Source organism: Toxotes jaculatrix, chromosome 20, assembly GCF_017976425.1.
Source record: "Toxotes jaculatrix isolate fToxJac2 chromosome 20, fToxJac2.pri, whole genome shotgun sequence".
Lineage (NCBI taxonomy): Eukaryota > Metazoa > Chordata > Actinopteri > Toxotidae > Toxotes > Toxotes jaculatrix.
The window spans coordinates 5032593-5606642 of NC_054413.1; the positions used below are offsets into that span (position 1 = coordinate 5032593).

General features: G+C 42.2%; 21 protein-coding genes and 1 long non-coding RNA gene across 68 annotated transcripts; 10 read left to right on the plus strand and 12 right to left on the minus strand.

The window, feature by feature from the left end:
- Positions 1–878: 878 nt before the first annotated feature.
- gli3 (GLI family zinc finger 3) lies at positions 879–89645 on the minus strand. The gene is made up of 15 exons (XM_041066068.1): positions 89307–89645; positions 72301–72474; positions 55627–55872; positions 41662–41767; positions 25370–25575; positions 21949–22110; positions 18214–18415; positions 16506–16725; positions 15254–15367; positions 14128–14268; positions 7823–7972; positions 7545–7709; positions 7162–7452; positions 5632–6022; positions 879–5060 (listed from the first exon to the last, which is right to left on the minus strand). Exons 2-15 carry the CDS (start codon positions 72431–72433, stop codon positions 2677–2679), a joined length of 4911 nt encoding a protein of 1636 aa, XP_040922002.1. The 5' UTR covers positions 72434–72474; positions 89307–89645; the 3' UTR covers positions 879–2676.
- A 9540-nt stretch (positions 89646–99185) lies between these two features.
- On the minus strand, positions 99186–101829 carry LOC121200728 (C-C chemokine receptor type 9-like). The gene is made up of 3 exons (XM_041066191.1): positions 101692–101829; positions 101463–101521; positions 99186–100595 (listed from the first exon to the last, which is right to left on the minus strand). The coding sequence occupies exons 2-3, from the start codon at positions 101514–101516 to the stop codon at positions 99549–99551; spliced, it is 1101 nt and encodes a 366-aa protein (XP_040922125.1). The 5' UTR covers positions 101517–101521; positions 101692–101829; the 3' UTR covers positions 99186–99548.
- Positions 101830–106376: 4547 nt separating this feature from the next.
- On the minus strand, positions 106377–112792 carry lztfl1 (leucine zipper transcription factor-like 1). The gene is made up of 10 exons (XM_041066192.1): positions 112537–112792; positions 112075–112199; positions 111709–111903; positions 109361–109418; positions 108797–108868; positions 108623–108688; positions 108449–108526; positions 107971–108147; positions 107606–107709; positions 106377–107469 (listed from the first exon to the last, which is right to left on the minus strand). The coding sequence occupies exons 1-10, from the start codon at positions 112537–112539 to the stop codon at positions 107451–107453; spliced, it is 897 nt and encodes a 298-aa protein (XP_040922126.1). The 5' UTR covers positions 112540–112792; the 3' UTR covers positions 106377–107450.
- A 3195-nt stretch (positions 112793–115987) lies between these two features.
- LOC121200347 (dnaJ homolog subfamily C member 13) lies at positions 115988–142442 on the plus strand. Of its 3 annotated transcripts, XM_041065598.1 has the most exons (57): positions 115988–116140; positions 118946–119026; positions 123305–123380; positions 123938–124087; positions 124480–124521; positions 124642–124842; positions 124975–125181; positions 125346–125441; positions 125684–125775; positions 126039–126205; positions 126444–126523; positions 126623–126792; positions 127722–127821; positions 127943–128050; positions 128163–128318; positions 128424–128480; positions 128573–128694; positions 128941–129016; positions 129222–129317; positions 129433–129573; positions 130633–130650; positions 131466–131548; positions 131697–131850; positions 132070–132173; positions 132279–132438; positions 132547–132609; positions 132710–132811; positions 133016–133120; positions 133262–133464; positions 133576–133660; positions 133781–133935; positions 134041–134086; positions 134200–134354; positions 134462–134663; positions 134780–134895; positions 135123–135201; positions 135288–135423; positions 135540–135724; positions 135867–135941; positions 136064–136183; positions 136532–136927; positions 137022–137135; positions 137261–137377; positions 137613–137790; positions 137913–138004; positions 138101–138200; positions 138292–138366; positions 138446–138558; positions 138673–138842; positions 138960–139002; positions 139089–139262; positions 139353–139532; positions 140067–140207; positions 140302–140445; positions 140551–140650; positions 140928–141032; positions 141314–142442. In XM_041065598.1, exons 2-56 carry the CDS (start codon positions 118959–118961, stop codon positions 140981–140983), a joined length of 6744 nt encoding a protein of 2247 aa, XP_040921532.1. In that variant the 5' UTR covers positions 115988–116140; positions 118946–118958; the 3' UTR covers positions 140984–141032; positions 141314–142442. The 3 variants fall into 3 exon arrangements, with proteins under 3 accessions (XP_040921532.1, XP_040921530.1, XP_040921531.1); XM_041065596.1 differs by lacking the exon at positions 140928–141032; XM_041065597.1 differs by lacking the exons at positions 130633–130650; positions 140928–141032.
- Positions 142443–143155: 713 nt separating this feature from the next.
- Positions 143156–153251, plus strand: topbp1 (DNA topoisomerase II binding protein 1). The gene is made up of 28 exons (XM_041066321.1): positions 143156–143670; positions 143908–144001; positions 144117–144251; positions 144362–144505; positions 144757–144938; positions 145167–145360; positions 145641–145817; positions 145956–146122; positions 146257–146420; positions 146628–146872; positions 146948–147285; positions 147395–147567; positions 147706–147917; positions 148077–148393; positions 148480–148665; positions 148783–148898; positions 148995–149118; positions 149667–149825; positions 149943–150039; positions 150155–150356; positions 150483–150709; positions 150888–151030; positions 151238–151334; positions 151865–152028; positions 152191–152319; positions 152449–152538; positions 152615–152776; positions 153029–153251. The coding sequence occupies exons 2-28, from the start codon at positions 143915–143917 to the stop codon at positions 153155–153157; spliced, it is 4560 nt and encodes a 1519-aa protein (XP_040922255.1). The 5' UTR covers positions 143156–143670; positions 143908–143914; the 3' UTR covers positions 153158–153251.
- A 1766-nt stretch (positions 153252–155017) lies between these two features.
- On the plus strand, positions 155018–196232 carry tmem108 (transmembrane protein 108). Of its 3 annotated transcripts, none has more exons than XM_041065792.1 (5): positions 155018–155562; positions 179810–179893; positions 189484–190746; positions 191483–191634; positions 193792–196232. In XM_041065792.1, exons 2-5 carry the CDS (start codon positions 179854–179856, stop codon positions 193906–193908), a joined length of 1572 nt encoding a protein of 523 aa, XP_040921726.1. In that variant the 5' UTR covers positions 155018–155562; positions 179810–179853; the 3' UTR covers positions 193909–196232. The 3 variants fall into 3 exon arrangements, with proteins under 3 accessions (XP_040921726.1, XP_040921725.1, XP_040921727.1); XM_041065791.1 differs by lacking the exon at positions 155018–155562 and adding an exon at positions 175270–175345; XM_041065793.1 differs by lacking the exon at positions 155018–155562 and adding an exon at positions 176735–176756.
- A 1587-nt stretch (positions 196233–197819) lies between these two features.
- cdv3 (carnitine deficiency-associated gene expressed in ventricle 3) lies at positions 197820–201738 on the plus strand. 2 transcript variants are annotated; one of them, XM_041065507.1, is made up of 5 exons: positions 197820–198243; positions 198992–199068; positions 199804–199934; positions 200297–200459; positions 200584–201738. In XM_041065507.1, the coding sequence occupies exons 1-5, from the start codon at positions 198058–198060 to the stop codon at positions 200708–200710; spliced, it is 684 nt and encodes a 227-aa protein (XP_040921441.1). In that variant the 5' UTR covers positions 197820–198057; the 3' UTR covers positions 200711–201738. The 2 variants fall into 2 exon arrangements, with proteins under 2 accessions (XP_040921441.1, XP_040921442.1); XM_041065508.1 differs by having other exon boundaries at positions 198995–199068.
- Positions 201739–202428: 690 nt separating this feature from the next.
- LOC121200303 lies at positions 202429–231399 on the plus strand. The gene is made up of 2 exons (XR_005896520.1): positions 202429–202486; positions 231250–231399. It is a non-coding gene; the product is annotated as an uncharacterized LOC121200303 (long non-coding RNA).
- A 6602-nt stretch (positions 231400–238001) lies between these two features.
- Positions 238002–243128, plus strand: kif9 (kinesin family member 9). Its single transcript, XM_041065509.1, has 20 exons — positions 238002–238180; positions 238528–238681; positions 238793–238899; positions 238994–239212; positions 239370–239453; positions 239591–239683; positions 239822–239969; positions 240068–240132; positions 240217–240294; positions 240402–240470; positions 240553–240657; positions 240797–240852; positions 240963–241050; positions 241182–241303; positions 241683–241862; positions 241982–242190; positions 242292–242456; positions 242561–242640; positions 242802–242894; positions 243033–243128. The coding sequence occupies exons 1-20, from the start codon at positions 238085–238087 to the stop codon at positions 243126–243128; spliced, it is 2307 nt and encodes a 768-aa protein (XP_040921443.1). The 5' UTR covers positions 238002–238084.
- A 74-nt stretch (positions 243129–243202) lies between these two features.
- Positions 243203–305011, minus strand: scrib (scribble planar cell polarity protein). Of its 21 annotated transcripts, none has more exons than XM_041065316.1 (47): positions 303977–305011; positions 280463–280580; positions 278973–279051; positions 278139–278228; positions 277359–277415; positions 276940–277003; positions 275975–276049; positions 275635–275779; positions 274783–274901; positions 274434–274633; positions 273799–273965; positions 273419–273546; positions 273007–273132; positions 272580–272765; positions 272063–272431; positions 270828–270893; positions 270175–270237; positions 267795–267884; positions 267621–267698; positions 267216–267533; positions 266027–266107; positions 264050–264298; positions 263434–263544; positions 263024–263317; positions 262665–262853; positions 262314–262433; positions 261646–261702; positions 260983–261039; positions 260417–260497; positions 256835–257257; positions 255983–256054; positions 255772–255825; positions 255206–255259; positions 254608–254730; positions 253755–253865; positions 253314–253364; positions 253005–253172; positions 252378–252537; positions 252064–252283; positions 251881–251970; positions 251611–251793; positions 250184–250333; positions 249441–249580; positions 249146–249183; positions 248524–248598; positions 246498–246552; positions 243203–245385 (listed from the first exon to the last, which is right to left on the minus strand). In XM_041065316.1, the coding sequence occupies exons 1-47, from the start codon at positions 304133–304135 to the stop codon at positions 245249–245251; spliced, it is 6240 nt and encodes a 2079-aa protein (XP_040921250.1). In that variant the 5' UTR covers positions 304136–305011; the 3' UTR covers positions 243203–245248. The 21 variants fall into 21 exon arrangements, with proteins under 21 accessions (XP_040921250.1, XP_040921231.1, XP_040921230.1 ...); XM_041065305.1 differs by lacking the exon at positions 270175–270237 and adding an exon at positions 246327–246356 and having other exon boundaries at positions 245258–245385; XM_041065297.1 differs by lacking the exon at positions 270828–270893.
- Positions 305012–306066: 1055 nt separating this feature from the next.
- puf60b (poly-U binding splicing factor b) lies at positions 306067–314489 on the minus strand. 7 transcript variants are annotated; one of them, XM_041065583.1, is made up of 12 exons: positions 314431–314489; positions 313759–313855; positions 313449–313544; positions 312949–313038; positions 312356–312406; positions 311093–311254; positions 310867–310959; positions 309321–309534; positions 309007–309239; positions 308248–308380; positions 306862–307109; positions 306067–306746 (listed from the first exon to the last, which is right to left on the minus strand). In XM_041065583.1, the coding sequence occupies exons 3-12, from the start codon at positions 313524–313526 to the stop codon at positions 306447–306449; spliced, it is 1602 nt and encodes a 533-aa protein (XP_040921517.1). In that variant the 5' UTR covers positions 313527–313544; positions 313759–313855; positions 314431–314489; the 3' UTR covers positions 306067–306446. The 7 variants fall into 7 exon arrangements, with proteins under 7 accessions (XP_040921517.1, XP_040921520.1, XP_040921518.1 ...); XM_041065586.1 differs by lacking the exon at positions 313759–313855 and having other exon boundaries at positions 308266–308380; positions 309049–309239; XM_041065584.1 differs by lacking the exon at positions 313759–313855 and having other exon boundaries at positions 309049–309239.
- A 620-nt stretch (positions 314490–315109) lies between these two features.
- nrbp2b (nuclear receptor binding protein 2b) lies at positions 315110–345222 on the minus strand. 4 transcript variants are annotated; one of them, XM_041066014.1, is made up of 18 exons: positions 344413–345221; positions 322750–322872; positions 322199–322300; positions 322008–322097; positions 321513–321553; positions 321321–321415; positions 321142–321165; positions 320949–321035; positions 320226–320281; positions 320042–320137; positions 319635–319767; positions 319323–319425; positions 319155–319205; positions 318927–319062; positions 318478–318552; positions 318222–318285; positions 317705–317760; positions 315110–317614 (listed from the first exon to the last, which is right to left on the minus strand). In XM_041066014.1, the coding sequence occupies exons 1-18, from the start codon at positions 344530–344532 to the stop codon at positions 317528–317530; spliced, it is 1539 nt and encodes a 512-aa protein (XP_040921948.1). In that variant the 5' UTR covers positions 344533–345221; the 3' UTR covers positions 315110–317527. The 4 variants fall into 4 exon arrangements, with proteins under 4 accessions (XP_040921948.1, XP_040921949.1, XP_040921950.1 ...); XM_041066015.1 differs by having other exon boundaries at positions 318499–318552; positions 344413–345219; XM_041066016.1 differs by lacking the exon at positions 321142–321165 and having other exon boundaries at positions 344413–345222.
- Positions 345223–347172: 1950 nt separating this feature from the next.
- Positions 347173–349043, minus strand: LOC121200712 (lectin-like). The gene is made up of 3 exons (XM_041066169.1): positions 348670–349043; positions 348307–348400; positions 347173–348163 (listed from the first exon to the last, which is right to left on the minus strand). The coding sequence occupies exons 2-3, from the start codon at positions 348394–348396 to the stop codon at positions 347903–347905; spliced, it is 351 nt and encodes a 116-aa protein (XP_040922103.1). The 5' UTR covers positions 348397–348400; positions 348670–349043; the 3' UTR covers positions 347173–347902.
- Positions 349044–354001: 4958 nt separating this feature from the next.
- slc4a2b (solute carrier family 4 member 2b) lies at positions 354002–386392 on the minus strand. 4 transcript variants are annotated; one of them, XM_041066166.1, is made up of 25 exons: positions 386340–386392; positions 379471–379549; positions 374576–374748; positions 367481–367649; positions 367154–367380; positions 365979–366103; positions 364753–364973; positions 362751–362887; positions 362108–362197; positions 361361–361541; positions 361122–361257; positions 360426–360627; positions 360227–360335; positions 359906–360090; positions 359599–359815; positions 359301–359507; positions 359014–359162; positions 358703–358897; positions 358080–358307; positions 357827–357916; positions 357546–357712; positions 357136–357389; positions 356845–357014; positions 356500–356673; positions 354002–356266 (listed from the first exon to the last, which is right to left on the minus strand). In XM_041066166.1, exons 3-25 carry the CDS (start codon positions 374633–374635, stop codon positions 356186–356188), a joined length of 3774 nt encoding a protein of 1257 aa, XP_040922100.1. In that variant the 5' UTR covers positions 374636–374748; positions 379471–379549; positions 386340–386392; the 3' UTR covers positions 354002–356185. The 4 variants fall into 4 exon arrangements, with proteins under 4 accessions (XP_040922100.1, XP_040922097.1, XP_040922102.1 ...); XM_041066163.1 differs by lacking the exon at positions 386340–386392 and having other exon boundaries at positions 379471–379694; XM_041066168.1 differs by lacking the exons at positions 362108–362197; positions 386340–386392 and having other exon boundaries at positions 360227–360332; positions 379471–379694.
- A 2345-nt stretch (positions 386393–388737) lies between these two features.
- On the plus strand, positions 388738–396940 carry si:ch73-173p19.1. Of its 2 annotated transcripts, none has more exons than XM_041065537.1 (17): positions 388738–388894; positions 389866–389972; positions 390095–390240; positions 390318–390478; positions 390641–390799; positions 390904–391354; positions 391433–391534; positions 392246–392336; positions 392785–393005; positions 393096–393338; positions 393459–393557; positions 393785–393978; positions 394068–394242; positions 394350–394506; positions 394628–394781; positions 395024–395135; positions 395255–396940. In XM_041065537.1, the coding sequence occupies exons 1-17, from the start codon at positions 388874–388876 to the stop codon at positions 395428–395430; spliced, it is 2769 nt and encodes a 922-aa protein (XP_040921471.1). In that variant the 5' UTR covers positions 388738–388873; the 3' UTR covers positions 395431–396940. The 2 variants fall into 2 exon arrangements, with proteins under 2 accessions (XP_040921471.1, XP_040921472.1); XM_041065538.1 differs by having other exon boundaries at positions 390369–390478.
- Positions 396941–396958: 18 nt separating this feature from the next.
- On the minus strand, positions 396959–402327 carry abcf2b (ATP-binding cassette, sub-family F (GCN20), member 2b). Its single transcript, XM_041065539.1, has 15 exons — positions 402223–402327; positions 401246–401396; positions 400817–401029; positions 400446–400628; positions 400118–400289; positions 399821–399916; positions 399621–399723; positions 399291–399386; positions 398848–398967; positions 398613–398702; positions 398409–398519; positions 398261–398323; positions 397975–398103; positions 397676–397879; positions 396959–397565 (listed from the first exon to the last, which is right to left on the minus strand). The coding sequence occupies exons 2-15, from the start codon at positions 401382–401384 to the stop codon at positions 397446–397448; spliced, it is 1839 nt and encodes a 612-aa protein (XP_040921473.1). The 5' UTR covers positions 401385–401396; positions 402223–402327; the 3' UTR covers positions 396959–397445.
- Positions 402328–403275: 948 nt separating this feature from the next.
- Positions 403276–408254, plus strand: chpf2 (chondroitin polymerizing factor 2). The gene is made up of 4 exons (XM_041066162.1): positions 403276–404596; positions 404990–405554; positions 405709–405891; positions 406369–408254. Exons 1-4 carry the CDS (start codon positions 404325–404327, stop codon positions 407641–407643), a joined length of 2295 nt encoding a protein of 764 aa, XP_040922096.1. The 5' UTR covers positions 403276–404324; the 3' UTR covers positions 407644–408254.
- A 1440-nt stretch (positions 408255–409694) lies between these two features.
- smarcd3b (SWI/SNF related, matrix associated, actin dependent regulator of chromatin, subfamily d, member 3b) lies at positions 409695–432657 on the minus strand. 4 transcript variants are annotated; one of them, XM_041066004.1, is made up of 14 exons: positions 432410–432657; positions 425933–426153; positions 422619–422708; positions 420689–420731; positions 419047–419169; positions 418654–418776; positions 417740–417835; positions 415552–415653; positions 415101–415262; positions 414793–414890; positions 413790–413925; positions 413051–413173; positions 412634–412735; positions 409695–412538 (listed from the first exon to the last, which is right to left on the minus strand). In XM_041066004.1, exons 1-14 carry the CDS (start codon positions 432485–432487, stop codon positions 412485–412487), a joined length of 1551 nt encoding a protein of 516 aa, XP_040921938.1. In that variant the 5' UTR covers positions 432488–432657; the 3' UTR covers positions 409695–412484. The 4 variants fall into 4 exon arrangements, with proteins under 4 accessions (XP_040921938.1, XP_040921937.1, XP_040921940.1 ...); XM_041066003.1 differs by having other exon boundaries at positions 418654–418779; XM_041066006.1 differs by lacking the exon at positions 422619–422708.
- An 11804-nt stretch (positions 432658–444461) lies between these two features.
- On the minus strand, positions 444462–455387 carry nfx1 (nuclear transcription factor, X-box binding 1). The gene is made up of 23 exons (XM_041066145.1): positions 455134–455387; positions 453391–454329; positions 453049–453210; positions 452673–452750; positions 452371–452476; positions 452048–452119; positions 451792–451931; positions 451521–451620; positions 451193–451410; positions 450673–450770; positions 450000–450030; positions 449815–449897; positions 449011–449119; positions 448670–448789; positions 448507–448586; positions 448177–448407; positions 447530–447603; positions 447350–447451; positions 446909–447046; positions 446733–446799; positions 445115–445260; positions 444921–445025; positions 444462–444703 (listed from the first exon to the last, which is right to left on the minus strand). Exons 1-23 carry the CDS (start codon positions 455150–455152, stop codon positions 444628–444630), a joined length of 3294 nt encoding a protein of 1097 aa, XP_040922079.1. The 5' UTR covers positions 455153–455387; the 3' UTR covers positions 444462–444627.
- A 2691-nt stretch (positions 455388–458078) lies between these two features.
- On the plus strand, positions 458079–502874 carry asap1b (ArfGAP with SH3 domain, ankyrin repeat and PH domain 1b). Of its 3 annotated transcripts, XM_041065441.1 has the most exons (29): positions 458079–458788; positions 474124–474196; positions 476330–476475; positions 478097–478171; positions 478647–478696; positions 478929–479058; positions 483011–483096; positions 484464–484539; positions 485372–485458; positions 486441–486541; positions 486657–486726; positions 489215–489302; positions 489546–489594; positions 491225–491391; positions 492894–493027; positions 493299–493390; positions 493467–493653; positions 495187–495272; positions 496055–496170; positions 496264–496331; positions 496907–497014; positions 497840–498068; positions 499607–499675; positions 500358–500519; positions 501253–501331; positions 501487–501551; positions 501632–502191; positions 502410–502532; positions 502659–502874. In XM_041065441.1, exons 1-29 carry the CDS (start codon positions 458663–458665, stop codon positions 502731–502733), a joined length of 3477 nt encoding a protein of 1158 aa, XP_040921375.1. In that variant the 5' UTR covers positions 458079–458662; the 3' UTR covers positions 502734–502874. The 3 variants fall into 3 exon arrangements, with proteins under 3 accessions (XP_040921375.1, XP_040921374.1, XP_040921372.1); XM_041065440.1 differs by lacking the exon at positions 500358–500519; XM_041065438.1 differs by lacking the exon at positions 499607–499675.
- A 1687-nt stretch (positions 502875–504561) lies between these two features.
- si:dkey-37o8.1 (uncharacterized protein LOC407641 homolog) lies at positions 504562–510136 on the minus strand. 4 transcript variants are annotated; one of them, XM_041065283.1, is made up of 9 exons: positions 507133–508326; positions 506869–506970; positions 506603–506693; positions 506324–506503; positions 505926–506222; positions 505705–505855; positions 505284–505540; positions 504978–505212; positions 504562–504898 (listed from the first exon to the last, which is right to left on the minus strand). In XM_041065283.1, the coding sequence occupies exons 4-9, from the start codon at positions 506501–506503 to the stop codon at positions 504789–504791; spliced, it is 1230 nt and encodes a 409-aa protein (XP_040921217.1). In that variant the 5' UTR covers positions 506603–506693; positions 506869–506970; positions 507133–508326; the 3' UTR covers positions 504562–504788. The 4 variants fall into 4 exon arrangements, with proteins under 4 accessions (XP_040921217.1, XP_040921219.1, XP_040921218.1 ...); XM_041065285.1 differs by lacking the exons at positions 506869–506970; positions 507133–508326 and adding an exon at positions 508435–508460; XM_041065284.1 differs by lacking the exons at positions 506603–506693; positions 506869–506970; positions 507133–508326 and adding an exon at positions 510003–510136.
- Positions 508410–538182, plus strand: fam49bb (family with sequence similarity 49 member Bb). Its single transcript, XM_041065286.1, has 12 exons — positions 508410–508543; positions 517522–517613; positions 526363–526445; positions 527606–527727; positions 528594–528699; positions 531998–532137; positions 533649–533726; positions 536030–536146; positions 536241–536320; positions 536398–536524; positions 536602–536672; positions 537391–538182. The coding sequence occupies exons 3-12, from the start codon at positions 526373–526375 to the stop codon at positions 537452–537454; spliced, it is 978 nt and encodes a 325-aa protein (XP_040921220.1). The 5' UTR covers positions 508410–508543; positions 517522–517613; positions 526363–526372; the 3' UTR covers positions 537455–538182.
- The last annotated feature ends 35868 nt before the right edge of the window (positions 538183–574050 follow it).

The window sequence follows — 574050 nt, forward strand, 5'->3', positions numbered from 1 at the left end:
ACGCTCGTATCCAGTTGGAACAATTTACGGGCTCTCATGCTCCCTCTCTGCAGTGGAAAGTCTAACTGTACCCTTCATTTCCGTCGCATGATTGCACTTGTATTGAGCCTCTAAAAAGCATAATGGGAGACTCGCTTAGAAAAGATTCCCATTTTACTCTGTCTGGAAAGTTAGGGAATGATGCAAGATCTCTCTGTGCTTGCATGGAGCGCACTAAAAGGACTTCTGATAGGAGCTGATGGGCTGTCAGCCTTAAGGCATCCGTAAATACATGTGGGCTATATAGTGGAATAACCACTGGTAAAGAGGTCAGTTTGAATGGGCGAGGGTACTAACACCTACTGGCTTTAATCTCAACGTAGAGAGAGGAGGATGTGACTGCTTTTAATCTGAATATGTAGCCAAAAGAGTGATTTATAACCATGCTATCAAATTCATGAGGATGAAATTCACATACTGCATAGCTCCCACCTTGCAACGTAATTGTAATTTCTTGTGATGATCAGAAGAGGGCATCAGAAGCACTAGCTATTCTGCAGTCACTGAAGGGGACTGGAGTTAGAACTTTAACACTAAGAGTGTAAATTGCATTTATTTCTTTTATTTTAAACGACTATATTTAAAAATATCTAAACTAACATCAGACTGCATATTTATTTAGTGTCTTGGCACAGTTTGTTTTAATCAACCTGCATAACATGGTTGCTTTGGATATGGTTTGATAATGTATTCCAGTTAATTAATAGTACTATAAGGTATGCGCGAAATTATCAAAGTAGTTAATAATTTTATCCTCTATCTTGGTTTGGTGTCTCCATTAAAGAAAATATGTAATTCAAACCATTGTATAATCAGGAAATGAGACTTAAAATATAATTTCCATTTTTATTAAAACCATACAAACATTTGTAGTCAGTTATAAAAGAGCAAAGTGGCTCTTCTGGCGGAGGGGCAGCGCTGGGCACTTGAAGCTCCGCTCTAAGCCAGATCTGTCTGGCCTCTACCCAGGGCCTGGGAATCCCTGCTTTCAAAGTCAGTTCTTTATTGGCCCCAGGTTACTCCCCATTTCCTCTGCTAAACCTACAGAAAGAGTATTGTATTTACATATTATATATAAAAGCACAATAAATGTGAAAACTTAAAAAAACAAAATCAAAGAAAAGTAGAATGCATTTCGCAAATCTTAACTTTTCTGATATTCAGACTTTTCTTATATAAATGTTCTAGCATTTTATCTTTTGTTTCAGGTCTCACAAGACACTTTACATGTTTAACTTTTCATTTTTTTATAATTCACAATGGAAGATTGGCAGTGATCTTTCTCTTTACCAACAGGCAGATACGTATAAGGCACATACCTCAATGTAATTTCCTTCTTTCAAAGGAAATGATTTCTACTTCTTTGAAGAAAAAAAAACACCATCAATGCACACCTACAAAAATGACGAAGTAGTACCAAAGAACAATAAAACAAAATGTACCTCATTGCTTTGATGCTGAATAAAAGGTAAACTATTCAATATTCTGTGTGCAGTCATGTAAGACTGCAAGGCAATACTAACACTGTTGACAAAGTCACTGCAATACTCGATGGCAGTACACATTCTGAATTTAAGAGCTTTGGAGAAAACAATACAGATGATTTCCTATAACAAAACACATCACTTTACAGCACTGATCATCATGAGAGGAAAATTCATGTGCTGTGGACCACTGACGGCCATTAAGACAGATTAAAACTATAAAGTACTCAATTCATGTAAGCGTACATAGAGCACCAAATGTGACCTTTGATCATCAAGGAGAAAATGTCCATTTTCACATCAGCTCCAAACAACCGTGCAATCCAACATCAAAAAACAGATTATCACAAACAGAATATTAAAACACTGTTATATACACTTGTGAGTACCTTACCAGACTAACTAAATCAAGCCATTTAGATATCAAGTAGACAACTATCTACGGTGCCTCGAAAACTTGGATGTGATGTCCATTTTTTGGACTCGATACCATCTTGACAAAAACACCACTTGGTAAAAGTTGGTAGAAGCACTGAAACATTTACTGATTCACAAAAGTAACATACAAACAAAATGACAACGAATGTAAATATACCACTTATTAAAACCTATGATATATAAAGTTATCATCAGGGCCTGTTAAATTAATGACCCATATGTCTTACCTGCTGCAACCAGAATGGATTTAGCGATTTTGTACCTGTGGGATCAGAACGGAAGATACTTGGCACATGGGTTAGTCTATGGACTTATATAGACAGTGTTCAATGTTTAACCTTAAATGCATGCATTCTTAAACAGTGTGTACAGCAAAAACAGTGACAATACACAGAATACTGTTTCAAAGACGTGAGCTTTTGCTCACCATCACATAGTAATACAAAGAGAAGGGCTTCCAAAAATAGCCTTCATTCCAGAAAAGGAATATAACTGTTTAACTATACATAATTTTGACACATCCCATTTCTGTGTGGGATGACATTTTTACAAAATAAACAGGTTTTGGCAACTGCCTGTTCCAGAACACTTTAAGTACATAATAAAGTTCTCATAATTGCCACTTTTGTCTTAATCTTCACATACACCAGAGTTTTTCTCTTCCTTTTTTTTCCATTTTTCCTAAGGGAGGAGAAAGCAGAGAGAGAGAGAGCAGCTACTGCATGATAGCCAGGAACTTGCTCTCCTCAGCAAGCGTGGTGAGGAGTGAGCTCATGTCTCCGATGGCCATGTTGTTCAGGCCAGGGGCCACACTGTGGAAGGTTGTGGATGCTCGAGGAGTGGTCAGGCGTGATGAGGTCCTGGACAGACCCTGGAAGATAGAGGGACTCAACACTCCTGAGACCAAGCTACCCTGATCATAGCCATCCTCCAGCATGGTGCCAAAGTCCAGACTTACCCCCTCATCTAATACGCCGGGCACATTGCCATCCACTGTGCTCGTCACCTGATCTGCACCAGGGGAGAGAAGAGCAACCGGGTTCTCATTGCCACTGCCACCTTGCCCCACTGACTCGGCCATGGAGTCAAGCAAGCACTGGTCCTCCAGGACAGGGAATGAGGGGGCCTTGCGATCAGCTGGTTCATAAGAGAGGCAATCACCAAAGCCCTGCTCTAAGTATCCATGGTCTGGGGCCTCCAGTTTCAGCCCAGATACCTGATGTGCCAGGGAACAGTGGTCCCCACTCCTCTGCAGTTGTTGCGGCTGGTCGAGGCTAGCCTGGATTTCACTGGCACTCTCAGCATTGAGGTACTGCTGGGTCCTGACCAAGTTCCTGTAACTGTTGTTCGGTGGGTGAGGTGCATGGACCTGCCGATTGTGATTAAGAGCAGTTCCCTGGGAGAGGCTGGGGAGATTGTCCATGGAACCCCTGCTAAGGTTTAGATTGTTCCCAACCTGACAGGAGGTGCTACCGTTGTGGTTCTGCTGGAAGTGGCTCTGTTTTTGAGGTCCATTGGAGACTTGCTGTTTGAAGCCCTGGTGCAGAGGCTCATCAATTATCTGTGAGAAGTTAGGCCTGCCAAAGATGTTTGTAGAGTTGTGACTAGTGCCTCTCATGTCCATGCAGGAATTCAGGGATGTCTCCAGCTTCACCCCAGGGTTGACATAACAAGCACTTTGAGACTGATTAGCCTGGGAACAACTGTTCTGGAAATCAAGGGACACTTGCTGCTGAACTACCATATTTCCAAACCTTCCAAAAGGTGCAGATATGGGTCCACGGTCTGTGCCCGACCACCTTGCACACTGTGTTTGGTGGATTTGTTCCCTCTGAGGAGACCTGTCAGCGCTCCCGGAGCTCACTTCATTCCACTGGATGGGAAGCTTACTGGGGCTCTTCCTCTCTGCTATCTGCTGCTGGAGACTATGGGTCCCAGGGAGGGCCATATTCAACCCTGATGTCTGTATCTGTTCCATCTCCTCCAAAGACAGATGGGAGGTGTCCCTTTGGCTAGAAGCTATTTGGTCCTCAATGTGCATGTAGGAGCCACCATCCACTTGAACCTGGGAGTGGAGATACTGCACCAGGTCATCTGGTAGCATATCCTCATCTCCTAGCAAAAGGCCAGCCTCCCCATAATCCTCCATGGCCAGGGCTTCTAAGGCTGCATGTTCTGCGATGCTAGGAGTGTTCGGTGAATGCTGCAGACCTCTCTGCAGGTTGCCTTCTGAGCGTGTGTAGTTCTGTAGGCTAAAGTTACGAGTTTCAGGTGTAGAATGATGAGACAGAGGTGGAAGAGGGTGGAGGTTGTTAAGGCTGTTGAAGCGTTGCACTGGGGGCAAACTGCAAGTATCAGGCGCCTGTGTCCGGACTGGGTCACTGGCCCTCCGGTTTCCATTCAGCAGTCCCTCACCAGGATAGAAGACCCTCCTCCTGTAACCTGCATGTCCCATATACCCATTGGTGTACCCGTTGGTGCCATCGCTGCAGCGATGTGGCCTGACTAAAGGCGGTAAACAGTGGTTGCTACCTCCCTCATCCATCATGGCCATGCGAGTCTTCAAGCTCATGCGCTCCATGTTGGGTAGAGGCGTGGGAGGCGGGCCGCCAGTTGCTGCTGCATACTTGGCTTTAAGGTGGTAGTGCTGTGCTGGGGTTAAGTTGAGCATCCCCCGTGAGCTCCCTCCTCCTCCTATGCCTACTCCTCCTACACCTCCACAGCCCCCACCTGAGAATATCCCTCCACCCCCTCCTCCTGCCCCACCTCCATACTGGCTAGCCTCGCTGGACCGGCGGGAGGCGTCAGTGGAGATGGGGTCGTAAGAGTCAGTGGAGCTAAGGTTGTGGAGGCGGCGGTGGTGGGCGACTGCCATTGTACCCTCACTTTGGGAAGCCTGGCTAGAGCGTCGGCTGGAGAAGCAGGGGGAGATGCCTGAGGAGCGTCGGCTGCTACTCAGATAGGCTGAACTGGTGGCGCTACCACTGCTGTCACGCCGGTCTCGGAGCAAATTGAGCACTGTTAGCTCTGTGCTGCCCAGCTCAGCATGAGCAGGTGGCTGAGGAGCAGACACCCCCCACTGCCTGCCCAGACAGGATCCTGGGGAGAATCACAGACAGAGGAACGGGAATGAAGAAAGTCTGAACACAAGAGAGAGCGAACAAGGAAATTACATGGTGAAAGGGAGATTACTGGAGGATGAGAGAGGAGAAGCCAACCAAGTTAAGTTGAAGTGCGAAGAGATCCCTGAAAACAGATGTTACCAGAGACAACTGGCAGTACTTGCCCATGAAACATTGTTACACGCTATTCTCTCTGATATGATACACAGCTTGATAGGGGTTTGATACCATTTTCTGGCAGAAAATAAATTTTAAGCATTTGTTTTGCCTGAATGCTTCAGTCAAAATGGGCAAGATGGAATTTAGGATAATTTATTTCTCAAAATGTGATTTGTACACACATTTGTGGTGATGTATAAGTTCTGTGTACAGGTGCTTTTTAGTTGTGAAATGCCTACATGAGCTCTTTATGTGTTAAATAGACTACTAAAGGCTGTTTGTGAGGGTTGTGTGCTAAAGTAAAACATTTTAAGAGCATTTGGAAAAGGGTTCCTATACCCACTTGGACCAAAAATGACACTGGAAAAAGTTTTAAAAGTTAACCTTACCCTTCCCCAGGATGTTAGGTAACGTAGAGCCTTTGGGGGGCGGTGTAGGGGAGAGGGGCCCCAGCCTGGGCAGCGCTCCATTCACCTGCTTCAGCCGCTCCATCTTGATGTGCTCCATCCAGCGCAGGGGGCGGCCAACACTTCGCCTCGCCTGCAGGGTCAGCATGGCTGCGGTTGCCGTGGAGACTGTGGAGTCCATAATGGGGGCTGGCTCACCCTCACACTCCTCTGCCTCCTCTTCGTTTTCCTCTTTCTCCTCATCCTCCTCCAGCCCCTCCCCTGGCGAGCGTCCCGCGCTCACAGCAAGCTGGACTCCACTGCTGGGATAGGTGCTGATGGGGGACTGGTCACTGCTGCATGTAGACTGACCGCCAGGGCTTGGCTGAGACGTCTGACAGACACAGACCAAGAAGAAAGACAAGAGAAGCAGAAGATTGGGAGAAAAACAGAGAGAGAGAGAGAGAGATAATAAATTTTCCTTTACGGAACACAAAGAAAATGATATACAGTGTTAATGTAATGCTGATGCATACTTTTATTCATGTGTTCATATAACCATGTTGCATAATCATTGTAGTTTCTGTTGGTTGGCCAAACCAGAGAACCAACTGCTACCTTTCTTTTTTTAGAAGAGAGGTGTTTGGTGTTTGGTAGACAGTGTTTTGTACATTATTGAGGCTTGAGTAATGCCTACCCCTGTGATCCAGTCGGGGCACTCAATAAATGCTTCAAAAGAGAAAATCATCATGTTTTGGGTTGTTTTCAGAGGACAGGCAAATAGGATAAAGGCCTCTTGTGAGACTGGCTAGTGACTAATTAGGTTTACTGAATTATAGGAACTATGTTGCGCTGAGGAATAATGGAATCACTTTTTTGGCATGAAGCATCAACAGTGTTTAGAGGGTATTCACCCTGTTTCCTATTGAATGGATTTGGCTGCACAGTGGAGCCCTGGACAGTATCAGGCATACTTTCAGTAGCTCACAGTTCTGCCCGAAGCCATGGCCTCAGCTCACAGAAATACATCGCCTTTGGTGAATATCAAAGTGCTATACAATAAAATGAACAGAATAGTCTTTTTAAGAATGTGAGGGATGAGGGAAACCTAGGATGACAAAAACAATTTCCGGTATGCTTTGGGTGAAAGTGCCATGCAGTCGTCATAGGATGAGAAAAGTTGAACAGACAATAAAACGATGATTGAGAACGGAAGAAGAGAGACTACACTTCACAAATACAGTGTGAAGGGACACCTATCTCACCTGATTACCCACTGTCCTTAGAAAGAAAGGGAGACATGCCGAAGCATTGAACAGAAGAAAACATTTATTCGTTAGAAGACTTCAGTGTTAATTGTGCATGCACCGAGTTCAATGTTAAATTACACACAACTGAAATACTCAGCATTCAAATTACTATGTAAAGAAACTGGTAGTAAAAGTATTAAAGAACTTAAAAGGAATCTAAATAATGTTAAAGGTGTGAGCGTCAGGGAGTAAAATGGGTATAAAGCCTGAAATTAAGTCTTACCATGGGCTTCTCTGTCTTGATGGACTTGACCTGCAGACATTCATCTTGTTTTGAGGTAACATGGTTGTACTCCCTTTGGTCTGTATACCCACTCAGGGGCAGTTGCCCTGGCGACCGGCCCTGGCTGTTGCCCCCTGATTCCCGGGGCTGGGGTGGAGGGCGTGGGTAATCGCCACGCTGTTTCTTGGTGACATGTGCCTCCGGGCCGTGCACTGTCTTCACATGCTTGCGTAGGGAGCTGGGGTCTGTGTAGCGTTTGGTGCAGCCTGGGATTTTACACACATACGGTTTCTAAAAAGGAAAGGAGAAAGATAAGGTGTGAGCGGCACGTTGCTTGTAAGCTCCACATCCAAGCAGCAAAGTCCGAAATTGATTGTCAGTACCTCATTTGAGTGTGTGCGATTCTGATGTTTCGCCCGATCTGAGGCATTAGAAAAGGCCTTGTTGCAGCCTTCGTGCTCACACACATACGGTTTCTCTCCAGTGTGGGAACGTAAGTGAGTCTTAAGGTTTTCCAGACGGGAGTAGGCCTTGGTGCAGCCCTCAAACTGCAGCAAAAGAGAGCAGAGGAAGAGCATGTTAGCAGGTTACAAAAAGTAAGTAAAAAAGCTTTTCATCTGCAAATAAATGAAGCCAACTGAGCAAATAGGAATGTCCTTACTGTGCATTTGTGTGGTTTTTCCCCAGTATGTCTGCGCATGTGGACCACCAGCATGTACTGTGCCTTGAAGGGCTTCTGCTCTCGAGAGCATTCCTCCCATCGACACACGAACTCCTTCTTTTCCCCATGGATATGGTCATTGTTGATGTGCTACAACAGAAGATGAGAGAACTTAACTTTGTGTCTGTACATGAGTATGAAGTTAAGGACTAAGTGCTATGTCATTTTGCCTTTAACTGATTTGATGATCAGCTTCAGGGATTTTTTGCTCTGCAGAAAGACAAATAGAACAATCTCTTTCCTGTTTTCCATTTTCTTGCATGTGGTTCTTCTAATTTCTTCCATCTAATTTCTCTTAACTCTTTCCTTCCTCTCCAGCCATTCTCTTTTTCTCCCTTGCTCTGTTGAAATCTGCACAAAGAAGGCAGACTTGTGAGTCTCAGTGTCCAATCTGAACAGGATTTTCAAATAAAACCCTGTCACTTCGCATCACACTGGGCCCTTGCCCCTCCATGACAAGTGCTGACAGTTGTGCTGCGGTGGCAACTTCCAATCTGAGGCTTAGGAAGAAGGGGAGGTGGGAAGGAGGTGAGGAGATAGGGCGAGAAATCAAAAGTTCAGTCAAGGCATCTGAAACGCAAGGGCTTTACAACTCCAGCCAAGCATTATATCTGTGGGCACCACCTTTCTCTTACTCCAGCATCTTTCTCTCTTCCTTTTCCTCCACCTTTCTTCTTCTTCTCTCACTAACTGTCTTGTTAAACAGGGTAAGTGGTGGATGTTACAGAGGAATGAAGGAGGTGTAGAAAAAAATATACATGCAGACACAGACCCTCTGGGGATGAAGTCAACATCTGGCTCTCTTTCATAGACAACACTGTGTGGTGGCCTCTGAAGTGCCTTTCCGAGAGCAATTTAAACCCAGGGAGACAGACACAATATCCTGACCAAAAGAAAGCAGTATTATTACATTCCTGAGCGGCAGAGAAGAGTCTTTTTACCTCGGGGGTGAATGAAGAGAGCCGGATGGCAACATGAGAGAAGGATGGGAGATAAATAGAGACTTGACTTTGACTGCTCTTAAATGTCTGGGGAAAACGGGCTTTCTCTGAGCACTTACTCGCAAGATGGTTGAGCTATAAAACATGCAGGACCAAAGCAAATAAAGTATCCAGGGTCAGTTCCCCTCTAGGCGTGACACTGCTCTGACAATGGCATCTTTGTACCTCCCCAGCGCTCTGCCCACTGGCCAGATCATGACCCCACATAGAACCATGACCATGACATCCACCAGAAACTGCCCTGCTTTTAATCTTTCTTCAAGACATTTTGACCCCGAGTCTCTTCTAACTACAAAACCACTGCACATCCTTCCCAGCAATACTAAAGAAGGAGCATCTACAAATGAGTCAGCGCAGTAACAGTAGGGTGCGACAGCAAAAGCAAAGAGTAAAACTGACACTAATATATCCGCAAAGGACCTCCATTATTCTCGCTTGACATTTTTTAATTTTAAAGTGACAAAACAAGACTAATTCCAGGGAAAATGATTGGGGGACTGGATGACCACAGACGTTAGTGAAGTTTCCCCAAGATTGATCTCCTCCCCACCTCGGTCAGAGCCTCAGAAAACCTGATTCGTCCTCTCTTTTTCTTCCTCTCTGTGAGGGAATCCCTGTGGCAAGCGATCGGTCTGTTGTGAGCAGTGTTCAATATCCCCTGGCTGAGAGCGATGGGAGAGCGCCGTGGTGCTGGATCACGCCGGTGGCTGGCACAACACGAGCGCATGCACGCACTCACACACGCTCAGATGGATACACACTCACACCCTGTTTGTACAAATGAAGGAGGTCGTTGACGGGTGTGATGCATGAGCCTCTGAGCTGACAGAGAGGGGGACAGACAGCATGGGGAGAGGGGCCGCCGAGAAACCTAATGGCATGATCTAATGGCAATTCTTATTGAATCAATAATCTCCATGCTGAGCAGACAGGCCCCGTTGGCCGGCTAAATCGACAAACAGGTGCTGATAGCGGCAGCACGGCAGGTTATTCATCTTCCCCCTGCCAGCTTATCGGCCAACAACTGTAAAAACGCCACCAAGATGGATTTAGGAGGGAGTCGCACGACAGGGAGCGCCAGCGACACGGACACAGGGGACACTGAAGCCGTCTGTGACGTATGAGGTGCGCACACACACACATACACACACACAGGTGCAGACACTGTTTTCTTCGTCCAGTCCCATGCTGCTTGGGTGCATGGCAAAAAATACCCATAAGCATAAACAGCATTAAAACACAGAAACAGTTTTATACATGAATAAGTGTTTTTACGTTTTCTAAAAAAATAAAAGCCTCTGATTTCAAATTATTTTCTGTCCCTCTATGCAAATGCTCAAACCCACACATCTCCACATGCATTACTGTAATACACAGAATCCTATCTTTTTTGTTTGTTTTTGCTATTCCCCAGCATTTGCCCACTTCAGTATCCATCTCCATGTCTCCTTATCAAACCCTCTCTGGGACATAGCCCTCATGCATTAGAATGCAAGCGTGCATGAAAAGAGGGCCTGTTTACAAGGCAATTTCACTAAGCTGTGGGACCCGCAACACCGTTTAGCTTTATCAAACACCGCCTAATAAATCATATGCTCTTTTGTGATGTCAGTTGCTGAAGTGCTTTGTGTAAAGAGAGAGGAAAAAACAGCATGAAAAAGGCAAAGAAGGCAGGGAGGGTGGGAGGGAGGGAGGAAGTAAAAGGGGGAAAGGCTGAGTGAGTGAGGGAAGGAGGGAGGATGAGAGTAAGTGAGTGAGTGAGCAGGGGGCAGGGAGCTAGAATTGGCATGTGTAATTCAGCACAGTCTTTTCATCTTAGAGTAAGATACTCTAGACAGATAAGGGGCCTAATCCTTCTCCTGATCAAAAAAAATCTGCATTTTACCAATTAAAGGCCTGCGCCAGCAGCCAGAGAGGGGGGCTGCCTTCAGACTGCGCCCGCGTTTATCTCCCTGTAACACTGGGGAGGCGCACAGCAGCCGCCTCAGCAAGGCTGCACACAGGGAGAGCCAACTCCCCATCTAAGAACAAGGACATCACAACGCCACCTATTCAGATGACCTGGAACAGAGTGGCAGACTGTGGTGGGTGGAAAAGGCCTGATGAGCTGTGAGAACACACACATGCAGACCACCAACCCTATCACACACACACACAGCCCACATCATAGTCTTCAACATCCTCCAAAATCAGTTACTTGCAAGCTTAAAAAGACAGGACAGAACCTGAACCTGGTTCGCCAGCCAGAAAATGCTCATCTGTTGAAGTTCACAAATTTCTTGTCGACAGCCAAGGAACATCCCTAAGATACATAAACTTTAAATGGATAATCACACAAAAGTTTATTTTTATAAAAAAAAAACTTTAAAATATGCTAAATCATCTAACAAATATATGTGATGAAAAAGCTAATTTCATTACCTTGCATTATGTCAGACTTCTGTCCACCTATAGCCGACAACTCAACACTTTTTGCCGTATAGAGGACAATATGGCTCACATTAATTTTTTTCTCATACAGCAGCAGTGAAAATGCATAGCTCCCCTGCAGTTTTTTTCCATGGTGAAGTATCAGTAATAGATCAATGAGAAAATAATAAAAGATTGTTGAGCCAGGCCATATTAGGGAATTATGGGAGTGTGGGGTTGGCATCTCCGGCGACAAACCAGAGTGAAAAAAGCCCACTTCAGAAGAGAGACATTAAAGAAGCCACCAGGCCTTATCTTTAAAAGTACTCCCTCCAAGGGGAAAGGGGAGCGGGGAGGGGGCTGAAAATGAAAGAGAAAATGAGAGAGGGAGAGGTTTATGCCCAAAAATGGGGGAAGCAAAAGAATGTGAAGCTGAGTGGAGTGGGAGATGGAGAGGTATAGAGTTGAAATGTAATAAATGAAATAAATACAGCAAACTAAAATTGACACCCGCCTCGCTTTTGCTGACTGGGTAGGCCAGATAAGTGAGCTAAATTGCATAGATCTGATGTTTATCTTATCAGCTGCACCGAGAGCGCTTAAACGCAGATGATAAAGGAACGCCGTGGCATGTCATGGTGAGAGCATGTTTGAGAGTGTAAAAATATGCATCAAGAGCACGGCAGGAGTGCTTTTGAACAAGGTGGAAAGCGATGAGGGTGGTGTGAAGGCTTAATTCTAAAATTAGGCCAACCACAAAGGAGAGGGGATATTTAAATCAGTGCAGCCGTTACTTTTAATACTTCAGAGAGCCTTTTTTTGTGACGTAAACTGTCAACGCAAGAGACAAATCATTTAAGGAATACTACTGCTGAATGTGAATCTGTTTAAACTTTGTACAAAAGCTCACGGTAAAAATGGTTACAACCAAGGAGAAACTGCCATTTTTTTTTCTCATCATGTTTTTTTCCCCAAAGCCTTTTCAGAAGACAAGTACAGGGGGAAGGGACGCTCCATTGTTTGATTATATGAAAATCCCCCCACCCCCAAACCCCTCCCAGTGTGAGAGGAGAGCCACTGTGGTCCAAATACTGTACTTATCCTATTACTGAGGGGGGTGGGGGTGCGGAGAGATAAGAGCATTTTCTCGTCCGCTCTGCTGAATTAGAGGGCAGGGATTCTGTAGGCGAAGACTTTTATTGGCATCTCTCTGCATATCTGCATGTGCATAGAAAATGAGAAATAAAATACAATATCAGAAAGTCAAATGCTGGAAAAAAAGAAAGAGAGAGAAAAAAAACAATTCCGAGATGGAAAAATGAAAAACTAATAAGGATTTTGTCGGTGTCTGTCAACACTGCACTATATCTGATAATAAGGGCAGCTTGGCAAGGTTAGGCTGGATAGTATATGCGGAGGAATCAGAGGACATTGCTTTGTTTGGATGGCCACCTGGTGTGACTACAGTAGGGGGAGGATGTACGCAAGCTTCTCCTCTATTAAGAAGCCATCCTCCCCTCCTCTCCCACCACCTTAACTCACGAAACAGGGCCAAGAAGTTGTCAAGATCCTCAACCTTTGAGCCGAGCCCTTCAAACACGGGAGGCAGCCCATTCCGCGCTGAGGATATCAATTATAGATAGGGGTTACCACCGCGGCTGAGGATTGCAATGTCAAGACGGCAAATAGACAGCTGTGGAGAGCTGAGGATCTTTCTATCAGATGTGTGGTGATGTATGTTTCCCGTGCATGTGTGTGTGTGTACACTCCAGCATCCCTTGTTCTCAGCATCATATTGGTGTATTTTCACCACTTCTCCAACTTCAGTCCACTCTCTCGGTTGGCTGACGGGTTCACAGGCCGCGAGAGAGCAGCAGAGCTAATAGCATCAGTGTAAGTAGCCATAGTGGGGGCGATACGACCATAATGTCATTAATATTTAGCTTAACAGTGAACCCTCGGGCGCAATATGATGAGAGCCATCCATCTCCCAGGCTGTGTGAGAGTTCTGATAACAGACAGGAGGAGGGCCGGTCCAGTGTAGTCCACAAAGCTCACATCCTGACTCTGGGAGGCTTAACCCTCCAAATCAGTTAGCACCGTTCAGCTGTGAGATGTGCTCTCCAGCTTTTGAGCCCATTACCACCGTCCCTGGATCCAATCTGGAATCCAGCGCCAGTATCAGTCAGTGCCTGCAGCTCTGACTTTACTGTAGGCTGCTGCTGCACAGACACGCAGGCAGGGGTTGTGGCCCGATAGGAAGCATTGTCCAGAATATTACAGCTGCTGCTGATGTTGCTGAGATGTTGCTACTGTGAAAACTCGCACAGCACAGAAACCAAAACACAATGTAGTTTTGGTGTGGGTTTTCTGTGCCGCACCACCACACAAAGCTTTTCACCAGTTTTATAGTTGTAAACACCCCGTTGTGTCTCCCTGTTTCCCTACAAGAAACTCTGGTCCTGGAGAACAACTGGGGTCAGCTGTAAACACAAAATGATGAATCACAACTAAAGTGTGCTAAACAGCAGCAAACAAACAAGCGCTCGGTTCAGTAACTGTCAACAAAATAAAATGGTTTGCCTTTTTTTTTTCTCTCGTTTAAATTGCTCAAACTGGACATCCTGTGCACAGTTTACTGACATACCATCACAGGATATTTCTGGATGATGAAATTTCTCTGCTGCCATTTGGAGCTGCCATTGTGTTGAAACGCTTGGTGCAGCTTTACACGGACAATCAAATGTTGTCTGCTGAAGCCGAAGTTTAGAAAATAAGCTGATGCCACTGTTTCTTCAACGGAACTCTACTTTCGTGTGTGTGTGTGTTGCTCACTTGAACTAGCTGCTCCTGCGTGTCAAACTCGCGGCAGCAGCTCTCCCAGTGGCAGTTTGTCTCATAAACCACCTCTGGCTCCTGTTTGTTCTCATCCTTGTCTCCTTCCTCCTTCACCAGGGTCATGCCATCAGGATGATCCTGAAAAAGTGAAAAAGTTCCAGCTCAGCATGCAAAACACCAGGCAAAGCAATGTAATGAAACTAATGTGAATAAGCAGACTTAAAAATGAGCTGTAAATGCTACAGGAACTGCCTTCCTCTCCCCAGCATCAATCCATCCAAATCTGTCATTAAAGTCATTTTTTACCGTGGTGCTGGTTTACGTGAAAGGCACAGCCAAAAATGATTTGGTTACAGGTCTCAGCCACAGTGCCCCTGTGAATCTGGCCTTGTTTGGCTGTCTGGGAGAAAAGTGTGGAGAGCGGAAATGTAGCGCTGAAAGCCCCGCTCTGTATTTGGGGGGTTGTTATACGACAGGACCAGGGCGAGTATTTGAGGAATCTAACCCCCCTCTTCCTGCTGTAGGTTGCTCTATTAGCCCAGACATATTTCACTGTCACAGTTAGGTGGCTGAGTAGAGCAGAGTTGGTGTGGTCTAATACAGGAGAGCCTGCAGCTTCCACCACACACCTCAGGCTGTATCTGCTGCTGAATATCGACTGTAATAGGGTTTTTCTTACAGATGCAAACACTTACTGTTATCACATTTCTCTTTAATTTTGTGAACAACTTATTAAAAAAAAAAAAGCAAAAACAATTTCCTTGTAGTGTCTCAAAAATCAATGGATTGTTTCACTTCGGAAACTGAACCTGATAAGAGCAGGGTGGGAAACTAACGCCAGCAAACAGCCAAATGCAGGTAAAGAAATATAGACTGCAGCTGGTAAGCTTGTCTATTGTTGCAGCCATTTTGGCAGGTAACCAGCTATTATGTGGGTTTCTTATTCCAGTGGAAAAATCTAAAAATAAAAACAGGCTGGTGAATTCTGGGATTACCGACCAGTTTTCAGTATGATACCATTTGGCAGATTGAGCATAGCTTTGCCAGACAGCTGAATAATATCCATGGAGTCAGTAACTGAAAATAAATTTGGACATTGTTGATAAATGTAGACAGTCCTCACCTGTACGCTCACTGCGCCTGGGCTTGGCAACTCTTCCTCTGGTTTCATTTTGGAGCGTTTGTGGTGCATCGGGTCTCCTGTGCTGCTCACAGCAGATTCGCTCGTTGGCTTTGTCTGTGAAAACAGAAAATATCTGACAACTTAGATTTCATCATTCTGAGCCTTCAACGGCATAGTGTTGACAATACAGACGATTCAATTTTTGATTTCCTGATATTTATTGTTTTTTTCCCTTAATATTATTATACGTTAAATGCATGAGGCTTAAAAGTAAATCAATCAGTATCCTAATCAACCAGAAAAAAACTACCACAGTGGCTGAACCATAATGATTCTGTATCCACAGTCCCAGGCAAGAGCTTTAACTATGCTAATGAAAGAACTATGCAATCCGGTGTTTCACATTAGCTACCCTAATCACTGCAATTAAAACAAACTCATGAACTAATTCAGTGAACCATTCTCTGAACCAATGGATGACCTAACTTTGGCCCTGGATTAAATTTGCCCTGAGGGGAATTCTTGTTACATACTCAGCTCACCATATCATGAAAGAACTGACATATAGATTTTTAAGTTATGAAAAGGGAAAAAAAAAAATTTGTTCGTTTTCTGTTCTTGAAATTGAATTTATTGTTTTTCATAGGGCACTTGGAGTTGTAGAAATCCTGTCTCTGCAACGTGTAACACATTTGCCTTGCTATCTTTGCTGCTAGATATGAGATTCAGTTGTGGCCCCAAAGCAATATTCTGTTTATTCCAAAGGAGGAAAAGGCAATTTTGGTGTGCCCAATTCGAATGAGGCCTCATTCGCGATAATTCGAAATTCACGCAATGGGAAACAGCAGGGAAGACTAGTAATAAACACTGAATATTTACTTCAAATGTGGGCCCGCACATACAGTAAGGGTTGAGGAAGGAGAGAAACAGCCCCTTTGGATCCATCCATCCATGTCAATATTCCTTCTCTATATCCTTGTTCTCTCTCTAGTGATTAATGGAGTCAGCAGTGGGATTCTATGCTAACAAGCCCCTTGTTGTTTGCTGCAGGCACGTTCTGGGGCGTGCTCGGCAGTCTAAAAACAAGAGACAACACAAGTAGGAGGAAACTCCCAGGAGATGAGCACGTGGAGGGGGGGTCCTGCCTGTACCATGTTAGCACGCTGCGTTTCGCCGAGATGTGGCTGGCATGCGACGCCGCTATCTATTACCTGTGATGATGAATCGCACAGGCGGCTGCCGACGCTCTCACCTGTGAGGAGTCGTTGGAGATGGCTGAGCGCTCGCTGGCGCTGAGCCCAGTGGGGGGGATGCCGGGTACGGGCCTCTGGGTGGCAAAGGCCGGCGTCGGGTGGATGAGGGGTGGGCTATGGCCGAAGGCAGAGCCCACGATGCCCGGTTGACGGCCCATCAACTGCTGGTGCACATGCAAAGCCACTGGTGTTGGAGGGTAGGCAAAGCTCAACGCTGGGCTGGAGAGAGCAGAAAGAGGGAAATGCAAACCAGTTATAATGGATAAAAAGAAAAAATTAAAGTGCAACTTCACTAAAACATCAGTTTCAGAGGCAACGGGGCAAAGAACGGAAAAACAGTGAATAAATGGATTGTTCTGGATAGCTCCTCATCCCTGAGGACAATCTGACAGGAGATGTTGTGGTAATGCTGGAACCACGGGGCTGCCGGCAAATCCCTGCCAATGAATGTTCAGCTTGTTAACACGCAGTGAATTATCATGTGGTCTGTGTAAGGCAGTATGTCATTCTTCCACTGGGCAAATGATACAGATGATAAACAATCTGGAGTGTGTCGTATAGCCTTGTAAATAAAGCAGAATGATGCTCCTGTTCATGCAACAGAGCTGTTTTCCTCAGTTTATTTACTCTCATCCTGAGCTAACTTTGTTTATCCTAAAAATCCCAGAGGCCGCCGAACCTCCTCCGGGGTCTATTTAACCACAGGTGAACCACCAGATAAACACAGGTCTGTGTGGCTCGACAGCCGCGGCCTCCATTCATCCTGAGCTCTGACGCTTCGCTCTCGCTGCGACCCATATGTCTGCTGATCTTATTACGAGCCGAGTGGAAATCAATGGGCCGAGACACATTTGGGGGCCCATCCGCTTGTCATATCACTCATCAGTCTGTTGGCTCTGGCTATTTGGGTCCTGTCAACAGGACACTGGCTGAGCAAGCAGTGTGATTGATCAGGTTCTCCTTACAGATCGCTGATCAATGGCTGTGGGTGGGGCGATGGATCTTTTCTTTTCCCCTCTCTCCTGTTTTCTTTTGCTTCCCTTTGCTCGCCTCCGGTTCGAGGACGTGATGTATGTGACGTTTCCATGAGGGTTACCGGATGACTGACACGAGCCGCCGGGGAGGCAGGCTGACTTGCTGGCTGGGAGATCGTCACCCACATGGGGGTTTGACATGGACAATACACACACATTCACTTATTTGCTCCATCACACACTTCTTTACCCTTTTCCCTCACAGAATTTAACTTAACTACAGTATTATATAATTACAATGGTGCAGTTCTGAGGGAGACACGTAGGTTTTTCTCTGCAAACATTCCTCATGAAAAATACCAATCAGCAATAATAGAAAATCATTTATAACACCACTCCCCCCAGGGAGAGCTTGCTGTTGGATGTATTATTGGCACATATGAGTCCCTGAATGACCACCTTGATGGAAACACAGTCAATCAAAGCTCCTCAAAGACACCCTGACAGGATAATAGTTATTTTTTATAACATAACTCAGAACAGGCAGAATTAAACAAAATAAGGGTCAAAATCAAAGCAGAAAATGCTGAAATATCCTGATTTTATTCCCTATTATGGGTCAAGCTCTCAAATTCCCAACTGTTAGTGTCTTACTGATCTGTTACTGCAGCTATGTCTAAATGGACCAGGAAGAACAGACAGCATAAATTACATTTTCAGAACAGTGTGCTACCTGATGGCTCCAGCAGAGAGGTGACCGTAGGAGCCGCTGGTGGAGGAGCTGGAGCGCGAGTTGTTGAGCATGGTGACGAGAGAGTTGGGTGAGTTGCGAATCATGGTCTGCAGGTCAAAGCTGTGCTCAGAGAGGGGCGAGATGGGCAGGGGGCGCTTCCTGCTGGGCCGTGATGGCAGCCTCGGGCTTGGGAACCGAGAGCCTGCAGGATGAGGAAAGAAGAGGAGGTTTTTAGAATAAGGTACTAGAGAAGAATGACTGCTGTGAAACTGAAAGGTTAAAATTTCCTGTAAAAATGCAAATGAACCCTTATCTGCTCCCTCATTCCGTATTTTTTGGAGACGAGCATCAGTTAAATTCCTACAAACGAGTTACAGATGAAAAAAAAGAGCATTCGCTGTTTTATACATGATTTTCTGTTTGACTTCATCCAAACTCTAACCTAGTCTAACCCTAACAGATGACATTTTTGTCAATCATCAGACAAAAGGCTCATCTGAATGAGTGTTCGGCTGTCACTTGATGCACTGCTTGCATTTCATCCCTGAGAAAACATGCCTTTTATTTTGGACAAATGCTCTGACTGTGTATGGTAATATTTAATCAAGTCCAATTTGACTCGTTATTCAAATGCAATCAGTGTTGACTGGAAATACGAAAAGGGGGTTTGAAAAGGTAAAAGGCGGAAACAGCACAACCATTCTCTCTGCACATACAATGAGCCACGGGTAGAGATTAAAACATGACTTTTGTTGTCTTTTCACATGGAGATGTCACAAACAAGACAGGGAAAAACAGAGGGAGATGGAAGGAGGGGAAAAAAGCGCTGAGGGGATGTCGCGCTTTGTGCATGAACTGACACAATGACTTTGTGACTCAAGACTTGGAAATAAAACATTTTGAGTTATTTTATAAAGGCAAACAAAACCAGCTTACGCAGCCCCGATAACCCCCCTCCATATTTACGTCCCCCACAATCCATCCATCTCCCAAACGTAAATGCTCCATCTCTCGTTTGACACATCCAACGATTACAGAACGCTCCATTCACATGGTAATCAGAACCGTGTGGATGTGAATGTGTGTGTGTGGATGCTTCTGTGGTGGCAGCGGTGGTGCTCTGGCATACGTAGGCCTGAGTTTCACTGTTTCACCACAGCATGAAGCCGTATGGAGAGCAACATCCCCTTTACATTGTCATTGTATGGAAAATCTGTCTTTTTTTCATGTCTTAGTGAAGGGGGGTGTAAGGAAGGTGGGCATCCATATATACATACAAATCCCTGAGCACACACAATCGCTAAATACAATGTAGTTAGTCATGATGTTCCTGGACATGTCTGATTCTTCACTATTTCATTCGGCTCAAATCACATATTTAATATATTTACCCTCCTGGTTTAGACAAATCCAACTTTCTACATTTGACACACCTGACACTTTTGCATGAGCCAAATCCACATGAGTGTGAGAGACAGCCTCCACTTGCGTGGAATTAGGAGAGGAGGGGGTATCGCTGAGGAGCAGGGCCAACGTCCCACCACCGCAAAGCCTCATGGGAGCGGTGTTTATTAATGCACAGCCCAAATGATAAATCGGCCAACCGGGGAGACAGAGAGTGGAGCGTCCTGGATCGTAGCAGGACTGTCCCTCTAATTTCCTCTTGATTTATGGACGCAATGGCTGGTTACACGCCGCGTCATTAATTCTCGTGGCCAGGGAGGGTTCAGACAGGCCGGACCGACGGCGCTGGCAATAAAAGCTGGGTCCAAAACTGGGGTTGAACCCTCGCCGACACACCTGGGGGCCACCTGAGAAGGAGGCTCACAGGGGAGGGCTGTAGTGTAACGTAAGACTGCCAAGAACTTCTTTTTTGTTTTTTTTTATGTTCATACAACATAAAATGGCAATAAAAAAATCCTATTCCTCAAGTATAACTGCAAATATCGTTTAATATAATGACCATGTCTTGTTGAACAGATGATAAAAGGCAGCACAAGGAGTTTATTTATAACACTTTACTTCAAGCTCCCCTATTTAACATTTATAGGCATTATATTAACATTTCACAAACAGTTTATAATGCACTGTGATGTAGCTTTATGCAGCTATCATAACATTTTAAATTGTTTATTAATGTACAGTATTTGTAAGCAATAATTACTTCACCTGCAAAGAAATATATTATATTATAAACTGTTTTACTGTTTTCATTCACTGTGTAAACAGCAGCCTCCACTTATATACTGCTTATAAATGCTAAATAGAGGGACTTAAAGTAAAGTGTTACCACATAATGACTGCAATTAATCAGGTTACACAAAACAGTTACAGTGTTTGAAATGCTTATGCATTACTAAGAGTAAACCTGTTAATAAAAACCTGTTAATATCAGTAGAAAAAATAGAATTATCTAATAAAGACCACAAGTAAGGACGTTAGCGTAGTGATCTATGAGAGCTATGGCACTAATTAGGCAGTAAGAACGTAGACAATAGCCCATTAAAGCACAAATAGGCAGGACAGGCCCATTGTTTCATTAGCACAGCTCTCTCTGAAGGTAATTACACTGATGTGAAATAGACTAAAATAGCTGCAGTAACATAGTAGCCCAGATTATCAGCCAAAGCCTCTTGATAGACTGTGCTCTTTGTATGTTTTTTTTTTTTCTGAAATCCAACAAAGCTTTAAAGTGTTAATTTTTCAGGCGCTGGAACACACATTGTTGAAACATGATGAGTTATTACCAGCAATGATCACAAGCGATTTTTAAGTGAAGAGCACCGCATCTCCACTTAAATTTGGCCCTAATTGTTTTGTTTCAGTCTATTAATCTTAAAAAGTGACACAGAAGAAAGGATTTCTCCTTAGTGATGAATGGCGGGACATTCCAATTCCCACTTAATAGCAATTAATTTTCTGATACCCGCACAAGTTTGGCTAGTTTTAATTAGTTTGTTCTGAGGAATAGGGGGAACTTCACCCCGGATTTCCATGAAAGCGGCGTCTGCCTGACTAAATACATTCTCATCAAAGGGAGCGGGGTGAGGCTGTCCGACCTTTCTAAGATTCAGTGTGCGTTTAATTTCCTATTTACTCTTTAAAATAACTCATTAGCATAAGTCCTCTGCACACAGTCCTGAGCCAAGCACATTAAGACAATAGCTCATTTAAATCATGTCAAAGTGAAGTTGCAGGTCCCTCCTCATCGTGGTTGAGCTGTAGCTTGATCTATATATAGTACAAGATAGGTGTGTTGTGAAAGTGCATTTTAAGGATTACCGGTAAATTCCCACAGGGGCCACCCATGCTATGACGAGCAGGGACACACTCATAATGCTTTAAGGTGCAGTCCCAATAGGCAGGGATGTAGCTGGTGTCTTTACAGCTGCTGGGCTGAATTTGGTTGAAAAGTCCATTTTTTTGGACGTCTGTGGTCCCTGAGACTACTAACCAAACACGATTTCAGTGACTTCTAATTCTAACTACACCTTTCAATGTGTAGTTAGGATTTGATACGTACAGAAATATAGTCATTTTAATGCTATGAACAACATTTAATTAATGAAACAGATGAAAGCATTGATGATGATGATGGTCCCATGGCCATGAAATCTCTCACAAAATGAGGACATATGACTGTGAATCAGTTTTGGACCAAATTTCTTAGTATATGATATACTTATGTATACTTGTGTCCACGTTCTGAGTCGTGTGGGATCAGTGCAGACTTACTGTCCATCGCCTGCAGGTATTCCATGTGCAGGGCACTGGCGCTGCTGGTGCCGGCCGTGGACGCCACAGAGGGGAGCAGGTCGCTCGTGTACGGGCTACGGTGGCCCGCCAGCAGAGCCATCTGGTGGTAGTACTCAGCTGTGGTCAGACCTGTGTGAGGGGCTGGAAAAAGGGAACACCGGGGTCAGCAAAGAAGAAGCAAGGTAACCGAAAAGTGACGGTGACAGAAAACGAAAAAAAAAAAAAAAATGGTGGATGAAGCTGAGGTATTTGCAGAAATGTGAGGGAGAGGGGGTCGAGAAATAACAGAGGAGGAAGAAAAATTATTAGGCAGTGAGAAAAATCTGACAGGGAGAACACCTGCACTGCATTATAAACCTGTATTCATTTACATTAGATGATAATCAGCTCAGCAGAACAGTAATGAGCACATTAGCAACACCATCAAGTTAAGCAAAACAGCTGCACAGGGAGCATCACCTGAAGTGGAGAGCCTCACTGGGGATTACGGGATGCTTGCTCAGAGATTACAGTGAGTGTGCATTAGTGTTTGATTGATGCATTCATGCCGAGCACAGCATAACTGATCATCTTACAATACAATTCTTAAACATCCTTTCTCTTCCTCTTACTGTTGCCTGATCACTTGGAGCCACTGCACACGTGTGTGTGTGTGTGTATATATATATATATATGTGTGTGTGTGTGTGTGTGTGTGTGTGTGTGTGGTAAGACTATGTGGGCTGACACATCTTTTGCCAGAGATGGTGCTTGTGCGTTGTACACATCAGGGCTGCAGTCTGCAGATATGCAACGTGCTCCTCGACTCTGCTCCTTTAAACTCTATAGGAAAACAAAAGGCCTAAATCTGCCCAGATATATCTGCATACATAAAGATACAGCAAACCATTCTGCCTCCACTTCATTTCTCTCTCTCTCTCTCTTTCTCAAAATGCCTCTCTTTTCCAAGTCATTCCCTTAGTTATAGAGTGCTGTAAGTCCTTGAACCATAGCCTAAAAATAAACATCTGGCGGTGGGCTTCTTTATGCAAATATCCTAAGGAAGAGAGAGGGAGAGGACTAACACTGTGGTTTTGGATGCAAATATGGAATCAGTTCAGACCCACTGAGTGCAGCAGTGTTTTTTCCCCCCAATTGAGAAATAAAGAGAAAATAAATAAGGAAACAGTGTATGAGGAGATTTCCTCTTAAGGCTGGTCTGTATGCCTGCAATATGCATCCATGATTGGTTGAATGAACGTAAGAAAAAAATTCTAAATTAATTCGATCTGGGTATTATGTCCTCACTGGAAGGAGGGAGTTTCTTAATTGTCTCCTCTGTTCCGCCTTAGCTTTGCTTTTGCATTCAACCATAATGTGGCCCATTCAGTATCCACGCACAGAAAAGGGCTTTGCGGAATTTCTAAATCAGAAATTCTGGCATCCGAGTGCGATCCTGGGGGCAAAAAGGGGGAGTGGGGGAAGGCTGTCAGTGTGGCACTCGACGTGGAGAAGGCAGAGACGCGCCTCAGGACTTGGTGAGCCACCAGGTGCTCCTTCAGCACAACAATAGGATCAGGGGCAAGCCTACCTCTGAACCCCATCTCACATAGAACACAGAAAAGAGAGAAATATTGTGAAGGAGGAGCAACAAAAAAAAAAAAAAAAAAAAAAGGTTTGAAAGCAAATGTGTGGCAGCGAGAGGGTGGCACTAAATCCCACCCACTTTAAATCTCCATTAGATTCTGTTAATTAATTCATCATTATTCAAATGTACTTTTTGGTAGAAAAAAAAATCTTTGCATATTGAAGAAGGAGGCTCCCTGTAAGCGTGGTGATATACTAACAACACAAAAGCTGATGGGTTAATTAATCACCGGATTGATTAAAGGAGTAATTAGGTGTCTCATTCACAATTCACAGCATTATGAACTGAAAAGGGATCATGTGGTAGGTTGGAGAAACTATTTTGATTTAAAGCAAGCTGAGACTGGTGCACATTATGTTGTGGTAATAGAAAATTGGAGGGTAGAGAGTTTCAGCTTGAGTACATACTTCCTGTTCGCAAAGAGCAATGTTGGAAGTGCAGGAGAGGGGCTGAATGAGCACAGACCCTTGGTCTTCACTTAGACATAGCTTTTAACAGACCTGGATGAGATGATGTCGAGTGAGCTGGTGTTGAGGAAATGGCCCTGCTATCTGCCGTCTCAGGAACGCACTTCAACAGAAGGTGGTGAGCTAAAGTGGGTCTCTGCTGCTTAAGTGCCAAAAGGTTGATGGGTGTGGACATGAGGGCCATAACGGGTCACCAGAACTTTATGGCAAACGTAGATTTTTGGCAAATAAGCTCTTTGATCAGCTTTGCTTTTTATGGCATCATAATCTGCAGTAGTTTTACCAGTGTTTTTCTGTTTAATTACTTTCCCAAACTGTTCAAAAATCACAGAAAATATTAAATACTAGTGCTATAACGAAGTAATTTTTCAGTGTTGATTAATTATGATGAATAATCATTAGTTAATAAAATGTCAGAATTTTTTTTTAAGTGATATCCTCAGATTCCTTGTTTTGTCCAACCAACAGCCCAAAGAAAAATTTAGAAAATGTAGAAAACTTAGAAAAAACAGCAAATCTTCACATTTGAGAATTTAGAACCAGCAATTTTTAAATATATCTTTTGCTTAATATGTGACTTAATTAGTCATCAATATTATGTCAAAACAATGAATCCTCTTTTGCTGCCAAAAACATACATTGTGTGTTTCTCTCTACATTTCTAACAATGATATTTTATCTATGTATATTTTATACAGTGTGGTTCTGGTGTCCACTTTAATTGATTTCCCAGTCTAAATTCATCTTGAGATGTCAGGAAACAAATGCTCCCTGTAGGACACCATAATAACCACCTCCACCACCTCCACCAAACCCTGAACTTGAATCCGACCCTCCCTTAGAGTGCACGATGTAACTGTACGTGACCCTGCCGCTCACTGAGGCATCCTCCAGAGGTCTCTGACATGACTCACAGATCAAAAGGATTAGCCTCCCTCCAACCTGCACCCCCACCCACACGGATCGCAGCGCACTCATAATACTCTCATGCACCCGTTCCCTCACTCAGATAACATCTCACCAACCCCTGGGCCTTAATAGAGATGGATCTAGTTGCCTCTCACCTGACCTCCTCTAATCTCAAACAGGAATTAAAGTGATACAGAGAATCGAGATTCCTCCTAATAGCAATCGAACCTCGCTGATCAATTCCAACAATTATTTTTAAGGGTCTACTGAGGCTTTATCGCCCATTTCTGCTCTGCTGAGTCTGTGTGCAGATGTGCATGTGTGTGCTGAATGCGCATCTGTGCCGTAAATGTGTATATGCATCATGCTTTGTGCGACGGTGTATGTTTCACTTCACCATCTGCAGGGCTGAGGCCCCGGGTGGCTGACAGAACGGAGATGGAGGGGCTGCTGTGGAGTGAGCGGATGTAGTCCATGTATGGGTTAATGTAGGGGTGCGGAGGGTGAAAGGGCGACTCCGCCCCCACAGAGGGGTTCCGCTGGGGTGAGATCCGGATGAGGGAAATGTCGGAGAAAGCCGGACTGCCCGCCAGTGCAGGAGGCCTGCAGACACACACAGAGGGAAAAAAAATACAGAAAAAAATGAATGCATATTTTGAATGTGTTACAAACCCGAAATAAAACTTAAAGCAATCACACATTTACATACAGTTGCTTAAACACTGATTTTTGTTTGATAATCAAATGAAAACTCAAATGAAGTTTTAAGTATGAAAGAAGTTTAATTAAAGTTGAGCCCAGTGTGAACATTTACTATCATACATAGTCATTATAAACAAAGCAAAACACCTTAAACACCTATAAATGACATTAAATAGATAAACCACAACAAAAATCTTCTGAGGGAGCTTGACTTTTTGAAGTCTGTCCACAGCAATCGCACTGATTAATCCAGCACATGTGGAACAGTAGCATCTTTTGACTCAACCGAGCTCTTATGTCACCAAATCTGTGTAAACAAAACAAATAATTCAGTTGTCCCCAAAGACTTAAGACGGACATCATGCTCATTTCATTAGGCCGGAGAGGCTCTGGACATCCTACCGTGGGTGGACTGGCAGCGGCAAGGCCAGACAAATGGACTGTGACGCTATCTCTCTCCCTCCATCTGCAAGGCAGAGAGGAGAGCGCTGCATTCCAACTGCTCCCTACGCAGACATTTCCTCAGATCAAAGGCAGCTTTCACCACTGCGTCTTAATCAGAGGGAAACGTTAGACCAAGCTCACCGCTGGCCAGCGCCAGACAAGCAACACTACACCACTTTACTCAGATGGCTTCAAACTTGGCTTTGAGCTGAAACCGTGTGCAGAATTGCACATGACGGATACAATGTTGTACAAAATCCATCAGCAAGTCTCGCACAAGATGCACATCTTTTCCTTTAAATAGAAAATATGAGCACATCAGGCGATTCTCTTTATCAAAAAAAAAAACCCTTTAACTTTACTATGAATTGTCTCTATTGTATGAGATGTGAAATAAAGTTGAGAACAATCAGGAAAACTTCTTAGGAGCCAAGTTTGAGATGAACTAATTTGTCTCCCTTCTTATAATTGGCTAGGAGGGCTAGGAAACTTCATAATGATGGCCTTCACCACAAAGGCCTTCCCCTGAGGATGTGGAGAAATCCACATATCAGCCAGACATTAACAGGCTAAGAGATTAGACTGAATTAGCCCCTCCACTTCTCTGTGGCTCCCCAGTGGACCAGTCTACTGTGACAAAAGACCCCAAGAGAAGGAGAGGATGAGCGAAGGAGGGGGGGAGAGGAAAAAGTGGGGGGTTAAGAGGGAGGTGAGAAGGAGGAGGAGGAGAGATGGAAAAGGGTGAGAAAAGACAGGAGAAAGGGGAAGAAAGAGTGAGAGACCTGGCCCAGAGTTTGTCTCACAGTGACCTTGAGCAAGGCAAGGGGAGCGGAACAGCCCAATTACAACCTCCACCCCGTCCCCTGATCCCCTACTGGCCCATTCGACCCTCCATTTCACAGCCCCCCTAATGAAAGAGCTCAGGCCAGGGCCAATAATAAGCACTGAGGAGTGGAAACACACACACACACGCACGCACTTACACGGTAACTCACAGACATATGTGTACACAGGCATTCACACATACAAACTTTGTCTTCAGGAGCCTTTCTGTAATTAGACCGAAGGGGCTGTGGGACGATTTTAAAAGCTTTCACTGTGTTCGAGTGTGCGACAACATGTCTCGGTTATGCTGAAGCAGGTGTATGTGAAAAAGACAATAGCACTCTCAGGAGAGGACGCCCTAAGAGGGATCTCCGTAAAAGCCTTGCTAGGTGACAGATCTAGGGATCGTATCTGACATTGCAACACAATGGTCACTGTATTTTTTTTTTTTTCACCTCCATTTGATTGGTGTGTTTCTGCACGTCTGCCGTCAAGAGTCTCACGAGAAATGTTTTACTTCCTCCACACCTTGCAGGCCACGCTGAGGGCAACCGTGCGCTTCAAAACAGGTGTGTGTGTGTATGTGTGTGTGTGTGTGTGTGCGCAACTATGTTTATGATAAGCAAGTCATGTGCCCACATGCCACCATTACATGCCTCATTTACACACATCACAACCCAGCTGCAGAGTGACGCTCACTTTGATGTCACATGGTTGACCACGCACGTACACACTCATGCACACAGGTGACTGAGGGAAACACAAACAACCTGCTTCGTCATGACCCAAGACGAGAGGGGAAAAATGAAAACAGAAACAGAAACGTTTCAACCATGTCCTGCACCTGACGTCTCTATACACAACTGAGAGAGTGTAACAGTGGAATTCATTTGAAATCTTAAAATTTCCAGATGTACAAGGATCATTTCAATGGCAAAGTATGTGGGACAAGTATTTTTATGTCCCTGAAATGGCCACATATGTCATTTTGGACATTTTCAATATAGAAATAAGAACCCAAGAGGAAAGGTAGAAAAATTTCATGACTCTTTTTCTTCATCTGGCCCTCCACATGCCTGTTTGAGCAGAGCCAGACACCCACTCTGGCTGCCATGACACTGATTAACCCTGTCATGCGTTGGCTGCGTCTCCCTTCACTGACCCTGGCTAAATGCCTCTGCTTCGCCTTGTTTTTCCAATTAACTTAGCGAATAAGAACAAAGCCCTACTGGCAGGCTGGGAGTACTGAAGAAGGAGGTGGTCAGAAAACAGACGCAAAAGAGAGCACGCATGTTGATTGGTGGCGTGGGGAAGAGGGAGATTTGAGCCTGATGAAAGGTGAAACAGGAAAGAAAAGTTTGAAGAGAAGAGAAGGAGGCGGGAAAGGTGTGGAGAGAGGATATAAGGGAGGGCTGCCGAGAGGCAGAGCAGGAACAGTAGTCAGGAGAAGGAGGAGGAGGAGGGAGTGTGTGAAGATATGGACTATGAATTGGGAGGGAAGGGCGGACAGAGAAGAGTTAGGGTAGAGGGGGAGTTAGAGAGGGAGGAGAGAAAAAGAGGTCTCAAGGGGTGCAGAGCCAGGTGTGAGGGGATTTGGGGAGGACAGCAGAGAGATGGATGGTTTAGTGGAGAGTGTTGTGTCTCTGTACATGTGGGAGAAAAACCAAGAGAGCGTCCGATCCTCCGTGTTCAGCCGCTCTCTGCAGGGCCGTGATGGTCTTAGCATCTGCCAGTATGCATTAATCAACATGACGAAAGGAAGTAATCTGACAACGTGCAGAGTGTGTGTGTGTGTGTGTGTGTGTGTGTGTGTGTGTGTGTGTGTGTGTGTGCAGGAATGTTCACCCCGTGTGTGTGCTGATGTTTGAGGAGGTGTGTGCAAGAGAAGCAGCGTCTTAGTTACACCTGATTTGAGATTTACATCAAAGCTGTACCGCAGGGTTTGCAGGCTCCTTCTTACCAGGGAGAAAAACTTTTCCCTCACTCCTCTACTTCCCTTTGTAGGTTTATAATTCCTGTTAACCCTCAAAGAAGGCATCCTGCAAACTGGGCACAAGGAAAGCCTGAGCTCCCGACATATGGAAGCCATTTCCTTTCACGTGGCCTCGCTTAAACCAGCCAGCGCCTCTTTAAGACATCGCATGTTTACACGGGGCGGTCTGTGGATTTTAAACTGTCGTCTTATTTCACCGGATGAATATACACTCGCCAAGTGTATATATGCCCCCACAAGATTTTGAGGTTTCACAGAGGGGTGTGTGTTCATGTAAACAGGCCTTGAATCTTTGTTTGGAACAAGGTTACATCAACACTAATAATTTTTTTTGGTGAAAGCTGCAGCAGAAACACACAGTTGTGGTGAACGCTGATGACTTCACTTAGGACAGAAGGTATCATTGTGGTGCAGCAGTTAGACCTGGTGGTATTGACACAGCGGTCTGCTAAAACAGGAACTGCGCTTTGCAAAAATACTTTTAGCTGAAGCATGAAATGGTTGCACATGAAATAAAATTAAAATTTCTTGATGTGCACTTCACAGAAGGGTACAGGAAATTGGGGAGTCTTAATTCAATAATCCAGCAACTGTGAGTGTTCACGGACCATCATATTTTCATCTGTAGCTGCTGGACTGGTCCAAAACAAGAGTCCAAAAAGAGAAAAAAAAATGAAAGGCAGGAGTCACGACACCTAATAAGTCCAACAGAAATTAGATTGAACCCAATCCTTTCATGTGGACAGTGCTGTGCCCAGCATTTAATCTCAGTGAAACCTTACCAAATTAAAATTGAGACTTTAGAGCAACTGCCATTATCAATTACTGAGATGGGCAGATGGAACCAAAATGGTTCTCTCATATCTATATGAACTTTACAGTACAAAAACAATGAGCGTACAGGTCAAACCCATGTCGGCCCGTCTCTCCTGACACATCACACCAAGGGGCTGAGTGAGGTGGGAACTGGAGTTTTGGAGGCAACCGGGATCAGTCAGGTGTCAGGTACTCTCCCGACCGAGGCTGACAGCATCACACGCCCATTTCCCCCCGCCACCCTCCTCCCCGACCTCACCTCAATCTCACCACCTCACAGAAACCTGCGCCCACCCTACCCCCCAAACCCCCTAACCCACCCAGCCACAGCACAAGGCTGCCACTGCTCTGAAAGCCTAAACCAGAGAGGAGGAAGAGAGGGGCTCCTGACAGCGGAAACAGAAGCACTTTAAAGCTCCAAACCCTTTCACTGAGATCAAAGGGCCACAGGAACAGAGCCAGCTGAGACCCAAGGAGAGAGGAAAGGGAGCTGAGACAAGAGGAGAGAGAGAAAGACAGACAGAGACTGAAAGACAGACACAAACAGGGGAAGGTAGATTTATTCTGGGTTCTTAATGACTCAATGGGAAAGTCTTCATTAAGTTCTGCCACTGAAGCACATTCCAATGACTTCCAGTGCTTTTCCACATTAGTAATGACAATTACAGAGCGGCTCAAACGCCGCTCAGCTTTATATTCAGATGCAGTGCACTTTATGTCAAACCAGCGGCCTCTGGATAGCAAATACTTAATTACACTTCGGCAGCTGCATTTAAAAATACATCTTTATTTTTTCCACACTAAGCCGAAAACTCCTACCCACAAAATGGAGCTTTTTCGAAAAGTGGATACATTTGCAATGGTGTGATTCACGTGCTGAATAAAGATTTACAAAAATGCTGACATATGATTGTCATGTCATAAATCTTTCAGTAAACATGACTGACATGTGTCTGTTTGCCAGCAATGTTAAGAGCTGTAACTGACACTGCGTATTTGCTTATTTCTGTTGTCAGACAGGTCGAGTAGCATTTATGATCAAATGAGGCTATTTAACACTCGGTTGACAAAAACAATCTCACTCGACTTACACGATTCTTCTCAAGCTAGTCTCCACTATCAGCAATCAATACAGGCGTCACAAACAACCCATGCTGCCAAATCACAGTCTTGCAGTCTCCATGTGGAGGTTAGCAGGAGTCAGAGTCTTGCTCAAGGTCACCTCAACAGAACAGATTCTGCAGAAGATGTAATCTGTCATATTTGAAATGAACATTTTGTAATTCTTAGAACTCAATTAGTGCATTTCAGTGATACGTGGAACGTGTCCTTTAGCCTCTCCTGAGAGCATCAACAGTTATAGTTTGTTGTCCATGTAATCTGAATTTCCTCCTCTCTGCTTTAAGCTTTTCTTCTGACTGGGCACAGCAGACCGTGGGCCTGGCAGGGCATGGTGAGGTTGCCAGGCGTTCAGGGTAACTATGCCCCCCTCCCCCGGAGCTGCGAGGGCTCTGCGTGACCCCCTGACATCAAAGGGCTGGGTGGGTTCAGGGGGTGTGGAAGGCTTTCTATTCATGGTCCCATCAAGCAGGATTCCCTCTCTGTGGGATACCTCTGGAGGCGTGCCAGACATTCCCATGCACCGCACAGTCAGTTCACACACACACACACACACACACACACACACTCGCTGTCCAGTTGAATACCCAGCACTCTCCTTCAGCTCCTCCATCTCCTCCCCCTGTGTGTTTCAGTCACGCTCACATTGTCTACATATAAGAGAGCACACATGCGCACTTGTCCTGCCAGAAAGATGTACAGTACATCCCTGTAAGCACGTATTACTTCCACGCCACTGGAGTGATAACATATGTTTATCAACAGGAGTCAGCGAGTGTGACAGGTTCAAGTCATAACAAACGGGTCCAGGTGTCAGAGGCTCTTGCTATAACTGCTGCCTGTGTGAACTCCAGACGAGTCACAAACCCGCTGAAGGTGTGTCACACATGAAAAACGCTTCTTGTTTTAGATCAAGGCTCCTCGTTGCTCCTTATACTCCAACAAAGTCAGAGGATTATGCTTTATCAAAAAAGGCAGAACCACATCTTTTCACCGCTTGTGCTGGTTCCACATTACGACCGAACACAATCGTCGTTTTGAAAAGTTTATGTTTGGCTTTGCCACGCAGCAGGGGATTTTTTTTCGCAGGCTGTTTCGAAAACCATTTTTCCACACTGCAATTAAATGTAATTTCAGCCATCGAGATAAGAATGTCTACCAAAACGAATCAACAGAGTATATAGCAAGAAGATGAAAACATGAAAGTGAAATTACACAAAATGAGCCTGCCTTTTTTCCTGTAATTTCAAGGGGGGCTGGAATCAGGGAACGAACATGAGACCAAAAAAAAACACACAAAAAAAACATTTTCTTGTTCTTTTTTGGTCCTTTCCCGTGCTTGATTTTGCCCTTTTACAAACAGAGCAATCACTTTGCATGGAACATTCAACCTTCATCTCTGCTCGCTGCAAATTACGCACTTGATTACTGCTTTTTTCAAAGCAAGTACAGGTGGAATTAGCACTGCACGCAGTTAGTGTTTTGAGTTCCTCTGGCATGCCCCGGGCTACAGAGAAGATAGGAGGGGACTCCTGGGTGTTGAAGTGTTAAACTTCTGAAAACAAGGATGAAGCAAATCTATCTTTCCTTTTCCTCTCAAGCGGTGTCTCGATGGCCCTGATGCTTTTACAGAAAAACTCAGCTGACGCCTGCAGCTAAACAGCATTCAGGTTCCACACCCCATCGCCTCCACTACCCTGACAAGTCAGGTAATGAGCGAGCATGTCTGTGTGCGCACAGCCCATCTCAGGTGAGGGGCGGTGAGGAGAATGAGTGTGGCCCAGGGCTGCGAGGAGCGCCGCGGCTCGGTGAGACGGCTCCGCATGATCCCCCTCAATTCACCACATCACACTGGGCTGCTGAAATGAGCAGCCGCACGGATGGGCCTGAGCAAATCACAAACAATACACAGCGCTACAAGACAGCAGAGACACACTGCTGGAGATGGTTAATCCTTCAGACAGGGATCTGAGGTAGAAGAAGAGAAAAAAAGGGGGGGTCGGGAGGAAGAGGAGGGAGGGCTGAGACACAGAGGGAGGAGAACAGGAGCATCAGGTACAAGACACATAAATATATGTTTCCTTCTCTGCACTGAAAGTCTCCTTTTCAGAATGAAATCCATCACGTTTTCCTAATACATACTTCTCGTAGAGGGAGGGGAAGGAAAGAAAAGCTGGACAGAAGAAAGGCAAGCGCTGGTGGGAAAGTGAACAGACACAGCCTACTTTATTCTGGCCATTTCATCCATCTTGTTGGACTAATAAAATGTCAAGTGGAGTTCCTTGATATTTAATCATGAAGGGGCTGAGTGCGTGGTGGTGCCAAACTCGAGCCTGATGAAGCTTTGGGAGGCTTAAACACAGACCTGCGGAAATTTTGGATATACCCAAAGGAGGATGTTTCACAAACTAGCCACATAAGTGAAAGTGATATGATTGGGAGGGAATTCTTAATAAGCCCACTTTGGGAAACATGCATGTATTTTTTTCATTGGCTCTAAGAACATGACAAGAAATTTCCCAGATTTATTTAATCCCTTTAAACAAACTGTCACTGCTAATTCCCAATAAATCACTCATACAGACGCGTCAAATAAATGATGAGCATGCAACAAAAACCTCGCTGCATTCTTACAAGTGCGGTCACCCTGCAGCTGCGTGCACGACAGCACATATTTGTGTAGCTCCCGCTGGACGCTCGCTGGGAGAAAAAAAAAAAACTTTACAAACTGACCCCACATCAAAAAAAAAAAAAGTATCATGGGAGACAGAAGTAGAGAGGGGTTTCCTTTTGGCTCATTCCAAACTCCAAACGACATTATTAGATGAAACCATTCTCTATCACGCTATCAGATGTAATGGACGCCACATCTGATAAGGGAGAAGATAACAAAGAGCTGAGAGAAAAGAATCGCTTTATGTGATATGAATTAATTTTCACTGGTGAGGAGAGTGTAAAAGGAGTGAAATTTTCTGTGATTCAGAAGATAAACAAATAGGGAAAAAAAGGGAGGAGAAGAGGTGTAGAAGCTTTAAGAGAGGTAATGAACTCATTTCCTCCCACATTAAAACTGTCAATGGTCTTTAGCAGCACCTCAGTCGGACTAAAGGAATTTTATAACCAACATGTGGTAATATTTTAGATTGTTGCATTTAGGTTTCTCCGAATTATTTATTGAAGGCCTGACTAGGAGAGATGGAAGAGGAGGAGAGAGAGAGGGAGAAAAGGAAAAGGAGGAACAGAGGGAGGATGGAAAATGAGGAGAGTTGGAGAGGATTTATGACCCTGTTCCCCAGGTCTCGTTACTTGCTGTAACTGGCCCCCAGAGTGGGATCGCAGGGTCTGGAGCCCAGAGCCCAGAGATCAGAGTAATGGAAATTCCACATTTCTGCACTGCTACAGCATGACGTCTGCAGGGCGCAGGCTGAGTCAAAAAGCTGTAAACTGACTCTCAGTTTCTTAAACTAAAATTGATTATTGTGCATAAGGTAAGGAGCAAAATATTTCCTTTTTAAAATCAGCGTTTCCTCTAACTGCAGAAAAGTAATTTTAAGTGACAGCTTCTTTAAACTACTACTGCTATTTGTGAAGAGAAGCAGATGTCAGGACAGCGGCTGCCTGATGTTGCGGAGACGATGTGAGGCGGCGTGCCGCCAGCGCTGGGTAATATCTTGACAGTCACTGCTGTTCTCTAATAGCTCCCCGCCAATGAGAGGAGGGTCTTTTACAAAGCCAATTAAGAAACGGCTCATAAAAGTGACAGCCCACCACACCCAGCAAATAACTCACCAATGAAAAATTTCAATTAAATTATTAAATGCTATTTAAGGCTAAAATTCTCTTGCTCCATCCCCTGTGTGTGAGTATTTATCTTTGGCATATATTTTTTGTAAACTGGCTATTTTGTGTTTTTTGGGCTGATTATCAAATAAAATAAGCTACATCAACACGTCACCTTGGGCTCTGGGAAATTGTAATTTCATTTTTCACAATAAACTACAGATATTTTACAGAAAAAAAACAATCAAGAAAATAAGGCAGATTAAGTGACAATGAAAATAATTATTAGTGGCATTATTTTTGATGCACATTATAACAATTTTAATGTTAGAATAAAATCCTTATATTTAATTTTAAAAAATGTATTATTAAACGTCTGAGATTAAAAGAAGAGAGAGACAAGGAAACATTATTTTAAAAAAAAGATTGTGTATTTCAATTTGTGTTGTTTGATTTATATCTAAGAAAAAAATAAAAGATGAAGAGCTGCAAACAAAAAATTTTAAATAAATGGGAGAGAAATAAATAAAGTGAGAGATGAGAAAATGTTTCAAGTGTGTGTGTGTTTTGTTGCGTGTATGTGTGTGTATGTGTGTGTGTGTAAGCATGGATGCACATGCACAGCGCGGAGCTGCTGGCACCTGCCTGTTATCTCTTCCCCTCAGACCTGGTTTTCCATTGTGCTCCATGGGAGAGCTACAAATTGAGATCTCAAACATGAAGAGGGGGCAAATGACTTGTGTATAGAAAATCAAATCCACTAATGTGTTACATGTGCAAATTCACAGGCCTTGTATTAGAGATTAATGTATTCCTCTTTCATCGAAAATGTACCTTTTTCAAAGATATTTTTAATGGACCCTGAAATTAAATTCAACCAAGGACTAACACTGAAGCTATTACAATGAATAGGAAATATTTGTTGAACGACTAATCAGACAGGATTTGATTTGCATGAATAAAAGTGTTATGTAAGGAATCATTTGTAGATACTATGAAGTCTTTAGTTGAGATTACTATTTGGCTTTAAGACATACTGAATCGGTCATAAACCATTTAGAGGGGAGCAAAAAAAAAAGAAAAGTAAAATATAAAAAATGCATGTGATATTTAATAAACTAGGGAGAAATACAAATACATACACAGCGGCTGCAGCAGCCTCAGCGTAGGTAATCCTAGCCTGGTAAGTAGAGTTTTGGAACATGTCTTTACAGATCTCCACGGGTAATGACTCAACCCTAAAACCTTTACAGGCCTTGTCAAATATCTGCTGTGCCAAAGTTTTTTTTTTTTCTCTACTTCCACCCTACCTGCTGGATCCATCATTCTCAAAATACACAGGTGCCTTCAGAATACCACGGTCCTGTGCTCAGGCTGAATAGAAAAAAAGACTACACTGCCCTTTTAGGGTTCTGAAACTGGTGTATTACAAAAAAAATAGATATACTGTAACTTCAATCTGCCCACATTTCTGCTTAGGCATTTATCTCCTTTCTCTCTAAATCCTGAAATTGCCTCAGAAAAAAAAAAAAAAAGAAAAAGAAAACGGGGGAGAGATACTTTCCCTTCCTCGCACATTTTCACAGAGTGGTGCACAACTTTCTTTCTTTCCTTTTTTTTTTTTTTTTCTCCAGTGAAAATTGAAGAGGCTTTATGTCAAATACGGCTAAAGCCAGCCTCTCCATATCAAACAACGCAGCGCGAAAATTACTGTGGCGATGATAAGGCTGCCAGATAGAGTGGGAGAGGAGAGCGAGGGGGGAAAAAAACTGAAAGGAAGTGACTCTACTCAATTATACTGCAAAATTGGTATGACTGAATATTTTTCATTCAGGTGACTGATAGTATCAGTGAAACTGCAATGCAGATAAATAAAGGAGCCTTCTGTCAAGAATAAACACCATTAATCATGAAGCCAGCTACTGCGTGACCGCCTGTCCCCCCGACTTACTCCATAGAGAAAGTATTAAAGAGGGGGGAGGAAAGAAGAGAAGGGGGATGGAGGGAAACCAGTGACTGCACCAGAGAGGGGTGACCTACGAAGTCACACAGAATGGGTTTTGGACAGTTAGAGAGGAAGATGAAAAAGTGGCCTTCGTCTCTGTCCCCTGCGTTTCGGTGACAGCCGCCGTATCTGGACAGAGATTATCAGATGCGATTAGGAAATAATCATTAATTCTTTATGTAATTTATGGCTTCACTTCACATTCTCTCCGAGTCTAGACAATATTCAAATGTGAATATTAATAGGCCATAATTTTTATTTAACTTTTTTTTTTAAGAGAGAGAGAGAGACTGAAAAAATGTTGCTTGTAAATAATAGTTATATTACAAAAAATATATAGTTACAAAGACCAGCTACTGTGTCAAATGTTTGACAAAAAAAAAATGCAGACAAATCAGTGAAAACAGTTTTGAGGTCTGGCCTGAAACACGAAATATCAACTATTAAATGACAAAGCAAAGTCAAATCACACCACAAATAACCTCTGATGAAGCTGCACACTTACAAAACATCTATAAAGCTATACTACATGCTTTGGTCTTTCTATTGTTTTGCAGTATCTGTGTGTCTGTACTTGTGTGTGTGTGTGTGTTGAAATGCTCGGCCTCGTCCCATCTGGAAGGAGGTGTTGAGATAAGACTGCGGTCTTTATGCTAAGCAACATGCCACTCCTCTATGCCCAGACTGGGCGCTCTGACAACAGTTTATGTAAATAACAAAACAACAGTCAACACATCTTGAAAAAAAAAAAAAAAAAAAAAAAAGAATACACCCTCCTGCTGGGAGAGAGGGTGTTTTCTGTATTCAGAGGACAGCGAGGCAAAAAAAAGTGTAGAACTGGTGAGATTCTCAGATCCCTAAAGAAAATAAATTGGAAATCGGAGGGTAACAAGGTGATTCTCTCAGTTTTGGCGGCTCTTTAGATTAAATAACGAGCCTGAGTCAATTAACTCCTTCCTGCTTCATCATTTCAGGGCTGAGGTTGCGCTGCGATGACAGAGAAGCGCCGCAACTCTCCCCTGGTACCTCCAGAATACCTTCCAGTCAGCTCAGGCCCGCAGCTGAACAAACACACTGCTGAATGAAATAACCACACAGGCTGGGAACACGGAAACACGCCCTCACAGCCCCCGCCTGCACTGCACCTCCACAGTGACAGAAAATACAGTGTGTGACTTTATTCATCAGTAAGACTGAGTTTTCTTTACAATATAACTTTTTTTGGCGTCTTGGGGCATGAGCTTGCTGCATTTTTTTGTTTTCCAGTAAAAAAGTTAGTTATGATACAGTGGTAGTTCTTGCATACATGTATCTGAACATATTTCAAAATGGAAAAAATGCATTATTTTGGAGGTATATATATATGTATATATATATATATATATATATATATATACATATATACATATATATATATATATATATATTTGTTTTACTTTTGCAGTTTCTCGCTTCATGAGATGCTTCAACAAATTATCTATTTTCAGAAGCATCTTTTATTATGCACATAATACAGATATTTCATCTTTAATACACAATCAAATTGAAAGAAAGCATGACCTCAAAGCTCTGGCTCTTCTTTTTGTTCTGCAACTTTATAAACTCTTACACTGACTCTGCCATTTTGACTAATTCTTTCCTAAATACACACAGGGCAACCGCGCAAAAGGCAGTGAGTCAATTGCTTATCCCATAAGAATGTTTTGCTGTTTTTGAGGCCCCATTCACAGCACGAGGGCCCCGGGACTCCAGAGTAAACTCTGATGCTGATAATTGACTTGTGACGAATACCTCTGTTTGTTCTGAGCGGTCTCCGGGTGACCGAGAGCCGGCACTGAGCCACATGAGAGGGCTGTTTTGTTTTGCTGTGTACTATGGTCAGGCAATAAAGCTGGAATGAAAGAAGCTGTCTCTTCTCTTGGCCCCAGCCTCCCCCCAAACTCCCATTAAGCCAGTCCTGCACAATGGTGGTGGCAAAGGGGACCAGAGCTCCCATGGAGAGCCAGCTCTTCTTCGATCAATGTGTTTATTTAAGCAGGAAGCATCTTCTCTGGAGCAGGAAAGGCTTTTTCTCCTTTCGGTGATGCTGGAGGTCAGCTGCTCCCAGACCAGAGACACGCAGAGAAAAAGCACAGGCTTTGGGGCAGGAATTCTCTTTCACTGGTCCCGGATCAGTCCAGGACATTAGAGTTTTGCTCAAGGTGGAAGGTTATAGAGACTCAGAAGAAGTGTGTTGTTAGCTGGCTTAGGCTTCAGCTCAAACTGGGGGCTGCTGGAACTCCAGAAAAGTGCAGCTCTTTCATGTGAATATACGAGTTCCTCTGTGAAGCACGCACCCACAAGAAGGGACCCCCACCCCCCTCCTGACCCTGAGGCTTTAATATTGAATGGCACATTGGTACCTTCCCCACAAGAATTCATAAACTAAACGATTAGCCTCTGTCTGTAATTGCGCTCTCCCTTGCCTAATAGGGGAGGTGAGGTAAAGAGGGAAAAAAACAAAGGACAGTTAATTTGTGATTTCCTCTGCTCATTTGAAGGCAAATTAAGTGTCAAACAGCTAATACAGAGCATATTTCATTTTATGAGCTTTTAATTTAATTCCACCGCCTCATATCGCTGGAGCCTGTTAGCTGCGCGGCTAACGCCCGCTCCTCATCTGAAAACGGGGGCCATAAATAAACATGTTTCAATTAGGTCCTTCACAGTAATAGGATATGATTCTGTTCATTTGCCACGTATGGATGGTGGATGTGTCATTGTGGCAGAGAGGAAACAAGCTGCTGGGCGTTTGTGGTGTTTTTCTCCGGCCATGGATGCCCAGTGGTGACTGGTTTGTGTGCGTGGCGGGGGAAGCTGGCTGGATTGATGGAACTGCCGCAGGGCCAACCCAACTGTAATTACAGACCGTAATGAGAGGCTGCATGGGGAAGTACTGCAATAATAGTCCCTGTGTACTTAGGCATATCTTTGAGAGGGCTAATAACGATTAATTCTGTTCACCGAGGAAAACTTGTCTTAAAACAATTCAATATTTCTCCATAAGCAGGCTCCTGTCTGCCATTTCCCTGGAGCGACAGCTATACGTTGACTGCCTCTGTTTCTTCGGGCTGGCTACAAGCAGCGTTGCCGGGCAGAATGCATCACTTCTAAATCTTAAGAGAGATTTATTTTTTGGCTTTAGCTCTACGGTCGTAAAGTTTGGCCGCAGCTAAAACTTGCACAAAGCCGAACATGGGAGTGCAATTAACTCCAATTTGCCATCAGGTGGTTGGGCCCAGCTGTAATACAACCGATGAGTGTTTCTACTCACAGAGAAATTCAGAGCTGCTTTTTTAATCAAGCAGGCAATATTGCTGCTTCCCAGTGCAAAGACTCAAGCACAGTTGAGATTTCTGCATGGAGCCCACGTAAGTTCATGGATAACGTGCATGACAGTGAGTTCACAGACTTGATTTAAGCAAGCCTGGTCGCTAAACAGCTGTCTTATAATAATGACAAATAGTTTCCCTCAGCATAACGTGTCATATTAAACAGCTCTATGCTTAATGGCTTGGATAAATAGGCCATAAGTAGCATGGCAGAGCACAGCCATGTCTCCAGTGACAGCAAACCAAGCGTACAGATAACTCCTGTCCGGACAGAGTGACTGAAGACACCGGCACTGCGTAACTTCTCTCCCTTAATTCAATTCCCTGGCTCTGCGTTGTCCCTCCACCCCCTCCTCATTTCTCTCCTCCCCCTCCCTAACCTGTGCTCCAGATCGTACCAAAGCGCTCCTGACGGATAACAAGCCAGGCTGTTTGTTCGAGCCTATGTTGCCGCCGCATGTTCGCCCCATTATCTCCGCATAAGCTAAATGCTAAATTATATTTGCCATTTTGTTTGCAGTGACATGGGGCATCAATCACCTCCCTTTTTTATTTCCTCGCCACCCCCCCCCCCCCCCCCCCCCCCCCCCTTTTTTTTTTCTCTGCTGCAGCCCCTGAGCAGGAGACGAGGGGTTGAGAGGTGGGGTGGGCCGGAGGTGGGGAGGCGGAGGGTGGGGGGGACATAAAAAATTCATTACGCTTAGTGGCACATCAGCAAGGGAGAGATATGACTCCTGAGGAAAGGAAGGGGGGAGTTGATAATGATGAAGAATATCAAACATAATGCGGCCCAAGTAGCTGCCCCATCCAATTTGTCCTCGTCGCGTGGTGATCGCTTCCTTCGTGTCTACGGGTAAGAAACAAGCGCCGCAAGGACGATGAAGCATCTCCTTGTGGTACTTAGTGTTTAGATGCAAAGAATACAAATGATGGCAAGAGTAAAAGGGACAGAAAGAGTGAAAGAGTGAAAGTAAGGAGAAGAAAGAGCAATTTGAGCACGAGTGTATGTTAGAGAGTGAGCTGAGGGAATGCAGGGTGCTCTGCTACCCTGGTCAGTCTGAAGCACTCCAGGGAAAGCACTGTAACAAGAGTTCCCCTGCTTGTAAATACTTACCACTCTCTTATGAGGTATGACATCACGTATTTACCCCATTTGACTGTGTGTATGTGTGACTGGATGAGGTGGGATAGTTAGGTATATACAGTTCATGTGTTAGGAGCCCATCCGTGTCAGTCAGAGGTGGGTAGATTTGCTTCCTTCTCTTGACAGGGCTTGATCACTGCTCTTATGAGAATCGCGCGCTCCCAGGCTCCCCTCGCCCTGCTCTCATTTCCATGTCTCTGACACATGTTCATTTGCGTGTCTCTGACATGCGGATCATGTTGCGCACATACAGGCCCATGGCCTTTGATCCTGAAAGGCAAAGAGAGGCGCCCAGCACCCATGAGGAGGATGCTCCGCGCCCACAGGCGGAAGGAAGCTTAGGGGTCTGATTTGTATCGCCATTAATAGCGGGGAGCTCACCACTGATGTGCGTGATGCAGCTGAATCAAACATTCCCTCAGGTACGATCAGCAATATTTCAGGTGTGGGTGTGTGTTTGAGTGTGTGTGACCAGTTTTGAGAGACTTACACGTGAAGAGGGGGCACAGGCGAAGGCTCGTAGATGTAACGTCCCTGGGCATGTCTGTCGTCAATTGGCACAGGAGGATGGAAGGTAGGGAAGAACTGTGGTGCAGCTGTATAGAAAAACAGGAGGAGAAAGAAAAAGGACATGTGAAACATGATTTCTTTTTCTTAGCACTTCGTTAGACCACTGGTTCCTCTAACATACTGTCATGTGAATTCATTCCCTCCTCAGCTAATCTAAATAGCAGCTATAATGAAAGGCAGTGGTTGATGGCTATCTTTCAGCAGACCCACCCAAGAGAGACCTCATTAAATGCACTGAACTAAAAGCTGCACGGCTCCAAAATGTTCGCGGAGGAAGTCTTTGTAAATGTCTCAAGGCTGACAGAACTCAAAATAAACAGCGATAAAGAACCGTAAGAAAGGCAGCCAAATGGCACATTTCTCACCGTACCAAGCATAATATGGTTTTGTACAAAGGATAATGTTTAAGTACAACCAATGAAACGTACAAAATGAGAACAAAAACATCCTGTTCCGTTTCAGTGTTTTGTCACAACTGCCAGAGAGAATCAAGAGGCTTCTTTTTTCCCCCTCCAGATAAAACATTAAAACATTTGCATAATATGAGCTTCCAAGCCTTTCTCTATTTTTACCCCTGAAATTGAAACTGTTGTGCTGCCACTAGGCAGAATTCACATATGTATGCACTCATCTTCTAACCTTAACTGCAAACCACACCATAATCTTAAAAAAAACTAAAGCTGGAATTTTGTGTTGCAACTGTGCATCCATTGTTGGACAAGCTGCAACAAGCAAACCGTGTGTGGGAATTTTGCTCAAGCACGGCCTACCTGAGGGTCGAGTTGTGAAACTGAAATGCGTTAAAATTTCTACTGAATGACCATCACACACCGGGCAACGTTTTTTTTTTTTTTTTTTCACTCACTTCACTCACATACTGTCTGAACACATCTCAAGGCCAGAACACACGTCACTTTACTGCCTGTTACTGAGACGATTGCCAAGCTGCGTATCATCACCCTCGGGCAAAGTGTGTGTCAGCATCTGCATACCTTCACGCAGCAAGCCTCTGAGGCTGCTAGCTATGTGTTTTTGCTTGTAAACATTTGGGAGCGTGTGCCAAGAGGGCAGATGGCCAAACGGTGGGGTGTCTGACAGCTCTACATGTGTTGGTCCATGCCAAACGCAGCTGCATCGCTGGGCAACACAGCAGGTGTTGATCCCCCAGCACCACTCAGGTCTGTTTACCTCATCGCTCATTCTTTCATTGGGATGATCACTGCCAGCTTGAGCCAACACAGCTACAATTAAGAGGGGATCAGTTTGGTGTTGTTTGTAATCCTGCAGCATTAGAACTCAAGTCTTAAAGAGACACTCCGGGAATTTAGTGTTACACCTCGGTAAAGTTGGGAGGTGTAATACTAAAATATTTAAAAATGTGAAGTCTCAAATTTCAAACTGATGTAACTGTAGTATTTTTGGAGACTTTGGAAAGCTCCCTCCACAGCCACAGACAAAATTACACAGTTGTTTTCACAGGCTGTAGTACTCCCCATGAGCAGTAATTTGACTGTGACATGTTGAATTGGTGGAGTGCCCTTTAAAGCCTAAAATACTGGTAGCACATGACGCCGCTATCGTTCAGCGCTAACCCGCACACCATCCCTGCAACAGTAAAATGTCTTATTTTCCCCTGTTGATGCCCCAGATAATAACAAGTCTGTTGAGGTCTTTTAGGGGAAACTGAGGTGGGGAATGTCTGGGGGAGCTGGCTCTTCAGGAGGAATCAAGTGAAATAATGCAATAAAAGAACAGCTATATATACTCTATGCACTGCACGGCCCTGTTGACTATGGTATGTTACATTACATACAAGTAAAGGTCTCTAATTTCTAATAACGTCTTGTTGATCAAATACACCCTGAGATATCACTCTCAGCCATATCAGATCAAATCAGGTTTTGCTCAACATGCTCGATGAGTGAAAAGAAAACTTCTAGAAACTTCTAGGGTTTTCATCCTATTTTCACAACAGCAGAGATAAGTAGAAAAAGCCTCCTCCATACAGCTCTGGCAAGCATCTGACCGCTCTGTCTCTGTCTGTTTAATAGTTTCCTCCTGATGACTCAGTTTTGGCTCAGCTCACCTCAGCTGATTCCAGAGCTGCTGAGGGAAGGAGGGATGCTGGGATGGAGAGATTGGCTGGTGTTAGACAAGGGCAGAATCTGCTTTGTTTACTCTCCACAGCTCCACTCCCGGGCTGTCGGCCCTCGGCTGTCAGAGTCGGAAATGAACCTTCAGGTTTACTGGGGTCTATGTACTGTGTTCGAGCTTGATGGGAGTAAAAGGCTTCGTGTTCTTACTGATCCCTGCCCACACTGCGGGAACTTTACACCAACCTCTGTCCTGTTGGGCAATGGTGGATGACTGTAAGAGATTACAAACTGTGAAATCATTTTAAAAACTCCACCCCTTCACCCCTGCAACACACACCTTCCTTCCCACATCCGCCACTACTCATTGAATTACCCAGATCCCCCCTATGTTTATGTCTCTGGAGCTCCTCACTCAGCACAGCCCTGCGCCTAGACTGGGCCCTTTTCTCTTGCTCCTTCATCACTCTTTCCCTCCCTCCTCTCGCTGTGGCCCATGACTTTGCCGCATGGCAAACTGTTCCGCCGAGGTTTATTTAAATCTAACTCAAAAGTTTACTTTACCATGGCCCTATCTAAATAGAGCCTGCCACCTCTTTTACGCCAGCGCAGCTCTCCATTAGCAAGGCAAACAGCCCCGTGTCACTGGAGGGAATGTATACAGTCGCAAAGAACAGAGGGCGAAGGAGCGAGGGGGAGAGACTCCATCCTGCAATCCATCTCCAGTGTTTCCTGTAGGGACTCCTTACTGTTTACTCCGGGACTAAATTGCCCCTGCTCTTCTGGATATTCAGGGGTATTCTCGTTTTCTAATACAGAACACAGCTGGAAGGCACATAGGAAGCCAACACACGCGTCGCAATTTTTACCTTCCCACTGCAGCCACACACCACAGCAGCTCCAGCATTCCTAAGGAAAGCATACAACGGTTTGTACATGTTGCACATATGGTAAACCACCACCAGCAAAGTGAGAGGGATTAAGTCATCTCGGCCAATCAAATGCTGAAAGTCGGGAACTAAGGACCACTGGATATCAGCGTGCAAACTTTTCTGAGAGCCCTCTTTTGAAATATATATAATGGGTAACAATTTTCACAACGCTTTCCCAATTCATCAGCTCCTCAGAACTCTTCTCAAACATTTTAATGAGTCCAGCGCAACGCTTCAGAGCAGCATTATTAATTTTAGGTTTAAATTTTTCCTTTTTTATTCTTTCAGGAGAAGGGACGGGAGTCATTAAGACATGATTACAAATGGGTCTTAATGAAAGGGCAATTAGAGGCAAACTTTGACCAGGCTCATTAATTCTAATTCAGTACAAACACACCGTGCTCAGGACCAAAAGCCAGCTTCCCCTTCATTAAAGAGAGGATGGTAATTGCCTTGTCCTTTATTGGACACTTGAATAATTTCAAAAGAAGGGGGAGGACAAGGGGAGGATAAAGCCTAAAGCATATCATTTGCAATATCCTTATTGGTTAATCTCCTTTCATAATGGAAGTTTTGCCACAAAGGATCTTCACTGCGCTTTGGAACATATGTGATGTGATACTTTAGAAGAATATGAGCTGTCACTCACAATTCTGATTTGGGTTTTGATAATACACAAACAATTTCTCTTCTTTCCCTTTTGTTGTCAACTCAGCACTGTGAGTTTATTGTCTTGACGGCTAAACCTGGGCTCCTCCTCTGCTCTGGTGAGGGTTCACTGACTCTGCTCTAACAGAGTGTCACCCGCAGCCGAGGACGAAACACTCTTCCATAAACACTGCGCTTCTCATCGACGCGCCGCTGCGAGAGCACAAAGAGCCAGTGACAGATTGTCATAAGCGACTAAGGCGGAGTGAGAAAAGGGCTGCTGGGGCCTGCTCCAGAGTTTGTGAATTGCTAATGTGGAACATATGAAGCCTGTTCTGGGGCTGTGACTGCCAGATTTCATTATGCCACCTCTCTCCCCGCTCATGATCTCACTGCTCAGGCACGCTCGTCTGCAGCGGGGCCCACAGTTACACCACAACTCTGCAACACTTTGCAAACTGCGTTAAAGATGCCACAGACTTCGTCTGTTTGCATGTTTGCCAGTGCATGTGTGTGCAACTTGTGTCGCTCCTCTCTGGGAGTGAGTACAGGCACATGTACATACGTCTGCTGTGCAAAAAAAACAGGACAATGCAGTTCAGGCTGCATTTTGTTACTGGTGTTTTTTTTTTTTACTTACTCCTGAAAATGTCACCTTGAAATGTTGAGATACTTAACGTTCCGTTTCGTAACCTTATAGACCTGAGAAGTTGAACGTATCAGGTATTCCACAAAAAAGTAAAGATTAAAAAAAAATTTGTGTAGCACACACGATATAATATCTGCAGACAAGCATGACTGTGAGTATTTAGCATGTGTCTGAACTAGGTGACTTGATCCTGCTTTCCTCCAGAAATGTGACACTGGCCCTCCCATCATTATCTGGCTGGCAGGAGATGGAGCCCTATACAGACCACCAGTAGAAGCAGTCTGGAAGCTGGCTCTCGTGTGAAGGCGAATTTCCCCTCTGATCAATCCCTTCACACCCAGTCTCTCATCAGGTCTGCTTACAGTGAGACCTCAAGCTGTTTGGACATGTAAATAACACTTTGGGAGACTGTTTAGCTAAGCTCAATGGGAGTTGCTGTTGACTTTTGGAGCGTTTTGCTTAATTACGGGTCCCAGATTGTTTCAGGTCTAATGGCCTAATTACCGCTGTATAAATTAGTCTAATGTTGCTGTGCAAAGCTTTCTCTACTGGATCTGATGTCTGGGCACTAGAACAGAGAAAGATAAAAAACAAGCCTTTATTCAGCAAAGAGAAATAGCAAAAAAAAAAAGGGGGGGGTCGAGCAGAAAGGTTAAATAACAGAAGAATGTTAAGTGTTGGCCTGCCAATCTCTCTGCTATTCATCATATACGCAAGGCTGGCAGATCACACTCTGCCCTTCCTCTGTAAATCAATAGAATTTCTTCTCTCCTCTGTTATGTTCTGCACTGTTTTTGCTTTCGCTGTCTCTCTTGCTCAATTGCTCTCACACCCTTAAACACAAAAAAGTCTTTCTGTGGGTAAAACTAATTAACACGGTGGAAAGGGAAAACAGAGCAGAGAAGAGCAGAGAAAGTGAGCGGTAAAAAAAGACACATCAGCTACGCACGATAACAGGCTCTCTGTTCAAGTATACATTCCAGCGCTACTTGCTGTCAGAAGTAATTTGTTTGTCTAGACTGAACAAGTCGGTCAGTGCCCATCCTCTCTCTTCATGGTTCTACAAGTCTATGCGTATTTGCTCTGGGACTTAATGTTCGAGCAGGTTATCTGTTTGCGCCAATATTTACAAAGTTAAGTACAGGATCATTTTTCAAGGCTTCACTATGCTCATACATCATCCACTGACATGTAACAATACACTGCCAAACTTTATCTAAAAGTTCAAATTTTTACAAGTGAGAATCCCTGGTGAAGTATGTCTCCATTTGCAGGACATTTATCTGAAATAGTATTTGGACAGAAACCCCAGTTTTTAGCAGCCTGAAGTCAGGAATCACAGTGATGTAGATGTAGGCTGTGCTTCGAGGAGCTTGTAGTTACCTTTTCTACCCCTTCACTTCTCTGTAAGTCACACACATACCTTCATGGAACTCCAGCATTTGCAAGACATTTATGAAGCCAAGTCAATCTTAGCAAATTGCACACCAGCTACAGAATAGAGCTAAGCACACACACACACGGCTCTTCCAGGGGCCCCCAGCTCCATCCAATCCCCAGCCATTCCCCATTTTTCTTCCCTTCCACGCCTCCCTTCCTCCCAGTATCCCAGTGTGGATCAGGGAGTGAGGGTTATTTCACGAGGCCTCTGTGGAGCGCCAATCTATCTCCTACATTTGGTGAATTTCTCCAGATTGGGATAAGCTGGGGAGCAGAACAAAGCGTTATGCGTTGGCCCTACTCCCCTCACTTCAGCACCCTCTCTACCCTACCCCACCCTCCGGCCTCTTCTCCCCCACCCAGCTGAGGAGAGATTTACACAGCAGTTTAGTAACTGAAACACTGCACTACACCTCTCTCCCCTTCTCTCTTTCCCTCGCTCTATCTCTCACAACCATCTATCTCCTCCTCTCCGAACAGTGATACCTCTCAGAGAGAAGGGAGTTGATTTAAACCTCAGGTTAACTCACCGGGACTTCGCTACATTTATTTTGCTTCAACTTCTCCTGTGTGATTTATTCTACTCAAATACAAAGCCGCTTCAGGGTTTGATCTTTTTTGAGATCTTTATTTTGGAATTGGGGTCACAAGAAGAAATGAAAAGATGCGTTATGTCCACAATCTGTTTTTAAAAACTCCTTTAAATGCCTGCATCATAGAAAATGTATGAGAAACTATATACAAGTATGTAAGAGTCAAGGTTATACCAGTGACAGTGTTCATGATTACCACAGCTGTACCAGGCTACTCTGTGACAGACTGACCCCCTATAGCCCTGAGTCACGGCTCCTCCCTGATGGTAACTGTGAGGCTAATGCAGCTGCACTGTAATAACACAGGCTGGACACTGCTTGGGGAACCTGGACAGCTTCTCAATCCTGAGGCATGCTGTGAGGCCACTGACCAAAACCGGTCATCTTACTGTGATTTTGTTTACAATATAACATTTCCTGGAAACCACTGTTCTCAGTTCAGTTCTGTGTGCTACGAACATCAACTTTCAGAGACTTTAAACTTGATTAAGAGACATTATTTATTTATTTATATATTATATTTTGTTTAAAATTATGTATTATCACCTGGTAATGTGGTTAAAAGAAGTGACCAGTTTTAAAATTCTCCTCAGTGGTGCATTCAAGGGCACATCCAAGAGCAACTCATTAATTAACTAAGTTACAGGAAAAACCCAGAGCAGTGAAAACTCTGGAATCTCAATATTTGGAAAATCTTTTACAAAAAGGTTTAGCTCATAATTGGCAACAGAATGTTCTGGATGATCTGTCTCGAGCCGGTCGTTTGCCTCTGCAAGCTGATTTTCATATGGTGTTAAAATTAGTGGCAACCACTGGCTGCACTGAAGGTGGGAAATCAATCTACAAACAAACGAAAACGGTCATGAATGATTTTAAGTTTAAACATTCAAAATATTTGAATTTAATATAGTTTACAACCAAAGGACATTTCCCTGTGTGTTGTAAACCCATTACTCTATTTTTCACCAAACCTACACAGACATTAAACAAAGCCTGTGCAGGCCTCTAGAGGAACGTGGCCATTATTTGGGCTAATGGAGGAAATGTGTCACAGAGCAAAGACAAAGTCCAGTGTCACAGCAATCAGACAAATGGCTGCTGGGCTCTGCAGGGCCAGACAGGGGTCGACGCTTCTGGACCAATTAGGTCTTGTGAGCGCAGCAACATCTGGAAATCCGTGATTCTCCTTCTTTTCCACTTTCTGTGCTCTTTGCATGGCTGTCACCTTACCCTCTCTTTCACCCTCTCTCTCACTCTCGCATCGTCCTCCTAATTCTTTCAATTAATCCCGCTCTCGGCCTATCTCTTTTTCTTTGCCTCTCTCATTATTCAAAGCGCATCCCCCTGATCTCTCCCCTTTCCCTTCTCACAGCATCCAAAAACAAGGACAAAGTTGTAATCCATTTACTGCACCCCTGTCAACAGATTCCACCCAAATAATCCTAAAAGACTTACAACCCGACCTAGGTACTGTCAAGGGAAGGGGAAGAAAGACAAGGCAGAAGGCACAGGGGAAGGCAACGGAGGACCATAGAGAAAGAGGGAGAGGAGAGTATACAAGGGGAGTAAAGGAGTGAGGCAACAGACGGAGGGAACTTGTGTCACAGTGATTTGAGTCTTTGTCACACAGGTGGCGCCCAGGGGTTCCCTCAGCCTGGGCAGAGAGACAAACTGGGGCCCATGTAAACCTTAAAGAGGATTAACCCTGCCGGAGCACTTTAATGAGACCTGAAACTGCCGGGCACCGGAGAGCCCCACTGATTGAGCCGCGCTCCAGTCGGCTCCCAACGGTCCACCAGCCCAGTGGCCCAGCAGCGCTGCTACAGCCCCATGGCCTACAGCTGCCCGCTCACACTGAGCCACATCAAAGCAGCCTGTCTGGGAGAACCCCGAGACGGGAAGAAGTGGAGGGGGGCGGGTGGGCATAAGGGAGGCGGAGAGTGTGAGTGAAGGAGAAGTGGAAGGAGGAGGGAGAAGAGGGCGCCTGGATGGAGGAATCCCTTATCTCCTCCTGAGAGGATGCTGCTCTGTGGTGCGAGATTGTCTGGAGCTGCCACCTGTCCCAGGCATCTTTGAAGGCAACACTAAAGCCTGTGATGGGCCTGACCTCCTTGAGCTCCCATTCTTTTATGTCTCTCTTCATTTTCTGCTTTGTTACACCCCCTCCTCCTTCTTCTCCACTCTTACTGGCTCTTCTCACTTTTTCCTCAGCCCTCTGTCTCACTTACACCCTCAGACTCAGCTCTGACTCCCCCCTTCTTTCTCCAGTGATATCTTACATTGCTACAAACATTTTAATTACACTGTGTTCATCAGCCTCCTCTTCGTGTAGAACAATATATACTTGCGGTCCTCCAGAGAAGAGAGCAAGATATGGGCTGTTGGCTGAAGGGATCTGAGCGCTTATCTTTGCCACTATGTGAGAGGAATGCAAAATATAAAAAAGGAGCGATGAGATTTGGATACAGAGGAAACAAACGTAGAAAAGCATGAAATAACTGATTCTCCCGCAGCACACAGAGGTGATTATCCTATTGGAGACTACAGGGTAACTCAAGGAGCAGAAAAAAAAAGCTTAATATATTGTGGCTTTAACCAGCTAGCTGAGGAGAAGCCCCCATGAGCATTTAGTCCTCTTGTTTTTATGGTATTGTGGTTGATGTTATTGTCGCCAGTGGTGTTTGCTGCAGCTGACGGACAAAATGCAGAGAAATCTTCATTTTAAGCTTTCACAGCGACAGCAAAGCACCATTGTTCCTACTTGAATCTGTGACTTGACTGATTAACCAGTCTCATTTGAAAAGAAGTAAAACACACTGACAGATGTTGCTACAATGATACCAAGAAATGCTGAGTGTTCCTCTTTGAACATCTTAAATTCTCTGGAAATTCTTCTTAATTCTTCTTAGCCCCTTCACATTTAATCTTGTCATTGTTAATAAGAACGGCCATTATTCTAAAATATTCAGTTCACACGCATAAGCTTTGCGGTAAGAGCATCACACGACCTTAAGATGGTATGAAAGTGCATTCTCGAAGCACTTCAAACTCTGCTTAACCCCCTTAAATCATCCAGCGCTACAAAGGGGCACATGCATGTGAGAATATGGCCTATCTTACAGCATGAGATGCCTCTAATAAGCTGTATAAAAGGGGATCATCTGATTATCCCTGGTGCGCTGGACCAAGGGGCCACAGCAGAGCACAGGCCCATGTTGTTCTTTCTTGATGAAAGGAGGTGGATGGAAGGGATCCCTCTCCATTGCCTGCAGTGTGCCCCAGGCTTCTCTGTGCCGGCACACCACTGGGGGACTACACGGTGCCACCACGCTCAAAAAGCCAATATTGAAACAATCACAAAGACAAACACTTACCCTTGAAACAGGCACGTGTCTTCTCACCCCAGGCTCTCCGCTGTGCTCCCCAGTTCTTTGAGGGAGGGGGGTGTTTGAACCTGCCTGTACCCAAGCCAGTACTTTTATGTACGTTTAAAACCAACAAGAGGCCTGAAAGTTTGTTCTTTCGGTGCAATTATAGAAGCACTGTGTTTGTAACTTTTTTTCTCCTAAACGTACACACACACACTTTATAATTGCTCTTTCTTGCTCTCTTTGCCACTTTTACTCTTTCAAGACATCTGGAAAGGTCCATATGAACTGAATGACCAAGCACTGTAATTAACTGTAGAGAGTCCAAAGCCATTGTTGTGCAGATCACGTTCAGTTTGGTGACAGCTAGCTCATTCAGTTCAGTGGTCAGCTGCATTTTGATATTGAGGCAGACAGACTGACGCCGAGGCAGCGGCTGGCGTGCTACGGCCCAGTAGACCTGAGATCAGCTCGCCACAGCAGTTTAGAGTTTAACCCCTATGACTGGACACCCACCACCCCCACCGCACCGTAAAACTCCGGGACGGGTTTTATGCCATGGTTTAGCATTCCCACTAGCTTTCCCAGAACACAGGACCAGTGTGATCCAGGTAGCAGTCACCTTTGTCCAGGCTCAGAGAGCAGGGTTACTGTGATACATGTGAAAGAATCCTTCAGCCAAGAGATCCATACCTCCACTGCCTCTAGCTTAGCAAGCTTGGTTTCTGAGATCAGTCAAGGACAGCGAGGCTTTGGTGTGGGGATTATGCCCTGGCAGCCAGAACTGGGCTTGATTTTTTTTTTTTTTGAGGAGCTAACCCAAAGACTATTGGACTGATAGGCAGCCATCAAAAGCCGGGAGACATACTTAATGTGTCTGATTTACTATTATTATCAGTGACCTGCTCTATCACAGATACAATGCAGCCACAAAACTTATGTCACTTCAGCGCCAAAATGCTTGAACATTGTCTCTAAAGCTTGGCAAATTCACTTTCCTCTAGTTGCCTCCCTTTCACTAAACATTCTCGGGTGTTTCAATGCAGTTTTCACATTTGCAATGGAAAGCCATTGAAAAGAATGTGCTTTAAGTCCCTCCACAGATGTGTTTAGTCTGGCAAAGAAGGGCAAGTGTTTAAGAAAGAGACACTTTAAAGAAGAGGATCCCCTCTGAGGAAGCAGAGATGCTTCGCCAGCAAGTGGGCTCACTGTTGCTGCAGGACCACTGACCGGCTAATCGGCGCATAATGTAAACAGATGTCGGCGCGGCGCATCCCATTCACATTTCTACACAATTAAGATCTTAAAAAAGGACTTCTCCCTCATTAATCCTCATCTCAATCCTTTCTTCTTATCCCACAGCAAAGCCCCATGAATTAGTGTTGTGGTAAGAAGGATATGGACTCTTATCCAGTGTTTGCCCAAGAAAAGCGGCTAAGATTCAAGCATCACCACGATTAGCTAATGGTGACAATGGGGGCAATGTTTCCTTAGTGCCTCCTCTTTTTTTTTGCATTGGAGTGGGTGTAAAAAGCCAGAGTAAACACAGTCTTAGGCCACGGACGTAAGAGGAGTGGGAGATCACAAGTCTGGGTGAATAGCAGAGATTTACCCAGAGCACACACCCCTGAAGATAAAACCCCCCTCCCCCCATCTTACTCTCTTCTCGTTGTTCAACTCCCACGCCTCCCAGAGCTTCGCCACCATTTTAACGACCCAGCGGCCAGGTGTGGGGAGGCTGCAGGTGCCATCGCATTTAGGCACATTAAGCACTGACACACACCAGCGCTAAGAGTAATCGGATTTACCTGGCTGTCTGCTGCGTGGCGTGGCGCGGTGTGCAAGCACAGCACAAAGGCTTAGGGCCCCCTCTCCATCACAAACACACACACGCATGCACACACCTGGGATGAATTTAGGAGGTGACAAAGCCCTCATACAGAGGGACTGTCGCTGGTGGAGTAAGGGCTGTGTGTGTGCGTGTGTGTAAAATGTGTGTGTGTACATGTGTTTGGAACCAGAAACCAGAACAGGAGCCAGTGGCTTTTTACACCTTGTGGCGGGGAGTGGCGACAGACGCTACAGGCTTCTGGTTCAAAGCAGCGGAGGGAGGGAGGGGAAGTGGAGGTTTTAGGGGAGCCCTTTCCTTCTGCTGACCCTCAGACCACTGGGGCTCATGGGGATTGAGCTCTGGTACTGGGTTCAATCAGACAGAATGGGACCGCCGCCTTTAGGGACACCCCATGTCCTCAACACCTGGGGCCAGGAGGAGGTGTTTTACACAGCAGCGCTCTCATCTCAGATCACAAGTCTTCCTGAGCAGATTCAGGATCAGAGAATTGACAGAGATCAATGAAAAACACTAGAAGCCGTTCAGAGTTTGGGTTCTTTAAGTCAAAATTTGTTGTTATTTTTATAGCCCTGGCAACCAATCAGGTCTTAACTTGATGTGTAATTAATGTAATTCTCATATATTCACTGAAATTAGGGCTAAGGATAAAAATTACTCATATAATTCATTATTGTGACATCTTTTTTTTCAAATGATTCATCGTCATAACAGAAAATTCTCAGAGTCCAAAGTGATGTCTTCACATTGCCTGTTGTGTCGGGAAAATAGCCAAAAATCATAAGATATCCAATTCGCAGTGATATCAGAAAGAGAAAAGCAGCAAATCCTTGTAACCAAGAAGCTGCAACTGGCAAAGGTTTGGCATTTTTGTTTGATAAATTAAAGACTAATTAATTATTAAATAGCTGTAGATTAGTTTGCTGTTTATCAACTAATTGTTTCAGAAATGGCACTCAAGACTTTTATATTAAAATGTGGAAGAAGCAGTTTGGAGGGAGAATGAAATCTATGTGCATCATGCCTTCAGCTTCCCAGCATGCATCACTGTGCTCTAACACTACTCTGCTTCGTATGATTGCAGCCTTCCAGCCTCTTGAGTCCCAATGCACAAAGAAAGCCTCTTGAAGCTCTGCAGCCCTTTTGACTTTTCCTGCTGCTTTTGAACTCTCCATTTCAGACTGTGACTTTTCCACATGACCCCAAGCCTCACACTGACCCCCACCTCTCCCCACTCCTACCCCAAGGCTTCAGTGGTCTGGAACCACCAGAGCTCCTTCACACATACCCACACACATACATAAAATGAGAAGTGGCAGTGTTGCTGAGTTAGGTCAGGATGTAATGGGCAGTAATGTTCTGCCCTTGAGGGTCCTGTCCACAGCACCATCGCCTGGTTTTAAGTAACCTTTCCCTTAAAGAGGCACCTTGGTGACTCCCAGGCACCCAAGCACAGGGGAGCAGAAGCTAATGAAGTGGCTGAATAAATAGAGTTACAGTATAAGGTTGGGGTCCACTGGACTTTTCATTACTTCCACTGGATTAAAATCACTTTGTCTGCCCCAATTCAGAGCCAATTTAACCAAACTAAACAAGCTATCACATCAAATCCAGGCTAAGTCCTGGCTACAGTGGCCGCTGAATTAACCTCCTAATCAGCCTCTTACACCCCAATCATCTATCTCCTGTTCTCTCTTTCCACAGAGCTTCACTTTCATCTAACTACTACTGTCTATCTCACCTTTTTTTTTCAAATTATCTTCAGTATCTCACTCAAGCCAACAGCTCTCCCTTCCCCTCAATCTCTCAAGCTTCATCTCCATTAGTCTCTCTCTCTCTCTCTCGCCGCTTTTCTCTCATACAGTCTCAGAGTCCCATAGAGAGAGAGAGAGAGAGAGAGAGAGAGAGAGAGAGAGAGAGAGAGAGAGAGGGAGAGAGAGGGAGGCAGAGTAGGGAGTGGTGAGGTTTGACTCGGCGCTGCTTTGGGGCTTTGAAGTGTGTGTTGATGAGAGAAAGCGGAGTACTGTGCTCAGACAGGCCCCTAATGAGGGAATTAAGAAGCTACGCTGGCCGTTCCCCATACTAACTTCCCAGGCACCAAACAAGACAAGAGTGTGTACGTGTGTTCACAAATACGTGTGTGTGTGTGTGTTTGCAGAGGCAAGAGCAAGTGCAAGAGAGAGGCTAATCTGTCAGACATAATCAAGCAGTCTGGTAGTCCTGCCTCTCACCTACAGTAAAGAGACAAACTTGCCCTAAGTGTTCAGGGTTCTACAATCACATCTTTTATTATTTTCTGGCTAGTGGACTTACGATAGTGTGAGTCTAGATAGCCGTTGCGGGGGTCCATAGCGAACAGAGTGCCTCGGTATGGCAGGGCGTGGTCAGCCAGGTGGGGTAGGGAACCATGCAGCTCCTTCTTGAGCAGGGAGGGGCGTTCCTCTGTGGAGGTGGAGGGCTCCTCGCTCACGTTCCTGTCGGGGCCGCCGGGCGTCTGAGCCTGGGAGCTAATAGCATTGCGCCTCTCACGGTGGTAAGGCGTACCTGAACTCTCGTCCTCTGTTAGGGTAGATAGACAGAAAGAGGGGAGGACGTTAATGATGTTAAAACTTTGGAGGAGCTGCAGATTTTTTTATGAGCAGATATCAGAACAAAAGTTAGGAGCAAGTGGGAGAATCTCTCCCTTCCTGTTTCATACACACACACACAGCTGAACACACTCATGTTCTGCACAGCCACATATATGGTGAGGAAGTCGGGTAAAGGGTGGAGCAGGGAATCAGCTTTGTAAAACCCGAAACCTACTGGGCATCACAAGTGTAAATCAGCCTGATTTTGACTTCCACAGCGCTAAATGTAGGAGTTCAGAGGCAGACGGTGTATGAACAAACGGACACCACAGATGAAAAAATCCCAACCTCTTCATTTCACACAGCCGAGGCAGTGTTTCCCAAAAGTCTGCTCTTAAATTCAGCTCTGTCTGTTCTTTTTATAAAGAAATGGATTCCCATGGAGGAGCAAGCACAGGCTTTCCGCCTGCATTCCAAACTACCCATTAACCAGCGTCATGGGTTGTATCAACCCCACCCTCCTTCTCTCTCTGTTCTCAAACTAAATCTTTCTCTCTCTGTCTGAGGGCAAAATTAGGAGGAGTGGGGTCTCTGGAGAAAGCTTCCTGGCATGCTGGGTAAAGGAGATAAATGTGGAGTTGAGTTCAAGGGCTGAGCTCCACCAGAAAGATATGACCCATGACCTTTGGCCTGACCTCTGAACTGACACATATAAGGGTCAGTTAGCCTCCTGACCCAGAATTAGTCTTTTCTGTAGTACGACACTCTATAGACTAACTTAGAAACTCTGAATGACATTTCTAGGATTTCATTGTATTTTGAAATTTCAGCAAAACAGATTTGAAAGTGTATATAATTTTAGGTAACAACTTAAGTTGATTTAATCTTTTATATACAGGTCCTATATATTTGCTAATTAGGCCTTAACATCTTCATTAGCAATAATTCCTTCTTCAAAATAAACTCTTTGGGTTCAGTCTGATCCACAAAGTCTCCTCTCAGCCCTGATTTCTACACTAGCTGTTGTGGTTTGTGATTGTAATTTCACCACCGAGGGTGTTGGTCATCAGCACACTCTAATGCTCTTTCTCACATTCATGTCGCTCACTGAGAACTTGGCAAAATGTTGCAGTGCTGGTGCCACAGGTACTGCAGTATTAGCAGCCTAGCTGTGCAGGGCTCCCCCACTATGCACTGAAACCCAACAGCATCCAACTGGCAATTAAGAACAGAGGAGAGGGCCAGATTAAAGAGCACCACCTTAAGCAGTGAAGAGGGCTGGCATAATGCTGTACCACTTCACAGAAGAAGAGAAGCGATCAGAAAGGGGGAGGTTAAGAGAGAGAAACAGAAAGAGAGGATGTGATTGAGCGAGGAAAAGAGAGAGCAGGAGGAGCAACGCACGGGTCCCGCTTTTATTCCCCTCACTCTCCCACATCCATTACCTGCATTTGGACCAGCCGTGCCCCGGCGCGGTACTGGCAGCAGATTCAAGGATTCTTAACGCGGAACTGACAGCCAGAGAGGCAAGCTGCTCTCATCCGCAGGAAATGACAGTGTCAGTTATGATATAAGTATTTAATCCTATACTGCACAGCCAGTGATCTTATTAAGGGAATAATGGCACTTATACGGTTAAAGCTGGATTAATAGGTCTGCTCTTGCAAAGCGCAATATTAACATAAAGGGATTTCAGAATTGGGTTCATCTCTTGACATGGATTGAAAGAAGTCAAGACTGTAAACTATGCTGGGAGCAAGCACTGCTAAGGGCAGAGCACGTAGATGCGTGTAGCGCAGGCTTCCACTGTGTACTCGCAGCTCTTTCACATCCAGAAAATCTAGCATTACGTCTGGGAAGTAAAAACTGCACCGTCTACATATTTATGAGCTCTTTTCCTTACTTTCAAACTGATATTTGATGTTTTAGAAATAGACCCATCACTAGGGCTTTAGATAGTGTAGCAGTTAGAAGGCCACTGGGCTCTAAAACTGGCTTAAAACATCTTCTGCCATCTTCTTCTTAGTTTTGAAAATATACTATGCATTACTAATTTTTCACTATTTTCACTTGTCTTGTTCACTCTCTTCCCTCATCTTTCTTGTTCTTCCTTTCTTTTTTCTCCTTCTCCAGTGACCCTCTACCCCCCACCCCTGCCTGCTGCTTTTCAGATATGTCTCTCTGCTCCAAGGGAGGTCAAGCGACTAACAGTTCAATCACAGCAGTGTCACAGTCCCACCATCCCCCTCCAATCCCCATTGCAAGTCCACGGGGGGGGTTCATTATTCTACCATATACCACCTTAAGGGGCTTCATTACTTCAGTCCATAGCACCTTAAATGGTTAAACAAACACTCAGCAGCACAAGGGTCAATTGACTCCTCGGACTGGTGGAAGAGAACCAGAGGTCTTGGGTAAGGTTTCTCCTCTGTGCTGCCTGCACCTGCTGGTGGAAACTTGTTGTCTCCGCATAACATGTCAAGTATCCATCAAAAAATGAAATGGGCTAATGAAGACAGAGCTTACACAAGTAAACACATGCAACTTTGAAAAGTTCAACCCTGCAACACTTCTCTAACTCTGACCATCCGCCCAACAGACCCTTTCCCTTTTTCCCTCCCTCATTTTTCATTCCTCTTTTATTTCCTCTTTTCCCATGGTTGCCGCATCCAGTCCTCTACCAGTTTGCAGGTCTATTCAGCCCAACACAAAAGCAGCAGGCCGGTCCTCTGTGGACCAGAGGAAAGCATGCCTCTCAAAAAAACAGAAAAAAGAACCATCCTGCTCTCTCTCTATGGTGATTGAATTTCTTAACATCTTTTCAAAAAGCGCTTAAATGCCTGGAGGCGAGAGGAAGAAACAAGCTAATGGTGGATGGGGAGCACTGAACAAATTTCAGAGCCCTTTCCTGCTCGCGTTTGAGGTTGAAAGCGAGCTCCTGCCTTTCAAGTTTCAAAGTCCTCCTTCCTCCTGCAGTGTCACTGAAGGATTTGAAAAGAAGGTAATTGTGCTCACTGCCGTCCTGATCAGAGCACACGCCCCAGCTCTAGTATTTCAGGAGCTTTCTCTTCCACTATAATGGTACCTGGTGCTCCATTCCTGCATTCTTCCTCCCATACTACTCTTTCTCCCCTGTCTCTCTCTAACCCTCTACAAATGCACTCTCTCTTGCTCTCCCTCACTTGCTTTCTATCCATCTTTCACCCCCAGCAAGCCACTCATTAAATCCTAAAGCCCAGGTTTCTCCCTTTTTTCCCCTTGTCTGGGGTCTCTATTGTAAAACTCTGGTTCGAATACCTTCAGAGAAAACCCTATGCATGGCCTTTAATATGGTGGTATAAAAGAGAGAGTGGATGCAATGACAAAATGAAATTTTAAAAGAGATAATGAGATATGGAGTGGGGCCAGATCCTCTAAGTGTTGGGCTCTGGGGCAAGGGAGGGGAGCTAAAGTTAAGGGTGCCCAGCCAATTCAAAGAAATGAAAAGTGAAACAAAACCCTTGGCTTGTTGTTTTTTAAGGTATTTTCTAGAGGCAGAGGTTAAGAACAAGGATTGCTGTTGCTCCACATGCCAATCTGTCCTTGGACTCTTCATTTGCCCTCCAGCTTGAACTCATTCAGACAGCGAGTCTCTAAAGCTGGGACATGTATGTTTCACGAGTGCACAAAGGGCCACTGCAACTCTTTCCCCCTCTATTACTGCCTTTCCTAAAAGCCTAAACATCAGAGGAGGTGTTGTTGTACCTCTGAGCCAAAGCCAGACATATGCTGCGTTCCACCTTCGAACTTCTCAAAGCACTGTTGTCACTGGCACAAACAGATTTTGGCTGGGGAGCACATGGAGAGTGAACGAGGAGGAGAGGAGTGGAGGATATACAGTGAAATCACAAAACACTTCTTCAAAGCGCCTCTCCTCCTGTGCAATAATCTCTTGCTCCTTTTTTTCTTTCTCTTGCAAATCAACTCCCGGGAAAGACTCAAGACTCCCCAATTAACAATGAGAGGGGGAAGAAAAATTCCAGCAGCTGGCTAGAGTTTAATAAGAGCACCTCTCCAAGCGGCTTAGGCTTATGTACCTGATTCACCGGCCCTGGCATTGGCGCTATAGACAGAGGGAATCATTCACGATTAGCACAGACTGAAAGACAAGGGAGAGGGAGACCGCTCAAACTCCACCAAACCCAACACAACAAGAGCGCGAGGGATTACTGCAATTGTGTGAGGTATTTTTCTGATCAACTTCTTGGCTGAGGGCTCAGTGCCACAAGGAGCTTGGTGCCTTCCCCACAACAGAGTTCAGTTGAGCATTATGTGAAGGTTACATAGTCCTAATGGAGCTTCCTGTATCTGCCTAAAAACAGGGTGACATTCGAGAAACTCATTGACAAACAATGTCATCCGCTAAATGTCAGAAGGGAGACTCAGGTCATTACCCTGATATCTGTGGGCAGGATAGCTTGGAGTCCCTAGCTAAAATATCTGTCAGAGCTCTGGAGAACTTCAGCAAACATAACGTTCACTCCCTCTAACTTTGCGCTAATGTTTGATTCTGTCTCTGCAGAGTGAATCCGCGGTGGTACATTATTTATCCATAAGCGTGTGACTGATGTTTGGACGAATTGCAGAGAGAGGTATGGGCAGGTCAGGATGTTCCCTCTCCTGGTTAGCAGTCATATTGTCAGCTGTTGATTTCCCACGCAGCGCCCGCAAATGCCCTCTTCAATATTCATCTAGGCAAAATCGACAACTCCCACATCTCAATTTGGCTCTCGGAAGCCCAGGCCCCAACCCCCCCAGCTCCACAGCCCGCAGTCCCAGCCTGTTCTCTCTGCCGCCGGGGGTCTGCTGGGACGCACCCAGAGCTCAGCATCTAGCAGTTCCAGCCTCCAGGCCCCGGGGCTGGGGAGGGGCAAATCAAAGCCCGCGTGGCTCCTTCCTTCTTTCCCTGCGCTCACCTCAAATCAGCCTCACAGCAGGGTTGTGTCGTGCCAAGCCTCCGCCTGCCCCCAGCCACCCCTCATTCACCCATTAGGGGCACAGGCCCACCATAGCGCGGCCCGAAACCCCACTACCATTTCATCAGGGCCACATTGTGAGGGAGCAATGAGCATTGCAGTGAGAGAGCTGAAAGCTCTGACTCTAAAATGCACACTGATGCGTTTTTGACCACGGATAGTTACAGCCTTTAAGGTTTTTCACTCAAAGGGCACCTTGGCCTGCATTCTTTAAGGAATCAAACACCAAGAGATGCATTTGATCAAGGCTTCAAAGCAAAAAATGCCATTTAGCGCTCTGATTGCCTTGTAGGCTGTATTAGCGTTGCTTCAGATAGCCACAAGTCCGCTATAATCAGCCATTACCTGTTAGTTATTTATACTGTCCTCTGTAACAATACAAAATGATTGTGTGCTAGGCCAGACTATGGCAGAATTATGTCCATTGGGGACAGTGGGTCTTTTAGGGTGAATCTGGGCACACTGCCCACCAGACCAGAGTGGGCCAGCTTTCCACTGGGCCTCAGCACTGGAATCCCACTTCTGACACCAGAGCGATCCGGACCAAGTCTGTGGCACTCAGATTAGGAGCAGCTCGCCAAGAGAAATGGATATCCAGCCAAAGCAAAGAAACACAGAGCCAACAGTTAGGATAAAATAGAAAAAAAATAATACAGTAATTTCAAGCACATCAAAAACGATCCAAAATGCCACTGTGCATATTTCCCACCTTACAGTATGGGATGACATCATAAACCTCTTTCACTTAACTTTTAATAGTTTAAACTTTATGTCCATGGTGCATTTTTTCCCCCTGAAAACTCTTATGTAAACATGGTATGATGCTGTGTGTTTTTGTCTGAGTGAAAATGCACATTCACACTTTCTGGTACATGAGTGTAATCTGCATTGAGGCGCAGAGGTCCCCATTAAGATAGTTAGCCAGCAGTTACTAGGAGCTGGATAATTAGACACTTCAAAGGCACCTGCCCGCCATCCCAGAGGGGGCAGGAATCGCCGCCCCCCGCCACGTTTAAAAGCATGTTAACTCCTATCTGAGGCTAGCAGGCTAATTTAACTTTTGACATTTGATATCTAAGGAATGAGAGGGATCAGCCATTTAGCTGGAACAGGATTACCCACCCCCTCCCCGCACACCCCCAATAGCCCTCCTCCTCTTCCTCTCCCTCCTCTTCAACCCCAAAACCCCCCTCTCCCAGTCAGGCCGGATTCATTAATTTTCCTGCTGCTAAGCACTTTATCAATGACTGGTGAACGTCTAAGTCCAGAGTGGACTCTCTCTCTCTCTCTCTCTCTCTCTCTCTCTCTCTCTCTCTCTTCTGTGGTGATTAGGCCTGTGGATGTTCGGATCTGTCCATCTAATTCACTGCCTGCTCTGTTGCTGCTGATCTGTTCTCACACCTGCTATGCAGCTCAGTAAACAGAAGTGAAAAAAACGCTTTGAGAAGCGGGCTAATGTTGAAAACTTTTAAGTGCGAAAACCATGTGAGTCCAGAATAACATTTTCTGGTCATTTTTGTAAATGTCACCGTCCACGCTAAAATGCCTAAACAGCAGGAAAATTGATAAAATGGATCCTATTTTAGTCGGCAAAACAAAACAAAAGTGCCTTTCAGCCCACAGTCTGGTGAGGTATTGAGTCTCAGTTGGTTAAACTTCTGTCCTCTCCCGCTCTTTGTGATCACCTGCTGAACTCAAAATTTAATTGCCGCTGCTATTTTCAGACATATTTACTCTGGACGCCCTTTTTGAAAACTTTCAAGAGTCACATGCTGGAATGGTATGGAGGGTGGGTCAAAACAACGAGCAAAAGATTCAAATCAGCCAGCTAAGTGTGGGTCTGCCTGCTCCCTCTCCGTGTTGGCACAAAATTAATTTCCTGCAGAACCGCTACCAAATATATTCAAATATAGTCTGTAACCTTTGACATATCACAGGTAGAGAGGTGCTGGGAGTTAATCTGCATCCATAACTCTACATTAGTCTCAGTCTAATGCCTCCTGCTGAATGTCTACATTACATTGAATCAGGGGCTACACGTAAGTGTGACGGATCTGGGTTAAATGAACGGCACGCCTGGGCTTTTGATGGTGCAGCTGGTAGTGCTTACTGTTTCTAACCCGTCACATTTGGACATAAGGCCTTTTTACCAGAGAGCATGACAATCAGAATTCCAAACTACAAGCCAAATGCCATAAAAATAACACAACTCAACTGACTCTTTCACTCTGCTCCCACAGTGAGAGGCCATTCTGCGCACACATTAAGTCACCTGGTGTTTAAAAGAATCTAACTGAATCAACTTTCTTGCCTTTACAGCTTGACACATTAATTATTTAAAAATAACATTAGTTCATTTTCCACATTTTTTTCCATCGAAACCTAAAAGGTCCCAATTCACCTCACAAAGAATCCTTTATGAACCCATCAATCATCATTTGCCTTTCCGACATCCTATCATCATTACGGCTGAAGGTTGGGCCACATTTGCTACAAAATCTCAGACCTGACCCTTGTGTGATATGAATGGGAATGCCCTCTTAATAAACAGGGTGTAATTCTCCCCTCTCCCCCTTAAACTATAGGTGAGACCTGGACCCTTTCATTACAGTGTCTGAAGCAGGCAGGGAAAGCTCTGCAGATTAGAGGATCTGCCGTGTTGGCCAAACAGACTTAACCACTGTGTGCTATGAGAGGGCTGGCGGTTGGAGGTGAGTACAGGAAAGGAAAAGGCACCAGACTTTCTATGTGATCAGACAAATGCCTCTGTAATGTAAAGGGAAGCACAATACAGGGTGAAGGTTGCAGGTCTGCACAATATGTTGGACCAGTAGCTGGAGCACTCGTATTGTATGTCACAGCTTAGATCAGCCAGCGAGTGTCAGGAGAGAGTTATGTGAGGTGCCCGGGATCTGAGAGGTAAAAGTCGGATCAATTAACTCCATTAATAATTTGAGCCCACTGGCAGTAGAAGGAAATTTAAAGGCTTGAATAGGCATGAAAAAAGTTTCTCGCACCACTAATGGGGGGCAGGCTAGATCACACAGTGTATGTAGAGAGAGTTTGACCCATCAAGTGCAGATATTGGTTAAAAAAGACAAAAGTGAAAGCTGCTCCTTTAATGTTTCACACATTCCTCTGACTGACCACGTATAAAGAAGCCTGCTACTTTTTTTCCTTGATCTTTTCACCTCTCAGTTTTCCTCATCATATCTTCTGCTTCAACACTCTCTGTCCTTACTTCCTCCCGTACTCCTTCTGTTGCTCTCCCCTCCTGTTGCTGTCCGCTCTCGGTAATGAGCTCCCCTCATGTATGACCTCTCCTGTCACTCCCCGCCTGTGGAATCCTCCTCTCCCGCTCCACTCTCACCTCCTTCTTTAATCTCTGCATTACTTTGCCATTAATCCTACATTCCACACAAGGATGGCTTCTGCGGCTGAGCTGACATGTTGCCTTTATAATCTGGTGTTCATATTGGAATGAATCAGTGGGATGGAAGCAGAGCAGTGTTTAAAATTATCATAGAAAAAGACTTAGCCGCTCTAGGCTACTTTAGGATTCACCTGTAGCATGTAGCATTCACCTCCTTCTCCATCCTTCATTCCCCCTCTTTTACCTCTCTACATCCCACCTCCTGTATCTCATTCTCACCCTCTCCCTGCTAATCTCTTGCAACTCACTGCTGGTTTCCTGCTCTCATCTGTCAGTCTCCCAGGTCTTCTCCCAGTTCCCATGTCTTTCCCAGATCTCCTCAAGCTCCCTGCATTGCCCCCTCATCCCTTTCCTGCACACTGACTCCCTCTCTCCATACACTACCTCCCTCCATCCATCCTTCTCCCTCCCTCCAGAGCCGCAGTGGGACTGTTGGACTCACGCAGCCCCATGCTGAGCTGCTCCAGAGCCAAGCCAGAACAAAGAGCCCATTGAGCCGAGCGGAGACATAATGTGGGCCGCCTCTGACAGCACCAAAGATGAAGTCATGAGGTCGCCAAACAGTTAATAAAGACGGCCCCATCCTCCAGCTGCACCAAGTGTGTGTGTGTACAGTCGTCAAGGAAAGTGAGAGAAAATGAGAGATTATGTGTCTGCATTCATGCATGACTGAGTATCTACAGTATGCAACGCGTGTGCACATATCTGAGAACATGTGGATGGATAAAAAGCTTTTAAGAGCGTAATGAGATAGTCCATGACACCAAAAAATGCGCTCAATCACTTTGTAAATACCACAGAGGAAAAACAAAACCTTCAGAGAATTGCACTTTTAGTTTTGGCTTCGCTCCAGCTGCGTTGAAGAACACCCACCCCACCCCACCGCCGCCCCCCTTTCCTTATTGGAGTCTGTCTGGCGCAAAGTCTGACATGAGACACATCTCCCCGGGACTGGAGCTGTCGCTGCGAGGCCCACACTCCGAACATCATTAGACTCACTGCTCCAGGTGAGATCAGGCAGGGTAGGAAAGACAGAGAGGGGTGAATGTGTATTTGTGTCTCTGTGCCAAAGCATGCATGTGGGAGATTCAGTTCAAGCATTAATCTCAATGCCACTGAATGACCACGGTCTATTAAAATGCCTTTACAGGACCACTTGCTTGTCAAGAGGCCTCTGGGCTGAGGACAAGGGGAGGAGGAGGAGGCGGGGGAGGGAATGGTGAAAGACAGCTATGCAATTGATTAACATTAGAAGGACTTGCTCAAGTTCAAATTGCACGGCCCCTCTGCTGTAAGCTACAGACATTTGTTTCCCCGCAAGTAGAATGTTTCTTTCAAACCCTGTCTCTGCTACACATCTGAGTTCAATTCTCCGCATGCCCTCTCTCTGAAAATCAATTCCTCCTCCTCTACTCTGCTCTTTTCCTCCAGCTCTGCGAACAGACCAGGGCGAGGGGATTACACTGTCCCTCCCCAGATCCAAGCAAGACAACAAATGGTTCTTATCAGCTGACACCCCCCTGCCATCCAGGAGGAAGAGGCAGAAAAACTGGCCAAGCCGCTTCGGCACGGATGTGTTTCTGGGCTCTGTCTGCCAATCGTGGCTACTCTTTTCACACTTAAAGCCTGAGCTATTTACGAGAGCCCTGGGAGAATGCGTGCGCAGCACCAGAGGGTGGGAAGAACGGAGGGGAGAGAGCTGCTGCTTCTCAACCTCTGCTTCTAATCAATCACCAGAAATCACTGCCATGGTTTATGGCCTTTGATCCTAGCTCCTCTTTCGCACTGCGAGGGAGAGAGTGGGGCGGGGAATGGGGAGGGGTAGCAGGGAGAAGGGTGAGAGTCAAGGCCCAGGGGGTGTGGAGGTCAAGGGAGAGAGATTAGGGGGTATAGGGCCTTTTGCTCTTGCAAACCTGAAAGCATGTCTTGATTTAATCCAGTGAGCTCTGAGCACAGAGCTGAAAGTGGCCTGGAACACAGAGGCCGCTTGAAGACAAAAAAATAAGTTTCAAGCATGAAAACAGAAATTCTGCTACATTCAGACATTTCTGGATGTTCTGCTTTAGGGGACATCAAACTGTTTGACACTGTCAGGCCAAAAAAAGTTTTTAAAACTAATTCTTATTTTACCTCATAACTTTTTTAAAAATGACACATTGATTTAAATAATAATTTAAATCATAGTTTGTTATGTTAGAAATTACACAACTAATTTTGTGGAGTTCTTTTTTTAATCTGTGGGATTTTTTCATGTCATGTAAAAGTTAAATTAGCAGACAACGAATCATCTTGAAAACCTTGCTTCCTTGATCACAGAGTATGTGTGAGATCAGTTCACCAGTAGGACCTGTCCCTCTCCATGCACTGTCATTCTTTATATAAACTCCAACCCTGGTGGCAAGGCCACTAGATGCTACTTCATCCTCTGAGTCCCATTCAACAAGAACCCAACTGCGGTAAGGAGGAGTGAGTGAGCGAACAAAACAGAGAGGACGTGGAGAAGAACACACCACAATAAATCCTCCTGGCAGGGTCAGGACACTCCTGCTTTGTTCCTCCTGGCAGGAGGGAGGCCACTGATGCCTACCGACAAATGGACAGAGTGGTAGAATAATCAACTACTGTTCCTCCACTTTATGGGTTTATGAGTTTATGGGGCCCTCGGTCGCCCCTGCGCGCCTCCCTCTCTGAGAGAAGTGTGATTCGGCCCTGTTGCGGCGCTGCCAGGCTGGTCGATGTATCCCGGTCACTGGTTCAGAGACTTGTTTCTGACCCGGGTGACCTCTGACTCCCGGGCCTTTCTGGCTCTCAGCATGTCAGTGAAAATGACCGCAGGTTCCTGTAAGGAGCCTTTGTGACAGGCAGCATGAACTATCACAGCATATTAGATTTAATAATCTATGAATCTATGAGTTGCTGAATTTAGATTATGCTCTGTATCAGTGCATATTACGAATTCTGAGTCAACTTAAAGTTTTAATGTAATCTGAATTCCATATGTGGCCATAGTTGCTGAAGTCATGCAGTCTGGGAATGTGGCAACACTGATAAAAAGAAGTCCAGGCCAGGAACACAGTTATACAGGTTACTTACTGCAGTATGCTTCAACAGGTTTTTTTTCTGTGCAATAAAGGTTAGAAAGCCATGGCCAAAACTTCAAAAGCAAGACCGGAATTATAATAAACAGGAGTTTTCTTCAAGGGATAATTTTGAAGTTTTCATTCACGTCTAAAGCTGTAACACTTGCTACAACAAGTAGGATGAGCACTGGGCAAAAAAGAAAGAAGCAATTCCACTACAGCCAAGTTCTGGCAGCATCTCCACAGCAGGCAAAAGTCTAGAAGAGGTGGCTTATACGCATCCTCCAGCAGTGAAGGAGCAGTGGAGCTCCAGCAGGCAGATCTGAGCAGGCGGAAGTGTGCCAGACAATAGAAGCCAGGCTGGGCTGGACTGGGCTGAGCAGCTGAGGTTCCCCTCCGCCCTGATTAGCAGCGAGGCTAAGCTAATCCTGTGCCTCAGGCCCCTGTGAGGTGGCTCTGCCAAACGCCTGTCCCCCTGCTGCTGCAGGAAATTGCCTTCAGTGCAGAGGTCCATGAAATGGCTATGGCTCACCAGTGAAGGCAAAGCACATCCGCTGTGTGTGCACACGGATGCAGTGTGACTTTAACAAATACTCATCTACAGGTAGATTTTATATTTTATACCTCATCTATAACCTTGTGATGTACTATCCTGAAAACAGCCATGTCGTGGATAAATTATGTTCTTCAGTGTAATTTGTTCATTGAGTGAGTTGTTATGTATTTGTATGTATTATTTATGTACCATACCGAGGTCTTTTGACACTAAAAGCCAGTTTTCCTGTGTGGGGTTGTGTGTCAGGCTCTATAACGCCTCCTCCATTGTGCTGTTTGACCCGTGGGCCAGCCAGAGCTCCCATGAGGTCCCTTATCCCTCCATCAGTCCTCTCTCATTAGCCACCACAGGCAGAGCCCAGAGCAGGGTAACACAGAGGGGCCCCTGCTTCCTCCTCTGGTCCCCATGAAATACATACAGCACAAATACAGATGGCAGAGATCACCTTTTATCTGTAGTGATCCACAAACAACCAGTGCATTTCTTAAAATAACCACCAGCTTGTTGTCTGTAAAAGAAAATGCCAATTTAAGAAAATGAGCAAAGATATTTCTTAGAATTCTTTACAGTTTTAAATCCACATCCAGCTTCCTCATGTCGACTCATTTGTCTGCGTTTATTGTCAGGCAGTGGTTGGGTGTTTGTGTAAATTTCATTTTATATTTATTAATCTTTTTTACACAGAAATGATCCGATTGCCAAAGTGGTTCATCTTTTAGGAGGGGGGGTTAAACAGGGATAAAAAAAAAAAAAAAGTGGAAAGCAGAGGTGGCAACATGAGGAGGGAGGAGGAGGAGGAGGAGGAGACTGGGCAGGACACAGTGGAGAAACAGTTGATTATGAGTCCCATCAAGTGATCAATGATTTCATTAATAAGACAGATCACGCGCCTGTCATAGCTGTGACACGGGCTGAGGGATGATCCGCTCCCAACGCTCCATTTCCCCCAAGCCTCCCTCCCTCCCTTCCTCCCTTCTCCCTCCCTGTCTTTCCAATATTGCCTCCCTCTGCCAACGACAAGGCAACGCCAAGGAAACAAGTGATGGAGCTGGGTGTTGACGGGGGTGGAGAGGGGGGTTAGTCATGAGGGAGGGAGGGTATGGAGGGGGAGAGGAGGGAGGAAGAAAAGTGAAAATCCATTTTGAAACCCATTTTCAATTAGGGGTCCACAAGCTGTTATCACAGGTGTCCCAGAATGGGGCCCGTAAGTGAAAATGTCTCCTATCCGTTTCTGAAATGAAACCTTATCTGGGAGGCACAAAGATGGCGGGGACAGCGTATCTGTAAATTACTTTCCATCCCTGCTGTTAACGGGAACTTTATTTCTGTCAGATGACATTCCCCTCTATTTACTGTTGATCATTTAAATGGCTGCCTAAAAAGAAGGTGGCCCCTCACTCTTCCTCTATCTCACCCCTCTCTCTCTCTCTGTATCATTCTTCCTTCTCTTCCTGTCAGGAGATTTTTTTTTTCAAAGCAGTGAAGTGTTCTTTTTCTTCTTTAAACACTTTAGCCACGCTTTCCATTTGCTTAGGGATTTTTCTGGTAAACCTACATGAAACCCTAACATTTGTCACCCTTTAAGGCTTAACATGTTTGCCTCTGAGACCCTTGCTCTTGCCCTTTTAAGCATGAGCATTAAAAGGTCCCATCTCACCCTCTTCATAAACTTCTTTATATGCGCTCTGTTATGTTAAAGCACTCACTTTCCTGGTCTCATCATATTACTCCATCCTATTCCTCTTTCCTCAAATCAGCAGGACCCATATCATAAAAGTCCAGCCAACCAGAAACTTTTTCCCCTTCTTTTCCCCCAAATGATCAGCCTTTTAGCCCTCGCCCTGTTTTTTTCTTTTTTCTTTTTTTTTTTTTTTAGCAAATTATCCCATGACGACAGGATTTATTCAGCCACGGAGCATGGACATCTTTTTTTTTTTTTTTAAGCTTGGGACCCAACAAAAGAATCAGAGGACTTTGTGGTCCACCTGCCTGCCGAATGATGAGGGTGGGAGGGGAGAGCAACCCCCCAAACCCCTCCTAAAGAGCACCAATCACAGCATTGTTGTGGCACAGTCGGCCCTTTTGAGCTGTCAGTGCAAGAGGAGGGGGCACAGAGATGAATGGCACACAGGATGAAGCCACCATTTAGCCAACCATGTGGGAACGCTCTACCGGGACTCAATAATTACACTGAGGCTGCTCAACTTGGACAAAACTTACAGACTGAGAACAAGAGGGGAAGACAGAGGGGTGGTGGAGGAAAGCGTTAACTTGAGAATTATCCCTGTAGTGAACATGAAGTGGAGGTTTTAGAGCTAAATCAGATTCCAGAGAAAAGTGGAGTTCACGTTGCCACTGATCAGCTACAAGACCTGATGGGATCAATACTAGTTCGCAATCACAGAAGAAGGCTGTACTTCTTGTTTAGCTTGGAAAGCCCAAACTAAACATCCGCCATGTCCACTCCACCTGCCCCTCCTACTTATTTTCCACTTTTCACAACTTATCGTAGCACACTGTTGTCGGGTGCTCCACGGGGTTTCCGCTGCGCTGAGATCAGGGGCCACTACTCTGATTGACGGGGGGGAAATATTTCGCCGGGCCTTTCTAAGAAGAACCAGTCACTGGGGTTCCACAGCTGCTCACAATTACCTTTTGTTTGGATGGAGGCAGCAGGGCAAGGGCTACCGGGGTTAAAGTTGAGGCGAGTGTAGGGTTACACCTGATAAGAGGTTATGAGTTCTGGGGGCGACTTGGGAATGTGCTGTAATTATAACCACACAAAGAATGTGTAAGCTATCTTATGATTCCAAGAGAGAGATTGAGATCTAAAAGGGACCTTTCTCCGCAGATAAGTATCATCCCTCCCCCTCGTCAAGTGAATTATGAGACTACTGTATTTTAGGGAGTGCAACATTGCTTAAAGCTGTAGTATCTTCTGACGTGGCTGAGTCAGTTAGGAGACTCCTAAGTAAGGATTTCAAGACAAACCTTATGTCGTTCAGGGCTGTAATTACCAGCACATTATGAAAAAAAATCAACTATCACGGAGCCAAATTGCATCCATGCTTTTTCCACAACAAACTTTTTTTTCCCCCTTGCTGCCCCCTTTAATTAATAAAACAGTGCTGGCCATCTGGGAATGAGTAAGAGTGAGAGTGTTCCCAAGATGCTTCAGGATGCATTACCTTACCCACTTCCTGTGATAAGTCCCATATGGGGACCAAGTCACAGCAGGTTATTTACCCTTTCCTGGACTGTTTGTCTCCTGTTCACACTTCGGATGATCATATTTGACAACAGCACAGTCGAGAGGGGAGGGGGGTGACAGAAAACTCTCCATCAGGCCACCAGCTTCAGCTACAAGAGCCAACCCTCCATACCCAAAACCTTCCAAATCCTCTCACTGCTAATGAGCACAGCTGCAGCTTAGTCCGTGGTGATCTCAACTCTGGTTTTGTTATGACTTAAGCTTGATGCTCCAAGGCTTCCAGTTAAAAAAAAAAAAAAAAAAACCTGCCTTCTAATATTCCTCATTCCAGCATCTGAATTGAGAATGAAAGGCTGAATGACGACAGGCCTAATGAACTGTAAGCTCCACACCACTTTTAATAGCATGTGTTGAAGACATTGCTATGTAAACATGCCAAAGCTGTGCTACCAGTGAGCGCTGTATGTGCCTCACTGTGAACCATGAAAATAGGCAAAAGTAAACAGTCCTGAGCGAGGGTCTGTGCATGTCTACATCTTTATATCTTTTTTCAGTCAGGGGAGTTAGTCAGTTTCATCATAAAGTAATGAGAGCATGGGTACAAAAAAAACATTCCTTGGTCTCCAGATCAGTGGCCCATATGCTCAAATGTGTTAAGAGATAGAAGGTGATGTATTGTAGCCACATCTTTGTTTCAAGCTCACAGGGGTCTGTAAAACATCAAAAAATGCTTGACGGTGAAATGCTGCAAGCTTTTGTGACAAAATTTAGGATCAAAACGGACGAAACTCGTGGTTCAAAGGCATATTTATCCACAATTTAGGGATGAAGTTCGATTAGCAAATGTGACCACCCTGAGCCTGCAGGGAAAGTTGAATCTCTCCACAGTTTAGTCATCTTGAGATGGTGGCTACACAACATCAAAAATGTTGTTTCTGGATTTTAGTTTAAGAGATGTGGATAAATACATTTTGAACATTTATTGTCGTTCCCATTACTTAAGTGGTAAGCTGATTAATAGACCGATCCCCCACACATCCAAAACTGGGTGTGTTCCAAAAGACCAAAATTATATTTACGCTAACCACAACGGCTGAGTGTGCAGTTAGAGGTGACGCATACCGTTTGAGGTGGTGCTGGAGGCCACCGCCTTCTCACTGATGTCATTGCGCGTTGATGAGCCCTTGGTCGCCACAATGGTCTCTACTCTCTTCTTCTTCTCAGCTGCTGAACTGGCCTGGGACTGGTTTTCCATGGCGATCGCTCATTCCTCAGCACCTCATGGAGACGGAATAACTGGTGGAGAAAAAGAAAAGCAAAATAAATAATCAGTGTGATTTGTGCATTAAGTTGATATATTTCTTGCTTGATCTAACATTCATTAAACATGTTATCAATAGACTGCCACAATAAAAGACTTCAACACTGGGAACCTTGTGAGGAAAACTTCAGATCCAGTCCTCCCTTTTCATGATGCCCAGAGCAGACCGTGAGTCAATCCACCAGCTCGCCCTGATTTATTTTAACTCAAACCTGCTGGGCTCTGATCTGCTTGTCAGGAGGCTGATCTCCTCCTCCACTAACCGTAGTTAAAGAGACGTTGTGTAGGAATTGGCCAACTGTCAAATTCCTACTCCAAACAAATAGGGGGCAGCATATTACCAGAACCTGTCCAAAATCCCTGTCCCAAAAGCACTCTCTATGTATCTGTCGTTTGCATGAGCGAGCTGCGTGCGTGTTCACTGGTCAGTCACAACCAAGTTTCAACAATCAATCTTAGTTCATTTCTGAATGCTTTTAAACTTAAATGCTTACACACTGGCCCTTTAAATTTCCAAAACCAAAATACAGTTTAGATTATTTTTACCTATGTCACACTAAACGTTTGACTTCTTGCCAAAAAAAAAGAAGAAAAAAAAAACACAACTCTATAAACATTGTAAGGCAGGACATCCTGACTAGGTTTTATATCTCAGAATAGAAGTAAAGGCAGCTTGTGGATATACTGATAATCCTGCTCTAGCAGTCTTTCCAGAGAAAAGGAGAAACCTTAAGGGGATACCACAGAGAGAGAAACATTCACAGTCCTGAAAAAACAAGGGTTGTTTGAAGGCCCTTTTGGGAATATCATGGTGCCGGGCAATTTTTCTTTCAAAGAATAAAGGTGGTTCAAGTTAATACTGTCTGTGGGTTTAGAAGGGGTTCAGCCAACAGTCTAGCAGACATGCTGCTCAGTTCAGCACCACAGAGGCCGTCTACAAACTCAACTCTATCTAGGTCATGGAGGTCTCTGATTATGGAGACAACATGGTGATACACCACAACCACTCATTTACACAAAGTACAGGACAGCTTCATTTGGTCCAATACAAAGCCTTTACTTAGACTGCATAATTCATGGAAATATTTAGTCTGACTAACATTTTCTTTCCAATAAAGACCAGCTAATTCCCTACCTGTACTATTTAATTGTCCTCCACCCTATAAACATTCATGGATCCAAAGGCCAAGAGTAAAGTCAGCTATAATGCTAACAGAGGCGTGCGGCTGAAACTAGAAGAGAAGGGGGGGGGGTTTACCAACTCCCCAAGGAGGGAAGGCAAGGGGGAAGTGGTGAGGGGTAAACTTCAGACAAACACTGTGCGCTTTGTTTGTTTTTTTTCCCAACCCCCTGAAAAACCCAGAGTCTGTCATCCATTCTGACCCGACAACAACATCTGTAAGCAATTGCTGGCTTACAAAAAAAAAAAAAAAAGAAAAGGAAAAAAAAACACAATGCAATTACTCCCCTACCAATCAAAACAGAATTAAACAAGAGCTTGTCCTCTAATCACTCCCACATGTATACATGTGTAGCCGTCATCCACAACCAAAGACATTTTTGTCCTACTTGCACAGATATCATCTCCAATCACTGCTGCATGTATTTGACGGCGGGGATGCTTTCATTTCTGGGAGTCTTTGCAGTACGAGGAAGTTAATTGTTAGAATATGTGCAGTTCATGTACAGTATGTCTGCATGTGCATATTCGTCAGTTTCTCTGCTGATTTCTGGTCACAGGTGCCATTCTTTTACTTTTATTTCAAGGAACTGAAATGATCACAGAAAACTTTTCAGTCTCTCTCTTTGAAACTGTCATTACATCATCCTAATGACTGAACTTGAGCAGAAGCAGTGCAGGGGAAAAGAACCAAGAGAGAACCTACAGTACAGCTGTTAATGTGCAGCCCCTAACATGCTTTGTGTGTGTAGTGTGCAGACATGTACGTGTGTGTCTTCTTGTTGCCTCCAGGTGAGTCAGACCACAGAAAAAAATAGCTGAAAGTGCAGTGAATATGAGGGTCAGGACTGGGGTTTGTAGGGGAGGTGAGGAGAAAGCGGGGCATTCCACTGGTCGGGCAAATATTCACAAGTCCAAGCCACTGAAGCGTGTCTGACCGGTCTTTTGTGTTCCACAAGGCAGGCCACAGTTCCAAAGCAGCAATTAAAAGCAGGACCTTTTCACCCATAATCCCTCTGACCTGGACGCCCACACCCAATCCTGCAGATGTTCCTATCTTTGCTTTTGCCTTTCGTCTTGCTCATTTTCGCCTTCACCGAAAAACACTCTGAAATTCGCCAACACAAAGACACCTCCACCTGTGTTTACATCAAGACACTGTCATGTGGAAAAAAATACCAAACTCTGATGTGACAAAGTTTATTCAGTGTTTGTCATACAGAGATCGTAGTTCCCTCAGAATTAGTTCGAGTGTCATTCACATGTAGCACTCGCTGAAGAAAACAAACTAATCTACTTATAAGCCAGATGCAGAAATCAGATTTTTATATACATTTAAATTAGACAGCACAGAAATAACCATCTGTATGGGGCCTTCTGCACAGACCCTGGATCAGTGGTGTGTCACAGAGACCTGGCACAAAAGACGGAATTACAACTAGGCACTGGTTGCTGTTGTTACCCAAAATAAATGTTAATTTCATATTAATGTCTTTCCCATGAAAAGTCTGTCCTACACCCAATTAGAGAAAGAGAGAAAGAGGGTGTATCTTTATTTGTGCTCAACTGTAATCCTTCCACACAGAAAGGGAGGCGATTAAACAGGTTTAAAATACCACAATTCAGACTGTTCCCTCAGAAAAAAAAAAAACATTCTTATTTTATAAGCACATTAAGCAAATCAATTTAACATAAATTATACGCCTTGGTGACAAAGGCACTGAGTTGAAAGTCATCTGCAAATTGTTCACATCAAAGTGTAACACTAAAATAAACTTTTGCCTTTGATAGAAAAAAAATCAGTTCTTTTTTTTTTCTTCATGCAAGCTTAAACAACTGCTAACAGAATCAAAAATCACTGCCTTTTGTTATTTAAAGGCTATATCTTTACAAGCTTACTTTAATGAAACTGCTTAAGGTGTAACTCCAATTCTGGCACTGGCAACACACACACACACACACACACACACTCAGAAACTGGGGGACATTTCAATATAAACTCTTGAAGTGTCTTCTTAGATTTGGCAACCCCCCCTCACAGACAGGGTACTGTATTTGTGTTCATTTCATTAGGGCGACTGTTCAGTGTCGAGGGCCCCCTGAGGGGGGAGACTGGCAGTGCCGCAGCATTCATCATCATTACATCAGCGACCACCGAGATCTGCTATCTTAGGCTTATCAACACTGCACAAACGCACCGCAGCGCAGCGAGTTAGAGGGGAGGGGAGAGATGGGAGATGGAGACGATTGAGGGAGATTGTGAGCAAAAGTGGGATAAGAGGGGGAGAAAATGAATGGAGAAAGGGAGGAGCGTGAGACTGCGTGTGTGTGTGTTCATGTGTGCGTGCATGCATGTGTGTGCACCTCACTGTGCCCCTGCATGCCTGCACATGTTTTCCTGTGTGTACAATGTGTGTTTTTGCACATTTCACAGCTATGCCAACAACATTAAGGGCTCCTGCTCAGCTGGAATAACTAAAACACTGAGGGGCGATGAGGGAGGAGGAGTCTTGGTCCTTCTGCAAGTTTTAGCTGAATCTAGCAATAAAACAGAATGCACAGGCTTGGTCTGCATGTGTTTGCACTGGATAAGGTCAGTGAGGAGAAGAGGCCCCTTAAGGAGACAGTGGAAGTGCTTGCTGGTGGTTAGAGGACCTGTCACTGGTTCAAAACCCCTACTGAAGAGGTGTTCCCAAACTCAATGGCTCTCTGAGGAAACCACATACTTAGGTCTCCATGCTGTGTGCAACGCTGCACTTACAGACTGCCCTTGGCCCTGGAAGGCAGAGGCGAAGGGGAGGGGGGGGATTGGGGATTTGGTGGCTGTGGCTTCCATTCACCAGTAAAACTTAACATTGTGCCCAGATGGCACTAAGTCTGGCCTACAGCTGATGGGGACCAGCCCCTCAAGTAAGGGCCATTTAGCAGGAATTAGTCACACCCCGCCACACACACACACACACACACACACACACACACACACACACACACAGATACCAGATATGCACATGCAAACTGGTTTAGTACTAGGCCTTCGCACCCTTTTGTGTACTGTGACATGGTTAAGCTATTCACATTGTTAGTCATTTACATGTTTCCATATTATCCTACCAATGTGTGAGTCCCACTTTTTATACATACGTTGTAAAATTGAAAGTTGATACAATACTTAAGATTATTTATACATGAGTCATCTCATGAATACTGCATGGAAAATAGATCCACATTTTATCCTCTTTTCTTCCTTAAAATGTTACGAAAGTCATACCTGTCTTTATTCTGTGTTGAATTTGGAGGTACAGCATAATTTTTTCCATCGCCATCACCAAACAACCTGAGCTGCTATCACGAGTGCACTGCACAAAATCTGAAAATGGAAAGCCTGTGCAAATGAGGAGTGTTTATATTTTTTGTCAAGGACAAACAGTGCAAAAACACAGCCCATCAATAGCTTTCAGCAGAGCTAATGAGATTATCCTCGCGTGCCTCTTGGTCCCTCAGACCTCTCCACTTAAGATGCTTTGGAGGGCTGGTGAGGGACCCTGTGTATTGCACAGCAGAATGAGCTGAGTGCATCTTACATTCCTGGGTAACAAACCCACACGATGTAATCGTAATGCTTACACGATGCCTCTTTTGCGCTCGCTACCCAGTAGATAAGGGCCAAATAAAGCATGCACCACAATGAAAATCTTGCGTCTTTTCCCCACAGCCCCCTGGCTTATTAGATTGTTTATTTATATATTTTGACTTTGCATTTGTTGTGAGCCACTTGTGTCAGGGCAAGTGGGGCTGTGAAGACTGAGACAATGGATAATGCAGGCGGCTTTATTGCTGTGGTGGCCCAGTTATGCCGTATTGGTTTCCCCTGTTCTCCACTTCATTTTCTTCCCATGCTAAGAAGGCAGAGCTTTTGTTTGATCGGACACTTTTCCTGATTCTTGAGGAGAAGGAAAAGATGCTTGATCAGCCATTTACTGTTGGCCAAAGCAAACTAAGCAACCTATTACTTCAGCAAAATATTATGAGGGTTCTGGGAAAGAAAATAATATTTTTTTTTATATGCAAAAGTTTTTCACCTTGAACCTGCCAAGATTAAGATTAGAATGATTACAATTATTTTTCTCTACTTTAGTGCAGACTTTGTTTGTACAGCATTCACACATCCTCTTGAAATTCAGCTTATTAAAAAAATTGCAGACTGTTGTAGCAGCCACCACACACTCTATAGCTAAGGTTTCCACTGAAGTGGTCCATGCATATGGCACATACTGTAAAGTACAGGAGAGTGAGGTCTGTATCCTCTCAGTGGGCCTCTCATCTCCAGTGAAAACAGTCTTGTGTCTGTGGAGGCAGTCTTCATACAAGGCTTTAGAACGCGACGACACCATCCTTCGCCGTGCTTTCACAGCGAAAGACTACATGTTATGCCATGTGCTGTGTTGTTTGAGAGCGTGGCTCCTATGTAATGCGTGTGTGTGTGTGTGAGCATGGCACAGGGAGAAAGAGAGACTGCTGTTTCGACTGTGTTTAAGAGTGTGTGAGCCTTGCCATGTGACGATGTGCATGGGGGTAGATGCACCAGTTGCTCTATACACACCTTTCAGTATGCAAGTGCCATCACTGTGTGCACAACATAAATAAGAGAGGGGACCCCAGGGGAGGAGATGAGTGGAGGAAGAGAAATTCCTGTACTGATGAAAGCCTCACACACATCTCTCTCTGCCTCCTCCTCACCCGTACACTCAGGGAAGGATCAAGCAGATAGATGGCCCTGTGTGAGTGTAGTGGCAGCAGGTATGGTTTCAACAGAAGGTCTTCACACTTAGCCCAGGGGACTGTAGAATACGCTCCTCTTATCCTCGGTGCCTTAGACAGAAGTGTATGACAAAGAGCAGCGGTATTTGAAGGAAACTGAACTACAGAGAGCAATCCAGAGGCTGTACAGCTACAGGTTATGGAGTCACTGTGAAACTGTCCTGCCCACTTGGGCTTGAAATTCCCTTTCTCTTCAGTTCAGTTTCCCTGCTTACTTATTTTGTGCATACTCCCTCTCCTACTCTCATTCTTCCCCTCCTCCTTTCTATCTCTCTTTCCTTTCCTTCATTCCTCTGTGTCATTGGGATAAGTGTTGGAGCAGAGTGAGTCAGTGCCGCTATGTGATTAATGACGGGCCCTGGCGTCTCCGGGGCTGAACGCTAACAACAGCCAGGGGGCAGCGCGATAATGCACAATAATAAAGCCAGCAGACAATCAGCCAGGCAAAGCAAGGCCTATTAGCTAGCCCCATCAGGACGGCTAAGTGCGAAATTAGCCCTTCCCAAGCCCCGCCACAATTCATCAAGTGCTGCCCCTGAATCCCCCCTCAAGAAGTCATAATGTTTACTTAAAGACTGGCCTCGATGCCCCAGTGGCGAGGTTTATTGGCTCTTATTAATTCCCGTCCTGGCCCTCGCGGCCATGCCATTTAAACCGAATTAAAGGGGTGAAAATTGGATGAGATGAAGTTGTCTTGGTGTTTGGCTCTCGCATGATAAAGCCGGACCTAAACAGAGGGAGACTTGAAAAAAATAAGAGGGGTGGGCAAATAAATCGGGATGTAAAGGAATGCTGAATGAAGCTGTCCCGAAATGCGCCGCAGTCAGTCAAAGGAATGCAGGGAGAGCGGGGGAAAAGGAAGAGAAAATGAAGAAATGGCATTGCTTTAATGCTAGACTTCCTGTGTAGATGGGAACAGTTCCAAAAGGGTAAGACTAGGTCACACATTCCACAGATGCAGAAACGGACGATTCTGTTGTATCTGTATCGGGTTCTCCTTATCTTCCATCAGACGGGCAGAAAAATACCTTAAAATAAGGTCACTCTATCAGCACTCCAGCCTTAATTCAACATGTCAGTGATAGACAGGAGTAAGAAGGGGAGGGAGTACACTCACTGAAAGTACATGCACTTAATGAGGTGGCTGCGCTGGTATTAAACCAAGAGAACAGTGAATCACACTTATTAAAACCAATGACAAAATGGTTCTGTTTTCATCAGCTTGGTCAAATTACCCATCACTTAGAGTTGTGCATATTATCCAGAACTGAAATTCTTATTTGATTAATCATTTTGTCGTTTATCAAGTAGAAATGCCAAACATTTGCTGGTTCCAACTCCTCAAAAGTGAGAATATCCCACTTTTTTCTCTCTATAAACTGAACATCACCCTCACCTTGGGATGTGGAAACTCCTGAAATGAGTGCCGTTTGCTCTCATTTCTGAAATTTCACAGCCCACTACGAATAACTTTAACTTATAATGTAAATAATCAGTGGTTGCAGCCCGATATTTTCACTGCGCCTTCTTGCAGTTCCTGTTTTAAAAGTTTCTTCTCAGGAGACAACTCTTAGTTGTTTAAATGCTGCTTTCATGAGAAAAAAAAACTACACAGTGAATGGGTTCTCTGGCCCTCGTGCAGGTCTGTAAGTGGAGCGTACAAGTCTCATCTGTGAGACCTGTGGGTCTGTGTTGCAGGATTGGCGGCAAGCGAGAATGTGTTCTATAGAGCAATATGGAGTATACCGCAGCGGAGGTGTGAGATCAAAGACAGCTGAAGCTCAGAGGGAGTCCCAGAGACTTCTAGTTCCCTGACGGCTCTCCCAAAGGCAGCGGCGGGAGACAACTCTCTCCCTTCACTTTCATATCAGCCACAGAGCCCCCCCATCCCTCTGCACCAGTGCATAGGCTCCACACACTCACTCACACACACACACACACACTAGCAATCTCAGAGGATTTGGCAGTGCTGCCAAACCTGTACCTCACCTACAGCAAGACTCCTACACACAGATACACACACACACACACATGCTGTTGCTCATCAGAAACCAACGCATCAAAAACACACAGCTGAATATTTTGGACTTTGAACGGCTGAGTTTGGAAGAAACTCTCAGCCCAGTGAGGAAGACTCACGCAACTCAAATACCAAGACAATATCACACCACACAACACTGGAATGAGATGCCATAAACCTCACAGCACTTCAGAGTGTTCAACAAAAAACTTCCCATAAACTCCAAAGCGCACAGTCACAAAATGGCCCCCTGAAAATCCCCGGCATAAACAGCGAGGAACAAGACTGTCATTAGAGAAGCAGCCCCCTCAGGCCCGCCGACTTGATCGTGAGGAAGCCAAACATCTGGGCGTGTTTACTCGTTTCAGCTGTTTGCAACCCCGCCTCAAATAAATCTGGGAGCTGTAACCCCATTGCTTAGGACAGCTCCTAAACAAACATGCCCAACGCTTGCCGGCTCACTCACTCACTCACCTCCGCGTGTTCGAGCATCCCGACCAGAGTTGGACCGGCTAACACAGGCAAATAAATTCGTGAGGAGCAGGAGGAGGAGAAGGAGGAGGCCTTAATTGAAGCATTTGACGGGTGCCTGGGGTTAATTGGGAAGCATGGAGAGCAGCTGGCTCCACCGTGGAAGTAGAGACAGGGATAATAAGTTCACCCTTTGCAGGAGAGACAGTTAGTGATGAATCAGATCAGAGGAACGGTGTACTGTAATCATCCTCACATCTCCTCTCCTCCACCCTTCTCTGCTGACAAGCAGAGACAACCTGGCTCTCAGCTACGCAATCTGGCACCTATCACACAGGACTCATAGTCACAGGGAAGAGATCACCCAGTGATGGTTCACACACACACACTCTGACCTGGCAGCATCAGCTAATCACTCACACACACAATAATTCTTACCTCTAGGACACGGAACCTAGTTTATCAGTTCGCCGGTCGATGTATGTAAATCTCTCCAACAATGTGTGTACTAATGGCTTATTACCCTGCGTTAGCTGGTTTGCATTGATCTCTATGCCAGAGGGAGATGGGGAAACTAGAGCAGTTCACTGCTCATATGTACAGAGGAGGACTATAATCACATCCCAGCTTGTTTCAATAAAAGCAACATTAACATAAACCATCTCAAACACACTAAAACCTTCACCCCCGCTCGGTCCGTGCAAGAGAAAAGGGGGGAAAAAAAACTTTCCTGGATTACATGGTAATCAGGGCCATATGGGATGGGCCTGTGTAACTTTGTGTGTCTCTCTGATGTGCACAGATTTTATTTGTCTCCACATATGACTTTCTAGATGTGAAAACTGAGAGGAAAAAAAAGAGAAAATCTTCAGCCAGTATATATAAAGAGGGAGAAAAAAAAAGTGTTTCTCTCTGGAAACTAGTAGCTGTAAAGGGTTTATCTGTAACACCAAACTCAGTTCCTTGTGCTGGGAGGGTGGCTGAGGGAGCATTTGGGGGCTGAAGGAAGCCCAGGTAGAGTCATAGGCAGTAATGGGAGGAGACAGGGACTTAGAGCGCCATACAAAAGCCAGGCTTTATAAATAATTCCAAAAGCTAACAGGATCCCTTGTATGTGTGAATCTGTGAAATACATTCACACATGAATGCACACACACACACACACACACACACACCCTGCCACCAGGGGGAATAGGTTATTCACACTGCTCCACTGGGGCTGTTGTGAGTCTGACCTGCCTGGATTGGTAAATTTGGGTGAATATCTTTCTTGCATAGATGATGCCAAAGAAAAAGAAAACAAGCCTTGAAAAAGAAAAAAAAACAGAAAAGTCCATTTCAGCAAGACGTGCACTCACATTTACACAATCACACACTCACTCACTCATAATGCAGGGCAGCAAAGCACACCGGAGACCTGTCTTGTAAATCTCTTTGTGAAAGCAGCTTTGGGGGGTAGACAGGGGCTTACACACTGAGCCCTGAGGTAGAGCTACAGACTCCACTCCCTCTAACCCCCTCATGGTCTTTCTCCCTCTCCCACACACATACTCTGCACTCTCATCTTCTCTCTTCCTCACTTTCCATCTACCCCACATTTCCACCTCCTTTCTTGCCCTTCTCTCACCTTTTCCGTCACTCCCTCCCACCTTCCATTCTTCCCTCTCCCCTCTCTCCTCCCCTCTGTCCCAGCCCGGGCTCCAGAGCACTGGTCCTTAGCCCTGCAGGCTCCCGTGGTGTTGCGGTGACTAATGTCCTGCCTTTGCTCAGACAATGAGTTTGAGGCTGAGCTGGGAAAGTGTTGAGGAGGGAAAAATACTCCAGCACCTTTGACAAATGGAACCCTTCGCACTCCTGTGCCCACTAAGGGAGGCTTTACAATGTCGCACTACACGCTCCACGTCCTCCGAGGGACGGCTGCAACCCGCAAAGCCGCATCTGGGGGAATATAATGAATTCTTTGGGAAGTCTAACCTGGCTTTCTTCATGAATAAGATATATTTCCAAAGCATGTCGACCCCTCTTAATAAAAACACCAGTCTGGCAGGAATAGCCAAAGCCGTTTTAGGGCCCCATGTACACGTTAATATTTCTGTTTCTCTATAAATTTTCTCAGGCCCACTTCTTTCCGGGCCTGTCACTGCAAGACCAGCCCTACATTTCCCTGGAAGGTGGAGGAGCCACGATGACAAACTGTCATTAAAAACGGCTGGAGTCCCTCTCTTTCAAGGAACTCAAACTCTTGGATGCTCCCTCCTCTTCCCCACGCACCCTACCCCCCATGCAACCCTGAAAGGAACTGGGCTTTGTCTGAGGAGCAAAGGAGAGAGGAACCCCCTCCCTCCTTCCCAGCCCTACCTCCCCTCCCCAAACCCTGTTCCTCACTCCCTGCGGAGTATTGTTAAAACACAGCCCCCTCTCTTTCCGTGGCCCAGGCTCTTAAAACAGCGTGCTTTGCATGAGAAAAAACGATTAGTCTTCAAATGCTGCGCTGTCAAAGGAGGGCTCTTTCAGGTTGGGGCAGCAATTTGCTCAGATAGTAGAGTCCCGCTTTTGTTTTTTCAAGATGAGGCATTATTAGAGCCAGGGTCTGTTAGCATTCATTGCTGAGAAGAACACACTAGAGGGGTTTATACGTGATGCCCGCCGCCCTCCTTTTCCAACTTGCTCCAAGTCCACAGCAGAGAAAAATGAAGGATCAGAGTGGGGGAAGAGGTACTCATCTAAACATGTTTGGAGAGCAGAGAGAATGTCTGGGTCTGTGCTTCTTTCAGGTATTAACCTTGGGATTTACATTTGACATTCAAACAATAGACCCGTCCTTGACCACCACTCCAGGATGCAACAAGACTCAGGGATAACTCCCAATGAAAGACAACTACAAGCCGCATGGGACTGCAAACACATGGGGTTCACATTGTGAGAGTTACTGCATGACAATACATAACTTAATTACTGGTGTAAGGAAAAGAGTTTTTTTTAAATCCACAGTTACTAATATAGTTTCTCACACAGTTCAAATAATTTTGGAGGAGGAAAAAAAAAAGTGTGTGTGTATGCTGGTTTCTCGGGGTAGACAGAGCCTGACTCATGGCTTCACACATCAAGATGCAGGGGTAAGTGACAGATCATTGTTCACAGCAAGCGGCCGGTTCATCTGTCCCCCAATCACCACCCCGGACAAGAAAGCACAGACCCCCTCACGGATGCCACTACCGGCTCCCATCAAAGCTGACACAATGCCACATCTGCAATAACAGCCCCAGCCCCGGGAAATTGTGTCTTTAGGCGCTCAACTTTACACACAGCCCACAAGCAAATGGGCCCCTAACCAAAGCACTTCACCTCTTGCTGCTACACTTCACGCGGCAGACTTAAAGACGCTTTTACGGCAGCTTCAGCAAACAGAGGAGGGGATGAGCAGCGCCCACATGCAGGCGTGACCTGTCCTGTTTCTCCTCAAGTGTGTGAGAAAAGAAAACGCAGCCACTAGCTGGCACACTTTGCATTCTCGCACTCAAACCTGCATATAAAATTTACCATGGCCTACAACAGGGCTTATGTTAAGCTGTCAAACACAGCTTCGTCGATCATGAATTGAAATCACTTGATTAAAATTTACTTGTCTGTTTTTCCTCTGTTGCCTTTTTTTTTTTTACTGTCGTCTTCAGTGCCTCACTCAGGGAGAGGAGTTGACCAGACTAATTGTCAGGTCCAGTTGGAGTTTCCAACAGGCCAAAGCCATGGAAAACAAACCAGCCCTCGCTCAGCCCCTGCTAAGGCAACTTGAGCTCCCACTTTTTTTTCCTCCCATTTTTTATTTCTTCAGACAAATGAAAAAAAGGCTGCTCCCGCAAGAGGAGGAAAAAGAAAAAGGGAAAAGAGACAAAATAAAAACTACACATATATATTTGTGCGCGAGTTAAGGAAGGAGAAACAGAGGAAAGGAAAGAGAAGTGTGAATGAGAAGAGGAAAGCATGTACACGCATGCATTTTGAGAGTGATGAGCTGTTGAGTGTATGACTGTTGTGTCAGTGTGCTGTTTGCTAAAGCCCTGAGAGTATTAGGATTCCTGAATGTGAGTAATATACATATCTAAAATTACAGTATGATATCTTGGATCTCACACCCTCTTCATCGCCACTCCACCCCCCCCCCCACCCACTCCATCGTACGCCTTATCCAAAGACATCACCCGGCTTGAAAGGTGCCTTTAGCAGGCTCCTTGAAGCGGGGAGTGGGGGTCCCGCTCTGGGACAATGATGGTTGAGGTGGAGGGGAGCCGGGGGAGCAGGAACACATAGCATATTAAATCTGCTGGCGGAGCTGGGTCGTCTGCCCGGAGAGCCAGAGAGCCAGATCTGAGGCATGCCCTGAAGGGATGGCTGGGCCTGGGGATTAGGAGGCCAAGGAGAAGCCCTCATACACCCGAAGACCCCTTCTTGTCTCTGCTCGCACGCAAATGCATCCAGACGTTTTGACGCTCCTCAGGTTTGCCATCGCAGCCCAACTTTTCATTGCACTCCTCCGCGCCTCGCCAACCACAACAGCACTCGCACACACAAACACACACACACACATACGTTTCCACCCGCTCTCATGCACAGCCTTTTTTCCCCCCTTCCATCACTACCTCTGTCTGACTTGTCCTCTTTCTTTCCCCACTGTGTCTGTTTCATTTGATGTCAACATATCAAAGTACCACATCATCAAAGTGAGAGATTTCTTCTGGGTGCCATCAATTCAACTACACCAGTTATATGCAAAGGGAAGCAACAGCTATTAATCATATTACACAGAGAATCACTCCAAACTTTCACTTTTCAGGTGGTTAATGTGTATTTTATGATAAACAATTAAAACTTATAATAATTGTGACTAGTTCCAGCTCTGTGTGATTCCTTTAACCTCACAAGAAACAAGGCATTGTAAAAAAAAGGGCACAAAACAGGAAAAAACACACAAGCCACGACGACCTGCAAAGCACACAAACTAACACCAAAAACACACAACAGTCCTCATTATCTTGAGGAAAATCAGCTTCCTTCACATTACCCTCATTTTAACCAAACATTTGCCACCTCTTTGAGGGCTTCAGGTCACAGCATTAGCACAACAATACAGCTCATTAGGGCCTCTTGCATACACACCTGATAACAGGTATTGCTCCTGCGGGGTGTAAAAGGCCTGAGGACAGAACCTACTTTTAGCTGTGAATGCAAGGCCTTTAAAAAGAAGAGAGGGCCATAGCTCAAAAGCTAATAGCATGTCATCTCCCTGCATTAACATGACAGCCCTTATTCTACCAGGTCACAGGTGTCCTGGGCCCGTGTCGCTATGCATAATTTTACTTAAAGGAGCGCTTAAAGTTGAGATAAAACATTACGCTGCTGCTGCTATCTGACGGACTGACTCCTGGAGAGGGAAACGTTATCCGGCTGTTCCTCACACATGGAGCTGAAGAAGCAGAGAACGGCAGTGATAGATCTTTGCTGGCTACAGTAAGCGAACGGCTCTGAGTTTGCATCTCATTCCTGAAGATTAGCATCTTAAACACTGCAACATTCATCACTTTTTTCGTGGTAAAGGTACACCTGTTTGATATGGCTATCACCTTTAGCTGTTACCTTTAGGTCAAATTTAATACTACCAACAACAATGGTAAGTGTGCACATTTAATATGCTTATATATTTATAACTGGAAAGTCAAATGTTTTATTATATAAAGAGGTTTTCTACGGTTTACTCTAAGATAATTGGAAATTGAATTGAGATCTACACTGCAGAGTAAAAAAAAAAAACAGGAATTACAGTTATTAATTATGTGTCACATTCTTGAGTAGAATATTAGATCCCTCAAAAATGTGAGCAGCTGAATGATCAGTCAGTCACTGAAAATTTGATTAATCACATTTAATTTAAGACCGGTAGAAAATATCACATGTTAAATTCTGCCTGCATATTCAAAATAAAATGCTGTCATAATTTTGGCCCCCAATAATAATGATACAGAGGTAATTGTATGGTATTTTTAATTATCAGTATTATTTTAAAATAGTTAATTAACAAGCCACAGGCCACAAAATGCAAAACATGCAGGAGAAAAAAAAGTACAATCGTCTTTGTTTCATCTCTACAAATAAAATTATCATTGCAAATGACTCTCATGTTGTAGTTTTAAAATCTAAGTTATTAGGCCTAAATTCTGAGAGGTCACAGGCCTGTTGTGTATGTTTAATATTTTTTTATGTTAACATTTTGACACTCGTGAGGCCTGTGAAATGTCATTATGTTTTTATAAATAAAATTGTGAAAATATTAAATGGCAATTTATGTGACAGTCCCTTTTTTATTTTATAAGATAAATGTGACCAAGACATGAAAAAACTCTACTAAAAGCCAGTTCCACAGCCAAGATGAATGATGGAGCTGCCTCATAAAAATAGCTAAAAGGAGATTTTTATCTGTGTGAACTTGTGCTGTTAAACATCTTATTTGGTGTGTTCAGTCACTGCCCCGTCTCAAGGCAGCCAGACCTCCGTTAATAATTTGCCAAGTGTCAAAAAAGGGAGGATTTGAGCTGCACCGCATGGCTGAGCACCTCGGACCCTCGTCGTCTCTATGAAACCCGAGAGCAGACAAGCAGATAAAATGTGGAACAGCTGGCGAGGACAGGAGGGAAAGTTTCAAACAAATATCTGCACATGTGGAGGCTCGGGGGCTCTCAAACGTTTTCATGTCCCGCAGCCCCACAATGAACACACTGAATTCTGTTAGAGAGATTTTTTTTCCCCCACTCTGCACGAGCCCATGTGAGAGTTTGCTTTTTAGTGTTGATGTTGTTTTTTAATGAATAGCTGTGTCTATAAAACTGACAAACCTATGACTGTATTAGTTATTCTCATATACTTTTATTAAATTATGTTAATTCCAGTGAATTCCAATAAACTAAATTATAGTGGATTTATATTATTTCTCATTTTGCTTGGGGCCCCATAAAATTCCCCACATGGACCCCCGCCGTGCTACAGACCCCACTCTAATGGGCTTAAATTTCTCTGAGCACATGCACATGCCTTCAAACAGGCTATGATCTAGAGAGGTAACCTAAAATATTTTTCTTTTTTTATGTGAACCAGATAATAAAAAAAAAAAAACTTTGCCAATCACACTGAAAACAAGACTGATTATGAATGACCTCCTGCTGCTGACTGATTTACTTTAACTTAAGCCAGGTTTACAGAAACTGACACATTTCTGAGCAAGGAAAAAAAATGAAAAGTGCACTGGAAGCATAAAGAATATTTTCACCTCAGTGGCTTAATGTCATTTTCACTTATTTAAAAATATCAGTTCACTGTTAAATGTGAATCTAAATCTTTATGTGGACATGTCTGCAGAGCGGATATTTGTTACTAAAATTTTGGGTATCCAAACAAAAAAAGGCCTCAAATTAACCTTTAAGTTTTGATATTGAAAAACATTCCAAAGCCAGCCGTGTAAAAATGTTTAACAGGTATGATGGATGTAAAATTAATAAATGAATTACGTCTAAATGTTAAAGGTCAAAGGTGGTTGTATTAAAATAATAAAAAAAAACTGTCTGAACATGTCCCCGTGTCTTCTCAGTGACCTTTTCAGAGTCTACCTAACTCTAACTCAACAGAATAAACAGAATCAATAAGTGACACCGAAATATGATCACACGTGCACATAAATATGCATGTCTTCCCCCTACCTACCCTACACCCCCACGCGCGTTTCTTTAGGCAAAAGTCCAATAAAGTTTCATGTCCACAGAAGTTTGTGAAGTTACAGCTCAAAACTCCCAACACGTGTTTTTGTGTGCCTTGGAACACACCAAAGATCTCTCACACACACACACACAAAAAGTTTTTTTTCGCCTTTAACACTAAACTTGATGCTACGACAGATTAGTTTTAAAATGCACCTCTGTCGGTCGGATACTTGTTAAGCGTGCCATCCCCGGGTTTCTAACAACCTACACTTATTTCACAGAGAATAAATCACACACAGACCAAGTGTAACACGGGCAGTGCTGCATTTTCGGCTGTTCTGGGATCCCAAGACCGAAGCTTTCGTTGTAGTTTAAAAAAAAAAGAAGCTGCTGTTTCATACGAATGTTCCTGCAGTTAATCCCCTTCATGTCTGCATCTTAACTTCTGCGAAATCCAATCGTTTTGAAATGTGAACCCTCTGCTGCTTCAAACCTCTGCTGACTGGCTTTCCAAACTTTACAAGCAGACAAAATAAGCGCAACAACGTCTATTCCGCCTGTGTGAGATTGAGTACTTACTTCTTTCTGGGTGTTTTCCCCTGTAATTCTTGACTTTTTCTTAATCTTCTCAGGAAAAAAATGATTTGTCTTCTGTCTTCTTCTCCTCTTCCTAAGTTGCAGATGTGCCTCTGGAGTTGCCTGGGACTTTTTTTTTTTACGCTGCAACTCCAACTCCAAAACGGCGCTGCCAGAGTTTTTCCTCTTGCCTGTCTTTCTCCTCCTTCTCACAGTTTGCTGTGTTCAACCACCGCCGGACTAACACCATCAGCCCGCCGATAATATCTGCCGATAGCAGACCGCAGATGTGCGTAAAAACAACATAAGCGTCAGAGAAGGGCATGGAGAGTTGTTATTACATTTAGAGCGCCTTTCCGGGGAGAAGAGAGAGGGCGAAGTGTGGGTCTCCAGCCGCTCCTTCCCTCGCTTGACTCCTCCCTTCGGATTGCTCCCTCCTTTACTCACTGCCTCCCTCCTTTTTTTCAAATTTTGTGTACCCCCTTTCTTTTTTCTTTCTTTCTTTCTTTCTTTCTTTTTTCTTTCTTTCTTTAAGTTAGTTGGCTATTTTGGAAACTTTGGTCCTGAGTCCTTATATTATAAACCAACATTAAACTCAGTTTATTCACCTTTCTGTTGCCCACAGGCCATCCTACAACATGAAGAAGTATAAAATTAACCCTAATCTTTGCATTTTAAGGAACATTTCTAAATAAATGTATGTTTTTACTGAACAGAAAGTTGACTTTTTAAAAGTCTTTTTTGTGTGTTTGACTGTGTAACTTGGTTATGAGTGCTTGATTGAATCTGGTTGGGCACTAGACCTCATCATAGACTCTACTATGACTCTTAGTTAAAGTTAAAGGACACGTGTACTTAAACATATCAGCCTGCATAATTACCACAAAAACATTTGCACTTAATTTTGATTACATAGATGATAAAAAAAAAGTCCAGCATCACGTGACAGCTGTATGAATTAATTTACTTCTTACTTTACAGGCGTTTATGATTTTATATTGATTTGTTTTGTTCTTATTATAGGATCTTTTAACTGTGATTATCCAGGTAATGCCCTCAAGCCTCTTTCTCAATTGTCCACCTTGAAAAAAAAAAGCAATTTAACTAACGTGTTGAAAACTGTTGATTTATGAGGGATAAAATGCTCAGCCTTCTGAGTGACATCTAATGCTGCTTAAAAGCAGAGGAAGGCTTTCCTGTAGGGTTAGGTATAATCAATATACATAATCAATATACAGGGAAATTATGTGGTAAGAGAGGTCTTTAGGGTGCTGTTTCAATCAATGAAGAGGTGGGAGTTTGGAGAGGAAAATCACCGGTTAATCGTTTAACCAGGATTTGAATGTGTGTGTGTGGCCGAGAGGTCAAGTCCATCATGCCACAGTTAGTGAATTTATCCTGAATGTAACACACATCCAGTCAGCTACTGTGACACATAAAGAAATCTGTGATTTAAAGGATTTTCTTGTTTTTTTTTTTTTTAAAAAAGGAATGTTTTATAATCACTTTCCTGTTGCTTATTCTGCCAATTAAGTCTGCACTGACTAATTAGAGCCTTGATCAATCAGAGACTAAGATCTTCTGTCACAGCTGTCAACATCTTTGTCATCAATAAACCTCCAAATGTTTGATTCTGATTTTGTCAGAATATGAAGATGGATTTTGGATGTCAGAGTTGAGCAAGTTGACTCAACCACAAACTGTGACGAGTTTGGGAACAACTATTTTAAATATTCCAGTGCAACACATGGCTTGGATTCAAATGTTGTCTCTAGCCATCAATAAAAAGCAGATACAGAGAGTTTTGCCTTTTTTTTCTTTTCCATGCAAAAAAAAAATGTCACAATAAAAGTACAAGTGTTGATATTTGGTGATTTTAAATGGAAATGCAGACATGATAAATAAGGTTAAATAAATAAATACAGAAGTGATACAGAGACAGAATATGAGTTGTGATATGAATCAGTGTCAATACAATGAAAATGCTGGTGTCTGTGACGACAGGAAGTGAGGCCGAGAGAGGAGACAGTCAAAGGTGCTCTGTAAGACACGACTAATTCTCCTGTCAGTTTGTCAGGCGGTGCTCATCTGGCCTGGACTACACAGAGATAAAGTCCTTGTTATGAATCTCTCAAAGAGAATCCGAAGAACGTGGAGGTGGGGGCGGGGGGAACGGAGGGTGGGTAGGTGGGGGTGAGGTGGGGGAGAACAAGAGGGTAAAGGAGGAGGGAGGGGGTGCACATGGGCATCAGTAGGGTTAGCGGCTCCCGAAAGTATTTCATCAAAGAGGGCCAGGATCCTAGGGATTGAGATTCTGCCTGGAGGCAAGTAACCAATGGTCTCCCAAGAACATATTCCAAAGTAGGACTCGCAGAGCCAAAGCACACATCAAAAGCACCTCTGTAGCCAAAGCGATTCTGGAGGAGAAAGAAAGGGGTTCGGGTCCCTTCTTGGCCCCCTTTAAGCCCCAGATCTCACCCCAATTAAGAAGGAACTACTGTTTGTTCCAGGCCCTGAGATCTACAGACAGGGAGGTGCACTCACTAAGGTAGACACTCAGGCATCCTCACAAACACAGAGGCACACACGTTAACCGATCACACGCATTCACACACTCACAAAATGCCACTTCTCCTCACAGCACAATCAAGAGCATGAAAGAAAGGCTGCGTGTTGAAGATCAACATCTGTGTCTTGTGCTTATTTTTCAAATAATGACCAACTGACGGAGCGTGTTTCCAGCTTCAGCCCGTGACCTCACTGAAACAATATGTAGTGCTCAGTGCATCCACGTATGTTACACGAGTAACAGTAAATCAATACTTGGCAGAATGTTGTGTAGGCATTTGGATTTTTGCCTTTAATTCTTCGCCGCTGGACAGATGTCACTGTGAAATGGATATGGCAGAATAAGCATATTATATCCACACAGATGTGACTGCTGGAAATGCACCGGCTGCGTGAGCAGAGGATCCTGTGATTTTCTCAGCAGAGAAACAGTATTTTGAGATTAAGGAATGTTTGAAGTGTTTTCGGTTCGCATTGAGGAAGTAGCAACATAAAAATACTCTATTATGAGTGAAAGTCTTGTATTCAGAATTGTACTCTAGTAGAAGTATAATGTACTCAGAAGTCAGAAGTATCAAAAGTAATAGTACACAATATGCAGAATGAGTGTTATGTTTGTCGTACTGAATATATACACTGTATTGGGTTAATATTATGTGTAAGCAGCATTTTAATGCTATCAAAGTGGAAATAATTTTGACTTTTACTAACATACAGTTGGGTGGTTTATTCAGGAGGCTCAAAACTGTACTGAACTACAGTACTTGAGTAAATGTACTTTGCATATTAGAATAAAGAGCACTTTTAAACATTACATTTTATATTCTTATATTACATTTTAAATTGTTAGTGCTTTGTTTAATCTGCCTGGAACAACTGACTTGTTTTTGACAAATCTAAACATTTCAGTGGTTTAGTTTACCTAAACTACAACAATACATATTTTCTGAAATCTCTCAATCAGAGCACACAAAAACCACAACTACACAACCACCTACCTAGCAGTGGTGGAGAGTAACTATGTAAGTAGTTGCTGCCCCCACTTTAACTCCCCATGTTTCCTGTCTGTATCTACACTGACACTGAATCTACTAAAGAGTTTGCTCTTAATCTTACTACTACAAGTGGTCAGTGTGTTCACCAACAAACGACTACAGCCACCTGACACCGGGCTTGTTTGCCAGGGACCCATGATTTAGGACCAAACAAACACAACACAATGGAGAGCTTCAGTGACCTCAGTGGGTGTTATCCATCCTTAAGCTGTGTACCTAGAGTTCAAAAAGTCTTCTTCTGCCCCTTTCTCTCTCTCTCTCTCGATGTTGGGTTTTCCTCCTCTCTTCCCTCTTTCTCACATGTACGGTACCTGTACACATTTGTACATGCAGGACACTAAACACAGCACTCCCCCCCTTCTCCTCCCAACATCCCTCCTCCCCCCTGCCGGAGGTATCGAGTGGCTTGAGTGGGCCATTAGTGTGAATGACTGATAAGACTCTCAGCCTCCAATAATCAGAAAAAAGGATATTTGCAGTTATTTTGAATCCGTCAGAAATAATAAACGCAAAACTATATCCACTTGGGCTATTTAAGCAATTTCCCCGTGATAACATCCCGTGGGGATTTCATGTGGATTCCAAATGACGACATAATAAAACCACGACGCCTGCACCCCCTTATCAGGCTGGATTAAAAGGGAATAATGAAACAGAGAGGGTTTGGAGCCTTGTGTGGTATGAATATGATTATCTAATGGACTCCAATGGAAAGGCATGTTAATTCCACTTTAACGCGAGACCTTTCCCAGACTATCTCCTGCCCCTGGCTCCTCCTAAGACCCCTCTTTCCTTCCCCCCCCCTTGACCCGTTTCTCTGCCTCTTTCTCCTCTTCCTTTAAGTTTAAATAATCATTCTGCTTTTTCCACAGAAGTCATTATGCCCGCTGTCTATCTCTGTGTATGAACGTGTGCATGGGAGAGTGATAAATCCCCCCCTCATTTTTCACACTCTTTTCCGGTCTGATTGGAGCGTGTTGGCCTCTTAACTTTCAGACAAAAGCACTCTAGGCAATTATCAATATTCAGATTTTTTTTTTTCTTGCACAGAGATCATTGTTGCTTGAAGAATGTGGGTCACTTTCATACAAACTCAAATCAAACTTTCTGAGCGCCCAGTTGAAGTCATGTTACATGAGCTTAACAAGGCCTTAGAACTTGAACACTTGGTCAAAAAAAAAGCATCACTGTGAAGAATCCACTGTCAATTTAAACATATGCAGCAAATTTATGTTGTTTATTTATTGAGACGCTGTTTTTTTTGGCGGGGGGGGGGGGGGGGGGGTTGTCTGTTGTCTGTCCACTAAAATTTTAGCATCAAATTTACTCTGATAATTATATACTTGTTTACTGTTTTGATGTCTGGGCTAAATTAACTGAAGTGAATTTTCTGGGTGGTATTCTCCAGTTACAAATATACATGTTAAGTACACAACATGTGCATTCATTGCTGCTGCACCTTTGTTTCAGGGGCAAACAATTACCCATCCAACACCAAATAAAGATTTCAGTCGAGTGCAGGCTTTGCTGTCAAGACTCTATAATGTTGTCAGAAACACGTCAGTTATTTATGTTTTTTGCCATCTATGTTGACTGATTAAACATACGTCTTCTTTTGATCAACGAGAAAAAGTCCCAGACCAATTCAGGCCCTGAGTGGGGGGCCATCATTAGACCCATTAGGACCTGTAAGACTCCTTGAACCACGCAGTCAAGTCCGTTCTCATCTAGCGAGGCATGGAGCAGTATTGTGGATCAGCGCACACATCCTGAGAGCAGACTGAGCTCCCACAGGACACAGTTAAAAAAAAGCATCAATATTTCATCAAACTACTCTCTCTTTTTGGTCCAGATCAAAGCCTCGACTCCCACAGTCCTACAGGTAGAGAGGACTCTTTTGTTTTTGCTCCTCAGGTAGAGCAGCAGTCAGAATCTGTTCGCTTTTGGAAACCTTGCAACGCTCAGCCCATCCATCTCACGGCTTACTGACTCACTTTTGGAAGAGGAGGTAAAAGGAAGAGTAGAGACTGAGAGGGTGAAAATATGTTCCAGAGATGTCCAGAGATTGAGCTTCTTGGCCTTGTAGTGCTGTATTATTTACTTTTTTTCCAGGTTGGCCCATAGTGAGACTAATGGTGAAAGCAAACGGAGGGTGTTGTAATTTGTCTTTGAAAGACTGGAATAGTGTTGTTTACTTAATTCATTACCGTCATCTACATCATCACCGTTACTGCTGTTTTTAAAATATTTGCTGCCTCCTATGTTTGGGCAAATAAGGTTCATCATCATCATCATCTTGATTGTTTCTGTCATTTTTCCTTGTTAGAAAGTGAAGGAGAACAGAGATACAGCAGCTCTTGTTAAGTCTTATGGACAGAGGAAGGAGAGACAGGACTCAGGTTTTAGATCTTCAGCCCACAGCCTTCCCACTTCAGTTCATTCTCACCACTCTCATTGAGTAGTTTCTGGCCACACTACCTGCTCTGCACCGAACAGCTGACAGCTGGTAGTAGTAGTAGTAGTAGTAATAATAGCTGGTGAACAAAGTGGGGCAACTAGCAGCTAAAGAGCCAAAGGAGGTGGGGAAACCTAAATTGAGCCCTAAAATAGGTCAACAAGACACAACTGAACGAAAACTGAAGACGCAAAAAAATGTGAAATTCAATGTGCATGAAAAATAAAGTTTCCAAAAAGGATTATTTACTTGGTTTCAAACTGACAAACCCGAACTGGAAACAGAACTTTGTCTGTGAAGCAGTGGAATATTGCAAGTGTAAATAAATGGGAATTCTTCTTTAAGATTTAAGATACAGTAGAAGTCATTTGTAACAGGGACTAAACAGATTTTTGGTAATTAGGAAGGCATGTGATCCCATATGTCCCTTGACTGTGTCTTTACAAAGACGAAATGCCTTCTCTTTTAATACACCTTGATGTGCTTAGTATGTTTGTACGCGGCTCTGTATTTGTCATCGCACGTGTGTAAGTGTGTTTCCTCCCCCCCCACCCCACATCAGCCATGGTTTTCTGTTGTCCCTGAACACACCTCTCTTCCTCTCATCATCAGCGTCAATCTGTGGCTGTCACTCGGAGCCGGACAGTGACAAACGACACTCCCAGTCAGTCAAACACTTATCACCACACAGGTAACACACAGGCCTGGAAATGACTGACATGAAATGGAAACGTCTCTCATTCTGTGGGCCAGGGAGCTGAAGTGAAATATTAGCTGTGGGAGAGATGGCAGATGATAAGAAGCTCCCTGTTTGGGCTGGGATTGTGGAGGTCCAAGTTCTATTACATTTCTTTTTACGCCACGGAGTGGTATGAAGATCCTGTTTGCCTGGATAAATGATAGCTTTCCTTTTCTATTCCCTTTCTTGCATACATTATTTTACTGTTTTCTTCACAGCATCCTTCAAATTTACCGATGAGGCAGACCCTAACTTTCATTATGAGCCATTTGTGACTTGTTATGGCAGAAAATGGTGCTGAAAGCCAGTGGGTCATTGTTGATACGTAAGCCATCGTCCCTGAGGCTTTCTATGGTTCCACAGAACCAGACCATAGGCCAGCTGAAACCAGACTGCAGCCTCTTCAGTGTCAATGGGTCACATATGCTTACTCTGTCTCCCCTATTACTCACAGACTCCACCACATATCCTCCCTCTATCCCTCTTTTTCTTTCTCTCACACATCTCCTTCATGGGCACACACACACACACACACACACACAATTCCCCCTGTGCAGAAAGATGGATGGGGATGTTCCCAAACCACAGGTGCTGCTCTACTTGTGAGTCTTTCACATTCTTCACAACACAGTTCAGACCTGCTTAGTTTTTTACTTTTTACTGTTTTCCCCAGTGGTGACTTCTATGGTACTTCAGAGCTGTGGGATAATGAGGAACATGGAATTTTAGTAATGCAGTATACGATCAATCTGCCTGTCTATTAGCAGCTCTTTGGGAATGAGATTCCTTTGCAAGAACAAGACAGTCCTCATGAGCTTGAAACTTAATGTGCAATGCTGCTCCCCCCGACATGGCCTCCCACTCAGACCACCACTAGATGGGGTTAGTTTCTTTTCCAACTTGTGTGTTTGCTGGTAACTCTCACTGAAACCCAAGCCCTAGGCTCACTCTGCTGAGCAAGCAACACCACCTTGTGGTTGAAATTACCAGCAGCCTGTAATAAAATCGAGGATGGCCTACACTGCATGATCAGCTAATCTGGAAAATTAGAAATCATGATTTGATTGTCCACATATTTGTGTTTAGGACAAAAAACAAATACACAAGGTGTGATTCTAACAGTGGTGGAATGTAACCAAGTACAGTTTTGAGGAACATGCACTTTCCTTGCGTATTTCCAATTTATGCCACCAACTTCTACTGTCTACGTTAAAGAGGGAATTTCCTATACTCTATACTCGTCTATACTCTGGGCTCCATGCCATGTTGTTAATAGTTCCACCCAGGAACTCTAAACATCTCAGTTGGTTTCATTTAAATAACTACTTGTGGCTCAAAGAGGTCAAATTGTACAGTATTCCACAAAAACAGCAAAGGCTGGAGAAAAGTCCAAAAAATTACTAAAAATGTTCTGTTCATCTTTTCTACCCTATTAACAACCAGAATAAATGGTTGAAACACCCAGTTTTTGCCACCCCAGTGACTGAAGTATGAATGCAATATTGACCGACTACAGAAGAAAAGAAAAAGACACAGAACCTAAACACTGACAATTTAGAAATTCAGATGTAGGAGCCAAAGATCCAACTCAGGCACAGGGCACAAACTGCAAGGGTACGTCAGACAAAAGAGAGGCCATTGCTTGTTTGGTGCTGCAAATAAGTATTGTATCACAATGTAAGGTGTTCATGTTACTTTGTCCTCTCCCTGTGCAAAACAGGTGACCTCCAAAGGAATCGGCTGTTCAGCTTTGATGGTGCTGATTAAGGGTCAAACAAAATGCTGTGAGGATCAAAGCTTTCCCTTTAAGCAGGAAGATGTTGTTGTTGACTTGACTGATGGTTTCCTGTCGTGAGACGAAGAAACTTAAAAAAAAAGAAAGAAAGCGTCTGTGGTCTCACCTGAGCTCAGCAGGTAGGCTGCAGATGCCTGGGGCCAACCTCAGTGCCCACAATAACACCTTAGATTTGTTTGCTACAGTTGAGAGACTGTACTTTATTTGATGTTTCTCTCTTTTTCATCCTCCATCTGTCTTTTCTCTCTGTCTTTCTGCGTGACAGTGGGCATACAGTAACACTTGACAGAGATTGTATTCAAGAGATTTAATTTAATTCCAAACTCCAAACCAACTTCCCACCCCATACAAACATCCAGCGCTAATGAGCACACAGCCATCCTGTTATAAGTGTGGAGTGATGTGTGTTTGTCTTGTTTCATAGAAATAACAAAAACAGAACAAGCCATGATGCGAACCTCAAACCTCAGCTTTGAATCTCCGCCTACATTATCTGATTTAAGATTTGTACAAGGTTTACACCAGCAGTTTCTCTTTGGGGGTGTCGTGAAACTTTGTGCAGCATAGAGTTTGGTGCCCACAGCTCAACCATCAGAGAGGAATGAAAAGCAGCCCACCAGTTAGACTTGGATGACTTTTCTGCTTGTCAATTTTTAGTGTACTGGCCAGACAAGTAAAAAAAACTCCTCCCCTCCATTTTGCATCGAATTTCATGCAGATTGTGTGGCTTTTGCTAACAAACGATGCATCCAAGCATAAAGTGAGTTGCTTTTTAAAGTTGGTAAACTGAAATGCTGTGCTTCAAAGTAGCGTTGTGGCTTCACACAGAAGGTTTCTGAGATCTGTTTGCCCGTCTGCCACCTGTCTCAGCTACAGCCGTTGCGAAGCCAATGTGGGAAACTTCTATCTAGCCAGTCTGAATGGGCATCCGTTGGTATCCACTGTGAAACTGCCAAGTCATAAGCAAACTAAAACGTTCAGCAGTTAAGAGTGTAAGTACAGATGACAACAAAGACAGGAGGATGTCTAGACAGATTGAAAACATTGTGGATTGGACTTGCCACATCCACGAGTCTGTTTCCCACAGTGCCAAATACGTTAAACCAGTGAAAGCACTCTTCTTTCCCATGTATAGTACACATACTTGTAAACTGCTGTTCTCATTAATGAACCCTGAATTCACTCATAGTGTGTACTTACTGTTGAACCTCCTTCCCACTTGCTTTTATGCTGTGTGGACAGAAAAGCAATGAAGAAGAAAACGGCAGCGTGCTTTAAAATTTTCCAATTTTTAATTGTTGTTTTGTACCTGAAAATCAAAAATGCAGTTGTTTTCTAAGACAGTTACAGCAGCACACGACAAATACATGATGCAAGGAATGTAAAAATACAAACACTTTAAAAACAGTATTTACAATAATATACAGTTTATACAGTGATTCCAGAAACATTGTGCTAGTGATTGTCAGAATATGAATGTTATGAATATGAATTCCAGAGACTTCTTTGCTTTCAAAGTTGAATATTTTATCATTTTAGAAAGTAATGTAATGCATGGGGAACAAAATGATAAACATGTTCATGTTAGAACTGGGCTCAGATGTCAGGTTTAGGACTTTAGGAAATGGTGCGTTCATATGGAAAGGGCAGGGGTGGTATCAGTGTCTGACATGACAGATGGACGTTTGGGAACTGTTTTACTGAACCCTCCTTTGCCATGACCACCAACACACATCTTCGCAATCCTCAAGAGGTCTTGTCTGAACCGAACTCCTATAAAGACGTACAGGAATGGGTTCAGGCAGGCATGGGTAAATGCAAGGCTCTTGGCTACCTGTCCAGCTATATCAAAACGAATTACTGTGTCACATTCTGTCATAGTAGTATTAGCTGCCTGCGCAGCCTCCACTATCAGCAGACTATTGTAAGGCAGCTGAGAGAGGACAAACACAAAGACCACAACAAATATGACGCGTAGGGCCTTGTGCTTTTCAAAGCTCTTGGCCTGCAGAAGTGTGCGAATGATGACAGAGTAACAGAAGAACATAACTAATAGAGGAAGGCAGAAACCCATGCAGATCTGCAGAGACAGCACCAGGATCTTAGTCCGGTTGTCTGTGTTGTTCCAGTAGACCAGAGTACAGAAGGACATCCCGCCTTGTTCTGGCTTCACATGCGCAAAGATGAACTCAGGGAGGGCCAGGAGAGTGGAGACAAACCAGACACCCAGGCAGGCAAGTTTGCTGTAGAAGAGTCTCTTTTTCTTCAGGTTCTGGGCCTTGGTGACTTGTACAATAGCAATGTAGCGGTCCACGCTAATGCAGGTGAGCAGGAACATGCTGCTGAAGAAGTTGATCTTGTAGACAGCAGACACCAGTTTGCAGAGACCGACGCCAAAGTTCCAGCCCTTGGTGGCATCAACAGCCCAGAAGGGCAACATGCAGAGGAAGAGGAGGTCAGCCACAGCCAGATTTAGCAGGTACACGTCGGTCATTGTTTTCAGGCGGTTGCGCACAGTTGTGTAGATCCAAACCACCAGCAGGTTACCCACAGCACCAAGGATGAATATGATCCAGAATAGAGGTGGTTCATACTGCCCACGAAAATGCCTGACCCAATCTCTTTTGCACATGCCTGTGTTTTCCAGCAATATTTCATAGTCTGGGTCATCAGAGGGGTCCTGCATCAAAAAATAGAAAGTTTTATTAAAGAGGATTGCATGCAAATTGTATATACTGCCTCTTTTCTCAGTTTTCATTTCCTGCAGGCATGTTTTTTTTTCTGTCCTTGTTACCCAAATTGCTGACTGCTTTCAGAGTTTCATAACATAACATGCCTCTCAGGAATATAGTGAAATGACATCAAACACTCAGTGACGTACAAGCTACCCATAGTGTGCCAAAAACCGCTGTCAGGTGCAGGTGTTGTGTCTGTGCAGGAGAAACCACACTACAGCACAACTTCCTGCTGCAATCCAAGTCTGAGGGGTGGTAAACGATCTTGAGGGGCTCCAGAAAGGGGCCCACAACAGAACTCAGTACCCCAGATGCATCAAGTTTAGATGTAGGGCAGAGATAAACAGAGGAGTGAGACAGGGGCCTGTGTTTTCACTAACAGTGGAAAATTTGACGCTGATACGGTTTTGACTCCGTCTGTGACATTTGAATATCCTATAAATGTCTGCTTCAGATAAATCTACTGTCCCTGGAATATGAAGTGTCTTGTTTTGCACATTCATTAGGAACATTTAGCAACAAATAAAAGACATAAAATTATTCAATAAGAAATATGTATTATGTGTATCATACTGATTTGGCACATTGACACAGTATCCTAAATTATTCTTTAAATCATACTTCAGATAGAGCACCATAAACACTGGACTGAAAACATATGCTGAAGCTTCTTCCCTTTCTGTGATGGTAAATAGCAGTAGTGACGCCTCCGTTGCCTTATTCAATCATACAGTACATCAGCACTGTCTAAACTGTTCTTCATTGTTTTTCACTTGTGTCATGTCAGATAATTATTTCAAAGTAATACTTACAGTTTCAGTATACTCCATTACTGTGGTCATAAACGTTGTTGCTGGCTCATCCATGTTATCTACAAAGAACCAGAGGATATTAACGTGACAAAGCATCAAACCCTTGTAAAAATGTAATGAAGATAAATTAATAACAAAATATATGATTCAAAAATTAGCTTAATGGCTAAACAGAAAATACTATGTAAAAATGTCAGCAGTTTTGTGGTAGTGAAAAAAATTAACTTACCCTCTCAGTGATAAAATGAAGAGCAATCTCTCAGTTACAGTGTTGCCTCTATGTCAAGGAAGTGCGACTAACAACCGACCTCATCTTCCCTGCTTATATGGTTTCCCCTCAACCAGAGGGTCACGTGCTGAGATATATCTGTCTTTGAAGACAGAACAACACACAGCACTCACTGCAGCACACATTTTTCTTCAAACACAGATATCCATTGCAATACTATAGCTAAATGAGCATCACTATTGAAAGACATCTTGTTTCAAAGTATGATATTTGAACAGTGACAACAGTGTGTTAGTTTCACAGGATAACTGTGGCCTACAGACTGTACCCACTGAACCATGGTCATCACTTATGAGCCAAAACAATACACCCACATTCCCTGCACAGCCGATTGAGTTTCAAGTCAAAGCCCCTTTTTTTTTTTTGACACATTTTGTGTACACAGGTGGAGCACCTAACACGATAGAGAGTGATGCATGAAACCAAAACTAGAGGAGGAGATGTTGAGATTTTGTAAGCCCTACTGTTTCAAAGCATTTAATCACTGTCAGAAGCTCAGGCTGTGTTGCCTATAAGGGCTGTCCTCTTAATGACTAAACAAGTGTGTCAACAACGAGAGGAAGTCTTTTTGTGAGGTTTTGATTTTTAAGAAAAATGAAATGCAACTTGGATTTCTCAGAAAAACAATATGCCTGTTCATCACAACATCAAGCAAGCCTCCTAGAAATAATGTCTATATACAATTAAACTGCGATAGCAAATACGTTTTGTAGGAAACATAATTGCTTGCTGATTTACATAAATTGGCAGGTTCAGAGAAAGTGGTGTTAAATTTGTTAAGGTTTATTTCAAAGTTGATAAGTTGACATGTTGGTAAATGCAGATATCATGTCATGTCATGTCATCATCTGCTGCTTATCTGGGTCCAGGCCCAGGTCGCGGGGGCGACTGCTGCCCAGTCCACAATGCACCGCAGTCCTACGGCACCTCCCACAGGTGGTGGGCCCATGGGAGGCGGTGCTGCCCCGGACTGGGGCTAAATGCAGATGTTTCAGAGTTAAATGCAAAGACTGATATCACTCTCATGTCTGTATGGCAAATATGAAACTGGTTAGCTACTATAACTCACAAAACCACACTGTGGTAAGCAGCAAACGTGTGCAGAATGCACACGTCCAACCTTGAGACAGACGGGCTACAACAGCAGAAGGCCGCATTGAGTTCCAGTCCTGTCAGCCAAGAAGAGAAATCTGAGGCTGCAGTGGACACAGGCTCACCAAAACTGAACAACTGAAGACTGGAGAAAACATATCAAAGTGCCTTGTGTCAGCGGTCAAGGCTTGTGGTGGTGTTGGTGTATTAGTGTGGGAGATGTTTTCTTGGCTCACTTTAATACCAGTCAATCAATCAATGATTTGAATGCCACAGCCTATATGATTATTACTGCTCAACGTGTGCACAATTTACCAACTTCTAAGGGGGACTTCCTCCATGATAATGCACCATGTCACGAAAACCAAAAGTCATCTCAAACTGGTTTTGTGAACATGACAATGGCCTCTCCAGTCACCAAATCTGAATCCAACAGAACAGCTATGGGATGTGGTAGAACAGGAGACTGGCAGCATTGAATGTGCATGGAGCAGCGTTTCAAAGGAATGTTTCTAACATCTGGTGGAATCAATGCCACGAAGAACCCAGGCTGTTTTGAGAACAAAGGCAAGAACTGCCCGGTGTTAGTACGGTGTTCCCAGTTAGTACAGTGTTCCCAATTTGCAGCAACTGACAGCGTGTATTCTGTCAGGAGCTGCAAGTAAAAAGTAAAAGACATTCATGTGACTTGTGACTGTGGAAGTTCACTGGTATTGCCCAAGGGAAACAAATAGCATGACAAAAAGTCACTTGCTCACAGCTGACCACACGCAAGGCTCAGTAGAAAGTCCCTGTCACACCAACTGCTTCACCTAAAGCCCAAACATAACTGATAGTGAAAAACAAAAATTCATCTTACGATAACAGAAGGGGCTGAATAAAGTGATACAACTATGACCAATGTTATGATCAATAAGTCTGAATTTACAAAGCCAAAATTTTGAAATTTTTATTAGTTAATGGAAGTGTTTAAACCAGCTTTCTGGCTGTACTTCATTTTGAGCAGATGTCTTCTGAGGTGATGTTTTGGCTGTGGTTAAGTCATTCAGTATGTCAGTTGGTTGCTATCTTCTCACAGTCTCTTAGCTCATTGTGAACCCTCGATGCAGGAGGAAGAACATGGGGGCCATCAGGTTTTGAGAATTCTACCAATTACTGGTTGCGTTTCTCACTTTTGATCATTGCGTGACAAAGGGAAACGGCTGTGTCATGATCAGAGTATTTTCCCTCAGGAACATGTTGAAGAAAGTGGTATACTCAGGTTTCACTCACCAACTGCCAAAGGACAGCTAAGTGACTGTGTTGTTCTCATCTTTGGGCATGTGAAACGCAGAGAGTGAGTCATATTGTAGTAAGTCACAAAGAAACTTCCTTCCTTTGTTGATAAAATAAGACTGTCTCAGCAGTTCCCAAGATGCAGGCAATGAAGAAATACATTTGAAAGTGATTTTGTTGGGAAGCACTGGTTTTCACTGAATTTTAAAAACCCCTATTCTGACATTTCATATTGTATCATGTTCACAGGGAAACAGGGAAACAATGGCAGGTAGACAGCAACACTTAGCAAATGGCAGAATCCCAAATAAACCTGACTTTTAAAATGAGAAGTTTGGATGAACAGCAGCCACTGTGAAGTCTGTTATACTGTTAAATCTGTTAGATATTAGCCAACATAAGTAACCAGTCTGAATAAGACTGTAGCAGAAATACCACTGGGGGCACTGAGCTGAGCAAGGGGTAGTTTTATTCCAGATAAATTCAATTTCTAAGGGGAAGGAGGTGGTGTTTCATCCTTCAAAAGTCACACACTCACTCACTCTCACGTTAAGTCTCACTTCTGCTACTATCTCAATTTCTCTGTGATGAACGCAGACTACAAGCATCTGTAATGAAGAACCGAAACGAGAAAGCTAGTTGTTGTTCGGGCAAAAATCACACCATCATTGTTTCGTCAATATCCCACTCTACTCTGGGCATCATGTTATATTCAGAAATGTGCCTAATTTTTCATACTTAAAATCTTGCCTGATGATTCTGAAGAAAGGCCAAACAACAGAAGCTTTTGTATTTGCTATTGAAACTGAGAAAACCCCTTTGATGCATTGTCAAAGGGAACAGGAAGTTACTGTGAACTGAGTCTGAGTGGTGTATAGGTACACCACTCAGACATGTATTATCATTTGCCCCATATTGTGGGAAAGTACTGTCACTGTTTCAGCGCGAGATATTTAGCTTGGAACTGAGAGACTGGTTACCACTTCCCGTGTGCCTGCTTGCTGTGATTTATTCCATGCAGTGATAGACAACTGTACAGCATTTGCATCCTATTTGAAATTATCATCATGGCATTTATTCTTCAACTGCTACTAATAGGAAACAGATGCACATGCACAAGTAGAAGTGCCTAAGCACACAAATGAATATAACAATATGGGGTTTTTTTCTGATCTTTATTTTGGTATAGAAATAACCAGGTGGATGAGAAAAGACTTGGCTTTTATCTCTTATGTGTTGACTGCAGAGCAAAGAGGTTTTAAACGATATTGTTTACAGCTGTTTTCTGCCAGGCCCCATTTTTCTGTACCTTTTGGAAGAGAGGTTCAGGAGGTGCATGCAACACAAAAGGCTGTGGCTGTGGCTTGTAGAGTTTCAGTGTAAACAGCAGTGGGGGTGGGGGTGAACTCTCTGGTGACCACTTTGTTTTTACGCTACTATCTCAATTCACTGTGGTTAGCACAGACATGGCAAAAACAATTAGCTGATGAAGCTAAGGAAGTAGATCAAGTGATTGCGAGGCCTAAATTCAAAACAAACTATTTTCACACAACCATTCTGTGCAGGTGGCAAATGTCCTTGTCAGTCCATTGCAGAGTTCTGATATTAACAAATAGCTGAAGGATGCATCTTTATCATTTGAGCCCTTCTGGTTTCCCAGTATTTAATCAGTTCAGAAAATCAGTTCAAAAGTTTCTTGTCTTATCGAGATTTTAGACAGAAATTACAGCGTTGCAGCACCCACTTCATATATTACAAGAAAGAACAAGCAGGAGGTAACAAACAACACAACTGAAGGATGAACTATATCTGCAAAAATCATGCAGTGGTTAACATATGATGTGAAACTGCAACTTTAATTGGACAACAGCTTATCATAATCTTCTTCTGAACCCACATCATGTGAAAAAGTTGGTTGGATGGATGTAATTAGAAAAATACAGCAAATGATTGCATTACAGCGCCCCCTTGTTGAGTCAGTAGCTTTCAGAGTCAATAACTAATTTATTGTAATTCATCTGATTTTATTACATTCGTCCAACTTTTTATTGTTTTAAAAGTGTCAGAACAGCCTGGAGTCTATTCCAGGATACAATGGGCCAGAGGTGGAAGACACCCTGGGCAAGTTCTCTATCATATTAACTGTCTGATATTTTTCACAAGGCCAGAACAAGCAGTAAAACTGTGCTTTTTTAAAAAATGCTATATTTATTACCTATGTGGTATCACTTGAAAGTTACAATTAAATATATCCTAAGTAAAAATGTTAAAACAACATGGTAACAATCATCCACAATGACCATACATATTTGGTAACGGCTTTTATTACCTCATACTCTGCACAATACAAACAAATGCACATCTAGTGTAATATAGGGCAGATGTGTCATACTCTACAAGAGCATTACTTCATGAACATCATGTATACATTCTTTTTTTTTTCTCTTACACTCCATCACCCACAGCAATACGAAAAGTACACGGTTAAAGTTTTCAGACAAAAATATTCTATGCCCTTTGTTTAGGGAAGTAGGAAAATCAATCTAGGTCACTACCCATGTCATTCAATACGCGAGAGCAGAAAAAATAAATGCAAGAAATTTTGTATATTTTCGATGATCAGACTTTCACAGAATGTTAGATCATTGGAAATATTTTTGTGAAATGCTATTAAATGTTAAGTGAAAATAAATTAAAGTGAGAATGCCCTCAAAGGGTCAGGAAGCATCACTTTGAAGCTGTTCACTAATAATAAATAAACCAGTTTGGCGTTTGCTTGAAACTCTCAATTATGGATTGGACTTTGACTACAAAATGGGCTACTAAAATTAAGACTGATCAGCGAAATATCAATAACTAACAACTCAGTCCTGGTAAGCTAAATATTACCAATATCCATCTGATAGATAAGACTGCAAAGCTTTAGACAGTGTGTATCTGTCCAGTTCAAAAAATGGACAAGGCCTCTTCAAACAGGGACGTGATAGTAATTGCATAGAGCACTGAGGGAAGTCTGCTAGCTACTGTAAGTGAGCTCCAAATTGAGACGTAGAAAAAAAGCACAGCTGGAGAAGGCTATCATTTGTTACTATTTCATTTTCATATTCAGTTGTGTGTACTGTCAACTTCCCGCTCCCGCTCTGTAGTGAAGCCAATAACTACTGAAGATGCCAGATAAAGCATGAATAAACAATTCCTCATGGAAGTGCTTTTTTCTGTCTCTCTTGTCTTACAGCAGTGGAACTGATGGTTTCTTGTCCAAACCACAGTCATTAATGTTGGTCTTGTCTTACCCTCTGGACATCTGTTTAACCAGCTGTCTTGGATAGAACTCATTCACTGGGTTCATATCTGAAACGGATAAGCAACGCAAATCTGATATTAGACAAAAATATAAATAAGAAAGCCAATTTCAGGACAACAAATTATTCAATTTAAAGAGCCATACCACTGTTTGGAATTGACAGAGTTTGCACTGAATGCTCACCTCTGCAATCGTTTTCTAATTTCTTTGATCTGCTCATTTTTCTTGGTCAGGATCTCCTTCATGTTGCGGTAGGCCGCAGTTTGCTGGAACTTCTTCTCCAACTCCTGCACACCATACACATATATAAAAATGTGAAAATGATGGCACAGAAGCTGAATGCACCCATACTGAACTGGGCCCTGCCCACTTCAAACCAGCAAGAAGAAAAAATAAGTCACAAATACTCAAGCCATTCTTAGAATATAATCAAAACTGTTTTAACTTTGGCAGCATGGTAAGAAACTAAGTGAGAAAATATGTTTTCAGGGTGTTTAATCACAGATGATGGTTACTGTCAGATGCGGGTAAAAACCACAGTGATGTACCTTCTCTGCCAAGGCCAGCTGTTCCTGCACTCGAAGCAACTCATGTTTGGCAGAGATCAGGTTCTCCTGCAGATCCTTCTGGGAGGCAGCATTGGCGTTGAGAGACTTTTCATAGTCCTCTTTCAGAGCTGCCACTGTGTCCTCTAAACTGTTGATCTCCTGGGATTGAGCAGCAAGCTTAAATGAAGAAGAAACAACACTTAAGTTCAGGTGGAGTGAATGGCAATCACTGCTATTACATGTTAATACTACAGAATGGACACCGTCTGTTCCTATCCACGGAGACAAACAAAAGTAACACTTCAGCTAGATACATACCATTTCCAATCCAAGTTAGCAGACAAAACCACAATGACAGGAAGTGTTCAGATGCAATACGATAATAACTAAAGAATACAAAATAAAAGTAGTAAAATTGAAAGCAAACTCAAAATGCCACAGAGATGATGCTGCTAGCAAGTCAAATGTGGAACAGTACCTGCTGTTCACCTTGCACCTTCTGAAGGTCTTTCAGAGCTCTCTCTGCCTTGGTTTTCTCATCTAATGCACTCATGGCCTAAAAATTTTTGTTCAAAGAATGAGATTATTAATGTAAATAAGTAGACTGAAAAATGTTGCCTGCTTAAAATAAATATGTGACTAATTTTCATACCTGGGATTCTAAAGTCCGCAGCCTGGTCTTCAGTTTATTGTTTTCCTCCTGTAGTCTCCCAATCTCCTGAAGAAATATTTAACATAAATCTGGATGAGAGTATGAATCTGATAATGATGATCCAACTTTCTGCCATTAACCTATACGTGTAATCCACACAATATATTTCTTTACCTTGTTGAGAAGTTCAGACACCCCACCTTCATTCAGTGGTGCTAACTTGGGTTTGCTTGGTTCCTGGTTTGTCTGGTAATAAAGTAAAGAAACAATGGCAGGACAGTCGTTATTTCCTGGACTAAAACATGTTGGATATGCTTTTTAACCTCTGTACATGCAATGTAATAGTTAAATTAAAAACACTCTTTCGATGTCCGTTTAGTCTTGCTTTTCTTAGAAACGTGAAGATGACTAATGACTACCTTTTGAGAAAGGTGTAAATGACAAAACCCATGACAGAGCAAAGTGTAGTGGTACACAGTTAATTTGTTTAGCTTGTATAATGCGTTGTGAAACCACACGTCGACCTGTGATGTGTGACTTTCTGAACCACATGGCTACGTGTCAACAGCAGGTGGCCTGGCATATAAAACTACCTAAAATGTGCAGAAGTACTACACTGCTCTCTAGTTACTGAATTACATGTGGGTATAAATATGCTTTGAACACATGATTAATGACGAGGGCACTGATGGTGATGTTTTGAGGGATACATATAACAGAGCTGCGCATTATACTGACCTTATCAGTGGTTTTAAAGTCAGTCTTCTCAAATTCAGCCACTTGTTCTAACAGCTCCCTATACAGGTAGAGAGGAGCAAAGAATTGGGCAGTAGAATAATGAAGAAAAGAACAGAGAAAGGAAAACAATGAGGTTGAAATGTTATATAAAATAGCATCTAGATTTTTTTAGATTGAATTAACCTTTATAAAATACAAAATATGTAAAGTTGAGAGATATGTAAAATTGAGATTCTGTTTGGATATGCTATTGCGTTACACAGCCATCAGCCTGCCACCACAATGCTGATGTTTGTGTTTTTTTGACATTACAATAATGTACAATTTGGTGGTTATGAATGTTTGGGAAGGAAAATGAACACCCTTGTTCTTGATGGCAGTTTAACACTTATGCAATAAGATATGCTTGTGGTGAACAGATCAGTTCTGAAAAGCTTAAATGTGGTTTTTAAAAAGCAGCTGAACACACGTAGACTATGACACGGGGCGTATTCCTTGCTTTAGACACCAGATCAGTCACGTAGGGCTGAACCCCGCAACAAAAAAGCTTTAGGGCTTGTTATTCACCCAACATGTGCATATTACAAACAAAAGATCTTTTCCAAAACACACACACTGTTTTAATGAAGTGAAAGGTCCCAGAGGTCAAAAGTTATGTGAGGTTCACCTGCATATCATAGAAGACAGAGAGTACACTCAAATCTGTGTATATGTATTGTGGAGCTTTACAATGATTAAACTGGCCAACGGCATTAACTGATTTTAAGAAACAGTCAGCACCGGAAGTTCAGGAATTTTTCAACCTTTTGCACCAATGTTGAAAATGATCAGATGGGTCATACGTGACAATAGGAGAGCCTTGCTTCCTCCATCTCACTGGCAAAAAGAGGAACAGGATGACATGTTTACTTTGACTATCAAATTTGTATTTCACACCCAACATTTTGAACAACTCTGCGAAGCTTTAATTTCAGAATAGATTCCTCTAAATTGTGTTACTGTGATTTATTGCTAATCTATAAAACAATCCCTATGTTCTAAGGCCTGACTTTATTTGTGTCAAGCAGCTCTTACTTTCTTAGCCAAAATGTCAAGAGTCCCAGATGTGATTTATCATTATTACTGGTATCACATGCCTTCAATGCTTTATGTTTAGGCTTTTAATATGAAAAATCCCTAAAGCACACTTGGCATCCTCACTTAGAAACAACAGCAAGAGCGACCTTTTAGTTTTTTTCTTATATAGACTTAATTTTATCACACATGGCCATGAACCAGCTACATTGATCACTGATTTTGTGTCACTTCACCACTTCAAAGGTAAACACTAAAAGCATCCAGATATTCATTTGAAAAACTGACAAGCTGACAAAGGCTTTCTCTTTAAACGATGTCCTGGTTAAGCATGATAACGCACAAGTTATCAGTTGGCATTAAGATCAATCTCCCCCAAAAGGTGGGGAAAAAAACTTTAAAAACAATCTGTAGTAAGGTCTGCAAATTATCTTGAAAAACAGGGACATTGTTTCTGGGGCAACATGTTAACATTACATTTTTTAATTCAGTTTTTTTTAAGCTTGAGATCCATTAACATTGTATGGGATTTAAAGCATAAGTCTCATTGGTAGATTTTTCAAAATCTCAGCAAGGGCTCTGCACAGCTCAATACCATTAGGGACTAAAAAGATTATATGATATTTTGTAATTTGGGTGAACTGACCTTAAAATATAGTGATAAGATAGCAGATGTTTTGCTTTTCAGACTAGTTGAACCTCACAGCGGAAAGGAAACCACTGTAGCGGAAAAAAAGGTTATATTCACAATGTGTGAGAGTGTGTGGCTAGGCAATGACCTTTTACCCTGCGAGATAATATGCAACACATCTAAATCTAAGCAGTACTGAAGAGGAGGTTGCCAATGGTACAATGCAGACACTTTCCTCATGAATATGAAGCTGTATTGCATGTTTAGGGGTTTAGCACAGGTGTTGCACACTCAGTTTAACCTTGACCTGCCACATTAATTGAACTCATTTTAATATGTTTTTACAGCAAATTTAATAGTTATTAACGTCATTGTATCACAGCCAAAACCAGATGAAAAAATGATTTTTCTTTTTAGTGCATACAAGATCCATATTTTGTGCACATAAGTTATAACCTTAAATATAAACTCTCATGACTTTGAGGGGTGCTGTATTCCATAATATATTTGTAAGAACATTTTGTATTCCTGTGGGAACAAACTTGATTATGTCACCCCTTGCCAAATGCTTGCCGGATGTTTTTAGATTATTAATTTAACAATTAACAGAAAACATCAGTCTGATTCCTTCACCACTGCTCACCTGTTCTCTAGCTCTGAGATATCACTCTGCAGTCGAAGGTAAAACTTCTCAGCCTGGGAGAAGAGCTGCCTGAGTAGCAGCACATTGGTGTGGGCTGTGTTGATGAGCTCCATCTCCACCTCCCCACGCACCACTGCCTGCAGCCCGTCCAGCATCTCCCTCACCTCATCCACTGTGAAGGTTTCCTCCACTAACCTTCAGACAGAAACATATAGGCACACGCACTTTTCAGATCCATCTGAACTGAAAAGCACTTAATTGTTGTGCTATGTTTTGCTTACGCAGAACATGTGTCTGAAGTTTAGTGAATTAAAGTTGAATTTACAGACAAATAATGACTCCAAATACTTAAGTATGATCAATCACCTGCTATCTTTGAGTTCCTCAAAGCATGAGTCAATAGTCTTGAGCCTCAGGACCCTCTTTGAACGCGCAAATCGCATGTAATTGATGACTTCATTCTGATGGTGTTCATTAAACCCAAATTCAGCCTATATAGAGACAAAAGGCAAGAAATTAGTAACAAAAATAAGCGTCAAAATTAGAAGTATATAAAGACGAGGAGAGATTGTAACAGCCACCACAACTAGCCGATCAGCTAACTTGAGGAGGATTTTCCCCTGCTAATATGTGACAGGGCCTATCCACATGAGCTTCCACACATAACGTGGGATGCTTGCTATATGTCTGTAGCTAACTTTACTCGCCTGCGAAATCAGGTCGTGGCACCATGTTTACACAGCAGAGTTAATGCTAAATATTTAGCATGTTAACTTCTACAACAGGTGCCTGGCCACCCATAAAGAGCAAACGATAGAAGCTACTCACCATGGTGGCTGTGCAGCTAACGTTAACGTAACTAAGTTAGCTAGCGTGTAGACTGTGCTTATCCAAAAGGAAAAAAACGGGTGTTTCAGCCTCTAATTTAGGCCACGCAGCCAACAGACGACAAGCTATAGGTGATATGCTGGAGTCGAGAGTTCACGTAAAGTTCAACTCGATGAAAAGGCTGACGTTAAACTGAGGTTATATCATGGCTATAAGATTATCTGGCAGGCTGGCTAGCCAAGCTACACAGCTAGTGTTTGCCTTGAGAATGCCTTGGTAACGGAGAATAGCGTCATCACCTTGGTTACTAGAGATGCGTTCAACGGCGCTACGTATAACAGGAAACAAAACATCATGGCCGAATTATTACTAATATATAATAATATGTTAATGCAACGATATTATCATAATAGCTCGATTTTATTGACATCGATGTAAACATAGATGTTTAATCATTATTATAAACTTTTAGATGTTGTATACAATGCAAATCTTTATTTCGCTGGTCAAGAACGTGTAACTTAAAAGCATTCGCAAGTAGAATCTCGTTATTGAAAATTATTTTAAAATACTACTGTTGGTTTATATAAGAACTGAATGATTAAGGACCAAAATATATTGCTCGTCTTTTATTTTACTCTATAAAATCCTATTTAAATGTATTTCTTAATGCCTTTTATGTCTTAGGTGAAGCACTTTAAATTGCCTTATTCTTGAAAACTGCTATACAAATATCTTTGCCATGCCAAACACCTGGCTACTCTTCACTTAAGTTTCTGCTCTTTTATGTACCAAGTCTAATCTCACCAATGTCCTGCTTACTCTTGTCAATCTTGTAAAAGTACATAAACACGTCATCGGAAATGTGTTGTTAAATACATCCATGGTTTCCCTGCTTTGTCATTGGGCCATTATTAAAAGGAACATTTTTCTTTGACCTTACTATTTTGTCTCTGTCACTCTATACTATGGAATTGTGAAATTTAAGTTGCAGGTTGCAGATCATCATGATCATTTAAATTAGCATTAGATGGCAGTGTTGAGCTAGAAGTGTGAGATGAGTGCAGGTCCTGAGAGGATGAAGGCTTAGCACAGACTTATGCCCTTCATCAGCACCTTGTGCTAAAAGAACTTGTGCCTGTTTCCCTGTGGAACTTACATATACTTCACGCTGATTTATGTGCTTTAGCAACTGGTCTCGTCACAGGGCTGTTCACAGCAAGGCCAAGCTTACAGCTAGCCCACAGAGAGGCCTATCAATCTACTATATATATGTTACACTTTTCTGAAAGACTATGGAATCTTGTTATGTAAACGCTGATGGAAACCACTTCTCTTTATTTACAAGAGTGAGGTAAGGTAATGCAGAAGTGGTTATGACCCCAGTGCTCAAGAAATAATGGTAGAAAACATGTTGTGGAAATAAAAGAAGTCAAGACAGGAAAAAACACTGCTTTATTGTTGACGCTTCAGTTATGCAGAAAGCTCTAACTGCTGCTAGAAGCATACATGTTTCCGCTGATTAACAGATTGGACTCAGCATGGTTAATTCTACATCAGGTGAACTCATTTGACTCCACATGAGCCAGCTAAAAGTGTCACAGAGGTAATGTCCTGTCATTGAAGCCTAAAGAACATCACTATCTATGTTGTTAAGGAGGATCCTCTGGAAAAAGAAGGAAACTTTTTTCCCCCCTCATGTCTCTCTAGCTGTAATTAAATTAGACTAACGGGCAGCGCATGGTTGGTCACCTAATCAGATGCTTCATAACGTGACCACTCTGTGCTGTCCCGCTCAAGTCACAGTGCAACATCAGTCAGTCACAGAGGCCAAGATGTTTCCCCTTTACCTTCAATCACGGTGAGTCACTTGCAACTTGAGACAGGGAATAGAAACCACTTGTTTAAAACCATATTCAGCAGGGTTTTTGTGAGAGCCCAATATGTTGGTGCTACTTTTCTATGGCAGTCAGTTAGACCACGGTGGTCACTATTCATCAGTCACATGTGTTTTAGCTCTTATGGCAGTTCCAAAATTAGTTGATGTTGATGTTCAGCAGCTGGTGTATGGATTACTTTAAGAAAACTGAAAGAAATCAAAATTTATAAAAAAAAAAAAAAAAAAAGTAGGTAATCGGTTAATAAATGCATGCTAGGAAAAAATAATATGAGCATGAAAATTGATCATACAATAAACTAGTAAATAAAAAGAAGCAGCAGAAACAATTAAACTATTGTTATTAGTTATACAAAAATGTTCATTTTACAGATTAATTTCATGTAAACTATTGTAGTTAGAGGGATTGGAAAAGTACAAATTATTCATATGTACTGCAAATGTTACTTGCAGGTTACAGATTTAAAGTATCTAATGGTATACCCGTTACTATTTAACATAGTCTTTACTATGTATGCCGTACTTCTGTGATTAGTATTAGCTTCAAGCCTTCAGGGAGGGTGTTCAATAAATGACTTTGATCACTTAACAGTTTTGGAACTTTCATAGCACACTTTTTTTTTTTGTATGTGTGTGTATGCGTTCAGTGTTTTTGTGGCCTGGCTGGTAAGCATGATGAATATCTGCCTGAATTTGAGGTATTGCTGCATTGAATGGACACTGTCCCTAGAGGTCACAATAGTCCTGTTTAATCCAGGTGTAAAAATTAAGAGATTTTTACCCTTTGTGTCTTCTTTCAAACGCCAAGGTATCAAGAAGGAAAATATTAGAGAGAGAGACAGGCTACATAGAGACACAGAGAAGATATAGAATCGTAACCCAGTCTCTAGTTCATTAGGTTTAGTTCATTTTAGAAATGTGACTGTCTTAATTAGATTATTGTTAACTTTTACATTTGCTTTGTTTTGAAGTTTACCCAAACTTCAAAATGATTAAAAATAAATTAAAAGAATTAAACTAATGGAAAAAAGGAATAGCAATCCTCACATTGGAGAGGCTGAAACCTGAAATGTTTTGTATTCTTGCATGGAAAATGACTTCAGTGCATATGTTTTATATGCAAAATTGTTATTCGTCGTGTAACTAAAGTTGTTAACTAATTGTAGTGTGGCGAAAAATTCAGTATTTCCCTAGTATAAAGTGACGTGAAAAGGCTCAAATAAAGTACATCGGGTTTGTACAGCATTCGTGTCAATGTACAGCTGTCTAGTCTTCATATTGTTGCATTACTCATTGTTGTCACTCATTTCTTTCAAACCTGCTCCAACGGAAACTGATGGTTCTGCTATTAAACCGATTCCGCTGTGGACGGCCTAAACTGTTCCCAGATCGGTTTCGTATTCATCTATCAATTCAAACACTGAGGAAACTGGTGGAAAACTGATCTCGAGTCAGGTATCTCGACAATTCCGCGTCCGGGCAAACCAATCAGCTGACAGCCGCATGACAGGCAGGCCTCACGCATGCGCAGCAGCACACTCTTGGTATCAGGAATATGGCAGCGTCCTGAACGCTGTTGGGGGGGAACACGGCGTAACTGAGCACCTTCAGCATCAGAGTGGGAAAACTGAGAAGCACCGGCCGCACTCACAGGAGGGTGGGGGGCTGAGGGACGGCTACGAATAACACCCATTCGCGATTTTACAGGTAAACGCGGCCGTTAGAACGTGCCACTCTCTTCAAGCCATCTTCTCCATGTTTGCTTGATTGAACCCCGCTACTAATGCGACTAGCTTAGCCTGTCCACAAGACCTGACTGATGTGCTAGTTAGCCGCTAGCATTTGGCTAACCCAACATTAGCCAGCCACAGCCCCTTTTTCTGCATTTGGTAAACAAACACAGATAACAAAAGTGTCTGCGGCGGTTTGTCGTTTTAATAAGGTGGAGCAGCAGTGTCGACATCGCTAAAACGGTGCTGTCGTGCTTGTTTTTAGCAAGATAGTTAACCGCGTAGGCCTTCTGCAATGAAGCTGAGTTTGGCTAGCTTCTTGAGAGCCAGGTAACGTTAATGCTGCTTGTCATGGATTTAGTTGACAGATCGGGAGCCAGCGCACATCCTCATATTGATCTAGGAGCCGCCGTTAGCCACTGTGACGCCTTTTTGTGTAACGTTTGTCTTTATATCTGAAAGTTCCTGTGTTGGTGGAGGGATTGCTTCATGTAGCTGGCAAATTAAGAGAGGGCATTACAACATGTTAGCAGTGCAGAAAAAAGATTTTAAGAAAACATTACTGAGACCAGCATGATAATCTCGTTATCTTTTTGGCGTCGTTCAAATTCATATTTTATTCTGAAGGTCCAGATGCTCTGTGTAAATCTGTTTTTTATTTTTATTTTTAACTAATCAATTCTATTCTTGGGCTCATTTCATTTTACTTTTATTGCATTGTCAGTACAGGTATGGTAATAGCTTTATGTTCAACCTAATTGTAACTGGAGATGTTAAAAAAAAAGTTACAACCATATAATGATGTAATGACACATGATAGGTTGACCCTTGCACCTGCAGTTTTGCTGTTCTTGATAGTTGGCAGAATGAAACATGTGATCCATTTTTTCTGTCCAACAGCTGTAAGAAACAGAGTAGAAATTAGACTTAACCCAGACATACAGGCAGAGCAAATGAGGTGTTTGCACAGTATTAACAGTGAACAGTCATGACACACATTACCTCTGGTTGTAGACTGATTAGTCGATGCCAAGCCATAAACAGTCTCTTAAGTTTGTTTTCAGTTGTTCAGACAGGTCCTTTTTAGAGGTTTGATGCAATCCTATTAGCAGGGCATCTCGGTTGAACACAAAAAACACTATGCACTGTAGGATTGTACTCACTGTCGCAGCTATACTCATAACAGCAATTAGCTATGTTATCAGTAATCAAAACCTTTATTTGTTAAAGTTGAAAAAGTTGTGAGACCTGTCTAGAACAAGTCCTCATCATGTAAATGTTGTGTGCTTTGCTTCAGGCTGCCTTCCATTTATGTTTACTTCACTGTCCTCCTGTTTACATTTTTCTTTTTCTTTCTTTCATTTTTTTTTCTTTTGGCTAAATTCCTTGCTAACAAATTGCTATTGATCTGCATACAGACAGGATGAGCTGGGAGAGGTAATCACATGACCAAATCCTGGAAGCTCCCTTGATCTTCTTTTACACTCATCACAGTAATATAATAAAAACTGCACTGCCCTCTTTTGCAGCAGCAAAGAGCATGCTGTGCGCTGCTTGCTGCTAACATCTCCTATTGTGCCTTCCATCAGCCCCCTGCTTTGTATCAGATTCATTATGCAGCTTCATGAATACATGCTTGAAAAAAAAATGTTGATGGAAAACTTGGCTCTGGACTGTTCTTAACACCTTTGTTTCTCTAGCAATCAGTCAATCAATTCTTCAGATGCTGAAACTGGCTCATTTTTAAAGGTTCCCTTCCAGTGTTGTGACACTTGAAACCAGCCTGTATTTGCGCCCTGCTCTCTTTGAATGCCAGACACTTGCCTCCTTGGTGAACGGAGGATTCCATCATGTGAACCTATTTTTCTGCTTCCTGCTTCATTTGCGCACTGAAATGGAGAGGAAGGAAAACTGGAGTCAGGTTTTTCCAGGATCCTGGCAGAGTGCTGACACAGGTTCCCCTTGTCACAGTGCAGCCGCAAATTACTGCACTAAGGATAGGAGAAGCAGATAGTCCCTCCTTTTTTACTGCTATGATTTGATGTTTTGTGTTTGCTTTGTGTTTTATCCAAGTTGGAAGGAAGCTCCTTGGATTTAGTGACAAGAAAATGGATCCTCTTAAAGTAAAATTACAATGATTTCTCATTCAAATTATCCACCAGGGCAAGACACTAAAACGTAGACTAGCCCCTGTTTATCTAAAGGGGATCAATAGGCCACACAGGCTTTGCACCAGACTTTATTGACACATGCTCAGCAGGCTCACTGCTGTGTTGTTTTTGTGCCTATAATATCAACATGGAATGGAAGACCTTTACTTGCCCTCTGTTTTTGCTGAACATACTGTATAACTACAGTGATGCTATGGCTCATAGCTGAGGTAATGACAGTGATGTCAGTCGTGAAGTAATGGACTACTCTGTTGTTGAATAATCACTATTTACTCTATTAGTTCTGTAGCCGAGGGGAGTGTCTGGTGGGAGTGTCTCGCTCTGAGCTGCAAAATATTAAATGACTGTGTTAAGTGTGTGGCAGTATGGTGGAATGTGTGTTATATAAACTTGATGTAGTAACGACTTGAAACAGTCTGGGTGCAGGTTATATGGTGACTTGACTGAGACCTGAGATCATTCTTCCTTCCGGCTGTGTAACTGAAAACATACAACTTTCCCTTAAGTGATGCTCAAATAAAGATCTTCCACCTTTATATTTTGTGCATTCTTGTGAGTGTTTACTTTATAGACAGGCATGTTTTTTGATCTTTGATCCTCTTGTATTATAGGTCCTGTGAAAAGATGAATGTCGTCAAAGAAAACAAAGACCTGGCCTGTTTCTACACCACCAAACACTCCTGGAGGGGAAAGTAAGACCCACAATGTTTTTTTGTTTTGTCTTTTTTAGCTTCACCAATAGGATTTCAGGGCTGGTGACACTGTCTATTCCACATCTTCTTTGTATCAGTTTACAAAGCAGTATTAACCGGAACTCTCCTCATCATCACCTTGTAAAAGAGGTTTGGGAAAATCTTGAAATCCTGACTCATTGCTTCCATTGTGCTGACTTCCTTATTTCAGCCAAGGATGGGACATCTTCTGAACACTGATCAGCAGTTGTGTGACCAGTGTGTTTTTGTGGAGCTGCACTGTCTATGAAATGTAACCCAGCGAAACAGATATTGGCGGTGAACACAGCACAGAACTAGTTTTTAGCAAGATGACATCCATATCATTTTTTGTCTGGACACAAAACATGAAAAGCTTCACCCAAGGGCATAGATAGTATGCTTGTTTGTTTGTTGTTAAATTTCACACTTAATTCAATGTAGATCTAAAACTAGATATGACTTTATGTTTGTAATTGGTGGCCCTCAAAGTTAATAGAATGGACAAGCTCCAGCTTGAGCAGTGAGCCAGTAGGATCACATTACCAATGCCTTCTTTCTAAATGTCTTTGTCCCATTAAGGCCTGCCATTGACTTAGGTAACTTAAGCAGGGCTGCAGTGCATTAGCCATCATCAGAGCCTCATCCTGCTAATGTTTCCTGAAGTGTCCGGCAGAGACGGCTGTTGATGTGTATGTGGTTGACAGTGGAGACTGATGATGCCCCATTCAGAACGACACAGTAAACCCACATTGATGATTTATCTGAATTAGTCAGCTGACCTGGTTCTATGACCCTCCTCCTGACCTGTGTTGAACAGAGGTCAGACAGTGTCTGGCTGTGGTCTCTATCAGTTATGGAAACTTTATTTATTGATATTAACATTTGAAGGTAATTTAACTGACTCTCAGAAGAGAGAGACAGAGACAGAAAGATGAGAGAGCACAGGACAACATGAGGAAGTGGCCAACCATGCGAGATCAAGTAGGCATAGAGAAATGAAAATGAAACTTGTAATGTAATTCTGTGGTTTTTCAGTGAAGTGCAACTACACTAGCTGACAAAAGTGTACAAATGCTGGCAATCAGAGACTAGCTTTTTTGACAGCAGTCTCATGAGTGGGTCAAATGTAATTCAGTAGATGTGTGTCATCTGCACATCTGTTGTATGAAAAGGGTTCAAGTCCCACAGAGCTTCAGTAGGCCAACAGAAAGAGAAAGAGAAGGTGTGATGTCAGGATATCCTCTTTCATATCAGCCTCAGATATTGTCAGCTACTTTTGTCCTCAGTGGGTAGTAAATTATGAAAAGCAATGATCCAAGTTGGCAATTTAGTCTTGGATAAAAAATAATATATCTAAATCTGTGTCTGTCTATAGCATTCTTATACCAAGTTCAGACATATGAAAAAGGTCCAACTGTACATTGTTCAAATGTTGTTTGTGTCCAGTTTTTAAATAAATTGGACTAAACGGCAGATTCGTCAAGCGACAGGGATATTATCAGTTGTCTGCTCTGCGGGTACTTGAAGGGATTTTTTAAAACAACCCAGGTCAATATTGTGTGGTGTTATCGTTTCCCCTATTTTATGTCCGGTTTCCTTCTTACATGTCTAAAACAAGTGTTTCTTCATATTTTGCATTCTATGGTGGCATAATCTAATTTGTGAAAATTGCTGGATGAAACGTTTCTGCAGCAGTTAAATATACGGTAGACCTAAAGCATTGTAGTTGTAGTGTGTGTCCAGGTTTAGTGTCACAGCAGCATTTTTCTCTCTCTCCCCCCCCCTCTCTCTCTCTCTCTCTCTCTCTCTCCCTCTCTCTCTCCCTCTCTCTGTTCTCATGATCACGTTTAATTCAAGTCTTGTGACTAGTTTGTAGAGTATATTAGATTTTTGTGTGTGTCCTCTTGATGAAGGACACGTCCATGATTTTGAAACAAATGCTTTCTCTCGGTTTGCTGTGCCATTTAAGCATTTTGCTTTTCAATCACAGCATACCTCTCCTGTTTCTCAGAATATGATGATCTCCTTTGAATCTACCTTTATACATCTGTATGTTGCTCCTTGATCATTAAGGAAGCCTAGCTGCTACAGGTGCTCAAGCTAGTTATTTTATATGCCGGTATAAGGTTTGTGCTGTAACTATCTTTTGTACCTTGTGTTCAGTCTTTTCAGTTGTTCTCCTCATTGTACAGTGTGTATGTTGCTCACACTAAGTTGTCTGTCCACCACTCTTTGCATGTGTGAAATCCAGCGTGTTGTTGAGTCTTGTTTCGAGGATTATGCAGTGATGTCCTTGTTTTGGATGCAGTCAGTCAAATAGTCTTCTTTGTGAGAAATTGAGCATATTTTGTTTGAAGAGGGGAAGCAGTTGTGAAGAGGTTTAGTCAGATACAGGAAGTTGCTTAATGTTGTACATTATGAAACCATGGGAGTGTAAAGAAAAGCTTTAAAGACATGCTGTGCAGTCTGACTGAATGAAGAATAACCTGTTACTTATCACAAACCATATCCGTGTTATAAAGTGTTTATAGTGTGCTCTTTCCTCCTTGCATATTTTCTTTATGGAAGAGTTAAAGGACCATACCGCTGTTTTTAACCATTTACGACAAATCACATATTCATTAAATGAATTATTGTGTTTTCCGACTATCATGACACCTACTGGTTTCCATTCTTCCATTCCAGTTCTATATGAATGTCAACATGAACATTAAACTAAACAGTATAAGCAGAAATGGCATTTATTATGATGGATTACTTAACACAAGGTTGGTTCTCTGCACGTTGATTTTTATATCTTTGTCCGAGTGGAAATGAAGATGAAGATGGCCTTACAGACACACCAGGGAGGGCTGGATGTTGCCTCTGTACTAATATAGAATGAAGGGGGGGAAATCAGCCCACAGAGAATGAATAATTAACTAGGTTTTTGCTGACACCCATGTTGAGCCAGCCACTTAACACCAAGGTCAAAACATGTACAGAGACAGGACCCTGAGATCAGGACAGAGTTGTGGTCTCATACTTTGAGACCGAGTGTACGTCTGCAGGCTTTCCAGTGGGGAAGGTGCCTAAAAATGACATGACATTTGTATAATTGTGGAGAAGGAAGGGGGCGGACTGTGGGACGTGCCTGGACATAATATCCCACTTCGGCCTTGCCTCAGGCTTCTGGCTGTCCTGTCTGTTTGTGTTAATCATGTACTGCATACACAACTACAAATGCATTATGTAGAAGTAACGTTCTTCTACCATTTAGCTGCCTAAATGTTAACATTACCACACTGCTTAATGTTAACAAGGCCCGGTGAGGATGTGCAAGAAAGAAAGGAGCCAAGTCAGCACGTTAAGTGTGCAGTGGAGGGACTAAAAGAACATGTTGTACAAGGATAAACATACATGTACACCAAGCACAAATAAACCTTTACATTTAACATTTTATTAACAAATTTAAAAAATCTCTCCAAACCTTATTCCTTACATAACCAAAACCCTCCATTGACCCATTTTCAAATCAAACACCAGGCAGAATATTTTGAGTAGTACAAACATGCCACCTGGAACTGTGGTCAAATCGCACAGCAACCAACCACACGCAGACATGCCTGCATGCTCATACACACATATTGAGAGAGCGGAACATGCAGAAAGACTGGCAAAATAGAATTTCACACTTCCTTCCTACTATGTGAGTGAGCCCCACACTCATAACCGTTCCAGTGAATTAGTGCTGATTGTTTCAGTGTCAGAGGGTGACTCATTGCAGAACTGCTAACATACAGTAAGTTGGGATCTTTCATTTGATGTGGTTAATACATAGAAAGAAAAGCAAATTACCTCGTAGGTATGGCTTGATCTAATGGGGGAATACTTAAATCTCAGCTGCGTCAGTGAAAAAAGTGGCAGCTGGTAATCTATTCTTGTCATCATCTCTGGAAACATGACATAATAAACCTCAGTGGATGACATCATCAGATCCATCAGCTCCAGGGGTATCACCTGTCCTTGACTCACCATCACCCTGGGGAGGGCTACAATGGGGTTGTGGATGGACTGTCTCCTCTTACACACCATCCAGCACATCAGATGCATGTGGATCTGTATCTTACATGTTAAAAAATCTGCCACACCTTCACCCTGTTTGCCACATTCACTGTTAATGTTATGCGACTTGCTATGCCGTTGTAGGTGTTGCTTCCGTGTGCAGTTGGTGATGGGTAGGCTGTGTTTCTGACTCATCCTGTCTCTGTGTTCTAGGTACAAGCGAGTCTTCTCAGTGGGGACGCATGGCATTACCACTTACAACCCTACCACACTAGAAGTAACAAATCAGGTCAGTATGAATTCAGCCTTTCCCACTCAGGAACTTCGTCTTCGCTGTGGCTATCAGTGTCTAACAGGTGCTGGTGGGAGGTGCTGTTCTTGGCTCCATGTGACTATTGAAAATCCATTTAAAGCACACTGCTCCTGCTAAAAGCTGAAACAGTATTATTTAGTATTTCTTTGGCTCAGCCTTTGAATATGCTAAGCTTTAAGCATTGCAGTGAATGTGCAACAGCATGTATTTACCCCGATTAGAACATGAAATATGTCATAATCAGTACCACTTAAAAATTAGGCCTTATTCATAAGCCCCTTTAGTCAAGAAAAAGGCTAAAAAAAGCCAAAAGAGAGTAGCATTATCGTTATTTTGAAGAAAAAAAAAACCAAGACTAAATGCAGTAAAAGTAACTTTGGTAACATTTAGCTGTATATCGACAGTAAATAAACGGTTTATAATACACTATAACTTAGTTGAACACATCTGTAAGAACATCTTCTTTTCATGTTTGATCTTTATTTGTGTGACTTTAACAATGTGTTTATCTCTGCGCTGTCTATGTTTGCCAGTGGCCTTATGGAGACATCTGTGGCATCGGCCCGGTAGGAAAAGGTCAGGGAACAGAGTTCAACCTCACATTCCGCAAAGGCAGTGGCAAGAAGTCGGAAACGCTCAAGTTCTCGACAGAGCACCGGACAGAGCTGCTCACAGAAGCACTGGTGAGGAAAAGCACTCGCTGCTGCGCCACATCGCTGCCATCATTCAGAATGACTAAACAGACCTCAGAATCGCAGAAAGGGTGTTTGATGTGGCAAAGTTGAGCTTTCTCACGGTGAGATGGCTGCACATTTTGCTGTGTTGTTTAAAAAAAAAAAAAAAAAAGTTGCGGCAAAGTCACTGTTTGGGAATGCAGTGCTTGCAAATCAGAGACCTTTTGACTCACTCTCAGTGTTTATCACAGATGTGAATCAGCAGATAGTCTGATGTTGTGAGGAAATTAGCTCACTAAGCTGAAGTGTTTTGAAACAGCAACAAGAATAAGTATTTCCCCATAGAATCAATTAAACGTATTTGGAATTGTGCAATAAAGATCTTTTTTTCTCATTCGCAGAGATTCAGAACAGAGTTTTCGGAGGGGAAGATAACTGGCAGGGTAAGTACTAAGATCAATAACAATTAAAAAAATTATGATAAAAATGCATGTTAGCAATTTGGGTTACACATGATGACACATAACTGAATGATGTCTCACAATATGTGGGCTCTCCAACAGCGTTACAACTGCTACAAGCACCACTGGAGTGATACTCGTAAGCCTGTGAGTTTAGAGGTGACACCGGGTGGCATTGACCAGATTGACCCCCACACTAACCGGGTGGTGTGTTCCTATGACTATCGGAATGTAGAGGGCTTCGTCGAGGTCTCTGATTACCAGGGAGGATTCTGCATCCTTTATGGCGGTTTCAGCAGGCTGGTATGCATTTATGGAGTTTGTGCATGTGTATGTGTTTACTTCTGTGTTTATGCTTAGGTCCGCCTGTTATGTGCTATGTCTTAACAAACTTGAGATTCCCTTTTCCCCTGTTCCGCTGCCTCTTTCCTTCAGCATCTGTTTGCCTCGGAGCACCGGGATGAAATCATCCGCAGCGCCATAGAGCATGCTGGGAATTTCATTGGCATCACGCTACGACTGAGGAAGGAGGCTCTGACCTTCGAGGGTTTTGTGACGGACAGGTTGGGGAAGTACAGCTCAGATGAGAGCATCACTTCACTGGCCGAGTTCGTGGTGCAGAAGATCACCCCTCGCCACCCGGTAAGAACACTCTGCTTCTTCTTGCACCTCTCAGTGCTCTATGTTTGCAGTTCCCAAAGTGGGGTACAGGAACCCAACAGGAATCCCTTAGCCGATTATTAATTACCAAATTGTTAGACCAGTGCTTATCACTTATCTATGTGCTTTCTGTTGGTATCATATAGGAGCCTGTTAAGCGCATCCTGGCGCTGACGGAGACATGCCTAGTGGAGAGAGACCCGGCCTCATACAACATAGTTACCGTCAAACCCTTTGGAGAGGTGAGCACTTAGAAACCAAAGTGACATCAAGTCATAAATATTTTAGGCTGAAACATTTACACTCCTTTTTGTTCTGTCTAGTTGTCGTCCTGTGGAGATGAACGTTAACTGAACTGCCTGTCTTTCTTTCGTGATGTACGAACTGCGTCACTGAAAGTTAACAGCTTGGATGAAAGCTCTGTGTGATATCTTTAAACTCTCCCCCACTCACTCTTTTTGTCCATGCTCTCATGTCCCTTCAGGTATTTGCTCTCATCTGTGACGTTGACAACCCTCAGGTGTTTACAGTTGAATTCATCAGAGGTCAGATCAGGAAGTTCTCCTCCACAGAAAGGTACACAGATGTAACGTACACTTTTCTTTATGTAAGTGGTGACACTGCAGGCCCAGTGGGTTTGGTAAATGTATTTTTGACCTCACTCAGTTGCCTTTTTTTTCTGTACTGTTTACCTTTTTTATGAGATAAGTTGCTTGTGCACCTGTGTCTACGGCGTAGCCTAAACTCTTTCCTCTTATTGTGTGCACATCATCAGAGCTCCACACCACTGATCAGTGTAACACATTTATCTAAATCTGTTTGTATGTGTGTATCTGCAGGGACTCCCTGTTAGCCAGCCTACTTGATGGAGTCCGTGCATCAGGCAACAGGGACGTGTGTGTCAAGATGGCCCCCACTCAGCGAGGGCAACGATGGGGCTTACTGAGCATGCCGGTGGATGAGGAGGTGGAGAGTTTGCATCTCAGATTCCTGGCAGCACCTCCAAGTGAGTCAAAGCCCTTAATCCACATGAAGATAAATTGATTTAATATCATATGTTCACATTGGTTTAGATGTAGATTTCTGTTTTAATTTTGATTTTATTTGCAGGGGTATATTTTGACAACTACCAGATGAATTTTAATGTTTGTAGTGGTCCCTTGTTAAAATTCTTGTTAAAATAAAAAAAAAGTCTGGTTAAAATTTTCTTTTTAAACTGTTCCATCACTTCTTTCTTTGCTCAGATGGCAACTTTGCAGATGCAGTGTTCAGATTCAATGCCAACATATCCTACAGTGGAGTGCTGCATGCAGTAACCCAAGATGTGAGTGCGTTTCAGCTCCTGTGTGATTTATGTCTACCCATCTGCACAGGCAGGATTCACACTAATCTCCCCATCTTCATCTCTCTCTGATCTCTTTAGGGTCTTTTCTCTGAGAACAAAGAGAAGCTCATCAACAACGCCATCCTGGCTCTTTTATCCCAGGAGGCTGAGCTGCCGGCTCTTAACGCTGAGCTGGAGAGCCATTTCCAGGCCATTCGACGCTTGGTGGCCTCCAAGGCTGGCTTCCAGGCTTTCACCCAGCTGCCTAAGTAAGGATGCAGCAGATAGTCTGCTTCACCGTCTTATGTTATTTCTTCAAAGTATAGTTTTGTTGAGCGGCTGGTAACAGGCATGCTCTGTCATTCCAAGGTCTGGTCAAGGGTCTGGACTCACAGATGCAACGTAAATATGAATCCATACATCTCAGTCTGCCCTTTGTCTGTCTGTATTTCTTATCCTTCTTGTTCTTTCTCAGAGTCCTTCATAGCTGTCTGTTCATCAGCCTTCTCTTCTTTTATCTTTGTTCTGCTTTCATCTCAGGCCTTTTAGATAGACACTTCAGAGGGGAGGTTATGTCACTTCACTCTGTTCAGTCGAGCTGTCTGCCTCAATTTGTCTTGACCTCCCACTCTCGCCATCTCATCCTTTTTATTTTTGTGCCTCCATCTCTCTCCCAGTATCTGCTTTGGTCATTTTGCCCTTTACATTTCTGAAAATCACATATATTCAAGAAACTTGTAATCTTTCCGGGTCACTGAGATGTATGAGAGGAACTGTATTTACTGTTTATTCCTTGTTCCTGTGAAGCAAATGAGCCAGAATTGGCTACTGGAAAGATTCATTGCTGCAGTAGTTTGGTGTCTCCCTCACACAGACACAAAACACACCTCGCTATAAATACATAAATGGTTTATTTTTGTTTTAAGGAGGAAAACCTCTTTAATGATGTCACCCTCAGTAGTTCAATTTTTTAAAAAAAATGCGACTGTGGTTGATGAGTGAGAGAAACAACAAGCCACTTCTTAAGCAATGAATTCTTTGTGTATCCAACCCCAGACCTCTTTAAATAATACAGTATTTGTATGGTTTATATTCTGTTGCATTTCTGTTTTTTTTTTTAAATGCTCCTCACGTTTTTCAATGCATGGTCCAATAATAGTGTTACTAAATCTGTGAATGGATGTTTTTTGTGTTCTAGGTTTAGAGAAAAGTTGGGAGTAAAGACGGTAAAAGCTTTAAAAAGGAACAACAATGGCGTGACACATGCTGCTATAGACATGCTCTGTGCCCTTATGTGTGTAAGTATGATCTAAATATCTAGACATCAACCAAACTGATACAGATGTAGAAATATATATCCATTGATTGATATCTTTCTTGCTGTTTGGCTGAAACCTTTTCTTTCATCTTTCCCTCCAGCCGATGCACGATGACTATGACCTGAGGCAGGAGCAGCTGAACAAGGCCTCTCTGCTGTCATCTAAGAAGTTCCTGGAAAACTTCCTTGAAAAATTCATCACCAATGTGGTACATTTCTTTTTTTTATTGTCAGCAAGCTGCTTTCATCCTGAGCTCGGGCTAATTAGGAAACTTTTTTTCAGTTTCCCCAGTCTTATTTCTCACTCTCTTTTCATTCTAGGACCATGGAACTGGAGCTTTGGTCATCAGCTCCTTACTGGACTTCTTAACATTTGCCCTCTGTGCCCCCTACAGTGAAACCACTGAGGGGCAGCCATTTGACATGTTGCTTGAGATGGTTGCATCCAATGGACGCACCTTGTTCAAACTCTTCCAGGTAGCTCATGTGACATACTATTGAATGGCCTAATTATTATAGTAACATGACGGATATGAATCCAGTAGATTCTTGTGTACTGAGATGTGTTGCTTTTGCCTCTAGCATCCCTCTATGGCGATAGTGAAGGGCGCTGGGCTGGTGATGAAGGCCATTATTGAGGTAAGCCTTTCTGTGGTTTAGGTGCTCTACAGTGTGATTTGGACTGTCTTTACGGTTCAAGCTTTGTGATGATAACAAACCTGCTTATGTAGGAGGGAGACAAGGAAATAGCCACTAAGATGCAGGATCTGGCCTTGAGTGAAGGGGCTCTTCCAAGACATCTGCACACGTCTTTGTTCACCATCAGCACTGACCAGAGGATGCTTACCAACAGGTCCAAGCTCAATAATAACACACTCACTCACACGCAGTAATTTAGTCATTTGGATTAATTGGCTCCAGCTGCTATTGGATTATCTCTAGTTACAACTCTCTAGTACTCCTCTGCTCATCCTGAGAAGCACTCATTCAGTGTAACATTAGACAAACCTTGAGCTGTTACAGTAGATAAACAGGAAGCCATGTTTTCTGACACATAACACAATGGCTCAGCTGCTTACATCAGATGTTTCTATATCAGGCAACTGAGTCGTCACCTGGTGGGACTGTGGACAGCAGAGAACCCTGTTGCCATGAACCTCCTGAAGAGGATACTGGTAAGCCTCCATATCAGCCCAGTTGGCACTTATAAACTAATATTTGATGCCTGTCCAATACACATGGCAGAAGCTATTACTATAATGATGGCGATGCAAGCAAAGTACTCCAGGATGTAAGCCAATACTTTTTTCTGGCAGCTGAGACACCCTGTTTAAGTCCTAACCCATTTCTCTTTGTGTTCCTCTCTCACTGTGCTCTCAGCCAACAGGCCTGCTGGCTTACCTGGACAGTCCAGACCCAGTCCCAGAGAAAGATTTGGACAGAATGCACATCCGTGATAACCTGAAAATTGCCACGGTATCCAGACAAACACATCACATCTGCACATTTTTGTGGACGGAACAAAAAGCCCAACTAGGAATTTGACATGTTTCAAATATGATTGTTCTTGTTTTACATTTGTTTCCCTCAGGACCAGCTAAACCGAAACAAAGTGCCAGAGTGGCAGCGGATAGCAGGCAAAGCAGCCAAAGAGGTGGAAAAGTTTGCCAAGGAGAAGGCTGATCTAGTGCTGATGCACTGGAGAGATAAGATGGGCATAGCACAGAAGGAGGTGAGGATTTCTTTTCCTAGATAAAGGGAGTAATGGGCTGATTTCAGACAAGCTTCTTCTGCTGCTGCTGCTCCTCCTGCTGATGCTGAACAGTACTGCAGACTCCAGAGACAAACTCAATAACGCACTTTTCAGTGGCTGCTGTTATTTTGCATGGAAAGCGTTGCCAGCTCTGATGCTGCCTGACCTTGTGGAGACAGCATATGTCAAGACACAGTCACATTTGATTTTTTCCCGTGCCTTGCATATTTACTGTTCAAACTGCATGTGCGGCTTTTCATATGCGGTATGTTCAACACACTATTTCGATATGACGGGGGTTTTCCATTTTATTTTTTTGTCTGTGCGCCAGAGTCTGTTGTTGTGGTGAATGTGACCAAAGTGTTATTTAAATTCAAAAGCCACCTCTTTCTTTTAAAGAACCTCTCTGTCAGGATGCAAAGGTAATGACATGTTTGAGCCAAATGTCAAAACTGCACGTGGTAGTAGTAGGCAATTCAGACCGAACCTGTGTGGGTCATTCTTATAGAGAATGTGTGGGTGGGTGGAGGTTGACGGTGTTAGCCAAAGTGTTTAAGAAAACCCTGGGCCTCTACTGCATAGCTCTCTGGCTTTTCAACAACTCTATAACTCAAATCCTTTTTCACCTGAATGTCACCAGGCTCCGTTTTTTTCTTCTTCTACACTTTTGTATAGAAAATCATTCAAAATGGCTGAAGCTGATCAGCTGTGTGTTTTGATTGGCTTGCTTTCACTGAATATTCACTAATCAAATCCGTTATTTCATATTTGCACCATATTCACCTTGTATATTTGGTTTTAGCAGTTCCTCTCATAGTATTGGGAAAATTTATGAATGTAGTGAATAATCAGCTAATAGATCTGCAGAATTTAGTGATAGATCTGTATGTCAGTCTCTTTGTATGATAGTGTAGTGACCTGTGACCCTTTTTGTTGCGATTCATCTCTGTTTGATCCGAGGAACAATAATCTCTCTGTGTTGTCTCTACCCTACCCTCCCCTTGTCTTGTGTGGTATCTCTGCTGTCAAACAATGCAGCAGGACAGAAATAACCTGGTAAGTAGGACTGGCCAATGGGATCCATGCTGTTTTCTCTCCATATTCTTTCTCTTGACCAAATCATTTTTCCATCTTCATGTGGCATATTGGGTGTGTTTTTTAATTCAACCAGGCGATGACACCATCTGCAAGGAATTTCCACGTCTCCAAACAGATGCAAGAAAACAAAAACAAGTCAATAATATATTGCACAATAGAGAATGAAAGGATAGATTTGAACACATCTGTTCTTGTCCTGCTAGTTCAGAGTACCTGTTGTGTTTTGTATCAATAAATAATGACCACATTTAGTTTAAGACATGAGTGTAATTACCATAAACAGATGGGCCTTTGCCAAGCAGCCTGTAGCCTGGGATCCGCAACAGCATTTTACGTTTTTTTACAAGAAAAAAAAAATGCTTAATTTGCAAGTAGTAAGTATTATGCGTGTCTCGCCCAGGGAGGATTACAGAACACACCCAGTTTTGGGATCCCATCTTGGTTTTTGTGTTTCATAAATTTATGATCCATGTTGGTGCAGTGTTGGCATTGTTTTTAGAGGTTTGTTGTTGTTTTTTTTGTCTCATTGTTCTAATATCTTTCTCCATTCTCAAAAACATTACTTGTTCCATTTTTCTTCACACTGGTGCCATTTATTTCTGGTGTTCTTGTCTGTGTAAAATGTTGCTCATGTTGTCGCCAATTCAGTTTAACTCCTCAACTCTCTTCGTGCCATAAGCTGAAGAAGGACAACTATTGATTTCTGTGGTGATAGACTGTAATGGTAAACTGACATGGATCCTCAAAGTTTTGTGTCCTTCATTTGTTTTCAGAATCCAAACCAAAAGCCTGTCATCCTGAGGAAAAGACGACAGAGAATAAAGATTGAAGCCAACTGGGAGCTTTTCTACTACAGGTATGTTATATTCGACGTCTGACATGCACCTATAGAGAGTGTAACTGTGCTGACCCTGTTGCGTGGCGCATGTGTGGTTCTCATCCTGATTTTATTAGATAATTCATTCATTAGCTAGTGCCCTAACTTGCTTTTCTGTCTTTTCAAGATTCCAGCTCGACCATGCACGGTCCAACCTCATCTGGAACCTGAAAACAAGGGAGGAGCTGCGTGACGCTCTGGAGGGGGAGATGCGTGCCTTCAGTGTGGACCGCGAGCTTGGCAATGCTACTGTCATCTCCTGGAACCACCAGGAGTTTGAGGTCTGTACTCAGCTGGAGTATCTTACACGCATTGATGCCTGGATGTCATTAGCTCCCGCATTTAAGTGAAACCATCAATATGTGTGATATACTGGAGTGTTATGCTCTACCAGTATATCTTGGTACTTGGACGCAGAGTTATTTCTAAAACCAATAAAATAAATGTAGTCTGAGAATGTACTCTGAGAAAAAAATGTCTATATATGTTCTTACTTGCAGGTGAAGTATGAGTGCCTTTCAGATGAGATCAAGATTGGGGATTATTATCTGCGTCTGCTGCTCGAGGAGGATGAAAATGACGAATCGAGTGCCATCAAAAGATCGTACGATTACCAAAAAAAAACCCCAAAACAACTGTACTAATATTTTCATTATGTTCTGAATTTGAACACATGATTTAAGTTCTCTCTCCCGCTCTTTCATCTTAGATATGAGTTCTTCAACGAGCTCTACCATCGCTTTCTGCTTACACCCAAAGTTACGATGAAGTGCCTGTGCCTGCAGGCGCTCGCTATAGTCTATGGCAAGTGCTACGAGGAGATCGGCCCCTTCACAGATACAAAATACATTGTGGGCATGCTGGACCGAGTGAGTGCAGGCAAACTGTCACTGCAACTGTTTACACAGTCACAGCAAGAGAACTGTTTTGCGTCTTTCAGTTAACCTAAATTCTAAAATACACTTCTGTTGCAACAGTGTACAGACAAACTGGAGAGAGACCGACTCATCCTCTTCCTCAACAAACTCATTCTCAACAAGGTAAGCTAAGAAAAGCAGCAGCGCTTTTTGGCAGTACATGTTCATTTAACCCATGTTTTTTTTGGTGTCTTGAGTAATAATTAGTTTTTTGGTTCTGCAGAAAAATGTGAAGGAGGTGATGGACTCAAATGGAGTGCGTATCTTGGTGGACCTGCTGACTTTGGCCCATCTGCACACCAGCAGAGCAACTGTGCCACTACAGGTAAAAAAAAAAAGGTTACTGTAGTTTTTTAGTTATACAGATTGAGAAGAATGGCTCCATTGATTTGATCAGTCATTCATGACATGCGATGTAGTAATTCTCAACGAGTCGCCAGTGAAATTTAATTCAACGTTGACCCAAGCATGAGAATCTTTTAATTAATCTGTCTGGAGTGTCAAACAAAGGTCTTCTTCATTTCCACAGAGCAATGTGCTGGAGGCGGCACCAGACATGAAGAGGGAGAGTGAGAAAGAGTGGTACTTTGGTAACGCAGATAAGGAAAGAAGAGGACCTTTCAGCTTTGAGGAGGTATGTGATCCTTTTAAAAGTCCCACGCTAGTGAAACTACATAACACATTTCTGCTAAGTATGATTACATCTTGTTTGGTTGTTTGGTGTTTTTTTTTTTTTTTTTTTTTGGTTAACATTGCTTTTAACTTTAATTTCCAGATGCAGGAGTTTTGGAGCACAGGCGTCCTGACAGCAAAGACACGCTGCTGGGCTCAGGGGATGGACGGTTGGCGCCCCCTGCAGGCCATTCCCCAGCTGAAATGGTGCCTCCTGGCCTCTGGACAGGCAGTGATGAATGAGTCTGATCTGGCTACACTAATCCTTAACATGCTCATTACCATGTGCTCCTACTACCCCAGCAGGTGGGTGGGGATCACAGAGAATGTCTGTGGTTGTTCTTTGTTAGTTTTGTTTGGAGCAGCAATGTATTAGACCGTAACTACAACACGCCTGTTTATTTACTTTTTACTCAGGGACCAAGATAATGCCATTATCCGTCCTTTACCTAAAATCAAGAGGATGATCAGTGACAATGCTTGTCTCCCGCACATTGTCCAGGTAGTGACACAATTTGAATTTGATAATTGTCTCCTAAACTTGTCGTATCTACCCTAGTGTATTGCTCAATAAAATTAAACATCTTGATGATCCTCCATTATTTTTCTTTGCCCTCTCCAGCTGCTGTTGACATTTGACCCCATCTTGGTGGAAAAGGTTGCCAACGTTCTGTACCTGGTGATGCAAGACAACCCCAATCTGCAGCGTCTCTATTTAACCGGGGTCTTCTTCTTCATCATGATGTACACAGGCTCCAACGTGCTTCCTGTAGCAAGGTGATGACACAAATTTGTGTGGGCGGCGTGGTTGTGTGAAAGAGTGTGTGCATGCTTATGTTTGTGCTGTTTATAATGACCACTGAGAAATGCTTGTGGTTGTAGGTTCCTGAAGTACACTCACTTGAAGCAAGCCTTCAAATCAGAGGAGGTAAAGTTGGTTTATTTGAGACTGAGAGCCTTACAGTATAAATTCAAATAGATTATGTTTTATGAACCCGTCCTTCTTTTGAAAATGACGTTTGCCTGTTTCCCTCTTCACAGTCTAAGGGTCAGGACATTGTGCAGCGTAGTGTTCTAGGACCGGTGCTGCCTGAGGCGATGGTGTGTTACTTGGAGAACTACGAGGCTGAGCGCTTCTCTGAGATATTCCTCGGAGAATTCGATACACCTGAGGCCATTTGGAGCAGCGAGATGAGGTAGAAATTAGTTTACTTTGAAAGGCAGAGTAGAGATAAGTGCAGCCATGAAAGCCGCCATCTGGTTCATAGGAATTTTAATAGTTTCTGTTTGAACCCTGTTTCAGGCGTATGATGATTGAGAAGATAGCAGCCCACATAGCTGACTTCAGCCCGAGGCTGCAGAGCAACACACGGGCCCTCTACCAGTACTGCCCCATCCCTGTGATCAGCTTCCCTCAGCTGGACAACGAGCTCTTCTGCAACATCTACTACCTCAGACATCTGTGTGACACCACCCGCTTCCCTGACTGGCCCATTCGAGATGCTGTATGTCCCTTTTTTCCCCTTATTTATCCAAGATTGTAGGTCCATATCTATTTCCTGCCTGTATTACTTGGAGAGGGTTCTTTTAGAGTTGAGATCCACCACCATAATCCCCACAGGTGAAGCTGCTAAAAGACACTCTTGAAGCCTGGAAGAGGGAAGTGGAGAAGAAGCCTCCCACCATGTCTGTAGATGATGCCTACGAAGTCCTCAACCTCCCCAAAGGACAGGGACAGTAAGTGGCCTTTGATTTGTTAATTTATCTTCTAAATTCTTAATTATCTTTTTTCAGCATTTTAAAATATTGTATTAGATTGTTTTTCAAGTAATAGTGGACAGCATAATGTAGATCAAAATAAAGCATTTAGATCTTTAATATGTAAAATAGATCTCCTGCAAACATGAATGTGTTTGAGTTGTTGTCATTAGCTGCACACTTACGTTTGGCACCTTTGTCTTCAGGCACGAGGAGAGTAAAATCAGGAAAGCTTACTTCAGACTGGCCCAGAAATACCATCCTGACAAGAACCCAGAGGGCAGGGTGTGTATTACAGTCATTACTGAAATAATATGTATATAATGGATTAGAATAGCCACATATTTTTTTTCAACCTGTTGCTTTTTCAGGACATGTTTGAGAAAGTCAACAAAGCCTATGAGTTCCTCTGCACAAAGTCTGCCCGAATCCTGGATGGGCCCGACCCAGAAAACATCATTCTCATCCTCAAAACCCAGAGCATCCTGTTCAACCGACACAAACAAGGTATGCAGAGGGATTTCATTTCTGCTTCTGTTCTGTCTCGATTGCTTTAGTGAAAGTGAAAGAGATTTTGTAACTAATGCTGTGAGTGCTCTGACCACTTCTTTGCCTATAAACAGAACTGGAGCCCTACAAATACGCCGGTTACCCCATGCTCATCAAAACAATCACAATGGAGACGGAGGATGAGCAGCTCTTCTCCAAAACCTCCCCTCTCCTCCCGGCTGCTGCTGAACTGGCCTTCCACACAGTTAACTGCTCTGCTCTTAATGCAGAGGAGCTGCGCCGTGAGAACGGCATCGAGGTAAGCACATATATCAACAAATCCTGAAATATCGATCAGTGGCAATGAAACATAATAGCTGTCCATATACATGTGGACCAGCACACTGGTGTGTTGGAACTGAGCCTTATTAAATAATAAATTGTTGCCTGTATTTAATCAGGTGTTGTTGGAGGCTCTTTCTCGGTGCGTTTCTGTATTAACTGCATCCAGCAAACCTGATGACATGGCTGTGCAGGTAAAATGATCACAAAACACTTGAGTCTTCATTCACCAGTAGTCACCACTCTCTACAGATAAGTTTTCTACTGCTCGTTGGTGATTTCTTCAACACATTTTCCACATTTTAATTTGCCACAGGTGTGCGGGCACATCTGTAGGTGCTACAGTGTTGCGGCCCAGTTTGAGGAATGCAGGGAAAAGATCATTGAAATGCCCACTATCATCAGGGACCTGTGTCACATCCTGTACTATGGGAAGGTGAGGATCTTGCATCTAATGTGTTCACTTTATTCTTCCCAGTATTTTATTGTGTCTTTATTAAGAAAGCAACAATTCTAAGAGGAACAAGCACAAATGTAGAAAATAGTGACACCATGACTATGGCAATAGAAAACCTTGTTTCTTGGTCTAAGGTTTGCTCCTTTTATTTACATAAGAGAATGTTGATGTTGAGTTTTAACCACAAGACCGTGCTATCCTGCAGCTTGCATACATTTAAAAGATTTTAATTTTACAACAAGCAGCATTTTAAATGTTAGCCTTATTCTTGGTCAGCAACCAGACAACCACATATAAATACAAAGAGGTGTTTTTTTTTTTTTTCAGGGTCTCCCAAAGACTGCAGCCCTGGCAGTACAGTGTGTCAGCTCCTTCGCAGTGGATTTCTTCCTACAGACCCATCTGTACCATGCGGGTGTGCTTTGGCACCTCCTGGTCCACCTCTTCAACTACGACTACACTCTGGAGGAGAGCGGCGTGCAGGCTAGCCAGGACACAAACCAACAGGAGGTTGCGAACAGCTTGGCCAAGCTCAGCCTGGTAGCTCTCAGCCGCCTGGGAGGCTACACCCAAACACCACATGCCCCAGAGGGTAGCAGTCCTGTTTCAGAGACCAACGGCATCGACGGCACACCTCCTGAGAACCCCACCATTCGCAAGAGCTTAGCAGCCATGTTAACGCCATACATCTCAAGGAAGCTGGGAACAGGATCTCCTGCTGAGGTCAGTTGAACAGGTGACAAGGAATGTCACAAAGCATTTACCTACACAGACAGCCACAACAGATTGAGTTCTACATCCCTTGTTTTGCATTTAGGTCTTGAAGCTGCTGAATAGTAACTCAGAGAACCCGTACTTGATCTGGAACAATGGAACACGAGCTGAGCTGCTGGAGTTCTTGGAGGGTCAACAGGAGGGAAACATCAAGAGGGTAGGAAAGACTCATATATATCCTTTTTTTCTTTTCCAAGTTTATTTTATTTTCCAAAGCAGTAATACATAATAAGTGGCATATCGAGTGTCTATTCATGCATCCACTCTATGGTCTCTTCACAGGGAGAAAACGATAAAAGCTTTGGTGCAGAGTTTGTGTTCGGTGATCACAGCAAAGAGCTGATAGTTGGAGAGATCTTTGTGCGGGTCTACAATGAGCAACCATCTTTTCCACTTGAGGTGAGTAGAAGAACAACATTCACTGTGCTCTTTCATTGTTCTCAGTTTCTTCTGTTCACCATGGATGTTATGGGCAATAAAGCAAGGAACAAAAGCATAAAGCAGATCATGGCTGATAGTTTGAAACTCCATTCTTAAAAAAATATATTTATTATCTATTGAGTTTATTTTCACCATAAAATTAACAAAAACCTTTTGTAATGCTATAATGTTGTTTTACCATCTCGGTCTTTAGTATCCCAAAGCATTTGCAGCCAGTCTGCTGGACTATGTCGGATCCCAGGCTCAGTACCTCCACACTCTACTGGCCATGAGCCAGAGTAACAAGGTGGAGTCCCAACAGCACGCTGAGAGACTCCGCTTTGCTGAAATGGCTTTAGAGGCTCTACGCAATGTCATCAAGAACAACCCTGGTAAGTTACAACCCTTCCTCTGCTTCGGATTTATCTGGAGTTCATAATATGTGGTTGCAGTCAAATGGATAGATGTATGCAATGTGTAACCTTTCTTAACACTTATCTCTGTATAATTACAGGTTCAGAGTCAGAGTGCATTGGTCATTTCAAGCTGCTCTTCTCTTTGTTGCGGGTTCACGGAGCAGGCAGAGTGCAACAGCTGGTTTTGGAGGTACAGATAAAGTGCTCTTGGTCATTATAATATCTTAAATAAATAACTTTTATTGCTAAAGACCCTACATTTTAATCGTATTGTTTTCTTGTGCAGGTTGTGAATACAGTGACATCAAACCAGGAATGTGTGAGCAACATTTCTGAGTCTCTGGTGTTGTCCAACCTTCTGTTGCTGCTGCACTCACTCCCCTCCAGTAAGAAGATACAAAAAAAAATCCCAACTCACTGTATTACAATTTGTGTTTCTTGTATCTTTGGACTAAAACCCTTCTTTGCATCTTTTAGGCAGGCAAATGGTGCTGGAAACCCTGCATGCACTGACTTCAAACACAAAGATAGTCAAAGAGGCTATGGCCAAAGGTCAGTTTAATTCCTTTTTTTGTGTGTGTGTGTGAATTCTGATTGCTCGTATGCTCATGTTAATCTGTCTGTCCCCCAGGTGCCCTGATATACCTGCTGGACCTCTTTTGTAACTGCACACACCCCCAGGTTCGCACACAGACTGCAGAACTCTTCTCCAAAATGACCTCAGACAAGCTGGTTGGGCCAAAGGTCAGTGTGAACAAAAAAAATAAGAATAAAGTAAATAAAATATTTAGCAAATATTTAGCATCATCTTATATATCCTCATCTGCCTAATCATTTTAATTATTTACTCTCTGCCAGGTGCGTCTGACTCTGATGCGTTTCCTTCCTGGTGTGTTCATGGACGCCATGAGAGACAACGCCGAGGCTGCAGTGCACATATTTGAGGGAACGCACGAAAACCCTGAGCTCATCTGGAATGACAACTCCAGGGAGAAAGTGTCCACTACTGTCCGGGAGATGATGCTTGAGTATGCCATATGATTTGATGAAATGTTTTAGTGATAGCTCATTGAGTAGGTATGAAATAGGGGAAAATTCTAACTGTCTGATATGATACCCAATGTATTATTTTACATCTTTTTCAGGCACTTTAAACAGCAGAAGGATAATCCTGATGTGAACTGGAAAGTAAGTGCAGTATCGCATTGTTGCACTGACAGTAATTTATTGTGTTTGATTTAATGTAACAATAAATTCTTGGTCTGTGTGTTCAGTTGCCAGAGGACTTCACGGTGGCTTATGGAGCAGGACAGGGTGAGCTCGAAGTTGGTGGAGTCTTCTTGCGCATCTTCATTGCTCAGCCGGGCTGGGTGCTACGCAAGCCTCGCGAGTTCCTGGTGTCTCTCCTGGAGACTCTGACTGAGCTGCTGGAGAAGAACAACCCCAATGTGAGCTGCTTTACAGAGAAACAAACAAAATACTCCCTCTTTTACTCTTGTTTTCTCACACTTCTTATCGACTTCTCTGGTCTCCTGCAGGGTGAGGCCCTGGAGACAGTTACCACGGCAGCAGTATGTCTGTTCAGCACACAGAGCCAGCTGGCTGACCAGGTTCCTCCTCTGGGTCACCTGCCTCGCATCCTGGCGGCACTCAACCACAAGAACAACGCCATACCCAAGAGCTCCATCCGCCTCATCCACGTGCTATCAGACAATGAGGTGAGGAGTCAGAGTATATAGATGACAGGAAATTCAACCCATATGCCGCATAAACATCAGTTAAATTAAAATTTACCAATTACCAGTCCGATCTGTATGTGTGGCAGTTCAAAGTTGTGCATTAACAACTGTTATTGAACTATTTTTCACTCATCTAGTACATATTTCCTTTTTCTTTCTTAAAAACTCACAAGTGGGTGCTCAACTCACACTCTGTCCACTTCCCTTATAATTAGTACGAAACTGCATAAACCTTTATTGGAAAAACTGGTCTGTGTTATATATCTATGTTGGTATATATAAAGCAACATACCAGCTAATATTTAGGAAATTATGAGGAAAGTTTCTAGGAAATTAGCTGGAAAATACAGTTCATATAAAATAAAGTTTCATGTGAAAATCAAAGCCTTGTTTTCATTTTCACAACACGCACAGTACTGCCTGATTTGACTATGAACAGGTCGTTGGTCAGTGTTGACTTTGCCACCTTCTTGCAACATGATACATTAACTAGTGCTGTTTTGTTTTGTGTAGCTGTGTGTACGCTCCATGGCTTCTCTGGAGACTATCGGCCCCCTAATGACTGGGATGAAAGCTCGGGCAGACATGGCTGGATTGGCCTGTGAAGCTCTCAACCGCATGTTCCAGAAGGAGCAGACAGACTTGGTGGCCCAGGTGAAAATGCCACCGTTATTGATTCTTTTTTTGTTTTGTTTTGTAATACAGGTTTGTACTGACTAATACTGCATGTTGTTAATGAACTGAGCAGGCTCTAAGAGTGGAGCTGGTTCCATACCTCCTGAAGTTACTGGAAGGAATCGGCCTGGAGACCTTAGAAAACCCTTCAGCTACCAAGGCCCAGATAGTAAAGGCTCTCAAGTCCATGACTCGCAGCCTGCAGTATGGCGAACAGGTATGATTGGATTATCAATCAAAACCTTAACCTGTGGCTTATTTCTTTCCTTTTGTGTTAGTTATTTATCTCATTTGAATTTCTGTGCCAATCACTGCTTTACAGGTGAATGAGATTCTTGCGAGGTCCTCAGTGTGGAGTGCCTTCAAAGACCAGAAACATGATCTTTTCATCTCAGAGTCTCAGACCGCAGGCTACTTGACAGGTAACGTATTTCTGTGAACCTGCCATTGAACACTTGTGACTGTTTCTGAACACGCAAAGCCTTTGAAATATTTTCTGAGTGCTTACAAGGTAAGTCTCAAGTGTCTTACTCTGTTCTGTTGAATCTTAATGCTTTGCTTTATCCTAAATAAAAAAAAACACACTTTTGGCTGACTCCTCACTTGTGCTTAAACCCAGCGACCCTTTTTCTCTCCACGTCCTATAACTTCCTGGCTCTGCCCTTCCCTTCCTCGTTGTCCTCCATATTTCCTCCTCAGGGGTATCCACTCCTTCTCTCCTGGCTGCCAGCAGCCCACTGCGAGGTGGGCTCTAGACTCCTGAGCTGGGCCCTCGTAGCCCTCCTCTCTCTTGCTCTGATGCAGGTAGACTTCGACCTCACTCCTAACGCCATTCCTTGCCTCTTTACCACCATCTTTGACCCACACTTAATTTTCCATTTCCGCTTTTTTCCACCATTTCCATCTCTGCAGTTGAAGACATTGTCACACCATCTTCATCCACCAACTTTTGTGATCATTCCTCCATACATACAGTAGTTAATGTGCTGTAGCTGAGTACATCATTGTAGCTCACCATTAGTGCTCCAAATACCCTCATAAGTCACACCTATACTCTGTCTTATCCACCTTTCTGTCACCTGCAGGTCCAGGAGTAGCAGGTTACCTTACAGCGGGAACTGGCACCACGGTAATGCCCAGCGTCCCACCCCCTGTGGACAACGACATTGGAGACCAAGGCTGAAGAACACACACACAGTCACGCTCAGGCACCCAGACTGCCCTGCAGCTTCACGGCCGCAGCTCAGAGAGGGACTGTTCAGCTCCCCAGACGAGGGGATGGAGAGAGAGAAAGATGGAGGAGAGCAGGCCATCATTGACTGTCACCAAAATCTCTGCGACACCTCCTCCAGTATCACTCTCCTCTCCCCTTACAAATGGCACTCAAGTCTTCATAAACACTTTGAAATTGTTTTAACGGATGACCACATTTCTTTTGTTTCTGTGCTACTTTTCTTGTTTCTTCCAACACACAGAAGAGTTTACTTTTTGTATGAATATATTTTTTACTCTAGATTTTTTTTCATGAGAAAGACATTGGAAGACTGAGGGTTATTATAGGTAAACTGTTTCTTTTCCATTATCTTATTCCTCTTTGTCATATCCTGATTGGCTATATTTGCCCCTAAATCCTGTCTAACTGAGGGTGGCCTCATTTGTGACACATCTGTGCAGAGGACCTATCCACCTCTTGCATAAATATGTCATTTACTAGTCTACATAATGGATTCTCATTTGGAAATGTCAAAGTAGTGATGATTTCTCTGCCCTACCCTCAAAGCGATGCTGACCTCTTGTCTGGTTTGGTCAGGTCTAGTTCCACCCACTCTTTCAAGGCTGACACATATCTGCTCTGAAAACGTCCAGCCTCCTGTTCCTCTGATCTCAATTCATACTTCATTCTGCTCTGTCTTTAAAAATCTACCCTTTCTGCCTCACATTTTTTAAAAGTAATTCTCCTTCTCCCCCAGAATGCAAAAAGCACTAGAATATTTATAAGTGAATAATAACCACCTGAAATGAGCTTCTGCTAAGATGTGACGAATGACGTTGACTCTGATTATGAATCTATGTGAAAGACTAGTGCAATTTGTGAAATGTTCAATGTAATATTACGTATATAAACTTTCTATATTGAATGTACATTAAAAAAAATAAATAAATCAGTCGCACTTGTACATAAAATTTTAAGAATAAAAGGGAAGCCACAGTGTTGTTCTTTTGTATTTACATTTGTTTTGTCAAAGCAACAGATTTCTACAGTGTGAACTGTGTTAATTGTCCAAACATGTTTGAGAAGGTAGAAACCCAAAATTAGTCTGTCTTTGCCAAAGAAGAAAATACTTAATACGTGTATTTTCTTAGAGCATTACCCAAGCCAAATGATCACATCACAATCCTCACCATGCATATATTATATGAAAATTGCTTGCAGACTTTGCTAAAATTGACATGAGATGATTTAATATTCCACACTTGCAGGTTTAGCTTGAGTGAAAATTATAAGTTCCATGTAGGATCATGTAAATCATTTTTCATTTGAAGCAGACTCATTAGAAACAAATACACTAAAATTTAAAAAAAGCTATGATAAACTTGTACATCTAGAAAGCCAGGAAGGCTGTTTGCTGACTACAAACCTACTAACACAGATTTTAATAGTAAGGACTGAATGCTACAGACAGGACTACACTTGTGTTGTATATTGTGGTTTCATTTGCGTTGCGGCCTTTGCGTTTGTGTGGCTTTTGCATAAGTGTTGCGACGTTTGCATTTGCGTGGCCTTTCTCGGCCACCGTACTTTCCGCCTATTGCTCAGTACAGAGGACATTAATGCTGTCTGTATATAATTTTTCTCCGTTACTCATCGACAGACTTATACGGAAAATTACATAACTGTATACTTGTATTACTTTAATTCTAGAGCATTTTCACAGTAACATTGCGAAGCGGAATGTTTGGTTTTCTGCTGCGGATCTTTTTTACCCTAGACTCCGACTCCTTACGGTCGGGTTAGCAGGGAACACCGGAAATTACGCAAAAGGCGCGAATAACATCAACAAAGAGTGCATTTCAATTTCTTCAATATATTGTCATTAAATTATTGCAGAATGGTTATAAAGTTCGTCAAAGAAGTGGAGACCGGTGGCCGTTCGTTTATAACAACGTGAATACTAATGTTTTTTGAAGCATTTTTTTAGCATTAACGCTAAGTTTTACCTGCTTGTTTGAATGTTAGGTAACCGGTTACACGGTTCTTTGCGAGGAAGTTAGCGCCGGCTCTGTTAAAAACTGACAGCAGCCTTACTTAAACTGTTATATTTCGACGAGTTTCTAGATGACAAGCCACATTAACGTTAAGCTGATTCCCCATGACTAGCTAGAGTCAACTGTCAGAGTACAGACTTTACATTTATTGGCAGTCTGAGTCCATCAAGAGGAGGTAAGTAGCCACCAGTTTAGCTAATATTAACGTAAAAGACAGTTTTAACGTTAATTTGTACCTGATTAATATTGTCTCAGTCAACAGACAGTATCATATTTACTTGCCAAAATGTAAAATGCAGCTTTGCGAAAGATTTATAGTACAATCTCTGTTAGCGATCATACGGAGGCTACTGCTAAGGCCAGCCAATGCTATTATTATACATCTTAAATCTTTTCACTCCTCTTTATACAGGTAGACAATGCCCAACGGAGACAAGGAAGGCTTCATTGTGAAGTTTGTGGAAAGTAAAGGACAAAAAACAGAGTATGCCGTCAAGGCTTATGAGGTAATGTCCGCCCATCATCTGGCTCAAACTCACTGTTTATGTTTACATGTTTTGCCACTGACTTACTGTCTCTTTGTCTACAGCTGATGATAATATTTGTATTGCGTGTATACAGGCCATTTTGGAGCTGCAGTCTGAGAAGTACTTGAAAACCATCGATGAGGATGCAGTTTTACAGATGGACCAGAAGGACAAGTCTCTGTTTGTTTTCAGCAGCTTCAGCACTCCAGCCTTTCTGCACTGCAAGAAGGTCTAGCTCTTACATCGAAATTTAGCTCCAGAATTTCACAGGAACTAGTGAAAATCTAACCTGGAGATTAATTGTTGGCTTTCTCTCTCTCTCTGCTAATTGTCATGTAGCTTGGCTGCCGAGTTGTGAGTCCATTGGTGGTATTGTTCTGCCTGCAGCATCAGCGTTGTGTCCCCAAAGCAGAGAAGCCTGTCTATAACATGGCCATGGCTGACGTCACTATTTCCTGCACCAGCCTGGATAAAGCAGCACGGGTTAGTTCACTGCGGCACACACAACGCTGTAGATTGTTGCTCTTTTGAAATCTGCAGTTGCATAAATGCCAAACGCCAGTGAGGATGTCAGTGATCGACATTTATCAGTTATCAGCATTATTACCAAGTACATATTGTAATGTAGTGCACCCTGACTTTTCTCCATGCTTTATGAGTTAGGAAGTCAGTACAGTGTCCTTTAAAACGTCCTACATGTTTATGTCTGCCTGAATGTCTGGCTCCCTTTACAGGCAGAGGTGATGGATCTGGTGCAGCTCATGGGTGGACGGGTGTATCTTGATTTAAATGTGGCTGTCACTCACCTGATAGCAGGAGAGGTGGGCAGCAAGAAATACCTGGTCACTGCCAGCCTGGGTAAACCCATCCTACTGCCCACTTGGGTCAAAGCCTGCTGGGAGAAATCTCAGGACAGGTACACTCTCGTTTACACTTACTGGATCTTTCTTATATCTGCAAGACAGGGTTTGCGAACCTGGTTGCATCATAGCAGGTTTTTATTTGTTAGGGAATCCATTATGTTTATTCATATATTGTGTACATAGATAAACATAACATTAACAAACAAATAGTAGTTCTAGTTGTGAAATTAATAGTATGGTTGTGAATAATATGAAAAATGTCTTCTTTCTGCCCCCTTTAGTCTTTTCAGGTACACAGATCTACCCATTGAGGACTATCTGTGCCCTGTGCTGCGTGGCTGCACTGTCTGTGTGACAGGCCTCTCTAGCACAGAGCGTAAAGAGGTGCAGCGGCTCTGTGAACAGCATGGAGCCAACTATACCGGTCAGCTCAAAATGAATGAGTGCACACACCTCATTGTTAGTGAACCAACAGGTAAGTCACCAGTGGTTTAAGCACATTGGCCAATTTTATCCAAATAAAATCGGGCGAGGACTCAGTTTGTGATAAGAGTTTAATTTTAGTTTGCATCGATTGATATTCCATTCTTCAGCTTTTGCTGAATTAAAAAATACATTTTCAGCTGATCGTAAAGTCATAATACATCTAGGCAAATATTAACTCATCACACTATCCACAAAAAAAATCCTTCTAGCTGTATTCTTGAGTCCTCATGAATATCAGTTCGATTCTGAACCTTTGTATTTGGTTGCAGGTCAGAAGTACGAGTGTGCTCGGAAGTGGAATGTGTATTGCGTGTCTCTGCACTGGCTCTTTGACAGCATAGAGAAGGGCTTTTGTCAAGACGAGAGCAGGTACACTGTGGAGCGCAACGCATCAAAGAGCACTCGACCGCACACTTCTACCCCTACTGGCACCAGCAAGAAGGAGGGTGAGTCATAGATGGATGGGGCACTTGTTTGTTGTTTGCCACATTTGATAATGTTATGATACAATTTCTGATTTTCAGTATTAGACCTATAACATATTGTAAGGAAGAATTCTTTCTTTCTTTATTTTTCAACTCAAGAGGGTCCATCTCTGTTGGGCTTGAGCCACATCTCTGTCAACGCTAGCATGACAATAAATGACACAGCCCTCACCAATGGCACCATCAGCCGCCTGGAGGCTCCAGACCCTATAGATAGCCTGGACCTCACCATCTGTCCAGCTGATGATATACTAGATGGCTGTAAGGTAAGATTTAGGTTAAATGTTCCTGTTAAGATTGAGTGAAAATTCCTACACACAAATTCTAATGTGGTAATTTCTTGACTGGTAATGTGAAAGACACATCTGAGGCTTTGTTTCACATGTTAAATGTTGTGCAGCTGTATCTATGTGGCCTGCCAGGGAAGAAACTGGAGAAGCTGCGGCGTCTTGTGAATACCGCAGGAGGTCTGCGTTTCAACCAGCCCAGTGAGGAACTCACACATGTGGTCATGGGAGAGCTGGATCAGGACCTCAAGAACTTTATCTCCAAAGTGAATCATAGGTCTGGAATACAGAGATTTCTAATAACTCTTCATAATATTTATTGTTTCTTCAGTTAAGGATATGGCTTGTTCTCACCTTTTCAGGTGGCACAACTATGAAATGTTCTGAATCCCAAGGTCTTGAAACATAGAGAATGTGTTAGGCTAAAAAATGTATTATGAATAATAATATAATAATATATGCAATGTCATGTGTTTCTTCCCAGGCCCCATGTAGTAACAGTACAGTGGCTTCTGGACAGTTTCACCAAAGGCAGTTTACTTCCAGAATCTGGCTACCTCCACCCCGACTGTCTGCCCCCTGCTCTGCCTTCTGTATCCGTGTCTGCCCGTCATGCTCCCACGTCCCGGCCCTCAGTTAGTCCCCCTGTTGCCAGTCCTAGTGCTCTCAGGCAAAAGAGAGCAGAGGAGGATCTGCTATCACAGTACATGGATGATGACCCAACAATAGGTGTGTATCTGTTATTTTTTTAATGTTATTATCTGAAGCCTGATGATTACATGTTGTTGGGCTATTATTTTGCAGTTGACATTCCCCCAGCAGCAACAGAGAGCAACAGCAGGAAGTCCATCAGTACAGTTGCAGAGCCTCAGCCCGAACCCTGGGCACCAAGCCAGACCAGAGGACCAGAGTCAGATTCAACCCTGCAGGAGGACAGCGAGGCAGGCCTCTTTGTCAGGAAACGTTTTCTTCTTGTGGGCTTTGGCACTGAGGCCGAAGCCCAGCTGTCTCTGCTGGTGACCGAACATGGAGGCAGGTTGCTGATGGGTCATACGCGGGTTGTGGCTGACTATGCCGTGGTGCCGCTGTTGGGCTGCTCAGTGGAAGCCACAGTGGACGAGGTGGTCACTGATACCTGGCTGGTAAGTTCACTCTTTTCTCTTTATTATATTATTTGAAATTGAGTATCTTTGAGTTTTGGACTGTTGGTTGGACAAAGAAAGACATTTGAAGATGTCCTTTTTTTTTCAGGCTATGTGTGTAGAGAGGGAGTGTGTTCTGCAGCTGTCCTCCCATCCTTTGTTCACCCCTGTTCCTGTGATGGATGGACGTTTACCTCTCAAGGATTGTGTTCTCTCCGTCAGCCAGTTTACTGGAGCAGAGAGAGAGTCTTTGGTGGAGCTGGCCAAGCATCTTGGAGCCAAGTATGACTATCTTCACCACACATAAAAGCACTTTTTTTAAAATCTACATGGAATAAACATTGTTTAATGTTATTCACTCTCTTTGCTGCATGAACTACCTTTTCCAAACCTGCATATTTTCCTCTCTCACACCTGCAGCGTTCAGGATTACTTTGTGCGCCTGGCCAACCAGAAGAAAGGCATGCTGGCCAGCACTCATCTGGTGTTGCAGAGCCCCGAAGGCACAAAGTACCAGGCAGCCAAGAAATGGGGGCTTCCTGCTGTCACCATGCACTGGATACTAAAGTCTGCTCGGACCGGCCAGAGGGCAGAGGAAGAGCGGTTTCTAGTTGACCTGCCACCTTCACCAGGTGAGAAATGATTTTGGAAGCTTTGTGTAATTGGTTAAAACGTGATTTTTTTTTTTTGTGAGATTCTCCACTGAATTTAATTTTGTGTCTGATTATAAGCCCAGTGTTGATTGGTTCCTGTGCTTTGTGAATTATTATTACTGTTTTCCTTCTCCACAGAGAGGGACGAAGAGAGCTTTGTTGGTGGTTCCCAGAAGCCAACCATGCCTCCTCCAGCTCGTTCATCTCCAGAGATCCCCTTGTTGGGTCTCCAGAGCGGTAAGGCAGTTACCCCGCTGGATTTAGGTCGTTTTCAGAGCAAAGTGTTCCGCTCTGTTTTGGACGAGATGAAGCCCAAAGAAGACATCAGCACTCCCAAACAAAACCAGGAGGGTGGCAGAAGGAACCGACTTCAAAAGGAGCCATCCCTGCAGCTGGACACTCCCTCTCGTTTCCTCAGCAGAGACCAGCTCTTCAGACCCTCCTTTAATGTCAAGGTCAGAACCGACTGAAGGCAAAAGAGTGCTAGAATTATGTGCACCAATATTTAATAGATAATTCATGTACCGTTTCTTATATTTAGGATGCACTAGGAGCTTTGGAGACGCCAGGTGGGAGATCCGAGCCAGGAGAGAGGGTGGAGACGCCACTGACGGATGTCATCAACAGGAACCTGAAGGTGGCTCTGGCTAATAGCACCCGCAGTAAAGTCTCAGATATGCAAGCAGTCTCAGCTAGCCCCCAGCTTACCAAGACAACTGAGAAGGAGGTAAGCCAGACAGTCAAAAAAAATATATAGTACATAGACTCTAACTAGTACACAATACAGGAAAGGAATTTATTCTGTACAATTCATGCTAATTTTAGTACCAATTTTGTATTTAAGGCTCCAGAGAAAGAAGCTGGTCCCCTGACTGGTGTTGTGATCTGTGTGGGGAAGAAGCTGAGCAAAATGCAGAGCGAACTAAATGCCATCGCTGCCTCGCTTGGAGCCGACTTCAGGTATTCACCTGAAACTTTCCAAACTCCTGAAATTCTTGTTTCAGTGAATAAAGATGCAAATAGTGCACACACATCTCCTCATCGACTTGTTTTTAGGTGGGCTTGTGACGACACAGTGACACACTACATCTACCAGGGCCGTGTGGGGGACAACACCCGGGAATACAAAGGAGTGAAGGAGAGAGGACTACACGTGGTCTCCCAGCACTGGCTGCAGGCTGTACGTTTCTCACTAGTAAATATAAACAGAACCAAAGTAATCCTCATATTTATGTGAAAATTACAATGTGATCAACAGCAGTCCTTTTTGATTTATTTGATTTAGTAATTTATCTTTTAAATGTGTAAATGTCCATCCATTCTCTTTAACCATTTATTCCAAATAAAGGAATAGAGGAGGCTGAAAGCTATCCCTCTACGCTCTCGATATTATGTGTGAAAAGAAAAAAGAAATGATGTCTTTAAGAAGGTATATAAAATATTATGAAGATATACTTGATTTTATTCGGGATCTCATTTTCATGGTGATAGGTTCAGTTTTCTGCCTCATGTTTCCTGTCAGTATTCACTTAGCACAGCTCACTTGGGGCAAATAATTATTATCCCATCAACAGCTTTGATATGCTAATTTGGGAGACAGATGGGAGTTTCAGCTATGTTTCCCCTCAGTTGTTTTACTGAATTCATTTTTGCGAACGCTCTAATAAATTAGTGTACAGATTGTGTGCTGCTCGCACTAACAATGAACACATTGCTGTTTTTGTGCAGTGTGCTGATGAGCAGAGGCATGTCCCAGAGTCTCTGTATCCTTTCACCTACAACCCCAAGATGAGCCTGAACCTGAGCCAGGTGCCCAACAGCTCTCAGAAGTCTCCACCTTTAACACGAACACAACTCAGAGACATCAGGGAGACAAAGGACAACAAAGTGGGTGTGATAATGTGCCTGTGTGTTTGTCTGTGAATTTCTCAGTGTTTCTCGGTGGTCAATAATTTTAATTAATTACCCGTTTCCCATTTAATTAACTGTTTATTTGTCTTTCAGTCTGAACACAATGCCACAGAAGAAGCTACAACCCCACGTCGTGTAAGTGATGGAAGTGTAGATCAAGAAGAGATGAATGATACTACAGAAAGGAGCGGTGAGTGTTTTCCTCCAGCTTTCATTTAATTCCAAAGCTTTCGCAGCTACATGATGAAGGCAATAGTTTCTGTTTTCTTTAAGAAAACAGAAACATGTTCATTATCTTTTTCCAGACATTTCAGAGACTCTGGAAATGAGAGAGAACCTGCAAAGACAGCTCCAGGAGATCATGTCAGCCACCAAGTTGACCACAGGGAGGCGTACCTCGGTCAGACTCACTAGGATGGGGTCAGGAGGTGCCGACTCGAGGCCCCACACGCCTGATGGGAGCCGAGTCGCACGTAGTGGGAGCAGACGTACTCTAGAAGCTCTGAGGTAAGGAAGCCATGTTGGGATGTTTCAGTGAAAGCAGTAAAGCAAACATCTTAGTCCAGCATCCATCTCCTGTGCATGTTAAGACTTTACTCTGCTGTAACAGCCACTGGTCTGTCCTGATTCCAGGGTTTCCAGAGAAGCAGCCATGGACATAAACACAGAGCCATCCCAGAGTGAACAGATAGTCTGGGATGACCCTACAGCCAGGGAGGAGAGAGCCAAGCTGGCTGACAACTTCCAGTGGCCCGGTAGTCCCTCACAGCATTCGGAGCCCCTCGCACCTCCACCTCCCCTCACTGCAGAAAACGGCCAGTTCAGGGACTCCATGACAGACTCTGAGCTGGTGGAGTTGGGTAAGAGATCAGGAGCCAGTTGTAAATCACAATTTCCAAGAACCTTCTTGTAACTTATACTAGGTTTGTTTATTTACTTGTATCAGATGAGAGTAATTTCACCATAAATGTAATACAATGGAGAAACGTGGCTTCAGTTCTAACTACTGAACCTTCACTGTAATCGGTCCTCTCCCAGCTGCCTGTGATGTCATTGACCAGCATATGGGCCAGAAGGTCACGACCCCTCCATCAAAAGAGCCGGCAAATGACATCCTCACTCCTAAAGCCCCCAGCATCGCCTTCCCCCTCGCCAACCCCCCAGTAGCACCAGAGCCACAGGTAAAGATTCATATTAACATGAACAAGTGTGTCAGTATTGTCTTGAAACAAATTAACTTTCAACAAGGATTTCAGTTTCAGTTTTTCAGCTTTTTCTACTCAAAATGCAATGGACAGGATTTGTACAGTGCATCATTTGTAATATCCTCCCTGTACCTGCACTCCTTCAGTCGAGCTACTGGTGCTAAAGCTGTTTCTTTCTCTCAGGAGAAGCAAGAGGAAGAAAAGCAGCCACCCAGATTTCAGCTATCCTCCCTCAGCCCTCAGGAACGCATTGACTACAGTCACCTCACAGAGGAGCTTGGTGAGTCTCCCACCTAATTAGCGCTCTAACAGGCAACAGATCACAGGCCTGAAGTCAGAGGAGCTAATCCTCCATGACTTAAAAAGGAGGATCTGCCTCTGGGGTCTGGGAATATTTCCTCCAGCAGAAGCTCAGCATCATCAGATGAGTGAGTTTTTCACTGCTCATGACGAGTTGAATCATTATTGAATCCTCTAATAATCTATTCTGCCAAAATGCATTATTTACAAATATTAGAAACATCACAAAAATAGAGACAGATCAGTTTTTATGTAATTCTACCATGAAAGGTCAAAGTGTTCTCTCAGAGCAGCTTACAGTGACTCAGCAGGTGGAGATGAGTGTCTTGCTTAAGGACATGGATGACGTGGTCATACAGCTATTTGGGGAATCTGACACATAACTTCACATTTATGTTGCAGTTTCTCACCATTTATTAGCAGCTTTGTAGCTATAGCTCAAAGCACGATATATATATCATGCATAGTTTTGTTTTCACTTTCTGTCTCTCTTTCTGTTCGGTATATTAGGTGGTGTAGTCCTCGACAAGCAGTCTTTTGACCCCAGCTGCTCCCACATCATCGTAGGGACTCCACTGCGCAACGAGAAGTACTTGGCAGCAATGGCGGCTGGCAAATGGATCCTGCACCGCTCGTATCTGGAGGCCTGCCGATCTGTAGGCCGCTTCATCCAGGTCAGAATTTGAAGACCCTGGATGTTTTAGTGCTTCTATCAAACAACTGCTAACACAACGTATTTGCAGTGATCCATAAAAATCACTTTAAAAAACATAAACATGTGTTAGAGATATTGAAATATATTTATATTCATATATTCATCTGTGTTTTTGTTCCAGGAGGATGAGTATGAGTGGGGCAGTAGCTCCATCCTGGATGCGTTGCCCTCCATCACCTCCCAGCAGAGGAGACTGGCGTTGGCTGCCATGCGCTGGAGGAAAGTCCTGCAGGGACGCTCTGAACAAGGGGTACTTTTAAACTGTTAACACTACAGGGCTCATTCTCCGTTAATGTCACTGATGTTGTGTTTTCACTTCATGAGCATTTAAATAGATATGAAACATTTTTCCCCCTAAATGAGCCCTTGTATTTCTCAGGGTGCCTTCAGTGGATGGACGGTCATGCTGAACATCGACCAGAGCAGAGAATCGGGCTTCCGGCGGTTGCTGCAGTCTGGTGGAGCAAAGGTTGGCGTTTCTGTAGTTGTCGTCCCAAATCCAAAAAATTCTGAAGCCCAGGTTCTCACTGTTAATCCCTCTCCAGGTGCTGCCCAGTCCCTCTCCGTCCTTATACAAAGAGGCCACTCACCTGTTTGCAGACTTCAGTCGGCTGAAGCCCGGAGACTTCAGAGTCGACGTGTCAGAGGCTACCTCCCAAGGAGTGACGTGCTTGAAGCCAGAGTATATCGCAGACTACCTAATGCAGGTTAACAGAGCTCTTCATACAGATTATCACTGGTTTGACCTAATATTATTTTTTTTTTCTTTGTAATGTTTGTGCAACTGCAACAAGATGTTGCTTCACTTCAACCATAACTGATAAGGACAGTTTATATCTCAAGAATTTCAAATGACTTTATCTTGAAGGAAGTTCGATCCCTCCGTATGATTAGGTCAGTCTCAAAACTAGATTAAATGCTTAGAAATGGGCTGCCCTTTTTTTTTTTCCTTTTTCCAGGAGCCAACTCCATCCATCGAGCTGTACTACCTGACTGAAGCTCCCTCTGAAGAAGCTCCAGGTACTCCGTCACGTAAACGCAAAGCAGCAACCGACACTTCAAGGCTGAAAAAGAGCCGTCTGAACTGAAACGTAACTCTCAAATAGCCATCTCTGTGAAAAGGATTTGTAAATTAGATTTTTTTTTTCTTTTAATTTCCAAATAAAATAAATGTAGCACTGGTTTTGTCAGTCTTTTTACTGCAGTTGCTGCTGCCTGCACTGTGAGGCTGTAGCTGTGGTGGATGACTCAACAAAGTGTCTGCAAAAAATGTTGAGTCACGTTTTGTAATTGGGCGCGATGCTATTTTTGGACCTGTAGAGGGCAGTAGATCATCACCGTGTGACTCAGACCTGTGTTGCACATGATTTCTGCAACAGAATCAAAGAGTGATTTTATTTTTTTATTTTTGAAAATGTAGGGTTGGTAGGTACTATTAATAATTTTATTAAAAGCTTAGGGTTGACTTCCTGCAGTTCACTCTTTAAAAGTGATCGTTTTTATTGTTTTTCAGAATAAAATTCACCTCCATTCATTAGTTTTCAATAACAGAAGCTCCTGTGTTTGCAGTGATGCTCTCTTGTTCATTTAGTAACATGAAGTAATCCAGCAGCTGAAATGTCTGAGGAAATTCATTTAAAGTCTCTTAAACCTGGGTCAAACAAACACGCTCTTCCCCACCCAGCGATTACGTGCCTCTTGAGTCGGCTGTTGATCTCCCCGTACTGTAAACACCAGATTTTGTTTACCCGGTGTTGGTTCAGGCCTTTGGTGCAGCAATGTGCTGTTTCATACCAGGGTGCCAGCCGAGGTTAGAGGCCCCCCTTTCCCTCCCATATGGGCGGATAAGTGGTTTAACCTCAGAATAGATGGACCAGCTGACAGGTTCAGGGTTGAGCTGCTGTTTGAGAGGTGTGGGATTAGAGGAGGAAGAGCTGTGCTGACAGGAGAAACATGACTCAGACTCCAGGGGCCTCCAACAAAGTAGGGAGTAGCGTAAGGTCAGGTGTGGAGGTTTGCACAAAAAGAACCAACCTCTTGGATTAACAGCACATAAAAATAAGGCAGTGTTTGACACCTGGTCACACACTGCTTATTGCAGTAAGTTGTGAGCTGTTTCACCTGCGAATTTAGATCAACAATTTAAAGACTGAAGAGGCAAAACATTTATCACATCACGTGTCTTCTATTATTGTCTCCAACCGATGCTCACAAAAAGTAATAATTGCAAGCACAGTCTTCCTATTTATTATATTCACCAACCGTCACGAAGTATGACTCAGAAGCCTTGTGGCACAAGAATTAATATACCAAGCACTGGGCTACACTATCTTGAGCCAATGTCTGGAGGTAATTCAGGACTGCATCTATCTTTTTTTGACATCAGTGATTAGTTTTTATATTCATGCATCAATTAATTATGAAAAAAATAGTGTAACATGACCCAAATCATGCCTGATAAAGACTTAAAAAGTTAATAAAAAATCATTTTAATCAACAATGAAATAAAACAAGCCAGCACATTCTGGGATTCGAAAAACTAAAGGGAATATTTTTCATGCTTTAAAACATCACTGATTAATCATATAACCATTTCACATAAATGTTTTGTGTCCGATGTTTCTCTAAAACGCTTGTCTATAAAAAAAAAAAAATCCTGCAGCTGTAATGTAAGCCCTGCGTTTCTGCAGCAGTAAACCATGAGAGACAGACACTGGTTTTGTAGAAGTGAAGCATCAATCACAGGTCTCAGTGCATGGTTGGCTTTAGTTTGTCCACCGAGTCCGGATGTCTGAACTGTTGTCGATCAACAGGTGTCTCACGGAGGTGGGCTAATTTCCCGCTTTTCTGACTGGCAGGTGGCCAGGAGCTGCGTTTCATTGAGGCCTCGTTTCTCGCTCCGCTCCTCTCCTGTGAGGTAACTTTAAGGTTGCTTCTGTCGGGACAGTGGATTTCAGCACAGACACGGCGCCCGGGGAGGAAACTCTGCAGCAGTCCTCATTAAAATTCCCTGCCCGTACGCTCACCACAGAAAACCTCCTTTAGTGGGTGGCACCGCGGCGTCCTGCGCGCCTCTTAATTGCGCACCGCGCATAAACGAGCGATCGCGCTTTCATCGGCAGTGGCCGCGGATCGCGCTGCCTTGAGGCGGAGTGTTCGCTTCGTGTCCCGATATTTACGGTGTCGAGGCTGAGAGAGGAAAGGTGAGACTCAGAGGTCCAGCAAAGGGTGGCGCCCTGCGCATCTCCATCCAGAGCCTGGACACGCTGTGTCGCTTCCCAGGGAGCGCGGAGACCCACGGTAACAGTCCCCTCCTGCAGTCCTCTGCTGAGGCTTCACCGGCTTCTCGTTGCAGCTCATGATTGTGACATTTCTCGGCGGGGACTGGCAACATGTGCGCCCGGATGGAGTGAAGTGTGACACAGCGGCTTTGGGGTTGCATTTCTCTCGGATACGCCAAGTACCCGACGTTACGGCGCACCTTGTGTAATAGGTAAGTATATCAGTTTATTTCTCCACTTTACATTGGACAGCTCACCCTCTCCTGTGTGTCTCTGCTGTGTTTTATCGGCTGAGCTTACAGCACCTCTGCGTATTCATTATTTCCTGCATTATTTCCCGATCTGTTGAAATCCTGGCTGAAGGTTTCCAGGCAGTCATCGGTAGCAGCGACTGTCACAGACAAAAGCATCAAATCACTGTCAGTGCTGCATTCAACTAACACTGCAACACATCCGAGTTCATACTCTCATCGGCTCAGAGCATCATGACTGTATTTGACGGTATGGATTTTGATATCAGGACGGGGAAATGCCTTCAGCAGAAGTTGAGCTGCTGCTGGTCAGTTCTCTGGAAGATTCCTGGAAAGTCACGATTTCATTGGAAAGGAGTTAAGGAATAAATCCGTTTTTAGTTTGATGAACTCTTCTGATCATGTTTTGTGCATCTGGTATTCAACATGGTCTCAGCTGGTCTCAGCTTCCCTCTGAGCATCAGGGGATGTTAGGAAAATGTTCTCTGAACTGTTTCATTAGGCTTCGGGTGACACTTTATTCTTAGGGAGATTAATGGTAAAGATTTCTTGCAGTTGCTGGCTGTTGTCCCAGTTTATTTACAGCAGCGGTAGACTCCTTTACCTCTAAAGAAAAAGCAAAAAAAAAAAAACTTTAAAGTTTTTGAAGACAGAGAGGGAAAGCCATCAATCTTTCAACTTGAAGATCTCTGCCCAAAGAACGCCTCAAGTGGTTTATGTCTCAGGCAAGATGGCAGAAACAATGCAGATAATAGGAGAAACTCTCTTAAAACCTCAGACCACCAGGAGCAAACTAGCATCACCAAATACCCCATTCACAAGGGGAGCTCCAGCTTTGTTTTCAAGCACAGTGTGTTCGTATAGAGCCACAGTTTAAAGTGTGTACTAATTGAACCTGCCGGCCACTCTCCCCATTGTGACAGGAATGTTTGGTTGCATGTTCTCCACAGAAACCCCCCACTCCTTTGTTCTGGGGGGGACAATCCCCCACTGCCATGTGTGCCATGGTGGGGGGAGGGAGCGGGGTCAGTGAGGGTATTGACATCTGTAGCTGACAGCTTCCTCGGGGCGAGCTGACATGCTGTGATACCATGAATGGGTATTAGGGAACATATGAGCAAAGCACTTAACGCTAATGAGGACATTTATGCTTTGTGCACGATGCTCAGGGAGCAGTCGTACATCCAGAGACGATGCAATGCTGACAATTCTGTCATTATTTACTGAAAATAACTCGGTACATAAAGATGATTTGTGCCATGGCTTCTTTTTCACGTTGCAGTTAAGTGAAAATGTTTGCTTGTTGACATCAATAATTCCAAATCTTTTGTTGTACAGCAACATTTTTATGGATTGATTTTTGTTTTATGGACATAGTTTGAGGTCAACCATATGTCAAATCAAGTTATAGTATATTATCAAAAATAATTTAGGCTGATGGGAATTTCAATAGTTTTGCAGGTAACTGGTCTTAAACCAAAGTATTCGACAAATTAAAAACTTTGATCCTATGATGGCCCCGAGGAAAGGTCAGGGAATCACCAAAGTTTGTCGGGCACATCCTCTGGGGACCATTAATATCTGTACAAAATTTCACAGCAATCCATCAAGCAATCTGGAGACTTTCCCTTGGACATTTTATAGAGTGCTGCAACTGCTTGTTGCTTTACTACCCATGTCACAACTTTGTCCCAGAGGGTTTCACAGTCTGTACAGGATCTGGCAGCCGTCCCTTGGTAAAGAAAAACCTCCCAAAAACTTCATGGCACCTCTCGAAGTTAAGACTGAATGAATGATACAAAGGGGACAGGATTTTCACCACAGTTTATCACTGATAAATCCTGCCAGGTCAGTGAGATGGAGGGCAAAGAGCCTGTCAGTCATTTCAACACCTTCCTATTTGGTGTGATATCTACTGTCAACATTAGGAAGAATTTTCAGAGGACAGCGGTAGAGCAACCTCCGCAGCTGCTTTCTTATCAGCAGAGTCCGGAAAAGTCTACATTAACAAAGAGAAACACTCGGAAAATATCAGCTTTCCCATCCAGAGCGACAGACCTCCCTTGAACAAACTTATCAGGCAAGTTCCAGGAAGAGGGAAAATCTGGTTTCTGACTCTTGGGGCAGAAAGTCTGAGCTGATGGGAAAGTTTCGGGGAATGTGGCCGCGACAGTGTGAGCAGGTTTCATCTTTGTACATAAGCGTCTATCATGACTGGTAGAGAGTGGTACGTGAGTAGGAATGTAGCCCCCATGGACCCCTCATGCTACACAGTATGTGGACTTCGCACCCTGACAAAACAGCAAGTGGCCAAAACAGGATTTCACCTAAGCGAAAGCCAGCTTGCGCCTGTGTTTCTTTTCCTGTGTTTTCTAAATGCCACGTAGTATTAACGAAGGCCCTCAGCTGCGTTCGAAATGACTTTCATTTAAGCCGAGAGGGGGGCGCATACACAGGAACCACAGGGGGAGGTGCCTCGCTGAAAAGCAAGTGAAAGCCGCTCTATTCAACCAAGAAGAAAAATACATTTTTTCCTCTCTCTGCCACTTTTGATCATATCAGCTAAAGAGTGTTTCCCATAGGACAAGAAGGAGCCTGAGCTAGCTGTGCTTGGCTTCAAAAAAAAAAATGGTGTTGACATTTGAACGCCATTATTCTGTATATACAGTAGTATCAGTGGAGGCTCTGTTTGCCCACTGGGGGGTATTAGAGTGAATAATATGCCATGTGGTGCCTCAGGTAAACAAAACACTTGAGTCCTTGGAGGCGGCACCAACCTCACCTGCCCCAGCTGAGCAGAGGTCACAGGAAAGGGGGATAGAGGAAGGAGGAGGGGGCATTGGTAATGAATAACTAACCATTATGGTGATTAAAGGGGGCGATGGGCACGGGGAGATAAGAGTGTGGTGACCGTCCAAGCATGAGGTGTTTACAAGGGGAATTCCTCACATTCCTCAGCTGCAGCCATGCCACTCCAATCTGCACCTCCACCCACTGATGGTCACTCTCCGTGCCAAGAGGGACCCAAGGGGCAAAAAGGCCCCAGTAAGTCCCACTGCAGTGAAAAGCCGTGGTAAATGTGTTATGTAAGGTGATTTTTGAGTGCTGCTTTACAGATTTTTAGGACTATTTGATAGAGCTAATACAGCATGTTGAGGAAAACTTGCAGCAGATCCCCAGAGAGTTAAAATCCATTCAAAGGCTTGTTTTCAGCTTTGAATAGAAAAAAAAACAGAGATTTTCAGTGAAAGCTGGAGTCTGTAGTTTTCCACAGATTCAGTCTACAGCAAAATAATGGAGCTTTTACCATGGGTTTCACTCTGCTGTAGTTGGTTTGAACATTTCTTGATAGCCATGTATTCTGAGCATTTCCCAACCACGGCAAAATGTTATTTTCAGCCAGTGTAGCGGCTTGGCTCCAGGGACAGTAGAGCTGGTGATCGTTTGATCAGTCCACCACTTTGGTCCTGAAATATCTTGACAGCTGTTGGATAGATTGGAGTGAAACACTGCAGAGATATTCATGTTTACAAGTTGATGATCCCCTGACTTTTCCTTTAGCGCTGCTGAAAGGTTCACATTTGTGGTGTTGTATAGGCTAAAACCTTGGATGGATTGGCATGAAACCACTGTGACCAAGTACAACTTTGCAGAACCGCTAGCATCGCTGTGGCTTCTTAGTCTATTTTACCCTACAGACTTGTAGAATGAAGATTTGTTCATAAGAAAACAGTATGTGTTTCAGCTCCAAATATAACAAAGAGACGCTTTGTGGTTGAATATTTAACCTGATTATGTCAAACTACAGGATGATCCCTTAGTACCTCACTATAATTCCCACTGGATTGTTCAGTGTTTGAAGGGTTACATAGCTCACACACAAGTCTACAGACCTTTGAGGTAAAATAAAGAATATATATATATAATCGTCTTTTGCAGTAATGTTTTCTAATCAGGTAATAAATCAACTAAAATATGTGGATATATTTAAAGTTTTGTTTTTTTCGTAAACGCTCTGATGTGCAAAAGCTTAAAAATTCTCTGGTGCTTTTGGTATGAGGAAGTCATAAGGCTGGGCTTAAGTTTGGTCCTCATCCTCTCATTCTGTGAAACAGTTATTTTTTTCCCAGGCAAGACATTTGAGCTTGACAGTTACTAGTTTTTCAACAGGTATTTTCCCCCTCCTCTTTGTTTGAAGAGATTTTGTTTGTGTTGTTAACTCCAGAGAGCCCCTTCAATCCAATTGTCTTTTCACACAAGAAATGTTTAAAAAAAAATAATAATAATAATAATTTTTGTGGTATGAGAGTTGTGTAGTATCTACATATGAAAAGTGAAATGGGAGAAATAAGGTCTCCTCTGTTGGCAGCCTCAGGACGCACAGGGTTTGGTGTTTTAGGATCAATCAGCACATTTTTTTTAATGCTGTGCAGATGACTGGGTCTAATAGGATTATGAGAAGGTCTGGTGGGAGGAGAAGTGGTCCCCCTGAGCTGCATGTTACCCCTGCAAACCCAGCCTGGGGGCAGGACTATGGGGGTCATGTGATGGAGGGGGACAATACTAGCAGGTGTCAGCCTGATGATTAGGAGGTTTGAGGTGTGGGCTCACCTATGAGGATTACTCAGAGCCTCTAATGGATGGTAAGTCGTGACCCTGGCTAACAAGGAAGTAAATCACCACCCTCTCACCCAGAAAAGTGCTAGTCTATCAAATCAAGAAAGAAGAGCAAGCCTCTAGTCTCTGGTTTCCTTGGCAACTCCTTCAATCTGGATATTTTTTTGTATCAGCACTGAACTTCCCTAACCCTAACCCTAACAATGAAAGCATAAAGATCCCGTCATTTAGAATTTGTGAACACTTACCAGTCCTATGTTTTGAATACACACAGTATATTGTATTTATGTAATTTATTTTGAAGTTGTCTTGAAGCTTTTGAACATGCAGCCAGTTAAAATCAAACCTCGTCTACCAGCCAGACTCGTCTCATAGAGGCTGCAGATTAAAGTGGCACCATATGCTGGGGACTGAAGAGTCCTCTCCCCATGATAGAGCTTATTATTGGGCTCCTATGTCACTGTCAGCAGCTAATTGTTGTGGAGGATTGAGGTGACGGGGAGAACAACTCCCCTATCTTGTCTTTAAAGCTTGGTCATCTCGACTTTACTCTGCTCCTTAAGTCGAAGTGTTTCCTTTTCCAAATACACAAACACACACCCTGTGCATTTCTAATCACCTAAAAGCCAAAGCCAGCATTTGATTTTGTGACTTATGCTACCCTTGTTTAAGCTGTGAGGCAGCCAGGAAAGGAAATCCGAAGCTCTTGAGTATATAAAAGCATTGTTTTCTCTCTCTTTGCCGTGCCCATGCCGCATATGGCTCATTTCATGGCTGCTGGAGACTCTGATTGATGGGTTGAAGAGCAGCAGGGCTGATGTTCCGTCATGTACAGTGCTTAGCGAGGCAAGAGCCAAGTCCTCAGCGAGGTCACATGAGGTAAAAGGAAATAAAAAGGAGATTGAAGGTGGAGGATTCGTCAGACTGCGACAGAGTTGTGCTTATAACAAAAGCACAGGAAAGGTGTTTTTTTTCCAAGGACCTATTAGGCTACATGACAGCCATTGTGCAGACCAGAAGCCAGGTAATACAGTATGTTTCTGATGTCGTCCTTGCCAAAGGTGTCAAGGGAGCTGACATTTCATTGCAATCATTGTATTAACCACCTCTGAGAGAACTCGGCAAAAAAAAAAAAAAAAAAACTATCGCTTGTCACTCGCAATTAAAGAGCAGTTTTAAATGGTTTTGCTCTCATTCTCCTCCTCTGTCTCGCTTTCCAGTCTAAGAGATTCGTCCCAGGGGGCTGGAAAGCTGTCTAGTAATCTGAGACGGCATTAATACCGAATAAGACGGAGCGAGGCGTCAGCCCAACAAATTAATCTCCATACAAAGAGCAGGGTCTTTTAAAAGTAACATTGTGGGATGTAGTCTGGTATGTGTGTGTGTTTGTTTGTGTGTGATGGTGTTTGTGGTGCTGGTAGTGGTGGCAGTGGTTTGTGGCAGCTACATCACCATGGAGACTGTGGCGTTATTGTGTAGGGAGGACGCTGATGCTGAAGTGAGTAGAGGATTGGCAGCGAAAAGGAGCAACATGGCAACAACAAAATCTGAACGGACAGCAACTGGACAGATGTCTGGCTTTGTAGCAAACAAGAGACTTGGAAATATGTCCTCCTTTTAAGTGTCCTTCAGTGTCTTTCACATTTATATGTCCCCTTGGTTCTGGCCCAGAACCACTAAAACCACAAGATCCATGTTCACGCCCAGATTATCTCATGTGTACTGAGAATGGCAGGGCTGTGAACGACAGGCAGGCAGCACGAGCCAAATGAAACTGCTGCTGAAGCTGCTGGAATGACCCCCCCCACACACACACACACACACACTCACACACACACACACTCACCCTTTTCCTCCCTTCCCGTAGAGGAGACTGTCCTTTGGGGAGAAGAGATGACTTGACGTTTTGGGTTTGTCAGAAGCTGCAAATAAATTGGACACACTGGTTGCTGCGCAGGCTGTTTGTGCTGTGAAAACACTGCAGCCTGCTGTGGTATACGATATGTCAAACATGCTGTAGTAACTGCAATGATTATTCACTCCCTCTCAACACTGTAATGAGAGTTTATGTGTCTGCTGCTACTGGAATAATTACTGGAATCTTTACACATACAGTTGCAGAGATTTTTTCAAGTTTTAGCCCCGTAACATTATAATCCTTAAGGTTTCTGTCCTGGCTGATTTGGTGACATGTTTTTGTCTGGCGCTAACAGCAAGTGGGTTAATAATAATACAAAATTAAAAATACATGTCCCAGCTTCCTTTTAGAAGTGGCACGTGTATCGACCCCCTCAGGGCTGCGAGCATGAGTTGAACAGCTATCTCTCAGAAATGAAACAGTGGAAGAGAAACTGATCTGTTTGCTGTGCAGCTAAACGAACTGCAGGCTGTTTTAATAAAGAAGACTGAAAATGAAAGTCAACAGTGTAATCAAATACAGGATAACTGGCCTCTGCATCGTGTCCAGTACATGCTGGTATAATTACCTCTGATTCCCTTGTGCGTGGGTGTGTTATTTGAATCAGGGAAGATGGACGCAGCAAGTAACAATGAAAAATCGGTCTTTACTACATGAGTCCAGACAGACATGGATGTGAACTGACTTGAATGGTTTGCGGAGGCAGACATCCACGAGGCAGCAATTCTAGTTTGTCAGTGTGAAATATTGTTGTTACCTCACAACAATTAATTTAAATTAAATTAAATGAACAAAGTAGGAAGCTGCTCCAGGCCCTCATTGGAGGCTCTAGGTTCATCATGTCATAATTAGTTTGTCCTTACATGCTGCATTTCCCAACTCAATAAATGTGTACTATTTATAATACGTATACAATGTGCACACAGTGGGAGAAACAAAGAGGGTCAATAGTGGACCACAGCACATTTTTGGCCCAGATTCCCCAGTAAATTAATCCGGTCCTGACGACAATAATGTAATTGGATGTATTGTGGACAAAATAGATCTAAAATTAAAACCACAGGAAAATTGTTAGCTGCGACGTATGAGTGGTTTGTAGTAAATGAGCTACAACTTGCAAAACCACTGGAATGGTCCTTTAAATTGCAATGCACACACAGCTTTGTCGTCTGCGGTACAGAAGTAATCTCCTGCAGAAACTGTCACCACAGCAACTCTTAAAAATAATGTCAGTGAGGTTTGGCCCGGCTCCTCTGCTTTTCCCTGGGCACTCACTCCATTCTTCACTCTTTCACTAATAATAGACCCTGCTCCTCATCCTGCTGTATTGTCCCATGCCCAAACACAATATCACATAGAAGAGAGAGGCAGCAGAGTGATGGAGGAAGAGACACCTGCACATTCTCTCCCAGCCAGCTCTGTCTCCCCGCGGGGCGAGCCATTTGACATTTAACTACGATAGCCGTAAACAGGCCACTGGAATGCCATTGACATTCATTTTGTCTGGCACAGTTTTTTGTTTTTTTTTTCACTTGGTGGGTTTTGTCTCTTTGCCCAGTGGTGGTTTAAACCCAGGACCGGATACTCTCTGAATGCAACATCACTGTGAGGAAAAGTGTTAGCAGCAGGCAGGTTTTATGGTTAAACACTGTCTGTTTCTGAAATGATTAGTTTCGACCAATAAAAAAAAAACTGACAACTATTTTAGTATTTGATTTAATTAATTTACCTGGAAAAATTTATTTTCTGCTTCTCAAACAGAGAATTCAGTTCATTGAAAAATTAATTCAGGTTTTTACACTGTTGGTTGCACAAAACTAGAAATTTGGAGACATCACCTTGGGCTCTGTAAAAGACATTAAAAGAAGAAGAAAAACCACCAACACAGTGATCGTGATTCTAAATCAGAAAAGGATGAGAATCTTTAAACAAAGTTAGACCAAAGGCATTAAAACAATTAGTAAAGTAATAAGACAGTTTGATTCACTATTAATTCTTAACCTTCAGTGTGTGTGATTCAACAGCAGTTACTTAAAATGCTGTATTTGCAGTGCGTTAGCATGTCGCAACAGCATAATGGCTTTCTTGGTTAGCAACAAGAAGAGCATTTTAGATGTTAACATTTTTATTTATTTATTTTTAAAGTTATTATTATTATTTACCCCCAATGAGTGGAGACCAAGATTTATGATAACATCATGGATTTCGCTGATGAAATTCAGTGAGCATTTTCCTCATGTTGTTCATTATTTTACCTCTTGCAAATTAGAATAAGAGGACATCATCATGCATCATCTGTATAGTATCACTTAATCATAGACACCGTGAAGCTCACCAAACAAATCACCCACAAGCCCAGCTCTTCCTCCGAGCTCCATCTCCAGCCTACCATGGAGCTAAACCACCGCTTCATCCATAATATTAAACGCTGCTGACTCTCTCTGGTTTGTGTGTGTGTGTGGTGTCACAGATCTGATCCAGATCATGCTGAGTCTGGCTTGTTCCTCTGCTATTTACCTATTCATTAATTCAGGCATGAGTGATGGCACAGGCAAACCAAAGCTCTCCATCCTCTGGTAATTAAACGTCTGTTGGTGAGACATCTTTCTCCTGGAAAGCATTTTAAACACTGATACACATGTGCGCGCACACACACACACACACACACACACATTCTCTGAGATGCTGCTGGTGGGCGTCCCAGGCTACTGTTGGTAATTAGCGTGCTGAGTGGTTGCACTGATTGCTTCATTATTTCTCAAAAGGCATCTGTAAGAGATATTTGATGGATGTTGCATGTTTGACAGTAATCCATGCTAAAGCAATTTATATGTGCGTCATGCTCCTCAGACTTTGAGGCTACTTCGCTCACAGTATGGGAACCTATGTTATTTACTGACGTTAAAGCTCCTCAGAAGAGCTCACACCCTGATCCTGATCCTCTTGCATCACATTTTCTCAATGCAACACCAACGCTCAATGCAATTAACCGACATCATTGTGTAGTTACTCACACACATAAACACACAAAAGCCTGTTACAGCTTGTGTTCTCCCGCTCTGGAGTGTTTTGTTTGTGAAACAGAGGTTTCTGAATGTACATCAGCAGGGCTCAGATCCTCCTCAGTTTCATAGGAAGACTTCAAAAATGAATCAGAGTAATTGGTTTGTTTTTCTCACAGCGGTTCAGCCTGATGCTGTGAGCACGACGGCAATTATCAGCCCTGTGGCCCAGTTTTACGGATTATTTTTGTACGCTACAAGAAATGATTGGCCGTTTCTCAGTATCAGTTTCAGTCATCGACGCCAATGTTTAATCAGTGTCTTTGAAACTAAGGTGGTAGATGTTTCTTGAGGGGTTTGATTGTTTCAAGAGAAAAGTGAATTAAACATTTCCTGGTTCTACCTCCCAGACTTGCATCTTTTCTCCGTTTTATATCATTGTACAGATAATCTATTTGGACTTTGGACTGTCAGTTCAATTGATCAGCAGTATGAAGGGTAGTTTTGCTTTTTTCAGACATATTTCTTCATAAACAGTCCTTGTCTGCTTGATAGTTTGTTCCTGTTCTCGTCTGTAGACATGCCCGGTTGTTCAGATTCGGTCACTTCTAATAAATCCTATTTGTTTTGTTTTTTTGCTGCTTTTCTGACAGCAATATCTGCACCGCATGGTGCTGTCTGCTCCATGATATTAATCCAAGTAATGTGTCACAACTCTGCCCCTCCAACACCTCCTCCACTATAACTGGACTCCCACTGGACAGTCCTCAGTAGGATCTCACTTTAAAATGTCAACCCTGTCAAGTCCCCACGCCGTCATATCGTCTGTCATCTCCAGGTAAACATCAGCCCTGCAGCCACAGGGAGCGCCAGCTCAAGTCATCACCACTGTGGCTGCCACTGCTCTCTTTCCATGAAGTTTTACACTCCCTCCTCCTAACCAAATATTACTTCTTTAATCATTGCTGTATCATGTGGAGGCTGAATAAGAAAGGTCACCCCTGTCCGGATAGAAGACTTGAGGCTCCATCACTCTGAATCCCCTCCGGAGTGTGCCAATCACAAACCTGCAAACATTTTTTGGTGCGTGTGTTGCACCACACGCAATTTAGCCTTGGTGCACTTGACTCATTACGCCTTTGTTTGGGGGATTGAGCCATTGGGCTGCTCATCCATGAGCAAATTCTCCAGTTTAAGGCCGCTTGTCTTTGTTGTGTTTTTGTGGAGCGCATCTGCCTTCATCTGTCAGCCTGAATCACATGGAAAAGGTCTAATTGACACAATGCGTGTGTGTGTATGTATGTCTGCATACAGCGAGTCAGACACACTCTCAGGACTAGCAGCTCTTGGAGTTAATCCGTCTCAGTAATCGTGGGGGTTGGAGCAGAGTGGGGAGGAGGAGGAGGAGGAGGAGGATGAGAACAATACAACATCTCTCCTTTGGTCTCTCTTGCTCTCTGGCTCTGGACACGTGGTCAGGGTCCGGCGGGAAATCTCTGGACCTTGGACGTTCTCTACGGATGTTGCTCCTCTCGTTCACTCGTTCCAGCTGGCTCTCAGCAGTTTCTGCTGCACCGCTCAAGGAAACGAGGTACAATACACTCCCCCCCTCCAAAAAACATCCTTCCCCACTGATTTTCGTTCCTGCCATTGTCACCAGACAAGAGGCTGCGTCAAGAGGTAAAATTAGGGATGTGTTTGTAGAGTAAGGAACTTCCTGGAGTTTTCACTGAGCTGTGTGCTTTACTGTTTCTGTAGGAAACATGTTTTCAGTTGAACTGGGACAGGAAGTGAAACAATATGTATTTCCTCCTTTGTAATGCAAACTCTTGTGCACAGCATGGGATTGCTGTGTCTACATCATGGACATTCCTGTATGTGCCAGAGGGCCTTGTTTCCTGTGCTGCTCCAGACATAGCTCTTGTGTGGTTCATAGATACTGTCTGTAAAACTGTCAGATTGTATATTCACAGGAAAGAGTGAATTCCACTGCCCATTGTCACATTTTTGCTTCCTTACATCTTGAAATTCGTATTACAGCATTGTTCAGAAACAAAGGGATTTCCTCTGTCAGTTATTTCCTGTTACAGTAACCTCAGCTTCTTCAGTGTCCTTGGCAGCATTCACATCTCAATTGTAAAAGACACTCAGCATATTTTATTTCCCAGCATTTTTGGGTTGGGTCTCTTTTTAATGCCGAGCACTGTCGGCTTACAAACCCTCGTCACACATTCTTCTGTAAGTTGTTGTTCAGCCAAACAGTGTTGTTCCCTTGTTCATTCTTTATCATGGAATCATTATGTTATTATGAAAAAACTCAAGGTCCACTCACTCATGTCCCTCATCAACAATGAAGCCAGTAAGCTGATCTTGAGTTCACATTATTTTATCCACAGTATTTCACAGAATAAAAGTCAGATTTCTGTAGCAGTAGTAGTTTATTTTTTTCCGACCTCTTTAATTATCTAATGACCGCATGCGAGATCCTGACTCCCAAGATTGGGAACCGCTGTTCTGTTGCATTAGTTTATGAAATCTCATCATTAGTAATAATGATCAGACCCATCAGACTTCAAACGCTCTGACAAAACTCAGCCCAGAGTTTGTTTTTGGCCTCACCCCCTCGGCGTGTTGAAATAAGCACAGTGTCCCACCCTGTTACATCTGCTATGTCGATCTGAAGGGATTAAGCGTGTTTATGATTTAATGCCCTCTATGTTGGTGGCAACCCCACGCGTCTTATTTTGCATTAAACAAAACTTAGAAGAGGAGGGCTTGGCTCACACCCAGAGGTGTACAACCCTTGGTTTGTCATTTTACACCACTGCATTTTTAATCTCTCACCCTTGAGGCAAAAAAAAAAAAGCTGTTTATGCTTATGTTAGACGACATGAATCATTTAGACATGCAACTCGACTGCAAACCGTGTCCTTTCATATGTGAACTTTCCTAATATCCATCCTTTCATCAGAGCTTGTCTGGATGTGAGGGAAGCTCAGTTGACCTCTATCGATGTATGAGTCACCGTCTTTTCTGAGGCCAGTGGATGAGTCTTAAGACGACTGACTCTCCCCTCTCCTCAGAAACAGCCTCACATCTGTTGAGGAGCTACTTTGACAAATGGTCCTTCTCAGTTTAATGTTGCAGCAGTGGTCCTGCAGTGCACTAATAGCACCTCTACTCTCACTGGGCCCCAAAGTTTTGACTCAGTGTAACAAAGCTTTTGCTTCTGTTCTTGCTTTCTGTGATAAAGTATCACTGGCTTCCTTTTACAATTCACCTGCTCGGCAAAAGAGGGTAAGGTGCATTCAGGGAGGCCTTGTGATGCCCGCTGGGAGGCAGGAGGATAGATGGTGGCTGACAGCACCCTTGGCGTTGCAGTGCTACTGCTGTGTCATGCTATTTTGCTGTGGTGTTGGCTTGTCTGTTTGTCTCAATTTAAAAAATCTCTGGAGAAGCGTCTGCTTTTATTGAACATCTGTACCTAAAAATACCATCTGCCTCACCAATCAGAGCAGAGAACAGATTGAACAGTGAGATGTGATTGGATGGGATGTCCCATGGAGGTTGCTAACCATTTTCTTGATGAATATAAAACAGTAATATAACAAAGCATGTCCATATATCAAAATCAGGATTCAAACTTGCACGAAGCAAATACACAGGGGCCGCCTTATCTTACTTTAACTTTTTAAAAATTATATTTACTAATTCTTCATTCAGAGATCAGTCTGCATATAGCTCCCTCTTTGCTAGTGGAGATCAAAAGATGCAGAAAATCTTCCATCTTGCCTGAAATTATTTTGGAACTCAGACTGAAAATAACTCAAGTTCAAAATAAGACAAATGTGCAGGGTCTGACTGGTGGCCCCAGTTTTAAGTTTTATTTTATTTCATTTTAAAGTGAGGGAATATTTGCTCCTAAATTTTCCCCGGTGCAGTTTGAATAAATTCAAACAAATTGGTCAATCGACCTTTGGAGTAAATAAAGAAATGAAGAAACGGAGCTTGACTCATGTAGATCATCTTGAAAAGCGCCCTATGACTCTATTTCTGCCTTTGGGCGGCTCTCAAACCGTGTCAGCTTGCCCTGCGGGGCAGTTTGACCAGCAGCAGGTTGGCCATCGCCTTCGGTGGCAGACAGTGAGGTGTGACAGGTGTTCGACCTGCTGCAGACAGGCTGTCAGATGAAGGACACCCACGTCACCTGCATTACAGGAAATCTGATGTACTGTGCTAACCTCCACTAGTCCGACACACAACCTTGTACACACTTGCAGATATGCACTGCCAGTCAGAAGTTTTTGGACATCACAAATTTAGTTCCTCTTTTGTTAAAACTGCTCCTTATAATGACATATAAGTCATCTGCAGTTGTCATGTTCTTAGTGTTAATCTCTCTCACTGTTTAACGCGTCTCTACCTAAAACACAAAATGCTTTTAAAATGTCTCGCTGGGCTGAATGTAGGAGGGAGGTGAAGCAGGGCAGGTGTACCCTCAGATAAATTCTCTGTCCATGATGCTGGAGCAGCTTTCCGGGGCCACTCTGGGATCAGTTGTACACAGGGGGAAAGTGGACATTTTCTTATATTGACTCTGCTGTTCACTCTACTGTCAGTCTGACAAAAAATAATATCAATTAGAATTCTTCCCAGCGCTCAAGTACCACTTATGTTTTGACAGATTTTCTGTTAAAAAGGTCCGTCATTCTTTAGGAATACTAAGAGCTTGCCTTTTCTTGTTGCCTTTGTGAACTGACATTTGCAGGATGACTAACTGTTAAGTATCTCTGGGTGTTACAGCAAATATCTTGAGCTGTGTCAAAATCCCAATACCCACTCTGTTTTAAGGGTATTCACGCTGCAGGTGAATGAAAGGCTGCATTAATTCAGCAGAAAAAGAAGAAGAAAAAAAAACAACAGACAAATACAGCATTATGTTTTTATGATTTACTCCAGCAGACACAGAGCAGCATTAGCGTGTATTTGAGTTGTGTTTTTGGCCAGCTACTAAACCAAAGTTTCATTTTCACCATCTTTTCAGCCTCTGAGATAAATATCTGTTTGTTTAACTGCTAAATATTGCACTACATGGAGCTACTGACTGCTGTATGTGAGAACAATGCTAATAAGTAAAACCAGTGAGACTGAACCAAAGAAAAAGTTGAGGGCCCAAACACCAAAACAATGAACTGAAAGACACTAAACGCTCTGAGGCAAACTGCAGAGTTGAGTGATTATTCTCTGTGTCTGTCACTATCATCATCCCTTTTTACATTAAATATAGTAATCTGCTCCATTGTTCATGTAAAATATTGATTAGTGCAGCTTTAAAAACTGTGTGCAACAACTCTGTTGATGAAAAACTAATAACCACTTGGAAATCTATCTTTTACAGTCTATTTGTTTTAAAATTTGAAATTGGTGATATTGATCTGAAGTCCCAGATTCATTCATATCCATCAGAAGTTGTGTGGTATCATTTTTTGTTATGACAAAGCAAAACAGCACAAGCGGTTTTGTTTATCTGACCACCAAAGCAACAGAGTTCGTACCCGTATAAAAATCATATTAAAGGTTGAGACTTCCTGTGCTCGTTTGTTGGAGGCCTTTAAATTATTTCACCAAAAAAAAAAAAAAAAAATCCTATTTTCCAGCTTCCAGACTCTGGCAGCTTTAAAACGCCCTCTTTGGTTCAAGGGACTCAGAGCATGAAGACCAAGTCTGAAGTAAAGATGAGAGAACGGAAAGAGGAAGATACTTATTCAGATGAAAGCATGACATGACATTAAAGAAATAGGGAGCAAAGAGAGACGGGAGATGAAGGAGAAGAAAGGCCCTGCAGCTCTGGGCTTTTCTACAACATCAAGCCCTCTGTTAGAATCAATGTTGGAGATCCCGTTACAGAGCGGTAACAGCCTCTCCCTCTGACATCTCCCGGTTTCAGGGAGTTAGACAGCCATGCACTTCTGCAAAGTTGGTCTATCACTCCCAGCCTGCCAAGGATCCGTGCCAGGAGAAAAGCAATGAAAGTTATCACCAAACAGACACTCAACTAAACCGGTTGTCTCAGCTTTGCGGATGCTAAATCAGGAGCTGCAGTTAAAAGCACATTAGTTGAGTCAAAATCAAATCCCGAAAATAGTCTTCCCAAATGCAAAAATAATGCTTCAGAAGTTCAAGAACGAGAGTCCACGGAGACGCATCAATCCAGCGCTGATAAAATCTCTGATTGATGAGGTTAAGCATTTCACAGGTCTTCCAGCCTATTTTCCTAAATTTAGATCTTTGACAGCTATTCCGTGGAGGATTATGTGCTTGTTATCCGTTACTGTGGCCTCACTGAGAGGCGCTGGTCCGATAATCAATGTAGCCGAGCAAGAGAGGCAGACTTTACATATCAATCTGTCTGTCGGCCTGACAGTTTCCAGCCGCACCGTGAGATGTAGCGCTCTGGAGATCTGGCTGTGAGACAGAAGCCAAAGATGAGGCTTTGATCAAATGTGTTTCCTTAGGTGTTTTAGATCTGAAAAAGAAAAAAGGGCAAATAAAGTTCTGCTTTCATTTTAGTGAACTGTTTTTTTCTTTTATGCTGGGTAAGGCAACTCGACTCCATATGCGGTCTAATTATTTACTTATTCTCAAGGCTGCTGATCAGAAACCTTTTTTTGTTTTTTACATTACTTATCCTGCTGCCTTTTGACCTGTTCTGTCTCCCATCTTGTCCTGTTTTTGTTGAACAAACCAATAAGCAGGGCTTTGTCAACACAGCACCTCATTTCACTTCATTAGTGCAGAATCACAAAGGGAAAGAGGAAAATGTGTAGATAAATCAAATATTACTTGGAAGAACAGCAGAGTCAGAACTGTGGCACCAAAAACTGCTGTAAAGTACTCATACAATTATATTATACAATTATGTTTAGATCCTTTTTTTAATGTCATATTTCACAAATGTCACTAAGATCAGTCAGATTATCAGAATTTGTTATCATGCATTAATACACACACAGCTGTTAGGATTGAAAACTCTGCATTATTATTGTCATTATTATCATTTCCAGTGAGGAAATGCCGAACATTTGCTCTCACATGACCCTTGTGGAGCTGTGATTCATTAAAACATGCATCTGTCTTCAGCGCCTGATTGTGTTCAGACCGATGCGTCGAACCCTCGACTCTGGCAGGTGTCATTACACATTCAGTAACTGGTAAATTCAACTGTCTTCCTAAACCCTTTTCAGCTATTTTGCGGCAGTGTTGTTTTTTGATTGTGTTACCGGTCGTGACAAGCGTGGCGGGGACTTGACATGCTGTAGTTTTCACGTTACTTTTCGTCATCAGCGAGCCACTCGCAGTCACTCACTCACTCAGTCAGTAAGAGGTCACATAAGGACTGGGAGAAGAAAGAGAGGGAGAGAGGGGGGAGAGGGAGACAGAGATCGAGGGGAGGATATTTACAACTCAGACAGGGGCGAGGGTGAGCTGCATCCCAATGTCTGTTCTTTTACTGCCTGGCTCACTAACGCTCAGGAGAGAAGGAAGAAGCATGTGCAGAGAATTTGCAGGTATCACAGGTCTCCAGGTGTGTGAGTGTCTGGGCATTGTCAACAATAAGAAAGCCAAATATCACCCACTGGGCAGGTCATACGATGTTAGACATCGTCTAATAGTTTCTACTATTTACTTTATTCCTGCGCTCAGTGTCTCGTCAGCCTGTCTCCTCTTTTTCGACTCTCACTCTATCTTCTATAATGGATTTCACTGTGGGTGATTGTTGAACTTTGCAGCAAAATCATTAGCTCTCACTCTGATTCTAGTGACGATTCTCCGCTGTCAGCCAACATCAGGATGTGGTGTCGTGTACTGACATGTCAAATAAAGAAAAAAATTTGGGCACAGAACCACAGGGGGCATCACTAATAAAGTTTTTCCTGCTCGCTGTTGGCCTGTCAGCTCTGATGTCTCTCCGCTGACAGCCCTTCTCCCTCAGTCATTCCAAGTGCTGGATATTCAGTTTGTGGTGTCCTCTTTCCAGCGATATAACAAGTCTGTCACAGGTCCTTCCCTGGGGCTCTGTTACCTGTCTTGCTCTTTGTTCCAAACCCGACCTTAGGTGTGTGTTACACAGCGCAGCCGAAGCCCTCACCACTGATTCAGTCCCCTGCTGAATCTGTCAGACAGTCTGTCCTTGCCTCGGTTTTAATGACTGCCCGGTGTGACGCGGTGAAGCTGCCTGAGTCTGACACCTTCTGTTACGGTGTAAAAAGCAAGGAAAAAGCTCATATTTGGCTCATCATGAGTCTAGACATGTTTGAGACTTGACTCCATGAAGACTTGGACTGTTTTATAGGAACAATATTAAGACTTAAGTTGGACTTGACTGCTATGAGACATGTTTTATTTGAGACTAGACTCCCTGAAGCTTTGATGTAAAACTTGAAACTCAGATTTAATTTGACAAAAATGAGACTTGAGACTTGACTTTGTCTTGACCACAGTTAATTTTCTCGAACTTCACTCTTGTGGGACTTGTCTCACTTGAAACTTGACTCCTTGAAGCTTAGACTTCACAAAAAGGAGGACATGAAACCTGAATTGATCTAAATGATGCTGAATAAATCTAAATACTTGAATGGACTCGGCAGCAAAAACCTCAGTTTCTGACTTGCTAAAATGTTGAAGTGCACTTTCGCTAATGAAGTCGCTCGACTTGGACTGGCCCTACAGGACTTGAGACTTGACCTTAGACTTGTTCTGACAGAGGTGAGACTTGACTTGGACCTGTTCCAGAGGATCTGAAACAGGTCTGCAGTTCACAGGAAGCCCATACTGTAAAACTTTCTGCTTGTAAATGGACCCTGTGGCAGTTGTACAAATAGGCAGGAATTCTATTTGGCCACCATTTATCTCTCTGTCTGTGTCTCACATGTGTTCACACACCCACAGATAGGGGGTTTTTGGCCACAGTTCCTCTGATAAATTGCTGTAGTCATTGGTCCTGGCTGAGTGTATGTGTGCTGAGTAATGAAGAGGCCGGTGATGCTGTTCTACTCCTCCTCAGCTGCCCCCTGAGCACAGGTGCTGTGCTCTTCCTGAGTGGGAGCTCTCCACTGAACGAGTTAGAAATTCATTCATCCTGTGAGAGCGACAGTGGGTCTCTTCGTTGTTAATGCGATGAGAGTATGAAGCTGAAATTTTATGTTTCGACACGTGAAAGAAGCTAAAGATGCACACACAAAAAAACACATCTCCAATAACAGTGACTCAGGCTCCTGCTCTTCTTACTTAGTGACTATTAACAAGTGAATCATCTTTAATGATACACTCTCCTGCTTTCTCGGTACCGACATATACAATATGTTAACCTGGGGTCTGTAGCCAAAACATGAATATGAGCTGACAGCTTGTTCACTGAGAGCATAGTCAGACAACGTGTTCATGTCTTATAACCAGCCAAAGGCAAGTAGCACATCCGTCCTGTCAGCGTTATTTTCAGTCAACACGGAAACAGTTACCGACGCCAGACCTATTTGAACTGCTGGAGAAAAAAAAAAAATCTCAAATGTGAGCAGCAATTCAGATCTGAGGTCTATAACCAGGTTACTGTGAAAACTAGCTTTGAAAAGTTTGTCTTTCTGTTTTATGGAGGATGGCAGCTGTAGTCAGCTTAGATTCACAGCAGCATTGACCCAGATTCTCAGAGCTTCTCAAACCAATACTGCATCGTAGTCTATTTTTGTGTTTTGTATCTGATCAATATTATCTAAATGTTCATCTTTTTGCCAAGATATGAGCTAAAAACTTAAGGAAAGATACAATAATAACAGAGAAATAAAGTTTTAAAGAACAGTGTTCCTACTGTTATGTAACCATGTGTGATATCGTAGTGACTTGCTTGGGCAGGGAAGGTGATGTGCGCCTTTTACTGTTATGGTCAGAAAAAAAACTGCATGCTGGGAGCCTAATGTTCTTTTAATGGGCTGGTGTGTTGCTGTACCGCAGGCAGGGTCTGGAGGGGAGCGATGCCGCTGATTGATAACCCGCGCATCCTCCGCCAGCCTTCGTGACGCAGCATCAGCAGTTCATCCTGCCGCGGTTTAGCACCTGTGGCCGCAACTGACGGCGACACAGTGACTCAGCAGTATGGCCGTCTTCATGGATGAAAGGGCTAGAAGTCTACCAGGGAGCCTTTTCCTGCTTTGTGGTTTGTGCTGCTTGCATTTAATTTAAGCCTGTTGTTGCATTGAATCAATACTCATAATCAATCACTCGGTGTGTGTATCCTGGCTGGACAATTAAGTTATCAAAGCCCCTGAGTCTCTCTCTTGTGCTTGAGTTACTGGCAGCGGCTTCTAACCCTCCCACTGGTTTCACAACAGAATTGTTCATGGTCATAATCAGTAATCAGCTTCACTGTTGCACAATATGCTATAGTTTTCCGTGATTGGTGCCAAGCAGCGGGTCTCTTTTGCGAGGTCACCCAAGATGGCGTCAACAGCCTGAGGTAGCGCCTTAGTCCTGAGTCACAGCCGCAATCTCAGTTAGGTCGAGGCCTCATCAACACAAGTGCAGGAAACACATGGACAGAGCGAGACTACAGCCACAGTGCTATCAGGGGCTGTTTGCTGATTTCCATCAAAGGGTAAAACAACATCAAAGGAAAAATGGACGCCTTCTGTGTGGGCATGTCTCCTGGGTCGTTGTGGAAGGGCAGGGCTGGGGGAAAGTTGATTTTGCACAACTTGAAATGGAGCTAAACTCTTTCAGATCGCATCAAGTCTTGGCTTTGATGCAACGAACCCACTGATGTAACCAGCTTTTTATGTGGCACAGCACAGCCATAGATCCAGTGTGATCACACTGTAAGGCTGCTGTAAGTGCTGAAAGATGAAAAAAGAACATTTTTAATGAATGACTTTCAAAAAATAGAACCTCTCTATTGCAGAGGTGGAGTTTGCAGCTTCAGTTTCCAGTTTTCTTGCTCTTTAAACCTCTCTGTATCTTGCTGCATGTATCCGTCCACTCACCTCAAAGCCGCAGCTTTCACACACACACTTTCACACCTCTCTTTATTTTGTGTTTTCCTCCTCGGAACCAAGCTGGCAGAAGTCACTCCCCAGTTCATAAAAAGAGATAAGCGGAAGCGTGAGAGTGTGGCATCGAAACTGGAGAGAGAAACGCATCAGTTAGAGGGGTTTTGATTGGAGGTCCAGTTATCAGTTGACGTTGTCGGAACAACACTGTAGTTCACACTGTTGTCATCGACTCCCACACCTCCCTTCCCTCCTCCTCCTCTCTCGTTATGGAAAAGCTCTCCGGCTGCAGCCGCTGTGGGCAAGCAGCCAGCCTGCTGCCACGGCCCCTATACATAACGGCAGAATAGAGGGAAGTCCAAAATTAAAAGCATTGTTATGCCTGCGGCTGGTGGCCACGGAGAGATGGAGTGACAGGTTTAATTCATTGTGCCGTCTCGGGTGACCTTGGCTTTGGCCTCTAGTCTGCGCCCCCTCCAGACACACTATTCAGAGCTGCAGTCTGGGACCTTCAGGAACCAGGGGCCTGTACCGGGTCTCAGATACAAGCAGATTGTTACTGGATTTCTCACTCTGCCTATGGTGAGTGAGAATTTCTGTAATCTCCTGCTTTTTTTTCCTTTTCTTTTCCCAAATCTGTTTGAGCCCCAAAGTGTCCTTGTGAATGAATTTGAATATAATGTACTATTAGGGTTGCTATGGTGATGGCTGCCGTCTGCGTGCTTGTCAGTTGCCATGCAACTTTTTTTTTTTCCCTCTCCAGTAGAAAGCTGGGCTGCTGTGTGCAAAGTGCTAAGCTGACACTGTTGATGTATTTTTACCTGCAAATCTTTCTAATGTTGTTTTCCCTAATTTTGCCCAGTTAGCTGTGCCTCATTTTTCGAGGGGAGGTTCTTTTATCTGAAAAATGGGAAATGACATTTCATAGCTGCATGGACAAGATCTGCTCACCTCCAGGTCTTTCTAGGCGGTCAGACCAGAACAACACTGCATTAAAAAAACAGGAGGTGCTGCATTGTTGGGAGCATATTGTTGTTTTAGGTAGTGGTGAGACAATGAAATATTACACTGAAGTCTGGTTTGAGTTATAAATCCATGACTTTGGAGCCTCATCAGACACTGAAACACTGAGAGAGGATCATAAAAGTTTGACGAAGGATTTTTCAAGTATGGAAAGTAGGACTATGCCATTTCAGTTTTAAAGTTATCTACCAAGAATGTGCTCTGGCATGTATCTGATTGGCCACCAAAACTGACGAGGCGTAGGGTTGTGGAAAAAGTTGAGCCCGGTTTAACTTTTATTTGACAGACAACCCTGATATTTATTGCTGTGTCAACATAATAGTTTCAGTGAAATAAATTCTTTTTTTTCTCATACCTCTCCTAATGCTTGATTAAAAATGGTCTTACTCTGCCTCCATGCATGGCATCCATTCACCCAGTAGAAGTCTGTAGTTCAGCAACAAAGACGTAATCCCTCTCCGGCTTCCCATCTACAAACAAATCCGAGGAACTGGACCTGAACTTGGGACTTTACAGCAATAATCGAGTGTTTAGCCTTGAAGAAACAAAATTGTCAGGAGTTGCCAGTGGACCTCTCATCCTGTCCAGGGTTTTGGCAGTGCCGCGACCCTGACTGTCATCCCATATTATCTTTTACCTCCATGTGTGCGCAGAGCTGAACTGTGATTCAGCTCCCCAGCAGGAGGCCTGAGCAGCCTGTCTTTTGTCCATACAGCTTGTCCTCCTTTCTCAACAAAACCTTGCACTGCTCTTTGGTAAGAAGTATAAATGAAACGCTCCCTGTCACTAGCTCTTAAACACCCCCCCACCCCCACCACCACCCGCCTTCCCCCTAGCCTCACCCCTTGTGCCCTGCAAATTAAGGAGCATGTCTATGAGCCTGCGCTGGCCTGCCAGCGTTGATGAGGTGTAATCACCGTGGAGAGGCTCAGCTGCTCACTTCACGCCCAGCCATTGAGCTCATTAGGTCAGGAACATGAAAAAAAAATTAAAGCACAGAGAGACTACAGAGTTGCTAACACGGCAGCCTTATGATGTTGCTGAGAGAGGATGCTGGTATGGGTTTGGGACGGTTGCAGCTAGTGTCATTGCTTCAGATGTGAAGCTGGGAAAATTCATTTCATTTTCTGCTTCTGCTACTACTGTGTTCTTGCAGCCTCATCTCTTTTGCCATTACTTGCTCGATATTACGACCCGAGCGCTCGCCATTATAGTCAAAGCTGTGAGTTAAGGGTGGTGAAGCAGCCAGCATCTCTGTTTTCATTTTTTTTAAATACTTGGAACAAAAAGACATTTTTGTTTTCATTCATTTTATTCTTTATTTCTCAGTTGTAATAAAAGAGTGGAGAATGAGGAGAAACAGAGAAGAGTTTTTCTAATTTGTCATGCTTTTGATTTTTTGACGTACCGAAATTCAATTACAATTTCTTGCTTTTTTTTGTTGTGTTGTGCATTTTAGTCATCAGTCAGTCAGAAGATGGACTACTATAAAAAGACCACTGTTGTATATAAATATAAACACTTCACTGCATCATGCCTGCACATGTTCAGCTCCACCTGCAGCGGTCAACAGTGCTCTCAAAAATCCCAAAATATTCTGTCCTTGTATCGTTCAGATTTATAGCTCCACGTAGTTTACAGGCATTAAAAGGTTGCCTCTGTGGCAGCAATATAAACACGGTGACTCAGATGAAGTGTGTTGCCTCCTCTCTGACTCCAGAGCAGGGCTGCATTTATGAGAAATAAAGCCTTATGAAAGGATCAGAACCCTGTGCTTTTGTTGTCTGTCCCTCTCATCTCGCACATCTCCCACAGAAACACAGGTTGCCTGCAACCAGACCCTTCGTCCTGGGAGGCACAAATCCAATTTCACACGTCACACACAGAACAGATTATTCATGCAGGTAGGGTGAAGGGTGCTTAGGTGTGTGTGTGTGTGTGTGTGTGTTCAAATTCACTTCTTTAGAGGCATGTGTCTATTTGTGTGGATTGTGCGGGTGAGTGATGTGGGCATGTGTGTTGCCCAATGGCATTTCCACCCGGAGAAGCATACATGCACACACGCACACACCCCTCTAGAAGTGAAAGGAGATGTGTGTGTGTGTGTGTGTGTGGCCTTTCATTTTGCAGAAGGCCATCAGTGAGTCATTGTCCTAAAGAGCACCCTTGGGTACTTGTCTCGCTGATACACATGCAGTGACTATCTCAGAACAAGGCTTACTGGTCAATGTTTAATGCTCTGTAATTGGTTTTACTGACCAGTATAGTCTGTAGGATGCCACTGCTGATCTGAAGCCTGGCAGCTGAGGCTGACCACCACTGCAATCCCACTCCGGGTTTTATTGTGAAATATTCATTATTTCTAATACATATTGTCCACTGTGAGAGGTGTAACTGTTGTCTGGCAGTTATTACAAGGATTAAACAATCAAGGTTAAGCTGCACAATCTTGTCTACAATCCCTTCTTCCCTTTCTGTGTCTACTCTGCTTAAACCTAATCACGGTATATCACACTGATACTTGACCATGACTTGAATGTTTTGATACCTGAGAGCTGAGTTTCATCTTACTTCTCTTTCTTCTTGTGCCCCCCCCCCCCCCTCTCGACTAGAGAACCATGAGCACTGTAGAGGAGGAACCGGATCACATGATACCATGAAGACAAGCCTGCAGGTCCTGCGCTGCCAGCTGCTGAGTGAGTGGACCAAAGGGAGGGGACTGGGGTGCGGGGTTGAGAGCATCAACTGGGTGTGCAACCAGGGGCCCAGCATGCCAGTGAGCATTGCCTATGGACAGAGAAAACCAGGAAATATATGTTGTCACAAAACTGACAAACATTGTTTTAAGAGAAATAAGAGCTTCATTTGGTTTACTGTTATTTATTTATGAGCAGCAGATATCAAATATATAGAACTCTTCTTGGCTGTGAACAGAAAGTGTGAAAAGTCCATCAAGCAAAGCCATGCAACACACGTTATGTAGAACGCATTTTAGTCTCACAGACTGGAGCCATTTTAAACATGACTGGGATTAAGGAGGGTCTTAATGGTTGAGGATGGTGTTGCTGTGTTCTCGTCACATGATTTGGATGGTGGAGATATCAGAGCTTTCAGAAAAATCAGTTATTACATGAACACACACGGGATGTGACATCTTGCTCATGGACATTTCAACAGAGTCGATGCTTAATGATGCTTTCTGCAAGTACATGTCTTGATTCTCTTGGTGGCCTATCTGCACATAAATGAAACATTATTCCTTTATTTCCGGTGACCCTTCAGGCAACCCCAGGTTGTCGTAGTGTGTAGTATCACATACTGTACATACAGTGCTGAATCTCCTTACTTCTTGTTAATCTTTGAGTCTGTGCTGCTTTAGATTCAGAGGGCAGGATCAAGGCTCTGGGAGTGGATGTACAAAGCTCTGGCAGACTACCAGCACAGAATGTCACATGAATATGGAACATAGAGGTCAGGCTGGGGCCCACCAGGCTCCTGGATGGTTAGCTAAACAGGCCGATGATATCTGGTATGCACCCCCAAGCTCCACCTCAGGGCAGTGGAGCAAAAGCCTGTCTTCGACAAATCTGCCTCAATCCCTCAGAAGTGCTAAACTTGGACTGGACCGTTGTGAACGAAGTGCTTTAAGCTGCAGCAGAGGTGGAGCGAGGGTATTTTGCAGAGGGGGAGTCTGAGTTTAAGCTCTGGACTGGCTTTGTGTAGAGTTTATAATAAGACCATATCGTAGAGCCTCCTATTTTGGTTTTGCCCAGGTAAATCCAGTCTTTGATAGCATAGTGTTCACTTTTGCTTTCATGCATTCAGTTGGAGAAAGCAGTTGAGGTCTGAGTTTCCTGGGGCACATTACACTGCCATCAGGGTTGCCTTTTTTCAGTGTGCAGATCTAAGAAGCCCACCTGAGATCCCTGTCTCTGTGCAGTACAGAGACATTTCTCGTTTCTCTCTCTGGACCAGCCATCTGCAGGAGACAGATGTGTCTTAACATCCTCAGGCTGCAGGCAAGAGAGGAGATGCAGCAGATAGAGGAGAACTAAGACAGATGATCCCACATCATGACAGGCATTGTTTTCCTCTGGTCACCCTCTGTGCTGTCTTTTCTTGCTCTTCTGTCCACTACGTTTTTTGTTTTCCATGTGTCAATTCTCTTCATACTTACATGAGCATGCGGTGTTGACATAGTACACCTGAATCAATGGAGACAACCTATCGTTTGTGTCTAGCAAATTAAAATTTGTCTGGCACCTTGGCCCTCAAAGCAAAGCCCAACAAGTAAGGCAGTTGCTTCCAAATGCCTCTCCGAAGGTGCAAATTGCGCTTTGAAATCAGCTCCTGAAAAAAAAAAACTTGAAAGACCAGTTGGTGTGAAATGTAAATGAGTACACAATCCTGGAGTAATCTTAGTCTGGCTTTGTCTTGTCTTGAGTGATTAAAATGTGTTGTTTGTAACAACAACTCCAGTAAAAATGTTGAAATTCTCCCAAAATCATTGTCAGTGTCTGTGACTCTAATGAGTTGTTTTACTGCAGGCGTGCAATTCTGTGTTCGCCCCAGATTCCAGACAACTTCCTGTTTAATGTTTCTCCTTCCTGTCAGATCCGTTGCTGCTGCTGTTGCTAAATCATTATCCCAGTAAACAGCACAGGGACTCTTTGTTGTTCTTGTTTTCGCATTCTAACTCCGCCTGATTCTCAGATAAACACGTCTCTGTTCAAAGCTGCTGTAACCTGACAAACAATTTGCGGAGCATTCAAACAGGAAGCCATTATCCTGTTGCGAAAGCTTTCCCTCTTATCTCAGGGCCCACATCTGTAGAGCCCACCCCGCTCCGCCTCTTCACCACTCCGCCCATCCAGTCCTCCTCCAGGACGGTCCCAGTGGTCCACAGGATGTGCCCTATCTGTCTGTTTCTCCCCAACGGGACAGACTCTCTACCCAGAATGGCAGAGGAACACGCCCAAGAGCAAAAGAATTTGTCTGTTTGTGCTACTGTAAAGATGACGCTATTTATACACCCATATGTCTTTCTCTGAAACCACATTTCAAAATGCTCTGTCTCTGCATAGCTAGTTTAGGAAGCAGTGAGAACGAAGAAAGTTGTTATTCTAAAATGAGAAGGGCTGCATTCATGAAAGATGAGCGCGCTTCCACAACATCAGCGAACAGGAAGAAAAAGCTGTTTCCTTTTAGGGAAACTGCTTTTTCATTTCATTTCAAATGAGTCAGTTTACGTTCCCGAGGCTGAGTCTCAATGCAGTTCTGAGAATGAATACCATGTTTAAAAGCCAGAGGAGGTGTAGTAGAGTAGTAGTAGTAGGAGGAGGAGGAGGAGGAGGAGGAGGTGGAGGGATAGTTGTAATGGTTGTAAGACAAGCAGAAGCATAGTAGAATTCTTGTGTTTTGTTTTTTTATTTTTTGTACATTCATCCAGGGAAATTTTGCAGACTCATACAGTTTGTGCTCACATTCAAACCTGGACACGGCTCATTTGGATCTAAGCAGCTCAACTAGGTAAATTACAGGACCTAATCTTGGCTGATATTGTGCTTTAGTGAGACACATTTCCAAACATTTTTTACAATAAATAAGATTATCTCACTTTGAACAGGGTCTTCTGGGGCACGTATTGGTAGTTATAGTACTGTAGCAGTACTAGTAGTAGCTGTGCATAGTCGTTAACAGAACTACTAGTAGCCCTGTTGGTAGTGGTGATTGTTTCTGAAGTGCAGTGGGTCCATTGAAGTCAGTCCGGGCCGACAGTGCTCTGTCCAGGCGTGATAATCCAATCTTACCAGCAGTTAGTCAGACAGCTCTCCAGTCAGGGTGCTGATAAAGGGTTTTGTCCGCCTGAAGCTGATGGAGCTGATCTGTTTCTGTTGCTCGCTCTGACAGTATGTCAAAGCTTAAAATTAAAGGCTTGGTCTACCTTCAACAGAACTCCCAATTTAAGGCTTACGATTATTTTGATTTGGGTCTGGCAGCCTTTATCCTCAAACGTGAGATATGGATTCATTTTGTATTAAGGAGGCAAAGCCGTGGTGTGTGTGTGTGCCGCTATGATGTGATATAGGCTCATTGGTATTCTGATGAGCGCTGTAGATAAAGCCTTCTCCATTTGCCCGGAGGGATTTGGGGGGAATCCCATGGAGGTTTGTCTGCTACTGCGGAGTGGTTCTGATTAGCATAAATGAGGCTAAATGTGATCCATGGAGGGCCGGCCGGGTGGTGAGCAGGACATCTTTCATTATTGGTTATGATTCTATGCCCGGGCACATCCAAACCAGCAATTATGCTTGTTTATCCCATTAGATAATGATGTGCACGTACAGTAATTCCATTTAGTTCTTGTACATTTACATCTCAGGCATTAAGACATGTCAGGTATTAATGGTTTTGTCCAGAGCAGCTTAGAATGAGAGCACAGGCAGAGGGTTTGTGTCTTGATCAAGGACATTTTGCCATGTTATCGATGGACACACTCTGTATAGTGACATATTTATTATTCTAATACTTTCAATCTGGTTTTATGGGTGAGGCACATCAAAAAAAAAAAAAAAAAAGGAAAAAGGAAAACTGAAGGTAGAAACAGACAAAAGTTCTTTTTCATAAAGAATTGATTGCATGGGTCTTAATCAGGCTTTGACATTTCTCTCAGAATGTGGAGGTTGTAAGAGCCCCATGGGGAGTTAATAATCTGCAATTTAAAGACGTAGTTTTAAGCCAACAAAACATTTTATATATGAATGATTCAGTATTTCTCTGAAGGAACAGCACTAAAGCATTTAGACCTTGATGTTAAACTATAAATGAACAGCTAAAAAAAAAAAAAAATATTACTGCTTAAAGCAGTAAAAGTATTACTGCTTAATTACATAGGCTGATTATATTTACTGAGAGAGAGTAGATCTTTGTTTGTTTTTACTTTGAAGTTAGAATATTGCCCACAAAGAGGTGTGGTACCAAAAAACAGCACAGAGACTTCTGAAAATGATGGTGGTAAAATACACTGAGCCATAATTAAAGTGTTTATCAATGTTAGTAAAGATATTATACAGGACATCTGTATGCTATATTATCAGGTATTTAATCTTAAAACAGGTGACCTTGGCCAGATTCTCATCGTTGTCTCATTTTGTTCCCTACACATACAGTTCTATCGTTATTCCCGTCATGCTGCCTGAGCAGGGAGATGACAGAGCAGTAACAGTTCAGGGGAGCAGCCTGACGAACCGTCACAAGCCTTATTGATGGATGATTTTGCAGCTCCTATTTTTGGCTTCCTGTAGAGTCTCCAATTCGAATAGTGCCACTGCCAGCTGCCCACTGATGATGCGGCACAACCAGCCTGGCTCCAGCACTTGCTTCATTGGCAGATTGTCACCGTGCCCGTTCCAAACCACATCGTTCTCCCATTGCACGTAGCATGAGGTGACCCCTGGGGAAGAAAAAAAGATAAATATCCCACCCTCCATGGCGAGTAGCCCCCCCCTCAGGATTGATCATGCAGCCAGACTGACGCATAAGCACTGATAGCCTGCATACCGCACACTAAGTGCTCCAGTATGATTGATTAGACTGGAAGAGTCATGATGCAGTGCACCTTAACAATACTGTTCCTCTGGAATGGGGTCTTAGATTATAAGTGGGTTCATGAAAAAAAAAATGCGTGCCGAATTTCATCAGCAGGAGTGAATGTTGTGTTGTTTTCCATCTGACCAGTGTAACTTTAAATTCAGTGACAGCCGCTCTGGCCCCTGTCCACTGACATTGAGTTTAATAGTGAACGATTGGTGGGACAAAGCCTGCATTGGATCAGTGCACAGGATCCTGCTTTGCAACATGATTTATTGATGCCTCTGATGGCACCAATGGAGGACTTCAACGAATGTCACCAGCTTCCTATGCATTCAAAAGGGCCCTAATTCAGCAGGTTTCCTGCATAAATTGCTCCTCCCTCCGTACACCGTGAGCTAAACAGGCTGACGCCGTTCGTCCAATTTATAGGGGCCTAATCTCAGTAATTTTTACCTTGGTGTTGTTTGTCTCCATAATATTAGCATGTGCTACTCTGAGATGATCAGCCGAGTGATATAGATAGCGAGGGCAACAGGTTGCCGTGAGTGATAACAGTGTTAGCGATATTCCGCCTGCCCTGCTGATAGCAGAAGGACAAAGGGAAAGACCTTCTATTCAATGTCGTTACTGAAATCTGCTCACTCCAGTTATTGCTCTTTTTTTTTTGTCCTCTTTTGGTTAAAGATTCAGAGGCTTCTTGTTGTTTGCCTCGTCCCTTGCGTCATCACTACTGAAAATGGTCTGACTCTTTCTGTGGGTGTTTTTCATGCTCGTGAGAAAATATCATGTCAGGCCAAAAACAGCCAACAGGCACAATAGTGGGAAAAAAAAAATCATGCTGAGTAGACGAATGTTGCTGAGCAAGACAAATGTTTCAAAAAGCACCTCCTATATTCCCATATCTCTCACACCTTATTTTCCTTTGAGTGTCCTTTTAGGCCCTTGGTCTAATGTGTGTAATCCAGCGTTTTTGCTTTCATCCATCTCTTATCACTGATGAAACGCCCACTCTTACTCCGCACTACACCTCTGATCTGGTCTGGCCTCCTCTTTGCATCTTCCCCCTTTTCCATCCAATTTCCATCCAATTTTCTCATGTTCTTCCCACTGCTTCAACTCAATAATGGATCTTCATGAAGCTCAGTTCACTTCTTGGGCCTTTTCAATCATTTCTCTTGTTAATTCACTCCCTGCGCCTGCTTCTCAGCTGCATGTCTTTGTGGAGGCAGGGCCTGGCTCTCTGTCTGCGTTCACCCTGCTTACGCTCTCACTCCATCAGCCTGGCGCGCAGACGTTGTGACAAATTACACCCATTTGCCTCAGTGCGCAACACAGAGCACGTGTGAAAACACACAGATACACATGCAATCCCTGCACACACATACACAAATTCAGCAATGTAACCAACACTGTATAGGTCACTATGGACGGATTTCTGATTACAAACAATCAAGGACACACTCACAGCGGAGAGGTGGAAAACATGAAAGCTTAGACATGGATATATTCAGTTAATTCCTAAGTTAGTATTTAGAAATGCAACAGTCTTTTCTTGCATGGCTGACATTCAGGTTTAACCATGTTTCAGACAAAAATGCAGAAGCGGTTGCTGCTGGACAAGCTACTGCTCCGTGTCCCGTTTATTTTTCACTCATTAAACATGCTGTCTAAGGCTAATATTAGATGCAAGGCTGAAAATTACAGAAAATTTACAGGAAAAACTTTGCTCATAACTAAATCAATACAGGATTTATTAAGTAATATTTACCAGCCATAGGCGTCACGAAAAGAACGTGTGTACGCCTTACACACATTTCTTTATTTTAATGACCCACAATAATGAGATTTTGTGTTTCCTGCTGAAGTCAAACAACTAATTAATCTAAGAAGCCAACACATCGTCTGATAACGAACCTAAGGTCAAGTTTTTTCCTCAGAACATATTCAGCATTAATGAACATATGGGCAGTCACGTGTCTGAGTGTATGCTAACTTTAAAAGCAGATTCTCCCCTTTAACATTTTAGATGTGATCTTTAATAAAACATGATTTAACTAAACTACATGAATATTAATCTCCATGTTGGTTACAGATCAGGGTGAGGCCACATCTTCTCTGATTATCTGGGCAAATCAGAAGAATGTGTTCCTGTTTTTGTGTGTGCCAGAGCATTTAGTTTGCCCATTTCTGATATAACCTTGTTTGGAAAGGGAGTCAGGGTATTATGTTTTATTCAGTGGCAACAGAGTGTCAGGTTGCCAGGTTGTGACAGCCAGGTCTGGGTACTGATTGAAGGTATGACTCAAGCCAGACCACGGCATGGTAATTATTTGGCCTCTATTATCTCTTTTATCTACTTTTTTTTTAGCGATGAAAAACATAATTATCACTCTCCCTCGCTTCAGCTCTAAGTCTCCACATTATACAGTGACATGTGAGCATGCCCTTCCCATCTTAAAAGTTAGTGTGTAATATTTTATGATTTTGTGCTGCACTAATGCTTTTATCTTTTACTCAGATTTAGTCTTTTTGTTTTTATTTCTTTTTGTGTCTTTGTTCATGCACCTTCTCCAGTATAGAATAGCTTTGTTTTATGGTTTTGAAATGTAATGTCTTGTGAACATTGTAAAGGGATTTATCCTCAGGATTTGTCCTAATGTGACCACTATTTACATTACCAGTGATCAGCAATGGCTTGTACATTTAAACTTTGATAGGTTGGGTTTGTTCTTGTTCCATTTCCCCGCCTAAGAGATCATCTCAGGAAAGACGAGCAGTCATAAATCAAGGATGACCATGTGCGTTATCTCCTCAGATATGGGTCTGGAGTGGTCTCCATGGATTAGAGACGTGACAGGCTTGGTTAATGGAAGACAGGGCCCGGATCCTCCATCCTGGTAGTCTATGTGATTGAGTATGAGGGACTATGATTAATGATTCAGAGGCTAAGTTTAAATAGTCAGTGCTTTGGGTTTTTTGGTGTGGTTTAATTCAAATACTCCAGTGAACAAAGAGTAAAGAGATGAGGAATCTTTCAATGGTAAAGAGAAATGTGATTAGAGACGCTGACTGTTGCTCGGGCTGTTAGATTTTAAAAATCAATTGTTTTTCCTCTGATCTATGCTTTTGTACCCGCATTCTTTTTAGATGTTCAACAGATCTCTCTTCTCACCTCCTCTCCCATCTCCCTCTCCTCTGCCCCTCTTGTAAATGGAAACTTGGTTTCCATAGTTACTGAGGGAGCAACATAGTTAAACGATGGCCACAACATCTAGGCCACATGGGTTGCTTTAGGCTGTGTGTTTTGTATCACCCTTGTTTTTTGGGGGCATTTTAAGAATGCCAGAACAATGTAGTCATAATCACTATCCTTAATTCTTCCCCTTCAAAGCTGTATATTGCAGATACCTCATGGATATCCACCTCTGCACATCCATATATTTTTAATTTTTTAAAAATGTTCCTCTGTCTTGAAGCTTTTCTTTGACACAACCAAGATACCCGTCCAGGCCTTTGAAGGGAGTGTGCATCTGTAAGACTGTCTCTTATTAGTGTATACTGTTTTTGACAATATACATAGGCTACAGTATACTGTGTGTTAATATAACAGTTTACCATCCTGTGGCAAGAACATGCTACATAACCTCATTCAGACAGGAATGTCAGTGAAAGTAGCTTTGCGTTAATGCATGTTCCTTTCTCAGCTAAATGCACAGAATCCACTCGATGGGCGCTCTGCTAATGTGCCACATTAGCTGTGTTTAACAATATCAATAAAGGATGGAGGAGAGGGAGCAAAGGGGAAATTAATAAGCCCTTCCACGTTCCTCCCTCTATGACTTTCTTGCTGTCTGGATAACATAATAGGACCAATATTCCCCACAGGCACCTGCTAATGGCTTGTCACTACACTGCCTCCTTATGGGATTGAGCACAATAAAGTGAATCTGTCAGGCTCTCTGAGATGGTTTTAGCATAGGAGATTTTGACAATATGACTTCTGAACTTATCTACTGTGTTCCCTGTAAAAATATCATTTTGTGTCTAATTGACATGTTCTTGGCAGCAGTGGATCTGGATAACAAAGGACACCTTATTTCTAAATTCTAGAAAATTATCAAAACTGAGAATGAGAAATAAATTAAGAAGACAAGGCCTTCAAGACAAAATAGAATACATTCAGTGATTTTGTGCAGTGTTATTTGGAGATTAAAATCAAGTAATTGCTTGTTATTTTATTACCTCGGTGGAAAGTGGGCTCACTGAAGCGTCTCTGCACAGTAACAAAACTGATACAACTTTGTTTGAACTCTACATCTAATGACAGACACATCCTCCCAGTCCCAGCTGCCACCTCATACATGCGTGGTTACACACCATGGAACTTGTCTAGTGAATAATGCAGTTAATAAAGCAGTCTAGTTAAACTAGGGGAGTGACAAACAACAGCGGTTCATGAGATTAAAGGCTGAGGGGTGTAATGAATGCAAGATAAGGCTACACATCCCTTCTGAACACCTGAGCAGTCAGTTTCAGGTGCCCGGCTGCATTTGTGTCTAGCTTTGCAAAGCAGGATTCATGGGAGACATGCAGAAAATACACACTTACACAGAAATTATCCAGTAATTAATGAAGCTAAAGGATATTCTATAGTACCAAGTGCTAACCGTGAGCTTTCTCTTTTTCTCTGCAGGTGTTCTAGCATTCCTAGCACTGCCAGTAGCACTGGTATCATCAGCACAGGAGCTGTACCTCAGCCATATGTCCCAGGACTCTGTCTCCATGGCAGCCAGCCACAGCAACCCCCTTTCTCCCCCCAAATCTCCCCACTTGGACTGGCGTCAGGAAGGCTCCAGCGGCAGGGAATGGTCATCCAAAGAAGGAACTCAACCCACAAACATCATCACCCTCCACCCTTCAGCCTGGCTTCACACCACCCAAGCCTCCAGTTTGGCCCATGAAGACCCTCCCACTCATGACACAAATGTTGTCACCCCAACCACTGTGAGCACTGAAAGCTGGGTTAATCAGCCCCAAGAGCTGAGCTCTGATATTGTAAACCAAGGCCACATGCACAAATTGGTCAGGGTTCCTCAAGTCCATAACCCAGTTACAGTCAGCACTAACCAGGCCAGCAGCAGCAGCCCTAAATTTCTCAGCACAGCAGTCCCAATTATAGATTTGGAATCTACTGCCAGACGTGCTCCAAACCCCCTGGCTCTTATGTCCAGCTCTGGATCAGACAGAGGAGATACACTCGCTGGACACCATGTAGAGCCTCAGAAGTTGATCGTGGAGGAACCCACTGACCCCAGCCAGCATGTTCCAGATCTCCAGCCCTCATCAATCGATGGTGACCGTGCACTCGGCCTGAAACTCAGGGAGCATGCTCGGGGTGTTCCAGAGGTGGCTGCACGCCACGCTATCACCCTGAGGGAGGTGCGTGCAGGGAACGAGTCCCCCACTAGCGGGCTGGCAGTAGACCCAAATGCAAGGTCCGTTTCTCCACTTGAGAGCCCACCAGAGAATCAGACTTCCACTGCAGCCACCCCGACCCTGTCCACTGAGCGCAGACTCAAAACACAGAATCCCACAGTCATCCCAAACAACCACACTGCACTCAACAAGACCACCGGTGAGGAGGTTCATGGTCAGGTTGTTCGAAGTCCCGGCACAGACAATCCCCCTCTGGGACAGTCGTTGGGGAATGTGACTACATATGGAGGGCTGCTCTTAAACAGCAGCTCAGTCGAGGGGAACAGCTCCGAGGCCCCGTCCACAGCCAGCAGGAACTTCCTGAACAGGCAGGTGCCTGCCACCACCCAGGACCCCTGGACAGTCGGCAACAGCTCGGGCCCCACTGTTGAATCCCCGCTATCCCGCATGACCATCTGCTTGAGCAGGATGGACATTGTGTGGATTGTGCTGGCCATTAGCGTGCCTGTGTCCTCATGTTGTAAGTAAAGCCAGAGAAAAGTACAAAAAAGATCGAATTAATGAATGTAAAAGAAAAGTTCTAATACAAAAGGAATAGTTCAACATTTTTAGAAACTGGCTTATTTTCTTTATTGGTGAGAGTTAGATGAGAAGATCTGCTAGCCGTCACTGGCAGATCTTTAAATTTGACAGACAGATAAGAGAGAGTAATCAATCTTATCATCTAACACATGAAAAGAAGAGAAGAAAAGTAAAGAAAACTTTGACTTCCTTTCTTATGACAGCCATCAGACATCCTTCAGGGCCTGATCTTTCTGCATTAAACTGGAGACAGTGAAATAGCATAATAACAAGTATCAAGCAGTAGGAGCTGTACCTTAGGAAAAACACAATGTTTTGGTCCATTAGAGCTGGAGAAATAAGAACTTCTTCCCCTTTGATGACACTTTTTTCTTGTATGATTCCTTAACGTTTGTCCTTGCCATTTGTTTTTGAGAGACTTGACAGCTTAGTTATGTCAGATATCTCAAAGCCACTACAAGGCACATCACCAACAGCCATTTCTAACAGCATTTTAGGGTGGAATGTTTTTTTCTTTCCACCACAATTTATTCTACCAGTGGCATATTGTCCTGAATCATGACAGCCTCTACCTTAGCAGCTCGTGTGGGCGCTTTCAGGGGCTATTTGAAGCAGCATCTCTTCCAAATGCTGCACTAACCCTTATTTTCCTTTTCTGCCTCTGCCTGCCATAGCTGTGCTGTTGACTGTGTGCTGTATGAGGAGGAAGAAGAAGTCGTCAAGTCAGGAGAACAACCTCAGCTACTGGAACAATGCCATCACCATGGACTACTTCAGTAGGCACGCTGTGGAGCTGCCCAGAGAGATACACACTCTGGAGAGTGAGGTACAAACTACTGGCACACTGTCTCTATTAGAATACAACACTGCGCACTCAAGTTGTGGGACGTTTACTTGACATTTCACTATCAGTCAGCAGAATGATTTTAATGAGTATGGAAACAACAAGAGGATCCATGTCCAATCTGCCCTGTCAGCAAAGCCGTGAGGTCTGAAGTGGCACTGTATTACTACAGTTTATAGGGACGCTATTTGGAACAAGCAAAAGGAAACATGTTAGAGTAATGATTCTTAGACATCTTCTCACATCTGCTATTTTTTTTAATTAAAATTAAGAGAATAGCAGCATAGCATTAATATGAATCCATACCTCGTGGCTTTAGAAGTTCTAGCTGAAGCATTACGTTGCTGAATTCTTCAGTATGGCACAAACCCCGTCCAGCTGATGTCATTTCTCTGCAAAATTTCTAACCTTTATATCAACTGAATGTGTATGTACAGGCTAATAATACAGCATTATTTGGCTGGTGTGATGATCATATTAATTGATTCATATGGATTGATTCTCGAGAGAGTGTTTAGGTAACATACAACACTGTAAACACAGGTAATATGAGGTTAGCAATATTTATCAGTTCATCTACATTGATTGATGGGTTTATCAGAGTGCCCAGTCAATATGGGCTCCTAAGACAGTAACAACAACAAGAAGATATTAAAAATATTAATATCAAAAGGTTAGGTTTTCATATTGTACATATAACTTTGAAAATACACATAGTGAAGTCTTCTGACCCCTTAACTTACAATTTACTTTTTTTTCCACTAAGAAGTTTTAGAATTATTAAATATAAAAAATAAATATCTAATATTGTGTTATCATGTCATGTAATATTGTGCCTTAGCCTGTTTTAGCTTCCAGCTCTTCATTGAAGCTACTGCATATGATGTTTATAATAAGCCAAGGCTCCATTTTTATGGCTATAGCAATACATCAAATAGAAATATTCTACATTTTTTGCGTAGTTTTTGTTAAGTGTCAATGGCAAGATTTTATTGCTTGAATCTTTTTCCCTGGAGTGTTTACCTTATTTTTTCTATCCCCTTCACATTTCTGTCAATTTCCACATGAATATTTGTTCTTTTTTTGTATTAAGAAAAAATAGCAAGATCATATTTAGACTCACACAAGCCAAAGGTTGTCATTGTTGCCCAGTGGTAAAGCATTCTAATGGGGGAACAGCTTGTGCAGCGTCTGGGTTTTTTGGTGCATTACAGCACCATCTGTTGGATATTGCTGTATATAACGGTCACATGGATTTGAGTCAGTATTAAACCCCCAGTTTCCCTTCTCCTCTTTCACATATCATTTTTATTTATCGTTGCTTTGTTCAGTTTGCATGTTTTTATGTTGTCTTCTGTCCAGTGACCATTTCGCTGTGTTTGTCTCCTTTCTTTTATTCCTCCACCATTGCACAATTTGCATTCCTTTGCCACCTCTGGGGGCATCAGGAGAGGGAAGCTGAGGTTGGATCATGTGTAGGATGCCCCTGGTGACACCCAGGTGTTGTTTTCCCCTGCTTTACCTGTCTCTGTAGAGCAGCAACCTTTTAGCTTCCCCAGTGCTATAGGTAAATGAGAGAGCTGTGGGAGAAATGATTGTAAGCCTAAATGAAAATATTAATGTGATTTGATTGGATCCTGCTGGTAAAATGGCCTCAGTCCCGCTGTAAAACAAATAATTTTGTTTTTCACACATCCCTCCTCCAGCACTGCCTCATTACTGCTGACTCACCATCAACAACCATTTCTACATCACTCCCCCCCTCCACATGAAATCTCTCTGTTGCCTTGCTTCTTCTGAGTCATCCCTCCCTTTTGTCTCTCCTCCCATGAAGCTTTTACATCTTCCCCCCTTTGTATCTCTGTTCATCTAGCTTTGTCAGATATCTTTGTTCACCATCTCCTTAAAAGCCCCAGGGAGCAGCAAACCCATATTTTATTCTGTTTGCTTTAACACCAAACTGTCTGACTCTGCTTCTTGCCTGTAGAATGACTTAGATACAGTAGACTGCAGCGTGTGTCCTAATGGTGAGCCCTGAAGCGTGAACCATGAATCACAGCTATTGTTTAACAGTTAGGCGCCTGCGCTAAATGTTTTATTCTTTTTTTCCTGTGTGTGCATATGTGTGTCCTTGTGCAGGAGCATGACACCTGTCTACCCCCAAATGGGGACTACAGCGGCAGCAGTGTGGTCCTGGTTAACCCTTTCTGCCAGGAGACCCTCTTCATCAACAGAGACAAAGCTTCTGCCATCTAGAGAGAGAAAACGAGAGACACTGTTGGATTCTCCTCTTCTACTCCCCCTGCTGTTGTTGTCTATTTTATATATGTGGTAAATATTCAGAGACTTTGACTTTATACTGTATATTATAAACACAAAGAGCAACCTGAAAGGAGAGCGATGTAAACAGACACTATTTACTATGAGGATGCACCTGCATATTTTTCTGATGTACATTTTCTACAAAAGGCTTAATTGTGATAAAAGGTTTTTATTGTCTTTATAAAATAGAGTATATGTGGTTTTGTTTCATTACAGTGGCTTGATGGCGAGTGCACTGTGAATGTTGCCACATGAAATCTGCTTTAGAGAGAGAAACGTGCTATGAAAACATAAAAGCTGTTCTTTGTAATTTTATTTTTTCCTTTAAAATCAATCCCAAAATACTTACAGCCTGTTGAACTTGAATATAGCACCTACAAAATGGGGGACAGAGATATTTGGCAAAATACCGCAGATGAAATCAGGGTGTGTATTTATCAAACTTCTAAGAAAGTTAAGAATGCTCCAAAAAGCCATCAGGTTGAAGAAGTCCGTTGTAAAAGTTGTCACCTTTATGAACAACTCTCAAGTGATTACATGATTAATCATGTGTATGCTCAGGGCAGGAATAGCCAATCAGAGACAAGGATTTAACCTGCATTTGCCTCATTTTTCATTCTTTAGAAAACATCCTCATATTTTCCACAGTGATATGTTTTTCTCATGTATGTGATTTACATTTTTTTTAAAGTTCATTGTCTTTGTGTGGAAGTATTAGCATCTCCCGTATTAGCATCTCCCATATCAATTAAAATGTAACAATCATATTTTTATAATATGCAATAATTTTTAAAATAATAATATTAATCATTTATTTATAAAGCGACAGAACATAGCAGAGTATAAAATCTAACATTAAAAGAAGTTTTAAAGGTTACAAATGCAGGATGCATACATTATAAGTAAGGATTAGAAATGAGGATATAAGATGAAATGTAAACAAAAAGATTGCAGGTGTTGTTTGCACCCCTGATAAATGCAGGAAAAAATGCATCATTTTAAAACATGATCCTTAAAGCATGTGTTCACCACTGTCTCTGAAGTCACCTTGGCTGAAGGCCGCTTTTTAACCAAATTAAAAGCACCTCTGGGGCTCTTTAAAAGGTAAGATTTTCATTTTAAGTCATAAAAAAATGAATAGGTTTTATTCTTTGAAAGTTTGAAAGTAGGAGTAAAAGTGGAGGACTTTAACTTTTATCTGTGAGCAGTTTGATAAATACGAGCCTGGATTTTAATTGTGAATTTGAGCAAACTATTTGGAGGATTTGGTGTCTACATCTCTGAATGATGGTGCATCTGTCAGTCAAACGGAACTGACTTGAAATGGCTTTCCCCCTCATGTGTCACCAGCTTCTCTTAAGAGGGACCACATAGATGTCTTAATTCTTTATGTTGGCCCTTTATATATCAGTATGTGTGTGTGAATGCCTTCTTCGTGCATGTAAGCGTATTGTGTGAGTGTCCAGTGAAGTGTGTATGGACGAGCTGAAATGTGCTGCCCCCTTAACCAAATATCACTGTTACTTTAAGACAAACAAGACTTTGTATCATCTCAGCTCAGTTTATCTGTTTCTCTGTGTGTGTGTGTCTGTGTGTGTGCTTCTGTATGTGTGTTTCTGTCTGTCTCTTGTCTTGTGGAGTGGCTACTGGTTATTGCCCAGTTTGAGAAAGATTTTCTCAGCGCTGTAGGAAACAATTAGACCATCCCTTGCTCCTGTGTCTCCTTCCCCCCATAAATAACGTGTTTGTCCATCCATGCAAACTGTGTTTGTTGAAATGTTGAATGATTGTGAATCAGTTATTGGACCACATAACGTGTGTTAGAGGCTGTCAAAAATCTCAACCAATAAAAACACTGACACAAAAAATGTATGCTGAATATTTACTGTGAGCACATACAGAGGCGTTTGAATATTTTGTTTAATTACTGAACCTGTGGTCCTTCTATCATGTTTTACTTTGCATCGCTGCAGTTTTATTCAATAATCGATGCTGCCTGCCTCTATTGTCGCTAAAGATTTTCTGCATTGTGCGATGTTGTTCTGAAGTCACTGATTGAAGCGGTGACGATCAATAACACGGTTAAACATATTGATATTTCCTGCATTGGATGCTCACAGCTGGGCTTGTTGTTTTGCACGCTCAAAAAGTGGATATTTTACAAAACGTTCAGTGGCACGGTGGAGCAGTGTTCAACATTATGTATTTTTTGTACTGTAGTATACACTGTACTTTTTACTGCTGAGCAATAAAACAAACAAAAAAAAACACCACTGTCTTTTAACTTTGATTTGTTCTCTTGAGAACTAAATTTAATCAGTGGGCAAAGTTCCTCATATTTTGCCATGGCTGACTGATTTTGGACAGTACTTCCAGAACAATGATGTCAAGCAACAAACCTACAGTACGTGTGAGTTAGATATCACACCTGCTAGTTACATAACAAAGCAGTGTAAACAGTCTTGCTGACCACAGCACAACCATTGATGTAGTGAGCTGGAATTTTCTCTTTGTGCTTCATCTGGTCAAGTGACCTCCAGCTTTGGGAATATGACGTCAGTTCAATAATCTGTTTACAAACCTGCTTTACTGCTGAGGAGAGGCTTAATTTGAAGTGATTATTATTTCCAGATTTGTAGACCTGTTCAAATCAGGCAAAACATGACAATTCAACTTTTGAAAATGTCTTTTCTTTTAATGCTCAGATTTGAAAATCTGACAAATTTGGTCCAAATACATTTGCAAAGAGGTAATGCCACAGGAGTTTAAAGTTTCCTCTATGTAAAAACATTTTTGGAGGTTATATCCAGTCAAAATACGACAAGTAAATGGTCAGATTTATGTTTTAAACTCCATCAACTTATAGTTCCTGATTTACCCTCTTTTCAAAAGAAAAAAACTATGTGAATGCATCTACTCCACTCAGATTAGTATTTTAATTCAGGGCATCTGAAAATTATTATATACTAAGTCATTTTTTATTTTACAAATAAGTAGACAGCTGAGGCTTACAGTGGATAACTGCCATGCTGTCTGCAGCCACATTTTTGATTGCAGACCTGATGGTTAATGAATTTAAGTGCAAGTGTCATGGTGGTGGAGGATTTTCCAACACCTGGCAACCCAAAAGTTGTTAGTATTAATGAATCGCTGGATTAACCACCACAGGGGTCCCAGGGCAAACATTTGTTTTTGGTTGTATGTGAACAACCACTGAACAATCAACTGATTGTTAAGGAAAATAACTGTCAGATGTATTGGTAACGAAAATAAATTGTTATGGTTCATTCATTCACATTCTTACAGTTCTCCCATGAGGGTAGTAATACTACCTTGCTTGAGATTTTCTGTTCTAAATACTTGGCAGAAATTTTTGGGGCAATTTTATAAAACACAATTTTAAAATAAACGTGCAGAATATGAACTAAAACAATGTTGCCCTTAAAAACTAGATTTTGACACAGACCCCCTCTTCGAGACCACAAGCTGTAGGATGGTCATAGCTGATATTTCAGAGGTGCAAATTTTTTAACAAATTTGCAATTAATTAATGAATTAGACGCAAATATGGAGAAAACCAGGGGCTCCAGGCCTATGCTAGTCTTATAACTGATCTGTAAAGCATTAGTAAACAATTTATTAGACATACATTTCAGGTGCATTCTTAGAAAGTGGTACAAACTTTTTAAGTTTTTCATTTAATTTTAGTTGTTTTCCAAAATTAAAATAGAATAAAATATAAAGTGAATTGGGATTGATACATGTGGGAACATTTGATAATACTGGGACTTTTATTTTTAATGTGAGGCTCACAACACATCCGGTTCAGGGCCAAAGTGTTTCCGGGGAACGGTACAGATTTGTCAAATAGTCCGTGCATGGCATGGTTGACAGGATAGCTAACAACTCGTTTGGAGAACCAGGGTGGACGTTTTTATCAGCCTGAAACAGAAGTTAAAGTGCCAGAATAAGGAGTAACTCCGAGTCCTGTGACCGTTTGACCGGCTGTCCTCACTTCGCGAGAGCCGATTTTCACATTTGTCATTGCTCGGTTTGCTAACTACTTACCGTTGCTCTTTGAAAATGGCGGATGTACCAACGGAGAAGAGCCTGGACGATTTCTTTGCCAAGCGGGATAAAAAGAAGAAGAAAGAGAAAGGAAAGGGCAAGGAGTCCACCGCGGGGCCCACGTCGGCTGCGGTGAAAAAGACCAAGAGGGAGAAGGAGAAATCGGCGAAAAACGAGAATCAGGACGCACAGATTGAGAAGGTAATCAGCGCTACTCTCCGGTAACTTTTTGCCTCAGCAGGATCTTTTCCACACACCGGTGTCGTGTCATATTTTGTATCCCCGTCACAGTCTGCCGCCTCCTTACATTTAGCCTGCTTGCTGATAGCTCTCTAGCTTTTCACCAAGTTATGGAGGAAAACCGCTGATATGTATTTCAACATGAGGGGGACAACGCCGGTTGCTAGCTAGCATATGGTTTCCCCCTGGCACACTTTCTGACGGGAAACAAAATTCAGCATCACACATTTTTTTCTTGCTTTTCTTACAACTTTATCTTTAGGGCAGCGAGGAGTTAAAGCCAGTTCATGACATGATACAACATTTGAGGCCCGTACATTTAGCCATCATACTGACACTAGCCTTGTGGGGAAGCTGTCATCCCCCTCTTTGAGTCGTGGCTTTCCAGCTAGGTCGAGCCGCCATTTGTCACAATTTTTTTTTCTTGCGTGGATAACAGCTGTAAGCTTTCAGATCACATGGAGGTTTGATTAAGTGACAGAACTAAGATTTTAGAGATTATAAGATTAAACAGCTTGTCACACTGGTGTTTAATGTTAACCGTTATAGCCAGTGCAATCATTTCATGAGAAGAGCTGGCAAGATGTTTTTCAAAAAACAGCATTACCAAAAAATAAAAAATAAAAATACACAACACTGGAAGCCGTACGAAATTATTAATGGAATTTTGCTGTAATGTACTTTGGAGTTATTATTTTATTCTGCCTAGGAGGACGAGGAATGGAAAGAGTTTGAGCAGAAAGAAGTGGACTACAGCGGGCTTCGGCTCCAAGCTTTACAAATAAGGTGAGAGTGAAGTATGTATTTGGTTGTCATGAGTCCTTGGTCACATTTGCATCTCAACCTTGGTGCCGTCAAATGGGGGCCTGTAAGGACCATGGCCTCTGTGACCCATCTTCCAATATAATATATAAATAATACTTAAACCATGGTAAAATTATTCTGCTGCCAGCAGCAATAGAAATAACATTTGCAACAGTTCAAAACTATAGATTTCTGTGCAAAATGCAAATAATGTAGGCTCAGAAATGAATGTGTATCAACTTATTTTATAAACAACTCTGTTAAACTAAAGTGGAGGGGGAAAAGGCCTAGAAAAGAATGTCCTTCAAAAAAAAAATGACACCATCAAACAAGTTTTGAACAATTAGGGTTGGACACAAACCCTAAATTCCAAATCAAATGTAGTTAGTGCTGCCAGTCAGGTGCATTTAAACTACACTAAGTGATATATGGAGGTGGTATGAATGTCAGTTGAAAGGCACAGATGGAGACAAATTTGCTCTATTGGCACCTTTTTTTCCATATTTTGAAGTCTCACTGTACTATGACATTTTTTAATGATGTTTTGAAGCCTTACTATACTATGACTTTTTTTCCCATATTTTGAAGCCTTGCTATACTATGAGGAGAAAACATTTCTGTGCTGTCACTCTACTAGTTAGTTGAACAACCCTGAATGTCAGTTAATTTCTGCCACCTCAAATTTTTCACCGTTGCTGTCCGTCTGGCTTTTTGTAGTGACGAGAAGGAGGAGGAGGAGTATGAGAAGGAGGAGGTTGGTGAGGACGGAGAGATCATTCTGGTCAGTGGAGACAAAGTGTCGGGGCCCTGGAACAAATCTGGAGCTGCTCCTCCTGCTGCGCCTGTTGGTGAGTAAACCAACCTCAGCCCTCATTTCTTTTAGTCTTCTTTTCAACAAAAAAGCTCAGGATTTAACAAGGGTTTGAAAAAGGGAAAATATGGCTTTTTTGTAGTGTAGAATGCATGTAACGCTTGTAAACATACCACTGATAATAATACCTGTATTTGCATTAGTTTTAAAAAGCATAAATTAAGTACATTTTTGTATTGTATTTTATCTTGAAACAATCACATACTCTGCCTGGAGCTGCTGTAAACATCTTATTATTAAGGTTTATGTATTGTGGTTTTAGTAAATAAAATTGCTACTTGTATGTGCCCCTGAAAGTCTGGTTTTCTTGTCTAAGTGATGTGATCTCTGTGCTTTCAGAGGATGAAGAGGTGCCTGAGGCAAAGCCTGCTGGTGTCTATCGCCCTCCAGGGGCTCGGCTGTCCACCACCAAACGAGGTCACAACCAGGGTCCTCCTGAGATCTTCAGTGACGCACAGTTCCCATCTCTACTGGCCACCGCCAAGCATGTGGAGACACGCAAGTAAGTAGAGTTGAAGTGATGTTTAAAAAGGTGAAATGCAGCTGTGTTTGATTTTCTGTCTGATTAAGTGACCAATTGTTTCAACACTAAAGTTATACATGTCTATACATTATCTGTCTCTCAGGGACAGAGAAATGGAGAAGACATTTGAGGTTGTCAAACACAGGAACCGTGGTAGAGAGGAGACCAGTGGGGCTTCTTTGCAGCACTTGCAGCTTGACAACCAGTACGCCATCCTGGGAGATAAATAGAGCCGCTCCCCTCCGTCCCCTGGCTCCTCCAGCACGGTCCTGCCCAGCCCCTTGAAGGAAGCTGTACCTCCAGCTGTGTGGACTGCAGTTCTGACAGAGCTCACGCTGCCACCATCACCACACTGGTTACTCACACAAACACACAGCCTTGTATATACACACACAGACACACACACACTCATTCATACACAGCACTGCCACTGCAGCACATACACGTTCAGTGACACTCCCTCTAAAAAGATCAGTAACACACTATACATTCATTTGGTTGGCATACCTGAAGGACTGCATCTGAAGGGGCTGTTGAAAGAGGGAATAATTGAAAAGGAATTAGCAAAATACACCCAAACGTACAACACTGCAGCAGCAACAAGAGACAACGTAGTTGTCCTTTGTGAATTGTACTCAGAGCAGCAGTTGTGTGGTGGCAACTTCTCTCTGGACTTCAACTTGCTTCAATAAAGCCACAGAGGATTGAAGACTTTAGGCAAGATGATTTTACAAACTTCTGTGAAAAATATCTATTTTTTTGCAAGATTGCTATAAACCAATCGCACATTGTTATTTTGGGGTGTGTTTTTGAGTTGCGGTTGGGGCTTTGGGGGTGGGGAAACTACCTCGGCAGCACAGCTGGTGGTGACCATGTGGACTGAGCTTTTTTCCGCTGTGGTGGTGAACGGGGCAAACACCAACCCCCCTCCCCTCTCCCCCCCCACCTACATACAAGCTGGCCATCAGGCTCTTTTGATTTAGAAACTTGAAGCTTTGTTTTTTGTCCTTCATGATGATGATGATGACACTGCAAAGATCTATGGACAAGAAGCGATAGGTTGTGGTCCTCATTTAGAATTTCTATATAAAGTGGCCTTACTGATGGAGAGAAACTGCTTTGTCATCCGAAGAGAACTTTGCTTGTTGTCTCACGGGCTGTTGCCTGCCTCTGGATCTCACCACTTTGTGGGAAAAAAACAAACAAAAAAAAAACATACAAAAGACAAAAAATCCTTTGGTTCAAGAATGTAGTGCTGTTGTAGTTTGCCTCATGATTACAACTACTAACTGTCTTTCATATCCACTGTTTGATTTTGTTGCCCTTACTTCATTTTGGTATTTTTAGACATCAGCAAAGGAGTTGATCAGGCTAATCTGAAACCATTCTTTTGGTAAAGAAATGCTTTACTGTGGTTTGACAGCAGTTGTCGCAGATGTTACAATGCCAACAAAATGCCAGGAAACCACTTTAAATGCATATTTCTTGAGGTCATTTGCCCATGTTGTACAAAGTGGTACATTTCAACTCGTTTTAAGTCTGATCTTTTTTTTTTAATCAAGGCTTTTCCTCCTCGATTATCACGCTGTCTTAGCCCTCATTGCAGCTGTGTAGAACAGGTAGTTTGTGCATAACTTCATTTCCAGAGAGTTACAGCGACTGCTGGCCTGTAAATACAAACTGTCACCAAACCAACAGAGTACTATCCACTTCCAAAACAGTGGTACGCCCAGTTAAAATCAAATGGGTTTTTACTACAAGCATAGTTACATTTAGAGAGGTGATGAACAACTGGATTTATGTTTTATGTTTCTGTCATTTCCATAAAAATATGTCAGGGTTTGTTGATCCCTGCTGGGACACTTTGGGTGGACAAAAGATAATATTTGTGATGAAAAGAGAAGAGCCTAACACAAAAAAATAAAGTGATCCTTGTGAATTAAGTGTTGTGTGAATCTTTTGAGTTAAAAATGGGGATTTCTACACAATACCTTTTGCCAGAAAAGGTGTTCTTTATTTGTAAACTCAAGGCTTGTGTGAAACTGCTAGCTTTCCCAGAATCATTTATTTTATCCCTGTGGTGTCTCATTTTGTCTGAGTAGGTGGTCATTTTGACATTTTTTTTTTACATTTTGTAGCCTTATTATACTATGACCTATTTTTTCAATATTTTGAAGCCTTACTATACTATGACGTTTTTTATGACATTTTGAGGTCCAAAAAAATTTTGACTTTTTTTGGCCGATTTTGACGCCTTACTATACTATGACATTTTGAGGTGATAAAAAAATCGAACTTTTTTTGGCCGATTTTGACGCCTTACTATACTATGACGTTTTTTATGACATTTTGAGGTCAAAAAAATTTTTGACTTTTTTTGGCCGAAAAAAACGCCTTACTATACTATGACGTTTTTTTATGACATTTTGAGGTCAAAAAAAATTTGGACTTTTTTGGGCCGAAAAAAACGCCTTACTATACTATGACGTTTTTTATGACATTTTTAGGTCAAAAAAAATTTTGACTTTTTTTGACTGAAAAAAACGTCTTACTATACTATGACGTTTTTTATGACATTTTGAGGTCAAAAAATTTTTTGACTTTTTTTGGCCGATTTTGACGCCTTACTATACTATGACATTTTGAGGTGATAAAAAAATCGAACTTTTTTTGGCCGATTTTGACGCCTTACTATACTATGACGTTTTTTATGACATTTTGAGGTCAAAAAAATTTTTGACTTTTTTTGGCCGAAAAAAACGCCTTACTATACTATGACGTTTTTTATGACATTTTGAAGTCCAAAAAAATTTTGACTTTTTTTGGCCGAAAAAAACGCCTTACTATACTATGACGTTTTTTATGACATTTTGAGGTCAAAAATTTTTTTGACTTTTTTTGGCCGATTTTGACGCCTTACTATACTATGACGTTTTTTATGACATTTTGAGGTCCAAAAAAAAATTTGACTTTTTTTGGCCGAAGAAAACGCCATACTATACTATGACGTTTTTTATGACTTTTTGAGGTCAAAAGAATTTGGACTTTTTTTGTCCGAAAAAAACGCCATACTATACTATGACGTTTTTTATGACTTTTTGAGGTCAAAAAAATTTGGACTTTTTTTGTCCGAAAAAAACGCCATACTATACTATGACGTTTTTTATGACTTTTTGAGGTCAAAAAAAAAATTGACTTTTTTTGTCCAATTTTGACGCCTTACTATACTATGACGTTTTTTATGACATTTTGAGGTCAAAAGAAATTTGGACTTTTTTTGTCCGAAAAAAACGCCATACTATACTATGACGTTTTTTATGACTTTTTGAGGTCAAAAAATTTTTTAACTTTTTTTGGCCGAAAAAAACGCCATACTATACTATGACGTTTTTTATGACATTTTGAGGTCAAAAAAAATTTTGACTTTTTTTGGCCGAAAAAAACGCCTTACTATACTATGACGTTTTTTATGACATTTTGAGGTCGAAAATTTTTTTGACTTTTTTTGGCCGAAAAAAACGCCTTACTATACTATGACGTTTTTTATGACATTTTGAGGTCGAAAATTTTTTTGACTTTTTTTGGCCGATTTTGACGCCTTACTATACTATGACGTTTTTTATGACATTTTGAGGTCCAAAAAAATTTTGACTTTTTTTGGCCGAAAAAAACGCCTTACTATACTATGATGTTTTTTATGACATTTTGAGGTAAAAAAAAATTTTGACTTTTTTTGGCCGAAAAAAACGCCTTACTATACTATGACGTTTTTTATGACATTTTGAGGTCAAAAAATTTTTTGACATTTTTTGGCCGAAAAAAACACCTTACTATACTATGACGCTTTTTATGACATTTTGAGGTCAAAAAAAATTTTGACTTTTTTTGGCCGAAAAAAACGCCATACTATACTATGACGTTTTTTATGACTTTTTGAGGTCAAAAAAAAATTTGACTTTTTTTGTCCGATTTTGACGCCTTACTATACTATGACGTTTTTTATGACTTTTTGAGGTCAAAAAAAATTTTGACTTTTTTTGTCCGATTTTTGACGCCTTACTATACTATGACGTTTTTTATGACTTTTTGAGGACAAAAAAAAATTTGACTTTTTTTGGCCGAAAAAAACGCCATACTATACTATGACGTTTTTTTATGAAATTTTGAGGTCAAAAAAAATTTTGACTTTTTTTGTCCGAAAAAAATGCCATACTATACTATGACGTTTTTTATGACTTTTTGAGGTCAAAAAAATTTTGACTTTTTTTTTCCAATTTTGACGCCTTACTATACTATGACGTTTTTTATGACATTTTGAGGTCAAAAAAAATGTGGACTTTTTTTGTCCGAAAAAAACGCCATACTATACTATGACGTTTTTTATGACTTTTTGAGGTAAAAAAAAATGTTGACTTTTTTTGTCCAATTTTGACGCCTTACTATACTATGACGTTTTTTATGACATTTTGAGGTCAAAAAAAATTTTGAATTTTTTTGGCCGAAAAAAACGCCATACTATACTATGACGTTTTTTATGAAATTTTGAGGTCAAAAAAAATTTGGACTTTTTTTGTCCGATAAAAACGCCATACTATACTATGACGTTTTTGATAACTTTTTGAGGTAAAAAAAAATGTTGACTTTTTTTGTCCAATTTTGACGCCTTACTATACTATGACGTTTTTTATGACATTTTGAGGTCAAAAAAAATTTTGAATTTTTTTGGCCGAAAAAAACGCCATACTATACTATGACGTTTTTTATGAAATTTTGAGGTCAAAAAAAATTTGGACTTTTTTTGTCCGAAAAAAACGCCATACTATACTATGACGTTTTTGATGACTTTTTGAGGTCAAAAAAAATTTTGACTTTTTTTGTCCAATTTTGACGCCTTACTATACTATGACGTTTTTTATGACATTTTGAGGTCAAAAAATTTTTTGACTTTTTTTGGCCGAAAAAAACGCCATACTATACTATGACGTTTTTTATGAAATTTTGAGGTCAAAAAAAATTTTGACTTTTTTTGTCCGAAAAAAACGCCATACTATACTATGACGTTTTTGATGACTTTTTGAGGTCAAAAAAAATTTGGACTTTTTTTGTCCAATTTTGACGCCTTACTATACTATGACGTTTTTTATGACATTTTGAGGTCAAAAAAACTTTTGACTTTTTTTGTCCGAAAAAAACGCCATACTATACTATGACGTTTTTTATGACTTTTTGAGGTCAAAAAAAATTTTGACTTTTTTTGGCCGAAAAAAACGCCATACTATACTATGACGTTTTTTATGACTTTTTGAGGTGAAAAAAAAATTTGACTTTTTTTTTCCAATTTTGACGCCTTACTATACTATGACGTTTTTGATGACATTTTGAGGTAAAAAAAAATGTGGACTTTTTTTGTCCGAAAAAAAACGCCATACTATACTATGACGTTTTTTATGACTTTTTGAGGTAAAAAAAAATGTTGACTTTTTTTGTCCAATTTTGACGCCATACTATACTATGACGTTTTTTATGACTTTTTGAGGTCAAAAAAACTTTTGACTTTTTTTGGCCGAAAAAAACGCCATACTATACTATGACGTTTTTTATGACTTTTTGAGGTCAAAAAAAATTTTGAATTTTTTTGTCCGAAAAAACGCCATACTATACTATGACGTTTTTTATGACTTTTTGAGGTCAAAAAAAATTTTGACTTTTTTTGGCCGAAAAAAAACGCCATACTATACTATGACGTTTTTTATGACTTTTTGAGGTCAAAAACATTTTTGACTTTTTTTGTCCGAAAAAAACGCCATACTATACTATGACGTTTTTTATGACTTTTTGAGGTCAAAAAAAATTTTGACTTTTTTTTTCCAATTTTGACGCCTTACTATACTATGACGTTTTTTATGACATTTTGAGGTCAAAAAAAATGTGGACTTTTTTTGTCCGAAAAAAACGCCATACTATGACGTTTTTTATGACTTTTTGAGGTAAAAAAAAATGTTGACTTTTTTTGTCCAATTTTGACGCCTTACTATACTATGACGTTTTTGATGACTTTTTGAGGTCAAAAAAAATTTTGACTTTTTTTTTCCAATTTTGACGCCTTACTATACTATGACGTTTTTTATGACATTTTGAGGTCAAAAAAACTTTTGACTTTTTTTGGCCGAAAAAAACGCCATACTATACTATGACGTTTTTTATGACTTTTTGAGGTCAAAAAAAATTTTGACTTTTTTTGGCCGAAAAAAACGCCATACTATACTATGACGTTTTTTATGAAATTTTGAGGTCAAAAAAAATTTTGACTTTTTTTGGCCGATTTTTGACGCCTTACTATACTATGACGTTTTTTATGACTTTTTGAGGTCAAAAAAAATTTTGACTTTTTTTGTCCAATTTTGACGCCTTACTATACTATGACGTTTTTTATGACATTTTGAGGTCAAAAAAACTTTTGACTTTTTTTGGCCGAAAAAAACGCCATACTATACTATGACGTTTTTTATGACTTTTTGAGGTCAAAAAAAATTTTGACTTTTTTTGGCCGAAAAAAACGCCATACTATACTATGACGTTTTTTATGACTTTTTGAGGTCAAAAAAACGTTTGACTTTTTTTGGCCGAAAAAAACGCCATACTATACTATGACGTTTTTTATGACTTTTTGAGGTCAAAAAAAATTTTGACTTTTTTTGTCCAATTTTGACGCCTTACTATACTATGACGTTTTTTATGACATTTTGAGGTAAAAAAAAATTTGGACTTTTTTTGGCCGAAAAAAACGCCATACTATACTATGACGTTTTTTATGACTTTTTGAGGTCAAAAAAAATTTTGACTTTTTTTTTCCAATTTTGACGCCTTACTATACTATGACGTTTTTTATGACATTTTGAGGTCAAAAAAAATTGTGACTTTTTTTGTCCGAAAAAAACGCCATACTATACTATGACGTTTTTTATGACTTTTTGAGGTAAAAAAAAATGTTGACTTTTTTTGGCCGAAAAAAACGCCATACTATACTATGACGTTTTTTATGACTTTTTGAGGTCAAAAAAAATTTTGACTTTTTTTGGCCGAAAAAAACGCCATACTATACTATGACGTTTTTGATGACTTTTTGAGGTCAAAAAAAATTTTGACTTTTTTTGTCCAATTTTGACGTCTTACTATACTATGACGTTTTTTATGACATTTTGAAATCAAAAAAAATTTTGACTTTTTTTGGCCGAAAAAAACGCCATACTATACTATGACGTTTTTTATGACTTTTTGAGGTCAAAAAAAATTTTGACTTTTTTTGGCCGAAAAAAACGCCATACTATACTATGACGTTTTTTATGACTTTTTGAGGTGAAAAAAAAATTTGACTTTTTTTTTCCAATTTTGACGCCTTACTATACTATGACGTTTTTTATGACATTTTGAGGTCAAAAAAAATGTGGACTTTTTTTGTCCAATTTTGACGCCTTACTATACTATGACGTTTTTTATGACATTTTGAGGTAAAAAAAAATTTGGACTTTTTTTGTCCGAAAAAAACGCCATACTATACTATGACGTTTTTTATGACTTTTTGAGGTCAAAAAAAATGTGGACTTTTTTTGTCCAATTTTGACGCCATACTATACTATGACGTTTTTTATGACTTTTTGAGGTCAAAAAAATTTTTGACTTTTTTTGGCCGAAAAAAACGCCATACTATACTATGACGTTTTTTATGACTTTTTGAGGTCAAAAAAAATTTTGACTTTTATTGGCCGAAAAAAACGCCATACTATACTATGACGTTTTTTATGACTTTTTGAGGTCAAAAAAATTTTTGACTTTTTTTGGCCGAAAAAAACGCCATACTATACTATGATGTTTTTTATGACTTTTTGAGGTAAAAAAAAATTTTGACTTTTTTTGGCCGAAAAAAACGCCATACTATACTATGACGTTTTTTATGACTTTTCGAGGTCAAAAAAATTTGTGACTTTTTTTGGCCGAAAAAAACGCCATACTATACTATGACGTTTTTTATGAAATTTTGAGGTCAAAAAAAATTTTGACTTTTTTTGTCCGAAAAAAACGCCATACTATACTATGACGTTTTTTTATGACTTTTCGAGGTCAAAAAAATTTTGACTTTTTTTGGCCGAAAAAAACGCCATACTATACTATGACGTTTTTTATGACTTTTCGAGGTCAAAAAAATTTGTGACTTTTTTTGGCCGAAAAAAACGCCATACTATACTATGACGTTTTTTATGACTTTTTGAGGTCAAAAAAAATTTTGACTTTTTTTGGCCGAAAAAAACGCCATACTATACTATGACGTTTTTTATGACTTTTTGAGGTCAAAAAAAATTTTGACTTTTTTTGGCCGAAAAAAACGCCATACTATACTATGACGTTTTTTATGACTTTTTGAGGTGAAAAAAAAATTTGACTTTTTTTTTCCAATTTTGACGCCTTACTATACTATGACGTTTTTTATGACATTTTGAGGTCAAAAAAAATGTGGACTTTTTTTGTCCGAAAAAAACGCCATACTATACTATGACGTTTTTTATGACTTTTTGAGGTAAAAAAAAATGTTGACTTTTTTTGGCCGAAAAAAAACGCCATACTATACTATGACGTTTTTTATGACATTTTGAGGTCAAAAAAAATTTTGACTTTTTTTGGCCAAAAAAAACGCCATACTATACTATGACGTTTTTTATGACTTTTTGAGGTCAAAAAAAATTTTGACTTTTTTTGTCCGAAAAAAACGCCATACTATACTATGACGTTTTTTATGACTTTTCGAGGTCAAAAAAATTTGTGACTTTTTTTGGCCGAAAAAAACGCCATACTATACTATGACGTTTTTTATGAAATTTTGAGGTCAAAAAAAATTTTGACTTTTTTTGTCCGAAAAAAACGCCATACTATACTATGACGTTTTTTATGACTTTTCGAGGTCAAAAAATTTTTGACTTTTTTTGGCCGAAAAAAACGCCATACTATACTATGACGTTTTTTATGACTTTTCGAGGTCAAAAAAATTTGTGACTTTTTTTGGCCGAAAAAAACGCCATACTATACTATGACGTTTTTTATGACTTTTTGAGGTCAAAAAAAATTTTGACTTTTTTTGGCCGAAAAAAACGCCATACTATACTATGACGTTTTTTATGACTTTTTGAGGTCAAAAAAAATGTTGACTTTTTTTGGCCGAAAAAAACGCCATACTATACTATGACGTTTTTTATGACATTTTGAGGTCAAAAAAAATTTTGACTTTTTTTGGCCGAAAAAAACGCCATACTATACTATGACGTTTTTTATGACTTTTTGAGGTCAAAAAAATTTTTGACTTTTTTTGGCCGAAAAAAACGCCATACTATACTATGACGTTTTTTATGACTTTTTGAGGTCAAAAAAAATTTTGACTTTTTTTTTCCAATTTTGACGCCTTACTATACTATGACGTTTTTTATGACATTTTGAGGTCAAAAAAAATTTGGACTTTTTTTGTCTAAAAAAAACGCCATACTATACTATGACGTTTTTTATGACTTTTTGAGGTAAAAAAAAATGTTGACTTTTTTTGGCCGAAAAAAACGCCATACTATACTATGACGTTTTTTATGACTTTTTGAGGTAAAAAAAAATGTTGACTTTTTTTGGCCGAAAAAAACGCCATACTATACTATGACGTTTTTTATGACTTTTTGAGGTCAAAAAAAATTTTGACTTTTTTTGGCCGAAAAAAACGCCATACTATACTATGACGTTTTTGATGACTTTTTGAGGTCAAAAAAAATTTTGACTTTTTTTGTCCAATTTTGACGCCTTACTATACTATGACGTTTTTTATGACATTTTGAGGTCAAAAATTTTTTTGACTTTTTTTGGCCGAAAAAAACGCCATACTATACTATGACGTTTTTGATGACTTTTTGAGGTCAAAAAAAATGTTGACTTTTTTTGGCCGAAAAAAACGCCATACTATACTATGACGTTTTTTATGACTTTTTGAGGTCAAAAAAAATTTTGACTTTTTTTGGCCGAAAAAAACGCCATACTATACTATGACGTTTTTGATGACTTTTTGAGGTCAAAAAAAATTTTGACTTTTTTTGTCCAATTTTGACGCCTTACTATACTATGACGTTTTTTATGAAATTTTGAGGTCAAAAATTTTTTTGACTTTTTTTGGCCGAAAAAAACGCCATACTATACTATGACGTTTTTTATGAAATTTTGAGGTCAAAAAAAATTTTGACTTTTTTTGTGCGATTTTTGACGCCTTACTATACTATGACGTTTTTTATGACTTTTTGAGGACAAAAAAAATTTTGACTTTTTTTGGCCGAAAAAAAACGCCATACTATACTATGACGTTTTTTATGACTTTTTGAGGTCAAAAAAAATGTGGACTTTTTTTGTCCAATTTTGACGCCATACTATACTATGACGTTTTTTATGACTTTTTGAGGTCAAAAAAATTTTTGACTTTTTTTGGCCGAAAAAAACGCCATACTATACTATGACGTTTTTTATGACTTTTTGAGGTCAAAAAAAATTTTGACTTTTTTTGGCCGAAAAAAACGCCATACTATACTATGACGTTTTTTATGACTTTTTGAGGTCAAAAAAAATTTTGACTTTTTTTGGCCGAAAAAAACGCCATACTATACTATGACGTTTTTTATGACTTTTTGAGGTCAAAAAAAATTTTGACTTTTTTTTTCCAATTTTGACGCCTTACTATACTATGACGTTTTTTATGACATTTTGAGGTCAAAAAAAATTTGGACTTTTTTTGTCCGAAAAAAACGCCATACTATACTATGACGTTTTTATGACTTTTTGAGGTAAAAAAAAATGTTGACTTTTTTTGGCCGAAAAAAACGCCATACTATACTATGACGTTTTTTATGACATTTTGAGGTCAAAAAAACTTTTGACTTTTTTTGGCCGAAAAAAACGCCATACTATACTATGACGTTTTTTATGAAATTTTGAGGTCAAAAAAAATTTGGACTTTTTTTGTCCAATTTTGACGCCTTACTATACTATGACGTTTTTTATGATATTTTGAGGTCAAAAAAAATTTTGGACTTTTTTTGGCCGAAAAAAACGCCATACTATACTATGACGTTTTTTATGAAATTTTGAGGTCAAAAAAAATTTGGACTTTTTTTGTCCGAAAAAAACGCCATACTATACTATGACGTTTTTTATGACTTTTTGAGGTCAAAAAAAATTTTGACTTTTTTTGTCCAATTTTTGACGCCTTACTATACTATGACGTTTTTTATGACTTTTTGAGGACAAAAAAAAATTTGACTTTTTTTGGCCGAAAAAAACGCCATACTATACTATGACGTTTTTTTATGACTTTTTGAGGTCAAAAAAAATGTTGACTTTTTTTGTCCAATTTTGACGCCTTACTATACTATGACGTTTTTTATGACATTTTGAGGTCAAAAAAACTTTTGACTTTTTTTGGCCGAAAAAAACGCCATACTATACTATGACGTTTTTTATGACTTTTTGAGGTCAAAAAAAATTTTGACTTTTTTTGTCCAATTTTGACGCCATACTATACTATGACGTTTTTTATGACTTTTTGAGGTCAAAAAAAATTTGGACTTTTTTTGTCCAATTTTGACGCCTTACTATACTATGACGTTTTTTATGACATTTTGAGGTCAAAAAATTTTTTGACTTTTTTTGTCCGAAAAAAACGCCATACTATACTATGACGTTTTTTATGAAATTTTGAGGTCAAAAAAAATTTGGACTTTTTTGTCCGAAAAAAACGCCTTACTATACTATGACGTTTTTTATGACATTTTGAGGTCAAAAAAATTTTTGACTTTTTTTGGCTGAAAAAAACGCCATACTATACTATGACGTTTTTTATGACTTTTTGAGGTCAAAAAAAATTTTGACTTTTTTTGTCCGATTTTTGACGCCTTACTATACTATGACGTTTTTTATGACATTTGGAGGTAAAAAAAAATTTTGACTTTTTTTGGCCGAAAAAAACGCCATACTATACTATGACGTTTTTTATGACTTTTCGAGGTAAAAAAAATTTTTGACTTTTTTTGGCCGAAAAAAACGCCATACTATACTATGACGTTTTTTATGACTTTTCGAGGTCAAAAAAATTTGTGACTTTTTTTGGCCGAAAAAAACGCCATACTATACTATGACGTTTTTTATGACTTTTCGAGGTCAAAAAAAATTTTGACTTTTTTTGGCCGAAAAAAACGCCATACTATACTATGACGTTTTTTATGACTTTTCGAGGTCAAAAAAAATTTTGACTTTTTTTGGCCGAAAAAAACGCCATACTATACTATGACGTTTTTTATGACTTTTCGAGGTCAAAAAAATTTTGACTTTTTTTGGCCGAAAAAAACGCCATACTATACTATGACGTTTTTTATGACTTTTCGAGGTCAAAAAAATTTGTGACTTTTTTTGGCCGAAAAAAACGCCATACTATACTATGACGTTTTTTATGACTTTTTGAGGTCAAAAAAAATTTTGACTTTTTTTGGCCGAAAAAAACGCCATACTATACTATGACGTTTTTTATGACTTTTTGAGGTCAAAAAAAATGTTGACTTTTTTTGGCCGAAAAAACGCCATACTATACTATGACGTTTTTTATGACATTTTGAGGTCAAAAAAAATTTTGACTTTTTTTGGCCGAAAAAAACGCCATACTATACTATGACGTTTTTTATGAAATTTTGAGGTCAAAAAAAATTTTGACTTTTTTTGTCCGAAAAAAACGCCATACTATACTATGACGTTTTTTATGACTTTTTGAGGTCAAAAAAAATTTTGACTTTTTTTGTCCGATTTTTGACGCCTTACTATACTATGACGTTTTTTATGACATTTTGAGGTAAAAAAATTTTTTGACTTTTTTTGGCCGAAAAAAACGCCATACTATACTATGACGTTTTTTATGACTTTTTGAGGTAAAAAAAAATTTTGACTTTTTTTGGCCGAAAAAAACGCCATACTATACTATGACGTTTTTTATGACTTTTCGAGGTCAAAAAAATTTGTGACTTTTTTTGGCCGAAAAAAACGCCATACTATACTATGACGTTTTTTATGAAATTTTGAGGTCAAAAAAAATTTTGACTTTTTTTGTCCGAAAAAAACGCCATACTATACTATGACTTTTTTTTATGACTTTTCGAGGTCAAAAAAATTTTGACTTTTTTTGGCCGAAAAAAACGCCATACTATACTATGACGTTTTTTATGACTTTTCGAGGTCAAAAAAATTTGTGACTTTTTTTGGCCGAAAAAAACGCCATACTATACTATGACGTTTTTTATGACTTTTTGAGGTCAAAAAAAATTTTGACTTTTTTTGGCCGAAAAAAACGCCATACTATACTATGACGTTTTTTATGACTTTTTGAGGTCAAAAAAAATTTTGACTTTTTTTGGCCGAAAAAAACGCCATACTATACTATGACGTTTTTTATGACTTTTTGAGGTGAAAAAAAAATTAGACTTTTTTTTTCCAATTTTGACGCCTTACTATACTATGACGTTTTTTATGACATTTTGAGGTCAAAAAAAATGTGGACTTTTTTTGTCCGAAAAAAACGCCATACTATACTATGACGTTTTTTATGACTTTTTGAGGTCAAAAAAATTTGGACTTTTTTTGGCCGATTTTTGACGCCTTACTATACTATGACGTTTTTTATGACTTTTTGAGGACAAAAAAAAATTTGACTTTTTTTGGCCGAAAAAAACGCCATACTATACTATGACGTTTTTTTATGAAATTTTGAGGTCAAAAAAAATTTTGACTTTTTTTGTCCGAAAAAAATGCCATACTATACTATGACGTTTTTTATGACTTTTTGAGGTCAAAAAAATTTTGACTTTTTTTTTCCAATTTTGACGCCTTACTATACTATGACGTTTTTTATGACATTTTGAGGTCAAAAAAAATGTGGACTTTTTTTGTCCGAAAAAAACGCCATACTATACTATGACGTTTTTTATGACTTTTTGAGGTAAAAAAAAATGTTGACTTTTTTTGTCCAATTTTGACGCCTTACTATACTATGACGTTTTTTATGACATTTTGAGGTAAAAAAAAATGTTGAATTTTTTGGGCCGAAAAAAACGCCATACTATACTATGACTTTTTTTTATGACTTTTCGAGGTCAAAAAAATTTTGACTTTTTTTGGCCGAAAAAAACGCCATACTATACTATGACGTTTTTTATGACTTTTTGAGGTAAAAAAAAATGTTGACTTTTTTTGGCCGAAAAAAACGCCATACTATACTATGACGTTTTTTATGACTTTTTGAGGTCAAAAAAAATTTTGACTTTTTTTGTCCAATTTTGACGTCTTACTATACTATGACGTTTTTTATGACATTTTGAAATCAAAAAAAATTTTGACTTTTTTTGGCCGAAAAAAACGCCATACTATACTATGACGTTTTTTATGACTTTTTGAGATCAAAAAAAATTTTGACTTTTTTTGGCCGAAAAAAACGCCATACTATACTATGACGTTTTTTATGACTTTTTGAGGTGAAAAAAATTTTTGACTTTTTTTGGCCGAAAAAAACGCCATACTATACTATGACGTTTTTTATGACTTTTTGAGGTCAAAAAAAATTTTGACTTTTTTTGTCCAATTTTGACGTCTTACTATACTATGACGTTTTTTATGACATTTTGAAATCAAAAAAAATTTTGACTTTTTTTGGCCGAAAAAAACGCCATACTATACTATGACGTTTTTTATGACTTTTTGAGGTCAAAAAAAATTTTGACTTTTTTTGGCCGAAAAAAACGCCATACTATACTATGACGTTTTTTATGACTTTTTGAGGTGAAAAAAAAATTTGATTTTTTTTTTCCAATTTTGACGCCTTACTATACTATGACGTTTTTTATGACATTTTGAAGTCAAAAAAAATGTGGACTTTTTTTGTCCGAAAAAAACGCCATACTATACTATGACGTTTTTTATGACTTTTTGAGGTAAAAAAAAATGTTGACTTTTTTTGTCCAATTTTGACGCCTTACTATACTATGACGTTTTTTATGATATTTTGAGGTCAAAAAAAATGTTGAATTTTTTGGGCCGAAAAAAACGCCATACTATACTATGACGTTTTTTATGAAATTTTGAGGTCAAAAAAAATTTGGACTTTTTTTGTCCGAAAAAAACGCCATACTATACTATGACGTTTTTGATGACTTTTTGAGGTCAAAAAAAATTTTGACTTTTTTTGTCCAATTTTGACGCCTTACTATACTATGACGTTTTTTATGAAATTTTGAGGTCAAAAAAAATTTTGACTTTTTTTGTCCGAAAAAAACGCCATACTATACTATGACGTTTTTGATGACTTTTTGAGGTCAAAAAAATTTTTGACTTTTTTTGTCCAATTTTGACGCCTTACTATACTATGACGTTTTTTATGACATTTTGAGGTCAAAAAATTTTTTGACTTTTTTTGGCCGAAAAAAACGCCATACTATACTATGACGTTTTTTATGAAATTTTGAGGTCAAAAAAAATGTGGACTTTTTTTGTCCGAAAAAAACGCCATACTATACTATGACGTTTTTGATGACTTTTTGAGGTCAAAAAAATTTTTGACTTTTTTTGTCCAATTTTGACGCCTTACTATACTATGACGTTTTTTATGACATTTTGAGGTCAAAAAATTTTTTGACTTTTTTTGGCCGAAAAAAACGCCATACTATACTATGACGTTTTTTATGAAATTTTGAGGTCAAAAAAAATTTGGACTTTTTTTGTCCGAAAAAAACGCCATACTATACTATGACGTTTTTGATGACTTTTTGAGGTCAAAAAAAATTTTGACTTTTTTTGTCCAATTTTGACGCCTTACTATACTATGACGTTTTTTATGACTTTTTGAGGACAAAAAAAATTGTGACTTTTTTTGTCCGAAAAAAACGCCATACTATACTATGTCGTTTTTTATGACTTTTTGAGGTCAAAAGAATTTTTGACTTTTTTTGGCCGAAAAAAACGCCGTACTATACTATGACGTTTTTGATGACTTTTTGAGGTCAAAAAAAATTTTGAGTTTTTTTGGCCGAAAAAAACGCCTTACTATACTATGACGTTTTTTATGACTTTTTGAGGTCAAAAAAAATTTTGAATTTTTTTGTCCAATTTTGACGTCTTACTATACTATGACGTTTTTTATGACATTTTGAAATCAAAAAAAATGTTGACTTTTTTTGGCCGAAAAAAACGCCATACTATACTATGACGTTTTTTATGACTTTTTGAGGTCAAAAAAAATTTGGACTTTTTTTGGCCGAAAAAAACGCCATACTATACTATGACGTTTTTTATGACTTTTTGAGGTGAAAAAAAAATTTGACTTTTTTTTTCCAATTTTGACGCCTTACTATACTATGACGTTTTTTATGACATTTTGAGGTCAAAAAAAATGTGGACTTTTTTTGTCCGAAAAAAACGCCATACTATACTATGACGTTTTTTATGACTTTTTGAGGTAAAAAAAAATGTTGACTTTTTTTGTCCAATTTTGACGCCTTACTATACTATGACGTTTTTTATGACATTTTGAGGTCAAAAAAAATGTTGAATTTTTTGGGCCGAAAAAAACGCCATACTATACTATGACGTTTTTTATGAAATTTTGAGGTAAAAAAAAATGTGGACTTTTTTTGTCCGAAAAAAACGCCATACTATACTATGACGTTTTTGATGACTTTTTGAGGTCAAAAAAAATTTTGACTTTTTTTGTCCAATTTTGACGCCTTACTATACTATGACGTTTTTTATGACATTTTGAGGTCAAAAAAATTTTTGACTTTTTTTGGCCGAAAAAAACGCCATACTATACTATGACGTTTTTTATGACTTTTTGAGGTCAAAAAAAATTTTGACTTTTTTTGTCCAATTTTGACGTCTTACTATACTATGACGTTTTTTATGACATTTTGAAATCAAAAAAAATTTTGACTTTTTTTGGCCGAAAAAAACGCCATACTATACTATGACGTTTTTTATGACTTTTTGAGGTCAAAAAAAATTTTGACTTTTTTTGTCCGAAAAAAACGCCATACTATACTATGACGTTTTTTATGACTTTTTGAGGTAAAAAAAAATGTTGACTTTTTTTGTCCAATTTTGACGCCTTACTATACTATGACGTTTTTTATGACATTTTGAGGTCAAAAAAAATGTTGAATTTTTTGGGCCGAAAAAAACGCCATACTATACTATGACGTTTTTTATGAAATTTTGAGGTAAAAAAAAATTTGGACTTTTTTTGTCCGAAAAAAACGCCATACTATACTATGACGTTTTTGATGACTTTTTGAGGTCAAAAAAAATTTTGACTTTTTTTGTCCAATTTTGACGCCTTACTATACTATGACGTTTTTTATGACATTTTGAGGTCAAAAAAATTTTTGACTTTTTTTGGCCGAAAAAAACGCCATACTATACTATGACGTTTTTTATGACATTTTGAGGTCAAAAAAAATTTTGACTTTTTTTGGCCGAAAAAAACGCCATACTATACTATGACGTTTTTTATGACTTTTTGAGGTCAAAAAAAATTTTGAATTTTTTTGGCCGAAAAAAACGCCATACTATACTATGACGTTTTTTATGACTTTTTGAGGTCAAAAAAAATTTTGACTTTTTTTGGCCGAAAAAAACGCCATACTATACTATGACGTTTTTTATGAAATTTTGAGGTCAAAAAAAATTTGGACTTTTTTTGTCCGAAAAAAACGCCATACTATACTATGACGTTTTTTATGACTTTTTGAGGTCAAAAAAAATTTGGACTTTTTTTGTCCAATTTTGACGCCATACTATACTATGACGTTTTTTATGACTTTTTGAGGTCAAAAAAACGTTTGACTTTTTTTGGCCGAAAAAAACGCCATACTATACTATGACGTTTTTTATGACTTTTTGAGGTCAAAAAAAATTTTGACTTTTTTTTTCCAATTTTGACGCCTTACTATACTATGACGTTTTTTATGACTTTTTGAGGTCAAAAAAAATTTTGACTTTTTTTGGCCGAAAAAAACGCCTTACTATACTATGACGTTTTTTATGACTTTTTGAGGTGAAAAAAAAATTAGACTTTTTTTTTCCAATTTTGACGCCTTACTATACTATGACGTTTTTTATGACATTTTGAGGTCAAAAAAAATGTGGACTTTTTTTGTCCGAAAAAAACGCCATACTATACTATGACGTTTTTTATGACTTTTTGAGGTAAAAAAAAATGTTGACTTTTTTTGTCCAATTTTGACGCCTTACTATACTATGACGTTTTTTATGATATTTTGAGGTCAAAAAAAATGTTGAATTTTTTGGGCCGAAAAAAACGCCATACTATACTATGACGTTTTTTATGAAATTTTGAGGTCAAAAAAAATTTGGACTTTTTTTGTCCGAAAAAAACGCCATACTATACTATGACGTTTTTGATGACTTTTTGAGGTCAAAAAAATTTTTGACTTTTTTTGTCCAATTTTGACGCCTTACTATACTATGACGTTTTTTATGACATTTTGAGGTCAAAAAAATTTTTGACTTTTTTTGGCCGAAAAAAACGCCATACTATACTATGACGTTTTTTATGACATTTTGAGGTCAAAAAAAATGTTGACTTTTTTTGGCCGAAAAAAACGCCATACTATACTATGACGTTTTTTATGACTTTTTGAGGTCAAAAAAAATTTTGACTTTTTTTGGCCGAAAAAAACGCCATACTATACTATGACGTTTTTATGACTTTTTGAGGTCAAAAAAAATTTTGAGTTTTTTTGTCCAATTTTGACGTCTTACTATACTATGACGTTTTTTATGACATTTTGAAATCAAAAAAAATTTTGACTTTTTTTGGCCGAAAAAAACGCCATACTATACTATGACGTTTTTTATGACTTTTTGAGGTCAAAAAAAATTTTGACTTTTTTTGGCCGAAAAAAACGCCATACTATACTATGACGTTTTTTATGACATTTTGAGGTCAAAAAAAATTTGGACTTTTTTTGTCCAATTTTGACGCCATACTATACTATGACGTTTTTTATGACTTTTTGAGGTAAAAAAAAATTTGGACTTTTTTTGTCCAATTTTGACGCCATACTATACTATGACGTTTTTTATGACTTTTCGAGGTCAAAAAAATTTGTGACTTTTTTTGGCCGAAAAAAACGCCATACTATACTATGACGTTTTTTATGACTTTTTGAGGTCAAAAAAAATTTTGACTTTTTTTGTCCGAAAAAAACGCCATACTATACTATGACGTTTTTTATGACTTTTTGAGGTAAAAAAAAATGTTGACTTTTTTTGGCCGAAAAAAACGCCATACTATACTATGACGTTTTTTATGACATTTTGAGGTCAAAAAAAATTTTGACTTTTTTTGGCCGAAAAAAACGCCATACTATACTATGACGTTTTTTATTAAATTTTGAGGTCAAAAAAAATTTTGACTTTTTTTGTCCGAAAAAAACGCCATACTATACTATGACGTTTTTGATGACTTTTTGAGGTCAAAAAAAATTTGGACTTTTTTTGTCCAATTTTGACGCCTTACTATACTATGACGTTTTTTATGACATTTTGAGGTCAAAAAAAATGTTGAATTTTTTGGGCCGAAAAAAACGCCATACTATACTATGACGTTTTTTATGAAATTTTGAGGTAAAAAAAAATTTGGACTTTTTTTGTCCGAAAAAAACGCCATACTATACTATGACGTTTTTGATGACTTTTTGAGGTCAAAAAAAATTTTGACTTTTTTTGTCCAATTTTGACGCCTTACTATACTATGACGTTTTTTATGACATTTTGAGGTCAAAAAAATTTTTGACTTTTTTTGGCCGAAAAAAACGCCATACTATACTATGACGTTTTTTATGACATTTTGAGGTCAAAAAAAATTTTGACTTTTTTTGGCCGAAAAAAACGCCATACTATACTATGACGTTTTTTATGACTTTTTGAGGTCAAAAAAAATTTTGACTTTTTTTGGCCGAAAAAAACGCCATACTATACTATGACGTTTTTTATGACTTTTTGAGGTCAAAAAAATTTTTGACTTTTTTTGTCCGAAAAAAACGCCATACTATACTATGACGTTTTTTATGAAATTTTGAGGTCAAAAAAAATTTGGACTTTTTTTGTCCGAAAAAAACGCCATACTATACTATGACGTTTTTTATGACTTTTTGAGGTCAAAAAAAATTTTGACTTTTTTTGGCCGAAAAAAACGCCATACTATACTATGACGTTTTTTATGACTTTTTGAGGTCAAAAAAACGTTTGACTTTTTTTGGCCGAAAAAAACGCCATACTATACTATGACGTTTTTTATGACTTTTTGAGGTCAAAAAAAATTTTGACTTTTTTTGGCCGAAAAAAACGCCATACTATACTATGACGTTTTTTATGACTTTTTGAGGTCAAAAAAAATTTTGACTTTTTTTGGCCGAAAAAAACGCCATACTATACTATGACGTTTTTTATGACTTTTTGAAGTCAAAAAAAATTTTGACTTTTTTTTTCCAATTTTGACGCCTTACTATACTATGACGTTTTTTATGACATTTTGAGGTCAAAAAAAATTTGGACTTTTTTTGTCCGAAAAAAACGCCATACTATACTATGACGTTTTTTATGACTTTTTGAGGTAAAAAAAAATGTTGACTTTTTTTGGCCGAAAAAAACGCCATACTATACTATGACGTTTTTTATGACTTTTTGAGGTCAAAAAAAATTTTGACTTTTTTTGGCCGAAAAAAACGCCATACTATACTATGACGTTTTTTATGACTTTTTGAGGTCAAAAAAAATTTTGACTTTTTTTGTCCAATTTTGACGTCTTACTATACTATGACGTTTTTTATGACATTTTGAAATCAAAAAAAATTTTGACTTTTTTTGGCCGAAAAAAACGCCATACTATACTATGACGTTTTTTATGACTTTTTGAGGTCAAAAAAAATTTTGACTTTTTTTGTCCGAAAAAAACGCCATACTATACTATGACGTTTTTTATGACTTTTTGAGGTAAAAAAAAATGTTGACTTTTTTTGTCCAATTTTGACGCCTTACTATACTATGACGTTTTTTATGACATTTTGAGGTCAAAAAAAATGTTGAATTTTTTGGGCCGAAAAAAACGCCATACTATACTATGACGTTTTTTATGAAATTTTGAGGTAAAAAAAAATTTGGACTTTTTTTGTCCGAAAAAAACGCCATACTATACTATGACGTTTTTGATGACTTTTTGAGGTCAAAAAAAATTTTGACTTTTTTTGTCCAATTTTGACGCCTTACTATACTATGACGTTTTTTATGACATTTTGAGGTCAAAAAAATTTTTGACTTTTTTTGGCCGAAAAAAACGCCATACTATACTATGACGTTTTTTATGACATTTTGAGGTCAAAAAAAATTTTGACTTTTTTTGGCCGAAAAAAACGCCATACTATACTATGACGTTTTTTATGACTTTTTGAGGTCAAAAAAAATTTTGAATTTTTTTGGCCGAAAAAAACGCCATACTATACTATGACGTTTTTTATGACTTTTTGAGGTCAAAAAAAATTTTGACTTTTTTTGGCCGAAAAAAACGCCATACTATACTATGACGTTTTTTATGAAATTTTGAGGTCAAAAAAAATTTGGACTTTTTTTGTCCGAAAAAAACGCCATACTATACTATGACGTTTTTTATGACTTTTTGAGGTCAAAAAAAATTTTGAATTTTTTTGGCCGAAAAAAACGCCATACTATACTATGACGTTTTTTATGACTTTTTGAGGTCAAAAAAAATTTTGACTTTTTTTGGCCGAAAAAAACGCCATACTATACTATGACGTTTTTTATGAAATTTTGAGGTCAAAAAAAATTTGGACTTTTTTTGTCCGAAAAAAACGCCATACTATACTATGACGTTTTTTATGACTTTTTGAGGTCAAAAAAAATTTGGACTTTTTTTGTCCAATTTTGACGCCATACTATACTATGACGTTTTTTATGACTTTTTGAGGTCAAAAAAACGTTTGACTTTTTTTGGCCGAAAAAAACGCCATACTATACTATGACGTTTTTTATGACTTTTTGAGGTCAAAAAAAATTTTGACTTTTTTTTTCCAATTTTGACGCCTTACTATACTATGACGTTTTTTATGACTTTTTGAGGTCAAAAAAAATTTTGACTTTTTTTGGCCGAAAAAAACGCCTTACTATACTATGACGTTTTTTATGAAATTTTGAGGTCAAAAAAAATTTTGACTTTTTTTGTCCAATTTTGACGTCTTACTATACTATGACGTTTTTTATGACATTTTGAAATCAAAAAAAATTTTGACTTTTTTTGGCCGAAAAAAACGCCATACTATACTATGACGTTTTTTATGACTTTTTGAGGTCAAAAAAAATTTTGACTTTTTTTGGCCGAAAAAAACGCCATACTATACTATGACGTTTTTTATGACTTTTTGAGGTGAAAAAAAAATTTGACTTTTTTTTTCCAATTTTGACGCCTTACTATACTATGACGTTTTTTATGACATTTTGAGGTCAAAAAAAATGTGGACTTTTTTTGTCCGAAAAAAACGCCATACTATACTATGACGTTTTTTATGACTTTTTGAGGTAAAAAAAAATTTTGACTTTTTTTGTCCGAAAAAAACGCCATACTATACTATGACGTTTTTTATGACTTTTTGAGGTAAAAAAAAATGTTGACTTTTTTTGTCCAATTTTGACGCCTTACTATACTATGACGTTTTTTATGACATTTTGAGGTCAAAAAAAATGTTGAATTTTTTGGGCCGAAAAAAACGCCATACTATACTATGACGTTTTTTATGAAATTTTGAGGTAAAAAAAAATTTGGACTTTTTTTGTCCGAAAAAAACGCCATACTATACTATGACGTTTTTGATGACTTTTTGAGGTCAAAAAAAATTTTGACTTTTTTTGTCCAATTTTGACGCCTTACTATACTATGACGTTTTTTATGACATTTTGAGGTCAAAAAAATTTTTGACTTTTTTTGGCCGAAAAAAACGCCATACTATACTATGACGTTTTTTATGACATTTTGAGGTCAAAAAAAATTTTGACTTTTTTTGGCCGAAAAAAACGCCATACTATACTATGACGTTTTTTATGACTTTTTGAGGTCAAAAAAAATTTTGAATTTTTTTGGCCGAAAAAAACGCCATACTATACTATGACGTTTTTTATGACTTTTTGAGGTCAAAAAAAATTTTGACTTTTTTTGGCCGAAAAAAACGCCATACTATACTATGACGTTTTTTATGAAATTTTGAGGTCAAAAAAAATTTGGACTTTTTTTGTCCGAAAAAAACGCCATACTATACTATGACGTTTTTTATGACTTTTTGAGGTCAAAAAAAATTTTGAATTTTTTTGGCCGAAAAAAACGCCATACTATACTATGACGTTTTTTATGACTTTTTGAGGTCAAAAAAAATTTTGACTTTTTTTGGCCGAAAAAAACGCCATACTATACTATGACGTTTTTTATGAAATTTTGAGGTCAAAAAAAATTTGGACTTTTTTTGTCCGAAAAAAACGCCATACTATACTATGACGTTTTTTATGACTTTTTGAGGTCAAAAAAAATTTGGACTTTTTTTGTCCAATTTTGACGCCATACTATACTATGACGTTTTTTATGACTTTTTGAGGTCAAAAAAACGTTTGACTTTTTTTGGCCGAAAAAAACGCCATACTATACTATGACGTTTTTTATGACTTTTTGAGGTCAAAAAAAATTTTGACTTTTTTTTTCCAATTTTGACGCCTTACTATACTATGACGTTTTTTATGACTTTTTGAGGTCAAAAAAAATTTTGACTTTTTTTGGCCGAAAAAAACGCCTTACTATACTATGACGTTTTTTATGAAATTTTGAGGTCAAAAAAAATTTTGACTTTTTTTGTCCAATTTTGACGTCTTACTATACTATGACGTTTTTTATGACATTTTGAAATCAAAAAAAATTTTGACTTTTTTTGGCCGAAAAAAACGCCATACTATACTATGACGTTTTTTATGACTTTTTGAGGTCAAAAAAAATTTTGACTTTTTTTGGCCGAAAAAAACGCCATACTATACTATGACGTTTTTTATGACTTTTTGAGGTGAAAAAAAAATTAGACTTTTTTTTTCCAATTTTGACGCCTTACTATACTATGACGTTTTTTATGACATTTTGAGGTCAAAAAAAATGTGGACTTTTTTTGTCCGAAAAAAACGCCATACTATACTATGACGTTTTTTATGACTTTTTGAGGTAAAAAAAAATGTTGACTTTTTTTGTCCAATTTTGACGCCTTACTATACTATGACGTTTTTTATGATATTTTGAGGTCAAAAAAAATGTTGAATTTTTTGGGCCGAAAAAAACGCCATACTATACTATGACGTTTTTTATGAAATTTTGAGGTCAAAAAAAATTTGGACTTTTTTTGTCCGAAAAAAACGCCATACTATACTATGACGTTTTTGATGACTTTTTGAGGTCAAAAAAATTTTTGACTTTTTTTGTCCAATTTTGACGCCTTACTATACTATGACGTTTTTTATGACATTTTGAGGTCAAAAAAATTTTTGACTTTTTTTGGCCGAAAAAAACGCCATACTATACTATGACGTTTTTTATGACATTTTGAGGTCAAAAAAAATGTTGACTTTTTTTGGCCGAAAAAAACGCCATACTATACTATGACGTTTTTTATGACTTTTTGAGGTCAAAAAAAATTTTGACTTTTTTTGGCCGAAAAAAACGCCATACTATACTATGACGTTTTTATGACTTTTTGAGGTCAAAAAAAATTTTGAGTTTTTTTGTCCAATTTTGACGTCTTACTATACTATGACGTTTTTTATGACATTTTGAAATCAAAAAAAATTTTGACTTTTTTTGGCCGAAAAAAACGCCATACTATACTATGACGTTTTTTATGACTTTTTGAGGTCAAAAAAAATTTTGACTTTTTTTGGCCGAAAAAAACGCCATACTATACTATGACGTTTTTTATGACATTTTGAGGTCAAAAAAAATTTGGACTTTTTTTGTCCAAAAAAAACGCCATACTATACTATGACGTTTTTTATGACTTTTTGAGGTAAAAAAAAATTTGGACTTTTTTTGTCCAATTTTGACGCCATACTATACTATGACGTTTTTTATGACTTTTCGAGGTCAAAAAAATTTGTGACTTTTTTTGGCCGAAAAAAACGCCATACTATACTATGACGTTTTTTATGACTTTTTGAGGTCAAAAAAAATTTTGACTTTTTTTGTCCGAAAAAAACGCCATACTATACTATGACGTTTTTTATGACTTTTTGAGGTAAAAAAAAATGTTGACTTTTTTTGGCCGAAAAAAACGCCATACTATACTATGACGTTTTTTATGACATTTTGAGGTCAAAAAAAATTTTGACTTTTTTTGGCCGAAAAAAACGCCATACTATACTATGACGTTTTTTATTAAATTTTGAGGTCAAAAAAAATTTTGACTTTTTTTGTCCGAAAAAAACGCCATACTATACTATGACGTTTTTGATGACTTTTTGAGGTCAAAAAAAATTTGGACTTTTTTTGTCCAATTTTGACGCCTTACTATACTATGACGTTTTTTATGACATTTTGAGGTCAAAAAAATTTTTGACTTTTTTTGTCCGAAAAAAACGCCATACTATACTATGACGTTTTTTATGACTTTTTGAGGTCAAAAAAATTTTTGACTTTTTTTGTCCGAAAAAAACGCCATACTATACTATGACGTTTTTTATGACTTTTTGAGGTGAAAAAAAAATTTGACTTTTTTTTTCCAATTTTGACGCCTTACTATACTATGACGTTTTTTATGACATTTTGAGGTCAAAAAAAATTTTGACTTTTTTTGTCCGAAAAAAACGCCATACTATACTATGACGTTTTTTATGACTTTTTGAGGTAAAAAAAAATGTTGACTTTTTTTGTCCAATTTTGACGCCTTACTATACTATGACGTTTTTTATGACATTTTGAGGTCAAAAAAAATTTTGAATTTTTTTGGCCGAAAAAAACGCCATACTATACTATGACGTTTTTTATGAAATTTTGAGGTCAAAAAAAATTTTGACTTTTTTTGTCCGAAAAAAACGCCATACTATACTATGACGTTTTTGATGACTTTTTGAGGTCAAAAAAAATTTGGACTTTTTTTGTCCAATTTTGACGCCTTACTATACTATGACGTTTTTTATGACATTTTGAGGTCAAAAAAAATTTGGACTTTTTTTGGCCGAAAAAAACGCCATACTATACTATGACGTTTTTTATGAAATTTTGAGGTCAAAAAAAATTTGGACTTTTTTTGTCCGAAAAAAACGCCATACTATACTATGACGTTTTTTATGACTTTTTGAGGTCAAAAAAAATTTGGACTTTTTTTGTCCAATTTTGACGCCATACTATACTATGACGTTTTTTATGACTTTTTGAGGTCAAAAAAACTTTTGACTTTTTTTGGCCGAAAAAAACGCCATACTATACTATGACGTTTTTTATGACTTTTTGAGGTCAAAAAAAATTTGGACTTTTTTTGTCCAATTTTGACGCCATACTATACTATGACGTTTTTTATGACTTTTTGAGGTCAAAAAAACTTTTGACTTTTTTTGGCCGAAAAAAACGCCATACTATACTATGACGTTTTTTATGACTTTTTGAGGTAAAAAAAATTTTTGACTTTTTTGGCCGAAAAAAACGCCTTACTATATTATGACGTTTTTTATGACTTTTTGAGGTCAAAAAAAATTTTGATTTTTTTTGGCCGAAAAAAACGCCATTCTATACTATGACGTTTTTTATGACATTTTGAGGTCAAAAAAAATTTTGACTTTTTTTGTCCAATTTTGACGCCTTACTATACTATGACGTTTTTTATGACATTTTGAGGTCAAAAAAATTTTTGACTTTTTTTGTCCGAAAAAAACGCCATACTATACTATGACGTTTTTTATGACTTTTTGAGGTCAAAAAAAATTTGGACTTTTTTTGTCCAATTTTGACGCCTTACTATACTATGACGTTGTTTATGAAATTTTGAGGTCAAAAAAAATTTTGACTTTTTTTGTCCGATTTTGATGCCTTACTATACTATGACATTTTGAGGTGATAAAAAAATCGAACTTTTTTTGGCCGATTTTGACGCCTTACTATACTATGACGTTTTTTATGACTTTTTGAGGACAAAAAAAATTGTGACTTTTTTTGTCCGAAAAAAACGCCATACTATACTATGTCGTTTTTTATGACTTTTTGAGGTCAAAAGAATTTTTGACTTTTTTTGGCCGAAAAAAACGCCGTACTATACTATGACGTTTTTTATGACTTTTTGAGGTCAAAAAAAATTTTGAGTTTTTTTGGCCGAAAAAAACGCCTTACTATACTATGACGTTTTTTATGACTTTTTGAGGTCAAAAAAAATTTTGAATTTTTTTGTCCAATTTTGACGCCTTACTATACTATGACGTTTTTTATGACATTTTGAAATCAAAAAAAATTTTGAATTTTTTTGGCCGAAAAAAATGCCATACTATACTATGACGTTTTTTATGAAATTTTGAGGTCAAAAAAAATTTTGACTTTTTTTGGCCGAAAAAAACGCCATACTATACTATGACGTTTTTTATGACATTTTGAGGTCAAAAAAATTTTTGACTTTTTTTGGCCGATTTTGACGCCTTACTATACTATGACGTTTTTTATGACATTTTGAGGTCCACAAAAAGTTTGACTTTTTTTTGCCGATTTTGACGCCTTACTATACTATGACGTTTTTTATGACATTTTGAGGTCAAAACAAATTTTGACTTTTTTTGGCCGATTTTGACGTCTTACTATACTATGACGTTTTTTATGACATTTTGAGGTCCAAAAAAATTTTGACCTTTTTTGGCAGAAAAAAACGCCTTACTATACTATGACGTTTTTTATGACATTTTGAGGCCTTACTAAAATATGACTTTTTTTGGCAAATTTTAACACCATACTGCGGTTTGACGTAGTTTAGGACATTTTGAGGCCTTACTCAACTAACTGCTGTCCTTCCCAGAATCATTTACTTTATCTCTTTGGTTTCTCATTTTGTCTGAGTAGGTGTTCATTTTGACAAATTTTGATTCAGCTATAAAGAGTTGCTGGTGTTTTTGGTAAGAACACAATCCAAATGACCTTATACCAATCACATTAACAAAGAAAAGAAAGAAAAGAAAAGTTTTCTCACATAGCAGACGTAAAATGTTTATTTGAAGGATGCAGTAACTGAGCTAAAAAGGCAAAGTGATTAAATGGTTATTTCTGCCGTTTGTCGAGCCCCTCTGCTGTGTGTCTTCTTTCATTGTTGATTCTCCTGAAAAGACAGAATGGCCAATATTTAAAATATACAGCTTAAAAGGAAAATGAAATATTTATAATTTCTTGCCATTGCTCTCTTCTTAAAACATGCAGTTTTCAAGGATGTTGTTCAGTTGTTGTTTTTCTTTTTTAAAAAAATACTAAATGTGAGTGCAGAATCGTTTCTTGCCTTGTTTTCATTGCTGCTGTTTGATGAGGACCCAAAACCGCCAGTATTTATGAGAGGGTGCCAAACAGTCCCGCCCTTAGGGGAAAGAGGAAATGGTACATTGTTGTAAATATGCAGATAAATATGAAATATATTCTTCCAAAACATATAATCATTCTATCTATCCTAAATAATATGGAATGTAGATCAGATCAGTTAATCTGACTGTTATCCTCTGGATCAGTTCATAAAAAGTTTTGCCTATAAGTTGTCAAAAAAATATTCACGTCCCTCTGCTTTTACTCTTGCCGGCCACAGGGCCACACATAGAGCGACAGCAGTGAGCCATTCAGAAAGGGCTCCGGTTGTCAACATTCAACAAACCTCGGGTGTGTGAAAAACAGCACAGTTGATAAACATATTGTGAAATAAAGCAAATTAAGAAACAGACAACTGCAACGCTGAGGAGGACGTTAGAGGCGCTGAAGTCAAAGGATAACTTGTACCAATGCTGGTTGTGGAGCTTGTTGTGGTGAAGCTAGCCCTGCTAGTAGCAACAATCATCTCACCTGTGCATCCAGGTAAATTACTTTGGACCAGTGCAGCTTGTGATATGTTGCCGTAAATGACTATTCTTCTGCATTTTCTCACTTAGTTTATTTCCTGAACATTAAACATGATTTATTCTGGTCACTGAGCACAGCCAGTGGAAACTTCAGGGGGGAAACCTTGGCTTTTGTTCCACCTGTCTGCCAAAAGCGAGCTGGTTCTTCAAAGGTATTTCATGATCTTACAGATATTTCCTGGCTGCCAGGAACTATACAATGTTTTTAGCTTTTATTTTTGCTTTAAATCATCCACTTTTAAATAAACTTGAAAGAGACTAAATTTGTCAGACCCTGCTGGGCCAATAATAAATTCTACCTACATCCTTAGCTGGCGCTTTAGCCGGCGCTGTGTCCGCCTTAGGCCCCTGAAATGGAAATGGAAAGCACTTGAATTAAAAACAAATTACAATCCTAAAACAATGACACGACATAAGCCACGGGGTGTTTGCATAATATCCTTTTGCCTGTTTGTTTGCTCTGTTTCTGATGTGTCATTGACATTAGACTTTTGGCAGCAAACAAACAATCAATAACCCTGTTTCATGCAGACAGCACAAGCACCATACATGTTCCATTTTATTCACTGATTCTTGGGGGCAAAAAATATATATGCACATCCAAATTCTTCATTTAAGTCAGTTTAAGTCAAGTTTAAATATTAATTCTGGCTTCACAACCTGTGTTTAACACTTATTTATTAGTTGAACAATAGAGCTAAAATGTACAATGTGTTCATTTAGCAGGTCAGAGCCAGAGTACTACATCAGAACATTACACATAAAACCTACAGAGCAATGGCAGTGTTAATTATTTTTAATCACTATCAGTAAATCTCGGAAAATCCATCAGTCTTACTGCACTGATCTTACCGAGGCTGCGAGGATCAGTCCCACCAAGCAGAGTAGTGTAAGAGCTCTCATCCTGATCTCAAATTAAACTCTTATGCTCATACACTTGTTTTATAGTGGTCATGTCAGTAGGTGGAGTCTGTTACGCTTCTGCCCTCCAAAAGTGTTTAATTTCAGTTCTAGTTAGTCTTTAATTCTTGTTAACATCAAAGTCCAACTTAGATATGTTGACAAATGTGAAATTGTTTACTCCAACAAAGTCTGACCTCTGTTCCATGTCTTTTACAGGCGCTCACGTTATAACAAAATATACAAGTAATTAAATGTTGTTTCTAATTCAGAAACATTCCTTTGGTAACAAATGCTGTACTGTGGTTTGACACCAAAGGATTATTTTCAGTATTGTTTAAAATGCAGATTTTTGTTGTTGTTGTTGTTGTTGTTGTTGATTGAAACCATCATCTTTCATTTGTGTTGTATATATTTGCAGTTATTTGAGGCACACATACATAGCGTTCATCCCTGCTGGGACACTTTGAGTGGACAACAGATAATATTTGTGATGAAAAGAGAAGAGCCTAACACAAAAAATAATAAAGTGATCCTTATGAATTAAGTCTTGTCTGAATCTTTTCAGTTAAAATTGGGGATTTCTCTGGAAAAGGTGTTTATTTGTAAGCTCAAGGCTTGTGTGAAACTGCTATGCTTCCCAGAATCATTTACTTTATCCCTGTGGTGTCTCATTTTGTCTGAGTAGGTGTTCATTTTGACAAATTTTGATTCAGCTATAAAGAGTTACTGGTCTTTTTGGTAAGAACACAATCCAAATGACCTTAGCACATTAACAAAGAAAAGAAAGTTTTCTCACACTGCAGACTTAAAATGTTTATTTGAAGGATGCAGTAACTGAGCTAAAAAGGCAAAGTGATTAAATGGTCATTTCTGCCGTTTGTCGAGCCCCTCTGCTGTGTCTTCTTTCATTGTTGATTCTCCTGAAAAGACAGGATGACCAACATTTAAAATATACAGCTTAAAAGGAAAATGAAATATTTATAATTCATTGCCATTGCTCTCTTCTTCCTAAAACATGCAGTTTTCAAGGATGTTGTTCAGTTGTTGTTTTTCTTTTTTAAAAAAATACTAAATGTGAGTGCAGAATCGTTTCTTGCCTTGTTTTCATTGCTGCTGTTTGATGAGGGCTCAAAACCGACAGGATTTATGAGAGGGTACCAATAGGTTTCCACTTTGTTCTTAGGGGAAAGAGGAAATTATTTCAGAAACTTAAAATAATACTTTGTTGTAAATATGCAGATAAATATGAAATATATTCTTCCAAAACATATAATCATTCTATCTATCCTAAATAATATGGAATGTAGATCAGATCAGCTAATCTGACTGTTGTGGTCCGGATCAGTTCATAAAAAGTTTTGCCTATAAATCGTCAAAAAAAATATTCACGTCCTTCTGCTTTTACTCTTGCCGGCCACAGGGCGGCGCTGTTGCACATAGAGCGACAGCAGTGAGCCGTTCAGAAGCGGCTCCGGTCGTCAACACTCAACAAACCTCGGGTGTGTGGAAAACAGCCGCACAGTTGATAAACATATTGTGAAATAAACAAAGCAAATTAAGAAACAGACAACTGCAACGCTGAGGACGTTAGAGGCGCTGAAGTCAAAGGATAACTTGTACCAAGGCTGGTTGTGGAGCTTGTTGCGGTGAAGATAGCCCTGCAATAATCATCTCACCTGTGCATCCAGGTAAATTACTTTGGACCAGTGCAGCTTGTGATATGTCGCCGTAAATGACTATTCTTCTGCATTTTCTCATTTAGTTCATTTCCTGAACATTAAACATGATTTATTCCAGCACTGCCAGTGGAAACTCCAGGGGGGAAACGTTGGCTTTTTTTTCCACCTGTTTGCCAAAAGCGAGCTGGTTCTTCAAAGGTATTTCATGTCTCACAGATCTCTCTGCTTTTACTCACAGATCTCACAGATATTTCCTGGCTGCCAGGAACTACACAATGTTTTTAGCTTTTATTTTTGCTTTAAATCATTCACTTTTAAATAAACTTGAAAGAGACTAAATTTGTCAGACCCTGCTGGACCAATAATAAATTCTACCTACCTGCTTTGTCGGCGTGTTGGGTGGTGCTGTGTCCACATTAGGCCCCTGAAATGGAAATGGAAAGCACTTGAATTAAAAACAAATTACAATCCTAAACCAATGACACGACATAAGCCACGGGGTGTTTGCATAATATCCTTTTGCCTGTTTGTTTGCTCTGTTTCTGATGTGTCATTGACATTAGACTTTTGGCAGCAAACAATCAATAACCCTGTTTCATGGAGACAGCACAAGCACCATACATGTTCCAGTTTATTCACTGATTCTTGGGGGCAAAAAATATATATGCACATCTAAATTCTTCATTTAAGTCAGTTTAAGTCAAGTTTAAATATTAATTCTGGCTCCACAACCTGTGTTTAACACTTATTTATTAGTTGAACAATAGAGCTAAAATGTACAATGTGTTCATTTAGCAGGTCAGAGCCAGAGTACTACATCAGAACATTACACATAAAACCTACAGAGCAATGGCAGTGTTAATTATTTTTAATCACTATCAGTAAATCTCAGAAAATCCATCAGTCTTACTGCACTGATCTTACCGAGGCTGCGAGGATCAGTCCCACCAAGCAGAGTAGTGTAAGAGCTCTCATCCTGATCTCAAATTAAACTCTGATGTTCATACACTTGTTTTATAGTGGTCATGTCAGTAGGTGGAGTCTGTTATGCTTCTGCCCTGCAAAAGTGTGTTTAACTTCAGTTCTAGTTAGTCTCTAATTCAGATTCGATTCAGAAATATTCCTTTGGTAACAAATGCTTTACTGTGGTTTGACACAAAACAATATTTTCAGTATTGTTTAAAATGCAGATTTTTTTTTTTTTGGTTGATTGAAACCATCATCTTTCATTTGTATTGTATATATTTGCAGTTATTTGAGGCATACATACATGAGTTTAGGAGGTTTTTCAGAAAGTGTGTTTCAGAAGTGAGAAATTAAGAAATATTTAAGGTGCTGCCCCTGTTTTTTTTTTCCTTTGAGTTCTGAACAGTTTCTTACCTGGGTGTCTTTTGCAGGTGGTGGTGGGAACCCATGAGTATTTTCAATTGCCAGTTTGGTACCATTCCACTGAAGAGGAAAAAATCAGCAAGACTTCACAGTGATGTAAGTGTGTTGATAAATGTTTCTGAAGTTCACTCTTGTATGTTAACACTGTGCGAGCTGTGTGTTTATGTTGATTATTAGTTTGCTCTCTCAAATTCAGTGTACCTACCTGTGCTGTTTCGTTATGTTGTCTGGGGTCTGCTGGTGCCTGAAATAGAAAGGCATTGCCCTTTAATTAGAAAATAGATATATTTTCACCAGGGACATAACAGTGGGTGTTTGCTTGGTCCTTCATGGTCATCAACTTTTGACCTTTTTTTTTTTTTTTTTAAGATCTTCGACTGTCCTATATATATTTTTTAAATTAATAAAGTTAATTTCCAAAAAGAATATTAAATTTTAATCCAAAAACTGGTTGTAAAACTGTTGTTTAGCACATCTATAAGCATGAACATCCGTCCTAAAATGTTTAATATGCAATATACCAAATGTAGGCCTTTGTCACGCACATAGAAGTTGCTAAAATTCAGGTAGACAGAACCAGAACATGGTGTTTTGCAGTAAAAAGGCAAAGTTATAAGCAGCTACTGTCTGACAGAATTTACAGTGTAAGTTGTGTCAAAATGAAAATTTAAATCTGACGTCTGAAAAGTAAAGTTCAGGTAATATTTGAACAACTGCAAAGACAGTGAAGCACTTTACTTAACAGCTTAAGAGAAAAAAAAGTAGGAATTTATGTAGTAAAAGGACACAGCTGGGTTATCTTCATGCATCACACCATGCTCTGGCCAAATGTTCCTACCTCAGGGTCAGCTGATGGTTTGTCTGTCGTGTTAAATCCACTCGTATTTTCCAATGGGCTTTTTTTCCCTGCCACTGACTGTAAATTAAATTAGAAAAATGATTTAACATTAGTCCAAGGACATAACAGTATTTGCTTTCAATGCATTTGACAATTTGTCTTGCAATTCTCATCAATCTGAGGCCTGCAAAGTGACATTCAAGTAACATTTTTGGCATTTTTGCCAAAGTTAAACTTAATTTTGAATAAGGATAATTAATTTTCTACTGAAAGGTCTAAGTAAACAAAAAGGTGGAACAAACAAAACTACAGAACTTTAGCAGTGAGTATTTATCATCAATACAAGTTATTTCCTTTTCAGTACGGTCTCCAGTCTTACCAAACCAGCTGTGTTGTGTTGTGCTGCATAAATCAGTCCGGTCAAACAGAGAAGTGCGAGCCCTTTCATCTTGAAAATAAATTAACCTCCCATCTGCACATGTAACTACTTTATAGTGTCAGTGTCGGGAGGTGGAGTTTGTTGAGTTTTGCGCTTCAGTTGTAGCTTAATATCAAAGTCCAACTTGTTTTTACCTTTTTTATTGACTTTGTTAATCTGCTCCTAAAAGGACCTTGACATTGGATTTGGTAGAAAGCCTTATAAGGTCTGTTTGACAAATTCAGATTTATAGAGGACCAGTCCATACAGTCCATACACTACTAATACCACAGGTCCTGTAGATTTCACAAGGTTCTGCAGACGTGTAATGATGCAGTGCAGCCTAGAAGCTAGCTAGAAAACCTTATTGATGTAGCTCTTCTCAAAACTAGTTATACAGTGTTTTACAGGAAGGAAAATGGGGAAACGGACAAAAAATATATGCAAGAAGAATCAAGTGTACAACCCATAAAAAAAACAAGGTGTAAAAGCCAAAGAAAACAGATGGGTTTTAAAGACATTCAGGGATTTTAACTTTTACAGAGCAGTATAATGCAGAGCAGTATAATGTGATGGATTATCAGCATTCAACACGAGCAAGTTTCAAGAGTCTGTTTAATCTACACACAGCTGCCAGTTTATTAGGTCCACTTTCCTACAGAACCAAAAACTGAAACCAAACTGGGAAACGATGGGAGTTTTTCCACACAATCTTTTTAATAGAACATTTAATGCAAAGTGATAACATTTCCTGGGGCTTCCTCATCGTGGCAGTGCTACTTCTCCATTAGGACACAAAATGTGTTTGCGTGTGCTGGCTTGAGCCATCTGCCATGTGTCGTCTTTCATTTTTTTGTGTTTTAAAGCAAAGATAAACAATTAAATATTTGCATTTAATTTCTACACCCGCTTTTTGAAATATTAAAGAGTGCTGCCCTTGTATTTTGCTGTTCTTGAGCTCTGAACAGTTTCTTACCTGGGCGTCTTCTCCTTCTGCAGGTGGTGGTGGGAACCCATGAGTATTTTCAACTGCCTGTTTGGTACCATTCCACTGAAGAGACAAAAAATCAGCAAGACTTCACAGTGATGTAAGTGTGTTGATAAATTAATCTGAAGTTCACACTCCTGTATGTTAACACTTCAAGTTGTATTAGACTGTTTTGATTTATATTTTATTCCTCCCACCTCACTTCTTTATGAAATTCAGTGTACCTACCTGTACTATCTCGTTTTGTTGTCTGGTTTCTACCGGTGCCTGAAATAGAAAAGCATTTCACTTTAATTTAAAAATACATACATATTTACCCTAATCCAGGGGCATAAAAGTAGGTGTTTGCTGGTATTCAAACTATACTATAACAAGAGTAACAGGTTATAACAAAAATATAGTAATTTTGTTGTAAAATGACAGTTGGATAAAATTACATTTATTGAAAACGGTGTTATCAGAAGCTGTCGTCATGCTTATACCCCCATGTTAGGTCTTCAGGTTACATTAGTGTATGTGGCTTCTTGGTGACTTGCAAGCAGTGGTGAAAGAAGTATTCGGTTTTTTGGAGAAATGTCTTGACTGTCATTAGAACAGATGTGATGGGCTGACCAATCAACCCACCGTCTCAAACAACCCCAGCATGAATAGAAATACAAGAACTCAGATTTTTGAATTTTTCATGGTTTTATCCAACATTCTGTAACCTTTTTTTTTTTGTTGTTGTTAATTTTGTCAGTCTGCTCCTGAAAGGACGTCGGCATTGGTGCATTTATTGTCTTCTTTTGACAGTTTTCAACTCACAACCTTTGGTTTTGATAGAAAGCCTCAAATCTGGCATGATTAAACCCAAGCATTGTCATGACATTCTCCCACAGTCTGCCCACCGCTGTTGAGTTGGTTGTTACGTTAAACCCGTCTGTATTTTTAAGTGGTGTCCTGCTTCCCCTTAGGCCACTGAACCTGGAATTAAAAACAGTATTTCAAGGACATTAGTGTTTGGACAGCAAGGACACTGACACTGAATTTCAGACACAGCTGCTACATAATCAATAAATGCCATTATACATGCTGAAGTCCTCTATACTGGGTTCTCGAAAACAAAATATATTTCTACCCCTTCCTTTAGTTGTATTAAAATAAAAACTGAATCCTGAGGCATGTAACTGCAGGTTTTGTTTAGCAGGTTAGAAAGAGAATAATTAATTTGCAGCATAAAAAGAAAACCTACAGATTTCTTTTGACTAGTTAAAGTTACATCCTTTTCATTGTCTTGCGAGTTCGGTGAATCTGGGGAAAGCAGCAGTCTTACCTTCCTTGCAGTCGATACTATAAGAATTAATCCCACCAGATAGAGTAGTGTAAGCCCTCTCATTCTGATCATAGATTAGTTTCCGGTCTGCACATACGCTGGCTTTATATTTTTAACTGAAGTAGGTGGAGTCTTGGTGGAGACTGTTGTGCAACCAACTGTAGTGTGTATGATGAAGTTACTATATTAAAGCCCCAGATATGTTGCACTTAGGTTAAAAAGCAGGTAATGCTGGAAAATGAAGCTGTTTGGTGTTTTTACATCGAAAAATGTCAAATTATTATAATAAACTTTCAAACAGGCTCTGGGCATGTGTCTGGTGGGCATGCTGGGTAATCCATGCATGTATGTTTTATATACAAAAATTTGAATCTGTAACTAAAGTAAATAAAGCTGACTAAAAATGTATAAAGTAACTTTAAACTTAACTGAAGTAAAGTAAAGATTTTTAAGCACAGAACTTGAAGAAATAAACTTAGTGACTTTCCACCTTTGTAGTTTCATAGAAAAAAGAAAAGGTCCTCAGGTGAGAGAGTGCGGGTGCGCGCTCTGCCACTTTTAGCAAAACTGTGCCCGCGCGGTCGCGGTGGGTGGTTGCCATGGCGCTGATTAGAAAGCGCAGACGATAAACTGAACAGAAACGATGGACTGGAGCTGAAAACGGGAGGTGAAGTGAGCCGTTCTCACCTGAAAACCTCACGTCCGAGTACTTCAGGTGGCTGTAGTTATTATATTTGCACAGTCAGGTCAGACGCAGGTTGTGATCCGCGGGGCCGTCGGTTTAGCTCCGTGTCCGAGGTGAGATGAAGGCTCACGGCAGTGATGTCGGGGTGTTTGTCCGGATCAGACCGACCAACAGCTTCGCTCAGGGATTCATTGAATGTCTTCCTGATGGGCAGGTGAAAATCCGTCATCATTAAAATTCATTTAAATCGACTCCGCAAGCCATAAGCGAGAGAAGGTATTCGGTATTTAACTAAAACTCTAAGTTATAGTGACTTCGAGGTGATTAAAAGCAGAAACAGAGGCGTTTGTTTTCTTTGCTGGAGGTTGAAAATGAATCTTTATACTAAAAAAATGCTACACAAATACGTGCTCTTGTTTCTGAATCTTGGTTAATTTTTTTTTTGCTGCACTGCCAGCAGGTATCTAGTTCCAGGCATGGATTGTTTTTTTAGTGCTTGAAATTAATATCTGTATGCGGTAGTGTATACTCATGGCTTTTTTTGTGTGTCTTGACCTTCAGACCGTGAACATCTATCATAGAAAAGACTCCAGAAAGGGCCAGCTGAGCTCCTGGTCATTCCAGTTGGATGGGGTCCTGCAGGATGTGTCCCAGGAGGAAGTGTATGCCCGAGTGTGTCGACGGGTGGTGCAGGGAGCATTGGATGGCTATAATGGTAGATCTCTGTCTCTACATCAAACCACTAGTGCATAGTGAAGTAACTTATTTAACTTCTAGTAAATGAGTAATAGTCTTAGTTAATGGTTCTCTGTTGTGTTTCTACCAGGTACTGTGATGTGCTTTGGGCAGACAGGTGCAGGAAAAACCTACACCATGACAGGGTCCACAGAATCATACAGGCAGAGAGGAATGATTCCTCGGGCCCTTCAGGAGGTAACTCTCATCTTGTGAAAAACTTTACCTCTAAAACAACCTAACTTCTGCGCTTCATTAAATATCCTTTTTAAATCTCTAACATGGCATTCAGGTGTTTCAGGAGGTGGAGAAGAGGACTGAGCATTCCTTCTCAGTGCATCTGTCCTACATGGAGATCTACAACGAGACCCTCGTGGACCTGGTATCTCCGCTGCAGGGCTCACCTCGGGGCATGGTGGTGATGGAGGAGCCAGGCAGAGGGGTGTTCATCAGAGGTCTGTCTCTTCACCCTGTTCACAATGAAGAGGAGGCACTCAACCTGCTGTTTGAGGTGTGTTGCTACTTGATTTTACCAGCTATTAAAATCTTATGGTCCTGTGATTTTCTTATGGCTGTGGCCTCCACAGTCATCAGACCTGAATCCAGAAGTTTCCTGGATGAATAAGTTGAAACGTGAGCCTTGACAGAGCCGTTCTCTCCTTACTCAGGGCGAGATGAATCGCATTATTGGATCTCACGCCCTGAACAGGAACTCCTCCAGGTCCCACTGTATCTTCACTGTGCATATACAGGTATTGGGTCCAGTTACCTTAATGGTTTACTATATTGTTACCTGTAGTTTTGATTCTCAGATAGGTCCATATATTCTGCATATTTTGTTCTGTAGTTATCCAATATTTTAAGCAGGGCAAATGTCTTTCTTGTTTAGTCTCACTCACGGACCTTATCTGATGCCAAGTACGTCACCTCCAAGCTGAGTCTGGTGGATCTGGCTGGATCTGAGAGGCTGGGAAAGACTGGGGTGAGTTTGGGAATGTTCACTCGTAACACTTAGAAAACATCTTTGACCCTGTGAAAAAAAGGAATATGTCTTTCTGTATGATTTGTCTTATATCTTCACCTTTTTCTCGCACTTTATTTCACCTTCGTGTTCTTCCAGTCAGAGGGTCAGACGCTAAAAGAAGCCACATACATCAACAAGTCCTTGTCGTTCCTGGAGCAGGCCATCCTGGCTATGGCAGACCGTCGCAGAGACCATGTTCCCTTCAGACAGACTAAACTCACGCATGCCCTTAAAGATTCACTGGGTGAGACAGCCAGGCCTTCAGTTCCCTGACATGTGACTCTTGGTCAAGCTGGTCCTTTGCTGTGTTGTAAGATATAATGTCTTTGTCTGTTTTTACAGGAGGAAACTGTAACACTGTGCTTGTGGCCAACATCTACGGTGAGGCTGCACACATAGAAGAAACGGTAAGGAGTGATATAAATAAAAAGTCTTCTTTTATTTTACATGTTGTCATTTTACCTCTGTATGATAATTCCTATTCTTTGCAGCTCTCTACCCTTCGCTTTGCGAGCAGAATGAAATGTGTCCGCACTGACCCTGCAATTAATGAACACATGGATACAGCTGTGAGTTGAGTACATGGGTAAAAAAATTGTATTATTTTAGCTTTTTGCTGTGCTGTCTGTGTCAGTCATCAGACAGCAGTGATCTCATTAAAATCTCTTGTGATTAGCTTCAGATCAGGAAACTTCAGAAGGAGGTACAGATGCTTAAAGAGGAGCTGTCCATGCACAATACACTGGTGAGTAGAGCCAACAGGAAAATTACTACTGGTACTGTGAGCATTAAGGGAATTTAAATGTCTGCCCTTCATCTCCTACCAGGTGAGGAGGCCAAGCATCACGTATGAGCCCCTGTCAGAAGCCCAGCAGGCGGAGATCAACAGCCAGGTTCAGAGGTACCTGGATGGAAGCCTAAAGGAAATCAGTGTGAGAACAAAGAACCTAGCTATTAATATTTTTATGGTCCTATTTAATATATTTAATATTTTATCTGACACACCAACTTTTGGCTTGGAAATGTCCCTTAAAGGCTTTAAGTTTCTGTCTGCATGACACCTAATTACAGATCACAAGTATCAGGCAGGTCCAAGCAGTCTTTGCCCAGTTTAAGGTCGCCGTGCAGTGAGTATCACCTGCATTCAAAATACACTGTATATGTAGGCAAATTGTGGAACAGTGCTGTATTTGTAAATGCCAAGTCATTAAGCATGTTTAAGTTTGTGTGTGAGCAGACAACAGGAGCAGAAGGTGAAAGCTCAGCTACGTCAGACCTACAACTTGGTGAAGAAAGACCAAAATGCTAACACATCTGCTATAAAGGTCAGTCAGCATCTGAGTAAGGGCGCCTCATGGAAATGAGCAGACTTTTGTGCCAGTGACAGGCCTGAACAATGAGTGAACAACTCATTGTGACAGAGCTTTGACTGGATGTTATTCTGTATACTCTTCAGGAGTGTGACAGCACTGAGAACGTGGAGGCTGGCGGCTTTGGGGTTTCTGCTCAGTCACAGAAACAGACCCAGCGTCCGAGTTCGACCAAATCCAAAACTAAGAAGTCCAGGGACAAACAGAGGTAAGTTCACCAGTAAACTGTGCTGATACTCAGTGTCTCTGTGCAGATATTTTTAGTTTCCCTTTGAAGCTTATTTTTGGGCAGAAACGTGCATTTTTGTGAAACCAAAACTCTTAACTGAAATTGAACTGACAGTGGCAAGACACTCAATTAAGGTACTTTAAAATCCTTAATACCTCACTGCTGCAGTTGGTGTCAAGCAGCTGAATAAGTACTTCCCTCCTAGGTCCTGTTATTGACCCGATGAGATCAATATCTAATGTGGGCAACATCTGCCTGATCGGTTGTGTAGTGACTGACTTCTTCATGACTGGATGATGATTTATGTTAAATTCATTGGTTTGGTTTTGCTAACCACACATTCAATGTGATTATTCAGCCAAAGCAAGAGACAGGGAGAAGGAAGTCCTGTTTCAAGGAAGAATTTGGACAGTGCCTCCAAATCAAAGCTGAATTCCGTCCACATGCCTGAGAGGGAACCGGAGTCTCAAGAACTAGACACTGAGAGCCAGGACACACAGGAATCACAGCTGCCTGGCAATGAACCCGTTCACCCTGAGTAAGTAGATCTAATGAATATAGTCATATCTGTTAAATGTTCAGCTCAGAGGTCCTAGAAATGGAACGAGCTCATTGTTTTATAAATTTACTACTCAAAACTTTGCCGTCTGTGCGCAGGTCTCCCGCACCCAAAGCAGAGGCATTTGAGGATTTTAAGTTGGGACAAGGCAGCAAGATCAACTGCATCCTTAAGGAGAACAAGGCTGTGCTGCTGGAACGCCGCAGTCTTCTTCATCAGCTCACTGAGGAGGTCAACGCTGTCAAGAGAGAGATTGACTGCACGGCGGCTGCCATACAGCAGCACAAGCAGATGGGAGAAACTTCAGGTGCTTCACTGCTCGTAAAGGTTCTGTGAAATTTCGTAACTTCATTAATGTGAGAAGGACTGTGAAATTAAAAATGTTTTTGATTCTGTTTTTGTGTAAAGGTCAGTATTTGGTTGCAGAGGAGGATCCATATGCCATTTTATTGGTGCAGCTCAGAGAGCTGAAGGCCGTGTACCGGCAGAGGTATGAGGCACTGCACAGCATCAAGGCAGAGGTCAACTACTGCGAGCACCTCGTGGATCAGTGCAGGGTGCGCCTGCTCTCCGGTCAGTTCGCTAAAGTCTTTTCTATGTGCTGCCTCCCTGAGAGAGAATTAAGATTTTTGACAGTGGAGGTTACTCAAAAAAATTATTCCTTGTATGTGTCCCAGAATTTGAGACCTGGTATAAGAAGACTTTCCTTTTACCTGAGGAGGAGCTGGACATACATCTGGATAAGAGCCTTGCACAAGTGAGTCCGCTGTGCACTTATTAAATGTGTAGTCATTACTGTTTGGCAAACAACACATCTTGCAAATATTGCAGGATACACTGCGTGGAAGGCAGCGGGATACATAACTGGAGTAAAAAGTTGTGGTGATGAGTTATTATACACTTCCCTGATTTCCTTAGAGAGAGGGTAACCAGCAGCTACAGGATGAGCTTCTTACTGAGCACTCCAGTGCCGAGTCCTTCTACATCGCTCGCAGCAGGACACTGAAAAGGGTGGGTCCTTCTTAAATGAATGAAAAAAAAAAAGATCTGTTCATGCTAACAATTAATTACCCCTCCTGGCCTACAAGGCAGAGATGGGGAAATTGATATTAGCAGTAAAATTCTCCTGTTTTTTTTCCTCCCCTGCAGAGGAACAGCAGGGTGCTGTCCTGTACTCCGGTGCAGAGGAACTCGACTGCAGGGCCCGGACAGAGAAGGCTCCTTCCAATTCTACCTGCTAGTTAAGTGAGTTTTATGCACAACTAAGTTTGTAGAATATTTACACATCAAACAAGCATAGAAAGACACTACACAATAAATCAGCTTCTTAAATGAAAAGTAAAATTTATTATTCCTGAACCACAAAATAGACTTCTTTGGTTGTACAAATTCACTAGTTACAGTCTTGTATGAGCTCTAACCCTTGACCCTAGGACTTCTGACCCTTTCCCTCCAACCTATTTGCAAGTAAAAGCCCCCAAACAGAACTCAAGACAAAAGAATAAACACAAAAACTTGAAACACTGCATTAATAATGTAGTGAAACCCACCTGAAAAAAAAATTACCTACTGTAAGTTTAAAAAAAAAAGAGATATCAGCCATTGCAAATGTTATCAAACAAACTGAATTTCAGTCAGTGAGCGCAACATGGAAAGCTATAATTAGAAGACCCTACTTTAAATTAACACAAATGCTACTATGCCGAGATTCTGCAAAAATACCCGTCAGATACCTAAACTGACAGTATGTCAAGCAGTGAGCTGAAAGTCTGAATGAGATCAATATGTTGAGAGGGATTTCTGATCGGTTCTGCCTCTCGCCGCTCTCCCATTAACAAGCCAATATACATGCAGAGAGCATCCCAATACCAAGCCTGTCCAAACCCACATACGACAACAGTCCAGACACTCGCTTGGTCTAGGTCAAGACTGGCTCAGTTTCAAACCCAAAGTTTGCTTTCCTTTCAGTATTTGTACATTATTCACACAATAATAAATGATTTTTCAGTGGCATCAGATTTAAATTAACCATAGACAGAAAAATAAAACACCTGCTACCTTCACGTCACTCTGGATTACTTCCAGATAAAGCAAGGATAGAAATTAATGTTTCACATTGATAAAATCAAAAAAAAAACAATACCCTAAACAAGGCAGGGTAAGTACCGTTAATTAGTACGATGCTAAAAAAAAAAAAAAGTGTGTTCCCAAACTCTAATATTCTGAACTTTTGCGTGTCTGTAAAACCGCCTGCTCAATGCTGCTGTCGCCTCCAGTGTGGACTGTAGTCTTTACAGGGGGAATGTAACACAGAATAAACATCTGGACAGATGTGCTTTTGAAGTCTGCTGAGAGAAGAGTCAGCAAGATTTTCTTATGACCCATCACCGCTTTAAGTTGCTGATGTGCAACAGTTTTTGTCCAAGCAACCTAATTTGCAGATATGCTTGCTTCAAAAAGCCCCTGGTAAATTCAGAAGTGTTTAGGAAGATAAAGTATTATGCAGTTAATTAGTTTAAAGCTTTGTCTTCAAAACTTGTAACTATCATTTCAAATGTTTTATGGGTAGATTATGATACACCTCAGTCGTCCTCTTAAAGCCAAAAGGACAGGATGGGTTAAAACAGTGTAAAGTAGAAGGCCTTCAATTTGAGTAAAACGATAAAAACAATAAATTAGTTAAGATATACGTTCTTAAAAAGCTGATCAGTGGCAGTGCAAAAACGATATGTAATTATTTTTTTGTTTCTTTTTTTTTTTCAAAGCTCTCCACAATTTGTGACTGTGAAGGTAGCAGGATGTTCCTCCTCAATTAATATATACACTCCTCTCTGCCCAAGTCTGAAGAAACCCCTGACATTTTACAATCTAGTCACTGAAAGCCTAAAAATATCATTCAAGAAGTTAGTACAGCTATGACCCATTTCTTTTCTCTTTCAGTATTTAAAAACAAAATCATTGGATTGTGAAAAAAAAACAAAAAACAAAACTAAAAACTTTGTCACTTCTTGTTAAAATAGATCAGCTTCTACCAGGCAAACAGAGTGTGGAACAAAAATAAAAAACAGAATGTAAGTAGCAATCCTAGCTAACCACACTAGCTCTTTCTTGCCCTTGAGGGACTGTAGAGCAACTCGCCAACTCACCAGCAGACTGTAAAGGCAAGACTGGCACGCAGGATATAAGTGAGTGTGTATGTGTGGCGACTATCAGCTTCGTAGTCTCTGCAGTGGTTATATATGGGAGTTAATCTCGCTCTACTGACATTGTGTGTAGTGTTTAGTGACTCTGCACCTACTGTGGATGCACCTGTGTGTTCCACAGCTTAAGTAAATGTGTGTGTGTTCTTCTCTCAGTGTGAGGTGTTACGTGGGCACGGCGGTTTCCAGGCTTCGGCGACCCTGCCTCAGTTTGCGCTTGTTGCTGTACAAAGCCATCTCCTCCAGGGCTGAGGTGGCAGGCAGTGGAGTGGGAACCTCGGCCTCTGGGTTTGCAGCGGGCCCTAGGAAGCAAGAAGACAGAACGACTTCAAATCACTATTGCGCTTGCAAGCTGCTGAAGCTAAGCTCCTTTTCACTTGACATTCAATCCTCAACGAAAGAAGATCAGGGCAAATTCCTGCACAACATTCAACTGTGGAGAAAGTGGATGGATCCCGTAAACCTGCGAGAGAAGCCCCACGTTCAAATCAGCAGCTGGAAACAAGCAGGACCCAAAAGTGCTGAGCAGAAAACTAAAGCATCAAGTGACTGTATGTTTAAACCTGAATCCTCAGTGGGCTCTGGGTTCAAGCTCACAGCAAGAGTCACCGTCATAAAAGTTACCTTAAGAACCAATCTGCAGCCCCTTAGTTACATTTTTTTTATATTTACATGCACTTAACACAGAGAAAGTATCTCTGTGGCAGCACAGCAGCTGGATGAAAGTAAAGATAATTACATGAAGCAGCGTATCCTTATATTTAAAATGATTCCATTCCAAAGTCAGACAAACGATACCTAACACAAAGAAATTTCTTTAAGTCTAAATAAGTCAGTTTCCTCATCTGAACCTTCGTCAAATGCAGACAGGAAACACTGTGCTGTCAATACAAAGCCTGTCCTCAAAAATTAGTGTCCACTAGTTTCATTCAAGCTTTAAACAAACTCATGCACACTCTGGATCCAGGTTAGTATGAGATCATTAGCTGCGACACAACAAATCTCTTCCACTTCGCTCTTAATATCAGTTGCTCATTCATATCAGGTGGGAACCAGCAGGTGAAGCACAGCTGATAAACACACTCGTCTCAAAATCTGAGCCCACGGCTATGCTAGTTTGCCACACAACAAGCAGGTTAGAGCATAAATCCACAGACCAACACACACACTCTCCTCATATGTTCCCTACATCCTCAGCCATACAGTGACACACAGTCACAAACACATGCACACAGGATCCTACCAATAGGAGCAGCTTATCCCAGGTAGTCACCTGAATCAAAGGGGATAGGAGAAATTGAGGTAATGAATGTGTTTTCTATTTATCTACACACATTTTTCTCACTTAAAGCTTTCACCTATTGTCCTAGTTTTCATTCAACCTGAAGTCAAACTGAATATCTCCGGTTCTCACCTGGGTTGCTGGAGCCGTCGTCGATGAACTGCATGTCGTCGACTGTGTCAGGGGACTGGAAGAAAAGAAAAAAACAGGGTGAATAACTGTGCGGCGGGGGCCTCGTAGTAACCTGTATCCCTGGGGAAGCCATCACCATGTGAGTAGCGGAACTGGCAGCGAGGGAGACGGCGAGGCGATGTGCCAGCCACTCACTGCTGGTTTAGCCGGCAGCAGCGCAGCTACCTATCTGTCAGAGCCACAGAAGCCAGAGTACCTCTACTGGACTACTCCTCCAGGAGAGATTGGCATGTTAAAGGAAAAGGGAGGTTAAGTTAGGTCATCAGTTCCGGGGTTTGTGGTGTAGTGGGGGCACATCCACAAAGAGACAGTAAACAGCAACAGTACAGCACCGACAATGCACCAGTGTCACCAATTTACAAACCAACACCAGTAATGTTATTTGGTCAGTTTGACTTTCCCTTGTTTCAGAGTCTGGAAGCTGGTTCTTCTACTTCACACAACAATAGTTACCCACCTTACAAACACCAACACACAGGACAGGTTCAGACTTTTTCAAGCCCGACTCAGTGAAATACTCACATGCCCACATGTACACTGACATAGCTGCTGCAGTCATTTTTTAATACTCATTAAGTGATACCTTCATATCATAGCTCCAGTGTAAGAGATAAGGGGACTGATTTGAGACTGATTTATACTTTATGAGTATTAAGTCTGAGACATTTGATAAACTGCAACTGTCAAATGTTACATTTTTCTTTTCTTTTAAATTAAAAATCAAAACAACTGCTAATTAATTTTTGTTGGTTGACTAAGATTAATCAGCTTCCACTTACCAGTGAATACACACTTACTTTGACTCCGACTGCTCCTCACATTAACTTCAGTAGTGCCATTTTTCACAGAACTGGATTTCATCTCATTTCTTACACTGGAGTTATTCAGTGAAGGGAATATTTCACTGCCAGTATGAACAGGAGGAATAATTACAGTGACGAATAATTCTTTCACTATGCAAACGGGCAGGTGAGCATTGTATTAAAATAAATCAGAAAAACCTGAACCTCTCCTTTAAACAGTACTTCCGTCAGGTCATGTGCAGGAACCTCAAACAGAATGCAAACACACTTACATACAGTAATGACAATTCAGTTACACCCACCAGAAATAGGATCTGAACACAAACTAAACCAACAACCAACCCTCACAGGAGCCCCACACTCTGGAGCGCAGACTGACGCTGTGACAGACAACCACAGATATCTGACCACAAAAAAAAAAAGAAAGACCACTTCCAGACAAGCTGTGCTCACTCTCCAGCACCATTCCAGGAATCCTCTGCTTCCCCTCCCATCTCGTTCTCCACACAAAGAGGAAGAAGTAAACTATTTCACACAAAACTACAGAAAGAGCAGGAGGAGGCCCTTCAGCAGATCAGTGTTTGAAAAGCCAGAGCGCGAGAGGAAAGATTATGGAGGACATGTTACTCCTCTGTCTGACGTGCGACCCATGCGTGGAACAAGACAGCTGATGGACATGAATGTGAGAGTGGATGAGATGCAGAGTTTGTGGCCATTTTGCCCCGGAACCAACTCTGGTTAGTGGGAACAGAAATGTGTCTGCGTCTCTGCAGATGGTGAGTGTTACTGTCTGACTGACTGTGACTGATTAGTTAGCTGAGAGAGAGAGAGATGGGATGCTCTCATATGTGTGAGTGGTAAGGGTGAGACCAGAGAGAGGGGCAGGCAGGATGGGAGGAGGGAGGGAGACCCAGGGCTGATTTTGTGTGCATTATTTAAAGTAAAAGTCTCTCTTCATTGAGTAAGTGAGAGTTAGTGAGCCACGGTGCTATAATAGTGCAGAGCGGACAGTGCTGATCAATCACTGAGCCACAACTTAGACTGAAGTTGCACTGATGCCTCTTGATTAACAGAGAAACTAGAGGGGAGAGGCAGCAGGGAAAGCCACAGGGAAGGGAGGAGGCCGTGGATGGGTGGGCGGGGCCTCAGCATGCAGCCAATACCTGGATGTCGTATACGGGTTTGGAAGAAGGAATGGCAGCAAACTGTCGGTAGTCAAACTTCTTTGACGACAGGGACTAGAAGGATAGTAAACAGGGATGAGCAGAGGTCAAGGGAGAGGGAGAAGAAAATGAGGGCAAAGAGGAAAGGGGGGGGGGCAAAGAAAAGAGGGGGAAAGGTCGGAGAGGGGATAAATAAGAGGAAAAGGGCTGAGGAAATGAAAAAAGGAGGGGTAGGAGGCAGAGAGGCTAATGGGTGATTCACACAGCCAGCTGTGGCATATGGTGGGAGAGCAGTGTGTGTGTTCTCAGCTCTGATTGGCTAGAGTGACAATGAGCAAGATGATGAGATTAGTGTCAATGTTTTTTGAAGCAACTCTACTTCTGCCTTTTTCCAACTTGTAAACAAACAACCTTATTTGTTGCCTTTCTCAAATAAAGCTCCTTGGATGGAAACTGCAAAGTCAGTGTTACAGATTTGTTCAAGTATTTGATGATTCAAGCTCTCCAAGTGCGTACAGTGGATACGGTAAACCGTTCACAGTGACACAACAAAGGCCAGTAAAACCAGTAAGTCAGAATCAAACTGGAAATTTAGAAGAGGGTAAAAAGGTTTAGTACTCACGAGTCTGCCCGGTGAGGTTACTCCTCGAGGACTGAGCTCTGCCAGAAAAACAGAAAATGTGAAGTTAGATAAGATCAAGCCTGAGATTTAATTTGCTTGTACGTAAATAGATGTTTATTTGTCGTATTTTTCAAAATAAAAGTTACAAAAAAATCATCAAGTGAAACATGAATTTCTTATAAATTTCAGTTGAAGTTGTTGGTGGTTCTGTATTTAAAAAAAACCCTTGGTATTAAGTACAAGATGTTTGTCATGTGAACAGGCCTCTGTGCCTTTAAGGACAACAGCTTCCTACCTTCCATAGGTGTGGGAGAGGGTGTGGGGGCAGGCGAGGGCGACTCTGTCAACTGGTCTAGCGTCCCGCGTTTCTTCCCGTCCCGAGACTTGGCAATGACCATCTGAGCCTTCAGTGCGTCCTGCTCCAGAGACTTCATTCTACAAGAGAAACAACCGCCGTCAGATAAATGACAGTAAAGGAAGGAAAATGAAAGCCTTAAAAGAAATAACGACACAAAGACTGAGAGGCACACACCACTATGGTGGGTGCAGTGCCAGTCACTACTAATCGTGGGTGCTCCTTGTCCTGGTTTGCTGTGACAAACCAGTTTAATTTCATTGCACAATATAATGGGAGGCATTCCAGGATAAGGACTACCTACTGCTAGTAGGCTTACCCTTAACTCACAAATAGCTTGCAAACTTACTGCAGGCTGTGTGTTAGTACAAGTAATAGTGTGAAAAATCAAGAGAACAGCAAGGCACAAATGAAAATGAAAAGAGTGCTGCAGAGAGGGAGAGGACAAGACAGAGGACAGAGAGGAAGAGGAACCAGAGGAAGCTAGAAATGGAAACAGCAAAGACGTGCAGAAGCAAGACAGCACTAGAAAGGCAGTGGAAGCACTGTCACAGTGTCATAGCTGCGAGTGCTTGGACCTTTCTCAACTCGGCCTCTAGCAAAATATCCCAACGCCAAAGCACCCCAGCACACCCCCACGATGCCGTGCGTCTGGCCCTGGTGGCTGGGGCCGTGGAGCAGACCTGAGCTGGGAGGCTGCGGAGGAGGAGGAGGTAGTGGTGGGGGGCTGGGGGGCCGCGGCTGTGCCCTGAGATGCCCTCACCCGGGCCTGGTAGAGCCTCTTAGCCAGGTCCTGCTCATACTGCCTAACATCCTCCTCTAGGCCGTAGGGCCTGTGCCCACGAGGCCACAGAGAGGGGGAGGAAGAAGGTGAAAGAGAGGAGGGGAGAGTGGGATGAAAAGTACACCAGGATGAAGGAGAGATATGAAGAGGAGAGGAAGGATGAAAGGAAGGAAAGGCACACAGAGAGAGAGAGAGAGAGAGAGAGAAGAAAACCAAAGAATGGAAGGTAAAACACCCACACAATTAAGAGAGCTGGAAATAATAAATAAGATTTTAAAGGCTTTTTCTTTTCTAGACTTTTTTTTGATTTTAAACAATAAGAGAGAGGACACACACTGACCACACAAACACACAGGATGCTGTTGTCACAGCACACAACCAAATGTGAACTTGTATTTGGGCTGACTGCACATAAATGGACTTCTGGGCAAAGAAAAAAAAAAAACAAAACTGAACCCTGTCACTGACGAGCTTGACATGATCATGGAAGCCTGAGTTTGATATCAACATTAGAAGCAGCAATTGTAATGCAATGTAAATATGCCAAAAACAGAATCATTAAATAAACTGAACACAACACATCTATTTACTCATATTCTCCACGTGCCTCCGTCTGCCAGCGTTTTCATCCTGGTCAAGGTTTTATATCACGTGTACTGTAACATTTCGCTCAACGAAAATAAACCGAGTGGGTCTTCATTAATAAAGAGAGATGTGTGTGAGATTTAGCCTTTTCAACACAAAGTGCTTAAAGTTTAGTGGTTCAAAAACAACTAGACAAAAACACATCAAGTCAAACAAAATCATCATATTTAATATATTGAGGAAAACCTCTGCAGTCACTGACTGCCTGCAGTTTGCAACCCACAGACATCAGTTCCTTTCCTCTTTCTACAATTTTAATAATTAGAGGTTGATTTTTTTTTTGTTTCATCAGCCCAGAGAACTTCGTTCCATGCTTTTGCAAACTGCAGCCGGGTCTTTCTGTATCTCTACACTGCACGAGTAAACCCACTTTGGCCTTGAAAATAAATAAATAAATAAAATCAGATGGCATGACTAATGGGTGACGCTGTAGAGGTGCTGAGAGGCAATGTCCTTGTTTGACCCTCTTCGCTTGCACCTAGAGATCACACCAGCTACCAAAAAGGTAACAAATGACTAAATCAAACTGTATATAACTGGATTAATTATTCTCTTACATATTCATTGTTAGAAATACAAGTTGAGGACAAAAGGCAGAGTAAAGCAGAAGCTTAAAAATTTACTAAAAGGCCTGATAAGTCATTTTCTCCTCAGTCAGAAAGTGTGAAATGGATATTTTACCGTGCTGCTCTCCACATGGCTCTCTTCTCTGCCTCCAGAGCTCGTTTCTCAGCAGGGGACAGGTCCTTGTCCGGGGCCACAGCCAGCTCGGGGCTCTGCATACGCAGTCTCTCTTGATGTCTGCGCTCTGCTTTGGCTGTGCGGATGGGGGCCGCCGACTCCCCGGGATACACTGGGATTAGACTGTGAGGACAGAGGAGGAGAAATGATGACTACAGAGACAAAAACGACAGACTCACTCACAGCTGTGGTTCTGTTCATTATCGTTACCCAGTCATGGAGTTGGGCCTCTGCTCCAGCCTGAAGCTGTCCTCCAGTGAATTCCTCTGAGAGTCTCCCTTACCATCAACAGAGGAGGGCCTGCACACAAGAAGAACCGTTAGCTGAAGAAATAAAAAAAAAAAAAAGAAAGAAAAATGACGCATAAAGCAACAACAATATACAGTTTCTGACCCTGAGCTGCCACAGTAGCTCGGTGGTGTGACGTTGTAGCAAGGCGGTGTGGAGCAGTGCTGAGACGGGGTGGATGCTGGCTCCACCTTATACTCCACTCCATCCAGCAACACCTTACCGGTGACCTTCATCTGAGCCACCTGCTTGGCCAGGTCCTCCTCCTCATCCTCCTCATCTTCATCCAGCAGATACTCCTGGGCCCGCTGCTCAAACTTCCTCGCTGGGGTGAGATGAAGAGACAGGTCACAACAGGTCCGACGTTTTTGTTGGTTATTATAGCGTGAGATGTTAAAGGAGACGCAGTGAAAACGTACCTTCTTCCTCCCTCATTTTCTTGAGGTCATCCTCTCCAACAAGAGAGACTCGCGGTTTGGGTTTTTCTGGAGTCTGCTGCTTCACGTCGATCTCAAAATACTTTTGTCTGTCCCTGAAAGAGCGCTGCTCTGGGCTGTCCTTACCACCAGGAGAAGGACTCTGCAGGGTTACGAGAAAAATGAATGACAGAATACAGAATGATGAAGCTGAGAATAGATCAGCGCTGAGATCTAAGAACCTGGAGCACCTGGAATATTCACCAATGAGAGAACAGCAAAACAAAGGCCAACACTTGCTGCTAAAAAGTTGATTTTTAAGTTTATTTTGAAATTTTTATTCCTGTTTGCTTTTTTCCGGAGCCATTTGTCAAAGGAGCAGGGGCTTTCACAAGAGATGCCACAGAAAAAAAAGTGTTGCGTACCAAGAAGGAAGAGAAAAGAATTAAAACAGATCCCAGCACCATTGAGCTCATTCAAGGTCAATCAACTGGCAGTCCCATTATTGATTAAGCAGCATGACTGTGTCTCAGTCTACGAGAGCAGAGACACCACCACCGCTCAAGCCAAGCACACCACAGCCCAGATGAAGAACAGGGCTGCCCCTGCTGTGGCGGAGGTGGTGGGTACCTGCAGGTCCTCTGAAAGCCTGGAGAGGCGAGGCACTGCCGCCAGGCTCATATACTCCCGGCGGTCAGATGAGAGGGAGGGCCGGGGGGTGACCATGCCGATCAGACCCTTACCAGCTCCCTCCTGACCCTCAATGTCATCATCAAACACCTCGTTGTTCAACTCAGGCTGAAAAGGCCACAAAGTCTCATCACCACGCTGTCAGACTAAGAGCCAGTTTTGTTTTTTATGTAACTACAGTAGACTTCAGGCAAATACGGTACAACACACAGCTGTGGATATCATTTTTTGGTAGATACGTTTACTCACCTCTGGAGAGGGCTGCTTTGGGTGGAAATTGTTCCTTATGCCATAGAGGTCCTGTTGGGCAGAGCAGGAAATAAGCAGAGTGTTAAACTGTGTGAATTCAAGGAGCCTCGGACTCAGGACAAGACAGATACAGAGCAGGCAGACTGATTAGCAGCTGGGATACGACACATAAAAAAGAGGGTTGAATATTAGTACACGAGCCACACGTGGATGGATGAATGAATCAAGAGTCAACACCAGCTCGACAGATGATGGCACTGGAGTACAAAAACCAACGATGAAGGCATTCCACACGTCACAGCACGTCACAGGCCCCCTGACACAGTGCAGGCTCCTTACAGGACAGCCTGCTCCAGTCAGGAGGGGGCAGGGGCGAGACCAACCAATCAGCAGAGCATGCTTCTGGGCCCGACCCGGGCGCGTCCGGGCAGTATGGCCTACCTGCGGAGGCTCCAGCACTGCCAGTGAGCGAGGCACGGCGGCAAATGCCTTGTATGCCTGCTTGACATTCATGGGGAACTCGTCAGGCGAGGTAGGGGAGGGGGCACGAGGCTGCAGGGGGGAGGACGGGAGGGGTGGGCATGGAAGGTGGGGGTAGGTCCATATGGTAAAAGGAGGCGAGGGGCAGAAGAGGAGGTAGGGAGGACAGACAGACACAGACATGGAGGAGAGGGTAGACTATGAAAAAAACCAGCAAAGTTGAAGGAGACTGTGGAGGAGAACAGGTGAAGAGCATGGCAGCTGGTTTCATGTGAGAGAGGAGGGAGTATGCCAGAGAAAGACAGACAGTAGGGCTTGGAAAGTTCAAAGCCATGACAGATTTTTCTGTGCGAGCACCTTTGTGAAACTGTCAGGAAGATGTGGGATGAAATCACAGGTTTGTCGTTATTTACCAATTCAGTTACACTGTTTGCCAAAAGAAGAAGAAGATTGGTGAACATTTCAGAAGGCTGCAATCATGAGGCGTTATGTTCGATTCAGGAGCTCAGAGTCGGGTCGGATGCTCCATTTGCAAGTGTAGTTCAAACACCGACACGCTCCAGGTGTGCCTGGGGGGTCGCAGACAGCAGCACCTGCACAGACTCAGCTCCTCGCTTCAAATACTATTCTTCCTTTCTTTGGTTCTAGCCTCATTTACAAACGAAAATCATTCTTGTGCCATAATTATCTGCATCTGCTGTACTGTTGTTAGACACCATTTGAGTGTTTCGTGGCTGTGCAGTCACAGTACGCGGCACAAAGCTGAGAGTGGTGGAAAACAGCCCTATGTGGTGGTGGTGGTGAGGGGTCTTACAGAGGTCTGGGAGTTGAAGGGGGAGGGGCCATGCTGGAAGGGGTTGGGACTGTGGCCGTCCGGAGTGGCGGGAGAGGTGCTTGGCCGCACACGGCCGACTGGCTGGATGGCACCAGGTCGGGTCTGGAGAGAAAACAAATGATATTTTGACTAAATGCAGAGTCAGAGATGCCAAACTTTAGAATGACAGATAAACTCAAAATGAATGGAGTCGATGGTGGAAATGCACCTGAGCATAAATTAGCATCCAGATTATTGGTCTATGGTGTTACCCAGTATCCAATCTCATTTTTTTCCCCCCAATCTAATACAATCTGTAGACCTTCCAGAAAGCACAAGTAGTAATTTCTTTTAAATTTTTAGGGTTAGAAGTTCTAATAATCCATCAAACTGATGCCTAAAATTTTAAATATATCTATTATTATAGTAAATAATGTCATTTTAGGATGAAAATCTAACCACTGGGGCACTGTGTCTGTCTAACATGCCACAGTATCTTGGTTTGATATACTGGTAAACCAGTGTGATCAGTCTGACTCGACTCGACTACAGAAGCTATTTTCTGTGCGACTTATTTTCAAGCTCCATAAACACTCACTGATGATGAGGTGCTGTCCTTGGCAGTGGGAGTGGAGGTGTAATGAATGTTTGCCTGCAAATAAATAAAAACAATGACAGTGAAATAAAAACACACGGATCTGCACCTGCTACTTGACTTTCAAACCTCACAAAATTTTAGCTACTGGACTTTCTTTAGGACGATGCCAGGCCAGGAATGCAACAGCACCAGGGTTTACCTTGAGCTAACTCTCAATTTATGTTTTAAAATATATACATAATATCTGAATCGGACCGGTAACAAATAATTTCGCTCAAGGAAAATTAGAATTTTTACTTTGTTATCATCCTTTTATGGAATATGAAGCCACAGCTGGTCAGTTAGAGACACGAAGGACAATCAGTCAAAAATCTGAAAGCATGAGTAATCAGCTGGCCACGGAGACGCAGTCACATGCTTTTCAGACTGGCAGACATGATAGCTGAACTAGTTAGAGTCTCCGTGTTTTATTAAGAGATGCAGGGCTCAGAACAGCTGACACATGGGCTAAAAAAAATAAAATAAAAATCCAGGCCAGAGCAGAGAGGGCCACAAGACCCACTTACGAAGCGGGTCTCTCTGCCTGTACACAGGGAGCTGTTCGAAGAGTGGTCGCTGGGCTAAGGGTGGGAGGAAAGGTCAAAACGGTCAACTATAAAATACCTCTTCTATAGCACTGGAAGTGACTCATGGAAAAGGAGAAAATAAAATAAAAAAGATGATATGAAAACAGATGATTCATAATAGAGAGGAGTGGTGGATCTTTCAGCTGCTCACCGGTTGAATGGTGGGAGAGTAGGGTGTTTCCCTGATTGGACTGTCCGTCCTGGCGAAATCAGAGGAAGGCGCCTGGAAAGATCAAAACACCAAAAACACACTTAACAATTGCTCTCACGTAAAAAAAAAACAGCATAGTAAAGAAGAAACAAAAACAAGTATCACTGGTTAGTCCTGCAGTGAATTCATCTTCAAATAAATTCAACCAACAACAAGCTCCTGCTGATAAACATGCACTTTTCTGTGCTGGTCGCGTTCCTTTGTGACTTATGACCCTCATCGCAGCTGTTGGGACAGGCATTCCTGTCGATCCTGTCTATGTTTCCCAAATACCTCACGAGGTGCCACAAGCTCTGTTCTCACAGCAAAAACATGCAGCAGTTCAGCTCCGTATTACACTGAGATTAATAGGCTCAAACCTGAACGATGCTTTCTGCACGAACATGTGCACTGACAGAAAACCTTTTTACGGCCGTCTTCTGTCTCTTCGAGCAAACAGTAAAGCTGCAGGGCATTTGACCGACAGATTAATCGATTAATTGCTTGGTCCATCCCAGTTCCCCAGGGCCCCAAGATGGTGTCTTCTGATTTTGTCCAACCAACAATTTAAAACCCCACAAACTTCAGTTTACAATTTTGTTCCTTTAGATAAACGTCAATAAAGAAAAAGCCAAAATCTATGTTACGAGTGAAAGACATTTCTCTGGATCATACTGGTGTGACTGTTAAGAAGTTAAAACCTGCATACAGTCTGGATGCAAGTACAAGTAATTGCAAGGGACACAGCAAAGCAAAACTGTGCGCGGTAACACACCATGCTGCCTCCAAACCACACTCAGGCAGGCTGCTTGCCTTGCTGAACAACCATGGCTGCAGTTGGCCCTGTCTCCCGTAGCCCACAGGAGGCCCTGACAGGATCTGCTCTCCAGGGGGGAGGCCTTTTCCTTTTCGATTGGCCACCAAGAAAGGGTTCTCTTTGAAGCAGATGGGCTGAGAGTCCACCAGGCACTCCTCTTCTTCGGGTACTAATGTTGTTGTTGCGTTAGTGGTAGTTGTTGGGACAGTACCGTCACCAGTGGAGGCTCCATTAGGGGAGAACAGGGATCCATGAAGATAATCGTGCTCTGTGTTTAGACTGGGGTAGGACGCAGGGTCCACGTGGCTGAGAGGTTTTGTAGGATGACCTAAGCTGAAGCCCAGAGGCTCTAAAGGGGCTTGGTACTGGGCCTGCAGGGGGGCCTCCATGGGAGCAGTCAGGGGGACAGAGGTAGAGAACTGAATAGAACCAAAGGAAAGAGGGAGGACAGATACAGTAAACTGACATAATAAAGGGATGACAGCGAAAAAGATCCACTCACTCATTGTAACTCCCAAAGGAAATTTTTGCTAATTGAAGGCAGAAGAATAAAACCTGAAAGTTTTAAAAACAATGCAAGAGAAACTGAAAAAAACAGGTTCACAACAAAGAGATTAACAGATTGCTGTGGAATATTACAACTTCTGAAGACTAAATTAAAACATAAAAAATAAACTTTTACAAACGAGCTAATAAAAAACTAAACTAAGACTGGAGGAGAAACTCACGTCTTAGTATGTTGTTTTATAAATAGAAACCTGACACACAAGCCTCCAGCTGCTAAAAAGAGTTACTCACATCACTAAATCCTTCCTGAAGCCTTTAAGATAAGTTTCTCAGTGGACACATTACTGCAGTTCTCCTCCGCCTTAAATAACTGTATTATCAGAGCAGCGAGACATTCAGGCTCCGGCACACCTTCAGCTCCTACTGTAAAATACCGGCTAAGAGTTTTAGACCGTCCCCATTTTCCCACTTTTTATGGAAATTTATCCAGGTCAGGTCCAGCGAATAACCTTAAATAGTACAAAGGTCAGTGGTATGGTGCTGCCAAGGTTTAAAAAGTGTAGGAACAAACTGTTACTACACCCTTTGATGCATTATTAGGATAATGCTGCACTCCAGGAAGTAGCACTGTATATTTCAGTGGGAATGCTGAGAAAAATTCAGACTGGTTACACATGATAGAAGACCAGCACAGTCTCCAGGGGGAACAGTGGGTTGTGGGAACCTTTGCACAAATCCAGCAATATGTTGTTTCCATTGTAGACACAAAGTCACGAGTGTGTTTGGCTGCTGAATGAGTCAAACATTTAGATTAAATGATTCCTTTTATTTATTTATTTTTAAATCGCCAATGATGTATTTTTTCTATGCTTTATAGTTTTAATTCAACACTGAGACAATTCATTTACTTCATTTAAATAACAGCTGGAAAATGGAGGTGTCCTAAAACTTTTGACCGGTATTGTAGTTAGCTGAGAAGACCAACACATGTAAAGAAACCTGATACTGTAAGTACAGACTTAAAGGTGGCATGTTTTTTTTTTTTTTCATGCTTAAAACCTGAAAACAAATAAAAACCTTCAACTCAACCCAGAACACTAAACATGCAAACTACTCTGGAATTTATGTCAAGTGACCTTGACATGTCTGGTGATAATCAAAATAGTCGGACCAAGAATACAACCACTGTGAAGCACTTACATGTCCTTCCACATGCTGACTATAAGAGTCGGTGGTGTGATGAGGGTCAGTGGGATGGAATGTGAACGAGTGCCCTTTTGGCTCTGACACAGACTGTGAGGGACAGCTGGGGTTTTGGTGTGAGAGAGGAAAGCACGGCTGCTAGCTCGCCAGCAGCGTGCCAACACACTGAGTTAGCCACGCTGGGAAAAGCTGCAAGTCAAAGGAACCGGGAACTGAACCCCTGACAGTTCTAGTCTTTAGTTTTGACTGGATGAATTTTAGTTTTATCCAGTAACAACACCTCATGGTGAACTGAACAGAAGAACATTTAGTTTTTCAAATAACATTAAATTATAATGGATTAAAAGGTCGACTCACACATTTTCCTACAAAAAAAACAATAACAGTTTTACACTGTCTGAATTTTTTCAAGCCTGATACCTTAGCTGTCATGAAGACAAGGCAAGTTTAAACCCTTTAAAACTTTTTACAATAGATCAGCATAATGACAAGCTGACAAAATGGTTTTTGTCAGTTCACTAAAACACAAACTGGGTTAGGACTTGTTAAACCTAAACCTACATTTCCATTAACAACAAAAAAAAAAAAAAATAATAATAATAAAAAGATAGCATGAACTTGAAGACTTTGAGTCTTTGTGGGTCACTATGATACGGTCTGAGCAGGACCATGTGCTCTGCAGCAGCAGATCCAGGGCATGAACAGAATATAAAAGCTCTGTCAGACAAGTAGGGCATAAAAATAAAGTCCTTATAGCTATCTAGTGGAAGTGCACTTGCATGTTGTAATGCAATTACTCAATATAAATGGAATTTATAAAGGAACAATAATTTGTCTCTTGGTGCTGGATATACTTGAAAATGAGCTTAACAGAACAAATAATAAGATCCTTTAAGTGATCATTTTTCAAAGAGCTTATGTCAAAAATCAGAAATCATGAAATATTGACATTCCTCACACAGACATACGGTTGATTCAGAACAGAAGTTTGTAGAGAATAAGAAACAACAATCAAAGTCAGCAGCAGAGGAAAACACAACAAAGAGGAAAGGAAAATAGAAAAGCTAAATCAGTCAACTCTTGTCCACTGAGCAGCTTTATACTCACTGTAGGACGGGAACAGAAAAGTGCTGAACGTCCACTCAAACCTGCTCCTACGAGGACTTTGAAAAATCAAACTGAAACACTTGTCTGTCCCTCTTAGACGAAACCCTCCCTGTCTGTCTGGCACCCCACCCACCCAAGAGACTCCATCCAATTCTGAGCCAGATGCAAGTTTAAAATATCGCAGAGGACAGACCGGTTGATAGTGGACAGCTGTCCCCTTCCCCCATCTCGCCACCTCTCTCTAACACACTGACACTCTTTTTATCAAGCAGGACAGTGCCGCCCCTTTGGCCATGCTTCCTCTGTACAGAATATATACTTTTTAAAGTTGTCTTCCTTTTATATTTTCTGGTTCTTTCCAGATGAGGCTGATCTTCACATTCTTTTTCCGAACTTCTTGTTAAGTCCTTGGTCTTCATGTTATTTCTTCAATTCTTCTGCTCCTGTTAGTTGATGTAGGACAGAGTTGCGTCACGCCGGCTTGATATGTTGTGTGGGTTTGGCCTTGGAGTCAGAGGTTACTAGTCCGTCATGTTAACTTGGGGTTATGCACATGGAGAGAGGGTTAACATTCCTTTTCCTGGAGCCGAACTGGTCGGCTATAGGTCACACGAGTTTTCCATGGACATAAACACAAAGGATTCCAGGAGGAAGTCTATTCTGAGCTTTGAAGGCCATTTCTAACACAGCCCCCACAAAGACAACGAGCCTTTTACGAAGACTTCACGTTTTAAGACATTAGAACACAAAGAGACACTTACCCTGTTGACCTTCTGCAGACTGGTGGTGGGAAGTGCAGCCAAGGTTTTGTAGTCAAGTTTTAGAGGTCCAGTGCCAATGTTCTACAGGGAAATAAATAGAAACAGAGGTGAGAAGAGGTCTAGACTGAGGTTTATTACACGACAGGCATCTATTCAAACTGAATTAGTTTAACTGGGAAAGGCCATGTATGGAAGTTTACTATAAGGTTAACTATCCACACTAGAGAAATTTAATGTGTTGTTATATTAGAGTGATGTCAAGTCAGACTTTGGAATGGATTCTTCCTCTCTGAAATCTAACCGATTGCTGGCCAGTCAAACAGGAAAAATCCACCTGTTTGCACATCGCAGGGCCTTCTCCAGGAAAACTAAGCCGGTCTGAATAAGGCTCAAGGCTGAGTTACTGAAGAAAACTGAAAAAAGAAGATTCTATTGTCCCTGAAAATCCAGGGATAAGTAGAACGGTAAAATCCTGTGGCAGCAGCTCTGTGGTGTTTGTGGTTAAACTGCCGTTCTGCACAGACAGGAAAGTCTGTCTGAGGACCTGCCGTCGAGGAGTGTCTCACCTCAGTCTCCTCTTCTAGCAGGCGAGTTGCCTCCTCACGCTCCAATCGCATTCGCTCCTTCACCAAGAAAGGAAGGGGAGGGAGGAGGAGGAGAGTACAGAAGGGAAGACACCCAACCAGCCACACAGTAATGCAATGAGAGGTGATGTGAGAAGATGAAGGGTTTACAGTGGAGGAAAGACGTGTTACAGGGGGTGAAGTGGAGAAAAATAACAGTGGAGAAGGTGGAATGGAGATGGGATGATTGGATGATTTCGTATCACACCAAACACACCAAAGGTAAAGGAGAGAGGAGAGAAAAACAAAAGGGAAAGAAAGGATAGAATCCACACACATTAAAAAGTATTCTATTCAACGGCTATGGGAGCAGAAAAAGCATGCAAGGTGGGACATTGCAGGAATAGTTCTGTCAAACACAATACCCACACAGGGTGCAGAGGAGAAGCTTCATTCACCCGGTAACAGACAAACCTGAGCACCTGACTCTAATGCTCCACCCTGCTGTAATGTGCAGACTCCAGTTTGGCATTTTTCTGAGCTATGGTGGAGCAAAAACTGAATTCTCGTGTCTCACTGTATTGTCGTCTATCTGCTGATCTGACAGAAAAAAAAGAAATACCTCTAGCCTTCCCACAACAGTAATGGATTTTCATTTTCACTTACCACTTTCTCCATCTCTTCTCGCTCCCACTGCGACGTCTCTCTCACCATCTCAGACTCCTGGAGAAGAGCGGGATTTAAGATCCTTAGAATCCTAATCAATGGTTACTAATCATCTTGTAAATATTAGTGAAAATGCTGCTAGCCTAAACCAATGAAATTTTGCACATGAATTATGTCCTGATAACAGCTCAATGACCCAAAACTCTGAACTGAACTGAACTCTGAACCAACAGGCTCCTACATTCCTTTAGTACGGGCAGCCTCCCAAAAGCTAATCTGGGCAAAATAAACAAATGTGCTGGCGCTTTCTGGCTGCTCTGGTGGAAAGATGGGTATGTGTGGCGTGCACGGTTGGAGTGAGTCAAACTCCACCTGCTTACGCCAAACTGCTGTGGAAGCACAGTGGTGGTGTAATGGAATCGCTGAACAAAACATTTGATTCATGCGTCGACTTGAATGGTATTTGGATGATAACAAACTGTACTGTGGTTCCTGTGGATCTGCGTTGCCCTCTGGGAGCTTTGAGGAGCCAGTCAGTGCCACAGTCAGTGAGGGACGGTAACTAACCTTAACTCCAGTACCTGACTTTATTTAAATTCATAACTACAGTATAAAATCAGTTAAGATGAATAATCAGTGTATAAAACAGTGTATAGTCTGAATTGTACCTTCTGTATGATTTCCATCTCCTCTGGGCTCAGGTCTCGGTCTATAGAGGAGATGCTTTCCATACTGTTCTTACGTACAATGCCTGTTGCAAATGGGTTGGCAATGATACCAGGAGATGCCTGGAAATGGATCCAAACAGATTTTTGATTAAAACCAAACAAGTATTATTATTTGTTTAGGCAGATTAAATAATAGATAGTTACAGCCCTAAATTCTGTTTTCAGATTCATTCTATACATTTAACATCCATTACAGATGTTAAACCTACAGTTTATAGTATCGTTTTATTTAAGTGTCTGAGTAAGTGACAAGAACATTTTGTCCAAACCCAGCTCCTCACGGAGTCTCACCTCCACAGCAGCCACTTTCTGTGGGTCAAAGCCATCACACACCAGCATGACCAGAGAGTCTCCCACGGCACGAAGCACTCGCACTGCCTCTGTGTGAGTCATCCCCAGCAGGCTGTGGTTGTTCACCTCCAGGATCCGCATGCCAACCTGCAGTCGGCCGTCTCTCGCTGCTGCTCCGCTTGAACTCACCTATTTGAACCAACCAAACCAAAGTATCACAAGTGGTTTACCCAGGTGTGAGAACGCTGCCTGTCTTAACCATGCCCAAAAGGAAGTGCACTGGTCTTCAGTTCTTTCAAGCGTGATCATAAATCCTCTAAACGTGTACTGGTGAACTGAGATGTTCAAAGTTGTAGTACCTTCGAGATGAAGATTCCCTCATCTGTGGGATCAAACGGGTTTCCCGCATGACCCTTGGCCCCTCCACGAATACTGATGCCAAGCTTCTCCCCCGGCTGCTTTTGGATGACGATTTCCTGCATCCCAGGTGGCGAAGGGTCCCTCCGCACTAACATACGAATCTCCTGCTTGTTGGCCAGCAGGGCTCGCACAGCCTCTTGGTGAGTGGCGTGACGCAGGTCAATGGCGTTCACCTCTAATATTCGGTCTCCAACGCGTAGTCCGCTTTGACATGCCAGACCGTGAGGAATCACCTGATGATGAGATGGAAAGTGAGACACAAGCCAAGGTAACGGTGGCAATAACACAATATATTTTTGGAAAGGGGAAAAACGTGGACAAGACCTCACAATTTTTTTAAAAATTATACCTTTGAGATGAACACCCCAGGCTCATTGACGCCAAACGGGTGACTGGCATGATCACTGCCTCCCACAATGCTCAAGCCAAGAGGGCCACCCGACTTCATCAGGGTCACTTCCTGTTAGGATTACAGGTCAACAGAAAGAGATTTTAATAAATTCAAGAGCAAGAAAAGTTACTCAACTTAACATCAAGGTGCAACTTAATTCTACTATAGTCAACTGAAATGTACAAATTCATGACAAAGCCTTGTTGTCTACAGTCACGTCTCTGTCTTTCTAATTCTATAATTTGTCTAACAAACACAAACCAACCTCTTTCTACTGCATGACAGGTTCACAGCTCTAAGCAGCTAAATGGCACTATTTTTGCATTACTCACTGGCTGGGAATGATACAGCTGGTATTACCAAGCTAAAGGCTATTTACACCATTATTTAAATTAGACCAAGTCTTCATACCATGCACCATCTTCTCTGGAACTGGACAGCATTAAAGGTAAGGCAGGGGCCAAATAAACAAACATTAACGCTGGATGCTTCAAAGAAGGCTTATACAGCATGGTGAAATAAAACTAAAAAGCTATTCAGCACAAGGGCTAAAGTCACTTCTAGGGGGTCTCACCTCGATGGGGTACTCGTCTTCCATCCGGCTCAAGTGGTTCCCATGAAGGGAAAGGCCCTCCTCTTCCTGGTCCGGAGAATCTGAGGGTTCTGGGGGTGGAGGGGAGTGGGCACGTGCCCGGGATTGACCTGGAGAGCCCCCTGGTGCATTCAGGTCTCGCTCCACCAGGAGGGCGATGGTGGGGGAGGTGCCGGTAAGGAGCGCTACTGCCTGGTCATGCCTGGCCTCTGTCATGTCTACACCATTGATCTGGATTGACAGCAAAACCAACCACGGAGGGTGTCAGCCCACCAGGACGCTCTCAGTGACAGCTGGCCATATTTGCCACATTTCTCATCAGATTCTACATCTCATCACTGAAAACTGCTTATTTAATATCTGATTTTAATTCACTGAGATCTTGTGAGTGTGCAAATGTGAGTGCTGTTATTTGAAGAAGAACCCAACACCTATACAGAGCAACAGGAACAGGCAGAGAAAAAGAGGGAGCGGGGGTAACAGCAGGCTGCTGCAGGCAGTTTAAGCTGGTAGAGTTTCCCGGACAGGGAGAGGCTATGAGCAAGCAAAGCTATTTTTTTCCCCCCAAAATCCCTGAAATTCCCTAAAATCATCACTGCATTAATGCTTGTGCTGTCTGTTGTCTTTGAATGTAATCAGGTGAATACTTTCTCACTCTTGTCTTTGTTTACTTAAAACACAAGTGATGAAAAGTTTGATCTTAAGTCAACAAAGGCAAGCAGGGAATTCCTTAGACATCTGCAGCTTCGTCATAAAGAAAATACTCAATCATTAGTTTTGTTAACTGCATGCACCACCTTAAAAACTGTACTCTGGCCTAAAGTGACAAGCAGAGGTCAGCACTGATCCGACAGTACCGGCTCTTACCGTCGGCTGAATTGCTGCCGCGGCCGCTGCCGTGGTGACACGTGTCCACCACGGCAGCGGACTGACAGGCTCAGCCCACTCCACCCCAACACCATCCCCACCGCCAAAAAGGCAAGGAGATGCACTTAACGCATTAGTGAGCATGCAGAAGGAGAGAGCGTGAGAAAGGGAGGAAAAGAGGCAGCCTACAAACAGACGAAGAGAAGAAAAAAACACTGCCGGAGGAAAGAAGAGCGTAAACCCAGAAAGAAAGCAAAGTTAAAAAGGAGCAGTTTCATACTCAGCGTATTTGTAGAGGGACTTCTCAAAGTCTAAGACCATCGGTGGATTTACAGTAGTAGCGAGTGACAAAATAATGGATTAAAACATGCAACAGATTAAAAGAGAAACAAGTTACGCGGACAGATACAGGACAGCAAAGCCAAGCTGTGAGTGTGATCAGCAGAGGAAACAAAGGAGCAGAGATGTGTCATGCAGGAGGCGCTCAGGAGCAAAAGATATAACCTAAATGCTGCATTATTTAACCAAAAGAGCTACACAGTATGCATCCAAAGACAGGCTCAGGGTTAGAATAAGTGCGATGACTTTATTAGTACACTGTCTCAGCTAATTAATTAATGGATTTGATGCATGAGTGTAAAGTCTGATGAGTTATGAATTTTCTGTATGTGGTCAACATGGGATCTAACCCTAGTTATTCTCATCTATCTTAGGATAGGGCCAGATTTAACTTGAGTGATGAAAGCAGTGTTGTGGGCACAGTAGATACAGGTACACAGTGACAATGAAAATATTAAAAACATAAAGAAAAGACGAAAAGTGTTTCCTTTACACTGCTTTAGATGAGGCATCCTCCACAAAACCGAGGGAGAGGCCACGCATCCTGATCATAAAATAAATTATCAGGCTGTTTTCAGTACATTATTACTGTCCGTTTATCAGAATATACTGTACTTCTCCAGATCAGTTATTATCCATTCTAATAACGGAACAGGAAACTCCCATTCCCCCATCTATGAAAAGAATGTAAAGGAAACATTTTCATGTACTTTAATGCCCAGATGGAGATGTGGGAGCGACGGTAGTACTCACAGAGATCACCCTGTCGCCTACACGCAGTGTGCTGTCCCTGTGTGCCGCTCCACCCTCTGCAATGCGAGAAATGTAGATTCCCTAACAACAGACAAAAGAAACAACTTAAACGCACATCTGTGGATAACTCACACCTGCAAGAGGCACTTTCTCATGCAGCATTAAAGCACGGACTACAGATAAAAGAGATGTTGCTAATATATTGTAATTAAACATGGTTTAATAAGTAATTATTCCATAAATGTTTTATTTTTCTCAGTACCAAATTAAACAGAGTTGGCGGTAACAAGTCTGGTGCAACAGGCTGCAACCCTGTGATGATTCAGTGTGATAACTGTGAGCTGTCTAGTAGCGGAGTTACCCTTCAGACAGCATGTGACATCTCACAGTGAGGACCTGAGCCAATATTACTTTCCTTAATTCATGACTGCAAGCAGGTTTCATATAGATAATTGTGAGATACTAGCAGTCCACACTGCCAGACATTTTGACGTAACCTTGTAACAGTATAGCTTTTTATCATTTAGAGTCATTTAGGGCTTGTTGTCCCCTTTGCTCAGTCAAATAAAATCCAGCTGAACTCCTAAGCTGCCACACGTTTCAAAAAGCTTTTGAAAGAGAGGCAAGACTTACAGTTAGACACGCCTAAGTCATAGGTTTATGAGTCCTTTCCTCTTTGTGGGCTCGGCGAAGTTGCAATGTAGTACTGCACAAGCCCAAATATACACCTCACCCCGTCCAATTACAGTGAACCTATCAAGTGTCAAGGCTGGCTATTCATATCTCCGTCTCCCTGGTGATGACTGTAAACGCAGATCCCTGTGGCTCAGACAGTTACTGCAAACACTTTGTGACCTAACTTCCCAACTTCAAGACCACCCCTGTTATAAATAGGCCCTTTAGTTATTGCATGATAGATTGTGTCTGCAGCTTCAAGATGTTTTCTCGGTATCATCTTTCCCCTTGAACTGAAACCCATGATCTGAATCTACTACAGCCTTCACTTGGATGCAGTTGTCAGATTTTCACTTCAGTGGGAAGCTTTAAATATTAATGTGTAAACAGCCATAGGCCAGGGCCTCTAAGAGGACAGTGCCTTTTTAATTTGTATGTAAATGTCATCCACGTCATCGGGTGATAATTCTGTTATTTTACTAAAACTGTTGATGGGTGTGTTTGCGTGTCTCACCGTGTCTCCTGTGCGGTAGGGTGTGGAGCCTTTGCCCCCTGCGATGCTGAATCCCAGCCCCTTGTCGTTGCGGATCAGGCAAGTGGACAGCCGCTGCCGAGGCCCGCTGGGACTCGTCTCCATGTTAAAGGCGATGCCACTGCTGCGTCTCTCCCGTGGGAAGTAGTCGTCCTCTGGCCTCAGTGGCGTGGTGGTGATGGCGTTCTCTGGCTCCACCATGCGCTCCCGTAGCACCGTCATGGAGACTGTAGCACCAGAGCTACGCAGAGCTTCCACCGCTGTGTGATGTTCTGCTTCGTGGAGGTCCACTCCATTCACCTGAGACAAAAAGAAAGAGAGAATGAGTAAAACACAACGGTCTTTCATTAAAAATCTAAAAATCAGGCTGTCTGCTCAGATCTTTACCTCTAGGAGTTTGTCTCCCACTTTAACCCCTGCTCTCGCTGCAGGACCCTCTTCAGATACTCTGGAAATGAAGATTCCCTGCAGAAACAAGTGAAACACAAAAATTCATTTATATGTATTCATTGAACGATTCTGATTTATTTAACATGTCCAGATTCCAGGTACAGGACTTACCTCGTCATCTCCCTTGTAAGGCGTGGATCCTTTCCCTCCAGCAATGCTGATACCCAGGCCGCCTGTTTGTCGTACGATGGTCAGGGTGTGCTGCAAGTTGAGGAGGGGGTGAGGGGTCAGCACAGCCACTAATGAAAACCTGCTAAACACCACTCGTCTCAGGACAGATTGGGAGGGAGGTGAGCCCACAACGCTGTTATTTTGTTCTTTTTTTTCCCCCATTTTAAGTGGTATTTCCACATCTTACACTTTTTGACTTAAGTTGTGGGTGACTTCCCTCTTTCTGCCAGAGGGTGGCGTGAATCTCATCAGTGTGGCATCCTGTGATCATGCCAGATGGATGCAAGATGAGTGGAGAGACACACTGACTTGTTGGAAGCCTTATGTCAGTTTAAGTGGAAGGTGGATGATTTTGTGCCTTAATCTGAGATTGTGTTTGTAAATATACTCAAAGCAATAAGGCGCTATGTCATCTACTAATCACCACTTAACTGACATTAGACTTCTGACATAAACTGAACAAACACACTGTGTGAAGCCCTCTTCATCTGAATTAAGAGGCTAGACCCTTACAGAAAACATGTACTGTTCAATGTGTATTATATGTGTATCTAAAAATGGACTTTTAGATGTGAGATAAATACTAAATAAGTCTTAACAGACTGTGTATATTCTGTGTAGATGCAAGCCATGCAAAAAGGGGGAGGAATAGAGACAAATGTGGGACAGGTGGAAGGAAAAAGGGAAATGTCAGGAGTAGGAGACCGGAAGAATGTGCTGTCCTGGATGTGGAGACTGATTTGAAGTCTGTCTTCAAACTCCAGCATTTGTAACAATGAGATGGTATCATTCATTAAAATGTTCAACTGCTCTGTAACAGTGAAAAGAAATGTTTTCTTCATCAAGACTAAACAGCACAAGAGTGCACAGTATTCATACACCATCATATACAATACTACAACAAAAACATGCCAAAAAGGAGAAGAAAACAAATCTAGATGAGATAAGCAACACCACTTAGTAAAGTAATAATAGAAAATATCAAGTATGCCACGTCCAGCATGGAATCTATGTTGAGAAATAAGTTTCTTCATCCACCTGGAGCTCTTCTTCTAGTCGGCAGCTGAGTGAAATACCATCTCTGTATACCTGCATATATGAAGAAAAAAAAAAAAAAACACCTGGAGGAAGCAGGTGACGCGGACTTGCCCTCATCACAGTATGACTAGCCCATTCGTTCCAGGGCAACACAGCATGGACAGGAGGTGAAAAGGAGCGAAGCAGCAGAAGCAGAGGAAAGGCAGGAGGGGCGAAGTGTGGCAGAACCTGACTTGGATTTGTGCTACGATGTGTGCAGCTTTAGCTGTGTGTGGAGCACTGTCAGCATTTTAGAAAAAAAAATGACAGGATGACATGTAGGCACACACATTTCAGAAATATGGTTCAGATTAAGGGGAACAACAGAACTGTGGGCATCCGGGGGACTCATAAATACTTGTAGAGGTCAGGGGTCCCAATAAATTAATAAATATTTGGTATGTAAACCATTTTTTTTTTGTTTCAGGTGCTGTGCAAACCTGCTGTTCCTTATTAGGAGTAAGTTGTATGTTCACTTTTTACACTCTTACGCAATAAATGATGTTGTAACATGAGTTACCTGAACAGTAGAAGAACCAGCAACAACAGTGAATTACAGTCTATGAGAATTTGGCACAATGGCTGAAAACACCTGCACGGGTAGAAGTAATGCCTCATACTGTCACTTTCCCTTTGCACACTGTCAGATAATCAACTGATGATGAATTCAAGATTATTATGACCTTTCATGGTAGCAGTCTAACAAAGCAGGAGAGGTCAGAAATTAACCTGGTAAGATGTAATGAGTTTACTTATTTAAATATAGCTGTATATTATATTTTTCTAACCTGATTACTTATAACCACAGGAGAACAAACACAAAGACTAAATTAGCCACTGGTTTCTGTGACCAAACACTGTGTATCAGGAAGCTTTGATAGACCCTATTAAGATACAAGGATACAACTGAGACAAAAAACACATTTCATTCATTGTCAATAATCTGTCACCACATGGAAAGTTAGGCTAATTTCCCAGGATGCACTCCAACTCTGACAATGTAAGTTGTCTGCTGCCCAGTGGAAAACAATATATCTAAATGAAATATGTTTACTGGCCTGTTGCATTCAGGTTCTGCCACACTGCCCATCTCATAAATGAGTTGTGGTTAGGGGGTCCCTAGTGATTGGCTTGGATTAACCATGGAGTTCTGTGGGTATTTTCTCCACCTTCAAGTGGGTGAATGAGTGGATGAGTGAGGGACACAGAAAGACAGACTGGATGGGAAAGAGTAGGTACAGACCTCTTCCTCCTCAATTCGAGCAGGTTCAATCAGCAGATTATTGACTTGATCAAATGACACCCCCTGTTAGGACAGGAACCAGCGAGAGGCATGCGGATTAGTCAGGCCAAAATAAAAATATGCTCACACGCACACAAAAGAAAAAAAAAAAACCACACACACACAAAACACTTTCTCACACTTTCCATAAACTTCACCAAACACACCCAACACTCCACAGTCTGCGAGCAGGTTGTGGGACCGCCAAGTCCACCGGGATGGACCACCTTGAAGAAGCAGCGATCTCCCACTCACTCCCCAGCCACCAAAAGCAAATACAGGCAGAGATGGAAAGACAAGACCAAGGAGCTGAGCTATAGTGCAAAACACAGTGTAGAGAGAGCGGACAAAAGAAGGCAAAAGCTCCCAAACCAGAATAAGCCCAGCCTCCACACCATAAATAGCAGTTTCCTCCAGTACCGAGCCTTAATTTAGACAACAGGCCTACTCATGTAAAAGACTGAAAGATGATTTAGAACAATTTCAACTTAAGAAATAAATAAACATATCTATAAGATGACTTTACAAAAGTAATTTACAGAAAGAAAAAATAAATAAAATAACAGAATTATTATTATCCATAATAATTTAAACATCCCATAAAAGATTATTACCATATGACACAAAGAAGGCTCATTGGTTCTCACATTCCAGCTCTGCCCATACATGTTCTGGTTGGTCTGAGGTTCAGCCACACAAACAGATCCACATCCATAGACACACACAAAACAGATTTGGTGAGATGATAATGTTTGATCACAGTGTTAAAAAAAAAAAAAGGATTTCTTCACTTAGCATGATAAATCATCAGATCTCACTGAAGTCTCCCCAAATACTAATGATCAATATGGAGATTCATTTTCATAAGCAGCACCTCAGCAGACTTCATTTCACTTCACTCCATTCACACAAGCAGACACACACAATGTTATAAAAGCAGAGTATGAAAACGTAATTATTCAATTAAATCAGGAGATGGTTGATAATATGGTGAGAAGCTTAGTACTGAATTGGGCCAGTGTCGCAAAGGAAAGGCTGAACTCAGCCTGCCGAGGCTTGTGATCATATCTGGTACATTATCTCTATGTAAACAAACATCAAGATGCAATCTTGCATAGAAACTGAAAAACTTTAAATGGCATTTCACTGATCTTTCTCCAAGTATGACACAATGTTTTTACGTCACTTTGTTGTTATTGCATCATATGTCAAGCTGTTTAAATGTTGTAGGGTTTATGTTGAGTGTTTGTAGGCTTTTGGTGGAGGACATCTCATCTCTGTGAGACAGAGCAAAGAGAAAGCAAAGAACTCAGGGATAATACTGGTGATTTTGTAGTTAAACCACAAAATCAGCTTCCGAGGGGGAAGGGGGGGGTGGGGTCTCCCTGATTTACGAGGATACACAGGGATAGACATCTTTATTTCCACAATTACCCTGCATGCAATGCCACATCCTTAATATGTGCTAGCAGCCCACTCCAAACTGAATGCAACTTGCAAGATGGTAAGGGCTCTCTATGCAGACATGTAATGCTGTATGCATAGAGGCAATAAGCAAGCCAAAAATATATTCAAGTTAAATATATTCTTATAACATAAATAGAAAAATTGAAGCATAAAATAAGCTAGTTAATTGATTTGGTGTGTTATCAATACAATGTATAATACAATGTCTCAGCTCACTGTATGTCATGTTGTGCCACTTTTATATACACTGGACTTTTACATCTGTGTCCAAATGCAGGTGAGAAAAGTGATTTTTTTCTGCTTATAATATGTGACTATTTCTACTCCACTATCCCCTACATTCCTGAATTGCATCCTACCAGTGCTGGGATCTTTCCTTTACCTTTACTTGACTGGAGTTGACCTGTTGCCGGCTGTCCTCCAGCTCGTCCATTCTGAGATGGTGCTGAGGAGTACCAATACTCTGCTCTTCCTCCTCATCCTGCTCATCCTCAGCAGCCTGTGTCGGAGAGTTGAGGCCGTCGGGATTGAAGCCCTGCAGCAGCGCGGCCACAGCCTCGGGCTTGGGCAGCTTGGTGATCTTGAAGTGCTTCTTGTAATGTGGCGTGTCCTTTCTGATCAAACGCTGCTTCTCTGCGGGTATAGCCGGTCTCTCATCCTCCTCATCGCTCCTCTCGCCGTCTTCCCCATCTTCGTCGTCGTCCTCATCCCCACCGCGGATGATGGGCTCCTCCGCAAAGTGCACAGTGGGCTGGAGAAAGGGAGATTTTAGAATTTGAAAACCAAAAGAGGATCCACAGATTTGTCTTTACGCATTAGCAATTTCTTAAAGTGATAATTGTGTATCCTTATGGAAATTCTTTTTTGTAGCCAAGTCTGAAGACATTTTGAATATTCACCTCAATGTACTCCACCTCCATCTCATCCAGCTCTTCCTCCTCCTGAGGGGAGTGGCCATCCACAAAGTCCTCCCTCTGCGAGGTGGCAGTCACATTTTGTCTGTCCTCGTGGGAGGTGGCTGACAGTGTGCTGTTGGAGACCTGGGAATCATGGCTCTGATTGGAGAGGTCACTGAGCCGCTTCTCCTAAAAAAAAAAAAAAAAACATCACCAGTTTTAGTTAATTGGGATCAACAGCACAGACAGGTAACCAGGTAGAAGTGCAGTGACATTCCTGTTTTATTCAGGATACAATGCACAACAGGTTTAACAGCTTGAAAAATAAAAGTAAAATGCTTATTTTTTTATGTAACACTTCTACAGCCAGTTAGATTACTACAACCTGCAGATTTGACATTACCATCATTTTACAGTGTGCTGGCTGTACCTGTGGGTCAGTGGACTCTTCTTCTCCATCAGGTCTGGATGAGTAAGCCTCGTTCCTCCTCTCCTCAATCACCTTCTTCATCACCTTCAGCTCGCTGGGGTGCGGCGTGGCTCTGCGCTGCAGACCCTGCAGCAAAAGAAACAGATTCAAACCTGCTTTTGATAGCAAATACGCATTAGTACAGACCTACTGAAAATACTTTTGTCGCAGTAATAACCTTGATCAAGCACAGAAAATAGATGCTTTTGTGACAGTAAAGAATCATATGGACTTGAAGCGCAACAACTTCAATTATAAAAATGACAACAGAGACGTGCGTTACCATAATGATAAGTAACAGAGAAAAACATAAAAATCCTCTCAACAGGGGGACAAGAATGGGGACAGAAAACGACGCTGCACTGTTCCTCACCCTGCGCTCTGCTGCAGCCTCATCATCCTCCTCCTCAGCCTTGGTCTCCTCCTGGAACTGAATGACTGACACTCGGTTCAGGTTGCTGTCTGTCCAGCTGTCATCCACACTGTTCTGTAGCAAGTTCTCTGTGGAAAATGAAGGAAAAGTGCAGACAGAGAAGGATGTCAAACTGAGGGAACAGCTGTAGATTACTTTTGAACGGATAGCTGCAGGAACAGATTCTGTAAAGTCTCACAAACCATATGTAGTATCATGAACTACAACTAGTTAACTAGCTGACTAAAACCCAAACAAAAATGAACTGTAAAGCTCCAAATATGAGCCAAACGTCCTTCCTATCCAATGAAAAATAATAACCAGTTCAAAGTGCTACTCACCTAGGCTGGGGGAAGGCTGCTGGGGCAGTAAATAGCAGGTCAACACTTTCTCTCCTGTTCGCTCGTCGTCCTCTGTCTGGAACTTGAGCATCGGCTGTGACTGGTTCTCTGCGAGCCACATGGCCTTCAGATTGAGGTTTGTCAGGGCAAAAGGCAAGTTCTGTAATCTGAGCAAAAGAAGGGATGAGGTGAGATGAGCTGCAACCTTTAGTTTTCAGTAACTAAGAATAAAAGCTATGATCCAACAGATACTTCTGTGATCTTAAATAGTTAAACCGGTGATCATAAATCTCACAAAAAGTGAGAAGAAACTCTGTAACTTGACATATTCAGCAAGCTTTCATACATTAGGATGTGTGCTTTTTGCACTAAGAAAAAAAAATCCCAGGAATAACCTTCCTGATTTGCAGAAACCTTGCTCCCTCTATAACTTTATGAAAATTACCAAAGACACCTTGACAGTGATGCATTTGCTTGCAGTTTTCCTATAGATTTTCTATGGCTTAGCACCATAACTGTGAAAATACATCTACATGAGGTCACATTGTTGGCTCCTGATTACATTAAAAGGGCAAAGTTAGAGGTGCAAACTCTGCTGTGCACTATTAACAGTCCAAGGTGTTAAGTGAGGTTACCTGTTTCCAGCCACATCCAGCACATGCAACTCTGTGGCATCTGCAAGTTCAGCAGGCAGTTTGCCCAGGCGGTTGTCTCTCAAGGAGAGAACGTTGAGGCTGGCACAGCCGCCCAGCTCTTTGGGCACGTTGCCCAAACGGTTGCGGTCTACATTCAGGTTGGTCAGCTTCTTCAGCTTGCCCAGCGAGCGAGGAAGTGACTTTAAGGGATGGAGAAAGAGGCCATTAATAATCAGTGAAATCAATAATGAAACCTAATAGCTGTTAATGGGACTTGGATATTAATGGGCATGCATAAATCCGAACTGGGCTGCTGAAAGGCAGTTGTAAGCGATTAATGTCTCCCTACTTGTAAAAGGTTCTCTGTCAAGACGAGTTCTGTGAGGTTTTCACACTCTCCTATCGAATCGGTCAGGTGGGTCAGTCTGTTCTGGTCCACCTTCAGGATAGACAGCTGTTTCAGACAACCTGGAGACAAAACATAATACCATTTAACAAGCTGCAGGAATAAGACATCAACATTCACAACTTTAGGACCATACAAGTCTTTGTCTTTGTTACTACCACAGACAAAAATGTGCACTATTCTTCATATGATCACGTATCTGCATCTATGTATGCTTTTAATGTGACGTCTTGTGTGTTTGACATGTATTGTACATGTGATATTAATGTTTGAAACGTTTTTCAAATGTGTCCACGCTCTGGAATAATTAAATACAGGGAACTGATGAAGGTCAAAAACTTCTCACAAGCTTTTGTAATCGCCTGTGCCACTTTTCACTGACATCAGTTATCCACTAGAGGGCAGTGCCATTCTTAGTTATCACAGTAAAGTCACCTACACACAGTGGGCATGTCCCAGGGTCTACAACAGAAGTGCGGCTTAATTAAATGGTTAACAGCCACGGAGAAAGAATGAAAAACTTTTAGTATCGGGCAACTTGTTCTTCTATCTTGTTCTGGCCTTAAACTATGTTAAAATACAACGCAAGAGCAACGCAAAGGAAAAGCTAACGCCATTTTTGTGAGACACTGAGTATGAAATGCAGGGACAGCTGTACATGGTAACAGCTGCTACAACATGATTCATTTCATAATTAGATCCATCGCTATATATTTTATAATTTTACTGAGATATGTCATTTCCGGTCTGTTTTTCTAAGACAATGTGTCTTTCCCCCTCTTCTTTATTTTTCACCTATGCTGTCTGGGATGACCTCCAGCAGGTTCTGTGTGAGCAGCAGGTCAGTGAGAGCCAGGAGGCCGTTGAGCTCTGAGGGAAGCTCCTCCAGACGATTCTCTGACACATCCAGACACACCAGTTTCCGGAGGTTCCCCAGCTCCTACACACACACACACACACAATAAATAACTGAGCCACAGACGTATAATACAACCATTACCTTCACAACAAAAACAAGGCGAGGAAATCTGCTGGAGTTAATCCTACATGTGTGGTTTCACAACAGTTTCTAGAAAGAAGTTCTTGCAACAGGGCAGCTTAAAAAAAAAAATTTGCATTTCGAAATGATACTCACTGGTGGTAATGAGGACAACTGGTTACGGTCCAGCCACAGCTCCCTCAGGTTGGGGAGAGCACCAAGGGTGTCCGGCTGAGAGAGAGGAGTAGGCTGTTCATTTTTGTTGACATTTGTGGTGCAATTCCAGAGAAGTATGAGCTCTGAACACACACAACACTGAGTGGGAATCTGCTCCATTTGAAAACTATTAAGAGGGACTGAGACCACAGCAAACAGAAATCATGTGCCCTAAATACTCTAACACTCTGTAGATTAAGTGAATGGTTATAGTTCATTCACAACAAAATTCTCATACGCTTCAGTATGACCCCTAAAGGATGAAGCTGAACTAGAATTCAATGAAAATGATTTCTCTGATTTCCCGTTGTTTTATCTGTTGTAAAAGATCAACAGCTTTCAAAGCAGGATCCTTAAATGTATTTCTTCTCTTTGTAGGATCTATTTTTCCTTACACTTTCGTTACGTTCTCCTTCGCAGTCCCAGGCACACTGGGCTGAAGTTTCCCAAAATGAGCTCAAATTAAAGTCTAAGTGAAAAATGAAATTAAGGAGAATGACAGACCGACATGGCAGGCAGGCAAGGCTTCATCATGATGTCAACTGTTTGCTCAGCCTCCGCCCTTGTCGTGAGGCATTGTTTACCCTGTCCTATTGAGATAGTTGGGTGTTCCCAGGCTAAAAGCAGCACTCACCCTGGGGTACAGCCCAAGCACGGCCTCAGGTCTGACAGACTGGCTCTGCTGTGTTTAGCTAGGCAAATGTGGTTTGGATCATGATTATTGTGGTGGGAATGTGAGAGGAATATTTCTGATACGTGTCACTCTGTGTGTGTTTGCTGCACTAGTAGTGCAAATATAAAACAGATTTTATGACACAGTTAAGGGTGTTGTTTGAGCACTCGGAGGTAAAATGAATCATCTACTGTATATTACATGATTAAAACAGTTTGAGCTGTTCACTTACCAAAACTTCCAGTTCATTGCTGCCCAGGTCCAGTTGTTCCAGTTTCACCAGGAAAGAAAGCGATCTGCAAACACACACAACATAGCGCAAGTGTTAAGTCACACAAACATGTGCCTTGAAAGAACAAAGAGTGGGTTCCACATGATTACAACATACCATTCATTCACACTGACACTGACTGACACATGCAAAGACCAAAACATCTTTCAGAAATCTATTGCTTTTGCAGGTGAGAGATGAGTTTAATGCTGATCTAAACAGCAGAAGTAACAGTAGGATAGACAGCAGTGATAATTCTTCATGTGTTGTGGAACCATTGTCATCTTGTGCTGTCAACAGGCGCTTATTGATGTAGATGGTGGGGACCTGGACAGGAGACTAAGCTCAGCACATGTACACTGGAGGGAGGTGACACTTACGTGGGCAGAGACTTCAGCAGGTTCTCCCTGAGTTCCAACGTCACCAGGTTGGCCAAGCTATGAAAGGTGCCCAGTAAAAGGAAGAGGGGTAGGAGTTGGCAGACAATGTGAAGAGAGGTTGGGGGAGTGAGAGAGAGGGGAGAGGAGAGGCAGGTTGGTTAGTCAGATGGCAGGTCTGTTCGTCTGGGCTGCCTGGCATAGTGAGGGGCTCTTCCATCTGTCTGAGCACAGCAGTGGCCCGGAGCCCAGAGACCGGCTGCCTCAAAGCCCACTGGGCAACAGAATTACACTCCTTGAAAACCTGCTGCGTCTCCTAATGTATCATAGAGCTATCTGTGTCCACAGCCTTCAGTCTGGTAAATTTTTACTAAACAACATTTTCAAATTGTTTGTTTTGTCCAACTAAGAGTTAAAATACCAAAGATATTTAACTTACAGTGACATGAAACACATCACCACATTTTAATGGGAGGAACTAGAGAATGTTTGGTATTTTAGCTTGATGAGGGAGTGATTAATCAAAATTCGACTAATCATTTCACCTCTTTTCCCAGATATTAATAATGAATTATTCTAAATTATGTGGAAGCTGAATTGCAAAATTTATGCGCTAAACAGTTTTTTTTCAAAACCTGAGATGGTGGGTTTTAAAAATTTTGGACCATTTTTACAGTTTCTGTAACCATTTAAGGGAAAAGCACATCATTAATTAAAAAAAAAAAAAAAGAACACTTTATCACATCAATTTTCTACTATGAGCTTTTGTGCATGTGTACATACTTTCCAATGTCGTTAGGCAACGTCTGCAATGACACATCATTGAGTGCCAAGTGAGCCAGCGCTCGGAGCTGAGTGAAACCATCCGGCAATCTGTGGCAGAAAGACAGGAGGGAAAAATGGTGGACAGTGTCTCTTAGGGATCTGTTGTACAACGCATGGGATCGCTTGACTCACACAGACTATTGGCCCTTTAGACCTCTAGCCCCATCTGTTTAAGTATTCAGCATCAAAAAGCTTTTGTCAGTGGTTCCATTGCTTTTCTATACACCAACAACTTGGACATCAGGGGTACAGCAAGAAATGCAAGGTTTTGACTCTGACTTTACTTAAAGATATGGTAGAGATAACTGGTATCCTGGTTAGTTCAACGTGACACTTTCGTTCAAAGCCATGCTTGGTAAGAGAGCACGCTGTAACACAAAGCATGAGCCCCTCCAGGCATTTGTTCTGTACTATTCTATAATTATTTCTGAGCATGTGAATGATTTCAAGCATTACAATTACAAATCCGGAAAAAGGGCAGACTGTACATTCACACACACACACACACACACACACACACACACACACACACACACACACACACACACACACACACACACACACACACACACACACACACACACACACACACACACACACACACACAATATGATTCACTTCACATTTAAAATAGGAAAGAAAAATAACTAGAGCAAACAAATGACACTGTTCATGCTTTGTTTCATTTCATCAAGCCAGTGCTGCTTCTCTCGCCCTTGTTCTATCTGAGCAAGCACAATATTTTCTCACAGTGATGGTGAACTGAGTGGTGGGCTGTTCCAACCCACTTACCTGGAGAGGGGGTTTCCACTGAAGTCTGCGATCTCTAAGGCCCTGCAAAATTTAATGCTCTCGGGGATCTCAGGAATGTCTGGAGAAGAAACGAGGAGGTGGGGGCAGAGAGACAGGAGTCAGCACCATGGACACACAGATGTAGAAAGAAAGGGGCGGGGGGGCGGAGGGGGTGTTGTATTCTATAGACCGAATCATTTTAAGTTCTTTGTAATCACAACCAGATGGTCAAATGCAGAGAAGTGAGAGGACGGAAAGGGAAAATGAGACAGAAAAGGGTGAAAGCTGGACTAGGCTGGACATGTCCAAAGTATAGTATTACATCTTCATCTTCCCCCATCAAGTAAAATTTACAGTGAAGTCATACTTTCACAGTTAATTGCTTTTTTCCATCTAACTCAAAGTTAAGCCCCCTTTACCCTGTATCTGCATCTAAAGGCATTTCAGTTGTTTCTTCAGTGCTTTAGGCTTAAGAGGATGGTGTTCCCATCTATGGTAATATGCATTTATTATGGGAGGGTCAAATAACACAAAAATATAAAGCACATTTATTAAAGACAGATAAGAATGTAAACACAAAAAGTCTACATTGTAAGGTGGGTAGATTACTATAATTTGCCCCATATAAAGAACCAGTAAGACAGTTTGTACAGTAACAAATAGCTTAAAATGATAAAGGAATAAAGGCAGTGATTCGGCTGAACTCTTCCCTTCTTATTCTGGCACACATGCAGAAGGTACAAGAAGAAATCTGACCTACTGGTCTGACCAGGAAAAGCACTTTTACCACTGGACCCTGCAGGTGCACATTAAGAAATCCCTGCTGAGCCAAGTAGCCTATGACACTCATCTGGCTCAGCATTGTCCTCCAGCAGGAGCAGGGGAGCAGACAGGCAGACAGATGGGAAAGGCCCTTACAGGCCACTGCACACTGCTCTCACAGCACTTGGTGCAGTGTGTAGCAGAGCAGATGTCTTCTATCTACCATACCGGCCCTTCCTGCCTCAGTGTGCTTGTATGCAGCATGCAAGGACACAGAGAGGGCACAATATTTCTGTGCGTTACAGATGATGAGTTGCAGAATATATCAGGCATAACTGGAAGAAGTTTCATCGTATATATCTGTAACATGTATGACTAAGGGCACAATCGGGACTTATAGCTAAATTACTGTTTTTGATTGTTTCATACACATCAAGGGCAAGGAGATTTGTATATGAATGTCTGTTGTGCCTGGGCGTAGCCTGGCCCCAGCCTGGTTTTCAGTCTGGCAAAGAGGGCCAATATTTATCTAATGGCTGATGACTGATTATGCTCCTGTTGCTTAACACCACATGGCAGAAATCATTTTTACAACCACGACTCCCTTGTTGTTTTGTGATCTTGGTGTCTTTAAAGAGAATATGAGTGTTAATGGGTGGTCTTGCCAGCAGATATAGTAGAACAACTGACACAAGATCACCGTGAGCTGGTTTATGTTTTTTGCGTACCGTTTCTGGAGATGTCCAGTTCCACCAGCTGCATGAAGTTGGCCACCTCAGGCGGGAGTCTCTGGATCTCATTGTCGCTCAGGCCAAGCTTCCGCAGGTTCAGTAGTCTGAAGAAAGGCTGCAGAGACAAATGATACCACATCAGTCAAATCAGAACATAAAACACGAAAGTTATTTCTAATCGTTAAATTTAATTTCATCACTTGAAACTGTCAGGATTTATCAAGGGACAAGTGTCAGTGTTAAACATCATACGCGGTAGCTGTAGTAGCTACTGCGTATAGTATAGTAGTAGTATATAGTATAGTATAGTATAGTAGTAGTAATAGTAGTTTGATTGAAAATTTACATAAAATAATCAGTTTACAAAATAGTTGCAAACTGTTTCTGTCTATTGACTAACTGATTGATTGACATGACATGTGACTGGGCGGTTTTGCTTGAAAAAATGACTGAATGATTAATCAACTACCAAACTGATTCACTAAATGATTAATCGATTAATTGTTTTGGCTCCGTACCTTACAAAGTGTATTAGTTCCCTAAATGTTGGGGATAGGAAGGTCGTCTGCAGAGCTGTGTTTTTTAAAAAAATTCCATCATCATAGTCCCAAAAAACCCTGCATAACCATGGCAACGCCAACCAAACAAAGTGGCTTTCGATAGGAGAGCTGGGGAAGAGTGCTGCGGCTGTGGCCATGCCAAGTGCTTTCACAAGAGTCTGGTTGTTGAACAGGACAGCTTTCAGAGACATTCCTTCGCCAGCAGCGCTGTGTGCGTCTGTGTGTCATCTGCGGCTCAGATGGACAGACAAGACGGGCTAGCGGGGAACAGCGAGAGTAACGGGCCAAAACTATGCAGTTATTAACCCCTCAATCAGTCCCGGGTTCTGCAGCCCACAGAGGGCCCACTGTCTGCTCTGTCAAAGGCCAGGCAAGTTCTCAGACGCTGTAAAGGAGGAAGACCCGTGAGGAACTTGCCGACTTGGGCTTTCCGGGCTAGGGGTTTGTATAAACTCATTATTCAGGGATGCTTTCTGAACACAGACGTCTGCGAGCTTGGAGCCTAAACCTTAATTCGAATTAAACCTCCGCTGAAATCATCCCTTGTGTATCAATAACCACAGAGATTAATATGTTTAATTGGAAAATGCAGGCAATCTCCAAGCTCCTCCCTACTTCACTCCTGACTCCTGTTGCATAAACATGTAGTAAATCTGATAAGACAAGACCTTCTTTGATGTGTGCAAGTGTAAAAACACGCATGTACACACACTCAATACAACATGCTGGGAGACAGCTCTACAATTATGCTGCCAAAGAGAAGAATGCTGCAGTTCAGCTCCACTCAGTTCCTCGATGACAGACACTTCCTGCTCTGCTCTTAACTAGTTCTGTGTTGTATTGTATTTGGATGGGGAGTGAAGTGACTACAACAGCAATGTTTTTTTTCTCCCAGAATCCGTCCGGGTTTTCTTGGCAGCGCAAGACAGAACTTGTCAGGACCTTCCCAATACTGAAAATTTCCCAGCATGAGCCTGGTAATTCATATTTACATCACCTCTTGGTGGAGAGTGAAATGGAAGGAGGAGCGGGTACATAAACACAGGAAAGGACACAGCCGGAAGGAGACAAAGAGGGTGTTGGCTCACTGAGTAGCAGGTGACAGGTATCAGATGGCAGGAATAGGAAACAGGAGCTGAGGGTGACCATGTGACCGGGGCCAAGCCCAGATGGGAACCGGCCCCCAGGAGGGGAGGCAACCTTGCTGGGACAACAGGTGACACTCACAGAAAGAAAGCTACTCAAGGTGAGGGTGCTGTGACACACATATACACACCTGACAAGTCAAGCCACAGAAACAAGAACACACTTAAAAAGATAATTTTAACTCCCCATAAAGTCAGAGAAGCCATATTACAGCTAACAGACAATCAGCAACTCCTCCATTCAGGCTGAACCAATCATCCAATAAAAGCTTTGGCATCAGTGCATTCCTCTCCACTCTTGATATCGTCCAGAGCTCGATCAGTGATGAGGGAAAGCAAGACAGTAATGCAATCATGCCTGTGAACAAGTAATTATGAACACTCACAAAGATGGCCATTCACTCCTGAGTGGCCCCTCTCAGACAAGCTTGCTGATGTTTTTCAAGGAAACAACTATGGTGCTGTACCCAGCGGCAGTTTCTTTCTGAGAAACTGCAACGCGGCAAATAATTCGTCCAACCAAACGCTGACGTTTTACATAAGTAACATGCGATCAGCTGCTTTCAGAACAGTCAATAACTGCTACTTCCATCACTGAAAACTGGATCTGATGTTTCCCACCGACCGATGTACTTTCAAATTAAACAATGGACAAGCCGACAGTGTCACACGGGTCAGTGGGTCAATTGGAATAACAACTGGGAGCAGTGGGATTTAGTGTACCGCCACTGTCTCTTCGTTGTGTTGGTGAGCCACAGCAGTCTGCTCAGCTTGCCCTTGCAGGACTGTGCTTGTGTTAACCATTTGCAGAGTTGAAGCGACACGTCGGTGAGAACCACAGCGCCACATTTCCTTTACAACTTTGCAAGTGGGATGTTTTAACGAGGGCCTTGCAAGAGTTGTTTAGTTAAGGAAGGGAGTGAAGCTGTGAACAGGGGGATATGGTACAGTGGGGTAAGAGGGGAGGTGGGCAAATGACAACCATATCAGCAGAGGGCAGTGTGGGGTCTCAGAGCACTTACAGTAATATATACCAAGCCATTCAACACAGCCCACTTTCAAACAACCTCAGAATAATATGTACTAGTTTTGCTTGTGCCTAGAGGAGGCGGATAATTAATTCCAAAGTCCTTGTGGCACTTAAATACTCAGAATTAAAAAGTATTAACAGCAAACATTTTCTGCTTACAGCCAAAACAAGCAGAAGAAGACAAGCATCAAAACTGGAAATCAACACTACTCCCTGGTTAACTAAGTCTGTAGATCATCTTTGTTTGATCAGTTTGTCCCTTCCAAAGAGCAGCTTTGGCAGCTAACACATCTAGTTATATGTGACTGGCTAAATGAAAGGGTTACAGTCGTGCCTGCAGCCATGTTTCCTCTTAAACAACTCTGAATACCAGACAAAAAAGCAGTAGGTAAATTACATTAATGGTGGTCAGGACAGCTATGAGAACTGACACAGCTGATTCAGCTGGACTATGATAGGGTTTCACACAGGGGCAGACTGGCTCTGTGTAACATCCACTATGTGGCCAACTCAAGTTACTGTGAAATAAGTTCTGTGGTGCGGGTACTTATTTGAGATATCCCCCATTATTATACAGTGAATGGAGCCCCCATCACCAATCAGTAACTGATGACAGAGCAGTGTGTGTGTGTGTGTGTGTGGACAGTTGTAAAATGCTTTGCTTTGTCTTATCTCCATCGTCCTGCTCAGCTTACATTCCACCCAGGCAGAGTGTGTAAATGTGCCTCAGGATGTGTCTCTGTATGCGTGTACTCGCATACTTCTGCACATTGCAGACATCCTCAGGACACAGGAGACAAGATCCTGTGCTGTAGGTCTTAAAGCCAGCACACACACCACTGTTTATAGAGTCTTAGTTTTACTTTGGTTAGAGTTGCCAAGAACACTACAGTAGTAGGACTCAGCATGCGTGCGTCTGGGGGATAGGGAAGTGTGTTAACATGCATATTTGTGTGTTCATGTGTATCAGCAGAAGTGGGTGTTTGTTTGAGAGTGTTTATGCATGTGTTTATGTGCGCTGGAAGAAACTGTAAATTCACAGAGAGGAATGTTAATGTTTGCGGCAAACAAATTAAAAAGGTGACCACGGATATCTAAGGGGCAAAGCGTGTATGTGTTTGTGAAACGTGAGTAAACTGTATGTTCTCTGTGTGAGCAACATTCCACTGTAGGTGCAGTGAGCTGAAGCCTGATGTTCACAGAGGCAGCAGTGTTACAGTCAAGTGACTCCATTTAGCTTACGTTTTCCCTCCAATCATGCCATCAGACTACAGAAAGAGCAGGCTCCTCCTGCCTTGCAAACACACACACTGTCACAAATAACCCCCCCCCCCCCAACTTACAGGGTGCATTTGGTGTGCAGGAGACTATGGAGAAACTCCAGACACCCAACTCAATGTTTGTCCTAAAGCATCAACCTAAGGCCAGGTTCATTGTTTAGAGAATCTACAGTATAAATATCCATAAAAAGTCTTATTTCTGACAGCTGCTGTTACTTCTGCAGAGACAAAGGCATAAAGTCTTGGCATTTAGTGAAACAAAAACAAAAAAGGCCAGACCAGCTCAATCAGGTCTCAGCTCGCCTAGGCATTTAATCAATGGACCCACTCATCTCCAAGTTTGCTACAAAGAGGAAGTCAGATTACATACCATCATTAAACCTCTCCTCTTTTCTTTCCTCAGTTTTTCTGTTTTACTCTAACACACTTCCTCTCCTTTGCAATTCCTCTGGAATTCCTATTCACACATTCCCGAGCCTCTTAATCTTGTGCCAAATCTGCCCCGTCCCCGGCCTAGTCCTTGTGTCCCCACTCTTCCCAGTATCCATTCCCTCACAATGCACACAAACTACACACACACTGCGAGCACACTACTAGGGTGAGGGGCTCAAAGAGAGGGGAGGGGAGAGCACATGCTTTTGTGCTGGCCTGGACTCTTTCAGTGTCCGCGGAAATAAAAAAGCAGAGAGGATTTGGTTGACTGAGTAACTTGGTCGGTCACTGGAATGGTGAGCCTCATTACTGCACACACGTTTCTATAGATAGCTGCAGTCATTGTTGTGGTGTAAACGAATGACCACAGACACAAGACAGCTCTAACACAAGGCAGTTGTGCATTCAGAATCAGTCCTCTTCAGTTTACTAAACCTAATATCTTCAGTGCCGTGTTATTTGAAACTAAAAGCACATGCATCAGCAAGACAGCATGCTCAGTCACTTCAAGGCCAATGCTAATGGAGCAACATGGGCTGATGTTTCTCTGCTGCATGGCCGAAGCGTCCCCCCTCCCCCTGCAGAGCACCGTTTGAAACACAAAGTTCCCCAAAACTTCTACACATGAATGACACCCTAACTGGTCCTCTTCCCCTCCTCCTTTCCACTGCTCCACCTCCCTGGGTTCCCTCCATTTTCCTTGGCAGAAGGACAAAGGCCAAGCAGCCAGTCCCACACAGGGCTGTCAGTCACAGGCCAGCCCTCACTACCCGCCCCCCTACCCCCACTCTGCAGCCAGGCCAGGGGATTCCTCCATTGTCCAAAAGGGCACTGCAGAGAAGAGGGAGAGGGAAATGGAAGGATGAAGACTTGAAAGAGGAAAGTGGCAAAGGATAACAAAAGGCAGGCATGGCTAAGAAGGATAGAGCAGGCAAGAGGGGAGAATGGCACGGAGAGAAGAAAAGGAAGCTTGTGTGCGAAGTAGAGAGTGGAAAGCTGAGAGAAAGGGAGAGACGGTGGATTATTAATGAAGAATGGAGGGTAAACAATGGATTCCCACAGTGCTCTGGACACTCTGCTCCACTAATGGGGACAGAGACTTAAGCCACTGACCAACAAATGATCTCAACGGGCTGTAAACCCACTGCCCTTCTCCCCGGCAGAAGAATAATGTCGTTTATTAATCAAAACCAAGACACGTAGCAAATCAACAGACTGTCATTAATGTGGTTTTGTCTGGTACACTGTGCCTCGTAACCAGCGTGGAGTACAATGCTCCCATTGGCCTCGTCAGAAAACCCACACACATCAGACCAACAATACTACCATCCACCTACCCACAACCGTAAACTTACATTCCACTTCCTCTGCCTTCACCCACTGTCTCCCACACACTCTCCCTCTTCTGCTCGTAGCTTAGGTGTGTGTATGTGTGTGCATCTGAGAGGCAAAGAATAAAAAAGAAACCAAATGCACAAAACACAGCAGCCGTGCACACTGAACTGCACCTATGGTATGTCATGTGTGCTTCATTTAAGACAGCACAGCTAATTCTATTAATTTAAATCACACTAGCTTGCACACAATCTACAGGAAACATACAGAAAAGTGTGTACATGTCTTTGTTTGCCCATTTAATAGCGTTTGCGTGCCATTATAAAACAGTGTGCATATGTGCACAAGTGTTTGTGTTTCACTTAAGTGGCACTTTCAGTCACGGCCACCCCTATCCGACTTCAGTTCCCCAGGCTGAACAGGCCACACAGAGAGACGGGTGTGGTAAAGCCAGTATGACTGACAGCCTGACTAACTCCCATCTACTTACACCTGTCCGGGTGACTTTGATCTCTGCAGCGAGCAAACACAGCCGAAAGTCAGGCCAAGCAACATCTGAGCCTACCACAGTGCATTAGCAAATTTCAACTACAGTAGCCATGATATGCTCTGACAATGAGACAGCGAGGGGAGATAAAAAGCTGTAGCGAGCCATAAAAAAAAACAAAAAAAAAAACAACACATTTCAGTAACAACTCTGCCATTGTCAGAACAACACAAATTTGCATAATGAGGAAAAAAAATGAAATGACTGTGTGTGGCGGTTGAGATTTCCTGGATGGAAAGAAGAACTCTGAAAACAGCACAATCCAGAAAAAAAGCCATATATCCACTGAGGGATGGCTGTATGGCCCTGGCTGAGGGGATTTGGGCCCGGGGGCTGTGCACGTATACAGTTTCTGTGTGCGTGTGTGTGTTTATGACTGTGTGTATGTGAATGAACTCGTGTATTTATGCTTGCTGCTTCACAGCATCCTTGGCTGTATAAACAGGGGGAAGCTGGGCCGTTGAAGTAAACAAGAACTGTCCAGGAAGAGAGGGGACCCTCGATGAGGGCAAACCGACAAACGACGACAGTGTAACCCACAACACCTCAAACTACCCACTGAAAATAAAGCTCAGCATGATTTCTACTAAGCTACAGTGGTACATGGTTAATAAACAGCCACAGTGACAACAGGGGCTTTTGCCCCCTTTGCCTCCTGGGAATGTTGCTGAGTTGACAAAACACTATTATGTTTTAGCATATCCTGCCTGAACTCAGCCACATGTGCAGCCTGGAATGTTCATCATACAGATTCCCATTTGACAGCTGTATATACAAAGTCAACAAACACAGTAAAATAAATAGAGAGCCTATATCACACTTGTGTCTGTTGATGCAGACTCCAGAGAGCTAAAGGAGGAAGATTGAGAGGGAACAGGTGGGCATGGCATTGTGTGGCTAGGAAGCTCCTCCACTCAAATATACTTGGCTTAAGAGTACCTCTGTGGCACAGGCACATATACTACATTAGCATTTAAAAAATTAAATCTACAGAAAAGAGAACAGGTAAAAAGAATTTTTATTAATTATTCAGAAGGGCCAAAGTAAGGCTTTTGGTATATTTGCCACCCATGCCATCTCATACCCAAGTTTTCTATCACTACAAACATTTGAGTGCAACAAATTATATTCACCACCAAAATGTAAATGTATAGTAATGGTAAACAATGCAGCATATGGCACTCTTGGTTATGCTCACCGTAACCAACAATGGTGATTGCTTGGTACAGTAAAGAGATTTCCAGTCAGCATTTAAGAATAGACAAGTAATCCCTCCACTGTTGCCATATTGGTGGGCTAATCACTGCTTTGGTTTCTAAAACCGTCACTGTGACAGAAAAGCTTGCACCACCAGTTCTGGGACGCCATGTCCACAACTTCACTATCACAAACATACAGGAAGAGAGTCAGCACTGAGTGCCAGTGCAGATTTGCAATCCAAACTAAATTCAAAGCAGCAGCCGAGTTGAAAGCCCTGAGCTCTTACAGCTGCCTACAGATCTGTTTCAGATTTCATAAAGCCCGTCTTCCACCTGGCAATCAGAACACTTAAGCAAGATAATCAATACCTGTTATTCACAACATCACTCTACATTAGAGAAAGCAGGAAACAATATAACTTAAAACTGCAAACTGCGCTACTGGCTTGGGAAATCTGCAAGAGTTAATGAGCAAACAGCCGGGTGCTGGGAGGCTTCTCTGATGATGAACCAAATCTAAAGGCTTCTGTCCAAAGAGGGTGCGGCATAAGCAACACCAACACTGCCTGGAAATGTAAATGATGACTGGTCCAGCAGGTGTCTGGAAAGTCCAAACAAAACCTGACCAGAAAGTGAGCACAAAGGGATGGGCCTAGGTTTTGTTAGCAGCACTTATTTGCTGATGTATTAATTGACAGGCAAGTGCACACTGCTCCTATTCAGACTTTTGCTGTTCAGTTGAGTTAGTGTCCTGAGATTCCCCAGCTATGCTCTCACACAGCAGGAATGAAGGAGTACACAGGGAAGTCACAATCTGTAAAAGGGAGGCCCTCCACCTCCACCCCCTCCCCCCTCCCCCCGACTTCATCACATGCTTTCTCATTCTCTTTCTGTGTTCCCACAAACATGACACAAAACCAGAAGCGCTATTGTTTATAGTCCAGAGAGGACGTTTGTCTCTTTCCTGGATGGGCTGGATCCGGTATGTGCTGCCTGCCTGCCTGCCTGCCAGCTCTCTCTCTGTCCCATGGTGGATCCGTGCTGCAGGGGACCAACATGACAATCAGGGCCTCTGGTACTACACAGCCCAGGTGCTGTATACTAACTAGTATACAAAGATGCTGCTGAAGCACATCCTGTACTTAGAGATGAAAAGTGGTAAAAGACTATACTCAGGTTTTTATTCTAAGACTTTGAAGAAAAAGAGGATCTGGCGATCATGTACAATCTCATACAGAGTATGATACTTCAAGATTATCTCTACTCATGCTGTGCAACAACTTAATGGAAACAGTAAAGCAAGTTAAAAAATATATATATATATTATCAACATTCCTCGATAACTGCATGCAGGTACTTGACATCTTTTACTACAGGAACAACATTGAGTATTACACCTTAAAAAAACATACAGAAAGTTCTTTTATGTGTTATGAGCACGGGCAGCCTCAGTACAATTGATTCATTGTGTGTGTCCAGGTTGTGGCCTCCCTCACAGGATCATGTGGCTCAGTGTCTATCGTTTTCCAGTAACGGTCTTGGCATTCACCCCCTTGCAGCAGGCTTCACACAGGTCTCTCTCTCAGGAATGTCCCGACTGTTTGACATGGAAATGGACAGCTATGGACGTACTATACTCTCCTGAAGGTTTCCCACAAATATTTGGTTAATATTTAGGTGACCTCTCTAGGCTATGAATTGAAATTTAGAAATATTAGGCAACAGTTTTACAACAAGTCAAATTCAATGCTGCCAAGTTCTGAAACACTGTACAACAATCATTATTCACAGAACATTTTAGCACATTCCTTCAAGTCACTGAGCATCTCTGCTGACGGAGTAAATAGCAAGAGTGGCTGATGACAAGGATTGATAATCACATATCATTAGAACGGCTAATGTTGCATTACCATTATGTTATACTACAGTGAGAGTGATTGTGGTGCTGGAAAAGATGCTTGATGTGTGCTTAAAATACAAATCTAAACTCAGCAAATCAGAGTCACTTGTCCGTGATGTTCAAAAACTAAAATGAACAGACAAGCTGTGTTAAGCTTAATGGTCACATTAATTCATTTGCATATATTTATGGCTCGAACACGGGGCTGGAATAGAAGTAACCCTATCAGGTGGCATCCGTCAGCCAGCCTTGTGCTGCATAGACATGAGCTGACAAACATCTGTCAGTTTTGCCTGGATGAAACAAATCTGGATTACACAAGGACTCCCGCTGTTTTTGAGTAAATAAATTTAAAAAAAGGTCAAAGTTAGGGGAAAACGTTCAACTCGGACGCCATCAAAGAGCAACGGAATACGACTAATTCGGTTAACCTACTTAATTTACTGTACGCAGGGTGTCTTTAATGCATGGCATGTTTGCACAGTGTCACATGCTCGAAAATTTCTAGTACCGATCACAAAAGCACACAAGGCTACAACACTAAGTTTGCTAAGTGGTCCACCCGAGCCGCACAAAGTCACCTCTATGTAGTCCACCGACCTAGCATCCCTGGCCCTGTGAAAAAAATAACTGCTCCACTTCAGGTGTTGCTATAAAGTGCCTCTGCCTTGCTGCTGTGGCTTTTTCAAAGTGCAAGGACAAAGTGTGGCTTTGAGACAAACAGATCTGCTCTCTCTCTCCCTCTCCCTCTGCTTCTGTATGACACGTTTGGCTCGGGCAGAGGCCAAGGTTACTGTGTTGTAAGCAGATTTGGAATAGCAATCACTAGGGCCTCTGTGCACACATGGAGGTACAGTAGGTCTGCAGTGACAGGGAAGCCCCGGCCCATCTGGTGTCTCTCCCTGACAACACAGGGTGCGTGCACCCCCGCATCAGGCAAACCACTGGCCCTGGGAGATCCATCACCTTGGAGACCAGCATTTGTTCAGTGAAGAAGCCAGGGGAACAAAGGAAGCAGAAACCTCCCTAGTGACGCTCGACTGATGATGAAATGAAAACTGAGTATCGCTTGATTTGGACAATTTATCTGCTCAAAGACAGACAGAAAACAGCATGTGAACATCTGCACGGTGTCATCACAAACTCCAGAACCTGTCCTGTGATTTCATCTGATATCATTTTATTTCTGTGTTATGGATTCTTTCTTAACAAACACTGGGGCAGAGGAGCGTTCAACACTTTAGCACATATATGCGCTTATCTTCAATACAAGACACAAGACAAGGATGCTGTTACTTAGGATTACAAGCCAAACCCCATTAGTATGTCATGGAGACAGCATAATTACAGAGTTGTCTGCACACCCCTCCCACATGACTCCAGAGAGGATCAACGCCAGGAACGACCAAAACACTAGTCTTAAGCCCACAGGCAAGCACATGCTGATCCCCAGAGGCCATCTGAAAAACGCTCTTCTGCGTGCCCAACGTCATGAACCTGGCTTGTGAAAGCAGATCTAAAAATACACTACGGGGGAGCCTGATAAAAAGATCGGAGCACAGATGGCACGTTTCGTACCTTTGCAAGCATCCTGTGTTCCTTGCCTAACACAGTATGAGGTGACAGTCCAACCAAACACGGTATATGCAGGCTCAATCTGTGCTTGTCCTTGACCTCGCCTGACATGTTCCTGTGCTCAAAAGCAGCAGCAAGCATCAGTCGCTTTTCACAGAGTAACCTGCATTCTGCAGCCTGTCCCAGAATTCCTACTGCAGTCTGCATCCCTTCACTGACTGCCCCCACAAAACTCTCTAAAAGATATGATTTGTTGAGCACAATCTAGGTCACTGATCGATTGTCGGTTGCGGATGTTAGCTGTAGACAGATGCTTCTAACCGCGGGTGAGAGTCTGCAGCTGATGCCTCTGGATGTGCCAAAGTGTCAGTCTGCGGGAGGGAAGGCGAGGTGCTAGTTAAACAAGTAGTTCAGCAGTGACAGGCAAATTATTGAAGTGAAGTGTCTTTCGGGGACAGCAGGTCCAACAGATGATGCTGAGGGTGGGATGGTTCTCTCAGTTTGTTGGCTGCTCTGCTGAAGCAGTGTGAGCTGAATAAATCTCCCAAAGAAGAAATAAACAGCGAGGCGTCACCTTCGACAGCCGTGCGGGTGCTGGTCTTGTAGTTGGTAATGTACTGGATGCCCTGCCACACCCGCTTGGTGGGTTGTTGGTGGTGAAGCGATCCTCAATCTTCCTCTAGCAGGTCGCTCTAGCCTCAATTTATTCTCACATGCAACTGCAATTGTTTTACCTTCTGTCCACCACAAAAGTGGAAACATATCAAAGTCAAGGTGAAGTGGGGCAGACACACACCCACCTCAAGTCTGTTTTTGACTTGAGGCTGGAAATTTGAATTCCAACAGTCAAATGAATGAGCTGTGGATTAGATACGTGCTGAGATGGATCTTTGAAGGCTGAAACTTTAACTTGTCTGAAGTCTCTGAAGGACAAACTATGTAATGGCATAACTGTTTTATAAATCTCATATCTCAGACATCCTGGCAACATTTACGTGTTGCAATTTCTTGTTGATCTTCTACAAACATATACACTGATACCAATATATCCTCAGTAAACTAATTTCAGCCCATGTATCAGCTGAGCCAAATTATCACTGTCTCTAATCTGAAAGGACATGTCAGTCTACGTCTAAAAATCAATAAGGTATTGCTTGTGTCTGCTACATTATCTGAAATTGCCTGGCTGAGACCAGACGAAGTGTGAATATGGAAACACGGGCAGTTCACTGAGAAGTGCTGTTGAGGTTTTCTCTCCACTCTTTCAGCTGAACACCTTCACAGTATTCCCATTTGTGTTTAAAGGCCCAGAAGAATATGTGCAGACTTAATTACAACACCGCTGGAATGAGCTGAGACTCACAGTTAACAAGGGGAGACTGAAATTAAGTTTGATTAGCTTGATAATTCAACTGAATCAAGATGTGCGTAGCTATGCATGCTTCACTGTTAGTCTATGTATGGTGTCTGTGTGTGGGCTTCACCAACAGGAATGTAAAATGAGTAAGTTCAAGTGTATGTGAGAGCGGGAGCGAGGGGAGCTTCCAGAGAGAAGGGCAAACTCCTGGAGATTCCAGGCATGCCTGCATTTCCTCGGATGTCACGTGCTGCAGTGCAAACACAGCTATGCTGAGTTAATTACACATTGCACACCAAGCCGCTTACTTCTACCCAAATGTTTCACACTTTAGGAAAACCATTATTAAGGGAAACTTGCTTAAAATGCCGGTTAAATTAAGTGTATCACAACTGCAGAAAATTATTCGGTATTTTTCTTTTTTCTTTTTTTTAATTAAAGACCAGAGAGCACAGAGAAGTGCATGCCTAAGCACAAAAGATTTATATTTTCTGTACTGTTCCAAGAGCCTAAATATTGTTTTGTAAAGTCTGATTGAACTCTCTCACAACAGTGATGGAAGAAATATTATTAGAAAGCTGAGAATAAAGCAGAGACAATGAACACAAAGAGTTGCATTGTGAATTGTTGAAATTCCTCAACTTAAAATAACTGACCTTTCACTATAAACAATGCCCTAACTATCAACACTTAGTGAATCAGTCATCAGATCCATCCGTTCTGTTGTGAACATGTCAACTGACTTAAAAGCCGACACGTCAACAAAAGACATGGCGAAGGAAAGGGTTAAACTGCTGAGGCCAACGTAGTCACAAAAAAAGTGAAACAGTGAGCAGACAATCGGGGCATTCTAGCTGCACTGGAGATGAAAAGATGTGCTCGGGGGCCCGGCGACAGGCCCGCTGATGAGCACACTTGCATGCACACACGCACTCGCAGTGGACACGAACTGCTGCCATCTCTTTTCTACAGACCTGTTACTGCTCTGCTTGTTATTCATCGCTGGCATGAGCATGACACATACATGCGTGCGTGCTGCTTTGTTGTCTCCAAAGAACCCTGCTGTGCTTTCTATTGACCTCTCTTCTATTCTCCCTGTCATACACATAAACATTCACCCATCAGCACTTCTCTATTAGACGCCTGAAACTGGTCATGTGGCACAACCCACACATCCCGTCTGCGTTATATTATGTTTGTTCAGTAAACACTTAACCAACCGTGACCGTGTAACCTTCTAAATCCCTAACATCTGAAAAGGATCATCCCAAATCAGAACTATAGAGTTTTTCCCACACAGGTGGTCCTGACCCCCTACAGTTTTAGTTAGAGCAACAACAGTCTGCTGGCCTGCTGGAAAGAAAAGATGGGAATTAATAAGAATTTATAAGCACCAATGCCTAAAGAGAATCCAACTGCTTATCAGTCGGATTCTTTTTCAATTCCCTTATCAGTTTCTGATCAGTTTTCAGTGTGGAAAAAACATTAGCCATGACTCCTCCTTGGTGTTTCCAGCAGCATGGATGAGTTTGATGTCATTGTTTTGCAATGAGGAACTGTCAGAAAAACATGCTGGCATCGATAAAAGGAATTGATAAGATCAGAGGTCTGGGCAATCTGGAACCGCTTCTCAACAGGAACCAGTTCTCAATTTGTGGCTTGTTATTCAGCATCTGACTGGAAAACACACTCATATAAAAGACCGATCAGTACAGGTATAACAACTAATTATGCATCATGATTATAGGTAACTGGTAACAACATGGCAGCTTCCTTGCACATACAGACAAAGGAAAACATGTTTCTATAACATTCAGTGATACTGGCTAATGGTAGGCAAAATCAATAGTGTGATCAATAAGGAAGAGAACAAGACAACATAGCACTTTAGATAAACTGTAAAATGATTAGTGAGTCAATAACAGCTTTGGTGATCAGGAAATTGGAAACACAGACCTCTGCAATAGGAAATATCATAGTACACATATTTGAATTTTATCAGACAGAATGTAAATACAGAAACACTAATACATGTGGGGAATAAGTATTTATGGCAACACATTAATGGCTGCCCAGCTGTCTCACGGAAGCTCTTTAACACAACCACAAGCAAGCTCTCAGCATCCCCGGTTCTTACACATCCAAAATATTTTCCCAGATTTGTCCGTGGTCAAGATATATCAGTGTTCGACTTTTTGTGTATTCATTTCTTTCAACTGTGACATTTTGAGAAAGATTTAATTCGTAATTTATGTTTTGGGTTGAGTGGGCTGATATATTGTTCTTTTGCAGCAGTTTTAACAGAACTCATGAAGCACAAAAGCAGTAAGTCAGCAGTTTGCTGGAGAGCAAATACTTCCGCCATTCAGAATCGCTCTACATAGTAGTTTAGAGACAGTCATCAATCAGAATTGCCTGGGTTGGATAAAAATATTCCCCAAATGGAACCAAATGTTTGCACTCTGGAGTCCTGCAGATGACGGGCAGTGAGATAGTGAGTCAAGTGAAGAGCATTCAAGTGGTGCAGACATGGTAGTAAACACTGCTGTGGCCATAAGTTCAGTGCTGCACTCATTTATCATGACTCTTGAGCTCTTGGGCTTAACATTCCTTCACGGGTTGGTGCCATATCTTGTAGGATTATCGAGAAACACTGAACTTTACATCACTTATCATAAACACTATCAGTTACAGAAACAGCTTCTGAGTATTGTGTACGGGACAGAGGGAGGAGCAGGGAACAAAACAGAAACAGCGCTGTTCAAGGAAGGAGGATTTACTGGAGTAAACAACAATAAAACATAAGACATTTTTTCTCAAACCTCCTGTTTTCATGCCAGGACTTAAAGATCCCCAAATGCTCCACAAAAAAAAGGTCCAGAGTGGAGATGGTCTCACAAAACAGGGCATTCCACGAGTCACTTGATTATTCCCACTTCCTGCTCTCAGAGACGCTCCCAACAACAAGGAATCAACAAGAAAAACATGGGCATCAACAAATCAGACTGGCCCCAACCAAAACGCTGACTGAGTGCCCGAGTTGCCCCACAGAAAAAAAAACAAACCAGGGCATTTGTTTGTGTTCTCAAGCAAGCCAAGACAGAAAGTCACTCTGAACCGGCCACCTGTTTCTAAGCACAATATAAAAGGCAGAGCTGCTCTGTTGTGGTAGCTGTTGAGTAGACGAAGTGGTTGCTAATTCCAATTTCCATTGCTGCAGGGCTACAGACTGCAACCACTTTTAGAGAGTGTGCGAGTTAAAATTTCACATGGTCGCATCTGTGCAAGTGCATGATGATCGTTAGGCTGTTCTGGTGGCCCTCCACCACATGTAGTGCATTAGCTTTTGTGGTCGAAGATTGTACATTATCTTCTGCACTGACTCGGTCTGCACTTTCATCATCAGTGCATGTGTGCCGATGATTTAAAAACAAAAAACAAAAAACAAAAAACAAAAACAAAAACAAAACAAAGATAAAAACAAAGAAAGAAAACAAAATGAGGACAGAGAGGAGGAGGCTGGTGGAGAGGGAGAGCCAAAGAGGTCCAGACTCAGAAACATCTGATGATGAGAGTGCAGGTGCAGGCAGGGAGAGACCAACTGAGCCAGTGAAGAAGAACAAGTACTACTTTCAACCACAATGGCTAACGAAGCACTCATTGTTGCGGTACAAGGGGAATGCTATGCTGTGTGTGTGGTGTAGGCAATGTGGCCCATGCACTGCAGGCAACTCTTAACTTGTTACTGGGTCAGCGCAGTTTAAGCCTGAAGATTTTAATTTGAACGACAACAGTAAGAGACACAAAACCTGCAGGGACCGATGCAGCACCAAAAACATCGGGCCCCTCCCCACTTCTTTTCAGTGGCTAGATGAGACTAATCGCTCAATGGAGGAGAATGAAACGGTCATCAAGTTCAACACTGCCTATAACATAACAAAGGAGGAACTATTGTGCAACCAACTGATATAAAGTTGGTAGCAGTGGAAAAGTTAGTCTGGAGCCCTGCACTGGTTAAACACTGCTACTAAATTCTGGTGGTATTTTCTACTGTAAACAGTAAATTTGATGGAGATAAGAGAGCCGAAGGTGAAGGACAGCGACCAATCTGAAGCCACTGGGAAAAAAAGAACACCGGGATGAGGATGTGGGGGCTATCAGGTTTCACAGTGACAGATAGAGGCCTTCAATGACTGAGTGTGACCAGCAGATAAAGGGCAGCATTTGTTTGTGGTTGGTTTTAATGCCATCCCAGGTGACCTATTCCCCCACAGGGACATCAGCACCCTGACAGATCAGCCTCAAAGGGCTGTGACTGAGAGTGTAGCTCTCCTTCTCCTGTATGATCAAAAGGTTCAGAAACAGCATCAAACCCCAAAGAAATGTCAGCGCTGAATTTAACCACTCAAAACTTCATCTGTTCAGCATTTTCTCTTTTTGAGCCTAAACACAACCTGCTTAAAACCAACCATGCACAAGGAAATTACAACTGGCTGGTAAGTGAGCGTATGTGAAGCGAAGCAAAGTTTTGTGATTTGGTTTTCATATTTAAGTTAAATCTTTACGCTAACAGAACCTCACATCCCAAAAACAGTCAGAAAATGACTTTCTGAAGTGCTAGAAAATTATGTAGAGCTAAAACCATTAGTCAGTAAATCAACTAGTCAGATCTGCAATTATTTTAATTTTTTTTCAGGCAAAAATACCAAGCATTCCTTGGTCCCAGCTTCTTATTTGTGGGGATTTGCAGCTTTTCTTTTTTTCTTTGCCGTATTGCACAGCAAATAGAGCGTTTTTTGTGATCTGGACAGTTGGCAGAACAAAACAAGACATTTTGAGATTTCACCTTGGACTTGCAGTGAGGACACTGTTTGAAATAAGGATTTAAGTGAGCCACTCCCTGCTCCTGGATACTGGCAGGACTGAGCTCTGACGTTTCGGGACACTGCTGTTTTGCTGAACGGATGAAATCAACACATAAACACACAGATGGACAACAAAGACAAAATGGCGTCAACTTGATCGTCTTGTCTCCGTGCACTTAACGTCTGTAGCCAGCAGATCTCCCGTCCTATCACAATGCTCCAGGAGGGCATGCAGCACAACCACAGACGCTCCCCTATCGCAAACAGCTGCCACCGCCACCACCACCATCAATTATTCACTAGAGCTTTGCCTCCTTGTTTACCTTTGAGGCTGGCGACCGAGGCCAGAGTGCATGGGAGAGTGGTGAGACAGGGTCAGGTCCAAATCATACTGCCGCTGCAGTGAGGTAGGGAATCGTTGGACACATGTCATGTGACAGCCCAACCTTGAACAGGAAATGATGCTTTGTTGAAAGTCAGGTCAATGGGACCACACAGGACCAACATCTTAATAAAGGGACTGTGATTTCCGTATTATTGTCATTATTGAATAATGTGCCAACTTCTGTTTGTACATGCTCCACAATCCCAGATGTATTCATCTGAGCTGCTGGAGTCAGCAAATGTTTACTTGACATGACTGATCGATGACTAAATTGTTGTACTGATTTACTGTAGATGGGAAGTGTGGAGCAGGGACTGAATTCTAGGGGCAAAGAACAAGTCAAATCAAGCAGGGCAGCTCATCCACATGCACGTCACCACCACCAGAAAAAAAACTCTAGGGGTAACTGTCCATATCCATGCTATATAGAAACACTGTGTTTTGCACTGTAGGCCTGACATTACACAGTTGACACTGCTGCCATTTCCCAGGAAGAATGCATGATTTCTCAAACTGAAAATGAGGGAAGGAGGGAGATTGTGTATGTGTGTGCCTGTCAGACAGAGCAAAGCAGAAGATCCATCTACACTGTGCAGAAGTCTCCAGGGGACCAGCTGTTAGCTCTGTGACCACTTCTCTGACTGCTTCTTTCCCACCTGACACTGCATGTCAGCCCAGACTTAAGTGTTCACGGATGTATGGATGGATGGCCCTTACACCAGAGTCCCAGAGGACCGAAGATCAGTGCAGCTCAGCTCAGCTCCCAGATCACTTCCTCCAGCAGAGGCAGTGGAGGAGCCAGAGCCCCCATCCCGCCGTTCTCCTGTTAATCCATCTCCGGAATAAAATACACACCCCCACCACCACAATAGACTCACTCTCTCTCTCTCCCACACACACACACACCTCCCATTACCCCCTGGTTCCTCCAGATTGGGGGGAGGGGGGCAGGCAGGATGTGAGACCAGCTGGTCATCAGCTCAGACAAAGAAACCTGCTGAATGTGCTCCTGCATCAAAAAGAAATTCAGATCTCTCACAACGTTGTCTCTTCATAGCCTCGACAGCTCTAAATCTCTCACTTTCCAGGCAGTGTGAAACTGCATGGTCCTGTATTTGGGGGGGGGGGGGGGGTGCTTATAAAAGTCTGGAAAAAAGTCTATTTCTGTTTGTCTTACAGTTGTAGTCCTCTACAGTTTCTACAGTCACTGCGGGGGAAGGGTCAATTACAATCACAAACTGAGGAAATCTTAAAGTCTGGCCTGATAAAACAAAGCATTCGCACCACAAATTTTATTTAAGATTCATTTACACTTTGTGAACAATAGCACTGCTGGCTTCAACGCGCTTTACTAAAGCATGAAAGAGAAGAGCAGAAGAGTGAGAAAAAGCTGACCCTGAAGAACGATGTGGTTTTACCGCAGAGAAGCATGTGGCAGGTGTAATTTATCTTTGGTCCTAGCCTAGTTCAGCCATTCGCTGGGGAGAGACAAACCAGGGCTCTCCTGTACAGTTAACTGGAATCTGAGGGAGGACAGACAGACAGCAGAACTCAACGGTACACTGTGAGGATACAGTCTGAAGTGTGCATGTCCTAGATTATTCAACCAAACTTTGCTCAGTGAGCCCCAAACTTTTATTAGGAGTTATACAGTGGATGGGTGGAGCACCATTCACTCTCAAATCAGACAAAGCCATTTTTCAATCCTCCTTAAGATAAAAATTTATGAAACAAATACACATAAAAAAAAACACTCTCCTATTCAAGCCTGGGCAAACAATAGTAGAACAAGTCAAATTCAGCAAGAGCTGAGTGAAGGGGCCTAATTTGAGTTTGACTTGACCCGAGGCTGAACACACACAAGGGACTCAAGAGAAAAGCACTCAGATTTTTATCAACGTGTTTATGTGCTCGAAAGGAGACCCAAATGGCAGAAAAGCAGATCCCAGAGTTCACTGAAACGCACTGGCCTGTATGCGGGGGGTCAAAACTGTGGTACTGAGGGGTGTTTTCACGGCCGGCTGAAGCCCTAATCTGCCCTTTAGCCACAGATCTGTTAGCACACACACACAGAGGGGGAACTGGTGACAGCTGAGGATTAAAAAGACTGCATAGTCATCCTTCCTATTTATCATGCACATAGACTTCCACTTCATTCAGACGATATGTAAACATATCTTTTTTTTCGCCATTCAGACAAAACCTGACTTCCACTTACTCGGCTGTTCAATCAGGGGTACAACCAAGAGCTGGTGAACTCATGAAATCAATCATGTGGCACAGATACGTGTCCTCGTAGGCCAGTTAATCGCTGCAACAGTTCTCATATTTCTGCAGCATATCAACTGTACCTAAAAGGTGCTATTAGGTAATAATACTAGGAGCGACATAAAACCTGTTTCGCAAAGTCTGGTGGGGACACACCCTTCAGGGGTTTGTTCCCTATTTCAACCATGGAAAAGCCAAAACAAGAACAAGTAGATATGTTCAGTCCTGTGTCAGCACATATGTTAGAGTTGTTATTTGGGCTGCTGCTTACTGCACCTGCAGTCCACCTGGCTCCTCCAAAAAGGACCCCCCTTGTGCTTTTAAGCACAATCTTAAAAATGATCATTTGAGTCATGATATGCTTAATGTAAGCTTGGTCATGGGCAGTGCAATGAACACAGGAAACACCAAGAGCCATGACATTGGATATGAGAGGGGGGACGATTGGACTGGTGAATGGACTTCTTTGTAACCTGTCATGGGACTTGAGAATGGCTAAAAAGATAATTCACTCTTCCAAAACACGACCTTTGAAGCGGGGCCAGATTCTCAAAGCAGCAAAAAGAAATTCCAATCACTTCAGTGCAAATATCCCGACTGAAATTTAAAAAGTAAGTGATCAATGTCTTCCCCATTGTTGTTTTTGTGTTTTAATTATTAGCATAGATCCTTCATGGACTACTTGAGAACAAAAGATCCATTAAAGGCTATCTGAGATTAGTTTTTGACCAATGGGAAAAAAGAGCTGCGATGCAGCATTAAGGGCTAAGGATGTATGGGAATAAGAGGAACTCCGGACCAGCTGCTTACTTAACAAGTTCCCTAAACTCATTTTCCACCAATATGTCATACTTTATGCCACAATTGCACGTAATAAAATCATTGCCTGGATACCACCTTGCACCACACTAAAAGAAAAAAAACCAATCCTTTTTATTTCATTTTTTTAACAGACATAAAATGTTCTTGATGTGGCAAATGGAGACATCGTTTACTGCAGAGAGCATAATCTAAGATTGGTGGGCAGTGCGGTGGGGGTGAGTCACGGCAAACTTAAGAAACTGTCAGGACGTCTAAATCTCCATCTGTTCACTATGTTAAAACCCTACCAATACGCTGTAAACCATCCACCCCCAGCAGCACTGCACTAAATACAGCTACAAAGTCAAGACTGCCTCATTGTTCATTATTAACTTCAAAAGAGTTCCCAGTTTGCTCTGCCTTAAATAATTTTATGGTTGTATTGATTGTGTCATTGTGTATTTCAGTGACTTCAAAATGTTAGTGCACACATAAATTCACCTGACTGAAACTAACCCTGCCTGACTGGCCCCAGGACAGTTTGCAGCCTCCTCCCGCCCCCTTTAAGAGAAGTGACAGTTTGTGAAGGTGTCACCTTTGAGCCGATTATTCTCTGTTTAAGGCATATGTTTTCCATGGTGGTGCAGCCAATAAATAACACTGTCCTGACTGTTATAGGGGGTGTGCTCATTCACAGACACATGGGATGAACTGATGAGCAAAAATGACCCGGGATGTTAGGCTGGCATCTAAAAATAGCCAAATGACTGACAAGCAAGTCCACAGACTCATCTCTGACTTGAATACGCAGTGACAGGGAGAGAGCACACAAATGCAAAAGGCATTCAGACCCTTACTCACTTGTGAGCTCATTATGGTAATACCATCATCATACAGTCAGTGCTCTTGTTCTCAAAGCCTGTATGGGCCTGATCTCTCACACTGCTCCGTCGCTGAAGCCCCGCTGACTCTGAGGACCAGAGAGCGCCCATATGCTTTGTGTCTGCACGCTATGTATTCACCACAACCACATGAGACGTTCTGTCAACATGCATTTATGTCTCCTGGTTGAATCCAGCACCACACAGAGAGACTGTGTCGGCTAGCTGTCTGCACCAAAGTACTTGTGTGCATCTGTCACTCAGTATTTCAGAGATCGTGCACCAGGTACACTGTGGGTGTCTGACAGGTATAAACTAAGTGGAGGAAATGCACTGTCTGTCTGCAGGTAAGCTCCATCAGGCAAAGTAGGCCTTAGTCTTTGTGCCAAGAAACAACCCTATCCCGTTAACCACACTGAAGACGGGTTAAATATTGAGCAACTACTGCGCGTGTGCCTTTATGAGCTGCTCTCCGTCCATCTGTGCCAAAACTTACAGCCAAGTTTGTGTCCCCAGTGTAGTCATGCAAAAAAACAACTTTTATCAAACTAACAGGAAAGGCAGATCTAAAATAAGGACTCTTTGTTAAAATATATCAATATAAAAAAACTAACAACTCAAAGCAAATGAACTGTTCAAAAGCACAAAACTTTTCTGGGTTACTCTAGAGTGTCTGAACCTTGTTGGCTTAGGGTTATGTCTTTGTGCTTTAAGTACAAGTCTTATTTATCAAAACACATATTACTAAAATGACTAGTCAAAAGTAGTTACAACAATAAATGTGTATTCACTGCCAAAAGACAAACAAAAAAAGCTCCATTGTATATGATTCCCAGAAGGTAACAGGTGGCCCAGTGTCAACACTTCAGCCTCTGTTGACCTTGCCTTGTTAACAAACTTCATTAGTGAATGTGCCACTTGTCCCTTTCACCACTAAACTAAAGCCATGAAATGTGAGAGACTACCACTGGCCAGTGTATTCATAAAAACACCCTGCAACATCACAATCACAGCCAGCGCCTTGTCCTGATAACGAACAATGCCTTGAACTGAATAAAACTAGGAGAAAGTCGAGCTAAGAAAATGTTTTGTTCCACTGCTCTGAAGCCGTAAGGAAAAGAGACCAACAACAATCCTGTTCCCCTTAAAATAAACTCGTTGGCCATGCAAAGAGAACTTTTGTCATATTTTAAATAGTGGGAGTGTGGGTGGGGACAGCATTGCAACTCATTCCACGCATGCCTTCCCACAATGCATCCAATCCAACTGGCCACTGATGCCATTACTACAGACAACATGTTGTGTGCCAGCTGTTTCGGTCCGAGCTAATCCCTCTGAACATGCAGAACATACACTCTGCAACCGTAGGGCCCGTGACCGACAAATATCCCATCACCCTGGCCCACTTATCTCCACACTTTATTTTGTTTCACTCAAGTTAGCCAAGGCTTCAGTGTTCTGGGAAGCCCTTGTCAATGCAAGCTTGCAAAAAATTAACAGCATTAACGAGCTGTAATGTTTTTCAAACTTCATGGCTCAAGTTCCCATTGTCACATTGATGACTGTGAAATACTATTATCCACCTCCATAACAAAACACAACAAATGTGCTCTGCAACTGGTGCTTAAAACAGCAGATACTTGTTTCTATCATTTCCTAATGATGTTACAGCGCTGCAGGCCAAAATACATAACCCTATTTCCAAGGAAGCAACGGAGGAGGTACCTGCACTGCTACGGAAGTACCTGAGCAGGTAATATCATGAAGATATTTTTACTGTTTATCTCACCTGACAGTGACCTTTGCTTTTTACATGTGTGAATAAAACATGAACTGTGTGCAAGTGCGTAGTGGTGCAGGGTGAAACTGACATGGAAAACAATCAATATAGGACTCAAATACAGACAGTGATTGACACAGAGGAGATTCGTGGTCTGTGGACCCCGCATACCTTTGGTAGCTCTTTGAGTTGGTTGGCATCGAGGAGAAGCTCCTCCAGGCTGCGACTGTAGCGGAATATCTCATCAGGGACTGTCTGCAAGTTGCAATGCCGCTTGTCCACCGACTCGACGTGGCGGTTGCAGCGCCACAGGGGGATACACTTCAGCATGTCCGGCCGCCGTGGGGGATTTGGTTGCCGGTGCTACTGAAATCTCCGCATCGGAGGGTGAAGCAGGGGGGGAAGGTCGCTGGGACAGAGAATGATTTTGTGGGAGTGGGCTCACTCAATGTCAAAACACTTACTGCGTTCCCACGACGACCCTGAAAAGGAGGCCGAAATCCACTTAGAGACACAAAAAATAATCCCTTCGACCTGTAAGCGATATTCCCAGTTTCAGTTCGGCAGTGTTCAAGGATCGTCAGGTTCGTCCTAGCGTCATCCACCCCGGAATTACAATTAACATAAACAAAACCGAGAACTCCCAATTGGCTAAAGCGTTCCCTCACTTCTTGCACTCACTTCTTCGCACAGACGGAGCGACGTTAGCTTGTGTTTGCTACCGCCAACATCCCTGTATCAGACCGAAGCTCTGCCGTAGCCGAAAAACATGCAGTCAACGATCCAGCTACGGAGAAACGCTGCTTGAAGTATCCCAGTCATGAGTGGCGACTGCTAAAACAACCACCCGACTTAGGTCACAGATAAACAGTTATCACGAAACAGCTAACATATCCCACGGAGCGAGTCAGCAGAGATTAACCCGAGTATGGCTGCGCAAGGATGAGCTCGTCCTCACCGGCTGTGTTGTTAGCAAGCTAGTTACCGTTAGCTAACCACGGCTAGTAGCTGACTGAACGCCTTTGTGCCTACCTGCCGTTAGCTAACGCTTGTATCACGAAAGCTAAGGAAACCACCTTCTTAACCGGTGTGTGTAGTAACAGCATCCCAAAAATAAACGCCAAACAAACGGCCCAGTGGCTGCTCTATCAATGCGATGTAGGTAAAATGTCAGCAGCGACAACGGGAGATTCAGCAACAGCCGCGCTTCCCTCCCCTTGTTCAGCCGAGGCAGGCCGGTTTGGCGTGTTGGGGGCTGGGCTAGGTTCGAGCTGGAGCACCGCCGCTTTGCGCCTCTGTAGTAGAGGCCACATGTTACTTTACAGCTCCATCTAGCGTAGGTACTAGTTAGCTTCACATAAAAGTACTTTTAAAGCCTTGTTCAAACCTCACACGAGTAAATTCGTTCAAATTTCTTTATCACGCATGAATAACATGGCGTAGTAGAGTCATAAACGACCAATAAAAGTTTCATTTCCCTAAGCAAACTGTACAAAACTTTACACTGGTTACTGTTAGTTTAGTTTTACTGTCCTTTTCCTGTTAAGTGCTATGCATGTAGTCAGTGCACAAGTGACCACATCACAATGGGGAAGGACTAAACGATGCACAGAACAAAACCATGCATCTAGGCCAAGATCTGATTTTGATGACTTCAACAGTTGCTTCATTGTTTAAAGACATGTTGAGCAGTTATGTGTCTCATCAGGGTGATATTCAAAACATATACTGAATTTGCCAAACTGCTACTTATTCTCCCTTGACTCAGTGTTTTAGTTGGAAGTAGATGACACTCAGTGACACACACTTAAATAATGGAGTTACCACAGAGACGCAGTGCTAAAAAAAATACTTAGCAAAGGTAAACATTCTCTCCCAGTCGCAGTGTAAGATAATAAAAGTTTCATGCCACTAAATACAAATCCATTTTGGTGAAGCATTACAAGAAACTGTAGCATCCATTATGCCAAACACAGAACTGAATTTGCAAAGAGCAAAAGTTGTCAGATGCATAAAGTAAAATACCTCTGTTCAAAGTCAAAAGATCATACTGAAAGGTGTTTGGTAAGTTGTTAAGATCCTGTAAAAAATAAGGCAAAAAAAAAAACAGAATTAAAGCAGTAGTTGCTTTAAGAACATGTTTTTACTTAGTAATCAAATGCTTTGCTCTGCAACCAGAACAAAGAAGCCTGGTCACAGACATCTTCAAAAGGATTCTTAATTTCATAGCCATTAACAAAAAAAGAAAAACTGCATCACACTTTTTGTGGACAAACAAAAACCTTTAATCATAGAAAGAAAAACTGTTTACATGTCCTGGCAAATTCATGAAAGAAAAAAAAGGAACTAAAGCAGGAAAACGTAAATGTTTTACAAGACTGGATTACAAAAAATTTGAAACTTGCACCAAAAAAAAGGGAGTCTTCACAGATCACAAAGCAAAATCTGACACGGAAATATTCTGAATGATTCCCCACCGATGGGGCGTTTAACATTAATATCAACAGCAATTTTTAAAAAAAGAAAATAAAAACATAATTACAAGTTTCAGAAGCCCACATCTCTAGCTGCAGTGACTGTGGCTGAAATGTGTTTGGGCGACAGGTATGGGGATGGGTGCTGGTGAACCATCTCAGACATTTTACGCAGACAGGTCACTGCTGTTGAAACGGTCTTGGTCATACACCTCTGCGACAACTTTGCGACCCCCAAACCAGCGGTCATTGAGGGCCTGGATAGCTTTGTTCATCTCTGAGGCCATGGAAAACTCTACAAAGATTTTGACAATGATATCTGCATCCTCCTCTTCTCCTTGCTTTTCCTGGTAAATAATGACTCTGTTGACGGAGCCAAACTTGCCACACTCTTCCGTCACCTCACCCTCCAGGTCGTCATCAATGTCCTCTGGTCCCACCATGTTTCGAAGAACCATCACGGTGGACTGGAGAAAAGCAAGGCAAGGATTCAATCAGTACAAATGAGTTCAATAATTACAATGAGTATATAAAAGCTTTCCTCCACACTTTTCTTTTACCCCTTCATTTTCTAGATCTCACCTCTGACTTTCTAAGCAGTTTCTGCATCACCATATGTCTGGCACTGCTGCCTGAGATACTCATGTGCTCTTGGTCGCTCAACATCTCCTGTCCTGTACCATCCTGAAGCATCTCCTCTTTCTCCTCTTTCTTTTCTTGCTGGTTGGAGCCACCAGCTTGATTAGACAGGACTGGTGGTGATGCGAGCACTGGGTTCACGAGACCAACCTGGGGAAGCACTGGTATGGGAGGACGCACCGGAGTCACACCTGTCGAGAGAAGACGGTGTTTGACGTGTAGTCGGTGACATCGACTGTACAGAACTAACTAAAGAAATAACCTTGATCAAGTAATTACTAACAGAACAGGTAATAATTTGGGTTGATAATCAAACACAGTTATTCTGAGTTGAGTTAAATATTGATCAAATGTTTGACAAGCCCAACAATTTGATACCAACAAGAGTGATTTTCAGTTAGTTCAGATAAACCCATCTTAAACATTTAACCTCCTTCAATTATTTGCCTGTGCATATATTTCCTTTTTACTTCCCCCATTTATTCATTTCTTTTTTAAATGTTTCCCACCCCATTCTTTTTCTTTCATTGTCCCTTATAAAACACAAAATATATAAATTTTCAGTCACACAAAAGAGTAATAATTTGACATTGACTAATTATTAAGATCAAGTCATCTGTGTGATTATACAAAACTTACTGGCAAAATACTGTGATCCATGCAAGTGTGGTTACTCATTTTTTAGCCATATTTGCCACATAAGTCATCACGTCCCCAAATGTCAGAGCTCAAGAGTTTAACAATGGCTTCGGATTTAATCCATTTACTCGGATTCAAATAAGGAGCTTTATATCTAGCTAAAACTGGTTCCAGTAAGCTAAACTCTCAAAGCCTATCGCTATGATTTCACAAAGGTGGTTATGTTTACACCCAGCCTTGATTTTCAGGCTAGGTTTCCATGACACTTTATTGACATTTTATGGAAAAATCGGTCTACAACTGTAAACAATGGTAAAGCCATTGTGAGGGTTATGACAGATCCAGCTTTAAACAAAACCTAAATTCTGGGATACTCTGCAGCCATGCTAAAAATTGAAAAACGTATAAGGAATAAGGGAGAGGAATACATCTGTACTAGTTTTTCAAGTCCATGTGACCAATTACCTATTAATTTGCCTAGAAATACATTAACATAAATGTTATACATGTGTCTCTTAACCATTGTAAAACAAAGCAGGCAGTTTACAGATCTTTAAAAGTGAAAATAGTTGCATAATAACTGACTGACCCCATAAGGTGAACTGCACGTAAAGCTATATGTTTTAAATAGCACTATAAAACACAATTAAGATGAACTAAACTCCTGCTCTTATGAAAATGAGAACTCACTCGTGTCTTGGTACACACCTGTGATGACCCCTGGTGCCTGGGCAGCCATAACAGCCTGAGGTATTCCCATTTGCTGACCGAGAAGTTGGGGCGCAGCTAACGCCCCCAAGACTGAAGCGCCAGCTACAGCCTCCTTAAGAGAGGGGGGCCGAAGACATTAGGTAAGGGAAACACACAGAACACAGCACAAGGCAGCACAGTCAACGATCACACACCATGGCACAGAGTAAGCTCAACCTTGCCTCTCTTTAGTGAGAATCAAGGTCACCAACACTGTTTCAGTACAGATTTACTAAACAATCATTGATTATCCTTAGCAAGGCATGAATATACAGCTGTAATGTTAAAAACTTTTCAATCGTGAAACATTCTACATTGAACAAAACTGTCTGGTTAGTCATTGACTGTTCACACTGTCAATGTGCTAACTAAGAGAGAAGACTCTTAGCTTACACACCCAATCAGTGAATGGGAGGAGCTTTGATTACTATACAATGTATACTATTATAAAAAGAAATTAAATCTTTCATTGCATGTATAAAGTCTGTTTGTATTTTGAACACATTAAACTGCATTTAAAAAAAAAGATTAAGCCCAGAATGTTTCATTTTTCAGTGTATTAAACTGACACTGTGTCAAAACAACTACTGTTTTTATGTAATCTCTACAAAACTGGCCTTCTCCCAGTCACGACAAGAATAGTTCTATGTTATCTGTGCTTTTTGGTGTCAATTCTAGCTAGATCTGGGTTATATTTACCTGGAAGGCCATTAAATCCCTTTGGAAGGGATTCATACTTGCCTGGGCCGTTATCTTAGCAGTGGCTGCCGCTGCAGCCACAGCTGCAGCAGGTGGCAGACCACCAGGGGTTGTGGGGGTCAGTAGGGGCATGGGCGGAGTCACTGCTTTGCCCACCCGTAGGTACTGACCCCCCAGGTCAAAGAGGTTCATTGAAGACACAGCGTCCAGGGCTGACTGAGGCTTTTCATACTCTGTAAGGTAATAAAAATAGTAGTTAGTAGCAGAGTAATGGCAAACCAGGAGCACGAGCGAATGAGGGCCCCCCAGCTCACCAATGAAGCCAAAGCCTCTGTGTCGCCCTGTTGTGGGGTCTCTGGCTAACGTGCAAGACTTGATCCTTCCGAAGGCTTCAAACACACTCTTGATGTCATCATCTGACAGGTCGGGGTGGACGGACGCCACGTAGATCCGGTTAAAGGCGCGCGCCTCCTCTGCCAGCTGGTCAATGATGGGTTGCGCCTGACCGATGTTACTTGGCCGCCCAACCTATAGCACAGATCATACCAGCAGGGCTACTGAGTAAGGGGATTATAGTACCAACCGAGAACGCACTCCCGCAGAACTGTATACATGTCAGGCAAAGCCGTTGTCCACCTATGATCACGACGCAAAGCTGATTATGTTTTGGTGTATAACCATTACTACGCTGTTTAAAAACCTGGTAAAGTGGTTCTGAGATCTGAAAAAGCACTGCACATTTCTAGCCTATCTACCCTTTTCATCCTCATGCTGGCCACTAGGAACAGAATATTCTTAAAAAACGATTTTTTTTTTCAAAAAAAAAAAAAAGGTTATGTATCGAGCTAAATAAATGAACGGTTTCTAAATTCAGTCAAGCTTTATAAAACACAACCAGAGCACTAAAATATGGAAAATACTTAACCTATTTTCCAAAACACAACCAGAGCACTAAAATATGGAAAATACTTAACCTATTTTCCATATTTTAGTGCTCTGGTTGTGTTTTATAAAGCTTGACTGAATTTAGAAACCGTTCATTTATTTAGCTCGATACATAACCTATGTAGATCATTTGTACTTTGCAGAGATCTTATTTTAAATGAATGACCACAAATTCGAAACCAGAATCAGTCAGACAAGCAGGGATACCAAATATGACCTAATTTACAATCCAAATAAAAAAGGCGATTTTGCACGTTCCTGTAACACTATTAAACAAAGAGGAACAGCTCCAGATGTATGCGCAGTGTGGCTAGCTGAGCTGTTGGCAACACCAAAAGGGGAACGCAATACATGTCTCATGCTAAGGTTACGCACTCTGACAATCTCCCCTCTTTGGCAAAAGAACTGAATTCCATATGTAAGACGAGCATCTAAGTGGGACTGGGATCTGTACTACAGATGGGGCGGCCAAGCAACACCAACCAGGCGCAGCCCATCATTAGAACGCCATGGACACAGAGCGACACCGCGCGCCGCTGGGCATCCTACTGCAACTGGTCACTAAAACAGCCTTGATGACATAATGGAAGCACAACACACAACACGAGCAGACAGTACACTAAAACATTCATCCAGAGACACACACACAACTCACACACCTGGAAATCAACAGACACAGACAAGCAAAGAGAGAGAAAATTAGTCACATATGAGTAATTTCACAAATATTCTGAGTACAATAAAAGCAGATATTTGAAATATTGACTCAGCATCCAAAACAGGTAGGAATGCATATTCCTGATTAATCAAACTACACCAAAAACAAGACAGTAACAGAAAAGGAGATTAATTTGTTTCCCTTTGTCCATGTGTTCCTAAGACCTCGGGTGATGCTCACATCTCTAGACAGCTTACCTTAATGTTTCGCCCCCCCAACATGACTGAGTTCATCTGCTCCAGAGCCAGCTGAGCCGCCTCTGGCACATCATACTCCACAAAGGCAAACCCCTGCACAATCAAACAAAAGAAACGCAGAACATCTACAAACACTGAAGAACCTTTATATGTAATCCTCTGCATTTAAATCAAAGTGGAAGAGGAGAATTTGTATGAGGTTTAACGTTTGTTAAATGACACTGACCTTGTGTTTCATTGTAACAGAATCCCAAGACATGTCAATGCTCTTGATTGGGCCGAAGGGGGCAAAGGCCTGTCTGATGGTGTCCTCACCAAGCTCATAGTATATGGAGCCCACATACACCCGACACATGATGGCTAGAGCACGTTGCCGCTGAGCTGCCACCTGCCAACCAGGAAAAAACAACACACGATAAGCATTAGAGAGTAAAAGAAAGGAAGACAAACACACACACACACAACCACTAATAATAAATGTGTATTTTCTACTGTGCTTGCTTTCCCCAAAAATAGAGGCCAATTCCAAGTTAGGGGGCCTGGACAGGTAAATAGGGATATGATGGGATACTGTAATCAATGGAAAGAACTAACATGTACAACAGTTATAAAATACTGATGTCACCACTTGTAATTACAATATGGCCTCTATTCTGTTACTATTGAACAGAAATATGGAGGAAGACACACTGAAGTGATTGACATGCACAGCCCTCACAAATATTTGGCTTCAGTAACTGACCTGTAGTCCAGGGATGCAAGTAAGGTAACAAAAGTAATCGTGGAGTTCAAACGAAATCCATACAAAGTCTTGATGAAAGCATTTCAAACTTTCTTCTCAAGTCTAAAGGGAGGGATGGTTTAACCACCAGAAGTTGCTGTGATTTACTGATGCCTTTAAGTCAGTCTGCTTCTGTTCATTTCTTTCTATTACCAAAAGAATATAACATGTGCCTAATTCATGACATAATGGAAAGCTGACTTGTTCTTTAACAGAAAGAAAAACTTGACTTTGAGATGGCCAAAAAGATCCCTGTTCCAGCAGTTCTCTCATTTTGGTCCATTAAAGGGATTGCTATCCCTCTTTCGTCCCATGCCAAGAGCTTTCTGTTTTTAAATGGAGCAAATGCATATTTTTTAAAGAGACGTGACTTTTCTCATATTTATAAACCCTTTATAAAGTCCTTTAAAAAAATCCCCTTAACAGCAAAAAAGTCTTCTTGTGAAAAAAATTAATAAAAAATAATAATGCAAATTATCCTATTGCGACTTAAACAAGTGATTCAACGATCAACAACAGTCAATCACACTGAGTTACGGACATCGTCGCTGGTACACTAGCAGTAGAAAGCCATGTTTTCTTACAAAATATGCATTCTTTGGTTAGATAAAAAGGCAGGGATTGTTGCCAAAGCAACCGGTAAAAGAAGGGTAACAGTCCTTTTCCATTGGGAATGCGCACAGAAAAAAAGTTTAATAATCTATTGACCGATTGTAAAGGTGAGAGAGGATCTCCAAAGCCCATTGTCACTGCTGCCATCTGAAAGACAGTAAAGATGAAAAAAGTGCTGAAAAGTAGGTTAGATATCCCTTAGCTTTGCTTTTTTTTTTTTTTTTAAAAAGGTCATTGCTTTGCTAGATAGACAAAAGCGGTTAGGATTAAACTATATTCAGACCCTCCCTCTAAACAACATACAGCTTGGGGAGTTGCCTCCCCTGCCTGAATTACAAATCACGACACAGCAATAAACATAAACAAGTCCTCTTTAAAAGTGCAAAGCATTTTACATGATAACCAATTCCTTCATGACGATCATCTCCATCTGAAAAAGAGCAGAAGCAAAAGCAAGGAGGGCACATGGTCTACACATGTGATTTTGTTTTTTTAGAGCGTGGGGGGGCGGGGTAGGGAGTAAGTCTTCCAAAGGAACTAAATCAAAACAGACTTCTGAGACAACAGATGTCTGAATTACTAATGTATAAAAAGTCTACAATACTCTGTCTAGAATCAGGACTCACAGGTGACACGCACGTTACAAAGTTTTTGTTTGGTGGAGTACCACAAATTTTTACACATCTCACCTGCAGGTTGGTGAGCTGTTGTTGCTGATGGGCAATGGTCTGCTTCACCAACACACTCTTAATGCTTTGTTCCATGGCATACTTCTTTGCCTGGAAAAGGAGAAAGGCATTATATTCAAATTTCTCATATGCACATACAATAGTTGTAACACTAAAGCTAATACAAAATTTTGTACATTTCTGTACATTTACATGGGCACAGGAAAGCAGCTTTGTCAGAGACGTCAGATTATGCAGGAAACCGGACACCATATTAACAAACTGCAGTAACCTTGTTACAGTAAATTCCATTTCCATGGAGCAAGTCAATATTTTAAAAATTTAGGTTCTTCATATACATAATGCTTGCGAGATCCGGTTACAAACAAAAGCTGACTGTAAAACAGTACTTAAGTTGATGTAAATCTACTGATTTACATTTATCATGTAAACTTAGACCAGTATTTACATTATCACTAAGGGAAAATTCAGGGAGATTCGGTATGCCAGGAGTTTCCTACCCGCTGTAGTGCCTCCTGCTGCTCTGGAGTGAGAGGCGGCAGGCCAAGCTTGGAGCCTGTGCCCTGTCCATTCTCCATCGTCAGAGCTTCACCTCCCTGCAATTCGGAAAGAGCAATTCACACAAAAACTGAGAAACAGAGTCTGGAGCACAAACACCTGCCTGTATGTACATCCACACTACATTTTCTAGTAAGAAAACTCCTGTACTGCAATCATAACTCACATCACTGCACACAGCACAGATTATCATTAAATATTCTAGCATATATAGGACATACACCCGGATTTAAACCAGGTGGAACTCCTTACCTACGCAACCCTCTAATCGCTGGATCCACCAGACTGAGGCAGGAAAGCCCCCAAGGGGAAGAGGACTGATGGGGAAGCTTTAACAATTCAACAAATTCTAGAGGAAATAAAAAATGCCTTCAGACTAACAAACAGAGAACCAGGCAGCTAGCATTACTTTATTTACATTGCAATGTACACATAGCCAGCCCGTTTTCCCTTAGATTTTAGTCAACTAACATTAGCTTGGTGCACATGAATGCTAACGATGGCTTTCATCCGATCATACGCTAGCTCAGTTAAGTACCAAGAACGGGTTATGGTAAAGCTTTAGCCGAATAAGGGTTCAGCTAAAGTCGATACAGACATTAAATAATTCCTGCCTTTATTATACCTAAATATTCTGTACTGTATAATCATTACAAAAGCACTACACGATTAGTGAGGCCTGGTTTCTGTTTAGCTTGCTGCTAGCCAGGAGCTAACTCATATTAGCTGGTGTTAGGCATTCATTACTATGGCGCGTGAAGTAAGCCGTCCCCAGTGAGTAAGTAAGTATCCCCAGTGATATATATTGTCAATTTAAAGCGTATTTAGTACGACTAGATTGTACCAGACATCACGTATTACTTAAGCAACGACCACTGCAGCTGAAAATTGTAAAAATGTCTCTTTATCAAGGAATTTATTTACCGCAGTCTCCGTAACCGCCATGAAGCACACCTTCTTGGAAAGGCCTGCACACCACAACACTCGCGAGATCTTATCGTTTTCAATGAAAGGTATCGCGATAGACGAACGCTCGCGACAATAGGGAGAGCAGGCATTTCACGTATGAGCATAGACTGTATTAAAAAAATGAAGCCAATGCGGAAGTGCCTTAAAATGCAATACCACTGAGGGCATCTAGGAGCTGACTCCAAAAAAAAAAATAAAAAAATAAGGCTCCCTCGACTCCAATTCAAAAATCATTGATTTCTCTCATGGAATACTAAGTCAGTTGATTTTTTCCGTCATTATGGGGTCAACAATAAATTTTACTGTGTTCTGATGGTCCATCTGAAAATAATAGTAGTTTATCTTTCATTAGATTACATAGAACTTCAGTCAAGTCTTAGATACATCATGGCCAACTGACATCAAACCTTACTTGATTAATCAATGGGATGAAATGTAGTGGAAAAATGGAAGTTGATGGACTGCTCTGGACCCCCTGACACACATACACAGTGATTATTGCTCATTATTTCAAGTGGTCAATTTTCACAATTAGGTTTATACTGGAATATGTCTCAGAGTCGTGAACAACACTAAATCCCAATCTTACAACGAAATAAACTGTAATAATTTCAGACATAACCAACATTTCACATATAGTTTATTGTAATGTATTTAATTGCAGTAGCTACAATATTTAACAAAGGTTTAAGTGGAACACATCCAAAGGCAAGTCTCATTCAACAGAGTCACGGGAAAAAGTAATCTGACATAAAGTAAGACTGATATGGATGTTTTTTCATGTTTGCACAGTCTAAACATTCATGTTCTTGGTCAGGTTCCATCTGGAACTAAACTGTGACTGACGAAGGCAAAATGCAAAGTTTTGAATGGTTGCAGGCTATTAAGACATGCAGCTTACTAGATCAAATGAGAGCAATAGTGGCACTGCTTTGCATTGAAATTCAGTCAACTTAAACCCCTTTAATAGCCACAAACAAATATGTACACCACAGCCTATAGTAGGTGAATGTCTGGGAGAATTCAGGGCTCTTGTCTTCAGAGACACACTGATAAAAAGGCTTGACACAGAGTATAGTAAGTAAGTACTGTAAGCAATGACTGTACAGCAGCGCAACTGTTATGAAACCGTGACTTTACAGATCCGGGAAACAAATGAAGCAGAGCTAAGTGAGTCTGACAAACAAGAGTATACTGCTGAAGACTGATCAGACAATTCACTGTTGTTTTGTTTTTTGTTTTTTTCCTGTCCAGTTTTGATAAGGAAAAATCCACCCAAATGATTGTCGTTTATGGTGCCAAGATTAGGTTCTTGACAAGAAAATCTGGCAGAGCTGAAGGGATGTATTCTATTTTTGTGTTTGTGTGGGCTGCAGTGCAATCAGTTCCAAGGTTCACTCTGATATTATCTGAAAGAAAAGCACAGTAGGTGTGGTTTATGAGAAATTAGCATGTTCAAAGCAAAATATTCCATTCTCCTATCAGAGATTATATTTTAGCATCTGCAGCCGATGGAAATCTTCATGGAGGCTGCTAAATGCTTATGCATAGTAGCACTACTAATCAGTTACAGACATGGCAAAATACTTACACCATAAACTTTCAAAAAATTTGGGTAGATTTTGCCTTTCAAACACCTCTTGACACGTACGAAACAAATTCAGTGTTCGAAAATATCCTCAGATGATTCGGGAGATAAAATAAAAATAAGTCTAACAGTAACATTTATTAACAATATGGCAATTTTTATTGATAAGTCTTAAGATCACACCAATAACACCTTTCCCCCATTTACATAGCACTATGCTTTTAAATCACAATTTTCCCATGATGTACTCCAATTTTTTTATTTTTTATTTTTATTTTTTACATAAGCTGCAGCTCTTCCCCAAATAATATTAACTGCAGCAGAAAGCATTCTCGTCAGATCCATATGTCCAATATATGGTGGCTACAGCTCTTAATGGAGCCACCATTAGCAGGTGTCAAGTTCATCTTCATATTCACACAGGCTGACTTTGTGGACTCATGATAACAGATGGGAACTAGTCCAAATCAATGCATCTTGTTTATAAAACTGTAAAAGTCAGCCTCAGTAAGTTGAATTCCAAATTGCTCATTTAGGTATGATGCTATTCCATTAGGAAGTTTTGTCCAAAGTACATTGCCATATCAGGCACTTTGCAAGTCTTTGGCTTTCAGAACACTTTCACAGGGAAAACCCTTAAGAGCACTACAGGCTAAAAGAGAGGCATCGTCTCATTGCTCGTCACTACGTTTAGGCGTGGCGTGTTTAGCTCTGGGAGAAATAGCCTTTAACCCAAGAGTGCGGTGAGGTGTGTTAACTTTGCAGGTCATAAAAATAAAGCAAACAAAAAAAAAAAGAGGCTTGTGCAATGCTTCTATAGTTCACAGTTAAACAGAAATAAATAAGTCTGCTGAATGAGTATTAACAGTGCATGTTGGACGGAATATTAAATTCCAAAAACTGTAATAAAGTGAAGGCTCTGGCTTGAAAGGGAGAGAAGCTTTAGTAAATTATTCTGTGTACATTTCAAAGTAAATCTTCACCAATCAAAGTGGACACTGGAGTGCAAATGAGGCTTATGAGCAATAAAACGTCCTTTTAAAAACACAGCTGCTGCATTTGTAAGTAAAACATATCCGTTCTGATTAGTGGCGTTATGGAAAACCTAAGTTGTCAAGATATCTTAAGGCATGATAGCCCTTTTAGGCAGGGAGTTTGTCAATCTTCCACTGCTTTGTGGGACTGGTGAACACAGCCATGATGCCTCTGGTCCTCCAACCAGAGGTGCTTTCGGTTCCTCTCTCAGTGCTAGCGTTTCCTTCTTCTATCTGGGATGATTTACTGACTCTCAAGGTCCAGCGTCCTTCCGTATTTGTCCCCCTTTTATCCCCAGCTGGGTCAGCTCCCTCTGCTCCCCTCTGTTCCCGGCTGTGTGATCCTGCCTGATGCCCTCTCCCTTTTTCGATCTGTGTGGTCAACGCACCGGGCCCCTCTGACTGGGCCAGCCGCTGTCGTGACCCCTCCTCACTGTGTGCTCCCAGAGGCGAGCGCTCGAACCCGGTGTCGGGAGATGGCATCCTCCAGGAACCCCGCCACCTTCTCACTGTCCTCCTAAGCATGACAAACAAAATCACAAAATCACATTAAGGGCATTTTTCCATTGTTGTTGATCAAGGACAAAAATAAAGCTTTTATATTTACCTCATTTATGAAGGCGTAGTGAACAAGTTCACTGGCAAGGTCTTTGGAGGTGTCAGCTGAAAGTTTCACATGAAATATTTCTGTTACAAAAATCTGCAATAATAATAAACCTGTAGTGTTTGGAAAATATGGATTTTTAGTGGACAAGGCTAGCGATATTCTTTATTTTCTTCCTGTCAACAAACCAAAACCAAGATTAAACTGATCCTCCTAATGAGTGTTGACTGTTTAGCCAAAGCCTGATCTAGCTCATGCCTCTATGCCATTAGGTCAGTTCCACATGCATCGTCCTGCTGCCATAAATACTCAGTAGCATACCTCGTCTGCTGTTGAAAATATTCCCCAACAAAAGCACAATTTATTTACTCCTGTTTGAGTAACATTTGCTAAAAATGGATGTGGTCTCACGACTGAAAGTCAAAAGCACACTGGATCTGTTTACATAGGATTTGTTGACCACTAACAAACAAATCGGATAACACAAGCCTTATCTTATGTACAGCGGTAGTCAACTTACTTGGAAGGATGTCACAGCTAAGCTGCCTGTGAAGTTTGTCATCCATCTTCAGAAACAAGGAGAGCTATGGAAACATCACAAGGTCAAGTTTAAATCAAGCTTGATTTATATTTACCATAACCAGCTGAACTTCTGAAATAAATGTTGCACCCTACTGGTACGGAGCTGCTGGAACAAGGTTAATGGGAAAAAGATCAATATGCTTTGATCGTTAAAAAGCCCAACAAAAGTGTTTATACTGAAATGGGCAAAGTACCTGTAATACTATGTGACTCACATGAGTTTTGGTCCCTTCTTCATTTGACTCCAAATTACAGTGCATCTGAACAACCTACAACATCATCAGACAAAAAAAAGGTCATGGAGTAAAAAGTACAGCAAAATGAGGACAATAATAATAATCATAATAATAACACACATACACAAAAACACATGCAGGTCCTGTTACATATTGTACATAAGCAACATGCACAACAACAAAACAAGTTCTAGCATGGAAAAATTACTAAATACGGCTAAACTGGTAACAACCAATGAGAGGGCTGGACTCTTGACATATCACAGAAAATAGTATACCATAATTCATGTGCCAGTGGTTTTTAACCTACAGTGAAACTGGACTAAAAGAAGGTAAAGTCGACATGTTTGCTCTGTACTGTAGGCTGCCAGACTGTGTATCTAACAAGGCTGTGGTTAAAGGCTAACCTTCCTCGTTTCTGTTTCCTGGGGTTCAGGAGTTGGCGTCTTGACTGTCTCAACCTGCTCCTGAGACAAGGAGAGAGCACGAGGGACGGGATGAGGACGAGTTGAAGCGAAGTTCATTAACGGGTAAATCCCATTCCTGATGAGAGCAGAGGACAAAATGTTTTAATGTCAAAAAGTCACAGAGTAATTACAGATTCAGAGCAAGTCATATGCTATGATTCCACTTACTTGACATCCTCTAGAAATTTGTCAAGTTCCAAAGGAGACACATGGGAATATCTGCGAAATATGAGAAAACGAGTGTGTCATGTCAAACACGTGTCTCATGACATATGTTTGACATGTCATGAGATATTCACAGGTAGCCAAAGATACAAGGTGGTTATTTGATTTTACTTGAGCTGAACTCCCTGTCTGTCCTCATGTTTAATCTCTGCCATGACAGCACTGGGGTCAAAGGACTTGGTTTTCTCCTCCACGCAGTTCTCCGGAAGCAAGTCTGTAGATGAAACACAAATTTGGGCACAATTACAGTGATCTGATATGATAGAGTCTGAAAATTCTCAGTTTGAGACGACAACGTAATGTCAATTTAAGGTCTAAAATTTGCTTGCTGTTTGTATGAATGCTGTAACTACCACCAACACTGAGGGAGGAAACTAGTGATTTTCATGTAGTAAGCTTGGCATGTGGAGGTGAGAAACTCACATTGGTTGTTGATGAGGCAGTGGGCGGCGAGCAGTTTGAGGGAGTGGACCTCGAACAAGACACGGTGGAACAGAAGGTCGTGAGCTGTGGGACGGAGCTTGGCTTCATGACGCAAACAAGACTGCGTGAACTCCTGCAGAAAGCGACGAGACACTCAGTCCAACACACAACTACATGACTGTCCACTGTGAGCCAGTTTATTGAGCATCAGTCCGCGTTCTGGATTTGTTTCCTGACATGTTTTACTGAAACCTCACATAGTCCCTGTTTGAGGTTTGAAATAAACCTAGAAGCTGTTGTGTGTAGGCGAGTGTTAATAGAGTAGCGTGGGACAGTTTGTCTTTATCTCCATGTTTCCTTAGCTGCACGGGTGTATATTTAGGACATGAAGTATTTTTGACACTCACTCTCATGAGAGGGTCTTCCAGAGATTGACCTGCATTGACGATGGCCTCCTTGGACACAGCTGTATCTCCATTGGCCTGGATCTCCAGTACTGCCATCTAGGGGTACAAATAATCTGTCAACACACACGCACACACATAAACACACACAGGTGGGAATCTTATGGTATCTATCTGTTTCTCTCACCTCTAGAGCACAGATGCCAAAGGAGAAAATGTCTATGGAGTAATCATCTTCACCAGCTGGAAACGGAAACGAAGAAGCAAAGAAGAGAGGGGTGAAGGGGGCGAAACACAGAAAGCGTCAAGGAAAAGCTTACCCCAAAACGGAAATGTAGTCATGATTTAATCCCTTGGTGAGAATAAGAAAAAAACTCCCAAAAATCCATTTAATTGGGAAAAAAGTTGTGCCTTATTATAAAAAAAGAATTAACCAGACCATCTATTTCCAGCTCTAAAAGCTGCACAAATCATCCATTAAATGTCTCCAAATGGCCTGTGTGGAATAATTTAAATGTTTAGCGGACAATCAGTTGTACTGTGGCTCCAGTAATTCCTACATTTAGCTCATTATCTCCTTCAATTACTGTCGATAGGTCACAAAATTCACACAGCTATCTGGTGGAAGACTCTGTCTGCTGCTGTTGGCAGAGAGCTCTGCAAAATATTTCAGCCTTGCTGCACAAGATGCTTGTGGAAAAAGAATGTTCCTGTTAACTTCAACAGAAAATGACATTGCAGGTGCAAAATGGCTGTGTTTGGTGAAGTGTTGAGCTACATTAAACTGTGGAGGTCACGGCTGAATTTTTACTTTGAGGTAAATCATTCAGCTAAGAACAAATGGAGATAGATTTGATAGAAATCAAGCCGCAGAAGGTCACACACGCAGACTCCAGTCCATGACACTTGCCTCCATATTCTGGAGCAAAAAAATGAAGATTCCTCTGCTCGTCGCGATGTTGCCTCCCTTTACCGTGGACACTGGCATCTGGGAACACTGGTTAGAGAAGACACAGATAATACAGATAGATGAGATGACGTAAACTGATAGATGTGACAGCGATGAAAACATACATATACATACAAAATTATCTATTTCTTACCATTAACAAATAGCCGATGCCACACTGTGGAAAGAAAATTAGGCATAATTGAGATATTTATTCTGTTTTGTAAAACTGCAGAGATTAAATAGGTAAATCCAGAAATCCACAGTTTGAGATGACAGCATAGGTGGTCACTGCTACGTGTAGTAACATAAAAAGCCCTGCTGGGAGCAGACCTGAGCCGATCTTGATGAGGCCGTTGTGCTGGATGAAGATGGTGTCGCATGTCAGGTTGCCATGGATTATTGGTGGGTCACAAGAGTGCAGATAACTGCCAGGGAATAATAAAACACATTATTAATGTTCTGGCTGATAGGTCAGGCTAACAGACGTCTCTCATATTAAAATCCTGGTGAATAAATCAGTACCTGAGTGCAGAGAGAATCTGGGTGCACCATCTCTTCCAGGCCTAAAATACAAGAGTGACAAACCAGCGTTAATCCTTTAAGGCATTTGTTCCTCAGAGGGCATATGGAAATTCATGCTTTACAATAACACATAACAGTATATTATTTCTCCCTCATGCCGAGGGATTTAAGGCAATAAGGCCATGCAGTATATATAGCTCGGATTTGATTTATTAAATAAAAACAGCAGATGTACACAGTCCAAAGAGAAAAACGAGAGGATGAGCGGCTGAATAAACTGCAAGCAATTTGGTTTCAAACCCACAACACTGCAAGAATAAGATATACAGTACGTCTGGGCAGACTGAGCCACTGGGGCGTCCTGTTACATAATCTCTAATCCTGCTGGAAATATGGATCTGAATAGTGATTTGACTGCAGTACCATGCGCCACCACCACAGTACAGACAGACTGAGTAAGCGCTCACAGTCTGTGACCTGAGGAAAAACACTGACCTTCACATTCATAGTCTTGTGGTTCTTCTTGGTTTTCTTCAGAAACTGCTTGAGGCTGCCCGACGACATGTACTCTGTGATGAATATAACCTGTGCGCCACAGATGCAGAAGGAAAAAACAGTCAATTCACAGGTGTGTGTGCGTTTGTATGCGGAAAAAAGACAGAAAGAGAGAAAGAAAGAATTCCTACCCGAGCCTGGCCCTCCTTCATGTCTAGCCAGTACTTGTGGAACTTGACAATGTTTGGGTGTTCGACCTGCATCAGGTTCTCAAACATCTCCTTGATCTTCTCCTAGAAAACACACATCCAAGTAAGTTCACATCTTCGCAGCCTCATGGACTCAGTAAAGTACTTCAATCGCTTTGGCTGTATGAATAAAAACTATAGCTAAAACTTTAAATCAGTTACTCACTCAGAAAATTTATTATGTAATTGGTTAAAAGTAATTTTTAAATCAGAAATACCAAAACATAACTAGTTCCAACTTGTCAAATGTCAATATTTGAGCTTGTGCTGGACTTTTTTTATCGTTTTAGAGGCTCAACGGTTAATTAAGAAATAAAGAAATCATCATAAATACCACTAACTCAAAGTATAGGTCAGTGTGCTTTTGGAACACAGCATGATATTCTGTGACTTTAAATTTGAAATTTATACAGAGGGACAACATTAATTCATAGTTTCATGTTTTCACGTCTGTATACGCCTGTGATGGCTTTAAGTAAAAAGAGCCACAGTACCTCCTGTGCTTTGAAAACCTTCTTATCAGAGAAGAGCACCTCATTCCACACCACCTCCACACCCTCCTCTGTGTCCATGGCCAGAGAGGCACTTTCCACACCTGGGACATTACCTTGGCTGACCTGCAGGAGGCAGAAAGAAACAGAAATTAGGCTTAGCATAACCCCAACACTACAGCCGCCAAAACTCAAGTACTGATTTACTGTAATCCAAATCCAAACTTTAAACTACAAAGATGTGTTTAAACCTGCATGAACTAATATTCTGCCACTTTGAGAAAGCAGGAAAAAAAGTTGAGAACACAACACTGACATATTATAAACTCATAAAGTTGTTATGGCAAACATTACAGCAAAGAATCACCTATTTACAGATCCACCAGATATGGAGCAATATTAGCATTTCAGCTTCAGCTGATGTCTTCCACAAACACACAGTCATTTGATTCAACGTTCATGCTGAAAAATGATTATAGGAGCTTTAAGGAAAACCGGTACACATTTGAATTCTGCAGCTAAAATACAAAGACATTGTGCCAGCACCGCCGTGTGCCAGGTCTTATCCAATTCAGGCATATACAGACCAGCAACTAGCCAATGAGAGTAAAGACAAAGGAATGAGAGCACACTGGTGTCCCAAAACAACCTGACCAGCTCTGTGCTGCAAAAACACAAAGCAGCAGAGCATTACAGGGCACTCGCTGAAATACTCCACAAAAAAGCATGTATGAGATGATTAGAAGTCACTCCTGCTGTTACTATAATATCTGATAAAAGCTCCATATAATCCATTCACATAGATCTGACACTGGCAGCTCCATTAATAAAAAGCTGAATCTGGATGTCTGAGTTTAAAAAAAAAAAGCCAGTGCAGCTGCAGCTGTTTCTACAAGGCATAACATTTAAACGTCTTAAAACTCAGTGTGGATAAAGAGCAGAAGATAATTCATTCCACTAAGGTTATGTGAAAGGCTGCCAGTCAGCTATGACATGATGATGAACAGTGAAGAGGGACGAGGGGATGAGCAGCAGCTTGTGTTAAGAGGGAAGAGATGGATTAGCAGGAGACAGAGAGGGAGAAGTGAGGGGATTGTGGATGAGGGATTTAGAGAAATGAGACATGGGATACAAGATGGAGGAGGTGGAACAGGAGCTGCAAGAACTGCAAAGGAAAAAAAACAACAAAAAACAAAACAAAGCAGAGTGGAGTGGAGTGAAGAGGCAGTGGCTGGGTCTATAATCTGGCAGACGCAGGCAGCCTGCGGCTCCATCACTGCATGAGGCGGCGTTTGTGCAACAGCGGCAAAGAGCTAAAGACTGCTCATTACAGGATAGTGCTGCTTCAGCTGGGTAGACCTAATGTGACCGCTCCTTTTTTGCAGCAGGAGAGGTGCTGCAGTGAGTAAAGAGACTGGACTGGGTTAAAGTCCACAGGTAATAAGCATTAAGCATGGTGCAAGACCCTAAATTCCCACTAATACGGCATCTTGCCAAAGTGATGGAAAATTGTTTCTGCTTACAAACTAAGCGTCTTTATTTCCAGAGGCGCGTGGTTTCAAATCATCCTGCCTCAGGATGTTTCTCACAGTTTTTAGCCTTGCTAGCAGCATAGCTGTAGGGATGACGATGTCTGTACACAGTCCACAACTTTGGTTCAGACTGTTGGATGGATTGTCACAAAATTTTATACAGACCTCTGCTGTGTTTTTCCCCACATCAGTGACCATGACTGGATTTCTCACCATGCAACAGGAAAGCTTAACCAGGATGCTGACCTCTGACCTATTTGAGATTTCCTCACAAGGATCAATAAAGTATTAGATCTGTAGCTGTAGATAACATAGGATCATTGATCTTGATATTGATGGACCAAACGGAAAACTACAGATCAGTGGTTCCTAAACATTTGATAGTCAGGCCACAGAGGTGCGATATGATTCAACAAAAAAAAAAGATATTAATAAGTTCGTGGGCTATTTTTACTGTAATTACTTTACACCTTCAGAACCAATGGTTATCACTTTACTGATTTTAACTCACTTAGGTCAATACATGAGGTAACAAGTCAGTCATCACCAATCAGCAGTACATGGCATCTGTGTGAAGTGTCCACCTAAGTGTTGCTGACTTGTCTGTTATCATTTTTAGATTTAGTAACCACCGAGTAACACAGACAGAATAAAATCACATTTCTGCTTGTTTCTATTTTTATGTTTACTCAGCCTCTGTCTTGTACACTTTCTTTTTTCTCTGCCCCTGTTTCTTGTCAGGTTCTCAGACAACACTGTGCTGCTGTCTCTCCCTCACAACACTTTCTTCTTCCGGCTGAATTTATCCAGTCTTATCGACTCTTACAGGTACATGGACACAGAGATCAGTCAGTTCAGTTATTCTTAGTCATTTTTATCAGTTTAATTGAGAGTCTACTGACCTTTACTTTTATTTACTGGCTCAACAGTAAATAAAAGAAAGGTGAAGGACACAAACAGTCAGAACGGTGCTGTTGAGAAGCTTATTGGTGTCACACAGAGAGATCTGTGGTCTTTTTTCGACCAACAAAAGAAAGAAGGAAATCAATGAGCACACTGAACCTACAATATCTCACCTTAGCAACTGAATTCTCACTGCTGCCTGCAGACATTTCCCTTTTCTCTATCTGCCTGCAAAAGTTATTTTATAATCTTTTTTATCCCGTCCACTATGCATCATTTTTATATATTTTTACGGCCACACTGTGGATGACAATGATATTTAACATTAACAAGTCCATGTGGCCTTTGGTTGATTTTAGCTTTGTGTTTCTTTCTTTCTTTTCCTGTTTACTGTGTGTTTAATTGTTGACCTGGGCGGTGAACTGCTGCATCCAACCATAAGGAGCTGAACTGAAGAGAATAAGACCTGGCTTGCTGTCAACGCTCCAGTTTATCCCAAAGGTGTTCGATGGGGTTGAGGTCAGTCAAGTTCTTCCACACCAAACTGGGAAAACCATTTCTGTGTAGTGCAAAGATTTCCATTAAGTGGAACTGAAAGAACCAGCCTGAAACACAGAGAAAAAACTAAATGTTCTCCTATAGTGCACATTTAATGTGTAGATCACGTCAAAAACACTGACATTTAGAAGATAAGCAAGCACACCTGACATTCCTCTATCATCACCGTCCTGTCTGTGGTCTTAAACTGTCAGCCACGTGTCTCTGATGAACAGCTGAGGACTGACACACAGCTTGATGACAGGGTAGCGTCTGAACAACTATTATTTGGGCTCCTCTCTCCCCCTAAATGACTGTTTATTACCGTTAAATGCTAACCATTGATATATTCTACAGAGCTCCACTTGTACCACGCTTCGTGACGTCATCATCTTTAACTCCACGATGAATGGAGTCAAAAGCGGCTTTCTGTATCCGGCTCAACAGGGGGAGGCTTGTTAACTGAACCAAACAAGCAGAAGACAAACAGCAATCAGAGCAACCACAAAAGCTGCTATAAATATCCTAATTTTATATTCTGACTTTTGAGACACCACAGATGTCTTCATGAAGCGAGACAGCCCCGAGGGAAAGAAATGCTCCACCGAATGTTTTCTGGCTACTGCGGTTTGCTTATTGCTCAACCTACAGTGCAACTGTAAAGCTCTCTGCAGGGTTTTCTTTACAGACGAGGTGGGCAGCGGAGGAGACATGACATATAATCTCACTACTCTCCCACTCAACAAAAGATGATAATCTAATTATTGGTATTTGGTATTACAGAGCTGGAACATAGGGCTCTGACTCGCTGACACCAGAGGGAATTCCTTCGCTTCGATAGCTGTCAGAAAAGACTCATGTCAGTTTCCCACTGGCGTCAGGGCTTGGCTGTTGTTTATTTTCACTAGATGTTGAGAAACACTCGGTCCCCTGTCCATGCGTCTCCGTCCCAGGGGTTTTAGTGGGGTCTGTTGCTTGGTCATGGTAGCGTGAGACTCGTAAACAGCACACTGTATGCTGGTCTCTGATTGGCTTTTGAAGGGGAGGTGGGTTTAGGGTGTGGAAAGCAATTCAGGGATCGTATGTTCATGTCAAAACAACACCAACCTCTATTCTGATGTTTGTTAAATCTACATCTGAGCCGGGTAAAACTGGATCTGACACAACCCTCTCATTACCTCACCAAACAATTCATTCCTGTGCACCTCGAACTCACATCATGACTGTTTCGGTATCATATTTCCGTCCTGTTGATATGTTGATTTGAAAGAAACTGAGGTTCAGCATGTGAAGGAAAAATACTGCTGCCGCTGCGCAGAGATAATTTAAGTAGGATCAGTAAACCACAGACAAACCTAATGTAAGACTGAGGGCACGGGTTTGAACATTACGCTGGTCGAGTTTTAGTTGTTAACTAGTTATCACATTACAGCTAATTACAGGACATGAACAGCTCCTTCAGTGCGACATGTTCCACTTTAATGACGGCCACTAAAAGTTGGGCAACAGAAGAAGTCTAGCAGGTCACAAGACAAATCACAATGTATCACTCTGCCATGGTTACACAATTAATAAGAGCTACGGGTAATACACACGGCATGGTGCAACTCCAATTTTAACCCAAAATAAGGGCATTTTAAACACGCAATAAAATCTACGAAACAAGTTAATCAACAAAACATCTACACAAAAATTAAAAAAAAAAAAATTTCACTGCTGTGCCACATGTGCCATTTTTGGACATTTTATGCATTTTCTCAAGATATGACAATAGAGAGCTGACAGGAAATGAGGAGACAGAGAGAAATAGGAAATGACATGCAACAAATATCCTCAGCCAGACTTGAACAGAGGGACAATGCAGTTTGTGATCACCGCCTCAAACCCCCTACACCGCTTTGACAAAACGCAGAAATGTTTAGGCTTTGTCATCGATTCAACTTCATGGTCATTTTGAAGGAAGCAGTTTGTGGTGCTGTTCAGTTGTGTAATACTTCTTGTCCAGCCCATTTATATCAATGAGGGCAGATTTGCAACTGAGTGTTTATACTGTGTTAACAGACACACCCTGCTCTCTGTGCAGAGCTGAACTGGGTTATGAGCAGTTTCTGAATCCAAGTAGAAGAAAGCATAAATCTTCTCCTCTACAAGATGAAGATTACAAACGCTGGTTGGATGATCTGCGGTGACAGTTTCATTGCAGAGATTCAGAGTAAGATCACTTTTACACTTGGAAAAAGGCCAGTGAATTATCTCAAAATGAGGAAACGTGTGATGAGGGAGCCAGAAGGAGAACTGACGGGGGAGGATCAGAAGAGAGGAACAAGCTATGGTATGGCAGCTCCTTCGGTGTGATTCTTCCTTCAGAAGCATCGTAAATGAAAGAGTGTCTTTGTCTAAGACTGCGTGTGGGTCCGAGCCTTACAGTGACAAAGAGCTTTGTCTCCTACACGTCAGTATCTCGCTTCTACCGAGCCTCTTCCTACACCTCATACCTCGATGATGAGCTGATACGCTGCACCGCATTAATATTTAATAGCTAGGTCTGGTACAGCAAAGGCAACACCCAAGTAATCTACATTACGTCGTGGTACTTGCTCGGCTGTGGTACTGTATGTAAATGAGTGCAGGCTTGTTTCTCGGTTGCATTGTGCTTTCTCTCTCTCTCTCTCTCTCTCTCTCTCTCTCTCTCTCTCTCTCTCTTGCTCTCAGAGATTTGGCTGGCATCAAAGAGGAGCGGCATCAAAGAGTTGGACTGAAATGTTGTGGAAAATGCAAGAGGTAGAGAAAACCATTTGTAACTGTCTGAGAAAAGGAAAAAGATGCCACCTCTTCATTTCAAAAAGGGTGTATCCTGCACTCACAGAAAAAAATATGTATTTTGAGTATTCATGAAAAATGACTAGCACCTCTCAGAATTCATTTAAAATACTAGACGTAGGTGTTCTTTGTCTTATAGATAAAATGTCACTGAAAACATGTTTGCAATTCTGCAAAGTTGTAGTTTTGCTTATGTGCGGTAAGCTCAGTAAAAGTCATCTCGGTTTGAGTGAAAGCAGTAAAAAATTTCCATGACTGATTACTCTTCATATGAGGGAGCCAGTAGCTAAAACTGATTCCTGACTTCAAGGCAAACCATCCAGCATTTGTTGAGATTTCTCAGTCTTTTGTAAAAACTGTTGCAGCCCTAAAACGTGTTTTATTTACTTATAATCACTTATTTATCTTTTCCTTTCCTTTAATAAAACAGCATCCCTTTACAAAAACATGTACGGAGCAAATCTGACTTGAAACCAGACAAGACCTCCGAGACACTCGCTGTCCTTCTTGTTCCTGTCTGGTCAGAGTCAGGGCCTTGAGCCACTGACCGTCTGGTGACCTTCGACAGCCTCACGAGCCGCTCTGCTGTCCACCTCCACATCCTTCTCCCCCTCGCCCCCAGGATGTCACATGCGCAGCACACAATCAGGTCAGCGTCTCGGCTAATGCGCGCTCACCCGGCATGAAGAATAACTCAATGGCACCAGCGAGTCAAGCAGGGGACGGGAAAATGTGCAACTCAACAATCTCCATTTCCCTTAATATGACAGGTTATGTATGTGAGAGAGATTTTTAATCATCAGACAAAATCGTGTTAACTTGTCTGGAGCATTTCTCAGATTAGTGCCCTTCATATCCCACATTATCTAAATTAAACTGCTGCCAGGATCTCAACTTTCCACAACATAAACGGTTTGTCCTTTTTCCGAAGGACACACAAGGTCACACCGGCTTGTGAACAGACATTAGACAGATCAGCCTTCATCATGTCTCACTTGTTCATTTTCTCATGGAGCAGTTAAAGCTCCCCGCTAAGAGGAATGCAGGAGAGCAAAGCGGGTTAGGAGAACAGATGGAGAGCTGCTGCAAAACAAACAGCAGCGGGACACAACATAGTCAAAACACAATGAAAGACGGGGAAAGTTATCCAGCATCTTTCATAAAGCTCTGCTGATCATTCAAAAGCAGAAAAGAAGACATTTATGTCTTGTTCTCCTGTAAAAATGACCCATTTTTTAATAATAAAAAAAGGTTTGGATAATATCAAATTAGTCCTGCAGACAAAAAACTCTTCAACAAAGAGACTCAGCCTTGACCAGGTCCTGTAACTGGGACATGATAAGCACAGCTAGGCCTTCACAAAAGATTAGAAAATGTTCGTTCTTACAGATGCTGTGTCTTTCAAATTTAGCACTTGTGTTTGCGGTTGAGAACGAATTGTCTGTGTCCGCATTTCAGTTTGTACCAGAGCTGCAAGATTACAGTAACCACGCTTGTCCTCACTCCCATTGTCTCTGTGACAAAGCTGCAGATTTATGAGGCCAGAGGGAGAGAGATGGCAAAACCAAAACTGCATTCGAGAAGAAAGAAGCTGGTCTGACCGGGACGTGATAAGAATAAGAAGTGTTAAAGAGCCTCATTACATAAGACTTCTACCCATTAACGGTGATTCCTCAGAAATGAGGCTTTGACCTAAGGTCTACCTGTAGGACAATGAATAACATACTGAGCATACTGTGCACCGCATGTGCACGTCTGAAGAAGTGTTGTTTTCACACCAATTTACATTGTCAGTCAAAGGTTTTATTTGCCCACGTTTCTTAAAATGATTTTTTTTTTCAAATAACACATTACTTTTTTTACAAGCCATTTACGAGGCCATTTCCCTGAACCACGACCAGCAATTCAGCCAATTTCAATAAATCGTTCACTTTCTTCTTTTTTTTTTTTCTTTAGTAGATCGTGAGTAACTTAATATTTTAGAACTAAAACTCAAAGCTGAAATTCCAACACTTAAAACTAAGGCTGGATTTTGTTCAGTACCAGTAGCGAAACAGTAATTTCTTCATTACCTCAATTCGAATGCAGCCTTGTTTATTTACAAACCTCTGTTTTTAATTAACAACATTAAAATTAAAAAATGTATAATGATATAAAGGAGAGAAAATCAGCAGATACCCATATCTGAGAAGCTGTAAACAGCTATGTGGTAATTTCGCCCTATAAATGACTTAAATGATTCTAAAACTGCTAATAGTTAATTCTCTGTAACATGATTAATCAAAATAATCCATGAACCATTTCAGCACTAATCAGGATTCAATTCTCCTTGACTCGGAGCATCACTTTGCTGAATCTGTGCGCTCTAATCAGTCCAATCAGCTGCGTAACCCTGAATACAGCATTGTCCATGTTCAAACCTCTGAACCTTTCTGGAGCTGTCGAATCACAGAGCTGAAAAGCCAAACTCCTCCTGTTAACACACACACACACCCATGTCTTTCCTCCAATCAAACATTCCTGTGTTCAAGTGGGGATAAAAAAAAAAAAAAAACACAAGGTCAGGGCACTCAGGGGTCATTTTATCTGCATACCCACAATGTGTGCTCAGTCATTTCTGCTCAACTTCTTAAGAAAGAGAAGATAAAAGAAAACTCTTGACTGGCGTTAAGAACATTTACAGGGTGAAAGCAAAAGGGAACACAGGAGCATTACTATAATTCTGTTAACAAACCCAGCACTGCCGAGACCAGGAAGCATGTTTACGAAACAGCTGATGACAAGCGTTTATCTTGCTCCTCTGCTTCATTCAAGAGTGAGATCAGTATCCCTCTGCCGCCCTTAATCCAGCATGACGAACATGAGTAGTAGGTGCCTTCTGATAAGCATGTGAACCAGCATCTTGGCTTAGAGACACAAACTTATCACACCTCACTGACCACGTGGTTCTCCTTCTACAGCGAGAGGTTAAAACTCTTGCAAGATAAATCATTATCTGGCTCCGTTATCGCCACGTGATTCTCTGTTCTGGCTTTTGTTTCCCTCAAATAATCACCGGGCGTTACTGCAGCACTGCAGTCGTTTATCGTTTGTCTAATCTGTCCTGCCTTTTGATGAGAGTTATGCTGATTTTACAGGAAAAATGTGAAAGAGAAGGGAAAGCGTGCAACAAAGGTTGTGAGCTGGAATCTGGAGAATTCACAATGTCACAATCAAAGTTGATCCACCACTGCTTTATGAAGCATTGCAGGAAGCAGTCTGATTCCTGTGCAAATATCATGATATCAAATTTCACGAGATAATATGTCCAATAAAAAAATATATAAGGCCTAAACTCATTAGATATTTAAAAAAAAAAAACTTCTGATGAGTAAATTATCCCTTTTATTAAAATCATGTCAAATATTTGTGCTTGATTTGACATGAATCCTTAACACAATGCAGGCTTAATTTGACAATACAATCATTTGTTTTAGAAAAATTCAGTCTTATGCCCGAACAAAACATGAAATTATAAGTTGGGGCAAATCCTGTTTATCCTGTGGTGAGGCCGAAGCGCTCCTTTCCTTTCTCCCTCTGGGGGAGTCCAAGGTTAACAAGGTTGACCTGTTGTGTGTGTCATTTTTAATAAAGCAAACAGACCTCAGATCGAAAGGGGGTCCAGTCTTGTTGGAATCCTACAGAGCAAGGAAGCTGCAGACGCTCTGCAGTCGCCACAGAAAGTTAGTTTGTGCCGAGAGGAATTGCCTTTGCTCTGACCATCCATTGTTTTAAACCAGAGTGACGCCGCAGATGGCAAAACAAATTTTCTCGGACAAAAAAGCCAGACTCTAGCCATTTGTGTTTAAAAGAATTCAGTCTGTTTCCGGCGCAAAACCACAGCAACGAATCGATCAGATGCACTGAAACAATCTGACCCTCACACTAAGATTTTATCTCACTAATCTGTTCTGCAGAAGCAACAACATGCACTTTTACCCAAGTGCAGAAAAATTACTTCAGACCAACATCCTTACGTAACCTCGCATAGCCTGATTCACTAATTTTACAGCTCTTGCAGAGTTATACATCCATGCTGAGTCATAATTATAGGAAATTTGTGTGACTCATCAACAGCTCTCTTCTGCTCCCTCGTCTCTGAGCAACTGATTGACATTACAGCTGCTTGGCCTACTCCCAACTCATGTCACATTCACAGACTGAGAAACCAGGTCTTCTCAATGAACACCACAAACTGATTTTTCAATAATCCCACCTCTCCTGACTGCAGCAGCTTCAAGTAGGATTTTGAAGGCAAGACCTTTACTCGTACTCGTACTTCTGCAAAGGAGGATGTTCACTATTGTCTGTGGTGCTGCAGATTTCGCTCGAGGGAATTACCCACATTTCAGAGATGTTGATGACATTAAAAAAAAAAAAAAAAAAGGATGTGAGGGGAAAATCCAAAATCATCCAAAAGCTGCACTTCTTTGTTCTACAAAAGAATGATGTGTTTTCATGTTTTCATCCGACAACATAATTAATGACTTGCATATTCAGAGAGTGAGAAAGAACCCTCAGCTTCATGGAGCTGCATATTATATTCGAGCCTTGTACTTTACTGGCCACAGAAATGCCTGCGATTACACAGAGTGCTGTTTCATTCCTCATTGAGAATTTGGAGCTCTGGCACCTTCTTGCACTGAGGAACTTGATGACGTCAATTTAAGTTTGCAAGCCTTCGGTTCTTGGGTCTGGACATTGGAGCACCGGGGCTGCTGATTCGCTGAGGCTTCAAAATCAAAAAGTTGGACCTCCATTTTGGTTACAATCACTTAGTTTGACTTCAAAAACTCACTCACTCACACATCTGCAACTCTGACACCAAAGGAAGATTTTCAAAGAGACGAGAACTGCTGATTTTTTTTTCCGCCAACAGTCCAGTTCTTGGAATAGGAGCAGTGGTTCTTACTAGGCCGCTAAAAAAGATGTGTGCGTATTTGCCTCGACCTGAAACTGGCCCCCTTCCCACTTCTTTAAAAACATTTGCAATTGACTGTGTTCCTGGAGAAGCTTAACAAGGTCTGGCACAGTCCGCCTGAGTATTAAAGTTCTCCATAAAGCGGGGTAATTTCTGCCCACTGGATTACCCAATTCATGCCTGTAAATCCAAAACACACTGCTTGCTTCACTGCTACTACAAAACCCAGCGGAAGAGCAACATGTTATGTGAGCTCTAGTGGCCGCACCCGCCCCCCCCCCCCCCCCCCCCCCCACCTCCCTCTGCTGCATCTCCATCAGAGGTTACTGCAGTGCATCTTTCCAGCAAAGCAAAAGAGGTGACTCAGGGTAAAGGCTCAAAAGCCTTGGCAAACAGTGCAAAGGCTTTTTGAGTATTGGCCACAGTAGCCAGCCAGCAACAGTTAAAAGCTTGGGCTGAGCACAGGAGCGGTGCGCTCGTGCATGTTGGGACTAACATTAGCTTGTAACACTCCCATTATTGGAGGCAGGAGCAAGAAAACAACGTTGTCAAGCAGAAGAAACCAACTGAGAGAAGTGTCAGAATGCAGTTAGGCAGAAGTTTCTCTCTCACACCTATTGTTGTGTTTATAGGCCTCAATTAGTCAAGTGGCTGAAATTGAGCTTGTTAAGAAAGGCCCCATGTGGAGAAACAGAAAAGGCCAAAGGAAAGTAGATATGAATAAGATGACGGAGCAGGAGAGAGTTGTGTTTAACATGTGGTGTTTATCTTCCAGAGGGATTAAACTGAGAAAGTGAGAGTCAACCTGAGCTGGCTCCTCAGCACGTGTTCAAACAAAAGCCTGTTGGCAGACATGCATGGAGACAGCGAGCTGCTTTTCTTTTTTGTGCCTGTTACTGTTACGTAACGCTACAGACAAAGCTCAATAGGAGTGTCTGTGAAAGCACTACGCAGGGGGGGGTTACCGTCTGTTTATCTAACCCTCACCTACCTGTCCACACTTTCTGCACAAGACATCAAGGGCCACAATACACGCTGTCATTACCAGGGCTGCAGTCATAAGCGGGCATTCAGACTGAAAACAGCTCAGCAGTAAAACAATGCAGGAGGCTGCACTGGTTGGCAGGGGTGGGTGGGGAGGGGGAGGGGTTCAGGTATTAGTGGGACAACGACACAAGAAACAGGAAATTTAGTTTGAGTATTTATTTATCTTTCATCTTAACGATCATTAGATAAACAGCAGAAATATGGTGTTTATGTCACAAAGTTATCTACCTTGAATATGTGCTTGCAGATATTTGCTTGCCAGATTATGCTGTGCTGCGTTTCCACAAAAAGGTGAGCCAGGTTCACTGAATTTGTTTTTTTCATGTAGTGTCATTGTCTGTTTAAAGGATGTAATGAAACTGTTAAGCTTTTTCATGTATGTATTTATTCATATTTCTTTTTTTTTCTAGTTTACTATTGGCATTAGGCTACAAAAAGTACTTTATTCCTAAAAAGAAATGCAGAGGATATGACCTTTGTCTCCTCAGTGTTGTGTGCAGCCCTCATCTTCGCTGTGCAGCACAGGGTGGGAGGCTTTTATTCACCGGCTCCATATTTAATTCATCAGCCATCTCTCTGATTGACGGCTGCTGGGATGCAATTCTAATTTAACTGTGGCTCCTGCATCAGAGTAACCTGCTTTACTTTCAGCCTCCTGAGCTGCGTAAACAACACTGCATTCAAATTCTGAATGCAAATGAGGTCACATCTGCCAAACAGGGACGACAGCAGATTTATGAGGGTGTGCAGGTCTGATATCAGTCTGAGACGCACAAGTTAGATGCTATTTCAGCTCAGGAGGAGAGGGGCTGTAGGTGAACAATGAAGCCTTAAGCAGCAAGACTGGAACAAAAGGTCATAAAGTACTTTATGCAAGACTGTGAGTTCATGCAGCATTTTCATTTCCATAACATCATCATCAGATTTGTTTTCATGTGTTCAAACAAGTGTAGAAACTTCCACTTCCCCTACAGGCATCTTTTCATCCCATTACTGATTTAGTAGAAGGAGGCAATGAGTTCCAAACAAAAAGAGCAAATGAAAGCGATAAACAGAGACATCAGCGCAGACAATTTGGCGAGATGGTTTCGCATGTCAAAGAAAAACAAGTCGAATGAATCTGCCAGATTGAAAAGAAGCAGAGCTGCAAAGCTGCAGAAGTTTATGTGCATATCTGACATACACACAAAGATATCCACGTTTAGTTTCAGAGGTCAAGATACAAGCTTTTGATGTTGAAGTGCAAAGGAATGAATCAACACTCTGAAATCTGCACACAGAGTTTTCATCTCGGTCGGTCAACAAAGTGAGGAAATCTCTCTTTGAAGCCGTAGAAGCATGTGTATATGAACCTTTATTGACAGTTAAAACACCGGACTCTTTACGGGGATAGTCGTGTTTATAGAGGCTTTACGCAACCTATTCTCACCTGCCTCCAGCGGTTGGAGGACCCAGCGTGGTTTGTGTAATGTTTTTATGGCTGATATTCACACGCATACTATGATCAAAGATCAATGTCAGGGCAGCTGTGAGGAGGTGAAGGACCTTGGCCTTTGCCTTAAAGCAGGGGGGAGGGTGAAAACACTCACATCGAACAGCAATAGCAACCTGACCATAAACGTACCTTTAATGCTTTTACAGCCTCTTTGCTCCGATGACAGCCCTTTTAAATCAGCAGGCCTCAGACGTTATGGGAATCAGTCGGGACAGTGCAGACAGTGGAAAGCTAAAACATTTATTAAAGGCTTCACATTACAATACATGACAGGAACCAAGCTGTGTCTGAGACTATTATTATAACTTAGTATGTGTGCATGTATCATAGTCACAAGACTATACTTGCAAAACTCTGAATGTGTACAGGGAAAATCCAAACTACTGGTATATATTTTTATATTTATTATCAAAGGGCAAGTTCACACTGAATCACAGGCTGCTACCTCATTTCTTTTTGAGGTTTCCTAATAATAATCTGGTTTTTGTTGCGCATGTAACTGTAGTCGATGGGCTGACACATACTTAGGAGCTATGCATATTTTTATATAGTATTTAGTTAAAGTTTGTTGACCACATCCAGGTCATTGATGTAAGAACTGACTTTCTATCAGCTGCTAATCAAACAGCAGCAGTGGAGCAGTGGCGATGCCGTAGTAAACTTTACATTCATCTTTTTACACATTTTAAGTGTTGGCAGAGAGAGTGCAGTACAGTGGATGATTGTACAAAGCAAAGGCAATTCACCTGTTGTGATATCGCTCAGTGAGCTAAAAGGTGCTCCAGTGATTTTGGTATTCCACTTGAATAAATTTAGCGGGAGAGACACATTAAAAACGGAAGGATCAAAATCGAGGCAGAGATATCCTGACTTTTACTCACTGGTATGATTTCAAATTCAAAAACACTGCATTCTACTGGACTCTCTCTCTGCCCTGCCCCGTCTGCCTTTTTTGGCTTTTTGCTATAAATGTGTTGTTTTAAAGCCCAAGCCAAAATAACCCTATTGTCATCACTTAAGCATTTTGTCAGAACTGTTTTCACAAGCTGAGTCGTGCTAAACATAACTGAGCCTAATGTGTGAAATCAGTGGACTTCCTCTTAACCTGGTTATTGCTGGCCTTCTGAAACCCACTTTTCCTAAACTGGGCTGAGAGATTAGAGCAACCTAACAGAACGCCTCCTGTTATTTAGTTGTTCACTTGTGGGTTAATAAAGCTACTGCCTGTTTATGTGCATGTTTCTTCCCCCCAGACTGTTGAATACTTCTGCACAATGTACAGTACAGAAGTCTGAAACCTAAGCCTGACATTTACAAACTCCATTGTTTCTTCTCTGGAAATATCTTGACGTGGTATCAGGTTTTACACGTTTGGCCAGTTTTCCCGACAAAATAGAGAAACAGCCACAAGAGAACTAATCTGAAAATATCAAGTGCGGCATTTGAGTTGTATGTGTATTTAAGAGCCTGTAAGCAGAATTTTTTTTTCCTTCAGTGCATTTCATTTAACTTCAGATAGAGGAAGAGTCTGAAACTCTGACTCTAGCAATAGACTGATAAATGAAGAGCGATGAATAATGATGGGGTTTGTGCAGTCTGAGTTACGAAAATCCAAATGGAACAGTTAAGACTTCTGTTTCAGTGCGAGAAGTGCCACAGGCCTCTCTGCACATGAACTGAGCAGTGCAAGAAAAATGAAAAATGAAGTTCATTCTGCAAATACGTCTGCATTCAAACACTCACTTTCACACAGCAGCGCCAAAAGATGACTCTAGGAAACTGACGTCTTTCAAAAGATCTTGATGACTGAGAGCAGAGTTTGCTCGAGTAGGTATGAGGCGCTCCTCAGAGGCACCGACGTTATGTTATGTGAACTGCTGTGACAGTTCCGTGAAAGCCTGCAGACATGTCAGCCATTCCTGAAAGATTCCTTTTCATGCCAGCTTTCCCATATGACTGGCAGAAGATCCGGGTAGCTCCATTTCACACAGCTGGAGTGGAAAACGCTGACAACCACCTCTCTATACATCATCATCAGATCTGGTAACACCAACCCCCCCCCCCCCCCCCCCCCCCCCGCTGACCCTACCAGAGGCCTCTATGGAAGACCAGCTCACATTTCACAACCAGGTGACAGGATCCGTCAAGATCACATGACTCAACAAGTTAATGAGCTGCAGGATCGTAACATGAAGTTCATAATGTGTCATAATGGACCTGGACACATAGCAGACTTATTCTTAGCCAGTGGAAGGTTTTCTGATGTCTCTGTCCACGCAGCCCCATGTAAACAGAAGCTAGCATAAAAAAACATTACAGAATCTTATAATGGGCTGGAGGGGACTTTTTGTTTGGCTGTGTATTTTTATTTATTTGTCATTTTCAACTGTGCAAACATGACATTTCAAGCACAGTTAGAATCATGTCTCACTGGTAAATGTCAGGTTTAGATGTCAGTCCCCTGGAACTTTACTTTGCTGTGCTTTGAAAAAGAAATTCCTCCTCTCTCCAACTTCTAACTCCTGAGATAACAGAGAGTGTGATGTAAATGCTTAAATCAACTTGGCTGTTTGTATTTACACTCTGTGGAATATGACGTGGATGTGGTGTGAGAGAATCGGGGAACAAATTAAGTATTTCAGGCACTAAATTACTAAACTGAAGTAATGCAACGAGTACATGACGCACATAAATTAGTTATTTAATGTCCATAAACTAATAAACCGTGTGGACAATTGATCTACTTAGTTGTGTACAGTGCAGACAGAGGACATGTTGGAAAAGAGGGACAGCACAGGTTTTCTCCATTCAATAATCTTGCTGGTGGAAGATTCTCCAGGGAAACTTTTTCTTAACAGTGTCACGAAGAGTAAAACCTCTCTGCTCTGGATGCCAACTGCAGCTACCATACTAAAATGAACTACGGGAAGATGCTCAGTATCTCAAGCTGATGATAACAGTGTGTGTGTATATATGTTTACGAGGTGCAGTTTAACAACTTCCTTGTCTGGATGCCGACCGATGAGTAAACCGACCTAAAGCCGTCACGCAGGTGCTACGCAAGTGCTGCTAACTGCTGTTTTATATAAACAGGGCTCCTTCATGCACTGGTGCCTGTGAAATAGCAGCATGTAAACACCATGAAGTCTTCAGCTTTTCCCGTGTGTAACACCCGTATCTCTGCTCTTTTTGTGTGTTCAAAAGCATAAAAGACAACGGTTAGATCATGTGAACAGCAGTGTGTGACACCATTAATCTGCAATTTCATTTTAAACACCCCCGCTGACTAAGGGCTGCGCAGTGAAACTTTTACAACAACAGCTGTAAAATGCACTGATGAAAATTGCATGCTATCGCTAATGCAATCTGGCAGACTGGGTCCAAGACACCCCAGCTGTAAAATACAGCGTGTCACCACACATGAGAAGGTAAATTACACAGTGTCATTAAGCCATTCATAAATCTTTCGGTACGTCCAGAGGAGGTGTAGCCGCAGGTCCCTGCAGTTTCGGCACAGAGGTTCACATTCAACCGGAGTAACCTTTGTTCAGCAGACACACATGAAATGATACTGCCTGGGGAAAAAAAAAATCACCAAATTCATTAGGGCTCCTCTGGGAACCATATCTGTACTCAGTTTCATGGAAATCTGTCTAATAATTGTTGAAACGTTTCACAAAAAAAAAAAAAAAAAAACACTAGATGAAAAGTCAGAGGATCCCCAAAGTCATGAAGCTTCCTCCTCTGGTGCCGATCAAAGTTTCACATCAATCCATTAAACAGCTGCACAGATATTTTAGTCTGAACCCATGTGGTGGACCAACACATCAACAGTGACACTGCCATCCCTTGCTTCATGCTGCTAGCGTGGCTAAAAACAACTGAGAATACATGGAGTCATTCATGCACATTATCTTTGTATTCTAGGAATTAATGGGTGTGAATGGGTTTCCCAGTAAACCCTTAAGCCCTGAGCAACAGGGGGGTTACCACCGTTGGCAGAGTGACCATGTTAGCAGGTGGATCAAAGCTGACTGTCCCTGCTCCGTGTTTCCCCTCCAGGGAAATCTGAGCGGCTGTCATTCCTCATAGGGCAGCTGTCAAACCATGCCTTCGCTGCTGGATTATTATGGAGTGTAAGTCATTAGGAGAATCCCTTCAGGACAGGCGGTGCTTGCTGCAGGCCACAACTCGACACGGGCTTATGAGGGGGCACCGCTCTTTTCTGAGGGTTCATTTGTTTAATGGCTCGTCTTTACAACTTCACACATGGAAAACACCCAGAAACTACTGCAGCTTTACTGCTCCGCATACATCACAGCAGCTGTAAGGCAATAACATCTGGTCACCTTTCATCTGACTGTCATAAATTACCCCTGACCTTATCAAAAAAGCAGAGATGCTGAGAGACATGACAGCGTAACAGAGAGCAAAATAAATACAAGGACCCTCAAACTGAAGCAGCTCAATGGAACGTGGGGAAAAAAAGAAATATTCCACAGTAAACCCAGCTATTAAATAAAAATGGAGGAGGACACAGAGGAGCAAGGCCGTGCTTCTCAAGTAATCAGGACTGAATTTGTCTGAACTTGACTTTTTGAAGAAGTGACAGCCTTAATCAGCCTTAATTCATTTGATTACTCACACCTGTGTTTTTCCTACTGTTACATCTGTGTAAAATTTTGCAATATAATTTTTTTTCTTCCTCATATTGCTCATCTCTACTTGGCACATCTGTGTCACTGCCTTGAATTTCTCAAGCCTGACAAATGCATGTGAGCGCTGACACATGCATGGGATTTTGGTTAACACACAAATGTGGAAAACAGCATCTGCCCCTCACATTCAACCTCACATATTCATCTGTGAATTAACACCCCGACGCGACGAGTGAATGCAGCCTTGCCCGACCCAGACTGCCTCGTTTCCATCTCTCTGCGAGCAGATGGAGACAGATCCTGGAAATGGAAGATGGAGCAATTACTGGAATGAGTGCTGAGCAGCTCTGGTGCACCACAGAGCCGGGCTGGGTGTGGATTCACTTCAAGAGGTTTACTCTGCTGCATTATCAAGCCAAGATCACAGGGGGCCGGTGATAATCTTCTTTCCAAGCTGGACTGTAATAAAACAAACTCAGCGTAACTGTTCAGGGTGGACTACGTCTCTGGTGGACCTAGCTCCCACTGCTCTGTTATTACCGTCAGACAATCACTCCCTCGGAGATTGACAGGAAGTGTAATGTTGCCATGGAGTCAGTCAGTTAGCTGTGGGCTACAACTTGAGCCTCATTTTTTAGCTTAGGCCCATATTTGTTTACATTTTAGCAAATATGCACCATTAAAAAATGCCAAATTAGCTATTAGCTCCTGTTTGCAATTTACTAATGGATGCACAGACAATATTTGCGATGGACATTGGAGATAATGATGTCCCTTGGAAAGTGTGAGTCACACTGAATTTAAAATACCATTTAAAATACGGTACAACTCAGAGAACGAGTGAATATTTTGATGCAAATTGAGGGAATCGGGTGCTAAGAGTTTTTAAAGTACCCTAATTGCCCCCATGAGCTGTATGTGTGTCACAGCCACTGCAGCTGTCCCTTTCACCTCAGTTCCTGATCTTTGCCTCACATTTTGCCTCAGTGTTTGAAAGCCCCCTTCCAATGCCTGAGGACGGGGCAGTTTTTGTCAGATTCATGCCTCAACAGCAACATTTTGTGAGTCACTACATCACCTATGCAAAATTTCCTGTGGTTAGCCCGACGGTTCCCAGCCTGAACGTGTTCCCAGGAACTGTTCAGCCCCCTCAGAAAAATCAGTGCTCAGTGTTTTGAGTCAAGAGCGATGAACCGACTTTAAAAAGCAAAGCATTCACCCAGTTTAGAAACCTAAAACCCATTCCGCCTGTGTGTCTGCAGAGAAAACAGCCATGCGAGACAACAATGCCATGTGCTGAACATGTGACTGTGGCCTGTGCTTATTTTAATGGCCGAGCTGAATAACAGATACGGCAGCATCTATTCTGAACTTTCACCTACTGACTTATTTACTGAGTATTCATGTGTATTTCAAGCCTGTGGCTCAGACACACCCACGCCTGCCAGAGGGACACAGAGAGACAGGAAAAGAAGGGAGACATCCGCGCTTGTCCATCATAATAGACAGGTTTGATTTAAAAGTATCAGGGTTCTTTGACTGATGACCACAGGGACGTCTTCACAGGTTAACACAGCTGTAGTTGTAACCTGCTTCGTGCATGGCTAGCGGCTCATCGTGTCTCCACAGAGGTATGGGTTCATTTTGTTTATGATAGTCTGGATCAAACATGTATTAACATCGGAGCCTAAATGGAAACGTGACAGTGGCAGCCCAGAACATGCACAGATGGGTAATCAATGGGTGGAAAAACACCAGGGTGGGGTGGTGACTGCGTGTGTCCGTGTGTGTGTGTGTGTTCTTTCCAACATGAAGAACACTCAGTGGCGGAGAAAGTGCAGCGAGGTCAGGTGGTCGCAGCGTGGTGAAAACCGGCGTGTGCGTGTGTACGAGAGATAACCTTCAACTTAAATCCTCCGCCTTATCTGGAGCTGTTAGTGCAGGCGACACCCACTGCTTCACAATGCTGAGACATTTAGACGTCTGTTTCTTCTTTCTGATAATAACTGAACGTTTTTGCGGGGGCTTCTGTAAACAGCTTGAATCAAATGAGGCATGTGGACAGGTTTCAGTCTTATCGAGGCTGCTGATGCTGTGAATACACCAGCTGGGAATGTCACAGACACTCTGCCGTGCTTTATATCTTTGATGTTGACATGAAACAAACACAGGATTATTTCTGGGAGAGGAAGCGTCCAACGAGGCCACTGGGTTATTCTGGGTGTCTGTAATGCTGCTGATGTGTTGTCTGGACAGTCCAACTACTGCTCATCCTCACATGGAAACATTGAGGTGTTTGAGTAATTTGAGTCAGGATTGAGAAAGGCAGGAATATGTACTATGGCTGCAACTAACAATTTTCATTACCCTTTCATCTATTTTTTAAATTAATCAATTGTTTCATCTATAAAGTGTCAGAAAATAGTAAAAACGTAACATCAGTCTCTAAATACCCCAATATAACATGTTCAAATACATTTTTGCCCAACCAGCAGTTCAAAGCCCGAAAACATCAAACTCAGAATCGTATAAAACTCGGAAAAAGCACAAACACTCATATTTAAGAAAATAGAAAAAGCTGGTATTTGGTGTTTTTTCTTGTTAAATAACTTAAACTGTGCTTAACTGTGTTTGAAAATTGTGGCTGATTATTTCCCTGAAGATCGACTTGTTCACTAACAGTTTCAGCTCTAATGTGCACAGCCTCAACACAGCACCCTACAGTAACCTGTTTCTCCTGCAGTGACACCCTCCTCAGGTTGTTTGAATCTGCTCCGAATGAATGAAATGAATTCAGAGATGATGCAACAAGAAATGTGCAGAACTATAAGGTTCTCTGGTGCAAATTTCTGTGCTACAAAAAAAATTGTTTATTATCAGAAAAACTACAGCTTCTACATTGTGGAGATTTGATGTGTTTCTTTGTGTTAGGTGACAATAAACAGTTTTGTCTGTTTTGTTTTACAGTTTTTCTAACCGATTATAAAATAAACAGCTGAATATCGGAGAAAATAAACAGTGTAAATATTGAAAATTCAAAGGATTATTAGTCGCTCTAGGCCCTCAATCAACTATTTAATTCATCATCAATTAATCTGTCGATTATTTCCTTCATTAATCATTAAATTCAATCATTTTGTCCATAAAACGCCAGAAAATTGCAAAACATCTCCATCACAATTTCCTTTCTGATTCTCTCTTGCAGCTGAAGGCTTCTATCATTCAACGTGTAATCTGAACTTCTATCTTGTTTATAAAGTGAAGGAGTCATTACAGGCCCACAGTATGTTAGAGTGATGTGCAGCCCTGAATTTAGAGTTAGGGTGGATCAGAAACTCCAGCTCCCCGGTTCAATGGACAGAAAACAGCAGCGGTGAAAACCGGATCCAGACACAAATCCCCACTTTCTCCCTGCCTCAACATTTCCTGCATGAAATAACCAAACTATTCCTGTCACAGGGACCCACTGAAATAGACTTTATGTGGGCTAAGCAGATCAGCAGAGAGTGAGGTTTACGGTGGGATGGTGCATAACAACATTGGGCAATAATACCTCTCCCTGGCTCAGGCACTGCACAACAGAGGATGTCCTGGGTGATCAGTCAGTCACAGCTTGATTGATGTTCTCCCTGATCAGTGAGCAGATTGCTTGCAATTCAAAGAAACCCACACACACATTCACACACATGCAGACACACAGACACACCGACCAACCTGCTCTTTCCGTTTCTGCCAGCGGCCGCACGGGCTCTCCTCCAGGATTTCACTCTCATCCTCGCTCTCCTCCTCCTTCCCCTCCGATCCTGATTTCCTCTCCGGGACGGACATCGTCATTTTAACGCCGTATATTTCCAGGTTTCCACCCCGGACCTTCTCCGCCTCCCTCCCCCCCTTTCCCTCCTGTTCTCTGTGTTTTGTTGCTGTAGAAGGAGACGAGACGAACGGTAGCGCAGAGACGCGTCCGCCGCTTGTCTGCGCAGTGAAGAAGAAGCGCCCTCCCTACCCGGACGACACCAGCCGCTCTCAGCTCCCCCTTTGGCGCTCAAAACATCTTGCAGAGAAAAAAAAAAGATATTTCTTAAACCAGCCGCCTCTCAATTTGTAAGAATATTCCACAGAAGCTTTGCATAAAAACTAGAGGTGTGCACACTGCAAGATCGCGGGAAGAACTGAGCAGGGTGGAAAATTATACCACGGACTTCATGCGCCCTGTAGGCTGCATGCAAAATAGGTTGCGAAATGGTTTTCTGTTTATCTTTCCAATCACACCGAAGCAACGCGGGGATAGAAACTCGGTCGGTGAGGCAAAACCATTCCCGGTGAGCCCAGTGCGCCCATCGCTCGCCTCAGACAGCGCCTGTTTTATGGAGGAGAGTTAATTTTTTTCGACCATCTTCCACACGCGTCATTGTCGGTGTCGCTGGATCTGAAGCTGCCAGGCACGGTGCGCAGGGAGATGGAGCAAAATGCCGTAAAGTCTGCGCTATGCGCGCACAATATATTCACTCCAAGCACAGAAAGCGACTCTGTCAGGAAGCTGCAGCACAAAACGCAAAGGGACGACCACCATCCCGGTCTGAGGCGAGTCGAATCTGCACGTCTGGAGTCTGCAAAGGGGCAAAAGCAACGCCAGAGGCGGGTTTAGACAGGGAGCAGAAACAGGACACGTTTGTAAAACAAGTAAAAATATATATATAAAATAGTAAGATTCAAATTTAAAATCCAGGTTCCTAACAACAACAAACTCCACATTAATATTAGTGACATGCTTTATCCAGTCTTTAAGACAAATACAAAATAAAACAACTTTAAATATACTAATATGAAATCATATAAATAAATTGCCACTATTTGTACCTTCACACAGCCACTGACAGATTATGAGACACAGACATGTGAAAGGGCTGTGCAGACCTCCTACATAAGACCGAGACACCCAGACTCAAAACAACAACAAACTGTTTTTCTGTGGTTATTTTGTGTCTCTTTGTAGTCGTTTGCTTTGGTTTCCTTCTGTTCTGTTTTGTGAATATTTGGACAGGTGTGTGAAGTGTAGGTTATTTATTACAGCGTAAACCCAAGTCAAAGCAACAAAATCTGGATTCAGACCCAGAACACTGCAACAGCCACTACCCTAAAACCAGAGCCTAAACCAGAACAGTGTACCAGAGGGGGCCTGGCTGTTTTATATGTCAATAAAAAGAGAAAGGGCCTTTTGTGCCTTAATAAGGAGGGTCTGTGGTCTGATCTGGTCCTATCTGCAGCATCGCTCAGAGCTTCAGTGGTGAAGCACCAATATATTCTGTAGGATATATATTAAAAGAAGCCCTGAATGTCTGCTCTCTAATTTAACATTGTCCAAACTGTTTCACCAGAAGGCGCTATTGGCAAGATACAGGACTGTGCAGCTTAGCAGCGAGCCTCCTAAACTAAAATCACCACCCAGCCCTCAAAGATTAGACCTGCAACAGCACTGTACCACTGTAGCTTGATTCCCTTTGAGCCCAATCAAGAGACAATACGGTACTCAGTCTGTATTTCTAAGTATCAAGCAGAGGTTTTCATTACTTCAAGACAACTATTTTTTTTTTTTTTTAGTACAAACCTATTTTGCCATCTAGTGTTTGTGGTTTAAAACACAGTTGGAGCAAAAGCTGTGACACTAATCACTGTGTAGAAACATCATTTGTAGCAAGAAGTATATTTACTTCATGGTATTTGCATTTAATGGTTTGTTTAATGTCTCAGTTCCATGTGTCTTCTCTCTGATCAGTATGCTCTGATTTATCATCATTTACTATCTGCACCTCAGTGGAAATAGTATCAGATTTGCACTGGTTCAGTTCAGTTCAGTTGTAATCACAGATCTATACAGTAATCACAACCTTTCTCTATTTTTAGCGCCCAGTGCTCACGCAGAGCCTGTGAGTGAGTCCGTGTTCTGCCAATCCTCCTCACTGTTAATGAGATTTACTCTTGGCACAAGGAGCAGAGTAGAGCAGACAATGGCGCTGTCTAGACGTCTAGGGCACAAAATGGTTGTTTCAGAAATGGCAGCAATAACAAGGGGAGGGACAGCGCCTCCATTATAATGTCGAGTTAACATCAAAAACATCCAGGCTCCTGCTGCGGCCACAGCTTTGGCACCAAGTGTGAAAATCTGCTCTAAATATGTCACATCTATGAAAAGATTCTGTGTTTAGACTTCTCGGATCTTTGAGAACTTTTTCTTTCATTAATCAGACTGAAACTCTAAATATTTAGGAGCAGATCTGACATACATGACCAGTGGATCGTATCTGATTTGAAGGTTGTTGTCTCTCTTTGCTGCGATGGACAAACTATTGAGCAGAGATTGAGATTCTTTCTGCAGCTGTGTGTGAATAACTTGTGAAAAGGAGCACACAGTCCTTTATTTGAAGACCATCATCTGGAAAAACAACTTCAGATTTTTGGTATTTTTGATTCACCTCATTCACCTTGCATGACAGGGTTGCAATCATCCCTCAAGATTGCTGACATTAAATATAAAGTAAAGGCATTAGAAAACAGGTTGAAAATTAACACTGAATCTGGGGTAAATCTCTTTAAATTTTACTTGATGGCAGGCGAGTTGAGAGATGACGTTTGTCAGCTTATTATTTTTTTATATGCAACTGCTTCAAATAAACTGGATGAGTTGAGGCATGTGGACGCAGAGACTACAGCAGGATTAGTGGGACATCTTGTGGTCAGTTGTTGCAGTTGCAATTCAAATTCAAAAACTCACTGTTCCTCCTTGGCGTCACGTGTGGTGCAGCCGTTCATTTCTGGTTTTGAAGATTCACAGACCTGGGGTTACATCCTGTACACCCCAGTTAGTTTACAAAAAAAAAAGAGGATTCTGATACAGACGTTTTTGGGTTCCAGCTGTAATCATCAAGCATCATGTAGAAACACTCTTATGTAAAATATTTATGGAATATGGAATTTTTCATTTTGTCAAAGTCAAACTTGGAATTACTCTGTACTATCCTGCAGTACAGAAGTTGCGTCATTAGAAAAGAAGTCCACTCACTGCAAGGAGAAGGAAGACACATTTAGGCATTGTGAAATTTAGGCCAGAGTGGATGATAGGCAAGTTTATTTGTGTGTCAAGATAACATTCAGAGGTGACTTTCACTTTGCAGAGCATTCAGATTCAAAAGCTTTGCATGCCAAGTCATTATTTCATGCCTCTGGAGTTATCAGATTTCCAAATTGGTGTACTCTCCCTGTACAGCAACAGTTTGCCATCATCGGTCAGTTCAAGACGACACATGTTGGGGGTGGGCTTGGCCGAGTTTGTGTGCCACCGGGCCTGGCCATCCTGGTTGTACATGACCAGGTTGCAGTCAGCCTGCATGCACAGACGGAAAGCATCTGATCCATCAGTGTCTGATGCCCACACAGGCTTCCAGCCATAGATGACAAAGTTACCATCATTCTGCAGGCAGACACAGAGACATTTAATTGTTTTCACAGTGTGCTTTTCCAAACACTTAGTCTTTTACTTTTGTATTTAATTGTACACATGTATCATGCGTTTCGTTAAGTGTCTCGAGTGAACAAATATGCTGAGTTACTCACCTGGAAGATAGCCTTCCACTCCCTATTGTTGGAAAGCAGGTAGTCTCCCTTGCGGAGCTCATCATTTTTGGATATGAAGTTCCTGCTCATGATTCTGCAACAAAAAGAAAAAGTTTATGTTGTATACATGCACTGAAAATATACAGTATCTCTAGCAAGATGGTTTACAATTCTATTTGTGCACCATCATTGTAAATGTAGTAAGTAATAGTTCTATTTTAGTTCTATTAGTCCATTCCTACAATAAGCATGACCATAAACCTCAGTTTAACAGCAATAGAAAACTATAAAAACTCTGTATTAAACCTACTCTTGCACAGGAATATATGAATATCAATCAGTATAAAAATGTACATTACTTACAAGCTTGAATGTCCCAACCCGGTCAGACTGCAAGGAGAGGCAAAGAAGTGAAGTGAAATAATTCACTCCCTTCTTATATACTTGTCTCAGGAGACAGCAGGGGAGGGGCACCTCGTTCTTTATATACATATACATATACACACACACACACGCAGACACACGCACACGCATACACACGCATGCACGCACGCACACACACACACAGACAGTATAGACACAGAATGTTGCATGAGGAGCCTCGTCCTGTCTGCAGCTGGTTTCATGGTGAAAAGTAAAAAGAGCTCAGGTTTCTTGCATCCAACTGTCAAATTCTGCGCTAAACCCCTCTTTAATTGGGATGTCATGTGTTACAGGAATGGAGCTGGAGTCAAGACTTGTATAAGAGCGTTGCTGTCTGTCGGGGAGTGGTACGTCTATGATGAGGAATTGAGCCAAGAAAGAATCTGGATCTCTAACAAGCCAGTGCCAGTAAATGGTACAGACTAGTACTGTAGTAGATAAACCTAGGTTAAAGTCAATTAAATCATCTTTTTTCTTGTTTATTACTCAATACTGTGACATTACAAGCAATGAAAACACTAATTCATCACAACAGAGAGGAGCCTCGGAGGCTGAATCACCATCATCATTTCATAACAGCACTGCTGTGGGAAAATACAACAAAGTATAGCAAGACGGACTCTCCGGGGATGTCTGTGAGCCAAAGTCATTACACTACAGTCAAACAAGCATGCAGCAGCTTAACTAGGCAATAGATTCTTGAGTGTTTTGTCAAATGTACTACTTTATGAAGCATGTTATTATGTTAAGCCTGCACGGCCAAAAGTGTCGGAGCTCCACTGTTGTAACTCATTTTTCTGCAGTGTTCCTTCCTGGTTGTCTTCATTTCCTGAAACAGGAGAGTAAACGTGTTAAAATGTCTGCTCAGCCATCAGCTGTGTGTAGGAAGCAGCACATAGACTGTTGTTTTGTTGTTTTTCATTTTTTAATTTCTTTCTTTTTTTTTAACAACATAAAGTTATGTCATAAGAACCATTTGAAATATTTTACAACCGCATAGAAATCTAAAAGCTGAGTATTTGGTGGAGAAACAACAGAGAACAGATGGCATGATGGGACGTGATGAGCGATACCTCTGTGAGCCTCGGTTTCTGGATACAGTGAACGTAGGGCTTGGGGCTGGCTTCTATCTGGTCTGCTCGTATTTTGTAGCAAACGGCACAGTCCATCAGTGGCTTTGAAGTAAATGTAAAAAACAAAAAAAGAAATGAAGAGAATGAGGATGCTGTGGATGTTTTGATAGATGTGAAACGATTGCTTGGACATTTGCTTACTCTGTCATTCCTGAAGGGGCATCTCTGAGGGTTCGACTCGGTTGTCCCTTTGGCACACCTGGTGGGTTTCAGGTAAAAGTGGTGGTAGAGGTAGCTCACGCCGAATCCACCCTGCAAGAGAGCAGCAGAGGTTAATTTCAATTTGAGCTACAAAAGCAGCAAAGTACAGTCTGGAAACCTTCTTTCAAGTCTTCTCATGTTAAGTTAGTCTTAATTGCAAACAGATTAAAGCTGCAGCAAAAAAATAAAAAGTAAATATACCTCAGACATTTGGAGGGTCAAATGATTAAGAAAAAAAAATAGGGGAATAGAAAACAGGACATGTGGCGCTCAGTTACTGGCTGTGGTGACTCCAACCACCGGATGTGCACAGATGTGAAATCCTGTCAACAAACGATCCAGTGACATTTGTACACAGTCCACCATCTGTCGCTGTGTCCACAGTGTCCTTGTACTTTGTAGCTCTAATGAAGACACAGTAATGTCGAAAACATTGGTCTGTGAAAGGTGAATCAGTCAGTGTGGTCCAGTCTACAGCCATGACTATTAGGTGCGTTACCAGAGCCCAATCAGCCTTTCAGAAAGGCAGGCAAAGGAATCCTTTGATGGCAAAACCCATGAATTAAAATGAAAAGACTATGAGTTGTTTACAGGGATTTCTGGATAATGAAAATCAGATTCAAAAGTGCAGTTCTGTCTCGCTGCCCTTTGGACCCAACAGTCTAAACCAAGTCTGCACAGGTGGAAAATTATTCACCACCAGAACCAAACTGCCAAATATTTCTGATATGAATTCTTTTCAAATCACCACTTGTCTTTATTGCGTAAGAACCGTGCCAAAGAATCATTTAACAGTTGTGCAGCGGTTTCATATTTCAGTGGTGGCTTTTCTCAGAGTACATCAAAACCATGATCGCTGCCAATTTGAACTGATTAATTTCTAAGTATCTGACTGAAGGACGGTGGGAATGTGAACTTTTAACTCGAAGACACACCTTATCAGGATTTTGTTTTGATAAAACCAAGCCCCTGTAAGAAATATGCTGACATGTGCTGACTCTAACACTTGACACAAAGCAGATGTGAAAAGTCAGTTAGGAACTGAATTCCCTGAAGGCAGCGTGAGAGTGCCAGACCCTCAGTACCGAACAAACAAGTAAAGGATACAAACCTGAATCAGAGCTTCAGTCAATTCTCTCAATCTTTAAGATTACAGTTAAATATGTGACTGTTTAGTTTTAATGAAATACATAAATACAATCCTGAACACTTTTAGGACTCTTGCTGTGTCATTTCGTCCCATTGCATTCAGATACTGATGTTCTGATCTTCATACATAACATTAAATAAACAAATATATCCTCCTTTATTCTTCATGCCAACAACTGATAAAAAAAAAAAAGCTGATAATAAAATCATGAACTCAGATGTCGAGTTTACCTCAATGTCTGACTTTTCCACACTTCTCAAGAAGCGAAAATGGTGGACCACCCCAGGGTGGGAGTTCAGCTGCTCGAATGCCAGATCCACTCCCTTCTTGTAGCCATCAGGCAGCGCATCGTAAGCGTCCTGGGCTTCGGCAGAATAAAACACAGCCCCAGCACAAACCAGCAACAGCAAGCGAGCAGTCATCTTCCTCGAGTGTGTGAGGAGAGCAGCTGGTCCCAGAGGATAAACTCCCTCCTCTCCCTGAAAGACTGATGGTCACATTTAAAAAAAAAAAAAAAAACAAGTCCTAATTTGGCTGCAGAAGTAACAGCCTAGAAGAAGTGAAACTAAACACACCAAGCCTGACCAGGCCTGCCACTGTTTACTTTTACACCCCAGTTCCCGTAATACCCCAGCTTTTATTAAGAAAAGACACTCTCAGTGGGGGATATCTGCAGGAGGAACTTTCCCGGATACCCTCCTTTCCAGAAATGGAAACACTCATATCCGTTTATGTTATTACAATAGAGGATTAGTAATGCAGGTCCTGGAAACAAGCCCAACATTCAGTGAAAAACCTTTGGTCCCGGACAAATATAAAGGTCAGCAACAACCAGTGGGTGAAGGAACTTTTCTGGCTCCACTTCATCAGCTCTCTTGTTGCATAAACAGGAAAGAAGGTCACTTATGGGAAATTGAGTTTTGCTTTCAATCTCTCTCTCTCAGTGAGTCACTGACTCATTGAAAGCGATGAGTCAGCGCAGAAAAACCTCCATAACCTTAATGTGTTTTTTGACTTGTTGCAGCCTGTTGAGGTGAAGCTAGTTTTACATACTTTGTGTTCAGTTCATCAGTTTAAGGAGTTACACACAGACGGAGAGGGTTTCTGCCTTTTTATGGGATTTCATGGGAACAATAATCAATTCAAATACTCACTCACTCAAATACTTTTACTCACTTTATTATTACTTTGTGTAACTGAGTCTGTAATCTAATAGAATGGCATAGAAATAAAGAACAAATAGCTGAAGACGTGGCACAAAAATCTCAATTAAAAGAATAATAATGAGGTGAGTTTCACACACAAGAGGGTAGTTAACTGCTTCTGGTAAAAGATATCACAGTACACACTAAATGATCCACATGTTTTCAGGACAAAGCGTTCACTTAGTTTGTCTTGATGCCAGCAGAGTCGGAGATCCACTGTTATAACCCATTCTGTTGCAGTGTTCTACTCTCTGCTCCTTCATCTCCTGTCATTCAGAAATAAGGGATGAAAAAAAAGTCAGAAACGTGATCATTCTTTGCAGTGTGGTTTGGGTATCTACAATAAAAGAGACTGACACAAGAAGAGAGTGTAAGTAAGTCAAAAGTGGAACAGACGAACCTCTGTGAGGGCCGGTTTGTGGATGCAGTGAACGTACGGTTTGGGCTCTTGTTCAATTTCTCCTCCGAATGTTTTGTAACAGGCTGCACAGTCTATCAGCGGCTGCATGAATGCACACAAACAAAACAGCAGAGGCAAGTTAGAACAGGCAGTCGCCCCTCACAGCTCACATTTTTTTGGGTCAGTAACAACCGCTCGAAATAAGACAAAACTCACTCTGTCGTTCCTGAACTGACACCCTGTGGAGTCAGCTGTTCCTTTTTGGCACCTGGTGGCTTTAAGGTAGAAGTGGTGGTAGATGTAGCTCACGTCAAACCCAGACTGAGGAGAAAGAAATAAAAAGAAGGAGGGTTAGAAGTGAACAGGTTACAAAAATCCCCCGATAACCCTCTCTGAGAAATCACCTCAGTATTTCATGATTAGAGATTTTCCAGAGGATATAACTCACTCTAAATCACAGGAAACCCCCCCACCCCCACCCCAAGGGATGAGCAAGCACACCACAGCAAATGGTAAACACAGCCATACTGCTCAATACCTCAATGTCTGACTTTGAGAGGCTTCTCAAGAAGAGAAAATGGTGCTGGATTCCAGGATGAGAGTTGAGCTTCTCCAGAGCCAGATCCACGCCTTTCCTGTAGGTTTCAGGGAGATTGTTGTAGGCCTCCTGTGCATTGGAAGAAAAGAGAAGAGCTCCGATGCTCAACAGCAGCAGCAACAAAGCAGCCATCTTTTTGCATGTGTCTGTAGCAGTGGGGGCGGTGTGATAGTGCAACAAACCACCCACTGTGTTCTGTTTTCCAGGACAGAACATCCAGCCCCCTTTTCTTTTTTTTACTGGGAGGAAAGAGCCTGGAAACACAAACTTAGTCAGGTCTCGATTTTGAAACAGAGGATGTCAACAACAAGAAATCTTTGTCAAATCTCCTTCATGACTGTGATCCTTGAAGAAAAACAAAATTGTAATCTAGTTATCAGTCTGGGTAATGTCGTGGTCACTGAGACGGTTTTTTATTAACGTTTTCAAATTCTTTGCCACTGATACTGTGAATTACAAAAGATTGTTGGATAGACTGTTGTTGGAAAGATTATTTAGACCTTAATTCTCTATTGCAGAATTAAAGTCTAAATAATAGGACGAGGTTCCACAGGGTTTGAAAACATGACAGAACAAGAGCCAGGATAAATAGAAAATAACTTTTATTTGTCATCAATATTTGAACCATTAATGTACAAGGGAACATCAGCAATAGCCTCTCGGACTTTGTATTGCTTATGAAATGGATCAACACATCAGATCAGCATTTCACGACTTCGACAAACACTTTGACATAACACAGATTACCTTCACTTCATCCACAGGCACAACAAGCAGACATAAAACTGACATTGTACTCCACTGCCTCCCCCTCATAAATATCCCCTTGGTTGTTATGGCCATGGTGCAGCCAAATGTGTGTGTACATTAGAAAGAAAGAAAAAAAAAAGGCTCTGTGACATACCCCAAATAAATCCTCAAAAAAAAAAAACCCAGCAATAATGCCTCATATTGCAACAGATAAATAATGGGAGAGATGTTTGATTTATGAGCGTCTCAAAAGTGCAAACTATTGTAACGTGTGTCGCCCTTACAAACACAGCAGACACCTGTAGCTGATCACTTCATGGTCCCACAGGCACTTGAGATTTTGTGCAACTTCGAGAAACAGGCACAAGATCACAGCGTCAGTCAGGCCGAAGATGGGGCAGTTCAGAGGGAAACGTAGTGTCTGAAATACGCGCTCGAGAGTAACAGAAGACCGAAAATTTAAGTTATTTAACAGCGTCAAAGCTTTAACCAATTCTTGTCACAATGATACAACACGACATTAAAAAAAAAACCTATTACATATGTTTTTATTTTAAAAGCCTTCCCTCTCAGTCATGCATGAATAATGAGATTGTCTACACAGCTTGTGTGGAATTTGGTCGACAAAGTTCACGAGTGTGAATGAAATGTTTGAAAAACAAAAACCGTGATAAACCGAGGAATGTTATACTATGAAAGATGCGTTAATTAGGCTGAGACTCCTTCAAACACGTTACAGTAAGGAGATTTGAGATGATTGAACTGCAGCTTATCGTTGTGACCACTACACTATTTACACGAGACACAATTTGGCACTTGGATAAAGACACCAATAAATTACAGTGATTCCCATAAACCAAACACACCAGGTGAGACCTCGAAGCAAACTCTACATCAGTACATTAGTGCCCTAAACATGTGCATGGAGACTCTTAGAGTGTATTTATTATGCCACTGTGTGAACTACAAAAATGTGTTGTGATGAGAAACATGATGTCATGGCATTATTGTAATGAGAAATTGCATTTTCATATACTGTTTTTTTCTTTTTTTTTTTTGGTTCATCATCATCATCATCATCACAGTCCTGCAAGATCTCCCTCTGCTGGTGATCTCAATGTACTACAGGTACAGAAGTTAACATAAAAGCCCAACTGTTATCTAAACTTCTGCAAAAACATGAACGGTGAAAGGACAAGCTAAAAAAAAAAAAAAAAAAAAATCAATCAATCAAAGATTTAAGAAGCAACTAAAGCAACACTGATATTTAAGGGATTTAAGGAGATAAAATGATTAGTTAAAATACAGTCATTGTTCAGATTTGGTGTCTTGATAAAAGTGCTACGAGCTTCAGGAGGCGGGTAAAGTGATCGGCTGTCTACAATAAGACAAAATGAGGAAAAAAACCCCTCTTAGTATACCTTTTTATTTCCTTCATAAGGCGCTTGGTGAGCTTAAAAAAGCGACAAACTAGACGAGCAATAACTATAGCATGATAACATAAAGGAATGTATCCCATATATCCTCCACATATTCAATGTGAATCAGAGCAACCTTTCAGGGCTAAAAATGAATCAGTCTTGCAAATCTATCTATTCTTATCACATGAGCTCGAGATCACATCATTTGATTTGGAATCTCTTGTCCCCTGAAATATATGTTTTTTTTAAAAAAAAAAGTACATTATGAGTGAACGCACACTGACGATAGTTTGATCTCCTCGGTAGGATTTCAATGCTTGTGCCACAAAGTGCTGCTGACCACTCTGATAAAAAGCTACTTAAATAGTGAAAAGTTTGACCCAAGTAACAACCAACCAACACCCCTGACGTACTGTACGTTCATGTCCTGGTGATGAAGAAGGCTGGTGGCGCACAGTGATGTGGCATCAAATTCCTCGGTGAGTGTTTCAAGTTGGAGGGACTCCATCGCTGCATCCCAGATGTTTAGCGGTAGTGATTGGCGGATTTTAGTGTCCACTAAGAGGAGTTAAGCGGTGATGTGAGGGCTCGTCGTGGGCTACACAGGCATGTGCATCTCAGAGTACTCGTCGTGACACTCGCGTTCGTCAAACTTTGGCTCTGCGTCGTCCGCATCCAGCTGGAGAGACATCAGAGTTAGAACATGTAACCACTGGTGCGGCAACTGTGTGATCGCATTGGAAATGTCTCTGCTTGATGGCACAATTAAATACAGGAATAAAGAAAATACACGTTATTTCCTTTAACTTTGTTTTCTCACCACAGGGCTGAAATTATAGCCACATTGCTGCAGCTGCAGAGGTGGAGCAGGTGCATGAAACAGCAAACTGCTCTCCCCTGTGGCAAACTTACACATGCCATCTCTCTGGCGGTGAAGATGCGGCGCAGCAGGAACATCTTGACAGGAATGGTGAGTATGAGGACGAAGGGGAAAGCCAGAGACGCCTGTGTGGACATAACAGCCCAGAGAACTGCCAAACACACCAGCTGGATGCAGGTGAACAGATGCATGCGCAGCGTACGGACCTGCAGGAAACGAAAGCCCCCAGCAATTTGACGACGTTACTTTGGGCGCCAGGAAATTGTTTTCCACAACATTTAGTCAACAGATCCATAAAAAAGTTAACTGTACGTTGCACGCTTACATTTTTATAGCTTTAATATAAATGACATTTTAAATCGCCACGGGCGTCTCACCTTGCGCACATAGGTGTGGTCAGGGTGATACTTTGGCGGCATAAGCAGCAGCATCATTCGCTCTGTTAGCTGGATGCCATTGAGAGACATCACTCCCATGTAGAGGAAGATACCAAACAGCACAGCCAGGGGGATCTGACGCAGCAGGTCGCCTATTACAATGGATAAGCCTGCACAAAAAATAAAGAAACAAAAATGCAGTTTTAAAGGAAGTTAAAGGTTTAAAATGCAACCAGGACTCAAGTGATAAAGAAAAAAAGAAGTAATGAGACTTCAGCGTCTGCCACTCACCAACCATGATGGCGACCAGGAGCCCAGTGACCCTCTGCTCCTTCACCTCCTGGATGCGGGGCTTGTCTCCGGGGGCGACGGCCTTGCTCATGACGGTGAGCGCGTTGACGTGGGTCACTGAGCGGACGGTTGCAGCGGCCATCCACGGCAGGCCGAACAGTGCCGAGCTACCACCCAGCACCACGATCAGCAGCAGGTCCAGATGGAAACCAGAGCCCTTCACCAGCATCCGCTCCTTCTTACTCACAATCAGACTGCAGGAAGTGGGGGGGGGGGGGGGGGGGGGGCCACACACGTGAACAACAGGGTTAAGTTAGTGACTTAACGACCATTCAGAATGTCACGATAGCACACATCTCTGTCACAATGTGTTGTTCTGATGATGTTCCTGTTTAACGTGGGTTACTCACGTGGTGATCTGCGTCTCCATGAAGATGAGGATGAAAACCAGCAGAGCCGGCAAACAGCAAGCAAACATCATCCAGATGGGGAAGTTTCCGTCCGAACCCAGGGGACTGATGATCCAGCCACGTTTACTGGGACTCGTCACTGAGAAACCTCTGGGAACACTCAGTTTCTACAGAGAGGATGAAGACAGGACTGAGTATGACGTGATAATGAACGTGTGTATCGTGAAAAGTCAAAGGTCAAACGTTTACATGAAGACTCAGAGGCAGCATTTGAGTCTTACTTGTGTGTATGTGTCGTCTATGCTGTAATCTACCAGGACCATGATGAGGATGGCGATGGGCACCCCAAAATCTCCAATGATCCTGCGAAACTACACACCACGAGACAGTTTGACAAATCTGTACCACAGATTAATATTGTGGCTGTATGACTGTATAACAACAACAAATAAATAATATATAAAAAGAACAGTTAAATAAATATGGGGGTAAATATTGCAGGACCGGTGTTTTAAGGTGATTTTAGATCCTTACCCTTCCAGGGAAGAACGCACTGTTCTTGAACTTGCGCAGGTAGAAAGCTATGAAAAACGTTCCGGCCATGAGGACCAGAGAGAGCAGAGCAGTGTTGGGCTCGCCTCGGTCCTTGGCCGTCACAGACAGGCTGCTGTTGCTCAGTGAGAGGGTGATATTGTCTGTTGAGGTGCCCTCTATTGTGCTGTTGTCAAGGGAGCAGCGTCTCAGAGGGTGCTCCTTAAAAATCTGTCCGATGACACAGAGGGTTCAAATTAACATGCAAGACTTCGCCAATGTACACGCACAGAGGGATTTTTGCCACGGCCAAACTTTTTGGAAAATGAAATTAGCTCATAGCCAAATGGCTTTCAAGTCTGTGCCATAAAACCCTAAAAATAGCACGGCCTCCAAAACCATAAGCCTGGATAATAGTTAAACTCTCAATCCATTTAACTTTCAAGGCCAATCAATCACAGAGGATTTCAGGTGCACTCGTTAGAAAAACATACTCATTTCGACCCCGAGTTTTGAATATTGTCCAAAGATTAGTCTGTTCAGTTTAGTGTCAGGGAAGTAATCCCCCAGCGTGCCAACAAAAAGTTTTTGTAATCAGGAGTTGTTATTTCAGGTCTCAGGTGTACCCTGCCAAGCTTGATGAAGGTCTCGCAGATGAAGATGAGGGAGATGAGGAAGGAGAAGATCTCTTGGGTGAAGCGGGAGACGAAGCGGACCAGAAAGCTGCCTTCGAAGGCCACCATGACGATCACGATGACGATGAGCCAAAATCCGATCCAGACGCGACCAGTCAGGTACTCAATCTCATTCCATTTGCAGAACTGTTTAAACACAGATCCATTAAACATTATTTGCGCTTTATTTATGAGTTCTGGGCTTTTTAAAGGAATAGTTTGACATTGTTGTCATTGAGTAGAGACACTGTTTATCAACCTACACTGTAAAAGGCCTCCTCAAAAACCAGTAAGGGTCCGGAGAAGCCCACAACCAGCAGTGGCTGAGCTCCGAGCAGGCAGAAGATCACACCCTGCACTGCTGTCGACACAATCAGCTCAGAAACACCAATCAGACCTTCCGTCTTCTCACCTAGCAACAGGCACACACAACTCATTAAAGCCACGATGAGCACAAAGGTTCATCAATGCAACCATCATTACAAAAACATGAAAGGGATTTGCCACGAGGCAATAAAGGGAGAGTTGAGTTTCCCCGCGTGCGACTCACCCAGTAGGCCTCCGAATGTTATGGCTGGAGAGAGGGCAGCAAAGTAGATAAAGATAACAGCAGCCATGCACTGACTGTTCAGGGCATCCTTGAAGTCGCTGACGTACTTCGGATAACGTCGCCGCACGTCTCGTATCAGCCCACCAAAGGGGCGCCCTGTGCGCTCTAAAGGGTCGTCTGACTTTTTCAAAGGTGTGAGGAGGGCCTCTGGGTGACGGGAGAGAGCAGATTATCAGTTAAATTTAAAATGTCAGAAAGTCACGTGACAAACGTTCAAATTTCCTGAGGAGAAGTTTACCTTTTTCTTCAAGGCTTTTAGGTTCTTTGGCCAACAGTTTGACCTCCTGCTCCTCCCTCTTACGCAGCATCTCCCTCTGGAAGCGAGCGACAGAGCGCAGCAGCTCATCCCCTCCCATCTCCGACGGCGGCAGCACGATGCTGCAGTCCAGGAAGCTGTTGATGGCGTTCAGCAGGTCCTGCCTGTCGTCCGCCAGGTAGGCTGCCTCGTGGAATTGCTGGATGAAAATTCAGCCACAAATGTAAGCTATGTGCAGGAAACCCACACATTTTATAGAAACAGAAATCTGTGTGTGTGTCTCGCTCACCTTGTCAGACATTAGCGTGGAGATGGAACGTCCTATCTGGTGGTAGTCCATGCTGGTGGTGGGGGGTCCCAGCAGAACAAAGAGGAACCTGACGGGCACAGGGACCTCTAAGACGGACTCCAGCTCCACCGCTTCCTGCAGTCGCACAAACGCCATGGTGGGCTGCTCCAGGAAGTCCACACTGCCTAGAAGTCAGCGAGGCATAACAGTCAAATTAAATATGCAGGAATCGGAGTAATTTTAAGTTGTTCGGGTGTGATTTAAGTGGTAGTACGTGTTCACATGAGATGTTTTATTTCTTTCAAGGTGTTAGCGACTCACCTACGAGGACAACCGTGGCCTCCGCATTTTCAGGAATCTTCTCCAGCAGCTTCAGCTCATGTTTGGACTTGGACCGATGCATACCGGGCACCAAGTTCGGCTCCTTCTGCTGAAAACGAGCAACACAGGAAGTGAAATCGGGTGAAAGAAGATTACTTGTAATTGTGATTTTTGGAAAACACTTGAGTACAAGACTTACCTGTACCTCGTTCTTCTCCATGTCGATGCGAGTGTCTGTGTCCCCCGTAGCCTGGATGGTGCCCATGAGCGGGTCGGTGACAGACGGCTCCGGCTGGTGGGTGTGGTTGGCACTGTTGTGGTGTGTTATCAGACTGCCGAGGCTGGCTGCCGAGATGTTCCTGGGGAAAGGGCTGCTGTGCTCTTTCTCATCGCTCGGGTGACTAGGGGAGGCAGGGAGAGGTAGAGAGAGGGTGAGCAGGAGGAAGAGAGGCAGTGACCAGGCATGAAGCCATCTAGTAGCAGGAAGCGTGTAGCAGTGAGATAAAAGACAACTTAACATCGGCTCCTTAGAATTAGCTTTGAAAACTTTAGCTTTGTGTTATATATCTTTTAAATAATACTGTAAATTAAAGGCAAAAATGTCCAACAATCACCCGAAAAAGTACCAACGAACAATTTTTCTTATTCCTGATTAATCTGACAGTTAATTTTTGGATTGGTGAATTGTTTAGTCTATGAAACACCACAAAAAATTGTCAAAACTTTTGAAAGCAAATCTCTTCTGAGAGCCTGGAATCTACAAACATATGGCACATTTTTCCCACAGTTTTTCTTGAGAAATTACTGAAACGATTAACCGATTATCAAAATAGCTTCTGACTATTTCCAATCAATCGGCCGATCGCTTCAGCTCCAGGCTGATGCTGTAAGTCACCTGTGTTTAAGCAGCAGGGCCCTCAGGACGTTGGCTCGGTCCTCAGCTTTGATCTGATCAGAGATGATCATCTGCTCCACCACCTGATGGGCGATGCCAGGCAGTGTCTTCTGGTCCAGGTCCAGCAGCACCGCACCTGACACACACACACACTGAGTTCAGTACCCTATGAACTGGACCACTGACCTTTTGGCTTTAAAAATGACATGTGCACACTGAACTCAGTTTCTGTTTCTTACCGTGTGAGATGGTCTTTCTGAGCTCCAGCAGACTGCGGAAAGACAGAGAAGCAACGTGAGGTTTCCCCCAGCGATCCGTCTCCTCCTCCACATCTTCCTCAAACTTGATCCAACGAGCCGTTTCCTTCCACTGCATCTCCTGGTTCTTGTCCATGGTCAGCTCGTTCAGCTCCACAAACACCTGGAAGCATCACACAGGATCACACACAGGTGTAGGTGAGACGCGGATACAGAGAACATCCACACTGCCCAGACCGAACAACATGCGTGTTCAACTTCATAGCAAAAGCACTTTGTATTTCGCCAGTTGATTCAGTCAGTCTTGGTTTAGTGGTGACAGCCCAACATCAGAGCTCCATGCTTACTGGGATACCAAGTGATTTATTTAAACTCACTCAACATGGAAGAGAGGGATATTTCCCTACCCTAATGTTCAACTCAGAAAAAGTTGCATAAAAACACAGAAAAACAGACACCTAAAAAAAACTTACTACTAAAAAGGCAGAGGAGAGACAATCTGCTGTGCGTCTCTCAACTCTGTCAGCATCAAACATCTGTTAACAGGTTATTCACTGAACACCATGCAGGTCAGTCACAGTCCTGTGTGAAATGACAATCAAAAAAAAAACCAAACAGGCTGTAAAATCCCCTAATTTGGCGTCATGTGCCATCACACGCCTGCTGCATGCCTGTGAAATCACGCTCACACGAGTCAGACCTGACTCTGGCTGGTTCACCCAGCCTCACCTTCTGGTACCGAGCCATTTGACCGGAGTCCATGTCCAGCAGGATGCCTTCTGGCCGCGAGGCAGAGCGGTACAGAACCACCGGCAACGACTGGAGGAGCGAGACGGTGCAGGAGAGGACTCAAACACTGATACAGCCGCACAAAGGATGGGACCCCCGCTTTTACACACATATCCACAGGTAATTCTTCCACATGACACTCACACACACACCTGACAGGGACCTGTTGTTTACCTGGGCTGCTGGGGGCTCGGAGCGCTGTATGAGAATGTGTGTTAATAAAACATAACTCTCCCTCTCTCAGGAGCTCCCAGTGTCTGGTTACCTAAGCTCCTCTCTCTCTCCGCTTTTTTCCTTTCCGCGCGTGAAAGGAAAGAACTCATTCATTCATTTTTAATTGTGCCCTTCCCTCCCTGTCCCTTCCACAAAAGAGAGAGGGCTGCGCTAAAAGTGACGGGAGGAAAAGACGGGAAACATTTCCCAGGACTTGCTATGATTTATGGTCAAATTTGTGGCAACTAGACAAAATCTGATGTGGAAAATTAAGATTAAAATAAAAACTTAGACTTAGCTGTCATGGCAAGTTATGCACGTCTTGGCTTAATTTCTACAGAGGATGGATGACAAGTGAGGAACGTCTCACCTCATGTGGCGTTCGGTCCTGCTTGCGGCTGCGAGTGGTCGGCTCCTTGTGGTCTTTACCAATGTGCACCACTTGTCCCTTAGTGCTCTTTCTGACCAGGTGTCTGCGGACGCCGGGAACATCTTCAAAGCGATGACCTGGTGGAGCAAAGCAGAGAGGAGAGGAGGGGTGAGATGTGCTGTAGAACACAGCTGAGAAACACACATCACGTCGACCTGCAACACGTTGACCTTTCACCCTAAGTTCAAATCTCAGCCCACCAAGTCACAGAGGGCCAAGTGGCTTTGCTTTTGTTTCTGTGGACCCACAGCACGGAGTAGGGTTACTCATGCTGGCAGCACACCAGACATCGAAAAGGACGTGGAGAGAGACACTGGATGGCACAGATACGACACGACACTGTTGTCCTATCAGGTGTCATAAGTTCAAAGATCAACGGACCTGCTGTCACTCTGATCATAAAATTTTTTTTTACCATATCAGAAGGACACAAAAGCTGAGAAGCAAGAACAGAGCAAGAGAAAATCCCCTCATCAACACCAGGTCTCTTACCTTTATCACCGGCTGTAAATTTTACGTAACAAAGGCGGAAGCTTTTGAGAGTCCTCATCAATGTTTTAACTCATTATCTGAAAACCAGGTGGGCCTGGTCAACACTGGTCAAAGTCGCTCCATGATGTGTTCGCTGGTGTGTGAGCGAAGTTCGGGGAAGACTTTGGAGTAAAACGGTGCCTGGCTGACATGTAGCTCTCGAAGGAAGAAGAAGAAGGTTCGTGGCTGGCGTTGGCACGGCCATCTGACTACATGACCCCCTTGCTGCTCGAACTGGAGTGTGTGACAAAGTTTTGACAGATAGGAAAAAGTTGCGATTCCCTGACCGGCTTCTGACCCCACGGGGTCTGAAACTATCAGAATGCATCAGCGAGTAAGAGGTGTTAATTCACTCGGGTCGAACAAAAGGGGAGGGACAGTGATCTAATAATTCCTATTGTTGAGCAGCAGCCAGAGACAGAGACTTTCCCAGGATGATTTACGGTGGCGGGAAGCAGATAAAAGAAGACAGAGAATAACTGGAGATGAACCTGTGGGGAGGCTCGACTCATCGTCACTAAGCCTCATAATGACCAGACGCTGTATGTGGACGTTATCGAGCCAATAGCTCAGTCCACAGCCTCTTTATTTTGCCTCTGAGTCTACTTAACTCTTCCCTTTGTTTCACTGCTCTAATAAAAGGTTTTGAACTTAGATCCAGGTTTCACAATTAGCTACCATGATGGCCCGGGCCTGGGTCCAGGGGCCTCAGCTGACAGCGGGAACGGCTAATTTAATAATGCGGGCCTGTCTGCCACACTCTCTGATAAGCTGCTGCTCTCTGCTGAGGGGTCGGCTCCCTGATGTAAATCTCGCCGGCCCCCGAACACAACCCCACGCTGGGCCGGGGGCCCGGGAACGTCACAGGGCAGCGGGGAGCAGACTGCAATGCAGAAGGGACTTGAGGTGGCCCCTGCCCTCACACTGACGTTTCTGGAGGAATCTGGGCATCGACAAAGCCAAGACCTCATTACTGTTGCTGTCTAATCGCACGACTACAGCACAGAGGTAATGAAGCTATAAAGAACGAGAGGCTGAAAATCATAAAATACGCAAAACACCATCAGAAAGCCACACATGCTGGAAAAAGTGCTGCGGCAGGTAGCATACTACGCATTTTTAGAAACAGCACAGTAACGTAATTGGCCATCGAACCAAAGCAATGAGCTGAAAGACACTAAAATGCTGTGTAGAGCTGGGTGATAATTAACATGACTTCAAGGTGACAACAAGTTAAAAACTGAACATTTTGAACATATTTCACATAAAATCACAGGTTTATTAATACAAATGCCCTCGCTGCTGGTTGGGACATGCACGTAAGACCACAGACTAATTACTTTAAAAACATTTGAAGGCACAAAATATAGAGACTGCAAAATCGGCCAAGTGACATTTCATCTATACTCACTCTTGATGCCGTCCAGGTCAGCGGAGGCCAGTGTCTGAGCCTCGCTCTCGTCAGTGGGAATACGTTGGTACTTGGCCTGCTCAGCTCCCGTCATGTTGCCCGTACGCCGGCGCTCTTGCAGGTCGTAGCTGCGGCTGGCGGATGACACCCGGGCCAGCGGTATGTGTTCAGGTGGCACTGGCTGGGGAGAGGGGCTGGAGGTGTCGGATAAGACCGGCTTACTAGATGAAAGCAGAAAAACAAGACAAAGCAGCAGCTCAGAGTTTGTTTTTATGCTTCTTTTTCTTTAGCTGATTAACTATTTTCACCCAACATACCTTAAACATGCCTTTAAAAATGTCAGGTTACAAACTGTACATTTAAAAAAATGACTTTTCACAAAGTATTACATGCCTTAAAACCAGACACACACCTTTACTGCTCTTCTTTATAGTTCATTTCCTTCTTTCCTTAACACACACTCATTTAAATGTCACAGGAACAGTACCTCTGCTCTTTAGTTGCACTGATTGGCTGGTTACCATCACTTGATCCAGGTATTAGACCCCGATTATCCTTCTATAATATACTCGCTTCTCACAGCTCAAAACATGCAGTTTCTAAAATTTAAATACTCAAAAAAAGGTAAAAAAAAAAAAAAGTGCAAAGACAAATCCTTTAAACCACTTGGAAAATAAACAGGATAAACTCACCGTCCTTTAAGTATCAGTTCTCTTTTCCCAAAAACTACTTTCCCTCAACTTTCCTCCTCTTTTATCAGGATGTTTCCTACAAACAAATCCTCTGCGACGGCATCGCTCTCTGATAGACTGAAAACAAGCAAAGTGCGCAAACGCAGCTTTGTCCCGGCTCAGATTAAACCTTCATTAAGTGGAAAACTAAATGTCATAGGTGGATCCTGGGGCAGCTGAGGTGTGTTGTGTCCTCTAGAGCGACAGGTGATATATGGGTCTGCGAGGAGGGGATTACTCTGGTCCATCAGATCACTCCCAGCAGGCCCACTGGATGCCTGAGACATGGTAACGTACAGTGTGTACCTCTCTGACCAATTAAACGTGCCTGAGTGAGTCTAACCCAATCAGAACAGCTGTGAGAACACTTCAGCAACATGGCAAAAACATGCATTATGCAATCATCGCAGCAGGTGAAGCATGATTATAAACCTCGCGGTCTCTCACAGCAACATCTCTGTTTTTTATTTACTCCAAGAACAAGGCTCGACTCACTCTGTGGAGGTCGAATCTTCAGTATCTGCTCCGACGCCAGACTGTGGCACAATATCAAGCTCTCGGGCTGAGCGGGGGCTCTCTTTGCCACGTTTGGCCACATGGTCTTCATCCGAAAGAAAGAACTGTGGAGGGGATACAGAGTGTGAGAGCACCGCTTACAGTGAGAACAGGCAGCGAAGCCAAAATTCAAGCCAAGAAGTTCTGTGGACGTCACAACACACACGGTCAAATTCCATTAAATAGAGGAATTTGGTTGTAAAAAGTTAATTTAATCAATTCCAGCAAACTGTGCTGGAGATTTCGTAAATCCTGTTCATTATCATCAAGCTTATAATATTATTAATAAAGTCAGTCTGGAAACTAAATTTCCTTCAGTATAAAAACATCAAAGTTAAAGGGTGAAGCTGAAGATGCTCCTCTCCTTATCCTTATCTCCTTCTCCTAATCTAAAAATCTATACCCCACTCAGTTCACGTGCTCTGTTGATGTTTGTTTTCTCCTTTCCTGCGGTAAAATGCATTTGAATTACAACAAATAAAAAGTGACAAAGACAATGAAACAGACAATGAAACAGAAGCTGGAGCCAAATGATACTCAAAAAGAGACGAGAACAGTTAAATGAAAGATGAGTCGCTTATCTCACATATGTTCTATAAATTATGCAGCAGTGAATACTATTTCATTACATTCTGATCAGGTTAAATCTGGTCCTGTTTTGAGAAGAATAACAGCCAAACATGAAACCCACTGATGAATGATTAAGACTATACTGAAATATTCATAGAGGAAAATATGGTAATACTACAACAGTGAGTGAGAAGGTTGGTTATCAGAGCGTGGACTATGGCTGTTTGTACCGCAGCACATTCCTGAACGCTCACTCACCCGCTTCTTAATGCAAATCGCCGCGGAAATAAACGGCTGCTTTGACTCCTGCTCTCTATACCCGCATTAATAAGCTTTCTCATTAGAATACGTAAGGTCAGTATATAAAAGCAAGCCAGACTAGAGCTTGACCAATATATCAGAGGGTGTTTTTATCTGCTAATTACAGTGCAATTGGACAATAAGTGGAATTAAAGGACATGATACAATACTGAGCTGAAAAAGATACTGAGAATATTTTTACTGCAAGATACAGAGTAAAAAGACTAAGGCAGTCAAATAACTACCTCCACATCTTTGACTCTCTCTGAATCAGACAGAGCAGAAGTTGTCTCCGTCCCTTCCTCCTCCTCTTCCTCTTCATCCTCTCCTTCCTCTATGGGGCCACTGGTGGGAGCAAGGCTGCTTTTGTGGTCTTTGTCCTTCTTCCTTTTCTTGCTGCTCTTCTTCCTGCGTCCCTCGGGGGGCAGTTTGGACAGAGGTCGGTGGATGTGGTGGGAGGAGTGACGGTGGTCTGCGAGGAAGATGGATCAGAAATACAACACAAAGATGAGCTGCTGCCAGTTTTTTAAAAATTTGACACATGTCCAGCTTTGAAGCCTCTGAGTGCTTACATTCAATGTCCTCCTCATGGTAGTTGTGGTGCTGCTCATCAGGTACGACAGCGGCAGGACTAAGGATCTGCTCGAAGCGATGGACGCCCAAAGTTTTGTTCAGGTCCCCATCGTCGTCTTCTTCTGAGCGCGGAGTCCCGTGTAGTGATGAGGCAGCAGGAGCCTCTGGCTGCAACACAAACCACAACAGAACAAACACATGAATAAACAGAAACACAAAATGAAAACAATGAAAATCCACTGGCTGATCAGGAATATGGAGATTCAAAGTTTCAACTGAAGTTTCAACACTGAATAAATAAAATGGACATTATAAATGCAGACAGGTTACAGTTTATTGCAGGTAATTTTTTTTCAACACAGTATTTACTCAAAACCTGGGAAACAGCATGTGTTTGCCTTTAAATGAAACCAACACTAGAGGGAGTTGTGGTGCTGTGAATGCTCCACAGTCAGGGCATCATATGACGAGTCCTCTCATGCATGCATTCTTGAAAATAAGCTTTAAATTGGAAACAATAGCCATGTGCTTTGATCAGTTTACTCTTTTTCCATGCTGTGGTGTGACAGGGATCACGTGGGTGATAAGAGATCTGTTTTCTTGCAGCAGGACACGGTGCCCTGCTGCGCCCTGCTCTGCCGGTGGGATGTTGTGACAAGGATTGTCTGGAGCGATACAGCAAGTGGATCTACTCCAGCTGACAGGATTCTGCCATAGACACCTCACAGCGGAGCAAATGTTGCTATGACTACCGCGCAGGTGCCTCGGATCCTGCGGCGGACCCTTCCTGTGGCAAAACTCAGGGGCCACAAGTCATCTGATGCTCCCTCAAGTGGTTCTCAGGACGCCCAACATATCAGTCATATATTAGGTTTTCCTCAGAGCTGCAGGGAGCCGCAGAGAGCACGTGATGAAATATAATTACTCTTCTCCCACCTGAAGCTCCTGCTTAGTTTTGTGTCAAACTCATACTTTAGTTTCAGCTACAAAAAAAAAACCCCAAACAAATAAACTGTAATGCATTCATAACTGCAGCTGTAGACATTAATTAAATAAATATACTTAAATAAAATCCAAAACATTCTCAATGATTAAACCAGTGGCTCCTGATCTTCAGGGAAATCAGTTATTAGCGTGAGATTGCAACTCTAAACTTCGCAGATGGTTTCATTTAAATTGCTGTTTGTGACCCAAAGAGGTAAACTCATCCAATGTTGCACCAAAAACGCAGAGAAAATTCCAAGATTAGAGAAAATTCCAAAAAGATGAATATGAATTTGTGCAGTGGGAATTTGTTTTTTCTTCTTTCCTAACCCATTACTCCCACAGGCTGGGACCCACTGGCCTAAACAAGGCAACTGTATATAATTTAGTTAAAACAAGCTCCATCGTAACTTATGGGTGCTTCAGTATAATATAATAATATAATATAATAATATATAATAGTAAATCAGTCACAGGAATCATTTTTCTGCAGAATTTGTACTTTCACTTCCTGATACGACTTTCATACTGTTACTTTTTCATAAGATCACATTTCTTTTCTTAGAAATAAATCTGTAACAAATATAATTAATCAAAATAACGTCGCATAAGGAACAAAAACTGGGAGCTACGTACACATATGATTCAAACCAGCTTTATATTGTTCACAGCTCCTTCTCTACAGCTTCAGATACCACTGCGTCATGTACAAAAGTCCTGGATGTTCCACTTTTAACACATTAAGCTCATCAAATCCATCAAGACAAGAAAACGTAATGCTCAACACATGTTCATGAATTAAGGCATGTCCAAAGAAAGTGTGGAAAACTGATTCCCATGACCCACACAACCGTGCAGTTTATAACTCTGACCTGCTTTTACATGCCACACACAGGTGATAGAAGCAGAAAACCCTGCTCGGGGCTGGAGACCAGCAGAGACTTATGAGTAAAAGGAGACAGGTCAGCTGCACATTCAATATTGACCCAAGGTTCAATACCTCCTAAAGCTTTTTTTGTTTTCCTCTGACAGATCAACGAGAGACTCAAAAAGAGGAGTGAACAAACTCTACTTTTATCTCAGTGACCTCCAGAACAAACCCCAAAGACAATTCAGCTCTTTATAGCACATGTAACACTGATACTGAAAGTGGAAGAGCACATTTCTCTGAATGGAGTTCAAATTTAAAATGGCCTAAATGGAAAATGTGAATCTTTTAAACTGCAGACATCGAGCTAAAATTAAAAAATGAAAATAAACTTTTGATTTCTGTAATTAGTTAACCCTGTGTCCACATCACTACCTCAGCACTTAACAATATTTAATTAAAGGACTGATCGAAAAAGTTGGAGTCCACGTATCCTCACCATATGACTGAAACCCTCGGAGTGCTGCTACACAATCCGGCAGTTTATTTTTATAGAGCTCTCATTCATATCATGGTTTCACAGTGAATCCCCAGAGGTGGGAGAGATGTGTGAGGGATCCTCAAGGAGGTGAGAGAATTTTCCACAACCAAAACCATGTGCAAAAACAAGCAGAGGAGAGCCGAGTAAAAACAAAACCAACCAGACGACGAAGAAAACCTCTGACTACCAGCGTTATCTTCTGACTTCAGCAAGGAGTTTCAGAGACTTACCTCGCTCATGGCAACGTGAGCTTAATCACAGTCAGTGGTTTTTGGTGGCAATAAGCGTCAGAGCCCTCCACCATGACAACACTGAAGCTCTGACCCTCAGCACCTCTATTAAGAACCGCAGGCAGGAGAAATCCCTCTCCCCCTGCTTATCAAAGCCTCGTGATACCCTAATCAGAGCCCATATCGGCCAACCTGCCACCTTCACCAGCCTGCTCATTGTGCCAGGGCAGAATAAACAAGACTGTCATTCTAGCTTTGAGGACAAACGCTGCGCTAAAGGACAAGCCGTGTTTGAACAGCCAGGAACAAAACCTCACACTGACATTCATCTCCACATTTTAACTTTGCCACATGAAGCCTAAATATTGACCAAGGTGCTTTTAGTCAATGCGCCTTGAAGGGCAATGTGAATGCATTGGAACTAAACATCTCACACTTTTCAAAGGATGTGTTTCTGATGGCTAATATTGACCAAAGACATATTTAGAAACTGGAATGAAATGTCATTATAATGTCGTGTGCCCCATTGAGGTTAAAACCACAGATGATTAACTTCCACATGACAAATGGTTAAAAATTTGAGCTTGATGAGTTGATCAGTGAACATAAGCACTACATTGCTTAACTACAATAAGTCATAAACCAAATACAACAGCTGTGTATGGAAGATTTCAAAATTAATAGACATATTCAGCCTATCCCACAGAGCGTTCTCATCTTTTCTGAGCACTAATCTTGTAATGGCGATCAATAACACTCCCAATAATAATTTGAATTTATGTTCACTTATGGGAGGAAGCTATGCCGGGAAGCTAATTCTCAGCATTTACCCAATAGACACATATGATTAAAAACAAAAACAATTTATCGTGCAATCATGCTTTTGAAGTTTTAAAGAGGAGCGTGCATGTGCAGTGGCCTCACGAGGTGGACACTCGACAGCGTGTGGAGGCTGCAGAGGGGATTATCTGTGTCGTGAGGTAGGCTCAAATCCCACACAGTCAGCATCGGAGGGGAAAGGGTGAGATAGGCCGGGAATGTTGTAGTGGTCACGCCGTACTGTGTGGCAGATGAGTCACTGCATCGCTGCATATCTTAACATAAGTCTGCGAGGAGATCCGAGTGCACAATATGCTCAGGGTTCCTGATAAAGATTATAAGCAAGGGAGTTGTAACCCAGTTCTGTCCTGGGCCAACTGTGCAACCTTCCTATTACATCATGATTTAAATGTTTTCCACTATTTGCTCTGCTACAAAGACCTTCCCCCATTTCATGTTATGCAAACAGGGTTTTTAGCAGCCAAACAAGGGCAGATATTTGCCTGAGATAGTGTTTTTACTCCGTAGCTATATCTAATTTAAAGACGTCCATCTGATAAAGTTTTAAAATTGAGTAAGAAGGGTTCTGCGGAGGCGGCCAGATGCACGTCACAGGAAGTACATGAGGTTAGAGAAGTAGTAACATGTAACAAGTGCGAGGTGGTGCAAACCTCCGCCCTATCAGAGGTGTGACAGCTCACTTCCAGACGAAGACTGTCTCACTGAGAGTCACTGATACACTATACTATATATGGATGGGGACATGATGACAACATATTTTACATATTTTGGGCTCATGACATTATGAGGGCCAGTACTTCCCAACCTGGGGGTCGCAAGGCCCTCCTAAAAAGGTTCAGTTAGTCAGGCAAAACACAATTACTGGCAACTTGTCTCTTTTCATATATGGAAAAAAATCTGCTGAACCACAGTTTTATCTTAAGATTATCTGGATATTTTCGCTGGTTGATGAAAAAAAAGAGAAGAAATGGCTACCACAAGTGCTCAGTGCTCCCTCGTCAGGAAATCTTTCGTAATCCACCTGCTGACATTAGAGGGTCTGTAACTAGTGACACATTAAGATGACATTAGGTAGTAATTATTACCTTGGATTTCTAATACCTTCGGAAAAGTCATTTCTGAGCTGTTGACAAAGTAAAAGTGCATCTCAAAAGTTCAAGAACTGGACTGAACATTAACCAGCTACAGAGTTTGTGTTGAGGTTGAATTTACCTAAAGAAACAAAGTCAGGCTGCATATAGGCTCAGAAAATCTCTATTTGCACTGTTTGGGATTACGAGCAGTGACACACTGGGGGTGATAAGAGAAATACTGAATGTCTCAAACACAAACAGAAAGCTTTGGACCCACATGTTACGTTGAGTCCTCTATGATCAAACTAAACAAACTCACCTTAACTGCATACAGACAGTCCATCAAATTACACACAGTATAGCTGTAGCCTAAAATACAAAAAGATCGCTGTAATGTATTTGCTTTTTCCAGTGTCTAAAGTAAACGCTAGCAGCACCGGCCACTTTTATAGAACCTGTTTCCCATTTCAGTTAGGCCTCCGTCACATGACCGGGGCAGATCTTCAGGGTAGGAAGAAGACGTTACTGAGTTTCACAATGTTAGCCCTTAAATCCAAACAGGACTATCTGAACTCTCTCTGACCACGCATGCACAAAAACACACATTGTTAAGGAGATAATAATTAACTTGACCGAGTTGGAGGCAAGAGAACAGCCAATAACTGCTGAGGCACTGTCATACAGCAAACAGCTTTATCTTTACTGAGCTTCTTGATCACCAGGCTACCTGTTGGCAAGTCTTACTATTGCAAAGTCATATTCTAGTTCGCTATATCTCAGAAAGTTTTATAGCAGTTATTTCTGGCTGTAATTAGCAATAAAGACATGCAGCTACTGAACAGGTTTAACAGCTTCAGGATGTCAATCAGCACCTTCACCGAGAAAATTATAGTTCAAGGTGGGCAAATTTAAAAGGGCCACACTGTAGGTCTTTGCACCATGTTCTGAAAATTAAGAAAATAAGAAGAAATAAAGGGGCGAAAAAGGCCACACACAAAAATAAATAAATAAAAAGCTAACAAGTGGCTGTTATTCTGTATTAAAACAGGGTAAAATAAAGCATTAGACATAGTTCAATCCAACTCTGTGGCCTTTCTGTCATCCTGCACATCTTCCTCACATTCGCATTCCTCACATTCTCTGCCCGAACTGCTGGGATTAGATTTCAAACTTGGACGGCACTTATGTTGTTTATGTCCAGCGAGGAAGCCCCTTCCAGATTCCATGCAGGTACTGTATATGCAGGTGTTGTCAGTGCGGCCACACCGTTGTGCAATGGAAAAGGAAGGAGCAGACAGAACACTGACAAAAATGCAAAGCTAAGGAAAAGCAGGCATTTCCTAGTTTGGCGCTGCAGTGAAGAACAGAGCAGCACCGCTGCAGCCAGCTGAACATCAGGACTATTTGAATAACAATATGCACTCTCACTTTATCTCTCTGCAGTACCAGAAAAGGTCCCTCTAAGCAGCCTCTACCACCTGTTACTGAGTGGAAATTCTCTTTTTTTTTTTCCCCCCCCAACAGTGTGCAACAAACATCACTATTTCCACTCACCTACACATTCAGCCCACAGCACGGTGAACTATCATCAACTTAGATTGTTGATAGCCATTCTGGGAAACGTAGGAAATCCTTAACTCGAGTAAAAGAACATGAGAAAGGTTGAGAAATGTGGGTAAATCAGTAAAAAAAAAAAAAAGAAGATGCAATACTTATAATTCCTGGAATAAAAATCCAGCATAATAATTCCTGGAATTCATTAACCATTGCACACTGATGATATGAGGCAATATGAAACTATTCATCTGGATTTTTCCTTTAAGCCTGTGATATTTTCTGCTTCAGGATCTTGATGGCCCTGAGATGAGCTCGTTGAGAAGCTCTTGAGTTCGAGGAATGCTGCTTTCTTTGGCTGCTGACCAGCTGCCCTCCCGACTTTGCCGGTCATATTTATCACATCAATCCCACCAGCAGCCATGCAATTATGTTTTTCATTATCATGTGCCAGGATTATTTTAGTGTTTCCAACACTGGCAACCCGTCGACTTAAAGAAAAGAGGAAGAAAACCGTTTTAGTTGTGGAACCGTTGACGTTCTCCAGTGCTCTAATGAAAAAGGGGATTTCAGCGGGAGCAGCTTCCTGCGCAGATCTGAAGTGTTCTTAAGCTATTCTGAACTTTTTTTTATTTTTACAGTCAGAAGTGCATAGGCAGGGAATTGGCTCCACGATGTGACTAGATTTGTACACACACATAGCTCTGGAGGGAACAGCACGTCCAAAATACACACTCCAATGCCAGAGAGGACAGAGAGAGCTGATGCAGCAGAAATGTGGGAGAATGTGAACTGAAGTAAAGGCAAGTTTGGAGCCGAACAGCTACAGTCTCATACATGGAAAGACCATAATCTGGTAATTGTGAGTGTTATCTCCTCCTCAACAGCATCTAACCTGGTTTTTCCACCAGGGTCACCTACTCTGCCTCATGTGGCTGATGACGCTGGAGCCCGACCCGACCGGACAGACCAAAGACTTTCTGTGTGCGGCCGTGTGGACTTACACTGTGAATAACCGCTGCCACGGCATCTGTGATCTGGCTGGGAGCGCTGGGGTTGCTCATGGCTCCGCAGTGGAGTCGCTGCTGGAGAGGATCTGGAAAGCTGGGTTTGGATCAGTGCGGCTTTAGCCCTTCTCTTTCTCACTGGGACTCAGACAGCTTTTGGGCAGCATAACCTGGAGACACACAGAGATCCAGGAGTTAGTTCACATGAAGCTGGAGACTTACAACTTGAGGCAAACAAGAGTGAAATAGTTGTGGGCAGTAATCTCTGAATATGAAGTACAGCCAGAAAATACAAGGATGGTGATATATTCCAGCACATTGGATTTGAAATGAGGTTTATGTACTGATTTTCAGCTTAAAGGATGTTCACATCCATATTTGGGGAAAAGCGAGGGACTTTTAACGCAGTATCCACTGCAGCCAGAGTATGACCATAAACATACAGGCAGGGCAATGAATGAGTTTTTAAGGTCAGACAGAGGACTGCTGTTCAACCAATCCTGTGAAGGTTAGACTGAAGGCGAAAAACCTCCTGAAACAGGCGAGAAGTGAGGATTGGCTGCAGTGCAGGTCTGTGCGGCGTGCTGATGCCGACGATAGCTCATAGAAAAATCAATAACAGCCAAATGTTATTGAGCTATTTCAGTCCGGACCAAAGCAGAGGATCGACTGATAAATGCTGTCATCCTGAGAGCTACAGTTCCGACGTGGCTAATACGGGCTGTGATTCACACACAGTTTATCTGACTTGGATGCAGCTATCTTAAAATTAAAGCAAAGAGTCAGCACTTTAACATCACCAAAACTCAAAGTCATCAAAATACAAAACACAAAGCAACATGCTTCATTGTCCTAACACTGCCTGTACTGTTGCACGTAGTCGAACTAAGGAGTAATCCACAGTTCAGGATTTCCTGGAAGCCTGACAAGTACCTTTGAGTCCCCTGGACCACACTTAAGCAACACTAACGGCTTGAACTGCAGGTCACAGTTAGAAGTTGGAAAAACTAGAGAGAGTTACATTATACTTCAGACATAATGGCAACAGCGGCAGAAGGGGTACATACCAACAGGTTTTTATAAACAAAGACACTCTCGTTTTTCATTTGTAGGATTCATGATTAGAAGTCCTGCAGCACTGCCATTCAAGGTCATTAACCATTAGAGTTAGATAAGCGGCAGATAACACGGCGCTAATGAGTAGAGGACCCTTTGATAAGCGGCGGCACGTGCCCCAGCCAACCTCCACCTCTGTCATTCCTGAATCTAAGTTACATAAGAAGATAAGAAAAATCCATTATCACATAACTACAAGAATCCAAGAACAACTGACGTTCATTTTTAATATTTCCTCACATAAAAAACCTAATAACTCTAATTAATTGTTAATAGAAATAATTGTTGATAATAATTATGATTGAATTAGCAGAAGCGTATAAATTGGTATAGTTCAAATGCCAGAGGATGCTTTGTTAACCACGATATATTCACAGTTGTTTTGATGCATGATTCTGGACAAACTGTCCTGAAATCTTACTCTGTGTGTGTCTCACGAGCAACATTATTAACAGAACAACGATTTTCCTTCAGCCTAAAAGCAGAGGACGGCCCTCCTTCGGTTCACTTTTCAGAGTCACACTCCAAAGGCTCTAACTGGCTCTCTGACAGCAGCTATCAAAGACGCGATAAGCACAATCATATCAGTGACCTTGCTGACAGCGAGGGAGTTTCACAAATTATGTTTCACTGAAGTACAATCAATGACAAGAGATGCAGGAGTATGGGAGCTGGACAGAATGAACTTGCATTCGGACGTGGATTAAACAAAGACATTACCGCAGAGACCTGAAATTGAGAGCAGACTACACACTGTTTTGGCAACACTCTTCGTTTGCTCTGCCCAACTGCTTGTCACTCGACCAAATGTTAATTACATATCATCAGCTGTTCAACTACTACATAACAACTTTAACTGGCCTGGGAGGTTGCAAATCATGCAGTAAAATCAATAAAGGAGCCCACTGGCGTTGGCTCAGTGTGCTTGAAGATTACTTTCTCAGTAAACCTAGACCCCACCACTGTGGAAGAGGCTGGGCCGGCTACACAGGGATAAAGTTACAGAACCCTGGGATCCTGGGCAAAAACCATGGGAACCAGCTTATCTACCTCAGGGCATGTCTGTAATAATACCGTTAGGATAACAATAATGATCGGAAGGAGAAAACAACAATGCCAACTGCAATTGCCTTAGTAGGCAAGTAGATTTAAAACCATGCCACCCCCCCCAAAAAAAAAGATTTCTGTCTGTCTGTCTGTCGGACAGCTGAATAAAAAGGAACTGGTTGTTCCTTGTGTAATAACCGAATTGCCCAAAAGGCCGTGGACGAGTGCTGACAGTGCAAGAGGAAGTAAGGACAAGATGCTCTGTCTTTGTCCTGGAAGAAGTTCATCACGTCTTCCCAGAGTCATCCAGGGGTCCAGTACCTCGCAAACTGTTCCTAAAAGAAGACGAGGAGTGTGGAATTTATTTTCCCAGTCTTCAAAATTTTTCCATACTGGATTTAGTCACAGCCTAAACTGTGAGCGTACAAGGCTTTGGGAAAACTATCCTTCTGGGAGGAAGTAAGTATGAAAACAGGAAGAAGGTAACTGCTACAGACCGACGCCTGTCAGGAGGAGCTATAAACTTATAAAAAATGGAAACACGGGAGCCTTATTCGTATACAGTCTATAATGTCAGACCCTTGAAAGAGTTAACTGTCAAGCATGTGTATGCATGGACCTGGACCTATATTCCAGAGCTCATTGGGGTTAATACAAAATGTATTACTAACCTATAATGTATAATGTCTACCCTGTGGTATTACAGGTTAACTCAACTTGTCACAAGCTGCTACCTTCAGCCGTCCCTCCTACAGACAGTGAGAGCACATCAAGTGCGTAAAGATGCTACTTTATGCCTCAGAAACTCAGTCATCTACTGCAAATAAATACCAACTACAGCACCATTTTGCTTTAAATTATAAATGTACCAGTCACACATCTACAATTATATGGGTAAGAAAAAAACAACTCTCTTAAAGTATGAAATAAGGAGTCTACGTTTCCTGTTTTGATTGACTTGACAGCTGACAGTGTGCAACCTGCTGTTTATAGCTACTGTGATGTAACATTGCACTGATTCTGTGGAACATTTCCTTCGCTGGTATCTTCAGGCTCATTACGTTAAGTCTAAGCAAACCTATCTCGTTTGAAATTAATCTGAATATCACGAAAACGTTGACATTTGCGTCATATCTTCAGAGGTAGGTGACAGAACAGATCAGGAGACTTTTTTTTTTTTTCTTAGTATTGAGATCTGTGATCTGATGGTGGTGACTCATCTGTCCCACGGAGGAAAATAACCTGACAAAGTCTCTTTGGTATGTTGTAAATTTCCAGTATTGATAAAAATGCCCTGATTACTTCCCAAGAGGAGCGATTTCCTGCATTTTATTAAGATTGTTAGGCACATTATAGACACAGAGACACTTTTTGAGACACTTTCATTAAAGTGTTGTTTTTTTTCTCCCAGTTTCAGGACAGCTCTGCATTAGGAGCCTTGAGCAGTGATGAGTTAGCACAAAATCCCCACTGAACATGGCTTTTCAATCTAAAGCAAGACCTGTATGCCAGACAGGCTGATTTTGTTCTTCTCTTTAATTGTTGTCTTGTGACCTTTTGGGTGAGAGATAGATAAAAGGTTAAAAAATTCCTCCTCATAATGACATTAACGAAAAGGAGCGAGACAGTCAGACGACTGTGCAGAGGTTACGAGCCAGACTTGAACTCACGACACAAGCCCACATGCGTCTAAAACCAGTGATCTGCAAGGACGCCCCGGCTGGGCCCGACTTCAATCGGCAGCTTGGCACGTGAGTGACGACCACAGACTGCACGCTCATCTACAAATTCTATCGAAAAGGCATAATTAAAGAACAGTTCAATAAAATATACAAACGGACAATAAAAATGCCTGTCCAGAAATAGAAGCTTGATCACAATGTCCAAACCTCAACCAACAGACAGGCCTGTACTTATAAAAGCAGGACAATGACAGAGAGGAAAGGAGCAGTTTAAGTTTTCATTAGAGAACTGGGTTTAAAAATAAGACAGCGAGTGATGCATTTGTTTGTTTAGCAGACAGTGAATTTAAAAAAAAAAAAAGAGACAAAACAGATTTTGTAGCTGTGATAGTCCCAAGTGACATGGAGATAATTTTTATCCTTTTTATCTAACACAATAGCACACTGTAACATTCTGAACGCTGCTCTAAATTCACTGACTTAACACTATCATCGCCTGGTGAAGACACAGGCGAGAGCTGAGATAAAAGAAAACAAGGTCTGTGTTTCAGTCTGGTCAGTTCTGAATAAACCACAGCACTTTTAGAGAGCCGCCACTTCCCAAAACAGGGCTTTTAAAGGCTTTATAACAGTACAACTTTCTAACAGTGGAAAAGCATGTTTGTCCTTCCGAAACTCAAGTGGCATGTTTGAAGAGGTTTTCTGCTGTTTAACCTGTGGAAATCAGCAGGACTTGTTTACAGCTGTCCATGCTATGGGTACAGATCATCATGGTCCAAGACTGACTCAGCTCTGCTCCTTCCCCAAGTCAAATGGATATTTAGAAAGTGTGACACTAAACAGGAAGGATCTTGTTATGTTTGATTAGACCTGACCTGACAAACAACGGCCCCGGTCACCCAATTAAGGACTAACCCACATAAACAATGAATTAAAAACACAATAAATTAAACTGAAAAACAACAAGCAGTACAAAGTGACAAAAAAAGAACAACTTGAAAACATGACATCTGTTATAGAAATACAAAAAGAGGTCCGTGATCGTACCTTTGTGTGCTTACTGCAGAGAAGCCACCGCAGACATTGTAGTGCAATTCTGAACTCTGCTGTGAGGAGCGACCCGGTGCTGGTCAGAGTGCAGGACAAAAGCAAACAGAGAGAGGAAAGAGAGAGATAGGGAGACAAAAGAAAGGAGAGTTAGAGATGTGGAGCGTGCGCGCCGGCCGATCATGTGCTGTCCAGCCTCTCGTCGAGCTGAGTGCTCTCTCAGACCAACATGCACCGACTGATAACAGCAGCCTTCCTCCTCAGGATTATGTTTCCTCCTCCAGCCTGCTGACAAGTAGCCATGTGACTCCAGGCCCCTTCAACACTGAGTCAGAGGCTGCTGCTCAGACACACAAATCTATGTGTCTGTCTCACACACACACACGTACACGCACACGCACACACACACACACACACACAAATGACATCAAGCATAAGGCAGAAATTAAACCCCAATGATCAATATTTGTCTATGATGAACTATAACTACTATTTTGTCCCCTTAAAAGAAATCAGTGTCTACTTGCCACTGACCAGTGATGTTCCTCAGTTTATTCGAATAATGCATGCTAACATGTTCTCAATGACAAGGCTAACTTAGCATGTATACTTATGGGAAGGTCATTAGCTTTGCATTTGTTAGGCCATAAACCAAAGTGCTAGACAAATTAATATTCTGAAATTTAATACCACATTTTGGACCAATCTATAATCTCCAGTAAGATGTTAAAGTACTGCAGTTTTGACCAAAGTGGTGGACTAACCATACTAACCACATGTATACATTTTTTTTTAAAGGTGCTTTGGAAATTGTCTGGCAGTAAAAATGGGTTAAAACATGCAAAAACGATGTATGGTCCTTTAATCACATGAGGATTACACACAGTGGAAATACAAGTATCTATTCTGAAGCTGCTCTTTTACAATCCATGACAGTGACATAAATTCCTGTTGCGACACAGACAACACGTGACAGCCTGGCGAAGGAAAGGATTTTCACATTAAAAAGTCGAAGGCAACATGAAAGAGAGTGCCACAAAGGGCTGGTTTACCACCTCATACAGGCAAATGAATGACATCTCTCATTTCAAACAATGCAGACTGCAGGAGAGGGAGTGAGTCATTATGGACTTGCTTTCTTTGGAACATTGGGCAACTTTTCTTCTCATGGAGGGCAGTGCAACTTTGCCAGGAAGCCTCTGAGCATCGTTAGTGTGGTGAATAAGTTATCAATAATGTGAAATAAGCAGTGGTTAATGGGGCTGCATTCATCTCAGCACACATCAACTTTGGATCTGCATGTTTATAAATCTGCACAGGATGTTTATTCATTTGTGAATATGTCTGCTCTGTTCATGAAACAGCATTAACATGTTGCCTAATATGTCTTTAATTATTAACTGGTAATGACTTTTGATATATTTGCGGATGCTGAATGGACGCTGCATTCCTCAGTGTTTCAGGTTTAAACATTTCTGTTGCAGTTCACCTGGATTATCTGCTCGTTCTGGTACAGCGTCAGTTTTGGGGTGAATTCAGGATAAAATACGCACTGGCATGCCACAGGTTCTTAGTGTATTTGGCAATGGAAAAAAAAAACTCGTCATGTCATGGAGGAATCAACACTATTACACAATTAATCCCACCTAAAGTCATAAAAGACGCCGGATTAATTGTGTTTTGCAGCGAACAAAGAACAGTCCTGTGATCTAAACAAGTTGCTTACCCGTCGGCCAAATAATCGAGCGCTGCATTCCACATCAGCTTACATGAGCCTTAGGGCTAAAGAAATACCCAGCCCGCAGAGGAGCCCGAGTGTGTATGCATGTGTGTGAGATATAATTGTTTGTCCCCAGGGCTGTGGGCTCACTGTGGAGTCACATGCGTGTCTTGCGGGGAAAAGAAACGCAGTCAAAGCCACAAGCAGCTAAAACTGAAGTCCACTTCAAAGTCTGGGGGCTTTCCTCAATCCCAACACTGTGCTGATAATAGCATTATCCACTGGGGTCAACTATATAAAAAGGTGTGACTTCATGCTTGCAAGGACGAGTGGTAACTTTTTCTTAGCTTTAGAGCTGTGCTCACTTCACAGCCTGCACAGAACATACACACTGTCTTCATTCCTGCTGCTTTGTGAGATTTTAAATGAAGCTGTTGCACCAGTGTGGAGGTTTTGGCTTGAATTTTTCGGCTAAATAAAGCACTTCATCCAAACCAGTTTGTGTACATTTCAAAAACAAGTTTCCCCCGGCTGAAAGAAATAAAAAGATAAAAATAGAATTTAACAAGATTTTTTACACAAAAACATCCCGCATTCAGATTTTCTTGCTTTTATCTCAAGTGTTAACACAACTCGGAAACTCTCCCTCCAGCTTCCTGTTATTCTTCTCTCCCTTCAAGTCTAAAACTAGGCCATTTTCCTAGACATAAAGAAAAACACACTCAAGTGCTGCAACCCGGGGCAAACTGTTCACTGTTGAGAGAACTAAATCAGAGCAGGTGACCATAGGGGGTAAAACCTGTACAGCCTAACTTCAAACTTCCAAAACGTGAATTGAGACAAACTCACCACAACCATGCCCAGTCCCCTCACACAGTCAAGTCTCCCGTGTGGCCTGCAAATGCAAAGGCTGACCTCGATGTAGCTGTACACCTCTGACAGCTGCCCTGTTTGTGGATCTCTATGGAGATTTGGTGGCGGTGTATGCTGATAGCTGTGCCTCTGTTGCCTCTGAGTGCTTCAGCCTGAAATAGCTCAGCAGTTTAGAAGTCACCCAGCCACGTCCTGAGCCTTTCAACATGCAGACATCTCTACCTCCCCTGCTCGGCTCTTCACAGCCCAGTGGCCACACCAGCTTCACTCAGGGTTTGGCAAGGTCCGGCACTTCAGCATGACTGTGCTAAGTTCTGTGCACACAGTCTCTGGAGCAGGTCCAGGTCTCACACAGCTAACAGCTGCAGTCAGTCGATGTATGCCCATCTTTATCTCGCTCTTTGTTCTGTCACAGGCTTCAGGCAGCAGCGGCTGTGATTAGGGCTAAGACAGCACCTGTCTTTGGGGTGAAGAGGGATTGAAGGGGCAGCTAAATCCTGGCAGCTTACATAATGCCTGACTGTCCTCTCCTCCAGAAAAGAAAAAGCACTCAGCAGTCAAGCATTTTTAGACCTCAGAGAGGGTTATGGTGGATGGAGTGGTACGCCAATACATATTTTGAACCAGAATCAAATCTACAACTTTTTCCACTGGAAAAGAGACCAACTGCTATCGAGTCGGCCAGATCCTTTTTTTGGTGAATCCCTATTCATTATTCAGCTGTAAAATAGCTGACGTCATTCCATCTCCATGTCTTTAAAAACCAAACTGATGTGGTCTGTAGCACAATGTTAATATAATTTGTGTTTGTGGATTATAAAACCAGCCTATCATATTTTGATATGTTTTTTATTAATTTAAATCAGTTGTGCTGTGATTAAAACCTTGACTACTGCTGAGACTGCGTTCTTGTAATACTTCTGTTCCTGTAAACTCCACAGTCTGCAGAGGAATTACACCATGATACATCACCCAAAGGAATTCTGCATCTATCCAAAAGAAATCTGATCCTTCTGTATTTTATTAACACAGCAGTACAGAGTGAACAGAACAGGACATTTAGTCACTTGCTTTTTTCCAACATCCACTGATTTTTTTTTTTGCTATCACCAATGACTGATCCAGTCCAGCTCCAGCAGTGTTAGGGTGTGGCACTTCTGCTCAACTCTACATCCAGGGCTGCTCAGGTTGCACCGGCTGCACAAAAGGTAAAACCATGTTCTCACAGAAACGTGGTAATTGTGAAGTTTAGACCTGCTGCGCTTGTAATTACTGTATTTACTCTCATGAGACTCAGACTGGGACAGGAATAAAATATCCCCCGGGCTCCCAGAACCCAAACAAAGGCCTAAAATCTCATACTGCGGTCAAATACAAATCAGCCATTTATCCATTTCCTGGGAAACAACGTAATGTGATTACGTTTGTGCAGCAGACAACACAACCTCTGCTAGTAAAGTCTGAGAAAAGCCATGAGTTTAACCTTATAGCCCCATGGGAATGGATGAAAACAGTGAAGGTGGATGTAGGGGGAGTAGAAAAGAGGCCTGACTACATCTTATGTAGTCAAGAGTATAATTAGATGCTCCAAAGACAAACTGCAGACAGCTCAATGGGTTTTAATGGGAGAGGAGAGCAGCCCAAACTATGCACGTTCCAAGGTGTACTGCCAAAGCGCTTAATGGTAATTAAATGCAACTTAGTAGGCTAGAGGAGACCAACAGCCAAGGAAGCAAACTGAATTGTGGACAATAATGTGACTCCACAATCTCTAACTAATAGTAAACAGGCCTAAAGTAATAGTGTTTAGCTTAAGATGGATTTTTGAGGCTTGATGTGTTTACAGACAAAATATCGGGTCTGTTTATCTGCAGAGGGGAAGGTAAAATAAACATGAAGAACCGAGGGAAAAAAACGCATTATCTACCTCTTTTCCTTCCTTCTCTTCTGCATGACCAAGCAATTCACAACAGGAATGTGGAGACGCTCTGCTCAACTGTTTGTGCTTTGACATTTTTTCTCTCCAGAAAAACACACTACTGTTGTCACAAATCAGCTCACAATAAGTCTGTTTGACAAATTCCACTGAGGCGAGGGAAAACAAATAAAAGCTGAGACTGTGATCCCGGAGATAAGATGGATCTATCTGATGTGTTCAAGCACCGCACCGGATTGTGCGACAAAAGAAAGAAATTCCAGCTTTGGAATTTCAAAGCATATTTCTCTCAAAGATTGAACAAGGTCAGAGTCAGAGAGACAAACGTTTCAGATTCCGCTATCTTACGAGTCCCTGAAGTGCTCAGGTTTTGTAAAGTAAAAGAAAATGTCACTGTGCTTTATTTCACATAGATTTCATAATCTCTACGAAAAGATAATCACTTTATCCTGTGTCTCGGCTTTACATCAAAGTAAAATATCTCCTCAAATAACCTGGAGTGCACATGGAGATCATATTGGTGAGTCAGCAGAGGAGACACATCCTTCCTCTATCCTGCCAGAGGGCGTATCCTGACATCTATTAGCCATGTGACAGATAAACAATCCTGGGACCATGGTTCCCAAACTGGGGGGCTGTAGGGATCCCAGAGGGGGTTTCAAATTGGGTGCGTTGAACAAATAATCATCAGTTACAGCTAGAGCTGAAGTAATCCAGCGTTTAATCAACTGATGTGGATTCATTTTGGTGATGATAGATTAAAGCGTGGTTCAAAGACCTTTTCTGTCACATCCCCCTTTGGAAGCTGAAAAACAATATTAGGGCATACTTTTTACCAAAGCAGTTGAACTTTCTCATTGGTTTCTGTTGTGGAAATGAAAAATGCAAGTGAACTTTTGCCCAGATTGTCCAAAGTTTCTATCATAGTATTGACAGTGAACTCGAGAGCAAGAAAAACTTCTTCAAATTTTGAATTTGACTGATTTAATGAGTATCTGTGGATTTGCTGTCTGAATAAAAACAACTAACCATACAACCATGTTTTTTTTTTTGGCAGATAAACTGACTTGTCAGAGCAGGAAAGGAGCTGGTGGAACTACCAACATTAACAATGGCTCCGTTTCAGTAATTACTCCTGAGCAGCAATCAATAGTGTGATTAGTTACACCTGTGTCAAAATGTCTCCAGTGTAAAAAGCTCCATTCAACCTTATCACAATTTTCTTCCCCGGTCAGGTGCGTACCCCAGTGTAGGACACACTGAACTAGGCCAAAGACATTTAAAAAGTAAAAACACCAAGAACTTGCTGGTCACAACTTCATATATGACATGTCCTTGTTAGTGTGTCGCATGTTATCAAATCTACAGTACAACAGAAGCACACAACAAAAATGGCTGTCACCTTCAAATGCCCTAATCCTGAAGATGTTCAGAAGCTGGAGCCACAGCACCTTTCTTTCATTAAAAAAAAAAAAAAAAGACTCAATGACTCGATTATTTGATTACCAAAATAGCTGCTGATTCATTTTCTGTCAAGCAACTAACTGATTAATCAACTAATGCCCACACACATAACAAACATGGGAGGATACCTAGGGATCTCTCATTGAAAAACTTTGAATCCATGAGTTTTTAAGACACCTTTCACCTAATGCTGAAACAATTTATTGATTAATATATCAGCCAACTGACAACTGATCAATAATATATTCCCTTTCATACACAAACTTGCCAGTGACAGTTCTTGGTACTCCTGTCACCCCGTGACCTCAGAAACAAAAGACATGCAAAGCTGCTCACTCACCGCAGTGAGCAATGAATGAATGATGAATGAATGAGTAAGGCTGACCACACCCCCAGCCTCCACACTGCCCTGTTGAATGCCTCGTTTAAGACATTAAGTATAAAACAACGACCCTGAGCTTTGAAGCGGACGAACAAGCACATTTCCACACTGTCGCTGCTGTCAGAAGGAGGAACCGCTAGCTTGCTAGGATGCGAAACTCTAACATTAAGTCAGAGGATCCCACGGGAGACACTTTAACCTCAAGTCCGAACATATTTCCGCTGTTCTTCCCTTATAAATTACCTGGTTAACAAGCTGGGAAACAAAGCGAAGTCGCCCACAAGCAGCAGCAGCAGCAGCGGATACATGCATGCATGTGTGGCAGTTACAGCGGCTGTCAGTGCCGTCTCCCCTCACAGAAACACAAGTCAACAACCGAGACCAGTCCACGACCTTCAGAATGAGGCCGGTTCAAATCGAAAACGCGTTTCCATAAAGCGAAATTCCCCGGGAAGCTCACAAAAACACACACAGATTATGGCTTATTTACTCACCGGTGCCTGGTACTCGCCTCAAACTCTCCCTGAATGACTTGCTCAACAACCGGTGTCAACGCGCATTAATAAAAACATTTCCACATCCGGTGGAAAATTTCAAATCAAAGCTCTTCAAGGTGAGCAGAAGCCATTAGCAGTGGTGGAATACTCCTTTACAAGAATGTCAGCTTTTGACATTAGTTGATTTTTAACGCTGATGCATCAGTGTGTAAGCAGCATTTTACTAATGTATCTGCTCAATGTGGAGATAGTTTTAACTGCTTTGTATACAGCAAGCTAGTTTAGTCCGGTGGTTCCGAATCTAATTTAATTTTTAAGTGTGTTGTATGAGCATATCATATGGCTTTAAAATGTAAAATTTCACAAAACCTTAATGCTAAATTCTTAATCTGAAAATTAACTACAGCTTTCAAATAAACGTAGTGGAGTAGAAGTATGAAGTAATAAATTACTCTCGTACAATACTGCAAAGCAAAACTGCATTTAAGTAAAAGTGATGGGATTGTGTGAGTACATTTATCACTGTAAAAAAAAACATTAATATTATGTTTAAAGATGATCTTATAATAAATAAAATATACCAAAATATCATCTAAATGAAAATTTAAATGAAACGGATATTGTGCCTTTATTATGAAGGTGACATCAATAGATATCCGGTGTGACTCTCATCAGTTCTCTTACTTTGTCGCACTTTTCTTCAGCCGTGAGTCGCTGCGCCTGCGTAAATGACGATTCATTTTTCTGATGAAGGCCTCGGGGAGGGCGTCGTTCCGTTAGGATGCCCGTGACCTCTGGTGTAAAACAATTAAACGTTTTGATTTTCTTTGTCATGGTGTCACCGTGTAAAGAAAGAAAGAAAGAAGGGCTGTGGAAATGCAAAATGAAGTTTGCTCCAGTTGCTATGAGAGAATGCTGGTGAAACCCTGTATAATAATAAGAAAAAAAAAAAAGTCAGATTGGAGGACTGACAGGCATTATCATCACTGTCATCAACATCAGTACTGAAACAATTGTTGTATATTCATAAAGTAAAATATTTGATCAAATTATCACACTGTCATTATTCATGCTATCTCTGACCCCATCATTCCTTCCCCTGACCAGTAGTGGTTCCTGCTGCACACCTGCCTGTCATTTCCCATAATTAGTCACTTAGTATATAAAACATCCCATTAGCCCACACTCTTTACCACATTACAGACTGGCTATTGTGTTTCATTGCCTCATAAGCTGACCTGTTTTTGGTTTTTATCTGCCTGCTTCCTTTTCGGACTTACCTGCAGTTACTCACTGTCTACCCGTTGCCAAGCCTGTATTTGAACAAAGACTTAACTGACAAACTGGATGTCCCCATCACAGCGTACACCTTTACGGCCTGCATACTGCATGCACCTAATCTGGCACTGGGTGATATTCTAGGATAGAATAACTGTACAGACATTTTGATTTGTCATGTCAGGAAAAGCAGGTGAAACCAGTACTTTTAAGGACAGCTCACTTCCTTTAAGTACAGAGGTGCATCCTTCCAGTGAACTGCAAAAAGATGATGTAAGTTACAATTCAAAGTGACTGGATTCACTGAATTTTTCCCATTTTGACAAAATTTTTACACATAGAATCTTTCATTTTACACAAAGAAATAATTTGTGTTGTTCCTTAGATATTTAGTTTCCTGTCCATCATGCACTACCATCAGGGAGGCTTCTGATTGGGCCTGGATTAATTCTGCAGCATGACAGCCACTCTACTTCTACCTAGATCTTTATTTATTTATTTTCTGTTTATTATTGATTTATTATTGCACCAAGTATTGTTAATTAATCAATAAAAAGCATTCATGGCATTGTTTTTGAAAGTCACCTCACCTTACTTTTAGTGCCTGGAACTTTTTCACTGTATCTGCAGGTTGCCAGAGTTGGCTGGGCCAACGAAGTTTCATATTTTGCCAATAATTTGCAGCATACATTCTGCAAAAGATTAAAATCAGTATGCAACAAGAGTGACACCTATTGGTGGTTTACTGCTACTGAAGCCACAAGTTATATCTATTAAATGTGATAATTATATCACAGTCTTTCTTTCTTTCTCTTTTCTAATTTTGAAATAATCTGCCTGGTGTCTGGGAAGGTTTTCAGTTAGTTTTCACTCTCTATCGGTTTAATCTGTCAGGCAGAATTCACTGCTAAACTGTGTCAAAAAATAAAATCAGTTTCCACAGATTATACGGATATGCTTGGTCATTTATGATTAAGGCTATTCTTTGGGTAGCGGTTGGGGTTTGGAGCTGTCAGTCACTGAGAAGCGGTACAGGATTTGTACGGTGTGGAAGGTCTCGGCTCTCCGTTGTGTTGATAGGCTGGTTTGTTGTTGATATTCTGTCAATCAGCAAGTGAAAGGGGGGGTGAGGTCAGTGTGGCTAGCATAGCAAGCTGAGCTGCACAGCCATCAGGAAGTCAACAAAGTTGCTAATCAACATCAGTTTCACTTTACTGTTTTTTTATTTTCTACAGTAAAGTTGAAACAGCGGTATGAGTTCTGCTGCCTCTCCGGTAAGCTGCAAATTACCTGCCTGGCTTTGACATGACACTGCACTGCACAAAAACATTAGCTCGCTAGCTGCTTTAGCCCTCAGCTAACTGTTAGCCGCCACGCTAACGGTGTTTGTTGACAGCCCTCACTGTACCAAAGGCATAACAACAGACCCGGAGCTAGCTGCGAGCTAGCTTGTTGTCTTTGCTTTTATTTTAAGCCGTGGACTTTACTCTGAATTGATGCATTTAGCCTGACACAGGCTAACTACCAACTACTGAAAACTTCATGAACCAACATTAACTCTGAATAGGAGAGTTTTAAGGCAAAACTGTGGGTCAGTCCTAGTCATATTAACTGAAGGACAGACAATATTCCTAAGAGTTTAGGTTAAACAACTGAATGTTGTCATCAGCACCTACTAAAAACACTATGGTAGACAAAATTGTTATTAATGATTTTAACATTTATATCTTAATAACCCAGTTTACTTGCAGTTGTCAAATGCTAATTAAAGCAGAGCTGCATTTATAACATAATAGTAACGAACTGAACATTTGTAATGTATTTTAGTAGTATAAGATAATAGCTAATATTACATATTGTAAAATTAATTGCAGGAATATCCCTGGATATTGAAAAAAGAATTAACTGCCCTTGTGTACTACAATAGAACTCACTGGATAATTCATTGATTAATTGGATAGTGGTATTGGCATTCCTACAAGCTGTAAGTGTCAGATCAAATAAAGCAGTAGTTACACTAGAATACAGACCATTATCTCTAGTCTTAAGGCTATATAGGAAAATTAGTTTGAATGTTATTGAAGTTATAAAGACATTATGAGCCGCACAAACTGCTGTAGTAGCCTTTATGTCTGATATCACTGATAAGGGGAAAAACAGCCACAAAGGTAGTTTGGTCAGCCCTTGTTTACATGCCTTTTTTGATTTGTTGGACAGCTGTTCAGTGGTTGATTTTGTTTTGCAGACTATAGGGGAGTTATTCCTCATCCTCAGTGAGATGGGTTTCACAGAGGAACAGATCCAGGCGGCCATACAGGCAGGGCATTTTTCTGTGCCAGAGGCAGCCGAGTGGTGAGATGACCCAGCACTTTTTCTCACTTCCACGTGGTTATTACCATTCAGTGATGGCCTTTTCATTTCTAAAAGATAACACCATCCAGTAAATTCTGTGCCCCTCTGTCTTATGTTAATAGGCTCTTACAGGGTCAGTATCCACGGCACAGGTTGGTCAAACAGCCTGTGTCATCACAGCCAGCTGAAACAGCATTTTCTGCTTTTAACCCACCCAAAGAGGCAGCAAGTACTTCAGAGTCACATACACCTCCCACTGGAAGTAAAGGTATGGCACCAAACACTTGACTATAGAATATGAAAGGAAGCAAAATTATCTCATTGGACTGTCTCTGACTTTTGCAGCGTCCCCTTCATTGGTGCTCAGACCATCACAATCATGTAACCTGTCCCCAGAACCACTACCAGTTGAGTCGCGGATCAAACAAGACAAGAGTGACTTTGAAGAGCAAGAAAGAAAACGTGTTGCTCAAGAAGCCAGAGCAGAGAGAAGACAAAAGAAACAGGTCAGCAGCAGTGAAAAGAAGAACGTCTGGTACCAAACAGTTCTAACGCAGCTGGACTGGCAATTTGTTTGTTATCACATGGAGAACAAAATCTTTTAAGCCAAGTGTCTGATTCTTAATCTGAGAAGAGAACATCTTGTCTTATGTGTTTTGTACTGCCAGGAGCGGGAACTGGTGTTAAAGCGGATAGCTGAGGATCGGAGGAGCATGCAGGAGAAGATTCAGACCAGTGCGGTCACACAGACGTCTCCTCCCCATGGTCAAGGGCAGAAGCTTGGTGGAAAGATTCAGACAAATGTTGACAACAACTGCATCCTCATGGTGAGGCTATGAAGCCTTTTTTCTGATCACGTTTGTGAGAAATATAAACAGTCAAATTATGAAACTGCAGTTGTTAACTTAACTTTTTCCGTGTTTTGCTGCAGATTCGGCTGCCATCTGGCGAATCAATGCGTGAACGCTTCCCAGCTGATGCCCCTCTGCGCAGCGTCGTGGAGCACATCACCGGACGTCATCCCTCCCTGCCCTCCTTTTCTCTCCTCCAGGGTTTCCCTCGGAAACGCTTTGGGGAGGCAGAACTTGCTTGCTCGCTGCACTCTCTTGGCCTCACGCCCAATGCTGCACTGTGTATTCAGACCACTCCTCCAGAAACACCTCAGGATCCTCCGAGTCCTGCAGATCCACCATTAGCAGGACAGAATGAGCCACCTCTGTGCCCTGTGCCTCCTCAGCCTCATATCCCAGTTCTGCAGGGGGCAGGAGGGCAGGACCTCGTTCTGCCACCTCCACTACCCAACCAGCTGTGGGAAGAAGCAGTGAATTATGCAGGGATCCCTGGAGTTGGACCTTCCCTATCTGGGCCATCTCACTTTTGGGGTATGACATTTTTGGACATTAGATTTACAAGCAAATTGTCTGTTGTACACATGTGACAAATGTTTTTCTAATCAAAAGGGCGAGGCCAGAGGCTGGTTCCTGGTGATCCCGAGGAAGCTGCTGGTATAGAGATTGATGAAGAACAAGAAGGAGAGGAAGAACCACCTGACATGCTTAACGGTATAGCTCCCTTTGTTTGTAGTTGTTATAGACATTTCATCCCTCCCTTGACCTACATTTTGCTCCCCCCCCCCCGCCTCCTGTTTCCATGTGTCTCCACTTTTTCATCCACATAGAACTTTTTGTTCTCTTATGTCAGAAACAGATGACTCTGGCCCCTCACTTTCAGCTGTTGGAGTAACTTCCATTCAGTGTTATATTGTACATTGTACAAGTACAGAACATTAGACTGACTGCCCTTGTTATGTGTGTTATTCGTAAGAAAGATTAGGATTAGGAAATATGTAGGTGAATGCCCCTTTCTGTCAAACATACAGTACACAGGGTCAGAGCTGCAGAGCCCCGCCAGTGAGAGCTGAGTTCCCTCGATGCTTACAGCTGTCAGCCAATCATATTCAGTCTTTCAGAGCATGTGGTTGTGATTTAGTACTCTGAATGTGTGCCAGGCCAAAGAGTGAAAATACCTTATTCACAGTCAAAGCAAGTCAGAGGAGAGTCAAAGATCTAGAGATCCAAAGATGCTGATTAGAGGTGTGGGATTTTTTTTTCTTCACTTCAAAGACAGTAAAAAAAAAAACTGGAGCGGAGCGACTAACAGGGCTGTGAATTGTATATGCTTTATAGGCTGGTTTTAATGTCAGTGACTGTTTTGAGTTTCAGCGCGGTGATATTAGAATATCCGTATGGATTACAATTGTGTCATTTTCACAGGAATGCCAAGGCTGCCTTTCTTTCCAGAGAACAGGATTCGAGGAGGATTTGAGCCCAGGCACCACTGGCCAGAGCAAGGCAATCGACTCAGGTGGGTGTCTAGACAGAATGGCACTAAAGTAATGTAAGAATTGTAATGCGCTTTAAGTGATTTTCATAATGGATTCATTTATATGGATTCCAGTTTAAAAAACATTCTAGGACAGATTTTGAAGTGTGTTGCAGCTAGTGGTAATGAATCATTCTAAAAGTACTACTGCACCGGGGCGTGGCTCTGACAAAATTCAACTATGGTGGACAATAACGTGTTCTAATGTTATCCCAACAAATTGCATAAAAAGACTAACCTCCTACAACCATTCTACCAGCTCTATGAGGCTGTATCTAGGCACGGTGATGCTTTGAGTTAAATGCTAAAATGTCTGCATGCTAACAGTGCTGATATGCTGATGCAGAAAGCACAGAAAGTCCACCATGAAATATTTTATATGTGCAGTGAAATGCAGTATGTGTGTGAAAGACAGTTGTGCGTGTTTCAGGGAGGCTCCAGCAGAAAACCCAGCAGAGGCTGAGGATGCAGGGCGGGTGGCGCCCGTAGCTGCAGGTCTGGCTGCAGTGGAGCGTCTTCAAAGAGCTGCACAGCAAGAAGACCCCCGTGCCTCCCAGGGACAACCATCACCACCTAAAAGACCCTTCAGGACACCCAGCGTGCCATCCCTATGTGCCTTGGCTACCCGCGCAACTGTGCACCTCATGACTGGTGAGAGACCGTGTGCATTATCCAGAAAATGTGTCTCGTTGCTTTGTTTACTCACTGTGGTCATTCTTGGCTCTGTCTCTACTCTCTCAGCTCCCAGCATGCAGTACAGCAGCAGTCTGGCTTGCCTGACCCCGGAGCTAGCAGAGCTTCTGCTCAACCACATGTCCCGTGAACGGCTCCTTCGTCCGCGCACTCTGGAGCTCTTCTTCGGCTGCCCATTGCAGAAGTTTGTTCTCAACTGCTACCCTTACTCCACCAACGAGCTCCTGCGGCAGCTAAGGGCCTTTACAGCTCTGAAGCACCTGAGTCTCGTCAACTCACCTCTCATCACTGGTATAAAGTTTTATCCTAGGATGTAGTTTCTGTTGCTGTTGCTTCTGTAAAACTTTTTGCAAACAGTTTGGCCAGTGTCTCTGCTATTTCATGTTAATCTCCTGAACTTGTTCTGTCTAGACTCTGGTCTGTCAATCCTCTCCAGCCTGGTCAAACTCCAGTACCTCAACCTCGCTTCCTGCAGCAAACTGACTGACTCCTGTCTGCAGCATATTAGAGGTTGGGCTTTCTACAAACAGTCTTGTGAACAAGGCTCAGACTCTTATTATAGGGGGAATAACACATTATGTAACATCACTTTACTGGCAGTTACAATGACGTGCAAGAATGCTGGATCTTAACATAAGCTGCTCTGTGTTAAGTACTTGTTTTTAGTGTTAAATGGGGATTTGCTTTTATGATTTTCTCATGTATCAAAGCATTTTTCTTCTTCCTGCATCTTCAAGGTTTGAAGAGTCTGTCTTTCCTGTCCCTGGACCAGACCAAAGTGACCGATGCTGGGATGGTGCTATATCTCCAGTCAGCTCCGTCCTGCCTCTCTCAGCTCAGCCTGAACCAGACGGCAGTGACAGAAGCTACGTTGGTAGTCCTTCCTACCTATGTGCCACAGCTGCGACTTCTCAGCATCAAGCAGACTAAGGTACCTTGGCTCTACAGGTCGTTATTAACACTATCAGTGTACTTTTCTCTAATGACATTTCCTTGTCTGGATTTGTCCTACTTTCCCAGGTTGAGGATGTCTCAGCTTTGGCAAAGCTGTCCAGCCTGCAGACTCTAAACCTGGATGGGACAGGTGTGACAGAGGTGTCACTGAAGTACCTTGCGACCCTCCCTGCACTGTCCTCCCTCAGTTTGGCGGGAATTCCTGTTACTGATGGCAATCACGCCCTGCAGATCATCTCAGGTCCGTACCTGCGAAGGAACATTCAAAAATCAGCAGACAAAGTGAGACGAAATGATCCAAGTCTGATTTGAATCAAACTCTTAATGAGGTCTCTGCTTTTCTCCCAGGTCTAAAGTTGACTCATCTCACCCTCCCTGGACGCCACTCTGTGAAAGACAGTGGGTTGTTATACCTCGCTGATCTGTCTCTGCTCTCAGAGCTGGACTTGACAGACTACACACAAGTCACAGACCAGGGAGTCAAACAGCTCTCCACCATGACTAGGTCATTCCCATACTTTTAGAACTGTACAGTACCGTTCTACCACACATATCACAGCCACACAATTATTAAAGTGCTATTACAACAGGGAAGTTGACAAGAAAATTGTGTACGTTCTGTGTAGGTTGAAGAAACTGTCGCTCAGCAACACTCAGGTGACAGATGCAGGGCTTCCTTCTCTGCGCGGCCTGCAGGAGCTGCAGGACCTGTGTTTGGACCGAACAGCAGTCACCAGCCGAGGAGTGGCTGAACTCATCGTCTGTCTGCCGCACCTCGAGGTGACTTCACGGGTGGAATCTGCACGGGCCACTGGTTTTAATTTATCACTGGTCTACCTGGGTCTTTATTTAATGCCCCTAATGGGTCAGGGGTCATTACTAGAACTAACAGCCATTACTTGAAATATCACTGGTTAAACCACTTCATCATAACATAGCCGATTATACAGCATATTACAGTTATGACTCTGCATTCCAACTATAGGCATGATATTTTGCTGATGTTTTTTTTGTATTTTTAGGTGTTGGGGTTAGCCAGCACTCAGGTGGGAGACACGGTAGTGAGGAGAGGTCTGATCCGTTGCAATCAGCTCGTTAAACTTAATCTGAGCCGCACACGGATCACAGACCACGGTAAGGTCACACGCTGCACCCACTGGCCTTTTCTTTATCGGACTCGACCTCAGCGGGCGCGTGTAATCCTTTGCTTACTTGGACAAATGTCAAGTTTACTTTTATGTATTTTTCCTTAGGTCTGAAGTTTTTGAAACACATGCACCTGGCTCAGGTGAACCTGGACGGCACCGGTGTGAGTCTGATTGGTATTGCGAGCCTCCTCTCTTTCACCAACATCAGCAGCATTCGCGCCAGCAACACTCGCGCCATACCGCCCGACGAGGTTTCAGATGAGGAGTGGGAAGCCCAGTGAGCATCGAAACCTTCGGTTGGCCTACACAGTTTGTACCACGCCTCTGAATGCTGCTGTCCTCTTTTAGCCCCTGAAACATGCTGCCACCAGGATCGCCTGGGAACGGCATAAGTGAAACACTCCTTCAACTTGCACTGTTTCAACTGCAGCTAGTGCCATTAATCTGTCAATCACGCACGCTAAGTTGAAACCTTAAACGAGAGCCTTGTATTTAACAATTACGCCATTTATTACGTTTACATAGCATCAGTATTTACCCTTACTCACATACACTGCAGGCCTTTGTCTCTGGAAAAGTCCACCTGACAAACGTTTTAAAGCTTTATGTGCAGCCTTATAGGTTGGAGATAACTCTTTTTCTCTTGGTTGGCACTTGTTGAACCCACTGGCAGAAATATACTTTATGTTGGAAATGTAACGTATAACACAGCATGTATTTTACGACTGTAATGTAATTAACAATTTGTCAGCCCAACCGAATATGGTTGCTGAAGATATTTTGGAAGAATGTGAAGGCAGATAATGTCTTTCAGTCATCATTTTGTCACTACGCTATTGGAACCAACGTTGAATTTTGAGCTGCATTCTTTTCATATTGGATTTTCCAGAATCAATTGCCAGCTGGGAAGATTATCAACCACCTGATGCTGATCACAATTAGGTCCAATGTTTGTTTTACTTTGTTAGCTTGAATATTTGATGCTATTAATTGTACAGTGTTAGTACATATAACAAACGCCGTTACAGACCCACTGAAGTCAACTGTCCATGATGATAAAACTAGAGCTTGATTCCCATACCTGTACTGATGCTTAAGAGTTACAAAACTTTAAATAATGGTATTAGCTGAAGATAATGTATTTGTGGGTCTGGTGATGATAAAAGCAGTTAAACACCAGTACAGGTATGCTCTGTTCAAGAAAGAAAGGCAAAAGCTGTCAGCTGATGTAACATAGTTTGAGTGGCTTTAGATTCACCAGAAAATTTTGGATGTTTGTTTGCCATTCGCGTGAATACTCAATACCACATTTTCATTCCAGTTTTACCTGAACACAGCTTTTGTAAAGGATTTAAGAAAAGGTGGCAGACTTACAACGGTATGGATGCTAGGTGACTTGTCGCTTGCTGAAAAAAAACCGAATAATTTCTCTTTTAACCGCATCCTGGAGATGTATCGGCCTGAGTTCATATGTTTTATAAATAGCTTTCAGATTACCTTATTTCAAATTATGTTAGTTTGCCAAGAAAGGCCAATATTTTTTGGACAGCCTAGCCATTTTCAGTTACTTGGAAAACTGGTTGAGCAGCATACACATAATGCAGTGGCTATAACATGAGATGCTGTAGGATCTATGCAGCCATGGGGCTCACAAGTCAGAATCCAAAGCAACTTCCTAATACTTCAAATTTTGTCCTTGTTTACAGAGATGTAAAATAGTTTATTTTCCCTAAAAGCTTTTCATTTGTGGATACAGGCACTGTATTCATAGCCTACAATGAATAATAAAGTTTTCTCAATCTAAACATGCCATTTTTATGTTCTGTTTATTCAGACAAACCTTTATTGCATTACATTGTTAAATAAGGCAGAACTGCTTTAACATGGGGAGAAAAAAAAAAAGTCAACTTTTAAATATCATAAAATATGACCTAAAAGCTGCTGCATACATGTTGGGATAAAACAGAACATTTGGAAAAATAAAACTTTTCTATGAAGACAGCACAATGGAATGCATTCCAAAATGCACTGAGATGCTTAAGGTGAATCAGCCAATCAGAGTGCAGCCTGAGGTGATGGGAGAGGAGGGACTGGGTCGGGACAGGGCAGCACTGTCAAACCGAGATGGAAATACAGTACAACATGTACAAGAGACGTGTCCAATAAGATGCATAAGAGATTGTTTCAGTTCTCTTCAGGACATTTCCTGCAATACAAACCCTGCTCATCCCTTCAGGAGCTCACAGGTCAAATGCATGATGCAAGATAAAGGAGTGGCTCAGAGTGTGATGTTGCTTTAGATGTCATGCGCTTGTTGCTTTTCAATTTTTGATTTCAAGTGCTCCTTGTATGCCAGGATGTCTCTGTTCCACTTTGTGATGGTTTGATTCTCACACACCCAGATCTCCTGAGCCACCTGGAGAAAAGAAGGACCTTATAATGGTGCAAGCTATATCTTGTTAACATTAATCCTTTGCTTTACATCCATTTCTAACCCAATGGAATACATGTAATGGTAACACATACCTGTTGAATTAGCCTGAAGTCGTGGCTCACTAGCATCATGCCGCCCTCGAACTCGTTGACTGCTTCTGCTAATGCGTCAATAGTCTCGATATCCAGGTGATTGGTGGGCTCATCAAGGAACAGCATGTGAGGGTTCTGCCAGGCCAGCCAGGCAAAACACACCCGGCACTTCTGACCATCTGACAGGTTCCTGATTGGACTGACCTGGAACATATTTTGGGTGTCAATTTAGAAACTACTGCAGACAGACCAAAAAAAAGACCATATTCGGTCTCCTCTGGAAAATATCTCATTTTCACCTGCTGTTTTCCTGTGAGGCCGTAGCGGCCGATGATCTTCCTCATCTCCTCCTTTTCTTTGATCTCAGGGAAACACTTCATCATGTACTCCAGAGGAGACAGGTCCAGCTCCAGCTGTTCTGTCAGATGCTGTAACATGAGCAGGTACATAGGAGATATTTAGTTTTACTGTATAAGCTACTGCATTAGAAAGGTCTCTCAGGCCATGAATTTTGCCCTGATTCAGATAAACTCCAGTGCATTCTAATGCTTTTTTTTGGAAAACAAGTCAGACTCCATTTTTTACCTGGTGATATCTCCCAATTTTAACATGAGAATGTTTGCGGATCATGCCATCGGTGGGTAGGAGCTATGAAAAGAACAAAATCAAATGTTAATACTCAGAAAACAATTGTGGGTTGTTGCAGGATATTGGGGAATTAAACTGTAACAACCTCTCCCATCAGCAGCTTCAGCAGCGTGGACTTCCCTGCACCGTTGGGCCCCACCAGAGCCACTCGTGTATCCAAGTCAATACCAAACTCCAGGTTTGTATATATGTGTGGCTACAGGAAACATGAACAGATGAGTGAGACTGAAATAAATCCATTTTTCAGTGAACAAAACTTTGTGCTTCCTACTGTATTCACTATACTCACTGTGTTGTCACTGTACTTGAAGCTCACGTTCTGAACCATGATAACAGGGGGAGGAATCTTCCCACAGGGAGGAAAATAAAATGACAGAGTCTGTGGGAGACAGAGGGAGGCATTAGTATCGTGATAGTAAATGTATATGTGTGTGTCACTGGGTCAAAACCACTCCTTGGTGGTAACACTGCCAGTTTCCAAACCACTATTACAAGCCTATCAGTAACCCACTACATTACAGTACCTTGTCATTCACAACTTTTTCAGTCAAGCCTGACGCCACCATCTTCTGCAGTGTTTTCTCTTTGCTCTGTGCCTGTCGTGCCAGTTTTGCGGAACCGTGACCAAACCTGGCTATGTAATTCTGGAGGAGAGGGATGTAAAATAGGACAATGAGTGCAGGTCTTGATTCTCCATATAACCACGTAATGATTGTTTGCAGAAACTTGCGACTGTTTAGAACACAAAAGGAAACAATTTCAGGATTTTCCCCAGGAAATTGTCTGTCACATCCTGTTACATCAATTTACTTAGTAAATAACTGTCTAAACCATTAGTCACATTAAATTTTGTAAATTTTGTTATGTGAAATAGCACTTCTGATGTTTCATTAAAATGTATTAATTACAGTCCAACTCCCCATTGTTTGCAGTTAAAACATTCCACCACATGGTGTCCCTCATTTACCTTCATGTGTGCTATCTGGTCCTGTTCCCAGTTGAAGCGCTTCATTTGGTTCTCTTCCAGCTCCTCTCTGGTCTTCACATACTGGTCATAGTTACCCTAAAAATAAAAATAGATTTGCATGGTCATCAAACAGGCCGTTGGCCAATCACATAATTAGTAACAGCCTACCCCCAGTTTCCTTATTTAGAGTGATGAGGTCACAGATGGCAGAGTCCATCTGAGATACTTTTAAGACCTTCCAAGGGATGCTGGGACTGCTTTCCTTTCTGGCACTGTGCTTCTTAATTTTGGTTTAAGGCACAAGCAGTAGTTTCAGCCAAGTGTTCTTACCGTGTAGTATTTCAGCTTTCTCTGATGTAGGTGGATGATATTGGTGCACACACCGTTCAGGAAGTCTTGAGAGTGTGAGATGAGCACAAGGATCCTCCTGAACCTGTATCATCAGATTGATTAATACTCATCTCCACATACACATGAAATACGTACATAACTGTATGGACTCTAAACAGTGAAGCAGGGTGTGAACTTACGACTTCAGCTCCTCTTCCAACCACACACAAGCATCCAGATCCAAGTGGTTAGTGGGCTCATCCAGCAACAGCATGAAGGGCTTGATAAACAGGGCTCTGCAAAAATAATGAATATTTATTTATGTTCAGTTTACAGAAAACCTGTCATGAGTTAGCCTCCATAGTTTCACTTAGAAAACGTCTTAACTTGACAAAAATATGAACATTCTGAACTAGATGAAGCTCTGCTGTGAGTTGCACGAGGTAACTTATATACAATGTCACTGAATGGTGTAGTGCTAAGCCCTTTGTCTTTACCTAGCCAGAGCAACACGCATCCTCCATCCTCCACTGAAGTCCTTCAGTTTCTTATTCTGCATTGCAGTGCTGAAACCCAAACCGTGGAGGATCCGAGAGGCTCGCACCTCTGCCTTGTCTGCATCCAGCTCTTCCAGACGCTCATACAGCTCCATCAGCTTCTCACACTCAGCTGTGAAGGGAAAGGGAGGCATGCTTACTCTTAATTTCAACCAATACAGCATCATAAGGACATCTAAACCCAAATCATCAACACTCAGATTGGGTTTATGTTTTGCATTTCTCCTCTGCAGTTTCTTATTGCATGGTATAATCTCATGGAACTCACAGTCCTCGTGGGCAAGTCTCTCTGCCTCTTTCTCCAGCATAATCCTCTCTTCATCAACCTCCATAACACACTGCAGAGCTGTCTTGTCGCTGGGGGCCATCTCCCGGGTCAAGTGGTAAATATCAATGTGCTCTGGAATGGGAATCTCACGATGCCCAATGGCTGACAACAGCATGGATTTTCCTGAAAGGTTAAAAAAATATATATATACATATTACTGTATGTGGTATGTAACAGGTAAGTGAAGTTAAAAAGTGTAAAAGTTCAAGCATGCCAGTTAAGACTGTGTAGCTTTCTCAGTACCTAAAACACATCACTGAATGGAGACACTACTGACAAGAAACATTCTGAGCCAGGAGAAAAAAGGTTACCTGTGCCATTAAGTCCAATGAGGCCATAGCGTCTGCCTGAGTTGAGCTCCAGGCTGGTGTCTGCTAACAGCTCTTGCCCATGGAAAGTGAGCGAGAGGCTGCTGATGTGGACATCAGTGCTGTTCGGGTGTGATGCCAAAACGCCTGTCACTGCCCGTGCCTCTGTCTTCCGCAGCTCAAATTCATCCAGTTCCTTAGTCAAACTAGCAATACCTGTCAAAACAAAACCCTGTTCACTATTTTGCACAATAATCAAGCTAAATATGAACTCACGGAAACAACAAAAAGGTTCAAATGTGGTGCACTATGCAAATCTGACTCATAAAAGATATGTGACATGCCAGTGCCAGAGTGCATCTCAGGAATGACAGCTAACCACGACCAAGCCTAGAATGGTAATATTTACTCAAAGATCAGTCTTCCTCTCACCATTGCTCTCTGCTCCATTACGCTGGGTCTCTGGTTGTTCACTCTCCCCATCTACCTCATCAGGTTTCTTGGTACGCTGGCGGGCTTTGGCAGCCTCCTTCTTCTTCGCTGCCTTCTTCTTGGCTAAGTCGGATGGCATGGTTTTGCAAGGCTGATCAATTATTAGAAATAAAAGAGGGGGAAAAGGACACACATAAATCAACAGTCACTCTAATAATACTATATTGTGTAAAGAAAAAAAACAAACCATAACGGTACCCATATTCTCAGTTGCTCAATTATTTCGCAGTTTTGAGACTGAGTCATCATAAAAATGACTAATAGATTACAGAGAGTAGCCTAAGGAGATGATCACTTGCCGGTTAAGCAGCGTCAAAAATATGCCGGTGTAACTTTACATTCATACAGTCATTTACAGCTGATCTTTAATTTAATTTTAAGGAAATCAGAAAAGGCCTAATACCGCTCACGGTACAGCCCCAAGAGCTGTGATGGTGGTTACCGCATACCACTAAGACCGCATTTTATTTCCTTTCAGTCCCACCTGCTCGCACGCTTTCTTCACGTTATAAAGCCTGGTAGCCCAGCTGTTAGCAGCTAACGGTAGCTGATGCCGCTAACATCAATGGTAAATTCTGTCACTTTAGACTGATTAGTCGATAACAATACTCAGACAGTAAGGTACCTGAATTGAGCCAAACCGTCACACATAGTAGACAAATCACATCAGTTTTCACAAACTGCCCGCTGACTGCGTTAGCCTTCTAGCTAAGCTAACAACGGTAGCTCACTACAATTAACAGGCCTGAGCCGCTAAAGCTAACCTGACGCAAGGCCCAACTAGCTACGACAAGCTCTGAAGGCGGCTAATTCGGTGGGTAGTTAATGTTTTTCAAGTCCACGTTTCTTTCCGCGGCAACCTGTGTATGATATCCATTTGAGTCGTACTTGTCAGGCGCCATTAATATCTATCTTACCTGGATAAAGAGTTAGTGTTCTCCGGACCACACCGATGTCTCGTGTCCACTTTTCGCCGGGTGGATGTAGCCGCTCGCCAAACCGCCAGACGAACCATATAAGGCCAAGAAGGGCGGTGTTAACACATGGGCCGTCCCCTTCTCGTTGTACTGCAGTAAAACGTCCATTTACTCTCACAGTAGTATAAGATTTAATTCATAAATGGGTAAAATAATGTAATGATTGGCAGGGACTTAAAAATATAGTGAGTTAATAAGCCTGACAAAAGAAATGAGAGGCAGTGAAGGATGGGCGAAGGAGCCAATGTCCATAAATTAAATTAGATAACAAAAATTAAATAAAATAAATAAGTTAGTATTGCAAATGAATAAATGATAAAAAACGAACATATGTAAAGTGGCAGAGTTATATATATAAAAACAAATAGTTCAACACCAGGTATGCAGAAGAGGCTGATGTCAATAAAATGTAAATTGAGTAAGTTTCAGTCACATAGTATTGCACATGAAATGATGTGGTTAAAACAAACTAGGCACTGACTGATTAAAAGTTACAGATGTTCAACATACAAAAAACTCGCAAAAATAGAGGATCATGATTGCACAATACATAAAAAGCCAGAGAATAGTGTAACAGGCTCATTGTGATTCCCTGAAGATACAGTTAACTCACTCAAATAATATTTTTTTAAAATCTGACCAACAGTCCAAAACCCAAAGATGTTAGGTTTGAAAACTGGTCAGACCACTAAAAAAAATTATGAATCAGTCACCAAGATTGTTTCCTGCCTTGCTTTTCTGGGTGGCTGTGAAAAGAATTAATCTACTATGCATAGTGCAGGGTCAGTAGGGGTTCAGCAATCATTGCCCCAGGGAGCCCTAGAAACTTAATCCAGCCATGATCTTCATATATGTTGACACGGGCCCACACATAAATCATCATCATTTACATTCATATGAATATGATATTTTGAGATTATGGGCTTTAGTATTGTGTTATTAAGCGGTTATTACCGCACAGGCACAGGTCCGTTGAGTCAGTCAGAGGTGATGCTGCAGCAGCACAGGCTCAGGCGTTGATGATGAGGGCGAGAACGACGTGAGAGCGACGCTATTGCTACTCTGTGCATGTGGCACTCAATTTTTTTGAGGAAGTAAAAGAAACTGGAGAAAATGGACGACATACGTGTGGCTGCGCTTGATGGCTTTTTACCTGGATCGGCGACGAAAAGTGGGATCCGTGCCTTCGAGTCAGCGTTCGTGGAGATGGATCGAGAAGCCACATATCCGCACTAAAACAACGGTCGCGATGCTAGCATGCTAGCTTGCTCTTTGATGTTTGTTTCTCCGACACATAACGAGACTGTTGTACCGCGGGGATTATAGTTTCGGATGAGGCGATCAAAAACTTTCGAGTCCGCTCGCATTTCGGTTTTCCATTGCCAGATAACTAGGTAAACGTGATCAAGGTCATCCTTACCCTGTCACGTATCGCGTATAGCTATATAGTTAGCTCACTTTAAAAGTAGCTATTAGCGTAATCAAAATTAATTAGGCTAATTAACCTAGCGTTAGCTCGAAAGGCAATGTATACCCAGAGTAATGTTACATAGTTTACATAGGAGTGACTAACACAGCCAGCTTGGTTTGTTAGACAGCATTGAAGTCACATTAAATCTTAATGGTATTAAGCTACTTGCAATTAATTGTTCTTGAAAAAGGGTAAACTAGTTTACACCGTTAACTTAGCGTCAAGTTTGCAATCTCAAATATGAGGCTGAAGATAAAACGGTTTGTCTTTTAATTTAGTTTGTCTAGGAAGTAACGTTCAAATAAACCATTTTCGTGATAGGTTAATTAAAATAGTTTTTTTTTTTTTTATAACGACTGTCTCACCGGATGAGACAGAAAGAGACACTATGTGACATTTAAGTCAATTTTCCGACAGTGACAGTAAATCAGTTTCTCCTAACACAGGCACATTTTTAGCTAAAAAAGTGTTAAGCTTGGGCAGGAAACCTGGCACATCTTTAAATGCTCTGTACACTGTAGCTAGTAAAATTTTCCTGAACCTCATTAAGTGTAGCTCATAACTGCCAGATATGCGTCTTTCCTCGTTTTTGGCCGTGTTCAGGCCTGCTTTACCCCTTATCCTCGGGCTGTCTCTGGGATGCAGTCTGAGTCTTTTGATGGTGTCCTGGACGCAAGGGGATACCGATGACTCCTGTAGAGATGAACTGGGCAATGGGAGGCACTTCCTGGGCAGAGGGGATGCCCAGAAGGTCTCAAGGGATGGAGCTGGAGATGAAGACTTTCAACCCCGGATAGTGCCCTATCATAAAGACCCAAACAAGCCACACAAGAAAGTCCTCAGGTGAGTGTTGAAGTTATGTCTTGGGCATTGTTTTCTCCAAGTGCTGTTGGAGAGAAGACATTTCTGCATAACATCACACAAACATTCACAGCCATTAAAATCTGCATATCTAAATGTACAGACTGAGATACACAGTATAGCTGCCTGACAGATTAGAGGATGCATTAGTAAAACCTGTTTATTCAAATGTAAAGTAGCTCAGATGTTACAGTGGAGACATACTTATCCACAAATGCAGGATATTTTGTCATCTTTCTAACGCTTTCATTCAGATCCTTCAGCTGATTATTATCTATATTTCTTGTTATGGAAGCATGATTGTTATGGGCGGTAGCATGTCACATTATTGTCCTTTATTATGTTTTTGTTCTGTTTCTGTGCCTACCTCTCCAGAACTCGATATATCCACACTGAACTGGGCATCAGAGAGCGACTGCTGGTGGGCGTACTGACCTCTCGGGCCACCCTGAACACGCTGGCTGTGGCGGTGAACCGCACAGTTGCCCACCACTTCCACCGCACCTTTTTCTTCACAGGCTTGCGCAGCCCCAAGGTGCCTCATGGCATGACTGTAGTTGCTCACGGTGACGACCGCCCAGTGTGGCTGATGTACGAGACGGTGCGTCACCTCCACCAGCACTATGGCTCAGACTACGACTGGTTCCTCTTAGCCCAGGACGACACTTACATGCAGGCTGATCGTCTGTCTGAGCTGGTGGGCCACCTCAGTGCAGGTCAGGACCTCTACATGGGCAGGGCGGAGGAGTTCATCGGTGGGGAGGAGAAGGCACGCTACTGCCACGGGGGTTATGGCTATCTGCTGTCTCGCAGTCTGCTGGCCCGTCTGCAGCCCCATCTTGACACCTGCCGTAATGATATCCTCAGCGTGAGACCTGATGAGTGGCTGGGCCGCTGCATTATTGACTACCTGGGCCTCAGCTGTGTGGAGGTGCACCAGGTAAAAAAAAAAACATGTAATCCATGGGTATCTGTGGAAATTATAAAAAAAAAAAAGAGGTGTAGTTTTATCAGTTTAATGTGCTTCTGACAGAGTTTCACTGGCAGAATATCCATTCTAATACTTTCTTCGTCACTGTTTGTGTGGCTCACAGGAGATGACCTATCGCTACTTTGAAATTGGGAAAAACGCAGATCCAGAGCGTGAAGACAGCTCGCAGTTTAAAAATGCCTTCACAGTCCACCCTGTGTCAGAACCTAATCTCATGTACCGCCTACACAAACGCTTCAGCCAGATCGAGCTGGAATGGACTTACCTTCAGATCCAACAGCTCCAGGTTTGTAATACCAAACAGTGCTTTTTTCACATCTGTAAACAGCTTATCTGGACTACATCCAGCGAGCTGATAAAGTGATGCTATCTGTGTCAAAGTACAGTGTTTGTTCTCCCATCCACCACACCCACGCTTTGAGCCAGTGCAGAAATTCCCGACTGATACAATATTTATACATGTCAGAAACACAAGACAAGGGATAAGGTGTTTTTCTGGGACATGAAATACTACATTCCAGTGTCATCTTATTATGAATATGATCTTCCTGAGAAGCCTTGTTATGTAATTGAAGTAGCTACTAATGATAGGTAATTAGGGCTGTTTTGACTTGACTTAGAACATACCTTACACCGCAGAGCAATCAAATGTTATGAAGGCAAATGTTTACACAGTGTAGGCAGCATGTTTTATTTAAATGGATATCTTTTTTTTATCGCTATGATAATACATGACAGATTTTTTTTTTTGTGTACTCAACAGATGCAGATCAACAACCTGAGTGACCTGACACCAGAGGGTAAGGCTGGAGTTACGTGGCCTATAGGAATCAACCCTCCCTTCAAACCAAGAACCCGTTTTGAGGTCATAAACTGGGAGTACTTCACAGAAGAGCATATTTACTCATGCGTTGACAGCTCTCCAAAGTGTGAGATAAAAGGGGCAGACCGTGCTGATGTAAACGCAGTTCTGGAGATTGCAGTGGAGCGTCTAAACGAACGTTACCAGCCCCAGCTACGCTTCCGTAAACGCCGTCTACTTAACGGGTACCGGCGCTTTGATCCCACGCGTGGTATGGAGTACATGCTGGACCTCGCGCTGGAGGCCTATACCCAGAAAGGCCACAGTCAAGTCATTGTAAAACGGGTCAACCTGTTGCGACCTCTCAGTGCAGTTGAAATTATCCCCATGCCTTATGTGACAGAGGCAACACGGGTGCAGGTCATCCTACCTGTCACTGCCCAGGATCAAGACTACGTCAGTAACTTCCTCGACATGTATGTAATGAACACTCTCGACACTCATGATAATGTTTTACTCACGTTCTTGTTCATATACGATCCATTCGATGCTCAGCGAGTCAGCCAGACTGACGTGTTTGCTGGCATCAAGGCCATGATCGGGGAGGTGGAGAAACGCTACGGAGACGTGAAGATTCCCTGGATCAGCGTGAAGACGGAGGTGCCCTCACAGGTCAAGCTGATGGACATCATCTCCAAGAAGCATCCGGTGGACACGCTGTTTTTCCTGTCCAGCGTGTGGACAGAAGTCAACGCTGACTTCCTGAACCGCTGCAGAATGAATGCCATCAGCAGCTGGCAAGTCTTCTTCCCCATCCACTTCCAAGAGTACAGCCCTGCTGTCGTCTACCGCGACCAGCAGCCGTCTGCTGCCTCCTCCTCTTTTGCCTCTGAGTCACTGCGAGACGGCCACTTTGACCGCCACGTCTTTGACGAGGCGTGCTTTTACAACGCGGATTACATGACCGCACGGACCAAGATGGCCGCCGACATCTTAGACAACGAGGATCTGCTGGAAAGCATGGACGTGTACGACATATTTGTTCGCTACTCAGGCTTGCACGTGTTCAGAGCTGTGGAGCCGGCGCTTATCCAGAAATACGTACGGCGAACGTGCAACCCGCGGTTCAGTGAAGATATCTACCACCGCTGTGTACTCAGCAACCTGGAGGGTTTGGGCTCACGCTCGCATCTAGCTATGGCTCTTTTTGAACAAGAGCAGGCCAACAGCACCTAGAGGCCATCTGGGTTGCTGGGATGATGTGGTACTTTGAGTGTTGAAGCCTCACACATACTGCCCAGACTAAAGGATGCTCATACAGAATAATGTGAATTGTAATATTGTACTTTTGTGATACACACTGAAATTGTCACCCTTGGTATGTGGCAGAAAGACGTGCGGATCAGCTGAAAAACAGAGAGCATGAGCTCAAAGTTCTATCCGCCGTCTCTGCTCAGGACCTAAAAGTACCGACTCATGGGTCTGTATCATTCAGTCTGTCATGTCTAGACGAATTATGAGTCATGAAGGTGTCTTCTTACACAACTCCCTGAACGTGGACTACACACATTCACAGTTACTTGTAATCCTGCCATTGACTTGTTCTTACAGGAGCTTTGGAACAATATTTATACTCCAGTAAATATGAACTTTTTGTCTTGAAATAGTAAATGAACAAAAGCCTTCATTAACTGTTTATAATTAATCGAGGAAAAAAAAAATCTTGAGCCATAAGTCTTCCATTGTGGAGATATTTAAAATAATACTGGAACAAGCTGGACCCATTGGCTGCCTTTTCTTCAAGATATGTTCTGTGTTTTTAAAAAGGTATTAAAGAGTGATATTTCTGCTGTGAGTTGTTTCTTCATTCGTCCTGCTGAGAGCGCGTAAAAAAAAAAAAGACTTGTTTCAGTCTCATTAGACAAAAAGACAACTGTTCATAGGATCTGTTTGCAGCGTACTCCTGGAGCTATGTGTTATCCGCTTGGCAGAGCTCAAAAGAGGCAATATGGCAGAGAAATCTTGCGGTCACTAGTGATGCCGTGCTCATATTCAGAATAATACATCTTGTAGTCTTCCCAGTTTGCCTAAAAGCTCGACTGCAGCACCCGAAGGCAGTGAACAGTTTGTTCCGAAGCAGCCTGCCCCGCCTCGTCTCCTCACATTAAGTCAGTAATTCTCCACCCCTGCCCGGGCCTCCCTGGGTTTTGGCGAGTATTCTGCACACATATGTCTTTGGGGAGAGAAGTGAACCCAGTGCCCAGAGGGAGGGTCGTGTCTACCTAGCCAAGGTCTGCCGTGGTGTGGGTGGTTAACCTTCACAGCGAGATGGTTGAGCAGGCTGAATGGCTCACTTCACACAGCCTTCTCCTCCTCCTCCTCCTCCTCTCTGAAGGGGTGAGACGATTGCACTGAGGCCCCCTAACCTCCCCCACCCACCGAACTCCTCCACGTGAGGGTTGTCGGCTGAGGAGGATAGTGGAGCAGCAGTGTGAAAGAGACTCTTTCTGAGGAGAGAGCGTGACTGCAGTCAGCACTACAGCACCGCTGCAACTCACAGTGGAAAGGCCTCCACCTGCTTCCTTGTGGTGAAGTCAATGAACAATAACGTGCCTGTCCTGCCACCTCTGACAAACGCCTCGCTCATGCAGAAGATGCAACCCGCCAATGAGCTCAAGTGCAACATCAGCATCTTGCTGCTCCATAAGGGCACTTTACCTGTTTTTAAAAAAGAAGTTTTATCCTTTACCCATAATTACTGAGTCCAGGTAGGTTGGACAGGTAGGTGCACTAACAGGCACCAGTGATCACAGGTGCCTGTTAGTGCAGACAGGTCAAATATATGTTTGTTTTAATGACAGGAGGTAAAGAAGTCTTCACAGAGCTGGATGACCAGTATGTGAATACACCCTTTCTGGAAGCCTTTAAATCCAAGCTGCTTACATCCCCATTAGCTTTGGGATTTTTGTTTTTCCATGACTAATGTAATACTAACTGTATACACCCAAGGGTAAGAAATGATGCTCTGACGTGGTAAATTTAACCCTTAAACACACTAACGTGTGCAACTACAGACATAAATAACACATCTTGGAGGCCAGAGAAAATCACTCATAAAATATAAATTTGTGAAAAGCACAAAAACAGTATAAAAGTATGTTCCTATAGAGGGAAACTGGGATCTGAGTAAAGTTTCTGTAATCTGTTGTTGTGTGCACAGGCAGGCGTCTACACATACGAACGGCTATGAGTCATAAAAGTGACAAAAAGAGACTTTAGATCTCATGGCATTTACAAACTTTGGCAAGCGCTTCTTTATTTACATCCAGGCTGTCTCGCAATATCACAGCTGTTTTCCCTTTTCTTTTTTTTTCCCTCTTTTTGTTGAATGTAATCACCAAACAAGTGTTGCTCTTTACAGATATACAGTATTATGTATACTATAATCTTCCTGTCGGTGACCCTCTGACAACAGTGTAAACAGAGAGAAAGAGCAGTTCCCGCTCTTCAGAAACACATGCAGGGAGTGGGACAAACATGTCAACAGTATGCCAGGGTTTAGTAACAGGAGACAAAGTAGTCTGTTAACGTTTTGTCAAAATACTGAGCTGGTACTGAGCTGCTCACAGCTGAGGCCACTCAGGAGCTGCAGCGTCTAGTTTCCTCCACAAGAGGGTGCTAGTGATTCAGTGACGACTATGTGAATGCCCTGGCCATACAAAGAAAACTCACTCTGGGTCAGACGCAGGACTAAGATACTACCAATGACTACTGTTTCTCCTCTAATGAGTGCAGTTAATATAACTTAGTCCTAGTAACAAAAACACAGTTCAGAAAAATCACACCTACAGTTAGTTGCTGGTAGGGCATATCATTTTTGGCAAAAAAGTTTCCAGAAGGCATTTCAACAAATGTGATGAGTCCCCCCCCCCCCCCTCCCCCTCCTCACACAGACTGCTATGCCAGCTTTTTATATTTACACAAACCGTCTCATCAGATGTATTAATTAATGTCCGTGGAGCATGCATAGGTCATCGTGAAGTCATCCAATCACTTTTTGTGTATGCTGGGATAATAAAGAGGGTCTCACCCATGACGAAGAGAGTCCCGGCAAACAAGTTACAGCACAGTGCAAAGAAACCCAGAAAAGGTTCCAGCTAGAAACTGACTGCTGAGAGAACAAAAAAAAAATTCCTTCATCTGACATTACAACATATACATACAAGTCAAGTGTCATTAAAAAAAAAAAAGTGTAAAATGAGATCGGTGCAGATTATATCATGTGTTACAGCTACTGAGATTCAAAGTGAGGGAGGTCGTTCTTTGTTGCAGCTCCAAGCTCCCACGATAGATACGAGATGGACCTAAAATAAACCACCCCAACCCAAGATAGTACACAGAGGAACACTAACATTCCTGCTCTACTAATTCAAAACTCATGGAGCTCCCATACTGCACCATGTAACTCGCCCACCCCCCTTACCCAAACCCCCCAAAACAAACACACACAAATAGTTTGTTGTATACTGTACAGTTGGCCCTCTTAAGGGAAAAAAAGAACCTTATTTACATTCACATCTCTAGAAAAGAAAAAAAAAAAATCAGTTTTCTTCTTCATGTAACATAAAAAGTGTAGAAATGGACAAACCTCTCCAAACCTGGGTTTAAGTGTTTATTGCAATTATAGATTTAGAGTTTGTTTTAGAGAACTCGAGGCCCAATTGGCTACAAAGGAAAACGCGTGGGAGTCAATTCTCTCTAAAACCACCCAAACTGTTTGGATTGATTTAGCCCAACCCACCGAAAAGGACTTTTTTTGCAATTTCTATTAAACCCAGATCAAGGATGTTTTTTTTGCCCATTTCTGTTTCAGTGATCATGTTCTCTTCTTCTCGTTGCAACCTTTGGTAACACCTTCAAAACATTAACTGGCAAAATACTACACAAAGAAGAGGCAGTGAGCGACTCTGACGAGACAAATCAGTCAACAAGTCTCAACATGTATAGGCATATTTGTCATTCTGCTATGATTAAGGGAAGAAAAGCTATTATTATTATGATGATGATCAATACTTGTTTTCTCCTTCATTAAAACACTACTCTTGCCATAAACGGACATGGAGCTGTTAATGTGGTAATACTTTAGTTCAGTTAATTTAGCTAATACTGTTGTTGGAATTACTCTAAAAGGAGAAGTCAGTTTACTGGCAAATAAAACTAAAGTGTGACACACTGGCAGCTGTCCAGTTGATTCACTCAAACCTGAAAATGAATGAAATCCACACCTCAGGTTTATAGATAGCATTGATTCCCTGCAACCACCCAATTTATCACACTGTAATCTCGACTTTGCTGGTGTAATTAATCAGTCTTTCATAAACACTCACAGTCACACTTACAATCACACCTCCCATGAAAAAAAAAAAATCATAAAACAGTTTTAAAAAGAGTCGGAAAACAGAAAATACGAAGACTTATCCAGAGGGCTGTGAGGATTGACTGTGACACCCGGTTACATCATGTACGTTTCTGTCGGACACAGCAGCAAAATCTTTGAGATGAGTATCCAAAGACGGTGTGAGCAGCCACTTCAGAGTTTATCTTCACATGGAGAGAAGGGGTTCGCCAGTGACATATTTACAAAGCAGGGAGCAGTGATGAAAAGGGAAGTTTTGTTTATCAGGCAGCGAGTCTGAGGGTGTTTATGGTCCGAGGGGTCGACCTCTGATGGGACAACCACGCAGCTGAATACAAGGGATGAGAGACGGTGTCCTCACAGTCCTGCACAAAACGGAACAAATACGCGGTGGACGCACATGCGCGTCGAGATCTGGTTTCCACACGTGCACATCGCTGCTGTCCTGTGAAAAAACCTCCTCACTCTGATTTCCTTTCAACACACTGGACAAACCTCGGAAATTTCGTTGCTATCACAAGTTGCCGACATTTTTAGAGGTATTAGGTTTCAGCAGACTACAGCGATGGCCTCACACACATCCAAACAAACACACACACACACGCACAAACAAACACACACGGCTCTGAAATTAGATGCAGAGATTCAGGAGGGCCTTGGTTTAGGTGTTGCGGACAGCTAAGGCCTGTTCCAGCTCCTGTCTCCTCTGCTGGATCTGTTGGGGGGGGGAGAAAGAATATCTCACCTGAGCATCTAGAGGCAGAGCTACAGGATATTTTAGCGTGAGTGCAGAAGGCGTCGTTTCCTCACCTTGCAGTAGAAATAGCGACTCACAGCTTCCTGGGACCAAGGCTCGTGGTAAAACGCCGCCCTCCTCTCTTCCTCAGGGTTCCCCACCACATCTGTCATTAACTACAGGAGCATTTGTTGCACGTCATTTCCCATCTCTCTATCCTCATTTCCTGTCATCTCTGTATAGATTACTTCATGCTTTATCAAAAAACACCAACGAACTCATCACTTTTAAACAATCCCTCCCTGTGAAAACGTCCCACCATCAGTTTCATTAGTTATATTTATGAATCCTTCTGCGTTTTTATTTTCCACCCCAACATCTAGAATGTACTTCAGATAATGGCAGCAATGTGTTGTTTCAGCAGAAGGTTAAGTTATGAGGGGAGTGACCGTGTGTGCGTGTGCATGTAAACAGAAACAGTAATATCAGACCTTAAGGTCTCGGCTCTGGGATTTGAGCCAGTCCTGGATGTAGCCCTTGGGATCTCTGGAGAAACTGAGCATGAAGTCCCTCTGGATCTTCAGCTGGTTGATGGACTCGATGGTCTCATGTATCTGAAAGAGGAGCAGAAATATTGTGTACATTACATGTACATTGTACATCCTTAATAAGTGAAATATATTTTTTAAAAGGCATCAATCATATGCTTTATTTTTTCCAAGCCTGAATCCATTTTGACATTTACCCTGATGAAGGTCTAGTGACCTAAAGCTAAGGCTGCCTTCCTCCATATTTGATTTTGATCGTGTCTAGCACTGTGGTGAGTGTGAGGAAGTTCTCAAAAGTGTTGCTAAAAGGAAGGAAAAAGTGTGTCACACAGAAACAGGTAAAACTTTTTCTCTCATTCTCTCAAGAGAATGTATTTCTGAACCTTATCTGTCCCACCCTTCCTTCCTACTCAACCACAGCGACCTGCCGTGGACAAAAATGTCTGTCGAAAAGTTCAAATGTATCTTGGTCAAACATTAATAGCTCTTTTGTTTAAAACAACAGGGTGTGAAATCCATTGTGGGCAAACTGCTGCAATAAAATAACAGCTCCTGTTGAAAATATGAGCAATAAAAATGGCTTTTCCCACGAGACAGCTTACTTATCACCTCAGAGTGACATACAACATCAAAGTCAAATAAAATCAATTCACAGTGTGTGTTTTTGTGACGCTGATCTCACCTTGTTGTCGAGTGAGGCAATTTCCTGTTGGTTGGCGGTGGACAGGAGGAAGCTGCTCATCTGGCTCTTCAGGGGGTCTTCCACCTCCACGTCGATGTCGTAGCAGGCCGTCTTCTTCTGGTCGTTGGGGTCCACGCTGACAGGGACCGAGGATGACAAAGAATGTAAAGAGAATGAGATCAACAGAGTGTAGAGGTGAACTGCAAAACATTCATCGGTGCAGAAGTGGCAGGTGTGAGTGAGAGATGTGTTTGAGAAATTCATTACAGCCTAAAAAGAAACCTTTCAATAAGTCCTTGAAAGCACCTTCTTTTGGTGCCTGCAGGATTACTGACCCACGAAGCCCTCACACCTTTTGTTCCCTAATTAGATGTTTTTTTCCCCTTGCAGTGCAGTGTAATTATGTAGTGAATAATAACTGTCCTGATGTATTAGTAAGTTTCTGTTAAAAACTCACAAAAACATTCATCTGCTGCCTCAGACACGATTTGAGTTGCGGTTTATTTCATTTTAAAATAGTTTATTTTTCTCTTAAAACATTCAACTTCGTTTTTAGAAATAAAGTTAATTTAAAAAAAAACATAGTAAAGAAGAAACATGAACTGTTTTTATCTTTAAAAAAAAAAGCTTGAAAAAACATTTTCAAAGTCTTGAGGTTACTCTAAGAAAACAAAATTCTGTGGTTTCAGATTTATAGCACTTTAAAATAGCACTTTTTCCCCCTACAGTGCCAGAATTAAAGGTCCCCCAGAAGAACATCATAAATACAGTATGACACAAATGGCAAAGGAGAGGAGAAAGTCACATTCAATACAAAAGAACGTGAAAAACATACCATAATAACTGTTCTTTATAAATACTTGGTCATCTGTCTTATGTTGTTTGTCTTCAAGTCATCGTTATTACTGCTGATCTCAGCAGGTCCACTCACGAAGAGGAGATTTTGAATGTCAAACGGCTTTTCTGTTCAGCAATGTTTATGTGGAGTAAAACAGGAGTTTACCTGATAACATGGTTGATGACGATGGGGTCAGGGGGCAGGAGGAGGTTGGTGAGGCGCTGAGGGATCTCGGAGAACTTCAGCCGTGGGCAATCAAAAATCTTTGGAAAAAAAAAACAGTGAGAAAACAGAATGTAAAGCACTTTTTTACTAACAAGTTTGACACGTGGACACAAACTTTAGTTTAATAATTTAAACTAATATGTTTACTGCTGTTTTCCAAGTAAAATCATGTTTCCAGGGACACCGATACTAATATTCATGCATCTGCAGTTGTGATCTGTAGCACACCGACAGTCCCATACCCGTACCTGTTGGAAGTACTTGTCACAGTTGATATATTCCTTGTCATGGGAGTCCTGCAGCTTGTTGGTCTTGACGTACTGCCAGAGGGCCTGGATGATGCAGGAGCGAGTCTGAGTGTGAATGCCAAGCAGGCGAGCCAGGCGAGGGTCCAGCTTAAACTGGGGAGGCTGCAGAGACGACATAATTGCATTACAACACTTTTTACAGCCGCCCACCTCAGAGCCTTTACATCTGCTCCATCACATCTGACATCCTTATCATATTTCACGGATGTCGGGTTTGAAATGGAGTCTTTAATGAGTCGGTGTTTCAGTGGAGTTCAGTGGTTTATCAGTGACGCGAGGCCTGCAGGTTGTCACTGCAACAGCTGATTGCACTGCATGCATTAGTCACACAGTTGTAACAGAGGAGAGTCTATTTTTGGGACAGTGATGTGAGACCGCGTGGCGCCCCCACCTGGTAGTCCAGCATCAGCAGCAGAGTGCAGCGCACGCTCACGTCTCCTGGCCTTTTCACCTGGAAGCCGTCCGTCTCCTGGGTGGTGGGCGTGCGGTGCCACTGAAAAAGCAAACACAAACCACCGCATATTGACTACACACCTCAAACTGAGCTGGTTTGTTCAGACTCCGAGTTTAACATTCAGTAATCTAGAGAAATACCTGGGATTTTCAGAGCTTTTAAGGGAAGTTGCTCTGACTGAAAGCAACAGAAGAATTAGACAATCAAACAAATGTGCAAATGACAACAAAGGAGTCATCTGAATGCACCTGTATCAAGTGTGCCTTGATCTCGACCTAACGTGCTAAGCCTGTGGTTTGGTGAGAGGCAGATTTCTGCAAACTAGCCATGCACAGTGCTGCTGAGAAACCACGATAGCGAAAGGTTAACCCTGCGGCCGTGCAGCTGAATTTTATCACACTCACGATCGCACAATCAGCGGAGACTTAAAATGAAGTAACGAACCAAACACCAGCCTGGCAAACTACAACCACTACCATAAGATTGTGTGTTCCAGCCTTTGTGTTTGTACCGAGACCTCCAATCTATTTAACCGCAGATCTTATTTACATCTCCATTTTTATCTTAACTGCTCTGCAAACTGAAAAGGAAAGCATTTTAAACACCATCTTCAGTACAGCGGACTGAAGTAACTTGGCATGCTATACAGCGTAATGTTTTCCTTCAACTCTTCAGCTGACTCAGAACACATTAAGTACTGATTGTACCTCAAGGCACAGAAAAATTTCTCTTGATGGAAAATCATTCAAAGTGAAGCACCTGAGTACCTTGCTCAAATATGCTCTTAAAAGGAAGAACCTTGAGAAGTCATAATTTTCGCTCTGAAACTGCTAAGGTGTTTTTTTTTTTTCTTTTTTAAAGCCAATACATTTTGTGAAGATACAAAGTCAAGGGCGGTTTCTGATTGTTTTTAATAAGGAAGCACTTGTTTTCGCCAGCTCTCACACCTGCATGTTAAAACAACCTTAAACCTTTCTGTTGTTAGAGAAAATCAAGCTATTAAAAAAAAGAGAGAGGGCAGTCCACTCTCTCTCTCTATTTTATTGATTTATTTGATTTATTTATTTTAAATTTTAAAAAAAACTGGGGACACACAAAAGGAGCAGGTTGGTCAGGGTGGCTGTAGCTCAAGATTTAACCAGACATCGCAAAATAACAATTTCAAATGAAAGCCTCTCCTCTGCATGATGAAGAGGTCGTCACTGACCCTGACTGCATGGCTGAACAGCCCGATTCTCTGATTTGTGCTGCATGCAGGGAAAAAAAAAGCTCTTTATTACTAATGGATGTGATCTCAAACGAAGGTACTGACCAACAAAGCGTCTTGATTTACTGCTGTGCGACGAAATAATAGCTAATTTATTTCTCTGCTCCACAAAATCTCAGAGGTAAATATTATTTTTTTTTTTTACTCTAATACATTTATTTGATGGACGTGAGGAGCTTCTAAAATTCAGCACATCGTTAAAGATTAAACTACTGGCTCTCAACCTTTTCTGTTTGTGACTCCTCACAAAAAAAGTGTCGAAGAAACTTTTCTCCTCAGCACTGCTCGCATATTTTCAGTTTCAGTTTCACGGCTGAGTACTTTTAATTAGATTTTGCTGATTATACTTATATACCTTTACCTTCTTAATTTGAATGCAATATTTATACCTGCAATGGAGTATTCTCACACTGTTGTATTGGTATTTCCTTAAACAAAGGGTCTGAGACTAGAGCTGCCGTCCTCTGCGAAGTCGCAAACCACAAACTTTTTAGTCGTCGTTCAAGCTTTCAAGTTGAAGTATTTGATAAAAAAAAAAGACATATTTTAAATTGGGTCTTTAAAGGTGAATGTCAGTGTTTTACCCTCATGGTTTTATGTCAAATCGACTGTGCTGGAACAAAAAAACGCGTTTTGTTATTTGCAGCTAAAAAGTATAAAATTAAATGTAAAGAAATGAGAGTCAGAGCATGCAGAGAATCCCCACTGATGTGTTTATCTATGTTATATACAGAAACACTGATGATCATGACAAGAGCTAAAGTGTCTGCCGCCATGTGGTTAAAGGTTGATCACGTCGGGTCTTAAAACGAGCCTCTTCCTCTGAGCAGAGAGTGCGGCGGCCATGTTGGAACTGACCTCGACCAGGTGGTTGTCAGGACCGTACAGGTCTTTGTCCAGCTCGATCACCAAGCTCTTAAAAAACGAAGAGAACTTCTTCTTCTGTTTCCCCGGCTGCAGAACAGAGAGAGACAGACACACGTGGTCAGTTGATGTCTAAAACGAAACACACACACACACACACAAACACAGACATATGTAAACACATATCAACTACATAAAAGTACAATAATACAAACAATCATCTTCATGTCATTGCTTGTAGCAACATTACTAATCGAAAACCCACAAGAGGCTGAGTGAGATCACAAAGAAAGTGAGACACTAGACGTTCTCAGGGTCCACTTCCTCCGAGCTCAACCAGAAATATTTGTGGTTTGTGAAACCTAAATGCTTCCTACTGCTGTAAAATGACGGCCTTGCCCCGGACTGCTGAGAACATCAGAGCCTTCTGACGAAACGCTCACAGCACAGAAACAAATGTAAGATCACTCTGTTTTTCATGCTGCATCTACACACTCCCTCTCTCTCTCTCTCTCTCTCTCTATAAACACTTTTCACATCATCAATCATTCATTTTTAAATTCTGAGCCAGACGACAGTTTTCTGTCCGAAGCCGTTTGAGCACATCATTACCGAGCGTGACTGCAGGCCAAAAAAGACCCCGAGCGGCTCCAGGATCAAAGAGTGGCACACTTTCATACTAAATGGGAAGACTATGATTTCAGTTATTTAAATAAGCAGCTATTTCCCTCACACTGAATTAATCCGCCAGAGATGACTAAATACTAAACCCCGCAGCAGATCAGAATCACAGAGGCCGTATTTTTTAAAAGTTATTTCACGCTCAAATAGCCTGTGTAAAGCACGTGTGTTATTAAAACACAGGTGTGAAATAAGAAATAAAAGGTGCGCTGTGCAACAAAACTCACGTCATCCAGCAACTTCCCCTCTACCCGCAGCTCCCACGATGCAATGCTGCCGTCAGAGTCGTCGGCGTCAGGTCTGGCTGGGTTGAAGGTGTTGGATATGTAAAGCCTCAGTTTACGCTTTTGCTGCTGACACAAGGGCATATTAAAAATCCCACAGTTTAAAGGGACATTTCACAAAATCTCAAGATGAAATTCATGTCACAGACAGGAGTGTTTTTTTTTTAATATATAACAAGAGTGAAGAAGTCAAATGAGTCTTTTAAAGAACGTTTTTTTTGTGTTTTAATGTAAGACGAAAGTAAAAAAGGTGAAAAATAAAAACCTGCTCTGAAAGGTACAGTTTTATGACTCGTACGTGGAGGTCAGCAGTGGGCCATGATTTTTTTTCCTTACCTTCATTGGTCTCTTCAGTGCTTCCTGGATGTCCACACGTTTGCGCATGATGGTCTGGTCCAGTTTGCGCTCAAACGCCAGCAGATCCATGTAGGCCTGAGACTCGGGGACCAGCTCACGGATCTGCTCAGAGAGGGAGAGGACAGACTGGCTTTAAAATCTTCAGATGGACGACTGCAACATTACACACGATGGATTATGAAGTCAGACTGTCTTCGCATATACCATCTGAATATCACTAAAGCGCTTAAGCAGATTAGCTGTCTGTCCTGCCTTGGTAGGGGGTCCGCTGTCCTGTTTCAAGGACATTTTAGCCCTATACATCCAGTTTCCTGTAATTTCCCCTCTAAGTAGCTTTAAGGCTGGGATAAAGGCAACAAAGCCGATGGTAAAGATAAGAACAGACCTTGATGGTAAAGAGATAAAGCTAATGTAGCAAACATCGTCTAGCAAAATGGCTGACTTGTATTTCAAATAAAGCCTTTATTTGAAATAAAGTACAAAGGATTTGAAAAAAAGTTTTAGCTGTACAACACCCACTTGTCCTGACTGACCCTGGTGGCTTAGAGATTTATACCTTGCCATCCCATAAAGAAACGTCATCTGAAATTCATATTATTACAGTATATAAAGTAAAATTAAGAATTAACTGTGCCAGATAATATTTGCTCTGTACGAAATGTATTTATTCTCAAAAGCTTATTATTCTTTTAGGTGATATAAGTGGAAATATCCCCTTGCTGCGGCCCAGTCCATCATTAATAAGGTAGTCCACACCATCCTAGGTGCTCTGGGGGATAAAAATGAGATGCAGTGTGTGCAGCCAACCAGCCAGGGCTCAGACATTACCATGCCGATGAAAGTCCTCAGAGCTTCAAGGGCTGCTGCTTACCAAACTGTGCACACACACCACTCCTATAGTTCGCTCCATCTCCTCCCTCCCTCTTCTTTCCTTTTTCATGTTTCCCTCTAAATGGCTGCTTTCATTGTTGCCTCTCATTCCTTCTCTATCTGAATCTCACTGCCTTTCACCGGGCCGAGGTGCTGGGCAGACGGAGGAGTGTGGCAGACATTCCCTGTCCCTGACTCATTATTGTGGAGTGGCGCCCCAGCCATGCCTGCTGCTATCTCCCTGTCTGGGTTATGCTAGGGGATAAGACCTGAGTCTGGAGACGCTCACAGTCTCCAGACATCCATAGTTTCAGTGTGAAAGCCCTCTCTGTGATGGCCAGGGCGAGGTGAGGTTATGGCATGGCACAGGGCCGAAAACTGAGACCACGGGATGAAAATCAAACCTCAGTCGGCACAGGCTCACCTGGCAACGTGGTGATTCTGCCGCCTCTTTCGGGTTCTACCTGTGGTTTTTGTCTCTGCCACATCCCGCTGACTATTCCAATTTAAATCAATAAGCCACCATCCAAATAACAGAATGAAACCCTAAAAAAGAAACCCTACAACCTCCTGATCGCTCCCCTCATCCTCTCTCTTATCATTTGGAAATAGCACATAATCATCTGGCCCTCTGCGCCTTCCAAGAACCCCTGGCATCAAAAACCGACCAGGATTTTTCTGTTCTGCACATAAAAGATAACAACACACACAGAAAAAACAGAGCAACAAAGGTAAAAATATGCAGCCTCACCCTTTGCGGAAGAATCTTGTCTGCCATTTTCCTTCTCTTAGCACTAGAGAGAGGGAGAGAAAGACAGAGAGAAAGAGGAAAAAGAGAGCATGTTACTATGGTGACTGATAGCGTAGCACCCAGGCCATCTGCTAAAATGCTGGGCCATATCCAGCACCCCAGCGTCCCAGCTGTGTGTGTGTGTGTGCGTGCATACGTGTGTGTATGCGCTTGTGTGTTCTCTGAAATGCAGCGGTCCACCTGGAGAGCGAGAGCCTCTAACAGCCAAAAAAGTGTCACATCACACATCTCTTGCCTGACATGTATTCACTGCACTCATGTAACACACACACACACAGACACACACACACACACTCTGCAGATTGACTGGGGTCGCTGCAGCAGGACTTGGATGGTGACAGGATGTGTGCTAAGGAGCTTTTAGGAATGCAGGGTCTTGGAGAGTTTCACAGAGGAGAACGTATGTGTGTGGGTAAATATTTTAATTCATGAATCTCAGGCATTTCCTGCTGTGTGAAAACAACATTTGTTTACTGATATGTTTTTTTTTTTTTGGTCTTATACTCACCAAGGAGGGACTAAGAACAATAACACAATCGGTGCCGAGTCGATGCCTTTGTCAGAACTTTCTTTTGAGGTGACACTCATTACAAAAGCAACACCACGGCTTCCTGCTCTATTCAAATTTGCTTAAATATTTCATCGACATCTGTGGACACCTGTGATATGTGGAGCACCCATGTAAATTCATGCAAGTGTTCTGTTGTTGGTGACTGCAGAGGGACACTGCCTGAAAAAAACACCTAAATGGCACTACACTGCAAAAATAGCAATTCAAGAGAAAAACAAAGAGTTGGAATTACTTATTTTAGGATGATTTAATCTTACTTTTCTCATCAAAGGAAAAATAATTTGCCTTGGAAGTTTTACATCCTCCTGGTGAAGCTTTGAAAGGTGTAAATAAGCAGAGGAATTTATATCTTAAGGTTTTCAGATCCTTCTGTTTCTACTGTTTTAAGATATTAACACCTAAATTGAGCTGAATTACACTGTAATGTCAAACACATTTACCACAAATTTTTTACTCTTTTAAAGTAGCAGTTTGACATTTTGGAAAATATTCTGATTTATCTTCGCGCTGAGAGATAGATGAGAAGACTGAAGTCACGTCTACGCTAAATTTAAGGTTGCTGTCAGCAGGTGGTTAGCTTAGCTTCTTGTTTATATTATCCACACACAAAAAAGGAGATATGTGCTATGTGGACTATTTCTTGGCATGGAGCTTTCACAATATAGGTAATTTTATACTGGAATATTAAAATAATATATACATATACATATATATATATATATATATATATATATATATATATATATATATATATATATATATATATATATATATATATATATAGTTTTAAGTTTTTGTAGTATTTTGGAAACCCAACCCAGTTTGATAGCAGCAATATTCTACTAGATTACAGCTGGTTTAGATTTTTTTTTTTTTTTTTGCAGTGTAGAGAAATTGACTATCACAGAGCTCAGTAATGATCTGTGAAGCAGTATGTTACATCAGCATGCCAAATACTGAAACAAGCCTGCTGCAAGAAGAATTGAAAGATCCGGGGGTGCATTTGCAAAGGAAAACACAAACCTGCATCACAACAATCCGCCATTTTCCACTAATTCAAAAGGGTTTGACAGAGGATTCTACGTTATTTTTATGCTCTACCTGCAAAAAACTGTTCCCATCATGCCATGCTCCAGTCCAAAGCATGCACCACTACATCTCAGGAGTCAGCTTCTAGGACTAGGTACGTAGGTTTGGCCAAAACATCTCATTCAGGGAGTGCTGGGCTCGGGTGAAAGGCTACAAAGGCCAGAGTCATCAAACGTAAGAAAACGGACATGCAGCAGAATAAACTCCTACTTTGATCCGAGCGTGGGATCTGATTGGGGCTCTCTCATGTCCATCTGCCTCGCCGGCATCTCATTGGCTCCGGGGAATCCGACTGGCTTCCTAAGAATTGGTGAGGATTCGAAGGTTGTCCGATTAGAGTTGTGACGAGACACACACTCACTGGCAGCAAGTAGAGGAGCAACACCTGGTGGTTCTGGCTGTCTGTGTGTCTGTACGTGTTGGATGTGTGTTAAGTTCAAGGGTCTGTTAGTAGGTGCAAACTCTAAACTCAGACAAGGGCAGGCACTGGGATGGGTGTGTAACTCGTGTCCATGCATGCACAAAGTGCAGCGGAGGAGGACCTGGGAGGCGTCCTGCTCGTCTGAGGGACGCACTCATTCAACAAAGTTTCTCAGTGAACCATAACAATCATGCTTCACACACAGACAGACAACACACTGATAACGGACACACTGTGAACCTGTGGATCACAGGGAAGGGAGCAGACAAGCAGTGTGCGAGTTTAGCTCTCTCCGGTTCAGCTCCGGACGGCTCTGAATTGCAAATATGGATGTTGCTTTGATGTGGTAATGTGCGATGGGTTCTCAGGTGCAGATGAAGGCAACATGCACACTACTCACAACTTTTTATTTAGATCCACAAACCAAATCTCAAACCTTTCTGAGCATTTCTACCCCCCCCCGCCCAAAGCCGGCTCTCGACCAGAAAATTCAGCCCGGATCAGCACCTTAAACCTGCTGGTCCAGCACTGAGACACCAGTATCATTACCGCATACACCTCACAACGTTCCTAAGCAACCTGAAGTGGTTTGAGTAACCACGTGCTGTGGGCAGTGAGGAAGGATTTTGGGTTTGACTTCAAGGACTAAGACCAAAATCAATAGCAAAAATCAAGGTTCAGAGGTTCGTATAAAAGATCAGGGCTTTAGAAGTAATGTGGTTTTAGAGGGAAATGAAAAATAAAATTTGAAGCTCTTGCTGTGCAAACCAAAATATATGAGGCGACAAGTGAATACGGGCTCTCAAGAAGAAGCAGCTGGTTCAAGAGTAACATAGGATCAGCTGGAAATCTTGAAAACTGATAGTTGAAACAATGGTGTTTGTCTTGGTGTCAAGTTACTGATAAGAAACTAAAATGTTTAGAAAAGACTACAGGAACTAAACTGGCGATGAAACATGTCACATCACCTGCCTTTTAATACATAAAGTGCTTCCTGCATTACAGGTAAAAATCTGTTTCCCCACAAAACGTCTTTGGGAAAATTAGTAGTATATAAACATAATTTCCAGGACACAGGGTTGAGTATTTATACCACTTTATGCAAAGCAAAACAGAATTAAGTCCTATTTTTAGCTGCAGCTTTGCATAGGACAGCGTTTGCTCTGTAGAGCAAGTGTAGCTGGGACCATAAGGTCTCAATGACACTGCAAACACAGGTGGCTCGCCCTCAGCTGGCAGCAGCGAGGGGCCTGAGCCGGAGCGTCAACTTGTTTGCCAAAGGACGAAACACTCTCACAAAGCAACAGAGAGTGAAAGAGACAGAGATACCTGGACGGGTCACCCTGGCCCATTGATCAGGCGCCGCACAGCCAGCCAGGCCGCTCGGGGGCCGAGGCACCGACGCAGGACAACATTTCCCCTGACCTGTTCGACAAGCCCGCTTAATTGTAAGTGGATCAATTGTGCTGCAGATACTGGGAGAATGAAACAGAGAAAGACAGAGGTCCACTGAGTGTGCATATTGATCACTTTTCTAACGACCACACCTGCCACACATTCGTCCTTAAAGACATCCATCCACTGTGTGTGTGTGTTTGTGTGCCTGGTATACTGATGTTCAGATCTTTTGTTCACGGTAGTCGAATAGCTGACAATAGATAACGTAACAATACGCCAAAGCACGCTCAAGAGTCTGAGCGTGTGCAGACAGCTGTGTGGATGCCACATCGATATGACAGAGCCGCCAGACTCTGAAGACGCATAAAGATTGAACAGAGAGGAAACACTCAGTCATGGCAGTGATTGGGATGATCAGAGTGGATGCACAGAGTAAGCAGAAAGTGGAGCAATGGGAGAGAGGCAATGTGCAAGCTTGAAAACTGCAAACAAAAACTGAAATGAAAGCTGAAAGGAGACACGCAAAGGTCATGGTTTCACTTCTCATCGGTGCAATTTTTTTGAGATCAGATTTTCAAAAGCAGATTTTAGGAAAGTATGGAAAGGAGCGCGGAAATGTTCGTCGTACACGCGTAAATCTGCTGTGCAAGGAATGGACATTTTTACTACTGATTCATTTATTCTCTTGTTTTAAGAAATCGTGATTGTTTCATCTATACAGCGTCACAAAACAGAGGAAAAAAAACCTTCCAATAGCTTAAGGTGGTGTCTTTAAATAGCTTGTTTTATCTGACAAAACTGAAAAATGTTCCATTTACAGTGACAAAGAACAGAGAAAAACAGCAAATCCTCAAATTTTGTGAAGCTGGAAATAACGAATATTTGGCGTTTTTTTTTTTTTTGATTAGCTGGATGAAAATGTTTGTCTGTTGTTTAGTCCACCACTGCGGTGCACACTGAAATATCTCAACAACTGCTGCATGGATTGGCATGAAATTTCATACAGACATTTATTGTCTCCTCAGGATGAACTGGAATCAATTTACTGATCCCTCAATGTCTCGTCTAGCTCCATCATCACATCAAAAATATTCTCCACTACCTGTAAAAGCAAAGGCATTTCTATCAATCTCACCTTTACTATGACTCTAATTAGTAAATGTAAGCCTGCTAACATGCTAAGCTAAGATGGTGAACATGGCAAACAGCATGTTAACACTGTCACTGTCAGCATGTTGAGCACTATTGCAAAACAACCTATACAATATGTCTTATGAGTAGGACTGTGCATTGTTTGTAATGTTTTGATTCTGGTACCAGTTCAATACTAGAGTTTGTAAAAGCCTTTTTTAAAAATTTAACATAATAAGCTTCTGCCTTGTCTAAAATGATCAACATTATGAATTAAACTCGGGAATTGTGTAACCAAACACGTTTCAGTTGTTACCAAAAATTACTGAGATTTGTTACTCAGACCATTTTACAGTGCTTTCACCAAGATTCAAGGCCAGTTCCATACTTCCATAAAATATGAGCAAAGTCAGATTTGTTGTTCATCCCGACTTGTTAAGTTGAGAGTGTAACCACAGCTGTTGTTGTCTTCACAATCTCACGGATCACACAAAAACAGACACATAAGGAGTTGCTGTATACAGGCCATGCAGTAGTTAGGTGCTGGCTGAAGTTCAGCTGGATTCAGACTCACTTTCTGGCCCGGTTCTGGACGGCCTGCTGTTGCTGCTGCTGCTGTTGCTGCTGCTGCTGCTGCTGGACCTGCTGGGAGGGGGCAGGCCTCTTACGACTGGGCTCCATCACCGGGGAGGGCAGGCCGGGCCGCACCGCCGGGCTCCCTCCGTACGGTGGGCCGGGGGGGCCCATGGGAGCTCCCTGGTGGGGCATCCTCGCTCCAGACGGCATGCCAGGACGCTGGGAAGAAGCAAGAAAGAGAAGGGGTCACATGTGTGCACAAAACATTCTCTACTGAGTTTTCTGATTAATTATAATCACAAATTAGTTCTTCTAAAAATACAACAAAGGAAATGTTAGATCAGTTGTAACTTTTATGCATTTCACACTAGTGGATTCAAGGCGAGAATTTTTTTTTGTAATCGCACCCATCCTGTCTGACAAAATCATGAAGCAGAGCTGCAACAAACACCAGCTCCTAATCCAGACCTCACAGATACTTCCTATTTAAAATAAAACTGTGGTGCCAACTTGAAACTGAAGATCAAAATACAAAGATCAAACTCGCCATACAACATATTTTACCTTTCTCCTACCTTTGACAACCTCTGTAACCTATTTAGCAATCAAACTACAGCTGGGTTGGTAAACAAGAATATGCTTTGCACAATTTAGTGACGTCAATTTACTTGATTTGTTTTCAGATGTTTTGTGTTCAATCGCCTTGTGAAGCTTTGAATCGAGCTGAGTCCCATGTGTGATTTGTCATTGTTAGACATTGTTGTGACATTAGAGAGGAGCAGGAAATATTCAGCATGTGATTTAGGCAACGTTTCAGAGCCAACATCTGAGGGACAGAGTTAGATTGAGTCGTTTCAGCCGGACACAAATCATTTAGTATTCAAAAAAAAAAAAAAAAAAATCAGCTGATTCTAAAGCAGCAATCTGCTTTATTTCATATTGCTTAAGAATACTAACAGTCATTTCCAGAAAATGGAGTAAACAAGAGCAGCTGCAGCGAGAACAAGCAGAATAGTCATGTTTCTGTCTTGCTTTCACGTCTCCTTTAAAACGAAAATCAGGTTTGACCCCTGAAAAATAGACTAAATGAAGATTTGTCGCAGCGTGCCAACTCTGTCTCACACACACACACACACACACACACACACACATAAACAATGCAAACAGTGTCAGAAGCCACAGTCCCACACTCCCGTCTTTGACGCCTGGGAACAACTGGGGAACTCTCACCTGTGCTTGTCACTCCCATGGCAACAGCTGCCTCCTGCCTCAGTTTATTGTCTGAAACCAGGCAGGGGTTTGTGAGACAGACAGAAATCCTTTCACTTCATCCAGAGCACAGACCTCCGACCAGAAAGCTCAGCACTTCCACAGAGCGTCACACGTCCTCTAATTAAAATGTAATTACTTTAAATGAATCAGCGATGGAAGAAGTAACCAGATCCATTTACTTACAATAGAAATAGTCCACTGTAAAAACACTCCATTAGAAGTCCTATATTAAGTAAAACTACTTAGGTATGAGCAGTAAAATACACCTTAAGTACTGAAGATGAATGTGCTGCAGCAGAACGGCTCCTGTCAGAGTCAGTGCTATAATCTATTATAGTATTGTATTTTTAATACTGATGCATTAACATGTAAGCTAGCTGCGTGGCACACTGTTTCCTTTGCTGACTTGCTGCTTATTAGATTATTGCTGTGCACTTGTGTGGATGGTAGCAAACAGGAATAATTTTTTGTCTGCTCAAATTTAAAATTTCTTTGTTTGATAATAATTTCTCTACAAAACCAACCTCGCTGTTTAGGCAGGCGCGCTCATACCAGAGCATCTGCTGGGCCGTGACACAAAGGGCCCAGACTTTGAACCATCACCATGCAAAAAAGAAAAAAGAAAAAACATAATGTCTCGGTCCAAATTGGCACAGTAACCGCCTGTTACAACTCCTCACGTACGCTCATGTTTTCCCAACATTTCACACTGTTTGTCACCTCTAAATGTGGATAAGTGCGCACACAAACACGTATCTAATCTGATCTTTAGACCGTCCACAAACACACGCACACACACACACACACAAAAAAAAAAACAACCCAGAGAACAAACAAAGAACAAGATAATAAACAACAGGGATGGCACAACAAAAACAAACATTAAACTGTGTCAAAATGTAAATACATGTATTCACAGGGAGATTTAACAACTCAGAACACACTATAACAGCATTCGACAGGCTAAGACTGACGTATAATGTTCCCTTTGAAATGGTGACCAAGCACAGATCCTGTGATAAGAAGGCCGAACAGGCGCTGCTGTCACTCTGGCCGGGAGATTATTGGTGGGCGGGGGGAGGGACTAATGGGGGTCAAAGCAACTGAGAAGGGTCTCCAAATGGGAGAGGATAAAACAACATGTGATCGGGGCCTCCTGCCTGAATGCTGGCACCTTATGGAGTCTTAAGAGACCCCCTTCTCTTTCAGTCTACTTCCTATCTGAGCCTGACAACAACAGCCAAACACACATCAGACCAGACCCACCCAGACAGACACCGCTACTGTTACAGCCGGCTGTCTGGAGAATTTAAGCTTTTCAGATAACAGATACAGAAAGCAATAGCTGGATGATGTGTGAGATGAATTTCCCCTAAATCCACACACACAATGAGTTGTACTCTATAATCTGACCTGCTGAACCGACTCCAACGCTCTGCCCGGAGCTCTGCCAGCCAGCCAGCCAGCCAGCAATCGAATCTGCCATGTGGATGGATATCTGAGAAGTGCGTTGGCATCTCTGGGAAGGCTGGAGGGATTTGAAGAGGCCAAACTTAACCCACACTGTACTAAACATATGAATCTGTGGGTTGTTACATGGATGGTCCCTCTAAGGCTTCAATTGGCGCCTTGAAATCTATTAAAAAAAAACGAGGATGAGGTTCCTTCATTGGGGCATGACTCATTCTTAAAGGGCTCAGACTAAAGATCATTTTCATTATTGATTTATTGCTTAATATATCAAGTGTCAGAAAACGGTGACAAATGTCAATCGTTACCTCCAAAAGAACCCAAATATTTGTTTATTTCATTAGATATTCAGACAAAATCAATCACTATTTTTTACAACATGCTACTTAATGTTATTTTGGATATGACGATCAATAGCGTAGTATACAAGTGTGGGAATTGAGTTTATCTGTTACAAAGGAATCTATCAAATAGTGCGGGGACTTAGTGCGAGTTTTGTTTGAAAGAAAGTTGACAGAAAGTCATTTCAATGAAAACTGATAATGGCAAGGTCTGTGGATTATCCAGAACACTGTGTTTTGGAAAGACAAGTGGCTGTTGATTTTTTTTTAATTTACTTTTCAATGCTGTGAGCAGCACAGATGAAATTTCTTTAACCTCCACTGTTATTGTGGTGGACGCAGGAAAGTACCACTGAGTGGTCTCCTACATGCCATCATTGGTAATTTGGGCGGACTAACCCTGTTAGCGAGCGATCCAGGCAATCCAGATGTGAGCATTAAGGTGAAGTCTGTGTTCAAAGGTCCTATCGCTCGCTCACACAAACACCTTCAGAATAACGGATGACAAAGCTACAGTGTGTCGTATCATGTTTTGGCTTATCGGGGTTTCCCATGCAGAGCGCTGGAAGGCTTTTCTCATCACCGCGGCCCTCGCTGACCTCCAAACACAGACACACACACTCACACGAGGCAGAGAAGTAACACAGCAAAGGGAGGTGAGGCAGATAATGAGAGAGAAAGAGGAAGAGACCTCAGCCAGGCCTTCAGCCCACCCATCAGTCCTAGAACCAGACCTCGGCCAAATTCTCTCCCCCACAACACACACACACGCTGCCGCTTTGAGGCTGGAACACTACGACCTCTGGTAACCACAACAATGTGCGCATATGCTGTATTTACATATATTTTTGTGTGCGCAGATGCATCTACGTGTGTGTTTCTGTGTGTCTAAACGCTTGCTTTGCTTCAGTCAGCCATGAGGGGAAAGCAAACGTCATCCCTCGCCACAAGCTAACAAACTGCGCCAAATCATCCCCATATCCCCATACTATAAATATTTCTCCATTCTGCAGTATACACAACGAGGAACCTGCCACAACTATTATAACAGGACTTTTCCATCTTAAAATGTGGGGGAGAGACAGAGGAAAGAGGAGAGGCACGCATGAGAGAAAATAAGCAGAGGGAAATATTTGGCTTGGAGCAGCCAGAGCCTCATCAAGGTTAATTGGTCTGTTGAGAGGACACACTCATCTGGCTCATGAATCACCTGGTCCATTGTATCCTAAAGTCCGTCTCTGTGAGCAGGGCTTTAGCACCAAAGCCCCTGCGGTGACTGCTCCTGTCAGAGAGACAATACCTCATCTTGTTTCAGTGCATAAATCTACCTGGTGTCACTACGCCGAACATCAGCACTGATTAAAACGGAGTTACGTCCACAAACCAGAGCTCAGTCGAGCGAGTTCTGGGATTTTAAGGCACAGAAAGATTTGAGAAACAAATACCATAAAGTCTTTTTGACCTTCTCAGTGTACTTGAGGATTAAGAATTGATACCAAGTTTCAGTATCAGTGCAAAGGTGAAAGGTGAAACAGCTCAGCAGAAAGTAGAAACTACAGCACAAAACGGACATTTGTGACTCGAGAATTAGGTCTGCATCATATCAGTTCCAACACTGGTTATTTGACTGATTATTTGCTCAGAGAATAGTGAAAAATTGCCATCATACTTTCCTAAAACCCAAGTTCACATGTCTGAATTGCTTGTTTTATCAAATCAAGAGCCTGAAACCCCAAAACATTCAGCTAAGTAACAAAGAATACTGGGAAAACCAACAAATATTCACATTTGAGAAGGCACAACCAGTAAATTATTGACATTTCAGCTCAAAATACACAAGTTAAGCATTAAATAAACTATCAAAATAGTCTGACTGACTAAACAATTAATCTACAAAGTGTTTCAGCTCTAGAAATAGATCTAGAAATACGTTCTAACCCCACAAGCAGTCACAAGAATAATCTAAGTGGCTGTCAGATGATTTTTGGGGTAGAAAAGGAGAAATTCACTTCAACTTTATCAGGAAGTAGAAGCTACGCGGACATGAAATACTACTTATGATGAAATGATGCTTTCCGGTCCAAGATCGAGACCCCAAAGCATGAATCTAAGTGGTCACCAGAAAATTGTTGGGGCTGGAGATAGTAAAAGAAATTCTGCTGTATAAAAGTTTCCCTGTGTCATTCTGTACAGTTGTAAACTGAACTTCTTTGATGTTTTTGGACGGATGAAACAAGACATTTGAAGAAGTCACCCTGAGCGCTTGCTCAAGTTGTTTTGGGAATTTTTTTTTCGCTGTTTTTTTTTTTTTTTTTTTTTTTAACACGGGACTTAACTATCTCTAAGCAAAATAATTACTAGTTGCATCCCTAAAAAATGTAATTGAAGTGGAACAATCCGAGGAGGTAAAATCACCCTGGATGAGCTGATCGATATGAGGGGGGTCACAAAGAGATGTGGCTTTGTTTTAAGGTTGGTAAGAGCAAATAAAAGGTTTGGAAAAACTGGAACTTGAGTCGATGTCAAAGTCACATCTGCTAAAACTTTCAACAGCAAAGTGTCACTTTCAAAGACTTTTACATGAGCCTCAACACCCTAATTCATTCAGCCCATTAGGAAAACAAACCACTTCTGTACTCCATGTCCTGTTATTAATGTGCAGTATGGGGCTTATGGTAATAGTTGCCTAACCTCTAACCATGAGCAACACTTGACTTGACATTTCATGCTAGCTTCACATGAATGGGCTGATTGTTCTGCATGATTTCCAGGATTGGCCGTCTGCCTCGGCTCCGTCTACGATACTACATCCGTTCGTCTCGTGACCTTACAGGTTCAGATCCTTCCACCAACCTACAGCACGCCGCCTGGAAGGCTACTCTGACTGTGTTGTTATGAGTGGACTCGTCATTTCCCCCCCTCTGTCTGTGACTCCCAGGGAAGCATGCTCAGTGTGCTCCTCTGTTAGCCAAAGGGGGAGCTGGCTGCTTTCTGCTGCCGCTGCTGCCGCTTAGCTTCTATTTCTACAATTATCCTTTTTTTTGGTGTGTGTGTGTGTGTGTGTATCTGTGTGTGTATATGTGTGTGTTAGAAATCCTCTGCTCCTCATCCTTCTCCCTGCTCAGCTTCATCCATTCATGCTGCTCCACTTCTTGTTCTCTCAAGCCATCTCCTAACAGGCTGGGATCCAGGGGGCTGGAAATAACCTTCACATGGCCAGCTTTACCCAGCTATCTCTCACACACAGACCGCTGCTGCTGCTGCTGCGCCGACTCATGCATACACACAGCCACACACAGACACACACACACTGGAGCACACACAGACGCACACACACAGATGCATGCCAGAGCCCAGCTCCTTTCACGGGAATGACGGACAGCGCCACTCACCACTCCATGGACCAGGAACTCAAACAGTTTGCTCTTGGTGGCTTTCCTGGCTCCCCCCGCCGTCTCCTCCGTAGCCATTTGCTCAGTCCCCTCCGTTCACCCTGCTATGTCTCCCCTCTCCTTCTTTTGTCTTTCCCTCTCCCTTCACCCAGCCTCCTGTTCCCCTCCCCTGCTCCACTTTCCTTCTCTTTGTGCTCTCCTTTTCAGCACTGCCTGTCCCTGACTCTCCTTCTCTCTCTCTCTCTCTCTCTCTCTCTCTCTCTCTCTCTCTCTCTCTCTCTTCCCTCCCTCTCCCTCTATTTTGAATGTGCAGCAGCCCTGCCGAGTCTCTCACTGTGTCTAGCTCACTTTTTAGTTGAGCTGCCTTTCAGGAGCCCGGCACGTCCCTTGGAGGTGGTGGTGGTGGTGGTGAGGGGGGAGCTGTGCGGGGGTCTGGCAGGGGGGTTTCAGCCAGCCCACCCTGCTGCTCCCCAACACAGCTGTTGCATTCCATTGGTAGATAAGGGCATGCGGCGGGGAGAGGCTGTCGTTTGGTCTAAACAGGGGCTGGGGAGGTTAGAATCAGTTAGCCATTCCCCTTCTACAGCTTCCCCCTGGTGACCAACCCAGAGGCCACGGTCAGCACACACAGAGCTCAGAGTTTGGACTCATTCTCAAAAAAGGACATTGGGCTCTTAAAGGGGCCATGCTGCATATCATTAACACATGTGTACACACACAAACTGCCATATATGATGGAGTAATGACGTGGTGGCGGCGATGATGATGATGAGGAGGAGGAGGAGGGTGATGTTATTTTCTCAACTGAAAAGCAAAGCCACTCAAATCAGCCTCATTATATTTGACTGTTTGCCTTTGAGTGCAGAGCCTGCCTCACAACGGGCGAGCTAATGTGCTCTAAAGCCACTTCACAAAAGGAGAAGGCCACGTCAAGAGCACCTTCATTTCCTATGTTTCTGCACTGGGCTTTGTCAGAGTGCATTCATAGGTTACGAGTATTTCCTCCACTCGCCTCATTAGCTTTACCTTTCACCCACTAGTCGGCCCAGAGGCTACATTCAGGCTGTGGCTATGGTGTAATGGCAAACAAACAGGCTGGTCTGCACAGCAAGGTGACTGTGTCACTTGACACGTGTAATTAGGCTCTGTTGTGATTTCTCGCAGGCTGCTTTCTTAAAGCTTTCTCCACAAAATGCTGGAAACTGAAAGCCCCAAAAAAAAAGAGAAAAAGAGGTGAAAAAAAAAAAACACACACACACACACACGCACACACCATCCCCTCAAGGACAGAAGAATGTGATGTGAGGAATAAAGAAAAGATTTAGTGAAGCACGGCTGAATTATACACACTGACTGTTTCTGTTGTGTGTGCTGTGACTTTTAAGGCTGTGATGTGACATGCTGTCTCACACTCCAATTACACACAAGCCCGAGCTTCGCCACACAGGTCGTTACTCTGACTAAAAGCATGCCCGAAGATTATGACTCTTTCAGCGCCCCCCCCCCCCCCCCCTTCCCCTTTCTTCTCCAGCCCCTCTTTTCCTCCCTACCCTTCTTCTTCGTCAGATCAGGGGAGTGAAATATTCATGAGGTTATTTGAATGACAAAGGAGGTGAAGTGGGGCAGATTCACAGGGGGCTTGGCTTGTGACACATGACGGCTAATTTTCGCTGTTACTTTCTCCGGCTTTGTACGGTTGAGTGTAAACAGTCAAAGCCGACATAATGAGGGGTCTTCTTAATGGCAATGTAGGGGAATCTCTGTTTAAAAGAGGCAAGCGTTTCCTCCTCCTCTGCTCTCCTGGTGTGAAAATGGCAGAAAAGTGTCGAACCAGGTGTCAGAGCGGAAAGGAAACGATCCTCTACTGTTTTAACAGTAAATGGAAATCAGTTCTTCAGTTGTCAGCACATTCTGACAAACTTACAAACCAAACATATGTTAGAAAAGAGGACGTTGCTCCTGCTCTGAGAGGAAAACTCTGCAGTTATTGTGTAGACAGCTGCTTAGTTGTCTGTGACCTCTAGTCCAGAGGTTATGACCTTCTGGAGGATTCGCCGTCCCTCAGAGGCATCTAAACAACCGCAGGCCTTTTTTTTAATGAACGCTTATTACCTATTACCCATGATGCAAAGACGCCATTACTGAGAGAGAGGTAAAGAAAAGAGCGGCAGTAATCTAAAAGTCAAAACCTACGCCCTTCAAACTTCCTTCACACCCCTGATTATCGGAATTGACTTATTGATAGACAAATGCTGGCCCTCCCATGCACTGCTGACAGCTCTTAGCGTTAGTTTGCTTGGTGGCGACACCTGCTGTTGAGATGAGTGTACTGCTGCTGTCAGGCTCTGAGAAACATAAGGATCCCGAACCTTCAGTGTAAGATTTCTTACAACCCCCCTCAATTCATCTGTGTCCCCTCCGCAGTCAAGAAGCTGCAGCATCAGTATCAGTCCACGCTGACATTATGCATCAGATTAACCTTCTATTACATAACATATGACACAGGCTTTAAATGCATTAATCACACGGACACACAAAGTGCCCGACTCAGTTTCCCACAAGGTCAAAAGCTCAACCCGCTGAGCTTATCCATGTGGATTCTGAGACTGTGCCAATCCCCCATTTCTCCGGCAACGGCACGTGGGCATTCAACGATAACAAAGGGATCCGGCAGCTCAGGCCATGCAGAAGAGAGCCTTGAGTGCGGGAGTACCCCCTGCCGGGGCCCCACCGTCTCCTCACCAAAGCCAGTCAGTCTCACCAAATGGTAATGTCCCAGTGTGTAGCAGACAGGGGGGTAGAGGGGGGCTAACAGGGGGTAAGGGAGCAGCAGTAGTATCAGTAATGACCAAGAGAGGGAGCAAACAGCCAGGCAGGGAGGTGCTGACTGTCTGAATGGAAGGAGGGATCCATGTTCATGGGACTGGCAGCAATAAGGATAAACATTACTAAAATGGCAAACTAGGCACAAGAGGCATCTTAAAGTAATGTTTAAAGATTTAATGGCTGAATAATTTTTCTTGGAGCCAAACTGTAATCACTAATTTAATTTCCTAAGCATCTTCTTAGGATTTTCTTTTTCTTCACTTCCTTATTTTGCCACAAGAGGGCTACACAGAGCTCATGCTCAGACTCGTGCTTCACACTGTACAGAGTGCAGACTGTCTGGCCGGTTTTCTATGCTGCAATACTGGCTGCATCATCAGTTTACAGTTTACAAGCAGTGGTTCTCAATCCATGGTGACATCTTTAGTTGTTTTTGTTTGTTTCTTCTCACCAACAGCCCAAAACCAAAAAAGATGCTCAGTTCACAGTGATATAAAACAGAGAAAGAACAGAAATGCTCACACGCATTATGATGGAATTAGGTAACGTTTGGCATTTTTTCTTGAAAAATTAGTTAAACATTTAATCGATAATAAAAAACAGTCTGTGGATTATTTTGCTTTTACTTGATTAATCAGCTAATTGCTGCAACTCTACTGTGATCACGTGATAGCTGAACTGACAGTTCATGTCTACACTGTCTACACACACACACACACGTGACGAGGGGTCACATGTAGACTTTGCTGCATTTTAAAGGCCCTGAAGACACTTTTCCCAAAAGCATTTCCCTACAACATTCAATATTCATGATTAAATACAAAAAGCAAAAAAAAAAAAAGCAAAAAAGCAAAGTTAAAACATCCGTTATGTTATTTATTAACGCTTAAACACACAAAACCTCACATAATCTACTTTATCAGGTCATAAATAACCAAAACCCACAACAAAAAATTTCTTTCATCTTTTCTAGAATTACACACTCCTTGTTCTTTATTGGTTAAAAAAAAAAAAAAGCTTGGTTTAGTGTAATTTCTTTAATTTCTCTGCCCTCCTCTAGTCCATGATGCTTTGCGACAACAATAGGCTGAGAGGAATGAAATAAAGCAAGAGAAATCCATACTCTTTGTCTGTTTTTCAGCTCAGAAGCAGAAGGAAAATCGAGAGGGAAAAGGTATACGGAGAATAAAAATTTATACCAGTGCTGATGTGTGACGTACAGCTCCCAGTGGCAACGTTTACATACCAGACCACGAACATGCCCTCGTCAACATTATTGTCACAGACAGATGGGGTGCACTAGGGGGAATATGGACTGTACTGAGGGCATGAAGAAAGTCTGATCCCCTCCCACTGCGGGGCCCCTCTCTTCTCTTTCTTCAGTTTAAGAGCTGCACACAAAAACCAGCTCAAGCTGCTTAAAGGCCAGAGCTCTCGGAAAGCTACTCAATGGCCATCAGCTACCATCAAAGGGACTGTACAAAAGCACGCAGACCTGCACCTTCACTGAGGGGGATTAAGGAGAGGAGACGTACATTTCTGGGCCGATTTGGAGCAGCTAGGCATATGTAATGAAGAGAAACCTGCAGAGAAGGAGAGAAAAGTCTCCCATGATGGCTGAAAACAATAGAGCATCTGCTGATATTTTATGATCAAAGTGATTTGGTACAATATGTTGTGCAGAAACAGAGAGGCTGCACAAAGCAACAGGGCTCCTGTGGATTTTGGTTTTTTGTTCCAAAGGTATGTTAAGCACCGAACCTAAGAAGCTGCAGATAAGGAGTTTAGGGTCGACCTTGGATTTCAGGGCTTGTTTGGGACAAAGCATCTTTATCCAGACAGCGTTTATGGTTCAGCTCCTTGGCTGCTCTCATCACCCTCAAAAAAAAAGGGAGGTATTGTGGGAGCAGATGGAAAGACGGAGCAACGGCAACGAGGCGAGTTTCCCTGCAAGCGATGTGCGACACACCGGAACAAGCCTGAAGCATTACCTGCTTCCGGGCATTTCCTGTTTGCTGTAGCCATGACAACGGGATAATCTGCCCCGCGTCCAAAGCTAACACCCAATCGGGTGAGAGCAACGCCAAGTGGAGAGACTTGAAAACTGGAGCAGCAGCTGGTGAACCGAGAGAGGAACTATCCCAGCCCTTAAACTGCAGCACTAAAAAGAAATCCTTATTTTTGAGGCAGAAAAGACTTGCTGTGAGTCAGCACCGAGGTCACCAGGGTCAACTCTGACACGAAAACACAGCACAGTGAAAAACAGCCACTCGCTATGAATAAACCCAAATAACCATGAAAAATAAAACTGGCAGGATACTCAGAATAATTCCTCTGCTACAAACTCCCCCCCTCCCTCTGCTTTCCTACTCTGCATCCAAGCTAAGTATTAGCCCCGATCTTTCAGCACCGCTCTGCCCGTGCAGGATGGGAGAGAGAGCCGACAGAACGAGGGCAGGTTTGGTATGTGGAGGGTTCATGTCGGGGAATGAATAAATGAATCACATTAATACATCTTCAGGTCAAAAACTTGATCCGCTCCTTCAGGGTCATAAGGCACCCATCATCTGAGCACCATTCAGAGAAATTAATCTATAAATACACACCTGCTATATAAGGTCTGCACTTCTCATGTAGATAGATAGATATGCTTTATTGATCCCTTAAAGAAAACTGTTAAATGTATTATTAGTTTCGATTCAAAGAGATAAGCATCCGATTTTCCTAAAAAACTAACACTCCACAATTTTTGTAAAACCCAAATAATTTAACAATGTCTACAAATGATCTGAAGGTATTTCCAAAATCTTTAAACACCCCTCTAACCATCCTGATAAAAGAAATTCCATCTTTTTTTTAATTTTATTTTTTTTTAATAAAAAACGATTCTTAAAGAGACAATGTGTAGGACTTGGCCAACTGTCGAATTCATCCTCCAAACAAACAGGGGGCAGCGTATTAACAGAAAGCTTGGAAGAAACATGGAAATGGACTGTTTCTGATCTTAACTGTGGACATATTGATCAGTGTGAGAAACACATGATACAGCTGATCAGCTGATCAACTGATTTGCTTCAATGAACAGAAAATTAACCAACCAACCGTGAGGATCTGGCTCATGTGATAGTTAATAGAACATTGTTAGGTTTTGGACTGTTGCTCAGATAAAATTTGACTGACTGCAGCCATGACAGGATATTCACACAGAAAAAAACTTTTCTCTTTAAAATAATTTTGCTGTTCTGCACCTTTTTCTGAATAATTAAAAGCTTTTGCAGCTGGAAGGATGGTGCACATTTATTTGCAAATGCGTGCACCACACTCACACTTCACATCTGAGTGTGGTGCAGTATCGAGCGTTAACATCTAAATGGGTCAACCAGCCGCTCAGTGAACTGTAGCACCATTAGGACCCAGACAGTTTGTCTCTGAGTCGAGTGCACAATCTCATTAGACAACTAACTCTGCATTATAAATGGGAGTAATATGCAACTGAGAAAAAAAAAAGCACAGCTAGTGCTTTAGGTAAGATAGCAGTGATTAAAAAAACACTGTCATAATCTGTTGGTGGGGAGTGAGGGCGCCATGTGTAATTAGGTTACAAAGCGCTCTACTTAAAGCCATAAAAATCTATAATCTCACTGTGGGAATGACAGAGTGGAGGTTCAGAGGGCTGCGTGAAAATGTGTTTGTGGCTTAGAAATTGTATAGAATTCGTCCTCTGTACTGACACTGTAAATATACCGTATGTATGTGTAAAATATGGCAGAGCAGCACATTCAGTGTGCCATTTGATGCACTGTGACCTTTCTAACACTGCACTGCTGTACTGCAGATATAATCATGACAACGACAGTACGGCAGAATGGAAGAATTTTTATTTTGGCCCCAGCTAATGGTTATTTTCATTATCGATTATCATGTCAATCAACCGATTGACATGGGGAAAAATGGTCATCAGTATTTCTAAGAGCCAAATAATATGTCTTCAGATTGTTTGCTTTGTCTGAAACACAGAAAAACGAAACGATATTCAGTTTAATATCGTATAAAACAGATTTTCACATTTCAGAAGCTCAACCCATTCGATTTTTGGCATTTTCGCTTGATAACTGTTTGAAACAATGATTTGATTATCAAAATTGTTCAGTCCACTGACTACTCAATGAACTGACTAATCGTGTCAGCTCTAATTTTTAGTGATATCAATAGTTTTCATAACTTTTCTTGTAAGCTCGTTTGTTTCCAACATATCAAATGGCCATTGAGCCAGAACATTCCTCCCCAGCCAAATAAAAAAAGGAAGTGGCCCATTGTCCACTTATCCCAGCAAATAACACAAAACACAAAGCCAGGGAACGTTTAATTGGGCGACCTGCTATTTAGGAAACAAAGCCAAACGTGTACGGCTTCCAGTCTGTCCAATCAATCTCACTGCTGGTGAAAAACAAAGTTTGACAAACTTATGAGAAACTCTGTGGCTGAAACCGTACACTCAGTGAAACATTGATTGACCTTGATGAGTCTCCCAAACTAAATTTCAAACATGACTGAACAGAGTGACTGGGGTGTATATATGTGTGTGTCTGTGCGTGTGTGTGTGAAGGGGAGGGGATCCTGTGTGGCTTTCCTTAAAAAGTCAGGTCAAGCATTCAGCAGACTGTAAAAGGAGCTGATCCTCTGATCCTCTATCAGACCTCAGGAGCTGTGACGGCACCTTGCATACTAATGGGACTGTTCTCTTCTTCTTTATACTGAAGGGAATATCTGTGCCAGCAGCTGGGTCAGGGAAGACTGGAGATTGAAATTTAGCTATTTCAGTCCAATTTTTTTTTTTTTACATAGAGAGAGTGTGAGCCTACATCACTGACAAGGATCAACCACCTGCACCTCGCTATCCGAGCCTAAATTCAAAAGAAATCACAAAATAACTCGAGCAGTCCAAAAGCTTCCTATGCTGGCTATAATGCAAAGCAAAACTGAGCAGAGAGGAAAAAGCAGAGGAGGGTGGAAATTCTTGCACCACTGCCTGGAAATTTAATGTATATCCTCTCAGGAAGAAGTCTTTGAACACAGAAAAAAAATGAATGGAAACACTCCTGAGAGACTAAATCCATGGAAAACTAACACACAAGCAGCAATTTTCTGAAATACGACGGGTTATGCAATATTCTTTGTTGACGAATTGCACCCAAATGCCTGTGTCTGTGGTTTCTGTTTTTTTTTTTTTTTTTTTTTTCAAATGTAGAGCATCAAACTGAAGTGCATGATGGTGCTCTCTGAAAATCAGCAGGCAGCTGAGTCACCAAGTCCTCCATAACTCAACAGTTCTGTATATGAAACCGGAGCAGCAATGAGAGAGAGAGAGAGAGAGAGAGAGAGAGGCTGAGATCTCAGAAGCCTGTAAAATGTGCAATGATTTCAGTGACAGCACATTTACAGTTAGGTTATTATACAAAGATGAATGCCTTGTCAAAAAAAAAACAAAAAAAAAAACATGCTGACTGCTTACTGAAAGTTTTCAGCATTTTCAAGCTCCTCTAAGCTTTTAGTTTTACAGCCCCGCTGTGTTTTCACACCGCAGAAGCAAGAATGTGCTAAGAAATATAACAAAATTTTGCGCTCGTCTTAATGTACTCGATTAAGTAAAACATTTCTCTCAGTGCTGCAAGACCTTGGGAGGCAGAGGACATAAGCAAAATAAGCAGCGCAGTCATGAAACCTGCAAATAAATCATGAGCATGAGGTTAAAAACATTAATGCATATTATTCAGCCCATTTTCAAGCAGTAGTTTGACATTTGAAGAAATATTCTTTTCGGGTTTGTCTCTGAGAGATGGATTTGAAGATCATACACTCTAATGTCTGAGAGGTAAATATGAATATGTGCAGAGAAAAGGCTAGCCTGTCTGCTAGCTGCAGCTACATGCTGTATTTAAGTGTACAGACATGAGGTTGATAGCCAGTTAGCTTAGCTTAGCTTAGCTTAGCTGAGGTGCAGGTGGAAACAGCTACCCTGGGTGGGTGCAGTTACACCTCAGTGTTTTTAAACTGATTGAATAAAAGAGATCGCTCTGTAGTGAGATTTAGAGGTTAGTCGTAACTGCCCCTCACTTCCTGTCTTCCTGTCTTTATGCTAAGCTAGGCTAACTGGCTTTGGCTTAATATTTAAGGTACAGACAAAAAAGAAGCCTATTTCCCTAAATGTCAGAGTGTTGGTATAATGCAGAGTTTCGTGGCTTTAAATCTCCACGAAGATTTAGCCCCAGCTGAAGCGAATGTGTTGCAGGCTGCAGCTGCAATATAAAAAATTAGATTTTCCTCTGGATCAGCAAAAGCAGATCTGGCTTCAGCTGTACACCCCAAATTCCTCTCCCGCTGCTGTGTGCACCCACAGCCTGCCAGCAGATTAACACAGTGAAACTGAAACTTTTCCTGCAAGATCTAAAACACACTTACAGACTCATGGGGCACTAACAGCCAAACATGAGGCACCATTATAGTATTATGTGTGCGCCCTGAATCAAAGCGGGGGGAGAGGGGAGGGAGGCAGAGGAAGGGAGAGGAAGGGTTGGGGGGGAGGAGGAGGAGGAGGGGGTGACGAGGAATGAATTAAAGGCATGCGTAAAGAAGAAGCAAGAGGATGGTCCGCACTCTCGGCCGGGCTTCACCGTGCATCCCCTCCTGTTACTCCTCAAGTGTCTGTTTCCCACACCAGTCAAGGTTAACAAGCCGCGCTGGTGTCTGCGTCGGCTGGAAAAAACGGGGAGGGGTGGGAGGTGGAGGTGGCGGGGTGAGGTGCTGCAACTATACAGTGTGCTGTGTGATGATGCAGACAGGCTGAGAGGGAGCTACTGTAGCCCACAGTCCCCTTAAATATTCCCAACCACATCCCCACTCCCTGCTCAGTATTCTCTAATACATTGTGCACCATGCCACTGTGCTGCCCCTCGGAATAAACCTAAATACAACACGAGGTGGAAATGAAATTTTTTTTTTTAAATACACAATAAATTACAGCTGGGTGAGATTAGAAAAAAAAACTCCAGCGCGCTCTAATCCGGCTGGCAACGCGCCGACAGCATAAAGAAGAAATATATAAAGAATAGTTTTAATGGTGGATGCGGATACTGAGCAGCGCAGACTCAGCGAGGCAAAGTGGTGTGGAATAAAACAAATGTGCTAATGTATCACAAGGTAGCATAAGCATCCATACCTTTCTCTCCATCACTATGCGCTTTTTTAGGCTACTCAACAACAGCAACTGTAGGATGTCTCTCTCTGGAGCTGTCCGGTCCGGCGCGGCGCGGAGCTTCCCTTCACTCCTCAACTTCCTCACGGCTTTCAGACAGCAGCGTCTCCCTATCACTTCCCCATTACTGGACAGCTAGGCGACTTATTAGCGCTGGCCTGTGGGACGCCGAGCCGGGGATGGAGCCAGAGCCAGGATTGGTGAAGCCTTGTTCGGAAGGGTGCAGGAGCGCAGGCGCGGTCTCTGCTGGAGAGTCGATATAATGAAAAATGACCAGAGGCAGGGAGTGTCATCAAATTATCCTCATGAGCGGATTTTTTGGGGGGGCTAGTCTCACATAGAAGGTTTGAAATGTTGACTACAGGCTGTTTTGCGTTTAGTAAAGGTTGTAAATATGCGAGCGCTGCAAGAGCAGATAGTTTTTGATGGTTTTTATGCCACAATGATGCACTGAACGAACCCTGTTTACCAACAGCCCCCTAACCAAAACAAATGTACCACTTTCTAAGAAGGCGTCCTTAACAAGCTGTTTTTAAGTTGTAACTGTAAATCCTTTAATATTTTACTGATGCTTTGTAGAGAAGTTAGAAGCTGTTTATAAGGTCTACTTTTAGTTGCCAGGCTGTAAAAAAAATCCATTTACTGGTTGGACAATATGATCTCTAAAAAAGGGCTGCAGAGGATATGGATCAAAATCCAGTTAATAACAACTTACTAAGCATTTATCAACATTTATGATCCATATTAGTGTGTATAGATATTTTTGGATCACTTGGGCCCATGTTACAGTTTTCTTATAGATTAATATTTTTTCCTAGGGCTGCAACTTATGGCTGTTTTAGAAAAGGGTAAAAAGGCCTGTTAAAATTTCCCAAAGCCCAAATTATGTATTTTGCTATTCTGCATTTTTTTCCCCTCCTGTCTTGTAAACTTGTGACTTGAGTCCCTGTAAATATACTCGACCAATAAAATTGATTCTTACTCCGGTATTATTACCAAATTTTAAGAATAAACTTTTTACTTTCCAACGTGCAACAAGATATATCTCAACTCCACAACAACCAAAAAAAAAATGAGAACAAATTACTTTAGACTGCAAAGAGTGACAGATTTTAGGGAATGTAAACATGTCACTTCTGAGTGAACTAAAAACCATCCAGTTCAATTTCACAATCTTCTTGAATGATGCATAAAGACTGCATGAGGGTGAGGCACCAGCTGCTTTTATATCACCTCTTTTAAAATATTTTGGCACGCAGAAGACTAATGATTTAATAAAAACAAAAAAATATAAGAGGAAAAACTGAGTTGCATGTGAGCAAAAGAGGCTGTTTTTAATGCTGTGCAGCTTGGTGACTTCAATCCGTGCTGGCACATAAACCTGACTGAAATGGTCCATCAGCTGTCAGAGACGTCAAGCTGACAAACATCCTCCCTGTTTCAGTGTCCTTGAGCAAGACATAAACCCCTGTCAGGTCCAAAGGGGCTGAGCCTGACCTCAGGTTTGACTAAGAAAGGAGTTTTCAGAAAATGCAGCACCACATCTGGGTCATAGTTGTGTTTCAAACAAAGCTTTCTTTCCGCAGTGCAGCCCACTCCCACCTACCCACAAACTCAATCAGCAAAGGTTTAGAACTGAAGCCTTGGCTCAATACCAGCACGAAAAACAAAAGACACCCCATGGCTGAAAAACTGCCTGGCACACAGTTGAAGAATCAGCTACTGTTGAGGGTATGAGCTATTTTTATGAGGAGTGATCGGATTTTCAGGCTGATGCATTAAACTGATATCAACAATTGTGGGAAGAATTTGCTTTTATTAATTTGGCTTCAATGAGGGGAGTGGCTGCAGACAAGGGAGGCAAAGAAAACACCCAGGAGCTTTTCAGAATGTTCTGTCTTCAGAATCGGAGCAAGTTTACAATCGATTTTGAAACGTCACTCAGCATTCACTCACCCAAAAAGAAAAGGTTAGTTACTCTCAAATCATTTTATTTGATCAGGAAGCCAGATGAATTCTTATTGATCTTTGATGAACACAAATGAAAAAGGGCTTTTCAGACTTTTAGGCAGATGTAGAATTTCTGAGCAAGTCCTGAGGCTTCCTCTTGTTTTGTTTTTTTTTGTTTTGTGGCCACACATTAGTCCTGGACATCAAAATAATCTATCACAGGTTCTTCTTTAACCATTTTGGACCAGGTGCTTCCACTGGCAACCCTACAGGAGAGAAAATGAGTCAAAAATTAAATTAAATTAAAATAATTTAAAAACTAGACAAGTAAGTGAATCAAGATGGAAGGACAGACAGCTGCTTTAGTTATTAATTCATCTTTATCCAGAGAAACTTAAAATGACAGTGACAGAGTTCAGTGTGATTCTTGGGGACACTCCTGTGACTGGTCTGGTCACCACGTGGTGTCTGAAGAAGACTCACTTGCTACTGTGCTGTTTGATATGAGCGATGGGAGGAGGGGCTCTCACAATCATCTCCCTCTCTATCAGTGATGTCAGGGTTGAGTTTGGACAGGCCGACTTCCCCCTGGACATTATCAAGACACACAGGCACATCCTCAGACACGTTATTTCTTCATCAGCACAGCTATTCCTGTATTTGGCATAAGGTCTTACTTGTGGGCTGTGATGACCACGCTGCGTTTGGGCTCGTTGTCGTAGCTCACGCTCTCCACGCCGTTGACCTCGGCCAGCTCGTGGATGATCTTCCGGTGTTCTCTGTTCATGGGCTGGAAACAGTGGCTCCTCTTTGGCTGTTTTCCCTGCAGACATCAGTAATGCACATCCATTAGGGATTTATACTGAGAAGCGTTTCCAAGCCTCAGCGACCTGCTTCGTGTTCATTTTGTAGAACTGGGAAACATCAGCTGAGGGTTTCACAAGATTATTGTCATGTTCACATAGAAATGGTTTTCACAGTTTGGTGTGGGAGAACCTGATGGGCCTGCACAGCTCAGCCCCATCCAGCACCTTTGGGATGAAGAGGAACGCAGCAGACTGCGTGCTGGGCCTTATCGCCCAACATCAGCGTCCAACCTCACTAGTGCTCTTGTGACTGAATGGGAACAAATCCCTGCAGCCATCTTCCAAGATCTTGCGTAAAGCCTTTCCACAAGAGTGGACGCTTGTGGAGTGTTTTGAATGTCCACATACTTTTGGGTATGTAGTGTATGTGTGGCCTATTTTCTGTAGGCAGGGTCACTGAGCGTGTTTAACCTGTGTTTTATAGTGCTATACTCACAAAGGAAAAAGTTGGAAAACAACAGCTGGCATAATAATGGTCCACCTTCTTTGCCAGAAGCTAGTTATTTCTATAGTGAAGATTTAATAACCGTGTTTTTGGGAATGTACAACCCCACACAAAAAGACCAGGGGTAGAAAATGAAAGTCGGTAAAGGTAGTTTGGAGCACATGTAAGGCATGAGAAAGTTAGAAGAAACCTTTCATATTCAGACTCTAAGGCAGTAAAGCTTTGCACTTGTGATTCATTGTTCCAAAAACAGATTCAGGTGGTGATAAACAATATTTTACACTTGGCAAAAAAAGAAAACCCCAAAGCAACAGTGACCTTGGCAACCTCACTACTGATTGCCTCAATGCATCGAACAAAGAACACAAAGACTATTTTTCTAGCTGCCCCATGAGGTACCTACTAATTTAGCCTGGCTCAGAAACAGTGACGAGAGAGGCTTCGCCATACTGTCGGAAATCTACAAGCAACCACAGATGGTTCCATGTCGGAGGTCCACTGGAGAATTGACCGAGCTTAAAAATAGCTGAATACACAACAACTGGGTCAGAAAATAATACGACGATGATGTAAAGCTGTGGGTTTAGATTGATGCACTAATGTCGCACCTAAAAGTGGGTCTCATTAAGTGGCCCTTCCCACAATCTGACACGGCTTCTAATGAGCCCAGACGAGTGACTATAACAGGGGCAAAAAGTAAACGAATGGTAAGAAAGAGATCATAAATTTACTTTGAACTGAAGACAGATGTCATGAGCTGCATCTCTCTTTTTATGCAGAAGCTGAGGCAATTTATTATTTTAAAAAAAGATATAATGGTTGTATATAATCAGTCATGGGTGGTGTTTGGGTTTTAGCTTTTAAGTATCAGTTTTCCTCACTGTTTCCCAAGAGCAACACAGCCACCGGAGGGAGCATCACATCGTCGTGATGCTCCAGGTCGTCCAACCTGTTAGGGCACCAGGATTCACTGCATCATCTCACCTTATTCACAAGGTCAACCAGATTCCTGATCTCCTCTTCTACCTCTGTGACAAACTTCAGATCTTTTCTGAAAGAAAAAAAAAAAAGTTTAGCTTTTAGTCAGGTGGTTCATCTGCACTTGTTCGCTGAGGGGACAAACTGCACGGAAAATAAAAATGGAAGTGTCAAAGGCAGACCTGGCGTCCTCTTTGAGGCTGTCGCTGTAGATAGAGGTGGAGCGAACGTTGAAGGGGTCGGAAGACAAGTCTATCTGTAACGCCTCAGCCAAGCGCCTGTTTCTCTCCAAAGTAGCACACTCTTGGTCACATTCAAGCCTGAGAAACATTTCAACGAACACGTACACTCAGGGCTTTCCAGTGAAATATTCCGATGGGTGTTTTTCACACATCCATTAAATGCAAACCTCTGATCAATTGTTTTAAATATTAATGCAGAAACAAAAGGTCTTTGGTCATGGTGAACAGGAAATCCATTTCTATGGGTAGCCTCTAATGAGACGTTGCTTGGATTGTTCTGTGCATGAACTTTCAAACACTCGAGAAGAGAAATCTTTCACCTTCTGATTTCAACTGTTCTGGCTTTAACTCTCAAGAATAATTTTTCCTCCATTTCTCTACCTGGTTTGTTTCAGCTCCTTCTTAGTGAGGAGAGGGCCGATGTCCATGGAGTCGCCGAGCTGCATGTCAGACAGTTTACTGGCCATGGCGATGGCTGCATACCTGCAGTACAGAAAGTTACATTTCAGCCACTTCAAGTTCATAATTCAAACAGCTGCACACAGAAACGCTCTAACTGACCTCTGATATGAACTGGCTGCTTCTGAGCAGATGGCCGTTTCCTTTCTTCGACCACAATCGCACTGTAGAGCTACCTGCGAACAGTATGAAGAATCAGTCTCCGTTATAAGTTTAAAAAATATGAGGGATCTGACTTCAGTCTGGTGCAAACGGTTTTTGTAAGCAGACAAACATGTTGATTTTTGAAAGTTTGGCACACACGGCTCATGCGAGGACTTCCTGCAGCTGTGAAAGGTCTCATTGTTTGTTGAGCTATTGAGTTTGGAGGACTGCCACCGACATGTTTTCATTTCATCCAAGTTAACTATTTGTGACAGTTACACACTGTTACAGCAGTTGTCATCAACCGCCAGTCGCCTCCATGTAGCTGAAAAGGAACAAAGCGAACACACAGCTGGACGGCTGCATATAACCCTCAATCATTCAGGAAATGTGACACATTCATAAAACTGAATTTATGCACTAAAAAACATTTTCATCAGGGTAATAAAGTTATTATAGTGAGGAGACATGTTTGATGGTGGGAACATATGCCTGAACTCCCCGTGAATCCAGGCCTTGATGCAACAAAGACCATCTGCATAAACTTTGTAACCCATTTTTCAACCACTGGAAGTCCAGCTGTTCTCAGTGGTGGTGTTTTGTACCTTGGCGGTGCAGGTGGTGCGTGGGCAGCTGCTGCCTTTATGACAGGGGACAGAGCATGGGTGGCCGCAGTCGGGACGAGGCAGCACGCAGGGCTGCTGGCAGCCGCCTTCTGCCAAGCAGTCGCCCCGGTGGCAAATCCGTCTGCAGCGGTGCATTTCACATGACAGTGGTTTATTACATGTCAGGCCGCAGGAAATGTCTTGCAGATGACATGGGATGTTGCTGCGTTGCTGTGGGTTGAAGAAAAGAGAGCCACTTTACTCACAGGAATAATAATAAAAAAAAAACAGAAAACAAGTAATGTAAATTGTCAGCTCAGGGGTAGTTACCTCGTGCTTCCCCATGCACCACTTCTGAGTGAGGTATGTGCAGGGTGGACACTTCTCTTCACTGTGGCAGTTGTGAAACACTAAATGAGAAGCAAACGTTAGGAGAACACATACTTATTTTAAGCTCATAACCACCATGTGAACAGCTACTGTTCTATCTTACCTGGGTGGTCACACTCGTGTCTTCTGGTACACAAGTTTTTGCACTCCGGTGGCTTGGTGCCACAGGGGATGGGCGGGTACAGCACCGTGAGCCCACAGTGACACGTCAGCTCATCAAAACCTACAAACAGCAGGAATCGTGACACACTGGTTATGAGCTGTGTGGCTTCATCATGACACATTAATGCCAAACATAATACCACAGAGGGGGGAAAGAAACGAACAAAAGATGATGTAAAAACCTCAGATTAGTTCTTTCTGAATGACAGAATAACTATGTGGTACTTCTGAGACTTGGCTCATGAACACTGTTGGAAAGGAGAAAATGACTGCGGGACTCACTGGACTGCCAGCAGGGTTCACAGTTTCCACGGTGACAAGGCTCCTGGCAGCGGTGAAGGCCACAGTTGAGCTTGTAGCCACAGATCAGGGGGCATTTGTGCTCCACAGTCTGAATGGGAGACAAGAAACCAGTATGACAACCTCATATGGTCTAGTGATGTCCTACTAACCTCGCGATTTGCAGAACTTTCAACACTCTTATTAGATGTTATTAGACATTCCCAAAGAAATAAAAGATCAAACAGGCTACAGCCTGTCTTATATAAAATTAAACAAAGTCAACCAATAGTAACAGTGACAAAATATAACACAATTTCAATAACAGAGTAGATTCAGTGCCATGTAAGAAACCAGGTTACTGCAGAACACTGAGAATAACCAACCAGGCTCTCTATGCAGAGGAAAGGTGCAGTTATTTTTGAAATTCCTGCTTTACGAACAGAGAAGACAGAAAAAAGCAGCTGCATTCCTGAGTGCTCTAAAAGAGAAAATCCTACTACCAGAAAACATCACATAAAACTTCCACCTGAACTCTCATACCTTTATCAAAAGTGAAAAGATCTAGTTTTATTCAAGACACGTTCACCAGACCTCGGTGCTTTTGGTAGAAACAATACACAGACAGGAGCGGTTTTATTTGTCACATTTTTAGTAGTAAAGAAAAACGAGGAGGTAAACACCAGCGGGGTCTTGGCTTTCATCATTTTCATCCTCAGTTTATTCAGTAGTCCATGAGGTGTGCTTAATTTTGAACGGCGTAAACTATACAAACACAACACTGACACAGTTTCAGTGAATGCTCACCACACAGCACAGCTCGCCGCACTTGTGTCGGCCACAGGAGCGTTTCTTGTTGCAGCGCTTCTCGCAGGTGAAGACGAGCTCATCTGGAGCAGAAAGAGAAATGAAACATCAGTGAACGTGTCAGGTGGGCCGGGGCGATCTTTCAGTGGTTTAATTTCAACTGAATGTGTTTCTGAAAGTTTCACCTTCTTTCTGGATTGTTGCACACGGGACCTCCTGAAAAACAAAAATGTCTTTTTTTTAACTTCAAGTATTTCAGTCATTATATAATGGTTTGCATGGTTGCATGGGTTTTTAAGGTTTTATAAGCGATTTATAAGTCCATTCTTCCCATTTCTCATTAAATGTTGATTGCTGAATTCTCCGAGCAAGTGAATGTCTTTCCATATCATTTCTGGTATCTTGTGTTTCAGAGTAGTGGGTCCTTCTTATACCATTTCCTCGTGACAGCCCTATTGGTCGCCACTAATAGACTTTTAACAAGATATCGATCCTCAATTTGCATCAGATTGCCAAAACACAGCACCACATGTCTTGGATAACTGACAACCAAATCAACTCTATCCACAAATCATCCGAATACATTCTCATTTTTAAACGTTTCCAGAATGCATGACTGTGATCTGTGTTTTTCTCACCACACAGCCTCCAGGATGACAGCTGTGCAGATGAATATCTACTTTTAGTCTTCGGCGTAATGAAAAATCTGACCATATTTTTCCAACAAAATTCCTTCCACTGCCTGGAGCTGGTGGTTGTTTGTAGTAAGAAGATGTCTTTCAACTCTTTGGTGTCACACATGAAAACAAAATAAATGACAGTGACAGTAACGGACGTGCTGCTGGTGTTTCTGCCCACCTTTGTCTTGGAGCCACATCTGCATCGGATAGTAGAGGTCAGCGAGCAGGGCCCACAGCTGCCCTCGTGGCACAGATTCTCACACAGATGGATGGTGTCTAAAATAACACAAGTTCATTAACTCCTCACAAGCTGTAAGAGCACTGCCTGAAAGCTGAAGATAACGCACATCCGGTCTGCGCACACACACACACACACTTAAGACCTTTCCTTTCATGCAGATGCAGAGAAGCTTGCAAGCTAAAAACCTCAAATTTAACAAGTTATGTAGGAAAAGCATGAAGTTTTTAAATTTGAACAGATAACATCTGACATATGATCTGTCACATGTTTTTATATCCTGGTTTCAGATCCTTTATGAGGCTAGCATGAGTTCCCAAGCCTAACCACTTACACACCGTTATAGGAAATTATCTGAGCTTTAGCAGTGTCTGGGACTCAGTGTGTCCATGAAACAGGAGCCATTTTTTGAACAGCAAAACTTTTTCAAGTTGAGACAGACTTTGTCCCTTTGACTTACCACTGGAGCCACAGGCCAAGGGTTTGTTGCACGTCTTTCCACAGGAAGGGATGGGATCAGAGCAGCTTTGTCGCTCAGAGTAACCCAGTTCCAGGAGTTTGGCCAGTGGTGTCTGACTGCAGGGACAAGTCTTCACCAGGGTAGGGGAGCGTGGGCACGGCTGGCATGGACCGCGGTGGCACTCCTGCTGACACTGGTGGGCTTTGCAGTCCAACATCCTGCAAAGAGAAAGAGCAACAAAACACATGAAGTCAGGCTATGAATTGAACTGTCAAAGTGAAGTATGAATGGATGATGGACATCATTAGTGCTGTGCCGTCATACTTACTTTGCACACGTTTTTTGACAGGAGAAATGTCCCACGCCATCAAATCCTTCTTTATCTGTTCCACACAGGACTTCACGAGTTGTAACTCCACAGTAGCAAACTACAGAAAATAAGATCAGAAAAAAGTTTTTTTATCAGATTTATTATTCAGAGCCTGAATTTCAGTTATTTATTCTTATAACGTAAAGCTGCCAATGCAGAAAGGCCACCGACGGCTTCATTTTATCAGCCACAATGTTCTACAAGGCGGTTCTGTCAATGTGAGACTTACCCTGCTGAACCTGCAGCTGGCAGGGCTGACATGCCCCGCTGTGGCACACCTGTGTGCAGGTATGTTCAGCACAGTTGAGTAAAGCACCACACACTTTGTCACACTGGAGCATTGTCGCCTGACCACAGCGCATCGGCTGACTAGAAAGACAAGTTTTATTTTTTATTTTTATTTGAGGAACCAAATTCTACGGCTACCATGAAAAAACAGTTCAAAGATGTAAAATTTATAGAAAAAAAAAAACATGCATAAGTACCTGGTCCTCCCACATATGCAGGATTTTGTTACAAAGGCAGGACATTGTGGACAAGGTCCAGGGTGACATAAGCTGAAGAAGAACAAAGAAAGTATTGATTAAAACAAATATTCCTCTCTTGTAAAGCCGTGTTTTTGGTTAATGATGTTTAAAGTTACTGTGAAAAGAAAAAAACTACAAAACTATCTACTCTGGCAACATGTGTGTTTTTTTTAATCACTGTCTTGTTATTCGGACTTTGACCTCTGGAAAAAAAAAAAAACATGTCCTTATCTAAAAGTTCCAACATAACTTAAAAACACTTGTGATTTTTTTAGGCTCACATGTTACAGGGGTGGTTGCAACCCACTCCACTTCTTTTCTTTCCACACAAGTCACCGCAGCTGTGGGGGATCTCACTGCGCTGCCACTCCGGGTTTGTCACTTTACCTGCCAATCAAATGTGGAATAAATTCAATGAAGTCCTTGTTTCACCCATTTTCTGTGACAGACTTGAATGGTTACAGGAAGAAAGACTTATTTAAACATATAGTACACGATTACAATTTGATTAAATGATCTAACTGGACAAAGAGCTTACTATTTTTAAGTTGTATTTAATTACGCAAATGAAACTACCACTCACCACAGAAGCAGGTGTAGGAAGTTGGGTGTTTCAGTGCAACATTCTGACAGGCTGGACAACGCCAGCCTTCAGCTGAATCTGAAAAAACATTTTAAACATAATTCAATTTTTCGTGTAAGGTAATGCTACACAATACAGTGCTGAAGCCGCAGAAATGCCAATGCAATGCTTTGTTAACTGGGCCACAATAACCACCTTTGTACAGCACGTGTACCCGATATTGTCTACATGGCATTACTATGCATCACGGTGTATTATACAATGATGACCTATTGTTTTGTTGCCCTACAGAGAAGTCAACGCTGACCAGAGTGCAGGTCAGTCCTGCATAAGCTGGTCAGAGAGTAAACATCCAGTTATTGTTTAAAGGTCATACCGTCTGCCTGAGAGGCCGGGGATCGAGCCCATTTCTTGATGCAGTTCAGGTGGAAGACGTGGAAGCAGCTCTGGCAGCTCCACACCGGGGCCATGAGCCGGATGATATCACAGCACACCATGCACTCATACTTCTCTTCAGAAAGCTGTTCAATTAGACACCCTGTGGAGGGAAGAAGACAGAGGCGTATACAGAATGATGTACAAGCAATTAACTCATTTACAATAGTAAAGCTACATGTTTTACTTGATGAAACATGAGCTGGGACAAACTCACAACTGAACAGACATTATGTAACACTGTGAACCAGTGTGACAGCAGTTGTTAGAGTTGTAGTCTAACCTGTCTGTGTCTCCTTGCTCTCTGGTATCTTGTCCCAGGTTCTCTGACCATGTCTGCGATTTTGATGGTGTGCTCGTCTCCCTCCCCTGGCCTGGAGGGGTGTGTGTTGTCCCGAGCCTCCCCCAGGTTTACTGGTTAGATTCTGAGATGATCTGCTGTGGTCCGAGTAATCCTGGCCAGCGGCTCCCCCCTCTGAGCCCACCTCCTCTTGAGATGGTGGTTTGGGCGGTTTGATTGGTCCTTGTCGACGCTTTGCCTCGGAGTGTTTCCTCTGATGATCATCATGTTGAAAGTCTGGACCTGCCCTGCTCCTCTGAGCTTTCTCTCTGATTTCTGAAGGGTGAGTTTCACCTTTGGCATCATTTGATCTCCGATGCTCTACTGAAGAGTTGTTCTCCTTTAAGTGAGTGCCCTTCTTGTTTTGCTCTCCCCTCCTCTGCTCCTGGCTAAAGTTCCTGGGTTTTTTCACCCAGGTGTTGTGGTCTTCATTGGTTTGTTCATAATTTCCACTTACATCTTCTCTTCGCCAGTTTGGCCTATCAGGTCCATCCATGGGATGTGAACCTAAGTGGTGACCACCCACACCTCTGTTGCTTCCAGTGTGTGGGCCATAGTCATTTCCAGGTCTTTGCCACCAGGAGCTGGAGCCACCAACGCTTCCATTGACACTTCTATTCCCTTCTCTCCTCCCTCTACCTCTGCCTCGCCTTTTGGCTCCATCCTCTCCTTGGTAGGGAGGATGCTGATTCTCTGCATAATTTGGATTATTATGGCTAAATGGGGGATTAAAGCCCTGATAAAAGTGTCCATGTTGTTGAGAGTGATCATAACTTGTACTACTCAGGTTTCTGTCATTGTTGTGTCTGGGCCGGCCTCTTCTGGATTTTTGCTGATGTGGCTTTTCATGTGTCGCCCCATCTGGATTGAGGTCAGGTGGGTCTGCAAACAAAAAAAACGCGACAGTGTTAAAAGCCTGAAGCTGTGTGTGCTACAGTTATAACCAAATACAGTTCCTGTAAATATGCAGTAGATAGCTGCAGGGACAGTAAAAACATGGCTAATTTGAGAGTGAGTACAGACATTATTGTGATCAAACCTAAAAAAAATAACAGTTACAAACAGTTACTATAGCCTGGCTGATACAAAGTTTTTGAGGCTGTTGTGTTGACATTTTAATAGTTTAAAAACATCTTTGACAAGATATCTTTAAGTCTTATTTTTACAATTGCAACCAAAAATGTCTAATTATTAACTAAAAAATGTCTGTCCAGTTGTTAAAAACTTCTAAAAACTGGAATCTATCAACCTTCTGGCAATTAATTGCTGCTTTAAGAAAGAAAAGTGTTAAAACAAACACGCACCACCGCGGGCTGGCAGACTGGTAACACGTTTAATGGCTCCTGGCTTTCACAGTTCAGTCACGTTGTCACGTCAGTTACGAACTTCTTAATCACGCCGAGATACTATGCTAACATTAGCATCATTTAGCGGGCTAAACGTGCATCAAAAAAGAATCAGCTGCTAGGTCATGCTAGCTGTTGTTAGCTCAAAGTTCATGGTAGCTAACGTTAGCTGCGCAACGCACCACTTGAACTGAACGTGTACAATGTTAGCAAACGAGTTTAAGTGGGCTGTCAAACCAGCTCAGTTCAGTTTTAATAGTAAAAAATTGTTTTAGCCATTTCAGTTGTCAAAGTGTTCAAATGTTTGTTGGAAAGATTATTTAAAGAGCATGTTAGTTACCTGAGGAGCCCTCCGCCATTCAGTTTGAACTCTGGTTGTTGCTTCTCCCACGCCGCAAGTTTGAAGCCAACAGGCAGTTTTCTGAGAAATGACAAGCGTATCCGGGTACTCGGCGACAATATCCACCCCTTCACCTGTGCCCTGGTTGTTAAAAATTACAGTGAACTCCCTTAAAAGAAGCAACAATTTCCAACAATCTCTTCAGCTCACCTTCTCAATACCAGCTAGCTAAAGGCTAGCACAGGCGGCTCTCGCTGGCGAGAAGCAAAACCGGAACTTCCGGCCATGGTTTTCAAAATACACTTTGTGGCAGGTATATTAACATTAATTCTCAGATACAGTTTGTCTTTTCTAAAACCAAAGGTCCCATATAAATGCACATATAAACAGTCTATCAGAAAGTACATTTCCCCTCCATAACTCTCATCTGACAATATTATTAATTTTAAGATATGGCTTGGTCCATGGTAAAGCCAAACCATAGGCAAGTAATAGGTACAGTACTGAAATTAAATTATTAGTCATTTACAGGGGTCCTCTAAGAGTCCCCTTAATAATCCCTGAAAACAAACAAACAAAAAAATAATTAAAAAATAATAATAATTAAGAACGCCACAACAAGGCCACAAGGTGGCGCTTCATGTTTGACTTTGTACAACAGGAAACACGGAGGCTTTTCTGATACAATGAGATAAACAAATGTATTCTGTGACACTTTAAGTCTCCCCGTTTGGCATTTATAAGTTATACAGAAATATTTAATAAATGGTTTATGACACTATAACAGTTGGCAGCAGATACATTTTAAGTGTTTATTAATGTACTGTGTTCTGTAGTTCTGCTTTTTTACCACAATTTGTATCCCTGTGTGACTCTTTCTGCAATCACACCTGAATTTGGGCAGTTTCTCTCATCCCTCCTGGCAGATCCTCTGAAGCTCTATTAGACTGGATGGGGAGCTTCTGTGAACAGATGTCCTACAGGGTTTGAGTTTTGGCTTCGGCCAGGCCACTCAAGGACAGTCAGAGACTTGTCCTGAGGCTACTCCAGCACTGTCTTGTTTGTGCGCTTCGGGTCAGTGTCGTGCTGAAAGGTGAACCATTGCCCCAGTCTCAGGTCACAAGCTCTCTGGAGCAAATTTTCTTCTGGCTGGCAAACTCCAGGAGAGTCCTGGTGCTTCCAGACTTCTTCCATCTCACAAAGTCCATGGTGCTCCTGGGAACAATCAAAACTTTAGAAATAGTTTTATACCCTGGCAATGATCTATGCATCGTTGCAATTTTATGACAGAGGTATACAGAGAGTTTCCTGGGCTTCATAGCTTGGTTTTTGTTCTCAGCTGCAGTGTGAATTGTGGCCCTTAAATAACCTTACATACAATCAATTAAATTGTATATGGGGTTAGTATAAGTTATATAGGCTTAATACAGGTCCACCTGTGGACCTGCAAAACGTCTGAACACTCGGAAAATGAGAGATTTCTGTATTGGATTTTTTAATCCAGTTTTGGTGGAAAAATGGTTAATTTTATCAGTCTAGGCCTTGAACAACTATGTAAAGGAAACCATCTGACAAGATTCAATCTTATCTTAGTTATTTTCCATCTTATTTATTTATAACACATATACACATTGGCTTACATGTGTATTAGACCCGATTCCCTTGATGAGAAAGAAAACTCATAAAATGTTATTGGCACTCATTCAATTCCCAGAGAACCTGTAAAACTCCGTTTTTTTCCTCCAGCTGACAGTCAGCTGAATTAGGGGACAAACCTGGGACAAACTCATCTCTGACAGTAGGGGACACTAGTGAAAACTCAATACAATCAACTCGCCTGTTTTATTAAATCTTACCTTTTATCGTGGGAAAATGAAACGTATGACCAGAAACAGTACCTTTAACGTTTCAAAGCACCGTTATGTTACATTTAGTAGCTTTTGAAGCCAGATACTCCCATCTGACAGTATTTAAGCTCGGTCCTAGTCCTCAGATAATACTCAGGACTGTTAGTATCCAACAAACTGTTGCTTGTAGTGAAACAAATCAAACATTTCTGATGGTTTTTTTCTGTAAATCGTTGTTTTCTGTAACAGGCCCACAGTCGAACGGCTCTCTCTGCAGTCACAGATTCCAGATCACGCATGCGCATTGCGCAGAGTGGCTCCTCGTCCCCGTCAACCAGGAGAGGTGGGTGGGAGAGGTTCGTGTCGAGTTTCCGTTCAATAGGCGTGAAATTCCGGAAAACTGTCGTGTTCTTTCAAAATAAAACAGCCAAGTCCATCGTGACAAGATTCTGAGCGTTTCAGCAGAAGCTCCACGTATTGGTTATTGCTTTATATTACAATTATTTACAAGATATACTTTCATAAGTTGAAACTAGCCACATACACAGACACCATTAAACAGTGTCTCATTTCTGGTGTAGAAGTAGGTGTATTACACACAGTGGAGAGAAGTACAGTTACTCAGCTGTACTTTACCTGTGGATTTAGATTTTATGCTGCTTTATACTTCTACTTCTCTGCACTGCAGAGGGGAGTATTGTACTTTCATGTCTAGTATATTAGTTTTATAACATTAGTTACTTGTTACTTTGCAGATTCAAATTAATAATCCACATTTAATAAAAAAAAAAATACATCGAATAAAGTCTGATGTATGATAAATTTAGACTTCTCTGATCCTTCACAAACTACTAACGTGTCTGAGCCTACACTTGTCACCAAAACATCCTGTGCAACTCTAACAAAAGGTGGAAACTACCTTCTAAGAAAGTGTGACAGTAATGCAAATTCACATACGTTGACAGAAATGACAGATTAGGGCACCATTTGTTCTTTAACGCAGCGTGTAGACATGTAGTTTTATGTTGAAAACCCTAACCGGGAGTCCCATCTTCCCTCACACGCAACTTGACTCTGCCTCGGAGAACCCTGAGCGCGGCCGAGCAGGAGAGAGTGGCAGTGAATGTGTCTGCGGCAGCGTTTAGCATTTAAAAAAATCATAAACTACGGCTGAAGAAGAGAGGACCAAACCCCGCTGCAGTTTGAGACGACCCCGGCAGACCATGGACTATGATAAATTTTAGACAGAGGCTGGTAACGGTGGGCTGTTTTGACGACAGGCGGCTTATTGAACATCTGTAGAGCATAATGAGGGCATCCGCTATTCTTTACGGTGGTTTTTCCTCCGGGGTTTAGTTAGACGCAGAGTGACAGTATTTATAAATGCGTTGCTTTTAGACATCATCTCAAGGAACAGACACATCAAGGGGACACAGCCTGCAGATATTTAGTTAATTCCCTCCTCCCATGGCCCCTGGGGAACAGTGAAGTCATTTGAGAAGTCACCGGAGAAGAAGACACGTCTTAATCATCTCGATAGTTTTGCACAGTTTTGCGAGGAAAATCGGCTCTTTCCTTCCACCAGACTCCCCCTGCTTTCTTTCTATTTTTAAATCGTACATGGTTTTGTCTTTCTGATCTTTCATCGCCAACCCTCCAGTGGGCATTTTCCCCGTTAAAGGATGCCGGATCAAATATCGGTGTCCGAGTTTCTCTCGGAGACAACAGAGGATTACAATTCCCCGACAACATCCAGCTTCACCACCCGACTGCAGAGCTGCAGGAACACAGTGAATGTGCTGGAGGAGGTAAGGCCACGGTGTCAGCCTGCCTGTAAAGGATGGATGGATGGATGGATGGATGTTTGAAGATTGCTAGTTAAACGACACAACCAAAGGGACTAAATTATAATATAAAGAAATATATTTGAATTAAAACACATCAGGTTTTAATGATGGCATGATGTTTAAGTGCAGCCCGTGCTACATGCTGGTGATGTTTGACAGCATTTCAAAATCCCATTAGAGGCCCTAATGCATTACTGTGTTGTATATCCGTCTCCCACAAAAGAAAATAATTGCACCTGTGGAGCTGCAGTTTCTGTTAAAACAAACATCTCTGATAGTGAACACCTATTCTAGTTCACTGCCTGGTGCAAAAAAAAAAAAAAAAAAAAAAGGACATGTCCCCGCTCTCGGAGACTGGCAGTGCAGGAGCTAGTGTGTGGAGGTGAGCTCTCATCTTGTGTGTTTGAGAATCTTTTGCTCTTTCTTGCCAGATATGTAGAGTAATAATAGAGGGGGTGGATGGCTTTGGTGGAAGAGTGCAAGGAATAGGAGGATGTGCACTCAGGCCTGCAGCTCTCTGTGTTCACTATTACATAACTCACAGCTTCAGAGCATGCTGCCAGGCTGTAGCTATATATGTGTGTGTGTGTGTGTGTGTGTGTGTGTGTGTGTGTGACAGAGAGAGGGGGGAGAGAGAAAAACCTCTTCTAGTCACTGGCAGTCAGATCTGGATTGAACTGTTTTCAGATTATAGAGATTCCCTGCCCTCACATAGACCAGAGTGCATTTAAAAATGATGGCTTTCCTCTGAAAAAAAAAGGGGAAATGTTGTGCAGGAACACACTCAAAGTCACACTGTATGATGCTGTGTCACCTTTGATCATGTAGAAGGATGTGGGTGGGCAGGTGGGCTGTGATAAATATAAATTTAAATTTAAAATATGGGTGTGTGTTTCCCACTTCCCCTCACCTACCACTGGCATCCTTCCTGGCAGAACTGAATACAGCATCACCTTCACTTTTGTATGTTAATGCAAAAACATGACTTCATTTCCTTCACATGTGGTTGCAGACGTGAGTGACTGCAGACTCACAGTATGAACTGTAGCCTGTCCTGTAAAGCAGAAACACTGAACATGATACCCATCCTTTCATTTATGCTCCTTAGATTAATAGATAAATAGATAAACTGTACAACCCATATGTAAACATCAACATGAGCCGGACTTCTTTACAAGTTTATTATATAGTAGTAATAGAAAATCTACCATAACAGAGCCAGGGCCTTGTTTACTCTGACCCCAGAGCACACTTTGTGTCTGCTGACTGTAACAAGGAAAAGGCTCGCATCGTGAATCACCTCTCTGGCTCTGTGCCTCCGAACCGAGAGCCTGCTGCAGCACAAACGAAAAACATCTGTTAGAGAGGGCCGCCATGTGCGCTGGGCTTCGGTAGCCACTCTGGAATTTTTTGCAGAGATCACATGACAAGGAAGACCATTATACTGGCACCAAAGAGCAAGCAACATGCTCTTCAGTGTTTAGACAAAGGCGAGATGCCCCTGAAACATTTCGCCGAGGATAATCAGCCTGTCGGGTAACTCACACTGGGATACACCCATCAGACGCAAGCTGTGGCAAAACATAAGCAGCAGGCAGCCAGACTAAAGCCATGAATACAGTTAGATTTGTGTCTGTTATATAAAATTAGCTACCCTGTTTGAGCCCTGCATAGACATGTAGGGACCCAATAGAGCCACTTCAGAGCTGCAAAATTGCCTTCGGCGTCACTTTGCCTGAAGAAGAATTTGTTTAAAATGCCCTGGATTTCTGCTGAGCTCCGAGTTCCTGTCCTCAAACGTGAAAGCATTCACCCCTTCTTTTTTTCCTCCAAGTCATTTCCTTGGTATGTTGACAAGGTAAATTATGCAAAGGTACGGCGTGAATATTTAATGCTGTAACCTGAGAGGGAGAGTTGACTCTGCAGGAGAGTTGTCATTCTCTGTGTGCTTCCACTGAGTCATCTGGAGGCACAAAAGAAAGAGGGGGGGAAAAAGTCGTTGCAGCATCATATTGTGTTAATTCGGCGCCACACATCAATTACCGATCAGTGCATAGTGACACAGAAGTACTCTACCAGCCTCCACCATCCTTTTTTTTTTTTTTTTTTTGTCTCTGGGGTCACAAACGAGCACTCAGAGATGTTTACTGTTTATACTTGGATCAGTCCAGAAATATGGAAAACAATGAGCAGTGAGATGGAGCGATAAAGCCCTAAAAATAACCTCTCTGGCCCGCTGTCTTGATTACTCGAGGCACAGGAGACGGGGGCATTGTGTGTAATTTGTGTGCGGGTGGCAGAGCGGAAGCCGGTTGATGTGTCTGGGTTTTATTTTGGTGATATCTTTGGTGTAAATCACTTGTTGTTTCATTGGGGTTTTTTTTTTCTCCCACCGCATTTCCCAGAAAACTGTGTGGAGGTCGGATTTTCTGTTGGTGAAATTCGAGGGAGTGTAGTTGGCAATAATTTGTTCGTCCAGATGCAAGAGATTATAGCTGCAACTAATAAATATTTTCATTATTGATTATTGCCAAAGAAAACGGTAAATGTCCTCCCACATTCCAGGAACACAATATTGGGATTGGTTATCCATGGTATTAAATTAACACTGATATAAATCAGAGAAAAACAATGAAATCTTTGTATTTCAGACACTGTAACACAAAAATATTTGGTATTTTTAAACTGCTAGAGGTTTAGCCATCTCAACAGCTGTTTTGCTGTCGACTTTCATTTGTTAATTCATTCTCCTGGGTTATGATTTCTCAGAAACTTGTTGGCAGGTTGCCATGAAATTTGCAAAGCAGGTTTATGCCAATAAAGGGAAAACCCCTTTTGATTTGTATGACCCCATCACAAGTATCACCCCTAAGCAAACGTCACAGTTTTTGCCCCCACGTGTAAAACCACAAAAATATGACGTTTATATTGGAGTATGTTGAACATTGCTGCCAGCAAAAAGGTTTTTGGACCTTAAATCTCTTTTTAATGTCCCCAGTTGACTGCTGAACAGCTTATAACAATTAACCAAATGATCAAATTATAATTGATCCTTTTTTGCATGTTAATTGACTAATAATTTGAGCTGGCGTGGAGAATATTCATGACAGTAGCTACCAATTTCTTCTGTTAATTCTAGAAATATGCAAGTATTGTGTAAGACCAAAGAGGAGCAATCACAATGACTTGCTATAAGAACTGCTGAGCAGATTGTGTGTGTGTGTGTTTTTTTTTTGTTCAGCAGCAGAAAACAGCAAATCTGACATTTGCTTATATGAAAATGTCACAGGTTATTTCTCCTACTCTCCTGCTTTCTCAGGTTTTCCCTGGTATGAGTTATTAATAGCAGCGGGCACTTGCTATTCCCCTGTGGGGCCATGTATTGTCGCTTCCTCTCTACCCCACAGATGGTACTTTGCGTCATTGGGTTTGCTTTCCTAAACCACACAGAGCCACAGCAGCGATACAAGGGAAACCCTCACTGCATTGGCATTCCTTTGAGCATGCCTCTCACACCACATCACATGGGCTGGACCAGAAAAATGTTGACTTTTCACAGTCATTCTATTCAAGCATGGCTGGGCTTGACCTAATAGCCAGAGGTCTTTTATATCTTTTACTTTTATATAACAGCCTTTTCAGTCCCAACATTTTTAGCTTGAGACACTTAAGAGAATTCGATGTGTGTGTTTATATCGGAATGAAAATTATTACCTAAAGTCGTCATTCTTCATCTAGTTTGCAATTCCTCGGCAGAGGGCTTAACATTCCTACCATTCTTTCAAAAGCTCTAGTGTTTATTTACAGTATGTCATTTTCTAAGAGTTGCTGTCACTCCTATCAAATGTTGGACCTCTCGCTATGGAACAAACCCTTCTTTGAGGCGCTCTGTGGAGATTTTAACCACTTGTGACGGCGAAGAGCAAAGACATTTCTTCCATTTGAGGTCACGCATGTTAACAGTCGTCGGTGTTAATGTTCTGTAAAAGGTAGCAAAACACTAGCAAAAGAAAAAAAAATACCAAAAGAGCTGAAGCTGATGTGAGCATTGTAGTTCTTAAACATTAAAAAAAGAATAATTTACCCTTTATACTAAGAGTCATGCTTCAAATTGTCCAACCAGCTTTTTAAAATGCATTAGCATAGTAGTAAGACAGTAAAACAGGTGACCTTCACATTTGAGATGCTGGAACCAGAAAATCAATCAACTAATCATTAAAGCTTTAAAATACATCTTTAGGAGTCATGTATGGTATAATGGGCTTTTGTGTTTTTGTAATGTAGCCTCTGCATCCCAAAAGCCCCTGAAGCCACTAATAAATCTCTAAGTTGTCAGTCAGTGGAGTTAGTTAGTGCCAAAATGTGGACACATTATCTAAAGTAATACTCTTATGAACAGAAATGAGGGCAAACGAGAAACAAACCAAAAACTTGAAGTAGAAAAGCCGCTGGAGTTTCAGAGTTTACTAAAATACTATGTCAGTGTCCTACAAGTACAAAAACCGTATTGTCTCCTCTGAAAAAGACTCACAGCACTTATATAGCCTACAGCTCCTCCACTGGACATGCAGCAGGAAATGAGTTAAAAATATAATTAAACAACAAAACTGTATGTAAGTCACTGTATTTTTTTTTTCAATGAAACACCCAATGTGTACCATTTAAAGAAAACTACAGTGTGCTCCTGTTGATTCGCAGACGTGTTTGTTGTTGTTTGCCTTTGAGTTTAGACGCAGAGCGGAGAGTTGTCTGAAAAGCGCCTGAGGCTACAGCCTTCATGACATGTGAGGCTTCGTCTCTGTCACATGTAACATCAAGCCCACCAGCAAAGAGTCAGATGTTAACTTATTTCTGCAGAGCAAACAGATCGTTCTCGCTTTCTTGCTCAAGTATTTGGTCTTTTAGCCTTAGAGGACGAGGCTGCACTTCCCACTGATCATTGTCAAACTGGAAAGTACCTGACTATCAAATGAAATAACCAGGGATTTTCATTCCAAGGAAGTTTTGTTTTCACTTTTGTTTCCTTTTCACAGTTGAGTGTTTCACCTGTTCAGGCAGGTGTTCTGTCATATACCTAATTAACACTGAATACATTCGTATGTACCCTGTGCCTGTCTGTCAGTGAAGTGTTGAGTACTTAAGAGGACTAAAAAGACTAAAACTTTTAGAAGTTGCTGCATTTCAGTCGTATTAGCAGATACTGTAAATAGAGGTAGAAAATTTTGTTTGATTAAACTTAATATTTTGGACCACCTTTAGGCCCACCCCCAGAAATGAGGCAAAAAACAATGAATAATTCAAAAAGACGAGATGGGTTTTTATCATACTTGACCTTACATAACAAAACAGAGTGCTGGTTATTTAAGGCTCCATTCTGCAACATTTGCAATGGAGGAGCACAGCTGTGTCAGATTCAATTATTAATGAAGTTATGACCTTTTATTCATCATTTGTCCCTTGTGTCACCAAACCCAGTGAATCATATGGTGTGAGAGAAGGGGAGTGGTTTTTGTCCCTTGGTACCCTCGTACATGACATGTTGCTCCGGTTAAACTACACTCTAAAAAAAAAAAGAAAGAAAGAAAGAAAGAAAAGAAAAAAAAACCAAAACAAAACAAACACCTGATGCAGTACAACTGAGCAGCACCGTAAACTACATCCTTACGTGGTCGTAACATTGAATCAACAGCTCTCTATAACAGTTTCAGTAATTTGGAGGACATTTCTGAATAAACGTGATGGGCTTAGGGAAGTTACGTGGACCAAAGTTATTTAACCAAATAAATTAAAATGCATCATAATAGAAATAACTAACAGGAATGCAATGAACATTACAGAATGATGATACTTTAAATAAAAGAGCATCCAGGAGGTGGGGGGATTTTAAATCTCCACCTCAAAAAATACCAACAAACCTTTGAGCCATTTTCTAATTTGTTCTCTGTCTCCCACAGCAGGAGGTGAGACTGCGTTGCGTTGCTTGTTTGTCGGCTTGTTTGCCGTCTGTGGCTGAAATCTGATAATTGGTCTGTGGGCCGCAGCTGCTGGCCTACCTTCCTGCCACAGCTGCAGTGCGTATATCATCAAGGGCTATTAGCCCGCAGCGGATTAGCCCCCAGACCAGACTCTGCACTCTGCCACTCTGATCCCCCTGCTCTTCCCCAGATTTAGGTGAGGAAGAGTGGGTCAGTGTTCACATCTGCCTGCTGCCTTGCTCACACGGATGGATGGTGTTAAAGTCTCCCTCCATCGACGGCCATTTTAATCTCCAATGATGCACAGCGTGCTAACAATGAAGCCAGTGTCAAGCGTTTACAACACACTCTAGAAAATCAGGTTTTTGTTCAGATAATATCAGCTGACGGCTTCTGACTATTTATTATTATTTCCGTAGTCAGATATTCTGCTTATTATTAAAACTGGTGTTGATATTTATCCTTATAGATAAAATACAGCATGTAGCAATTTTATCAGCCATGTTAGCAACATCTGGATGACAGACAATGTCTGTTGGTTATTGGATCCATCACTTTCGTCCAGGCTGAAGTATGTAAGCAACTATTGGATGAACTGCCATGAAATTTAGTAACGACTTTAGTAATTAATCAAATTTAGTAATTTGAAAATTAAATATGAAAATTAAATATGTCCATATTGACAAAATACCTTCAAAACTAATGACATGTCCATGAGCCTCAGCTGTACAGAAATACAGCTTTTATATATAAAGTGTTAAATGCCTGTAGTTCAGCTAAAACAATAAACCTCAACAGATCCTCTTCATCCTTCTCTGTTTGTCTTTTGTTTGTTTTTCTTCTATGATCATATCAGCGTTGTGGTAACATTATTGTCCTCGAGGATGGCCCTGCAGAACCAGGAGACAGTGCTGTCCTGTGATGGCTGGCTGTCTTGTTGTGTCCTGTGGGGTAAACAGTTCGTCTCTGTCTGTGAGCTGTGATGGTGTTTGGCCCTGGACTCTGTCTGTCTGTATTTGTGGCAAAGCCAAACAATTGATAGAGCCTTTCAGTGTTGAATTTGAATGCCACCTTTCCCCAAAACAGCCAAGTGCCCGCTGAGATCATTCAGGCTCGCATGAAAGGCATCGATGGTCCTTCAAGACAAGTTGTTTACATCTTTTCCCAATGCCATTTAATGTCAGTGAAAAGTGTTGCACCACTTCTACTTCTTTCTACATCCTGACAGCCGCGGTCAAAGCCACTGTCAAAAATGGGGAAATCCAAGTGGAAATATGCATTAACACAGTTCCACAAGTGGTTAAAGCTTTTGCTGGTTGTCACAGTAAAGGCCTCTTTCTGTTCTTCTGAATGTCCAGTTGCTCAAATGTCTGAACACCCAAATGGCCCGTGGGAGTGGATACACCTGTGGTTTTGGAATAGCTGGTCTCTCACCCAGCGGAGTCCCATAAAGTGTGAAATCTGAGACTCGTCTGCAGAAAAACTTCAAGGAATGCCATAAAGCGCTCTGCAGAGTCCTCGCCTGTGACTTTGGCCGAGGACTCATGACTGAGCGGGTGTTCGGGAGCGTTACTCAGAGGCTAGAAAAATAATGTTACTTCTCGTCGTGCATGTTTATCGAGGCACATTCCTTGGCGGCGTGAGCGAAAGATTTACAACGCGGGCGGCTGGTTGGTAGGAAGTGCAGCTGGCAGGCTTATCAGCTGATCAATGATAAGCAAAAGATTCGAGATAAAAGCTTGGAGTAGTTTATTTTAGTTTTTCTTTGATCGACCTACTCGGTGGTGGTGTCTGAAGTATTTCTCCTTTATTGTGTTAAAAGTGATCAATACACTAACACTCAGCATATTTTATGCTGATGTAATCAGCCAGATTTTCTGTAAGAATTACCTTGCGACCTCAGTTAAGACCAGAATTCTTTGTGAGATGAATGCTAAAAATTACCATGTGGTATTTCACAATGGTTTTTTATCTCGAGCGCTATCAGCGATTGGTTTGTTCAGGTGGAGTGTTTTCACATTTTTGAGGTTTGTGGGTAAAGAAAACTCATTTTGATTCTCTTTTTGATCTGGCAGTTAAAAGTATCTGTAACTAATCTTGATGAGCGATTAATCATTAGTAATGTAATGACACCAAGCACTTTCTGTTTACAACCACAGATGCCAAGGGATGCTTGCTTTTTGCAGCTTTATTGGATTATAAATGAATATTTTTGGTTTTTGTTTGGTGCACTTCAGGTGGTCTTGAGTTTTGGGGTTCAGATTCGCCTGGAAACAAACAGTCTCTTGCTCTGCTGTTTGTTTTCTCATTGAAACAGGATGCTGTCATTTTTTAATCATCAGCTGTAGGTTCCTCCCACTCTTGACTGTACATAATCAGAATAATCTAACAGCTGCTGCACACGAATAATGGTTTCCTGACAAACATAATACAGAAAAAGGTTTTTTATTGCTTGTTTGATGTGAGGTGAGTATAGTCTATTGCTGCAGTGTGTGGGTGTGATTGTGAAAACATGCACGTGGGCTGAGTGAGAGCAAGCATCGCAGAGGGAAGCCGCCAAATGATGTGTGAATGTAACACTGCTGCATGCATGGCCTGACTGTTTTCCCCGGCCACGCACGTATGTGCCTCAGTTCCTGCATTCAGTCTCTGGAGATGTGCGGCAAGGAGTCAGCATCCTTGCAGCTCAGACGGTCGGCTTTATCCTCCGTGCGGCTTCACCAAACTCACCACAGAGACACTCACAGCTCAGCAGCTCATTTCCCTCTCTGGGAGGTCAGAGCAGGGAGCTAATAGCAGCAATATATACCGGAGTAATCTCTGACGTGTATTGACTTCTCTTAGTGGCCAATAACATTAGCAGCTCAAGATTTGTATAATAGATAAAAGCTTGAAAGCTAATTAGAGCAGATCTCCGACACAAAGTGGTGATGTTGCATGTTTTATCCCATAAACGACACAAAGCATCCCATAGGTGTTTAGCAGCTATTGCTTCCAGTCCATTCCAGCACAAACTGAGACTCAGCTTTACTCGTTGTCAGAGTAACAGTATCATCACATGGCAATGCAGTTGAGTGCAGGGACGGTTGAAGTTTCATTGTGGTTTGGACTTCCTCGTGGGACATTCAAATGCTAATGGGAGGTTGCCACAAAGGGGAGTTGAGTGCTGGCAGCAGAAGGGCAACGCATTGATGAGATTTGTTGCTGGAAAATCTAATCGGGAAGACAGAGAAGGTTGTGCGTTGCAGGCACAAAATCATATCATGGTCTTTTAGTTAAGTTTCAAGCCAGAGCACGGGCTCTCAGCAGGCCAGGGGTAATGTTACATACGGGATCTGATATAATACAGACAGCTACTGTGTTTTAAAAGCTGTGTAGATGGGTCGGTCAAGTACTGAATGTGAAAGTAAGCAATTACATTGATTGCACTGTGGCTGGTTGTTTGTAATATCTGATTGTAGTAGGAATGTTTGTAATATTGTTTAGTTGCGCAGTTGAAAGTTTTGGTTTGCGGTGTACGGGACAGAGGGTTGTCCTTGTGATGAAAAACTAATTTCAGAGAATTTCGATCTTAAAATGAAATTTAATCTGATGATTGGCTTTTTTTTTGAATGAACTCACACCAGTAAGTTGGTTTAGTTAAAGGAGAAGTTTGGAAAATCTGCTAATTCACTTTCTAGCCCAGAGTTAACTTAAGAGGACTGATACGACCGTATGTCTGTACAATAATTATAAAGTTACCACCAGCAACCGGCTATCGATCAAGAACCCTTGGAACCCTTTGTAGAAATATTCCGCTTAGTTGGTACAAATTATTCAGAAGAAGAATATTTCATGTTTATCGATGTCCTCATTAACTTCAAATCTCTGAAGAACATGTTGTCTCACTTAATGCTTGTTGTTTCAGTTGCCATGTCAGAGACACTACATCGGTCATGTGGTCGTCCTGATACACCTCTCAACCAAAACCAAAACCACCGGCAGTCGATGACTCTGTTTCAGTACCATACATCTGTGTGTGTGTGTGTGTGTGTGTGTGTGTGTGTGTGACAAATAGGCCATCTGACCTCAGCTGCTTTTGGAAATGTTACATCCTCTCATTTTTCCCATTCCGCAGGCCCAGAGAAAGGGATGTGCATTTGTTTCCTGCCAATGAAAACGGCTCCCCACCCTTCCTGCTTGAGTCATGCCACATAGACTCAACAGACAAAATGACTTGACATTTGACAGACTTATCTTTTCTGTGACTTCTTCATTCTGACAGAACGAGCAGCACCAACTTTATTGCTGTATTATACGTAAGCATGTGCACTTTTTTTTTTTTTTGATAGTAGCTGTTGTGTAATTGTGAGCCAGAAAGGAAATGACATTTGTGTGAAGAAGGAGAAATAAAACTAAAACGGATGGTCTGGTCAGTCACTTTCCCTCTAAAAATACCACTGCAGATGGTTTATAGCCCCATGTTTTGGCTCTGGGGAAGTCCTTTGATAACTGTGCCCCTTCCTGTTTTCTACTTCCAGGAAATAATTAGCATATTAGCAACTCTGCGAACTTCAGTGTCTGTCTCTTTTAGGTTAAATATGGGAGTAAAATTTGCCACAGTGGCACAGCTGAGTCCCAGAGAGCTGCTGACAAACAGAGAGCTGGCCCGTTAGTCAGAGCAGCTTCCCGCAAGCTCCGCGCTGAAGAATGTTGAGCCGACGCGTGAGACGGCCAGATCACATCTCCTTGGTAACCGCGCAGCCGCCCGCCGGTGTGATGCCAAATGCCGGGCTGCAGGAGCAGCGTAGCTGGGAAGGATGAGTCCAGGGAGGAAATGAGAAAGACGACTTAACGTGCCGTGAAAGTGACAGAGCAGGAATCCCAAGGAGTGGATCAGCGAATCAAGAGAAAAACACTTCAGACAGACAGCCAGAAAGCTTGTTGTTTTTATTCCTCAGCTGTCAGCAGAGAGCAGTTGGTGTCATTAGATGGAGTGCTGCCGACCCAGGACAGGACACTGTCAAGCCTGGCCGCTTCCTGCTTCCTGTCAAAGGACGGCTGCAGGGGAAACGGCAGGGCTGCTGAGCGAGGATAAGGCCTCGGGCAGGAAGCGTGAAGCTGAGACAGCCTCCAGTCAGTCATGCCTAGTCACTTCAGCCACCAGTTTTCCCCTGTGGGTTGTGGTTGTTTGGGGGGACCAGAGAGTCAGTAATCCCTTTGGGGGTTTTTGGTCCTTTATCAGGTTACTTTTTCAAATCTTTTCTTCCATTTTTCATTTTTTAGTTAACATTTTTAGTCATAAAAAGTCAGAAAATAGTGAAAATGTCTTGGTAATTTCTCACAGTCTAAGTCTACATCTTTTTTTTAGTCTTTTATTAGAGTAAACTGTTTTTAGTTTTAAGACAGCATGCACCAAGGAGAGTGTCCATGTGCCGACAACATGATCAAATGAGACAGACTTGTGTTTTTATATTGATGCTAATATTGATAATCAAAACAAGCCTTAGTATCTGCGGGTATCAATCCACCCAACCCTTTCAAAATCTCACATATCGGCCAAAGACCGACAGTTTTTGCTTTCACAAGTGAAAATCTGTTTCCGGGAAAAGTGTCTGAACAGAATGAAATACCAGAGATGTGCTTACTGCCCCGTGATTTTTAGTATGACATGTTTCAAGGACAGACACGTCTGACATTGGCGCTCACGCTAGTGAGAGAATCTCTTCATACTGAGGCGCCATGCACGGCCACAACCCTTCACCCTCAACTTGGCCCTTGACCTCTTTGGCTCCATCTCTGACAGATCTCCGCTTAAAAGCATTCTGACACTGACGTGTTGACTTTCACAGCACAAATGGTTCTTCAAGATAGATATTTCTCAGAGGAATAGCACGCGGGCTTGAAACATACTTTATTCTTTGCTTCATTTTCTCAGCAGCGCTAAATAAACTGGCCGTATGCATCACTTGCTGTTCGGGTGGAAGGACGTTCAACCACAGATGTTTTGGCATTGTCACACTTGCTAATCCCCCTGGGTTGAGTGGGAGCTCGCAATTGGTTGCTGGCAGTTAAAAACAATCCTTTGACTATATTCAATAGTTGTTGGCCTGTTGGAAAGCGGAGTTTGGATGCATTCTTGCCTGTTGCCAAGGGTTTGCAAAGACTCTGTGCCAAGACTAGAGCTATTTCATTGATTTTTTTTTTTTTTTTAAAGCTGAGAGAAAACAGCTTCAACAAACAATCTCTCCAAGTTGCATAGTGCAGTCCAATGAGAAGATATCCATCATTTATCTTCTGTAATAATTTGTTGGGATTTTCAAAGACTGTTCTCATTCTTGTTATCTTGTCTAAATCAGATTTCTTAGATATAATGATGTATGGGTGTATGGGCCGTGCAACCAAAATCTAAAATAAAAATTAAAAAAAAGACTGTGAAGAAAACAAATCTGCTAAAGTCTGTTCGCATTATGGCTGAATATTTAATTAAGAGCACTGAAAGAGTGGATTATGGGTAACCCTTGGGTGGCGGTGCCAGCTGCTCTCAACATGAGCACCACAAATGTCACTCTGCCTGCTCTGCCTGCGTGTTGTGCTCTTCATCCTAATCAGCACACAGGACTACAACCTCTGAATAATCACAGATTTAATTTGGAGGCGTTGGACTGCAGGCTCACTGGAACTGAGTGACGAAGGCGGGGTTGGGCGTGTTGCAAAGAGGCGACTGGAGAGGAAACGTGTCTGTGACTTTTGTCTACCCGTTTAGATGGAGTCTGCTGGGAGTCACTCCTAAGAAAAATGATTAATTCTCTTCCAGCTTGTAGCATCCGGTAGTCTGCTGATTATTTTCTTAATCATTTAATCTTTAAAGTAACAAAAAAATGGGGAGCAGTGATTTTCAGAAACTAGTTTTCTACTTTCAATAAAGGTATTGTGTTGTAACCACTTCCAATGAAATCCTGTAGCTTCAGGAGCTACGGTCTTAAATGAGCTTCCCTGGCACTGCCGGGCACTCACGTTAGCAGTCTGGACAGAGGCAGAAGGAAAAGGAAACTGCATTGTGTCAACTCCTTTTGTAGGAAAGCTAACGACTGCCAGCCAATCCTGGAGTAATGATACAGAGACTTCTGAAAATAACTCTGAGAGCATGTCCCCCCCATAGTAAGACATTTACTCACAATAGCTGAGAGTTTGGGTTATAAGCAACCTCAAGTTTTGACTGAAGCCTTTTCATCACTTAATTATGTTTTCATACTATTTGAAGGTTTTCATTACCGAGAATCACCGAGATGATATTGGCCGAGATAATGGCACTATGAAATTTTTCATTTTGGGCCAGTGTTTAGGTAAACAGGCCGAGCAGTGAAGCAGCGTGGGTATGGTAGTCGGCTGCAGAGTCTGTTCCCATGTGCAGGGGGATCAAAGGGCTCGGGCCTGGCAGAAAGGGCCCTGCGGCGACAAACTACTGCTGCCATAATTGGGGGAAGAGCCATGTAAAACTGTCCAGGGGAGACCAAGGACGGCTTAATTATGTTGTGAAATTTAATTAGCCCACTGTTGTGTGTGTGCCCTCTCCTCAAAACCACCTGACCTTGATGTAATGGTGTTTTTTTTTTTTTTTTTTTTTGCTGCTGTTTATCATCTATTATGAGCAAACACGGCAGAGTTATGGTCCCAGTCCTTGTGGTTAAAAATGGGCTGGATAAGAAATGTCTGTCCTGTCAGAGTGAATTTATTGTGAAAACTGCCAGTACTGCCTCAACTTTTAATTTGGCCGAGACAGGTAATACAGGTGTGTGTTTTTCCTGAGCCTATCGAGTCTCCTGATTGACTCAGCCTTTCTTGCGGTGAAAGAAATAACAACAGATGTCACGCAGACAGATGTTGTTCAGTATGACAGGTGATTTTCATGTTGTTTGCTGTGCTTTGTTGTGCTCCATTGTTGTTGTGGCTGCGCTGAAGCAGATCAAGAGGTCCTGCAGCACTAAACTCTCATATTCTCCTAACAAATAAACATCCTCCTTTCATTTTATCACTCTGCCACTGCTGACAGACAGTCGGGGGAAATATGGCTGATAAATAACTGCTACAGACTTAATTACAGAGAAGGTGCTGTGTTGGAATACTCAAGGGATTTATCATCAGATTAAACATATTTTGAACACACAGCTACGGTGGTCAAATTGAATGGGGCTTTGTATTGACAGCAGCATGGTATGCATGTGAGTAAGAACCCATTGATTAGTATCCACAGTATTTATTGGGTGTGGAGTCATTGTGGATCCTGGATGCAGTTATATTTCCGGTTGGCTCCGAGATTATTTCCATTAAGTGTTGAAGGTTGAAAAACAGGTCATAAAATCTAAAAAGGATATAATAAAAAGTTTGACTTAAGAGGCCATTAAAATACCACGTCACTTAATTTAGGATATCAACAAAACTCCCAGATGCAACTCACTGAAAACGTGTCATCGGAGCTTGTTCAAAGCTCAGTTTCATTCGCCTGCTCAGAGATTAGACGACTGAGGTTTTAGGTAGTGAACGATGAAGTGTGCTTGAATGTGATGTGACTTCAGACGTTGTTGTTATTTTCTCTGTCAGAGGTGAGATGATGTTTATAAAGATGAATTTTCCTTTTGTAAAGCAGCTTTTTTTTTTGGGGGGGGGATGTCTAAAGCAGTTCAAGGGTCACACTACCACGGCTTTTGTCCTAAATAGCTTTGTAGGATTTTCTCTAAATATAGATTGGCGTTGTTGTTAAATGAGCAGCTACTACCACTCATTCCGTGATCTATAGCATCTGTGAAGTGTTTTTCCATTTCTGTTGGTCATTATTTTAACTCGCCGGTGCTTTGGTTTCTGAACTCTGAGCATTAATCTCTGAAATTGCGAGGAAGTGAGACAGATAACTCACCAACAATAGGTCAGCGGCAGTGTTTATTTTTCTACCATTTAAATGTTTCGTTGTGAATAATTACCATAATAAATAGCCTAAGCATGATAAAACTGGATACGCTGCCTATTTATTTTGCCTATTAGAGAACACAAAGGGGTTTCTCCAGCAGTCAGCAGTGTTGAAATAATGATTTATGCCACATTCAGGTCAAGCACTGTATTGTGAGCTCCCCGCCTGCATTAGCTTTATGGAATATGCATGCTTTGAATCATTGAGCAAATATTAGCTCCTATGCCCTACATTCGTCAGGTTTGCCACGCCGTTAAAACAAAGGGTTTCAAAAATATCGTTGTTGTCTTTTGATGTGGTTGTTTCCAGTATGTTCATAAAGGAGGAAACCGCTTTAAAGGCCTTAAAAGCATCCTGTCCCTCCTCCTTTTTCTCAGGCACTGGACCAGGATCGAACCTCCCTGCAGAAGGTGAAGAAATCAGTGAAGGCCATCTACAGTTCAGGACAAGGTGAGACAGTCTGTTTCTAAATTAATCGAGCCTGAATGTGCTTTAGCCGACAGTTGGGCACGTGTTCACAGCCCCTTCCAAAACAAATCCCCAGAGGAAAGCCTAGGATTTCTTAAATATCTTTAATAAAAGTGAGGATTGCTTTTTTTGTCTGGAACACTGCCTTTTGTGGGACAGATGGTGTTTTTGTGTGTGTGTCCAGGCTGTCCCAGAAACCAACACCTGAGTTTGTTTTGCTCGTTGCTGTGACATGGATCCTCAGTAATTTTCCACTGAATACTTTCGAGAGCAGCCTCCTCCCTGTAAATTGACAGTTTCAGATGTTTGTCCCACCAAAAAAGTTTGTTTGTTCTCCACAGAAAGGACAGTTTACTTTGCTCTCATTGTGATCTGTAGGATGAGAAACTGCAAAAGTCTCAAAACAGCTGAAACAGCTCTTAAGTTTCCTGTCTAGTAAGTTATCTGCTAACTACAACAGTTACTTATTTTGGCTAGATCTAGTTATTGTTAGCCAAACGCTGCGTTTGATCTAAAATAGAAATAAGAAAGGGACTTTTGATCAAAAGAAATTCATCGTTGGACTCAGGGATGTGGTCAGGATTTTAGATACAGACAGATCATGAGTTTGATTTAAAATTTAACAGAGGAGCATCTGGTGAATTTGTTTACAGTGCAGCCAAACAAACTCACATTGTTTTAATAAAGAAGTCAGTCTGTAATGTGCCTTTTTTTTCTCCATCATGTCACAATCAACCACAATCTGATTTTGTGCTGCACATGGAGGAGGTAGTTTTCCACACAACAGCAGGACACAGTAAAGGGTTAGCTACCTCGCTGAGGAGTTGGAGGTGTGTTGCTTGACGCCTGCGACTCCTCGTTTAACAGCTCACTGTGGCTGCTCCTTTATGTCCCACTGAGGTTGCCAGAATTAAGAATGATCCACCTGCGAAAAACTGCAAAAAATAACTACTGTCAGTCGCAGTCAGCACTAACCCCGACTTCATAATAAAAGCCCCTCCGTGTTTAGTCATAATGCTTTTAATGTGATGTAGCAGCAGTAGGAAATGTTGGGTTTGCATTACAGTAACTTGATACAGCTCTGAGATCTCTAGGACAGTGGACGGTGAACAGTCAGGCGGATATCAGTGAGATAATATTAAAAACAGCAGCACTGGGTTACATGCATTGCGTGCAGTTCTTGTGTGGATGCCTCTTCTTCCCTCATGCATTGTTAGACAAGAATAATCCAGCGTGGGAGTAGCAGACCTTGACACTACCAATGAAAACTGCTGTGCAGATGGGTAATTACTGAATGTAAATACATTGAATGGCTGTTGTCACAATTTCTGAAAAATTGCTGACCATAGTTGGTATCAAAAATGGTTAATTAAAGCTTAAACTGTTCACCCTGCTGTTCCAAAAATCTCTCACAAGCAGAAATAAAATTTGAAGTGAGAAATATTAAATCCATTTCCCCAGATTGGTCAAAGTAAATAAACAGAGGATATGACCTCATTGTCTTCAATAGTAACTACAGCCCGTGTTTGGACTGTATTTAAGTTTCCAGTGTGATAAAAGTTCGAAATGGCTGCAGCTGGATGAAGTCCTACGGGGTGCTTGTCTCACCTGACCTCCCTCTCACGACTCTCCTCTAGATTTGGCAGCAGTCGAAACATCTCTCCCCCTCCAGCTCCTCTTCATCTCTGCCTTAACGACAAGGACAGATGGATGCTGCTGTTTGACTGAGGTCTCCCATAGAGTTTCACAGACCTGGAGAACCACATGTCTTGTTATGCTGACATTTACTGTTTCAAAATTTATAAAACAAAAGTCTCTCTGGATATAGCGCTGATCAGAAATCATGTGTTAAGGTCCCACGTGTCTGTTATTGTATCGCTTGTGTTGCTGCACCGATGAGGGAACTTTCCGTTGAAGGATTTGCTGAGAATTTCTACATCCCAGAACCTTTTTGTTCCAGGTGTTTGTCTCTGTCGCAGCTGAGAACAAAGAGCGGTGTATCACTGAACTGTTTTCTTTATCCTCAGATTTTTTACCACACCTTGTAAGCCGATCAGGCAGGTGTATTTGATCACTGGTTCACCTCTCTGTGCCTGTGTTTTTTTTTCAACTCAGACCATGTTCAAAATGAAGAAAACTACGCTCAGGCTCTGGACAAATTTGGCAGCAACTTCATCAGCCGGGACAACCCTGACCTGGGAACGGCCTTTGTCAAGTTCTCCTCCCTCACCAAGGAACTGTCTGCCCTGCTGAAGAACCTGGTGAGTCCAACATGTCAACACTTATACTATCATTAAAATGAATGGCTCAGAGAGCCTGTCCTACTGAATGCTCCTGCCTTTGCAGATGCTCTCGTCCTCACAAAGACAGAAAGAGGGAAATTCTCCACAGAGAGTGTATTTTTCCTGTCTTCACTCGTGTAAGTGGTTTAGGATTTGGGCTTAAGGTTAAGATTAGGATTAGGTTTACATAAGGTTAAGGTTAGGCAATGTAAGGGAGAAGGTGACGGTCCAAAAAATTGTGATACTGGAGTTGCACCTGTTTGCCTACAGGTTCTATCTGAATAAGAAGGGTTCATCAATCTCTACACAAAACTGCATAAAAATCACCTTCACAGTCAAAACTCTCGTCACAGCCGGACAGTACAGCTGACCGTTGCTAAATCTACCTCAAAGCCTTGTATTTCTCTTTCCAGTCGAGGCTCTTATCTGCCTGCTGTGGATTCCCCTGACGTTTCTTTTGAATACTGCGTCCTGTTTGAATCCTCTGTGACTGATTGTTGTTGGAAGAAGAGCCAGTCTCCGTTCTCACCCTCTCTTCCTGTGTGGCTGACAGCGAGATTAGACTCCATAAATACACTTGGCAGCACCAGGAACAACTGTGTGTGTGTGTGTGTGTGTGTCACCCACCTGTCTGTGCTACCTACATATCGCAGGAAAGTGAAATTATCTCGATTCATTCCTCTCTTCATCTCTTCTTTTATCTCTCTCAACTCTTGTCTTTTCCATTTTGAGTATTTTATTGAATGAGTTTTTAGACTTCAATAACTTTGCCCTGAGGACTGCTGGTATTGTGCATGCACTACAAATGAGTATTGATGAACAGCGCTTGTCCTAGATGTCCGACATGTGTTATCGGCTTAAATGTAAGGATTTTATCACCAGATTTGACCAGGTTGTTGCCAGCTTTCCTGCGCCTGTCTCAGTGTTTATTTTCTTTCTGAGAATCGTGTCGTAAGAGAAAGCGAAAGAGACAGTGACGGTTTCCTGGATGGGCTGTTAGAGCACACCGGCAGTCGGCCAGTGAAAGATTGATTCTGACGCTGGCCATATGCAAGAAAGGCACTTAAGAAGCACATTAGCGCCCATTAAGCGTTGTTTACTTCCTTGACCGCTGCTGTGAGTCTGCGTGGACGTGGAGAACGACAACAGGGACTTAAATGCTTAGCACTGTTGTAGATGACCTTGCTGATCCTGATGGTTAGAGCTGCTGAGCATAGCTGTGGCAACCCGAGCTGCTGGCAACGTCAAGCTTTTGCTAATTCTTCAATAGACTAACTTGCACTTGTGCCGTTTTTGGCAGGACTAACCCTAACCCTCGCTATTATTGTTTTCTGATTTCTTCAGTCAGCAGCAGCAAGAATGTGTCATTGCATTGCTCTGTAGATGAGGCTGCTCTTATTCTATATTTTTTGTGTTGTCAACAAATCCCATAAAAAGACCAAGACCAGCAATGTGCAAGTCCTTCTCTCAGGACTTTGTGACCTCTCTTTCTTGTCTGTGACACTCAGACATAAGCCCGCTCAGTTCAGTGTTTGCCTGTGACGAGAGCTACATTATAACTCCCTGTGTCCCTCCTGCTCTTCCCTGTGTCCTCTTTCAGCTCCAGAGCCTCAGCCACAATGTGATCTTCACCCTAGATTCGCTGCTGAAGGGCGACTTGAAAGGCGTGAAAGGGGTAAGATTTACTGTAAAACATTTTCTCTTCCTGCTATTTTTTTTTTTCTCTCATTTGACTCTTCCGGGCCCCCCATGACACATCTGAGCAGCGGGGCAGGGGAAATAGATGTCTCGTCAGCACATCTCTCAATGCATCTCTCAGTTTCTGTGCATGTGAGTAAGTGAGAGTTTAGAAGAGAGATGGGGAAGTTAGGAGTGCAGCTCTTTGTTTTAAAGATCACGCTGTAAATCTTGCTGAAATAAACACTGCCTCTGTGTTGTGCTTGAGGTGAGTGGCAAGTAACAGGGTCATGAGCTCTTGATGTTTAGGGTACAAGGAGGGGCGTGGTCAAATGCAGGGCGTCCAGGGCATAAATCTTGAGCGGAGTGAGGCATTTGCTGTGTCTCTGGTAGTGAGCCAACTCTGCAAATACCTCTGTTGACCGACGACCTCTTTGTAGCTTGCTGATGCTTGTCCTCCCGTGTTTCTGCAGGACATAAAGAAGCCCTTTGACAAAGCATGGAAAGACTACGAGGCCAAGTTGTAAGTGGATAATTAAAGTGTGCTGTTGTCATACTACATATGTGCATCATCCAGCTCATTATAGTGTACTGAATAATGGATCAAACACTGTTAGCTATGTGCACCGGTTTTGTTTGGATCCTCCAGGAGCTTTTTAGAAGTTGCACACGGAGAACATTGTAAAACACAAAGTCAAAAAATATAAAAAAGTGAAGTACATCCATTTGATAATTTGTTCCCTCCTCTGTATCAGTACAAAGATAGAAAAGGAGAAGCGAGAGCACGCCAAGCAGCACGGGATGATCCGCACCGAGATCACCGGGGCTGAAATTGCTGAGGAGATGGAGAAGGAGCGGCGTCTCTTTCAGCTCCAGATGTGTGAGGTAGGTAGTAAAACGAGCCTGTTACCTCATTCACAGCTGGCACCAGCATGCAATCTGTATCCAGAAATCCTATCTGGATACGGACAAGCGGCCAGACCACATACAATGACATTCTACCAATGCTGGTTGTGTGGCCATTGCGGTGAAGTGATCTGGAGGTGGTCTGTCTTTCGTTGTGATTGGATCTCAGATGCACATTTGATCTGTGCAGTGTGACCTCATTCTTCAGAAAAATATCCACCCAGCACGTTGAACGGTTCCAACTCTTCCTTCTTTCTTAAGCAGCCCAGCAAAAGCTACAAATAGTATGAGCAGCTAGTAAGTCTGCCTGAGCGATACAGTGATACAGAAAGGAAAAGTCAGTAGGAAAGTCAAGTCACCGGCTCCATCTTACTTACACACACACAATACAAGCAGAATCAAGATAATGAGAACATTTATTAATACCAATAATAAAGGTCCACGGATCCGATGTCGTTATCAGTGTATCATACCAGGTGCAAATGGAGCCAAAAGGACAACTTATATGGCCTCTGAGTAGTAATCATGCAGCAATTAGCAATTAGCCAGGTCTTGTAATGAAACAAATCCTTGTGTGGCGTCCAATTATCCTTTCATGAATCTTTGAAGCCGTCTCATTGCAAATCACTCTATTATTATAAGTAATACCTTCACATTTATGTTGTGTTGGGTCATGTTCATTCTAGCACTGTATGCAAAATTGCAGCTCCCTCATGAAAAGACAAAAGAAAAAATCCCAAACAAAAATGAAACAGGGATGTCCAGAGAAAAAGCTCAGCAATGTGGCTCAACATTTGCTGCAGCGCAACACGTCGTTATCTGACAACACCCTCCTCCAGCCAGTCCAACACATGCAAGCAAGCATTCCTGGTAGTAATTGTAACTGTTAATTGTTAACTCATGATCCTTGAAGTGGAGAATAAAAACATTTTAGCAGTGGTAACTTTTTCCAGAATTGTAAAATCCTTTCTCATTGTATTAGAAACTGCCGTTCGGGGATCTGTCGTTCAAACCAGCCAGCCTGGATCATCTTTGACCTTCTTAGTGGTACCTGTGGCAACAAACCTCCACCAACACACTGATACTTTTGGTCTGAACGCCCACTTGTTATTAAACTCCTACAGCATATCAAATGTCTTTTACCAGTTATATTTAAGTAGATTTTAAGCTTGAGTTGACTTTCTTTTTTCTGTGGATAAGATTTCACAAATGCAACGCTAAAAGTCTCATGACACGTGATGAGTATACATCAGATATTTGAGCAGCTAAACACTCATAAACACTGAAACTGTTTGCCTTTAATTTAAGTGTTTTCAGATGTTCCATTGTCTCAGTAAACTTGTCTGCCTTTGAGCATGTTGCGACACTGTTTGAATCCTTTTTCGTATTAATCCTCAAAGGCTGCACTTAAAGGAAAGTGACAGCTAGAATTAAGTGTAAAACAAATGTGAGCTCTGAATGTGCCCAAGAGAATCAGAACAAACTGTTAGAGCTCACTCTGCTTTGCCAAAAACCTCTCTACTGGTGGGTGGTGACGCCTACGCCTTGTTCACTGTTTTATCCTGTTAGGATTTTTTACTCAAATTACATAATGGACCAATGGCTGCTCTACTGCTGTTGGTTGTGTGAATTATTCACTACAGAGCTCTGCTGCGGTCCTTTTGTGTCCTGCCATGCTGATCTGCCCTCTTCTCAGGGTGACTCAGGGGTATTTCCTTGCCCACATTTCTCACCTGTGTTCAAATGTCCTGATATGGAACAGGTCAGGCACTACATGGCTATTCAAGTCTGAGGTATTTCATATCAGTAATGTGTTCCAGAAAAACATGAAAATCAATGGAACATATGCACCAGATGTAAACAAGACTACAGCCATGTTAGCATCTCTGTGAGGTTAGCTCACTGTAAAGCTCCATTTACATTTTCACATTTGTAATTAGATATATTTGTCTGATAAAAATATTGACAGTTTCTGTTTAAACTTTGAGCCTAACTTTGAAACAGTTCATCTTTTCATGATTTCAGAAGACATACTCCTCAGTCACCGCATTATCCAATTTTGTTGCCCGCCTCCAGTCGATGCAGGATGCCAGAAACGAGTTGTAGCTCCCACATTACATTAGCTCTGGCTTCCGCTTATGTTGGCTGCCTCAAGTCCAGATTTGGTTTAAAATGTCTAATCATTTGCAGAGATTTGCATGTTCATGCTCTGACTTAGAGTATGATACTGATTTGTTGTGTCCTCACAGCACCGTGGGAGTCCTCTGGGCAGGGCCTGTTGGAAACAAAAGGCCTTTGTGGATTTGGCCACTTGTTACTGAACTGGCCTCGCTGTAAATGATAGTTAGATGACCATGTGGTTGGAAGAATTTTCCCAAAAAAGCATCAAAAGGGCTGTGTTATGAGAATGTAATCAACTTTTTTTCTGTACACATACGGCTCAGTATGATGTGTTAGTTTCAGTTCGGTGTAGAGGCCAAAAATAATGAGGTATGAAAGCTAGAAAAGTAATGAGAAAAAAATGCTGGTTGCAGTACTGATATAATATAAAACTTCATATACTATAATAGAGGATTTTATCCATACCACCCACATCTTTTATACCTTGAATATCAAACATTTATCCAAGGCATTTGTTTAATCTGACCGACTTTGTCTTATGTAATGGACTTCTTTGCGATTCATCTATATTTTTGAGGCATGTTGTAAGTCTACAAGGTGCTTTACCAATAAATAGAGGAGGATGAATAATCCCAAACATCAGAGATTTCCTGAATTTACTGTGATCCGGGCTGGAAAAACCAGTGCTGCTTCTGTTGTTGTGTGTGGGGACAGTTGCTGCAGTCAGTGGTACAATCTGTTCATCCCACTTAACCTCATTTCTCTCTGTTGGCGTGCACTCTCTCACTCTCACGCTCACTCTCTCTCTCTCTCCCCCCATGTTACTCAATCACCAGATTACAGGATGCTCTCACTCTCTCACCCTTTTCATCCTACGCTGCCAGTGAAGGAGTGTGGAAAGGCAGGGATCAGCAGGCTGCATTATGTTCTGCCCAGACACGGCAGCAGTTCGAGCGTCGCTGCTCATTCACACAAAAGATTTGAAACACGCACATGCGGCTGCGCTCTCAAAAAAGAAAAAAAAAAGAAAAGAAAAAACACTGAACCCACACAAGGCTCAGACAAAATGTGGATAATCTCCCATCCAGCAAGCAGACAAAGGGGACAACACATGCATGCATACACACATAGATGCACGCACGCATGCACCCATGCATCCACACACATGATATAAGGAGCAAATTGAAACTGTATGTTGGCGTCAGAAGCTTCACAAAGCTTTGAGTAATAGATTAAATTTTGCTGTGGAGCTGAAAGTGGTCTTTAGCTGTGACTCTTTAAATCTCTGCGGATTGGCACACCGCGGGATTAGCTCAGATTAAGATTATCTTTTATTCGTTTGTTCGGTGGGAGCGTTATCTGAAGACATGTATTTTGAATCCTCAGACACCGAGACCCAGAGCACACAGTCTGCAAAACACTCTGGAGACGGTTCTCTCGTTTTCATAATGCAAATGTTAAATATTTTTCATTGCCCCTTTGAAACTTTTATTTAGATCAAGGCAGAGGATGATATTCTCTTGTACTACAAGGCATTTTCTTCTGTGTTTACCAGTCTAGTCCAGTCCCACAGTGTCAAGGCAGTCTTGGCTTGTACATCAAAGGCTACATAAGGCATCTGTGCACTCAGATGTGATTATCATAATGCAAAGTGTTCATACTCTAAGTGTCTGTGGGAAAGCAGAAGCCTTTTCTCTCTGTGTAACAGCGGTGCCACATTCTACCTCATTAAACCAAAAAAAAAAAAAATCTGTTAAACACCCTGAATTTCAACTCCTGGCTGAACTCTGCGACTCTCCTTGCTTTGCAGTACCTGATCAAAGTAAATGAGATCAAGACCAAGAAAGGAGTGGACCTCCTCCAGAACCTGATTAAGTATTACCACGCACAGTGCAAGTAAGTACCACCTTAATCCCCCTAACCTGAATGTGTGAAGCTCCCCTGTCGTGTGCATCACACCCACTGAGAAACACGCCGAAGAAAAAGGTTGTGTCTCGCCCCGTCTTTGCAGCTCTTGATGTCAATATTCGGTTTCCTTTATGATTCACAGGTCTTGAGCGTGCACAAATGTGTATATATAGCTCTCATAAATATGCACAGGTCATCATACAGATATGTTCTGACAGCTGTGGGGTTTGGTGGATAAATAAGTGGACGCTCTCCGTGCCAGAACCACAACTCACAACGGCACGTCACAGAATGACAAATTTTCTCTCAGCGTTGCTAGGTCCTGTCAAAACACTGGGACAAAACAATATACTTCCCCGCTAATCTGTTCAACCTGGAGCTTGATGGATAGAAAAGCTGCACTGGTGATGGATTAGACGCATAAAGGCTCTGGATGGAGAGCGAAGGGAAAGTGTGTGAAGGCTTACAGCCCAGAAACGAAGGAAACAATTAAGAATGTGCAGTAGTTACAAGTAAATTTTGTTATAATAAATTTGTCAACCTGTGTGTTATTCTCATATTTTTGTCCATTTTAACATTTTACTTGCCAGCTCTGTTAGAGAGATTTGGGTGTAGGTGTGCAGGTATCCTCCTTGACCTGAATGACACTGCTCCTACCAAGCCGATGAATCTGCATTTCCCAAATCCCTGTAACAAAGAAGGAGAGTAAAATTTCGTCACATGCAAAAGTCAAAGTAAAAATTATTCTAAATACGTCTGTAACAGAATAGCACAAAAAAATCTTTATACCTGCATTAAAAACACTTTCACTATGAATTCTGATGCTCTGCAAAGCCAACAGTACTTGACAAAGAGAGCTGGATAGTGTGGGAGGAGAGGTGTGGGATCTTGGATGCAGAGAGTGAAAGAAAACAAGCAGAGAAGATGTGGTAGAGAAAGTAATGAGAAGAGGAAGGGGAGAGATGCATGCTCCAAGAAGCAGAGAGTGGTAAGCAGTGGATGGAGAGAGGGAGAAAGAGAGAGAGAGAGAGAGAGAGAGGGAGGTCATTAGTGGTGATTTGCGGCTGCAGCGCTGCATCGAGGTGTGTAGCGCTGACAGATCTGTAATGGATTTCAGGATGTGCTAAGCACCTCTGCAGATCTGCCGCGGGCTCGGCCAGCTACCATTTCTGCGCCAACAGGCAAAGGCGCCAGAGCGAGCTGGACTATACATTAAACATAAACTGCACCAATTTCTCCCAGTGTGACCTTGATGGTGGCCAAAAAGGCAAATTGACAAATGACCGATCTGTGTCTCATGTTTATTCCGATGAACATTAATCTCAGTGAGACTCACATGTACCTCTTTCCTCCAGTTTCTTTCAAGATGGCTTGAAGACAGCGGATAAGCTGAAGCAGTACATTGAGAAGCTGGCAGCTGATCTCTACAATGTAAATACTCACACCTTCACCTTGTCAACTCTTGCTTCATCTTTATCCTCCAGCTGTGGGTTTCATTTCTCAGCAGAATCAGGGTTGATGTTTCACACGTCTGTGTCTGTGTGCATGCATACACAGACTGAAGCTGTACTTAGCTGAGATTGACTGACTGACAGTTCTTTCTTGGTCAGTATAGCAAACTATCGAAAAGATGAACCTACTGTGACTGCTCCCCACTATTTCTTATTTACAGTGCTGCTTTCTCCTGAAGCAGCAGTTTTATCAGAATATAATGCCCCAACAGTCATTATAAGAGAAAACGTGACTCTTTTGCAGCAGCTGTCACGATTCAGAATTTCCTGGAAACTAGTAAACCTCACTTATCCGAAGATGGTGACGCCTGGGAAAGTAGAGGTCAGACAAAAGACCCTCACACTGCACTGACTGCTCCCAATAAATCTAATTTAATGGAGCAGCATTTTGATCTAACAGATATTTGAAGATGCTTGATGCTCTGTTAAATTAGATTTATCAGTAGTTATCAGTGCTGTCCATTGATCTTATGTCTTTTATCTATCGTTTTTTTTTTTTTTTTTGATCCAGCACCTATGAGAGTTTAGCGGTTGTGCAAACTCTATATTTTGTTTGTCAGTGACACAAATCAGAAATTGCAAAGAGAGTAATGAGGAGGAACATTTGTAAAGTGTCTGAAACTAGATTTGGAATACACCAGTTTATTTATATGAAGAATTTTTATTAGTGCCATAAATGGCTCTTTGTAAACACAGCTCTCGGTTCTCTCGGTGCATCTCTTCCTCACCGTGGATTTTTTTTTCCTCCACAGATCAAACAAACTCAGGATGAGGAGAAGAAGCAGCTGACTGCCCTGCGAGATCTGATCAAGTCCTCCCTCCAGCTGGACCAGAAGGAGGTAGGCAGACATACCAGGCCAAATTTGAACGTGTAGCAGGTGAAATTCTCACTGCACCAGCCCAAACAGAGCTATATTAGACTAAACACAGCCAAGGTAGACCTGAGTCAGTCACCCCAGCCATATTGAAGCCACGTTTTACCATGCACCCCTTCTCACTCTGGCCACTACCAGGTCTGGAGCTTGTCTCCTGCAGCACAGAGCGAGTGCCCAGTGCTGTACCATGCTGGTAGCCAGTGTGTGGTAGGCTTTGCTGGTGACCAGTGTTGTGCCTCACTGGCTGCTCAGTGGAGAGCCACTCACTGCCAGACTTGACACAGCATATACACACATTTAAAACACGGCCAGCCCTGGTTTTATTTATCAGCACGGGCTGTGCGTTGGTTTTCACCGTCCCCTCGGTTCACAGTTTCACACTCTCAGTCCGCTGTTTCCGCATGAAACAAACGGATAGAGTCATTTACATTTAATTTACACGTTCTGTAGCTTCTCCTGTTAATAGCACCCATGGTAAGCACTACTTTTAGACAGTAAACACTTGAAATTTTGTTTGATTTCGTTTGGCACACGGGCAGGCAACACACGCACACACACACTTTCACACCCACCCCCTGCACCTGAGCTGGATCTTTCACACCTCTCCCCTCTATCTCCCCCCTCTGCCTTCTGCTTGTCTGGAATCAAGTCTAGAAGAGTAAGTGCTGGTGCATGTTGAGCATGCTGGCATCTGTCTATTCTGCTTGACAATAGAGTGGTTTGGCCCTTTAGAAGTGTTGCAGAGCATGCCTCGTAGATTTTATTTCTTCTGTTAGCACTCTCACTTTGGTTTTGAAAAGACACACTGTACTTTGATGTCAGAGAATCGGTTTGTCGTGTGTTTGTGTCTCTCTTGCATGTCTTTATGCAGCTTCTCTGTGCATTCTGTGTATGTGACAATTTTTTTAAAAATTTGTCTGTGCGTGTATTGTGTGGGTTTGCACAGGACTCGCAGAGTAAGCAGGGTGGATACAGCATGCACCAGCTGCAGGGAAACAAGGAGTTTGGCAGTGAGAAGAAAGGCTACTTGCTGAAGAAGAGTGATGGGTGAGCCGCTAACACGGCCATTGTTTAAAAATGCTGTAGTGTTCACGGAGCATTAAAATTTAAAGAAGAAAGACATGACAACCCCTTCGCTAATGTGAGTACTCCCTTCTCACAGGCTGAGGAAGGTGTGGCAGAGGAGGCAGTGCTCAGTCAAGGGGGGCATCCTCACCATCTCTCATGCCACAGTGAGTATAAGACAAATGTACAAACGCACATACACTCTCTCTGACACACACACACACACACACACACACACACACACACACACACACACACACACACACACACACACACACACACACACACACACACACACACACACACACACACGAACTCCACGACCACCACGGGTAACTACGTGAATCAAAGGCAGAGCATCATGCGGTGAGGTTGTGTTGGGCTTTCTCAGTCTGGAGACTGGAAGAGTGGAATTGACATAGATGGGTTGTCATGGCAACAGTGCCCCCCACTACCACCCCTCCCCCCCTCTGCCTGCTGCGCCTCAGTGACTCATCTCAGAGTGAGTGTGTGTATGTGTGTTTGTGTGTGTGTACTATATATGCTGGCACGTCTGTAGCATTGTCTGCACTCTTGTGCAGCAGCAGCAGCAGCAGATGCAGTTCAGTGTCATGTTTTCTTTCCTGTGTGGCCAAAAGGAATCTGAATCCTGACCTGAGTTAATTCTTTAACACTTCATAGCTGTATAACCTCCTGCTGAGCCTCAAACAAAGAGGGACAATGGACTTTGGGGCTTAGCGCAATTAGTACATTTAGCTAATTGTGGCAGAGCAGTGGCAGGTGTCTCATCACGCTCAGACAATCACTAAATCAGTAGATCCTGTGCATTTTAGCTGTGCTGCACCACTTCACCACAAAGCACCAGATTATATAATCTAAAACACTTTTATTTTTTAAAGTGCATTTAAAAACTGTCTGTCTGAGGCTCGTAAACTAAAATAAATCTCTGACATGGATCCTCCTCAGGCCTACAAATCAAGTCTGGATCATCGTCATCAACAGCCTGCGTAGCTTCATAGTATAAACAAACCCCAACAATAAATAGACTACACATGTAATTAAATAACAGAATTGAAAAAAATCCAAAATCCCAAAATGTATTGTTCTGCAGTTATTGTAAATTCTGTGCAATTTGATGTCATTTCTTTACATCAAATAGAACGAGACAGCTTAAGAAGATTATACGTCAGACACATCAATCCCCAGGGGATTTGTTTACCAGTCTTTACTGGTTATCAGTCACATGACCTTCCCTATAAAAGGAATTAACTTTTTGGTGGGCAGATTTGAGAGAGATCAGAATGTTGTTCGCTTGATAAATAACGTATTCTGGTTTGTGTGCCTCACACGGTGTGCAGGACCTTTTCTGCGAAACTCGAAAAATACTCAACCTACAATACATTTCATGGTTAAAGGCCCGACGTGGTTGTTTTTTGACCTTGTAGATTTCTTCACATCAAACAGGCTTCTTCGCACACATAATTCAGGATTTTGAGTTGCAAAAGGAAAAGCAGCATTTTGTGTTTCCCAAATGATCGCAGTCTAAAATATAGGCCTGTTTTACACATACTTATACATGCATTTCTCAGGTAAACAAAGCTAGATGTAGGGAGGATAGCAATGTAAATGTTAGCATAAACTAAGATGGTGGCCATCATGTAAATATTTGAATTTGAGGTCGTGACAATGTCAGTAACTTCCTCTGCTGAAGAATGGCAGTGAGCCGGCTCGTTGGTCGATCTGGTGAAGTTGGCACTCTGTAGGCTTATTTACCGACAGACACAGTTGTTCCAGCTGAAACGCTGCAGGGAAGATCAGCTCTGGCGGTGCACAATGATCATGAGCAATCGTGCGACCGTGAGCCTGTGCAATTTTATTGTTCGCGTTTGCTGTTTTTATAGTGTTAGGGGTGTGAGCACAGCTGCTGCCTCAGACATGTCATTTCTGTCTGCTAGAAGAGGCTCAGGGGAGGCGGTTGTCTCAGATATGATATGAAAAGTTTCTCATTGTCCTATTGAAGGAACTTTAACCTCTCTGTCTAGTCTGGCCCACGGAGTGATAGTTAGACCAGAGCTTATAATCACTTCTCCCTGCCTACCACCTCTCCAAGTTTTTTTTTTTTTTTCGTTTTTTTTTCTTCAGCTCTTGTGACAGCTGAACTCTAGGTGACTCTTGTTGACATGGCGGGATGCCAGCAGGCCAGCCAAGCTCCAAGGCTCATCATAGCCTGTAAGCATTTCTTTAGCACGTGCCCTGGCCCTTCCCCTGCCCGGGCACTGGCAGGAGACAATGCTCAGTGTACATGTGCCAGCTGGGCCCATTATTACAGTACAGAGCCAAGCCAGCACAGTCCAGTTTCTTAATGGGGACTAGAGAAGGCTTTGAGTTCAGCTTGCTGCTCGACAGTTTTGTAGCTTCATTTATGTGAATATTCAAATTTTCTGCTTTTCTCTCTTTTCTTTTGCTGTTGGATGATGATTGGACAAAACAGTCAGTTTGAATACACATCTCTCTGAACAGCTGATACACTGAAAATGTGCAATCTTTGCGTGATGCTCATATAGAGACTTCAGTGTGTAATATTATGAGTTGTTGGGACTGAATGTCTAACCTGAACGGCTTCCTCTGTAATGCTGAAAGTGTTTGTGTTTGCAGTCCAACAGGCAGCCGGTCAAACTCAACCTGCTCACCTGCCAGGTCAAACCGAGCGCAGAGGACAGGAAGTGCTTTGATCTCATTTCTCGTAAGTTTTTGCACATGCACACACATGCTGTACATTTCACTACTGTACATGCCAGCCTGGATCAGTTATGTACATGCTGGGGAATTCCAGCTTATTAATTTTTTAAATTCTATTTTTATACAGCTTGTACAGCAGGTATCATCAAGTGATGTATTTGAATAGTTTACTATGTGCCCTCTGTTGCTTCCAATTAAAATGCAAATTAATTTGCCTATTTAACTTCATGGTTTCTGTTTTTCGCAGATAACCGGACATATCATTTCCAAGCTGAAGATGAACAGGAGTTTGTTATGTGAGTCCTTCAGAATAACCGTGCACAGATAAATACACCACCACAGTAAAGAGAGCTTTTATCCTAATTTATCTTTAAGGTTTATGAGTTTTAGATCTAGATCCAGTCATTGACTTAGATAGCTGTCACTTATTTATTAAGGTTGGCTGGCGGATGCTCTGTTGTGTCATTGTCTTGAAGACAGGATCTGTTTTACTTTATGAAGAGCTGAGAAACTGTTGAGAGTGGGGGACAGTGGGATTTGTGGTTTGCAGTAATTCAGGTCGCGGTAACGCCAACCTGTCGTTTCCCATGCACTCACAGACGTGCATGTCAGTAGGTGGAAACACACATGTGCTCAGATGTTGATTACTGGGACAGTAGTTATTCAACAGATGTTTTATTAAATTATCACACCATCGATTTTGTAGACTTTCAGTAAAGAAGAAGAAAATTCGTGCTACTGAGAAGCTGTTTACAGGCAATGTTTAAGATTGCAGTGACTTATTATCATAGCAGTAATAGTTTTCGATTTCAGTCAAATTGTTTTAGTTCTAATGTTAGTTAAAGACCATGATACTGACACTATTAAGCTTCATAGATTTATAATATTCATTATGTCACTTGTTATTTTCAAAATGATGAAAATAACTAGTAAACTCTATATGCAGGAAAACAAAACAGAAAGCAAAACTGAATTCGATCACACTGAATCTTCTTGAGCTGTCGAGACTAAAACGCTCTTGAAACACGCTTTGGTTTCCAGCGCTTTTGTTCGGGGCTGGCGTGTTCCTCCTCTGATGACGGAAACTTTGTTCTGTCTTTGCTGTGGTTATGCTGCTTGGTTCAGTGGTGCTTGAACACTCTGTACCTCCATGTACATGTAGTCCTCTGGGATCCAGCTAACTGCTCCTCACTGCCTGTTCTGTCACGCACCTCCAACTGCAGCGGCAGCAGCAGCAGCAGCGTCTTCATGGGATTTTCCATGAAATATTTAGTATTCCATAGGGCTGCTGCTTTGGGCAATCATGCTCCCCCTCAATTAAAAGCAAGGAGCATATTATAATGCATATTATAAGCAAACACAAAACTGCTTTGGCTCAGCAGCAGGACACCTACGCATCTGTGGATGAAAATATCTTGTTTTTTCACACAGACGTATAAACAGACAATCTAACACATCGTTTGTGTGCCCACTCTCTGTCTGGCCTCTGCCTTTACAGGCAGCCTTGAGTGACAATGACAGAGGAAATGCTGATGTCAGGCTCACACTTTGTGTGTGTGTGTGTGTGTGTGTGTGTGTGTGTGTGTGTGTGTGTGTGTGTGTGTAGGTGTGAGTGTGGGCAAGTTCAGTGGGTAGAGTATTAGAGCAGTAGTGTACCCAAGGAGGCAATGTTTGAAAGGCATCTACAGTATTTTCTGTCTGCATGATTCTTAACTGCAGTGTCTGTATACATCTGTGTGTTCTACCTTATACAAATGAAATAAATCTGCAAGCACAAAGAAAAAAAAAACCGTGTCAGGGAACAGAAAGAAAAAGAATGTAGTAATAAAAAATACTTCTGCTGTTTCTGTAGTTATAGAAAATGTGTATATTCCTCTAGTTCCATCTTTACTTATAACACCATTAATGATGTGCTCCCTCCTGCAGCTGGATCTCGGTGCTGACCAACAGTAAGGAGGAGGCGTTGAACATGGCGTTTCGTGGCGAGCAGAGCAGCGGAGGCGAAGACGGTTTAGAGGACCTGACCAAAGCCATCATAGAAGACGTGCTGCGCATGCCAGGCAATGAAGTCTGCTGTGACTGCGGAGCCGCAGGTGTGTATTGCTGCGGTTTGTGTGTCCAGAGAGGTTTCGTATATATACACATCCTCTTCCTGTTTTATGCTTAGTCAACCCTCACCTTGTTACAGGGAAAGACAAACACCTTCGCTTCAGCATTTTCTGATTCAACTGTGAGCGAATGTTTTATTTAAAGCCACACACCAATCTTGGATTTCTTTGTAGTGTCACAGCTGCCTTGAACCCTGTGTCCTTCAGTTAGACAGTAACTGAACAAGCTGCACTGCACATCCCCCAAGCAGCCTTCAACAAAACAAGTGTGTGTTATGCATGTGCGTTAGTGCTGTTAGCATTCAGGGCACAACCCGATCCTGGACCTCCCCCACATTAGGAAGCAAAGACTCAGCACTAAAGGAGTGGCATAGACATTTAGGCCCAGTGACACTTAACACACACACACACACACACACACACACTCTCCTCTGTCAACACAAACACACACGGCAGCTCGGACCGACGGGAGGACTTTCTGCTCTGAGGGGGGAAAAAAAAACATTTTGAGAAACAACATCATTACATCACGCTGTTACATAAGTCACACACGCTCCGTCGACCCCTGAAATCTGCAGAGAGGGGAGGTAATTTGTCATGTTTGTACTCTGGTTGCTGCGCATACATAGTTTCTGTAGTAACGCTACCAGATGTGCGTTTAAGCTGTTTGGTTCCTGTTGTTTAACTTTATCAAACCAGGGGCAGTTTCTATCTTTCGCTGACGAGATGACACCCAGCGGTGATACGCTCCCCTTTTCCTCAACACCTAAAATTAACTCTGTGGTTGAAAGGTCATTGTAATGACTTTCACAAGTCGCCTCTTTCTTCCTGCTGGTCTGAGTAGAAAGAGGTCGACTCCATCTTATTTGATATTCTCCCAGGATCTCCCTCTGTAACATGCAGCTTTGCCGCTATAGCATTAATCAGTTATAGAGGTCACCGTGCACCCGCTCATCATGCTTAACATGCACTTTGTGACCTATCACCAGCTTGCATCTGTTCATTGTGTAGTGTAAATGCATGCGTGTGTGACTGCCTGCTTGCCGTCTGTGTTTCTGTATATGACTCATTGGTTTTTTTGGGCTGCCTCTGACATTTCCACCGGCCTCTGCCCCGTGTTCACTTGTCAGATTCAGACAGAACAACATCCCTCACCTCACAGCATCGCCGCACTCGCAAGCAACACGGCCGAGCTGTATGTTTAAGGCTCGCTTAAATCTCCCAGATTACACCAGAGCATCAGGCGGCGACGCCGGACGATCATGGCGGTCCGGAAGGCGCTGTGTTGAAGTCCGTGCTGCTGCTTCTCTGTGTGCTTGTGCCGTTTGGACACATTAACACTCAAATAAAGACGGGTACTGCTGATAAACCGGTTTCTGGTCATGATTTATTTTTCTTGTTCCCACAGAAAAGCGACCAAATGCACAAGGTGTTAAGACTGCACAGTTCAAAAGTGCTATGAAGTGTTATATTGTCTGTGTTTGTAGACCCGAAGTGGCTTTCCACCAACCTGGGGATCCTCACCTGCATCGAGTGCTCTGGCATCCACCGAGAGATGGGGGTCCACATCTCCCGCATCCAGTCCATGGAGCTCGACAAGCTAGGAACCTCAGAACTCTTGGTGAGTCAGAGAAGTTTTCTACAGGGAGAATAAATAGTGTTTTTAGGAGGCAGCAGTCCACGCTCCCTGCTATTTTCATCTCCAGTGAAATATTAGAAATAATGAAAGAGTAGTGAAAACACAGGATGGCGCAGAATTAGATCCCTAAACCAGCAGGGTTTCATACTCCCAGAACTAGTGTGCTCATCTGTCTCTGGGCACAAGCAAATGCCGCTCTGCTTGTTAACATCACTGTGATCTGGTGACTGACTTTTCCCTCTTTCTTCCCCAGCTGGCCAAGAATGTAGGGAACAGTAGTTTCAATGAGATCATGGAGGGAAACCTCCCTTCCCCTTCACCAAAGCCCACTCCCTCCAGTGACATGTAAGTACTGTGGTGAGTTTCACCGAATTCCTCTCCTCTTAAAACACACTTTGAAAACATGACGTTTTGCCCACAGGACGGTGAGGAAAGAGTTCATCAACGCTAAGTATGTGGACCACAAGTATGCGAGGAAGACATGCACGTCTGCGGCAGCTAAAATGATTGAGCTGTTTGAGGCCGTTCAGTCCAGGGACCTGCTGGCCCTCATCCAGGTCTACGCAGAGGGGGTGGAGCTTATGGAGCCGCTCCCAGAGGCGGGGCCGGTGAGTCTGGAGTTTCCTAGTCCATGGACCCATACTGGGCCTAAAAAACACTTGCTCCCAGATTTATAGTATTTCCCTCATGACCTGTTTCATTCTCCTTGTTGCCAATGTGAAAACAGTTGATGCATAAAAAGGTTGCATCTTGACATGTAGAAAGTTTTGGTTTTTATGTGCCAGGGTTTCACGATTAATACAATGGAGATGAGTGGAAGTTTAGTAGTTTCTCAAAGTAAAACAGCTACAGTTGTTTTACTTTGATTTGAAGAACTGCTGACAGTGAGATCTGTGGATGATCCAGATTATCTGTAAACTTTCAATGGGGACTTTGGCACATAGAGCCCAAACTGGCCCTGAAAATGTTGAATATTTCTGATTTTGGTTAAAACACATATCATGCAACATTGACATTCTTGGTCAGTATGTTTCCTGGAAGCTCCCATAACCTCCAACGGCTACAGTATATTTCTATCACACTCAGTGATCTCATGCTAAACTACGAAGCCAGGAAATCTCTTCCCCGCAGCTCTACACATGTTGCTGCAGTGCTTCATCCTCATGTGAGCTTCTCTCCCATCAACCAGCGGTGACACATTTCTGCCAGTTGGTGAATTATTTGGTGGGCAGAAATGGGCGTAACAGTTGGAAAATTCTGAGTCATCCGGACAACTTCACCAGCAGGTGGTGACTTCCAGCAACCTCCACCACACTGTAGGGCATCATCTCTTTCTTGCGTCCATATTTACTTAAATGATCTGTGGTGGCTCAGTTTCACGTGTCTGCTTTTTATTCTGTGGCTCAGCCTGTTTTCTCTTTGTTTCCTCGGCTGTTGCGCCACTGCTGTAGGCATAAATGAAAGTTAAATAACAAGCAGTAGATGGTGAAGATACTGTACCGTAAACAACATGGGTGGTCCGACTCAATGTGACATAAATGGGTCGAGGTTTTATAACGCAGACATGGTTTTTCTCTAATGAAAAATTAAGTGTACAATGCTGCAGCAGAATAAAAGAGGAAATCATTTGGTGACAGAGGGGGCTGCTGCTGCTGCTGCTGCTGTCTGCGCTATGAAGTCTGACTCACCGATATCTGATCTGCTGCTGTCAGTACATCTGAATGGCTGCAGACAGCACAGTGACATCCCACTCCCCCCACTAAACCTAGGCTCAGATAGGATGACAGCAATGCATGACTAAATACAGCCCATACTCTGCCCTATGGATGCCAAGATGCCACCAAATATACAGTACATGTAAGCGTGTGACTATAAATTTAATCTTTTATCTCCACCTTTAATGTTGGATCTGTAGAAATAGCATTGAGATCCAGCTTTAATACACCAAATCACATGCGATTAATGCAAGAGTCTCCCAAATCTCAGCTTCAAGCCTGCAGAAATATTATTTTTAGGAGCCATTTTGTTTACTGCAGCTTGTTTAAATGCTGAAAGAGACATGAGAGAGGGAGAGAATACAGAATGGATGCTGCCCAAGATTTTCTCACCGTGTCTTTGCTGTGTTTGATGGCCCCCTGCAGGAAGTTGGAGAGACAGCACTGCACTACTCTGTACGGACTGCTGACCAGACCTCACTGCATTTGGTGGATTTCCTTGTGCAGAACAGGTACATTTTTAAGAGTCGCTTGCGTTGAAATAGTTAGAGTATTATTATATAAGCATGTGCACTGACTTTGGCTTTTCATGGGAGCCAAACAGCTGCCAAAATGTCTTTAAACACATCAGTGGATTACAGCTAAATTATGTAGTAAACAACACTTTGGTAGAAAAACACAGTATTAAATCCGATCTGTCTATCTGCTGTGAGTCTTTCTTGTTCTGTGCTCCAGTCTGTGTTAAAGCAGTGGAAGTGCAGAGGAAAGCTTAGTGCTGCGCCGCTCAGCTCAGATTCCCACAAGGCAAACAGAAATGGGTCAAGCACTTGTTCTCTGCCTTAATTTATTCCTCTCTTTTCAATTGTTTACCCACCGCTGCTCCAACTGCACACAGCCTCCACACAGAAGAAGTGGAGCCCTCTCATTAATTAATATCTGTGCTCATACAGTGTCATGCTTAGCGCTCATTATGTAAAATATTTCTCTGGGAGCTGCGGAGGATCTAAAAGGGATTATTTACCTGCCGTAACCGTGTAGCGCGAGGTTGGTTTTTGCACAGCTAATACAAGGTTAGCTTGTTTTTCAAAGCACGTCTGCCTTGCATTATTTTTGCTTTTTTTTTATTACTAATTGTGTTTTTTACTTACATTGTCTCCAGCCATTTTCTCTCATGCTAAATCACAAAAACCTGTGTAATGACACATTAACATGAAGCTACAGGACTGTGGAAAACACCTTCAGGCTCGTGACCTGTGTCCTAACTAGTTGTGTGTGTGTGTGTGTTGTCTCAAAGCGGTAACCTGGATAAGCAGACGGAATGGGGGAACACCGCCCTGCATTACTGCTGCATGTACGAGAAGCCCGAGTGCCTCAAGTTACTCCTGAGGGGCAAGCCGGCTACTGACATCAGTGAGTCACATGTCGAGGTTCATCCTCTCTTTAATGTCATCCGTATGCGCGTATCAGACCCTAACTGTAGATTATCCCTCCTCTACCCTTTAGCCAATCAGAACGGAGAGACGGCGCTGGATGTTGCCAGGCGACTGAGGAACACTCAGTGTGAGGAGGCAGTAAGTACAGGACTGCCCAGCTGGAGCTTCTGGGCATCACTGTATTTTTTTAATGGCCTATAAACATTTCTAAATAAATAAAAACAATACAGATAAAATCAGATAAATGGAAGAGAAGCCTGTGCAGGAGAGACTGTAGCTGACTGGACATGTGTTGACGGGTTATTGGGCAGATAATTCAGAACACTAGATGGCAGCCAAAGGTCTGTGTTCAGCCTCAGGCAACAGTGACAGTAGAGTGGAAATAATTGTTGATGTACGTTTGTTATTAACACTAATATGAGCACGCAGACAAAAACAACAGCTTTAAATGCAGTGTAGAATTTCTTATAAATAAATGTATTGGCAAATTTTTATTTTATAATGGACCTCAGTGATTCGGTTTCCTTGTGGCACCTCTGTAAATTGGATATTTTCTCATATCAAGAGAAGAATAATGACTGATGTATGGTTTTGTGTGGTTATACTAATTCTTATGTCTGACCCTGACTTATAGTATGACTGTAACGTAATGTACTGTAGTTTTCATGACCTTAACCGATGAATGTTTGTGTGTGTGTGTGTGTGTGTGTCAGCTCGTGCAGGCTGCAGAAGGGAAATTCAACCCTCACATCCATGTGGAGTACGAGTGGAGCCTCAGACTGGAGGAGATGGACGAGAGTGATGACGACCTGGATGATAAGGTTTGAACAGATCAAGAAATTCACCTCACACACCTCACACCATGCTATCGAATGAAGCTAATAATCAAATATGACTGTGTATGAGTAGTGTTGCCCTAGAGCTCAGTGGCTGTATCCTGTAACACAAAAAAGACAGTTGCTGGGGATTCTTTATATTTTTAGGCCCTTTTTTTTATTCTTTGTGTGGCGTATCTTCCAAATTCATACGACATGGTGGGATGTTCCTAGCTAATGTAACAGGGAATAGGAATACAAATAAATTTATAGCAAAATACTTGCTTGAACAGCACGCCACACACAGTGTAAGAGCATCCAATAATGGATTTCCCAAGGTAGCTGAGGTTGGAGTTCAATTGATTCAGCTGCAGATGGATTTTCAGCAATTTAAAGCATCAGCATGTCAGGTTACTGTGTCAGTTCTACTGAGTCAAAGATCAAGGGCGTCTTTCTCAATTCAAATATATCAGTTTCTTCTACTAAAACACACCATAGTGCAACACGGCCAGAAAACTGTCCTTCATGTGGTGATGTAGTTTAAAACTGGGACAAATCTGTTTGTAAAGTAAAGGGTTTTATTTTAATGACTATATTTCTATGTGAGGCAGGCCTGATTCGCACTGTATGGAAGTTAAAAGCTGCATGTCACACTGTGTAAGAGCATCCAAGGGTGAATTTCTCTTTAACATTGCCAAGGTTAAAGTTCTATTGATTTAACTGCAGATGGATTTTCAACAATACATATCATCGGGTTTTGTCAGCTCTATAGAGTTATTGAGCGTCTTCGTAGGCTGAGCTGAGTCTCACCTGTCTTGTATCCCTCTCCAGCCCAGTCCCATCAAGAAGGACCGCTCACCGAGGCCTCAGAGCTTCTGCCACTCCTCCAGCCTCTCCCCCCACGACAAGCTCTCCCTGCCGGGCTTCATCAGCCAAAGGGACAAGCAGCAGCGTTTGTCCTACAGCGCCTTCACCAACCAGATGTACAGCGCATCCACCGACCTCACCTCCTCCCCTGTGGCCGACGGGCCGCCGCTGCCACCCAGGAACCAGGGCAAAGGTCAGACCTGCCTGCTCCGAGCGCCTTTAGACCTGCATCCATTTTCAGACAACATTCAGTTTAATCAGTCTGTAGCTTATAAACGTGATCGTCAGTAAATTCAGGAGAACATGTTCTGCTATCACCTTTGCAAATGTCAGCCTGTAATGCAAATGGACTAAAGGTTGTGTGAATGCTTTACTGTGTCTGATTACTGCAGAAGGGAGATAGCCTGTGAAACTGACTTTATTATGTCTATTAATGTTTGATTATATCCAGGACAGGATTAGCTGCAGAGGAATGCTTTGTAATCACTTTTCTGGAAAGTTTCTTCTTTGCACTGTCAGTTAGTCCACACACACTCACACTCACACACACACTCATATTTACACACCCTGCAGTGGTATGCAATTTGTCAACACACAGATCAGAGGGCGGGAAGCAGGTGTCATTAAGATTGCTTACACAGTAAAACTTCAGGAAAACATGGCTGCAGGAGAGGGCAGGGTGGCGATGGTTAGTCAGGAGCGTGAAAGGGAAGCTGGATACACACTTCATCATTAGCCTCGACACAGTATACACACACATTACTCTGTGGGCGTGCTGTCTCTGCAGCATTAGAATTAAAAATAACACTCCTCCCTCTGTGGAGGGAATTAAAACACTGACAGCCACAGCTTAAGTCAGTGCTTTAAAACATTGCACTGCCAAACATCCATCCTAACAAGTCATTTAATCCATTGTTGTGCATTTAAATCTTATTTTTCTTAAAACAAGAGGAGTGAAATTTCACCTGTTTCCAGTGTAAATGAACATGTTTCATTTGATCCTTCGCTAAGTTCCCATCAGTTACTGCTGCTATCAATATTTCCCATTCTAGTTGATGATAACACTGTAAAACCGTCTTAAATATCCAAAGTTCTAACAGTAATAGAAGAACTAGACAAACAGGCTCTGTTTTTTGCTTTGGTAAGGCAAAAAAAAACGACACCACCCCTACAAACTCCACCGATACAGCTCTTACTACAGCCCCGTGCACACCGCTTTGGGATAGACCTGCCAGTTACCCCTTTTCCACTTTCCACACTTTTTTCAGGAACCCTTTTAGGAACTCAGGAGCTTCACCTTCCTGTCTACCACAGGAACCAGGGTCTGAATTCAGTTCCTGGTCCCTCCATTGTCCCCGCCCCAAAATTCTCTAAATATATTAAAATAGCTCTGGAAACAAGTGAAGTTTGATTTATGCAAAAATAAGATTAAAAGCCCGAATAAGCGGCTAAATGACGTACATACATACAGAATAACATGCTAATTCTTCTGATGCTTCCTAATTAGCAGCGCAGCGCTCCCTGTCAGTGGGTGCTGAAGAGCTCGCCCCCGGGGGCCAGCTTCGCGCCGTTTCTCCTCTTTTTGCTTTGCTTGCCACTGATAAGATTTCATCTTGTTATTTTATAGTGTGTGGGAGCAGCTCTTTTTAAGACTGACATACTGTAGATTCTCTCCCACACTCCTCATCTCGCTCTCTTTTCTTTCTCTTTTTTGTTTCTCTATTCTTTCAGCTCCACACTTGGCATTCCTTGGCTCTCATTCGCACTACGCCACACTGGCTGGCACTCGACCATACATCAGTGAATATCCTGTTTTTACGTTCTCCCCCTTACTCGGCTGTGTGCCCCATATACAGTTATCCCTCAGTTGTTTCTTCCTTTACAGCTCACATTTAAGGGTGGTGGTGGTTTTTTTTAAGTAAACAATGGGACCATGTAGGCAAGCTGAGTCTCCAGTTAATTATTTCTTGCCTACATGATTTGTTATCTCTCTACAATCATGTCCCACCATCCTTGAGCTGTAAACTTTTACCACAGCTGATTCCTCTCTGGCTGAGCTCTCTGTTAGCTGCTCTCACACCCCACTTTTCTCCGTAATAGTGACCAGTGAGTGCTTTGGTGTCCCAACAGAGACAGACAGGCAAATGCATAAACACCCCAACCTGATAGACACACCACAAAATGTACCCACACCCCAAATCACAGAACCCCTTTTTCATTATTTTGCATTCCTGTCCAGACATTTGTGTTAAATATTTGTTCAGACAGTATGCTGTTTTTCTTGCATTAACGTGTCTCCTCATTTTGTCTCGACAAATTTAATCCTGACAACAAACGCAACCTTTTCCATATTTTCAGCTCCTCCTCTCCTGTCCATGCTTCATTTTCCTCTCCTCTCCTTTACCTTCTCTGGGTTTTTGGGGGGTTAACAGAATGATTTTTGGGGGGCCCTCCTCATGTGTTTTATGTATCACTCCTCCAGCTCCTCCCCCATCTGGCCCTCCCTCTACACTCACACCAGGAGGCAGCTCCACCCTGTCCAAGAAGAGGCCTCCGCCCCCACCTCCTGGACACAAACGCACCCTGTCTGACCCACCCAGCCCGCTCTCTCACAGTCCACACAGTAAAGGGGGCTTGACTGGGGGTGAGACACAAGCACACGTAACAGTAGGGCTGGATCCAACCTTGAAGCTAGAATATGATGCAGGATGATTTTAATAGTTCTGCACTGAAAAAAAAAAAACATATTTAGAGATTTGGATAAAATAATCTTAACTCAAGCTTCACTCGCTAGCTTTTACTGAAGCTTTCAACCATTTATCAGCTGGTGCACAACCTGTTATTATGTGCTATTATGCTTTTGAAAGCTACAGAAAAGGCCTGTAAGTGGACCTTGAGTTTAACAATAAGACTGGTGTTATTATATTTTCTCATATCCCTCTTTTGTCAAAGAATGAACTTTGATAGGAAGCATCAGTTTAAGTCTTGTTGATCTACGCTGAAAAGAAAAGTCGGAGACAGAGGGAATGAAATCAAACACACCTCAGTCACTGTACTTGCAGTCTTGGGGATGGGGATATTTTTTGCTGTTATTCCACTTGTTATTGTTTGTCCTCTGTGGTATTTGTGGATCCTGTGTCACACATACTGTAACACTCCACCACTAATTAAATGATGACACTTTACGTTGCACAACTTCAGTTTCCAAACCACACGGGCTCATGGAAAGCTCAGCCAGATGACGCCTCCCTCATTGTTTTTTTAACCATCACAGCATGTTAATTTATTTCCACATTTATATCAATTTAAATCCCTTGGTTAGTGCTCTGTTATGGTGTTGAGTAATCTGTTTGTTGTCACTAATGTTAATATTTTAGGAAGCGACTCCACCCCACCCCCTGTCAGCAAGATGTCTCCTGTTTCTAACAAGTTTGAAGGCATTCCTCAACAGCAAAGGTACCAAAAACTGAGACCACAGAGACGTTTGAAGCTTAATTGATCTGAAATTTGTTGCGACACTTCTTATAATCAATGTGTATTCCAGCTGATGAGGTGCAAGCAACTTCTTAGATTTTGTTTTTATTTAAGCTCATCTGAAAATCTCTTCCCAGCACTACTTCAAGCAACACAAAGTCTACACTTGGTCCAAGGGTTCTTCCCAAACTACCTCAGAAAGGTACGGTCTTGGTCCAGTTTTCATTTTAACGTAACCTTAAAGTTAAAAGTGACTGAGTGAAGTAATGCTTCTCTCTCCAGTGGCATTGCGGAAGATTGACACCATACACCACCCGTCTATGGATAAGCCCAGCCTTCCTCCAGAGGTCTTCCAGAAGTCCCCGCCAGCAACTGACACCCCGCAGAAGGCCCCTCTGGCGGACAGGCCTCAGCTGGGAGACCTGCCCCCGAAACCACAGCCGTCTGAACTTCCCCCTAAACCTGGAGAACTTCCTCCGAAGCCGCAGCTCTCTGACCTCCCTCCTAAACCTCAGCTGGGAGACCTCCCGCCCAAACCCCAGCTCAAAGACCTCCCTCCCAAGCCTCACCTCGCAGACATCCCCCCCAAACCTGGAACGGCCGAGTCCACTCCCAGGCCGCCTCCTGGAGAGATGACGCAGAGGCCTCAAACGCAACCTCCGCCTCCACCTCAAACTCAACCTCAGCCTCAACCTCAGCCGCAGCCTCAGCCTCAAGACTCACCGTCACCTAATCAGCAAGCAAGTATAGCGACCCCCTCACACCAGCCTGCTGAAGACACCAATGGGACTCCAGCAGGAACTGCAGAGACACCTGTGCCGCTCCCTAGGAAGATCAATACGGTATGAACATGCTCGTTTCTAAAGCTGATCAGATATTAACCATTGCAGATGTGACAATCGTTTTATTTTCATTGCTGTTTTGTCGCTCAGTTTTTGCCAAGACTGTTTTTAAGTGAATAATTCTGGTCACAGTGGGTTTACAAATTAAATGAAAGTGAAATTAAAACAAAAGCAGTCTTAGTTTGCAGTTATAACAGTTGTGATATTTGTATGTCCAGGGGAAGAGCAAAGCCCGCAGGGTGAAGACGATCTATGACTGTCAGGCCGACAATGATGACGAACTGACTTTTGTTGAAGGAGAGGTGATCATAGTTACAGGAGAGGAGGACCAGGAGTGGTGGGTGAGTCCTGCTTCACTACTTACAGTCTGTACTTCCACAGACAGTTTAAAGGGAAAGAAAAAACCCACTTAATTCCGCGTTATACTCTTTTCCTTACATGCTCTCTTTACCCTTTTTTACTTCCAGATTGGGCACATCGAAGGAGATCCGGAAAGAAAAGGGGTGTTCCCCATGTCTTTTGTGCACATCCTGAGTGACTGACAGCCAGAAAGACTTGCACTACGCCTCTCCTTGAAATGGGAGCTCCTGTAAATAGCTATCAAAACACCCCTTGTCACATGACAAGTGTCCTAAAGAAAAAAAAAAAAACATCAAAGAAGAAACCCAAGAAGGATCATCTAGTCATGGATGCCTCATCCATGCTGTACAAAGAATGTGTGTATTCTTCCTCTACCAGTATTATCTTAACCCTATAGCACGGCTGTGACAAAGCCACTCTCAGAACCCTAGCACTTACCTAAAAGTCTATGTTTATGCTGTTACTGTGTATATATGTATGTAAATATATATATTTGTGTGTGAGTGTATATACATGTTTTATTGTACAAAACATGTACCATTTGCTCTCTACCTGTCAGATTAAGCATCAGGGCGGTGGAGTTTGAATTTTATCTGTATTAATTTTACTGGCCCTCAAGTAATTATCAGCTTATATTTCTGGAAAAAAAAAGGACAAATAAGAAAAGGAATGTGAAATAGGTCATGTCACTATTTGTGTCTTGCATCCCTGTTTACCACCATTATTGACTGAAGAGGCAGGAGTCTCCCGCTGATCTTCCCGAGACGAAAAGAATTTCATTAAATGTACTCCTTGTTCTTGCTTGCTTTGTGTGTACACGTATTATGATTGTTTTACAGTATAGAAACCTGCTGCTACTGTGTGGTGGAATAGCAAAGCCTGTGGTTCACTGTAGGTCACTAATTTACTCCTTGTTACACTGTTCACTGTGTGTATGCTCTGTGTGTGAACTCGACGCCATCTCCACAGTCCTTTGACCTTTTCTGTGCATGGTGTAACAATGACTGGAATTGAGTGGAGTGCTGCGTTCAAAGACGCTCACCTCAGGGTTTGAAGAGCCACTATTAATTAAGCAGGACTACACAAATGGTATCCTGTTGCTAAAGCCACTATTAATGACAAGTACGGGAAACTCAAGAGGACATCTTAGCAATAACTTGATTTTCTGACAGGCTAGAAGTTTCACAACAACCTGTGTTCACAATTCAGTGTCTTGTAAAACCTCATGAGCTTGAAATTGTTTTTTTAGTTTGAGTCATGTAATATCATTCCATGTTACTGGATTCAGTACATTTCCAGGTTTGCGCCTGTGAACCAGAGATGTCTTTTAGATGAAGGGTGGACTTTGTAAAAGGCTGGAGAGCCGATGTATTTTCACCCGGTCCTCACTGACTTGCAGTTCTTCCCATGTTAAGGAACAAACCCATCAACCCATTGTATCATTAAAAGTGCTGTACTTCAACCCTCAGCCTGCTCTTTTACTTAGCTGCCATTATGTCATGTGATTTCAAGATCTGTTTGTGTCTCCCTTTGGAATTTCAAAAACTTGGGCATTAGAGGGATAAGTGCTTTATGTAAGCAGCTTATTAAAGGGACTGTTAGACTCAAAGAAATAGATGGTTGTGGAAATACTAATTTACAGTAGCTCTAATACATCTGTGAAATCAAGGAGGGGTGGATTGTAAGTAGTTAGCTACATTTAAGTATTCAGTGTCATTTTTAGGTTTATACAAACTAATAAAACACAAAACCTGCTCACACAAGCAGAAAAAAAAACAAAAAAAAACCAAGCAAAACCGGAAAACAAATGTGAAGCAGATCTTTCTCAAATTCTCAAGAAAGCAAATAAACTTGCTTCCCAAAATACTGAATATAGGGGACACTGTTCAACAGCTTACTCTAGTTTCAGCCCCCCCACCCCCCAGTGATATAACCAAGTGTCAAGGTCATATTGACTTTACACATTAACTGCAGTTTAAGAGTGTAAGTCAAACTCTGAAAACAGAAGTTCTCCAATTCTTTATTTTGTTGTTACTGCAACAGTTCTGATTTCACATTCTAACCAAAATACACCATCTAACTCTACAGCTTCTTTCAAATTTAATATTAACACAGGAGTACTATATACGTCAAACGCAAAATAAATGCTTTGTGTCAAAACACAAAAATTGCATCTTACTAAATAAAATTGCTCACATAAAGCAGTAATACCACAATACTGGTAAACAAAAACAAACTTATTTACACACTTGGGCTTTGTGTGGAACTTTTGACCCATGGTCCTTCTCCACTGACTTGATGACACCTACAGCAACCGTCTGCTTCAGGTCTCTGGCTGCAAAGCGACCTGTAGAGCACAACAAAGAACTAAACACCACAGAAGTCGATATCTTTTACATTAAGACTTAAGTTGGTTAACACAGTACCTAAAGGAGGATATGTGAAGAAGCTCTCCACACACATGGGCTTAATGGGAACCAGTTTGACTGTTGCAGCATCTCCAGACATCAGTATCTGTGGCTGGTCCTCTAGTTTCTTGCCTGTGCGACGGTCAAGCTTCTCCTTGAGCTCAGCAAAGCGACAGGTCACATGTGCGGTGTGGCAGTCCAGGACAGGAGAGTAGCCGGCCTTGACCTTCCCTGGATGGTTCAGGATAATCACCTGAAAACAGGAAACATCAATTCAGATGACAAGGATTTTTTTTTTAGGTATTTTAGCTGGATTGAACTAACCTGAGCTTCAAAGCTGTTGACATCTGATGGAGGATCCTGCTGGGCGTTGCCAGCCACATCCCCTCGCCGCAGGTTCTTTACAGCTACATTCTTAATGTTGAAGCCAACATTGTGTCCTGGTAGAGCGGTCTCTAGACCCTGGTGGTGCATCTCAATGGATTTGACCTCAGCAGTGAGCTTGGCAGGGGAGAACATCAGGGTCATACCAGGTTTGAGGACACCGGTTTCAATCTTGCCCACTGGTACAGTCCCAACTCCTGGAAGCATCAACAGTGAGCATTTAGATTCATTCATTCAGACATTGCTATGCTTCAATACTATTCCTCCTCCTCCACTACCCACCTGGATTTCATTTTATCAAGTTAACTGAGTTTGAGAAATCACCTGGAATTAAGACAAAGCACTGGTCAAGTAAACTGACCTCCAATTTTGTAGACATCTTGCAGAGGTAATCGTAGAGGCTTGTTGATGGTGCGCACAGGTGGTTGAATGGAGTCCAGAACCTCTAGCAGGGTTCTTCCACTTGTATTCCCCTCCCTTCGTCTGACTTTCCAGCCTTGGAACCAGGGCATCTGTGCAAAAACATTAACTTAACCCTACTGTATGTCAGTTATGAGATTTTTAAGTCTAAAATGTCTTTACCTTCTGGGTAGCAGTGATCATGTTCTCCCCAGTCCAGCCAGACACTGGAACAAAAGGCACAGTCGTGGGGTCATAGCCGATCTTCTTGAGGAAGCCGCTCACGCCTCGCACCACTTCATCAAAGCGTTTCTGGCTGTAAGGGGGTTCAGTCAGATCCATTTTGTTCACACAGACAATGATTTGCTTGACGCCCAAAGTGTAAGCCAGCAGGGCGTGCTCTCTGGTCTGCCCACTTCTGGATACACCAGCCTCATACTCTCCTTTAGCTGCAGAGACCACCAGGAGGGCAACATCAGCCTGAAATCACATTCATGGTACAGTCATAACAAAAAATGCCTACAGAAAATGGTAACATTATAAGGTGTTATTTTAAATTTATTTATTTATTTATTTTTAACCTGTGATGTCCCTGTTATCATGTTTTTGATGAAGTCACGATGGCCTGGTGCATCAATTATGGTCATTGTGTACTTCTGTGTGTTAAACTTTAGCAGTGAAATATCAATGGTGATTCCACGCTCCCTCTCAGCCTTCAGCTTGTCCAAGACCCAGGCAAATTTGAAGGAACTCTTCCCCATCTGTAAAAAAAAAAACAAAACATGTTTATATCTCATCTGTTTAGCATTTTAAACTTTACTGCTACTACTGAGCTTTACTGTGGGGTTTTTCTTGCTCACCTGTGCAGCAGCCTTCTCAAACTTTTCCAATCTTCTCTGATCAATGCCACCACATTTGAAGACGAGGTGTCCAGTAGTGGTTGATTTGCCACTGTCAACATGGCCAATAATCACTACATTAACATGAGTCTTCTCTTTCCCCATGGCTTAACGCAGATTTTTTTTTTCCTAAGCAAACAAGTTAACTGCTGGCCTCTGAGATGAAACACCACTGACTTTTCCTTATTTTTGTGTCAAATGGATCTGAACAGCCTCTGTGCACTCACTTTATAGGCTCCAGGAGGCCACACTGCACAGATCATTGAACACAGGTGTGTTGCTTAATCAAGCTTAATTGGTGTCAGTCCAACTTTGCTGAAACATGGACACTGTTAAATAGCAAAGTAGTAAAGCAGTAGAATAAAATGGTGAAAAGGAATTTAGGAATTCTTCAGAAATGCTGCATTTCATTGTAAACAACAGTGAGTAGTAAGAAATGGTGCAAATGTTTCAGCTTTAGCTTTCGTCAGTGTGCAGCAACAAGCCCTTACAGCCAGTTTGTCCTTTAAAGTCTGCCACCATGGATCATCTAACGAGCTCAAATTACAGCCAGGTGTGTCCTCTGGATGGTGGAGTCTTTGAAGTGAGCTTAATAAGTAGCCTCTCCCCATATCTCAAACAAACTGTGATCAACCACAAAGAATAAAAGAAACACAGCAGATAGGCAACGAACACGTTTTAATATTACAGAGAGGTTTCTCTGTGTTAAATATTTTTAGAATCTGGGGTTTTCAATTAGGGGAAAGGAGTAGATGTGAAATGTTTTAAGACATACAAAACTGTATACTTTGAATAATACAAAAAAGGCTTGATGTATTACTTACGAGCACATTTACTCCTTTCCCCTATTTGAATTATCCAGGTTCTATCAAATCTGCATTGTTCTTTATAAATACTGGCACACCTTGCAGCCACTTCTCTTTGAATCGATCAGATATCATTTATATTCAAAATAAACCTCAAAGTGGTATTCCTCAAAAGTGTTATTGTTTACATATTAAATACTACCTCTATTTGCACATGTATACAGAACTATGAGGAAGGAAATTTTAGTGTGTCAACTGAAGACAGGTTTGACTGTAGAGAGAAAGGTGATACCACCTTTTAAATTTTTTTTAGAAAGACAAAGTGCAAGAGAGAACAACTCAAATAACCTGGTGGTATATTTTTTTTCCACACAGCATAGCTGGGTTCACCATGAAGGGCTGAGACCATTTTACAGTGGCTTGCAATAAAACCAAGTTGACTGACACAACAAAGTGTAGCATACCATTCATAACACCCCCTTCTCTCCTAACAACACGCCCATTAAGAGCAATGCAAGCAATGCCTGTTTATTTTTTTTTTTTGGGTGACCTGGCATATAAGGATTCTGGGGTTACAGTGCAGGGTCAAACAACATAACAGCGCCCCTTGGAGGCCGTCGTGGTTCTGTTTGGCTTCTTGCTCAAAGACACAGAAGGACTCAGAGAGAGACTAAACCCAGGGACTTCTGGTTCGAGGACGGTGTGTCCGAACGGTTTCTAACGGTTACAAGTCCTGATTAAGGCAGCGGTGAGACATATATTAATAGGCTGGGTCAGTAGCTAATCCGCTGGAAGTCCGCGTTGAAACACATCAACCGGTCTCCGTTGACCGGGCGGGTCTATCTTCAGTTGATGACGGAAGGCGTGCGTGCGCCGCAGCAGCCGTTCCCTACCCCCACCCCCCATCCCCCGCCCTCCGCGCTCAGAGGTGGAACAAACCGAACACCCCTTCCCGTTTGATGGCCACAATGACGCTCGATAACTAACCCGGAAACAGCAGCCGCAAATCGCTTTTCTTCTCCTCTCAGCTCGTACCGCTGGCTCCTAGCGTGGTATCCAGCCCCGTCGACTCCTCTGTTTCTCTGCGAGCATCAAGGTAAAAGAGAAAACCAGCGCTTTATTTAGCCTCTTTCTGCTTTTTCAGCAAGCCGCCTTTACTGCCCACCGGTTGCCATTCACTGAAGCTTGTTATTAGAGTTACATTTTGTTCATCGGAGGCAAAAACATGCATGATGAATCATAAACGTGTGCGGCGACACCAGACCCAGAAATATTCGGGCGATGCACCGTTAACTTCCCCTTTTCAGAGCAGCAATAGGTTTTTTTCTCAAGGCTGCACCTCCAGCTATTTTTTTCCTTTATTTAGCCAGAGGCATTGAATGTTACATGCACTGAAGTACCGTTATCTGCTGGGTTTTTTTTGGGGGGGGGGGGGGGTGTTTTTTTTTTGTTTTATTTTTTTTGCCCCATGTGTGCTGTAAAGTGTGGCAGATAATCTACACAGTTTAAAACTACCCGTATGGCTTGGATTAAGACTGCTCGCTTACAGGCAGCGTGTGATGCATCATTAAAGCTGCATTAAAGGAAATGCACACGCTGACAGCTGGGACGTGGTTTAGAGCCCGTTTGTCTCTGATGATTTTCTTTTTCATCAGCGCATAATAAAAAATGTCCAAACTGTGATCCTGGAAGTAGCTCAGATCAGCTGAAAGTGGCAGTGTTAAAATACGTTATTACACGTTAATGTCCTCAATTCAAACTCAAGTATTGTCATTAACATGTAATACTGTTGTATCTAAGTTTTAATGTCTATCAGTTGATCTTCTGATTACTCTTTGATTAATCATTTAATCATTTTAAGTATAAATTGCCAGAAAATAGGGAAAAATGCCTCTTACAGTTTCCAAGAGCCCAGGGTGACATCTGCAAATAGTCACTTTACCTTCATGACACAGAAAATGATCAAATTCTCACAGAAAAAAATGAACACTGATTGTTTGATTATCCAAATTGTTGCCCAGCAGTTTTCTACTAAACCTGTTGTTAGCTCAGGTAGCAGGTAGCTGTCACTGATTGGAGTTGATGATTTGATATTTTGTGTTTGCATCAATTTTCTTCACAACATAAAACCACAGAACCGTAGAATGGAAGTGTATGTTGTTTCCTTTCTGCCCAGTCTCTGGTTAGGTGCTGAAAGTGGAAGTGAAAACGTCCAGAAAGCCGGATTTGATGCTATGTTAGGCAAGTGCAACTTGCTTGTGGCTGTGATGCAATGTCTACATTTAATTTGTCTCAGAAGTGTCACGGTTTCTGCTTGTGTAAATTATGGCACTTCTGCTACACTGAGGCCAGCGAGGCTTGTTATGAGGAGCAGCAGGACTCTGAAATAATCAAAGAGTATTCAGGTGTAACTCAGGAGTCTCTCCACGTTTGGCTCAGGCTTAAACTCTTGACACTGCGATCCAGTTTTTCCTTTAAGATGCCAGAAGTAATTTCGTCGCCTGTCAGGCACAGTCTGTAGACTCGTCCATTAGTTCAGAGATGCATAATCTTACCTTTAGCTGTGTTAGTAGGAGGGAAGGGGGTCCTAGCTTTCAGTCAGGCTGGATTTAATACAAGACCAGTGTAAAAATGTCTCACTCATACATCCCCAGGTTATTTGAGCTTTCCTCTCGCAATTTGTCTTCCCCACATCTACCACCGTGTGTTCTGAAAGAAGGAAGTATCACCTTTCACTCTATGTTAAGCCGTTTTCTTTAAATTTGGACTAGATACAAGATGACAAATACCTGACTTTTCCCACAGTTGCAGGACAAGGAGACATGGTACAACTTGTTGTACCATGTCTCATATCCTTTCTGCGGCAGCGTGAACAGATGGGATAATAGGTGGAGTGACTTTTGAAGAAGTTCAAACCTCTCTACAGCCAGCTCTTCCTTATTGTCATTTGTATAGCATGAAAAAGCTGCAGTCACGAAGATTGCAAAAGGGATAGGAAAGGCTACTTGCGACAAGAAAGTGAAATGTGGTGTTGAGCATTTTGTGGCTTCAGGAAGTAACATGCAGGAGCTTTTTCTCACGGCCGTGGTTTGTGAAACAAGCATGAAATGAGAATTTGGCTCATTTGACACAAAGTATTCCCTCATAAATCTAATGCAGGTAGTGGCGTGCAGGTTTGCTATGCATGACCTTTCTTAGAAATTAAACATTGATTGCATATTGTGCAGCAGCACTGCCTTGCAAAACAAATGTTTGATGAACAAATGATGAACTTCCAGATTAGGAAAAGGTTGTTTTGACTATTATGACCAGTCTTTTTGTATAAAAGGATTTTATTTGCATTAGATGGGACTTTCATCATTGTGTTACATCAGTGTTTATGTTGTGGGTCCTTAAATAGCAACAGGAGCGGAGATATGTTGAATATGAAATATGAAAAAAAAGTCTCTCACTGTGCTAACCTAATGCAGATGAAATACAGCTAAATTTGGATTAAACTGTCTCATTTCGTCCCACTGGGATGCTTTTAGGGAGCCACTGAACCAGTAAACCCCAGAGGAATCCTATGAGGGAAGATTTTTCACATACTTTCTCCAGCAAATGCATTTTCTGGTTCGGACAACTGTAGATACTGTAGCTGGGGTGATAACACAAGAGTACAGTAAGTGTAATAGTTGGTAATTTTAATTATTAATCGTTTTTCCAGGACCTTTAAGACAGAGCTGCTCAGACATTTTCACGTCACGTTTGCCATTTTAGAAGAATTTTTTCTAAAAACTGTTCATACAATGCTAAGGAAAACAGTAATGAGAATAAAAGCCATGATTTACTATCACCTCACAGGGACAGTTTCTAGTGCATACATCGTTGACTTCACAAGAATGCCCCGAAACTGCTGAGGGGTGCGGAGCCCTCTTTGCAGTTTAAACACACTTAAACACACCCAGTGTCACTGAGCTGCTGGCTTGAGGTTGGGTTACTCTCGGTATGAGGTTCATCGAAGTCTCCTGCTGGCAGTCAGACTATTTACCATATTTCTGGCGGCAAGTGGCAACACACACACACACAGACACAGACACACACACACAGACATGCACAATATGTCTCGACCGGTTGAGTCATTGCTGTAACACATTCAGTTGATGTGCCATTGTGTTGTTTTACTGCAGAGTTGTGACATTTCATGCAGCCAACATGTCTTTATTCACTCTACAGACATCTAACCTTTTTTTATAGCCTTTTATTCAGTGCTCATCCAGGTTGTTTCTCCTTTATAAAGGGCTGTTGAAATCTTTTTTAGTAGGTGGATGCAATGACATGATCACACACGACAGAGCCTCTAAACAAAACTATTGTTTAACATTTACACCTTTTTGCAGTTGAGTTTGCTTTATACTGCAGGAAGTAGTATGAAGCTAGGCCAGGTGCTGCTGTCTTAGCTTTATGCCGAACAGAGCTGTATTGATCCCTCTCTACAGCCTGTGCTGTTTGTGCAGTTATTTGGATTAACTTCCTCTAAGTGATTCGGCCTGTTCAGCGTTTTGCTCTAACACCATGATCATGACATGGCTTAATCCAGAGGAGGAAATGACTTCAGCATCATTCAGTTTCTACAGTTCTTTCTCTTGTTGTTTTAAAATATGTGCTTTTAAAGTGTTTATTCGCCACCTAGCCAGGTGATTTGTCTAGTGTTGTACAAATTGCGTCTTTCGACAACAAATCAGAGTCCTGGACTTCTCTTGAGTAATCTCAGTTTCCCCTCGAGTGCACATAATTCTCCCTCTTCCATCGGCATTGCATGCCTGCTCTTGTCCGTAAGCAGATCATAGTTGAAATGATGACATGCTTGAGTCAGTCAGTATGAAAGGCTGACTGTACCACCCCCCCCCCCACACACACACACACACACACACGCACACACTTCAGACATGTCTGTTTCTGTGCACAGAGCTGGATTATTAGAGAGCTGAATTTTGATCTTTCACATATCTGACTCTGCATTCCTTGAAACAGTGAACTGACAGCAGACGTTTAATCAACTTCACATCATCCCTCTGCACATACCTGCTGGATTATTCTCTTCATATGCATCTGTTTTAGTTTCTCGTCTACGTTTTCGAAATCTCTACGGTTTGTGTTCTACGCGCGTCTGCTGAGTTATGTATCATTTATGCTAAAAAAAACAATGTCTTAATTTGCTATTTACATTCTACAAAGCTGCAGCTTGCTTTAAAATAAGCATGTGGATTTAGTGAGTGAGTGTGTATTTTATCTGTATGTGAGGAGGCATCTCCCCTGCTGTTGGGTCCACAAACACATTTATTTAATTAATTTTGCTGTTTGCTGTTAAATGATCAGAGAAAGAGGGTCTGGAGCTGTGGAGGTCCTAGCTGTGGTGGTGTGTGTTTGCAGCCTTTGGCGGCGACGAGTAATACACTTTTGATGTGAGTCTCTGATGTGTATGAGTCAGTGTGTGTGCCAGTTTCTGATCTGCAGCGCTGACTGTGCTGGTAGACTTGAGCATTCCTCTCAACTTTCTCACTTCCGTCCTGTAATGTTGGCTTATCTGAAGCCCTTAGCATGCACTTAATGAGAAGAGAGAGCAGTCTCGCATCTTTGTCCTTTCCTTTTTTTTGTCTCCTGCAGGCAGGCCGACCAAAGGCCTCCAACAGGATGCTTTTATCTGTTGCTCCCTTTGTGCAGCAGCAGCAGCATCTTCAGAGTAAATGCAGGAAAAAAAAAAGCCAAGTGGATTTTGCATTGAATTTTAACATTAGGCTATAAATAACATGGCCCACTCAGAAGGGGGGGGGGGGAACAGCCGTGACTTTGTGTGACTCTACCCCCACACCTTTCACACATGCAAAGAAAACTGCTCCAGGCTCAGATCAGAGAAAAGTGACAGAACAGATCAAGATCTTTTTAAGAGTTTCTTAAACAGGTTGACAGTTAATTGATAGTCTGAATTACAAAAAAGAAAACCGTAAAATGAAAAGTAAGTGCTTTTTTTATTGCTGCAGCCAGTAGATTAAAATTAAGCTTTCTCTTCCCAGGTGATGCTTTTATCGTGTCATGTTAAAAGCAGGCAAGCATGAGATCCTCATGTGGCCGCCTACATGTCAGTGGACGCATAGAGGAGGGGTGTTGCCACAGATGGTAGACCAGCAGGAAATTCAGTTTTTGCATGAAACTGTTGCTGTGCTGCCCCCGCACCAAACCTTCATGCTCACAACCCCTCATAGCGTTAAACAGTCACATAAACCTGAGGTAGAATTTTGTCCTCGCTTTTTTACTGCAGCTGCCCGTATGTTCATATTTAACCATGCTAAGATAAGTGAAATGTCCCATAGCTGTGCTTTATCTAGTCACTTATATTATGCTATTAATTGTAGCTGTAAATGATTATATTCAGCTTATAAGGACTATAATAATAAAGATGGCAGTAACACTAAAAATAAACCTGTATACCACTGCATGGTTAGATGATTGTCGTTGCCTGGCATGCTGTAAACCGTTTCTGAATCCAGATGAAAGGAACGAGTCATTTGTTGTGACATTTCAGCTGGAGCATCTCCAGTCCATGTAACTGAGCTGTGGGAGTTTTCTTAATGAAATGATTTTCCACAGAGGCTCCGCTGTGCTCTGTTGGCTTCAGCACGTTCGGTCGATATCCCTCCTCTGTCCTCGGCTCCCGCTCGCCAGTAGGGAGAGGGGAATACAAGTTGTCATGGCAACTTGAGTGTTAATGGAAGTTTTATTCAGTGGTGTCGAAACTAACACCAGTGGGGACTGATTTGTATCGAAGTGCCACATGTTTCTATTCTGTACTGACGGGTCCTCAATTCCTCATATACACAAACACACACACCATAAGTCTGACACACAATATCAGACTTATTAGTGTTTAAAATGGATTCTTAAACGTGTTGTACTGGTCAGAACACAAGGTCAGTTTAATAACAGTTCTGGAGCTTTTGATAGTGTCATGCAGTCTTCCTCGACAGATGTCAGTCAATTGTAGATTTACGAATTTACACAGGCTCTTTAAAGACTTCTTATTAATGTGGCCTTAAAAGTTAAGGTTTCAAATTCACTCCTGACACTGGCAACAGTAGTTGATAAGAAAACCTCCACAAAAAGTCAATTTCAAATTCAAATTTTAAGCCAAAGTGAATGAAGAGAAAAATGGAACATCTGCAGAAAAAAACTGGGTACCATCATCTGCTGAGGAGGATGGTGTCCCATGTTAGAACGCTCCAGGACACAAAATAAATGGAATTGATCCATTTAATTCTGGTGCTGAACCAAGTTTCAGGTCTTTAAATTGAAATGCAGAATCATTCAGAAATGCTGGTGCTGGAAAGTCAAATATGAAGATCTCTCTCTATGTGTCTATTGCATTTTCAGATAATAATCGGATAATAAACCTTACATTATCCATGTGTGTGATAAATGGACAGGCTTTACATATAGATCCTATTGATTAGCTCAGTGTTCTGCTCCATAGACAGATTCAACACGTGTTTTGCTGTCAGTGCCACACATGCACAACATTCACAACGTTCATGTTGTGGAATAAATTAAACCTCAAACAAACATACGCAGTATGTCGACTTATTATTGCTCCCACCAGCTGGAAACGTTGTGATGTTTCAGCCTCATCACACAGTTCTTGCACACAACATTTTCAGATCCAGTTTTGGGAGGTAGCTGCTGTGTACCTCTCTGTAAGCGACGGATCAAAACAAGGAAATAAGTATTTGAAACAGCAGGAAGCGAGCATTTAGTTCAGAGAGAATACACCTATTGCCTCTGATCCTGTGGGAACAAATATCAGATCAGTCATGCTGGTTAACTGTGTGACGTTGACTCAAGTTTTGGTATGTTATTTTAAGGGTGGTGAATTTCCGATTTCTTAAACTTTTACCTCCCACTGCCATTAGTCTTCTGTTTCCCCCGACGCGCTCCTTATTTAAATGACTTCAAGCTTTTGTTCGGACAAATAACTTATCATGTGATGAGGAGATGCCTCGGAGGTATTTCAAACCTCAAACTGTGAGCACTTACTCTGGTTAACTGTGCTGTAGTCTTTTCTCCCCCTGATGGCCTGGATTTAATTGTTGCTTGGAGGGATGAACAAAGTTGAATCACCCCACACACACACACACACACACACACACACACACACACACACACACACACACACACACACACACACACACAGAGCCATTTATGAATGACCTCATCATGTGGGTCCTACATTAGCACTGTAGTGAATGACAGTAGTCCTCTATATACAGTATGAGCCATTAACCTCCAAACCATGATGGTGGTTTGAATTGTGATCCACTTGCCATAATGTAGTTAAACATTTAGTCACACATTTATAGCAGATTGTGGACAAAAATTATATTACAAATATAAGATGGAGGACTCTGGTAGCATCAGGTTTGTGATGTTAGCTGTCACAAGCAGAGAGGGGCTGACTGAAGCTTCCAGTGTTTTCTATCTTAATAGTACATGAAATTCTAGAAGCAAAGCATGTTACTTGTTAATTTAAAACTCTGGGCTCCATTGTTCTAATAATCCTGACTGTGTTTCCTTTTAATTAAAAAATAAAAAAATCTCATTACCATCATGAGGACCATGAAGTGGGAGGCTAGTTTAATGTACTGTAGGTCTAACATTAACCTTTATAACCTCATGTGCGTATTCAGGTGATTTGGCCGTATGTTCTGCCCTCCAGCTGTAGGCATGATGCATAGCTGACTCCCATGATGCTCTGCCACAGATGTCACCCCGAAAGTCCCCTGTGACATGTCAGCTCTATTGGATTAAGATCAGGTCGCGGTCAGTTTGCATGACGGAAAAACCTCTGACAGAACGAGGGATAAGAAAAGAGGCTGTTACAGTTTTTTTTTTCTAATTTCAGCATCGAGTCCACTCTTGTTTTTGTAATTTGCCCTTTTTCACAGAGTTGTATTCGATCACACTTGCCTCCCCGGCCGACTCACCCACGGCTCGCTCCGTTTTTGTGGGTTTGAAGTTTCAGGTTTTGAAGTCTGATCACATTCATGCATGACCAACACCGCCCCTGTTCCCCTGCATTTGTATGCAGGCTGGCAAAGAGAGGAGTGTCTTGGCCCTAATGGTCTCACAGTCTACTGAGCTTGTACTCTCAATTAGGGCAGCACAACTTATGAAACAAGCTTGTGGCTTACATAGACTGTGTTGAATCTTAAAACTGAGAATTGTGACGTGGCAGTTGTTTTACTTTGGCCAGACACAGAGTCCTGGCGTTTGAAAGGTGTGTTTTAGATTAAATATATATATATATTAATATTAAATATTCTGATCACAAATGGATAACTTTTAAATGGCCTATTTTGTAGGCACTTTGAATTAGTCTCTTCAGTGAGAAGGCATAAACATGAGCTGGATTGAGCGAATTAAGTCGTGGCTCTTATACAGGAGGAAGCAGGGAGACTTGTTGAAAACCTGAAGTGAATCAGAGGAAGTGTTGCACAATAGGAAGTGGTGTGTTGTGCTTTTTTTTTTTTTTTTTCTTATATGTGTGTCTAATTGTTCCATGGTTTTTAAAAACTGCAGTTAGCTCATATTTCACAAGGAAGGTACAGTAATACGTGAAAAGCATCCTTTTTCATCTGTTACATCTCTGGTAATGTTATATTTCCCTTTTGTGTGACTTGAGTGAGTTATCTTCTACTGTAAAAGGGAACCAAAATGACATACATCCTTTTGCAATGGGTGTAACCAGTCAAAACATGCACTAGCAGAGTTGTCCAACACTGGCAAAGTGTAATTTGCTCCAGTGAAAATGCACAAAAGGAGTCTTTGAAAAAAATTCCAGTAAATTTTCCAGAACTTGTGTTTAAGAAATGTAGTTGAATTTTCTCTAAAGGAGCTGCAGTGACACAGTGATACCACTAGTTGTCTCTAGCTGTGGGTGTTTGCTTTGGACTCCTAAAATTGTCCATTTCTCGGACCGTAGATTGTTATACCTTTGTTGAGAGTTAAATTCTGATGTTTTGTTACTGTGGACCTGTGTTTCAGAGGCTGACCTCTGCTGGAGGACTGTGACCCGGGGCCACCTGCCAGGCTGGGCCTCCCTGCTCCTGACTGACAGTCATACAGCTCCACTGCTGGTAGGTCTTCGTGCCAAGTCTCACCTGTACGCCTGAGGAACGTTTGTTTTAAAGGACTGGTTTAGGGCTGCAGGGATATTTGATTTACTGCAATAAAAAACAAATTAAAGCAGCAAACCCTCACAACCAGGAAACTACAACTAGGTAATGTTTTCTTTTTGCTTTGTTTTTTTTTTTTTTTGAAGAATATGAAAATACTTGCTGATGAATTTTCTCTTGATCAGGTCATCATGCATCTTTCGGTATTTATTCATTTAATCATTGATTTCCTCTTTCCAAGACCATAGATCAGTTACATTTGCATGTGTACATTATATTCGTAAATTCAAATTTGACCATTAGACTATTTTTATACTCTAAGCTTTCATTCTGTACTCCAGATTACCATCTACATATCTGCCGTTATTTGTTTACATGTCTATTTATACCTGTTCAAGGACACAACTCATATCTGATCTTAATTTGAATTGACCACAATGCTTGAATAGCACGTTATTGAGAGTAACAGACAAAATGCTCTGCATCACTCTTGTTTGTGCGCCTGTGTTTCTCCCATTGTTTCAAAAGCGGTTCAGGTCACGGTGCTCACTGAAGGAATCTGAATCAATGGAGACATTTCTCTAAACTGCTGTTGAGTCAGCTACTTTGCTTTCTTTCCACTGGTGGTGTTTTCCATGCTGGTGTGGGCTCAGTATAGGTGGGAGGAAGAAAATCGTGTAACTGTTGTCTCACTCTCTTTGCTGTTATTCCAAATTCTGTTTGAAATATCCAAATACAAGTTGCCTGTTGTAGGCCTTGTGCACCTCGTAGACATTTGGTCCAGGATTCAGAAAATGAAGGTTTTCAGACGGATTAGAAAAATAGATCCATGTTACATTTTAGGGGCAAAAATAGTAACTACAGACTTAACATCACATTGGTAGCTTGAAGGGGAACTGATCGATTTGCTTAATAAAAAATCATCATAAAAACTGTAGAAATGCAGTTTGAGCACTGATGGTTTTAGTCTGTGTAGTAGCAGCTAGTGTGCACCAATACAGACATGTCATTATGTAAGACTGCCTGTGGTGCACCTATGCCTATTATAGTCTTAATGTGCCGTGCTGTGGGTGTATGTGTAATGCTGGCTCAGGAAATGAAGTGCATTGTGGGCCATAAAAAGGAGTCAAGTAATGTAGGCTCTCCCAGCTTCCTGCCCCCCCCACCCAAGGCCAGTGTGTTTATGTAACTACAGGGCACAGGGTCACAGCTCACACGACAAACTGGCAGCTCTGATATGAGACTGACCGCTTCTTGTACAATCGCATTTTAGATGTTTTTAATCTTGACCTTTAGAGCTCTTGGTTGCACAGATCACTTACATGTTCCTCATTTTTGGAGCAGAGACGTTTTAGCAATGTGTAGTTTTAGTGCAGGATTAATGTTTTTTTTTTTCTAAGCAAGTGATTTACTCATGTTTCCTGTTCATGTTTCCTTTTGCAGGAGAAGGGACTGTTTTTTTTTTCTCCACCCTGCTTGCATGTTTGCCCATCCCTATTGTATTTTCCTCCTTGGAGATTGTTACCATGACACACAGCTATCATTCGAACAGGCTAAGCTCCGGTGCTGGAATGCTGCACCGTTTTGACAGCTAAGCCTCAGGTGGTTCATATATAGGATCACTAAGTCAGTGTATCCCCATGAGAGATGTGTGGTGTGTGTGTCTATAGGCCAATACCAAGCTGCCATGGTGCCCTAGTAAGACTCAGATCCATTGACTAAAATAGCCTGAATGGCAAGCTATTTTAGTTAGCACGCAGTACACAGCCCTGTGGCGGTACAGGGGAGCAGTGGACATGTTGCTTTATAAATGGAGAATGGAGCTGAGTTAATGCAGCGGGCTGAGTTTTGTGTGAATATATACAGGATGGATTAGCCTCGCTAAGCCAGGGGGGAGGTGTGGTACAGCAGCCTGAGGTGAAGCTTTTCTTGGCTCGCTTGTTGCTAGGATCATAACTGGGTCAATGCTGCCCCCAGCTGGTGGAGCCTAGTAGTGTTTACACCTGTGCAGATGGAGGAATGAGCACAGAAAATATAGATTGTACGTTTTGAGCCTTATAGCTCTAAAATCAGGGATTCCCCAACTCTTTTCTTTGATACAACATCAACAAATGTTATACCATCAATTACACTACAGAACAATAGTAATATTTTTGCCCTGTTGAAGTAGTTATACCTATGAGAAGTCATGGCTGCAAGTCTTTTACTAAATAGAAATATCACTTGCTCCATTCTTGACTCAGCATATGGAAGACGCTGCGGCCCCACTTCAGCCTCACCCGCTGCATAGGTAATTTGAGATGATATGTCTGAGTGGGTGTAATACATAGAGTGGCTTGTTATGTCAGCTAAAAGCTCCCAGCTTCTCCCCAGTTATCTATTATTTATGCCACTGGAGGGCTGACACTGTAACTTCCTGCTGAGGTTTCCTTGAGGAGACCGTGGGGCTGTCAGCCTTAATGTCTGGCAGATTATCATGTAACATGGAATTAACATTTAGTCTGGAGAAATATTATTTGAATTCTGTGCCTTTTTCTAAAATGAAATTCCTCCCTTGCGTCTCCTGAAGTGTCAGCGCCTGAACACTGGGTGGTGCTCTTGGATCAGTCGTCAGTGCCGCTCTTCATCCCAGGGAACTGGCATGAAACTAGAGTTGGAAATTTATATTCTTTGCAATTATTTGCTGCAAAGGTTTTTTTTTTTTTGCATATGACAGATGACAGCAACAGCTCATTGTAAGTGCTCTCACTTGTCACTTGCGTTTGTATATTTAAGCATAAGCACCCCTGAAGCTGGTGTGTGATGGTGTAAGGTTTGGGAGTGGTCTACCTTACCATTCATGCACAACTGTTTTCATCCTCCAGATGGCACTCATCTCTCACAGAAGAAAAAAAATCGCCGGTACTCTTCAATCTGACAGTCATCATCCCTCCAAAACCTCCACTGTGCCCCACCCAAAATCCTGTTAGGGTAATATTGTGCAGGGAAAAAAATACTTAAGGTAACGCTCCACTGTATTTTGTCAATTAGAATCAAACTTAAATTTGTCCTCAAGGAAAATTGTAAAGTAGTCTGAATCTGAATGTTCAATGAGTGACACTTAAGCGTACAGTGACGTTGGTGAGTCACAGTCAGAAGGTCAGTCGAGTAATGATGGTTCGGGGCTGTTCTAGCAGAAGAATTGGGGAAAAATCTGTGTGTGAATGGGCTCAGGAGGCAGCTGCCTCCTGAGGGTGGACCGACGACAGTGAGTCAGTTTGAACCCCCCCCCCCACTTTAATGATTTCCTAACACATCCTGGGAAGGAGTCAGAGGACTCTCAAGGGCAGGGTGGGGAGGGCTTGGTTCTGAGGCAGATGTTCAGCGGATGCAGAGGAGAATCAAAGTGGTGAAACTGGTGTAGAGTTCATACAAACATCATGGACCGGTTTCACAGCTCTTTGGACTCCTCACACGTATCTGTCACAAATTATTTCCAGCCTTTTTTGGAACGTGAAGCATCATATAAGCCCTTGTAGTGTTGATGTAGAAGCCTTTTTTTCTTTTTTAATCAGTTAACTGCATTGATCTGAAATTAACACCACCCAGCCGTCAGTATCTCTCTGTGTGCTTTGATGGCGCAAAGTGTTGTATTGGTGTGACTGAAGAGTGGCACTAAGAGCCTCTTCATAGAGCTCGATTTCAATGGAGCCAGCGTTTTAGCTGACTCTTGTGTATGTGCCTGTTGCCATGGTTTCCAACTTTCATCAGGTGCCGTCCAAAAGCGAGGGGCTTAGCCAAGGATGAGGCGCTCCCGCTTTCATCCTCCTTTCTGATGTTTTTCTCTGGACAAGCTGCCGGTTTCATGTGTTCATCTCCATTCACGCTGATTGGGTTCATCACAGCTGCACTGATGTGATGCAGGAAGCTTTGTAGGGGTTGTTTTTAGGGAGGGCATATTTTTAGCTTCCTGCGTGGTTGCAGGAATAAGATGAGACTGCTGATAGTGGATGTCACTTCACGTATCACCATCAGTTGTAATGATTCAGTCCTCCTGTAGGTTTGTTTTGATTTGGCAGAATGTGGGTGAGGGGGGCATTAGCTGATGTTTACACGGGTGCAACAATGCAGAGGCATGGCTACGAGGTAATCGAGTTCACCCCCATAAACAAACAAATGGCAGGCCCCCCCCCACCCCTTCTCCTCTACGCCATGTGTCCCCTAAGCCATTTTTAGTCAGCTGGGTTGAATTGGCAGGAGATGGTCGGGGGGTGGGTGGGGGTTTAGGAGAAGTTCAGTGGGGGGAGGAGAAGGTGGGAGGAGGATGGGGGGGGGGGGGGGGGGGGTGCTAGCCCCCATTTGGGAAGTGCTCCCCCATTTTCTGCCTGTCGAAACGGGCCAGTGTCAGCGAGCTCCAGCGGGTCCAGGTCTGGCCGAGTGGGCTAATGCGATGTGGCGTGTCACCCGGGGAATCTAGGTCAAGTTTAAAGCTGCCTAGCTCTGCCCGCCTCTGCCGCAGTGTGACGCTTCAAATCCCTCCCCTTCCACACACGCAATAAAATTCAGCACACATCCTTACCCACATTTAAAAAAATTTTTTTTAAGGTGAACATCATATACAGACAAAAATGAGCCATGCATTTTCCTTTCCAGACCCACATTATTTCAGACATAAACACACACAGTCTCTGCTGCCTCTCCCCATCCCCCCTCCACACCCCAGGCAAGCTCTCAGCCTCTCCACGGCGGAGCCCACGTGACGCTCCGCGCTGTGTCTGCACCCCGGCTGGGGAGGGGAGGGCGTTGTTTTTCTTCCATAGTAAAGCAGCAGGGCACGTGGATCCTCACGCTGCAGCCGAGTAGTGGAATGTCAGCACTATCCCTCCCTCGCATTAGCCAGCCATCACCCCCCGAGCCGTTTTTGTAGGACGCTGCCGCAGTGCTCGGTTTCAGCTGTGCCCTGCTTCTCGGTGTGCCTATTAAAGGGGCGGCACAGGGCTGGGAGACGTTAAAAAGCAGTGCCATCCAGAGGTCAGGCTGCTGCATGGGCGTGGCACTGTTTTGGTGTCTTTACCAAAATAAGCTGCAGCCTTACAAATACTTATGGATGTGAATTTTTGCTGTTATTTATCCAACATTTTAATATTTTGTTGGTATATTTCAGTGGTAGAAAAGTGACATGTATCATTATATTCAGCATGTGTTCATATTAATCATAATATAGATTTAGCCTTTTTTTCATTTAAAAAACTGATGATGACGATGTGAATTTGCTGAGCGGCACATAAAAATCAAATCACATTAAATCACAAAGTGCTCCGTAGTGGAATTAAATGTTTCTCTTCACTACTAATCCGCTGTTTTTGGCGCATTACCTCATCTGTATTAATATATTCATGTGCTTTCAAGTCCTACTACTACTGTACTCGCTCCTTACCCGGAGCTCGCCTCTGATTGGCTGCTGCAATGTTTTCAATGGTACCAAATTTTTTTTGACTCCATGGATACAGTGAGCTGTTGGGTAGATTGGCTCAGCCAATAGGAGAGCTGTGCGGGCTCCTGCTTGTCAGATTCTGCCCCTGGCCTTAGAAGCAGCCCTCCCTCCCTCGTTGCGAGCACGCGATGGCTCAGTGGGGGGGTTCAAAACAACAACAAGGCTGTCGTCGGGCTCTCTGTGGTGCCCAGGTCATGCCAGCACTACTGGGTACCGGCACAGCCTTTGAGGGAGGGGGGTCTTCAATTCCTCAATCTCTCTCTGATACTGTATCTGTGCACTCTCAGCCAGCACTTCTCTTCCCTTAGCACACTATCACTAAGCGACCAGTTTATACACAGTAACTCATACTGTCTTAAATTTGAAAGGGAGCATTGTCATTATAAAAAGTCCATATAAGCTATAAAGTCAGTTTTGGTTCATGTTTATTTAATCTGCAAATGATTCTCAGGCTGCAATTTGAGTGGAAGAGTTGGAAATAAAAAGCTGCAAAATGCAAAAATTTAATCTGCCTCTTTTTCTGGTACACTTCAAGATTCTCTGGTGGACTTTGAAATGCAGGCACACAAATCCCCGTCCTTAAAATGACCTCATTTCAAACAACACATGGGAGTAGCGCACAGCCTACAAGGCTGCCAATGCCTGCGTTAAAGCACTGTGAGCCCTGGCAGCTCCGCCTGCCTGCCAGCCAGCCAGCCAGCCGGTCGGTCGGTCGGCCGGCCTCAGTCTGAGAGCGGTTGGAAGGTGGCAGCAGAGGACCAGCGGAGGCCTGGCGATGATGGGCAGTGCCCACATCATCCAGCAGGGTGAGGACAGTGACAGCCCTCATCCCTTCTGAGGCTGGATCAGGTGCCGCTTTCCGACAGCCAGTGAGGTGCCAGCGCTGGCACAGTCAGACATTCAGGTCACATTAGTGGAGGGTAATAAGACGAGCCTGGACAAGGCAGGTGGGTCTTTGCAGGTGGTCACTGGGTTCGACTGGTGACTCACAGATTTTGAACTAAATAAGTAAAAGTAAAAAAATTAATAGGACTACAACTAAATATTAATTTTATTATCAATTAATTGGCAAAGAAAACCAGCAGATATTTACATTTAAGAAGGAGAACTGGAGAATTTTTGGCCTTTTTGCTTAATAAAATTACACCAACTATCAAAACTGTTGCAGATTACATTTGTTAGTTAAGTAATTATTTCAGTTCTAGTCCAAAATACGGACGTCCGTTAATTAAGTCTCGACTGATTATCTGGATACAAAGGAGGTACTTGTATAAAGTTTTTTTTGTACTCCGACTTCACCGTCATGTAAAAATTGTCTATTCATCAATAATATTTTCTCTGTATTAAAGTAAAAAGAATTACGGACATGACCCACTGCCAGGTTTTCAAGATGGGAAAATGCACGGCGCCCCTCCCTCATACACCTCATGCATTTTAAAACCACTCCATCCAACCCACTGCTCCTGACTGCTGAGTGTGTACTTTACTCTGTCGCAGCACCTCCCTGTCTCCCAGCATTACCTGTGTTGCCTTGATTTACCCTGTCACCACTGGCCCTCACTCAGTCACTTTGGCTTTTCACCTGTCACTCATCTCAGCTGACATCTGCCTGCCAAAGTTTAACTTCGTCACTGTCCCGCGTCGACCCTCCTTCCGTCCTCTCAGAGTGCATCCTGCACGTCTCCACTCCGTCACCAAGGGTTAAATCTGTCTCCTCTGATGGAGCCCGCCACAGTTTCTCCGTACAGATCTTTGACTTGTCATATGTCGGTTGACCTCTTCTTCCGAGAAAGATCGACTCTGCTTTCTAGGAGTCAGAGGAACGACAGAGCAGAGAGCCATGAGGGGCTGTCACTTCTCATTGCGCAGCTCGCAGCTGATGTGTACGCTGTGTTTAGCTATACAGTATATGTGCGTAACAGAGGTGTGTATTTCTCAGCACGGAAGGTATGGGTGTGACCGTGAAGCCAGAGGAACTGCCAAAGCTCGGACGCACTAGACTTCCTCTCTTCTTCCTTAACCTGCAAGTCACCTGAAGACACATAAAGAGGAGAGTTTATAGGAACAACAGCAAAGTATTTGTGACACCTGCCTGAACCGTGGAATGATATGGCACAGCTGTAGGGCGAGGTACACGGGATCAGCACGGAACATGCTGAGCAGTAATGAAAATCTAGTTAGAAAGTTTGGAAAAGTTTGCCAAGAAGGAGAACACTGTGTTAATAAGATGTGATGTAGCAGTCGTTTCTGGGTGAAAGGCAGCAGGACTCAATCCTGGAAGAAGTCTACTCACGCACTTCACTTAAACATTTCCATTTTCACGTGTATGTGTTTGGAAAAATGACTTAAAATGGTGAATCGATTATCACGGTAATTGCTGATTAACTAAATTGATCATTTCAGCTTCATCCATCAATAATTTGTTGCAATTCAACTTTCGTTTTCATAGAATTAAATACGGTTCGACTCATGGAATGTCTTTGTTTCCTATGATCATATGAAGACTACTGTACTTTGTTGCCATGCACTGTTCTCCTGTGGTAAAAACTAAGGTTTTGTTTCTGTACCACATCTGCGGTAGGTACCTGGTTTTGCAAAGGTATGTGAAATATTAATGTTATGTTTCAGTTCCCATGGCCAAAATACTGCATTGCACTTTGTGATTCTGCAGAACAGTTAAAGTGAATTTCTATGCATGGCAGACGAGGTCTAAATCACATACAGCCAACAAACGTCATAATCAGGTCCTCTTATGTTTCTACATGACAACATCCCCTATTAAAGTTTAATTGGATGCGTCCTGTTATGTGCAGGAAACCAACAAACCTACTTCATGTGTGGATGTGAACATAGATTATATGTGATCTCCCTGTGGAGCCTTGTAAAAATGCATTGCTTTGCATACGGCTGCCTGTAAATGGTTATGATTGCTGGGAAGAAACTTAACAAAGCAGAAAAACTCAAACTGAGTTTTTTGTTATTTTTGGGACTTTTTGGTCTGACATCTGGTTGGCGTGCGCCCGGGCACAGGAAACACACATTAGGGGGTCCGAGGGGAACGCTGGTGTCTGCGAGCAGTGGGCACATCGGGGGGCACCACTGAATTTATACAAGCACCAGAGCAGTGAAGCAGAGCAGGAGTGATGTGGATACAGTAGTGTATCGCCACCTGCTCACTCTACTGTTGAACTCTTTTTTTTTTTTTCTAAATTGATTTTTCTCACTTTTCCTCAACAGGTATCGTAACATGGGGAACCTACTGAAAGTTTTGACATGCACAGATCTGGAACAGGAGCCCAATTTTTTCCTCGATTTTGAAAGTGAGTTCTTCTTTAGTAATTGCTCCCTCTCCTCTGACGCTGATCACATGAATATCTTACCATAACATTATCAACTTCCAAACTCTGAAGTCTTTTCACCCTTACTTATCTTTTACACTATGTTCCTCCCAGCGGCAAAAGAAATCAAATCTACCACCAGAGCTTCTGCTCTTTTCCATCAACCTCCCTCTTCCACACTGGAGTGTGTGCAGAATATCAATCAGGGCAGAGTTGCAGCAGAGCCCCCCTCCTCAAAATAAAGCGCTTAAGTTCAGCTGGTGTGTAGCCTAAGGCCCCTCAACACGGCTTGATCCTGTACTGAAGTATTCTCACACTTGGCAAACCCAGAGACTCAGTCATACCTTTAGAGAGAAGAATACCTCACACTGCTCCAACTGTTTCTTGGTGATTTTTTTTTTTTTTTTTAATATTAAAAGAACATCACAATTTTATATCTAACAGATTATTTTTATGCAACATTGCACAAAATTGTAAAGATTTATCTAAATGAACCACTTTTCAGGATAGTTTTTGCATCTGTATTATTCTGTTACTCCCTGAAATATCCTCAAAAAGGCTTATGCCAAGTATAAATGATGATTTCAAATTACAGTAAATTCAAATGCAAAATTAAAATTTGGTACGCCGCAGTAAAAAGATGATACTGTAGCTGCCAATATGAGCTGAGTTATGAGTATTTCTTCTGCATGGGAGCAGGAGTTTACAGTTATCACACTTGGCAAGGTGTTCTTGCTTCAGGTGGTGGAAAAGGGTTCACAGTGTTGCCATTCTTCATTGCCACTTCTCTCAAGGCAAAATAAAAACTCAGAAACTAAACCGTCTCTACACCCAGAGCTGTTACAAAGACGCGTAACCCTTTTTCGCTTGTCTCCTCTTATCGTCCTCCATTTCCCTCCTATCAGCCAGGAAAGTGGGTGGTGTTAAAACTAAATAGGAAGCTTTCGAAAGATGAGATTATTTCAGTGAACCTTCATTTACATAATTGTAAGTTGAACTTTAAACTTTCTGTCATATTGGAGGATTTGATAGATTTCCTAGAGCTGTTTTTACTGTATGTTGAGTCGGTGTGAATGTGGATTAGATACCAATCAGATTTTTTTCCCCGTTGACCTTGTTGTTGTTATTGTTGTCCTTTGCAGATGCCCAGCCCACAGATGCAGAGCGAGAGGTGTGGGAGGAGGTGGATGTGGTGCTAAAGGACGCGAAGGGGATCCTGGACGAGCTGCAGGCATACAAGGGAGCGGGGCAGGAGATCAGAGAGGTACACCTGAAATAAATATCCACCTCTGACTGACAGCACACAGAGCTGCTGCAGAGTCTGGAGAGACTGCTGTGTCCCGCTGTGAAGAGAAAGCATGGAATTATTAAGAGTTCATGGCTCATGAGTAGTGTAGGTGTTTCCTGCATTGTTTGCCGTCGCATTATTGTTTTCACTAGCTGACTGTTTGATCCTGGCCAGTCCATTCTTTAAACATAGTGAAGTAATGGATCTTTCTCGTAATTAAAAAAAAAAAAAAAAGTCAGATGAATAACCTTCACAAGAGACTACTGCTGGGAATAATTCACAAGGGTTGTGAAGAGACATATTTTTTTTTAAATTAAATTTCCAACTGAAGAAGTATTAGTATCCCATTTTTGGTTTCACACCGACCAAGAGTGAATAACGGTGGTTTTGTGAACAACAGGGTTCAGACAAATGCCTTTCGTAGCCTCAAAAATCGGCACATTATTAAACTTTTATGGCCGACTCAGGCCCACTGAGTGAAAATATGTTTCCATCTCCTTTATCTGGGAGAAAAGGAACTTTTCCTCTTTCAAAGAGTTTTCTAATAACATTGTCAGTCATGGAGGACAATTGGAAAAAAAAAAATTAAAAATCTAAATTGAGCAGCAGAAACAAATATATTGTCTTTTTAGATTCCTTGTCAAAATGACCCACAATGCAACTCAGCCGACTGTTCAGTTGCAGATTCAGGTGTATTATGCTAGCTGTGGCTAATGTAGCCTCACGCTGCTACTCTCAAGGTTTGGTGACCTCATGTTTGGCCACCCTCAGTGTCTGACTTTTTTGCCTATGAAACATAACATCTGGACTTTTTGACTAATTATCTTTTTTGGTGCTTCCAGGCGATCCAGAATCCCACCGATGAGGCGTTACAGGAGCAGGCGTGGGCGGCTGTGGTTCCCTTAGTGGGGAAGCTGAAGAAGTTCTATGAGTTCTCCCAGAGGTTAGGTATGTATCTGCCTGTACGCTGTGTCCACAGGAACACTGTTGCGTAGGCGGGCAAAAATTACATCACTGGTTTCTCAGACTGAAGTTCACACGTACTGTACACTGTTTCAAGTGGAACAAGCTCAGGTGCGAGATTTTGCTCAAGGACGTGTGTGTGTGAGATGTGTGTAACTGGCACTGCCAAATCACAGCGTGTATTATTCTGAGCTGTCAAGAATTGTGGAGACATTTGTAAATTTGAGCATCACCAGAGTGGCACACTTGCCACCATGAAGGACAGGAGTTGACGTCCTTTATGTAAAAGACGTTTTGTAATGGCCTCACAAAGACGCAACCTTCGTGCGTGACCTTAATTGTTTGCATGTGCATCTGCAGTATTGACTGCTGAACTGCAAGAGTCAACAGACATGCGACACATACACATAACACGCACCCCAGCCTTATATAAACAGTCTTTGAAAACCCCCACAGCCATGCATTTCTCCGGCGTGCTGCTTGCGTTGCACTGTGCACTGACCTCTGTGGGGCTATAGGTTGTTTAATTAGCATGTATACAGGGGGGAGGGGGAAGTAGGCTTACTGCTCCCTGATCTTCTTATGACCCTGAGGCTGAGGGGTGCGGGGGTGTGTAGGGTTGGAGCCCGCCATGCCTCAACACCCTCAAGCCCGTAATCCCAGTGGCGGTGCAGAAGGTAGTCAATGGGAGCAGTGGGCGGCGGCAGCCTGGTGATGGCTGTTATGTAATGAAGTAGGTCACCTCCCAGCCTCGGCTGCTGCTCTATTTCACTGCCTTGACTTTAGGCTTCAGGGGCTATCATGGCCTCCGCAGACCACTATCCTGCCTGATACGCATGAAGCTGAAAGTACTTTACTACAGGCTGGTGTTATGATCTGCAGAGCACGACCGCCAAGCATGAGAGATATTACAGAGGGAAGATTATGCAATTAGCTTTGCATTTGAAATGAAGGGACAGATTTCTCATGCTCCTACAACTCGTGCTTTCACTGACACTGGTGACAGAAAAATATAAATTTCCTACCTAGAATCCTTTTTTAATAATCAAGATTTCATGTTTTATTGTGATCAAGAGAAACTGATCTGAATGTGAGTCAGTCTGATTCATCAGAGATTGTAGAGTCTAGACCAGACTAGAGTCCCGCCATCCTCCGACCCTCCCCTCTCTGCGAGTAAAGTGCCTACATGCCCGCATTCTACTTGCCTGCTCTGCCATGACCTGATGAGATCAGACATGTCCCCACGCCCCGCCCTTCCCCGACTTCCCGACATACTAGAGTGGCTCATTTCTGAGGGCCTGAAAGCAGCTCCATCTTAACTTCTGTTTTGACTGGGACGTCGGGGAGGGGGGCGCACTGCTAAGGCCATTTTTAATCAGCCGCTTCGCTGCAAACGCTGGCCCAGGCAGATGGGAGTCATTACTGTATGGCAAACGTGCTCAATTTACTGCGCTGCACTGCCAGCGTTCCGTACGTCTTTTAAAGTCCCGTTTTCGATTATCTTAAATAGACCGCTGTCTGAATCTGCCCGTTTCTGGGTTATGCTAGTCGTCATATGTAATCAACAAGAATCGTAAAATACACTTAGAATACATTTATCTAAAGTGCTCATTTGGTACCACACAGACTTATTGCATCAGATGCTGAGTTCGTCTGGGTTATGTCATTATTGAAACGTCTCTGCAGTGTCTAGACTGGATTCTGAGCACCGTCTGCATCTATAAATAAAGATTCCCTCTGGGCTTCAAAGGTTTTCAGTTTTTTTTTTCTTCTTTTTTCAAACTAGGTGTTTGAACAAGATATGTTTGTTAAATAACATTACGTGCTTGGAAATTGTTCACTACATGTCATCTAATCTTTTCCTAATTTCTCAGCCAGGGTGTGCTTAATTATTGGTCTATGGGTATGCAATGTCAAGGCATGGCAGAGGCTTTGTATTTACTTACTGTCAAAACAATGAGTGTAATTCTGCTTGAATGAAATCCTGTTCCCCTGCCCCCCCATTTCATGCCAATGAGATAATTAGTCCCATGTCTCATCTGCATCTGAGCAGGAAAGCTTCTCGCCCCCGAACCCCCTCCCTCCCTCTCCCCCCCCCCCCTCCCTCTCCCCCCCCCCCCCCCCCCCCCCCCCCCCCCCCTCTCCCCAGACTGGCACTGGGCCCTGGGCAGTTTGGGCACCACCGCTTCCCCATTATCTGTCTGTGTCCTAATCAGGCTGCTTCAGCTGGCTGACACACTACACTGTTCACATATCTAACTGTGGTTGTGATCCACTTTAAGGACTATTCTCATCCATTTTGAGAACACACAGCAGACACACAAACACGCTGCCATACATTTGTGTACCTAGATATTCTGCATCGTGGCTGCATTAATTGATAATTTTTCCAAATAACCAATTATTTAATCCATGCCAAAATGAAAAAGTGAAAAAAACCTGTTTCTCCCTGAGCCCCATGAGACGAGCTTGTTTGTTTTGGCCAACCAGCCGTCTGATCCTCACAGCTATATATTTGTTTAGTCAATAAAATATCGATAAATTGTGGAACTGTCCATCACAATTCATACGTCCAACCAACAGTAAAAAAAAACAAAAAAAACCAAAACAAAACCTAAGGATATTACAGAATCGAAAGAAAAGAATCAGTTCTGTGAATTGTTGTTGATTAATTATGTAGAGCTGTTATGGTTTGTTGATTGACAGAAAATTAGCGAATAATCATTTCATTCATTTTTCAACCAAAAATGCCAGACATCATCTGGCAACAGCTTCTCAGTCGGGAGGATTTGCTGCTATTCTTTGTCATGTATGATGATAAATTGAATATATTTTGGGCTCTTGTTCAATATTTTTTTTTTTTTACATTTCACAGACTAAAGAAATTATTAATTAATTGAGAAAATAATTGACAGATTAATCAATAATGAAAAGAATTGTTAGTTGCCGCCCTGTAATTGCTGCTATGCAGTTTCACATTTTAGATTTGAATATTCATCTCTCTGCCATGCTACATACATTATATCTTCTCTCTCATGACCTTTGTGTCTCATTTCAAGAATATAGTGCTGATACTTAAGCCGTTAACTGGGTGCTTCAATGACAAAAACCTGAATGTGAAAGATTATTAAGCAACTGTCTCACAGCACATCCTTCATCAGGGTCCTTACACACTGAGTAAAAGCAGATATATATATATTTTTTTCACAAAAGGGCTGACGTTTTTGTGCCCGTCCCCTGACGGTGCTGCACCTCTAACGCAGAAATCGTATTTTTCTCACAGAGGCGGCGCTGCATAGCCTCCTGGGAGCTCTGACCAGCGAGACTTACGACGACACCACTCAGCACCTGGAGCGGGAGCAGGCGCTGGCCAAGCAGTTCGCCGAGATCCTGCACTTCACACTGCGCTTTGATGAGCTTAAAGTAAGACACCCTCTGTCCTCGGCCATATTCTAAGTGTCAGTTTCTACATTTAAACCCCAAATTCACCTTTTAGATGCCGATGTAAACTCTGCACTTTTCTCCTGTGATACAAAGTAGTAGTTGCCCTACAAGCTGCTGATGCCCCGGGATTGATTTTTGCACTGTGCAATTCTAAACTGCAGCCACTGAGCGCATAATTAGCATTTATTTAGAATCCTGATGCTTCTCTGCTGTTTATAATACAGTGGATGTCAGTGGAATAGCTAATAAGGGTTATTGCGGGTAAAGAGGTCTGCAAATTGTTGTCGTCCTGAGCCAAGTTCTGCATAATGTGGCAGGGTTTTTATTAATGATGTCGGGAGGAAACTTCAAGAAATGATTTGGCTTGAATTCGGAAATCGCTCATGTGCAACCCAGAAAGCACCAGGAATCAAGCATGGGCATGGGTTGAATGCCCATTGTCAAAAACATAATTGTGTGAGCGCTCATGATCAGACAGTGGTTGAACTGGTTCCCCATACACCCTCGCTCCTTAGATACAAAACCTTTAAAAAAAAAAACAAAAAAAAAAAAACCCACCCTGACACCCTGAGGCGATTTGGTGCGATGTCCCAATTAGTGCCCACTAGCCAGGCTGCCAAGATAAAAACACAAAGGTAGGGGGTGCAAGGTGGCATGACAGGCCTGGTCATCAATCTTTCACACCCATGCATGGGCTTCTGACCTAGTTAAAGTGTCTGTGCGGCGTGCAGCCCCTCCCTGGTGAAGCAGCCTGTCTCCCCTGGTGGACACAGTGGACACAGACTGAGTACCAGTCTATTGTATCAGGATTACCATGCTGCCAGTGCAGCTTTGAATGTGACAGGCTCATACAGGACTGACGATAATTAGCCACACGATCAGCTCTCACTAGTGGTGACATTTGAAAGAAGCTCTCTGGTTTGTCGGTTTCTATTTTAAGGGGTCAGCTTGGCTTCATGTTAAAACCAGATGATTCATAGTTGTAGGAAGTGGTGTCAAACAGGTCAACTGACTGCTGTTGCTTTTATCTGAGGTTTTCTTTCTAACCTTGCGTCTCCCTAATGAGACCGTTTATACCTTTTTGACAAGCTGCTTAATTGTTGAACCTCTTGTAACATGCTATACCGATGCACAGCCAGACTTTAATGGGAAAATGAAAATATTTCCTGACAGGAGGGGTGGGGATGTGGATGTTGAGGGGGATGAGTGTCAGCGGATTCAAATCCAGTTCAGCAAATAAAATTGTAATTGTATCAGTGTTCTTTTTATGTCATTCCCCCCCCCAAAGCTACATTTCTGCCTTGTTGGCTAAAACATTCTGTCATGACGATGGCGTGTTTGATCCACAGCTGAATGTCCTGCTGCAGGCTGTGCCACCTACAGACATGCAGAGACTCTCTCTCTGTCTCTCTCTCTCTCTCTCTCTCTCTCTCTCTGTCTCTCTCTGTCTCTTTCTCTATTAATATGCATTTCTGATGTTTTTTTTTCAGATGACAAATCCTGCCATTCAGAATGACTTCAGCTACTATAGGAGAACGCTGAGCCGGATGCGGATCAACAACGTACCGGTGAGCACTTTATGTCCCCCTGTCACTGTCAATGTGTTTATATCAGTGTTGGATCAGTGACTACTTGTATGTAAAAGTAGTTTCTGCAGTTCCCCTAAACTCTAGTGGGAGTTTTAGTATCTTTCAGCTCACTGTTTTGGTTTTGCAAACTATAACTTGACCACTTTGCTTCACTTTCACCTCATTAGTGTCATTTTTAGAGAAAAAAACTCTAAAAATCTACTTTATGCTACCTGCTGCATTACAAAGAGAAAGTTCTGTACACACAGCACAGAAAGTTCTGGTAAATGGTTTTGTCTTTCTTTTTTTTATTTTACATTTTACTGTAGTTCTTTAATGTTCATTATGTTCAACAATTATGTATGAATTTAGTTGTGTACCATTACAAATAAGACTGGTGTTTACATCATTTATCAATAGATTCACCAGAGATGAATAATGAGTTTATTTTAATAGTCTTCACGTTAGTGTGCAGACAGTCTGTAATTTTGTATTCCTTCAGTGTCTCCCTGGCTCTGGCCCTGATCAAATTCAAAAGTGTGAGTCATCATGATTCGTCTATACTCAGACCCGAGCCATCAGTTCTCATTATAATCCCAGCACAGTTCAGACTGCATCAGTAGAAAGGCAGGAATGATGAATGAAGTTTTCAGACTGTTTGAATGCCCCGGGAGTCAATAGGAGTGCGGTAGGAAGCGTCTCGCAACATGAAGTCAGAGCCCCACAGGGAGTTTCAGGGAGTTTGAAGCACAAAGTGGAGGGCAGCAGCGCGTGTCGGGAGAATCTTACCCCAAATCAGTAGCATGGCCCAAATCCTCAAGAGATGAGACACCTAATTCCAGGTCAATGTGGATTCTGAACAGTAGATGACACCTTCTGGGATCAAACTCTGGTCTGGACCAAAGGAGAGTCTTAATCTGGTTCCAGGCAAACTCTGCTGTGGTTTGTTTGTGCTGTGAAAACAAAGCAGACGTGTGGGATTTTAGAAAGATTCAACCAACTCAACCAGGATCATGTTTAGCTTGTTTCCTATAAACAATATTTTTATATTAACAATGAATTCAATCTCTTCAAACTGTGTGAAATATGTTAAAACCATGTAAATATCAGAAGACCGGCCAGCGTACCTTCAACCACAAATAACAGCTTTATTTAAGAGCCATAAAACGGAGTGGCTCACTCAGTTCTGTTTAAGTGTAATAGGATGTTTCCTGTATTGACTGCGAACAATAGGTCTTGTGATATAAAATTCAAGGACTCAGTGGTACTTTCTGGTATCACGCATGCTGCACTTCCCCAGATGTACATCTTTATTTAGTGGCTTCAAGGACATCTAAAAGATACTTGGTGCAAGGAATAGCGAGATGTCCATGTTCCTGTGTGTGTGCTGAATGAACTGAAACTGCTCTAAGTTGTGACCCTGTTTGACAGGAGGTTTTATCCTCCAAACCAGAATATGCCATTAGGCAAATGGGCACAGACAAGTTGTCGTTAGGACCTGTCACCGCTGAAAGATGCTCAGGCTGCCATCCCTCGTAGTAGCTCAGTCTCACACGGCAGCAGCATTTTACTCACCACTCACACGACTGAATCATTCAGACATCTGAGATGAAACACATCTGTCCCCATGGTAAACTGTCTTTGAGCTCATATGCCATCATTTGTTTGAACATGCATTGGTTTGAAATTTGGGGAGATTATTCATTATTCTAATTCTGTCTCTATTCTCATAACAAAAAAAAAAAAAAAGAAAGAAAAAAGAAAATAAAGACACAAAATGTTCTTATCACTTAAATGTGCAGACGAATTTAGAACAGGCTGTTCAAGAGACACCTTATTCTTTGTTGTCCGCCAGGTGTTTTCAGTGTCTCGTTCACTCTGAAACTGTAAAGCAGCAGGATGTGTTAGTCAGCTGGGAAACTGGGAGGAGCAGCGGGGCTCTGTGATATGGCTTATATCCGTATTCTTCTGTCAGGAATTTATTTAATTAAATGCCTTTCATATGCACACAATAAATATCACCATCTAGTCAAGCTGCATGGTGATGAGTGCCAAACAAAACATCTTTTTCCAGATAACATTTGATGTTTTGTGCCTCCTCTTATCGAGAAGGTTTAAATAAAACTGTCCACAGCATTCAAATCTGAGTTTTGGTTAAGATTCAACTGAAAGACGCGAGTATTTACAAACTCCACGGTCTGTTCTGTATCTGACCCTGACCTTTGACCTGAAGGGATGCAAGAAAGAACAGGAGTCTTCAACTAAACAGAATTATTTATCCATTTTTTAAAAATGATTCTCAGGCCGAGGGTGAAAATGAAGTCAACAACGAACTGGCCAATCGGATATCTCTCTTCTACGCTGATGCCACGCCCATGCTGAAGACATTAAGTGATGGCACAACAAAGTTTGTGTCAGAGGTGAGATGCACAGAACATGCTTGAGCTTTTATTTAACAGCTGTGTTAAAAAAAATGACATGCTCTCATTCCTTTTAACTTTTATCTTTTTACAGAACAAGAACCTGCCTATCGAAAACACAACAGACTGCTTAAGCACAATGGCGACAGTGTGTAAAGTGATGCTGGAAACACCGTGAGTGACTTTTTGTGTTCTCAGAACTTTCTTTTCATTACCTTCATGTGTGTAACCGCTCACTCACGTCCTGTCAGGGAGTACCGCAGCAGATTCAGCAGCGAGGAGACGGTGTCTTTCTGCCTCAGAGTCATGGTCGGGGTCATCATCTTGTATGACTATGTCCATCCTGTAGGAGCCTTCGCCAAGTCATCCAAAATCGATGTGAGTACAGCCACGTTCGCTCCACTGTCCCACTCTGCAGCTTGCTCTGACACTGACGGTCTGTTTCTGGTCCACAGATGAAAGGCTGCATCAAAGTCCTCAAAGATCAGCCTCCGAACAGTGTAGAAGGCCTTCTCAACGCTCTCAGGTAAGCTCATATTGAAATCAATTTGTGTTTTTCCCCTGCAGCTCAGCGTGCAATGTGATTGTCATTCACCAGTTGTGGTTTTCACTGAAAAGGAGAAGGCTGCTCATGCTGTGAGTTGGATGATATTGGTGCAGCAGGCAGACCTCTTGGTTCATTTCACACCCCCCTTCCAGCGCAGCGACTCATTCCCTGCACAGTCCACCAGGGACTCGGTCAGCTGGGAGCCCTCTGTGCCTGATTCGGGTTGGGTGTCGAAACCTCTCCAGAGAGGCCGATTACATCTGACACCTCGTCTCCCCTCATGGTCTCCCAAATTGTACCCGCCTCGTCTAACTCTCGTCGCCGCTGGAGCTGACAGGGCCGTTTCTGTGTCAGCCTCACATCTGTATCTCTGCCTCTGTAACGGGGGCCCGAGGCAGGCTAGCGCTAGCCGGTTGCATTAGGTCATCTTCGTGCAAAAGCTTCCAGATTTCCTTTCAGTGATTACATCTGGTCTGGCAGAGAATGACAAAGTATTTTAAATGTATGCAGTGGTGGAAAGTAACAGAGTATATTCACACAAACACAGTTTACACAGACTTGTGCTTGAGTACTTCAGGGTACAATACTTTCATATATGTAGATGTTAGAATGTAGGGCTTTAACTTGTAATGGAGTATTTTTACTCAATTACAATCCAGTCACTCGCCCAAGTTTTTTTTCTCCCTCTCACCTGCAGGTACACAACCAAGCATCTGAATGATGAATCAACCAACAAGGCTATCAAGAGCATGCTGCAGTAGGACTGAGCTGCTACAACTGCTTGCCTCACACCCTGCTGGGAGGGGAGACGCCACTCTCCTGACTGATGTCGGTGCACAGAATGTTTTTTTCTTTCTTTCTTTTTTTTTTTAAATGGAAAAAGAGCTACAGCTCCGCCCTCTTTTATAATGCAAAATGCTACTGCCGTGATGAACGTCTTTTTCTGTGCCAAAAAGATGTTGCTGTAATGTTTTCGATAAAAGGCCATGCAACAATGGCAGCTAATGAAAGCATTGTAGATCCTCTGGTGTTTTTAAAAAATGTCTTGTTTTTCCCTATATAAGGGACGGGAGTGCTTTGACTTGAAAATTTACAAGAGAGAGATATATAGAGAAGTATATATTATTTTTGTTTGATTCGTTATTTAATATTACATCTTCTGCATGATGAAAATGATGTCTTTTCCTTCTATTTAAAAAAAAAAACTAATGGTTCAGTTTAATTTGTCTGCTCTGTTGTGCATTATTAAATGTTTTGTTATTGAAATGGTACTTGTCAAAATGAGATTTAAGAGTACTGTTTTTTTTTATATTTTTTATAGGTTTTAATTTGTGCATATGTTTTTTTTTTCTTAGTTGTGTTGTATTTTTCATTTGAAAACTTTAAACTGTGATTTGTGCTAAATCAAATTAAAATTGGGAGTCTGTACTGTAAATGGACAGTATGCTGTGGCTGGAGAAATTAAAACGAGATCTCTTGTTTTCTACAACTTCCTCGTCAGGTTTGATCTCTTATATCGTCATTGCAAGTTTCATTGCATTAATTAGTTTTACTGCAAAGGTGTTTTTTTCTCTTTCTCTCTCTCTCTCATGCTATCATGAGTAGTGAGATGCACCTTCTCAGTTTCAATCACAAAACAGTGAGAAAGAACGTTTTACATCTTGATTAAATGAACACAATGGCACACAAAGAGGCCAGTTAGCGACAAAGCTAAGCTAATGAGTTGGCTAATTGATCATTTGTTTTTTGAGCTTTAACCCTCTTCAAATATTTTTTATTGAACAAAATGGTGTGAAATTGAGAACAAAATGGAAGTAAACAGTGGTAGAGAGAAAACAGTATCTCTGTGAGCTGTTACTGAATAATGCTAGCCCAGCGGGGCCAGGCTAGCTGTTTCCACCGCTTTCCAATCTTTATGCTAAGCTAAGCTAACCAGCTGCTGGCTGTAGCTTCATGTTTAACATAAAGATGTGATTTGATATTAATTCCTCTCATTTAACTCCTGGTGAGAAAGTGAATTTCCCCAAAAATCAGACCATACCTTTAAGCAGTAATGGGTAAATATTAATAATTAGTCCCATCCCATGAAAGACAAGTTAAATAAATAAAATAAAAGTAAAAGGAAAACAAGTAATGTTTTGTTTTTCTCTCTGCTAATGAAAAATATCCATTAATGCATTTGTTACCGTTACATGTGCTTTTTCATTTGAGCCATGTTCTTTCTGCCTTTTATGACCACTCCATGTCCACTATACTTAATGGTTCATTAAACCATAATTGCATGATGTCAATGACAAGTGGTCATCTCCTTTTCATAATAAAAAGACACTTTTCTGGATCCATTATTCCTTCCCTCCACATTCAGGGCTTTTTTTTTCTTTTGAACTCATCCTTCAGTATGAGAGAGAGCAATGGAAATAGATGGAAATATCCACTCAATTCGTTTTCACTCTCCTTTCAGTCTTTCTCCTCTGTTCAGCAGTGCTTCAGAGTGAGAGAGGGGCTACTCTTGGGTGGGCACTGCAGCACTATCGGCAGTGCGTTGGAGAACTTCTCAGGGTCAAGGAGAGAGAGACAGGGAGGCAGCAGAGTATGGATGGGTGTGTCCTCTGCAGCATCACTGCACTAAAAGGCATGAGAAAAGAAGGAAATGGGAGGGAGTGAAAGAGGGAGACGGGTGGTTTAATCCTGGGTGGGTTTTAAAGTCCTTGAAGGAGAGAGTGGTAAAAATGGAAAGGTGCTGGTCCTGTAGCTCGTGTTGCAGATTTCTTAGTGAATGGATGCAGCTCGGATGTGGTTGTAGAGCTTGCAACACTCACAGAAAAGCTGCCGGTTTGTCACAGTGACATCTTCTCACTGGGCAGCGGCAACCTTGCTCTGCGCTGGCTGATCTCCCGCTGTGACCCCTCGACGCAGGAGCTCTCACTCATCCTGCATCATCAGCTGCGGCTGGCGGAGGGCTGTTATATTTAACCAAACACCAAGTCAGCCTTTATTCTCTGGTGTTTGGATTTATCACACCTGAAAAAATGCAGTTTGGAGGCATGACTGAGAAAACCAAAAACACTGAGATCAAGTTAGAAGAAAATGGGTATCATGATTTGCAGCAGACATTGTTTTCAAACATTGTTTTTAAAGCATGGACTAGGAGAAGAAAAATAGCATTTTTCCTTTGAATGTATGGTCATGACACCTTTATGAATGTTGTGCTCTTCTTTATCTTGACTTGCTGGATGTGGTCATACTATGCTCCCTTTTCATTTTACTTTTAAATTATGTATCAGCGCTTAACTTGTCAACTGACGACAAAGTGTATTTTCCTATCAGTAATTACCGCTGCCAAAAAAATTAAAACCTCCAGTCTCGAATTGAATACTTATTCAGATTATTCTACTTAAAATTGAATAAGCTGAATTTTTTAAAATCATATTTTGATTGGTTATGTCAGACACAAAGCGTGAAAGGATATGAAGAGGTGAACGGGAGCGTTGCCTTATGGAAATGATTAAAAACATTCGTCTTTTTGAGTTTTTGGAGGACAAACCTGTCTTCTCTTTCTGATCATAATGAGGCCTTCTCTAAATACACTCTGAGCTTGAGTGATGTGCCTCTCACGTTGCTTGACAGTTTGACATTTGGACTATTATGTTCCACAGTGAACTGGCACAACTGTCAGTTATTTCTGAGTAAAGAGTTTCTTCTTTTATTCCGGTGAAAACTCAAGCAGCCTGAGAACTGAGTTCTGTCCATAAACCACAAGGCCCTAACACATTGCTCATCTGTCTCTTGGGTGAGACAAGTTCACTTTTCTGAGAAAGACAACGGCTATCCTCTGAGACCACCCCGCCACCCTCTCAACCACCCCCTCCACACACAAACACACTGTCACAGATGCAGAGCCCCCCCAGAATCCCACTTCCTTCTGTACGTTGCTTTAATCGGGGGAGTCTTAGTTAATCAGTCGTGTCAAAACATTAACGGCTCATTGAGGATCACATTTCATGCCAGCAAAACTGAACCAAGGGTGCTGTAATCTCGGTCCGTTGGGCAGATAGGACTATTTGCTTGGGCAAATCATCAGTGCTTTATCAGGAACTAAGAGTCAGTGAAAGTATTGCCACACATCAGTGAAAGGGCACGGGCTCATGCAAAGTTCCTCTAAAACACTGTGAAAGAAAATCGATGTTTTGCACCAAAAAAATGGGTCCTTTTTGTTTTTAGTGAACTTCTGCAGATAAACACACTTTAACAACTTGAAAAACATGTATATGGACCTTTAGAGTTCAGACACATTAGGAAGAGAGTCTGTACAATGTGATCCTATAAGGCAGTGATCCGGTAATAATCATGTGCCAAAAATTCCTACAGTTTTCTGACTTATCAAATAAAATAAAACTTTTTCTCTTGCTTTCTTATGGCCAAATTACTAATGAGAGTGAACAATCTCATTAACGTAGTTTGATAAACACACTTTTACTGCAACAATTTTGATATCACCTTCCAGCAAAACTGGCCAACATTACCTAATTATTTCAAAGTTATTTGCCATCTAGTGAGTACTTATAAATCATTTAACAAAGCCATTAGTTACAACCTTTTAATCGGTGGCTTATTACAAAGTTGTATTGATATATCATTTGGCCATTTATAAAATTTTGACAGGTATTTTCCCAGTTTGACAAACCAGTCACACCAGTGTGTTCAAATTCCAAACTAAGAATAACTTCAAAGCGTGGTTCAGATTAATGCCAGACTTGGACATCAAGATGGTTTTGTTCATTTATACAAAACTGCCATGCTCACATTCACTTCCACTTGCACTTTTGATACACCCTGTCTATTGCAATTTCCTCAGACGGAGGTCCTGACGGAGGGAGTCGACCGTTTTCTGTCTTTCTGTAAGACCATAAATCATGGCTCTGAGTCCTGATGACTGTGCAACTGTCGTTAAAATCTCCACAATAGAGGTTTTGTCTCCATCCATCCTGTCACTGAGTAATATCTGACAGAACGGCACAACATTCAAATGAGAGGCCCGGCTGTGTGTGAAATCTGCTGGTGTGGTCTCACCAAGTTGTTGTATTTCTGTGGTTGTCCTGTTCGGGCAAAAATGGTGAAATAGTTTCAGTTTTTTATTCTTGGTAACAGGAAGTCTTGGGTACGACAGTTTGGAAATGTCTGAGACCCTTGTAACACTGAAGCTGGAGACAGCAGCCAGGTAGCTTAGCTTAGCATAAAGACTGGAAAAGGGGGGAAACAGGTAGCCTGGCTTTGTCCAAAGCCATGATCTCAGCATCAGGATAATCTTTCTTGTGATCACAAGAAGTGGAAGCATCTTTACATTTTCCTTTCTGTTGCAGGGATGCTCCAAAGTTTTTCCTTTCCCAAACTGAGTGTTCAAAGATGGAGGGTGTTGTATTCTACAAAAGTTTGCCATATGTGATATTGGGCCACATAAATAAAATTGACTTGACTTAACCAGATCAGTTTCAGTGCTGATATTGACCTTTTTAAGCGGCTCCGATATCAGACAGATGGGACTGATCCACATTAAATACAGTTTTTTTCATTATAAAATTTAGCACTTCCGCTATCAGATTAAGTCACAGCGGGTTGCTGAATCCATTTTTAGCACCACTGCAATTCCACATAGTGTGATATACAAATGTTAAATTTGGATTATGCAGTGCAAATAACCTGCCTATCAAAAAGGCACATCAGGGACTGGTATGGATCTTTAACAAGTAGGGTGAAGCCACGTTAAAGGCATTTGTGTCTAAAGGCTGATGGAGTGTTTTTATATTGAATTATAAACCAGGCAGTGTGTGTGTGTGTATGTGTGTTCAGGAAAGGGAGGGGCATGTCAGCCGGTGCAGTGAGCTGCTGACTTTAGCCTGAGCCTAGAAGCACCAGCTGCTACTGAGCGTTCACATTACTGTAATCAAGCCCTGTTGGCACCACTCACACTGTTCCTCTCCACCTCCTTCATGCTTCAGAATTATCTTACATTACTAGAAAGGGCGCTGTAAGAGATGTCCAGCTTAAATAAGAATTCTGGGTGAGCAGATTTCACTCGTGAGGCTTGGTAGTTGCACTTCTGTACAGTTTATTTTAGAAAACGCAGGAAGGACGAGGCCGATAACTCCAGCAGCAACAAGCAAGATTCATGCAGAAGTAAAATTATCTTGCTTTTACAGCAGAAACGATTAGCTGATTTACAGATTAGGCAACTACAGTGATAATCAACTAATCGTTTCAGCTATGTTCAAGCTAAAATAATGAAAAAAACACATAACATTCTCAGGTTCCAGCTTCTCAAACTGCTGAAAGCTGAAAACCTTTGCGTTTTTGAGTTTAGCTCAGTTAAAATAAGATGTTTAAAGACGCCACCTCGGGCTCTGCAAAGTCCTTTCTGGCATTTTTTTCACTATTTTATTTTTTATTACATGCCTGATTTTATGACTTTCTCAGGTGCATGATGCAGTGCAGAGTCTTCACCAGCAGCACTCTCATCACTGACCTATTACTCTGAAGGGCGTGTCACCAGAGGAATGAATGGACACCAGCAACCACGGAGCTGCAGTCTTGCCTGCAATATTTCTATCTAACAAACTGAGCACATCTTTTTTTTTTTTTTAAATGAACATTTAACATGATGGCATTTCAAAATTCACATCTTCTGCAGCAGATAATCAAGGTCGCAGGATAAGAATCTTACAGTGTTGTCCTATTGTGCCTCTTAATTTCTCTTTGTATGTAAATATCTGCTTGTCTGACACAGTAATGATGTACTTGGCAGAAAGCTTCCCAATATAAAGACAACTTTGACTAATTCACACCCACTGTGTAACACACACAAATACATCCAAACACACACACATACACACATTTGGTCTGGTTGTGAGCCTGCAGGTGGTGCAGTAGCATCAGCTTTGGCTCACAGCTCTGTCTGTCGGCCTCTCCCTGACTGGAAGAAGAGCTGCTGACTGGAACACATTTCCTCCGCTCTGCTCTGCGCTGCAGAGGGAAAACACTGATTCAGCTCTTACGGGAGAACCCAGTCTCTGGGGTTAGTGGGTTTGGGATAACACCAGCGCTGCTGAAGACACCGACATCCCATCCTCATCACTCGCTGACACACTAGAGCGCACGCATCAAGATTTTCAATATGAAACGGGTATTGATTTGCCATTAAACTTGGCTAAATCTATTAATCAGCAGCACATTATCAAAGTAGGCTTCTGGCAATGCTGAAGGTCTTTTTTTTGCTCACGTTTCTTAAATGAAATATATTTTGTTCGCTTTTTTTATTTGACTTCCTCTGATAAAAAGCCAGGTTGATCTTCAGGCTCTACGCATGTGTCAAAACCCTGAACTGCTGTTCACAGTTACTATTTCAGCTCGTAGTATTGAAGAGGGATTGTCAGTGTGTGAGAGCGGCCTCAGGGTGATGATAACTGACTGAGCCCGGCTGCTGGGTGGACGACCTCCTCTGGTCTTTACAGCCTGGCAACACCCTTACACCTTCTCATGCCCCTGCAGAGCATGTTACCTCCCCCCTCCCCACATGCCCCTTTCCTCCTCCTGCTCTTCTTCTTCCTCTTTTACAACACTCCTCCTCAACTGCCACCCCCCACCCACCAACGCCTCATCCTTGCCTGCTACTCCACATGAATAATGCAGGGACCCTCCTCGATCGTCGCTACCAACATGCCATGGCATGTTTTATTCACACCAGAGTCAGACAGATCTCCCCTCACCACTGCCGGGATCCGCGAGCCACCCGCCAGCCAGAAAGACATCAGTGTCAGCTCAGTATGTCTGCTCACACCGTCTCCTTGACCCATACGTCCCTACAGAGGACAGCGACCGCAGTTTTAAATGGAACAGCGGATCTGGAAGTAAATATTTGCGTTTAATTCTGGACACCCTGTCACATCCTGCTGAAAATAAACGCTCTTGATTCATTTTCCATTCCATTTACCTTTTGTCTTTTGTTGCTGCTTGTTTGCACCTTTCTATACTGTTAGAAACACTCCTTTCTGCTGTCGTTTTGTATCCACCATTTATACAGCAATTATGATGAGAGCAAAGGGGGAAGTTAGGTGACATAGTGTAAAGAGGAGGGTTGGGGTGGATGGATGGGTCGACAAAAAACATGGGACTTTGACACTACCGTTTGTTTCCTGTTCGAAAATACAACCAAGTAGTTTCCGCGCCTCAGCCTAATCAAACTGTGACTGTTCCCCAACATTATTACTGTAGCTATGACAACACAGGCATGGTATACCTGCCGCCATGGGGTCGCTATTTCAGGAAACACTCCTATGGGTCGTATCAGAAGGTAGGGACAAACAGCCTATATGGTCGCTCAGGTTGGAGGACCTACTTGGCAATTATATGTTAAAGATATTTTATATAAATAAACGTGACCTGATGACTCACTCTGCACAGCTGTGGGAACAGTTACGCCATTTCATTGTGTCTTTAGGTCAAAGAGCAGCAAAGAGTGTTTATTTGTCACAGTGTTTGCCTGGAACCGTTGTCCTGAAGGTGAGACGTTCCCCAAACCCAACTGTTTTGTGTATCATTTGAACATGCATGCACTCATGAGTAACCACCTGTGTTCCTGTTTTGAAAACAACACGCTTCCCTTCCTCTAACAGACGGTGTTGCCACATCAGAGTTTTTCACCCTTATCTGACAAGTCTGATCACCTCCTCTCATTATCTTATGGCACGGTCCGAGAGCGGCTTTGGTCACGCGTTACCGACCCTCCATGGCCACGTCAGCGGGGGTGACAGCACTTTGATGAACCATTTGTTACCCTACGGGACTCATGCCTTTACACCTTTCTGAAGCACTTGATTTATTATTCATTCCCTTTGGCCCTGCACCGTCATTAGAGGGAAGGACCCAGGTTCAATTCCAAGAATTTCTGTGCAGCTTAGATTCCATTTCATCCCACAGTCCGAAGACATTCAGCTCAAGTGGACTGGAGAATATTTTCGGTTACAACAACTACGTTAACTGTCTCCAACACTAAAAACAGGCAAAACAGGCAAAGACTCTTCCACCAACACTGTTCTCTTGCATCATCCTGTCCCTCCTTAGTATGCATCCCCCAAAAACGATCCCTCACCCCTGAGTGGTGAAACGTCCAACGTCCAGATGGTCTGCCATGGCAGCCTCTTCATCCTTGGAAGCCTCGTTAAGTGCTGCTAAGATTGGCTGTTACCAAGCACAAATACTGTACCATTATTTCTCTTAGCAAAGAAGACAAGCACTTTTATTATTCCGAAAAATTATTTTTTTTTCTTGTATTTGAATTTTCAGATGCATTTCACTGACGAAAGGAATCTATAAGCGAATGGAAAATTTTTACATTTGTTTCCTCATTTGAACCAGACTCACTGACCCACATGCAGATAATACTTTGTTTTGTTTTACAACAAAGACTTCAATCACAGTATACAGTATGTATGAGTTGCTCCTGATGACAAATACGATTAAAACATGACGTATTTAAAGTGGGTCAAAGGTAAAATCTTATTATACTTTGGACTGTTTTATGTCATTCATGATTCCTTCTCAAACCTAAGACTCCCTGATTAGTATAGATAAAAAAAAAAATCATTAGGCAAATACATTTAACAAGGATGAGCTTAACAGGCTGATAACAGGGTGCAAAAAAGAAAAAAGTATGATCCAACCTAGCACTAACATTAAACATTAAGTTGGCTGATGTGCCATTAGCTTGGTGAGCTCACTGATATTGAGCAGGAAGGGGTTAAAAAACATACAGAAATGCATGTAGGATGATGTGAGGGGTTGTAAAAGTAGGCGGTGTGCGTAATATTTCCTTCACTATAACTATACACTACACACCATATGACAATCTCATTTGAAGACCCTTAAAGCACTCATTTACGTCTAACATGCCTCATTTTATGGATTGTAGAAGCTGAAATGCTCTTTAGGCCCAACAAGGAGCCTCCTGGGAATCAGTGGATCTGCTCCTGTCCCAGTTTAGTAAATACAGCCTGAAAACAGATGTCGCTGCTCAGATAGCTATCAGGAGGAAGGACAGTGGGCCCAGTGGAGCAATCCTGGCTGACAGAGGTCATGTTCTGCAGTGGGAGAGTAACTGAGCACATCATTGGGCACTAAACTTGACCCTCGGTGAGTTATTGTGTTGAGGTGATCTAGTCTGCAGGGAGGCCCTACTCAGATCACTTACATCCCACGCTACCTGTGGTGCTAGAGAATGTCCTGTGAGGGTAGCTTGTGTTTGTGGGTGTAACATCTATAGGTGTTAACATTACTATCAAGGGAGAGCTTCAAAGAGATTTTTTATGTTTTTCTCGTGCTAAATTTATAAAATATAGAGCCTCTGTGCATCAAACTCTCTCCTCTTCCTCCCTGTATGAAGTGTTCCCATCATTCACTCAAGGCTTACTTAACCAGCAGAGTGGAGATGAAAGCTTGAGCATTCAAGTACCGCCAAGATCCTTTGATGCCCAACCATGAAGTATGTCTTAGAGCTTTTAGCATTCCTGACTTTGGAAATCGGGCAGAGATTTTTTGTCTCTGGAAGCAGAAGGTCCTCACGGTGAACGGTTTTCTTGAACTGAATGTACAGTACGTTGTTAGACTGTTGAACCGAAGTGCACTGAGTCAGGTACTGCACAGCCACAGTTTGTCTAATCTTACCATGCTTGTTGCTGCAGATAGCATAAACCGTTGTGGAGCGTTACGGGTGAAATAGATGCAGAACCGCTTGTTTGTGATAATGTGCCACAGTTGTGCATTGTTTTCTCCAGATACAGTACAGAACCTCCTATCTTTTCTCTTCTATTTTGAGCACAGCTGTCTATTAGCTGAGTGCCTATAAGCCAGTTTTTTTGCTCTCAGCATTTTGTCAATTCTGTGGAGATTTGGGTAATGGCTTCCGCTCAGCTTAAGGAACAGCTCTGAGTGTGCAGACAGACTTCATCTCCACTCTTCAACAGGCTTTCCTCATCAAAAAGCCGAGTCCCAGAGGCCCGCTCTCCGCTGCCTGCCCGGGCCCTCATGGTCTCAGCTGTTCAGGCTCTGGAGAGCATCAGGGCCCACTCAGCTGTCTGTTTGCGTCCTGAACCCCCCGCCCCTCTGCTAACCACCGGCAGTATAACCCCCACTAGGATTGACAGCATCTGTCAGTGTCACTCATTCAACAGCTTTTTGATGTTTGACCTTTTGAGATGGGAATGTGTTAAAACTGCGAACGCTGTTTGTTTTATCATTATTCTCCTCTGCTCAGGTGCTGTGAGGGAACATTACTGCTTGACACGGCTGTAAATATCCTCTCTCGCCCTTTTGTGTACAGTATATGGCCTAATGTTAAACAATATATCACGTAGGAAAGTGCATAAGCAGATAAATTATCTGCAGCATCACTTCTCATTGACCTTTCCTTTCGGATTGGAAACCAGAAACAGACAGAAGAAGCCAGGAGCTTCACGATGCTGGCGGATAAGATCTCTCCTTCACCGTTTTTATTAAAGGCATTCACTGATCCGTGGGCTCTGCTCTCCTTGCGGGGGAAGTCGTTTGTCAAAGACAGATCCCCTCAGGAGCTCTGCTGGATTTAGGGGTTTCCTCCACTGTTCACGGGGCACATTTCCCAGAATTACACTCATTCATGATGAGTGAAAGCATCCAGAGGAAAAAAGAGCTGCCTCTTGCCTCCATTCAGCAGCCCAGGCCCCTAATCTCTGCTGGGACAGCCCACAATAAGAAAGGAAGGCTACCACTCTCATCAAGCACCGGCCTCTGCAATAAAGGCCCCATGACAATGGACAACATTTCATGGTATAACATGAGCTGCTTCGTCTGCGAGCGCTGCCAGAAACTTTTAAAACCCTTCAGCTGCCGTGATGTTTTAAAACCGCACACATTCCTTTGACATACAGCGACAACTACTGTGTGTTGTTGATCATTATAATGTCCTCGAGTCGTTTTGACGGGTTTATGAGTAGTTTTAAATGGTACACATTTGTGTTACTTTTCAACACAAACTATACGAATGACAACACACAGTAGCATATGTTTTGCCAGTAAGTGAAGCTGTTTACATAACATGTACATACAGCATTATCTCCAAAATAACATTTAAAACCATTTAACATTCAACTTTCCTATTTTGTTTCCACTTATAAACCTAGTTTACACTTAATATTTTAAAACCCCCATTCACTGACAGTTCATTATCACAAACTTACAGAATTCAAATGAATTCTATGCTGCACTGTACATTTGTGCATGTTCAGCCGACATGCTCATTGTCTGAGAGACTGTCTGTGTAGCCCTAGTAATGAACTGGAATTAATAACTTGCAGTAGACAATTGAACGCTGTCTCTATCTTCCTCATAATTAGTGCGAAATTTCCTTTTTTTTCCCCCAGAAACTTTGAGGAAATGACTTGGAAATTATGGACTCACAAAATAAAATGTTACTGGCTTTAAGTGGTCAGTTTCACATTCTATACAGAGATGAAATAATATTGATAAAAGATCTGTTTAAATCTGTAAAATGAACATTCATGATTAACTGCTTGCTCTTGCAGTGTTGGCAGAACTGTACGTGAGCTGCGAGGAAAAACCAGGGAAAAGTAAATATTGTGATGATCTTACAGCGGTATGTGTGTATGTGTTGCATAATGAGGTGCACTAACAGACTGTCTGGGGGCAGCCTGCAGGATATCTGGCCTAGAGAAACTTCCATGACCTGATCATCGCCTGGAAGAACACCAACAAACATGCTGCACTTACTTATACTTAAAACCTGCCGAAAAACACAAACACATATGTGCTTTTTTGTCCTCAGTCTCTTAACCAGTTCAGTCTAGTGCACCGCAAACTGTGGCCTAGTTTTTACCAAAACAGCCAAACAAAGCCAGAGGACGTTTTGGTAAATAGCAGTAGCCCTTGGTGCCAATGCCGCTCTTCTCTTCTGGTGTTGTTGCTAGGAGACAGTGGGTCTAAAATCTGGCTCCAACGAGGTGCACCTGCTTCGGGGGGTCCGGCACATTCAGTGCCTGTACATTCAACACATGGGAAGAATAAAAAAAAAACTGATCTGAGCTGCAGAGAATCTGGAGGGAGTTCCCCTGTTTTCTGTCCTGCTTCTCGTGATTAGAGAATTGAACTGAGTTGAGTAAAATCTTCAAGGACAGATGTGTGCGTGTGTGTGCAGGTGTTTTCTGCTTTTGTGCCCATATTGTAGTGTACACCGTAGCTGAACTTGCTTTCCCTAAACTTCCGAACGTCCTTCCTGTGTCTTTTGCGAGTGAATAAACTCAGCATGAGCTTGTGAGTCAATAGAGGACAAAAGGATTTAAAATCATGCAGCTTCTGCGACTTTGAAGCCAAGCAGAGCATCCTCTCTGAAAACCATCCCGCACAGTTAACAGCTGATCTCCATTAGGCCTATAAAGATGCAAAAGGCACTTTGCTGTGTGAGAAGTGGGTCAGTTGCATTATAATTCACAGACATCTCATGCTGGATGTGAACTGAGGTGGTGAAAGTGCAGAATGTGTGATTATATAACTAGAGGTTCGGCTTTAGGGTAATCTCCACTTGCTTTACTGCTGACCAGTCAGCTGGGACCCAACAGCTGCCCGCTGAGCGTCAAGTGGAGCTCTATTGTACACGCTATCATGCAGGAAAACAGTATCAGCTTACATAATATTAATATTTTCACAGGGTTACTTTTTTCCAGAGACTAAAAAAAAAACTTTCAAATATAAAAAACTGAGGAAAGTGAAATAAAACTCTTCACTGTACATCACACGAGGAAGAAAATAGCACTTGAGCATCACTTCTCTGGTGCCTCACAGGTTCCTCTGTGCTGCTATGTGTGTCAGCCTCCTTCTGTGTGGCTGCTGGGCTCCACCATACTGTGCATGTGTCAGACTGGAGCGCCTCCAGCTCCAGTCTGGAAGATGATCAGCTGGGCTCGACAGAGTCCGCCAGGGAACCGCAGCCAACAGCCAATAAACACCTCCGTATCCGCACGCTGACCTGCTGAGCTGCAGAGTGTTAATTGTGCTGTGGGTCATTAGGCTGAACACAGGCATATTTCGGACCTGGCCTCTTTGCAGACTTTGACCTTCTGCTGGGCACCCTGGGTAATACTGTATGTAGTCGCCAGCATCAAGCTGAGTGGTGTGAGCCACCAAGCTAAAATGATCACTTTTTTCATAAATAATGATGAGGAAACTGACCTAGTGGCCGTGTTTCCAGATATATACAGTATGAACTTCTGTAATAAGTTTGTTTTTCCTTTCATTTTGATCTGGCTGCTTTTGGATGAAAATAAATTTAGCAGCTGTTTGGATAAACAATCACTGAGCTGTAAAAAGTGTCTCAAACATCTGTCAAAAGAAGAGGCATTCTTTTAAATTAACTTCGAAATTAACAGCAGCTTTGGCCAAAATTACTCGATAATCACGCATCAGTTTTTCAAAATCTGCGTTAGAAAACCTCCACTCGACACTCAGCTTTTCAAAAACCTCAATTCCCAGTGGTCAAAAATAACACCCAAGAGTGGACAGAAACCCAAAAGAAAAACAAAATAGATTTATTTTCAGAATCATCTGCATGTATGTGGCCTCACCAGAAAGCCCTTAAAAAAAGAAAGAGAAGAACAGGATAACTTGTTTAAGTCTTGAGCTTTTACAGGAAAAGTTCACAGAGAAACATGAACGTTAATCTGTTTTACCTGAAGTGCATCAATCCAACTAGTTTTAGTGGGATTTACTGAGGTGTGAAGGTGTCTGTTGTAGCTCAGACTAACTCAGTGGAGCTGAAAGGGATTTGGTTAGTGTCCCCCCAAAAAAATTTCCATTCGAAAAGCTCGACAGAAGTTCTCTTTTCAAATACAACCACATGGTTATTTACAGTTCCATTTGCAGTTGGCAGGCACAGATTTCTAGAAAACTGTTCACCCAAAAAGAAACCAAATCAAGACAAACAAACAAACAAACAGACACAAAAACAACACAGCACTCAAATCCATCACTGGTCCTGTGTCCCTAATCATCTGGTTTCTTCAGAGCAGAGACATTGGCTTGTGTAACCATCACTAAACCACCTACGTGTCTTAACAGAATACATTAGGATTCTCCCCTTTTTTTAAAGAAAAAATGTGGACTGAGGGTAAAAAAAAAAAGAAGTGTAAAAGGTTAATTTTATGACCCTTTTACCTTGCGGAGAACCCACCTCTGAAAGCCATCACAGTGATTTATGAGTCTACCCAGGTCAATGGGCAGCTCCATTTAAGATGCTCAGTGGGGCAGATGGGGAGAGAGTACAGTAAGACGTCAGGGAGGGCAGGAATCATCCACTCTGTTCGTTTGATGTGTCTGTCTGGGCCGGGGCAGATGATACTTAGCTCTGTGTTTGATGGGAGGCGGTGCCCATGGGCCATTTACTTTTCCAGTTTTTGGGAACAATAAGCTGGTTCCCCCGTCAGAGTCTTTTTTTTTTTTTTTTGTTAATGTTTATTTGCTCAGTGAGGCTAAAGGGGTGCAGGGAAAAGTAAAGTAAAAGACAGAGAAGGGCCAGAAGCTTTAGACCTACTTCATCTAATTTCTCCACGTCTCTAGGGCTTTTCTCTGCTGGTGGTGGGTGTGGAGAGGGGACGGACATGGCTTCTCTTGTTTAATGGAATTAAACTGGGATAAACTTAAAAAATACTACAAAAGAAAAAAAACAAACAAAAAAAACAGAGGTCAGATTTCCATCCAAATGTAGCAGAAATTTTTAACCAGATTTCCAGGAAATCTGCAAAAGAAAATGCAAATGATCACATTTTTTAAATCCACTATTGTTATGGGAATTTCCACTTTGATTTTTTATTTTTTTTAGGCACAAATCAAACCTGTGCATAAAAACAGGTGGCTGGAAATACTGCCACCTGTTTGCTTTGATTTTCCAGTGTACTGACATTTTCATGATATTCCTTACATCATGGAATTTATTAACTGAGTGAGCTTTTCCCACTTCAGATGAACCATCACCTCATCCATCCAGTGGCTGTGTAAAGGCCACAAAAACTTGAGTCTGGACTCAGAATAGATTCAAGGTTTCAAAAGCCTTGGTCCAATCTGAGCTCCTCTCAGCAAAATCATTCTCCTGTCTTAATTTAAGATGGTCCAAGCAGGAGAGCGAGCAGCAAACAGTTAACCATAATAAATCTGAGACAAAAAATTGAGCTCAGTAGAATTTATGTGAATGCAATTGTCCAAGTACTTGGCCTGAGTTTGAGAAATAAATGCAGGGAAGTATTTGTTTGTTTTGTTTCTTCTAGTTTTTAAATTAAAGGGAACCTGAAAAATGAGACTGCAAAATGTTTAATTCTCAAACCATCTGAGTGAAAGGAAATTTTGCCTGTGAACAAGTCCATTACTTTGCCTAGACCTTTTTCTGGACAACAGCTGGAATACTCCGATACTGAAGGTGTTTGTACTGGGCTATTTGTGAAAGGACAAGAAGAGAAAGGCTTGTTTTAGTTCGGAACTGGTCCCTCTCTGTGCCCAGATTTTTAAGGAGTCTTTAATAACAACATTTCCTGCAGCCTCCAAGTTAATAGGTAGTGGAGCACAGACTAAGGATTCTAAGTTTGTAGGGCTATTAAGACTTTTTTTCAATGTGTAACCACTGTGAGCCTTTCTGATCCCCGGGCACTGAAATCCAGTAAGTTAACTCTGCAGCCCAGTGTTAGAAAAGAAAATGTGCTGGTTGAATCCTGCTTCTTACTTCATTTATCAGTGGATACAATCTCTATCATCATCTTTTCCATCACAGAGGCACGTTTTAAATACTACTGTCTTCTGTGAAATAATATCAGGAGAATAAATTGTTCACCTGAAGCAGCTGCAGCAGGTTTAAACGTGTTAAAATTCAGTTTACATCCAAGTAGGAATTTCACTTGACATTTCCATTCATGGTTTGAACCTCTTGGGTGATTCTCAGTAAATGACAGATCAGCAATGTCAAAAGACAGTGTCTGTTTCTCTTTGTTGTCTGAGAGACAGCGAGGAGGCTTGTTGTCGAGTGCCACTCCCACATCCTCTGCTCCCACTGTGGCACAAGCCTTTTAACCTTGAATCCTTCCACACGAAACAGTATTTCTATCAGACAGAGCAGCGCAGAGAGTACCCTGGTGGTTTGCACTGATGTCGCAATCAATCTCCTTCTGCCAGCCAACGGGGACCTTTCACAGGGTAGCGGGCCCAAATCAAACAGTGAGCAGCTACCTTGAATCCCATCATGCTGAGAGGCTCGTTCAGTGCAGACGTCAGATTTGGTGTTCACAATTCACCAAAAAAAAGTTTTGGGTTATGTTTTATCCCAAATGGGATACAAACCAGAACACTTAGAAAAGCACAGACAAATATTGTTGTGGTCTTATGAAAATAGTTACCCTAATGCTAATTCATGCTTCTAGACATTGCTGAGTGAATAACACGCTATTTTGTAAATCTTTATAAAGTCATAAAATCTGTGGAATTGCCATTGCCATCAGATTTGTTTGTGAAAGTCACTCCCGAATCAGATCTCAGAAACTGTGACCTCACCCCAACCATTTCCAGCAAAGATAAATAAATTCTTGGTTACAGTCGTCTATAAGGAGAACGTTTCAGGTTACTGTTCCTAGCAGGGTATGTTATGGTTGCACATTCCCCTCTGAGGTTTGGGCTCGATGCCTCAGAGGACAGACTCTGAGCTCAACCACTGGGATTCATGTGGCCCCTCCTGCTCATCCCCTCACCTGCCAACCAGCTCCTCATTCCTCAGGTTCCAGGGAGGTCAGTCCCCAGATCTGATGGAGATCTTACTTCACTGAGTCGATAAGCGGCTCCTGCAACATGTTGTTGCGTCGTCCACAGCGAGGACGGAGTCCTTTCACCTCCTACAGTGTAACCTTTAACCAAGCAAGAAGAAAACTTTCTATCCAAAACTGCTGACTTTGAACAAGTGTCACAATACTGCTGGCCTCATGCAGCCTGACAATTTCTTCTTTGGCAATTTTCCATTCTTGCCTTTTAACTATTGCTTGCTATTGCACAGCCTACTATGCATCTTGATCCACACAGCCTACTATACATTTTGCAAAGTTCAGAACATCCGCATTTCTGAAGAAGTCATAATTCTTGACAACACCACATCCACAACAGATATCAGATTGAAAAGAAAATCTTCAGTACAAAGTTATCCATCTAATAGGAATGTCTCTACACTACATTATAGGAAATCTCAAGGTTTTGGTGTTTTTGTTGTTGAAAGTTTGCTGCACCATAAACATTTGCCCTCAACAACTCAGTTTTTTTAATCTTCTTTTTCCAACCAGGGAACTGAATTTGGTCTTTTCTGTACTATTACAGCTGCAATCCTGTTCCCTTCTCTCTTGTGTGTATTGTTTTTTTTTTTGTTTTTTTTTAACAGAGTGTTGTCCTGTCCTGGTAACTGTAGTCCTCTGAGTTCTGTCAACATATTCCTTCACCTTTGAGAATCTGAAATCTTGTAGCATCAATCGGTCTAGTTCTGTTTTTAAAGCAAAGGGTGAAAGACCCCAAAAAAGCAGAGACAGACACAGCTTGATCCATAACTTACACTTCCCCTCTTATTCTTAATTGCAGTGAGGAACATAAAGAAACAGTTATCTGAGCTCAGTGGAAGTTGGCCAGATGTTAGGATGTTTGGACCACCACGGTTCAGGCTACAGACACCAGGGGAGGTGCAGTACTTTGGCCAATTAACCCAGCAGGAAATGAAGGGCTTCTATTATTAGTCTAATGGTGCAGAATACTTGTTACAAGCTCAACAGCATCCTTTCACGTAATGCCCATACTATGAGCCACTGTTATTCAGTCCAATCACACACAGAAAGTCTAAGTTGGTTATTGTCTGCTTTACTTGATAGATGGGTATCTAACTTCAAACTGAGAGCAGACATGGCTGAGAAGTGTGTGACTCAGATTTCCTGCTCTCAACACTAATATGAACATTTTCTAAAGTGTATCCTAAGTTTTTGTTTCTTTTGAATCGCCCTGAAGAGATTTTTAAACACTTATAGTTATGGTGAACATTTCTTTTAGCTTCCTGAAAGTGCAACATTAAATCACTGGATTCACCCTTTACATGCAGACCTAACTGATCTAAGATACTTTAGAGAAACCTTCTTTGTTTATTTGTTGTCCTCTGGGTTTTAAAATGTTCTTAAATGTTCTTAAATTCTCCTTGCAGCGCCAAGGAGAAATTTTTAAATACTGATTGCATTACCGTACTAACAATAATATAAGTTTGCACAAAAATGCACAAAGACATTAAATTCGACAAAGTAGTGTGTTTCAAGTCAATGCAAATTGATTTTCAAAGCATACATAAATAAATGGAAACCTGTCAATCTGTCTGGTACAATACAGCAACACACATTTACAGCCATCTGCAAATCCAGCCCCATACCACCAGCCACATGTAGACATCTCAGGGCTCCTCTGATAATAGGAGTTAATAAGCACAACAACCTAATTACACTTCATAATGGAGATGACTAGCATGTCTCAATAACACAGAGGGGGGTCTTCCATGAACAATGGGGTCCATCGCCAGCGGGGTGGAGACCTCCTGACTGTGACCCTGACACATTCACCCACATCAAATAACTGCAGACAAACACACGGCCGTTGCTATACAGAGGGAAGCTTTTAGTGATTTTTTTTTTTAACCATCGACAGGCCAGTCCACGTGATACTTAGTCTTCATGGACACTGAGAAAAGGCTGGAGGCCACAGGGTGTTTTCTATAAGCCAGGCACGGCTCAAACAAAAGATCTGCACACTGTACTGACTCCTCCCAATAAATCTAAGCAGCAAAGTTCTGATGTGACAGAGATCTTCAAGATTTATCACCACAGAGCAATACAAGTAATACAGTACACCCATTACTCAGGTGGACGTGATCTGCAAGATTAAGTGTCAGCCTAGAAAAATATTACAAGAACACCAAGTGACATTGAGTCTGGAACATCAGGAAAAAGATTAAAGAAGGAAACTATGAGCACAGAAACTCATGTAGAAAAAACCCAAGAAATTATGAAAATCACACAAAGATTGGAAAGAAGGAAAGAAGGGAGGGAGGGTAGGGGAAGGTTACAGAAAGGATGGATAGATGGTGATGGGGGCACAGAGAAGTTAGGAAAGGGAGGAAAAGATGGATAAAATGAGTAGGAGACCTTAAGAGGAGTTAGGGAGGATAAAGAATGGAAGAATGTCAATAGTAGTGTGTGTGTCTGTGTGTATGTGTGTGTATGTGTGTGTATGTGTCTGTCTGTGTGTGTCATTTAAATAAAATTCAATAAAATTACAAACAAGTGACTTTGAGTCTCTAATTATATCACATTTCACATTTTATCATGAACATACTTATCACAGTTTAACACAGACTAACCAGAGACTAGAAATGACAAAGAGCATCAGCTAACAATCAGGAGAGAGCACAATAACAGCTAATACCAGCCTCACAGTACAAACTGAGAATGGTAACCTTGGAAACAGCAGGATATCCCATATAAGAACCTAAAGTTAGAACAATAATTTGCTATGATTTCTTCTGTTAAACATACACATAATTCAGATGCAAATACAGATTTGAAAGACATTCATAAAATCACTCACTTGGTAAAAATACAGCTTTAAGACAGTCAGCAACAGTCTGAACAAAAACTACTTACAACAGCACTATGTCATATTGGTATCACATCTTATGCCATGAGTCGACTCAGTTTGACCTTACTGACTATATAACAGAGAAGTTCTGGGTAACTGAATCCTGTTAATGACACCAAATGACTGCCAAAATGTGAGGACTAAATAAGAGACAATACAAAGAATTAAACACTAGAAAGTACAAGATTTTCTTCATCTAAGTGACAAAATTAAATGAGAAACATATGAGAAAAGGGACAAAGAAATCCTATGATTTCAACCTGTATATATATATATTTTTTTAAAGATACCATTTCCTTGGAAAAAAACACGGATACCAGTACGTGTTCAGCCAGTTTCTCCAGGGTTTGGATTCAGGTGTTAAACTTCAAGTATGTCAATAGCATGCAGCTCAGTAGGAGCAAATTAATCATTATTGTTCAACCTGGTAAACTTGCCACATCTATTAGGTTTTCAAAGTGGTCACTGCATTCATCATCACCAGTAGATGGAAAATGAAGCAAATATACCCAAACTGGGTGCATGTTTACAATTGTCTGAGCTATCTGAGTCATCTCTCTGCCAGGCTTCCTTCCCTTACCCTGTCCACCACGCAATAAAAACAAAAAGGTACAAACACATCTACACTTAAACCTGACCTAAATAACCCCACGTCGCTTGTGAATCTTGTCCGTGATTGACCGTACGTAGCGCTATACAGGGGCGGGAAAAATTCCCCTGTCGGGAGGCCTCCCTATGTGCTGCCGTGAAAAAATGTAAGAATCGCGAAACTTATCCTCACCGCACCTACTTCAACCCTGAAAGGTCCTACTCCAGTCTCCCCTTGGAACGAAACTTGGCAGAGCGAGACGAGCCAGTGTTTGAACTCAAAGTCCAACTCACCCTGCCTGTACAATAAAGCTTCTATCAAAATTTGGGTGGTGATGATGGACAGCAGTGCAACTATGCTCAGGACACAGGCTGAATACTATTAAAAAAAAAAAGTCTTAATTTGGAGGATCCCCAATCCATCTACATCAGACATGCCCATGTACCCTCCACCATTTAATGATGGAAAACTGAACTTACTGAGCTAACAATGATTTTACTCAATATCAAAAAATGTGATCACAAATGTATCTCAGATGCCAAAACAGATTTTAAATGCATTCATAAAACATCATCTTCCATTGGGAATTTGATTGTAGCTAAAAAAATTTCCCTCCAAGAATTAATAAAGTTTCTCTGATTCTGACACTCAAAGAAGATTGTGTTTGTTTCTGAATCTAACAAAAAAACAAAAGAATAACACAGCTGGAAAATTCATTGATAACATCACAGATCCAGCTGTTTCCTGACACTCTCCTTTTGAGGCATCATAAGTGAAGAGCTGGTAAAACTTCTGTTCCAATAACAGAGTAAAAAATGGTCACAGTCTGTGCTTAATCAGCACTTGAGCTTCACTACGCAGAAAACCAGCCCATCCACCTCCTAGATGCAGCAGATTCGCTTCCTGTTCATGTCCTGTAGTTTGAAGAGCAGCTTGCAGACTTGTGCGATGTGGGCTGCAACAGTCCTTCAGAGGTGAGGTCTGGAGATCTAGGCAGTGTCCAGAGCATGGTGGATCAGGTCAGGCCAAAACATTCCCCTTCCAGCCTTCCTTAAGGTTGGACATATGACACAAAGGAAAAAAAAAAATCATTAGCAATAAGTAAAAAGCAAACAGACTAAAGCAAACCTTCAACATGACCTCAGATCTCACCTTTGGTTGCCCCGACTCTGGTGTCCACTGCTTTCATAGACTGTGGTGGAACAGTCCAGTGCATCCATCCATGCAGGGTGGAAAGTCTGCTGGGAGTCTCCGAAGTCATCTATCCATCAGTCCATTAACAGGAAACTTCATCACATTCCAGTTCTGTATTGCCTGTGGAACTCCTCCTCAGCATGTTCTGCCATGGTCTTGTGATCTTTGCAAACCCACAGAGTCTCAGTAATTAGCAAGTCCAATGTTCTGACGTACACGCAGACAGTTTGAGAAGATGCTATTGTCTCCTACTGCACTTTATATCTTTTTCAGAATAATCATATAAACAGGCTGACAGCTCCATGTCTTGGGCTCAGAGACAAAAAAAAGTCCAAATGTAAAGTAAGAAATTAAAAAAAAAAAAGTGACAAAGTTAAATAAATTCACAATAACAAAAATATTTAAGAAAATGGATAACTATGAAAACAGAAGAAAAAAAACACACATGAATATGTAAAGTCAAACTAAAATAAATAACATGACAAGTAAATGAAAAGGTGCTAAAGGACAGAGAATTGACAATTTGGGAGCAATGTGTGCAACAGACAATGTAAAAGTAAATAGCATGAATAAAGAGAGTAACACCATCACTGGAAGTTCAGCCACAGAATAAGGTCTCAGTTCACTCATAATCAAGCTACAGCTGCAACAGAATTATTTAAGATAAATTTATGATCTGTCCAAACTTCGTCTTCCTCAGTCAGTTCCTTCAAGCACTGGAACGAGGCCTTAACTGTGTCTTCCCCTCTAGTGTCTTTGACATGGTTTTTGAAACATAGTGAAAGGTTTCTCTACCATCTGTAAACACCTTTTCAGGTTTGCCTTCTGAAATGGCTGTCACTCTGTTTAGATTTGTTTATTAAGATTAGCAATTCTACTTCAAGACAAAGCCTGTTATCCTTTAGACCTTCTCAACAATTCAGCCCATGACAATGTCTCATTTCAAGTATGTCAATAGCACGTAGCTCAGTAGGAGCGAATTAATCATTATTGTTCAACCTGGTAAACTTGCCACATCTATTAGGTTTTCAAAGTGGTCACTGCATTCATCATCACCACTAAATGTAAAATGAAGCAAATATACCCAAACTGGGTGCATCTTTACAGTGTTCTGAGCTATCTGAGTCGTCTCTCTGCCAGGCTTCCTTCCCTTACCCTGTCCACCACGCAATAAAAACAAAAAGGTACAAACACATCTACACTTAAACCTGACCTAAATAACCCCACGCCGCTTGTGAATTTTGTCCGTGATTGACCGTAAATAGCGCTTTACAGGGGCGGGAAAAATTCCCCTGTCGGGAGGCCTCCCTTTGTGCTGACACAAAAAAAAAACGTAAGAATCGCGAAACTTTTCCTCACTGCACCTACTTCAACCCTGAAAGGTCCTACTCCAGTCTCCCCTTGGAACGAAACTTGGCAGAGCGAGACAAGCCAGTGTTTGACCTCAAAGTCAGCTCACCCTTCCTGTACAATAAAGCTTCTATCAAAATTTGAGTGGTGATGATGGACAGCAGTGCAACTATGCTCAGGACACAGGCTTACTGAGCTAACACTGATTTTACTCAAAAACAAAAAACGTGATCACAAATATATCTCAGATGCCAATACAGATTTTAAATGCATTCATAAAACATCATCCATGGGCTGGATAACTGTTTGAGAAAGCCAAAATCAGAAACACATTTACAACCAATTCATCAGATCAGAACAGCAATGTTCTATCAATAATTCAATTTAAATCAGTCATCTGTCTCCTTGATGAATAACCACTTGAGAAAGCCAACATCACAGATCCAGCTGTGTTACATTTGAACTTTCCAGAGACTGTCTCCTCTTGAGGCATCACAAGTGAAGAGGTGGTAAAACTTCGGTTCCAACAAAAGAGTAAAAAATGGTCACAGTCTGTGCTTAATCAGCACTTGAGCTTCACTACGCAGAAAACCAGCCCATCCACCTCCTAGATGCAGCAGACTCACTTCCTGGTCGTGTCCTGTAGTTTGAAGAGCAGCTTGCAGACTTGTGCGATGTGGGCTGCAACAGTCCTTCAGAGGTGAGGTCTGGAGATCTAGGCAGTGTCCAGGGCTTGGTGGATCAGGTCAGGCCACAACATTCCCCTTCCAGCCTTCCTTAAGGTTGGACATATGACACAGAGGGGAAAAAAACAATCATTAGCAATAAGTAAAACGCAAACAGACTAAAGCAAACCTTCAACATGACCTCAGGTCTCACCTTTGGTTGCCGCTCTCTCACTTCCTCTGACTAATTTCCCCTGACTCTGGTGTCCACTGCTTTCACAGACTGTGGTGCATCCATCCCTGCAGTGTGAAAGTCTGCTGGGAGTCTCCGAAGTCATCTATCCATCAGTCCATTAACTGGAAACTTCATCACATTCCAGTTCTGTAGTGCCTGTGGAACTCCTCCTCAGCATGTTCTGCCGTGGTTTTGTGATCTTTGCAAACCCACAGTCTCAGTAATTAGCAAGTCCAATGTTCTGACGTACACGCAGAATATCTGAGAAGATGTTTTAGTCTCCTACTGCACTTTATATCTTTTGCAGAATAATTATATAAACAGGCTGACAGCTCCATGTCTTGGGCTCAGAGACAAAAAAAGTCCAAATGTAAAGCAAGAAATTAAAAAAAAAAAGACAAAACAAATGATCAAGCACTACAGAGTACAAGGTTTCCTTCAACCAAGTGAAGAAGTTAAATAAATTCACAATAACAAAAATATTTAAGAAAATGGATAACTATGAAAACAGAAGAAAAAAAAAACATACACATGAATATGTAAAGTCAAACTAAAATAAATGACAAGTAATTGAAAAAGCGCTAAAGAACAGAATTGACAATTTGGGAGAAATGTAAAAGTAAATTGCATGAATAAAGAGAGTAAGACCATCACTGGAAGTTCAGCCACAGAATAAGGTCTCAGTTCACTCATAACCACGCTACAGCTGCTACAGAATCATTTAAGATAAATTTATGGCCTGTCCAAACTTCAACATGTCTTCCTCAGTTTGTTCCTTCAAGCACTGGAACGAGGCCTTAACTGTGTCTTCCCCTCTAGTGTCTTTGACATAGTTTTTGAAACATAGTGAAAGGTTTCTCTATCATCTGTAAACACCTTTTCAGGTTTGCCTTCTGAAATGGCTGTCACTCTGTTTAGATATGTTTATTAAGATTAGCAATTCTACTTCAAGACAAAGCCTGTTATCCTTTAGACCTTCTCTACAATTCAGCCCATGACAATCTCTCATTTCAAGTATGTCAATAGTACGTAGCTCAGTATGAACGAATTAATCATTATTGTTCAACCTGGTAAACTTGCCACATCTATTAGGTTTTCACAGTGGTCACTGCGTTCATCATCACCACTAAATGGAAAATGAAGCAAATATACCCAAACTGGGTGCATCTTTACAGTGGTCTGAGCTATCTGAGTCGTCTCACTGCCAGGCTTCCTTCCCTTACCCTGTCCACCACGCAATAAAAACAAAAAGGTACAAACCCACTTAGACTTAAACCTGACCTAAATAACCCCACGTCGCTTGTGAATCTTGTCCGTGATTGACCGTAGATAACGCTTTACAGGGGCGGGAAAAATTCCCCTGTCGGGAGGCCTCCCTTTGTGCTGATATGAAAAAACGTAAGAATCGCGAAACTTTTCCTCACCGCACCTACTTCAACCCTGAAAGGTCCTACTCCAGTCTGCCCTTGGAACGAAACTTGGCAGAGCGAGACGAGCCAGTGTTTGACCTCAAAGTCAACTCACCCTTCCTGTACAATAAAGCTTCTATGAAAATTTGAGTGGTGACGATGGACAGCAATGCAACTATGCTCAGGACACAGGCTTACTGAGCTAACAATGATTTTACTCAAAAACAAAAAACGTGATCACAAATGCTAATACAGATTTTAAATGCATTCATAAAACATCATTCATGGGCTGGATAACTGTTTGAGAAAGCCAAAATCAGAAACACATTTACAACCAATTCATCAGATCAGAACAGCAATGTTCTATGAATAACTCGATTTAAATCAGTCATCTGTCTCCTTGCTGAACAACCACTTGAGAAAGCCAACATCACAGATCCAGCTGTGTTACATTTGAACTTTCCTGAGACTGTCTCCTCTTGAGGCATCACAAGTGAAGAGGTGGTAAAATTTCGGTTCCAACAACACAGTAAATAAATGGTCACAGTCTGTGCTTAATCAGCACTTGAGCTTCACTACGCAGAAAATCAGCCCATCCACCTCCTAGATGGAGCAGACTCACTTCCTGGTTCTTGCAGACTTGTGCGATGTGGGCTGCAACAATCCTTCAGAGGTGAGGTCTGGAGATCTAGGCAGTGTCCAGAGCTTGGTGGATCAGGTCAGGCCACAATATTCCCCTTCCAGCCTTCCTTACGGTTGGACATATGACACAGACGGAAAAAAACAAAACAAAACAATCATTAGCAATAAGTAAAAAGCAAACAGACTAAAGCAAACCTTCAACATGACATCAGATCTCACCTTTGGTTACCGCTCTCTCACTTCCTCTGACTAATTCCCCCTGACTCTGGTGTCCGCTGCTTTCACAGTCTGTGGTGGAACAGTCCAGTGCATCCATCTCTGCAGGGAGTCTCCGAAGTCATCTATCCATCAGTCCATTAAACATACACATAAATACATAAAGTCAAACTAAAATAAATAACATGACAAGTGTATGGAAAAGTTGCTAAAGAACAGAGAACTGACAATTTGGGAGCAATGTGTGCAACAATGTAAAAGTAAACAGCATAAATCAAGAGAATAACACCATCACTGGAAGTTCAGCTACAAAATAAGGCCTCAGTTCACTTATAATCGAACTACAACAGCTACAGAGTCATTTAAGCAGAATTTATGGTCTGTCCAAACTTCAACATGTCTTCCTCACTCTGTTTCTTCAAGTGTCTCCTTGCTGAAAAACCACTTGAGAAAGCCAACGTCACAGATCCAGCCGTTTCCTGAGACCGTCTCCTCTTGAGGCATCACAAGTGAAGAGGTGGTAAAACGTCTGTTCCAACAACACAGTAAATAAATGGTCACAGTCTGTATTTAATCAGCACTTGAGCTTCACTAAGCAGAAAACCAACCCATCCACCTCCTAGATGCAGCATACTCACTTCCTGGTTGTGTCCTGTAGTTTGAAGAGAAGCTTGCAGACTTGTGCGATGTGGGCTGCAACAGTCCTTCCGAGGTGAGGTCTGGAGATCTAGGCAGTGTCCGGAGCTTGGTGGATCAGGTCAGGCCACAACATTCCCCTTCCAGCCTTCTTTAAGGTTGGACATATGAGACAGACAGAAAAAAAAAAAAAAAAAAAACTATTATTAGCAATAAGTAAAAAGCAAACAGACTAAAGCAAACCTTCAACATGACCTCAGATCTTACCTTTGGTTGCCGCTCTCTCACTTCCTCTGACTAATTTCCCCTGACTCTGGTGTCTGCTGCTTTCACAGACTGTGGTGGAACAGTCCAGTGCATCCATCCCCGCAGGGTGGAAAGTCTGCTGGGAGTCTCCGAAGTCATCTATCCATCAGTCCATTAAACATACACATAAATACATAAAGTCAAACTAAAATAACATGACAAGTTTATGGAAAAGTTGCTAAAGAACAGAGAACTGACAATTTGGGAGCAATGTGTGCAACAATGTAAAAGTAAACAGCATAAATCAAGAGAATAACACCATCACTGGAAGTTCAGCTACAAAATAAGGCCTCAGTTCACTTATAATCAAACTAAAACAGCTACAGAGTCATTTAAGCAGAATTTATGGTCTGTCCAAACTTCAACATGTCTTCCTCACTCTGTTTCCTCAAGTGTCTCCTTGCTGAATAACCACCTGAGAAAGCCAACATCACAGATCCAGCCGTTTCCTGAGACCGTCTCCTCTTGAGGCATCACAAGTGAAGAGGTGGTAAAACATCTGTTCCAACAACACAGTAAAAAAATGGTCACAGTCTGTATTTAATCAGCACTTGAGCTTCACTATGCAGAAAACCAGCCCATCCACCTCCTAGATGCAACAGACTCACTTCCTGGTTGTGTCCTGTAGTTTGAAGAGAAGCTTGCAGACTTGTGCGATGTGGGCTGCAACAGTCCTTCAGAGGTGAGGTCTGGAGATCTAGGCAGTGTCCAGGGCTTGGTGGGTCAGGTCAGGCCACAACATTCCCCTTCCAGCCTTCCTTAAGGTTGGACATATGACAAGGAGGAAAAAAAAACAAAAAAAACAATCATTAGCAATAAGTAAAAAGCAAACAGACTAAAGCAAACCTTCAACATGACCTCAGATCTTACCTTTGGTTGCTGCTCTCACTTCCTCTGACTCTGGTGTCCGCTGCTTTCACAGACTGTGGTGGAACAGTCCAGTGCATCCATCTCTGCAGGGTGGAAAGTCTGCTGGGAGTCTCCGAAGTCATCTATCCATCAGTCCCTAACTCAAAATTTGATCCCATTCCAGTTCTGTATTGCCTGTGGAACTCCTCCTCACCATGTTTTGCCATGGTCTTGTGATCTTTGCCAACCCTTCCACAGAGGCTCAGCAGTAATTACAAAGTCCAATGTCCTGACGTACTTGGAGACAGTCTGAGAAGACGCTATTGTCGACTACTGCACTTTACATCTTTTGCAGACTAATATGAACAGCTTGACAGCTCCATGTCTTGGGCTCAGAGACAGTAAAGTCCAAACGTAAAGTAAGAAATTAAAACAAAACAAATGATCAAGCACTACAGAATACAAGGTTTTCTACATCCAAGTGATAAAGTTAAATAAATTCATGACAATAATAAAGAAAAAGGATAACTATGAAAAACAAAGAAAAAACCATACACATAAATATGTAAAGTTAAACTAAAATAAAAATAAATGGAAATAAATTCCCAATTGAGAACTGACAATTTGGGAGCAATGTGTGCAACAGACAATGTAAAAGTAAATAGCATGAATAAAGAGAGTAACACCATCACTGGAAGTTCAGCCAAAGAATAAGGTCTTAGTTCACTCATAACCAAGCTACAGCTGCTACAGAATCATTTAAGAAGAATTTATGGTCTGTCCACACTTCAACATGTCTTCCTCAGTTTGTTCCTTCAAGCACTGGAAAAAGGCCTTAACTGTGTCTTCCCCTCTATGGCCTTTGACATAGTTTTTAAAACATAGTGAAAGGTTTCTCTACCATCTGTAAACACCTTTTCAGGTTTGCCTTCTGAAATGGCTGTCACTCTGTTTAGATTTGTTTATTAAGATTAGCAATTCTACTTCAAGACAAAGCCTGTTATCCTTTAGACCTTCTCTACAATTCAGCCCATGACAATGTCTCATTTCAAGTAAGTCAACAGCATATAGCTCAGTAGGAGCAAGTTAATCATTATTGTTCAACCTGGTAAACTTGCCACATCTATTAGGTTTTCAAAGTGGTCACTGCGTTCATCATCACCAGTAGGTGGAAAATGAAGCAAATATACCCAAACTGGGTGCATCTTTACAATCGTCTGAGCTATCTGAGTCGTTTCTCTGCCAGGCTTCCTTCCCTTACCCTGTCCACCACGCAATTAAAACAAAAAGGTACAACCCCTTAACACTTAAACCTGACCCAAATAACCCCACGTCGCTTGATACTGCAGTGTTTCTTGTCTGCGATTGACTGTACATAGCGCTTTACAGGGGCAGGAAAAATTCCCCTGTCGGGAGGCCTCCCTTTGTGCCGACGCCACAAACACGCAAGAATCGCAAAACTTTTCCTCAACACACCTATTTCAACCCTGAAAGGTCCTACTCCAGTCTCCCCTTGGAACGAAACTTGGCAGAGCGAGACGAGCCAGTGTTTGACCTCAAAGTCCAACTCACCCTGCCTGTACAATAAAGCTTCTATAAAAATTTGGATGGTGACGATGGACAGCAGTGCAACTATGCTCAGCGCACAGGCTGAATACTATTTAAAAAAAAAACCAAGTCTTACTTTGGAGGATCCCCAATCCATCTACATCAGACATGCCCATGTATCCTCCACCATTTAATGATAGAAAACTTAACAACTTACTGACCTAACAATGATTTTACTCAACATCAAAAAAAGTAATCAAAAATGTATCTCAGATGCCAATAGAGATTTTAAATGCATTCATAAAACATCATCCATGGGCTGAACAACTGTTTGAGAAAGCCAACATCAGAAACATATTTACAACCAATTCATCAGATCAGAACAGCAATGTTCTATTAATAATTCAATTTAAACCAGTCATCTGTCTCCTTGCTGAATAACCACTTGAGAAAACCAACATCACAGATCCAGCTGTTTCATTTGAACTTTCCTGAGACTGTCTCCTTTTGAGGCATCACAAGTGAAGAGGTGGTAAAACTTCGGTTCCAACAACACAGTAAATAAATGGTCACAGTCTGTGCTTAATCAGCATTTGAACTTCACTACGCAGAAAACCAGCCCATCCACCTCCTAGGTGCAGCAGACTCACTTCCTGGTCATGCCCTGTAGTTTGAAGAGCAGCTTGCAGACTTGTGCGATGTGGGCTGCAACAGTCCTTCAGAGATGACCAGAGATCTAGGCGGTGTCCAGAGCTTGGTGGATCAGGTCAGGACGCAACATTCCCCTTCCAGCCTTCCTTAAGGTTGGACATATGACACAGAGGGGAAAAAAAACAATCATTAGCAATAAGTAAAAAGCAAACAGACTAAAGCAAACCTTCAACATGACCTCAGATCTCACCTTTGGTTGCCGCTCTCACTTCCCCTGACTCAGGTGTCCGCTGCTTCCACAGACTGTGGTGGATCAGTCCAGTGCATCCATCCCTGCAAGGTGGAAAGTCTGCTGGGAGTCTCCGAAGTCATCCATCCATCAGTCCATTAACTGGAAACTTCATCCCATTCCAGTTCTGTATTGCCTGTGGAACTCCTCCTCAGCATGTTCTGCCGTGGTCTTGTGATCTTTGCCAACCCTTTCACAGAGGCTCAGCAGTAATTACAAAGTCCAATGTCCTGACGTACTTGGAGACAGTCTGAGAAGACGCTATTGTCGACTACTGCACTTTACATCTTTTGCAGACTAATATGAACAGGTTGACAGCTCCATGTCTTGGGCTCAGAGACAGTAAAGTCCAAACGTAAAGTAAGAAATTAAAACAAAACAAATGATCAAGCACTACAGAATACAAGGTTTTCTACATCCAAGTGATAAAGTTAAATAAATTCATGACAATGATAAAGAAAAAGGGTAACAGTTTGTGCTTAATCAGCACTTGAGCTTCACTACACAAAAAATCAGCCCATCCACCTCCTAGATGCAGCAGACTCACTTCCTGGAAAAGAACAATCATTAGCCATTAGTTTTTAAAAAAACAAAAAACAAAAAAAAAACAAAAACAAAAACAAAAAAAAAACACCACACACAATCATTAGCAATAAGTAAAAAGCAAACAGACTAATGCAAACCTTCAACATGAACTCAGATCTTACCTTTGGTTGCCGCTCTCACACCAGTGCATCCATACAGGAGTCTCCGAAGTCATCTATCCATCAGTCCATTAACTGGAAACTTCATCACATTCCAGTTCTGTATTGCCTGTGGAACTCCTCCTCAGCATGTTCTGCCATGGTCTTGTGAAAAGTCCTTCAGAGGTGAGGTCTGGATATCTAGGCGGTGTCCAGAGCTTGGTGGATCAGGTCAGGCCACAACAAAAACAAAACAATCATTAGCAATAAGTAAAAAGCAAACAGACTAAAACAAACCTTCAACATGACCTCAGATCTTACCTTTGGTTGCTGCTCTCTCACTTCTCCTGACTCAGGTGTCCGCTGCTTTCACAGTCCAGTGCATCCATCCATACAGGGTGGAAAGTCTGCTGGGTGTCTCCGAAGTCATCTCTCCATCAGTCCATTAACTCAAAACTTCATCAGATTCCAGTTCTGTATTGCCTGTGGAACTCCTCCTCAGACATCCAGCACACCGACATAGCGGCTGTAGATGCCTCCTTGCTTACACTACCTTTTACCTTAACAGTAATCACTTCTATATAGAGCAGACCTTAACTATCCAAACACAAATTTGAAAGTAGGGTCTGATTTATCAAAATGCCTGATTGTTGTTGTTGTTGTTTTTTTTCTTTAAACAGCTGCCTGTGTTTTTTGTCCTTCCACACTTTTGACTATGGTCACAAATTCAAGTTAATTTCTCTTATTTGAAGCATTTTGTCATGTGACATAAGTGCTGACATATGTCACTGTATATTCCACCAATCATCTGTCTGCTTTGGAAATTTGGTGCTTAGGTTGATATGCCAATAAAGCTAATAGGGGGGGAGAGGCAGGCCAAAATCTGACCCAACACAGGGTCCCCAAATCAACCCACATAAAGCTAATGGGGATGGGGAGAGGCCAAAATCAACCATATTAGGCAGGCCCTAAACAGCCCCAATAATGGGCCCCCAGATCAACCCCTAGCAGGCTGATTAGAGGGAGGAGAGAGAGAGAGGTGCGAGTGTGAGTCTGTGTGTATGTGTGTGTGACAGAAGGACAGAGAATGGCACAGCAGCCAAGACAAGGTAAAGTAATGGCACAGTGGCCAAGCAAACATCAGATACCACAAACCTCTTGAAGACACGGATGGACGGCAGCCAGGTTGGAAGGATGGACAGGAACAAATTCTCTAGGAGGAAAAGTTATGGCACGGCGGCCAGACATCCCGGCATCAAAAAACTTAAAGTCGAATACCTTGTATAGCCTCTTCTCCAACGTGGTCAAAATCGACGAGCATACAATAATCAGACATACAATAATCAAACAAACAATAATCAAACAACCGCCCGACCAACAGACTGATAGAGACCACCAATGGCAGCCACACTGGATGGACAGGAACAAATTCTGTAGGAGGAAAAGTTATGGCACGGCGGCCAGACATCCCGGCACCCAAGAAGCGAAACTTATACCTCGTATAGCCTCTTCATCCAACGTAGTCAAAATCGACGCTACAATGCTGCAAAAGGGTTAGAACGCGACACACGGGCAAATGGTCGGGCGGACAAATAATTATAATATGGTGGCAGTGTGTGACACAGACAGAAAAAGAGGGTGAGACAGATTGGCATGGTGGCCGTGTGTGTGTGTGTGTGTGTGCGTGTGCATGTGTGTGTGCATGTGCGTGTATGCATGTGCGTGCATGTGTGTGTGCAAGAGAGACACACACAAACACACACCAATAGCAGAATAAAAACTTCACTTACAACTAGTTGATTTATTTTCATGCTGATCTGTTTGTGGACCTGAAAGAAGAAGAAGAACTAGCTCAGTCTGAGTCTGCAGGTCAGAGCCAGATCACCTGTAAAGACAGAGAGTGGACTGATCCTGTCCAACACTCACACTCTGTGGACATCAGTTCACTGAGTATAAATCTATCTGTGTGAAGCTTTATACACACACACCTCACACTGATCAGGGAATAATCATTTCTCCTGCTGTGATCGAGCTTATGGAGCATTCCTGTCATAGTTATTGATCATATTGGAAACTGATGTGTGAGTGAGGATGACTGTGGTGAAGCTGAAAGATGAAGATTTTCAGACTGACTGCAGCTGGTTTAGAGACCTGCAGCATGTTCTCTTCACTGAGCAGCGTTTCACAATCTTTAAATATTGTTTATTGATTAAATTCTGCTCAAGGAGTAAAACGGAAAATCAACACTGATCAAACTGATGGTATTTTACCGACCGAGCTTCACTCAGAGCGAACCAGGGCCCTCAGGTTCATCTTCACCCAGGCCGCACCTGCACCTGTGAGCCAAATCAGCAGGTGCGCTTCACACAGCCACAGGCCTCGCGCACTGACCTGCAGCTCTGGACTCTAATATAACTAATAAATGTTTATGTGGGTAAAAACTCTGAGGACTTACAGGCTTGTCTCCACATACCCCTGATAACCTGTGCATGTGGAAGGTGAACTGAGGAGGCCGCTGAGGCCTAATTATCTCTGTGCGGCTGCGCTGTCCCGCGTATCATATTCAGCCTTTATCTTCACCACATGAACCACATCACGGTCCAGAATTTAAATATGTCAAACCACCAAGACTTGTGTGCACTCACTTTTCGTAGAAAGTCGAGAAAGCCGTTTCCAAACCGTCTGTCCAAGGTGAGCGGTGCGATGCCGACACGCGCACTGAGGCTGTGTGCGCGAGCGTGTGTGCAGAAAGTGGCGTCGGCGGCTCACGCGGTGGATAGGCCCGGGCCCTCTGTTGAAGTATCTGAAGCAGGGAGATTCACAGGCTGATACACCTGGTCTGGTACACCTGGTCTGTTTCCCCTCAGTGTGCTCACGCTATTCGCCATACTCACCCAGAAACTCCGTGGAAGTCCGTGTTCCGCACACACGCGCTCTCCTCTCCTCCAAACCGGCGCGGTAATGGCTGACTCGTACCGCGTCGTGGTCACAGTGGTACCGTGGTTTAGCTGAACTACGAGCTGAAACCAACACATCTCCAACACACGGCGCAGTATCCGGTTTTATTGGGTTACACACTGACTCAAAGTCTCGGGTCTTCACCGGATGAACAACAGTATTTCACAGATTCGAACGAACTCACAAACGGCGTCTCTAGCGTCCTCGCGGACTGCACCTGTCCCTTTTTAAATCCCACCCCTCTAACAACCAGGTGTGTCGACATCTCTGATTGGCTAATGATTGGCCAGTGATAATTGGGCCAGACCATTATATCTCAGGTCATGTATTAGGAAACAAAACATAGAATAGGGGTGTGCCATACCACAAAATTTGGTATGATCCAATACCAAGTAAATACAGGGCCAGCACTGCTGCTACCGACACCAATATCAATACTTTTTTACTCAGGAAAGCAGCTTATCTACTTTTGTGTGGGGCGGAGCAATGCGTCATAATTTATGAAGTGAATGCAATATGCAAACTTGATCATAATAAAACACAGGACAAAGATTTCTGGCAAATAAAAATACTTTTTAAGTCGAAATGTATTGTTTTTCAGAAACAATAATATAGTGGATGTTGTACATAAACAAGTTAACTGCTAGGAAAAATCTCAAAATTTGCAAGAGTAACAATAACTCAAATTGTAGAAAAATCAAATAATAAAAACACATAAAAAATGTTACAAAATCCATTCATGCATTTGTGAAAAAAAGTTGCACAAAGCCTTTTGATGCCCCTGATGAACTGCACTGAAGTGACTGAAGTGAGACTGCGAGACCTCTGTATCCTGCTCCTCATCTCTGCTTGGGACTTGCAGCTCAAAACCTACATTAGCTGCTATTAGCAACACAACTGAATCTCAGACCAAACTGTCATCAGTGTAGTTGCACTGTGGGAAATGTAGGCGCCAGGTTTTTACAAGGAGAAACATGAGTGGGAAGAAAAAAGACGATCCTTGATCCCCTTTTTTTTTTAACGGTTCATTATGGGACTGAAAACTTTAAAGTGCAAGTTTAGTTTTTTTGGTCATAAAGCACAAACAGTAGCTGGTGATTCTAACCTGTGATCGTGCACTCTGGCCACTCTGCCTTCAGGCCATGATTAACAATGTGCTGTTTCATGTCCGGAACAAAAGAGCCAAACTAAATCCTCCTCATATGTTCAGGGTATGGTCATTAAAGCTGTCTTGTAATGAAACTCAAGCCTCACCTTGACTCAGAGATGCATGCTTAGAAAGTGTCTGAGAGCGTGTGCATGTGCATGCATGTAGTGTTTTTATCTCAGGTGGAAACGTTTCAGGTTTACATTGTCAGAGTGCAACACATTTACAGAGGACAGACGTGACGCCCATGCATCTGCCAGTTGTGTGTTAAGAGCAGTGTGTGTTTATTTGCCCTGCGGCTACTTCTAGTTCAGGATACCTGGCTTTCATTCTGCTTTTTTCTCAGCTACTGTGTGTGTGTACAGAAAATTTCCTAACTAGCTGATTTATTGGGCTTCACAAGCATCGTACAAACCCAAACCTCATGTGGGCTAACCCCCTTTCTTCCTTGGGGCTACTCTTTTCCGGCCTCTCATGCCCCTTATAGAAAAATGCAGAGGGTTGTGGGGTCAGCAAATTCATTGCAACGAAGGTGCTACAAGCGAGAGCGACTCGTTTGATCTCCGTATGGTGCCTGTCTCCAATAAATTAACCAGCAATCGAGGCCATTTAGTTTGGTTGGGGGCCATTTGTGCAGGCATCATTAACTGGCCAAATTCAGGTATTTATGGGAAAACGTGTGCTTTGTCCTTATTGAAGCTCTTTGTAGAGGCTAAACGTGCAGTGCAGGGGTCCTGCTTAAAATTGCTGTGACTCAGTACCCGAATGATGAACTTTCAGAGTAAAAGTATAATAACTTTTTTAATGAACACATTGCAGAGGTGGTGTTTTTTCCACTTCAAAAGCCCCTCATTTCTCATATAAATGAAAGGCACTTATTGCGAACAGAAGCCTCTGCATTATGGTTGTCTCAATACATCAGTCACTTTGCAGTCAATAAAGGACTTGAGTTGAGCTGCTATGTCATCATTCAGTCCAGATGCTTGCAGTGATCTTTACTTTTTTTTTTAAAACCTGTGCCAATCCGCATGGAAAACAGTTTGAAAACAGAGCAAATTGCACTTTCTACAACTCCAGATTAAAGCGGCTGTTCTATGCAAACACCCACCACAGACCCACCACTTCCCTGTTATGCTAAACCTGAGACGGTGCTTCCTCTCTTCTGCTGCTTCAGTAATGATCAGAATGGGAGGATTTGACACCTTCTTCTCTTGC

Bases quoted from the DNA above. Each gene is read 5' to 3' on its own strand.
- gli3 (XM_041066068.1), bottom strand. From the start codon at position 72,433: ATGGAAAACCAGTCCCAGGCCAGTTCAGCAGCTGAGAAGAAGAAGAGA. The intron at 15,368-16,505 runs GTGAGAGCGTCG...CTGTTTTCACAG, and splicing joins TCTCCAACGACTCCTCACAG to ACAAAGCCAACGAGCGAATC. The intron at 7,453-7,544 runs GTACTGACAATC...TTTCCTTTTTAG, and splicing joins ATCGCACACACTCAAATGAG to AAACCGTATGTGTGTAAAAT.
- LOC121200728 (XM_041066191.1), bottom strand. From the start codon at position 101,516: ATGGATGAGCCAGCAACAACGTTTATGACCACAGTAATGGAGTATACT. The intron at 100,596-101,462 runs GTAAGTATTACT...TTTTTGATGCAG, and splicing joins TAATGGAGTATACTGAAACT to GACCCCTCTGATGACCCAGA.
- lztfl1 (XM_041066192.1), bottom strand. The intron at 111,904-112,074 runs GTGATTGATCAT...TTCTGTCTGAAG, and splicing joins GAGGAACTCAAAGATAGCAG to GTTAGTGGAGGAAACCTTCA. The intron at 108,148-108,448 runs GTACTGTTCCAC...TCTTCATTTAAG, and splicing joins AGGTGCAAGGTGAACAGCAG to CTTGCTGCTCAATCCCAGGA.
- LOC121200347 (XM_041065596.1), top strand. From the start codon at position 118,959: ATGAATGTCGTCAAAGAAAACAAAGACCTGGCCTGTTTCTACACCACC. The intron at 135,202-135,287 runs GTGTGTATTACA...TTGCTTTTTCAG, and splicing joins ACAAGAACCCAGAGGGCAGG to GACATGTTTGAGAAAGTCAA. The intron at 137,136-137,260 runs GTAGGAAAGACT...GTCTCTTCACAG, and splicing joins AGGAGGGAAACATCAAGAGG to GGAGAAAACGATAAAAGCTT.
- topbp1 (XM_041066321.1), top strand. From the start codon at position 143,915: ATGCCCAACGGAGACAAGGAAGGCTTCATTGTGAAGTTTGTGGAAAGT. The intron at 147,918-148,076 runs GTGAGAAATGAT...CCTTCTCCACAG, and splicing joins TGACCTGCCACCTTCACCAG to AGAGGGACGAAGAGAGCTTT. The intron at 149,826-149,942 runs GTGGGTGTGATA...TTTGTCTTTCAG, and splicing joins GGGAGACAAAGGACAACAAA to TCTGAACACAATGCCACAGA.
- tmem108 (XM_041065791.1), top strand. From the start codon at position 175,285: ATGGCCGTCTTCATGGATGAAAGGGCTAGAAGTCTACCAGGGAGCCTT. The intron at 179,894-189,483 runs GTGAGTGGACCA...TTTTCTCTGCAG, and splicing joins CCTGCGCTGCCAGCTGCTGA to GTGTTCTAGCATTCCTAGCA. The intron at 190,747-191,482 runs GTAAGTAAAGCC...TGCCTGCCATAG, and splicing joins CGTGCCTGTGTCCTCATGTT to CTGTGCTGTTGACTGTGTGC.
- cdv3 (XM_041065507.1), top strand. From the start codon at position 198,058: ATGGCGGATGTACCAACGGAGAAGAGCCTGGACGATTTCTTTGCCAAG. The intron at 199,069-199,803 runs GTGAGAGTGAAG...GGCTTTTTGTAG, and splicing joins CTCCAAGCTTTACAAATAAG to TGACGAGAAGGAGGAGGAGG. The intron at 200,460-200,583 runs GTAAGTAGAGTT...TCTGTCTCTCAG, and splicing joins AAGCATGTGGAGACACGCAA to GGACAGAGAAATGGAGAAGA.
- kif9 (XM_041065509.1), top strand. From the start codon at position 238,085: ATGAAGGCTCACGGCAGTGATGTCGGGGTGTTTGTCCGGATCAGACCG. The intron at 240,133-240,216 runs GTAAGGAGTGAT...TATTCTTTGCAG, and splicing joins CTGCACACATAGAAGAAACG to CTCTCTACCCTTCGCTTTGC. The intron at 241,863-241,981 runs GTAAGTAGATCT...GTCTGTGCGCAG, and splicing joins AATGAACCCGTTCACCCTGA to GTCTCCCGCACCCAAAGCAG.
- scrib (XM_041065316.1), bottom strand. From the start codon at position 304,135: ATGCTGAAGTGTATCCCCCTGTGGCGCTGCAACCGCCACGTCGAGTCG. The intron at 272,766-273,006 runs GTACAGCCAGCA...TTTTTTTTTTAG, and splicing joins AAGAGTCCACTGACCCACAG to GAGAAGCGGCTCAGTGACCT. The intron at 272,432-272,579 runs GTGAATATTCAA...CCCTTTCTCCAG, and splicing joins TGGAGGTGGAGTACATTGAG to CCCACTGTGCACTTTGCGGA.
- puf60b (XM_041065580.1), bottom strand. From the start codon at position 314,451: ATGGCGGTTACGGAGACTGCG. The intron at 311,255-312,355 runs GTCAATAGATTA...CCTGGTTGGCAG, and splicing joins CTCTCTCACCTTTACAATCG to GTGGCAGCTCAGCGGCAACG. The intron at 309,535-310,866 runs GTAAGCTGTCTA...TCTGTGCTATAG, and splicing joins TGGGGGGGCGAAACATTAAG to GTTGGGCGGCCAAGTAACAT.
- nrbp2b (XM_041066014.1), bottom strand. From the start codon at position 344,532: ATGACGATGTCCGTCCCGGAGAGGAAATCAGGATCGGAGGGGAAGGAG. The intron at 322,873-344,412 runs GTTGGTCGGTGT...TGCCTCCTGCAG, and splicing joins GGCAGAAACGGAAAGAGCAG to GTCAGCCAAGGTAATGTCCC. The intron at 321,416-321,512 runs GTACTGATTTAT...ATTCCCTGGCAG, and splicing joins CAGATTCTCTCTGCACTCAG to TTATCTGCACTCTTGTGACC.
- LOC121200712 (XM_041066169.1), bottom strand. From the start codon at position 348,396: ATGAGCAGGAACTTCATATCCAAAAATGATGAGCTCCGCAAGGGAGAC. The intron at 348,164-348,306 runs GTGAGTAACTCA...GTCTGCCTGCAG, and splicing joins AGTGGAAGGCTATCTTCCAG to AATGATGGTAACTTTGTCAT.
- slc4a2b (XM_041066166.1), bottom strand. From the start codon at position 374,635: ATGAGCAACCCCAGCGCTCCCAGCCAGATCACAGATGCCGTGGCAGCG. The intron at 367,650-374,575 runs GTAAGTCCACAC...TTTGTGTTGCAG, and splicing joins TGGCAGCGGTTATTCACAGT to CCAGAGGCTCCTGCTGCCTC. The intron at 360,628-361,121 runs GTGACTTACAGC...TGCCTCCCCTAG, and splicing joins GCCCTGCTGCTTAAACACAG to TCACCCGAGCGATGAGAAAG.
- si:ch73-173p19.1 (XM_041065537.1), top strand. From the start codon at position 388,874: ATGAGTTCTGCTGCCTCTCCG. The intron at 388,895-389,865 runs GTAAGCTGCAAA...TTTGTTTTGCAG, and splicing joins TGAGTTCTGCTGCCTCTCCG to ACTATAGGGGAGTTATTCCT. The intron at 393,558-393,784 runs GTTGGGCTTTCT...TGCATCTTCAAG, and splicing joins CTGTCTGCAGCATATTAGAG to GTTTGAAGAGTCTGTCTTTC.
- abcf2b (XM_041065539.1), bottom strand. From the start codon at position 401,384: ATGCCATCCGACTTAGCCAAGAAGAAGGCAGCGAAGAAGAAGGAGGCT. The intron at 399,724-399,820 runs GTAAGTTCACAC...CTGATGATACAG, and splicing joins TTGGAAGAGGAGCTGAAGTC to GTTCAGGAGGATCCTTGTGC. The intron at 397,566-397,675 runs GTATGTGTTACC...TCTTTTCTCCAG, and splicing joins ACTTCAGGCTAATTCAACAG to GTGGCTCAGGAGATCTGGGT.
- chpf2 (XM_041066162.1), top strand. From the start codon at position 404,325: ATGCGTCTTTCCTCGTTTTTGGCCGTGTTCAGGCCTGCTTTACCCCTT. The intron at 404,597-404,989 runs GTGAGTGTTGAA...CTACCTCTCCAG, and splicing joins CCACACAAGAAAGTCCTCAG to AACTCGATATATCCACACTG. The intron at 405,892-406,368 runs GTTTGTAATACC...TGTACTCAACAG, and splicing joins TTCAGATCCAACAGCTCCAG to ATGCAGATCAACAACCTGAG.
- smarcd3b (XM_041066003.1), bottom strand. From the start codon at position 432,487: ATGGCTACGGAGGAGACGGCGGGGGGAGCCAGGAAAGCCACCAAGAGC. The intron at 415,263-415,551 runs GTGGGGGCGCCA...TCGTCTCTGCAG, and splicing joins TGCTGATGCTGGACTACCAG to CCTCCCCAGTTTAAGCTGGA. The intron at 412,539-412,633 runs GTGAGGAAACGA...CCCCCCCAACAG, and splicing joins GTCGCTATTTCTACTGCAAG to ATCCAGCAGAGGAGACAGGA.
- nfx1 (XM_041066145.1), bottom strand. The intron at 452,477-452,672 runs GTGAGTGGTAGT...TTTGATTGGCAG, and splicing joins TTCCTACACCTGCTTCTGTG to GTAAAGTGACAAACCCGGAG. The intron at 449,120-449,814 runs GTGAGCATTCAC...TCTCCCATTCAG, and splicing joins GCGGCGAGCTGTGCTGTGTG to ACTGTGGAGCACAAATGCCC.
- asap1b (XM_041065441.1), top strand. From the start codon at position 458,663: ATGCCGGATCAAATATCGGTGTCCGAGTTTCTCTCGGAGACAACAGAG. The intron at 474,197-476,329 runs GTGAGACAGTCT...TTTTCAACTCAG, and splicing joins CATCTACAGTTCAGGACAAG to ACCATGTTCAAAATGAAGAA. The intron at 495,273-496,054 runs GTACATTTTTAA...GTTGTCTCAAAG, and splicing joins GATTTCCTTGTGCAGAACAG to CGGTAACCTGGATAAGCAGA.
- si:dkey-37o8.1 (XM_041065282.1), bottom strand. From the start codon at position 506,746: ATGGGGAAAGAGAAGACTCATGTTAATGTAGTGATTATTGGCCATGTT. The intron at 506,504-506,602 runs GTGAGCAAGAAA...TTTTTTTTACAG, and splicing joins TTGAGAAGGCTGCTGCACAG to ATGGGGAAGAGTTCCTTCAA. The intron at 505,541-505,704 runs GTCAGTTTACTT...TGATGCTTCCAG, and splicing joins AGATGTCTACAAAATTGGAG to GAGTTGGGACTGTACCAGTG.
- fam49bb (XM_041065286.1), top strand. From the start codon at position 526,373: ATGGGGAACCTACTGAAAGTTTTGACATGCACAGATCTGGAACAGGAG. The intron at 526,446-527,605 runs GTGAGTTCTTCT...TGTCCTTTGCAG, and splicing joins TTTTTTCCTCGATTTTGAAA to ATGCCCAGCCCACAGATGCA. The intron at 532,138-533,648 runs GTAAGACACCCT...TTTTTTTTTCAG, and splicing joins TGCGCTTTGATGAGCTTAAA to ATGACAAATCCTGCCATTCA.